We start from the raw sequence: 545,794 nt of genomic DNA, 5'->3' as shown, positions 1-545,794 counted from the left end.
AGCTGTTGCTTCGTTACAACAACCAGTCTTACCCCAGCTGCATCCAAATTTCCCCAAATTTACACAATTAGCATCTACCAAGTTTGGAACTCTCAATAACTCTATATCTAACCCCATATCACCCTCTATAGACTTCATCCCCTTTGATCACCAGCGCCTTACCGACACAAGGTCCACCCGATCACGAGCCACACGTATATCAAAGCCAAAGCCTCAACCTGTCAAAAAGGCAGCCGCAAAGAAAGCCACCCCAAAAGTTAAATCCAAAACACCAACACCAACACCAACACCAACACCAAAGCCCAAAGCCACCGCCAGCAGAGTCACCAAGCCAACCGTAACTCCAGCTCGTAGCCTTCGCTCAACTAAATCATCTTCCAAAGCAAAACCCTCTGAGACTAAATCGGGTCCCAAACCCAGTCCCTCCAAATCCAAATCCTCATCAGCAAAAGAATCCACTAAAGCTAAAGCTGCAGGCAAACAAGCCGCCGCGAAGCAGAAGAAAATGCAAAAAATCATTGACCCGGGGAAGTCTCCCAAATCTGCAGGGGATTCCACCCGCAATGGCGTCAACTTCATGAATGGCTTCACGCGCAACACCACAGAGCTACAGAAGGAAGTCCAACGTGATCAAGCTCTTGCCAGCCAAGCCGCTGAAAACCTGGAGCGATTTCGTGGGAAAGGCGCTGAGCAAGCTTCCCAGCATTTTGAGAAGCTCATAGAGAATGTTGAGAAAGGGCGCAAGGAACTGGAAAGGCGTAATAAGAAGCCTAATTCATGAAGGAATCATTTGGAGATATGGAACATGAGAGATTACACAGGTAGCCATGTGGAACGATCTGTAGAAATCTTTGGCCGTTAGCTAATATGCACGACATTTTATGTTGTGGGCATTTTTTCTTTGTCTCTTTAGAAAAGTTTGGCAATGGTTATCGTGCAAGTCCTCTCTTTGATAATAAAGGCTGTGTGTGTGTACAGTTAAGTCATGTCAAGCTTTATTTCAACCTTCCTGTCTTTCCTGATCTAAGTACATTTCTCTTGAAGCCGAAAGATTTGCTTTGCTTTTGCACTCTTTGTTTTCATGTCCACGTATATAAGATCGATGTTAATTACTTGAATTACTTGAATTACCCAATTAAAGGATGCATTTATGTGTGTATGTATCATGCATCTAACCTCCAAATTTTTCTGCATCAGGGAAGTTGAGCACTCTTCTCCCAAATTCAAGTTTGCTCGACAGATGCTGATTATGTGTAGAGAGTTTAGACATTCCTCTGGCTTTTACAATAGAACAAATACATATTATTGAAGCCAAAATTGGCGTCAAGATTATAACCAGATACGATTGCGAAAACATTAAAAAATGTGAGATAGGATTGAGAGGGTTTTACTGAACCATATTGCACAAAGAGCGGAACTTTTAGATAGAAACGCAAAAAGAGCCTTCGAGGCTATGGCTAAAGAAGTAAATCAACTAGCTATGTAAAATGGTGAAAGAAGACTAAACGCCTAGAACATAGAGCCAGAGAAGACCTCATCTAAAGGCTTTTCTCCAAAGTAACCAATTCTCGAAAGCCTTCTTTCCACTTCGTCATCTCATCACTAGTGGGATGTGGTAACGGTGCACGACCATATCCTCCATAGCCAAACCAACTCTCCATACCAGCCTTAGTGCTCACAATACCTCCCTGGATAGCGGCCCAATCACCTTGAGCAACGACTTCCTGAAGTTTTTGGGCTTCCTTGATTTTTCCTTCATGGTATAATTTAGTCATTTCGATGCAAGTTTTCGGAGCAATATTTGCCAATCCCGCGAGGATCCCATGACCGCCCCCAATCAGACTTTGTAGGGTAAAATCGGCACTACCTCCAAGGACCAAGAATGGCGGAGATGCGGGGGAGTGTGGCTTGGAAGTCCTTGTGGCTGCCACGATTCGATTTAATTTGCCAGTATTGCCACAGGTCAGCTTCACACCCACGATGTTGGGATGAGCTGATAATTTGATGATAACATCTGACGAGAGGTCCATGCCGGAGACAGCTCCCGGATAGTTGTAAATTAATAGTGGAATAGGAGATTGGTCTGCTACAGTCGTGAAAAACTCGAGTACGGAAGCAGAGGAAGGCAAAAACAGAGGTGCATAATACGAAGGCGGTAGAATAAGTGCGTAATCTCCCCCAGCCGCGAAGGCTTCTCGGCAATATTGCACCGTTTCTCGGACAGATTGTGCGCCACAACCGACAATGATAGGAAGATGTAGAAACCCAGCCGAGGTGAGTGCGGCACGAGTTGTTGCCGTGACAGTCTGACGTTCTGCGTGGGTGAGATTGACAGCTTCGCCGTTGGAGCCTTGAGTGGCTAGGCCATTGACTCCGGCTTTCGCGAGACGAATTGCATGACTAGAGATAGTTTTCGTATCGAGTTCTTCCGTGGTCGGGTCGAAGAAGCAAACTGTGGGAACGTAAACGCCAGGAACTAGAGGACGAGCCATGTGATCGTCGGCTTCTGTTGAGTCACTACTGTAAGACGAACTGTATGAGGATTCGTTCACAGAATATATGCTGTTATCGTTGCTCGGGTCTAGCAAGACAGAATTTATTTGAGGGTGGAAAGACATGTTAAAATCTGTTGAGAACTCTCTCACGGGTGAAGGGGCATCGTTACTGTGTGGCGCCATGATGAATATAAGATATCCAATTATGTGTACCAAGATGTATGATGGAGAGAAATAACAAGCCTATGCTAGTTTGGAATGTGAGTCTTTAGCTGGATTCTATTTGAGAAGGTCAGTCTAAGACAACATTGACTTGAAGGAAGGCAAAGTTCTTGAAATGCTGTTGTCAAGGACCTTTGTGTGGGTAACAGTTAGACATTAAATACTTTCTCCTCGGTATGCTCCAGGTGGCGTATATGAGCTACTCCTCTCGACGCATAGTGTGGGGGGCCAATGTCTCTCTAGGAGTTGGACCTCGTGGCATGGCTTGTTTTCCCTGGTCATATTAGTAAACGGCGAAGAAAAGTAAGACCAGATATAAATGCAAGATGGGAGATTGTGAAGCATGGGCAGATACTAGCCTTGCATAATGGTAAAGAAAACATCATAAAATCCAAATGTTACTTTCCACATCGACGACAGCAGCAAGGAGTAGCAGGTGACGGCAACTAACGGCAACTAACCCCTCCATTTCCCGACCAATTACACATTCAGCTCAACAAATCTGGGATTCCTGATCTGGAAGTTAGTAATTGATTGACTGCGTCTCGATATTTGATATGCTGCACTCTCCGTTTTTGATCAATGATCATCAACGATGTTGTATTCTGAATTCAATAGAGACGGTAGAGAAGCCTATCCTGGTGCTTTCTGCTTGCCAAGAGATGAAATGTAAGGAAAAGGGAAAGTGCAATCTCTGAACCCCGTATTCCATTGTAGGTCGGGCGCCGTTTGCTCCTTCCTAGACAACTTGACCTCACCGCATACATGATACCTCAAGCAAAGTCGCATGTTTGTCCAATAATCTGTTGCCAATTTCAATTTCAATTGCTTATTTGCATCATGTCCTTAAGAAACTTCCATCTCTCCGAGTACGATAATGTAAGAGCTTTCTAACGGGGTTGGCTGGGGGGGCAATTCCTGGATCTTGATTGATGGTAAAAAACGAAAGTTGGGAGATGGAGGCTCAGACTCAGAGCAGTCTCACTCAGCACCAACCACACTATATTCTCCAGAGCTGAACTTTTGTATTTTGCCAAAAGCTCACTCATATTGGGCTGAAGAAACCATGCCTATCGACGAGTTTGTCTTTTCTTTCATGTGTATATGAACGTACGTAGTCTGGCCTTTCCATCGAATTGTACTTGTCGCTGCAGAGTAGAATGTCTGCTGATACGGTATAATGACCTCAATCCCTGAGAATCGCGGGGTTCATCGACCCTGGTCTTGTAAGATGATTCCCCAGATGGCTTAGCTGATACAAGAATCCAGGATCACGGTGTTGGTAACATGTTCGGACAGCCGTTTCTTGTCGGGATTCAGTGAAAGAGCGTGGGGGTGGAGAATGAAAAGGAATGAATCAAGCGCAGTTTGGCCAACGAGAATCTGGGGTTTTCTATGATATCTTGGCACACATGACATCGACTTCCAATTGCCGTATCGAACCACCAGAACCCCGAACCACCTTCTTCTAGGATCACGAGATATCAAAGTCGAAGAGATGTATCATATTCTTGAGAGGCGAAATTACATAATGAGTCTACGAGAACCGGCAACTAGGAACCCAGAGACGACATTCCCAACGTACAATCAGACCACGCTGTCGCCTCCAGGCTTCATTAGTGTCTGCGGTGATACATGATACATAATGCATTCATCATACCAATGATTGAATGGGACCACGATGCAAGATCTTACTTTCGCTTGATCATTCAGCGCGTTACGTTCTTACCAACATGTAAACCTCGGCATTGGAAATGGTCTCACCGACGAAGTTGAGTCGAATCAGACCATCGTTGTGAGAAATATGACGAGAGGTTTTGGAATAGGCAGCTCCCGTGGCATGTTTTTAATGCGTTTCCCTTGAATTACCTCTACCTGCCGAATGTGATTCGCCAAGCAACTGGTACGATAAAAAGCCTCTCATCACTGGCTTTTGATATTCGAAGCAGCGCGGATTCAGAACTTTCAGAGCCGGCAATGCAACTATGACAATCCTTGCAGGTTTTTCCTAATCTAGAAGCTCAAAATTGTCGTCTTCCATGATAATAATTGTACACCGGCATTATTCGTCTACCAGAATAGTACATGTCCAGCACCCCCTTGGCGCCCGTTTTCAGATGCGTCCGAACACAAAAGAGGTACCATGGCACGTGGACATTAACCTTCAAGTTAGCGCAGTGAACACAGCTTGTAATCAACAAGCTGCTCACACTACAAAGCGAGCAGACTATATGCGCCGTGTTTACAAGTGCATTCGAAAGTTGTCCTACTATCGCGTCTTCCCAATTACACCAGGAAGCGGGCCTAGCACTCTCAATATTCGGCCATGGCTTCGTCTCATAGAAGGTTTCTGAATTCATGATTTTCCATAAGCTTCAAAGCTTGAGCTTTTGGCAACTAAAGAACGTCATTTTAGGCTGGTACAATTATTGGGACATATTCATGTCGCAATAGGTACCGATACGGGCCTTGCCCAAAGCTTGTCAATAAGGTCCCGCCTTCTTGCGGATACGGGAAGGTCACCTAGTACCCTCTAGGTACCCACCTAGTTCGCATAGAATGAAGTGATGTATGCGCCTAGTCTCACCAAGCATCTAAAACTAGATTCGTGGATCATTACCGGCTCGGTTTATCCGGGGTGACACGCGTACTGGTCGTACCTCTCGGGCTAGATTAATCAGCCATCTGCAACTCATCCCGTTTGTACTGGCGTGGGGAATCACTTCACATACACTACATCGACTTTTGGTGCCCTTGCTTGTAGTGGGGGTCATACGGGGGTGGAAAAGATGGCTGTTTCTTCTGAGTGGCGAAAATAATTTCCTGTCAACTCGAATATCTGAACTCTTTTATCTTTTGCCTACCTTGATACACATGCTACCTTGCACCAATTTACTTCACAGTTGTGTTGAAATGAAATTTGTCTTACTGAGTAATCAGTCATCTTGATTATACAGTAGGTAGTTACTACTGCTTCATTGCATATTAGAAGTTCAATATCAGCTTTACCCTCGGCAGAGCGTTGAGCATTATCTCTTCTACACCTCATTTCACCAAGCTCCTAGCTACTCTACTATATAAGCCCTCTCAGAAACAATTTCTCCATCGAGAGCGCAAAGGCGGCAAACAGGCTTGTTTGTTCGGGTCAAATGCGCTCTTGTGGTGGAGTGGTAACACGCCTGGTTCGAATCGGAAAAAACCCCATCGGGGGTTTCTCCTCCCGCCCCTCTCGTGGGGCGGTAAGGTTTTGCCATTCTGGACTTCACTGTTCAATTTCTTCCTTTCGCTTTTGGAAGAGTAGAGTTGGTGGGTGAGATTGGTGTCGTCGGCGAAGCGAGGCAACGTCAACATATATTGTGGGGCAACAAAGTGGTGGAAAGAATAGGCGGTCTATTTGCCTACGCGGAGTTGGGATGGGAATACTGGAATAGCCGAGTGAAACAAACACATAATGAATATGATAGTGAATGTGGTGATAAAGACGAATGAAGTGCTGCACGTAATAATCAGGCACAGCTGATATATATACTCATCGGTAGTCCTACTTAAACACCAAAGCTGGAATGGTAACTTGGTCGACAGCATTAAATTAGAGACGGCGATAGCGGACTGCTTACTTACTTACTTTACATTTTCACTAAAATTCTCTCAGATCGTTGGTGCTCCCCCATTCCTTCAAACCTTCTGAGCCTACATATACTCTCCCAAAATCCGTCCACTTTACCCCTTTTTTTCGAGTCTGCTTTATCTTCCTCAGCATATCTTACAATACTACGATCGCAGACATCATGTTGGAGACGGGGAAATTGAAGGCCATCAATTTTCAGATATCAATCTGAATTTGAACACAGGAGGTCTTCCAGCACTACCATGTTCGTTCAAGTTTAAGTATTCACTGCTGCCATTTTCGCGTGGGATTTGGAGAGAAGGACTACAACGCATATGATAGTGGATAAATTTAAAAAAAAAGCGCTTTAGTCAAGGTGAGGAGTAGGTCCATGATATGAATAGGTGCTAAATGAAGATGATGAGTGAAAGAAGATGATTTGACGTCGGGAATCAAGTTATGTGTAGGAACGAGTGCAGGTATTCCATGAAATGTCATGTAGAGACTGTTGATATGTGAAGTATATCAGGATGGATTAGGTAGATGTGGTATTGTATAATCTTGCCAGGGAGAAATACGGACTGGAAAGGTTATCTCAATTTGATTTCAGGCGATGGAACGGGTTAGTCATATGGATGGACCTGATAATCAATAGATTCTATCATTAGAATTCTGAGTTCATCGTCTCATCATTATTTAAAAGTACCTAGTGTATACACTAATCGAATGACCACAATCCTCAGTGGCCACTCTCAAGCATCCCAAGCCTCCACTTCCTTTTCCCAGTCATCTACTGCAGAATCCTGTTCTTCTTTCTTCTTTTTCGCCGCCATTCTAGTTCCCAAAACGGTGAAGCTACTTTTTACACCTATCTCTGGCCTCACTGGAGCTTTGCTTCCGCTGGCTCCTTTGGCCACTTGACTCCACCCACCCCCTAAATGATCATCTTCTCTCCTGACGACATTCAAACTCGAATCCACACTACAGAGAACAACTGTCGACGCCAATTGAAGTGCTTTAACCTTTTGAACAAGGCTATGCTGCATAGCAGTCAGTGCGGAGTCAACTTTCGTGTACCAAGTCTCGGGAGCTTTTCCACGAAGGACAACTTCACCAGAAGGTAGGAAAGATACGTCGAAATCGAGGCCCGCATTTGCGAATTCAGACGAAAGATCGGTGTGTATCTCATCAATAGTTAATCCAAACCTAGGATTCGATAATAAGAATGCATTAAACGGTTCGGCTGTAGCAACTAATCTCTTTGAAGATGCAGCTTCGACGACTGTCACTGGCTTGACTTTGACACATTGCGCTAGAGTTTTCAATGGCGCAGATACAAAGCGTGGCGTCTTAAAAATCGAAACGTGGCGATGGGGCTCTGGATCTTGACTTTCACTATCAAGACCATAGTCTTCCGCCAATGAGTGCAGGAATGCTCTCTGATGAGATGGCATGGGCTTGAATCTTAATCTCTTCTCCGATGGATCCGCTGCGAAAACGCGAAATTCGCGCTCGTAGGTTTGACAAAATTTGAGCATGTCTTTGACCATATCCAATGTTTGTTGCGAATATGGAATATGATCATCTGTGTGAGTGCTTGGGTCAATATTCAAAGCTGCGGCAAGCTTTGCATTGCGTTGGAGCTTAAGACATTCGTCATTACAATCTAGTGTCTTTTTCGCATTGCCCTCGCTGGCTTTCGATGCGAGACATTTGACCGCTTGTTTCTGATGTTGACATTGGCAGGTGATGAAGGTTTTGCCTTGGCAAGGTAGTGTTTCCTTACAGGGGTAAGGAGCATGGCAAGCGTCGGTACAGGAGTGATCGCAAACGCTTTTCTGCCTTCCGCACGGTTGATGACATGGCGAAGTCGCGTCTTCGCATTGTCCGGGACGATGGCAGAGACTTTGACAAGAATGTATACCGCACTTTAACTTTTTCCCGCACGGCAAGCCACACCGGACTTCAGTGAACCAACACGGAATGTTTTTCAAAGTCCGTTTGCCACAAATACAAGGCTTCTCTACAAGGAAGGGACACTTTGGACAAGCTTCGCCATCGAGATGGCATTGATGCTTAGTTTGTGGATGACCACAAGTTCTTGCTCTTGTACAATCAAAACGGCACTCAGGTGGTTTCGTCCCGCAAGGCATTGGAGGCTGCAAAACGGTACGGCCACAAGCGCAGCTGATTTCTTCGAAGATAGCCTCACGGCATGATCTACAAGGGCCCTTGTGACAAAGTTCAGCGCAAGCATGTTCGCCACATTTGAGTGTGCGTCCACAGACTTTGAGACAGATGTGCTCGGCCTCAATGTTCTCTTCTGTCGGCGGAGCATTCAAACCACGATGCTTTCGTTTTGCGGCTTGTCGCTCACTTGCTTTCTTTTCGCCAGAACAACATCGCTCGCCACACTCGTGTCTCCCACAGTTGAGTGTCGCTCGGCATACTCGAGGGCACTGTGGCTTCTCATCCACTCCTTGATGACACATAGTGTTTGATATTGTCCTACCGCAGCGACATGCAATTAACACCGACTGAAAGCAAGGTCGGCACTCGCCTTCATGACAAATACCTTGGCAGGTATGCCCGCACTTCAACGGCAATTCACACTTCTCTTGACAGTGAGGAATATGCTGGGTGCAATCGGTTCGTGGGGTTTCGAGGAGTGTAGAAATTGGCGTTTTCCCGCAGGGACAAGTTGTGACAACGTCGGGCGACAATGGACAGTGTGCAGGTAATAGGTCTTGAGGGTGGCATTTAGTCTCACAGTAATGATCTGGTTTACCGCAATCAAAGGGTCTACGGCATTCAGAGCCACAGTCAAAAGATCCAATCCATGTCCTCATGGGTAAACTTTCACCATCGAGCGTACTGGCTGGTGCTTGACTTTCACGCTCTTCATCGCGTTCCGAGCAAGGTAAAGTTTTTTCGACTTTGCCACAATAGCATGTTGATTCAATAAGAACCTCACAACTGCCACAAAGGCCCTCATGACAACTCCGTTCACAATTGTGTTCTCCGCAGGGAAGTACATCATCGCAGATTTGCCCACAAGCCCATCCGCTTTCGTACTTCGTATCTAAACATCTTCTTGAAACTGTCTCTTTGCCACAAAAGCAAGGAAGTGAAGGCCCCATATGAGTGCAAAGTGGACACGGTCCAGCATGGCACATAAGATCACATGGATGAGGACAGTGTCCGATCCGCTTTTTTGAACAACTCTGCCCACAAGAATGTGGTGGTAGCCCAGCTACTGATCGTGGTTCAATTTCCTTCTCACACCAACAAGTATACGATATTGGCAAGTCTTCTTTGGGCAAATTACAACCGGGACATCTCCATTGTCTCGGTGGTGGCAATTCTCCATTTTCAACTGCTCGTTGTTGATGTGTGGACACTTCGTTCTTCGACCATTTTTTGACACATGATAAATGGAGAACCGACCAACAACTTTTACAGTTCCATATCTTAGAATTTGGTAAAACTTCGTTGGTACAAATTGCGCATTCGTATTGTCCATTTGTGATATCTTCGTGTGTTCGAGTGGCAAGATCTGCAGCTTGCGATTTCGACATTCGACGTGCGCGCGGAGCTCGAGAGGGTCCAGGTCGGGTGGCAATAGGATGACCAGGTGTAAATGCTGGAGCATCTCCAGCAAGAGAACCAGCGTCAGATGTAGGACTAGTATGCGAGTTTGAGGTAAGCTGCCCTCCAAACACTCTTCCATTGGCCATGGGCTGTCCGCGACCACCCCCTCTTCGACCCCCTCGTCCAAATCCACCTCTTCTACCATTGCCGCCTCCTCGATTGTTTGCGTTCGAATTTCGCGGGTTCGACGGGGCTGGAGAATTCGAGTCTGGCAGTGGTGCCACAGAGGCCGGTCTGAGAGCTAAAGGACCATTTGGTACTTGTGCCGTTGAATTTGGAGTAGCATTTGTGCTTGCATCTGCTGGTGCAGGTCCATTGTTCCGATGGCCACCCCGTCTTGGGCGACGAGTTCGTGTTCGAGGAGGACGATTGGAGCCAGGAGCTGGAGACGGTTCTGTAGTGGCCATGATACGTGAATATAACGAGCCTGTGATATAATTCGAAATTCTCGATAGTTTGTGTGTTTCAATCGATTATTGATCAGTGGCGGGGTCGTTATTTTTTTGTTTACTGCGATGCAATGCAGAAAAATTTAAGAGAGCTTGCAAAATACGAAACTTTCGTAAATCAACGAGTAATTGCGCCTCAAAATATACGGCGACTTCAGACAAGAAAAGGAATGAAAAGATTAAATGGTAGAAAGTGAATGAAAATACTTTTTGTTTGCAAGATACGAAAGTAGCACTCTGGTACGAGTATATAGAGGGGAATAAGGCTGATTTTATTGTGGCAATCCATGAGCTCTTTATCGACGCTAAACTTATCAACTAGCGCTCTTCTGGACTCTTCGGATAAATTTGTCAACTCCAAGACTCATACATGAGAGTTGACTCATACTCGCTCATTATCTGGAACATTGTAACATTTGCATTGCATCATTGTATGAGATGACTCTGAAGAATCAAATGTGGAAATGAATTGACTTATGAGCCGAGGAAGGGTATCGCATACTTCCAAGGTTATTATTGTCGCAATCTCTGATACGAGTGAAGTTATATCAAATCTTGGAATCCAACAGCCTCGTGCTAAGGTTACAAGGCTGGTCGAAGTCTCTGTTCTTAACCTGAGGTACCCAGGTATATGCCGACCACACTTTATTGTTGCATTTGTCGGTCATAAAAACATGTACTGTTGCTTCATAGGTTTCCTTGAGCTATATGGCTGAGTAACCTTTAGTCTCTCCACCGACAAACATCTCAGTGAGGACCTAGGAATTTATTCCTTCTCCAGTATTCGAAGGAGGAAGTTATCCACCATGGCGGTGCATAGATAAATACAACATAGACGCCCGAAGAGAAAAATCTCGATATAGCCTCAGTTGTGCAAAGGAATCGCACTCAGCGGTTACCCAACATGAACATATAAGTATGAAACCTACCTAGGCAGTTTCTTCTGTTGGTTTTCATTTCTTACCATCTTTTCCCTTCGTAATTCGACACTATGACATATAATCAATAAGCTCAGTTGATTCTACCTTCAACATCTCACCCCTTTCGTTCTCGGCTGAGCTTTTTCTCGCCACTTCCTTATCAATCACCAATATCCAAACGCAACTCCCCACTCACATTTAAGATTCCAACATTGAGTTGAAATCTTTCAACATGCCTCACTTTACAACTGACACAGATTACAACCTATCTAATCCTAAATCCTCCTCTTCTCTATCGTCATCTCAACCCCTTACAACCTTCTCACTCTTTCCTTTCCTCCCCCCAGAACTTCGTTTCCAAATATACACCCATTGTCTCCCCTCCCCTCGCATTCTCGAATTGGAATTTTCTCCCCCCTCTCAAACGTTCATTCCTATCTACTTTTCTTATTCTAGCATTCCCGTTCTTCTCCATCTCATCTCCGAATCACGTTCTTTCGCTCTCCACTACTACCAATACATCCACTCTTTGAATCTCTGGTTTAGTCCCTTTAGGGATAGTTTATATTTTCGGATAGATGCTAGCCAAATTTACAGTCCCTACTATTCGGCCTGGGTTGAGAAACTAGGGAATTTGTTAAGGCTGGGGGAGGATTATGATGAATGTGGATACGGGCTGCAGCGATTAAGATATATAATCATTGGAGACGAAGCTTATTCTCACCTGACCATCTCATCCACTGTTCTCGCTTCGCTTCGTGATTTGAAGGAGATAGGGGTAGTTACGAAAGAAGAAAGACTACCTCTCTGGCCGGAAAATGAAGCCATTTTATTTTCAGATAGGAAGACGAGACCGAAGAGGGGAAGATACGATAAAATTGAGGGCCCATCCATCAATTATTCTCAAGTCCGTCGGCGCTTCAAAGGTGTGCTATTGGGTAATTCAGACGGATCGTTTGTAAGGGAGGAGAAAAGGGACCCTTTTGCGGTTGGCTGGTGAAAGATTTGATCTTGATGTGCAAACCCTTCGTCGGGGATTGGTTATATTTGTTTTATCTAGTCATCTAAATTCTTTTAAAGTTTCACACGATATGCATTATCCGCTGCGAATTTTGATTTAAGATTGTACTAGATTTCCAAGCTACAACTCCAGGCTCGATTCGATCCAAATGGGTATTTTCTCGTCCTCCAATCTCCCACCAATATCCGAAATCTCAATCTGTTATCATGATACATTCCTTTTTTCATCTCTCGTTAATTTTCATCCGGCTCTCGTGTTTGCAATATCAAGAATCAAGATATCTGTTGCTCCAACGGCCGTCAAATCATCCATGACCACAGCGATCTTCTTCTTTTCGACCATTGAACTAACAGCTACCCAGCCTTCCTCCTCCAAGGCGTTGATCGTGGGTGCTCGCTTTCCAGGGGTAATTTTGACTGCATCTGGGAGGGCGGTTCGTTGAACGTTGTACTGGCACAAGACGTATTTTTGCGCAGTGATGACACCTCGAATACGGGAAGCAATAAGATCTACCAATGCTGGATTCGAGGGTCTTTTGGATTTCACGAGAATTGCTGTACTCGAGACGACGGTATCAATAGCCTTCAATCCTGCTGCCTTCATGGTTTCACCAGATTCTAATAACATATTAATACGTAACTTCTTGAGGTTGATATGTCGTTCTTTAACTTACCAACAAGATCCACAATTCCATCAGCGACACCAAGAGCGCATGCAGCCTCAACACTGCCGCTGAGCTCGATGATCTTGGTCTTCAACTTGCGCCCGGACACGGCACCACCGTCTGCCTCAGCTTCCAACGCTCGGAAGAATTCCTCAGATAGACTGACGAAACTGGTACCAATGTTCTTTCCAATAAGATCTGATGGCTTCGCATACGGTCCCTTCTCTGGCACTTGTACTTGCAACTTACAAGCACCAAATCCCAAATCCATTATCTCTACACATCCTTCTTCCTTGCCCGCTTCGACAGGGGTAGATGTTCCCGATTCTGACTTAACTCTCCTCTCGGTTTCGACTCCTGTGGCATGTTCTGCAACTGTGTCCCGTCCAGTAATACCAATATCTACTCGACCTTCACCAACGAACGTAGGAATGTCGGCAGCGGGAAGGAAAACGAGCGCAATTGGTAAGTTTTTGACCAATGCGATGTCAAGTCTTGATTCTCTTCGAAACTGAATATCGGCGCCTTCGAGCAAATTGAGTGCTGCTTGTAATAGTCTTCCCTCTAACAATTCAATCAGCCATCAATCTCGAAAACAGGATTCGGCTTCAGTGGTGTCATGACTCACTTTTTGGTACTGCGAATAGCAATCTACCTTCTAAGCTTTTGTGATCGTTAGTGAAAGACTCATACTCTTCAGAATCCTCGTCTGCAATGTATAACATCTTGAGAACTTTCATTGTAGCTTCTTTGAACGGTAGGAGTTGCCAGGTTCTGTGTGCCCAAAAATGCGAATCCAACAGCTCCAAACCGTTTAAATAGGCTTCAATGGCAAGCCCAAGAGCCAACAAGGTAAAAGAGGAAAATTCTTACTGATTCACTAAATCCATTTTGTTGAGGGTGACGAGAGCAAGTTGTTTGTTTCTGTACAATGTGAAGATATAATGACTCCGATTGCGGGGTATTCACTTGAATCACAAGCAGAAGCAGAGAATGTTGTGTTCGTAAATGATAAGAAATGTATGGCTTGGGTAATTTGAAATATATTTGAAGCAAAGAGAATCACGACTATTGGATAATATGGGAAAGGGACAAGACTTCACTTTTAATTTGACTCGGAGATGTTTGGCGCAAACTCCATTATAAAAAAAAAGTCACCTACGGAGTACTCTAGTACTCAACTTCATCATTCTGCCCCACGTGTAACACACACCTGGTACTTTCGGTGGTCGGCGTCTTCTCAAAAGCCACTAGTCCCAATTCATGTTAGTGCAAAAATGCTTCCATTTCGACGCTAAGAATATTAACGAGAATCTCTTGCCCTAAGATTCTGCGAACAGGCAAAAAATTATCACCAAATTCACGTCGACCAGTAAGCCCCGAGTCAATTTATCAACCACATCCCAAAATCCAAGCGCATTAATCCTGTGAGTGACTCAGGAGCTCATCTACGGTTCCAAGATTCTAACAAAACTCAGATCGCAAAAATGGATGCATCAAAGGTCCCCGTCAAGCTCGTTAAGGTCACCCGTGTTTTGGGCAGAACCGGTATGTCGAAATCTGGAGAATCTATATCTGCGGATTTGAAAGGAGGTAATTCTGACAAAAATAAGGTTCCCGTGGAGGTGTTACTCAAGTCAGAGTCGAGTTCATGGACGATACCACCCGTTCCATCATCCGTAACGTCAAGGGCCCAGGTACGATTTCACGATTATTTTTATTCCCCCCCAGAATTACATTTCGGCAGCAGATTTTCGAGAAGGAAATGTTGGGAAGCTAGGGAAGGTGTAGGCTAACACATAGAAACAGTCCGTGAAGACGACATCCTCTGCTTACTCGAATCTGAGCGTGAGGCTAGAAGATTGAGATAAATTGTTGGTCATAGTTATCGAATGATGGGAGCATTGGGAATTTCTTCATGCATTCAGGTGCAGGCTTTTGCTACGGCTATGGGCTGGATGTACGTTTGATGAATATGGATGGATCAGTTCAAGGAAATACTTTCACCACAAAATAACACGATCGATGAATTCCCGGTACCTTATTTCTACGACAATGTGCAAATCTTGAGACGTGAGAGAATTATTCTTGTGGCCTCGAGGTGATTTGGAGGGTTTGGATCACGGATTGCCGCAATTTCACACTGTTTTTCGAGGGACCGGAATACAATCATGAACGTGGAGAGTCTAGATTCATGGGGAAGATGCAAGTGCGAGTTTTTGCATTGCTATTCACTTCTTGTTCAGCGTGCACCCCGCATTGAAGTACGGAATCCGAATACTATGATTCCAAATTTAGGTCTGGGGAATTTAAGCAAGTCCCCTCCAATCCACTCATCTTCCATATTTACCCATTCACTTCACCCAGTGCACCTTGAAGTCTTTCTTTGACCCGATTCAATATTCCAAAAAGCGGTAACAGCTTTTTTTTTCATACAAGAATACATATTATTTCCCCTGCCATTGCCAAATCCCATATCAAAATTCAATTTACCTATGAGCAGTTCCACCTGAAAGTTCATGGCTATTTGCGTATTCTGATTTCCGCGATCAAACTATCCGTGCGACCTTTTGTTTGAGGTGATTCTGATGTTTGAATCCATTTAATTGATTCAACCACTAGGACAATTCACTATTGATCAATCAACGAGGCCAAAGTCACAATATTCTACTTGACTCATAACACAACAACTTTCCATTCGTAGGTGTCCACATATTCCTCAATTCAGTCACCGTGGTTCCCTCTTCAAAGGATATACAAACCAAGCAACAACCTCAACTCAACCTCATATCTAGATTCAAACGGAGACGAATTGCAACAAATCCACCACAATGTCTTCCCACCCTTTCCCTCACGCTATTACACTTTTCCAATCGTCTTCTCAAGAATTTGATGGATCTCAACAATCTCGACCAGACTCTCCACCTCTAACCCTACCATCTCCAAACTCAAACCACGCAATGGAAAACCCAATACAACATTACTATTCCTCTCTTCTATATTCTCCTCAACTGGGTTCTTCGCCTCAATCAGTTGTGTACGCCCCGCTCCCATCACAACTACAAGTGCAATCACAGGAGACGCAGACACAAGCACAACAATATCTCGCTCCACCCACAACATCTTCCTACTCACGCCAAAATCAACAAGCACAACGAAATACCACTTCACACACTCAACCGCACTCTCAACCAGAATCCCATCATCACCTTCGGTCACAATCCATCCCGTCCACTCTGCAAACCGAACATCAACAGATATTGAATGCACCACATGCTCCAGAATTGAATTACAATACCATTGCATCCTCCAATCAATATTCGGTTTCGAAACCATTTCCTGATTCCGCAACTCGTCCCTTTCCTTTTCTCTTCCCGGGATTACCCACACTCCACTCTTCCTCGCCATATACATCTACATCCACATCCGCTTCTTTTTCCACGCCCCCCTCCTCCTGTTCCGGCTCGCATTCCGATTCCGATTCCGATCTAGAAACCGGCATCGAAGACAATATGATAAACGGATTACCCAGGAACCACGCCCAAGAACTCGCAGTGCAGAGGGCGCATCACATGTGCGCTTGGTTTACGGGGGTTATGCTTGGGATCTTGGGGGTCGTGGGGGTCGTACGGTGGGTGGTTTATGGTTGAGAGGGGGGTGTAAGGGGGAGGGGAGGGGAGGGGAGAGGGGGAAAAGTATATAGTATATGGTATATGGTATATGGTATACAATGAGAGAAGGGAAAAGATAGCAGAGTAGAGTAGAGAAGAGCCTCTCTTTCTCTCTATTATAATATATCAGGGAAGGGATGATACGACCAAGGAGCGGAAAACACAAAAATGGAAAACACAAACATGGAGAACTCCATGCAAATACAATCAATCACAGTCTAGAAATAGACGACGACGCATTGATTGGGAGGAAATATATTTTGTGTGTATGTACAAAGAGGAAAGAGGAAAGAGGAAAGAGGAAAGAGGAAAGAGGAAAGAGGAAAGAGGAAAGAGCAAAGAGCAAAGAAAGAAATCAAAATGTCTTTCTTGCTCTCACTCTCCCTCTCCCTCTCCCTCTCCCTCTCCCTCTCCCTCTCCCTCTCCCTCTCCCTCTCCCTCTCCCTCTCCCTCTCCCTCTCCCTCTCCCTCTCCCTCTCCCTCTCCCTCTCCCTCTCCCTCTCCCTCTCCCTCTCCCTCTCCCTCTCCCTCTCCCTCTCCCTCTCCCTCTCCCTCTCCCTCTCATTCTCATAGACAATATCAAGATGTAGATGGATAGATACATGAATACCTACAAACAGGAAAGGGAATCGAATCGGGTTCTGAGATATTACAAAAAAGGAAAGGAATGTCTATCATCGTGAATGGTGAATGCAATGCGAGAGAGCAAGTCAAAATTCAAGTTTTCTGAAAAATAAGATTTCACTTGTTTATTTATGTTGATCTTGATATACCGTACATATATACAAACAAGAAAACCATTTGCATGTGATGTCCGTTGTATTGAGTAATTAATTTCACCACACATTTTCACAAGCGAGATATAGAATGCCCATTTCGAAACCATTTTCACAGAGAAGGAAAAGGTGTATTGTTTACGTTTGATTGATTGATTGATTAATTGCTTGGTTGATTGAACCCACTAATATCCCCTCACATTACTACATCCGCCTTCCTACTCATCGCACATCAAGCCCGCATACCACAGCCATTAACGCGATATTTTGGATCCAACCAGCCAGGAATATGTACCTGGAAGCACATGCAAACAAACATCAATTCAATCCCATGCAGTCAGTCCTGTTTAGCCCAGTCCTTTCAAACCCATCCCATCCCATCCCACAAATCTCGTACACTTATTTATGCCCATGCATCCATTCCTATTCCGATCCAACCTAGAAGTCAAACCCGCACGCAATGCCCTCATATACATGATTAACAGCATAAGCATAAGCATAAATCCAGCAGCAGAAAACGTAAACACGACAGATGTATGAACAAGAAGAACAAGAACAAAGACAAGAGCGAGAAGAAGAATGAGAAACGCATGAGAAAAGTACAAGTGCAAGCACAGAACAAACAAGCAACAACAAAATCTGCAATCCCAAACATACATCTCAGAAGAAAGAAGAAAATATGGTATCACTATGCTCCTCTCCTCTCTGCTCGATCTCCGTCGCGCATCCCGCCCCGTCTGTTGGCGCCCCATTTTTGTGTGATACATGTTCACATAAACAAGACGATCTCTCCTCTATCATTCTTCTTCATTCTCAAACTCCTCCAGAGCTCCTTCTCCTCATCTCCCTTTCCCAGCGCTAATCCCGCTGCCGTTCTCTCGCGATGATATCTCTTCAATGCTTTATTCATTGAAACACCCTTTTCGCTATTGGGACCCTTGTTCACCATGCTCATGAGAAGTTCTGCGCGGGGTTTATAGACGACCATTTGGTTTTCGCCAGGGGAAGAATCACCAGCGCCGTTCATTGGTTTGTATTCGAGCATCTTAGGTCTTTCAGAGGACTTAGTACGATGCTTGTGCTTACGTTTCTTGGGTCGATCTTCCGAGTGCTCGCGGGAAGGTTGGCGAGTGGTGATCAATGACATCAAATTGCTACCGAATGTGTCATTGCGAGTGCGAGCACGGCTGGCGCGTTTGGATTCCTTGGTCTTCTTGGGTCTTGCGCTAGGCGATTCCTTCTCAGCATCGGCACCAGAATAATCTGGCGATGGGGGGAAGACTGAAGGGCGAGTTTGAAGCTTGCCAATTTCCGCGGTCAATCCTGAGTGTAGAACTGGTGGCGCATCATTCATTTGGACATCGCCTTCGCGGGACGACGTATCAACATGTAAACGTTTGCGCTTCTTATCTTTCTTCTTCTCGTCTTTCTTATCCTTTTTCGATTTCCCCTCATGTTCCTTGGTTGGTTTCCACTCAATTGCTTTTGGTGCTGGTGTTTCGAAAGGTCCGTTGGTTGGTACTGGTCCAGATCCCCATTCGACGAGATTGGCAAGACTTGGATTGTCTGCTGCGTTTACTCGTACGAGATCCGTGGAAGGTTTCTCCTCTACTTCGGAACTATCTGCATTATCGCTCATGGACTCGTCGCGAACTTGTTGCTCAGGCTCAGAATCGTTCATGACCTCATCAGCTGCGGGGAGATCTAATCGCGACGCATTGGGTGTTGGATCCACGAGGAAATCAAATACATTGACGGGTGCTGGCGTTGAAGGGGCAGCTTCTGGTACCGGGGCTGTAGCTTGTTGCGAATTGTCGTACTCATCTTGCGCATCTTCGACGTATGCGTTGTGGGCGGGTGCGGATTGAGAATTGTTATGCGAATTATTCTTTTGATTGTTTTGTTGCTTTCCTTTCTTCCCTTTACCCTCTCCTCTGTATAGCGCACCTTGGTATTTTTGCGCCTCGCTCATACAGCTCTGAATTGATGTCAGCAAAGGATGCCCCGCGTCTGAATCATGTTTGTTTACATACCGTATGCGAGCGATATTCTAGGCCCTGGAAATGTACCATGCAATCCAGGCAAGTATATGATGCCCCGCGACATTGATTTCGATGAGGGTCAAGTTTCTTCTTCGTAAGGACGTCTCCGCAATTCTATAGATTGTTTTCTTGTCAGACAAAAGCTTGTTTGAGTTGCCAAAGTAGAAGTAGGTAGAAGTGTAGGTGCAGGTGTCGGTGTTTCAACAGGACATTGAAGTCGTAGGGATAATAAACATACCTCACAGCTGAATGATACCATGATGATATATGTAAGTTTCCTTTTCTTTCCCTGCAGGAGTCTCTTGGATTGTTTGAGATTTGTAGTATTTTTAGAAGAAATTTATGAGGGAGAAGATTGATAAGAGATTTTCTTTTTTTTTTTTTCTTCTTCCTTTTTTTTTCCCTTTTGGCGAAGAATAGATAAGTTTGCGAGTTTGTTCTAGTATCGCGGGGGTGGGAAGAAAGTAGCTAGCTTTTGGAGAAATTGAGAAAAGGAACTTGAGATTGAGATGGTGGTGTACTAGGTAGGTATAGTCCGTAGATAGGTATGTACCTATGTCAAGTGTTTGATATGAAACTCGGGGGAGGGATGAAGAGTGTTTCTAAATCGAAGTATTTCCTCTTTGGTTCCAAATCCAAGCCTCTTTTGTGCTGTTGCTTGGATATTTGACTGGGGGGAGGGAAGGGTGGAGGGGTATTTTGGGATGGGATGGGATGGGATGGAATGGTTGGTATGTAGGCAGGTAAGGTAGGAGGTAGGAGGAGGGTAGCTATCAGGTACAATATAAGTCGTTTTGGAATAAATCAACCAAAAATAAAAAACAAAAAACTTATAAATAAATAAATAAATAAATTCAAACCCTTAAAATACTTTTCAGACCTTTTTCACACTTTTTCGACCTTGGATCTTGGACCTTGGACCTTGGGATATTTTTGTGGGATTCAAGGCTATGCAGGTGTACAGCTCTCGCGCGTTAGTATTTTTTGGGGTTGCATGAAAAAAAGGCGATGGATGTGTGAATGGAGTGAATGGAGTGAATTGAGGGACAAAACATGAAAAATGTTTGGTTGGAATTTGTTTACACTTTTTCTTCCTGCTTCCTTGACTGGTGGAGATGCCGCCCTTCCTATGCTTCCCCTTCCCCCCTTCCCCCTTCCCTTCCCCTTGAGAGAAAGAGAAAGAGAGAGAGAGAGAGAGAGAGAGAGAGAGAGAGAGAGAGAGAGACTAGAATACGCCCGGAAGCATGTTCAGAATTACATTCGTCCTACTTGTGTGTGTACATGTATGTATGTATGTATGTATGTACCTTTTGCTTGCAACGCTTGCGACACTTGCGACACAGTGACACCAAAGTACAGACAGAGTACAACAAAAAGGTCCACGATGTCTACGCTTTGTATCATGCATTGAACAATGTTCATTTGGTATTCATTCCCGCCCCCAATGGCTTACCTATATGATATTGGCTTGCAATGGTAAACAACAAGTGAAATCAACAAAGAGGAATGTGCATTCATTCACAATTTCACATTCATCACACCCAGGGGACGGATGGATGTGCGATATGCAACATTGAAAATTCTCTAGCTTTGGGCGTCAATCTCAAGGGACGATACCATCCATACTTAAGCCCTCATTCTTGCCTTACTACCTAGGTAGGGGGGTAGGGTAGGTACCTTCATACGAGCAAGTACTGTCATTGGGTCGCCTTATATATCGTTATGTGATATCCTCAATTCTTTGCGTTGAATTCATGATCATTGGGCATTGTCTCCAAATCCAAATCGACCTTACCTTACCGTGGACACATGGGAAGATATTCTTCATTGGATCATTGGATGGTCCCCTTATTCCCACATATTGGGATCCCAATAGCTGAGATCTTGCTAGGGAGGAAACGTGAGATCGGGTATTCTAGGCCATTAGTTCGATTCGATTTTTCTACTTCCATATGTGTGAGTGCCTGTTGGCGAGGAAATGAAGGAGACCGAGTACGCTGCCTCGCTGTACAATCGCCAGAGGAAAAGGAGAAAGAAGACGCAAGAATGGAGATATATCTTCAATGGAGGGAGTTCTCATGAGAGGAAGGAGTTTGGCTTGAAATTCAACCCACGAATCAAACTCTACTTGCTATCTCAAGACGTGTGTATCATCTTGGATAAATTCCCCTCGAGACCCCCAAAACATGAATCACATCGATGTCACCCTCCTCCGTAATTCGTACTCAACTCATCACCCTTGTTTTATCTCAAAGCGTGAGGCACTGAGGGTGCATCCATCTTGAAAGATTGTGGCTCAGAATATGACTTAATTGACTTGATAGTTGTGTCACCATGATATCGTGTACTCCCATTGACGCATCTTCCACCCAGATACAATCTAATCACGACAACATTACAATATTGTAGGCGAAACTGTCATTTGTACGACAAATACAAACACACATGTGAGATATATCTGTTTGATTCCACCAGTTCCTCATGTTAGTCCGCCCCATGAGAGAAGAAATCGCCTTGTCCGAAATTCCTTCATTGGTCGGCCGGTCTCCTCTCCGGTTTTCTCCCCCTTCATCTTGCCGTGTGTGTCCCGTCCCTTTGGCATTGATGAAGTTGATTTGATGATTTGATATTTCTATAGCCACGATTTCCATTTCTTTCCTACAAGAAGTTTGCCTTTGGCTCGATACATGACAAATGTATACTTTTCATGCTATGATTAGCTGACGTTTGCATTCGTGCTTACCCGACGATCGCATATATAAATTAGTCGCAGGATTGCGCAACTACATGAACCAAAATAGATCTCCGCAGGTTTGAAGGGTGCGTAGATGTAGGTAGGTAGGTACTTGTGATGTAGTTCTTGGAGGTCGTTGTCTAGTGAGCATAATGCGAGTAGGTAACTCTTTGTCTAGTTCTAGTCCGATGCCAGTGGCACTCAATGCAAGTCACCCTTGACATCTGAATATCTGGATCTCGACCGACCCCGAGGTTGTTGAGCATTGGATATGTTTTTTTGTGGAGTTGATGGAGGGAGAAGTGTAAGGATTTGTTGGTTCTTGCTACACTCCACCAGCTCCTGAAATTCTGAGACCACCATGGGATTTTGATATGCAAGAGTACACGATAACATTTTGGCGGTCAAACATCTCCAGCTAGGTATCTCTGCTTCAAGCTGAAAAGGGTCCAACGGGTTCAACGGTTCATAGACATCCATACCTAGGTAGGCTCGTAGGGTAGGTAGACATCGACATACCGACTACTTTGCGCATACACCATCACTTTTCGAGACAGCTCATCATACTACTTGCTATCTAGTTCTACCACGTTTACCACTTTACCACTTTACCACTTTACCACTTTACCACTTTACCACTTTTACCACTTCTACCACTTCTACTCTACCTAGTACCATTTGCACTTTTATTCATGAAACACATCCATCATCTATCCATCCATCCATCCATCCATCCATCAATCAATCCACACTCGAGCCCTCACTCACTCCAAAGTACTATCAAAACATCAAAACATCAAATCCCAAGGAGATCCAGATCCATCTACCAATTACACCAAGACTATAACATGTGTTACTTCTGCTACTGACAATTCCAATTTCAATCTCAATTTAATTCATCGTCACAACTCTTCTCATTTCCATTGGAGGAAGAGATTTGTCCATTCTTGGTCTTTGAGAAAACGCATTCCCACCCTACCTACCTCCTCCCACTACTCTCCCCCTTATTAAAATACATGAAGATGTCGACACAAGATTCATCTGGTGGAGGTTATATTGAACAGGTAACTACTGTTACCAGTTCTATCGCAGGTTACCTCAAATTTCCTGTCCTTGTGTCTTCGGTACATTTTCTTTCACACAATTCCAATCCATCTTCGTTTTTGAAGGATATTTGGTGCTCTACTGGGCCACGCTTGTTTTTCATCCATTGTCCTCGTACTTACGAATAATTGCAGGGTATAACTTTTTTACTAAGTTCTCTTCTCTACTTCAAGCAAAAGTATATTTTCCCCCTCCACTCTACAAAACCCCCTCACCTTTTTTTCTTCTTCTTCTTCTTCTTCTTCTTCTTTCATCTTCACATCACACACCACACACCACATCGCGCACCCATTCACAACTGCCTGAAACCATGTTACCATTCAATAAAATACTGATCAACATGTTTCTTCAACCCTCAGGTCCTTGATTTATCCAAGTTCCATCCCAAATGCGGCCCGCACCGAAGTTCCACGACCCTCACAATTCGGCATCTCGGATTTCGAGGAGTTGGTGATCCCTACACCTGATGGGGAAAAGCTTTCAGCCTTCTACATTCGAGCACCGCTGACGAGGAAGAGAAAGAATGTCACAATCCTCATGTTTCACGGCAATGCCGGAAACATTGGTCATCGAATACCTATCGCGAGACGATTCATAAACATGGTAGGATGTAGTGTCTTGATGTTGGAATACCGGGGTTATGGTCTCTCGACTGGATCACCGGACGAGAAGGGTCTCATGATAGATGCTCAGACCGGTTTCGACTATCTTCGCAAGAGAGCAGAGACGAGAGATAATGATATTGTCATCTACGGTCAAAGTCTTGGGGGTGCGGTATCAATACAACTAGTAGCAAAAAATCAACACGACGAAAGATTAGTGGGCCTAATTTTGGAAAATACTTTTCTATCCATGAGAAAGTTGATTCCATCGTACGATTACATCCACCACACAGCTATATTCAAATACTAACACGCCGTAGTGTTATTCCACCAGCCAGATATCTCGCCTATCTGTGCCATCAAGTCTGGCCATCAGACACATATCTACCTACCATTACCGAAGTCCCAATTCTCTTCATGAGCGGTCTCCTGGATGAGATTGTACCGTACGTCTTCTTCCTCTCCTTTCTTCCTCCCACACACCATCCTCTAGAATGATGACCCAATTTCCATCCACAAAACATGACCTCCCTTCTGGGACCAGATTACACAATACGAGAACTTTTTGTCTGACTACCTCAACCCAACCCATACCAATACCGCAAAACTACTCTATTCCACACCTTTCCACTAACTCCCCCGTCACAGACCTAGCCACATGCGCCGTCTCTTCGAGATCTGCCAATCCCCCACCAAAGTATGGAAGCCTCTCCCGAGCGGTGACCACAATTCGAGTGTGGTTGAGATTGGGTATTTCGAAGCCGTTGCCGATTTCGTCGGGAACCTAGACACAAAACATGGTTAATCCCATAACCCCATACCAGGGAGCACGATCCAACATTCGAATCTTTCTAGCATGCATTACGTTGCGTTACAACACAAAATTAATATAGCATTTGGCGAGGCGTTTGGTGCATTTCGGATACTCCTTTTGATCAAGCGAGACCTAGACCTTCACTTCATTTCCATTTGAGATGTCCGTATGAGCGATGGATGAATCTCTATAAAAAGTTTTTCTTCTTTAGAATGGGGAGATTTTAAAATGGAGAGATTCGGTGCAAGAGTAGAGCGAACAAGATTTACATGTATTTTATTACGAGATTCTATATCATGATAGGCACGGAGAGACGCAGTCAAGAACAAGGGGACGCGCTTCTGAGAAGCCGTCCTTGCATCATCCTACTAGTACATTCTTTCTACGTTTGGTGTTTAATTGCTCACACGACGAGACATGTCACGCAAATCACGCATTTAATCATAGCCTAATCAAAATTTCGTTTTAAAGGAATTCACTTATTTTCATTCCACACTACTTCTGATATCATTCCTCACATCCCATTCCTAGAATTTGACCAGTATGATTTCATTTCCCTCCTCTCCCCATTCATTTCCCCCCCTTACTTCTCTCCTCTCTTACGCAACGCAATGCATCGATTGCACATCCGCATCTCCACACTTTCTTAGATGAGAAGAAGAAGAAAAAAACCGAAAATTTCCTACACAGACAATTCAATAACTCCTTCACACATACATAATGATCCTGGGGTATCCATCCATCTTTCCATCCACCCCGTGTCTTTCATCTTCCTTTGCGCTTTGCCTTTCCTTTGAAAAATAGAAAAGCGATTCATCCCCTTTCCCATCTCTCCTCTGTCCCAAACCCCAAACCAAACAAATGACAAAAAAAAAAGTTTCCTATCTGAGAATAAGAAGTCAAGTCCATTTCCTCCATTCTCTCCTCTCCTCTCCTCATCCACTTTTCCTTCCCCTTATCATCCAGCCCATGTTCTGTTGACCTCTTTCCTCTTCTTCTTTCTCACATGCTCTTGCTCCCCTGGTATATTCAACAACTGAAACTAAAACCAAGACTAACTCCAACAAACCAGAGTCATCATCACCTCATGCATACAATCATGAGTTCTGCGAAAATCCCATCCAGCTATATTAACAACCCAAACCTGCGGCCTAAACATTTGGAAATTTTCGGAAAAGTAAAAAAAGGAAAATACGCTGCATGTGTGGTTCCATTCCATCCCTCATAACGAATCGCTCCATAATAGACACTCTAAAAACAATCTCATCGACTTTAGAGATCAAAAAAAGAAAAAGAAAAGAAAAAGGTCAAATGAATGAATAACTCAGGCTTATCTGAACGCCCATCCCTAAATCAAGAACGCCCCTCCTTTCCATCCAGACCCGAATTGTGTATGCCAGAAACTAGCTGTAGTCAGGCAAAACAAATGAAATGACCCAATAGGATCATGTCCTATCATGAAGCTTGAATTTAAGACACCGCCCTCTTTACGCCGATAGCCCTCGTAAATTGTTGCTTTTCTGTCGAAAATTATTTCGGAAAACGAGTACAGATAAGTGCTTCAACGCCAAATCAAGGATGCGTTGTTGCTAGAAGAACCAAAAAGAAAAGGAATAGTACACGTTGAAAGGGGCAGATGCTGGCTCATCAATCCATGGCGAGACGAGCAAAGTGCTTACTCCAGATCCAGCCAACTTGATCAGAGCCATCATCTTGATTTTTAGCCAACCAGAGCTCGCCCTTCTCACCAATGACATCAAAGATCTAAAAATAAGTTAGCTTATAACGAGAAATGCCAGATACAATTGTCAACTTACTTCACCGGGTGAGTAGGTTAGATAAGGGTAACCAGCTTCCGTCTTAGTTGCTGCAATATTAAATTCAAATAAGCTTGCTGCCAGGTAGATGACATTGTACCGACTTCCATGGGCACGATCCACTGAGGAGGCTCTCGAGGATCGAACGCTATCCTCAGGGCCATCGGGTAAAGGCATTGCCGAATGGAAAATGCCTGAGAACGGTCGTTGATCGCGAAGGGGACCATCTACCATGTATGATGCAGATGCTTGAGTGGAACTTGATTCCCTACGATGTCCCAGGTCTGTGCTAATCCTTGCTACGCCACCATTATCCGAAGTAATGCTACGTGATGTTGATGGTCTGGTAGAACCATAAAGACGAGGGGCATTCGCATCTGGCGTCGCAGGAGAGCCCGAGCCAGCACGAGAATGTCCTACAGAGTAAGCTGCTGGTTGATATGGAGCATGCGCCGGGAAGCCAGGGCCATTTGCCATAATTGGCGAGAATGAAAATTGACCACTATGTCGCTTTGCAAAATCTGGAGTCGGTAGACATGGAGATGTATCATGTGGAGCTGCCAAGGACAGAAGTCGTGGACGAGCGGACGAATCAGATAGTCGACCTTTTGTTTTTATCGATTCGTTATCTTTGATGCTGGTAACGGGGGTCGAATCTAATTTGTCCAAAAAGCAATCCACCTCGAGTGTACCATTGATGAGGCGAAGCTCTTGGGTTTGTGCGAGCACATACTTGTAATCCCGCTCAAATGATTGTAAGATGTCATTCTCGTTCATTGGTATTTGGTTAGCATCCAACACAGTCTTGACCTTCTCTTGCCAGATGTAGTACCAAGCTGTTTGACTGAAGATAAGTTTGGCGAGAATTGTTTGTCCTACCTGCGCCGTTAATACTGAGAGCCGGGGCATATCCGTCTTCAACGTTTCATTCAGAGCATCGTATTCTTTGGCTAGCAATTGAAGCTTTTCGTCAGGCTTCTTGCCATTGGCTTTGACAGCCATCAGCTTTTCATAATCTACGCGCCTTTTCGCACGTTTCTTCATGAATTCAGTAGGCCCAGAATATAACCGAATCACAGCTTCGATTGGCTCAATAACTTCCTTTCGGATTTGTCCCACCTGTTTTATATTAGCGTTGATAACTTCCTAGATCATAGAAAAATGCTTACATGGCTTTCCAAAGCAACACTCCCCATATCTCTCATGGAAAGGTTAAACTGAGTCCATCGAGCTTCCATTTCTGGGTGTGAAGAAGGGCTGTGTCGCATGATTATTTCCATGGCAGAAAGAAATCTAAGAAAATCGTTGACCCAAGTAGCGACCTGTCGAGTGTAGTATTCAACATCACGCATTACTACTTGCAGTCGTAGGTAATCATGACCAAACTTTTCATGCAACTTGACAAACACTTCATCGTCATGGGGCCGAACCACGTTAGAAGTCAGCTTCTCTGATCGTCGACCAAATGCCTTGGCAATTCCAAGGCGGACTTCTGATTCCTTGCGTTTTCGACCGACAATCTTCCCGACGACTGAAATACGTTCCTTGAGCTTGTCAATAGTCTGCAATAAATTCAATGTTTCTCGAGCTGCAATCGAAAGAGCATTGAAATCTGGGTGATCTTCAGCTGTATGTCTCACGAGATTGTCGATTAATAGCTGGTATCGAGTGACCCGTTGGACTGGTTTGACCATCAGAGCGTCGAGATCCCAAGCAGCCGTTAAATCCTTTGCGACATTGTTGCATTCAATAAGCCATACATTAACCGCAGGGTCCGCTGACAATATCCTCAAGCGGTCTGCTGCCAATTCGCTGTTTTTCAAAAATTCTGTGTAGACCTCTTGCATTCTCCTGAGATGTTTGCCAAATGTATAACCAATATAGGTCTTTCGGTCCCTTTCTTCATTGAAATCATTGGATTCTGGAGGATCTGAGCTACTGTCGTTTGGACCCAGCGATGCAGGGGTATTTGCCGCAGTAGTCGTTGTGGATGTAGCTTTACTTTGTCTGGCGCGAGCCTTGGAAGTGTAGACAGCTGCCCCAGCTTTCTTCAGGTCATCCAGCAGAGTTGTTGAGAAAGCTATAATCTCATCTGTATTTCTGAATATGGTTTTGATATCGCCAAAGTCCAATTTTGGGCATGCTTCTGCTGTACCTTTGTAGATTTCCTCAACTACATTCATGTCTTTCAGATAAGCGGACTCTGTATCAATTATTTCCTCGATAATCTTTCTCCGAGTAAATAGGCGTGCGCTTTTTTTCTTGGCAATTGCTTGCTCTTCCTCTGTGAGAGGGAGCAGGGGAGCTTTAGGGGCGGGGTAGCCATTGCTTAAAGATACATCTTCCTGAGATATTTGCATGCTTGATCTAGGAGTGGAAATGGAAGGTGTAGAAAGTGAAGGCCGCGGCGAAACCAAGTCATCGCTTGGGCGTCTGGATTCAGTATGTTGGCTAGTAGTGTTTTGGCTTGTTTGATCGGTGCCCGATTGTGGACGACTGTCTTGCATAGCAGGAGGAGGGGGTGTACGAGTAGGAGGACCTAATTTAGCGATTGCATCTTTCCGAGAAGTATGCTCTGAAATTAGTGGAGGAGTGAGGTTAGACCATACTGGGACAGTTGGAACGCTATAGATGGTGTCCGGGTCAAATCCAAGGCCGAATCCGTTGTGGGATGTCAATGGAGGTAGTTCGAGCCTAGAAGAATTCATGGAACTTGTGTCCTCGATCGGCCTAAGTGGCCCGGGAGAAGGAGGCAATTTGGGGGGCGGTGTAGGAGCTTTCTGTAGTTCAGGAAGCGAGATCTTCGTGTTTATCCACCTCTGATTCTCGTCTTGGGGGGCTGGATCATCTGCTGTGGCAACTGAGAAATCGGTCCAAGCAGAATGTCGGTTTTCACGGTGGTAGGCGTCAGATGTAAGATATAACTCACGATTCTGGTCATAAGATGGTCCGTACAAGTCTTCTTGTTCACTCGTATTCCCGGTGTTTCCCGCGCCAATGTCATCAGAACTTTCATACTCGATATCTGTGGGAGTGTACAAATCCGGTTGTCTATCGTTCTCTAGTGGCGATAGGGACTCGGCAAGGGCGGTACGCAAAGCTGGTAATTCTAGTCTGGGACCTTCCACGGAAATTGTATCTGATTCTAGGTGTAACTGGGATCTGTCCGTGTCTTCTTCGATTCTGATGGGAATATCTACCAGCTGCTGAGAATTCTCATCGTATAAACCCAAACCGGTAGGCTGAACATCACCATGGTTGATACTCGCAGGAGCAGCTACTTCGAAATCCATGTGATACATGGAGTCCGAATTGAAAATTTCTGATACCAAGGTCCTCGCGCTTGGGAGTTCTGTAACAGTGACTTTGGCTTGCTCATCATAGGTGATGGCATTTGATGGACTTTCAGAGGCTTCTGATGTCAAATCATGATCAATGGACTCTGGTAATGCTTCACTGAAATCCTCCTTCGGAGTATATCCTATTGAAGTGGCCTCGATAGAAACTCCTAAAGAGTCCGCTGTGATCTTTGCTCGATCCTCAGGAGTCACATCATCTACTTTAAGTACTTGAGCAGGCACTGCAACTGAATCCGCAAGCTTTATAGACGGGATACGAGCAAGACGGGCACCTTCTGTCTGCGCTTCATTTTCAATAAAAGTCGTGGCAGAGATATTTGAAATTGCGGACATTGGTACATCCTCTTCAATAAATGCTCCGGGCATGCCGTTAGTGACACCCAAAGTTGGCGAATCTTGATCCATTACAATCTGATGCTCAACAGGTGGCGGGGAAATTTGTGGATCGAAGCTTGTCAAGATCTGTAATGATTCGGGCCCTAGTGATGGCATATCTGGTATCTGATCTCCATTCGTAGAGGTAGTCGCATGTTCAGACTTGGAGCTTTCGTCACCGTTTGTGGCTTGAGGACTATGTTCGTTGGCATGGTGTGTGTGAGATGCTCGAATCTTCTGCAATTCAGATTCATGGATTGACTTAGTGTATGCACGTGTAATTTGTGCCCGCCGTGCTGCATAGTTAACTGGTTCTGTCGTTATTGTCTTACGTCCTTTCGTCTCAGAAGTTCCGCCGGCTTTAGTCACTTTAATCCCAGCTCTTGTGTCATGTGGCGATGCCGATCCATCCACTGCCTTTTGTCTTGAACTAGCGGTTGTTGCTGCAGAAACAGGTTGCCGAGGACGTGAACTTCGTAGAGGCGGGGAGTTTTTTGCGGGCGGTGCGGAAATATAAGCTTTCAAGCTACCACTGCTAGAGACTTTGTCTGGGCTACGTGTCTTGGCACGGCTGTTAGGAGGTACAGAACGAGTTGCTGATGTCATCGAGCGTCCCGCAGGACTCCATGGTCGATGTTCTCGAGGAAGCTTTCCATGGAGCGGGCGTTTGCCAGTCAGAGGAGAACTAGCACGCGTTGATGGGGAACTTGATCTATCTGACTGAGTACTCGAGCGTTTGAGTGCAATAGGGAGTCGAGATGACAGCTTTGCTGGCTGAAGATCGGATCCACCCTCAGCTTCTACATGAGAAGAATCCGGCGCAGTGTTTGGACCTGAATCCTTGGCATTGACTGGGGATTCTGGTAATAGAAAAGAAGAGCGGTTGACATTATGCATAGTATTTACCTTGGTGTCTGCAAAGTCACTATGGGCACGATTGTGACCTGATCTTCGCGGCTTATTTGGTTCTACGTCACCGAGCGACGGCGTTACTCCCAAATACCAGGCTGTTGGCGAAGTTGGAGAAATGTCGGCATCCGTGCGACTACGTTGCTCAGTAAAGATGGCCGAAGGTAGCCCTGATTCAGATGTCCTTCTTGTAGTCGTTGGAATACCGTAACCAGCTTCAAATGTACCTTGACTTAAATTTGAAATTTCTCCAAATAGAGGACGCTTCTCCGGCACCGCAGGTGGTGGTTGAGATTGAGATGATGGCGAAAGATTGTTCATTGACTTCGAAGTTGAACTGGCTTTGGTACTTGATGTATTCCTCGTACGCATGCTGCGGGCGGAACCCAAAGAAGCATTACTTGAATGTTGGTCTTCCGTCGCAAATCTTGGTCGTTGCATTGCTCTTGTACTGGATGGAGGCGATTTAACTCTGGTTGATCCCGGCTCCCTCGTAGTATTACTTGCCCTTAATGACGCACTCGTAGTTATAGGTCCTGGGTTACTAGCCACGCGGGCAGTGTATGGATTCGATCGATCTCTCATATATCCGGAACTGATCCCAGCACTATCTTTTGTTCGTACCACTGGTTTCCGCGGCATGGGAAGGGACTGATCATTGTTCTGATCGAAGCGCTTCAAGAGATCCTTCACGCTTGGTTTTTGTGATGCTTTTCCATATCCATTGACTAGTGATTTGGCTGATTGCTTTTGATTGCTTTCAGCATGCGATAGATTCGAGCCGAAGGGTGGTCGCGTTGTAGTTCTCGAAGTAGAAGGAGTTTGTTTTGGTGAACTGCTGGTATTACTTGATCGCATTGTGGAAGAAGCCGGCCTAACATCTGTTGTTGTAGCAGCCATATCTAACAACTGATCTGGCGGGCTGTTTGTCTGTTGGGGAGGTTGATAATCTCGGTAGAAGTCATCTGGTTCACCACCATCATCGGAAGTATTCATGTAACCATTCGTGTTGGTAGTTTGTAATTGTAGATTCGAGGTCGTAAGAAGAGGGAGTTTAGGAGGGTGAGGGGGGGCCGGATCGAAGTCAAATCTTTGGGAAAAGTGAGGAGATTCGCAAGTGGTAGGAGAAGGTATTTGCCGGTGTTGTGAAGTCAAATCCGACGAGTACTGGGATTGAGATTGGGATTGCGCTGGGGACTGAGCTTCTGACTGGGGAAAAGACCTAGAATAAAAATTCTGGTCATCTTGAAATCCATCCTCCATTGTGCCTCAACATCTGTTGAAGCTCGTGCTCTAAGTGTGAGCGGTGGTAATGCTGTGATTGTTTATTGATGATCCATACAATTGTGGCAGAAGTTGAATGGCCCTTGGAATACTTGTAGCTGATTCGATGGATTTGACTTGAGCAACCAACCTTATCCTTGAGCTCTGGGCGCACGAGGGAGAAAATTGAATGTATGTGGCAGTAGGTTGGACGGAAGAATCATAGGACAAGAGTTGGGTATACTTTCAGTATAATGCGGGAGAGAAAGTTAGAGACGGTAAAAGGTAGCGTGGTTTTGTTATGCAATTGGATGCAATTGAATGGAGCGCGATCGGTTATTATGGGTTAGAGGTTTACCGGTAGTAGTTGGGGGTTAGAGAGCTTTAATGATTTTTCTCCACACAGTCTGGAAAGTTGTTGCTTTTCGAGTTTTAAGAGGGTGAAAGGGTGAGCGGGTGTGTGAGAGAGAGTGAGAGAGTGAGAGAGAGAAGAATTAAGTGTGAGTGGTTGTGCAATAAAAGACGAAAAGGTTACTACTACCTACACCTAGTATGTATGATAACTTTGAAGTGATCTACTAGGTAGGTAGGTCGTCAGTATTTCTACCCGACAATATGAAAAGGTACAAAAGCACAATACTGGTAAAGTAAAGTAATGTGGTGTGGTGTGGTGTGGTGTAGTGTACCTGGTGTGGTGTGCTGTGTATATCTTCAGCAAATGACAGTGACAAGGTAATCAATCAATCGAAATCATCACACACATCAGCCATTGAGGCAATTTGGGTCAACTATGGCCATCTAATACCGGGTTCGGAAGAATTCACTTTATGGGACAGGTGGAAAAGCTCAAGGGTAATGAATTTCATTGAGTCAAGGAAAGCTTTTTGCACAGTTTCAACTCTCACGGTCATGGATGGATTTTGATTGATCACTCCTGGGTATCTAATAAGGTCCCCTTCTGCCGCTGCCGTTTGTTTCGTGTTTCCCTTCCAGAGTTTCCTGGCAATATATACACTGTCTGGTATTGGCTGCGATTGCTTGTGATACCGTCGACTTTTGGCCTATACTTGCATTTCAATTTGATGGTATGTACAACCATAATTTATAACGAATACTTGTGACAAATCAACAATGTGAGTGAAGGTTTTAGATTGAATGCTTTGCCATCTATTCTACTCGATCAGAGATTAGACACTAGGTGAAGAAGCAACTGGTCGGTCTCCTTCAGCCACTGTATCTATATTGAATAACCTTGGAATCCATAGCATTATCGCCTCAAACCTTGACACTGGAAGGAAAAAGCAAATGTCAATATTGATATTGACTACAAGTCTCTGACTCGGTGACGGTGACGGGGAGTTCACAGGTCTATTGTGCTTCAAAGTTTGACAATCAGTCAAGCCGGACTCTAAAATAGTATCTAGCTGTCTGGGTAGGTGAACTAGGTAAACAAAGACCACCTCAAGAAAGAATCGGATTGTCAGAACCCTGGAAGGTTTGCTTCATTTTGGATTTGACATCGCAAAGTCTTACTTCTAAGCCAGCAGTAGCCGAGCCTAAATCAATAGGTATCATCCATCCATCAATGAATGACTTCTCCAAGAATCACCGAGGGCCTACTTGCAGTAGAAAAGAAGCCAAGGTTGGTGTATGAACACCAATCGGGTACTTCATCTTCATCTTCCACTTGATGCCCTTTTCATGCTTCTGGTTTTGTTGTGTTATATGGCTCGAGGCTGTTCTCCTATCAATATCACCTCAAAGTCTTATCGGTTATCGATATCCTCAATTCTAGATTCGATATCAACATTCAACCAATGAATGGCTGAATAACTACTACCTAGTCTCCTAGTCTAGTATATCTTTGTTAAAAGGCCGTGCTTCCGGACTTTCTTTTCCTTTTCTCTGTTCCGACTTTGTCTGGCTCAATGTAATTGAAACAACTCCTTACTTTTTCACAATCATCGATACCCCTTACTTCATATACCTATTTATAAATTGAAACTTCAATCATATGCTGTGTTCTCGTATTCGTTGTGAAAGGAAGGAAGCAAAGGAATAAATACTGTATTATTGACTTTCCAAAATTAAAGTCAATAATGCAATCTGATCTACAGCCTCGTAACTTTGACAAGGCTGCATAGAACAGGCTGCATAGAACTACCTAGCAATCTTCCAAGGTTGCTGTATCGATCTTGCTTGAAGATCGACATCACGCCTATGGGTCATCATCTGGGTCATCATTGTCCATCACAGACAGCCCAACGCTAAGACAATCAATCCATTTAGGAAATACTCCCTAGTGTGCTTTACCCGAGATCAAGAATCAACAAAAGCAATTGCTTTAGCATGGCTAGAAAGAGAAAGAGAAGTCATGCTGTCACAGGAACTGATACTGATAATGGCACTGGCCTTACAGATCTCAATAAACGTCAAAAGGCCTCTGGAGACACCCACAGAAAGGATCCTCCGGTAAAGCAAACTTTGTTGGCTAAATACTATCCCAACGTCTTATGTCTTCGTGATTATTTACTATCAAAGCTTCCAGTATCCTCCAAGGTTAGGAGAAAGAAGTTGTTGTCAGTGGGCCACAAGCTTTCAACAAACATTGAAGATCAGGGTGATGATCATGAGGAGGAAGATGAAGATCATTTGTTAGGTGACTTTCTTGATGGCACGTTGATAGGTGTGTCATTGAATCATGAACTTTCTCAAGAAAATAGGTTGAAAGAGTGGGTTTCTTTCTCACAGAAAGGAGACATTTCTGTATCAACTATTGCAAATTCAAGTGGTAATGATGTTTACTCTCAATCAGAGGTGGGTGTTTATCAATAATCTTTCTTCCGGAATGTTCTTGTCTCGGACGACTAACATCTCAACAGATTGTTGATTTTGTTATTTGGTTACTATTTTCAAAGTCAAAATCATCAAATGGAAGACTGCAACACTTACTTTGTCAAGGATATCGTAAAGATATCAGTTCTCATTCTGTCAATAGGGATGAAAACTTTAGAACTTCGATTCCAGGAGTCAATTCAATGTATCCCAATAGTCATGTGACAGCTATGAAAGCCTGGCCATGGCCTCATGTTCTTGCTCTGCTAGGGAAAGCTGGAGAACGTGTCATGTGTGATTTAATTCTTGATTGTGGTGTTTTTGTTCAGATAGAGAATGCACATGGTAGCTATCACCAACTCAGTGGTAGGTTTCAAACTGCGTCTGATTTGTTAAATCTTGACTGACGACTACAAACAGGTCAGCCTTTAAGTGAACTCTCACCTATCACAACTGCAAAACCCCATGGAAAGTTATCTGAGACAGACAGCCCTTCAAGCAAAAGCCAGCAACCAGTTGTCTTACATAATCCAGCGGAGATCAATTTTGTAAGAAATCGCATGCTTTACGCAAAAGCTGCTTTGAATGCAAAGGGTGAGGTTCAATTTGGTTTTAGGCACATCCGTAGGTTACCCTTGAGCTAGTAGCTTAGATTCAAATTAATTGATTGTTCTACGCAGACGTTTTGAACAGATTTCCATGTCAAGTCAATGATGGAAGTGGCGCCATGCTTAGTCGTCGACGGCCCGAGGAAAATATTACCCAAATTCTAATGTACATATTCCCCAGGCAGTTCGGCCTTCACAATGTCTTTACTTCAGAAGTTGACAATCGAGAAACTGTTCAGCCATTCAAAGATTACACTTTACGTGAAGAAGAAATTGATTCCATATATCCTGACGCAAAGGCCATCAAAATCCCCAAAAGGCTTCGTGGAACAGCCAGGGATCTGGTTAAAAAATTCCAAATCCTGCACTCTAGGTGCTCATACAATAGCTTGTTAGAGTATTATTGCCCGGTTAGTCTCCGAATCGAAATTCTGTGGCTTCTATTAACACTTGCAGAATCGGAAGAGTCAAGATGGCGGCGTAGAGGACACGAAAGAAAAGCGTTCTTCTAATTCGACGTCATTCGAAAGCCAATCTTCTGGGAAAAGCCGTGTCTCCAACACATTTCTATCGAGTGCCCCCTCAATTCCAGCCCGAAGATCAACCTTGATGGACCATGCAAGTTCTGGTGCTCATGTATCTGCTTTCTGTCGTGCCGTGCTTCGAAACATCGTACCGCGCGAATTCTGGGGCACGGGAGATGTGCAGGTACATAACGAGGGCATCTTCCAAAAGAATGTGGATAACTTTATTAGACTGAGAAGATTTGAGGCTTTGTCACTTCACGAAGTTACTCAGGGATTCAAGGTAAATTTTGTGTCATGATCGGATTCCATTTTGTTAATGTCCACTAGATTGCCGAGATTGAATGGTTGGGAGCAGCAAATACTTCAAACCAAAAATTGTCACTAACTGATTTCAATAAACGACGCGAAATATTCCTTGAATTTATATACTATTTATTTGATTCAGTTCTTATCCCGTTGGTTCGTTCGAACTTTCATGTCACTGAGTCGAACATTCATCGTCAGCGACTCTTCTTCTTTCGACATGATGTCTGGAAAGCTGTGGCTGAGCCTGCTCTGGCTTCATTGAAGTCGAAAATGTTTGAGGAAGTAAAATTGGGAGAGGCTCAGCAGATACTTGGTTCGCGAGCCTTAGGCTTTAGTCAGATGCGACTGATACCTAAGGAGACTGGCGTGCGACCAATTATGAATCTAAGGAGAAGAGCAATGCGGAAAGGTGATAAGCGTCTGCTAGGTGCCAGTATTAATAGTGTGTTAGCACCTGTTCACAATGTACTCACCCACGAGAAGGTAAGTGTAATTTACAGTCGTTTTTTCTCGTTACAAAACCTAACATCTGTAGGCAAGCAATATAGGTCGCCTTGGATCAACTCTTTTCTCTGTCGGCGATTTATATCAAAAGGTCAAATCCTTCAAAGCATCTCTCAACTCGTCAACAAAGCCTCTCTACTTTGCCAAAGTTGATGTCCAGGCTGCATTCGATACCATTCCTCAAGCTGCAGTCATCAAGCTCATGGCTACCGTCCCTTCTGAATCAGAGTACAGGTTCGCGAGACATGTTGAGATCCGACCTACAGAAGCCTATACCACCAACCCCGATGCACCAAATAAACCCATCAGAAGATGGAAATCACACGCCAAATCCCTTCATCATCTCGACAATTTTGATGAGGACCTCGAAAACGATATAGCCATTGGCAAGAAGAACACTATATTTGTTGAAAATGTCGTCAACCAAATCCGTGATACTGACTCTCTTCTCCAAATTCTGACTCAACACATTTTACAAAACATGGTTAAGATTGGCAAGAAATTCTACCGTCAAAAAGAAGGAATTCCACAGGGTTCAGTCCTTTCTTCTTTACTTTGTAATTACTTCTATGCGGATCTCGAAGCCAAGCATCTATCTTTTCTACAATCTGGGGAAAGTCTGCTGCTGAGATTAATTGATGATTTCTTACTTATAACACTCAACCCTGCACATGCGAAACGCTTCCTGAAAATAATGCATGATGGAATACCAGAGTACGGAGTAGGTGTAAATCCGGACAAGACTCTTACCAATTTCGAGGTGATGATTAACGGTAAGAAAATAAAGAGGGTGGTGGGTGAGAGAATGTTTCCTTATTGTGGTAATTTGGTGGATATGAAGACTTTGAATATTGCAAGAGATAGGGATAGGAGGAAAGATTTAGGTGAGTTTGTTTTGATCCGGTTCAGTTACTCGTTGAACGTATCAGTATCATGGACCTCGATACTAATGGCTGAGAAGTAATACAAGATTCGCTCACAGTCGAATATTCAAGAATCCCGGGGAAGACATTCCATCGGAAAGTTCTCAGTAAGTATCATTTTCTGATCTCATTTTTCACAAAGCCAGAACGTCGCAATGCATTGGTATGTATATAAACCTAAACAGAGCACTCTCTGTCACATACGACCATAGACTGAAGAGAATTGGGCATCCCGTCCGCTCTGCCATACACAAGCTTCAGATCGGTGGATTAGTAGTTGGGTGGGTGACCACCAGCGAATCCCCACTGTTGTATGTTTTTGCTGCTGCATCTTTTTGCGCTCCAGAAAGAATCTCAATGAAATTCTGGATGTTCTCAAGTGCTATCAATTTTCTCCTCAAGACTTTTATTAGTTTGAATGCCGCCTTCGTTTTGCACCCCGCTTCCCCACGCTCGCTTTCGCTTCCGCCTTCGCTCTCCACTTGAACTTGAACTTCAAAAACACAATTAACACACCCATAGATTCCCTCACCCTCCAAACCCACCCCATGTACCTCGACACTTCTCACAATTCCCTCTCTACGGTACGCAAAAATATCTACACTTCTTATGTTGAAAGTGCGACGAAAATGATGGCATATATAAAATGTTTGCCAGTTGCCAAAAAACCAAAAAGTGCATTGGTAATTAAGACCGTAGAGGACCTAGTTAAATTGGGCTGGTGTTTAAGTAGACGGGGAAAGAAGAGCAGTGGAAAAGCTGGGGGGAAAGGGGGGGCTCTGGAAAAGGATGAGGATGATGGTGGGGAAGAGGAGAAAAGCGGTAAGAAAGATCAATATGCAGGTTACAAATGCGAGGTTTCGAAAAGGGAGATGAGAAGGTGGGGTTTAGGCGCTTTTTTGGAGGTGATGAGGAAGAGGCAGAGTGGGTATGCGGGGGTTGTCGAGTGGTTGGAAAGGGAGTTGGGAAAGTTGTGATGGGGGAAGGGAGGGGAGGCGTTCTGGAAGAAGAGCAAGAAGAAGGGGAGAGGTAATGCGTGGGTCTGTGTGATGAATTGGTTGTTAGATGGGCAGGGGGAGCGGGCATCGTTTGAATCGTGGAGGTACTTGTATTTGTACTTGTAAGATTGCTTTTATTAGTGTACCTTTACTATCGATCCGTTTCGTGCAATCGATCTTAGTACCTCTGTATAGATAGACACATAGACAGAGAATCCATACATGATCTCACGTCACATATTAACTATGCTATGAAAGAGATACAGTGCAATCTTAAGACATACACCCTCTTACCTCTTCTACAAGTTCCATATTGAGATTGTATTCAAGCTTTTATTTATCCGCTACTGAAATATGTATGCTGGCTGTATATCATTACTTGTAAATTGACACTTCTTGCTATTTGAGATGAGGGGGAGTATTTTGATAGGGGGAGAGGAGTGAGAGAGATTGTAACAGTGAGGGGAGAAGAAGAGAGGAGAGAAGAAAGGGAGAATACTCTTCTCTCTCTTTATCTACGATACCGGAAGCGAGGTCCAAGATTTCCTTCGACGTCGTTTTGACACTTATAATTATATATTTGCCCTGTTGATTTTTCTTACGTGCTGGGTAATAATAATACTTATTTGTGCCTCCAGGCCTGTCTGTGCGAGGGAGCAAGGAGCAGGAGAATATTGAATGGTGTAAATCATACCGAAATGCTAGTACATAAGTTCACCAGTTAGAAATCAACAGATACAAAAGCACCACATACAAAAAAAACATTATTTATTGACTTTTACACTTCTACGCGGGCTTGTATCTACATATACATATACATATACATGGATGAAGCCGTAGGATCAACCCTTCCCAATCTCCATTCCCATTTCAATTTCCCACCCCCAACAGATTCCATCATCTGTTCATCTACCATCATGCATAATTGCACCATTGTCCTCCTAGTCTTCTCTTCCAGAACTCAGAATTTCTACAGTCCGTCCCGTTTCCCAAATTATTACACAAAAATATCATCGTTACTCCGAATCCCCAAATCCATAATTTGCATCCGGGTTTTCGACTCCTACCAGTGGCTCCAGACTCCAAAAAAACCCGCAAATTCCCGGCAAATTATACATGGTAAAACCCTCCACACCCTTTAACTCATGACTCCTGATTTCCCACGCGTATACCCACTTTTAACACCTCGATACCAATATACATACAATGCGTGAAAAGTGATCAGTTCCTCCGATGCTCGTAATCAGGATGGGAGTTCGAATATTGCGCATGCGGGTGACCATTACCATTACTGTGAAGATGTGATGGGTTTGGTTGATTCACGTATTGCGCATGAGAGGGGCCGTTGCCGTTGCCATTACTATTGACATGCGATGGTGCTATTACTGGGAACTGCGATGGGGCTGCTGTTGAATTTGAATACTGGGCATGCGATTGACCGTTACCGTTGCCGTTGTTATTGCTATTGATATGCGATGGACTTGCCGATGCATTTCCATACTGCGCATGTGTAGGCATCACTCCGTATCCACCCGTGGGCCAGCTTACATATGGCTGCTGTGATTGCATTCCCTGCATCGCTGTGGCGGCAGCTTGTTCATCCATAGCCGGCACGCTACGATTCATGTATGACTCCATCATCGGGGCCGAGACTTGTGGATTATGAGTAAAGGAATCCGGTCCAACTTTCCAAGGAATACTGAAGTTATTCCCTAGAATTAAATCAAAGACGTTGTCAATATTGCTCTGCTGAGGATTTTCGAATTCAATGTCGATATCAGGGATGGCTTGAACATGAGACTGCATCTGCGAGGCGTCGTAGTGTTGAGATTGTGCGGTAGTTACATGGTTATCGATTATGCCGACAATTTGAGCAAATTGGAAAGATACCTGTGTGAGCATAGCGAAGACTGGACAAAGACGAATGTTGTCCATCGCGTTCCTTATATCAAAGACTGCCTTCCTGCGAGAGATGTCTTCGTCATTGTCTGGCTCATCTTTCGCTAGGAACTCCAACGCGATAACGGCCACGCTGTGATATACATAGTAAGGATCAATCCAGGTTACACCATTGAATTGGTTCAAAGTGATAAGTTGATGGATGAGTTTAAGAGCTTCTTTGGATGAAAGGCCACATTTGTAACTCAATTTGTGTTCTTTTGAACCGAGATGGTTAGCGCGAACATGTTTCCCTTTCTTCCGCGCTACCTGCAGCATCGCTTTCCGTACCGCGTAAGGTCGAGTAACAAGTGACTGTACAAGATGGAACTGAAGATGAAGTAGATAAATCGCACGCGTGTGGGCACGTGAAATTCCTTGAAGTCCGAGGCGAAGGTGTGGTGGTAAGCGGTCGCGCCAATCCTGCAACTCCAAGAGCAACCTATCGGCCCAACTGATCCTGAGTTCTTCATCGCCTGGGGATAAAATGACGCTAGAGGGGTACATCACCTTGCTAGTTTGCGACATTATCCTTGTCAAGCGACACAACTCCTCGATGTATCCCATAGGTACATGTGCACTGCCATCAAGCAGATCTTCGTTGGGGTATTTAATGGTGACTTCCCTATCGCGGATAGAAGAGGGTCTGCCCAGTATCGTGCATGAACTCTGTTCGAGTACGTAAATTGTCCACCACACACGGCGTCGAACCTCTATTTCGCCTGGATCGAGATTTTTGTTACCTCCTTCTCGGTGCATTCCAAGAGTCATAGCCATTCTTAGAACTGCACCTAGCATCGTCCAAGCTGCATTACGTTCGGATATGTTATGTAAATACATATGCAAAAGGAGTAGAGCTTGAATATTGACTAGTGTACTGGTATATTGGAGTTGGGACACTCGCGACTGTACCCATACTTTATAATTGTGTATCATTTGCAGGTACAAATCATCCTGTGGCTCGATAATTTGAGCTCCAAGTACTAGAACCATGAGAACAGAACATAGCCACCCGGGTTCAAAATCTTGTACTTGATTACCAAGTTGGCTCCACGTGCTCTCGTAGCGCTGTTCAAAGGAGCGACGTCTAAAAAGCATAAAGTCTGGGTGAACGTGCTCAAAGAACGACTGAACTAAGGCATCCGCGATTTCTCGAGCGGGTAGAAGTGAAGATAGAGGCTCTTTTTCTGATGGATCTTTGCCTGGGACAAGCGGAAGCACGTGACGGCTTCTAGATACTTGAGAATCTCGTTCGAGATCTGCTGGTCCAGGGGCGGTGTGCTTTTCTTCGGCCGCCTTTGGCTCTAAACCTTTGCTCCATTTTGAAGTCGCGAAGTTTATCATCAACTTCATACTTGGATTGTTCGGTTCAAGAACTTGAGCATACGACCCTACCAGCGCACGAAGATTGAGGGCAAAACCAAAACTTGAAGATGGTCCAATGAAATGTGATTGTCCCCCCGAAGGTGTGGGAACCAGTGTTTCCTGTGGCGAACTGGGTAAGGTTACAGATTTCTCTGTTGGCGTTGGCTCGTCTTTCAAGGTTCGTTGGCTACCCTCGGAACAAGCTGGCGACGCTGACAATTCCTTTGGGACTTGTGCAAAAACTTCCTCCAGGCGTATATCGCGCGTAGTAAGATTGTCTCCCGTGAAGTCAGGCAGCGTTATCTTATGCTCCGCAGCAATCTCGTATAGAACGTCGATATCACTTGTATCCCTATTGGGAAAGATTCCTTTGACAATCGCATCCAGCACGCGATATCGCATACTAAGCGTTTCGACACTTCCATAAATTCGAGTCTTCCGGGGCAAGGTGGATTTACATTCTACACTGGCTTCCACACAATTCTGGCAGGGATCCTCTCCATTTCGTGAGCAACGCACTCTACGCCTTTTGCAACGATCGCAAGAAACCAGAGCTCTTTTTCGCAGGTGATCCGCAATACGGACCTTTCCAGGCTTTTTCTTTTTGGATGGATCCATCTTCTATGCGCAGGGAGGGGAGAGGGGAAGAGTGAGATCTAACCCCGCAAAATCCGGGGGGTCAAGAGATAGAGAGTCGTATAGATTTTGATATGGCGATTAATAATTTGTGACAATTATGAATGTGAAGGATTATGATGAATCATGGAGGTTTTATGGATAAAGGTCTTGAGTACAGGAATGAAGATGTATCAATTCATTTCGTTATGATTGTATGACTAGACAGGAACAATACAATTACTCGGATGAAGTGCAATTAGTGTACTAGTACGTGCTAGTACTAGGTGCTAGGTAGTATCTGAATGCGATTGACCGATTGACAGATCTCAGATCTCGTGTGTGATGTGGAATCCAATATAAATGGGGAAAGACACAATATGGAATAGATGGCTAGTAGAAAGAAGAGGGAAGAATGAGTATGAAGAGTTTAATAAGTTTGAGAGATGGGTTAGGTAAGTAGGTAGGCACAAGGAGGTAATATGATGGTAATTAGGAAAGGGCGATGGAATAATCAAGGATAAAAGAAATGCCTAGTAGGCTTATCATAGGTAGGCAGGCAGGTAGTGGAGAGGGGGAGAGGGGGAGAGGGGGAGAAGGAGAGAAGTCGATGTTGGTGCTGATGCTGATGCTAATGCTGATGCTAATGCTGACTTATCAACTTTTTTCATTAGCTTCTTTTTTTTTCTCGCCATCGTTTTGGGCCGGTGCCAGTGGGTGGTCATGTCATGTAAACATTAAAAAGTACCGGCACATAGAGATAGACATACCTAGTGAGCTAGTACATATATCCTTCCTTCCTAGGAGTCTAGGTAGGTAGATAGTCATTGACCTTAACCAGGATTCATTACATGTCAGCAGTTTGAATGTGTTGGAAGACAGATTTAATAAGTACTAGCAAGTAGAGACTGTCTACCTAGGTATACAGAGGCTCTATATGGAGAAAATCAACTGCCCGTCGCATCGCGTGAGAGGTATGAATATAATAATTAGGGTTCATGATTTGCCGGTAGATGTAGGTGTAGGGAGTATGCAGCACTCTCTACTCCGTATCGATACCCTTGAAATTTGTATATGTACCAAGGGTACCTGGGTAATAGCCCAGTAGGTCTTCCTCTTATTTCCGAATACTAACGATATTGTGATGTTGGACTTGGGCTTGGACTTGGACCTGGACTTGGACTTGGACCTGCTTGTACTGTAACTTGGTTGTAACTTGTAAGACTTCCCTATGATCAGCCCCTGTGAATGACCTAATCGGAACATGACCTTAGCATGAAAGTATACTACTGCAGACAGATGGGCAAAGTTGGAAGTTTGCTCCGAAGAGAATCAATAGGTTTCAATGACAGGCAGATCTTAAGCTACCAGTCTCGCCAGTCTCCCAGTCTCGAGCCAGTCCTTACCCTAAATGCATCCCCTCCTCGCCCCCAGCTGCTCATCATAGTAGATCCCTAGCATTTAAGCACTTAGTAGGTGTCATCCCTCTCAACTTGGTAGTTCTTGACGAGGTGGAAGTCTTTGAAAAAAGTAAACCTAATACATGATATTCATCAGATGTTATCGTAGATTGAGGGGAATCCATCTCCCTCATGTCACCCATCAAGTTTTCGGGTAAAACTTATGGCCATTGGTCATCGCCAGTACTTGAGTATATCTAGCACACATAAAAATAGGGAGATCTGCACGAGCAAGTGTTGATGCATCGAGTGAGTGAACCATTCTTATCTTATCGATTTTTATATCGATACATATTCCAATACTTGGTTAAATTACTACCTAGGTATGATTCAAGATAGTTTGTGTACTATGCTCTCATGATTCATTGGATATCAGTTCTTTCCGAATTGCATTGAACCTTTGATTCGAGGAATCTCAATGAAATGTAACATGCCATTCACCATTATCTATCTACAGAGTATTATCCAGTGTCCATTGTCCATTGTCCATGATCAATTAGCCATGAGACCTCATTTTTCCCGTCGGTACCGATACACGGGAGCCAGTCTCCCAGTCTCCAGTCATTTAAGTACTGCGACTTGTTACGAATAAATGCCCAGGTACCTAGTACCTATTGATTGCCCCCGAGCCCCCCTATCATCCATCCTTCGTAAATAAAATTTCAACGATTTACGATTTACCTCGTATCTAGACATGCCGGTAAAATAACACATCTCTTTCGGAATAAGGTAGCTTGGTATGGTATGTATATCTATGTATACGGATTAACATATTATGGATCTTAACAAACCTCCGTTACCGGTCGCCATCGGAAATGATCCAAAAGCACACAATTCCATCACCTGAAGTCTTTATTTGTTAGTCCGAGTCGCTGCTTTTATTATCTACCTAGTCTGGAGGTAAGTACCGGTTGTTGCCCCAGCAGGTGGTTTGCTTCGAATCATCCAATTGCTTGTCGGGTACTTTTGATTATATAATCAACTATCTCTTGGCACACTCGCACATTCAATACTTTGTGCCACCCCACTGTACTAGGTATTTGGTACTCTCGCGGGTGACAGGAAAAATGGTATATATAAATTTGTAATTCTCATTTAATGGAATAATACCTTTTTTTCAATTAATTCAATATTATTACTTTTCATATTTATAATAAGAATAATATAGTAGTTTTATTAATTCAATATTAAAAATTAATTTTATATAAGTTTTATAATTCTAAATGTAATATTTATAGAATAATTTATTATAAAGGATCAATTCGTTTTTATTAATAGAGACTTTTAAATTTACTATATTTAAAGCTTTAAGATTTAGTATAAAATAAAAAAATTAATATTGATGCTATATAGAATATTGTTTTGAGTGATATAATTATATAATTGATATAAGGTAGTATTGTAGTTTAATTCTTTTTAAAAGTAAATTGTTTTGAAGAGGAAATTACTCTAAAAACCATCCTTTTGATTACCTTTTTATTATTCAGTAAACTATTCTTTCATTTTAATAATATCCCTAAACCTTTAAAGTATAGTATCTATTAGTTTATTAATATATTTAATAATAATTTACTCTTAATCCTTATTTATGAACTCCTGTATAATTGTATCGTTTTAATAGGTATACCTTCAAACAACTTATTTTGAGATTTGCTAGATATTTTCGATAATTGAGAGATTAGAACTATTATAATAGTTTTGATAGATTTCTAAACTATAATTTCTCTTCTATTTCTTTATTATATTATCCTTCTTATTCCTATAGTTATATTCTGAATCACTATTTTCCTCAAATACAAAATCCTTTAATACAGTTAACTATTACTTTACCTCCCTATCCAATATAATATCAATATATGTCAGGGAGCGACCACCTGACAGGGTTTATATAGTAGATCCACTATTCCGAAAGCATTCGGAACACTCCACGCTTTTGTAGGTTAGTGGTAAAGTGAATCAACCCTAACAATATAAATCTTATAGAACAATTTATTATTCTGATTTCCAGAAATATTATAATATATAAGATTATTCTTAAAGTTATAGCTTACTACTATTTAGTAGTATTGCTTATTATAGTATTCCTCCTTTTCTATTCCTCTAAACTAAATATATTTAGAACAAAGCCTTTAGTTTAACTTTCTAATAATCCTATACTTTTTCTTAAATCTAAAACCTTAATAATATTTATTAAAGAATCTAACTTTTCTTCAATCCTTTGGATTAGAGTATTTAGTTAGTATATTGTAGGTAAATTAAAGTCTAGTAATAGCTATCCTCTATATAACCCATTCCTTATAATAATTATATATTTTCGATATCCCATAGATCCTATAGCTTATATAATAATCCTTTTAGATTAGTTTAATTTACACATCTTTTTTAATTACTTTTAATTAAAGAATCTAGCCTCAAAACCCTTTATTTGAATTATAATCTTTATAATATATATATTATAAGGAGTAAGCGTTTTTTTTACTTTTTTAATCTCTTTATATATTATAGAATTATATAAACACTTTGAATTGTAATTATATTAATATCGATATTTGATATGAAGTATGATATTATAGGCCCTGAATATTTAAGCTTTGAAAATAGTAATAATTCTATTAGCTATTTTATCAAATATAGTCTGGGTTTTAACTTTAATAGGGGTTTTATTATACTATTGGGGATATATTTTATTCTTATAGTAATTACAGTGAGTTGATATTATTATATTATGATTTAATAATTAATTTTGAAATTGTAGTAATTGATATGAATTAAGGTTAAAAGGATACGTGTGTCATTTTTCCTGTTACCCGCGAGGTACTATATCTCCATTTTTGATCCACAGAGAGTGCGTAAGATACTCTTTAAGCGAGCGAATCAAAACTCGATGTGGGTCATTAAAAGTGGATATCAAAATCAAAGTTCAAAACTTAATCAAGTTCGGGCCAAGTCTTCACTCAGACGCCCCATAAACGCCTTCCCCCTTCTCGTTCCCTCTCCTCCCCTCTTTCACCTCTCACTCTTTTGAGTTACTCTCATCATCTCTTTCTCTCTTTCGTATCTAACAAGCTTTTTCGCATCCAATACAACTTATTGGCTGAGATTGGCACTCCGCCGACTAGGTATAAAATGGGGAAAGAATGAAGAATGAAGAAGAAAAAAGAAAAAGGAAAAGAGAGAAGAAAAAACCCCCCGATGTGTTGATACAACAATACGAGTATATGCTTGGGTATATCCATCATCAATCACATCGTTTCTTCATTCGAGAGTATAAAAGAAAGACATACCGGTTCAGTATCCTTCTCCTACCCTTCTTCTTCTTCTTCTCCTTCGCCTTCGTCTACTTCTTCTTCCTCTTTAAACCACTGCCGTCGCTCTTCCTTACCTACAATATATCCCATATCGAACGGTCGATTTTGCTCGGTCATTTTACTTCTTGCGCTGTATTCCTTGTATCAAAAACCGTTGGTTCAATTCATAAGGTTATTGAGTCAATCAATCAATCTACCAATCTCTCTATCAGTCAATCAATCTATCTATCAATCCACTTTTTCAATTATCAAATCTCACTCCATCGATCGAGAACGTTTTAATCCTTACATACACACGGAGTACATATACACATACAGAGTGTACATATCCAATCCATAAACTAATCCCAATTGATCACACAAATCCCCTGTTTTCTTCTACCTTGTCCTGCCTGCCCTGTCAAGCTATTGTAACATACATTTATCATTCATACCATTGTTTATACATATCCCCGTGCCTCATTGGTCTCACTTTACCATTCTCTCGGGTCCCTCGTTTTCGGATCGGATCGTTCAGAAAGAGGTATGTTGTACCGTCTTTTTGTTTTGTTGCTGTACGGAGTAACACTTCATTGATCATTCCATTATCCATCTGGAAGGTTGTTGGAAGACAACATATCGTATCGTACCTCCGTACCGTAAGGTTTATGCTCGTTTGCTGTGTTTCCATATAGTTATTATAAATCTATAGTACAAGATATAATACTTGGAACGATTCCTCTACACAAAGTCCGCGAAAAGATACATAAACATATCTTCTTTCTTATATATACTTATATATACCTATACAATCATGGGAGCTAATGCCCTTTCTTTTCATAGTACATCAATATCAACATGAGCATGTAGTTCGGAATTGGTCCTCGAAATCTTTCAAAACTCTCAAACCTCTCAAAACTACTTTCACCCTCTTGGTGAACCAACAATCTTTTCATGATCAAGGATAAAGGTCGGCTGTTCTTGTCTTCGCATCAAAAATTCCAACATGTCATCAAGTCAATCAAATATTGACCAATTTGACTCTCATCAAAAATCTGCCCTTTGTTTGGAGGAATCAAATTCGACATCTCCAACCCCAGAAATCAAGCTTGATCAACATGGATTACCATTAGTACCCCAGCCCAGTCGCTTTAAAGATGATCCGTTGGTATGTTGTAATTTTCTAATCATAACCCGATATTGCCGGGTTATCTCAAGATTCCAAATACATCCCTTCATCTCATCCAGATTTCATCCATTCGATATGAAAAAGTACAAAGTTGATGATCGACTAGAATTGGCCAGCATGGCTCAAATGGGCCGTCCTGATTCAAGTTGGCTACATGGCATTCCTAGGACCTTACAATGCCGCACTTGTGAATCCAAGTCTGGTTCTCCTGAGTGATGCGCTTGATGTTAGTCCAAAAGTGGCTTCGTACAGCACAACTACGGCAATTATCATGGGTGGTGTTTCACCATTCATTTATGCGCCTTTGGCGAACATCTATGGTCGTAGACCTATCACCTTATTCGCAATAGTTTTGACTATTATTGGAGGAGTAACATCGGCTCGTTCAAACACTTTTTCACAACTTGTGGGTACACGTGCTCTTTGTGGCTTTGGGTTCGGTGGAATGATGTCGGTGGGTACCGCTTGTGTGAATGATATGTTTTTTCTTCATCAGAGAGGTGAAGCTACTGGTGTATACTCCCTCTTTGTTACAAACGGTGCTCATGTGGCTGCGATTAGTGAGTCAAGTCACCTTGAGTTTTACACTTTCCTCGAAAAACCAGCTAACATAATCAATTTAGTTGGCGGTTTCCTTGGGTCATCCCTAGGCTGGCAATGGGACTACTGGATTGGAGCCATCAGCACCTGCGTTTCTCTCCTTCTCGCCATATTTCTTTTCCCCGAAACTCTTTTCTCTCGCGACCCATCCTACCTCTCCACACGTACCAGAACCCGCACGTACTATGAACTTCTCTTTGATTTTCGTGGGAATTGTCTCCCTAGTCGCTCACTGCAATTCTCCCACTTCTTAGAATCTTTTTACATGCTCCGCTACCCTTCCATTCTCTTTTCATTCTGGTACTATATATGGGGATGGACTTTCATCAATGTCATGCCTGCCATCTCTATCGCCGCCATCTACACCGAATTCTATAACCTGAAGCCTGGTCCAATAGGTGCCTGTCTGGGAGTCTCACTCATGATTGGGAGTTTACTGGGAGAATTCAGCGCTGGAAAAGCAAGTGACTATGTCATGTATCGTATGGCAAAGAGAAATGGAAATATAAGGAAACCGGAATATAGACTTTATCTCTGTTGTTTATCAGCGGTATTCATGCCAATGGGATTGATTGTTTTTGGAGCTACAGTGGGAAAAACTCATTTTATTATTCCGCTTATTGGACTGGCTCTTGGTATGTTTATGGTTTACTTGCTTCTATTTTCCATTGTACTTCCTCATATTTCTCTTTCTCTGAATCCCTCTTTGCTATCCTTCCCCATGAAACCTCACTTCGGACCTTCTTTCAAACCCTTATTCTCCCGCTTCAAACCCACTTCTTCCTTTACCTAACCCTGACTAACATTCCTCCTCAGGTGTCTTCGGTCTTCAAATCGCTTCCACAACCCTCTATGCCTACGTCTCAGACTGCTATAAGCCACAAACTCCCGAAACAGGCGTTCTCTTCAATCTCTCCCGCGGTCTCTCATTCGTCGTCGGATATTTCGCGTTGCCATTCGCAGATAAAGTGGGGTTTACATGGGCGTGGTTTACATTTGCAGTTGTGTTATTTGTGTTTTTTGTACCAGTTGGGGCATTGATCTGGAAGGGAGAGCAGTGGAGGATACAAGGGGGGAAACCAGGGTTCCATGGGTGGCTGTAGGAGCTCGGGAAGAGGAGGACATTTATAAGGGTTTCGGTTCATGATATATGGATGGTTTGTGAGGTTGGGGTTGAAATTTGGCGAGATGATACCTACGTGAGGTGGAGTTTGAAACGGGGTTACGTTATGTTATGATATTGTATGATCAGTGCGGTATAAGATGGAGAGGATTGCTTTTTGCTAATATTGTACTATGTTGTTTATAATGTAATGTATTATACTATTCAATAGAATGATTCAAGTGCTAGGAGCTATGAATGATATCCTTCTCATTCAATAACCCAACTCGAAAATTACCAGAACAAGCTACCTCTGCCCGCCCAAAAAAACCAACACAAATATTAATACCCACTATATCTTACCCATACTGTCCTGTTGTATCCTACAACCAAAAAACCCAACCTCATCGCCGAATCCATGGATTAGACCCCGCTTCCCCCGCACCCGAAAGTCGAAACGGATCATTAAGTCCAAATGGATCACTAGAACGCGGTGCGTGGAATGGGTGGGTGGGGGTTTGACTTCTTCGTGGTGGTGCTCTTGATCGGGATTGGGATCCTGAACCTGAAGAAGAAGAAGGAGGGGGGTGACGAGAAGAAGAAGAAGAAGAAGAAGATGATGATGATGAAGAAGAATTCCTAAACTCAGCTTTCTTATCTTTGAAGATGCGATCACGGACAGCGTCTTCTTGTTTGCGCTGGTCGTCGAGATCGGAGATAGCGGGTGAGACATCCTTTTTGGGGTGGGCGCGATGGGATGAATGGGGTGCAGAGGAGTGGGAAGAAGAAGAGGAACGATCGGAATGCGAGATGGATGAGCCGGGGTTGATGGATGAATAGGATATCGATGATTTTGCATCGTCGTCATCGTGGGGGTTGAACTCGTCTTCGGACATACCGATTCCGGAATCGTAATCGGAGTTTTGGTCGTGATAGGAAGAGGGGGGAGCGCGAGAGCGAGAATGAGGATGAGAACGAGAGTGGGGTGAAGATTTGTGTCGGGGATTTGAACTTGTATTCGCGGAAAGGGAAACAGAGAAGGAGAAGCGTTTGGGGGGGTTGGAAGAGGATTTTGAGGACCAGCTGTGTGTGCTTGAGGGGGAATCGTGCGTTGTTCGGGCTCGAGAGAGACGCCTGTGAGATTCGCGGGTTGAGCGGCCGAGGGAACGTTGAGATGGGGAGGTGGAGGCAAGTGAAGACGAGGATGAAGATGAAGATGAAGAGTCATAATCCCCGTTCTTTCCATGCCTACTCATCCCCTTTGCGTACTTCGAGAGTCCTCCATTCTTATCCCTAGTCTTGAGAGTTTCCTCATCCAAAATCGAGTCGTCAACTTCACACGGCGTGCGACTTTGATCCCAGAGCAGTAATCTTCTTTTAATCCAAATTTTTATAACGTCATTTGTGAATCTTCTAAATGGTTGCTCGACACTCCGTTGCACGTTTTTAGCGAGCGCGCGCGCCCTCTTCACGCGGGATTCGCCCCGAATGTAGCCGAGGTATTCGAGGCTGCTGGGGACGGAGGTCTGGGTGAGAGTGGGGAGCGGGATAGGGAGGGAGGCAGATTCGTGGTAGAGGAATTTGAGGGAGTGGGTAGATCTTTCAGCGCGGGAATCGAAGATGAAGATGAGTTCGGTGCTAAGGAGGGAGCCACTTGTGGAGAGACTGTAGACTTCAAAATGCGGTTTGGAGAACATAGTTTGGGATGGGGAAGGGGTGGAGAGGGGTTGATGGTGATGATGGTAGGAATGGATTGATGATATTGGGGATGGTGTAAGAAGTCGAGAAGGGGGTTGAAGTTATGCGGATACAAATCTACAGCCACTAACTGTGTAAGTATTCCTTTGACATAGAAATGGTAAAGCAAATTGAGGTATAAATGTGACGATTGTGAATATCTGGGTTGAACGATTTTTCAAAATTGAGAAAATCAACCACCAACAACTAAACACAAACATACAAACATATAACCAGCAAAAACCCGCATGGGCAAAAAATATTGTTGGCGGTTCAAAAATAGGTCTCGAGACCATAGCATACCTAAATCCAATCCATCTTCAAATCGCTCTTGCGAAAAAGATCAGAGGCCCGAGGAAAGTTTTTCTTTTGAGGCCGGTTGGCGGCCGCTTTCTTGGTCTATCTTTTATCACTCATGAAAACATTACCACTCGCGTTTGAAGTTATGCAAGACAGATGTTTTTTTGAAACATTTATCCATGATGCCTGGACCGTTCTAACATAAAAGACCGATAAGTCCTTCTCTCTGGCCTCGAGGGTTGAAGTGGCGATTTTCGATCTTGGGATGAGGTTATTAGGAATTGTAATTTTGTATGAGAAGTGAAACGTTTTCTTCCAATTCAAAGCAAGGAGAGAAGAACATGGGTCATTGAGAGTTAAGACTTTACTATTGACCAGCAGTGCTTTGTTGGTTGGAATTTGTCAGAGTGGGATAGGGGGTGAGGGGGATTGATCTTTGTTTGCCGCTATGTTTGATGTGAGATTCGAATTATGATATTCAAACGAAAGGTAGTATGATTATCAAGAATGCAAAATGCAGAAAATCGGCCAGAGAATATGCTCTAAATCAAGAACCAAAGCCTCGAAAAGTAAGCAAGAAATTGTGAACGTTTTTTCGGCTACGTCCGGATGATCGCAGTCATGTGTTTGTTCCGTTGCATTGGCGACGGTAAGGTGCAGATCCCCATCGGTATGTTACATCGGATTTTTGATTGAGGTGGCTCCAATGAATACCCTGTAATCGACGTTTGTTTTTGTGTTACCTTGTTCTATGAGAAATTGCGAGCGGAGGTTGAACTTATATGAAGAGGCTCTAGTCGTCTCTCCCTTCTTCGTCGCATATTGTGTTCAAGAACATTCAATAATCTTGTGATTATCATGGCTGATTCCTCTCAGAAGCACCCAAAAGTTACGTGCGCCAATGTTGATCAGGATGAAGATGATGGAGGGATTCCATGTACTAAAATCGCCTCGAAAGCTTGCAATGGGTGTTTTCTGGTTCAATATTGCAGCAAAGATTGCCAAGTTGCACATTGGAAAACCCACAAGAAGGATTGCAAATCTCCATTTATGAAGAAATCTTGGAGACCGCAGTGGGATGTGGAGAAACGTCGTCCGGCATTTATTGGAGGCAACGATGATCCCGCTCTAGCTGAACAGTGGGTGACTATGGTGCAACACGGAAGAAAGAAGTATTTATGGGGTAATGTTCCAGCCATTGATATAATTCAGTGTTGCAAGAATGAAGAAAAAGATTTGCCAGAACAACTCAATCTTTTATTTGCGGGTAGGCATCCAGTCCAGGGGAAAATTGCTGACTGACAAGACTACAGCATCTGGGGATATTAGAAATATTGTCAAGTCTCTCGTTGAACTCCCAATTGCGTATGAGGGCAAATGTGAGCTTATAATTAACGACAAGGATTTTGACATTGTCGCTCGGAATGCAATCTTGCTCCTCACAGCTCTCGTATTTGACCCCATTGAAGCAGCAGACATCATGATTCACGTCTGGTACTCTGCATTCATAACTGATTCGTACTTGCGGAAACTTCAGGAAAAAGTCCTCCCGTTGATTGAAGATGTTTGTAAAAAAGTGGCCGGCCGCCCTGGGCAATCTTTGCAATCCAAAACTTGGACACTGGGCACTCGCAGCATAAGTTTGGTATTGCCGAAGGCTTCTTGGGATCTTCTTCCTTCGTTTTTCAAGGTTCCAGATGGACTATCAGCTAGTAAGGCACAAAAAGTAATGGTTGACACTACATTGCCACCCTCAAGAAGAGATTATATCGAGCGACAATTTTATGCTCGACCACCTGCATGGCGTGTCTGTGCTACTAAGTTCCGTACTGATGGCATGCTTCTTCCCTTCGGATATTCTCGCAAGGATTTCACTATGCCAAATCCGTAAATATCTTCAAGTCTTTCGAAAGTGTACTTGCTAATGCAACGACAGAACGCTGTTTCAGAGTACTGGATTTTGGCCCATGATGGATTCTGCCGACCCATTGGAAGGATGGCCTCTCGCAGAACATCTTTCTAAACCTTCACCTGCTCGAAACGATATCTATGGCAGCCTTTATTTCTACCTTCAAGACCAACTTCAAAGCTTTTGCAAGCGAATTGAGAATTTGAAAATCCGCTTTCAACTATTCGAACTTGATGCAGTGGATCTGCCAGGTATCATGAAGGAGCGCGGCATTGGAAAGGTCTATTTCGACAGAATTGAGGTAATCTTTGACCGGTTGTAAGTGTAGTATAGATTGTTGATAGTTCACAGGTTTCAAATATTGGAGACCGTGGCTACATTGGACCTCAAAAACTTCTGATGACTTTCGCTCCTTACCTGAAGCGTAAATCACAGAATCCGCATGCCACACTTCTTGCTTTATTCCTCAACGCTGTCCACGAAAGCCGTACGGAAAATGATTACATTGAAAGCATAGCAACAGATTCAGCAAAATTACATAGGTATATGACAATTCAACGAGACATGCTTCAGCCTTACAATGCGGACTTTCTGAGATACAACGATGCGCGATCTAAGTTTCAAGATGTTGACGAGCTCTTTGATAGGTTTATGAAGGAATGTTGCTTGTATGAAATCAGTGAAATGGAAGGGTTAAAAATCAAAATCAAGAATACTTTGGTTGAGAAATGGCCTTTGAGGATGCGAAATGGGGCAAAGCAAGAGGAATTTGACAGATTATTGGCATCGGGACATTTGGGTTCGGAGAGATACGTGGAATGGGAAAGTTTGATATAGGATTGACTTGAGAAGTCTGGAAGGTTTGAGAGATGAAAGGTAGCAGGAGGAGAAAGAGAAAAGCAAAGCAAAGCAAGAAAGCAAAGGCAAGGACAGAGAAGAGAAGGAGAGGAAAGAAATGAAAAGAAAGGAAAGAAAAATAGAAGAGAAGAAGGAAGAAAGTCACAAATACACACATATCTTCTGATGAATCTGGAAGGTTCTACCCATCAGACGCTCTTGCTTCGAAAGTCAAGTTCCTTAGCGCAATCAATTAAATTGTTAAGCGTTTAAAAAGTAACTTCACCAAAGTTATTCATTGCACTCCACCAATCACTTCCCGCCAATCATACCTACATTTGCGATATAACTTCACATAATACTTTCATCTCAAACTTACCCCTCTTGAAATACACTACCAGGTATCAATCGAGGGATAATTTACACTTAGATCAGCACTTTGGCAGATGCTCTTTGATCTTCACTCTTTTTCGCGACGGTGAGGCATGAGACCGCGTAATTTTCACTATTTTCAGCATTCATTCCTTTTTGCTGCGGAAGATAAACAGTGAGCAAGAGCGATTACATTCTTCCTGATCATTGGTATCATCCAAGAAGTATTCGTATCGCCGGGTCATCTCAAAGGTAGATTGGAAAGCAATCCCATTCTCTTGCCAGGTTTCAACACATTCACTATCACGATTTCCAACAGGGCCATATTTTCACTCTTGTTTCATCCTCAAATATAGTCAGACTAGGTGCCTACTTTGAAATTGCAAAGTCAACTCGAAGTTTGTCAGAAGAGATAAGTGTTCATCACATACAATTTCACACCTCCTACCAAAGAAAACCAACACATCAACAACTTTCAAACGCCATCCATCCGACGAGAGAATCAAACCTCTATGATGATACCCTGCAAGTACTTCTTAACTGCTACCGGGTGCGGTCGTGGCAGTACTTGTCAATACAGCCATGATACAACCATCACAAAACACATGCCTGATTTAATTCTTTCGTTGATCTCAAACGACGAAAATCAACCTCCTGGTCAGAATTCACGTCCTATAGCAACAAAACTTATCGCTTGTAGGTTTCTTGCGAAAGGTCATTGTCAGAAGGGTGAAGACTGTCCTTTTAGCCATGGAATTGAGCCAGCAACTCCGTCGCAAAAACCATCTGCCACTCCACTCTGTAGCTTTTTTGCAAGAGGAAGATGTCAAAGGGGTAACAACTGTCCTTTCAGCCATGAGATTGAAGTGAAAGCTTCTTCACAAACTCCTGTCCGCCCAACCTGCATTTTTTTTGCCAGAGGAAAGTGTACAAAGGGAAGCGATTGCCTTTACCTACATAATCCAATTGAGCCCGATAACAACGAAACCAAGCCTCCAGATACGCAACATACCAAGAAGACTTATACATTTTCTTCCACCGCCATCGATACATCATCTGCTGTTCTAGATGTACCATCTGCAGTCACTAAGAATTATGTATGGCTTTCCCCCTTTTCAACGTGCTAGTGTTTTGAAGTTGCAACTGATATATTATCTAGGATAATGTACCAAAAGGTATGATTGCACGAGCAATCTCTGGAGCCTTGACAATATTTGAAGATGGAGGAAAAGTCTACAAAATTTCGGTTCCGTCTGACTTTACAACTATCCGAATCACCGGCTTGCCACAGGATACCAACATCGAGTACATTGAGACAATGCTAGCTAGACTCGACCTTGGCACACATGGAACTTGCATTCGAATTACTAGCATTGGTACTCCGCCCTCCGTCCTTGCCTACCTGCGAATTGAAGATTCCACCGTCGGCTCGATTTTAAGCGAAAAATTGGAATCCGGTTGGAGAAGATTTAAGATGTACTCCGAATTAAAGGCGAGCCCAGTCCCTACAAGTTTATTTCCTGTCTCTGGATTTTCAAGTGAATTCGACTTCCATGAAGTGTTTTTGACTTGGTATCGATCTTCTAAGATGGCCGTCCTGAAATATGCAAATGAGGACGTCGCCAATATGATATGCAACAACTTCAACAACGGCTACTACAGAGTTGTGGGCAAACATTTAGCTTGCGATTCGCCTATTATCTCCCACATCTTGACTGATAAAAAATACAGATTCCTATGTATCTTGAAGAATGTACCGGTGTTTGCAGACAAAGAGGACATCTTAGGTGCGATGGATGAGAAATACAGACCAGATGAATTGGAAATTGGCAGACCGAGCTATGAAGCATCTGACGAAGTATCTCGTGAATATGTCAGGAAATTAAGCTCAGCCATTGGCCCCGTAGAGTCTTGGGATCCTGTTCAAGATCCGGCAGCTAAGAGAGTTAAAGTAAGGGTACGATTTCAAGACGAGTCAGATGCCCGAGAGGCGATTGCACAATTAAACAATAGAAACATTGAAATATTGGGGAAGGGAAAAATCATGGCTCAACAGATCATTTCGACTCGTTTTAAGGTTGTCACAAAGATATACTCTGCTGTACAATCGCAAGTTGAAGATGAAAAGAAGTCACTGATAGGGCAGAGAATTACCATCAGGGCATACCCAAGCACTGATGTCGCAAAGAAGTTCACAACTTTAAAGATTGACGGGGAGCCCGGAGAGAACTTTACCAACGCCAAAAATAAGCTGGAGAAGATATTGATCGGTACAGTGGCTCTGGTAGGGGGTAAGCCAGTTTGGAATGACTACTTCATGCAACCAATTGGATTGATAAAGATCAAGAGAGTTGCAGACGATTATAACGTTGTTATTGATCGAGACAGAACAAGACAACAACTTCGGCTTTATGGTTTACCCAGAGATATCGACAGCGCTCAACACACACTTCACAGAATTGTCACATCAGAAGTAGAAGGTTATGCTATTAAGCTCACTCCAAGTGACTTTTCGTGGGTAGCAGGTGGCGGATTTGATCAAATAGTATCAGTTCTTGGAAAAGATGTTGCTTCGATTGATATATTGTCGAATCCAAAAAAGATCTTACTTACTGGTAATCCTAAGAACTACCACACTGCCATGGCAGTCTTAAAGTCCAGGAGTACTGCTGCTGGCAGGATTGACAAGATGGAAACAGGTGAAGACAAAGACGACTGCAGCGTTTGCTGGTGTCCTGCTGAGTATCCAGTCCGCACCAACTGTGGCCATTTGTATTGTCTTCAATGCTTTGAGCATCTCTGCTCCTTGACCATACCAAGCGACCAAGAGCTATCCATCAATTGTAAGGCTATTGGATGCGATGTCGTCCTCTCCCTACAAGAGATTGAGCAAAATCTACCATCCAAAAGTTTTGAGGAGCTACTTAATGCATCGTTCACTTCGTACATTCGTCATCATCGCAATAATTTTCATTATTGTCCAACTGAAGACTGTGAACAAGTCTACCGGGTCAACATTCCCACCAAATCCCGCACTTGTGCCAAATGTCTCGTTGAGACTTGTATCCCATGCCATGCGTCTCATCAAGGCCAAACGTGTGCAGACTACAAAAATAAGAAGTATGTTAGAGCTGAAGCACATGTCAAGGATGAAGAAAAATGTGCTAATCATTTGAGCATCAAAAATGAAGATTTGGGACTTAAGCTTGAGAAAGGTGTTGAAGAGGACTTGGTCAAGTTTCATGTTCCTAAAGTAAAACGGGAAATGGGGTTCCACGGTACTCAAATGCTCGAACGAATCCAGCAGGAGCTTGGTGGATGGTAAATTATGAGCCTTCGTGAGCAAGATGCTTGTTTCCAATCTTCGAGGAAACGCAAGTTCCTGGCAGGCTCTCTGGGTTGTCATCAGTTGTCTTCCACAAACAAGGGTGAATATGTATCTGCAAGATAACATCGTAGAGCTTTATTGCAGACCGCTTAAAGAATTCAAGATCATGCAAATGCATTTTTTTTCCGGAGGTGATTGAGATGTGTGCACGAGGAGCAATAATCCGTATGCTTTGATGTGATGACGCTAACAGATAGCGAAAAGGGAGCGGACAATGTCCTCAACACACGAATTTGCAACCCAGAATCCATCTATCTATTCTCTCCATCCACTTTAATCTACTTTATAGCTGCATTTAAAAAACTCACTTGCCTTGACCGATGCCGCCGTCTCGACAAGAGCTGGGGTTTCCTCTGAATATGCTGAGAAAGTGTTTGTAAGGCACGCCACCGGTGACACAAATGAGGAAGCTTGATCGTACCATGGTAATAGTATCTGCTTCGTTCCTTCTACATGTATATTCAATATTGGGCCTTTCGAACAGATAAGCCGCCCCTATGATAGGTCTTGTTAGTACTTGCACTTCTCTAAGTGGCTTTAACTTCCAAACACAGGACCATTCCTTGTCTGATTTTCAGAGATACTATTAAATATGCTTCTTCTCGATATCTTATTGTAAGACTTACTGGAGCTTCATTCACCCTTCGCATACAACTATTTAAGCATTTTCCCTTTATCAGCATTCTAAACATCTGTTGCACCAGTAGCATTAGCAATATTCCAACTTCCCAACATCCAAACTATCCTCTTAACTTGTCAAAGGCGCTTTTACTCTTGTAGCGTCACCTTCTTTGCTGAACGTCAAGGTCAACTTTATTCCGCCCATATCCCTATAATCTCAACTGCGACAGCCAAGAGGTGGGTGTTAGACTGGGATAGACTGCCTGCAGCTAACTTGAACATCCCAAGATAGAATACAAGGGTTCCCTGATAATATTGAAGCCCCGAGAACAACATGAATACCCCACCGCCGCCAACTCGCAGAGACGCCGAGAACTATATCCATCAAATTCGGGTCCGTTATCATATGAAGGAATGTTACAACGACGCCACATGTTGACTGCCCCACCACAGGACACTTTCCAATACACTCGCCCGGAAATCTATGACGAGTTTCTCGACATCATGCGTGCATGTATGATTCATCGGTCGAACCAGGCGACGACGATCCAGTGGGTCAATCTCTTGGACGTCCATTATCTGGATATCATCTACGGCTTCAAACAATTCTTGCCCGACAAGGCATCCAGAAGACTGGTCGATCTCAGAATCGTGTATCTGGTTCTGCAGGATTGGTTGAGGAGAAGTAGGGAGCTGGAGTGGAGTCTTCCGGATTGGAGTCGCATTGGGATGCGCATTCGCGAGGAGAGCGATGAGTGAAGCGGGCGTGTATGGTATTTGAATGAGGGGTTAGCGTATATATTTATTTACTCGCGGAAGAGTTCATAACGAATAAGCGGGACTGCCATGTGTAGCGAGTCGATCTCTCTCGAACCGCGGAATCTGGTTTGTGGGGTATGTGTGATGTGTTGATGTATACGATTACTCGAACAATGATGTTGTGTGAGAAGAGCAGTATGCATTCGTACATGTAACATGTATAGACCTATGTATGAGCGAAGCGCCAATGATACCTTTTAACTAGAAATCTATTTTCCTACACAAACCTCTTATTTGTGATGGAAGAAATAAGAGCTCAAATACTCGATTTTCATGAAGAAATTAACTACGATTCGCTCTCTTCTCTCGTTTCGTCTCGTCTCGTCTCATTGAGTCAAGTGAAGTAAATATGGATTACTTTCCATTTTTCAGTAACCTTATATGTGCATAAGAATCCATCAATATTCAAAAATCCATACTATTACAATATAAGTTTAAGATCTCGTAATGGGATGGTGCACGAAATGTACATTACTCGATGATCGACACGAAAGAAAATGGATCGGTATATCAAAGTTATCAAAGTTAATTGTTGGTGTTTGTTTATTTGTTTGAACGATTAGATTGATGCAAAATGGCCGCGAGTGCGGATGTTGATTGAGAATGATGATTTAGCTCGTTTGCATAGGAGGAATGAGTACCTACTTGGTTGATGCTCATTCAGCAGGAGACTTTGATTATGATTATGACTATGATTATGATTGTTTCTCACGATTTGCGCATACACACATGTGTCCGCCTCGCAACCAAAATCCCATTTTTTGATGGTTACTCCCCAGCTTGGCTTGCAAGCGGCTAAAACATGTTTTTCGACACATCATTTTGTTCATGTACATGCAACAAGCCTCGATTGAACCAATGTATTGTCGGAATACATGAGATGGGAGTTCCTTCAGGCTTTTCTTATCGACCGTTGTAGTGTTGGAGTTTCTATATAATGCGGTTTGTTTTCTGTCGATGCTGATGCAACCATGCTTTATCAGATCAGATCTCAGTACTCACATCATCATAAAATCACTTCTTTCGTTGCAAACAGTTACTTTGTATTAGTATCATCGATCTTACCACAGCAAAGATGTTGCATTCCCTGTCAAAGAGGAGAGAGAAAGACGAAAGACATGCACAGAAGCAAGCGGACTTGACGAGTGAAATAAATGGCGGTAGAAATCAACGGTCTTCCTACACATACAGCAGACATAGCGACGCTGGTAGTGGCCACAAGACAGAGGACATACACGATAAGATCAAAAGGCAGGCCGCACGATTGAATTCAAGCGATTCAAAGGATAACACAGACACGGAGGGGCGTCTATATAAGAAACATGCCAAGAAGCAAGAAGGAAAAACCCCCAAGAATAGTGGGACAAGGACTTAAATTGAACTGTCCGAAAGTAAAAGGAAGATGTGATCCGAACGAGCTGGACGTGGAAAAGAAGCTCTTGAAGAGATTTGTGATAGTGGAGTGGCATGTCGACTCAAATGAGGTACATCTGCACTTGAGGATGCACGCCACAATGTTCATTCCACTGGAAGACTTCAATAGGTGTGAGAAAAAGGTTAAAACTGTTTGGATACAAGAATATTACTCATTAGCCACTCTTGTTTAATCCGACACCGGCTTAGAAAGTTGTCTTTGATTGTATGGGAATGTAGGATGGAAATAAACAAGTCTGTACGATTTTATCAAGCTTATGATGATAACATAATCATTGACTGTGAAGATGATGAACTCGTGAGACATGAAAAGATTCTATGTCTCATCACCCAAACTCTGAATCAAATATTGTGATTCGAATTGAACCTCGTGTAGAGGATATAAAATTGCTGTGTCGTAGCGAAATGTGCCGGTCGGGATTTGGGCTGTTGGAGATGATCGTTCGAATGGCTGAGGGATTTGCAGGCACAAGAGAATAGCGATCGTAGACCAAAATACCTCATGCGGTGTACACCGATAATTCGCCACCAAAAGTCTGATCCAGTTGATATATTCTTGATGATCCGAGTAATGCTCTGTGGATATAAATTAGTACTGATTGACCTACATTCGCGTAGGTATTGGGCAAAGACGGCGCAACATGAGACAGGTAATTGCTCCGCCATGACAGCTGTCCTGGTCGGCCTTTACCAAACTGTATAGCATGTATGATTATCACCCTGGAGTAGAAGAAAATAGAAGTGGCCGATAATCAGCCCAGCGCTTTGCGAACCCAGTCGAGGATACTTGAAAATTCTCTTCCAAGATTGCAATTGAATGAATCGACGAGAAGAAGATGAAGAAGATGTCACCACCACCATACGGTCCATACCCCAATTGGTTCTAGTTTCCAAGCAGAAGCGACGTGCAGGTGTGAAGACGTGCAGAAAAGGTAAGCCCACTGAGCCCACTGAGCCCACTTGATATGGATATCAGCTCACGTGCTATATATGTACCCGAAGAGAATGAACCAATGTCACGCTAAGAACAAGTCACATCTGCAAACGCCTAATATTAGCTCACCAGTGGCCCTTCCGATGTTTTGATGTCTTCGATGGCTCTTCTAAAGCCGAATCGGAAGGGATTTGGAGATGGCAAGATAGGCTCGCCGTTATCGTTATCACACAATAGTAAGCAAGCTATTGAATATTCTCTCCCGTTGTGATCACATAGTACTTTTTGAGTTTGGACCCTGGTGCAATCATTGGGTTGTAATGATTTGGGAGTCTTTGCATACCTTGCTCTGGTCTCTTTTTTTGCTTGCATTTTGACTTGGATGCTACTTTGCTTGCATATTTTGATATGGGGTTTCTATAAATATATATGTATGAATATGTAGGTGTACCTACTAGGTATGTAGGTACATAGGGAGATATATCATGTTTATCGCCACGAACAGTCTTTGTGAAGTGAAAGGAAGTGAGGAGAAGAGAAGCGACGTTCACGGTAATTAGGTCCAATCGAACATGGATCCATGAAAATCAGAGCGGGATGGATTCAATGAAAAGATGAAAGGTCGCGAGGGTCGGTCCACTTCTCACGCAACTTGCGCAAGTGACTTTGTGGGGAATGAATCACGGATATGTACTGGCACTGGCAGGTAACGGATGGGCAACGGATGACGGAGTTCCCGATCACATATCACACCGCTCTGAATTCGACAGTCAAAATTTGCATATCAAATGATCAATCGTTCGGTCGGCGGTCGGTGGTGAATCGTGCGTGAGATAGTGAGTGACATCGCCAATGGATGGATGGTGGATGTTGATAAGATAAGAAATCCAGAAATGGATTCTGTCAATTTTTGAAGTGCAAGAATGGAAGAGAAAGAGCAACCTTGGCAGTAATAGTAATACTACGATATACAGAATACTAACAAGTAATTGGCAAGGAAGATTTATTCATTCAATGGACCCAAAATAGCAACAACACCATCTCTTTTCTTCCCATTCTTTTCATCTCTCGAATCTCTGCGACATCAACCGTTTAGAGGGAGACCCCTAGATCCCTCGATCAAACTAAAGCCCGGCCAGAATTGTCAGAGCCCCTCGTCTCACGATAGCGGTTATTCTCCGTGACAGATATCAGATGGCAGGTTGTCAAGGGATTATTTTTATCATTGTACAAGGCTTACTGTCATGCAAAAATACACTTTGCTGACCGTTGCCGTACACACTTGAGATGATGGAGAAGGATGGATCATGGATGAGATGAATCGGAGAACCTTGAAAGCCCCAAACATGTCACTCAATGCGGTCATCCATCGATGAATAATCATGATGAGACGAAACGTGAAGGCCATTTTTTTCTCAAACGGTTTCTGGATTCTGGATTTTCGTTCACTTTATTCCATCCATCATCTATGTGACACTTTGCAATGGATCATGTGTAACGCTGATGAAGCTGTGGAAATGGGCCAGGTGTGATGATGAATGATGATTGAGAGCGATGAGACATGATGGTATATAATATGTTGTATGTAATATGTAACATCTACCTAACATATAATATGTGGTATGTAATATATAACATCTACCTAACATATAATATGTGGTATGTAATATGTAACATCTACCTAACATATAAGGTAGTATCTAATAGTGATACTCTCTCAATGCTCATATATGATATAACAAAATCACGGGATGAGATTGAAAGATACCCACCAAGTACCTACTGCCTCCAGCTACCTCGTTCGTACCTATGTACAGAGAATATCATCATTCATTCTATTAATGGTGAATACCCAAGTATTGGTGTATGCAAAGTATTTGAAATAAAAAGCTTCCAAGTTATATATATACTTTTAGATTATACATACATACCTACTCCCTAGGTACATGTATAATAGGTATGTCCAATTGAAGTATCATTCTCGTCCTTTCCAAGTCATAAAGTCACAATTGCTTGGACGTGTAACCTTCCTCTTTCCCTTTCCATCAAATACAAATATTTCCCATGAACTAATCTCGTCGCCGAACCCCCCTCCTCCTTCTCTCCTCCCATGCACGATAGATGTTGAAGAATTGTCCTATTGGATGTCCAAGATGCGTGAGAACGTCCATCAGCCAGTCGATCCCCTGAGATCCCGTCAGTCCAGGTAGTAGTACCTTGCAGCATCCAAGGGTTCACCAGTTCGAGGTGTGCTCTGTGCATAATTCCTGGCCATTCCGGGTCAGATCATACCCACCATGCATTTTGGCGACAACTTCGCTCGATAAAACAAGAGACGAGAGACATTTCGTATGCAATCATCCCGGAATTATGACATTGTAACCCTGTTCACAGCCTTGGTAGATCAAAAAAGTTAAAAAAAATATGGCTGTGAACACTTTGGTCTGCACCTCTAAGCGCCGACACCTTTGAGCAAAGCATCCAATCATCGTCCTCTCTTCTCAACCACACCACGTATTTTTCTATCGACGATCCAATGACCATCGACTTTACCCTCATGATGCTACATTCATCGGGTCGGTACGATATTCATGTGTAGCCACAAGGAGATCTATTGGATCTACTCGACTATCCTAAAATGGGGAGCATCTTCATCTCCCCCTCCCAAAATCATTTTTTTCTCTCCGTTCCATCCTTGTATACATGAGTTGCCCCAATCGTGCATGTCAATCCCGTTCTCAGTGCCAGTGGCTGCAGATCCAAGATGTAGATATCATGGCAACCCAAGATAGAAAAGCGTCGTACACCAAAGTAGACCTTTTTTTTAACGTTACTACCAAGGTACCATTCACCTTGTCCCCCCTCCCCCCCCCCGCTCATCTCATGACACCCATTCACTCCTCTGCCCTGTTGATTCTTAAACCTCTCAACCCGCAGGTTTGGAAACGATTTTTCGATATTTTTCAACGACTTACCTGAACCACCTCGAATGTTAAAACACTAAGACGTCTCATAACTCCGAAGATCTCACAAATTCGATACCCAATTCCTCTTACTTCCTCAAACTCCATCTTCACCAGATAGGTAGATCACGGATCAGACGACGTCCGAACCTTCAAATGTCTTGATGCAACGGTTACCGGGTCCTCCTTACTACAAACTTCATCTCAGCTTTCTACGCATAATCTTTCCCCCGCCGCTCGGATGCCCGCTGTCAGAAAAGATCAGATAATCATCTCAAGGGCTCTTCCCTTCAAACCGCATCTTAGACATTCCGTCATTTCGACTAGGTGTCATAAGCCTGATACAAGCTACGAAGGAGACCATCATCTCCAGCCCAGTGATTACGGTCCTGGTGCCCGGGGATATAGGTAGAGGTACGCCTCGATATATCGGTACAAAACGACTTTTGGGACAACAGCGCTGTGCACTCATTGTCGTCGATACCATTCCTTCGAGTCGACGCAATTTTACTTTCGTTATTCACATTCTCCGCTGGCTCGGATACTTATTTTTTATTATTACTATTAAGATTTTCTTTATTTCAAACCGTACTGACGAATTGTACCAACGATACCCTTTTCTTATTTCCTCTACGGTCTATCTGAAGACCACACATTGGTGACTTTCCTCACATCGGTTCGAAGACTTCTTCATTCTAGGATAGAATGGGAAGACTTATCAAGAATCACTGGGCACGTCTAATTGTCCTCACTGCCGCAATTTGTTAGTATTCACTAAGCTCAATCTCATCCACCCACAAAGCTAATCCGAATACTCTAGATCAAGTAGCAGCTGCAATCGAAGGATTCTTCTGGCCCAAAATATTCTGGGACTTTCTCACCAAGAATCTCGACGGTGCCGTCAAGCCTTTGCCAATATTACAGATCATCAATTTGGTTTTTGGCCTATTTATGCTAGCTTGGGAGTGGCCACTTGGATTCTTCGTTGGCACGTCTTTCTATCGCAGCATCGAGGCTCGATTGGTTATCCTCCCTTTGACAGCTTTGGCTTCCGCGTTACTATACCAAGCCACCAACCCAGCTATCTACTACACCATTGGACTAGTGGTATATTTCTGGGCGTATAGTGAAGGGGAAGTGATAGCTGGGGTTTGGAAGCTTCCTCCTCGGAGATCCACAACGGGAAAGGTCTAACGGAGAGGAGAGGACATGGTGACGTGCTGGGTGAGGGATAGAAAAGGAAAGGCAGGGACTATGGTAGAGGGATATGGAACGGCATGGATATACATGAATGACTACGACATCTCATTCACCCAACTGCAAGGGCAGGATTGCATATTAGGGTTGGAGTTTCGAGGGATTGGGGGAATTCATCAGCGGACGGCGTTTAATCTTTGGGTGGGGGGTAATGTGAGATGAATGAATGGAAAGATGGAGATGGATGAGGATGGAAATGGAAATGGGAGGGGAATGGAAATGGAAGTTTGAAGGTGGATAGAGGCGGGTTAGAATTGACTACGCGTGATAGTCTCTCGAACTTCAAGATGTTGTCTATCGTTAATAATTCACAACATCTGACAAACCAGTTGTGTTTGCTTTGACAACCTTGTGGAGAGGAGTGTATCGAGAGACAGACGAAAAGAAAGACAGCCTACTTAAGATTTGTATGCACATTCCATGCATGCATACATACATCTTTCATACTTAATGTCAAATCGAATACTCATCATTCTCTAAATCATCCCTCTTGCTCGCTCGCTCTCTATCTTCTCTGTGTACATACATACCATTGTGATTCTTCATAGAGATACCTACTCTACGGAGTACCCCATCATCTAATACCTACCTACCTCTGCTCACCCAACTCTCAACTCAACTCGTATCCATCCACACATTCCCACCCTCACCTTCGTCCGAATCAATGTAGAACAAGAAATCGAGAATCACAATCGAGTAATATTCTCCGTCGTCACTCAACTCCTATATCTTCTTGCCGTACATGTATATAGTATCTAGGTACCCGCATATCTATCACTTTGCTCCTAAACTCCAATCTGGATTTATTATTATATTATATTATATTAGTAGGTAGCATGGGAAAATGTATTCGTGAGTGCGGAAATTGGATACTGGTATATAGGTATGTATGGTAAGCAGATGTGAAAAAGTTTATGGTGTGGTGTTGTATTGTGTTGTGTTGTATTTTATATCATATCATAGTATTTTACCGTCTCATCCGGAATAAGGTTATTACATACGAGTATATATCTAAGAAAAATACACTCCAAAAGAGGGACAGATAACCTTTGTCTCCCAACTCCCCGAATCTCGAGGAGCTAGATTCGAGATTTGAGATTTGAAATGCGAGATGCGTGATGCGTGATGCGTGATGCGTGATGGAGGGATGTCAGATCATTTGGGTGATACTATGTACCTACTAGGTATGTATCTATGTACCTACGATATGTATATAAAGTAATACTCATTTCTTGCGTGCTTGAATACTAACTAGATAAGTACCTAGTAGGCAATTACTTTTGTATAATACATAAATATACAAAGTACCTCTATGATACAACCTTGAAAGTAAATAACCACGAATGAACCCACCAACACCCGTCTCCTCCCCCTACATACTCACATCATCGCTCGCCTAGTCCGCGCCCTCCTCGAGATTGATTGATAGTTTCGAATACCCGCCCGTCTCAACTCATTCCGCTTCGTATACATGTATAAATACATGTATAAATATATATATTCGCCCCCTTCGTGTATCATCTCGAGACAAACACACACACACACACACACACACACACATAAACACCAAGATTATCCATCCATCATTTACGATATTCAATCACTGATTCAACCATTCTCCCAAAAGTTCATTCCGGTATCCGTCCACCCGGCCGACCAGACCAGACCAGACCAGACAGACCACCAGGACCTAGTAAATCGACCGATTGAGCAACCGAGAAACCGATGCAAGGCAAGTTCCTGCCTTGCTCCGTAAGGTTACTTACCGCGAGACGCTGATGTTAGCTAGGGATTGGGGATTGGGGGTTGGTGTTTTATTAATAAAATAAAAATACGAGTACGATAACTTGAGGTATGTTCTTTTTTTTGGTTGATTGGTTTGATTGGTTTGATTGGGGTTTGTATGGGTGTTTGGATTGGATTGGTGTGTGAGTGGATGGATGGATGGATGTATAAATAGATACCCCCTACCTGCCTACTTGGTATCTATCTAGATACCCTACCTACCTACCTATATATATATATATATATACATCTTCATCTTCACCAAAGATATCCATCCATCTATCTATCTACCTACCTATCTATCCCCTATTATCAAATATCCGAAACAAAAATCTCCATTCTCCAAATTAAAATCCCATTCCCCGATCAATATTCTAGAATCCTATCCCCTATGATTAATCCAACGTGTACACGCGTGCACAGCCTCTACCACAACGAACAAACCGGGGAGGTACCTGGGCTGGGTACCTAGCATCGGTACTCGCTCCCGGTGAATGAATACGGAGTACATATGATAAATACCGGATCCTGTAGGGCTTAGTTTACGTGTGTGTTTGATTGACTAGGTAATCTGATTCTTTGGGGATTTTGGGGAGTGGCTGGGTAGGTATTGCTATTGAGTTTTTTGGGGTTGGGGTTGGGGTTTGGAAGGGGCGCTGGTGTGTGTGGTTGTATTTGTATTTGTATATGTATGGGTGTGTGTAGCCATGTATATTGAATAATCAATCAAAGATTGAAGAATCGGATTAAGAGGTGTGGTGGTGATGGGCTGAAGACTATGCATGCATGTATCTATGTATATATGTATATTTGGGTGCGGGCGGATGAGGGTGTATTGTGATTTGATGTTGTGTGTTGCAGGTGGTTTACTGGGGATCTATGAGTGCCCTAGGTGTAGGTAATTTCTATTTATGGGTTTGGGGGTATGGAAATATATCTGTCGGTGTGGAATGATTCGATGTGTGTTAATCTTTATCTGTAGGTACCTACCTCTATGTATTGGAATACCCGATGGCTTTGTCTGTCATTTGGTAGGGGGTTTGAATCCCGGTTGTAGAAATGTGAATGAGTTGTTGGTACTTTACTATTATTTTGAATAGCTCGGGTAGTGATTAGGATGATATTGGAACCGGACGATTAATGTTACAGCTAAGAATTATGAGTGACCTAGGATTAAAAACTATGTAATATATTCGGGGAATGAAGTATAATCTATTTGTATCACATAATGTAATCAGAGTTGGTTATGATGAGATGAAGATGCCGAGGGGGCACAAGCAACATGTGCTGCGAAGAAGGCATGGAAGTGGGTGAGCCAGAGCAAGAACCAGAGCAAGAATTGGTCAAGGAAGTCAATTTGCTAGTAACATAGAGAGAATCACTGGTACAAAATTGTTAGATCTCAGGTCGCGGAAAAGTGCCTTTTTGGGAGGAATAGAATTCAAAGTAGCTTCTGTGAAGGTAAGCCTGCATATGTCTGGCGTCTAATTAGCATCAGCCATTATTTCTATGTTTTGTATTCCTTGTACTTCTATACCATGATTTTCTTATATTTAGTATTAGTGATAATAAAAATACAATTTGGGAAGGTCCTAAAGGTCAGATAGTTGGCAGCAATGTAAGTAGATGAGAAGAGCTCTTTGAATGTGGGAACCACCTTCTAATAAACCATGATGCAACCCTGTGACTATATTTGGAGCTTCTAAAAAGGTGGTATGTTGCTATACAGGCGTCGACTCTTCAAGATTGAAACAGTGGTGATGAAAGCCGTTGGGATCTAAAAAGTAACATATTCTGGTCGTCATGCAAGTCAAACTCGCCAAACCCCAATTTAGAATGCTAGCAGATAGATACGATGTGAATTCATACCCTATGTTAGTAGTTGCGGACATTATGCTGTGACATTGTGGAACCTATCGATACCTATGTCAAGAAAAGTAGATCGCTTTGTAGTCATGGTAGCAACTTGGAAGATGCTAGTCCTATAGGACGGTCATGCTATCTGGATTAAATGCGAATAAAGACTTGGGATAATCGTCATGATTCGGGTAGGTTTGGTTTTGGTAGTTGTTTCTGAAACACATCTTGAGTTGTCTTGATACCAGGTGGTCACTTCGATGTTAACTTTGACACCGGTAGTGTTGACTGGAGTGGTTTCGGCCTGTTCGCATTAGATACCTTCTGATGACGAAATTATAGAAATTGCATCCTGAAGTGGAATCCAAGGAGAGAGCTCTGTGATAGCAAGGCGCGAGATTTGCTTAGCACTTTGTGCTTCATCAAATTACACGTAGCGTGAGCCATTGTAGAGAGGATCTGCCTCTGTGCCCGAATGAATTCTGGTTCCATGCTGCAAGGTCTTTCGAGAACGGTTCCAGTAGAGATTCATCTCTAGTCATAGCTACTCTCAAGTTGTATCTTCAATTTCAACAAAGTCGATCGGTATAGCGTGCGTACTTTTGCCCAGGGCGATGTTTTCTGGCTTTGACTCCATATGCACTATGCCATTTTTATGGACGGCGTCAAGTGTACAAGTAAATTCTAGTGTTCAAAAGTGCCAGCAGTGATTGGGTTTCAGTATTTACAAAGAATCCTATGGCATTCTGTTTTGGTGGAACTCAGAAAGGACCTCACAGACTGGTAGGAGGGACGTCTCCTATGGCAATCGTAGTTCGATATGGGTTATCAAACAAGACGACCGCAATAAGCCGCACAACACCCTCACTGTCCTACATCCGTCCCGGATTCCACAGCTTCAGTGCCAAAACCTCACTGGTCCTTGATATGAAGTGTGACCTTTTCAATTCCTTGCAGACGTTCTTGTTAGATTTCACATTTACTAAATGGACGCCCATCCTAAGTTCTGTCATGTTCTTGACTGCCGAAAGTCTCTAGCAGGGACGCAATTACTACCACCATCATATGCTGGGCATTATACTATGTATGGACCTTCTTGTGTATAGAACAATCACGGAGCACTCGCTTTCCGCATCAAGTGATATCTTGACGTATAGTTTTTGACGATAATTACATATCCTACTCGCGTGTGCCATGAAATTTGGTAAACGTGTCATCTAAGACCTGTATAGACTCGAAATCAATACAGAGTCAGAGGCCTTCGAGATCCTCCCGACGATTGGTTGCTTTGACGAATGGACTGTTTTGAACTGATTGAGGTTTGCTTTGAAAAGAGAAGTTCGATTGCAATTGCGATTAAGAGAATAAAAACCAGCTTTAATCACCGTTTCTTGAGCTCTGAACCAGGTTTCTCAGTCTTCTCTTTTCATATCTTCGCTGTGAAGTGGATCGTCCACAAGTCTAATCTTGGACTCGTAGAAATCGTGACAAAAACTAAACAGTTCTCTTGATTTTGGTAGATACTCAGAGATGAGTTCGTGCATTTTGATAATTACTAAGCTAAAGTGTGGTAAAGGCTGTTTGCTGTTCTTTTATTCGTAAAAAGCATTTCTCGCATTTAGTGATCATTCACAACACAGTCGGTGAACATAACAATGGAGTTTATCTTTTTTTTTCATTGAGCATCCGTTGCTACTAGATATTCCACTAGTGCCTAATACCAGCTAATTAAAGAGGCAATACGATAGATATCTCATCAAATTATAATGTTTTGTAGTGATCTTCCCATCCTTTCCTCCAAGGGTATTGATCCATATCTCCAGCGAAAATCGTGCGATGTCATGTCACAAAATGCATGCATGCAAATAGTATCATATCATATCATATCCCATTCCATCCCGTTCAAACCATTCGCCAACTCCGATGTAAATACTCTAATGAGCACTCATTGCGCCCATGCTATCATTCTTGGGTCCGGTCTTCTCCATTGACTGCGGGGTAAGGTAATGTTATTAGTCTTTGCTTTGATAGAATGTACGTGCATACGGGAAAGGGTAAACATACAGAACCGTGTTGTGCCTCTCCCTTCTCTAGAATGGTCTTGATGATATCATCCTCAACCTTGGTATCGAACTCGTTCACCAATTGAGACTCCGAAGCTTCGTCGTGGGTACCTTGAGCTCCGTGCCTAGAAGTTTATTGTGTTAATTTGATGATCAAAAGAATAAATCAAGGCTCTGTGCAAGTGTTCCGATGTAGAAGAAAGCGTTGGTGAGAAGCTGAAGCTTCACATGGAGTGTGGGGTAATGATGAGGGAAAGAGCTTACTTGTGTGTAACGAAGACCTTGAAGAGACCGACAACTTGTGCAAGAGGAATGCTCTTGTCTCCCTTCCACTTCTTGAGATCTTCCTCTGAGTCTACAAAGACGATGAAGTCCTCATCGGTCTTGGTACCCTTGTAATGAATCTTGGTTTGGGATCCTGAAGCCTTCATGATTGCGGTTGTGGTGTTGATTGAAAGAAGATGTTTGGTATGTAGTTGAAATAATTATTGATCGTTGATATTCGTGAGGTTGTTTGCTTGTTTGTTCGTTTGATTGATTTATGTGTATGAGGAAGGAAAGAGTTGCAGAAAGAGGAACGTTGGCTGGTTTTGTAGCTCAATCAGATTGAGTCAATTTGTTGGCAGCTGCAGTTTTCGTTCCTGGCGTGGTTTCAACCCCTCATTCTTATGACGTCACATTCCAGGTTTCATTCTAACCTTTCATCTCACACGACTCCTTTTTGACCATTTGGAGTGGGGTCGACTGGGTCTCATAATTTCATTACTATTTCTTATTTTTGCTTGGAATCGTATGGTTGACTTTATATAATTTAATGCGTGTCATACACTCGTCGGCGCCATCCGGTTTGGTTACATTGGGTTGGGATGGGATCAAGACATCCGACCCCACCATGAGTAAATATGAGGGGTGCTACGTCACCGTCAAATCAGCCACCAATTTTTAAGAGGATTAATTTCGTACATCTCATCGTAATTTCTATCATGATAGCCGCGTCAAGAAACAACACGAAAGTAATCTGATTTGTTGGTCATCTTTACAATTGAGCAAGTGACAAGTATGAGCCAGTTCGGTTTCTAAATGCTTCTCTTCACACGTCCACGAGTGCTCTCTCGATGATTCTCCCTTCCACCACCGGAATGTGAGACATCCTTTGTAGAGACTTCTTCCATCAAGAACGATCACATATGAAATGAGCAAGCATTGGAATCATATGGAGTTCAAATCCCCTGAGTATCTATCTTAATCGAGGAGATATTCTCGCTTCCACTGTTCATACATGTCAGAACTACTTCAGTTCATAGCATATCATCTTCAAGGAAATTCTCACAAAGTCTATAACATCCTGCGCGGATTCAGGATTGGGTTCTGAAAGCCAATCCCTCAACTGCTTTTGTCCATCGGTCGTACTAGCAGTACGAGCCAGTTCTGGGACACTGTGACAGATATCGCTGAGTATATTTCTTGTATGTTCCGTCATGGTGTTACCGACGTGGCTGAATGGCAGAAGCTCATATTGAGCATCGACTCTTTTGGAGGATGGAACGACACAAAGTTGTCTCTGAAAAGGTTGTACTATTGAGAGGATTTGCGGGACTGATATCAGAGGTAGAATTGGTATCTTGAAAGTGGACATCAAGCTAGACTTATGTTAAAAAGGGCCATGTTCCAAGTCATGATTCTTGACTCCTAATACCTGATTTGAAGCTCCATAAATTCTTTCAAGCCATTGTCGTTGCCGTCCTTTTCGCGGAGAAGAAAAATTATTCCTACATTGCGACCTCCAGTCTGGTGATAGAGTCTCTCGACTCGGGCGGATACATTTGCGATAGGTTGCATATCTACTGAAGAGAGCAAGAGAACTCTAAAAAACTCTTGTTCACCTGTTTTACTCTGCATTGGGAGTGATAAATCATGTGTGTTCAGAGTCGCTTCTGTCTATTTGTCAGTATTGGAAGCCGAGTATCATTTCAGCAACCCGACCTTTCCACTTTGGCATCTTCTCCATCAGTAAAGTGGAAGGCAATGAAGCCCATTGTTGTCTTTTGCGAAGAGATGAACAGAACATCGTTATCTGTATTGGCCGTTTGCCAACGTCATGCGTTGTTTGAATGGGAATATTGGTATTATTGCTTCCTAAAAAAAGATGAGTCTTTCTTAGCGTCATTTTGGGAAACCATGAGAACTACTTTCTATGAATTTAAGAAAACGACATTAGGCATAAACACAACCTCAAAGAAATTGTAGAAAGTGCATGATACTTGTTGATAGTTTTTACATTTGACGAGTTAACATATATAACTGAACATCTGGACCTTCTTCCTACATCATCCGGGAGAGAGTGGATGAGCTCGGCGTCCTTAAAGTTCCCATTTCTCCCACTTTGTGTGAATTCCCTTCCCCTTGTTGTTATTTGTATAGTGAGGTGTATACGTCACTTGCCTCCACAGCTACGGATTTCTCAACATCCATCTTCCTCTCTACATCCTACTCATGGGATGATCTGTATATGTAGGTGCCAGGTGCTTCCCAAACGCTTTGCTATATATAGAAGGGGTGCTCTTCACCCTTATACAACTGTTATGTTCCGCAATTTACTGGAAATTCATGATTTCCATGTCAACTTTTTCTTTCCATTGGCACTCCGAATTTCCTCCAACACCTGTTCAAGTATTTCTACACGCTCTTGTTGCTTCTTCTGTGCCTCCTCTAATTCTTTCTGCCGCAGGTTCAACTCCTCTTCGAGCTTTTGTAGCTCTGCCAATTTTTCCGCGTTCGAATCGGGTTTTGACTGGGTTTTGATATACTCGTACATTAACAAGCTTATGGCGACCGACAGGATGAACGTATCGCCGATAACATCAGCAAAGAGATCAACAGCTCTGGTTTCCGTCAAAGGTCTGAATCTCCGTCTCCAAACGCTAATATTTTCTTGATTGTGATGGTGTGCCTTTTTCGCAGCCTCTTCCGCCTTGGTCTGCTCTTCCGTCTTTACAGTTGGAGTCTCCGCCTTTTCTCTGGCTCTCTTTTCGGCTTGTTTGTCTCGTAATAGGTTTACTTGGATTCTCATATTCCATTGATGCATTGCTTGTCCACCTCTAGCTGCTATCGCCCGGAATCTTTGGTGCTCATGAGCCTGTCTCTTGATCCAGTTCTTAGAGGTGTTAGCTTGCATCTCTCGAGAAACAACATGGTAAGTCAATACATACTGCACCATACTTGGAGATATGCCTCACGAAGAGGGATCCTAGTTTGAATAGAGGAAGCGCGACCATTATGAGTGGTTGAGGATCTTAAACGACACTTCTATGCTGCAGTTGCCATTGACACATCGAAGTAGTAAGATTGACAGTTAATGAATCGTCATTGTAACGTAAAGTAAGCTCCGCCAAATGTCTATGGATCATGTCCATAAATCCATTTCGAGGCAAGATATTGGATAAGCACCCAGCAGGTAATTTAACTTAGTCAGCCTGGTTATTTTTTGAAGTGTCAGAGTGGGTGGGTGGATGGTGTAATTTTGGTGGAGTACCCATTCTAAGCAGTCTACGTACGATATTGTAAGCAAAGATGGAAGGTTCACCAGTTCTCGTGTTTCGTGGCTTTGTTGCTGTATCAACCAAAAAATTCAAGCTTGTTCCCGCCCAGACCAGCAGAACCCTTTCGAGGCTGTTTACAATCATAATTCGGATAACTCCATGAGCAAGAAAAAAGGACTTTGTTTCTACACCCATCTTTTTGATCTTATCAGCCTCATCATATTCACTGTCTTTAATCGGTTGACAACATTGACAGTAAATTGCTAACTACCCGAGGGAGAATGTACTCGGACAACAAATAAACCTCCAACTGTAAGTCACAATTCTGCTTTCAAAAATTATACAATCATCGGTCATGGAGGAAGTGAACATCCACAAATTATCTCAACATTGGACACCAAAAATAAGTGTGGTAGCATTATCAGACGCAGAAGAAGCCGCCAAAAGACAAAGACCATCTTCGACTCAGATCTCCGAGTTTTCCAATCGACATGGCTCCATGCTGGGGCGATATGTATATGGTCATCCAGGATGTGCAGACAGAGGGCACTTGGAACTTCATTACCCTAAGCTCGTATGGGAAATAGTACCGCTCGAAATAGAAATCTTAGATATCATAGGATGCATTCTATCTCGATTCAGCAGCTCTGCCGCCAATTGTGATCGAAAGTCGCCAAAAAACCAGCACGCTGTATTATTCTTTACTGACTACCGTACTATCCAGGCTTACTGTGCTCACGACGGCACCGAACTGAAAAGGTTTCATGAAGTGATACAACTAGATCTCGAATACAGGCGCTTGAAGGTTGACGAAAAGTTCAACGGACAAACCTACGAGCAGTTCACGAAAACAGCTTTCAAAAACATTCACCGTTACCGCATCTGGGAACAAGAATTTCCCTGTAACGAAGAAATGGACGCGTTATCACCCAGAGATGTCAACACGAATATTCGTACGAAAACAGCGGTGCAGAAAACAGCTCCCCCAACCAAGCTAGCAAGAGAAAAGGATCACCCTCCACCACCACCTAGTGAGGTACCAGAACCACCATGTTCGGATCGAAAAGATGGATCTATATACAAGACCGGCCGTTGTCTTGGAAAGGGTGGATTTGCCATTTGTTACGAAGGTCAACTTAAAGGGACAAGGAAGAAGTACGCTTTGAAGATTGTCAAAAGCCACATGTCACAAAAGAAGATGGAGCAAAAGGTCAGCCCAATGGCCCTTGCTAACAGTTATGTCATGAACTAAACCCGTGTGATAGTTTCAAACCGAGCTTCAGATCCATTCAAAGATGAATCATCCAAATATTGTTCGATTCTACCGAGCGTTTTCACACGATCAATGCACTTACATAGCTATGGAACTCTGTCCTAATGGTTCGTTAATGGACATGGTCAAAAAAAGAAAGTATCTTACAGAGCCGGAAGTTCGTTTCTACACTGTCCAGATTGCTGGAGCTATCAAATATATGCATGCAAGAGGTATAATACACCGCGATCTGAAGATGGGAAACATCTTTTTGGACAAGGATATGAATGTTAAGATTGGTGATTTCGGACTCGCAGCATTGCTCATGTCAAATAAGGATATGGCAGCATGCAGAAGGACAACTCTATGTGGAACCCCAAATTACATTGCGCCCGAAATTCTATCCAAAAACAATGGTGGGCACGATCATGCAGTTGACATATGGAGTTTGGGTATCATTATGTGAGTGGGCATTTCGTGGTTCTATAAAAGTCTCCATACCTGACCTAACATGCTTCAGTTTTGCCATGCTTACCGGGAAACCACCATTTCAGTCCGCTACAGCCGATGAAATTTATCGACGTGCAAAGGAAAGAGAATACACCTGGCCACAACATTTCGTCAGTGCCAATATGATCTCACCAGAAATTCAAGATTTGGTATCCACCATGTTACAGGATGCAGAACAGCGTCCACATCCAGATATCATTGTGCAACATCCATTTTTCACTTGCGGCTGGATGCCCCAGGTTGAAGAGATGACTGCCGATTTACTAGAGGATCCTCCAAGGCCCGATCAATTCCCTTCAGTCGTTGTCAAACCTGGCAAGCCGAATCCATACGCTCGAAGCCTTAAGAAGTTATGTATCAAATGTGAAGTTGGTCCTTGGACTCCAAAAAAGCAGTACACAAGTCTTTACAAAGAATGTGCTTTAGAAGAGAAAGCCGGCCTTACGCCTAATGTGCCACTCGCTGAGGGCATTGTCTACCGTCCTTATTCCGAATATGTCAGAGAGCAAAACCAGCAAAGTGTTGAAGAGAAAGCTGCCATTGAGATGGAGGCATCTAGTACAGTTGTGGATTCGCTCGCTTCGGATATCGCAGAGTCGAGTCTTGCACCGTTGGCCAAAAAGCCTATCTCACAAAGAACCGTCTCTCAAAGAGTTGCTAGTCAAAGCTTTGCGGCACAGCAGCGCATCAAGGATCAGCCATTGAGTACTGTTTCAATCAGAGGCGCACTTCCTCGACGACCGATCCAAAGAGAAATCAATACTAGAGAGCCGGCCAGCAACGCAACAACCGAGATTAAACCTCCCCGTAGTATTCTTAAGACAAAAACTATTCCATCTGTTCCACAAATCTCTTCCGAAGCTGAGGGGCGCCTTGCAGCCGATTTGGTGGACGAGTTGCAAAAGGCGGACGAGGAACGAAAATCGCAGGAATTGAAGAAAAAACAGTCTTCTAAGAAGGTCGTTTCGCTATTTTCACCCCAAGAAAAATTGGAGTGGTTGCCAGGCAGCAAACCAGACCACATTCTTGAAGGCCTACAACGTCTCCAGGTTGAGCTAGACCGAGCTTTAAACAGTAGATCCATTGCAGCCACTCCGAAATCTAGACCCACAACCCCTGCTATAGTTGTGAAGTGGGTAGACTATACCAACAAATATGGGCTTGGATATATTCTCAGTAATGGAAGTGTGGGTTGTGTCTTTAGGGAAACACCGGCTGGTTCTCCAGAAAGTGAGGACAACGTCATCGCACCTTCTTGCATTGTTATTCGCGACGGAGAGAGGCATCTCGCGAATCGAACCAACAAATTGTACGCACACAGGCATCAGATTATACCAATTTCTGGTCCCAATGTAGAATTTTATGAAAGCAAGGGCGAGAAGGGAATGATTCGTGGATCGGTCCCTGCCAAGACTTACAGAGTTGCTGAAAGTCCAGAGGGCCGACCCGGCAGACTTCCTCTAGGTGTAGATTCATTTGATAATCGCAAACGAGAAAAGATTTGTCTATGGAAGAAATTTGGCAATTATATGTTTGCTTATGGCAGAGATGCCGAGTATCCTTATGAATCATGGACAGCCGGTCAGAATCCCGAGGTTACTGTCAACAGTACAGTTATCACGTTTTATCAGCGATGGGGAGATGTCGGCTGCTGGGGATTCAGTGACGGCCATTTTCAGTTCAACTTTCCCGATCATACTAAAGTCGTCCTTTCAGCGGATGGATTCTGGTGTGATTTCTATCATCTTTCTTTCGAGTGTGCACGAGAGCTCACGGAAAATGGAACACTTCCGACGACTGCCCTTGATGAGCGACAACATCTCTCCTATCCTCTGCAAACACTTCTAAACTTCATGGCTAAGCCGTCGAGGGCAGTGAAGCCCACTTCACGCAAACGTCCCGAGATTGATCCGATGATTCAAGGTCTCCCCCAAGCAAATGACTTTAGGAGAAAAGTTGAATTTATCAGATGTGCAGTCAAAGAGTGGGTACAAAACGGTGGTCTTGGAATCAGCGATATGGAACCCAAGACACGTTTACGATGGATGGGGCATCGTGAAATTTACGACGATAAAAAGCTCAAGCATGTTTGGACTACAGTTGGGGGGCGTCGCGGAGATGAGAGACGAGTTGCATGGTATGATCCTCGCAATCCGCAGGAAGTAATTTTTGATGCCGAAGTTAATGGAGTTATGGTTGAATGATTGGGTCTTTGGCGTTTTTCAGATCAAGATGAATTTCAGAGTTCAGCACTAGCTGCACGTTTACGGCAATATCATAAATAGTAATATCGCTGGTGGGAATCAGGAGTTCTTAGGAGTATCAATTGATATATTGGGGAGTTTGGGGTCGATGGCATTCGTTGTGCAATACATGCACAACGTTATTCATTCTCGATCATGAATAAATTTTGATTGCTGTATTTTTTCTTGTCTCATTCATTCATCAAGTTCAAATACCTCTTTGCATGCATAGCATCTGGATTGGAGTTTTGCGTTCTTCATAAAAATTATGAAGTTTGATGAGCGAGCGGGACTCTTGCTGGTGCTTATCATTGGCTTTTGGTTCCTTTCAATTTTAGCTGAGCTGATAAGTTGTTTTCTCGTCGGCCGATGGGAGGGCACTTCATCATAGGAATGGGTACCTTCGCCCGGACAGTACTTAGATACTAGATTAATGGCATACATAAAGCGTACTACATGGTTTCCCTATTGTGATAGTGTTGGTGGAGTCTATTATTCGCGGTGACATATGGTGACATATTCGTACTATTTTTTTGTTCGTGAAACTTTGGGTGTATTGATTAAACCAGCTTGAGTGCAATCGCCGGAGTGAAGAAGTGGGCAAATGCAGTGATTATCTCAGATGAGGGAAATGAATTGTTACGTTACTCAGGGAGAACACAGAAAAGGTCCCCGAGTAACTAAGGGGGGAAGGAATTGATGGTCGAATTTCGGAAAAGTAAATGGAAGAGGCAGGCAAATTGGCATTCCTTTTTGTTGGCTAAGAGAAAAATTATAAGGGGGCGGATATTGTCGGGTGCGTGTCGATTCAACGTCTGGAAAGGGGAGTAAAACGAGACGCTTGTATCATGATTCTTGTGTAATGGCGATGAGGAAGAGGCAAAGTGGGTACTAGAGAAGCATAAGGCGGGAAAGAAAAGTTTAGATAAAGATTGTGTCAAAAAGCTTTGAAGGAAATGAAACGAACAGTGTGTCTTCTGTCCCCTAATGTTACATTTATAGACTCTCTGATTTTAGTGAAATAGTAGCGTTGTACTGTCCTGCAATTAAATCCTTCTCGATCGCAAAGCATCCAAGCCATGAAGCTCCTTCGACCTATTGGCACTAAAAATTCATCTCCTTTATCGAATTCTCAAACGCCCATTCCCCATCTTGGAGCATTCAGAATGAGACCCATCAAACACCCCGAAATGATACCCGTAACCGGCAACGTAATGATCCATCCCATATAAATCCATCCCACCATTCGCCAATTAATACTCTTCACATCCCCATTCACAAGTCCGACTCCAACCGTAGCTCCAACGATACATTGGGTAGTAGACACGGGCAATGCAAGTCGGGTGGCCATAATAACAGTTATAGCAGAACCGAGCTCCATGCAGAATCCTCGAGAGGGGGAATGCAGTGTTAATCGGTTGCCGAGATTGCGCATGATGTTGTATCCGTATGTCCAAAGACCGATGACGAGGGCACCGGCTCCATAACATAGAATCCATACCGGCACAGGTGATTTAGATTGGATGGAGCCGGTGTGCCAGATGAAATAGATAGCAGCAAGAGGTCCAACGGCGTTTGAGACATCATTAGCTCCGTGAGCAAAGGATGCAGTGGCGGCAGTCAGTACTTGTAAGAACGAATAGGTATGCTCAGCCTTGTTATCGTAGTGGGTTGCACGGGCGTGCATAGCTTCGAGATTGCCAGTAAGGATAGAGGATTTCTTCTGTTCGGCAACGACATCGACGGAAACACCGTGGAAGAAGACACGTTTTGCTGTGGCTAAGAGTGTTTTAGATTCATACCAAGGTTTTGCCGGTATGGGCTCTTCATTTGTGATGACAGGAGTTGCTGTTGTCTCATCCCTTGTTGAAGACCCGATATTCGAAGAGGCAGGCGAGACAAATGAAATCCCATGCTTTTCATCTGCATCCTCGTTTCTTTTTGATTCAACGTCATCACTATGTAGATTCCTCACATTGTCCGAGCCTTCGGCATCAAGCTCTGCGCGCGTCTTGTGTCCTTTGTAATAATTCTGGATGACCTCGCGTCCAGAGGTGTTAGGAGGAACTTCTCCGCGTCGAAGCAGCAATGGGCCCTGAGGAATATGCCACCAGTAGAGTTGCCAATCGTTGAGCACTAGTTTTCGGTACAAAAATGGGAGGAGGAAAACAGCAGATAGAAGAGCACAACCGATGGCGGTACCGACAATTACACCGACGTATTCGCCGGGTCCCCATGTTTTGACGGCTGCTGATGCGGAAGCAGCGCCTTTCCAGACGATAAGCACTGTTTGACAAAGAGTTAGTTGGGTTTACACGGGTCTCCGTTGTGAAAGGAATTTGTATAGTGGGACATACTGGTTAACAAGCCCGTGGTAAGTCCAAAATAGAATGGAATACTAATAAGTGCAGCGCGCACTGGATCCTTTCGTTTCATAACACCGTACTTTGTGACCAGGAAGAGAATAGCTGCAAAAGCACCAGCGATTCCTGGTGCGATGACCCAGGCTGCGAATACTTGTGATACTCCATTCCAGCCCCAGTTGACCCCATCTCCTCCTATCGCTGCAATACCTACTCCTATCACCCCTCCAATTATGCTATGACTATGGGCTTACTTAGTAAGATGATTGATAACTTGTATAAGGATCATACTTACGTAGTTGAAACGGGAAGACCTAGCCTTGTGGCTAGTGTTAAATAAAGAGAAGAAGATACTAGAGCACATGTCATTCCCAACATCAAGACAGACGGTTCTGCCTCGAAAGCCTTGGTTGAAAGAATTTTGCCTCGGATAGTGTCTGCAACACGAGCACTGGAGATTTATTAGTATCAAAAGGGTTGACATAACAAGATATCAAGACAAACTTACCCAACACCAACGGCACCACCAAATTCCATTACAGTGGCTATCATCATAGCTTGCTTCATCGTCAACGACCTGGAAGAGACGGAAGTAGCAAAGGAGTTCGCAACATCATTTGCACCTGTTTTCGGTATCAGCAATGGGTCTAGGAGGGCTGGAAAGAGGATTACGGCACCGATGTTCCAAGCATCGAGGAAAGCAAAGATCATGCCAATGGCAAAAATGTAATCAAATTGTTCGAGGACTGCCATTTTGATTCCAGATTTCAAGGTCACACAGACGAAGGTTTGGTTTGATTATGATTGTGAAAGCAGCCATAGCTACGGGAGTCTACGATTATATATTCTTGTCTTCAAAAATCTAGAACTGATATCCGATATGCCGCGTCCCAAGAAAGTCTTCCAAAGAACGTAACGACTTTGGTCTCTTGGAAATCTTCTATTCTTCTTGGTATTAACAATGATCAGTATTGTTGTGGACTTTCCAGACTTCTCATGTTGGGATTTATCGATCCAACATTGTGATACGGACAAGATGGGATTGATTCCAAGAAATCCCAAGAAGTCAAGATCTTGGTATAGGAGTAGCGAGAGCCTAAGAAGCACTACACGTGGGAGTTCTTAGCGATCTTATTGGAGAGCCTCACTCCATTCTACCATTAAGTCGTTGGAGGCTGTGACTACAGAGTATGATGGCTTTATCTAATGCCTAGAATTCAAATCGTAGATTGAAAGGAAATTCATATGATTTGTGAAATGGACATGTGCAATGAACGGGGCTCTCATTGGCTACTAGGTAGGTAAAGTTTGAAAGTTATGAATGTGGCTGGTGATGTGGCTGAAAGCCGAAGCGTTAGAAATCTGTGCTACAACCTCATGACAGTTGAACGTCATAATGGGCCCGAGATTTTCGTACATGTCATAGGAATTGAGGAAAATCGCTTCCAAAGCAGTTCAGTAAGGCGTTGCGCTGTCACCCCGCCTCCCCCCCCCCAAATGCAAGCAAATTTGGACTTGTGTCTGGCCACGTGACTCATGCCCATATGTCAGCGAGGACGTGAACACTTGTAGAACTTTAGGGAATATTAAAAGTCTATACTTCAGACTATCCGCATTTCATACGAGAAACAGTTCAAACTCAAAATTAGCCTCTGTCGTAATGATTAAAATCCAAGGAGTAAAAGCATGACTGACTGACTAACACAAGTCGCAATTCACTTCCTTAACTCCATCGGACCTTCTTGATCATGAACACTACACACCCACTTGGGCCGGCAGGCTTTATGAGGCGTGAGAACCTGATATGTTTAGTCCTCGATAAGGTGATGATAATGTCACGTATAGCAAGCGGGTACAAGGTATCTTTGATATTCGGTGTACTCCGAGCAATTGCTCGTGGAGTGTCCTGAATTGACCTTCTTGTTTTTCGTCGACGATTCTCTCAACACACCTGTTCATGGTTGAAAGAATCATTTACGCTTCATAAGCAGAAAAGATATAATTATCACAGTGAAATACTGTATTTTCCAGCTTCATTGCCATCATTGAACTTCGATTGTTTGGGAGTTGCTTGATTTCATGTGTCCTTGGTGTTTTTGTCGTTTTTGTTCTTGAGCTTGAACTGGTTAATTTTCGCGCCTGTAGTGTGTACCCCACATTTTGAGTCCGAGTGACTTCCACTAAATAGATACATATACAATCGTGGCAACCATCAAATGATATCAAATAATATTATTATACATGAAGTCATGTAGGTAGTTATTCTTTACTACTCACTCCAAGCAAGTGCTTTAATCCGCCGTTGTGCGATGATTCTTTTCCTTCGACTCTTCCAGAAACGGCCATACTTTGAGTAATTCAAGCACAAACAATCATTGATGTCGATAGGGCTTTCTGGACTATACAGGTCTAGTAACTTGATCTTGTAGGTCTCAAGTATCAAGCTCTTATTCTCACTGTACCGACTGAGTCACAGTGGTTTTTCCTGGTAATGCTCGAATAGACATCTTCTGCCATTTTATTCCCATCAAGGAGCTTACGGTCCATCACACTTCACGATCAAGCACAGCTATGCACTCTATCGATCTCCGGTTTCCAAAACACGTATTTTACCAGCGTGTTACGAGCAAATGCTACTCAGGTCAGTCTCACAGACGTCAGTCGGGAGAATATACTACCATGGTCAAAGCACGGAAACCAAAATTCTGGTGGTCTTCTGGACTGATGGTTTATATTCGGGCCGCTGAACTCTTTCCAATGATATCATCGTTTTCATTGTTCTTGACAGCAGTTGATATGATCAGCAAAAATGGTGCAGCTGCAGCCGCCACAAATTATCTGTGCAGATTATGTATAGAAATAGCTGCTATGGATACGATGCTTCGTGTTGAAATTTCAATATGTATATCGTGTGTGCCACACAGAGTGGAATTGTAACTGTACTTTGACAATTCAGCATAGACGGTAGGTGTACTATAGGAGGATTAGCAGTGTCATTTATGGTGTATTCATAAGAATCGGTGCAATAGGCTTCGCTTTCACAGGCTCTGTTTTTGATAATGGGAGCGAGCTTCAATCAGACCTATGGTAACGTATATTCGTTTTTCTCTTAACTGTGGACCAGCATAAGGAAAGGAAAAAATGGTTGTGCGAGAAGTTTAAAATCCTTCCATGGTTTGATATGGTGTTGCGATGTGTATGATTTTCCTTGATCCGAAAATCATTGCACATGATCTTGTGATGAATGACAAAATAACAAAGCAGTGGGCATCAATGTTCTAGATGTGCGAATATTGTAAGTACAAGATACTGGCTCTGACTTTAAGAAGCTCTCTTTTGGTATCTTTTATTATGCTGTCAATCGACGTTGGAAACAGAAAGGACAAATTCTGGAAGTCTAAGTGCTCGGAAGATATCTTTTCCATTTGCAAAGCTTCATAAATTTGGAATGATTCATGTGCGATTGGAAGAGAGCTGAGAATGGATATTCATCGGTCTGTGGTTCTGCAATGTCGTGTCCACGTACCACAGCCTCTATTGACGGCAACTAGCATATAAGGGTGGTCGGCCTGCAGTCGTTGAATTTTTTCAAGATTCGTGATTCGTTTGAGATTACGCGTTCTCTTAGCTCATGACCTGGGCAATTTTTCAAATACATAGCACCTACCAAGGTATTATTGAGTCGACCTGTTCTTGCACACATTTTTCAAAGTTGTCTGAAAAGGCATTCGTTGCAAATGTAACGTTCCCGCAACACACTGAGATCTTAGATGACCGCATCGGGAGATCGGTCGAGTTCATAGTAGATGTTTGTCAATCCATACGTGATTGGAGATTCTTGCATGGTACACATCAATAAATTCCTGGATAACCCGAACGCACCCTTCTTTATACTTTAGCACTGAACGCTCGCATCGCCGTTGAAGAGGTTGGCGTTTCTGTCACAAATAAATTACGAAGTCGTCATTTTGAATCATTCTCGTGTGACAAAGGCAATCCCGAGATTCTTGTACTATTAGAGACTGTCTTTCTTGAACTAGCTATGCAATGTCGTATCTATTGTTGTATTTCATGAATTTGTGTTACTCGGAGAGAGATCTAACTCGTGGGTATGGCATGTTCCAACATCCACTGCATTTATGGATATGCATGCAATCTTTTGCGACACCTGTGTGGTCAACTTTCATCCTTACGACCGAGGCTGTAATTTTGGTTTATTTTGTATTTTGTAGTTTGCTGTTTGCTCTGCTTGGAACTTCATATATGAATGGTTTTGTAGGCACGTATACTTTTCCTTGATTTTATGTTACTGTTTTTACTCCAAAAATTTCACCGCACAGCCTCAGAAGAGCTATTATGATAATCAAATACCCGTATTTCCCTTGGGGATTGCTTGCATGCTCTATCTTTATCACTTATGGCAATGCTCAGTATTATCCCATAACTGGGGTGACAACTGGTATCAACTCGAATACAAAGGCTCGACCTTTCAGACAAAATATCGACGATTTGCAGAATAACATTCAACAATGGTAAGCTTCCTTACAATAGATGTCTTAAATACACATCATTTTACCATTCAGTTGTTAATCTCTACGTATAAAGGTCGCTATATATTCAAGCTCTTCTTGCCATGCAAGCTGCAAACGAATATACTGATGGACTCTCCTACTTTCAACTGGCAGGTGGGTAATCTCGAACAATGTTCATATGAACTCGATTGGCTCGGAACACTAAGCATGCACAATCACCTTCAGTATTGACTGAGATTTTCTGTAGGTATTCACGGTCGACCGTATGTTGCTTGGGATGGTGTAAATCAAGCTATCGCGGCTCCAACCACTGGGTATTGTACACATGGTCAGACGAACCAGCTCTGGATGTGAGACTAAGTGTTAACGTGCAATATAGATTCGGTATTGTTCACTACATGGCATCGTCCTTACCTGGCACTCTTTGAGGTAAAATTCCCTGCAATCTCAAGCTAAAAGCAAATTACTCACGCTCCATCTCTAACTGTAGCAAGTTCTCGCCAGCTATGCCCAAACGATAGCAAAAAGCTATATATCTACGCTTTATCCCGCCTACCAAGCTGCCGCTGATAACCTCCGTATCCCTTTTTGGGACTGGGGTGCTAGCCCTAGCATGCCTAGTATCACCAACGTCGCCACTATCTCTATCGTTCTCCCCTCTGGGGCTACTGCCTATGTGAACAATCCACTCTTCCGTTATAACTTTCGGAATAAACCGCTCAATCAGCAACAATTTCCTCCTGGGGACAGTGACGGTTATATGGCACAGTACAATTGGACGGTGAGAAATCCAGATAACCTAGGTAATGGACAAAGTGATTTCAATGCTGCAAACACGAACTTGCAAAATGCAGGGTTGGGAGATCAAGTGGTGAGTTTTCTATTTGGTATCATCGTCTTGGGCTTAATTCCATGAAATGTATGGTGGAATAGAATCAAGAATAATAAAGAAATGTCAGAATGCTGATGAGGGCGGCGACAGTGGACAGCAATCATGAAATCAAGTAATTTCAATAGCTTTGCTACGATGGCAGTCTCGGGGGCGAGTATAGAGTCACCGCACGGCGCGGTACATGTTCTTGTGGGAGGTGCTTATGGACATATGTCCTTTCTGAGCTATTCTGGATTTGATCCTATATTGTAAAAGCCCATATTTTCCTTTTGTTTCTGTTAACATTCCCTATCTATTATAAACATACACAGCGGCTGACCTGGATAGCTGGCTCCACCACGCAAACGTCGACCGAGTTCTCTCCATGTATCAAGCCATTAATCCTTCTACATTCATTACCGGCTTAATCGACTGGTATGGCACGTACACTATCACCTCTGGGACCATTGATACTGCCTCTTCTCCTCTGAAGCCCTTTGCTATCACCAGTTCCACCTTTTTCACATCAAATACTTGCAGATCGATGTCGCAACTTGGGTATAGTTATCCAGAAATTATGGATTGGAATATGACAGCCGAGAAAATGACTAGTTATGTAACAGGAAGAGTAAATGAATTATACAATTCAGATGGAAGCAATTCCAAGATTAAGAAGCGGAATTTTGATAGTCGAGAACTTTTCTCAGAAAAACAACACGAAGGACCAAGCACGAACAAAACACTACGAGAATGGACCGCAGCACTCAGTGTCTCTAAATTGGATCTTCAAGGCCAGCGGTTTATTATTCGACTTTTTCTAGGCAAGATACCAGAGAGTCCAGAGGAGTGGGGGAGAAGTGAAAGTTTGGTAGGAAGTCTAGTGATTTTGCCTCCGCCGGGTGCTGTTTCTAATGATGCGACGAAAGCATTGGCCTATGATGAGATTGTTATTTTGAGGGAGCCTGCTATTGGAGGTAGTTACAAAGGGCAAGATGTCGATGGGAATGGCGAAGGGACTGAAGAATTCTTGAAAAAGAACTTGAGGTGGAGAGCACAGCTGGTGAGTTTTCTCTTTGAATATTTCCTTTTGGTGTCGAGAAATTAGAACACTGCGCTGATAGATTTTCAGCTTGACAATACACCATTACATGCAACTTCATTACCTACTCTCAAAATTATTGTGGGCGATGAGGTTGTGGCTATGCCGCACGATATCACTAAAAAGCCTGTTTACGGAACGAAAACGCTACATCCTGATATTGTTGTAGGTGGGAATTAAATTGATATGGCTTTGATATTATTTTATACCTTGTTTGCTGGCCAGAATAACGCTATTAAAGAAATTTAAAGAAAATTATGCGTCCATAGCAAAGGGATGGAAGAAAATCGTGAGACGATTTAGTATGACAAACAGGTCCTCTTACGATGCTTCAGCTCACCTCAAATTCCATCCACAAGCCTCAAATCTTTCTATTTTGCGAGTCAAACTCAAAATTTTAAGACTTGCAACATATTACTTTCAAACGATTAAAATATATTAAATCCCCACTTCCGTCTTACGATTCATTGTTTAGATATGCAACAAATTGCAAGGGGGAGATCTAGGCTCTTGAAGCACCTGAGCGAGAAAAAAAACGAGTCAATTCAGATGTGCAACAATGAAAGATTTTGTCAATATAGCCGATGATACGGGTCATGCGTAATCTGTGATGAATCATTAGAAAAGTGGAATAGCTTCATTCATGATTCATTCTTCTTTGCACGTCCATGTCCACTTCACTTGGTATTCCCTTACCCTATCCGCTACACCGCGGGCCGCTCACACACATCGACCACGAGTAAGCGATGACGATGTCTTGTTCGTATCAGACACGAGATACAAAACCGTACGAGCCATTGGATGCGTTTCAAAAATGTGCCGACAGCCGTAGTGGTATGGCTGAGTTAGCTGAGTTTATTATTCAACAGCGGGTAAGATTATTGACTTTGTTCTTCCCCACGTTGCGGGGAAAAGGAGGCGGGCCGGAGTCAAGTGCTCCTTTCCGCTGGCGGGACTATAAATTTACCCCAGATTATTGGAATTGATAGATTCTTATATGTTACATCAATCTGAACACAAAAATTCTCTAGTTCTCAAATCATCTAATTACTTCTTTTTATAATTCTTCCTAGGCCTACCGCATTGCTTTCAAAGCAACAACAATTGCAAAATCACTCTCAACATGTTGGGGAAGATCACCATCGAAGACCATTTCAACCTCCCAGAATTCGCAGAAAAGGCTAAATGGTGGGCAGGTCTCTTCGCTGTAGACGCAGACAAACACGTCCGAGAAATCAGTGATGTGAAAAATATACGTCTCGAATACGCCGACAAACATGGTGTCGGCTTCCATATTCTCAGTTATACCGCACCCGGAATTCAAGATATTGTCGATCCAGCTGAAGCTCTCCGTGTTGCTGCTCTTACCAATGATTACATCCATGAGCAGATTAAGGATTATCCGGATCGTTATGGATCTTTTGCCGCATTACCCATGCATGACCCCGCTGTGGCTGCGAAAGAGTTAAGGAGATGCGTAACCGAGTATGGTTTCAAAGGAGCGCTGGTGAATGATAACCAGATCGCTAGTGATGGAGAATCGATTATTTTCTATGATCAACCGGAATGGGATGTTTTCTGGCAAGAGTGTGTAGATCTGGATGTTCCCTTTTATTTGCACCCTAAACAGCCCACGGGAAAGGTGTTTGATACGTTATGGGCGGATCGTAAGTGGTTGATTGGACCCCCATTGAGTTTTGCGAACAATGTTTCGTTACATTTGATGGGAATGGTAGTCAATGGGGTCTTTGATCGAAATCCTAAATTGAAGGTTATCGTTGGACATTTGGGAGAACATATTCCTTTTGATTTGTGGCGTATAAATCATTGGTTTGAGGATATCAAGAAACCATTGGGAATGCCTATTAAGAAGAGCATTTATGATTACTTCCGCGAGAATATCTGGATTACTACCAGTGGACATTTTTCGACGTCGACACTGAAATATTGTATTGAAGAATTAGGGTCGGATCACATCATGTTTTCGACAGATTATCCGTTCGAGTGTTATGAGGATGCGTGTACTTGGTTTGACGGATTGGACTTGAGTCCGAAGGTTAATATGGACATTGGAAGGGATAATGCCAAAAATTTGTTCAAACTTGATGGGTTCAAAGATCAGAATGAAGAAATAAAGAATTGAGGACGTTGGGAAAGAGGATGAGAATAAATAAGTTGATTCTGGCCTCAGACGGTCGAATCTCGACCAAACATTTTATATACAAATGTTGGGAATTATTATATGGGAATAAAAGCAACTGAACATTTTTGAAGAAGTGTGGGCTAGAATCAGACGTGAATCTTTGGCTCACTGAGCAGTTTAGTTGATGGATCGCGTAGTCGCGTGTCAATTCTGTTTGCCAATTGTAATGATCAATACGGTAAGGGGTTTGAGATGTTATTCTTGTTTTTAACATTCGAAAAATATTGAATATATGCATAAATGAGATCTAATGCAAACCAATCTAGCGTCGCGACATACATAGGTGGCCTTATCTCTCTCTCTATTCAGCAAAGTGGTGGATAGTAAGACATGCCCCCAAATCCTTCATCATCTTTTCATAGATTCAAGAATATCACGCACTCCAGCGAACTAGAGTTCACCTAGCGTCTCTTCCCAAACACGTTGCGTCAGCTTCTTACCCTCCGGGTGTGTACAGAAGCGTGGCGAAGCTGCGTGATACTTTAGTGAATGATCGCAGTTAATAGAGTAAGTAGATTTAACTTACGGATGGATCTGCCAACTCATAAGAAAACAACCATGAGAATCTTCGTCATTGTTCACTACTGGATCGACGAAACATGACGCGCCAACCTTGGGTGTTCTACCAAGAAGACCGAAGAGCTTTATGAATACCTTCATTGCCCGCTCAAAATCTCGTCCTAGTCCTGTTCTCCGGCACCAAGCTGGATCTGCAAGGTTGACTATGATATCCTTGGCTGACACATAGTCGACAAGGTTCCAGAGAAATATGTGTGCCAGAAGCTTGGAGGTATGGTAATGCTCTTGTCTATCAAATGTTTTCGGGTCATCGAAGGATGTTAGTTAGTAGAGGGTTAACGGCCTTATTAGGGCTCGAATCAATGATAAGTACAAAATCTCTCGAGATAGATGTATTTCGTCATCATTAGCGATTCTATCGCAACAGCATATCTTTCATGATTCTCAACGAACCAAATCAGAGATCCCAAGCTATGTACCACGTTGGTACGAGGTCGCGCAGGCTAGGCAATTTTTTTACTCTTGTCTCTATGATGCTTTTCCTTGATCTGGAGCACAAACGAAAAGACATAAACGCGAATAGAACACTGGGTCATGGATCCGACTTACACCTAGCTGCACTAGGAAAACCGTGGAAAATATGGAAAGATGTTCGAAATACTTCCGACGAAGCTTGGAGGGTATATCGGGTTCTGACCAATATGCTCCTGAACTTCAAGCCGTCAGAAGAGATTAGTCTCGCTCAGCTGGAAATTGACGCCTCTGTTGTAGAAATGGAATCGATATCATCTGAGCCAACTCAGCATTTGAATGACGGGTTGTTTCTCCAAGAAGGGATGTTTGAGAACCCGAATGAGTTGGATATTGATTGGGTTTGTTGCTCTTTTCTCATCCGTCTTTTTCTATCGAAATAATGCTAACATACCTATCATAGAACATATGGCACTCTCTCATCGAAGAAGCGAGTTTTGACGAGGCCTTCCAAGGGATAATATCTAATCATTCCGAGTTTGATGATGATCCCCAATACCGAGACACTCATTTTCCTTCAAATTGATACATATTGTAGGTATTCATAAGACTTTTTTCAACATTATCGTCCTGTTGTCAATTATTTAGATAGGGACTTAAGATTCTATGTCACTCTTGCGAGGATACATCCTCTTACATTAGAACCGGGCTCGCGAAGATTCGATTGCACAATACAACAACATTACACAGCCAATAACTCTATATTTCACAGCTGGCTATCTAGGTAATTTAAAACAATTCTTATGTGGAGGTGATCAAATAAAATTTTAAGATCGATTATAACACATTCACTAGCCCGAACACCGAAACTCCAATGCCAAACTGTGCCTATGCAAAAAATGAAGAACACTGTGGGAGCCTTTTATTGATTTTTCCCCTGCCAAAAGATTCCGATAATTAAAATTTCTTCATTCAAGAAACCTCTCCTCTAACTTGCGCATAATTCTTCAGGACATCATCGTGCATGTCATATCTGCTTGATTGTCAATGGAGGTTCGTCTGATTAAAGGGAATATTTGACTTACGCATTCATTTCTTCAATCGTCAATTTTGCCTTCTCGTCAGAAACTTTGTATACTGCTGAGTTGGTGTTACTAGAGAAACCTAAGATTTGTATTCAGATTAGCTGTTGTCACGGATATAGAAATGCATCGAAAGTTGGGTAATCTCACCAATACGTTCATTGATGTTCTCTCGTGCCTTTGCAGCAGCGGCTTGTACCCGGGTTGCACGGGGCTTTCTGACTTGCTCATAAACTCTCAAGGCCTCTTGCACATCGCCGTTGAAATGTTTTTCGCTGAAAACAATGCCAAGAGCTGCTGCATCTTCGATGGCCATACATGCTCCTTGACTTTGATCTGGCATCATCTGCATTCCAAATCAGTTTCAAAAGTGCTTAATGCCAGCTGGGTCACAACTTACAGGGTGAGCTGCATCTCCTATGACGCAAGCATTGCCTTTTTGCCAGTATGGATAGGGTTCGTGAATCCACAATCTCCAGGGAGCAACATCCTTTCCGATTGACAAGTGTTTGTAAACCTGGGGATCCAGATCTGGGAAAGGAGCAAGAAGTTCTTCAACTGTTCCTTTCGCACCCCATGCCTGGTTGGAATAATCGCCCTTTTCTCTTGGAAAGAAACAGTAATAAGATAGTAGTTTACCGCCATTACAAGGCGAAAGAACAATCTTGTAATGAGTATTTAGACCTCCCCAGTATTCGAGGGCACTATTCTGCGAGTAATCAACCAAGCCAAGCTTGACTGCTTCTTCGGTGTCTACATTGGCGTGGAGACAACTGGCATCGGCCGCTCTCCTCTCAACTTTGATGCCAATGAGGGAACGAATCGCGGATCCAATACCGTCAGCTCCAATGACAACGTCATGTACTGCAGTATTTCCATTTTCAAATGTGATAGTTCCAGTCTCGACGTCAAGTCCAGAGCACTAACAAAGTACAGTCAATTAAAAAGGTTCAAATTTGGGCTCTGTATGCTCAAGTATGCTTAGCACTCACCTTGTGATTGACGAGTAACTTGGCTGGTACTCCCGGCTTTTCTGGTTCAGCTATAGCACTATCCATAAGCATAGCATGCATATATTGCCTGTGGAACATGTTGTAAACCTATCAAGAACACATCAGCTCCTGGTTTTTGAAACATTAATTGATATTAGGAACTTACATGTCCCCACTTCTCTTCATAATCATCGAGATCATACACAGAATCAGGCTCTCCAGTTTTCCAATCACGTCGAATTAGCTTCTTCAAGATGACAGGATCTCCCTTCTCAACCGGGACATCCCACTCATGTAACCATTTTGTGCCATTAGCAGCGCAAGATACTGAAGCACCAACTTCTCCAGCGTAATCAGCCCGTTCGTATATTGTGACTCGATGTCCAGCACGACGCAAAGCAATAGCAGTACTCAACCCTCCAATTCCACCCCCTACAACACCAACATCCAACGACCTGAATCCAGATTGAGCGGGCATTTTGTTGTGAGACTAAATCTTCTAATCTCGCTTTCTAGAGTAGGAAAGAAAACGAAAGGGTTGTTTCTTGGTGAAAATCTTAACCAAGAATATATAAATTTGGTGGATAATGGCCGCTCACTAGATCGATATGTTTAATGAATACGTTAGATCAAGGATGTGTAAGTTGAGCTGTGACTTAGTTGAATGATAGAAGTATGTTGAGAATTGTGAACGGATATATATATGATCAATAGCCAAGACGGTGCATATCAAGTAGTACAATAGATCGTCAAGTCTTCATGCGGCCCGGTGCCATCGGCGTTCTAAGATAAGACATAGATATCATCATAGACTATTGGGCTCAAGAGCCCCAATAATTGACCGAACATTCGCTCTAGTTATCGAGGATCTCCTATCAATGAATATCTTTGTCTCGCTATAGTCATGTTTGACGTTGCCGACACGAGAGGAAAAGAGCGGTTAATCCGACACGCAGCGGGATGTACCCGGCTAGTTCTATATTCTGTTGATAACATTCTCTAACCCCACCTTCTGATCAAATTACCTGCTTAAAATCGGGGAAAGATAAGCTAAATATCTACAATTCATAATAACGACACCCGTACCCCACTTTGAGGGCCTTCCACACAGTCCCTCTTCCGAAACAGAGAGATTCTTTCCGATTTCACATCAATAACATTCTCTCCGACACATAATTATTGGCTTGGTGATTGGTATCAATCCATCCATATCGTACTTTCGCAGCAAATTCAATCAAGGCGACGGAGACTTATAGCGGTGGAGAAGTCGCTCATGATCCCCGAACAAATTACGCGGTAATGTTCCGCCGGCAATGCCTCGCCCAAGAGTACATCCCGATAAACGAGCCCGCGCGGCGAGAGCTTGCGTTCCTTGCAAAAATTCAAAGAAGCGGTGCGATGCAAACCTCCCTTGTTTGTCATGTGTAACAAAAGGCCGTACCGATTCATGCCGATATCCGCCATCTTCTCCCCTATCCTCTCCCAGTCCCCGACGGCAAAGAGTATCGGGACATTCACTAGATCACGTTACCAGAAGTGTGAATTCCCCAACTTTGACTCAAGTTCGGTCCGGGCAACCCCCTCCCGAAGAGAGGAATGTCCAGTCTTCACGGCAAACTATTGATGCTGCTTCCTCCCAGCGTCTTGAGCCATCGGTGGACCCACTTCTCTCGGGCGAGAACACCAATAGTCGAAGCACGCGGGCTAGCACTCGTGAATCATCACCATGTCAGCGTTCTACAATGCTACAGAGCTCCCAAGGCGAACAAGGTTGGCGGCGATTCCTTCTCTTCAGAATTCTTTGGTGCAAGGATAAGCCAGAGCTGACATATCCGATAGTTTATATTGGTAATATTGCTGCTATCTCGTTTCTACACTTTCTTCAAACTACACTTAAGCGATATATTGGAACTTCCGTTTTCACTGAACGCCGGGAGAGCAATGTGATGTTAGAAGTCGAGATTTCTAGAAATAATAGCCCCTTTGAAGATGATTTAGATCTCGAAGAAAAGCAAAATCTAATTGCTTGCTTTATGAGAGTGGTAGGGCCCTAAGTTTGGTTCTTTCCCGTAGCTACCTAGGTACAAGACACTAACTTTACACCTTGCTTAGTCGAATGGTATTCTTCATCTCTTTTCACGAGATGATATATCTAAATTGCTGGCCATCAAAACCGATGCTGCCAATTCTTCTCCGAGCTCCCGCTCACAACGAGAAGATCTCGCTTGTCTTTTTCTGATGATAGCAATAGGGGCTCAATCTCGAGGCAAGGATGTGTCCGAGATTCAACTTGCGAAAAAGTATTTTGCTCAAGCCCAGCAAATGGCCTTTCTTGATATGCTGGAGAATCCTTCGTTATCTATGGTCAAGTTGTTTTTATTGATGGCAATGTATATGCTCGGGGCATGCCGCAGAAACACAGCTTTTATGTACATCGGCATTGCCTCCAAATCTGCAACTATTCTTGGGTTGCACGTTCCATATCAACATCCTCGTGTATCCCCCGAAGAGCGTGCTGCTAGGTAGGCTTGCATCTACAACTCTATGGAATATCTCGCATTCGCTAACTGTATCGGCAGGCGCCGCATATGGATGAGCTCTCGTGTTCTTGATTTGCTATGCAGCTCCATTCTTGCACGTCCTAGTAGTATACCGTCAATAGAGAGAGATGAATACGAGATAGATAGCTCAAACCCTGAAGATATGGACCATCGAACATTGGCTCTTTATGCTACCTACGAATCTTCATCTATCATCGAAACCATCGTACATAAGTTTGCCAAATCTAGTCGCGTCGATGTGCAATCCGCCGATACTTATCTTCAGATGCTGCGAGAATGGAGTCAGGCCCTACCTTCAGCACTTCGCAGCGTTCCCGATCCCGCATTTGAAGGTGACTATTGCGAGACTACGATTGGCAATATCCATGTTTCATGCACTTATTATGTAGGAATCATGATGGTAACACGACAATTCCTCATCTCACATGTCATGTTTCAACTACGGAGGAATAGTTCTAGCAAGTCCAAGAGAACCAACGAGGTACCGCCAATAAGTCCTAGTGAAAGGGAGAAGATTGTTCAATTCTCGGATGCTTGTGTACAATCTGCACATCTGATGGTAGAGCTATCGTACGAAGCATTCCTCGGTAATGTCCTGCTTGACAATATGTGTATCCTTAAAGCTTGGCTTTTTTCCGCTGGACTTGTCCTCGGTTTCTCCCTCCTCGTAGAAGGCGAAGCCCCGACTCATATTCATAGATCCTTCGATCACGCTTGTGCTGTGCTTAAGAAGCTTGCCCGGTTAAGTCCCCAAGCCGAACAATACCATGATATCCTTCTTCGGTTTGACACAGCGATCAATCTGTATCGGCAACAACTGCTAAAAGCCCAAAATGACAGTAACAATGTATACGTTGAGAAGTTAATGACTATCGGGCCATTCAACCGAGAGTCTCGCGAAGGCGAAGCTAGTACTGATTTCCAGTCACCATCGCAGCCAGTGCTTACGAATGATCAGACAATTCCAGGGGGAATGGGAGCGCAGGGTGACTTGGCAGAGACGTATGCTACTGATTTCTTTGGGATTGAAAACGAAATTCAGATGTGCGATGCTCAGATTGGCTATGATACAGGAGTTGCGGCTGATTTGAGGTGGCTATGCTATGTATAGCAGCCACTAGTCCGAATGCCCAAAAGAAGAAGATATAAAGCAAGCAGGATTTGCGAACAAACGATTTTGCCTCAAATTTGCCAGAGAATTTTCGATTCAAGATGGGCATTACAACACTATCGATTTTCAATTTCTAGTTTTGATTTCTGCTTCATGTCAACGTACGAATGAAATTGTAATCACATTTTTTTTTTGACAATTGTCATGCACCCTTTCCCCAATATCAATATCACACCGATCATTTCTCACGCCTGCGAATTGAACATGCACATATGCAAGCATGTAAAACAAAAGTTCTCTAAACGCTAAATAGCTCATCTCATCTGATCTCATCTGATCTCATCTTATCACAACACGTCGCAATCCTTTCATTTCGGCGGACTTAGCTTCGGCAACTTCAACCTCCCCCCCTTCTCCTTTCCTGGGGCCCCCCAAACTTTCTCCAGGATCACCTTACTTTTCTCCTCTCGTATCGCTCTTTTCTTCCTCATCTGTACCCACAACGTCCCCGGCATCAACAGTAAACTAATCAGCACCCATCCAATCAGCACCCCAAAATTCTGTCTCAATGTATTTTTCGTCCCATAAATGATTGCGCGCGCACCCATCATATCATGTCTCAAGGGCCACACGATTCCCCACTTGTAAAAATCGTTGAGCATCTCGGTGGGATAGAACCCGGTAGTCACGTTTGAGATGACCCAGAAGACGAAGAAAACGGGTGTGAAAGGCATGCCGAGAATGTTGTTGACGTTTTCGATCGTGAGACCGAAGGCCATCATGGAGATCCAGGAGAGCATCCAGTAGAGGGGATAGCCGGCTGGTCCAAAGTGAAGAGAGAATGGTATGTGCCACATGCATGAGAGCGTTAGATAGAAGAGGGAGAGGAAGAGAAAGACGATAGGGAGGACGGCTAAACGATAGACGTAGTAGATGTTCATGGGAATTGTTCCCATGATTGTATCGCTGACTTTGTCGAACATGAGAACGGAGAGAAAAGAAACGATAATGAGGTCTGGTTTTAGACGAGTTAGTAAGACTTCTCTTTCTACTAGCTGTCAGGATTAATAAAGTTGTGGTAGATACGTACAGATCGTTCCAATCTCGGTCGCGGCTTCGGCTGTCTATATCCAAGCATTTTAGTATTGAACAAGAGTCAAGAAAAAGGTCTGAAGTAAAAGGTTAACGAACCGATGGTATTGCCGGTGCCATGTTGAACACCGTAAATCCTGCTGCAACAGGATTTCGAACTTGTCTCTGCAGAGCGTCCATATCCGACCCATCTATTCCCTGCAGAAAAGTGTTCTGCTTCTGCTTCGAGAACTCAAGTACGAACTCGTTTAAAAAATCGAGTAACTTCGGGTACACCGCTCCTCCAATAACGAGTGCATTCCTAGCTTCCTCGTAGAAAACATGAATTGCGCTATTGGGATCGTACGACTCGTCCCCAATTTCATACGCATGATTCATGGCATTCGTAGCATTCTCCGTTATTACGATGCCCACCCAGAACTTCTGATCGTGCAAGGACGCGCGAACATTATCCATGTTTCCATACGTGGAAGTTCCATCTTGGTTCACGAACCCCAGCGAGTGGTCGTAGTCTTTGGCTCGTGCCGCTGTCGCCATGTCCTGGAGATAATTGCCGATTTCCGAATGATCAAAATCGATGACTGCGATGGTTAAGACGGGTATGTTGTATTGTAATGAATGGTCACCCCCCCAGTATATAGACATTGTGCCCATTATCGTAGTGATCAAAAGCACACAAAAGACCACAAACATCTTGATCCATAGTTTCCTGTTCTCTGCAAGGTGCGGCGACAAAGGACCGGGCAATGGGTACTTGATTATATTCCTGTATTGATTTCGGCTAGCTCCTGTTAGAGATTCTTCATCAGACTGGGGATCTCGTCGACCCCTAATCGAGGACCTAATAGTACTCCCTGGATATCGTCGGCCACTAGGTAATACACTGAGAGACCATTCTGTAGGAATCGCTGGCTCATTTTCTCTAACATTTTTCCTATCGACAGTATCATCTGTTTCGTTTCCCAACGCCAATGACTCCTCGGAAATATAAAATGTCGAAAATGGTGGCATTCTTTTCGTTCTGGTGAGGTAAAAGGGTCTCTTAGGATCGAGCCTAGAACGTGGAGGAAGTTGAAAAGGCATCTTGACTTTCAATTTATCCTTCTCCTCCCACTCAGCTCAATCTTTCATCAAAGTCCGGTTCGATTCTCAGCCGAATAGAGTCAGCCTATAACGTATATTCTGCAATCATACTGCAAGGCAACACCCACGCCAAAATATCTCAAGAAGTTGTGTATCTCGAGCTTCAGCAAGAGAGCTTGAACCATGCGGCGATCCTCATCTTTACATACATTCCATACATCCAATTCGAAGCAGAAATATCAAAAGCCAAGCATGCAGGATCAAATATCTTCATCCCGCACCCACTCATCAAATACTCCATAAATAGGTAAACGCGACAAGCCGAAGCCTGTTTTACATCTTATCGCATGAAAAGTATCGTATCGCATCAGAGTATAGCAAGCCTCCTGATGCATATCATCTGCACGGCTGATTATGCCATTTCCGCCATTTTTCCGCCTGTGGTGTAACGAAATAACCGGAAGGATTTTTCCACCCACGAGGTTTCATCACGTCCCCGGTGGGTGTGCAGAATCTCAACAAAAGAAACTTCGGTCGAGTGAGTATCTTCAACCCGAACCATTTGCGCCGACAACATTTTCACACAGCAACCATCCCTTTCATTCTATCTGTTTGATAATCTGCACCCAAGAGTTTCGTAATGATCACTTATTCTCCGACATGCGGAGGTCCGAAATTTATCAGCCTGTCAACGTGCTAACGCCACTTCACGAATCAATGTCAGCTTTCACCAGCAAAGGATATTGCTTTCAGCCCTTTCATATCTCATTCGATACACGTGGGAAATGAAGATACTATTCATAAATTCTCACTGCATTGTTTGTTCCGTCTATGCCGTTGGTTCCGATCGAGTATTTTATTCCTGTTGTAGTTCACACTCGAATTTAAAACCCGAAATAAGAAATGTTACCGTAATTTTCGATCTTTTTTTTATCTTTTCAAGAAAACATGTCTCTGAAGATATTCACATCTTTATCTCATCGATCTAGAACGTGAAGTCCCGATATCTTCAACAGTGCATCACGAAAATCCACACATCCACACCCCAGTACCCCAATGTAGACTTCAACACATGACAAAAACAAGTTGTTTCAGATAAACGACGTTTGAACGGCTCAAAGTTACTCATTGGATAATGGTCTAGACACCGACTCGGGATTTCGGAAATAGGCGCAAAGACGGAAGAAGACAAACGGGACGGATGGAGAACTCTATCTATGTGGTGAGATTCGTATGCTCGCCGAACTCGATTACTTGTGTATCGTCTATTCTGATATCGAAGGGGACTGGGTAGACCACCCTTTTGCGAGTTTTCATTGGTACTGTGTAGCCTTTATATACCTAACTAGTTAAGTGTGCATGTTCAGTCTTGAGTTGAAGTCAGCTTGTTATATCTTCAACACGAAACCTTGACATCAATAAATTGTTATTCTAGTTTGGGTCCCCTTGTCGAGTTTATTTTCAAGGTCATGAAAAAGTTTCAAGAATAGAATCTTATTGCAAAGCAAAAAATAAAACATCATAGATTGTTATCAGGTGAACTAAAAACAAAGGCTCTATTTCTAGCTTAAGGAGGCTGAAGAACTAAAGAAGAAAATAAATAGGTAACTCGTGGTCTAAGAATGTGAGAGCTCCGGTGGATCCATGGCTTCCACATAAGAGACTGCCGACAACAACGGCAATGCGATCCTTGTAGCGTTCGTTTTAAACGGTTGAACCAGCGAGTCTTCTGGGAAATCCCCGACATCTTTTCCTTCACCACACGTACAGATCGGGGATACGTAAGGCTCGATAGAAAGAGGGGCTTGAGTATCTCGATACGCGCAGGATGAATCATGTTCCCAACCCCGTCGGCATGACTCTACCGCTGCAGGTATCATTTTCTTCCACAAAATGTGCTCGTTGCGAGTAACCGAATAGCTTATCAAATGCAATAGTGCGGGAGGAGAAGGTCGTCGACCGAGAAAATCGGTAATGACCCAGCCGTCGAACACCAGTGAGCTTGTTTCGCGGCTATGGCGAAGCCCATTCGAGACTAATAGCAAATCGCCAACATTTTCGATCATAGTGGCCCCTTTGACGAAGACGCCACATAGCTTGGTTGTATTCATATGTACCATGATATCAGCCAGTGTAGATTTTACCTGGAGAAGGGTGCTTGGAAAATCATTGGTTGACGAATCATTATTGCCAAATATGCGTTTCTCACGAGCGCTATAAACTTGATCGTCTACACCTTTCAACCAGTCTAGATTGCTACTGCTTACCCATGGAAGAGTAGAGAGATTGATTCGAGGAAGAGCCCAAATTGCCGGTTGATTAGATGGAGAGGTGATCAACGGGAAAGGATTTTGGTCATAACCGCCAGATTTCAGAGTTGGTGCGAGAGGGACGTTGACTTGAATCCAAAGACTCTTTCTAGCAATCTTCGTGGCCGCTTTGGATCCATCTATCGGGTATGGAAAGATGAGTCGATGGCTGAATTCCCCGATATTCAGGAGTATAGAGCATGGAGTAATATCGGAAAGTGTAACAAGGGCAGCATTTTGCAGTGCTTTGGTTTCCTCAGTTCCGTCTACGAAGCGGTATGTTGCCTGCAGTGCAACAGACCCATTAAGCTTGGTAGCTGCTATGGTGATTCTGCTCTCGGAGTTATCAGATTGTTCAATCGATGATTGCTCAGAAGCGATCTCTGGAGCGGGTTGTAAACGGGACTTGGGAATTCCAGGGGGCACCTTGGAAACAGTCACTCGTCTTTTGTTTTTCCCAGATGCATAATAGACTACCATCTCTGGTCCTAATTCCATCATGTAGCCTGACCCATTCATATCAATGGTAACGCATAGCCCGATATGCCATTTTTTCCCTTTCACTATGTGAGCAGGTACAGGAAACGAAATGATCAAATCGGAATCACCAGCCCAGCCTTGTGGATCTTCGATAAACTCTCCACACAATTCAGGATCTGTTTGTGGTTTGAGAGTTCCAAAGAAACAGTCTAGGGAAAAGAAAAGATTTTCTTCGTTGGTATCGAGTCTGAATATGTAAGCATGAAGTATAGGATGAGGTGTAGAGTCTGGCTGGAGAAATATTTCCAGGTCGCTCCGAGGCACCACCATTGTGACAAAAGAATAATATGCAGTATCATAGCCTCTGGTTCCAGGCACAAAATTGGAGAGATCAATGTGCGTAAAGATTTCCAAGACTGTTTTAGCCCCAATGTGAGAGACTGTATCAGCTGCAATTTTCTTCCGTAGACTTGTGCAGAAGGATATCCAATCAGTTGTGGTATTTTGCTTAATAAGATGCAGGACATTGACAAAACTCAATCGTGTATAACAATTCATCGCTTCACTGCGCAAAGGTCGGACTCCCGGTGCGATGCGGTTTTTAAGGTTTTCAATCGAGAACATCTTCATATATGTATCGAAGCATAATTGAGAGAGTTCATCTGCATCGACTTCGATTTTGATAGGCTGACTCAATGTGGAACGACAGTGGTGGTCTCCAAATGATGGAAATCGCCAGGGTAGCCGTGTTCGATAGCGGTGGGAAGATGTCTGTTGAGTCATGTCCTCGCTATAATTGTTATAGGTGGTATAGCCCATGATCTGGCCAGACGGTGTGAGCCCAAACAACAACGAAGCCAGATTGACATCCATCAAGAGTGCAGCCTTCAAATTTTGCTTCAAATCATGAGAAGAGATCCGCAAACTTTCAGTGTATAGAACAGAGCTGAAAGTTCTGGATAGAAGGGGCACTGTAGGGGGTAGAATATTGAGATGCCCATAGTAATCCACAATATTGGAAGTATCGATGACCTCGAAAGATAGGGGTAAAAGTGATGCACCGGGACCATCCAACAACATTGGTTTTGCTGACCATGAATCTGCATAAAGACGAGTAACAACAGACGTGTTTCTTGACCTGCCACGAGATGCTAGCTCATAAGCAAAAGTCACTGCATCTCCCATATAGGCATTGATCAAAACAGAACCCGAGGCCGCGTATTGTGCAAAGGCTTTGCACCATTCCGCAAAGTCTTGTTTTGCGGATATTGCCAGGGCTTCCATACGTAGCTTTTCACTCAAGGGATTGTCGAATACCTGTGGAACGTGATATGCCGACAAAGGATCGCTGGTGAATGGAACGATGAAATCCTCGGACATAGCTGACACCATAAAAGTTGGATTCAAAACTCCCTTTCCACCAAAGCCAAGAGCCTTGACATCATCTTTGTTCCCAGCAACCACCCCCTTTTCCCAATAGCCCTTGAGTGCATCCCAACATGAATTGAAGCCTGCAAACCAGTGTACCCCTGCAGAGTAAGTCACACATCCTCCTCCACCTTGAGAGAAATTTTGGCGTATCTCTGAGAGGGTGTGTCGTCTAGGTGCCTCATATTCTTGCTGCTCTTCTGCACTTCTCTGGATAGCATATTTCTCCCAGATCTTTCGGACCCCCTCAAGAGTTTGCAAGCTAACAAAAGTAATGCTAGAATAGGGAGATTCTGCCCATGTCTCTGGCAATTTGGAGTAGGACAAAAGTTTTTCAGACTGGTCCTGTAAGAGCTTCAAATCCTCTTTGGGAATTTGATAGTGGTAAAACAGATTCCAAATTGCACCAATTCTCGTTCTATCGTGTGGGGATTGAGATCCATACGATGCGGCATTATCGATGATGAGAGAGAACAAAATAATATTGCGAGCTAAAATAAAGATCAGTACTAACAACCCCATTAAACTACGATAGGATACATTACCTAAAATAGCTGGGTCGATATCACAACACACAAAATGGAACTTCTCACTGCCTGTGTAAGATAATCATAAATGGTTAGAAGCGTTTTGGTAATTGCAAATGAATGTGGGGTACACCACGACCGATCTTACCTGGTTTGTCTTCGCAGAACAACGAATATAAAATACTTCTCGGATCTCCACAGGCCAGAAGAAGTATATCCGTAACCTCTCCATCAGATTTGGGAGCATGATATTCGAGAAGATTGACGGCCGGCGTATTTCCGATCGGGTAGAAGATGTGAGTATGCGGCGTAGGAACGATTGTAGCGTTATGCATTATGGCAGCAAGATCATCTATATCCAAAAATGTGATTATCGGCCTTAGTATTGTAACCTCTCAGAAAGCGTCAACAAGATGAGTTTGTGGCCGACTCCAGCGCTCTTGTTCTTGTTGTGGTGTAGATAAGTACGCGTTGTTAAGATGCGGTATCAGAATATTTCAAGGTTTTCCTGCTAAACCGTTTGTGGACATTCTCCCTACAACATGCACGGCACTAAAAAACCTCTCCATAAGGATATCCTTATTCGAAAACCTCTCTATAAGGATAATTTTAATTCACTAGCAAGCTGATATATTGTCAACAATTACCTCGATTCCAAAATTGAAGTGAATCATGTTTCAATTCACCAGTAGCATAGTATCCTAAACATACCTACATTTATAAGACGATCGTTTTCCAATTGCTGTCCTGTTCTGAGTTCTTTTATCACGATGCCCTATCTATACCGGAATTCCGGTATAAAGAAGTAAAAAGAGAGTATCCACAATAGCCACATCGACCGCTTGTTTGGCTGCCAAAATCTTCCAACGAAACCAACGAGTGAGGGTTAGCGAGGACTGGATAGGCTAGAGTTCACAGTCAGGGGCGTGAAAGAGAAATCATCTCCTCGCTTGACTAGAGGTGTTTATATTTTGAAAATTCAGATAGCTTTAGAATAATTCTATTCATTGAAAGCTAAGTATTTGCAATGTTTAAGGTCTTGATCGCTGCAAGACTCTTCAGGAAAAATACTTCTACATTGCGACTTCATCAAAGAAGCGACGTGAAGCCCAAATTTCTCCCACCATAGCTACCGCTCCCCAATGACCTTTTTTCCACAGGCACACCTTTAATAACTCTCTACCGCACCCTTACTATCATCCGGCATATCCATAACCCATCCCTTAGGCCTCTCTCTTCCTCTCACAATCATACCATAAACCGCCGTTTCCACCTTCTCCACACAAGTCCTCATAACCTCCATCTTCTTCTCCACATCCCTTCCCAATCCCACATTTCCACACCTAGTCGTATTCAGCTCTTCGAACCTCATTCTGATATCTCTCAAGTCCGCCAGGATCGTCCTCTCCTCTTTCCCCGGCAATTCTCCATCCGTCGCCATTCTCGTAATGGCAAATCTCATCATCTCGCCTACCAGATCAAAGATTCCAAGAACATAGTCATCGCCTGTAAGATTCACAGCTTCGGGCAAGGAAGCTTGAGCAGCATCAAGAGGGATTAACTTTTGTTCCGTCAGGTAGTGGGAAAAAGACACAGCTTCCATGTATTCTTGAATACCCCCTGAAATTTGTCGTTGGTAGCGCCAAGAATTGATGCCCGTGAGATCAGGTGATATACCGACAAAGAGATCATTAATCGTAGCCAGTCTCTCCGAAGTTTCCTTGGCAATTCTTTGAGGAAGAGGCTGATGGAGTTTTTGAACTCTGAAAATGCATGTTAACACGACGATTCATGATCTTCATATAGCTACGAGGTAGGCGCTTTTGAAATTTGTGCATACCTTTGCAACGCAAAAATTCTAGAAAAAAAATTAGCCCAATCCAAAACCCTCACACGTAGCGTCCCAAGAAAAAAATCCCTACATCTTCTTGCTCCCCGCCGTGATATCTCTACCCGCCTTGATAATCCTCTCTCGCCGATCATGATGTTCATCCAATTCCGCCCGGAACCCCTCAAACATTGGCATGAAAGGACTTATCGACGCTCCCGTCTTTTCTTCTGATCCCTCAAACTTTCTCTCCGACTTCTCCTTGGAAGTACCATCATGTTGACGTTTAGTACCTGGCATATCTTCACTTTGCGCTTTAGATTCCTGCATTGTACATCAAGAAGTAGGCCTGCACTGGCTGGTGCAGATTTATGAGGCGTGCGGTGGTGGGTGGAGTTGGATGGTGAGGTAAGCAAACAGGGATATTTTGGGTGAGAGGATGGATGTGCGAGTAGTTTTCACAGTGGGGTGGGTTTATCATATAAACACGTGCAGACTTCAATATCAAAAAAGAGCTCGAGATTATTTTGCCAAAGTTAAGTGGAAGTGACCACAGTCGAGGCAGTGTAATAATTGTCATGATTCCAATCATTACATAGTATTGCTCACTACCCTGTCCTCTCCAATCTCGCCTTAGATTTGGAAGTCTCTCACCAAGCTCTCCAAACTTCCCCACACATCTCAGTTCCAACTCTTCGAAAGTTCATCAAGAGCGAAAGCTTAAGCTCTTTTCTCTCAAGCTATAGATGATTCAATTGAATCATCAGTTAAATCCACCTCACTAAAACCATGGCCCTCTCAACCCGCACCCTCTTCACCCTCTCCATCCTCCTCCGCATAGTTCTCTTTTTCTACGGTCTCTACCAAGACGCGCACTCCCCCCTGAAATACACAGATATAGACTACCAAGTCTTCACCTCCGCATCTCTGTATACCTCTCGCTCGCTCTCTCCCTACACACGGGAAACCTACCGGTACACACCTCTCCTCGCCTGGCTCTTACTCCCCACCACATTTTCTCCCCAGTATCTCTGGTTCCACTTTGGCAAGATCTTGTTCGCCGTGTGTGATATACTAGCCGGACACCTGCTCCATGTGATACTCGTTGGTCGGGGAATGGATGTTGGACGCGCGGGGAAATACGCGGCGATTTGGTTGTTGAATCCGATGGTCGCGACGATTAGTACGCGGGGGAGTAGCGAGGGGATTCTGGGAGTGCTAGTCATAGGGTTATTGTGGGCGGTTTTGAAAAGAAGGATTGTGTTGGCCGGGATGTTATTGGGATTAGGAGTGCATTTCAAGATTTACCCGGTGGTGTATGGGATCAGTATTCTTTGGTTTTTAGATCGGGAGACGGTTCCTGGTTCTGGAAGCAGGAAGGTCGGAGGGAAAGGAATGAAGAGGGGAAAAGTAGAGAGGGAGAGTGGAAATGATGATATCTGGGGGAAGGTTATGGGGTTCATGAATCGGGAGAGGATTATGTTAGTGACGGCTAGTCTGGTGACATTTATGGGACTTAATATCCTGATGTATTACATGTAAGCCGCTCTTCCCCACACTATTCCAACCTCCCAAGCTCTCACTAATAGACACCCTCAGCTATGGATACCCCTTCCTCCAACACACCTATCTCCACCATCTAACCCGCATCGACCACCGACACAATTTCTCACCCTACAACACCCTCCTCTATTTGCGCTCCGCCTTCCCCTCCCCCTCCCCCCTCCCCTTAGAATCCCTAACTTTCATCCCTCAACTTCTCCTCTCCACTGTCCTCCTTCCCCTCGCCCTCTCCAAACACGACCTGCCCACCACCATGCTAGCGCAAACCCTCACCTTTGTGACCTTCAACAAAGTAGTCACATCCCAGTATTTCCTCTGGTACACCTGTTTACTCCCTCTCTACCTCTCTACCCCCTCTTGTAGCCTCATCAAGTCACCACGCAAGGGGGTATTTGCTCTATTTTTGTGGGTTGCCACACAAGCATTTTGGTTACATCAAGCATTCGAGCTTGAATTTTTGGGTTTGAGCACTTTTGTGCCCGGCCTATTTGTGGCAAGCCTCTTATTTTTCGCCACGAATGTCTGGATTTTGGGTGTTATTGTGAAGGATGTTGGTCGGGGAGCGGCTGCTGTTTCTGGAAAAGGGATTTGAGGTTTGGGTCTAGAGAAGAGGGTCACAAGGCAGGTTGGGGAATAAGGGGAAGGCTGTTCACTAGGATGATGAGTATGAATATGTGCGTCGGATGAAGATGTATATAGAGAGTAGACATATTCCACACATCGGCCTGTACACACATTCTCACACATCCATATTAGCAACCAATTAGCAATGATTCTCATGATTTTTACATATGATCTGCTGGGAGTTCTCTATGGATTTAGATAGGAACGTCTCTCTTGCTGTAATTTGGAAATGTGAACTGAAACCGCCGACTACACATGAAATACCCTTCCTTTGCTTCCAGAACTCGAGTCGAGAACGCCTGCCAATGCCAGATGAAAAAAGTCCTAGCTCCAGTTCCATTCCCAGCCCATTGCCAAAGCCATGTCCTCAACCAAGTCCTCTGCTCAAAAATTGTTTTACAATACCCTTCCCTTATACTCCGATGGAAAATATGCTAGCAGTGAGACGATATCCTTCTTCAGCTAAGATTGCCCACCATATGTGCAATGCGAATTTGTGACATGATGCGATCTCATTCGTTTATGTAATTGTGATACCACCCGAAAGTGCAAGATAATTTGAAACTTTTATAGAGAGTGGTCGAAATTTTGAGAATGTAGTAGGCGTGATGTATTGTCCATCCTTGTTGATAGCCAGTTCCCCAAGGGTTTCTGCTTTCTCTGCGAATGATGCACTTGGTCGACTGCTCGCCAATGCATCGACGATTGCGGGGCTCCATATTCCCGTGCATTGGTTATTTTTTAGTTCAAAATATGGGTTGAGCGGTGGAATTTGTGACTCTGTAGCACTGTTAATATCATCCAGGCAATGGGAAAGTTGCTCAAACTCACCAAGATCTATGAATCTTATTCTCAGGTACTCAAGGGCCGCCAGCTTATTCAATGACCGTACACTCGACAATACCAATGCTTCGAAGGCCGAGATAAAGGACATGTCACTTATACCAGATCCGTCAGTCCATTGCTGATTGGGGCGGCAGCAATTCTTGACGATAAAGTCTATACTCTTCAATCTCGAGGTACGTTGATTTGAAATTTTGGCCGCTGTGTCGAAGAATCCACGACAAATCCTACCGGTATATGCCAAGTGCTCGAGAGTTGGAATTGATTTGGCCAGTTCATCGCAGAAATGCGTCTTCTGGGTAACCTTCCTGAAGAAAGCAGGTGATACAGTTTCTCTGCGATAGTCGTTTTCAAGACATAGGTTGAGATGTGTAATGTTCTGTGGTATCCGGGGAGCAATCTGCGCGATGCAAAGGTATGACTTCGACTTCGGTTTGGCATAAGATCCGTGCCATTCATTGAGGTTTGGTAATGCTGTCGCGATATTCTGGAAATCTTCGTTCGTACGTATAATATTCCATTGTCCCTTGCAGACCAGAGTTCGGATAGTACGGATCTTCGGCAACTTTGTTTCATTCGGACGGAATTGCTGAACTTGAGGGGGCTTCTTTCTTTCTCCGCCTTCCAGAGTCAGGATAACAACTTCAGGGAAAGTATTTCGAACGAACTGGAATATTTCTGATAGAGTGGAGTTGTTATCTGGGGTTTGGTATGTAACAGGATTCGTAGGTTCTGCGCCGAGATGTGCAAGTGAGCGAATTAGGGTAGAACGGTCTGGATTCGTTGTGGGTATCCGCATAACTCGATCGAAAGGCAACTTCTTCTGTTGAAACACCGGAAACCATATTTCGATGTGCTTTACATAACGACACAAATGTGAATGAGCATAAAACCAATCTAATGACTGCTGAACGGAATCCATGGTTCCCTTGATCTTGAGATGTCTATATAATCGTTCTTGGATAAGACTTCTCCATTGAGTAGAGACCAGAGCCAACTCCGAGACTTCACGACGTCTCGAGTGTCTTAACGCTGTACCCCAGCCCCGAAGCACCTTGGACTTCCCCGGTATAATTCTCGCAGAAGCCGCAGCCCTGAAGCCGAACAAGTGATCGAGAATGCATTCGTGAATTTCAACCGGAAGGTCGCACAAGGGCGAACCCGAATCTGGAGCTTGTTGTTGAATGGGTGAAGGTTCTCTCCATTCAAGAAGTTCCGGCTCGATCTGTCGCTCCAAAATCTCTCCATCTAAAGACTCCTGTCGCGGAAACGGTGTCGATGCCGGCCTTTCGATGTTTAGAATGTCATCGACTTTGGTGTGCTCTATCAGAGGTGCTCGCGTGACTGTTGGCGTAGACGGACCCGGAGTGGCTGGGGTTGAAGCAGTCGTCATGATGGGAAACAAATGCTGGCTGAGGTCACTCTCTCGTGGTGGATGATTTGAATACATATTAATGTATTTCTTGCTGCCGCATCCACTCTTCTACGCGCGATAACCGGGATTAATCATGAACAAAATAAAGGTGAAGTCGAAATGGTGGATGGAAGTTAAATTAAAGACGTATCGGTCTGTGATCAAGGCGAGAGTAAGTTGTAGCAAGGCGACGCAGACCAGATGATTTAATGTGGTGGTATTTGGAACAGCTGTAAAATTCGTGAGTATGCTTTGATATGTGGTGGTACGGGATGTTATATGACGATTGGAACGACGGCTGTACGAGTAGGTAGGCAGTGTTGTTTATTGTATCTCGTTGGAGGTTTTGCGCTGGTTGCGTACGACCAATCCTTCGGGGCTGATAAGGTTGCTTCACAATGCATATGTTTGGGAAGGGGATCAGAGAGTAAGAGGGAAAAAGAAAGGAAAGGAAAGGAAAGAAAAAAAGGAAAGGGAAGGGGAAAGGGAAAGGAGATATAAATCTTGAATAGCTGATAATATTTAATTGGGCTATATGGTATTTGTGGACTGTTGGATATGGAAAATGGAAAATTGAGAAAGGGAAAGGGAAATTGTGTGGTGGTGGTGGTGGAGGTGTATGGTGAGTGGTAATAAGTGGTAAGTGGTAATAAGTGGTAAGTGGTAATTAAGTGGTGAGTGGTAATAAGTGGTAAGTGGTAATAAGTGGTAAGTGGTAATAATAAGTGGTAAGTGATGTGTGTATGAGAAGAGGAATAATATAAAAGAGTGACACTACCAGCATAGTTCCGTACCAATACCTACCTAGGTACTCACTAACTAATCTTAGGTCAGTAGTAGGTAATCATAGTAATCATAAGGAACTAATCAAGCAGATTGAAGTCAGCCGAACATTACGATCTCCCATCTATAATTTTGGTCTGATCATCACACAGCAAGCAGAGCAGGACAGGACATAATAATAATACCACGTAACCTGGATGCCATTAATGTTGAAAGCATATCTAGTACCTACTGTTATAATTAGTACCTACTAGGTAGTAATATCATCGTACTTTTCCCTCGATGTTGTAATTACCTGGCTAATTTAGTAATTTCACTCGTTATCATAAAAAGTCATAAACAAATTACAATACCTACCTACTCCGTACACAATACTATGGTGCAATACCTACCTGGGTCATCAGTATCAAATTAATTAGGTAACATGCTATTAATACTTGAAACGAAACATAAAACATCCATATAATTATTGCATTCTCCATTAATTTTCAATCATGATTATGGCTAAGGAAATTAATTGGGGACCGAATCTGCTATTGAAAGATGAAACACTTCACTGCTTAATCATGGAAATTGTCTAGTATCTATCTTCTAATGCTGCCTTCTGTATCGTGTCGTCAGGAAGGTGCGTACAGGTACCTTCTACCCAACATTACCGGTAATCTCGTCGTATGCGGGGGTGTTGTGAGTGAAAAGGTAGGTATTTATTGTATGAACTACCTAGTACTTCGTATTGTATGCACTCGCGATATATAACTTGAGCTCTTTCGCTGTTAAAAATACCTTTTATCCATCTAGCATCTATCTTACATTATATTTCTTTTACCTGATATATCCATCCATCTTACGACTTTTTCTTGTCCGCAAATTTCCCCAGAACCATTGCCTCAATCAATATCACTATCATCGTCGTCATTAGTAGACTGCTCCACCTTGTCTACCCCCTTCTCCCTTCCCACTTCCCCATTCTTCTCTCTCAAATGTTTTTCAGCAACGTCTTTGGGGAGCTGATCGAACGGTTTGCCTCCTTCAACACCCGCCTTCAGGTTCCCATTCTCATCCACGTCTTCTTTCAGATAAAGCGTAAAAAGAACCACGAACAAGACTTCTCCAGTCTTGCGATTTTTCAATACATATCTGAGCGTATGTGAGCGCTTTTGCTCTTTCCTAATATCAAAAGAAAAACGTGGTTGGCATGACAGATCAAGAACTCGGCGCAATACAGATCATTAAGGAGGGGTTACTTTGTCAATGAGAAAGAAGGATGAATGAAAGAATAACGAACCGAAGACCTTGCCCATCCCAATATTTCATTATCGGCATTGTAAATCCTGGTAATTTGAGAGAGAAATCTACACATGACGATATAAAGTCAGTCTCAATTCTTTGTGTGGGAATACGATGGATATGTCAACTCTCAACTTACTGTTAAAATCTAGATATGCATTAAAGAAATCACACCCATAAGTTCTCCCCTCTTCCCAATCCCACTCTTTCCTATTGGCCTCCGTCAAGAAGTATTTCTTCCTCGCCGCCTCCCCATCCGGAATTCCACACTCCTCCCGGTGTTCCTCGCCCTCCTCATCCCCACCCTCCTCAAACACCAACCCCGCATTCTCTTCCTCCTCATCATCTCCCTCTCCTCCCTCCCCAACGTACAGCACATTGAATGAACTAGCCGCCGGCCCATACAAATATGGTTCGTCTGCATAAACATCTCCATCCAACCCTGGATCTACCATCCACTTTACGATTCTGAAAGCTGTGTTGAATCCCGGGGGCAGACGATCCCTAATTGGATGATCAAAATCGTTTCCAAAAACCAAATCATCCGCATTGATGTCCTTCTTTGGTTTGAATCGAAACCCGATACTATATTGATCTTTATTCTTATCATGCGGTGGTAGAGCAAAGTATGGAGAGGTGGTGGGCGAAGATTTGGGTAGTCCGCGATAATCCTAACGAGGCGGGGTTGATTAAATTTCAAGATGTTCTATTGATGATTTTGGAGCGCATAGCAGAGGGAAAAGAATTCACTTACTTGGATCCTGACATTCAAATCCACCTCGCAAAGTTCGTTCTCAATCCTGACTGTCTTTGCTTGATTGACCGGTACAATCTGATGTGTACTGACATCGTATTTTGAACCGGCTGTAACTTGTAAAATGTAATTTTCTGCCATATTTCCTCGAGTATGTCTGCGCTATTTATTTGCGCTTTATGTCAATGGAAAGGGATTTTTTTTCTCGTGATTGTTATTTGTAAGGGAATTCCTACATATACTACGAGTAGATATCGTCTCCAATGTTGAAATCTAGAGACTTGGGAGTCTCATTATTTAGGTCGCAATCAACGACAAGTAAAATATTTTGCCGGTGATTGTGGGGGTTGAAAGCGGTGACGTAGTGGCCTAAGCCACGGTGCATGTAACATGTGAATTTTGAGATTCACCCAAAACACTAGAAAAATGTACAAGAGTTCTTAGGGAGCGAAGTGAGCATTTCCTTTAAGAGTCATTGGTTGTAATAGATCAATAGACTTGATGAGAGGTCCGAAATAACTTCGAGATATAAGATAACGCCAAATATTAGAGCAATCATTAAATATTGTCATAAATCTTCATAAAGCGTGATAGCTATCTGCATATTAATTGTTTCCGATCCCCAGTCCTACTCTTTGGGACGAAGGTCCGCTCACGCTCGCACTTGTGCCTCTCTCGCGAAGTCTTCTGCCTTCCATCAAACCCCGGAGACCTCTCTTCTGTAGTCCAATAACTGCACTAATATCGCCCCTCCAAATTTCCCCTGCGCTTTCAACCCTGCCAGATTCTGATGCACTCATGCTTCCACTCAAGTCGCTCCCGCTGACATCACTCGCGGCGCTACTTGTCGCACTCATACTTTCTTCGTCGTCCTGTCTTCTTCCTCCTTGGCCAGTTCCAAGATTACCTACACTGGTATTGATTCGCAAAGATTGCTGCCCATGATATCCTAATTCGTTATCCAATCCAAGCTGCATTAAGGTCTCGGCTCCATTTGACAGTCTGTTGAGACTCCAGGGATCTGCTATATCTGATGGAGTTGAAGTAGAGCGACCACCTCCAGCAGCCATTGCACTAGCATTGAAAACTGCTGCAGCGTTCCTACTGTCCAACACACCATGCAATCGCTCCACCACAGCTTCCAGTAGCCCATCGATCTTGTATGGACGTGCTAATTGCAATAGACTACAGAGTATCTGTGGAGTGCAGAGTGTAGAATTGTTTGGTGGAAGAGACGATGTGTACAGGAAATGAAGTAGAGCTTGAAGTGTGAGCTGTGTATGAGGTAGGTAAAGTGTCCGTGGTCTAGAATTAGGTGGCAAAGCAGCCGAGTCGGGAGGAAGAGCCAAAGAGGCGGGATCCGATATGGAAGAGCTATTTAATGTTGATGAAGTAGAGAGATTTGAGGATTGTGCACCGAGACTAGGTGTGATAGTAACACTGCTATTCCTGCTTTGATTATGTCGAAATACACCTTCTGGACGCAGGGTGGCGGTGTCATTACCGTCTTGCGTTGCTGTGCCCTCGCGAAGTAGTTGAACGAAATATGGCCCCCATCTTCTTGCAATAATGCGAGAGTTGACTGGTATACGTTCGCCGCCAACACAAAGAATGTCCATGTCGGCTAACTCTCTAAGAGCCAAGGCACTTTGGCCTAATTCCTCTGCCGCTTTGGAAAGTGTGCGCCCACCTGCATTCCATCCCGCTTTGCTATTGATATTTAATGAAGGGTTTGCGAAAGGTGAACTGGCCGAGACAAAGCCCGACATTGGTGCCCCCTTCCGAGGATTGTCATACAAACCAAAAGCTTCGAGTTCAACCATGCAGACGTTCGAAAAATTTATGCGTCTGTGATTATAATCTTCCACAAGACTTCGTTTTCGATTGCCAAGTATAACAAATGTATTCCTTCGATTCCACAGAACACCACGATTCCAGCTTCCTTGACTGAAAACACTGCCGCCAGCATCAATGCGACTCCACGTAAGAGTCCGTAAGTCAAGAGCCCATAATGCATACTCCTGTTTAGAAGAAGTGAGATAAGTCCCGCTGACAACGAAATTGGTGTCTATAACGCCGCCGTTTGGAAATCGAAGCCCGGGAGGAGAAAATGACCCGTGCATAGGCTTTTCTGCCAAGGTTCCATCAGAAGCTCTAACTTGTAGCTCTAGCTTAACATCCAAAAAGTTGTAATTGGAATATATTAGCATTGATGACCCAGGTTCTCTTGAATCTGGAGTAGTGCCACCATGGTCTGGTTTATTAGGTGTAGCCTTGCCTATTTTCGCAGAGACATGACCTGGAAGAGGGGCCACGACACTACGATATGCCCCACAACTTTTTCCAAGCTGTTGAGTACTGGTCCACTTGAGACTCCGTAGATTAAAGACGCTAATTTGCTCGATATAGTGATTTGCACTGTCTTGACCACCCACAACAACCATTTCGGCACCGCCAGTACCATCTATATTCACCCCAATAATACCTTGATTAGGATTTGGCCCTTGAGGATTGTGATGTAAGGCAGAAGAAGGGGCATTCACAGATGCAAATGCTGCTGATGAAGGAAGAACAGTAGCGCAGTGAGCATATCTCCCCTGCGGTGTATCGTTCGTCGGTATAAAACTCCATGTTCTTGATGGCGCATCATATATATAAATGTCAGACATTACGACTACCTCCGGCTGGGAATCCTGCCCACTTTGCGCCGAGGCAGCCATTTGAGCCTGGCTCTGTGGTGGGGCTGGGGACATTCCTCCATAGCACACCAGTTTGGTATCGCCAAGCGCGCATACGCTGTGAAAGTATCTTGGCGGTGGTACATCTCCAGTAGTCTCAACCTTTGTCCAATGCCGCTGTATTAAATCAAGTTCATATAAGTCGGCTGTTAGGGAAGGGCGTGTTCGTGATAAAATCCGACCGCCAAATACGTAGAGCTTATCGCCCAAGATTGTAGTTGTAGCACCAACCAATGGGTGAGGTTCCTTTCCAGTAGTTCGATGTACGTTGCACATAAGCCCTGACAAATGCGTCGACGGTGTTGCTCCAGAAGTACCAGCTCCGCTTGCGACCGAAGGGCGAGGTTGTTGTGCTGGAGATGGTGCTGCCGACGGAGGCCCGTTGCTCTTTGGTGTCACAACATTTTCTCGATTCTCCTCTGCCCCTTCACCTCCATCTTGCCTGCCAGGAGTAGCAAGACTAGTTTGACTATTGTTCATATCCGTCTTGTATGTACTCGAGACCGACTTGAATCCACCGGATTGGGGTTGGAAAGCGCTCGTAGAATCCAACGTGCTGGCTTTATTACCGGTCGCAACTGGTCGTGACATACCCTCTAAAGCTTTTGGTGTGTCAGGGGGATCTCCTGTAGTATCTTCGATGATAGGGGATGTAGGTGTCGTGGGCAAGGTTGGGAGAGGCTTTTCGAGATTCGCACCGCTCAACTTCTTTTCATTCTGCGACAGCAAGAATTGGTCGGTACTTGCTGAGCGTGGATAGAGGTCTGGCGTAGAACTCTTGCTTGTGTGAATATTGAAAGGTCGACCACGGCTACCGGAAACAGATCCTAGCTTCTTGAGTCCTCTTCGCACACCCGTAAGAAAAGCGCCGTCAGTCTTCTCTGACTCCCCCCTGAAGTCTAAGCCCTCGTCGTCGGTCGAAGATTCGGAGACGTACAATGACTCTATTGAGTCTTTTGGTCGAAGGGTTAGCGGATCCGACATGTTGAATCATGCTGCGAAAGACAAAAAGCAATTCATCAACAGTCACAAAGAGATATCACCAACAACAGATGTCATTTTGACGTGCGTGTGGATATTGAAGCTTACCTTAGAAGTACCCAAAAAAACAACAAGGGCTTCCCCCCAAATTATACTCGGCCTTGTCGAGATCTCCCGATATGTAATCCAAGGGTCAGAAACTATTTCTCGTTTGGGGTGTAAGGACTCAGGAGAGGATAGGAGATCCACTCGCCGCACAGATTACACGAGAAGAATAACGGGGAAAATCGATCGTTCTTCCGCAGAACAGTTTGTAGAGTGTACGATGCAGGTAACCTGTAGCGACGGTTTGCCTGGAAGCCGGCAGTAATCGAATGATTGGCCCTTTTTCTTCTCGATGTAGTATTTCCGCCGAAATCTTAGGGGATTCTAGGTGCCTATTGTGTCAGATCGGATAGCAAGCCGAACTCAATAGTCTCACACACCTCGCACTTATCGGTACCAGAACTCTCTACACAAACGCGCCTTGTCCCAGCTAAAAAGCCAATTTTCCTAATCTCCGCCTTATTTGGAAAATTGATACCTCTCGAAGCGAGGAAAAAGGAATTTCTGCGGTTCCAGCCCACTTCCTAGCTCTTAGTATGCCGATCTCGAAGTGTTCGAATTTTGACAATATAAATCCCAGTTGCTTTCCCCCTTTAGATTTTTTCTTTGCGAGTGTTGATATTATTGATTGGAATCTACATGCACGGTTTGTTGTTCCTTTGTTGGGTTATCGATCTTCGAAACTGTAGAACAGCCTTGTAGTTGCTCGGACCCGTCAGAGCGTGAATATGATTGCTCAGAAGTACTCTTTGGGGGTAGGAATATAAGGTTCGTCCGATAGTGATAATGGTGCAGATTCCCACGTGCTGCTTGTTTCATGCACAGGAAATTAATCGCACATAGGAGGGTCTAAATGTTTCTAGAAATAATATAAAGTCCATATAAATCTGTATATGTAATTGGGTGTTTAGCAGATTGAAGTCTTGAAGAAAGTTAAAGAGGAGAAATATCAGCCCCATCTGCTTCAGATTGATTAGTGTCTACCAGGAAGATATCTGTACGAGACACGTAGGCAGGCTGGCTTGATAGGCCACCCGATGCGGGAGACCTATCTAGGTACGTACTCCGTGAGCAGACCGTTGAGAGTTGGGACGAGCAGGAAGTCACTTATCATGCTTATAGGTAGCATCTCACCTCGAACTTGCCTACTGATGATAATATAAGATTGATATATATAGAAGCACACGTTGGATCATCTCAATATGTTCGAAAATATATTTCGGAAGCAAATTAGACAAAACACCTACCTAGGTAATGGGATGTGAATCAATACTGACGATGATTCGTAAAAACAAAGTGCAAATCATGTATGCAAATCACTCAGACTGTGAGATAGTAATTAGGCTTTTGATATTTTTTTCTTTTTATTTGCTTGTTCTAATTTAGAATATCCTCCAAAAGACATCCAAAAAGGGAGACCTCATTGAGCCAATCGCCGATTTAATCATTATTTGTCATATCTGTCATTCGATCGAGAAAGCCCCTTCATCAATTCATAATTTCGCTTCGCGCGACACTTATTCTGCCGCAGATGTCTTCTCCTTTGGCAAAGGAGTGAATCGAAGATATGGCTTGACGGTGCGAAATTCTGGGAAGAGGGTTTTGGCCTCCTCATTCTTGACACCAGGGTGGACAATTACGTCATCACCTGGAACCCAGTTGATAGGAGTTGTGATGCGGTGCTTATCACCAGTTTGAAGAGAGTCAACAACACGGAGAACCTCGGCAGTGTTACGACCAGTGGAAGCTGGGTAAGAGAGAATGAGGCGGATTGTCTTCTTTGGGTCGATAATGAAAACAGATCGGATGGTGAATGCAATACCCTTAGAGTCAACGTTGGTGATATCTTGGTGGTCGAGCCTGGTTTCTTCATCAGCACATATTTCAAAGTCGTAGAGAAATGGTTGATCATGCTTACATATCATATGCATAGGCGACCTTTCGCTCCTTGTCACCAATGATTGGGAAGGTAAGCTTGCTCCCGGAGATCTCATCAATGTCCTTGATCCATCCACCATGCGATTCAATTGTGTTTGCAGAAAGACCAATGAGCTTCACGCCGCGCTTGGTGAATTCTGGTTCGAGTTTTGCGAAAGCACCGAGTTCAGTGGTGCAAACAGGTGTGTAGTCCTCAGGATGGGAGAACAAGACAACCCACTTGTCACCGATAAACTCATGGAAATCGATTGGGCCAGTAGTGGTCTCTGCCTTGAAGTTTGGGGCGATGGATCCTAAACGGAGGCTTTGTGCAATGTTAGTAGAGTCCAAGGTTGTATAATAGTAAAGTTGCACAATGCACGCGAGAAGGCCTTTGACACTTCTTAATTTTGGCATGCAACTTGTCGCCAAATGGATACAATCGTTACATTCATATCAATGAAGAATATATCCTTCATGGGGGATCGAGAGGTAAACTTACGGGGTTGGTCTCTCTTCAGCCATTTTGAATGTTTGTTGAGGGTTTGATGAGGTAGTATCGGGGTTGTTTGTACAATGTAGTTGGTATCAAAGTATAAGTAGAGATTGAGAGAAGGAAGGAAGAGGACGGAGGAGTTCGGGGGTTTATTAAGAAGGAATCTATTCACTTAGTCCGTTCAATTGAATGATGCCTTATTATTACTTAATCATTGATCAAAGTGTCGCCATCGTAAGAATTAGGAGGGGTAAAAGAGAAAATTGTAGCACGTAGCTATCACGCCATCGACCTTGTCTGAGCTTGACAAGCCTTCAAACCGGATGTGGTTTAGAGAGGGGTACATCCGGATTATCTGATAGGCTTATCACTTCTGTATCAGAACTCTAAGGAACGAGAAGAGTTTGGCTTTGTAACAATGTCAACATTACACTTCGCCCGTTTTGAGAATCAATAATGCTATCATTGTTCGAACAGAGAAAAAAGGTCCCAAGGAAGCGGGATCTGACGGGACGGGACAGACGCGAAAGATGGAGACGATCCAATCGCATCAGGACATCAGCACTCAGGCCAAAAGAAGCTCAAGGCGAAAAGAAGCTCAAGGCCAAAAGAAGCATAAAGTTTTTGTTTGTCTCTTTTCACTGATTATCGGTATATTAAGTGTGAGTGTGGAATGCTTGTAAGGCTGAGAACCGGAGACTGAGACCCCTCCCCCTCCTTCATTGTGCTCCATGCATGGTGCGAACACAACTTTGAGCCTCTGGTTGGCGGCATTACTGACATAATCCACTAAAAGAATCAAACGATGCGGTGAAGTCAAAGTCAAACTTTAAGTGAAGTATTGATTTACCTGAAGGGTGTTTATACCTCCCATACCTACCAACCACACCTACCCACCTAGGTCCCCGAAAGTACTAGGTATAATCTCATATTATGGAGTACTATGTTGGTACGATAGTTCTATGTATAAAACATTTAGCGGCTGGCAGTCTCTATGTGACAGTTGGAAAGTGTCGGCAATCATAGAATCTCCTTGTCATTCTGAAATTCTGACAATAATAATTTCTTCCTTTTTTCTCGTGGCAACTTTCCTATATTGTCCTGATCATATTCGAGACGATCAATGTCTGTCATCCAGAAGAAATTTATCTGGTCGTTCACCACTTCTTCACAAAAGAGCTGAGGTAACATTCAGTCAGCTATCTACAAATGGTTCGCATGACCATCGATCGCCGGAGAATATCCATCAGGAAAAGAGCAACGAAGATGGGATTCCAGTCATGGTTTACGATACATCTCTTTTATCGAATCGTGAGATACTTGATTGTCATTACCAATTGATTGGGTGGAGGCGCAACGATAGTGTCCATATTCTTCTTTTTCCCTTCAATTTTCAGCCATCTCATATATCAATCTATCACGTGAAGTAGGGTCCAAACGTGATATTGTCCGCAATTGACAGCCGAGACAGCCAAGTTCCCCATCTTGATTTTTTAATACTCCACTTCTCCGAAAGAGACCGATCCACCAGTCCGCCACACCTCCCTCTTTCATCATGACCAATCCACCAACCCACCATAAAATATACTTTCCGTTCGGGAATAACAACTCACATTGGAAAATTCGGTGTAAAATCCGCATCTCTGCAGCCAATTCTCGAACTAGAGACGGGTCATCTAACTCATCATGGCTTAATTCATTGAGATCCGCGGTAAACCCTTCGAAGGCTTGTTATAGCTTCAACGGGAACAGGTACCAGGGAGTATTGCTTTCATACATATCTCTATTCAATGCCGGCCATTGCTATTTTGTTCCCATTGAGTCATTGTTTTCTTTTCTCAGACTCTATCGCATTTATACTTTCCATCTAATGCTTAATCTTTATCGTCATCGAATCCCAATCTGAGTATATATTGGAGACATTCACTTGTCTCTATAGTCTGGAGCAACGAAGAATGGGCGAAGCAGAATTGAATATGTCATCTCGTGGTGATCCTAGCAGGCAAACCTCAGTATCTGACTCAACAACCGATTTCGAGGACGATGGCCAGAAAAGGCTCGAGTTCGCCGCCCAGCCTGCAGTGAATCCAGCAACGCAGAGCGCGCTTCATTCGTCAAGTCCAATCATTTATCATTATCTAACGTTCGAAACACTGATCCCTTCGCCTACGAGTAACGTTTCATCCGACGGTTCTTCGGCAACAGCACCACCACGGCCACAATTGAAGAAGTACACTTCACCGTTCGACTGGCCAGAAAGTCGCAAACGATTTACTGTCTTCCTTTCTTGTATGGCCACTATGCTCACAGCCTACACCGCGGGTGCATATTCGCCAGCTGTCAAGCAAATGTCCGAATACTGGCATGTTTCAGACATTGCGATTCTGGCTGGGATCACCACTTTCTGCTTTGGTTAGTTTTATTTTAGAGACTTCATTACAAGCATGCAGCTAATCTTACCACAAAAGGATTCGCTATCGCTCCGATGGCTCTGGCCCCATTTTCCGAGCTGAATGGTCGGAAGCCAATCTTCATAGCTTCCGGGCTGCTATTTTTTATCACCCAAATTTGCTGTGCCGTGACTCGATCTTATCCTGGCATGCTTGTTGCCAGATTCTTTGTTGGTTGCGGGAGTTCTGTGTTTTCAACAATGGTTGGTGGAGTGATTAGCGATATTCATCAGAAGGAGGGTCGAAACACATCCATGGTAAATAGATGGCTACTTTGAAAGTCGCGAAGAAAGTTGTTTCCAGCTAACCTGAATTTAGTCCTTATTCTCGGGGGCAGCACTTTTCGGCACTGGCTTTGGCCCATTAGTGAGCGGCTTTATTGCGCAGAACACATCATGGCGGTGGGTATTCTGGGTACAGGTTATCACAAATGGACTCCTGCTTATTGTGCGTATTTCGACTCAACTCCGAAATTAACCGAAGGAAATGCTAATGTGCGTCTCATGTAGGCCATAACACTTTTCTTTCCAGAAACGAGAGGTAGCATATTACTGAGCAGGAAAGCAAAATGTTTGAACAAGTGGTACGAAGAACGAGAGGAGGCTGGCTTCTTTGGTATTGATATGCCAACGTCGGCATCAGGTGAAAAATATGAGTCGCAGCGAATCAGATGGAAGGTCAAGTCAGACGAAGAAAGAGAATCGCTCCTGCAAATGATCAAAATTTCCGTCTACCGTCCATTTCATCTTCTATTCACAGAGTCGGTAGTATTCTTCTTCAGCTTATGGGTTGCCTTTGCTTGGGCAGTGCTCTATCTGACCTTGTAAGTATCGAGCTGGATCTCAAAAGTCTATTTTTTTTAATCTGCTAACACTGCATGCTCTTAGTGGCTCAGTTCCCCTAGTGTTTGAGACCTCCCACGGGTTTAATCTTCAACAATCCGGCGCTGTGTTTGCAGCTATGTCAATCGGAGCAACAATATCTACTTTCATTTCTATCTACCAAGAACAATGGCTCGTTGCGTGTCTCAAATGGTCGTCCAACAGCGCAAAAAGTCCAGGCATAATTCGAAGAAAAATCGATCTCTCGTCTCCCGAGGCAAGACTGTACTTTGCTTGTTTTCAATCGGCTTTGCTGCCTATTGGCCTTTTCTGGTTCGGCGTAAGTTATGTATCTTTCAGGTATTGTTCAATTGGCTCACAATGTTTCAGTGGACACAATTCTCTTCGATTCCTTGGATAGTCCCAACTCTTGCCATCGGCTGCGCAACTATGGGAATATACTCGATATATCTGGCAACTTTCAACTACCTCGCAGACACTTATCATCGATATGCGTCATCTGCTCTCGCAGCCCAGAGTTTCTGTCGGAACATTCTAGGCGGTATATTCCCTCTCATTGCAACTATCATGTTCAACAATATTACCTTTCAAGGAGCAGCATCTTTACTTGGTGGAATTGGAGCGCTACTGACCATCGTACCTTGGGTATTGACCATTTACGGACCGACCATTCGCTTAAGAAGCAAGTTCGCAAGCGAAATTATGTAGCTTTGCCCCAAACAAAACAGTTAATGCTGTTGGGTAGTCATGTCAGTGACGCTAAAAAGTTATTTGCTATTATTCTTTTCGAAAAAAAAGCCTTTCGAATTGACGATTTATGATACATGACCTTGGCCGAAGAGGCTATAAATTAATGGGATAATTGGATAAGTGCGCAACAACCGCTGAGGATATGCAAGGCCTCGAGATATAATGGAGATGTTGAGCATGTGGAAAAAATTGCAGTCACATGAAGAAGAATCTTCTGAGGGAAGAAACATTGGACAATAGAGGAGAGTAGAAAACACACACAAGATAATGAGATATGCTGTACATACATACACAGGGAGAGAATAGATGCAAATTGTATCTACCTTGTGAAACGACGTCTGAGAATTGACGCTGCAATGGTTAACATCAAAAGACAATTTTGGGCTCCAGTGAAACTTAATGTGCTTTATATCTAGACTTTACATATCCTTTGTTTAATCCTCCCAGCTGGTGCATGGCCCGGGGATACTTGAATTGACCCCTTTTTAGTAGCTTCTTGATGTTATTAACCCCATTTGTCCAAGAACAATAGTACTAGTTCAATGTCAAGCTTCAAGATTTACTAGCTTGTAATAAAATCAGAGACATTGGAGAATAATAATATATAAGCATTCTTCTCCGCAACCTGGGGATTTCCAAATTTGTGAAATTCAAGAGGTCCGACAACTAGCCGAAGTCGGCTCGAAGACAGTACTGACCTTGCTAGCGTTATCAGACCCTGATGGAGATCTTTGGCCAAGGATAACAATTTATTTATTAGGTATCTGCTACCAACTATCGGTCTGAATTGATCTGGAAAAACACAACATTTACCCCCAATCCGAATTGATTTTTACAAAATTGTTCATCAACTTCTGGATTTATAGAATAGGGATACCTAGGCACAACCTCAAAACTCTATCAAAGTCCAATACTCCATAATCAAAATGTTGCGCTGGTAGGTATTTCCTTATCTTTTATGCAACCGCTGATATCATAATTCTTTTTGTCTCAGATCTCTACGATCGATAGCTAACATTAACGTAACAGGTACCAAATGAAGTTGGCAGCTCGCCCTGTCCTTACTCAAAGTGTGACATCGGCAGTCCTCTTTGCAACTGGAGATGTATTGGCACAACAATTAGTTGAAAAGAAGGGTGTCAAAGACCATGAAATCGCCCGCACAGGTCGCATGGCACTTTACGGTGGTGGTATGTAGAAAAGAGCTCAAAACAACATCGGCACGAGATTTTAACAAAACCTTTCTAGCTATCTTTGGTCCGATCGCTACCAACTGGTTCAAATTCCTCCAAAACCATGTTGTTTTGAAGAACAAGAACCTCGAAATGGCAGCTCGAGTCGCAGCCGATCAATGTATCGTTGCCCCTCTCAACTTGGGCTTGTTCCTTACCACCATGTCCGTCCTCGAAGGAACCGATCCAAAGAAGAAGATCGAAGCCAACTACTCTACCGCCCTCCAAAAGAATTATATGATCTGGCCTGCTGTTCAAGCTGTCAACTTCAAACTTGTTCCCCTTGAGCACCGAGTCTTGGTTGTCAACATCGTCTCCTTGGGCTGGAACTGCTACCTCAGTTACTTGAACGGTCGCAGTACGGAAGTCACAGTTGAGAAAGTGGTAGAGAAGGTCAAAGAACTTTAGAAAATGTACATCATGGTCACAAATCGGGATTCGTTACACACTCTGGCCAATGGCGATTTGATGGATTTCACAAGATCTCGACTGGATAGACTTTTAAAAGTACTGCATCATATCATAGCGAGGCGTTTAGGATTGGCTTCAGTTGTATTACGAACATAGAAGTCTAGATCATATATAAAACAATGAATGCATTTGGGAAGGGGTCAATGATTTTCTAAATAATTTTTGTAAATGTGTTTGTTGATTGATCGGTGACGTATGTTGGATCCCGCTATCTGATATCTGATAGTGGAATACCTATTCTTCGACTTCCTCCCATTTGGACGCGAAATATATATTCATCCAGTCATTTATTGCTTCAAGTCTTCTGTAGGTCATCCTCTATTCATTCATCCGTTTACGTTGTTTTCAAATATCTCAAAAGTCCTTGATAAATTTCTGCATATCAACTTTTCAGGAATGGCCCAACCAAAATGACCGCCAATGCCCAAATGCCAGTGAATCACGTGATAGTTGTCTTACTAAGCATGAAGGGTTCCAGCCGAGCTTTTTCAAAACAGCAAGGGCCACCACCACCCACCACCTCTAATTGCAAGTCTAGTCTAGTCGCATCGCAACTTCAAAAAATTGAAGAAAGTGCTCACAGCCAAAGCAAATCCACCCTTACAATACTAAATCGGAAGAACTCCGATAATCTCAATACATATAAATTAGACAGTTTGCCTGGAGCAACAAGTCTATCAAATCAACAGAAAGTGAACCGAGCATAATCGTCTCAAGACTCTTCCATTATCCATTCACTCATCACCCCGCCACGGAAATAGAATTTCGAATTTCGACTAGCCTCGCATTCAATTCTGCAAGAGCACATCACATCAACTCTAGGAATCTTTTCAGCACTGACTTTATTCCAACTCAACTCTTCTTTCTCCTCCCCTTTACGATCCGTCAGACCCTCGATCCTACCACACATTCGAATATAATACAAACATGGCAGCCGTCGCAGCACAAGCACCAACCGGTGAACAAGTTGACTTGTCAACTATTCCAGTCTCACCTGAAGGAGCCAGCAATTCAAATGAGAACACCAAGCCAGCCACAGATGGTGAACAAATTACTGTTTTTCATGATAAGGATAACTTCAACGTCAAGCATCCTTTGATGAACAAATGGACTTTGTGGTTCACAAAGCCACCCAGTGGAAAGGTTGTTCTCCTACCATAAGGTCTTTTTAGGTCGACCATGCTGACTTTAAATGTAGGGTGATAACTGGAACGATCTCTTGAAAGAAGTCATCACCTTCAACTCTGTTGAGGAATTTTGGGGTGTCTACGTAAGTACAATGTTCTTAAGTGCTTTGTCTTTGTCTATCGTCTTTTGACTTTGCTAACTTTTTTTTTTCGCAGAACAATATCGCACCAACCTCGGAACTCGCTCTCAAATCCGATTATCATCTGTTCAAGGAAGGCGTTCGACCTGAATGGGAGGATCAGCAAAACAAGCACGGTGGAAAATGGTCATATCAATTCAAGGAAAAGCGCAATGTTCCTATTGATGAACTTTGGCTCCACGTCATGTTGGCAGCTATTGGAGAGACTCTCGAAGAAGAGGATGACGGAGAGGTGATGGGTGTTGTTGTCAACGTCAGAAAGGGATTCTACCGTGTTGGTGTCTGGACTCGCACAATCGGCAAGAGCATTCCTGGAGGTGGAGATGGCAATGGTGCTGGAGGAAAGGGAAGATCTGCCGAAAAGGGCAAAGAAGTTCTGATGAACATCGGCAAAAAGTTTAAGGAAGTCTTGAAGCTCCCAGCATCCGAGGCAGTTGAATTCTCTGGCCATACCGATAGTGCACACAGTGGAAGTACTCGTGCGAAGGCTAAGCATTCAGTCTAGACGCTTTCGACATGTACACGAGATGAGATACGATTCTCCTTTACCTGCGTTACGATTTCGTGGTTTTCTTTTCTATAAAGGTCCACGAAGTAGGCTAAGGCTAAATGGATGGCGGTTCAACAAAGGTTTCCGGTTTTTTCATGGCAGTATCTGCATGCAGCATTATTGAAGGCAACAAATACCTAAAATCGGCTTCTTAAAACTATGGGGGAGTAGTATTTGTGCCATATTGTTTTTATTGCTCTGCTATTACACTACCGCTTTTGGTGGTGGTTATTTTATGCATGGCGTTATTCTACACTGGGCAATCAATATAGGCTCAGATATCAGAGGTGTGTTCATCGAGATGCGCGAAGCATGAATTTAGCAAAATCAAAGTTACATATCAATGAAAACAATGAGCGTCACAGTGAATGCCAGGCAAGTATGTTGAGAAAGAATTTATGGTTATGTGTGTGCTTGTTTCTGTTTTTCATCTGAAGTTTGTGTAAGGAGCAATGAGTGTATGTTTGCTTATGCGGGCTTCTTCGTCTGAATCACACTTCTGGTTTCTGCTCGTATGGTTTTTGTTGTCCCGTTCCTCTCCTCTTTTCAGGAGGATTATGTTAGCTGCTTATCGATATATTTAGGTGATGTAATGTCTATAGTATGGATGCATCCTGTTAGAGGTTACAAATAGGGACAGTACAGATGATACATCTACCTTCTACTTGTAAATATGATTGATCCGCTACTACTTTCGCATCAATTGTTTTGCAAGCTAAAATGGTAAATCTCATCTACACCGAGGGCAAATCCCAAAGTGCTGTTCTATAGATGGGAACGGTAATGAATTGATTCGATGTTCTATATATAAGGGCTACTACACTACAACATATTTCGTATGTTTCTCCAGCCCTTCCATGTTACAATTTTACCTCTTACATTTCATCTCCACTAATATCATCTACAAAAACACTCTTCACAAGCACCTTCTTATTAATCTTCCCCATTGCATTCCTCGGGATACTCTCCACAACCCTCATCACCTGCGGAATCTTATATCCCGCCAATCGTTCCTTGAGCGCTCTTCTCATATCCAATGGTCCCCATTTCTTTCCCTCTAGAAATTCTTCATTCAATACTACTACTGCCCCGACCTTTTGGCCCCAATTTCCCGACGGCACGGCACAGACTGCACATTCTGATATTTGGGGAAGCGATAGCATTTCCCGTTCTACCTCAAGCGCGCTTACTTTTTCCCCTCCAGATTTAATAATGTCAGCTGATTTGCGACCGCGGATGAAATACATAGGACCTTTAGCCCATTCCTGGTTACTTTTCCCCGCGCTGTCAACATAGCGACGCACAGCCACATCGCCCGTTTTGAACCAGCGACCGCCGCCATCGGGATCATCGACGTGCTCTTTGAGTGTAGCTTCTGGGTTGCGCCAGTATTCTTTGAAGATCGTGGGACCGCGGAGCTGGATTTCTCCATCGCGCTCCTTGCCGTTGGAGTCGAGTTCTGAGCCGGGAGCAATCACTTCGTTGGTTTCGGTATCGACGAGTCGGACTTGCACGGTGGGGAGGGGCCAGCCTACGCTGCCGTCCACGCGGTCCGTGGGTGATAGACTACAGGAGAGGGCCATGCCGACTTCGGTCATACCGTAGCGTTCGAGAAGAATGTTGTTGGAGGAGAGGGTGGACCAAGCATTTTTGGTGGGTGTAGGAAGGGCGGCGCTGCCGGAGATGTTGAGGCGGAGGTTCGAGGGGGAGATAGCTTCTTTTGCTGCAGATTGGTGTTCGGGGGAGAGATCTTTGTGGGTTTTTAAAAGACGATTGTAGACTGTGGGGACGACCGTGAAGAACGTGACGGGTTCCTTGATTTGGGTATCCGGTAGGAAAGGGGCAGCGAAGCGTTGCCAGACGGCCGTGGCGTTGAATGGGAAGAGGAACTCGATCGTGGAACCGGTAAACAGGGGTGCAAGAATGGCATTTACAGTGCCGTGAATATGATGAAGAGGGAGGACATGAAGGAGATGGTCTCGAGGACTGTAGTTCCAAGCTTCGATCAGAGATTTTGATTGTGCTGTCAGGACCGATTGAGGAAGTAGAACTCCTTTCTGGTATCTGTAAGTGACTGTTCGAATCCTATACCAATGGGAAAGCTCACAGGTCTGTTGGTTGTGCCTGACGTATACAACATCATGCCTCCTTTACCCTCTGATGGCCCTTCCAACGTGACTTTGCCATAGTCTGAGCTCTCGAGCTTCTTCTCAAGTTTAACATGTTTTGGTTTGGATTCCAGATCAGTATTCATCACTTCTTGAGCCTTGCTCTCGAACTTGGTTGAAGACAATAACATTGAAGCCTCGCTTTGGTCCAAGATGTATTGTAATTCATGGGCAGGAAATGCCGGGGACAATGGAACAGCTATAGAGTGTGTACCAAAGATGGAGAGTAATGTCACTATATATATTATCTTAATCTATGCTCTTTCTGCGTATGGATATTTTGGGTTGCGCACCCACATAATCATAGCTATTTTCTACAAGGAAAGCAATTCTTTCTCCTTCTAATCCCTTTTGCCCAGCCTCGTTAGAGAGTTTGTCTCTTCTTTCTGCTACATCGTGTAATAATTGACCATATGTAAACCGTCTTCCAGAGGCTGAATGTATTACTGATGTAGATTTGGGGTCATGGCTTGAGATAGCTTCGAAGAGAGGTAATCTTGGGAGCGTGGATGCCATTCTTGCACTGAATAGAGTAGCGGGAGTTTTTGACAACGAACGGAGGAATGTTGAGGGGTTTCGTTGGAGAAGTGACGGTGATCTTCTGCTACAGAACATTGAGACGACGGGAAGGTGGAGAGGCATTGGTAAGGGTGGTTGATTGGATGGCAGATAAAACCAAATTACAAGGAGGCCTGTCGAGAGATGCTGCTAATCGTCCGAGGTCCGGAGTGGAGTTGATGCTGCTGGGGAACGTATTGATACCTAAGTAGTAGTATATCGGTCGAGATCGATTTGCTTTTAGGTAATCCTTATTGCATCTACCTTATGTTGAAAATATAATACAAATGCACTTTTTCTAGAGCCAACATCTTATGGATAGTCTATAAACGGTCTAGAGATCTAAACATTCTTGACCGAAGATGGACTTCGAGATTCTAGAATTGTGATTCGGGAAAGGCTACGGATGACGATGCGGGCCGATTCCTGGATAAAAGTCTAGCCTCAAAACTACAAGGCTCTTTCCTAATCCTTGCTATAGTTGGCGAGGCTGTCATGCAACACATAATTGTACCATACAATCAAAGAAATATTGGAACAGTTTGCGCGCCAATCAAACATTCGTCATTACCATCTTCTCAATCTATTGTGAAGCAATAGATTAATGCTTCGCGTTATTCGTCCCGCTGTCTCACGGCGCTATCTATCAACAATCATGGCATCTAATACTCCATATGAAGATATCATTCGCACTCGGGTGAGAATCCCTCTCCCCTCATTTCCAATTTATTTATTGTCTCCACTAACATATCGTTCTAGCTGACAGAAGAGTTGAAACCTACCCGTCTTGAAATATTCAATGATTCATCCAAACACTCACATCACCAAGCTATGGCTGGCTCAACGTCTCACGAGACCCATTTTCGAGTCGAGATCGTATCGGAAGCGTTCACCAAAAAGATGCAACCTGCAAGACATAGAATGGTGTATGCTTTACTGAAAGAGGAGATGGCAAAAGAAGGTGGCATTCACGCTTTACAGCTGAAGACGAGGACACCCGATGAAGAAGAACGGCAGAAGGCAAAGGAGGAGGGAGAGGACAAGGGAGCGGTTGTTGCTGAGGCAAGTGGACCTTAGTAGAGAGATTTGATGTTTTATCTGGTGATCGAGATGCTTCCTTCGAGACATCATTACAAAACAGCAGATTGGGAGGTCAAAGGAAACAGCTGTGAAGCTGTGTGTTTATGCTATTGCTTGGTTGTGGAGTTAAAGGCAGATTTGAACATACAGAGCGAACACATTGAGCGAAAGATTGCAGCGTTTCGTTTCATGAAAATCTAAGCATACACATTACCTAGACCATTTCAGTCGGCTCCTCGATGGCTAAATTCTCACTTTGGTCAAAGTTATTTGCGCTCAAAAACGAACATAGATTTTCCAAGATAATTAGTCTAAGATGAACGCTTTCTATATTTGCTTCATCGCTGCTCAACTGTAAACCAAGACCAAAGGGACAGGTGCTTGATTGAATCAAACAGGCAAGTCAACTGTCAAAACACCCAGCTGTTCCGCTAATGCGAGCAGTGGATTTACCACAGCTTCGACATCTCCGGTTTTGATCGGAATTCTATGATTGCCATCCCATTCAATTACTTGCGCACTGCCTTTCTCGCACCAAATTTTGAGCAATTCTTGGTGTAATTCCAATCCCGGGTCTTTGGAGCCATGAACATGAATAGTTGGCAAAGTCAAAACGTCATTCTCATCCACCGGTCCCCATCTATCCTGGTCTCTCTCCAAACTTATCAATGGTGGTCTTCCCGCCATCAAAACCGCAAATCTCCAGTTATGACCCTCCAAGTCCCTCCCTCCTTCTTCTCTGATCTGCCTCCTCAACAACAAGCTCCCAGCTATCTTCGCCCCCTGACTAAATCCCAACAATCCTACCCAGTCCCCGGTAGCTCCTTTAGCATCATCCTCTCTCATCGCTTTCTCAATACTCTCTTCGATAGCAATCACCTCATCACGTGTATCTATTACTTCATGTTCTGGTAACCAGCCCAGCCAGCGTTTAAAAGGTCCACAATCCCCATAGACACTCGTAACATCAGGCCCGGCACCGGATTCAAAAGGTGCTTCGGCAAATATGAGACGGAAATAAGGTTTCAAATGCAAAGAGAGGACGCGACATTGCATGGTGAAGATTCGAGCGTTTGTTCCCCCGCCGTGGAGACAGAGTAGCCGGGGTAGCTCAAGTGTGGGGTCGTGATGTGTAGCCATTATTGCTTGCGGATAGCGGAGTTTATGGTTTGGGAGATCAATGAGTATTGTGGAGAGTTTGGGATAAGATATGATTCCCGGATGAGAACGAGATATAAATGTGCAAGTTGTTGGGCTGATGACAGGTAAGATCAAGATATGCTAAATTTAGAACAGGTAGCCTTTTGTGCTACGTTCCTATTGGGCTTTGACAATCAGTCGATCGTATTTCAGAAATATATGGAAATTGGAGCTGATCCTTAAAATCCCATCAACGATGAATGCATACGAACAAGTTCTATACACCCGGAAAAGTCGTCAGGATTATGTTACGGATGTCCGTTTCAATAGAATTGAGGGGTTCGAAGGAGTGTTGGCGGGGAGGTGGGGTCTGATAAGGTAAGGGTCGAGGGGTCCAACACAGATCACTTTGCGGAGTTCCATTCCCGGAATAGTACCTCACTGATTTTATACCTTGAACCTTATCTGTTCAGACGTCCTAAGCAGACGTGTGCTATTTCGAAAGCAGAAGATGAGCTTTTGATGTCTTCAACATGAATCAATATGAACCGATGAACAAGAAAACTGGGCAGTTGGAAGCAATATTGCGTGGAGAAATTCTCTCGCCAGTGACCTCAGCAGTCTCGAGGCAGTGCGTTCAATAGTCCAAACTGCAGTTTGACAATCGAAAGCTCTCATTATCTGAAGAGATTCCCATCTACGAAATGCACGCAGTCTTTTGGATTATTTGGATACTCAATTTGGAGTAGTGGACCTTGAGAGCTTCTCATCATCGGATTGTAGGCCGGACGAGTTACTTAAAGGTCAAGGACCTTCTTGTACCTACAATGTCACCCAATCACTTGTAAACCACAGGATTAAGGCAATAGCGCGTGTATTTCTGTCGCTATCAAGTGATGGCTTTTTATCATACTTGCCTCCAATTACTGTTGCCAGAATACCTAACTCTCGAAGGCTTCCATCTACCCTTTGCCACAACTTTTGTATATCTTGATACTATGGAAAGCTCCATTCTCCCTACAAGCCTAGTGACATTTTGTCGATGAATTTTGTTGTTCATTTTAATCTAAAGAATTTACTTCTCCAATCTGAATTGTTTTTGGGGGTTGTTTCAACGGTGTGACTTTTCTTCAATCACATCTCTAACTTGGCCTACTGCCTAACTTTTCATCATCCGCCTGATCTTATCACATATATCAGGTTGATTGTAATAATCTCGGAACATTCATGTGACAAAGAAAATTGTGGCATTGTTCAGTGTTCAGTGTTCACAGACTGAGCCTTAGCCAAGTTTCTACAATTATCACTCGCTCTGATTCACATTGAAAACAATGACAAAACAACCCTGCTACATGAATATATATTCTCCAGGCTCATGTCATAATACTCAGCTCTAAGTCACAATAACATCAAAGCCTACAAAGTACACTCTAGTAAAAGCTTTATTCATAGTACCTACTACCAACCTACTAGCAACCTCTATCAACCCATTTTTAACTTCACCATGTGTACAGAACGCCAAGTTTATTATATCTGCGGAGACTTCACTCTCAGTATCGAGGGTTGCACTCGCCAGGAATTATTTAATTGTCGTCCAACTGATTGTCCTCGCTATCAAGTGGTAGTGGTGAATGAAACGAGAGTTTGCGTTGTTTGCTGGAGAGAGAGAAACACTGAAACTTCCATCGAGCCCGCGAGCTGAGGGCTCAAGTGGAGTTTGAAGAGTATCGTATGATTTCATCTGTAGATCAGATGAATATGGAGTTATTGAGCGAGACATAGTAGGTCTGGTACTTACTTTACTTGCTTTTCCATTGTAATAAAACATTTTAAAAAAAACATCAAGTTCAGTTCTTGTATGAATATCACGTAAAAATAAATGGATGTGAGATCGATATTCCCGTCAAAAGTCACAAAAATATAATTCAAGCTTGTCCTCTTCATTCTTGCCTCATCTATGCAAAGTGCGATAATTTTTCGTCTTCAAATCAAACTCATAACACCGTTCTCCTCGCGTCTACCGATAAAGATCGCGGGGCGTGAGGAGTGGCTCACAGCTTCACTTCCAGAATCAAATCCACAGCAAGTATCTATCATTGAAGGAAGAATGGATTGTCAAAGAAAGAAAGTGTCGTCAGAGATATCATTGTTAAACAGTGTTCCATGCAAGACAAAGCACAAGTTGTTTTTAAGACCATGAACAATGAGAATCTCAAAGCATCAGTGATGATTTAACACGCCTGTGATATATGTGAAGAGCTCGTCAGAACATATGTGTTTGTTGTCCACGATTCTACACCTCTGCACTCAGGTCTACTGTTTTGTATTATAACAGGGATATTTGGTTACCGTTTGATCGTATGAATGTGTTTCATTCTCGTGTCTAACTAGTTCCTTTGTTGGCGCCCTTTGTCCTAAGTATTGCATTGTGAAATTCTGATACGAATATCAGACCACGCATCTGTTCAAACGATTCCTCAACGCTCTTATTCAACTAATGTTATAAACTTTGTGATGTACTATGCTAATGTACGCAGGAAAACTCTGCTGGGGTGAGGAATCCCAATCCAAGTAGCACAGAGCGTCATGTTCGACTATATATACTGATTTTGAGTACCGTTCTACTTGCTGTATTAATCACGAAAAAAAAAATCTTTACCAAGAGTGAAATGAGAGACCAAAATCGCGGTAGAAGCTGTCAATCAGAGGCAACAAGATTCTAGTTCGGCATACTGAAAATGTTGCTATGAAGCTCGAACCCCTATGCTGTTGTGATTGAGACGATGACTGAGGAATAACTAAAGGAGCTATCGGGTTTGAATTGCTCACTCATTATCTTACAAGAATGTATGAATTCCGATGTTCAATATGGTTCAACATGCGAACATTCTTGTCATGAATAGGTATTTGACCGAAAAATCTCCATCATATGAAATAGCCCAACTTAGTAAGTTGATCACGATCTCACTATCCGAGAGAGAGAGCTTGGTATTATCAATCCGCCGAAGCTGGTGGAGGTTGGAAATGCATCTTGCACAAGATACACACGAGTAAAACCTCCCTCAAAGTATCAGCACCAATTGTCACTGAACTCTAGCTTAGGGACAGATATATTACTTATTGCTCTGAATATCTTGGTCCGTTGGATATTCTCGTTACTAATTTCACACTGTGATTTTGGGGTTGATTGAAACATGGCTTCCCTTTGGTTGATAGCAGAAGGGTCGATTTCGAACAAGAGCGAAAGATAAATGTAAGTACCTAAGGCACATAGATGGATAGAAATCATTTTGATAACTATTAAGGTGCTTTTATCGGCATTGGACTAGCATCACATGATCTAGCTAGCTACTCTACTGTAGCATCAGATTTCCTAGAGTCGCACCCAACATAGTCTAACATAATCTCAATTGGTGAGCGCGACACATCTAACCGCACCCATTTGACCTCCGCCCTCATTGATCAAGATTCTAGATTCTAGATTCTAGATTAGATAGTTGATATTGGGCACTAATTTGCCTCACCCGCGCTCCCAATTTAATGAGAGCTGTCACTGATTCCAACCCTTTTCATATTACACTACATCGGACCCCTTTCCCGTCCGTATGTCTTCATCCTCGCTTCCAATAGCAAACCCCACGTGGGGCGGACAAGAACACAAATGCCACCTATTCATGTTCTCGGCCTGTTCCGATTTCGGTCTGGCCCGGAATCCAAGGGACAAGATTATCGAATCGAGGCAGCACAACGAGCCGAATTCTTTAGACAACTGGTTTTTGTGTTCCTTGTTTTCGGAACCTTCAGCTACTCTGTCTGCGGCCCGAGATTTTCTTACACCCGAATGCCATATTCAAAATCCTCACGACTTCATGTTCCACGAATTCTGAGACAAAAAGCAATCAATCTAATCTATTTTTTACTGCCTTGGGTGTGCACGTTCGACAAGTATAAGCCTCAGTATACCTTGCACCGCCCTGAGCGCCCTCTTCCGCTTGTAAGGTTACTTCTATTGCATATCCGCCAATATCCGAGACTAAACTAATGCCGACATGGCATTTAGTATTGGATTTTGCAAATACCGTTCAAAGAAATTGGTGTGAGATTGTACAGACATGGGGAAATGTAATTCTCATGTCGTGATCCTGGGTAGCGAAAATCACACTCAAACAAGCTTAATTTGTCCTATGGGATCAATTGCCGGAGTCGTCAATGATCCTGTACTTATTTCCTTATTTCACCGCCCTTCTTATTGATATCACTATAGGGCGGTGATCTTCAAGGCGGGTAGTATTCGCCCTTTTTCAAAGCCCTAGAAGCGTTGTGTACTCGAGTCGGGTATAGAAAGGGGTATCTTTGCATGTTCTTCGTGTAATTCAAGGAGCTTTTCTGGGATTTGGAAAACACACCCGTTGTATTGGTAGTCGATCACCCGTTCGGTATATCGCAACGAGAAGAGTTTCTTTCTTTTTCTCGTCCTTCATGTGGATTATATCTTTTCATGTATATCTACAGTTCTGTGTATCATTTATATGCGTTCACTGACCACCTCAAACGCGATAATCTACTGCTACTATTTAATCACTCTTTCTTTCTTCATTACTTCGAATCCCCAGTCCCCTCGAAACCTCAGTAACAGCTCTACTTGACTCAACCACAATTTGGACCATCGACCTGACGAAACACAATCCAAAAGACACCTATTCAACAATGTGCACCTCAAGTCAGAAATCCTTTTCCTCAAGATCCTCCAAACAATATCTCTCCACACCATCAGCATCCTCAAAGTCAGACTCGACGTCGTCTTCTACCTCTCAAAGAGTCCAGCATGGCTCAAGTGCCTCACACTCTTCATCTTCATCCGCAATTTCATCCTCATCGCAATCATCCCAACAGGATTCAGCAGAGCACAAGCACCAAGGTGCAGCAATCAAGCGATATGAGAACGAACCCAGAGATTACAAGTCTTGGGTCGTGGAGGAATACGATGCACATCAGCAACAAGCGAGCAATGAGCATTGGAACGAAGTGGAAAGAGATGTCCAAGGTGTAGAGTGGGCGCACTAAGATTTTCTAGGTGCGAAGCAGAGACTGCTGGAGTTATGGAAGGTGGAGTTTCACTGGGATGCACGAGGTTATGATGTGGCGTGGAAAGGAGTCTCAGTACCGTGAACCGGACTCGAGATAGTTTATGCAATGACGGGTTTTACGATTACGATTTTTAAAAGGATATCTGGGAATGGCATTCTTTGTTTCAGATGGAACTTGGCGGGGGATAGAGAAGGCAAGGGGAGAGAGACATGTATACAGATAATTATACGCATACACTATCAGCTCCTGGGCTGATGAGATAGAGGATGAAATGGCCCAAGGCCGCGAGGTATAATACACGAAAGGGAATTCTCCATCTTACAAATCCATTTTTTCGGAACAAACGTTCTTCCATGAATTGCACAAACAATTGATCGTCCCGCGAACTATATAACGCATCTATTCCTCGAGGGTATTCGCCAACAAGGAGCCGGACAAGAGCTTCCAACGATGACCCGTTACAGAGCAGACTGAATTGAATCATTGATTGACCTGCAGACGTACAATGACATTTGCTCCCGACTTGGCACGCAACAAAAAAGTATTTTTCCCATTGGACTTGCTTGCTGTCCTGTCCTGTCCTGTCCTGTATAATTCTATTCTTCTCTGTCTATCATCCTACCTGGCTACCTAGCCCGGTTCCGAATCGTATCACGATGATTCCCGCTCCGCTCTTCATTGTGGAGTTCCACCGCATGCATATATACATCATCAATGCATCCTTTGAAAATCACGTCAACTTTGACGGTATCTTGCATGGTGCAACAAAGATACACGAGTCAACGTGTGAGGGAAAAAGAAATAATTGGTTTGGTTTTTCCCTCGTGGTTCTGTGATGCACGCGGCGAATAATTATGTATACTTGATTTTCAAAAACACTCATACACTGTACAACTGGTACACGACTGAATAGCACGTAGGCTTGAGGCTACACGAGAAAGTTGCATCATCTTTCTTGTGTCTTTTTTTTTTGCAAGCGCGCTATGCGGCGAAAAATCATTTTGGTTTGTGTAATGTTTGGTATGTATGTAACATTTATTTTGTGTTATAAACGAGGGGGGAGAGGGGAGGGGGATGATATCTATGATACCCAATTAAATTCTCAACGCAATCAATGCCGCCATGATGTACGTCGAGACTGCATGCCATAGTTGTACATCGAATTTATCGTTCAACATTGATGCATTCTTACTGTGTTCATGAATCTCTGTGAGTTTCTTTCACCTGTAGCCTGAAATCATCTAGACTTTAGGTTGTATGTCTCCTCTTGCTCGCTTGTGACCAGTCCCGGACTTCCCACCATGGCATCCTCGCCTTTATTTCCTTTCGGGAAGAATATGACATCCCTGACACTCTCTCTTCCTGTCAATACTGCGACCCATCTATCGAAGCCAATGGCAAATCCAGCGTGAGGTGGGCAACCAGCTCTTAATGCTTCAAATAAATGGTCAAAATCTGACATTCTCTCGTTGCTCATTTTTAACACATTTTTCATGATGAATTTTTGAACCTCGGCTGAATGGACACGTTTTGAGCCACCACCGAGTTCGACGCCGTTAAGAACAAGATCATAGTGATCTGCGGTCACTGCGAGAGGGTCAGTGAATAGGAGGTCGATATCAACAGCCGTTTTAGGAGCAGTGAACGGGTGGTGGGTAGAAGAAAACCCTGATGTGCCGCCTTGACCAGGATCGGCTGGGTTGGCAGTGTTGAGAGTAAATAGTGGAAAGTCTGTGACCCAGAGATAATAAAATCCTGGAGTAGGAGCAAGAAGTTGTTCGGAAATTGCGGCTTTGTAGAGTGCGAGCCGGAATTTACCTAGAGTAGTGGAACCGCCCGAGTGAGGAGTATTTGGTCGCGCTTGAAGGATAAGTAGATCTCCTTCATCAAAAGTGGTTGTTGCATCAGGTCCTCGTGGATCATTATTATTGTGCAAAGAAGGTGGAAGAGAAGAGTAAAGTTGTTTCAATGCCTCAGCACCTTCAAATCCAAATGCTTGTAGGCCTTCTAATGGCCTTCTAGGATCGAAAACAAATATTCCGGGAGGACCATCAGGATTTTTTTGGAATGCTTCGGCATCTGCAGAATCCATAAACTTGCGGATGAACTGTTGCACCTTCTTAGAATTGCCATTGAGCCGGAACTTGCAGGCTTCGATTATGGGATTTTCAATCGAAGTCATCATTCCCTTAAGACTTTCTGGAATAATAGAATCCACTCGATGAATCTGTATTCGTTAGCTTTGCTCTAGAAATGGTGACAATTTGTTTACCAAGTCCAGAATTCTGAGATCGGGTTTGTCAGACCCATGCTTTGACATCGCTTCCTCATATGTCACCCTTGGAAACCCTGTTTCAGGCAATTCAATGTTATTGACGACTTCAGGTTGTTCAGATTGGATCTGTCTATGTATGCCCTTTACAAGCTCTTCAACTGTCTGCATGACATATTGGCCATCCGCCCATGACATTTCCATGTCAATCTGTTTGGCATTAGCACTTGTAGACTGTACTAATTCAATGATACAGTACCTGAGTGAATTCTGGCTGCCTATCCGCACGAAGATCTTCATCCCGAAAGCATTTGGCAAATTGGAAATATTTGGTGACGCCACTTGCCATCAAGATTTGTTTGTATTGTTGAGGGCTTTGCGGAAGAGCATATGCATAGCCCGGTTTTCTAGTAGGGACAAGGAATTCTCTGGCACCTTCAGGCGTTGATTTGAATAAGATGGGAGTCTCAATCTCATCAAAGCTCACAGAATATAGATATTTTCTCACTAATTTAGCTAGCTTTGACCGAAACATTAATCTTTCATAAAGATCTGGCTCGAATCGAACCTCTAGATGCCTGGAATCAGGCCCGAATTTCTGGGCAGGTCCAACAACTATGTCTCGGGGAAATGAGTTAATTGCTCTCACATCTTCGGCATGGATGTCAAAATTTGCAAGTAATTGAGACCGTTTCAAAGGAATTGAATCGGAAGCTTCCTCAGTAACCAGTGAGTCGGGCACAACTTCTGCCGTTTTGTCTGGCTTCTTTATTCTGGACTGTAAAATCCCAGTCACAGATACAGCACTGTGCTCTCTGATGTCTTTAAAAGTTTTGAAGGCATCTCCGATCTTCCCTTCTTCGGGGCTATCTTTTAATACAACCTGAATTCCTGGATTTGCTGAAGACCCTCTACTTATTGTAGCAAATATGAGTCCTTTACCCAGCTGCTTCTTATTGCGCAGGAAACCAGTAACAGTGACCTTCTTTCCAATATTCAAGGGTTGCAATTGTTCCCATGGATGTAATGGATCGAGATTGGGCTTTGGCAAAGCGACTTTATAGAGGATATCAGCGATATGCAAAATATTATCAAATCAATGCTTACTGCTATCCTTGTATTCATTCCAAGGCGTGCCATTTGTGTCAATGTTAACTTGTTCTTCTGCTCCATTCAAACGAGAACTGTTACTGGTGAAACTTCTCTGATGAATAGCAAGTAATGAGGGAGAACCGTTTGTGCGAGTCCATGGTGCGGTTTTACGCGCACATAAGATCACATTTCTTAGTAAGTGCCTGCGATAGCACAATACTAAGGTCATGACTTGAAATCAATTTCTTTTGTGTAGAAGTTCATGAATCATCCGATTTGAACTGGAGCACTGTACAGTAATAAGTAGGTACACGGAGATGATAAATATGTCTCGAAGCTCTCTAAGTGTGGTTAGCGTCTCGGCAAATTCCGCTCTCAAGAATTTTTATATTATGTCGCGAACTTTTCCAAATTCTCTTTTTCTCTTCATCCTTCCAAGTTTTAAACATGTAAGACCCCAACATTAACAAAACCAATCCATGCGCAAATGCTAACGTATATTTGATAGATGATGAAAAGCCAGCGTGTATTATTTGAGTACGATTTCTCCTTTTCGAGCCTGCAAACTCTCCCTTCACCGGGCTTCAGTGGTCTGCTTGCGAGAACTGGATGGAAGAGTGAAATAAGCGTTCGACACACCCTCCTTGTTTTAACGGACGCGATAAAGGCATCTCTGAACCCTAAATCTTGGAAGGCTTCATTTTGGATAACTATAACATAATAAAGATGGCAACGGAGTCAATCATTTCAATGGTCATTCTCTGGAGCTCGACTATTATTCTTCTGGTCAAAGACATCCGTGCTAATCTAGACTTTATTTCTTCTTCATTTCATAGTTTTATTTGTTTTTGTTTCGGTATGTATTGGCGATATCAAGAACAAAAGAGCAACCGTTTCAGAATGGAAACCAGAACCAATTCTGAAGCCAATGTTTCTTGTTGGAGCGGGGAAAAAGGGTTTGTGTTTTTTGAAGCATTCTACTGTGGAGTCTTCATCCCAGTGTCGTCCTCGAGAATGTTATCTGTTTATTGTTTCCCTTGTTCGACTTACATAGATAGCTGAAAAATCAATCGTTTTACAAGTTGCCCTTAATTTTATACTTGTGACAATGAAGTGATGTCCATAAATTTCTTATGCGTGTCGAAATACTGGAGAATACCCCGATGCAGTTGTGGCTCATTACTATTCGCCAATCTAGATATCGATATCCTTGGGAAAGTCGTGGTACCTACCCAGTCTCGAGCCAGTGAACTTTGATGACGGCACTTGTATGAAGAAATGGTTGGCTGGAAAAAGAAAATCACGACAATTTGAATTTACAGAAGAGTTCAAGCATCTCCAGTTAGGTTATGCGAGACGATCAGGTACCAAGCTAGGTATGAATGAGTCTCTCGGTATGCAGATACAATTCTAATTCGTATACCTCGTAATTAATATATGAAGGTTTTCTCTTCTCCTTTGTAGTCTCTCACGGTCTCTCAGACTCTTATAAGAAGGTTATCACAGACCATACTCTGTATAGGTACATCAATATAAAAAACTGACGGATGAAGATATCTACCTAGTAACATCTTCGACGAGATACTCACCTAGTCAACTAGATATGTACTGAACTGATACCCGCAGAAGGGTGAGCATCTCGGACAATCGGATTGCTAGCTGCGTCTCTCGTATCCACTCTCATTGCGAACGGTGCTAGATTGGAATGACATGCCATGGAATAACTAATAAATCGGTAATGGTGAGGACCGTGAGGGTGGTATCCAGATGAGAGGGAAATAAAACAAACTTGATTTGACACCAAGTTGATCCTTATAGCTATCTGACTTATTACTATTTACTCTTGTACCGGCACATCCTCCGTCCGCACCTAGTATTCATTCGCATTGGTGCATGATTTGAGACAGAATTCATCATTTGCTCCTCAGTATACTAGGTAGGCTCGTAGGTATCTTCAATCATACCTACCTTCAAGTCCTTTTCCTTTTGCATCCTCTTGCATCTTGTCTAGTCCATCTTGCAAGGGGTCCTTCATTAAATTATATTCCTTGTCATCATTTCGATTAAGCACAATCACGGCACCGCTACGAATGTGTACCTACAATCAAGACTAATTGATCTATTATACACGACAAAGCCGAACGAGTAAAACAAGCACACCCTAACAGACGTCGACTTTCAAAAGTTCACACTCCTTCTTGATATCTACGCAAACTTCTGTGCCACATAAGTCAAACAACAATCACACTCAATACCCCTTTGCTCACGCATACATTCCCGAATACATCCGGTCCTATATAATACAATATCTATTCCCCTTCGATAAGAGCGAAACTCGCCATTTGGGAGTGGAATACTCCCCCCCTGGCTTTATTTGTCGCATTGTAGCCGGCAATACCAATATTTGAGATGTCGAGTTCTTTTGAGAAGTCCGTGAAAGGCGCGACGAAGATCAAGGTATGGCATGTTTGACATTGTCTTCTGTCTCGTGGTTGGAGATCATATACTGAGCATTATTGTGAATAGGCTGCCCCTCCCAAGTCAAAGTATTTGACCCCGATCAAATCCTCCGTCGCATCATTTAATTAATCACTAAACAGATACATCGAGCATATCTTGATAGCTACCCATTCAGGCGAAGCAGGAGTAGCTGAAGTATTCCGAGCGTTACAAAATCGACTTCGCGATTCGACATGGACGGTGGTATTCAAGAGTTTGATCACAGTTCACTTGATGATCAGAGAAGGGTCTCCAGATGTAACACTGGCATATCTTGCGCGTCATAGGAACATGCTAGCAATAAGTAGTTTCACCGATGGTGTGTACCCAGAGAAAACTTCTTTCGCGACTCTCTGTATGATGGCTCAGCCACGACAGGTAATCTCATAGAGGCCGTGCTAACAGAGCATGGCAAAGTGCAAACCCAGGGACGGAATATCCGACATTATACAAACTATTTGACCGAGCGCGCGAGATCATTTCGAGATACCAAATGCGATTTTGTACGTGGTGCAGAGGGAAGACTAGAGAAGTTATCGGTGGAGAAGGGACTGTTGAGAGAAACAGAATCTGTGCAGCATCAGATCACATCATTACTGAAATGCGACGTACGATTGAAGATGCTCAAACTAGGGTGAACTATGCTAAACAACAGTTTAGGTTTTGGATAATGAGCCTGATAATGAGATTACGATTACAGTCTTTCGGATGCTAGTATTGGATCTTCTGGCGTTGTTCCATGTCATAAACCAGGCGATGATCAATATATTAGGTATTTGAGTTTCTCAAGTAGGGAAGATATTAGCTGACAGTTGTAGGCCACTTTTTTGAGATGTCAAAACCCGATGCAGAACGAGCTATGGAGATATACAGAAACTTTACCCGGCAAACGGATTTTGTGGTTTCGTACCTTGGTGTCGCACGTCAATATGAGCATCAAACGCGAGTGGAGGTACCAAAGCTTAAGCACGCACCTGTCAATCTTGGAAAGCAGCTAGAGGATTACTTGATGGATCCGGACTTTGAGGTAAACCGAAGGCAATATCTTGCTGAACAGGAGTCTAGCAAGGGTGGAAAGAGTGGAACCAATGGCTCAAGCAAGCCATTTGCAGTACCTTCTAAGAGTGAAAGCGAAAGCAGGGCCGCGACTGGTCGTTCTTTTCCTGATGCAGGGCAAGCTTCTTCATCGAGCGCCACCACACAACCCCCTAAAGCACCCGCTGCAGATTTGATTGACTTCTTCGATTCCATTGAAACACCACAGCCAATTGCCTCCCAAGTAGCGTTGCAGCAGCAACCTCAATTTAGCAATGACCCTTTTCAAATGCAACAACAACAGCAACTCCAGCAGAATGGATTCATTCAACAACAACCTGGCTTCCAAGATCCCGGACAATTTGCTCAACAGCAAGGCTTCAATGGCGCCTTCAATATGCAACCACAGGTACCAATACAGCAGCAACAGCAGCAACCGCAACCCATGCAACCAAATTTTACGGGTGTTGGATTTGGTGGTTATACTCCTCAGCAACAATTTCAGCCATCGGGTCTCTCACCTATCCCACAAGAGTCAGCTGTAAACTTCCAGCAACAGGGACAGCAACAAATGAATTTACAAACTCCACAACAGACAAATCCTTTCCGACAATCGATGATGACGAATACTACGGGAATGGCTGGACCTTCATTCCCAGCTTCACCTCCCGTCACATCACCAGTCACTAGGCAGTCAACAAATCCTTTTGCCAAGTCAGCATCGCCGCAATCACAACCTTACACACCACCACCTGACCAGCAATTTCAGCAACAGCCAATGGCAGCTCCTCTTAGGTCGATGCAAACAGGCACAAATCCTTTTGCCAAAAATTTATCCATTCAATCAGCTGACCGGCCCCAAACCAGTGGCGCCAGTCTTGCGCCACAGCCTACTGGAAATACAAACCCATTTCGTCAGAGTCAATTTGTCAATACGGCTACTGGTATGGGCTGGCAAAACGCCCAGCAACCGATAGGTGGTGGTTTAGACCATCTTCCAACGGTTCCTGTATTTCCTCGGCCCGGGCAACAGCAAGCTTGGCAGCAGTGATCGAGAAGGTGATTCGTGAAGGAAAGTCCACATATATTTTGGACATCATGGTTCACGCGGACTTTTGTGCTATGATCAACATTTTTTGGTGTTTTAAGGATCATTACAAGCATGGCGTTCTGAGGGTATTGGAATTTGAAGATCGGAGCAATTAAGGGCATTAAAAATGCACGATGTGATATTAAATTGCTTATGCCTACTTAAGAGGTATCTAGCTCCAGGCAACTAATTACAAAGGCCTGTCCTTTGAATGTATAACTATGTCCAGATGATCTCAGACGCCAGTAACCATCCTATTTGTCTCTGAACTCCTTGAACCGTGCAGATCCCATCCCGTCCCTCTGTGTTATACACTAGATATCTTATCAAAACACATCATCTACTTCCATTCTATCCGCCACCTTTAGCTTTATCTTTCCCGTAGATGCTTGTGCGGCTGCTATGGTAGCACCAGCAGGAGAGCTCGATTGAACTCGATCTCGCATCTCATCCTCGATAAATATTTCAAGGCCACTAAAAGCATCGTGCATAGCTCTTCCATAATATTCATGAAGGCTGTAGCCACCAGCCATGTGTTTAGGGTCACGCTTGACACTCTTCTCAACCCACTGGTTCTCGTAATCACCTTGTAATACATATCTCGTGGGCGTAAGAGCGATTCCTCCGAAGGGATCATAGGGTTTCTCTGCTACAGGCGCCACCTTCTTCTTTAGGCCTCTAATCGTAAGGCCCTCCCCATCAGCGCTACCAGTTCCAGCACTGACCGCGGCATCCCTTTCTCCCAAGGTTCTTCTCGCCGAAGTCTTCTTCAAAATAATCTTGTGTGCTTGTTGTGTAATATCAGCTGCATTTCCCTTGCCGGTAGCCAATTGGTCCAAAACCTGCTTGCGACTCTTTTCAACATCAGCCTTCTCCTCTGCCTCTTCTCTCATAGCCGCCAGTCTCCTCTGCTTCGCCATCTCCCTGTCCTCTAATTCCTTCCTCTTCCCCATCTCCACCTCCCTTAACCTCGCATTCTTATTCTCCTCAATGGCTCCGCGGTTCGCTTCTCTAAATCTCCTTAGCTTCTCCTCCGCTTCTTGTTTTACTTTGCCCTTCCCATTCACCAGATCAAAGACCATGCATTCCGTCTCTTCTAAATAATTGTTGTAATCCAACAACGTCTCGAAATCATCTTCGTTGCGATTGAACACTTCGCCTACTCGACGTCGAATGTCACATTCGCGTTCTATTCCGAGATCCTCAAAGAAAGCGGATTTGAATCCTTTTTTTCGTAATGTGCGACCGCAGTGGAGAACGGGACAAGGCGCGGGACCGGAGGTGAAGATGCGGTCCACGCAGGTGGAACACATCTTGTGGTAGCATTCTGGGTTGATGAGGAATTCGAGATCGCGGTTGAGATAACGGTTGGATTTACATATGGGACAGATGTCATCGGATGGATTGGAGATGTCGAGGGGTTTAGGCATTTTCGTGTGCGGTGCTTCGGAGCACTCTGTAATGTTGGGGAGTTATTGAAAGATGATTTGGTTCAGGTTCAATTGTAGATGTAGCTGGATTTGAATGTAAATGAATCGCTGGTGCTTCTGGTGTTCTACGATATGAATAAAGACGAGGCTAAATTGAAGCCTGACATTTCAAATGTGGCGCTCAATGTGGCTTTGTAAGCAAGCCACCTCGGAGCCTTGTCTACCTAGTAGGTAGGTCCTTTTCGATAACTGAACAGTCAGATCAACGATTACAAAACACAAATACTCTACATTATTTGCAAAGATGGCAGACAAAGGTGTGTTTATAACCCAATGCTTACTTCACATATTCATGTATTAGAAAAATTTTGTGGCTATTCGCTCATAACTCGCACTTCCTATACCTGCTTCACCTTAGCTACCCCGCCATTTCCACCCTTCAACATTTCAACTAACCAAAACTTTCAGAGCCAACACCCCAAGAAGAAGCCGCAGCACGCGCAAAGGAAGCAGCAGAGCAAGCCTCTCTCCCCTACAAATGGACCCAAACGATTTCCGATCTGGACATCACCATCGAGATCCCCGGAAACCTCAAAGCTAAAGATCTAATCGTTGATATTAAACGCCAATCACTAAAAGTATCAGTTAAGGGTCAAACTCCTATTATTGACGTATGTGCTCTCTCGACCTAGATCTCCTCTGTTGACCACTCCTCTCCGATTGACATATTGCCATATAGGATGCACTCCCTCACGCTATCCTCCTCGACGACAGTACCTGGACATTGTCTAGTCTTCCCTCTGGTAGCAAAGCTCTCGAAATCCACCTCGATAAAGTAAACAAGATGGAATGGTGGGCACATGTCGTCGTCTCGGCACCAAAGATAGATGTTACCAAAATTACACCTGAGAATAGTAAATTGGGAGATTTAGACGGAGAGACGAGGGGCATGGTAGAGAAGATGATGTGGGAACAGAGAGACAAGGAAGCGAATGGGGGGATCAGCAGCGAGGAGAGGAAAAAGAAAGAGATTTTGGAGAAGTTTCAAAAGGAACATCCGGAGCTCGACTTTTCGAAGGCACAGATGAATTGAGGGGCTCCAATGTTTGAGCAAAAATAAACACAATGGTTGCGTGGAAGAATCAAGGCGAGCAAACCGATGAGCATGCGAAACCTGCTATAGCTGATTGCACTACTTATGAAGATACCTATTTATTGGCGAAATCGAAAGACAAAAGCATGATTTTCTTTTAGGGTCCAAAGTTTGCACACTGACTGGCTTGCCATTCTTTTTTGGTATTGTACACCTCACTCCTATATCACATATTCTATATGCAGTGTCCCAAACATCCTCCAGACATTTGTACTTCGACATAACCACAATCTTATCTCTCTCCTGCCAATCGTCGACTTTGCACTTCGGAGAGCGCTTTGCTCCCACTCAAGAATGCGACTAATCCTACAACGCCTGCAGCGGGTAAAGTCTGGAATAAGTTCCAGCTTGAGTAGTATAAGAAGAAGATTCCTTCCATGGCAATGATTGAGCCATAAAATAGGGCGTGTGAGATTGGTGCGGCGGAGGTGGCTTTCGATAAGTGAGAAAGATTGGCTCCGAGGTAAGCCCACTATTAAGAAAGTGTTAGTACTAGGACCAAGAGATTTAAATGATGATTACGTACAGCACCCAATAGCACTGGAACAGTTGCTAGGACTGCGAGCGCGAATACTAGGGAAAAGATCTTAGGTCCACTCTGAGGATCTGCGCGGAAGATGTGGTTGATCTCAGGCAGTTTTCCGTATCTCAATGGTTTTTCGTAGGCAGGTATTGGCTGGCTGGCATCGAGGGACAGAGCGAGGTCAAAGACGTGGTTGCTGAATGCTTGTGCAGGACCAAAGGATGCAAGAACAAGAGTGGCACGTAAAGGCTTGGAGCTTGTGAGAAGTTGGATTGGAAGATCTTTTTGAGACTTTATATCCATTAGCATGATCCCATCGATTTAGTCAATTGCCTGTAAAACTTACAAAGTCAACCTTTCCCTTGCCAGACTCCTTCACGGAGAACGGGAAAGTAGCTTCGAGTCCAGTATCTTGATCTCTCAACAGTAAGAATGCTTGATGTGGTCGTTTGGCAACACGATCTTCAGTAGCCGTGAGGACGATTTTGAGAGTGTCCGCTGCGCCAAGAGAAACCGCTTTCGCAAGAGGGACATGGTCTGATAGTCTGTGAAGCAATCAATTAGTATGCTTTGTTTTGGAAACCATATATCTTTCAAAAATATATCAACATCGTCCCAAATCCACGTACTTGTCCTTGAAGCCTCCAGCACTCTTTCCGCTCACAGAAACAATAGCTTCATCAAAGCCCCAGGATGAAGCTGCCGTTACAATTCCGGCACCAGCAAGTACCAATGAAGGAATTAGAGAGCGTAAGAAACGCATTTTGATTGAGGAATTCGTTGTTTGTTGGAATTTGGGAATTGAAATTCACGAGGGGAGCTCGGAGCCACGTAAGAGCTCCAATTGAACACATTTCGGGGACATGGCGGATTTACGTGGTACCGAGCCGATGCACGGATACAATATCGGTTACGTGCCCGCTCTACGTCAGCGAAGCAACAAGCGGGAATTAACCACTCTTTACGATAAAGGGACTTTAACAATTCAGACTCTTTGTGGTGTTATATCCAATGTAGATAATTCTAATTGTAAGTATGAAGGAGGTTGAAATACATTCTGATCTTTTTAGATTCGAGTATCTATTTGAAAATGAATTTATGGTTTGTTTGAGTAGGTGATATTGAAAGTGATTACTGTAGTTTCAGCTGCTTCCTCGCTTACTTCGAGGGTCTGTTCAAATGCGTGATGGCATTCTCTATATAAGCGAAAAACAGGCAGAAATTGAGTACTCTTTCAAAGGTATTTTTTAAAAAATTATAAATTCATTTGAAATTAAATATTGAAATTTGAAAAAAGCAAACGAAAATTTGAGTCTTCTTTATATTGAAATTAAGTATTTTTATTATTTAATATTAAAATTAAAAAGAAATCTTAGTTGTTAAAGGTTTTTCGAATAATGATTAATTTCTGCCTGTTTTTTTGCTTATGTAGAGGTATTGTTGATTAAGAGACCTGACCATGAATGCTTATATTGCAATTCCATGTCCATCTGTTCAATAAAAGTATCTGACGTCTATCAGGTTAGGAACATCCGACGAAAATGAAATCAGCTTTAGATGAACCAGCCTCCGAAAAGTCTAAGCCGACATTGTTCTATTCGATCCCCAAGTTCTGGAGGAAACCCTCGGATTCATGGCTGGGGCTTAGATGGAAGCTGGATTCTGAATTGATGCAATATCGGAATAGTCATAGACAGATACACTCTTGCTTATAGCTAAAAGAACGTACAGCGGGTATCATGTCAGACCATTGATTGAAAATATCTTGTGAATTTGAAATATATTCTTTCTGACTTTGTGCTCATTGAATACCCAATGTGGTTTCGATTTCAGAAGGTCAAGAATGATAGCTCGTGGTGAACTATCTGGAGGGCGCGAAAGATATAAAGTTAGTTTCACCAAGGTGAGCTGGAGGTTTGCTCATTGTCTTTCATCAAGTTGACCCACATAAAGAACTAAAGTCAACCAACTGTGAGGCTCGAAATGATCATTGCGTTGTTGTAAGCACGAGATGCCTTTTTCACTTACTATTTTACTTCAAGATGCTGATATTTCTGAGTCCCATACCGCCATTCGACTAACATGCCAAAGAAGCTAACATTTGCTACTGTCAAAGCTGCTAGTCTCGCCTCTTTTGGTATTCTGCTTCTTCAGTTGTAAATGCAAGAGGGATATATGTTCTAGGGCTAATAATTTTGAACGAGACGCTGGAATCTTCCAGAGGTGCAATGAAGGATATGAAGTCAATAGATAGTGCACCTTCTACTCGATCTTCCTATAAACGACGCCAACAGTGAACCTAGAATACAAATTCGAGAGGACTTTCGATTAACATTATGAGCTTATTCCAGACGCACAAGTACTCGAAGCACTTGATATTGAATTACCAGGCTTATGCTTAACAGAATTTTCGGCCTTTAATCATCTAAATTACTCAGCATCGATCAGCATTCCGCACTAACGCAAAGTATCAGAACTTTAGTGATATATCTCTACATGGACTCAATATTTTGACTATCCTCATCCGGTATGTTCAAACAGTTGCCCATATCCTCGAAACGGAACCAATTTAAAACATCAAGAGCTTCGCCTTCATTATTAGCTACGCTTTTGTGTCATATAAGGAGCTCAATTTGGAATCAAGTTCGGAACATCGGTTTGATACACCGTTTTCTGAAATGATCCCGTTGAGGGTATAAACCCGTTCGATGTTGAACTGATTGCTATGTCCAATTCTCCCGATACGGACAAAAGATACTACTTTTGAGTATCGACGTGGAGCTTAAATGTCCAAGGACAATGATTGAGTTAAAGATCTATCGAGCAAAGGTTTCTCGCACTACCAAACATCATCACCTATACACACCGGCTAGCCAACTAGTGAATCCTAAGTCTATCGCACATACATAATCCCAAACAAGATGACTTCTAGTATCCGAACACATCCCCCATGGCGCAGTGGTATAGTGTCCGCTTCAAAATGGGAAAAAGATCGTTACTAGGTACAGTGATCCATATAGTACTGGAATAACTGGGAGAATAAGCCGAAAAGGCTGAACTTTTGCTGTTTTGCTTTCTTTTGGTTTGAAGTAGACAGGTTCCATTTTTTGGGTGAGTGGGGGGATAGAAGATGAGACGAGAGTCAATTTTATATAAGTGATCGATGATGGATGGATGTCACACGTATCCATGCAGTGGATTATTTGTAATGAATGGTATGAAAGTGAAAAGAGATCATGACTAAAATGTGACATTTGATAAAAGGGAATAAATGTCTTCAGTTCTTGGATTGGGAGTGTGCAACTACATTACAGCATACTTTGATAGATGGGCTGGTACTTCAATGAACTTTTCTCTCATAATTAGAGTCTGGGGCGATAGTTGTGGGAGTGCTCCGGAAGTGTTGTGGGAGTGCGTGCAAATTTGCATTATGATGCTTCAATAAAATCATATTGTCGCATGATCGCAAGCAATTGCTTTCGAGGAGCTTAACTGGAGGGTAGCTCTTTCAAGGGCTTGAGTGATTGAGTGCTATATAGTGAATTGATTCTTGGTGTGTCTAGAACCTCGACTACGCTCAGGATCACTTTGCACAGTTGCTATGGTCCATTTCTCCGCATTGCCCTAAATAGAATACTGTCTTCATTGATAGGTAGTAAAACGAGATCTCTCCACTCAATCAATGTTGAGAATTGCACAAAATGAAGAAAAACAGTCGATTTTCGAACGATAAAAAGCCAAACTACTTTGATGCAAGAGAATTTTAAGCAACAGCAAGTTTCGCTGTCGTTAAAGATAGACTAACTGTGAACTCAACCCTTTGACCAATTCCATGAAACTAGCTTAGGAACATCATGTTAGCCCTCTAACTAGGCAAAAGAATCTCAACCGAACAGAATGAGTGTACCCTTCAAAGGCGAATACCATTTCATACTAGCTGTTCTACATCTACTTTCACGAGCTATTACCTTAAGTTGTTCATGTCGGATCAAGTTCGAGCTCGAGTCCGCCTGGATATCTTCATGGGAATATCCCATTGATATGTGAAGAAGGCGTTATGACGTTTCCAGATATGATTGGGATCCTCGAGTTTTATCTAGACAGCGAAACAAGTTTCAGCAACCAAATGCGATAGAAATTTGAAATATGGCGGAGGTATCTAATACGGAAAGGGTAAAGCTTGAAGAACTCACATCGAAAATACTGTATAGAGTAGCCATCGTTTTCCACAATTCCAGCTGAACGAAATATTTCCCCATACATACCCGACTACCACCACCGAATATAAAATCGACAGTTTTAACCATCTGTTTGTGACGAGTTTCAAAATCTTCTTGACTCTCTCCTTTCATTTGCAGCCAGCGATCGGGATCAAAGGAATCGACATCAGATCCGAAGGTTTCAGGGTCTCGATTCGAGACTCCGGGGCTGATACCCACGGATGTTCCACCTGGAATAAATCTTCCGTCGGGAAGAGTAAATCCAGAATCGGGAGCAACTCGCTCTAACATCATAGCAGCACCCGGATTAATGCGCATAGCCTCATGGAGCACTGCACTCAAATACGGAAGATTATGTACATCCTTCCATTGTGCTGGCAGTGAGAGATTCGCATGGTCTAGCTCGTCGGTCAGTTTTGTGTAAGCGGATGCGTTTTTGGAAAGGTAGTATAGAATAGCCCTCATGGTTGATGCGGTCGTATCGCCGCCTGCAAGAATACTGAGTATTAGATATGTTACAATTTGGTTGTCATTAATTAGGTTCGGGTTCGTTTCTTTGAGCTTGAAATAATTATCGAGGTAGTGGTTGATAGTTTTGTGCTTGTGACCCGCCGATAAGAGCTCTTCTCGATACTGAGCAACAACCTTAAAGCAGTACAAGATTCCCGTTACAGTAGGCCTGGGACCAATCCGAATTATTGGGTTCTTGTCAAGAAAATGGTCAATCCATGGAATTTGACTGACGACGGCGAAGTAGTAGAGCGACCTTTTGGATTCAAGAAGGATGTTATCGACATCCCTTTCTTGGTCAATCAATCCGAATGGTCGTCCAAAGCTGATGTTTGCCACCACGTCCCAAGCAACTGTTATGGAATTTCAGATCAGAACTGGAAATATTCTGTGGCAGCATGAAACATACAGTATGCTAGCCAGTCATCCACCATACATGTCTTCGATTCATCCGCAAAATTCGCACTTAGCTTATCGATGAATATCCCCAAAGTTTCATCAACCAAGGGCTCGATGTCCAGAACCTTTGTCATGGTCCAAAGACTCCTGATAGGTTTCACGTATTTTTCATGCCACAAAGGATCTCTAGAATTAAAAATATTTGACATCCGTTTCCCTTCAATAAGAGCATCATTGGGCTTGTACATCTCGTTCTAGCAAACAATTGTCAGTGCCAAAGTTGGAAGATTGTGGCCATTAAAGCTCCATTTACCTACCTTCAGCCATGCATTTTTGGTTGCATATATCGTCCCAATCAAAGATGGATCACTAAGACTGATGGTTTTTGGGCCAATTCGAACAGCTACGCCATAATTACGATGCCAGTTTCTTTGCGTTCTGTCCATGGAGCCCAAGTACACTGTAAATGCACGATAAATGTTCGTGAACTTTGCAGCGACCGGGCCCGGGAAATGCCTCAATGGAGAGAAGAAAAGCTCCCAAGCAACCTTAGAAACAATGGAGCAGAAAAAAAGTGTAATAAGAACGAAACTGCCATTTTCGGTGGAAAACATTATAGCTATGGTCCGATTCGATGTATAGCTCTTTGCAGTGGAAATGTCTACAACTTAATAGATTTTGAAGAGGGGTAAGATGTAATCATAGGATGGGATGGGTTAATAGACCAAGTACTTGGCTCAAGTCATGGAATCTGACAGGGTCAGCAATTACGATCAGGGTAGAAGATACGCGAGTGTAACCGTTGCGTTGATGATATGAATAAGCCTGCATATACTTATGCGGGTTAAAATGAAATCGGATTTTTGGCTTGCACATCATTCCTTCGAAGCGTAGAGCACTCGATTGGACTATCATCTTTCAATATGGATGTGATATCAGAAAGCTGATTGTCTGAAAAGCAAGCTAACGAATTGCGACCATTCAATGGCCCATTTCATGTTTTTGATAGGAGGAACAATCATAGGGTTGAAGCGGCCAATTGTATTTAATGATCTTATGGAATTCTTCGTGGCGCCTTTGATACACCTTGCCTTCGCTGAACTACGCATTCAGAAGATGAGTGCGACGAGATTAAAGCGAGTACGTATCACAAAAGCCACCCCAAGTAGATGAAAAGTGATTCCGGGGAAAGTCGAACCGAGCTTACACAACTAGAGACTTACGCAACTGCGCACCTCCCAAGCTTTAGAGAATCTGTAGAATTCGTGTAGATTCAACACCGTCTTGTTTTGAGTCTCGATAATCTCGACAACCGCGTCTTTCTGTTCAAAATCTGATGATCTGCTTCCTCTCATCTTGATAATTTTCAAGGCGAAAAGTCCAAGCTGTCGCGACTGCTCGGAACTTTCTGGCTGCTCCCCAATATGTGCCTCCCGATGGTCAAACAAAAGTTGAATCTGCGATGGTTCGTATTTTGTTCATATAACGTCCAATATAATTTAACGGATCTTTTGGGTTTCGCTTTCTTATGCAAGTGCTTACCTCAATGCATAGAAGTAACGTTGGCTGCTATGGGAAGAGATATCCAGCTACTCCCGCCATCTTATAGACCAATTTCCCTTGGCGTAGCTTGGCTCAACTACTGAGCCTTGCATCAAAGCCTCGCATTTGCGCCTGATTGGCTCTTTTACAACATTCTCCTCCCAGCTTGCCGTCTTTTTGTGCCTTGAGCCCTTAGATACTTGAGATGGACTAGTTTCAGGGGGCTGTTCAACGATAAAGCCAAAGACAACAGCCCTCCTAGCTGCCCGCCGAACCATCTCTCTTTCTTCTGCTTGTTTTTGGCCATCAACCTTCTTCTGTAAGTTCGAAGCCGACTCCTCTGTTCTCTCAGCTTTACCCCTCTCGCCCCCAACACTGAAATTGATGTCCGATTCAGTCTGTGGTGGGCGTATCATTGGCCCGGTTTTTGTGTTCACAGGCTCATCGGGCGCATCATCGCTAGCGGAGTCCTCACTACTTTCCATATCAACAGTCTTCCATTCTGCATCAACATTCGATCCTCCAATTGCACGACTTTTACGATTTTTCCTTCTCCCATAAACCTTTTCGGGATCAAAGCGACTCCCAAATACAATCTCTTCAATTTCGTCACAGGTAACAATAACCCGATGATCCCCTTTCACAAAACGATCCTTTGCACCAGTCTTTTCTAGACCCGAGTCTTTCTCCTGGTCCAACAGTGCAACAATAGCTTGCTCAATCTTTCTATCTAATTTTCCAGGCTTTCGGTTCCGACACCTGTCTGAACAGTATTTGACCTCATTATTGGATTTTTTGCTGGCCTTTTTGGTGCCTATTGGATGTATTAGATAAAGCTTAAAAATGTTCATCACGGTGCTAACTCATGACTCGACCACATGTTAGACAGTAAGGAACACTTTCTCCTGCCGTTAAATAGAGAGGTGGGGGAACAGCGGAATGTTTTGAGGGGCGCGACCATGAATCCATCCAACTCATGTTTGCTGATGTTGGAATTATATGGAGATTTCGGCGAGAATGAAATAGGTAGGTGAATATTTTGACCTGCGTGGGAAATTTGAAAGGGCTTAAAAAGCTCATATGAAACAATTTGATGACAATGATGCAGATATAAAGGAGGAACTCTAGCAAAGATTTTGATTCATGAAATACCTTGTACGTCCAAGATCAATGTCATCATAGACATCATGGATCCATGGATGGAGCGTCGCCACCACGCCACAGTAAATTCCGGTGCATAGTGTGGCTTGAGCTTGATGATCGCCTCCCGAGGTCCCGGGGTCAATCCAACAAAAATGAAGATTCATTGATCTTTTGCTCACATGATTGGACTGATGAGTATACGGAGAATGAGCAAACGCTAAAGAACTATGGATTGGAAAATGTTGATAATTTGAATCCTGATATAGAAGATTGAAGAAGAGACTTGGTAGGCGTTTTCGAGAAAACGAGGAAATGATAACACCAACACATGACCAACATAGGTAACTCACACATATGGATGTTGATGATAACGACCTGCCTCAATTGATTGATAACAATAACGAGTAAATAGCTCTTGATGCACGCTTTATTGAAGCTTCTCCACATCTTGGATTTAAGGGTCTTGCGGCGAGCTCCGACTTTCTTATCTTCTATGTTGATAAACCCCTCCTCACCAATACATTCTACTAAAAGCACTCGAATTCACCATATGCAAATAAGAATGGCTTATCAAAGTTATTCCGATTTACTCTTGCACCAACCGGGGAAACGCGTGGAGTCAGTTCTTTTCCGGCCTTCCTTATGCATAAATTCAACCTGCTCGATTCGGACATTTCCGTCGCCCCTCGATACATAAATCACTGACCTTCCACGGTCATATACAGCCAAACGCCGGTCACAATCTTCTTCCTTTCAATATATTCCAGACAAAACATAACATCTGAACCCCAGAAAATCAAATGGCCGTCAAGACTTTAGAAGTGAAGCCTTTCTCTTCACAAGAGAATTCCTCTCTCAACCTCGGAGCCGAGATCAACAATGTCGACCTGGAACATCTCAGCGAGGAGGACTTCAAAACTATTCGCAATGCTTTATATAACTACCATGTTGTAGTTCTGAAGAACCAGGCTGGTCTCTCCCCCAAAGCCCAATATGAGCTTACACGTAGATTTGATCCCACGGCTGGTAAGTCCTTTCCCTCCATTCGTTTAAGTCTTGTGTCTAATTATTTCCCTAGAAACGTATGGTCATGGCAAAACTCTTGATGCGAAACGATCAGTTCTTCACCCGGACTTGAAAACAATCCCTCATCAAACTCAGGTTCAAGTCATCGGAAATGGGTTTTATGAAGAATATGAAGGATTGAAGAATATTACACTCAAGCACCCTCATCACAAAGTCTTTCATAAGACCGCTGTTCCAGAGGAAGAAGATTTGGCGTTCACACGCTTCTACCGGTGGCACATTGATGCTGCTCTTTATGCCCTCAATCCACCAAAAGTAACATCGTTGATGGCTGTAAAGGTTCCCGCTGGCCGTCGCCAAACTCTTCGTTATGATGATGGAACTGGTGAAGAAATGGATGTCCCTCTTGGTACCACTGCTTTTGTCTCCGGTCAAAACATGTACAATTTGTTAAGCGAAGAGGATAAGGAGTTCGTTCGTGGAGCAAAGGTAGAATACGCACCACATCCATATATTTGGATGTCTCCTGCAAGGTCACGCTCCACCGGCCTTGGTATGGTTTCCGATGGGAATGAGTTGCCTTTGTCTGAACTTCCTCCTGTTGATGAGAAGGACATCAAGATTTTGCCTATGTGCTGGAAGAATCCAGTCACGGGTAACTTGGCACTCCAAATTCATCCTAGTGCCATCAAAGCCATTCATCTACCAAATGGAGAGGTTATGACTGATCTCAAGGAAGTGAGAGATCTAGTTTATCGCTTGCAGCGACCAGCTATCAGTCCAAAATTCGTGTACCCACATGATTGGGTGGAAGGCGATTTGGTCTTGTTCAACAATCAAGGAGTCTTACATTCGGTCGTAGGTGCATTCAGTCCCGAGGAAAAGAGACTATTTAGACAGTGCAACATGGCTTCTTCCGAAGGAGTTATGGGACCGGATGGCAAGCTCTATTAGAAATGCAAAAAAGGATGGCGGATAATGGGTTTGGGGGGTTTTTTTTGTTTGGAAAACAGGTTACGAACTCGGCGTTGTTCTACGTATCAAGCCTCACCATATGGGAGGAACTCGGCGTTTGATAACGTAACAAGCGTATACCCCTTTTTGCTTAGTTACCATAGATAGATATAGCAAGTACATTTTGAAATTTAAATAAAGATTTTTAGGCTTCTGAGTCTATCTACACGAAGGTTGTTCAATCGTAGCGGTTTAATTTTCACATGCTAAATGTGATGCACGATGAATTTCACATGCTTTGAGCCCTCGCATCTTTCGATCTTCAATGTGGAGATCATATTTTGTTAAAGCCATCTTCTACGCCAAAGTTAATCAGCTCGACATAAATGCTTGATTGAAATTATCTAGAATGTTCCCAAGGAATGATAGATTCTCAACTGATAATCTAAGCAGGGACTTTTGCAAAAGGCCAATATATTTTGCTAGCTCATTATCAGGTTATGTAAGGTGCGAAATGAGGCTAGAACTACCTAGTAAGATAGCTTCGGATTCAGCCTTATTGAACGAGAAGGCTGTTCTTTAATTTCTCTCCAACAAATAATCCTTAATGCAAACCACTGTATAAGTTACAGCCTCGATTCTTATTTCAATTCCAATTTCTAATAACGAATTTCACCATAATGGCTATCGACGAGATAATTACAGACCCATCCCTCAAGCTTGCACTTGAAACATCGAATCAGACGCGGGAACAAGCAATTGCTCTTCTGGACTTCGTATCGGCTGTATCTACAACATCCCCTCCGTCGAACGAAGTTCTACTACAGATTTCTAAACAACAAAAATTGCTCCTTACATATCTCGCACAATTGAGAGGTCTACATCGTGATTCTCATGCCGGCGCACGAGAAACAAAAGCTTTAACCGCGGAAGCGCGTCAAGAAGTAGATAGGCTACATTTACAACTTCAAAATCTATACTATGAACAACGGCATTTACAAGGGGAAATTGCTGCTTGCGAATCATATGAGTGAGTTTTCAGCCAATTTTCCAAGTATGGAACTAGGCAGTGTCGCTAATGCTATCTTCTACAGTCACAAATATCAGCAACTTCCCCTGATACCAGTCGACGAATTCCTAGCGCAACATCCTGAACACGCTGACGCTGATGAGAATGCGCTTATGATTGCAAGAATAGATCATGAACATCAGGAAAGATTGAAGTTGGAGGAACAGAGACAAGGACTTTTGAAGAAGAAACAAGGCTTGATTGCCGATAATAAGAAGAGGAAGGATGATCTAGCCAATCTTGACAAAGATTTGGAAAAGTTTATCGATGTGAGTTTAGACCTTGTTACGGCCATATTCTAGATATCGTAACCCTCATGCTAATTGATAATAGGCTGCAAAACCGATACAGAAAACCTTCGAACGTGTGGTATGAGAAAGTGGATGATTGGCATATTGACATTGTCTGCTTATGGTAACCTTAGAGGTAGAATATTTCCTCCTTCGCGGAATCAGGGACGGCCATTGAAATTTCGTCACAGGCTGTGCTCCCGATATGGCAACAGAAGTAGGTACAACCAATTGAAGAAGGGTACCACGAGTGAGATTTTGCAGAGGTCGTGGATAGTGGAGAGCTATGTTAGGGTTGAGGGTGCCTGTCATTGGACTCGGATTGAATACGTAATTTAAATGTACGATGTAATATAAACACCAAAATCAGATTTGGAACCTGACTAACATGCTTCTTGGGACTTTCTGGTAACTAGGAGTGACATTTCAATTTTTTAAATTTTATATATTCATCAGCCCAAGCTTTCCTGATCTCAGCTTAACTTGGCAATCAGCACCGATTGGACGCCGGGCTTCTCAGATGCTGACATTCGCATTTTGGTCTTGATTTTCAAGCCGCGCATCTTACCATGCTCTACAGTCAAGGAGTCAAGAGGAAGCTAGCCTTGATAATGTACCTGGAGCGATCAACACCGGTGCAACCCGTGGACTGGGAGAACAAACACCAGCTATTAGAAAGCCATGTTATATAACAGGAAGTCCGATATTGACATACAGGCAACAGATTATCTGAACTTAGCAGTGGCGGACAAGGAACTTTTCCCGAGAGGTCTGAATATTAATAGGCAAAAAGCTGACAGCAAACAGCCATGAAGTCTTGGCTGGCTGTTCAGAGAGCAAAACCCCATCTGGGCGTAATTTTCATGGAAATATTGTTGGTCCGCTCGAATTAGCGATTGTAGGACAATGACTCTGCTTACTTACGTTTCTACTACCTGGATTTCTCTTTCTCTTTCTGTTTCTGTATCCGTTTGTGTCTTGGTTTGATATTTCTCCTGGAATCCAGAGCGTCCGATATGATTGTTTGAAATATGTTGAGGTTTTCAATCGCATGGTTTGCGCTACTCGTTCTGGGTGGGGATAAGGTGACGGCGCAGTCGAGCACTACGTCGAGTGCAGTGCCGACGCATGTGGTTTCGGTGGGCATAGAAGGATTGCAGTTTACGCCGACGGAATTGAGTGCGAATGTTAGTGATGTGATAGGTATGCGTTTTGCAAAAGGAGTCTTTGTGTTGAGTTTGGTTTGGAGGATAGTGCGTTATGCTAATCGATGAGTGGATTGTTAGAATTTCGATTTTATCCTCAAAATCATTCGGTTGCGAGAGCAGAATATGGAAGCAATAGAGCGTGTATTCCATATGAAGTGACGGGCATCAACAAGCGAGGGTTTTGGAGTGGTTTCCATCCGATCAATGTGGTTTTAAATGATGTTTGTACATTCATTGAGAATATTTGGAAATGCCATTGCATAATCTAACTTGAGAGTATTTAGCCTCCGAAATTCCAAGTCGTCGTCAATGATACTGATCCGATCTTCTTTTATTGTTCAGCTCCAGGAGCGTGCCATGAGGATGGAATGATTGGTGTGATTAATGCTGTATGTTCGACTGTTTTATGTCATTGGGCACAGTTTGGTTACGAATACTCACGATTCTTGATATTAGAACTCAACTCAAACATTCAAAAGTCAATTGGAATATGCGAGGAACTCCTCGTTACAGTTTAGTCCTGGCGAAAACTTCCCCGTCGAAGCCACTTCATCCTCATCTTCGACTGCTCGTCCGACATCTACTTCGTCTTCAGGCGACTCCCCCAGCACTACCACCTCCGCTTCCACAATAATCGTCACAGACTCTTCTACTTCATCTCCCACTTCCTCTAAGCTATCCCCAGGTGCTATAGCAGGAATAGCCATCGGCGCATCCGCGCTTGTCCTACTAGCCAGCGCTCTCCTCTACCTCTGCGGCCGCCAACGCACCATCAAAGAAATAATCCATCACAACTCCCGTCCCTCAAACATGACTTCCCATATCCACCCCAATCCGCACCACCCCGGTGGTCCCAATCCCCAATCCTATATCGCGCCATCGGCAACTCTATCTGAAACAACATATTACAATAAACCTCAACATCTTATGACGGAAAATGAAATTCGCGGGCTGGGACAATTTTCCGGCGCGGGAAGCGAAAATCATTCGCATCTTTCTGAATCGAATATTGAAAGTGAGGGGTATGGACGGAGTCGCAGTCGGAGTCCGGGGGCAGATGAATATGGTATGGTCATTCCGCCGTTGAATTTGGGGGGAATTGGGAATGGGAGTGGGAGAGGAGCTGAGGGAAGAGCGAGTCCGAATTATCAACAAGGGAATGTGAATTCGGGTGGGATTGTGAGTTTACCGAATAGTCCTGGAATGTCTGGATCTTTGGGTGTGCAAATGGGGATGGGAGAGAGGTGGGAACGAGAAAGGGAGAGCGAGAGATTGAGAGGACTGAGGTGCATTATTTCTGATCCCCCCCTTCTTTCCTGATTTTCAAATATATCTTCATTCAATGTACCAACCACTAACTCCTTCAAGATCCTCTCCCTCCCCGGGAATCCCAAATCATTTCCACCCCCACGCTTCATCGTCAGGACCCCATGAATTAGCTAATCGTCAGGACCCCATGAATTAGCTACGCATCAGGATCGAGAGAGTTTGCGCGGACATGGGCATGATCGATACGATGATCCGGAAATGTGAATATTGAGTAATTTTTTCTTTCCCTTTGCCTGAACTGTGGATGTTTACCTACCTTAGTTTTTTTTTCTCTTTCTACGTGTGCTTTAGAAGGGGTTTTTGGGTTTTGTATTGGTGTCTTATGCAGGATGAATGGTATAGATCTAGGAACTCATGGCATGGTATGGCACATAAACGAACAAAAGCTGATTGTCAACAGAGATAGGAAGTTGGCGAATCACGGGGGTGGGGATACCTTCTTTTGGGATGAGGGAGAGTCGCGATGATGGTTGCGAGGAGAGTTTTGTTTTTGAAAGGCGTTGGAGTCAGAGGCTGTAGGTACAAGAGAATATCTGGATTCGACTGTGGGAGATGGTTAGGTTAGATAACAATGCAAAGCTCTCTAGGGTGGGATAGGATATACAATAATAACACCGTATTAATAGTGAGTTTCGAGCCCAGCGGTTAAAGAAATGAACTAAGTGACACTTCTGATCATCATATCTACGTCCTGGAAAAATATAGCGTAAGAAAAAGGGTATCTTTAATTCTTTTGAATCGTCACTTCATCTCCGAAAACAACAGCAACTCGAACGGTGGAAGTCCTTCAAGCAATTGGTTTAACATCACTCAACCATGGCAACCCCAATTTCTTCATGTCGACTGCAATTTGGAAAAGGTAATCCAAGCTACATGGAATATCAGCATCATTTAGGTCACACAAAATAAATAGAGAAATCAAAAACCTACCTCTCACACTGAGTCTTCGCCTTGTGTACCGACTCCCCCCAGACATAAACCCCATGTCTCCTTACCAAAACCGCGTACGTATCCGGATATTTCTCCATGGCTTCTTCCAGATACTCTGTCAAATCTTCTTCGTGGGGTGTGTTTTCAATAACTGGAATGCGCAACGTATCGTGATATCCTAAATTTCCTGTCTTCGTATAGCCTTTTCCAAATGCCTTGATTTGCTCGATGTTGTTGATTTCGAACATTGTGGTGTTGGGCGCGGATTCTAGGAGTAGGGTGATGAGGACTGCCCATTTTGAATGCGTATGGATGCAACAACCAGCGTTTCGTTTGGTGAATGCAGCCATGAAAAGAGGGGTGCATTGGGAAGGCTTGAGATTGGGTGGTGAGCGGAGGTAGATGCGTTGTTTGGGATCAAGTTGTTTGGTTATATCGAGGACGTAAATGTGTTCTGGTTTCATAAGTTCTTTCTGGACTCCAGATGGCGCAAGGTATACTAGATCACTGGGTAGGTCAGTTTATGGTCGGGGTGAGAGGGAAGGTGGGCATACTCATTGCGAATACTGGCGCCTCCTCCTGTACCTGTTACCCATCCTAGATGCCAAAACTTTGCGCAGAGTTCTGGGATTAGATTCGCGGGATGTTGAGAATCTTGTGAAATAATGAGATGATCATTGTTCTCCGATTCTTGAGTTTGGTTCTGGGTAGTCATGATTGCTGCACCGTATGTTTGAAATGCACATGAATGGGCAAGAAATCCTGCCCGTATACGATAACTCAAGATGGATGTTCAATTGGTAGCCTCAAAGTAAAATGTCAATCTTGGATTCCGTATGGGGAAAATCAAATCAAGCCATGTAATTTGTTGGTGAGTGACATTTTGGTGGGGAAATACCTAGGCAAGCTCGAGGCAAGCTTCCTCTTGGCTGTGCCCCTCTTTTCTCAATTTTTCTACCGTTGCATGGACTGACAAGTAGACCCTGCACTCAGCCCAGGATAGCTGTGGATACTTGTCCTAGATAGGGTATCTGATAGAAAGAAATCGAACAGAGTCTCGGAACTGAGGAAGCAGAGGGATGGAACAAGGTCGTACCGGTATTGTAGCTGACGAAGAGGAGGTTGGGAATTGATGCAATATTGAGGAAGAGACGGCATCGATGTTGAAGAGGAATTGAGGTGTGTCCTGTTTCTGGCTCCTGGATTTGTGTCATGTTAACATAGGTAGAGGGAGATCATAGATAAGAGGATGTAGACAGATTGGTGTATCATGTAGTGCTGGTTCAAATTGGAGATTGGCATCCGACTCTCATACCATCCATCATCCATCGGATGGTGATGGATTATAACATGTGTACTACCAGTACCACTCGTACTTGTCAAATAAAGAAAGTATCAGTGCTGGACGACTCGACGAATGATTTGACATGTATTGTCCAACACCGCTTTGTCGAAGCTCTATCTCTCTCGTACAATGGAAAACAATAAGAGGGGTTGACAATTGATATATACCCAATCCCCGAGGCCTTTCTCTATGAACTTGACTCAATCTCCATCTCCATCTGTAGACAAGTCAACATCAGTTGTACGATAATCCGAACACGTATGATCAATTGATATCTTTTAATTCATGTTCGCAACATCCCGTCGACAATTCACTGATCCATCGTCATATGAAACATTATTCCACTACCGTACAGTATCACTATCGCAAAAGCGTCCATAATCCATTTCGTGAGGGGAAACTCAAACCTTGTCATTACCTGGACAGTCACTTGGTGCAAACCTTACCTAAACGAGTAAACGTTAAAATATAGGACACTGTGGCATATTCTTAATTCCTAACACTTTCTCCAGGACCATAAAAGTCGCATCAATCGCTTTTCATCTTCTCTGCCTTTTTAACATCCATTGAGCTCTGGAAGCAATTCTTCAAAGTCGTAGAACTATTCTTGTCAATCTAAAGGTCGATTAGAACTCGGTTCTCTTCTATTCATCATGCGTTTTCATACTACAGCTGCCTTCTCAGCAGCTGCTCTCTTGGCTACTTCTGTCAATGCCGATGCTCAATCTGTACTCCGTGAAGCAAGCTCCTCAGTATCAAGTGCTGCTACTGAAGCTTCTTCATCAGTCTCGTCTGCCACCTCAACTGGCATTGAGCTTCCTACCTTCACTGTAAGTTTCCATTAACCTGCACATTCCATACATCTTGGCAGCTTTTTCCAAGGTGGCCTCTAACAATCATTTCTCTTGCAGCCTACCAAAATAACTGCCGATTTCCTCGAACAGTTCACCGATGACTGGGAGACAAGATGGAAGCCATCCCACGCCAAAAAGGACACCAAGGGTTCCGACAAGGAAGAAGAAGAATGGGCTTATGTTGGAGAATGGGCTGTAGAGGAACCCCACGTCTTCAAGGGTATGGAGGGAGATAAGGGTCTCGTTGTCAAGAACCCAGCTGCTCATCACGCCATTTCTGCCAAATTCCCCAAGAAGATTGATAACAAGGGAAAGACCCTCGTTGTTCAATATGAGGTCAAGATGCAAAGTCAGTATAAATTGTTTCCAACATATCAATTAGCATCACTAACATCCAGCCAGATGGTCTTGAGTGTGGTGGAGCATACTTGAAGCTTCTCCGTGACAACAAGGCTCTTCACCAAGAGGAGTTCTCCAACGCATCTCCATATGTTATCATGTTCGGACCAGACAAGTGTGGTACCACCAACAAGGTTCACCTTATCATCAACCACAAGAACCCAAAGACTGGTGAATATGAAGAGAAGCATATGACTCCTGCACCAGCAGCCAGAATCCTCAAGACCACCGAACTTTACACCTTGATCATTCACCCCAACAACACTGCCATCATCAAGTTGGATGGCGAGCAAGTTAAGGAGGTTAACCTTCTCTCCGACGACTTCGTTCCAGCATTCAACCCACCCAAGGAGATTGATGATGCTAAGGATTCCAAGCCAGATACCTGGGTTGACGAAGCCCGTATCGCAGACCCAGAAGCTAAGAAGCCCGAGGACTGGGATGAGGATGCACCATTCGAAATCGTCGATGAGGAAGCTACCAAGCCTGAGGATTGGTTGGAGGATGAGCCTCTCAGCATCCCAGACCCAGAGGCACAAAAGCCAGAGGATTGGGATGATGAGGAGGATGGAGACTGGATCGCCCCAACTGTACCAAATCCAAAGTGTGACGATGTTTCTGGATGTGGTAAATGGGAGAAGCCAATGATCAAGAACCCAGCTTACAAGGGCAAGTGGACCGCACCTTTCATTGACAACCCAGCCTACAAGGGTGTCTGGGCTCCACGCAAGATCAAGAACCCAGACTACTATGAAGATAAGACCCCATCCAACCTCGAGCCAATGGGAGCTGTAAGTATCTCGTCTTCTCGTTTTAAATCATAACACTAACGTCATCACAGATCGGTTTCGAAATCTGGACTATGCAAAGCGATATTCTCTTCGATAACATTTACATTGGTCACTCTGTTGAGGATGCTGCTAAGTTCGCTGATGAGACATTCAACGAGAAGCACCCCATCGAACAATTGATTGAACTCGAGTCCGTTCCAAAGCCTGAGGACAAGCCAAAGTCTCCATCCGACCTTGTCTTCGCTGATGACCCAGTTCATTACGTTAAGGAGAAGCTCGACTTGTTCCTCACCATCGCTCAAAATGACCCCATCCAAGCTATCAAGTTCGTCCCTGAGGCTGCTGCCGGTATCGGTGCCGTCTTCGTCACCCTCATTGCCATCATTGTCGGTATCGTTAGCATGAGCGGATCTACTCCTCCACCACAAGTCAAGAAAGCAGCCGCTAAGGCCAAGGATGCTGCTGCTGATGCCAAAGACAAGGTCTCTGAGGCCGTCGCATCAGGAACTGATGCTGTTAAGGCAGAGGTCAACAAACGCTCAACCAGGAGCCAATCGTAAATAGGAAGGGACGAAATAATGAAAGCTGCGGGGAATAGGAAGAACTAGTTGACAAGGAATTTCTCAACCAGTGTGGGATCAGAAACTTCCGTATTTGCGTGCATTTTGCTATATTTTCAAAGTACCTCACAATTACCCTATGGTTATTGTGAATGGACTGGGAGTTTATGGTTGAAAGTTGAGTGACATGCAAACTAGGGAGCTACAATTTGTATTTTAGGCGCACAAAATAATTCGAATGAATATTTGACTTTACTTTTTTGATATAGATCCTCGTTTAGGGCATTAATATCTAACTACTATGAGACATCTGTCTATCAATCTATGAATCGTATAGCTTAAGCTTCTATCACGTCTTCCCGTCTTTCCGTCTCCTTTTAATCCCTTTCACCTCTATATCACTCCCGTCTATCACCACAATAATTTTTTAAGCCAGCTAAGTTATTGTCGTTATTCAGTGTCCATGTAACATTATAATCATTCATCCTCGTCAACCACAACACCCCATTCATGTTCTACATTCCCATACATAATATCGTACAACCAAGTTTTGATCATCTGGGCATAAACGCCACTATCACCAGCTGCGTTTTGCATAGGGATCTCGATATTGCGATCTCGGAATGAAATGGCGGATACGGGGGTTATGAAGTACTATTGAATGAGAGGGAGAGATTAGTTCTTGCGAGCAGACAAGGACGAGGAGATTGGAGTTACAGATGCGAAAGGATGAAAGATGGTGGGTGCATTTATCCCCGTTTTTGTTGGGCTTGTGAGTGCGGGAATATAGAAAGGGGAGGGGAGGAGAGGGGAGGGGGGAAATCTTACAGCAGTTCCGCTCAAGAAAGCCTCAACGATTCTTCCTTCTTTGTGTGCCTCCTCTACTTCTAACATAGTATATGTTCTTTCTATAATCTCTAGTGGTTTAATATTAGTTGGTAGAGATTTAGAAGATGGGGATAGACGTTCGTGAGCGAGATCAAGGACGCTTCGGCGGGTGACGCCATCAAGGATCAGTTTTTCGGTTAGAGGGGCGGTGAGAAGCTGGAGGGCTTGGGATTTGGGGTCGCGGAGCTGGTGGGTTGTTAGGGCATGGTATCAGAGAAGGATAGACAACGGATGCGTTATAATTGAAAGGATGAAGGGACGATGTGAATCTATGTTTCGTGGCGAAGATACGTACAACGAGGAAGAAGTTGCTGGCTCCGGCTTCGGTAACTTGATAATCGGGACCGAAGAGCCAAAGGATCTGATCATAACCGAGCTTGCGACCCGCCATCTAAAAGATGTCATTAGCTTAAACCTGCACAAGATAGGTATCTTTCCTAGTGACACAACCCATAGATAAGAGAGATAACTAATGCTGTAAAATTGAATGAGAAGTGAAAGCCTTCATAATAAAATGTCTTGGACCAATGAGAACGATAGGCACAATGAAGTGCTCCGGATGCAAATGAAGTATCCCATGAAGCTCTAAGCGAACAGCAAGGCGATACATAACCAAGGGGCCTCCAGGACACAGTACTGATAATGGATTTCAATGTGAAATCTGCACTTGAAGATTGAAATGCTCCCAGTAAGAATAAATAGCAAAGGAAACCTACATGAGCTACAAAAGCCGGGCCGTAATTTGCTCCCACTTTAGCATATCCAAAGCCTCCAGGCCAAGCGCGGGTGTCTTCTTTACTATAAACCTGTCAGTAATAGCCTAGCCATCGTGCTCCAACAGTCTCATTAAGCTATTTGGGTAACAAGATAGCTCAAGATGTGACTTACGAAGCAAGTAGCCTGAGCCCTGGAGGTTTAGGTTGTGCTCCTGGAGGAGTACCCGATAGGTCTGGCCATGGAACAGCTATGACAAATAGTAAAGCTTCAGAGGGAGAAGTAACTCCAAGTTCTTCTCCGTCCCCGATAATAGCAGGGCGAACATAAAGAAACGTTCCCGGTCGAGATTTGGGTAGCCAGCCTAATACATATCAGTATCTTGTCCCACTGAGTCGGATACTGAATGAAGCCAGAATCAACACTCACGAGGACCGTCAACCGCCATAAAAGCCAAGAGCAACTTCTCCAATTCTACGGGATCGAAAGCTGGAAGTACCACTCGTTGAGCAGACATTAACAGTCGCTTTGAGTTCCTGTCTGGTCTGAAGAGTCGGAGTTTCCCATCGAATCCACGATAGACTTTCATGCCTTCGAAACATTGAGTTGCATAGTGAAGGCATGATGCTGTGGGCATCATTGTCAGCGGCCCATACTATTTCCACATCAGTATTACCCCGTGTTTGTAGAGATACTCGAGAAGGATAGGAAAAAGAGGAAGGTAGCAAACTCACGGGTTTGATCTCAGGTGTCTGCCATCCTTCATCTGCTGTCCATCGCACAGTAATCATGTGATCAGTGCAATTTTTTGAAGCCCATACTTCTTTACTGTCAGGTTCGGGAACAGTTCTTGGAGAGGTGGTTTTGGTGATGAGAATGTGTGATGCATTCAGATCTTTGGCCTTTGGTGGATCTGGAATGCTGGCAAGATGGGAGGAGGTGAGATGACCTATGGATTCAACATTGGCTGGAAAGACTGCTTCTGAGGCTGCCATATTTGAAGAGGATTGGGTTACGGATGAATGAGAATTCTAAGAACAGTTCAGCAAAAAGTAGACAGATGTACTTTTGATGTTACGGCGAGGCTAATTCGTGGAGTACATGAACAGAGATAAGAGTGGATCGTGAATTGGCGGAAGTGAGGGGTTTGAACATCGAAGAAAGGGCGCGGGGGGGAATAAACCAATGAATGCACTCTGAGCTGTTGAGTAAACACCTAATTTTCACCGCCCTTGGCTGACTTTTCCTCATCGGAAGATGAAGATTACATGTTGTCCCGATTATAGAACAAAACGGGAAGGAAAGAAAAAGACTTTCGCTTGAAAGCTAACACAAATTCCGCTAATCTCGCCCAGTGAGGGGTAGGTTTCATCCGTGAGGAGCTCGAGTCAAGACTCACTTATCTACAATAGATAGAAAATGCATACATAATGTGTTATTATATGTCACCTCTTCCATGTATCATGCCATCATTGGGTCTGATTGTTGTAATATATTTGTGTGGAATGAAGTTTGGTTTGTCGTGTAACAAATAACGCTGAGTAAGCATCGATGGTAACGAATAGCAACCTGAAGGACAGCACTCTCCTCGACAGTAACCCTTTCGACCCCAACCATCGTTGATATCGTAAGGCAGATTCAAGATCGCTATCAGAAAGTTGAAATACTATTTGAAATGCTGATTCGTCAACACTCGCCGAAATTATGGCTATGAGACGTTCACAAGGAGACAGCTGGGCACCAAAGGAGATCTATGGTCACATTCTGAATTTGACGACGTAGGATGGCATATATGACACACGAGATGACCAAATACTTCCTTAGGATGTGATGCGGATGAAGTATGGGTTACAATGAAGAAAGCAGCTTACCGGGAACATGCTCCAATGGAAGGATGTCTTACAGCCGTCCATAAAATCGAGGTCATAGGCAGGGGGGAATCGGGGGATATAACCTTCTGCAAGAGGAACTAGAGAAAGGATCCAGCTGCTGAAAGTGCGAGCTCCCCCACGAAGTCCACACGCTAGAACCGATCAAGTTTAATTCTCGACACCCTTTTCGATTTTTGCATAACGCATTACTCAATACATATGCTGAGGCACCCGACGACGAATACTCCAGCGAACCAAATTGGTTAGATTTCAAGTCATTGAATACAAAGTGTCCGTTGGCTAAAGATCTTCAATCCCACCGGATAATTGCACCAACTGACAACGCACCCATCATTGTAACCATACTGGATATATCATGCCTTTGGTAGCCATGTTCAAGATGTTTCCTTATTCAAACTCAATCTCTAAATTCATTCTCAACTTCAATCAGCTTCACCATCATGTCAGACTATCAGACTCTCAAAGCAGAGTACAGCGACCAGGCACACGGCTACGATGACATTGCTTCACTTCCATCAGGCATCTTAGAAACACAGCTCTTGGCTTCAGCACTCGGGGACTGTACCGGACTCAAGGTATTGGATCTAGGCGGTGGCTCTGGACTCCGAGCACGCCAAGTTCTTGATGCTGGAGCAGAGTCTGTCGACCTCGTAGATATAACCCCCGGAATGTTACAAGCCGGGCAGGAGATTGAAGCATCGCTTGGTCGTGATAAGATCAAGTGGCTCGAAGCCGATCTGACTCAACCCCTTGGCAATCTTCTCGAAGACCACCAGTATGACCTTGTCATGGCGAATTGGCTTTTTGACCACGCACCCAGCGAGAAAGCTCTTGAGCAGATGTGGGCCAATGTTGTAGCGAATCTGAAGCCCGGTGGACGGTTTGTGGGTGTCAGGAGTGGTGACCCTAGGGGAATCGTTCCCACCACTGGAAAATATGGCCTCAGATACAAAGATATAGAAAATATTCCTGGAGGAGTGAAGATGCGATACGTGCTCGAATTAGAATCACCACTCGAGTTTGAGGCGACGTTGATGGAAGTTAGTTACTCGGGCTCCACAAAAATGCACGAAGCCTTCGGGCTTGAGGATATCAGAACGGAACGCCCTGAGGATACTGAGGTTGTTAAAAAGGATCCCGAGTATTGGCGAATGTTCTTGGAAAATCCCGGATTTGCAGTTGTGAGCGCGAGAAAGCGCCGTGATGGCTGAGGGAAGGAAAAATCGAAGTGTTGAAATGGATTGCAAATATCGGCTCATCTCCAACACTTTCTGTACCTGCCTGCATATCAACTTCCAAAAATGCGTAAAATTTCATCTCAATTTCCTAATTCCGAATAACAACTTGTTGAACTGAACAGTGCTGCGTTAGAATACATGACGTGATAGTTGGCGAATGCCCATGTACCCTCTGAATAAACAATACATTAGCGAAATTTTATCTGATCTCATATCCCAATCCACAAGCGAAAATGGAAAGAACTTAAATTCTACAACCCATATTTCTATCAACAAGTCTCTTCCAGGAGTCACAACTACATCAAACATGCCTACCAAACGTCTCTCCACCTTTCATACTTGCTCCAAGATACCGAACGGGAAATCGTCACCACAGATTCCCGTCACCAAAGCCACTGCCTAACCCTAAGAGTTCCGTCAATTGCCAAATAGACACTCTTACTGTACCCCCACGACGAGTTCACGGGACCTATGTTAGGTGAAGTCACCAGACGGTACAGCGTGGAAGTTTACAGCTGGGGAATCTTCACAGTAGAGTTCAACGTTGAATATCTGAAGATGTTATTGCCTACGCACCGAGTATCATGCTCCATAGGACCTGAATCGAAATGTGCCAGATGGAACGAGAGTGCCCATAATGGACTTCATTGAGGTTGATCATAGAGCTGTCTTTGCTACGGGAAAAACATTTGTCATACAAGAGAGTAAAAAGCTCCGAATACAACTTGTTTCCAAGAATATCAAGAACAGCTTTCCCAACTCAATCTGCTGCACCAAACTGCCTGGGATATCACCCCACCGTTACTTCTCACAGGTTCTAAATACTCCCGGGACGATGCCATTCCCAAGGCGATCTATTCCTCAACAGTATACCTTCCCACCTCGCCAATTCCTGCATCCTCTTTCTTGAAAATTTTCCTGCATCCGTATCTCTGATAGGTTCTATCAAGACACCGTCTTCCAAACGCATAAAATACACAACACTGCGCCGCACCAAATTTGCTTTCCATAGAACTCTGACCGCCCAGTACCTATGCACACATAGTCCCCCCTCAAACATAGCATAGCAATGCAGCAAATTCCAAAGCCGCACTCTGACACTTCCACTCCTCAAACAAAAGCAAACTGCGCCTGATGATCAGTTTTTCAACTACCCATAATCTTCCCCGCAGCACACAATGGTAGATAACTCTTCTGTTGAACCCTGTGACCATCGTATGACCACCCCGCTTTTCTCCAATTAGACACACATGAAATATACGAGGTCCCCATACTAGACCACCGACTTTGACTTGTCAGCTTATCTTAATTGATAGTTTTCGGTAACGCAGAGGATGATGAGTCGTTGAAGCTGCATATCCGTGAGCAGCAGAAGGATATTGCATTTTTGAGAGACTCGGAGAGAGAATTCGAGTAAAGAAGAACATCTCCTTGAACACAAGGGAAAGAAAGATGAGTCTCCTTGATTACAGGAAAGAGGAGCCGGCAAGCGTTGTGACATTAGTTGAATCGGCGTGTCCTCCGTATAAAAGTACTGTGATTTGTGAAGGGGGAGATACAATTTCTGGGAAACGTAACCATTGAATGAAGTCTTACATTGTTCTACCACTGGGTAATAACAATGAGATCTATATCCCTATCCAAACCTTTCGCCAAACAGTTACAAGTGGCTAGAGCACATGGAAAATGAGCAGTGAAAATTATTGAGATCAAGAAATATCCTCTCATTAATGCCCATCTACAAATCTATGACAGCAATTAACCAATTGCTTCTCTATCCCAAATCCACTTGATATCTAAAAATAAACAAATAAAAGCGCCTCCCATCAAACTCAAACGCCATCCATATTGATGTAATGAATCCAACTACACACTGATAGTCTGTGCCATATCGCCATTATTTCTTCACAACATCAGCTCCCTCTTTTCCCCATCTTGTTGTCTCGTCACCTCCCTGCCATTCCTCTTCTACATATCCTAAATCCTTTTTAACCCTCAAAACAGTACTCTCATCACCCATATTCTTCCCAATATTATCACTGATCTTGATAGCCGGTTTACCATCAGCAGAGCTTAATTTTATGACAATATTCAATGGCGTTGACTTCTTGCCTGAAGTTGTATGAACGAAATCATTTGTGAAGAACGTGCCCACACCAAAGGTAGGCTGGAATCCTGATTCTTCAGCAATTTGCTTGTACTTTATGCAAAGCTCGACGTCTAAGGAATCAGAAAAGACAATTGTTTTCTTGTCCTTGATACCCTGTTCATCGTAGAACTGACGCATCTTCTTTACAAAACTTGCTGGATCGCCCGAATCTTGTCGTACACCAGTGAAAGCTTGCGCAAATGTTGGAGTATCCTCGCTCGATGTGTCTCCCGCTGCGTCCAAAGGCGGATTCGTACTAGTCGTTCCATTAGTCGTAAGTGTATTAGCCGACGGTAATGTAGCAGCTGCCCCCGAAGTGGCGGTTGTGAGAGATGGGATTTTCTGAGAGAAGACCCGGAGAAAGTCTTTAGTACCAAAAGTATCTGTAAGAGCAATACCCAAAACACCTTGACCGAAGCATCCCACCCAATAGTCCAACGCAGTAGCCGTGGCACTTCTATAGTTGTCCGTGATAGCCGCGACACCCATAAACCATTCATGTGCGACAGTTCCTATGGGAGCAATTCCAAATCTCATAGCCAAATGAACATTACTCGTGCCCGAAATCTTTCCTGCCAACTTGCGCTCTTCTCCTGCTTTCTTCGCCTTGACCAATCCGCGGAACACAAGAGCCTGAGTGTGATAATCTCTTCTTCTTCTGGTTCCAAACTCCGACACAATGCATCCAGCTTCTAAAAGTGACATTCCCTTCTCATATGCCTTTTCTTCTTGTCCGTCGTATGTCCAATCCGTATCCATGAATTTAAAGTATGCCTCACTGGTTAGAGCCAACAATGGGATTTCGTACAAGATAGTATCGACCCATAAACCCTTTACCACCAAATTGACTTCTCCTAGGTCCTCATCTTTTCCCTTATCATCGTCTGCTACAAAAGTAGCCTCGATCTGATTTCGCGGATCTAGGCGGAACTCTTTCAAGAAGTTGAGGTAAGGTTGGTTTAAGTATGTGCAGGTGTTTTGGAGAAATCGGAATTCTTCGTCTTTGAGCGCAATATTTCCCAGTTCTATTTTCATAAGCTTCATTTCAGATCAATACTTTAGCTGTGAGTTCTTACTGCTAATTTGAAGCTGTAACCAACGAAATGCAGCTCTTGACAACTTCTTCTCCGGCGTTCTATTCTTGAATGCATACGTCACACGAACGGTGGGAAAGTATTTTAGGACGGCGCATTGCATCGTCAACTTGTAAAGATCGGTATCAAGAAAGCTGATCACCCCCTCAGGGTATTGCGAAGTTGCATAGAAATCCATCTTTGATTTTGATTGCCGGAACCAAAATTGTAATTATGTTGTGATAAATGTTTCTGTGTGTACGAGTACAAGAGAGGTACTGTACTTATTATGATGAAACGATGAACTGACCCCGCCATAAAATTTAGTAGTGGGATGAATGGCGTGGTCTGTGAGCACCAGAGTTGAGGGTTACGTAATTCGACCCACTATGAAGTTTCTAGACTCAAAAATGATCTATAACCTTAAAACCTTTCTATTAACTTATAAGACATTCTTATAATTTCTAATTCTAGAGTTATATATATCTTTATTAAACTAATAGAATCGTTAGAATTCAGCTATTATAAAATAGACATCTTAACATTTTAGTCAAATCTATATATTAGTTCGTATTCTATATATATTTAGTTTTTATTAAAATGAAAAAGAAAATAGTACGGAAATGTCTTAATCGGTATTAAGCGGAACTAAATTACTATTAGATTGAGATACCTAAGTTGAATACCTTTACAGGGATATCTTTACGATATATATCCTTAAAAAAGACTACAAAAGCCGGTATCCTTATGGAGAGGTTTTACTATAGCTTGTAAGTCAATCAAAGGCAGACTGCGGAATTCACGGCCTTCAATACAAGCTCGCAAGTTAAAGTAAGTGGGCAGGTACATGATTTTCATCTCAGCCCAATATCTGGCTGACGGCCAATTAAAACTAATGTAGCATGCTATGTATGAAAAGAATTGTGATCCTTATAATGTTTCTATCCTACTAACTAATCCAATCATGCTTTCTGACTATCGCTATTGATGCAAGATTTTATGAACGCCGATCCTGTGCAACCATCAATATTTCAAACTTCAGTTCTTTATAACGAAATCCAAGCCACCCGCTCCAATCCCATGCATAAACTCCAATCATTGCTCATTCCAACCATTCAATATAAAATCAACTTATATCAGTCCCCCACTGTTTCGCGTGGAAAATGGTATCCTATGCTCCTCGCCATCTATGCAGCATCCCTCATATCGTCTTCCTTCCACTGATGGAACATCTTCTTATAACTCCACTCAGGACTACTCGGTTCAGTGACGCTTTTTCTCTCTCCTCTTGGTCTTATCTCAGTTGGTGACATGGATTTGGGTGAATATATAAACTCCGTCCCATTTCTTATAATCGAGGGAGATGTAGCGAGAACACGATCCGTTCCTGCAGTTATTGGCTGATTTCTGGAGAATAAATCAAGTTGTCTATCAGCGGTCGAGCTAGCTATACCATATACAGCTTCATCTGCTTCTAGTTCTGTAGTGCTTTCATCAGTCTGTGGTTCGTTATCGGCATCAGAGCTTGACGGTGAAAGTGTTGTTTCTCCGGGAGATGAGAGATCTCGAATTTGGTGCTTGATTTGAAGCATCTCTCTTGAAGGAATAGGAAAGCTGAACATTTCATCTTCTAGCCCTAATCGTGGCGTATGACGAGGAGTAGTCCGAGCAGAAAGAGGTCCAGTGTAATGGGAACGCTCTTGATGCTTTGTAATGTCTAATACCGAGGCTGTTGCCCTGAGTGGCGGGCGAGATGAATTTTCCCGTTTCCCATTTTGCTTTGAAAATTCACTATCTTCATCCCGCGACATCAGCAACAAATTTCCGTTATCAAATCTCTGTCTTCCCAGTCCGGTAGACTGTCGGGAGCCCTCACCAGCCCTCAGCCGCCTTAAGTTTACCTCACTTGGGCTAAAAACTACTCTCGCTCGTAGTTTCTGCACAGCAGCATCTAACTCCAGTTCAACGGCGCAGTGATTCCATACACGACTTAATTTTGGCCAAGTAGCTCTTTCTCCAGACAAACAAGCCTGCTCCATGAATTCGGTCGTTGGATTCTTTAATATCCTGGGAAAGTCCTTAAAATTGATTTCCGGTAGAATTGTGATATCGCCAGAATACTTCTGACTCAGGATAGACTTGCACTTAGTTACCAGATTCGGAAATACACCCAATTCAGCCAGAACTTGCATGCGATGCAGAGCTTCAGCCTTTGCCAAATGTGTGAGATTATAGACCCAGCCGGGTCCTCCACTACCATTTTTCATTAAAGTTTCTTTGACCGCTTCCTCGTCTTTGGCGATGAATGGTATAACATGAGGATTGACTTGAGAGACAATGAAGTGATTAACATTGAACATTTCTGCCAACCGAGTCATTGGTAGATCGTTGTCCACACTCCCATCAATCCAACGTTGAGGTGTAGGATTCCAAGACGAAGTCTCTCCCGTAAGCGGATTTTTCATGAGCAATTCCGCTGCAGAAAATAGAAGAGGCACCGAACATGATGCAGCTACCGCTGACCAAATCATGACATTCGGTGCCGTAACGTAGTTAAGTAGTCGAGGTAGCTCGTATACTGAGGCAGATGATACACATATATTGAGAATGCGACGAGATCGATTGTAAGCCTCTTGGAATGTCATATCTCCCAAGAGTTCCCGCATGACTCTCGTTAAGTGTTTGATATCGATCCACGCGCCTTCTGTCAACAACCGCCTGATTCTATCCAGAACTCCGTCTTCGTTTCCATTTTCCTCGAACACTGCAAGGTCTCCGTGCGGGAATTCCTTCAGAACGTCCGGGATCTCTTCATCGGTCCTTGCGCACAACACAGCACAAACTATACTACCGGCAGAAGCACCCGATATGATTCTTGGCAGTAGACGAGCCTCGAACAGAGCCTTCAAGACCCCGATGTGGTTCATTCCAAAAGTTGCGCCTCCACTCAATAGTAAGGCACTTCTCCCAAAAGCCTGCCTAGCATATACAACCTGCTCTAGTATATCCTTTGTCTCCAATCCGACCGGCAAGGCATACTTGGTGTTTTCAACCAATGCGCGTATCGTATCCAACGTCGACTCAATATACCTCTCGATGAGAACTTTCGTTCCAACATGACTATGTTTGTATAGTCTAATGTTGCCCATGCCTCCCAGATCCCTCGACAATGTTGTGCGCACCAATGTAAGCATCTTCTTAATATCGCAATCGATTCTAGCCGTATCCATCTGTTTAGTCCTCGCCTCGATTAACGCAGCGTCGAAGTCGGACGACAGTGAATCGAGTTTCCATGCTTCATTATCCTCGAGTATATCTAACTCTTTCGCGGCACTCCTCCAAACTTCCGACGTTTCTGCGTTCTTCATCCGCAGATTCAAAATTTGTATCCTCTCCTCCTTCTTGCGCAAGGCAAACCGTTCTTCATCCGTCAACCCATCTCGCACTTGTAGTATCTTGTTGTTGAGGATATCTGCACCCGTTCTCAGGATCCTGGTTGCCGGTCCAAACAAGCCAACCGAGGGCTCCGAAACCTTCTCTCTATCATACCCATATTCATTCGCACTGGAAGATTTGGCAGATGTAGCGGTAGTATTATTATTAACGACACAAAATTGTGGAGTCTGAAGGTATCCGAACAACACCATGCTTCTCCCAGTCCTCCATTCGAGGCGTACTTTCTAATGGTCCTTCACAAACAAAGCCTTTGGTATGGTTGCGGAAATGCGTCCGTAGCTACAGTGTTGGGGTATAAAAGAGAGAAAACAATCATTAACAGCTTGGAAGTTATGGTATGTAATTATTTTTATCTTATTTAATCATTGACGTAGGGAAGCGCCAGTGCCGGTAATTGAATGGAATACCTAGTATTGCATGCAGATCTCCTGTGTCAGTCTAGTCCATGCAGTGTCACCGGGCACGAGTCAATCTTACTTTCCAACCGATCTTGATCAAATTTCCGAAACAAGGAATACCTAAGCTCAGCTGATCGTACGGAGATTCTCCATAAGTGTCTAGCAGAAAGTCTATGGGACAAGAGGGAAGAATTAATTGTCTTGTTCTATTCTTTCCGTCCGTTTCTTTGTTGTTCAATTGCGGTGTGCTCGAGTACATGGTAAAGGAGCGCAAATCATCATCAATACTAACGCATTTTAAGCTTGGCTGTGCTGTTCAACTTGGGGAGATCATATGGTGCCTGGAGTGCGAGAGTGCGAGAGTGCGAGAGTGCATGCATGACAATCTGATATACGTATCTTACATGTGAATTAGATTTCCGGCGGTACCATCGGGTCAGTTCAGGATCATCATCTCAGCTGAAAAGATCTCGATTTGTTTCTGTACGCAGGGTAGGTTGCATTTCTCTTCATCAGCGTTATTCCGCTAGCCACTTCATATCAATTTGAGACATCTATGCATTATCTATCAAGAACGTATTGAGGCAGATTCTAATGGCTGTACATATGTATATCCAAAAGCAACAAGTAAGATAGATACCTTGGCAGCCCCGACCCCACCATCGATTTGAACTTGTCGACCTTTTCTCCCGCAGATACCAAGGGATTCGGTGGGCAATAGTAAGAATTCCTAGGTAGAAAATATGTAAGAGAGACATCAAGTCCATTTACCACCGGCCATATTGTAAAGTCTTGGAGTCGGATTATCATAAATCGAAGAAGAACCTTGGCCACACTTATATTTACTAGTCTAGTCCAGCCCTAAATTGCCATAGACTCCACCAAGTCGTCCCCCAACTCTCATATTCACTTCCCCACCTCACAGTCTTGATTTCATTTTACACCCACGTGCACCCCTCGTTAATAACCAACCATAGTAACAAAACTTATTAACATCAACACAACACAACAACCTCCTTACCAGGCAATTCCGACTCGACGCAAAAATGTCACCTCCTCCAACCAAAGCCATAGTTCTCATCTCGGGGAATGGCAGCAATCTGCAAGCACTCATTGATGCTTCGCAAGGGACCAGTGACTCGGAAATCACCATGCCATATGTGAAGATAATTCGAGTCATCACAAATAGAAAGGCGGCGTATGGAGTTACTCGTGCAGCAGAGGCGGGCATCCCAACAACATGTCACAATTTGTTGACGGGAAAATACCACAAAAAAGATGAGAAGGACCCCGCAGTGATTAAAGCTGCGCGAGAAAAGTATGATGCGGACCTTGCGGATCTCGTGATTTCAGAACAACCTGATATCGTAAGTGACCACTTTCTTTTATTATTCCCTTTGATTCTTTTCAACATCCAGTCCTTCTTGAGTCTTCAAATCACTTTTCATTTCCCCTATATTGTAACAATTCTAACAAACACTAGATTATCTGTGCTGGCTGGATGCATATTCTCGCACCAACATTCATTGACCCCCTGACTGCTAAAAAGATACCAATCATAAATCTTCACCCAGCACTTCCAGGAAAATATGATGGAGCTAATGCTATCGGACGGGCTTTCAATGATTTTCAACAGGGCAAGTTGGAGAATAACAAGACGGGCCTCATGATTCATTACGTGATCAGTGAAGTTGATCGTGGAACACCAATCGTGGTCAAAGAAGTGGAGTGCAAAAGTTATGAATCTTTAGAGGAACTTGAGGCGAGAATGCACGCAGAGGAGCACAAACTTATTGTTGAGGGAACAGCGATGGCAATAAAAGAGCTCTGGGCTCAGAGGAGTGATGCAAATGCTTGAATTGTTATTTATAAGAATAGCAATCATTAACGAACCCCCTGTCCCTCTTTCGCATATCGCTTCATACTGCTGTCTAGCAAGTAAAGTCATCCACGCTCAAAACCATTCAACTTCTCAAACTCAAGCAAAGTGCTAGATGATGCTGGGAAACACTGCCTTCGGACTGTCGTCGCCATTGGAGGATTGATTTCGTCATATGGGAATATTTTTTGATCAAATCGGTCCTTGGAGTTTTTCGATCAATGTTGACTCTCCGTCTACGATCATTGTTGTGATTCTGCTCATCGTGGAAGAACGTCAGGTATTGTCATCCGTTGATCTTCGACCCAACGCATGTACATGCTCACATCCTTTTGAATCTGGCCTGGTATATTGGGCTTCTGTATCAATTGAGGTATCCAGCCTTTGGCATCTGACTATAAGGTTACATCAGTTAGCAAATATTCAGCACAAATATTTACAGAGGATTCCTACAGCAGTAGCCATTATCCACTCTATCTCCCCAACTGTACTATTAGGGCTAGGACGAAGACAACATCGTTCAATCGATGCGTAAGCCCCCACAACTTGACCTTTCTTTTTGGCGGAGGCGAAACCGGATTCTTGGAAGCTGGAATTTTGTGACCGGGCATTGGCCGAATCGGTTATGGGTATTGAAATAACCAAAAATTCATGCCGTCCAGGTTCGTTAAGTGATGCAGTAATCAGTACCTCAGGAAACTTTCGCTCAGAGACAACCGGGGGCTTATGGATCATTTCTACCACTTCCATTGAGATGTTGTTCCATTGCTTTCCACCAGCCACAATCTCGAAATCGCTCGTTTCCCAGTACATAGCTCTCCTGCTACTGGCGAGCACAGAGTGACACCAATCTTTCTCTCTCTCAAAGTGTTCTTGCTTGATGTGGAGAGTAAATTCGTCCCAAGAAGCTGTATTCGTTTCTGCTTTATTTTCATGAATACTTCGTCTAGCAAACCAAGTCTCCCCTTCCTCATTTGCTTTCTCTGTTGCTTTATCGTGTGTCCCATTGCAATAATCTAGTTCTTCCTTGGAAACGACACGTTTATACAACTGAACGTCCGTCTTAGACTTGAGCAATTTCCAGGGTGGTTCATTCTGGACCATTCCGTTAAGAAACGGGATCGCCTCTTCGAGTACTGCCGTGATAAATGTCTTCGCGTTTCTAGTAGGATGACCACCACCGTTCAACGGCTTTATAGCTCCACTGGCTGCTTCGATACCTATACCTGCCTCGGGCAACTGAGAATAAGAAAGTCCATTCAATCGTATCCAAGGACCCAGTCTGGAAGAAGCACGAGTGGGCTGGGATGCAGGAGTAGGAGTGGTAGACGACGCCATTGTGTTAAAGTAAATTAGAAATAAGACACCGATAAACTCTGCTATCAATTAAGATTACCACCAATCAACGAACGAAATCGAGCAAGTGTATGTCCCAGTGTACGTATTGAGTATCTCTACAGCTTTTATATCGAAACAACTCCTTCCTACACGGAAAGTACCATCTTATCATCTTACCGTTGTGCCCCTTCTGGAATTAGGTCTGAAACGGCCCTGGCGAGCCTGGGTTGCGGGAGGTGCAGATGGTCCAAGCTCTCTCCCTCCCTGATATGGATGAAATGGCACTCAGATTGAATGGATAATTGAAAATGCTAACATTGTGATGCTATACAACAACCATAAGAATGTTCGGAACTACATGTTCTCTATTAATCGAGTAGATTCAACATTTCTAATCAAGATTACAAGAATTTAAAATAAAAATAATGAATGCTTCATTTGTAATCGAATATTGAAAACAGTCCATACCTACCTACCTACTAGCTACCGGTATGTAGAAAAATGCGGCACCACCGGTAAGCTCAACCTTGAGCTCCAACTACCTAATTAATTGATCCATGCACCTACTCCCACCCTCACCTCATCCACCCCACCAAAAACCCCTCCGACTTCTCCAGACCACAACTAAACCACTCATCCACACACACAATCAAACAAACAATCAAACCCTCAACTCAATCCTCCACCCACCCATCCACGCACTCTCACCCCAAACCCCAAACCCAAAACATGGACACCTCCCTCAAAGGACCCGGCGAAGCCCAAAAACACGACGGCAGCGCCCTCCGCATCGGAATCGTCCACGCGCGCTGGAATACCTGTGAGTACTTCCCGACCGCCCCAGAATTACACACACACTCTCCCCCTTTCAAGCCCTACTAGTACCGTAAACCGTACCGTACCACATCACTTCACCTCACATCATATCACATCACTAACCACGCCCCACGCAGCCATAATCGAGCCGCTGCTCGCCGGTACCAAAAAGACGCTCTTGGCCAGCGGCGTCAAGGAAGCGAATATCGTCGTGCAATCCGTGCCCGGGAGTTGGGAATTACCCATTGCGTGTTCCAAGTACGTGATCTTTTTATTCTATTGCTGATTTGTTCATTCATTCATTCATTCGTACATACATACATACATCCCTTGACTCGCATCCCCCATCCCCCATCCCCCATCTCCCATCTTCCATCTTCTATAAACCATGAATCCCCTCCTCCCTTCCCCCAAAACCCAAACAAACAAATAAAACTAACAACCACCCCCCCTCCCCCTCCCCAGACTCTACTCAGCCTCTCAAATCCAATCCACGCAAAGCTCCTCCCTCTCCGCCGGCGACCTCCTCGGCTCTTCCACCACCGATCTCACCTCCCTCCCCACGCAATCGCAAACCGCCGCCTCCACCGCCCCCTTCGATGCCATCATCGCCATCGGCTGCCTCATCAAAGGCGAAACCATGCATTTTGAATACATAGCCGAGAGCGTCTCGCAAGGTCTCATGCGCATCCAATTAGACGCAGGTGTTCCGCTTATCTTTGGACTCTTGACCGTTCTCACGGAGGATCAAGCGCTCATGAGAGCCGGTGTGGGTACAACCGAGAAGGGGAAGGGTCATAATCACGGAGAGGATTGGGCTGCCGCCGCTGTGGAATTGGGGGTTAAGAAGAGGGAGTGGGCTGCCGGAAAAATTGCATGAGGGGGAATGTAATTGCTATTCATATTTTGGATTGAGTGATGAAGGAAAGAAGGAGTATGGATTATTGGACGATTGGATGATTGGAGCATTTGAGGTGATGTTTTGCTTCTAGATTTGATTCACCAAGGACCGCACATGTTGACACTGAAAAAACAATGGTAAAAAAAAGTCGTTGATTAATTGGCGGTATGAGTTCGATCATTAAAACAAAAAGAAAGATCAAAAAAGAAACCCGCCCAGATCTGAAGAAAATTATATTACTACTATACAAGCAGTCATGCCATAGGTATGATTTCCAGTTCAATGCCCCAAGTCTTACAACGCCAAAGTTTTCATGCTATATATCACAAAGCTATCCCCTTCAAATGCACATGCAGAAGCATCTAATAGCGAGTTATCCACCCATGAGATTATTATTGCGTGTAACCAAGCATTTCCGAGAGACCGCTAGTATCCTTTTTTGATTTCCAAATAGACTTCTTCTGCTCTCTTTTCTTTTTCATTTCCGCCCACCCTTCTTCATCATCTTCATCATCATTATCTACTCTCTGAACAGTCTTGATTGTCGAGGCATGCTTGCTGTCCCAACCACCAATTGCACCAGACATGGTCGCGGTCCTTGATTTGGCATCGGTAAGAGGAATCTGTGAGACTGGTCTATATCGACCAGGCAATCCAACATTGCTTCGTTCAGATGGCGCGATTGATGGAGCATAACCATTGCCTTGAGCGTGTGGCGATGGTAAGAATCCTTGGCCATTTTGTTGCTGCAACCAAGGCATGCCACCAGGTTCAAGCATACTCATGGTACGTTGTGCGCTTCCGGGTCGCAGGTTTGGGCCCGAGTTGCTAGTAGGCAATTGCTGACTTGAAGGTCGTTGCATCTCACCAAAGTTTGGCTGAGACATGTGACCCATCGGTCCCAATTGACCCAGTGGACCAAGCTGTGGCGCGCCACTGGGGGGTGGGGTACCTTGTCCACCTTGGTTTGTTGCCATCATTTGCATAAATTGCATCTGCATCTGCATAAATGATTGCATTTGTTCCGTCATCCGGATCTGAGCTTGATCACCAGGAGTGAGCATTGGCTGAGGCATTCCTCCCATAGGTCCCATCTGGCCCATACCTAATGCACCCCCTCCCATGGCTACTTGTCCCATCATCGGTGGAGGAACCATACCAGTGAAGCCGCCAGGAGGCATCTGGCCATATCCAGGATTTGGGCTTCCTCTTCGCGCGGCTCGAGAGCGTTCTTCCGTGGCAATGACACCTACGAGACCTCCGGGAGGAGCACCTCTGTTTGGAGTGCCGTTGATAGACCCTGGGCCACCATTCCCGAATGCCAGCGACTCTCTATTTGCTGGATAAACGAGGCCTGCACCAACATAGGGGTCTTGAGGCAAGTTGCGAGCAAACACAGGCAAAGGTCCTCCAACACCTGGAACACCTTGAGCAGCACCTCTAAGATTGGGGTTTGATCCCATGCTAGTTAGTCTGGTTGTAGGTGGCTTGTTCTTATTCGGGAATCCATGAGCAGCGAGAATGGCCAAAGGAACTTCTTCATCCTCCTCCTCTCCATCCTCCGTCGCACCGTCGAGTACCAAGTTGGGAGTACTGTGGCTGCTAAACATTGAAGGTCGGGATGGGCCTGGCGAAGGTGTCGAGTCTCCGGTGACTTTCATCATCTGTTGTCTGTACACTGACATGTGAGCCTCCTGCTTTCTTCGTTGCTTGGCAGCATTCTTGCTCTTCTCTGCTTCGTCTTCATCGTCCTCATAAGTCTCTTCCTCTTCCTCCTCAGCTTCTTCATCTTTCGGGCGTCCCCCAACACTTCTCAAACGCTCTTGATCTTGTCTGTATCGTTCGAATTGGGCCGGTGTCATAACCTTGTTCACTGGAGCTTGCCTCGAAGGAGGGGGTGATTCTGACCTCTCCTGGAATTGCTGAGCTAAATCGGCGGATTCAAAAAGATCTTCATCTTCTTCTGGCTCGAGGAGCTGTGTCTTTGCAGTCGCCTTGGCGTTATATGCTGCTTGAGAAGGGAGTGCCCAGCTTTTTCGGGCTTGAGGATTGCTTGGTGCTTCACCCAGATGTCTGCTCGCATTGACAGACTCGCGCAGGAGTGCAGCGTCCTCGTCAACACCATCAAATTCCAATGTGGAGTGGCGGCGCATGGAAAGAGCACTGCTTCTCTTAAGTGTCGAGTCGGGGCGAGGCGCACTTGAACGCGGTCTTGGGATAGCTTGGTTCCCATCAGTTTGATGCAAAGGACCATGCCTTGGAACCGGAGGAGGTTGGTGAGCAGGAGGTCCCATATTACGAGTGACCACTGGAGGTGGACTAGTATTTTTCATGAGTCCATCGTTTGATCCCCAAGAATATGGTGGGTCTTCAATGGGTTTGCGTTTGTCAAGTATAAGGGGTGACGGTTGGTTAGCACGATTAGCAGAGTACGACTTCAATGCTGGCTCGGGTGGGAGTATTTCCTGCTTCGTGTTAGTGAATCCACGTTGATGGTAGCGACTCGACTTACAGGGCTCTTGGTAAATCCTCTGACGCCAGGCGAATCTTGAACAGCACTCCTTCGGTGCGCCATTCCAGCAAACATGTCTCCAAAGTCGTCACCCATTGTCAGATCCAAATCTCTCTCTCCGAGTTTTGGTGGTGTAGCCGTGCTTGCGTAGCTGGATGCAGTTACCGCGCGGGTTCGACTCGAGGCGCTATCGTCGCGAATAGTTGGGGAAGGTGGTAGTTCGTCTGATACTTTTGATGGAGAAGGAGTGGCTTTGTTTCTACCCCAAGAGAGTGTTCTTCCAGCGTTCTTCAGAGAAAATCCAGACGATGTCTTTGGTAGCGGCGGCAGGGGAACGTCGCTGTGTCTATCATGTGGTGTTCTCCAGTCTTCGTGGCCAGGTGTCTCCATCGATGAAGGGGCTGTAGATGCTGCACTTAACCTTGAAGAATTATCTGTGGTCGATGCGGTGTTCGTATTTGACGCTCCACTACCACTTGAAATTTATCAGCTTATTACGCCAAGGGTGTACCCTAGCTGTAGGTCCCCTGAACCTCCCACCCAGGTGGAATTTCAGTACTAACCGATTGACAGTATTAACTTTCATGCCCTCGAAAAGGTTGTCCTCCTTGTGCGAATCGGCTGTACCGCTTGCTCTAGCAAATTTTACTCCACCGTCGAAAGATGGACCAGACTTATGACCCCCAGCTGGAGGACGCTCGAAAACCTTAAAGGACGATTCGACGGGAGGTTCGGGATTCTCCAATGCATTTGCTGTCGACTTGCGTCGCCCAAAACTCTTTGGAATTAAAGGCATGTAGTTTGTATTTATTGCTTGGAAGACGAGGTTGCCGGTCTCGAGCTTCTCAGTAGTAATGACTGAAAAAAGGTATCCAAATAGGGGATACTAGGCTCGATGCCGTTGGTATGTTTGATCTGCAAAGGATTGAAGTGTTGGAAGGGGAAATTCACGAATCAATGTTGAAGAAAATAAGTCATGAACATTGAGCTGAATACGCAAGTTTTCGTTGGCAAAGACGTGTGCGAGAAAATGTGAGGAAACGGGACTATTGCAATGGCCACAGGCGAGGTTAGCAAGATCCTTTTAGAACAGATGAAAATGCAAGTCTCCAGTATTCCGATAGATCGACAGATTCATCAAAGGTCCATGCTGTTGTAGAGAGAGACCGGTGTAGTGTAGGTTGAAATGGAAGCAAGCCAGTGTGTGGTGTTATTCGCCGAGTATATCCTCGGAAGGCAAGGATGGGTGAGAGAAGGTTGGTGATGGAAAGGTGCTGAACGACTCTTTCAAGCCCCGGCCAGGCAAAGATTGGTTATGGACAAATGGTAGTAGTGAATGAACCTTGTCCTAAATAAACATATTTTCTTCTGGCGGCCAAATGGAGGCTTTTTGCAGTTGACGTATGGCGTTTGGGGGAAAGGTATGTGTGTGGTATGTACGATAGTAGAGCTGAAATTTTTGGGGATTGTTGATGTTTATAGGCGCAATTTAAATATAGAAATTGAAAGCAGAGTGATGTTTACTTACTGCAAGAACGAGAGAATGAGAGCCCCAGTAGCATGAACGATAGACGCAAAGAGAAGAAAAAGAAAAGAAAAAAAGATTGGAGATGAAACAGAAAATTCAATAGTGATTGATTGAGAGAGCGCGCGCGATGGACTTGATTAGACAAAATGCAATGTCTTTAAATTAGCAAGATGCAAAAGGGCAATCAATTATTGAAGAATTCAATTCAATATGATGATGTGATGTGATGTTTTAAAATGGGAGAGAGAGAGTGGATGAGAGAGTGGATGAGTGAGTGAGTGAGTGAGTGAGCGAGTGTGTGAATAGAGTAGGATGATAAAGTAGGTAGGTAGATAGGTAGATACTAGGTAGATAGATAGATAGGCAGGCAAGGCAAGGCAGGAGGAGGTGCTAAGTAGGTAATCCAAAAAAACAAGATCAGGAATGAATTCTTTTCTTCCTCTCTTGTTAATAATGAATGAATGGGAGATGGATAATGGAGGGAGATGGATGGATGTGAATGTATGCAAATGTTAAGGTTAGAGAGAACCAGTACTAGGTACTAGGTAGGTATTTACCAGGTACCTAGGTAGGAAGATAGTTTTAGTTTATTAGTTCTAGAGGCAATCGAGGAGATGGATGCTTATGGATGCTTATGGAGGTGGAATGTTTGGATGGAGATGAGAAATTCATGGGTTGCTTGGGTGAATGGATGAATGATTGGGTGATAGGACTAATAAGTATGAGTATCTAGTATCTCAGTGCCTCCTGAATACCTAGTAGATACTACAACTAATACTACGACTAATACTACAACTAATGCTACTACGATACTAATGCTCAAGAATAAGAACCTTTTTCCTCTTCTTTCTTTTCTTCCTCTTCCTCTTCCTCTTTGCACTACGGACCGTGGGAGCCCAAGGAAGTGTATTAATCTTTCGCACGGAGGACTGGGTCCCTAGATGCGGAAAATACGGTTGGTATTGGGTATTTTATATTTTTTGAGTTATGAATCATCGTAGTATTCCCTTTCCAGGTTACCGTAACGCATCGCATATCTACCACCACTCTCCAGTCTGTTGATGTGCACAGAGTGTGTGATGGCTTGATTGATGGACTGCTTGACTGCTGGGGTCTGAGTCCCGGTACGGAGGGAGGTGGGCGGAGGTCTAATAAGGAGGTTGCGTATATACACTAGGTAGGTATATCAACAAGGTATAACAAGGTATAACTTATAAGTGCAGGAACAGACTAATCGATCCTGTTGATTACTGGAGGTTGTGTGTTTGAACTTTGGTGACATGTCGTATATATAAAAGCATTCCCTCCCACTACTCCTCATTATGCCTAGATTGATGTAGTCCGGTAAACGCTGGGTTGTCATTCATTGTTAGTTCAGGAACAAGAAAACTACCCAATCCATTTATTACTCGATGTGGAAGTATTAAAGTATCACTTGGTCCTTTGACATCAATGCCATCAAAAAGGTTGGATGGGTATTCTTAACAAAAAGGAAACCTTTTTCATCATCATCATCTTCTTCTTCTTCATTTTCATCCCAAGGTCTTTTGTCATTGACTACCTAGGTACCTAATACATATAAACGGTAATCCGAGCACATTTGGAAATATGTACAATGCACCATCTACCATCTACCATCTACCATCTACCATCTACCATCTACCATCTACCATCTACCATCTACCTTCACCCTCCAACCCATTCCTCCATCAATCACATCACATGAATACTTTCAACCCCATCGAGTATCCCACATCACATCACATCACATCTTCCCTCTTCCCTTCCTTTCTCTTCTCTTCTATCACTGCCTAGCTGTTTCTTCCTTCCACATCTCGACATCCATCATGATGTATGCCCTCATGTATCATTCTTCTTTCGTTCGTTACCGTGACACCAATGATCAACAAGAAATGCATCATTTCTCCATCCTTGAGCATGTGTAGAGGGTGCTGGACTCGATAGGTCGAGGGAAACAGAACTTCGACTCCTTTTCTATCCTCGTGCATGACGCTTTTCCCAAAGATCTCTGACCCCTGGTTCCTTTCGGCTGTTGCACCAAGAGAATTCTTCACCAATCCCAATTCCAATCCCAATCATCGACTACAGTCCACCAGGTCCCTTGAATTCTTTATGATCAATGCCGTGCCGCCAGGAAACATTCAGCCACCCATCCAATCTCCTCGTTTGATTACCATCAGGTATGCACTCACCTTACTACTCCTTTACACTTATGCGTCAAAGCCTCTTCTCACAAGCCAGATTAAGATCACAACTCTACCTCGAGCTGCCTACGAGAACCTTGAGTTACTACTTACTAGACATTAATGTCTTTGATATCTCTAACATCTCTCAAATCTCTCAAATCTCAAATCTCAGACCTCAAACTTAAAAATAACATTTCGCTATCCACAAGACTCCAGAATGCATACTGTGCCCAGGTGCTCTGTACATATTTTAAGGGGCTCGAACTCCACCACCTCGCATTTCAGAAAATCCATCAAATCGGAACCCACAAATACGAATCTTCACCGGACCCGAAATCTTCTCGAAACCCTTTCGACATGACGTCTTTTCCGCATTCCACTAATTTTGACCATGCGATGGTTGCAATACGAGTTTATACACCTTTTTGACTTTTTTTTTTTTGAAACCTTCAAACTTCAACCAACCGAACATTAATACCTCCATTCCAATGACAATAACACGTGAATTGATCGACACAGCCTCAAACAATTTTGAATGGGATGGGATGGGATGGGATGGGATACTAAATAATGTTTAACTACCAAACAGAAGTCCCTACCACAACCATACATGCCCATCCAAAATGTCGGGAAACGCGCAAATAAGCCAACTAATAAATCTCAAATCAACATACGATTCCGAAAATAGGATCATTCAAACCTCCCATTGTCGGTTTTCACCATTCACTGCTACCTAGACAACCGTCCACCCCAGCGTCTAAACAAAACCCTTTTATCCCAAATTGATACCCGAACCAAGAAGCCATCAAGGAGCCTCCAATCTCCTTTTCATATATCTACTCCTTCACATGTATTAACTTTTCCTGCAGCACCATTGCAACATCGCCATCATTTGCCCGATAAAGGGTTCTCAATTGATTATTGTGGATGACATCTGTGGATCGGATCAACATAAATCTATTTCGAAATTCGAAGAAACCCTTCCACTTCAACCTTACGACGACTGGCCGGCCCCTTCTCCTTGGACTGTGTACGATCGTGGTGTCCATCACAACTCCGGGACCCTGCTTGCTTGCCTTGCCTACCTATTATTATTCCCTATCCCTAGAAATCACCCGCCGAAGATCCACTTGTATAGATTGGAGACGACTCCATCGAAAATTCGAAACTCCAAACTTATGTACTGTGCAATTTTCGAAATTCGAAGCAACTCCATATTTTTTTTTTGGTTTGAAGAAATTCGAGAAATTCCTGCTTTTACAAATATACATGTGTGCAAATCAACCCAATCCCAACTTCCAACTTAATTCATCTCATTATCATCCATTAACGTACCCATCATCTCATTATCCCCCTTTCGTACGCGTGTTGTAGAATCGAGATAAATCTCACCACCACTGCTAAATATTAAATATCCTTGATCCCCCAAAACCACATTCACTCACTCCCGTCGGCGTCTTCTTCAGCCCTAGCCCTAGTCTAGATCCTCTGCCAAATAGATAGATAGGATAGGATAGATAGAATGGATATGTAAATAGGATACATATCATAATAATAATCCCACTCTCTCACTGCTACCCAAATTCCCCATACTATATCATATCAAACCGAACCAAAGCGTACCATACCATACCACATCATCCCACCATTACAACCTAATACAAAATGCAACCCCCTCCCCCTTCCCCTCAAAAACAAACCTACACCTCACCTCACTCACCCCTTTCACCTATCAAGTATCCCCCCAATCAAATCAAGCGATTATCACTTGAGATTTGAGATTTGAGATTCAGAAATATAAGATTTGGATTCTGGAATGTATGAAGAGTATGGAGAGTAGAGAGTAGAGAGTAAAGACATTTAGTTCTACATTTAGTTCTACTTCTGCTCTTGAGTTGTTGGAAGGAATATGGGAATATTAGAATATTGGAATATGGGAATATTTAGATTATATACATATGTAGCTATGTACTTATATACCTATATAGTAGTAATATCATTATAACATAATATAACACAATATAACACAATATAACACAATATAACACAATATAACACAATATAACACAATATAACACAATATAACACAATATAACACAATATAACACAATATAACACAATATAACACAATATAACACAATATAACACAATATAACACAATATAACACAATATAACACAATATAACACAATATAGATATAACCTACTCACCTTCATCTATTCATCCATTCATCCATCCATCCATACAAGTGAGTACAAAAAGGGGAATTTAAATCATTCGCTTGAATCGTTTCCATAGTGAGGTGAGGTTCCACGCTATACTCAATGCTCAAAACTCACATAATTCATTTTAGATAGAGAAAATATTAATAATTGTATTGTATTTATTGTATCATATCATCTCTGCTTTACCGAATCGAGAATAATTAATACAAAAAGATGTTCTATAATACAAGTTGCTACGCCGCAGGTAGGTAAACTCCCTTGTGATATCATCCAGGAATCAGAAAAGTCTATCGGTGTCATATCCACGGGCATCTCAAAAACAATGCCGAAAGAGTAACAACCGCCCAATTATGCTTTACTCATTCATTCATTCATTCACCCTGCTGCTGCATATGCGTTGGTAAGTTCCAGCCCGCGTAATCTTGATGAACAAATGCTCTATCAACCGTGGGCACCGATTCCAATACATACTGTAGCGATTCACCCAAATCGTGACTATCACGGAGACTCATACTTTCATCCAGCACGATATCGACTTCGACGTTTAGTTTATCGCCGGCGTGATATGCTTGCAGACCTTGGATTTGCTTAATGGTGCGTGCGAAACGCATGGTGAGGTAGAGAAGAACGTTGCGTTCGTCGGCGGTGGCAGCAGCACCAGTGAGATTACGTATGTGGCCGGCGGATGTACCGGCCCAGTTTATGATGACGAACAGAGAAAGGAGAAGACCTCCGAGAGCGTCGAGCCACCATAGTTTAGCGTAGAAGCCGACTGTATGTTTGTTAGATCATGAGGAGTAAAGAGGGTTATCAATGGGCTTACCGAGGGGGAAAATGATACTGAAAATGTTAAAGATAACGTCGGTCATGGCATCTTGGGCAAGTGCTTGGACACTAGAGTTCTTAATAAGTCGACACCATAGCCAACAAAGTGCCTTGATGAAGACTGTTGAAGACATGATAACAATGGCTGGCAAAGTAAGCTCGATGATGACACGATCGTCTGAAGAGAGTCGATTGAAACACTCTAATGCCACTTGAATGAAAGATGTAACCATGATAACACTGAAGCTATATCGCCATTGAGTTAGCATTTGATCGAAATGAAATTACATCAACTCTAGCGCAAGCGAAAGCTATGAGTACAAGAGGACTGTCTTACACAAGGACACCAATTGGCTCGAGGCGCCGACGGCCAACAGGATACGAATATTGATCTTGACGTTCGATCATTTTGGTAGTTGTAAAAACGATGGCTGTGCTGAGGAAATCCAATGCTGCATCAACAAGACTAGCAAGGACCGAAAGAGAGCTTGTCAACACAATGACAGCAATTTTACCAGCTAGAAGAACTGTATTGGCTACTAGATTGATATAAATCGCAATTTGTACAATCCTATCACCACTCTCCACACTGTCGTCCTCCATGCCGGGAATTTCGGGCTTTGGTCCATCGTATTCGCTATCTTCCTCGGAGAGAAGAAGAGGCGTCTCCTCCGTGACCTTATAGATCTCTCGGGGTGTCCGCTTGATTCTCTTCGGGACAGATCCAGTGCCATTGCCATTACTGGTGGGAGTTTCTGATTCTGGGGGAGTACGCGGTTCTTCTGATATCGTCGTGGGCACTTCAAATCGTCCACTGCATGCATTGTGTTCGTATTCATTGAGGAGATCATGAGGGATTGAAGAATCGAGTAACCGATCAATGTAAATATATTGTTGAATGAGAGAATTGGTTCGTTCGTAGTACTGGCGTCTGTGGGCCTTATCAGTTTTTGGTCATAAGGCTGGATGTTTGTGCTTGGGTAACACTTGGAGTGACGTACATCGGCTTCTTCATGCCTTTGAGTTCTTCCTCAGTTTTCCAATATCTCTCCCATTTATATCGAGGATTGCTATTACCAATGAGGCGTTGACTGCGCATCTGTGGTCCATTGAGCACGGCACTCAAACGTCTTTCGCTGAAATCATCGCGGTCGTCGAATACACTGCGCGGGCGCTCTTCATCATCCAACGAGTCTCGACCCAATATTGAACCAGATTGCCGCCGCATGGTTACCAATGATCCGTTTGATTGATTCTTGATAAGTTTAGTCAAGGTGCCTTGCCCATGTGTTGCCATAGGGCTTGTGCTTTCTGTACTGAGTGATAGCCAGCCAGAGGGTCCTTGGTACCGTCCAATCTTGCCAATTTGTTTTGGCGCGCTCGAAGAGGATGGGGTGTTATCGTCCGTCATTATTTTGATGATAAGTATAAAGGGGTCATGAGTTTATAGTCATACTGAAGAGTTGAGTTTGTTTGTAAGATATGGTGATCAAACATGCTCGGATCAATGAATCGCAAAGAACCTACAAAACTGCCAAGCGACGGGGCCATCTTCTTGATGCTGCAGAAACGCGGTTGCCGAAAGCCTCATCCCAACATTCTGAGCGAAGAAATGATGATGTGCAGTATCTAGCTATGAAACTCGATAACTAAGCTTATAGTCTTGCATTACCTACTCTTTGAGAAAAGGATTTTGAGGATATAAATTCTCACCAAATTATCATGGAGTTTACGATATTCATTCTACATATATAGAGTAGAGTTAAGTCTTCGGAAAATATCCACTTTTCTACTGCAAGACCAATTCTCACTAAGAGCATTTGCTGCAGACGTGATGACACCATCAAAAGTTTCATGGTGATTCAGAAACAGAACACAGAATATATAGTAGCTAGTACGTTTTCAGATACTCTGTTCAAAGTTCAAACAGCTCATCATGAGTCAATTGATGCAAAGAGGGTTGGTTCATGAGAAGCAAGCTGCATGTTGGTGGAGCACCTTTTTTCAGCTATATATTGAAGAGTTGCCTGTCACTCCCGTCTAGCAGTTTGGTTTGTTCATGTGTAGGGTTCTTGTTGCAGATACATATAAATACCTGCCATAGCCTCATACCATACCTTAGCCAGACTAATCAATATTGATTATCTTCGAGAGGGCCAGTAGATTTCATTTTGACATTGAATGACACGAAAGACGGGTTAAGGTGTATCCACATTTCCATATGAGAACGATAGAAGGTATTTATGTAGGTAGCTATTGATCTCTTGGCGAAAAGGGATGTTGAGGTAATGGTAATGGAATGGTAATTGGAATACGAGCGAGGACGGAGGAAGAAGTTCACCAACGATATAATTACGGCCCAACAGTTGGATGCGATGGATGCTATGGCTGCGGGCGTACCAATTAGATTCGATGGGTAGGTAGTAGTTGTTCCTTGTACCTTACATTCATTCACGAAAGAAAAGGTACCTCCTATCTCGTACCTACCTACCTGTTGAAGCAGTCCAAGCGAAAATTGTATGTGGACAATGAATCGCTATCGCTTCATGCACTCATGCACTCATGCACTGACTCTTGAAGGGAGAATTCCTACACCACTGGGCAACCAACAACTGAACAAATCAACAAACTATCAATACGATTCCCCCCCCCCAAATCATGAAGCAAATGATTTCTGGTACTGATTAACTTCTCCAGCTTCTCCTCTTCACATGTGACATGTTTGACAAAAAGCGTGTTTCTGTACGAGGACTAAAGCTTTGGCCACGATGATTTGCGTCCTCTGTAACTACAAGGCAAATCACAAGCATTATCAACGAGCGGGAGGGGGGAGCCGTTGGTTGGGTTTGGGATAAATGAGAATGATTGATTTTTACTTCAAGGTTTCACTCTTTCTCAAAGAAAGAAGCTCATAGGGGAGACCTTGGTAAGATGTCAGACCTTAATTTTGAATATAATCATCTGAATGTATAACATTTGAAATAATAAACTTATCTTGCCTACTTCGCACTAAATTACTATACCAAGCTCTGTGAATGAATCCAGAGACTGGCTGATCCTGTGAATGTAAAGTTACATGGCTTTCTTTTCCTCCAAATCTTACTCATTCACAATTTCACACCGTGGTAAGATTGACAATAATAGAAAATGGTGTGTTCAACAAGTAAAGGAGTATATATGTGAAGCAATATCAAACCAAAATCATTTCATTAGTTGCTTCTGTCCTTCCAGTAGAACGGCCGACACACACACTCGTACATACACGGAGGTTTGCGGTAAGGCTCTAAGCGATTGTAGAACTGGACTGTCCCCCGAAACGATAAGCATTTCAATGTCATCAAATGTATTAAACAAAATCAACAACTTGCGACCCTCATACAGACACGCTCAGGGTGAATAACGTTATCTCACCAAAGTTTAGAGAGGCACAAAATCTTTGATATCTTACCATTCTCATGTAAGTCGGTGTTATCTCTTGTTTGTTGTTGGTTGGTATGGTGTTTTGGATCTATCTTTGGGCCGTGAAGTCGAAATAGACTCGAGCCAGCAGGCAAACCCATCTGGTTTCCAGCCATGCGCTCAACCATATTCTCCAATACTTGAACGGACCATTATTATCGCAGATTTCTGGCCTTAAATATGATGGAATACGTTTGCTAACACATACATGTGGTCCCAGACGAAGGAGCGGTTCACAAACGCAGATTCAATAACCCCCCACTCCATCGCGAACGACTCGACTTTAGGCGTGAAAAGATCTACTACCGCGACCAAGTTTGGAAATAACATCCAACAATCTGTTGGCGCTTATTCTTGAATTACAATACTCGATTCGAAAGGAAACTTTACATCAGGGGGCTCGCATCTTCGAAAGCATTTCTATACCAATCGTCTCAATAGCAGTCTGCGGCACAGGTGGAAAGCGCAATCGCAATCCCATTATCGAGATTACCTCATTTCGCCTTTGATTCCGGTGGAATTTCCCCTCCAAAGCTCTAAAAACAACGACCATAAGCTCGAACAAAGAGCTGCATGTTCGCATAGCTCCCTTACCTACACAGGAATTCAACAAAGTTTCATAGTTATTTTGGAAGTTCAATCAATTCAACCAATAACTGCTTGCGATCTGGCTGGATATCCGCTGCTAAGCCCCATTGACTTGCACTGCCACCGTGCCTGTAAGGCTCACTGCTATACTCGACAACCTCGCAGTATTTTGATATTTTTAGAAGGAGCAAACAAACTTTCAACATGGATTCACAACGTGGAAGATCTCCATCTGGAGGTCACCAACATATAAGAAATCATTCTCCTTCTCCACATGCCTTCCAAGATGGTATGAATGGATTAGGCATTGCTTTGGATCCTTCGAGCATCAACAACCACCAACAGTTTCAGAATAACTTTAATACCCAAAACACAACACTCCCTACTTATGTTGATAACAACGAATTTTTGAATCCAACTCAGCAATTTACTCAAAGTGGACTCGGTGATGCCAATTTTGCACCAAGCCAAACACAGGACTATTCTCAATTCAAACAAGAAGATCAATCATCATTTGCTCCCCCGCAGCGAAGTTTTACCCAAGAGCTTTTAAGTGCCAATTTTGACGGAGACTTCTCATTGTATCCCAATAGTGGACAAAACGAGCAATTTGACCAGTCTTATTTCATGAATGAGCTTGCGCCTCAATCCGGAAATCCATCCATCAATCCTGCAGAGTTGAACATGTCACCCCCCGCGCATACACCAACACCACCAAACTTGTTGCAACCTGATCACCGATCACCAGCTTCCGCCCACCAATCTCCTTCTTTTAATCAAGGTCCCTTTCAACCATCACCCGGTCATTCACGAAACGCATCGCTTGGCCCAGAGAGTGCTGCTTTCCCTTTAGTACATAATCCTGGTGACTGGAGTATGATGCCCCCGCAATTCACAGGCCATCGCAGAACTCCATCCGAATACTCTGATATCTCTTCCGCTGCCCACTCCCCTAATCTAGGTCACCACGATAGCTTTGAAGGAATAGATCAACAGCACTCACCGATGCAACACCCTCAAGACTCAATTTATCAGGACGTTCTTGCAATCGGCTCCTTCTCTTTGACTGATCCCAGTCCTCACGCCGGAATTAGCCCTGCTCATAGTCCTGCAATCTCACCCAGACTCGGACCTCAACAAATACCAAACATGGATCAACAAAATGCATTCATGCTGAACGCGAACAACGGGTTTCCCTCTCAAAACATTTACAATCAAGGCCAAGAATCGTTTCCACCAATGCAACATAACAGTTCTCTAGACATGGGCCAGGCGCAACAGATGGTGCCCCCTGAGATTAACGTCGAGTTTGCCCCAGCATCAAGACAGAACAGTTTCGATCCTCCCAAATCAGCTCTTGACCAAGACGCATTAACTCCACCTGACCGAGGTAAGTTGCATATGGATATTACCTACACGTGATTATAGCTAATTCTTTCAGGTCGTCGTAGGAGAGCTGTCTCGGACCCATATAATAGCCCGCGTCCTCATAGTCCTTCAAACGCCTCTCCTTTGATGAGAAACTCTCTGTCTCCATTAGGTCATGACTCATCGGCATCGCGCTCATTGTCGCCAAATGATCGATCCGGGGCAACTTCGCCTGGTCGACGTCGACAGTCTACATCGTCATTACCTAATCGAGATTATATTCTTGGTCTTGCAGATCCTGATTACCAAGCAGTATCATCCGACAATGGCAGTGCAAAGCGAGTGCAAAAACACCCGGCAACATTCCAATGTAACCTTTGTCCAAAGCGTTTTACAAGAGCCTACAATCTCCGGTCCCATTTGCGTACACATACTGATGAGCGACCTTTCGTTTGCACAGTTTGTGGCAAAGCTTTTGCGCGTCAACATGACCGGAAGCGTCACGAGGGTCTTCATTCTGGAGAGAAAAAATTCGTTTGTAAAGGCGAGCTGAAACAACACGGCCAATGGGGATGTGGTCGCCGCTTTGCTAGAGCTGATGCGTTGGGTCGACATTTCAGATCTGAGGCTGGCAGAATCTGTATAAAACCTTTGTTGGATGAAGAGGCTCTGGAGAGACAAAGATTGTGGCAAGAGCAACGGATGCAAAACATGCATATGCAACAACAGCCTATGGGTCAAGATGCTAATGGCTTTGCCGTTGATTCGAGTGGCAATTACGGCTTACCTGCTGCACTTCTCGCACAATACCCCGCGCTTGCAAACTTAAGCTGGTCAGAGATTCCTCAAGGTGACAACAATATCGATGATGATCATAGTGGTAGAAGCAGTTTCGATGCTAGCGGCTCTGAGTATTATGACGAGGGTGACGATGGAGGATACCTTTCTAGTGGCCCCGGTCCACAACATGGTTACCCTCAACCTCAAATGACGGACGCATATAATACTGGCTACTCGAGTGATATGAGTGGTCGATAGTCTCTTTGTAATGGTAGTCAACGCCGTGCATATACGCATTGATTTTCTTTTGTTTCTTCACGGCTGTCAAATTCTAGAGGGGACGGGGACTTTTAGGTACTGATGAGGTTTTTTCTTTTGGCGCTTTAGATACCACGAATTCTGTTTCTGTTGGGTTTTATGTCATGGCTTCTGCGGTGAGCGGCAGTCGCTTCGTAAGTTATCTTGGTGGAGTTTTCTTTTGATTTTGAGGTGGTTGAGATGATTCAGATAGTTGATGCGATCCTGTGAGGGGTTCCAGGGAACGAATCTAGAAATGATACACTGTTAACTTTATGCATGATGATTAATACGTGTTACATGAGTTTGTGCAATGTATTTGACAGGGATGTAAATGAAAGTGTTTGTAGGGATTTCCATGACGAAACAACATCGATCAGGCGAAGACGAGGCAAAGGAGCCGCTGTTAAGTCATGATAATATTCTTACATGGCTGTACAACCCTATGCGAAGGGATCGAGTCAATGGAGGAAAATTTCGTACCAAAGGATAAGGTGATAATTAAGCATATCCAACTTTCTATGATATATAAATATGCTCAGCTTTCTATAAGCGAGCCAACAACTTTACTACTCCATTCTTTTATTTACATGTTGTACATCCCAAATCCCTGATTTTACAAAGTATAGACCAACTTCTCACCACTAACCTTACCCTCCTTCACAGCTTGCATTCCGCTCAAGATACCCTCGAAGCCCTCACCAAACTTGTTCACGGACACCTTGTGAACCTTGATCTTTCCATCGGCCAAGAGACCGCGGGACATCTCCCAGAAAGTCTTTGCGAACTCAAAGTCCTCGGGCTTGGCGGGCATTTCGGTGGCGCCAAAGGTGAATCTCTCGCCCAGGCAGGTGTAGCCGAGGGTGGATTTGTTCTCGACCTTGGCGTTGTACTTGTGGACTTCTTCGGTGGCGACGGGGAGGAGAGTGCTGTAGACGCCGCCGGAGGAGGACATGGCCGAGACGGTGATCTGGGGGCTGGATCCTTCGGACATGCAGTCGAAGGCGTGTTTGATGCTGTCGTTGGTGAAGTCTTTGATGTCTTGGGAGCAGGTGGGGGAGTTGTAGTCGAAGACTTTGTCGGCGCCGAGGCTTTCGAGGTAGGCGAAGTTGCGGGGGGAGGCGGTGGTGACGACGGTGAGGCCGGAGAGTTTGGCGTATTGGATGGCGAGGGCGCCGGTGGCGGTGGAGCCGCCGTAGATGAGGACGGGGAATTTGGTTGAGGCGGGGGAGGTGGGGAGGGGAAGTTGGAGGGATTGGTAGAGACCTTGGCCAACGCTGGGGAGGAGCATGTTAGATGGATGGATGGATGGATGGATGGATGGATGGATGGATGGATGGCTGGGTGGATTTGGGAAAATTGGAAGTGTCTGGAGAACTTACGTTGTGATACCGACACCGAGGGTAGCGGCTTCTTCGAAGCTGAGGTTGTCTGGGATCTTGATTTGGTTATCACCCTTTGCAGTGATGATGTTTGCGAACGCTCCATCCTCGTGGTTGACCTCGTTTCCTCCGTGGCAGAAACCGCATACGCGATCGCCCTTCTTGAAGTCCTTGGTAACTGCACTTCCGACCTCTTCGACGACACCTGCGTAGTCACATCCGATCTGTACAGAGAGCCATTAGCATGGTTTGGTAAAGATACAAGAATCGCATAGACTTACTCTAGCTCCGTTGCTGGTAAGCCATTCGACGTGTTTCCAGTCTGTTGGGTTCAAAGCAACGGCCTTGGTCTTGACCAAGATGTAATCATCTCTAAGTTTTGGGATTGAGGCCTCAACTGCCTTGGCCTCTCCAGGCTTCTGAACGACGATTGCGGTGTTTGATGGCATTTTAGATCTGGTATGTGGATGGAAAGTACGTTTTTATATTGTGAACGGGGTATATTTGGTATGGAAATGTTCAATTGATATTTTGGGAGGGATTGAGAGGGGATTAGGACTTCTTTTGAAGTACACACGACCAGTAGTCTTCAAGGCATGATTGATAATAATCATAATCTAGGAACGGAGCTTGAGCTCATAGAGTGGAGACAGAAAACTTAATTAGATCCTTATTATGGAAAAGTTGAAGATGGGAATCGGTGCGGGGGGAAGTTTGTTTGGCTGGAAATTTTTACTCTGATATCACTATGCCCCTCTCTAGCATGGGTTGTCTACGACGTACATGACTACGTAGTCAGTGAACAGGTAAAAGTTTAGTAAAGAACGTCGTTGAACCTCGGCAATGAGGAGTATCTAGCAATTTTTCTCTGCGTAAAAATCGTGTTTGCAAGGCCTCAAGTGAAACGCATTAGAGACATCTAGCATCTTCTGCGGATAAAAACATCCTCCGCAATGCCTGGTCTGGAAGGACTTGGAATTATCAATCACTGGAATTGAAGTCCGAAGGACTCCACTCTTGTGCGGCGATATGAATTCTGTAGATTTGTGTGGCAGTTCTCTGTAGTTTTTCAAATTTCAATCAGAGTGTCAAAGTGCTTCTAGCAGATCGGAGAGATTGTTGCCCCGAAATTTGTGGACTCTTTGAACTTTGGGTGATTATCAAGAAAAGAAGAGAAGAAAAAGCAGTAGAAAAGAAAAAGCAGTAGAAAATAGTATAAAGTAGTATGAACTTTCCATCTCCAAAACATGAAATATACGAAGATAAACGCGGTATATATCAAAATAAAATCTGAACACGATGACTTCATGTTACTTCAGGCTGAAATTGCAATCCATGAAATTGGGACGAATGATTGCGAGCTAAGCCACCCAAAGTAGACTGACTTACTTAAGTGACGGTGTGGATGGTGATTTATCTCACTGCCTACCTATCGTACCGAGTAAGTAGATTCATCATGTGTTCACGAGAACTTTGGAATATCATACCCAATTTCTTGTGGGTGCGACTGACAAGGTGACGAATCTCAAAGTGGCCGGATCTGAGGACTCGGTGTGAATTTGGATTTAAACTGATTGCCTCGATTGCCTCGTTTGTCTCTGTTTGTCTCTGTTTGCTTCTCTACCCATCATTATCTCTCGAGTTCAAACTTGACTCGGGAATGGGCCTTTTCTCTCGATGCATGGGGTGGATTGTTTGCAGTTTGGTGGTTTGCATCATGAACATGAATCAAAGACTTTGGCCCTTCTGATTACTAGATAGGTAGATATCCCCTCTATACACAAATACAGTCTCGAGAGCGAACCGATTAACGATGACTCGGACCAAAGAAGATATTAAAGGCACGTCGGTACCCGCGGTTTGTTATACTTTGCATATCCTTTCCAACGAATCAGAGTGTTGTTTTCCCACGATACATCACATTTCCGGTTGCCACCTCTACCCAATCTCGAAATGTGCAGTGTCACCAGCCAACCAAACCCATGGCTAGGAAAGAGAAATACCTAGCAAGTTCAACATCCCCTTATGCATGAAGCCAATTGTATAATGTAATTTGATGAAAATCTTCATATCCTTTCTCCTTTCAACCAGCTCTTCCTTTTGGTGGCTTTTCACCTATGCTTTCTTCATCCACCTCCCTCAGCCTCTCTCCATGCAAAGGACTGCGAAGGAAGAATACCGCGTATGTGCCTTTGTATGGTCGCACTTCCATTCATGCTCTTGATCCCGGCTCTTCGTGCTTTGTATCAAGAAGCGGTGTAGCAAAATACACCTACTTACGAGTATTACTGTAGGTATTATTCGTAAATACGTAGAAGAGTCTCAAACAGTGGAGAAAGATGAGATGGGGGATGGCGAAAAGGTGCCCAGGGCCAGAACTAATGAAGAGCGAGCCTGGAATGGTACAACAGACCAGACAATTGACAACAACGATCGATACATATGAAATTGACCCTCGTCCACACTCACCAGAAAGCAAGTGATTATTATATGTATGTTTCACTATATTTTGTATACATATAATCATGTAAGAACCAACGACAAATGTCAAATGCTGTACTACCAACTACCTTTACCTCACATATGAATTTTCCCAAGTCATACCAATCATTATCCAATACCCACACACAGCACGCTTGCCACAGATCTACCTGCCCTACCGATTTAACTTGGGCCTATTAGTTACCTGTCCGCTCCTGCTTGTACCCGCAACCTCTACGAAGCACCAGTAAAAAGTGGAAACTTTACCAGTCATCGTGTGTTCTTCTTGTCCCATTCGACAACTGCAGGTGTGTGAAGGCGTACTTGCACAATGCATAACCATAACTGTACATGGCTCCATTAGTGTCATCCAATGCGAGAATCTTGTTCCATGAAGTATCGTTGGTCAATCTAAACTTCCTTTTATCGGTCTGAATCCATCGTTTGATCTATTCTTCAGAAACTCTTTACCCTCGAGAACGATTTACTTTTTCAGATGAACATATATAAACGTCGAATGTTTTACATCTAGGTACATTGAAGTGGCACGGATAGGGGTCTTGATAAGGGTTTCTTGGGGGGGGGGATCATCACTCTCAGCGCAGATACCTGATTGAATGTCTCAGAATTAACGCAGGATACAAACGACCAGGGCAATATTCAACGTGTGACCACGTCCGAAGTTCTCTTCATACCATACATACCATACCATATCATACCCTCTTTGAACTGATCGACTAACTACACATTAACTCTCACCTCACAATACTGTTGAATTGTACTTACATCCTCTCAGCCTTCTTCAATTTGCTTTTCTTTCTTTTCCGAAATCTCTCTTGCCCTTCTGCCACGCATTCGAAGCGGATCCCACTTTGCCAGCCCCCCTTCAGATTGCGCTCATGCCGAGTACCACACAGTTTCGATGAATTTGACATCTTCCTGCCATAACCAAAGTTTGAATATCCACAATGGCAGCGGTTGAGGTTTTGTTATACGGAAGCGATTGTGGATTGAATACGACCTTTCCTTGGACGATTAGATGGGACGAGGGGGATATTCGCATAAGGCTGAGATTCATTGCAAAGGCTTGGGAGGCTTCGCAAACACAGAAAGATTTATGGCATTCGGGATTGGTATGCATACAAATAATTTCTATATGGTTTCAATTCTATGTCTGCGACTAGATCAGGCTGGCGCAGTGCAACTGGTGAATTTGTACAATGGTCGCGAGCACCACGGACGATATTAGAAATAGCCCAAGCCCACTGCATGTATTGAAGTTCAAGCAGCCCATCTGGGAACTATTCGATTTCCATTTATTTGCAGGATATCAAATCACAAAGTAGCGACTTTTGTGCTTGGGTTGTTTTAGTATCTTCGACATAGGTTTCTAATATTGTTCACAGGACGAGAACCTCCATCCGATACAAGCCAGTTCTCGCAGGCGAATAAACGAAAGATTGAGAACCGCAAGCTTACTACCAGGGTGGCAATGGCATAGGTCTGCACAAGGCGACGAAGAGAATATAGTAGACCTACACGACACTAGTTCACTCGCCAAATCACAGTCGCAAGACTATATCAAACACCCCGCTACCCCTATAACCTCGCGAGAAAGAATACGTGAACCATTACCATTTGACGATCGTAGATTAAACCCCTCTGTCGATTTTAACTACCAAGATGGATTTAAGGTGGCTGCGAAGAAGAATAAGAGGGCAAATGCAAAGAACAATGCGCCAGTATACAAACCCAAGGAAGACGATGGAGATGATGGCATGAAGAAAAATGATAATGATGGTAATAATGGCGATGCTGGAGCTAATGGGAGTGGTTCTGGCAATGGGGGAGATGACGAAAAGGAGGAGGAGAGGAGAGAAGAGGAAAGGAGAGAGGAAGAAAGAAAAGAGGAGGAACGAAAGGAGGAAGAGAGGAAAGAAGAGGAGAGGTTAGAAGAGGAAAAGAAAGAAGAAGAGAGGAGAGAGCAGGAGAGAGAGGAAGCAAAGAAGATTGCTGAGCGGGCTACAGAAAACATACCGGACAGCTACACTATAACGGCTAAGAAAGAGAAGAAGAAGAAAAAGGGAAGAAGTGCCGAGCCGGAACCAGACGCTCTTCCACCTCCGCCCCCTCCCGCTCCCGAGATAAAGATTGCCGAAACATTTGACGACATCAAATTGGATGATAAGCCAAAGCCTGACCTGAATGTAGAATCTGGTGGAAGTACTGCAAGCCCAAAATTACCCGGTGTTCTAGGTGGTTGGGGCAGTAGTTGGATTACTGGAGTGTCTAAATGGGGAATTGGAAGCGCAACAAGCGCAAGGACACCATCTCCAGTGAACAAGGCCACCGAGGATGCCAACAATCCTTGGAGTAATGAACGTGGTAAGCCTGAAAATCAAGGCCTGGGATTTACATTCGGTGCCCTTGGCCAGGAGGAAACTAAACGCAGCTTAACAGATTCCCGGAAAATCGAAAAAAAGCCCGAGCCAAAGCCCGAACCAAAACCCGATCCTATACCAGAAGAAGATCTTGGGTTTAATATTGGCCTTTCCAAGAAAGAAGAGAGGAAGAAGAAAAGTAGAGGTACCGTAGCTTCAGCGATAGACAAGTTTGAAGTGGCCCCAAAAGAAGAACCCAAAGTGGAGCCTCCGAAACCCATCAATATTCCTATTTCGGACGACGCTGCTTGGGGTGCTTGGGGTGCTACAAGCAAAAAGATGAAAGGTAAAGCAGCCAATGAAACCCCCAAACCCAATGAAACCCCCAAAATGGAAGCCGTAGTCGAGCCTGTTGTGGAGCCTGTCGTAGAATCTCCTGTAGAAGAGAAATCATCTACTCCTCCTCCTCCTGAGCCTGCCCTTGTGGAAGAAGCCTCGAACTTTGGAACGATATCCAAGAAGACCAAAAAGAAAAAGGGAAAGCTTGCTGAAACATCAAAACCAGAAGACTCACCTCCACCGGATCCTATACCCGAGCCCGAAAAAGACCTAGAGCCTGATCCTGTTCGCGAATGGGCGAAAGAGGAAGAACCAATTTCTGCTTGGGGAAATACCAAATCGGGTAAGAAAAAAAAGGGGAAGAATGCAATTATTGACGAACTGCCAAAAGTAGAAGAACCACCGCCAGTCATTGAACCACCGGAGCCCGAACCTGCAATTGAGGACAATAAAGAAGAAGAAGAAGAAAAAGAAGAGGAGGGTGGCTGGGGATGGGGACTTACTAAAAAGGAAAAGAAAAAGAAGAAGAAAATTACAGAAGAGCCACTTCCTGCGCCAGAGCCCGAAAGAGAACCCACACCCGAACCCGAACCTGCACCGGAACCGGTAATCGAACCACCACAACCCGAACCGGTCTGGGGAGCCAAGTTGTCCAAAAAAGAAAAAAAGAAGAAAGGTAAGAACGCTGTTGTGGAACCTGAAATTGTGAGGGCACCGACACCGCCGCCACCTGAACCCGAACCAGAGTTAGAACAAGATGAGCCTGCAGAGGAAACTCAAGCATGGGACTCATGGGGACTTAGTAGTTCTACAAAGGACAAGAAAAAGAAATCCAAGGAGGAAAATTTGCCAACTGCTCCAGCGAATGGTGGCTTTGATTGGGGATTTGATAACAAACAGAAAGATGAAGAGCCACTTGAAGAAGAATTCCATGATCCAGATCCCGAACCGGCCCCGAAATCTGTTGAATCTGTAGGTATTTGGGGTGCTCTTACCTCGAGCAAAAAGAAAGATAAAACATCGGGCAAAGAGAAGGACAGGATCTCTAGCAAGGACAAAGATAGGAAGAAGAGCAAAAAGAGCGCTGAGGAACCCAGAATCATCGATGACTACGACGAGCCTATACCTGCACCGGCTCCCGACCCACCTCCAGCTGTTATGGACGATTTCAGCTGGGGATTTGCTTCTACTTCCAAGAGGGACAAAAAGAAGGGGAGCAAAAACAAGGAACCTTCGCCCGAGCCTGAGAGTAAGCCAATATATGAAGCCATAGAACCTGCAAATAATGATGATGATTGGATGAATTGGGGACAAAACACAAAGAGCAAAGAAGAATCTCTACTCCCTGTTGATGAGTTTGAAGAGCCCATGTCACCTCCACCGGTACCAGACGCCCCACCAGCTGTTGATGATTTCATGGGATGGGGCTCTTCTTCGAAAGACAAGAAGAAGAAAAAGAACCTTATTGAAGAACCTCCCAAAGCTGAATCATTCAAGGATTCTAAATTCGATGACTTTTTCAGTCCGGTTTCATCGAAACCAGCAGTCAAACTCACCAAAAAAGAACAGAAGGATGCGGACAAAGCTAGAAGGAAAGCTGAAAAAGAAGAAGCTGAACGAAAATTGATTGAAGAGAAAGAGGAGGCAGCTAGATTGAAAGCCGAGGAACAAGAAAGACTCGAAGCCGAGGAGCAAGAGAGACTTGAGCAAGAAAGACTCGAGGCCGAAGAGCGAGAAAGGGTTGAAGCGGAAGAGAAAGCGAAGGCCGAAAAATCAGAATCCGAATCAGAATCCGAATCCGAACCAGAGCCTCCCAAAAACGATTGGAGTTCAATATGGGGTCTTGCTTCAGGTAGCAAACCAGACAAAAAGACTGAGAAAAAGAGCAAGAAAAAGAACATCCTTGAGATTGAAGCTCCTCCTCCAGCCCCAACACCCCCAGCAGAACCTGAAACAGATAACTTGTGGGGCTTTGGATCTTCATCAAAGAAATCAAAATCCAAGGACAAAGAATTCCCTGCTGTCAAACTCAGCAAGAAGGAACAGAAAGAAGCTGACAAGGCGGCCGAGAAAGCTAGAAGAAAGGCTGAAAAGGAAGAGGCTGAAAGAAAATTGAAAGAAGAGCAAGAAGAGGCAGATAGGTTAGAAGCTGAAGAGCAAGAGAGACTTGAAGCCGAGGAGCAAGAACGAATCGAAGCTGAAGAGCAAGAGAGACTTGAAGCCGAGGAGCAAGAACGAATCGAAGCTGAAGAGCAAGCTAGGATTGAAGCTATAAGATTAGCAGAAGAGGCTGAAGCAGCCAAACCGAAAGTTAAATTGACAAAGAAACAACAGAGAGAGGCCGATCGATTAGCAAAGCTGGAAGCTGAAAAAGAACAAGCCGCAAAAGAGGCCGAGGAAGATGCTGCTCGAGAAGCCGAGGAGGCAAGAGAGGAGGAAGAAAGAATAAGAGAGGAGGAAGAAAGAATAAGAGAGGAGGAAGAAAGAGTAAGAGGAGAAGAAGAAAGGGCAAAAGAAGAGGAAGAACGAATTATCAGAGAGGAAGAGGAAGCCGCTAGAAAAGAAATGGAGCGTGTCAATAGAGAGGCGGAGAAGAAAGCTCTTAGAGAAGAGGCCGAAGCTTCTAGACGGCTTAGAAAAGAATCAAAATCAAGTAAGGGTAAGAAGTCTAAACACAGCAAAGAACCAGAAGCTCTTCCTCCAACACCACCACCACCGCCATCACCGCCAGTCCCAACGAAAGCTCCAACACCAGAACCAGATGAAGACCTAGAACCAACCCAGGAAGAAGTAGATGAAATTCTAGCATTAGGTAATCGCACAACAACCGCAAAGCCAGCATCTCAAGCTTTTAGTTTTTGGGGAGCTCCTAAAAAACCACCAGTGATAGAGAAGCCATCACCGAGCAAGGATGATAGGGAATTTGGTAAAACTAATCTTGCCGAGGCATCCACTAAGAATCTCATGGCTTGGGGCACGGGATCAGACGAGATTGCGATTGCTGACAAAGCGATGCGCCCAGAAACCTCTTCTAAGAACAAGGACACAACAACCAAATGGCCACCGCCATCAATAAAATCAAGCTTGTTAAAGAAACCAGTTGGAGGTACCATCGCTGATAGGTTAAGGGCATTTGAAGCGAATAAACCCCCCGAGGAGCCTCATGAATCTGAAGAAGAAATAGATGAATATTTCCCAGCACCTTCTCCACCCCCACCTGCTGCGCCGCCCGCGCCGACCAAGGAAGAAAGGAGAAAACTAAAATCTTCCAGAAGAGACAAGGAAAGGTTGGAAGATCCGGAAATTCTTCCTGGTGCATTTCCGGATTCTGCAAACGGCGACGAAATCATTGATATTGTCGAGATGCCAATTCAAAAGAAAAATAGGCACAAATCTAGTAAGAGCAAGGAATCTTCTAGAGCACCTCCTGTACCCATTGAACCACCGACACCACCTCCTGAAGTAGAACTGGAACCGGAACAAGACTCGGATCATAAATCTAAGAAAGAACGTCCTCGAGTTGTTCGCGACGGATCTTCTTGGGGAGCGTGGGGGGCAGAGCCTCGCAAGGAAGAAAGGGAGAAAAAGTCATCTAGGGACCGTGAGCGTAGATCCGATGAGCCTCAAATCACTAGAGAGGAGAGAAGGTCTACCAGGGAATCCGACCCTCGGCACTCTAAATCTAGAAGATCATCTACTAGAGAAGAGAAGACTTCTTCATCCAAAGACTCATCTTCGGACAAAGCAGATAAATCCTCCAAGGGAGATAACAGACCACCAGTTTCTAGGGGAATTTCAAATATGTTTGGGCCCGCTACTCCACTATCGAGGTCTAATTCAAAGTCTGAAAAGCGACCAAGTGTGAGTAGGACAAGCTCACGCCGACAATCTGTCAACATGGATAGCTCCAACTACGCAACTCCAATTCCCGATGATTCTCGTGAGCCTCCTCCAATGTCCGCAAAGGCTGCAAAAATGTTTGGTATCGGTGTCCCTGGCAAGCTTTCAAGAAGCAAGTCCGAAAAGACCAGGCCATCACGTGGTACGTAGAACCATCAGGGTATCATAATTATTACTTATGCTAACCTCAATTATGAAGATGATGACGTGGTAGATGATGACGTGGCAGATCCCATTCGTCAGAGATCTAGTCGCGATAGAAAAGGAAAATCAAAGGTAACTGATGACTCAATGTTTGATGGGCAAGCGCTACCACCTGTACCTATGCCTCCGCCACCCATGGATATACCAATTCGAAGGAAGACCAGGCCTACCACAGACTGGACTGCTAGTGCTAGAGCGTATCAACAAAGAAGACAAGACGACGTCGATATGGAGGAGCAAGGAGGTCCATCTGAAATCCCAGGTACACCTGGAATTAAACGAACTGATTCGAGTGCTCGCAAATCTGGATTGGGTGGCATGTTTGGTGGCGTCTTTGGAAAAAAAGATAAAGAAAAGGATAGACCAGACCTTAAACGTCGTAGTACGGCCCCAGCTGAAGATGAGAACCGTGCATACAGAAGGGATGAACGAAAGACTAGACGATTTTCTAGAGGTCCTGAGATTGATGTCACCATGACAGGTGCCATTTCCGAGGAAGACCAGGCGGCACAAAAAGCAGATCGCCGCGCGAGGAGGGCTGAGCGCGATGCAAATCAAAGAGGTACGAAGGATGTACAAACGGCAAAGGAAGAGTCAAGAAAAGAGCGCCAAAGAAGCGGAGAGGAAGATGAACGTGAACGTGAGGCACGACACGCTGCTAAACGAGACAGACGACTTGCTGAAGCTGACAAACGTCGAGTCGAAGAGGAGCGAGAGGCCGAACGAAGAGACAGAAAAGAGAGAAAGGCTGCCCAAGCAGATGGCGAGCCACGAGGTGAAGATCCATATCGGTCCAAACGTCGACGCAGTCACAAAGATCCCGACGATAGTGAAGCACGTCGAAGAAGGCGGGCAGAGCGGGCAGAGCGGGAAAAATCATCGGATCCTCGAAAATCGAGACGCAAGTCTGCACCTGCTCCAGAGCCGGAATTTCTTCCTGCAGATGGCCCAGTCAACAGTCGTTCAAAGCCCAGGACTTCAGCTTGGCCTCATAGTGGTACAGGTTCTTGGGTGAAAGAGAATGCAGATGCACCCCCTCCACCCAACGTCCCCACCGGTGAAGCATCCCCTGTTGATGAGACAGTTGGCGGAGAGGCTGAGAGAAGACGAATGAGAAAGACAAGACGCGAAAAGGAGGAGATAGAGAAGTCTACAAGAAGCCCAGAAGGCAGTCAAGAAGATCCTCCACGAGAAAGTCGGAGAGACTCCGGTTTCGAGACGTCCCGCGCGCCGAGTGCTTCTGGTGGCCTCTCTCGTTTTCGGAAGAAATTTGGGTTTTAATGGAATGAAACGGAATGATTTTATTACGAAATGAGATATGAATATACGACCTACTGTGTTAATCTGGTTATGGGAACTGGGTAGTATGAGCGTATGTATTCTAATGTTGTTTTCATGTTTTGTTTTCTTGTTATTGTAGCGAGCGAGCGAAGAGGCTTTGGAAAGATTTGAATATCAGGGGATTTATCAGGTGTTGGACTACAAAACACTGATGGTTGCAGAGATGGTCTCGTCGTTTTCTTATATTGTATACCCTTACTATGTTTTTTAATATGTTATACTGTACGCAGCAAAGTATTGTACACGTCAAGTTCAAGAAATCACCACCAATAAGATATCTTTAAATGCTCTACCAATCCGAGGAGGCAACACTCCTTTCAAAGTTTTCTATCCAATGCTCACAAAACAATAGCTATTAGTCAACCTCCAAATTACAAACCTCCAACACCGATGCATACTAGTTCGAGCATCATGATTTTGATAGAAGAGTAGAAAGCATGTCTCATTCGCATTCTCATTGTATCTGAAGTCTATGCTGTCATGTCAACACATCACCTGATCTGATACGATTGATAGGTACGATTTTGATACGATACGAGACTTCTTCCTTTTGTATCCCGAGCACTGTACTTCGTACAAGCAAAGCACCTTCCAAAATCAAGTTAAAGGGAACAATTCGCTGAATATAGTAATCGGGAATCCATGGTGGGGCCAATTCGCACGGGATGTCGGAGTTGCCAATGTACGCTTAGCCAAGCTAGGCTATTTTATCCTGTCTAACTGCTGCAATACAGAGTTTCTAAGTGGTTATGAACGATTAATGTCGGTTACTCGTGGCTGTTGTATGGCTAAATGTAGAGCCAGTAGATAAGGAGTCTTATCGTTTGAGGGGGTCACTAGGACATTTCCTTGAGCCATATCATAGTCGGGTGCTTGGGTATCAGATACCACGATATGACGTTTCCTGGTATGGTACGTCTGTACGTAGTTCGTGTATGGTATTGAGGGGAACAGAAGTGAGTGGAGAAAGCTGCACACCACTTCTTCTTTTTATCTCGTCCACTGGGATCGAGGATTACAATCTGATCTTGATGCTTCCTTCATCTACCACGATTTCCTTTCCCTAATTGAGATGGCTCTGGCCATGGTCGAAGCTTATATGTTTTGGGGGTATCAAAGGTATTTCAAGAAAATGCTTGTCTTTATATTTGACGCAGATTCTCATCCTCAGCGCTCGGTGTAGCTTTGAGATTAGATTTCAACGTATACTTCTTCCCAGAGCCACTATCTCGTTTTCCATTCATCGAAAGCTTTCTTGCGATATGATTGATATAGCCTGATTTTATCGCATTTATTATCCATTTACAGCTGCACACTGGATGTGTTGACAACATTTCTATCAAGTATTCTCTCATACCATCTCCATCCTGCTCAAATACCAAGTGTCTACACTTCTATCTATCACACATCCCAAACACCTAACGAGATTCATCGACGTTGTTCCCCTCACAGAATATCACACAAAGGTACGAAAAGCTTAGCACTTATCGATGGTGCGCAAGTGACACGATGATCGCGATTGATACCTCTTTAATATACAGCCAATGGCCTCTTGGCCTTGGTGTGGCTGGTTTGTTCCTCACAGTGATTACACTTATGTATACCCAAAATTGGCACAAGTTATTATTCAACAAACTTCATATCAAACATCGACGTGCGTCCACTTCGGCAACACCACCTCGTTCATTGTCTCCAAGCAAAAAAGTTACCGACAGACCGTTGAACTCCACCAGCAAAACTCCAAATTACTACGATGCTTTGCCCCCCTCCAGACGTTCCACGCTTCCAGATGTTGCAAATTATGTTCCTCCACGATTCGGCACCATCTTGACCTCGAATAACCCATCAGTTGAACACATGGCAGAGAACAAACTACCTATGACTCAATCTTATACTCTCGGCTTTGAAACTCCAAAATATACACCCATGGGATTTTCTACGCAAGAGATTAATGCTATGGGCGATTTCCCACCTTATGATATCTTAGCCGGAGTCCCATTGCCGCAACCCTACGAAGGATTCATCCCTGAAAAGGCGCTTCCTAGACCATACAGACCTATACGGTGGCAATACCATCAGACCATGTGTAATTATAACCCCGGATCTCACTCAAAATATACTAACAGTAATCTAGCTTTTCAAAAAATGGAACCTGACTGGTGGCTCGAGATCGAAAATACATATTGTTCCCGCATCGCCGAACGTCAAGGACTATTCAAACAATACGGCAAAATGGTTCTTGATTACCTCCCAGGAAGCGAACTTGCCACTAAAGAACTTATGGAAATGTGTCTGCAATTCTATTGCGCACGCTACCCGGCATATTTCTCCCTTTCGGACGATAAAAGAACATTCCACAATGCTCTCCTCAAAACTACAACTGAAATTAAATCCATGCATCCTCTCCACGTCCTGCTTAACAATGTCCCTGAAGATTTCGCAATTGTGATGAGAAATGATGAAGACGGAATGTACTATTTCCGCGCCGGCGTCATCTGCAGTTCACTGGGATGGAACGTTGCCACTAAGATTGGATTGAAGCTCGATGCCATTCATAAGCCCATCCCAGATTACAAAGAGAAAATGTCGTTTAGTATGGATCGCTTCTTTACCAAAATGTCCGCCGATGCTCCGATTCAACGTGGTAGCTGGGGTCTAGAAATTGACTCTCCTTTGTTTATGCCAGCCGGTCACCCGCATGAGAAATTGAGAGAAATCCAGAAGGAAGATTTGACCATCGAAGAATGTCATTTGAGAGTGGACTGGCAGACTTTAAGACGATTGCCATTGAGTGGAGGCGTGGTGTTTAACTTCAAGGCGCTCTTCACGCCAGTGACGGAATTCAGGGATGAACCATATGTTCCAGCATTGCTGTGCAAGATTCTGAAAGAGGGAAAGAAGAGTTTGATGGAGTATAAGGGGACTTGGCATGTAGAGCATGTGGTCATACCTGCGATGGAGATGTGGGCAAAGGAACAGGTGGAGAAGGGATTGGTGGTGCCGCAGGAGGGAGAGGAAGTCTGGAAAGAGGAGACGTTGGCTGAGAGTCCTTATTTTCCGGGGTGGGAGGAGAAGTGGCATAGACAGCAAGGATTCTAGTTGGGGTGTAAGTGTGGGTCTGGGGCTAGCTTTTATGAAGAGAGTGTGCGGGCTTTTGAAATACCAAAAGCTGGAAGTTCCTTGTGGATTGCAATTATTAATCATGCATTAAAGTCTTGTTATTTACTCTACTGTCAGTTTTTTTCAAAGATATCTTTTAGGCGTAAGTTTATGACTATCACCATGAATGAGAGAGGTTCTTCACCTCCGCACAAATGAAATTCATACAGACGAATACCTTCACCGCAAAAGTCTCCTTGATTCCCTGTCTGTGAGTTACGCGATATATAGCTAGAACACCTCTGTGATTGGCGTGAGAATTGTCCCAACCTCAAATGTATATGATGTAGAATCCACAATTACAAGCGAAGCCAGTAGTGAATAGAATCGATGCCGTCGTCATATTGAGAATCTATCCCTCTCCCACTCTTAGTTAGACTATCAGAGTGAGAATTCTCTTCAAAGTCCAATCTCGGTCTATAAATCATCACCTATAGAATCAATGACTAAACTTCAGAAATACATAAAACTTTTCAATCCGTGGAAACCATTGATGTTGGATAATTTTGAATAGGTAGGTAGTTCCGAAATGAAAATGATGTTCATCTACTTTCAGAATATCTCGAGATTTATCATAGTCCTAAGTTGAATGTTACGTGGTGTGAAATCGATGGGGTTTTGTGAGAATGGAATTGTTGCTGGAATGTGATGGGATATACGAAGATAGATAGATATCTTGGAAATCAGGACAAAAAGAGTAAGTGGGTTGAAAAAGTGTTGGTGGATTGCGGATTTTGTGAGCGATGAATCGCTAAGAAAGGGATTGTAAGGATGGTTACTTCCAGATGCTGGGTAGTTGAATTTGAAGAACTGATGTTTTTGTATCTTTTTTGGGGGGGGGGGGGGGGGGGAGAAATTGACAGATTTTATAGCTTTGAGATTTGGAAATCTGTGTCGTTTGATATTTTCTAGCAGATTATTCTAAACTCGTACTTGGACGCTCCTGGTCGTATAACATGTTCGTGATATATAATATAAAAGACGTGTGATGAATGAACACCGTCATGTGCGCAAAACTCTCTTGTTTCCCGTACATCTTCATATACCTATGAATTCCCCAATGAAGCTCGCGACCTCCTCTCCCCTCGTGATGGGGAATTCATGACCCGCGCTCTCGATACTTTTCCAAACAATTTTCTCGTCAAAAATATCACTCCCATCGTCTCTAGCCCCGAATCTTTCCATCACCGCTGTTTTTAATTCTTCTTTTAATTCTTCTGCCACAATCACATCGTCATGTTCTCCTACCATGATCAAAATCTTCTCTCGCTTGTTATGTTCGCTCTTCTCCGCGCCAACGCTGCTAACCCGGGAACCCCAGAGTTCCTTGTATGTTTCCTTGCGTCCGGAAATCGACGCATACATGATTGAACTCGCGAATGCGTTTGCATATCCCCGATGTTGTTGTGTTTGCCATCGCATCACTTGTCCTACGGTTATGTGCGGTAGCAGGGATGATATAGGTGTATCATCAAATGATAATCTAGTATCTGCGTTCGTTGCAGCAGAGGAAGCGGGAACAGCAGTTGTGAGTTCTAAATCTACTTGTGCTTGGCTCTCATATTGTTTATCATCGGCTTGCGGATTAGAGATTTGGAGAGGGGTAGGAGGAGAAGATGAAGGACTTGGCACGGTATCATAGGACCCGCTAACTCTCCTCCTAAGAATCCACCCCCATAGTCCATCAGGAAACCACCACTTCCTCATCATCTTCCCTTTCCAACCAAAATGTTCCTCCCTGATCAAACCCGCTGGCGCCAACAAAATCATATCTTTCACCATTTTTGGAAACGCGACTGCGAAATCCACCACAATGCCTCCACCCATGGAAAACCCAAGAATGTGAAACCCATCCCCGACCCAAGATAGCGAGGAGGAAGTAAGCACAAGCAAAATCTGCGCCGTATAAAGTCTCTCATCATGCGGCAAATCGCTCACACCATCCGAGTACCCTCTTCCGAAAAGATCGAAAAGAAGGACTCTGCATCCGTGCGTGGTAGCGAGAGTAGTAGCGAGGGAGTGGAGCGCAATACACGGAGTGGAAATCCCATGGACGAGGAGCACCTTGGGGCCGGTCACCGGACCAAATTCATACGCTCGTGTGCTGCCATACTGTTCTATTCGTTAGACTGTGTGATGCTATAGAAGAGGGAAAGATCTCAGATTGGGAGTTCACGAACGGGACTGGGAACGTCACGGGCGCCGGGATATATATCCGGCGGGTAAGGTAGCGTGGATATTTCTTCGTGAGACAATGTGGGAATTTGGGTCTTGAGCGGACTGGGAATTATACGGGAAGTCGTCTTTGCGTCTAATTGTGATTCGGATGAAGAAATCCTGGTGACGTGTGTAGGTGTACAAGTAGAAGTATCGCGAAGTGTCAAGAAAATCAACGAAGTAGTTGCCAAGCCGGCAAAGAGAGATATGGGTATACCGAGGGACCGGTTTAGTACTATGTTTGCGAAGGTGTTGTGTATGGAGTTGAGACTTTGGGGAATGGTACCCGTGGAAAGCATCGCTTCACAGACAGACACAAGAAGGGATGATTTGGGGTATTGGTGTCAATATCGATTTTCGTACTTAGACGCTCGCTGTGTTATCGAGGGGTATGGGTCCGACGAGCTGGGATTGCCGAAGCACTTCCGAGGGGTGGACATATCACGTGGGAATGATTGGTGATTTTGTTGGAGACTGGTTGTCTCTTGGTATGTTCAATGGAAGAGAGAGATGGAAAAGGGACAATTTGAACTTTGACACAAGGGTTGACGTTTGAGGGAGTTGGTGGTCAAAGTGCGTAGTAATGGCTGCAAGGAAACAGAAAAATTGGCTCGGAATACTGCATCCTGCTGTTCTAGGAGAGTATCTATCTAGGTACTTCAAGGAACATGACTAGATACCTACATCTTGGAAATCAGAAGGTTAAATGGGACAGCGAGGAGTCGCTCACACTTAGGTAACATAGGACTCCCAATTTCATTTAGCAGCTGAGATACCTTTGTACTCAGATCTTAGATAGGTATGCTTATTATTACTAGTTTCCCCTTATCTGATGCTTTCACCATTTGTCGGGTGTGTTATTATCTCACGCCAAATGTAGTTTTAGTGATATATGACAGATATGGCTAGCATAATCATGTGACAAGAGTCGAGCCGTTCTAAACTCACGCTTGGTGATTGCTACGTAACACCAACTTTTCAATCGTTCTCATCAGAAGCGCAAGAAGCTTCTTGGAACACAGCAAAACAGATTTCGATACAAAAACAAGGGAATCCGTTCAGGATTTCATTCTCAAATACCGTGCAAGATTTACCATATGCCGGTACTTCTGTTGAACTTCTTGTCTAACCAATGGAAATACATGAGCAAGTAACTGATCTTCATGATATGCATACATATTTCTATACCCGTCCCATGATCTGATTCCCTGGAGCCTAGGTATAAATCATTGTACCTAGGTTCTCATCTCTTGCGGCAACGGACCGCAAATGCAACATGTACGTGATGCTAGACATTGTCTCCTTCAGCTCTCTGATTTGATGAAAAAGAAATCATTCATGGGAAGGTAAGGATGGAGGCTAAGAATGGGGTCACGCAGGCTGCGGCAGGATAGGTGGATATGCAGAGCGAGACGCTACTGCGAAATTGATAGCGGGCGGCAGGATCTGGAAATGGAGAGAAGGATGGATACATGTGACAAGGGATGATGATGTTTCTGAGGTGGATTAGAAATGGGATCAGAGAGGATGGGATGGGATGAGATGGGATGGGATGGGATAGGCGTGAAATTTGAAGATTAGATTCTAGTAAAATCATGGGGATGTGAGGAAGAAGTCAGCAGATTCAATTCGAGCGCGAGGTGAGGAATAAAGTAAGATCTTACAAGACATCTGATTGTATCGTTGAATGGATAATTAAGACATCAAGACATGTATCGGAGAGATCGGACCAAGCTGACTCATACGCGTAAAAGGTAACGCGAAATCGCGTCTACACGCGTCTTGTCTTCCTTGTGTGCCCCTCTATTTGGGAAATTATAAGACTTTAGGACGACAGGGGATGAGAAAACGATACTTCCAATTCACGATTTTTCAGGGATTCAAAAATGTCTGTGGGATTGATTATGTTGAAAACCGTTTTACATGCGAGGATGCTTGAGGTTGTGTGCAGGAGCTACATAGATAATAGATAGGAAGGAACTTTGTAAGGAGGGTTTTTGCTTCAATTAACCCCTCACAACCGTAATGATATCTGATCAATGTTTTTATCAAAAGAGAAATCGTTTAAGAGTGATGAACTGTAGCAAGAAACATTTGATAGGCATACTGTAGGCATACTGTCCACTCACTGGCAGGTAGCATTGAGTAGACGGAAACCCCTAAATTGAAAGCAGATGAAAGGCTGATGCTGCAGGAAGGGTACAAACTATTTCTCTTAGCATACAACGTGTTCGTACAAAGTATATGTTGACTAAAGGGAGACTAGCAAAGGAGGCATCTCAAAAGCCATTTGGATTTCAAATATACAAATTGGGATACGATGAAGTGAATTGTAAAGGGCGAAGGGCGTGTCTGGGTAATCATGACCTAACTGTCTAACTAACTACAGTCACCGAGCACTGCTACTAGCCGCTCATCAAAATCGCATCTAAAATAGCTGTTTTACTACTTTTGATTTATATAAAATCAATTACTTTGAATAAATTATTTTATTTGAATTTCGCTATATATATTGTTTCGATATTGATATTTAATAAAATTAACTTTTCAAAGCTTTTTGAAATGATTTAAGTTGTTATTTATATTGTTGAAAAATGAATTTATAAAAGTTTATGATTTTCGCTTATTTTATTAGTAAATTTAAGTCCTTTTGATAACTTTTTCTTTTTCTAATTTCAATTATATATTATATAATATATAAAATTATTAAAAATAAAACATATAATTTTTTATATATTTTAATTGATTTTAAATTAAAATATATAGTTTTTTATAAAATAAATTTAGTTTGAAAAGTATTAAAACTATAAAATAAAAGTAGTAAAACGGCTGTTTTAGGTGCGATTTTGACGAGCGGCTAGTAGCAGTGCGTTAGTACTGTAATACTTCACTTCTTAGCAAGACACTGGACGTTACCTCAAGCGACTCTTGGGGCAAAGGGGGAGGAAGAGGGGGGGAAGCTTCTTCCCGAAGTTTGGTGGATGGCTTGATGGGATATGAATTAAATGGAAACTAGAAAGGAGTTAGTCGGTTCAATTCCTGTGTTAGCTGAGTTTGTATGAGTTGTAGGAAGTTTGCACTCCAAGCTTTTCAGTTGCATGGGCATCCAGTAGAAGTAGTAATGAGATATTTGGAAATGTTGTGGAACAGTGAGATGTTTATACAGTACAGTGGTACAACTTGCAGGAGTAGTTGGAGTCTTGGGTCTTGAGTCTTACGTTGACTCGGGATGAATGGCAAGGGGTGTGGTATGGAGGAAGAGAGGGTAGGATCTTATTGTAATGGTGAGTACCATGAAAGCGAGGAGGAGTTGAGAGATCAGTTAACAGAGGGGAAAAGATAGGATCTAGTCATCCCTCTGACCGGAAGACTAGATTGAGGGATATTTCGAGATGGGAAAGATATTGATATCTGTAGAAGTACTAGTAGTAGTAACAGTATTTGTGCTAGTTCTCGTCATCCATGCTATAGTAGTCTTGTTTTCTTCCCTTTCTTCTTTTGTTCTTCCACCTCACTTCACTTAATTCTTACCTTGATTGTTTCCATGCTTCTCTCCATCCATCCAATCTTCGCCAAAGCAGAAAGACAAACTTCCAACTTATTATTATCATCATCCAGAAGCTGGAACTGGAACTGGAAGGGATTGAGTTTCGTCCATTTTATTCTGATCCCTGTCTCATTTATTAGTTTGTTTAGCGTCTCCATACTCTCCGTAATCCATCATCCGTAAATGTCTAATGCAGCACGCAGCACTGATCACACGTTCACAAGTTCACACATCCCTGTCAGAATTGTGCAGTTCGTGATCACGTGATCATTACTATTAACATTATTAACATAACCCAGCTATCCGCCCCGTTTGTTCACTTTGGCCCTCTTGTTCATCCTTTCTCGTCAAATAGCAACGGAAACGATATTTCCAAACGGTCAGAAGATAACAACCTAATTGGACATATCACAACACCTTCTTTATCGCATATCAACATTGAAGCTTTCAACGATAGAAGAAGACTGTGCGAATCTTTTGATATATCTTTCAAGAAAGAAAGAAAAGATTACAAGGCTTCGACGCTTTCCGGCGCATGATTGTTAGGCGTCGGTCGCAAACCATCACTTTGCTTTTTTTGTCTGGAAAATAAACAAATAACACTCATTGTTGCCTACAACATTCAATCTTCAAAATAACATCAACATCTCAAGAAAGTTCAAACTTATATTGTGAATTCGCAATATAGTAAAAGATGTTATTACCGTCCGCATTCGCCTGTGGCGATTCATCCCAGGCACTTTCTCAACCATCTCGAAATCACAATCTGCTATTCGCATCACCACCTCTTTCTCCTACTTCTTCACTATCTCCCACACCTACTATCAGCAATCTATTCCAATCATGTCGCGCTCTGCAATCTATGCTCACAACCCCGACACAATTACCTTCGCCACCTACACTTCATGCAGAAATTCCTTCATCACCTCCCACTAGGACCTCCCATCCGAGACTTAGATTGCGCATACCATCTCCTGCAAAGAGTGTCATGCCAGAAATTGGCGATAGGAAACGCATCTCGAAACGAACACCGAGAGAAGTTTCAAGAGGAATCAACAAGAGGAGGAGGGACACGGATGATGAGATGATTCATGAGAGGATGGATGATATTCCGGGACAAGAGCACGAAGACTCAACACTTCTAGCTCCTAGCACACCGAAACGCAGGCGGAGAATCGCACCAGAAGTTTTACCGTTAGGGCTAGAGAGAAGCGATTTCCATACGCTACGCTTAGCCGAGATGGAGAATACCGCTGCTGATGAAGGCGCATTCATCTTCAGTGCTGGAGGTAAATCACAGAGTCGTGAGAGGGAAGCACAAAGAAACGAGGAAGAAGAAGATGGAGATAATTGGTCAAGGGAGGAAGATAGAATGTTAGTGGAGTTGGTGTTGGAAAAGCTCAAGTTGAGTAAAAGTGATTGGCAAGATTGCGCGAGGAGTTTAGGAAAGGATAGAGGGAATTTGGGAAGGAGGTGGAAGACTCTCATGGGTGCTGGGGAAGTGGGTTTAAAGGGAAGGAGAAAGACCCGGACAAATTTACACTCTACTTGGAGTTAGTTTTCTGCTGGCTGTGGATACTTGGGGTAATGCGGGGCCGGAAATGGTCTACTTGTTTACTCGCAGTATGCATTCGAACTGTTTTGGAGAACATAGTTCATATCATAATACAGGTGTATTGGGATCCGGGAATATTTGCGAATTGGGGTCACATGTATATCTACCAGCTCTCGATACTTTGGTCGGAAAGGGCGGAGGTACCTTGAAAAATGGCGTTCAACCACAGTATTAGGGCTTGGAATAGGGGTTGCGCTAGGGAGTAATTGCATCGGAGTTATGGTTAAATGGTCTACCGGTCTACCGGTCTACGGGTTGTTAGCTAAAGCGCATAACACTTTGTATAATATGTACCACCTCACTGAGAGTTTTGAACATGACAAGATCCACGTTAGATCATATTGACAATGTGAGATTTCATACTGTTTTGAATGCCCTCTTCGTATGTGATGATGTGAGATATTCCAAAGTTCAAACATCAAGGTAATTCACACAAAAGTTACATTTCGTCTAGTTCTTCGTTGATCACTGCCATCTTATAACTTGGGACCTCAGATACATATTAGTCTATCGATTCCCGTAAGTATTGAATCCTGTTTTTCTTCTCTATTTTCACATCCACTTATGCCATCCTCTATTTCTATCTACTTGATTTATAATTCCCAACCGTACATGAGAGGATAGTAAGCCGCATTACCAGCACACCTAATAGGAACAACTAGACACCTATTGAGAGTCAAGCGTCCAAAGCCTTTTTGACAAGAATGATCGTAGTGCTACTTCCCGTCCTCATACTTTCATTCTCGCCCATCGCTTTTCTCAATTCTCTCATATGCATTTTCAAAACATCCTTCGGAGGGAGAGGTTAGCATGATAGCCTCAATCATAGAGAATCGAATTATATATTTCATCAAAACGTAATCAACTAACCTTCTCCGTTCCTACTGCTTCCGGATGTGCTTCCCTCCACCTCGTAACCATACTAGCCGTCTCCAAAGACTTCTCTGCCTGCTTAAGCGTGACTTCTCTTCCACCGAAGAAGAAATCGTCGGATTCCGGATTAGACAGTATTCCATCGCGGTCATAGTCGAGTTTCAGAAAGTGAGATTGGGGTAAGATGGAAGAGGGAATGGGATGCGGGATATTCCACGGGAGAGGAAGATTGTCGTACATATCACGCGAAAGACGGTTCGGGAGTAGCTCATAGGGAGCGAGGATGTTGCGCTCGAAATTTAGGAAAATTCGGAGGAGTTCGGAGCGGTTGGGTACAGAGGGATGCGGGTAGTATGATGCTTGGAAGAGGTTAGTGGGTGGATTTTGGAGCGAGTGAGAGGGGGAAGGAACATAGAGTACTACCACGTGTCCATAACGCGACCTATATTTTGTGTTAGCAACTTTCTCATCTCGATTTTTGGTATGAATATCCACAGCAAGATATGATTTCACCGAATAGCACAGCGACAAAGGAGAAACTCACCGTTCCTCCAGGCTTCAACGCCTTTGCAACCTGCGCCCAAAACTTATCCATATCAAACCAATGCACCTACAATTTCCCAAAATCAATCAAAATCCTCGATCATATAAATCACAGGACCAGCAACACATACCGCCATAGCAACAGTGATCAAATCCACCGTCCCCTCTCTCACCTCCTCCAACCCCGTAAACTCCTCTCCACTCCCAACCACCCAAACAATCTCCTTCCCGCTCTTCGTCTTCCCCCCCAACTCTCGAGCAGCCCCTATCATCGCCTCCCCCGCATCACATCCGATCGCTTCTTCAAAATATCCCGCGATATCTCGCGTTGCATTTCCAGGTCCACAACCCAGATCAAGCACGAGATTGAATTGTCCCCCCGTTTTCCCATGGTGATCTATCACCGTCTCGTATAATTTTGACGGGTAGGACAGTCGGTGCGCAGCGTACTTCGCAGCTTGTTGGCTGGTGTAGTTGCGAAATGTGGGGTCCGAGTTGGGGGGGTTGGTGGGGTCGAGATCGGGAGCCGACATGTTGAGGGAATGAGCGATTGTCTAGTTGGTTGGGAAAAGCTTGTTTGTCTATTTTGACGGTTGTGTAACAGGAGCACACGCAAGAGAGAATGGGGAAAACTTAGATATTGATGGAATTTCACTCGAGCGATAGATTCATGGCTTTCGTCTTTTTATTATGCTGCCTAGACAGGCCGCGGATTGTATGCATGACACCGATTTCCGAACGGGAACGGGATCACGTCTAGAAGCCGCGTTGTCTCCTGTGGATTGAAGCATCAATTATTAAACCTGTGCACTTGGAAAGCTGGTTACAGTAGCTGAATTTTCTTGCATTGTGTGTAATCTACACCTCCCTTTTTCGTAACCTCATGCATGTTGAAGAATGGGCAATCCACTCTTTTCGTTAGCTTCTTTCATTCATTTCTCTGATGACTCAGGATGGGGATTTTTGCTCGAGGAGATTGTCTCTCATCTGAACGAGCTTATCACGATCCGGAAATCCATCTAATTCTCCAATGCTTGATGTTTTCGCTTCATCTGTTTCGATACTCTTCACAGCTGGACGATGAATGGCTAGGGGAAGAACTTAGGGAGAACAGTGAGTCATCGGAAGGGGATACTCGATGAAGGAGCTATAGAAATGCAAGTATCGCTCTTAAAAAATTTCGGATCCTCTCAAACACAGAACACTGAAATAGTGGCAGTAAGTCGGCTTTATATGGAAAACTTGGCATCTCATCATCTGGAAGTCTTTGGGATAGCTGCCCAGAAGTATATGCTGCCTAGGAAGTTCCGTCGAAGCCGGCAAGGTGAAAAACTAATATACGATTGCACACAAAGTTTATTCACTCGAGATTCAGCTACATCTACAGGTTTGATCACAGCAGTCACATGAAAGACAGATCTAAATTGTGTCAAACGACTTTTATATTTTCTGAAAGTTATCTAAAGAGAATCTGTGGAGAAACTATGCTCATTGAGCAGCACTAGTAGTACTAAAGCACCACCTATCCTACCCTCTGGCCTCATTAAAACCACGATCCTCCCAGTTGTGTTTATGCTGCAACTATCTTTGATGATGTACAGTGCCCCTAAGGGCGACGCTGGTGCGCATATCCAGGCCAAAACAAAGCAAAATAGGAAACATGAGGGGTATTTTGAAGAACGAAAAGAACAAAGGAGAAAGTTATGATTCGTCGATTCCGCCACGCTACGTGAGCTTTCTTGGAAGAAGACAGCACAAATTGGGGGAAGAGGAGGATTAAATCGGAAACACGCTGGTAGAAGAGGGTATCTCAAGAGAATTGTGGGGTTGTAGCAGCTTTATAGTTGCAAGCCTTTCTTGAGTGATTGGGATCTCCCAACGCGAAGAGAAACCAACTAATCATTTTCGAAGGAGCGGACCGAAAACTTTAGTTAAAAGGTAGGAGAATGTGTCGTAAAATCAATCTCAGTTGTCTTCAGGCTCAGAATCGTCCTCCTCGGCGTCATTAGCTTCAACTTGGACACAATCTTCGTCGTCGAAAGCATCGTGACTGGGTGTCACTCCACGCTCATTTTCATCAGATTTCTCGCTCGTATCCTGACGATTTTCTCTTGTAACTTGAGCGGCCTGAGCTAAGCTATCAAGAGTGTTGCGTGGTGGTTGGGTGGGGGGAGTTTCAACATCACTAGTGGGGGCGGCTGTGGTGGTGGATTTACCGCTGCGACGGCGAGTTGCAACCTTACGGCGCTTTGGTGCATTCGGAAGTGGAGTTCTAGTTTTCTGAGGTGGGTCGACCGCAGCCTCATCGGAACCCGGATCCTCCATTGTCTCGAGAGTTGGCTTTCTCAGAAGATTGCGCTGAGCAGCCTCCTTTCTCTCCTTACGCTGCTCCTCTACTGGAAGCTTCTGGATCCAGTCCCAATCCAACTCATAATGAGTATCACCTTCCTCTTCAGCGTAACCGGGGGGAAGTTGACGCTTCTTGGACTTCTTTGCAGAAGCCTTGGTGGTCTTGGCTCGCGATGGACGTGAGGGGGTTGGGGTGTTGATAACCATGTTGCTGAACTTGCCTGAAGCGATAGCCCTCGAGATAGACAATCTCTCGGATGCCGTCATGGGTCTGATTGGCTTTGGCTCAGATCGTGGCTTGTGGAACATATGATCTTTGAAACCATTTGCTCCCCGAGTTATAGCATTAACCTTTGTCTTAGCCTCCCACTCCAACTCTGCGAGAACAGGAAAATGTATCTTATCGTCAGATACTCTCAGTACACAATCCTGACAAAATTGTATATTGCAACAACGGCATCGTTGCATGACCTTTCCGTCTTCCTCTTTGTCCTGGGCCTCGACCTTTTGGTTGCAAATGTCGCACTTGGTGGTGCGTACAACGACTTGCTTAAACTCGGTATGTCTACTAGGGGCAGGAGAGATCCAAACCCCGGTGTTCGGTAGACTATCAAAGTCAGGGATATATCGACGATGTGACACAATGGAGCGTTTTAAGGCATTTGTGGCGGTTGTGTCTGATTTGGAGTGCACTTCCGACGAAGGAGAGGAGCCCGAGACGCTTTCTCCATCATCGTCATCTTCAGAGTAATTACTCTCATCAAAGCTATCCTCACCGACACTATCCTCCCGAGTTGGAAGACTAGTACGACGACGGTTGACCGGAGTCTTCTGAGCCACTGGCTCGAGGTTTTTACGTCCTTTGGGCGGCATATCGGCTATGTTTGATGGCCTGTCAAGTCTGATAACGGTTGAAATAAGACGTGTGAGGTGTTATAGATCGAAGTGTAAAGCTCTGGAGGAGAATGGAGACAATACTCGCTGGATAGTGGCAGGTGGTGGTAGGTGTTGATTGACTTGGGTCTGACGAATATCCCGATTCGGACGGTACACTCAAGATGGAAGATCGCAAAGGTATCAGCCGTCAATAGAGAATATGGTCCAACTTGAGATAGTAGTATGCAGAGGATAGCCGCAGAGGTATATCACCGGTAAAATACCAGCGAATAGTACAGGATAGGCGACGATAGCTGTCAAGTTGATGAGAGTATGGTTATTTCGAGTATTGTCTAATCGATAGTAGAAATTCGGTGAGGCGGGGAATCTGACAGCAAACGGTATGTTAGTTTTGTATTTCAACAACAATGTGACGTCAAAGAGTATGAGAAAGAATCAAGGGGAAAAACGATGTTGTAGCTTGGTGCTAACTTCAAATTGTATGAGGAAATGGAAGAGTTGCTTACATACTTTAAACCTGGATCCGATGGCAGAGTGACGAGAATATGATCCCAGTTCTAAACAGCTGCTTGAAGTGTTAGATCGGTGATCAGAACAGATAGATCTTGGATCAAATGAATGGAGAGGGAGAAGGCTGGTTGTGCCATAGCTCAAAGCTGTGCTATAATGGAAGGTTGAGGCTGCAACTTACAAGTGATATGACGTTGCTGGCAGAGTAAGAGTCGCGTAATACTTGAATACTAGACGGCGCCTTCTGTTATTAGACAATTGATGTTGAAAGGCAAGCGAAGAGATCTAGGAAGAGAGAAAGGAAGAGTGAACTGCTATAGACCAAGGGCGTGCTGTAAATGAGGTGGAGATGAATACTTACAAGAATTATGACTCCGCTGACAGAGCAACGAACTTGCTTTCTTCTAGATCTGAACCACCTTATATATTGTTAGCTTGCTATTGGTAAGAAGTGGTAGTCGGTAAGCTTGACGTTGAATGAGCAGCGATGGGACCATCACCGTTGACCAAGGCGGCTCAAGGAGAAAGGAGAAATGTAATACTTACAAGGAACTAATTCTCTTGTCGGATGTAGGACTAAGGGTTCTAGGAACGATCTCGATCCCTGGATGGAATCTTTGTTCTTTAAAAGGTCGATGCAAGCTGTCGGGTGCTCAGTTCGAGAAACAAATTTTTTTGTCTGCAGGTCCACGCAAGTTCAAAGGATGTCAAAACCTCTAAGCACAACTTCAAGATAGAAGATTGTTTAATCAGAGAGTTGTTATGAGTCTTTTGTCTTGAGCTTAGTACAATTAGAAGGAGAATGAATTTGTGTTGGAATAAAAGAAGGGAGAAGAGAGGTTGAGGTTGTGTTGGATAAGAGTAGGAGGACTTTGGAGAAAAGTCTTCGACCCTTTTGAAGAAGATGGGAGAACAAAAGCGGCTTAGCTTCAAGCGCGGGGTATTCCAATACCCTGTTATACCTTTTGGACGTAAAATCCTGTCAGTATGGGTGACTAGGCGGATAAAACCGTTGAGAATAAGTGGTACCGTCCCGTCTCCGAGGAATATTCCGCCGCTGTAGCGTACTGCAGCCTTGTTATGTGGAAGTTAGCGGGAAATTTTGCTGGAATAACGCAGGACTAAGAAGGTTTTTGATTGGAGGGCGACGAAGAAATTTGTAGATGGAAGGGTATGGAAGGAGGAAGTAGTCAGATGCGAGCCGTAAAATTGCCTTTATATCAAGCTAGGTGCAAGGACTGTAGTAGAATTTCGCACATATGGGGCAGTGCTTGATCATTCACGGCTCATAGTATTCATTTAAAGTCACTAACTAGTTCGTCCCAGCTTCTGTTGACGTTTCGGATCGTACGATTCACACGATACTGCTAAGATTACTACCCAAAGCGGCTTGGGAGGGGTTAGATGAGCCGTCAATGGTGAGCCGAGTGCGAATGATATTCTCGGGAGATGGCGAACGATAATATGAATTCACCACTTGTAATACTCCCAAGATTCCTGCTCGATTCAGCTTGAGAGGTGTTAGAAGAGCCGTGAATACTGGGCGGAGTACCGGTGATACTATCAGAACATGGCAGATACTAATATAGACTAACCATCTGCATACACTGTATTATGTCTCCATTTACTAGATATCACCGTTGAGCAAGAACAGAAGCTTGATTGGGCATGGTTGAGTGTAGTTGTCATCAAAATATACCCAGCCTCGGCTCCATATTTACATTGAAGACGGATAAGACGCGCATTTGTCACTTCAATATTGTGATAGAATCAAGAGTTCAATGAGATAACACCTCCTTCATGATGGATAGTCTAATTCAAACTAAGTAGCCGTGTAGTTTTTGTAGGTCTCCCGATGTAATTGAACTCTAAACGCTGAAGTGTCGTTGCTGCCAATATTCCCGGTACTATGGGACTGGAAACACACTGCCTGGCTGCTGAAGTAAACTCAATGCGAGTGGTAGGCACATACTCTATTAGAGTTCTAACCTCTTCCATGTAGCTTGCCAATTAAACCACACATGAGCTGCAAAGAAACTTCCAAGGTTAAGTTCTCTCGCCAACCCCCCTTCATTCGTCATCACCCATAAATTTGTAAGACCTCGACGCTTTCTGTTATTGAATATCGGTGCTAATCTTGGATCCAAGTACTGGAACAAGAAAAGCGATTAGCACTCTCATACTCGAATTATTGTAGGAGTTTTGCATCAGAAGTTGAACGGGTGTGGGGGGTAGGTTGTAGGTTTTGTCGGGACTCGGTAGACTCAATCACTTCACCACTATCAAGTTGTCAGCCATAATAACAATTATGTATAGGCATGAATGAACTAAATACTCACAAAGCTAATTCTGATACATCTTCCCCAGTTTTTCGCAGAACATCTTCGATATATCGATCATTGCATTGCTGCTGAGAGAAGCGTCAATCTGTGTAAGGACGCTAAACTCGCCATCTCCGCACCAAACCACCTCCAATAAACCAATTAGTCTGTATTATAGTTATCTATGATCGATATGCATGGAATTCGGAGCTTCTTAAGTACAAAGAGGCTTGGAGGCATTCCGTCGATTAAGAACGCGCAGGTCGTTCAATGGATAGGAGGTTGTAACACTGTAACATGCCGATAAGCCTTTGGACGACCGCATAGATTCGAATTTAAGGATAGACCTAGTATAACCACTGCTTCTAATCTTGCCCGTCAAGCTACTAGAGCCTTTGCTCCTCAAAACAGCGTTGCCCCCTAACCGACATGTTGACTTCTAGCTCGATATCTCCTTTTGTATTGATCGCACCAGTGATAGCCCCCTTCTAGCTCCTAAATCTTATAAAATGCTTGCTTCCTTGAGATCTAAAGGTGTTAAAATAGATATACTAAAAGGTATTCACAGTTAATCTCTTAATATATTGTACTCTTGCCTTGTTAGCATGGTTTGATCGCATCGTGTTTCCACCCTACTTCTGGAGAAGTCTACTGAACTAGCCTATTTGTTGTAATTATCAGGTTCTTGCTACCCTAGTCATACATTTCAAATGAAGAAAGAGCTTCTTCCCCTTTTCTTTCTCCCTTTCACCCTGTATTATATCATCCAGGATGGATTTGACGCCGGCAGTCCCAGAGAGGACAATGCCATGTTCTGAGCCTCTGTAATGCACCTTGCATTGGTTTTTCTGCTTGAAGAATCCGGAGGCAGTGTGTGGCTAGTGGGAATAGATTGGACCAATGCGAAAGTCAGGACACAGAAGGGGAGGGTTGAGTAAGGGGTCGATATTTGATGGAAGCTTCGGTTGGAGCTGACACTGATGAAGGCATTGTTGAAAAAAAACAGAATAGTCAGAAGGCCTGGTGTTTAAATCGCAGATCAATGGTATCATTCAAGTCGCACCGAGACCCAAATGTTCATTCTGCGAGGTTTTTGAAGGTTTTGAGGTCCATTTTGACATTTCCCCCAAAAGATGCCGTATCCGTGCTCTAGGTAAGTCGGCTTGAAAGTTCGAATTGCAGGCGACGTAGTTCTTGTGCGTTAGATTGTATGTAGACTTGGAGTGAGTGGTATATCGAAAGTTCGAGGCAGTGCTGGAGGAGGAGGAGGAAGCTCGGGAAGCCAATTCTTTGAATCGCTGAAGTAGAAAAGCTGGAGAGAGTATGCCACAAAATAAAAATGAAAGTACGCGGCTATTTCCTATAGCTAGGTACACAGGTGATTAAAGAATCTCGCCTTGGTTAAGAAAAAGTCGTTGCGGAGACAGCACCCGAAAATCCATATCCCTCCCGAGCGTCCAAAGTCATATCAAATATGATAATATATGGGCAGGTTTGATTGGAAGCTTCTTCATTATAAGCTGGGATGATGATGTTTTGATTTTGTATTACCAAGAAACCGTTTAAGTTAGACATGACTGTAATGTCCCTTCGCCTTAGCATAATTTTCAAGACTTTAGATTTCTGATCTACGTTCAAGTTCACGATGTAGCTTTACGCGCAAACGTTGCAAACTATGACTACAGACGGTCGAATGCATAGGGAGTCTGGAATACAAGGCTAAAACTCCATACTAGCTCATCAGGATCAACATTTCCCTCCTCATTAGTTTACCATCTTTGCTCGCATATCGAAAATTTGAGTCGCAAGCTTACATTTATACTGGAGCACAGTCATAGAGCATCGGAAACATCGCAGGCCACAGTGTTTTGTTGCATAACGCGTCTATTCGGCTTCAGCTCATTGAAATCCAGCAATCTGGATGTTTGAACATATTTCTATCAACTTAATAAGTGAAATCCCTAAGCATCCCCAAAACAGTAAGATGAAGGGGTCAGTGACTTCGTTTCGTTATGTACTACGGCTATCGAGTCTCGATCTAAACTTACCACCTTGTAGGTATTCAGAAACAGTTTCCTAATCTCTGTGATTGGAACTGAACCTTTGAATATAAATGGCAACAGGGAGAATCTTATAAGCTTCTATTCCGTGCAGTGTAGCTCTATCCAAACACAAACCTTCAATACGTTACCAGTTATCTCCGAAAGACCTCTTAGAGCAGCTTTTCCCAATAGAGGTTCTCTCCTCTCTTCCACCTTTTGATCTTTTTGATCCTCGAGGCTCCAGGACTAATTAAGATATTAGACGAGAACTAGCTAATTTTGTTATTAACACCTTGTAATACTAGCACACATGATGCATATGCCAGTGTTCCATAATGTTCTGTTTTCTGATGAGTCTGCTTTGATATATCTGTGTCTGAATTCATTCATGGTCATTTTTCAGTGGAACATTTCTGTGAAAGGGTCAACCTCGGGTTTCGATTGCAATTCTATTATCCATAGTGAATGAGATTAAACTTGTGTGGTTGAACTAGCAACTTCAAGTCACCGCAACGTATTTACTCAACGTCTTGTGTGAATTGTCAAGTGCCTCTTCTTATTTCATGGACCAAGAATTCAATGTTGGCATTATTTCAAAATGTATTCAACCTCCAATTACCCAATCTCAAGCCCTTCACATCTATCAATGCTGAAGAATCACATGCAATAGAGAGTGAAACTTCTCAAGTTGGGCTAGGACTAGGAACGGCACGCAATACCCATAAAGTATGCATATTCGTCCAAATATCAAGTATCTTGCCCTCAAAACCTTCCAAGTTTTCGCTTCGCATCATGGAATCAAAGACATCATTGGGCTTTGCGGTGCTAAAAATCAAGAAATTAAGGTAGCTCACTTGAACAGCGAGCCTAGCATTGGAGAGAGCTCTAGCTACTCTGAGCAGTCTAGGATCCGCAATGAAAGAAGAAGAGAGTACTGGCAATGTGCCATGACTTCGCAGAACTTGAACTTCGCAGGACTTGAACTACTCAGGAAAACTCTCATAAATGGCAGGCCAGAAGACATAATTAATAAACTCAACCCATAGCTGCAAGCCAAACAATTTGAACTATTCTACACGAACAGGTATTTAATAAATCCTAAAAGGGTATCATCATGACACAGCTAAACCGGATACAGATACAATAGGACACGTCTCAACTACTTAGGCCATAAGATTTGCTATACACAGTACTAGTCCAGAAAGAGGCTTCAATATACACAACAAAACAATCAAACTTCTAAGACAAAAAGCCATGTTTTGTGAATCCTCAGCTCTGTATACACTTCCTACTTCGGATCATGTAGTTCGGATAAAGAGGCCAAAGTGTTCGACTTATCCGACCTCTCCCTCCAAGCGAAAAACAGAACTTCAACTTATATACACAATCGAATCTAAAAGTGTTAGAAGGAGCCTTCTACAACAGACCTGAGAACTCAAAGAAGTCAACTTGCTGGTGCATCCAGAATATCTATCACTCGAAAGACATTGTTACTGAGGTCCCCACTCAGCAGCTGCAGGTGGAGACCTCTCTTTCCAGGAGTAGTGATACAGAATATTGTCTGTACTAGCAGCCCTCCAATTCAATGACAAGATTGGGAGATAAGGAGGATTGAAAGATAGGGAAGAGTAAGAGAAACAAGGAGATTGAGTTGGCTTAGACAGACATACAGTTGAAGTTGTTGAGCAATTTGTTTTGTATCTCTTTGAATTTCATAACTCAAAGGAACATTGGTGAACAATGACGTGAGCTACCTTTTATTGTACTGGGAATTTTAATTTATTCATTAGCTAACTTATTATTCAGTTCTAGACAACTCCTATTTTACTTCCACACGATGCAAGGCCGTTGTTCTGCGAACGTCTCTTTCTGTACCAGATAATTATCATAACCATCTTAGTCGAATCCATGAAATGAATCCCTGCATATTCAAATCAAAAACGCAGAGTTTTAAGAAGCCGAGGATGTTACATGACAATATGAGGTTGGCTATCAGCTCCGTGATATTAGCAGCAGATTCAAGACATTTTTTCATGGAGAAGTAAGGAGCTAAGATCTCAAAGGGGAACAAGAAAGAGAAATTGCAGAAAAATTGAAAGGCAAGGTTGGATCTAGTTCTGTTGTATCTGCTCGCGAATATTGAGGTGGGATCAATATCTAGTCTGTTTCCTAGATTGTTTGGGCTTTCAGTTCACAAATTGATGCCATCCGCTATCTTTGACTGTGAAAACCGAAATCACTAGTGATGGAGTTCTAGGATATGCTTTCACTTCTCCTATCTTAAAGGACTGATATGGATGTCACCATTTTGGGGTAGTGGCTACTCATATGTACACTCGATTTACAATAACATAACATTTTTGAGCTGAATGAGTAATACTACTGTTTCATGTTGTTTGAGTGCCATGAAGTGGGTATTTTAAATGATGACAAGATTAATTATATATCTAAACAGATAGAAAGTATGTATGTAGAAGTGCTTGAAAACGCAAGGTATTCCGTGATTACTGTCAGCAAGTATTATCAAGAGCCAGCAGTTCATTTGATAACATAATTTACACAATTCTCCAATCTTCATCATCGTCTTCATCTTCATTGTCGTCGTCATCATCATCGTCTTCATCATCATCGCCGTCATCATCATCATCGCCGTCATCATCATCATCGCCGTCATCATCATCATCGCACTCGTCATCGCCACCATAGCCCCCACCTTCTCCATGTCCACCGTTGTTTCCTCCACCTCCGTGTCCCCCGTGTCCCCCGTTGTTTACACCTCCCCCTCCCCCACCATGGCCTCCATTATTTCCTCCACCACCACCTCCACCGTGCCCCCCATTGCCACCACCTCCATTACCCCCTCCTCCTCCTCCGCCGCCACCACCACCGCCACCTCCGGTCCCATTGCCAAGATTCAAAGTATTTACTTCGGAGCAGAACGAAGACCATAAGCTTGACCACTCCGTGTACCCCGGTTGTGTAGTTATAAGCATCCCTGCTAGGTTTGCAGACGCAAGCTGACTCACGAGAGCAGTTTGTTCTGTTGTAGTTCCAGTGAAATCATGAATTGCATAAGTCGACTTAGCTAGTAAGGATTTATCCAAACTAGTCAATGAAGTTTCATTGAAGTTTGCATAAGACTCTTCGAATATGTTGATGCTATCAGCTAGAGTATAGAAGGATGCATCGACTGCAACACCGGGATTAAGATATATGTAATCTTTGCCAGCTCCTAATGATGTTTTCGCGTATGTGGTAAGTGTACTCATATACGGAAATGTTGAGTTGTTCGATGGCGACTCATCGAAGAAAATCCCGCCTATTGGAAGCTCGGTTGGTGAGTTCCACCCAACATATTTATCGATTTCTGCTTCGATTTCCAAAACATCTCGATTTCCGTAAGAGGTATAGACATAGCCAAGAGTCAGGACGTTTGCATAACTACTTAGGTTTGTGAGGCCTGCAACATAGTTGACATCTGGGTCCGTAAACGCTAAATTGGGAGCAACAATCACATGAAACTTGAGTGCTGGATTGGCGACAATCGAGGTGGTAAGTGTACTCCATGAAGTCGAATTATATGGGTACATATAAAGTGGAAGAAATACGAAAGCTGGCAAAACCATGATGACGACGGGGATGTATCCGTTACACGGATTGCTTGAAACCAAATGAGCGAAAACGAGCGAAACCAGTAACACCAGAAATGCAAACTACAGAACGTGCACCACAGCAGAGAAATATAGAAACGTTACAAGAGGAGACTTCTCCTTCACCAAGATTCACTTTCCCCATCTGGCCATACGGTCGAAAAATATGATACTTGGCAAATGTACCATTGGAGAGTTAGCTCGCATGTACTTAGTATATGCTACTGAGTTTCTCAGGCTGAATTTCTTCATTGCAATATATATGCAAGCCTTCTATGATACCTTCCAAATGTGTATGAATTGGCTTTGATTACGCGGCTGGATACAGCGAACAGAGGTGGGAAGCTTAACATAGTCAATATCTTAGGTAGGAATGTGCAATGTTGAGGAAATGAGATGGATGTAGTGGCTGGATAAAATTGAAGGTTAAAGGGGAAAAAGAAGTTTCCTTAGCCCTTCGCTTGCAGTGGTTGGAAATCCATAGCCCTATACCCTTACATTTCCCCCATCCCTTTTCGGCCTCGACGGGAAGATGTTGTATTGTTCCCTCCGACTCGTCTGCCAATGATTCCTTCTTTCATCTAAACATCGGCCAAGATTCTAATGCAGAAATGCTTACGACCTGGACTGTTGCTTACTTCTCGGTCACCACCCGGAGACACATTTGTTCCCCGCGACGCTCAATCTCGATTCCGGGTTCGGAAATGAGTTCCTTCATATTTTCTGCTTGGGGGAATCACGGTTGCGACGTCTTATCATCGTCGCAATATCGATACAGTAGACAAAGATTGCAAGGCTGAATTTCTCCGAGACTACCATGTTAAAAATTCTACGATGTGACAACCCAAGTCTGCCATTACCTCTGCAGCAATTATTTGTTGCAAGACCCTATCACCCCAGCAAATATGGCTTATTTTTGGCATTTTTGTGCACTTTTGGTAGTCAAACCCGTTTTGGTGTTATGACAGCGTCACAGCACGGCGAAAGAGCTCCTTTTGAGGCTGCTTTTCTGTCAACAGGATCAGCTAGGTATTATTCTGACATCAAAATATTGGTTGCTACTAACCATCCGACTACTTGGGATAACAGACTAGATGTACCCAGATCTTGGCATGGCGTGATGCCTTTCGTTTTAGCTTAGGGTACGACACACCAAGTATCGTGTCGTGTCTACTACCCAGGAAAGCTGATCTGCTGGAAATACTCAATCGCTGAAATTTCCTAACACCCTTGTCGATTTTCAACCTATTTTCACTCATGTTTTAATTCCTCGAATTTTTCCTTTCCTCCTCCCTCTTTCCTGACAAGCACCCGTTGTCTTCTCAATTTTGTTGCATCAAAATGGCGGAATTTTAGTGGCCGTTTGTGTAAATCTGTCATCCATCTCAATTCTTGAAGCAAGATCCTTTTATTTGACGCCACTGTTTTCCTCTTGTCTAGACTTTGGTATCTTAATTTCCATGTCCTGTACTTGTCGCCACCTTCATGTTTTTGAAGTTTGCAACAGCTCCTACGCTCTGATCAGATTTTTCGAACTTACTACACCAAGGGGTATATTTTTGTGTTGTTCTAATAATCCCGACAATAACAAGTTAAGTTACATGTGTCTTCGTGACTGTCATTGGGATAGAAATTCCTTAGGGCTCACAATCTGGGTATTCGATACCTTCTTCGAAGCTACCACTGACACGGGCATTCATTTCTTATTCTATTCCAAGCTCTACACTCTCAATGATCTCTGCTATGAACTGGAAGCCTTTAAACGTGAATAATAACCTGTCTATCAAAAGGGCCACGCTGAACGGCACAATGGATGGTCCAATTCATGGTACTCATCACCAAACTATTGAGATAATACTTCTCTGGCCTAGAGGAAAAGAAGGTCATCGTTGTATCACATCTATCAAGGGCATATCACCTTTTCATCTCCACACAGTTTGAGTTACTTAGTCGATGCTCTTCTGTTTTCTTTTTCTGAGTAGAGATGCACTAATACTCAAGGTAGATTGGTGCAATCGGCTCAATCTAATACGAGGTTTCTCGAGATTCAACTCAACTTCGCCACTGGAAATCACGAAGTATAAAAGTTTTGACTTCTCCCGTCCATACAAATAGCCAAATACTAACACGCAGTTCTCTTCTATGATGTCTTGAATGATTTTGAGAGTCGATAATTCTACTCAATCAAATGTGCAACTTACGGGTCCGAAATATTGCAACTCAAAAGGTTGATTGTCCTATGCTTGCCACATTTTGATAATTTTGGTTTGTTCCTGCATTTTGACAATAGTTGGGAGGCATGAATTCTCTTGTTACATACTAGGATCATTTTATGATCACACCAAAGAATGGTTGACATAGATACTTGAGTTTTATCTTACTGCAGGTGCAGAGCAACGTTCCAATTGTCTGTTTATGCCCATAGACTATTATCCCACTCATGTACGCATCGTTGTCCACATCGGGACTATGTACGTAGCCCGACACAGTTTTGAACATGCAATTGCGGGGAAGCTGAAGATTCGGATAATCTCTCGGACCTGCAATGCTACAACGAGTCCCGTAAAACCACTTGCTGATTCGCTCAATCCATCGTTGTTTGCAAATTGTATTCTTATCGTGAGCTCCCGACATTTCCAAATAGGCATATAAGATGTCGATCAATATCTGACTATATCTATTTCAACAAAATAACCTGAAAGAAAGGTCGGCCACAAATTTTCAAGGCCATTTTTATTTCAACATTGAGCATTCTCGATTCTAGACAATGTCAATGTTTACCTCATCTTTGAAACACCTGCTCCTTGCTGGAGTGGCGTTATACGATGTCTCTGCCATTGCTTCAGTGCTTCAGCCTACTCCCCCAATGGGTATGAAAATTCCTAATGCAGCAATTCTTATGGTAATAGCTAACTGGGTTTAGGCTTCAATAATTGGTCAGCATTTATGTGTGGCCTTAACGAATCGCTATTTGTTGAGACAGCCCAGGCAATGGTGGAGAAAGGCCTACTTGCAGCGGGTTACAATCGACTTAATCTAGATGACTGTTGGAGTCAAGGCGGTCGGGAAACGAACGGCAGTCTCTTATGGAACACCGAGAAGTTTCCACGCGGCCTTCCATGGTTGACCGGCTATTTGAAAAGCCTGGGGTTTAATTCTGGAATCTACACCGATGCTGGAATCAATTCTTGTGGTGGGTTTCCAGGTTCGTATGGGTATGAGGAACTTGATGCTCGAGCTTTTGCCTCGTGGGGTTTTGATTATCTCAAGGTTGATGGCTGCAACATGCCTGTAGCAACCGAGCAAGAATATGAGCGTGTTTATGGACATTGGCATGGCGTCTTAAGTGCATTGGAGAGCCCTCTCATCTTTTCAGAGTCTGCCCCGGCATACTTTGCAGAGCAGGATAATCTAACCGATTGGTATACTGTGATGGACTGGGTTCCGAAATACGGGCAGCTTGCTCGTCACTCGCGTGATACACTCGTCTGGAACTCAACTTCATATTGGCCCGACATCACTGGATGGGATTCTATCTTATTCAACTATGGACAGGAAGTAAGATTAGCGAGATATCAGAAGCCTGGGTACTTCAACGATCCAGATTTCTTGATTGCTGATCACTTCGATTTATCGCTCAATGAAAAGAGGTCACATTTCGCTATCTGGGCCTCACTATCAGCTCCTCTTATTATCAGTGCTTATATTCCGGCATTCAGCGCAGATGAGGTTGCTTATCTCACGAATAAAGATCTAATTGCTGTAAACCAAGATCCATTGGCATTACAGGCTACACTTGTCAGCCAAGATGGTACATGGGATGTTTTGACCAAAGATCTGGCAAATGGGGACCGGCTTCTCACTGTTATCAATCGAGGCAATCTCACTGCTAGCTACAAAGTACCATTTCAAAGGATTGGTATCTCTGCATCAGCAGTCACAGTCAAAGAACTCTGGACTGGCAAAGTCTCACCCACATCTGATGTAGTCACAGCTGCCAATGTGCCTTCGCACGGTACTGCAGTATATCGTATTTCTGCTGGAAATGGGAATCTAAATGTTATACCTACTGGTATGATCTTCAACACAGCATCACTGAATATTCTTACCTACTCCCGTCAAGGCCTAGCGTGGGCAGCCTCTATCGGATCGGACGAGCAAGTGTGGCAAACGGGTGAGGATGGTACTATCAAGGGAATTTTTGATACTTCTAAGTGTCTAACGGATCTTGGAGGAGGAAAGATATCACTAATTGCATGTTCTGGCAAAAATAATCAGAGATGGGAGTACCATGTTACTGGAAATCTCGTAAGCCTCAGTACTGGGTCGTGTTTGGCTGAGGCTAAGGGAAAGGTTGTGACGGCGAAATGTCAGTATGAAACCAACGGGCAAGTGTTTGGTTTGCCCAGTGGAATTGATGTTATCGGGCAATAAATGCATTGGCACTTTTGGAGAGTTTTATTTCCTAAGATCATTAATTCACTCTACCTTGTGTACTAAGAGCATATCAATATGACTCGGATAGGAAAAACAACACTTGATATGTATATAGCTATAATTTCATATGCAAGTAAGCTGCCGAAATAGCTTCTCTTATCTTTTCTGATTACAAGACTGTTTTCTCTGCATTTATCAATCATAAAATAACACATTCAGCTTCTCTTTCAGCTTGAGAAATACGAGAATGTGCATGCGCAAAATTAGCAACTTCTGCTTCTGCTACGTTACAACACAATACCCCGCCAAAAACAGCCCCGCATCAAAATGTTGGACCGACGGATGTTCAACTCCGATATTATCCCGTCATATCCCAACTTTCAGTATCATCACCTGATATGGCATATTCATCACTTAAAACATGGCACTTGATCATATAACACTTTGCTTGTCCCTGAACCTGCGTGCCTCTTTCTGAACAATAATATCAAGCAAAATGCCGAAACAAAAGTCAAAACTCCTTGAATCTCTCGAGCAAGATGGCTTCGTTCTCATCCCCTCTCTTCTGAGTCAAGCAGAGATTGATTCTCTCCGTATCGAAGCGAAAAAAACTGTCGACCTTGCTCGCTCTGGCTCATGGCCATACGTTCGAACACTTCCCAAGCAATTTCCACCCTGGAACGTAGGAGAAGGAGAGTCACCTGCGAAAGATGGTATCTGGGGTGTTCAATCACTCATGAATCCCAAACTTGCAACCTCATCTTCATTTATAAAGATCTACTTCTCGGATAAGATGTTGGGTGTAGTGAAAGAGCTTTTGCAATGTGAGGACGAAGATTTAGTCATGGAACTATTTAATTTATTGATTCGTCCTGATCGCGACTTCGAGCTTCGTTGGCACCGAGATGATATCCCATCTTCTGCTACGGCTGAAGAGGAACTCACAAGACTAGCGGAGCCTGCATGGCATGCGCAATGGAATATGGCATTGTATGATGATTCTTCATTGATTGTGGTTCCCAAGTCTCACAAGAGGGCGAGGACAGCCGCAGAGAGAGATATGAGTGAATATGAGACGGGAGTACAGGGCGAGATCAGGGTAGAGATGAAAGCGGGAGATGTGGTGTTTTATGACAACAACATTTTGCATAGAGGAAAGTATGAGAGTGGTAGGGAAAGGGCAACACTACACGGGAGCGTAGGTCATCGGAATGGCAAGGGAGTGAGAGCCAGGAATGTACTACAACATGGATTGAGGGAGGTGAGTTGAAAACATTCTACCCTTTGAAGTGAATAGCTATTAAGAGACACTGCTGATATCATTGATAAATTCCAGTGGGTTGGTGATATTGATCTTAGTGTACTCACTGAAGAAGAGAAAAAGAGAGCGGAGGGAATGAGGAAGAGATTATTGGGCATGGCTGAAGAGAGTGGTGAAGTGGGCTATTCATTAGATGGATGAGGTTGAATAATGAATTAGAATCGATGACAGGCGACAGGCATTGGAAGGCTAAATATCTTTGGATCTTGGTGAATTCTTTATTGGCAGTTTTCCTATACTGTTGAATCATAGAAGTTGGTAGTGAACTATAGTTACTAGAAACTTTCCAAGAAACTGTTTTATCCGTATTCTGTCGTTCGCAACTTGGTAAAGTTTACTGGAGCCCTATACCGCTCGCTTGCCGTAGCTTCCCGAGGCGTTTATCCTCGTAAGTGAAATCGTCAGTCTTAAATCAGTCCCTTTCTTTAGCATCCATGATATCAAAACTCTAATATCGACTCTTTTCTCCGCAGAAACTCCCCGTGTTCATCAATATCTACAAGTCGCCAAATTTCACCAAAATATCTCTCCATATTCAAACACTTTGCAGAGTTTGAAAGTAAATCAATCGCGACCTCAGTCTTTTCTCATACATATCCCAAAACAGGGATCCAACAGAAGTCCACAAAAGCGGTAAGCTATCATCTGAACCACTTAGTACAAGCAATTGTCACTGACAAACAACAGTGGATTGCATGAGCTTTGCCATCTCTTCCTTTCTCAGATTTTCGATACGGAAATCATGGATCGACAAGCAAGAATAAATGAAGCCAAGCAGGAAGTCGACGCCATATTCGAAGGCTTAGATGACAGCGATGCGGCTGACATAATTGAGATCTGCCAGAATGCAATCGATACTATCGAGATGAGACGTGCAAAGAAACTCAGAGTCTTTGAAGAATTCTACAAGCCCCTGTCTGTCAGCGATACCGATGAAAACAGCTCTGTTGAAACCACACAAAAAATCACCCACAAGTACTTTCAGCTTTACCAGGCACTCCCCGCGTTGGAGAAATTGCGAGATTTGGGGAAGAATTCTTTGTCACTCTGTTTAAAAACTTCTCACTAACTTGGAACAGATCAGGCAAGAAAAAACACAAAGAATGAGTTGAACTTTCAGGTAATGATTGCTGAACGAAAGGAACAACTCGAAGACTTGAAGAACGAAAAGCAGATCCAGGACAAAAACTTATTTGGGGCAGAACCGGAAATTGATAACAATCATACTGGAGTCTATTTCTCGGGACATGTTGACGGGGACTTCAGTAGTTCTGAAAATGTAGTGAACAAGAAATAGGAGTCTCCGCATATGAAATATGGTCATGATTAGGTGATTTAAAGGTGATGGGCTAGGCACAAGGAGAAACACCGAGCAAGCACTCTGCTCAACTAAAGCATTGATTGTTCTCAATAGGCACCGGAATAAGGATAAATCAGAGGGCTAGTTCTGAATAAGAACAAGAAAAGAACTATTACCATCAATGACCCATATCGCTATGCGTATGACGCTGAATTTGATTAAATTGTAGTGAAGTGATGTCATGGAAGCTGTAGATGATTTGGGCTGATGATTAAAGAGCTCTGCAAGGATGGGATATCATAATCTATGGAAGATCTGTGTTGTTATAGCGTAAACCCCGGAAACATCAGATTTGTCTTCATTACACCTGAAGTGATGTGCTTGGCTTTGGTACAATGCGTATTGTCAATTCTGCGAAGGCCAATTAAACAAGAAGTGACGAGTGTCTCCCGAGTAGTCAAGATATGGTAGAAATAACCAAAGTAGCCCACTATGGAGTTCAATTATTCACGTTTACGGAACGACAGCTTATTCTTCTCTTCTTGTTGAAAAGCACTCTAAGATACTGCGTCGCAGTCTCATCTCAGGTCTAGTGCCATTAATTCATACACAAGCGGTACTGATATACAAACGAATAAGGAAGATTCAAGATTTAGAGCATGATAGACTCTGAATTTCAGTTTCTATTCATCAAGAGACAAGTTTTCCCTAGAGGAATTGTTAGACCGACAGAAACTTTGACACTTAGATGGAGAAGAAGCACATGAAAAGGTCTTCGTCTTATTTTCTGTGTGAGCGGTCAAGTGCCTGGCTAGAGCCCGGAAAACGGCGACGTTGATCAAGATGAGCAATGGTAGTTTTCGATAAATGTACGTACTCTCTCCATTCCTTCTAGACTCTCACCGACAGTATCCGAAATATCAAGGCAGAGTGAAGATGCTAAGGAGATGTACTGCCAGTGACCTAGAGCCAAGACTCTTCACTTTCTCATAGGAAAGAGTGAAGGCAAGAAATAGGAGCACTGGAAGGCCCTCTGCATTACATCAAACATAAAATGTGAATGCTGATCCCACTTCAGGAACCAATTTCGAGCATTTGGTGCACATGATTGTTTACAACTCACAAGTCATCTCAAAACTATTGCAGAATCAGGAAAGGGGGAACTGAAGGCCCTTGAAAATGAAAAAAGCGGAGAACAGCATCAGCTAATGCTAGGTGTATGGGCATTGCATCAATGAGGAATAGAAGAGCAAGTCTACTATCTAGCAGGTTCTAGATTTTTACATGATCCATATCAATCTCAAGAGACCATCTTTATCTTCCTCTACTGTACAAGCAGGGACTGGAAGCGCAGAACAACTATCTTCCTTATATTTTGTGCTCCGCATACCATCTCGCAAGCAGAAATGCTTTGCTCTCCAGATCTTCACCACTCTTATCTTCCTGCCATTCTGGTCCAATTATATAACCATAAAAGGGACTGACTGAGCCTCATGGTCTAAAAATGGACACCGGAGATATCGAATATCCGTCAAAGTTACTTTTCAAAGGAGCCTCTTGATCCTCAGAGAGGAAAAAGAATCTTCCAGACGCCAAATCCGTGGTCGAAGATTACCTTCCTATCCTATCAATGTAGCTCGTTTTCTATTCTGAACTCAGGACATCGTTCCTCCCATTTTTATTCCCTGTCTAGCTATGTTGCTGTGCCTCTGACCTGGCTCAAGATCCAACCAAAATAAGCCAAAAGTGAAGGATAAAAGTTGCTGACTCGAGTTTACAGATCCTGCAATTTCCTATGGGGGCCAGAGCCTTCGTGTGTTGTAGCCAGAAATCGTCTACATGATGGGATCAGCACCGAACACACCAGTTGGTTTTGAAGATACGGACCAAATCTCTAGAAGAGTACGCCGAGTCAGCCCGAAATCGGTTCCGAGATCCCACTTTACTTGCACCGGTACCTTTATCAAATTGTCAAAATTGTGACATATCGGCAGTTCAAACACAGTCAGCTTAATTCGGGACTTTCATAGTCGATGCCGGATATGCAGAACAACCTATCCGCATGTACTAATACTCATGTAAAAGACAACAGTTGGAATCTGTAGATTTGACATCTATAGATTCTGATAACAGTTGGTGGTCTGCGATCATTAATCAAAGGTTGACGCGTCAAAAAGAAATAACGGATCAGGGGGCAACAGAGATCTCTGCATCAACCATATCAATTGAGCCTCAGACATTGAATATATGTAAGATAAATCATTTACTACAAACCAATATTCCAATTACGGCGAATGCAATGGCAGGCTACGTGTGAATTACGCATCTTCATCACACCATACCACACCCACCAACATGTTAAATCTTTTGCCGCTTAGAGGAGCAGAGCCTCATTTGCGAGATTGAATGATTTGGAATGCGACAAGGAACGAATCCCATCCAAATACTTAGCTGATATACCACGGTATGCACATGCAACCTAAGCTGGCTCGAGGCTGGACACCCCGCACGCCCGCAATTGCAAATTGAGCAACCAAGCAAGTATGGAAATTATGGGAAATCAATACTTCGCATGCACGATGAATCACTACTCAGGCCGAGAACCACGGAGCCGTCTGTCAAAATCTTTTGGGTCCGCCAGTGTGAAGATCTTTACTTCAATAGTGTCTGTTAAAAGACACCAAATGTCTGCACGTATGCACTGCGCCCTTCCAATCCAAGCCATGCCTTGACTTACCTGAATGCTGGGTAGATTTCAATCATTTGACCAACGGGGCATACGAACATGCCATACGTATGTGCCTCGAATCGGATACGGAAAAAGCTCCTTAAAGCCGGGGAAAGGAGAAAAGGTATAATATTGACCCGAGCCCGACCGATCGCGAGCTAGATGTGTGATGATATCTCTCCCATTTGATTGGCACTGAGAAGGCGCATTTGACGAGTTTGAAGATTGATGGGAGCCTAGTATGATTCACAAACAAGGTGTTTCGTTCGTACGAATAATTATCCACTAGCCTTTTACATATATGCATCCACATGGCAATTTGGGCTTGCCGAAACATCGGGTCGAATTGATCATTGGTAGAATTGTCTCAATAAAACTTTTCCCACTCGGATGTAGATTAACCTGCTTGTTCATGGGAGATAAATTGGCAATCCAAGTTTGTGAAGAGAAATGTCATTTGATGTGCTTGAGATATTGGTAGGCTTGGTATAATGGGTAAATGTGCTGCAGGGATTGAACATTGGTACTTGGCATTGGTGGAGATATCCAGGAAAGGAGTTACAGTATCTCGAATCTCGATGTTAAGGAATATTTGGAAGATTTACCGCGGAAACTTATACAGTCTTCTAATTGTCTTGACTCGAGCTTGTGCTTCGGATCCGAGTCTCAATCGGAAATCCGCAAAGAGATAGAGGTATAGATAGAGGGGAGCTCGGTTACAGACTGAGCTCCCTAAGTCCCCTCATTCCAATGGGGTTTTTCGTGCGTCTAACTCGAACGAAACCCCATTAAAGGGCGAGTATCCACTACAACTATTTTAACTGATTTTTCCACTTTCCTCTATTTCACACGTACGTGAAAGGTCACAGACTCACAGGAAGCGAATGCGCAGCCGTTTCGCAATGCTGTATGGTCCAGAATTTAATTGACTTCATAGTGTGTAAAGAAATCCCTTCCCCTCGTTTATTAAAGCCTCATTTGCGAGATACGACTTACCGAATTGGGAGCGTATTCAAGCTATCTATCCATCCATCTATCTATCTATGCTATGCAGGGCTCTGGCAGGGATGTTGTGAATCTGGCCCCAAGTGAAATTCTGCAACCACATGGCTTGCCTGTCTTTCACATGGTATTTCTAGCGATGGAGATAAGATGTTATGTACATTGTAACCCCCGTAGTTGACGGAGAAATACCCTCAACCTTCAACCTACGGAGTATGAAGCATACCGTAAGTAGGCTGCCGGGGGGAAATAAATGCGAAATTCGGTGAAGAAGAATTCAATAATTGGAGAACCAGTTCCCCAATCGTTGGTTTCGAGCGAGCGACCAAGACGGGCCATCCAATGTATTGCTGATATCATTCATGCGGCAAGACTCCTCCGCACGAGGAAAAGGGAACTCCGTTGCCTGTATTCCGCATCTGTTCAAAAGGAATAAACACTAATACATCCGTCAGTTCCATACTCCACAATGTGGACGGATCAACCGTAAATTGTCAATTCCTTCGTCTGTTTCATTGCGGCGCATAAAGTCGCTATGTAACCTACATATGTGAACCATCACGAGTCAATATTGCAATATAATATGGAAACGGAGGACGGACGCTGAATCGCTGATTAATAAGTTCCGTTCGAGCCCTAGAAAATCGCCAAACGATCCACTCTCCCCACTGTGACTCCTATCATTGTCTGCTGCCGCAACGGATTCTCCCGTGATGATATGAGGGCTCGAAGTGACGATGAGTGAATTTCGGGATGCATAGGGTCCTATAGTACGTACTTTGTACTATGGAGTGGAGTTTTACCGAAGGTGGAATTCCATGCCTAACTTCCCCGGCTAGTAGCCGTGGATCGTTCACAGAGGGTCTCCATAGGTGAGCGCTTGTAAGTAGGTTTTGACTTTCATCGATCGCAGATCAGTATGTGTTTGAATGCCTAAAAATAAATGTGCAGTAAAGCACTTACCTACTGTGCTCGCCAGTAGTCAGATGAAGTTCGTTAGACAATGATGATTGCTTGCGATGACGACCCGCGAAAACTATTGCGGAGACACAACTTCCTGGAGATCAAGTTTGGAAGTATTGGAGTATCGATGAAGAAAGGAATCAGAACCTATATCCAGGGAGTAGATCTTCTCCTCGTTACAACAAGTATATCGCTTTCCATTGGCCCAATATACGATGTTCCCCATTATGATCTTTTCAAGGATACAATTTCGGAAATCTTGTTGAAATACAACCGAATAGAGTATATGATTTTCTAACCACGACTTATCTGGGCAATCAGAACGAAAATGGGCCCTGTTGCTTTTCAAACCAGCCCCCAAAAATGTGGCACGGGTGTCCTCTTCTACCTACGCCTTGTGGGATTTATAATACATTTCTTCTCCATTGTATCATCTTTCCACTAATCCGCTAGCAACCAGGAATAGAACACTACCACAAAAAAATACCTCGAGATTCAATTTTTGATTGGCAGATACTAGTTGGTTATAACAGGAGAAAAAGAAAACACAGGCAGGCTGTGACCCAGCCCTAGGCTTGAGTCCTGATTTGTATGGAACATTCCATCTAATGTCTGCTAAATGCCTCGAACAGGAAAGTGGGCAGTGCACCTGATATTTTTCCACGTGAAAACCTCATTTTGAGCAAAGCCCTGGACGCTTTTACAATGAAATCGAAGATACATGATCGACGGGCGGTGAAATGAAAGTATGGGGGTTTGAGATGTTGCATGAGAGATAGTAGATGTGTGGGTGGTAACAGAGTGTTGATATCAAATGATCAAATGAGTTTACCAATCTCGTCAGAGCATTCTACTCGGTGTCTGTGTAGGGGATCTAAAGGTGGCTTCACAAACAAATACCAAATTTTGTTCAGCCTTACGCGGCGAGCATTACATTAGCTGCTAGGAATCGGTCGGTGCTTCTTCGCTGCGGAGGCTCCATCAAATAGTACGATGCGGAATACGCAACCAACAATGTGCTGCGTAGAACAAGCCTCAGGGACCAGAAGGCTTGAATCTATGTACGTAGGTTGGTATGTTTGTTAACGTTACTTTCTCATCCATGATCAATCAGGTGTGAACAATGCTGGTGATGCCATCCATCCATGCATCTATCTGGCTCAGAGAACAAATGAACATACGTATAATCTAATTCACGGCGGTGAGTCAGTATGCATACCATTGCGACTTGTATTCCCGCATCCTCGTCATGGATGTTTCTCCCGAACTCGGTGGAAGAAGTGTGGCATGTTAATCTTGATATTGATCATAGTGTGAGCCAACTATACTACATCGATTCGAAGCCGTCATTTCTAGCCAGGATAGTATTCGAAAGATTCACATGAATAATTGAATGACAAAGCAATGAGGGCGATACGATTAGATCCACTGTCTAATATGACCCCTTCATTATCGTCGTTGTCATCTACAGCAGTAATCTAGATCTACTATCGATACCAATATATTAGCCTATAACCCCTCGTTCCCAACCCAATCAAAACCCCCCATTTCCTACCAAGTTAATCGGAGCATGCGAAAATGGGTAGCGCATCATAACCCCATATTTGGTATCTAATCCCCACGGCCTATTCTTAACGTTAAACGACATTTGGTGTACGTTGTGAGGCTATATTAGTGGAGAAAGGGAAAGGGAAAACAATGCTAATATAATACAAGTAAAATAGAGGAAAGCGAAGGAGTCAAAAATTAAATTAAAGTCACGACATAACAGCTCCCCAATCAAGAACAATCGTTTCAACCAATGACATTGCTTCACTCGGACTTACCCAAGCCGCACCAGCAAGAGAATAGAATCCTTACGGACGAAAGCTCGAACGTAAAGTCTCAAACTAGCCTTCAGATTCCCGAACCGTGAAATGAAGGATTATCCTAAACGTTAAGATAGCCTTAATTGGAAACTCCCAATGCGACTTCATGTCATTGTGCCTTACTCCTGCCTACGCGAATATCAAATGGCAATATTAGCATTTCAGATCTTCATGTTTACAATCACCTTACCGCACAATCACGTTAGTTTTCACGTACAACGGTTGTACAAGAGGGATTTGGTGATTTCTAATTGCCCCGAGATCTTCTTCTCAAAGTTCTTGATACTCCGCAAGGGTTTGGGATGCTATTAGGTATGGGGTAACCATGCAAAGGGGTCCGGATTGAACGGTTGAGAGTGATCAAAGACCCTAATCTCTGAAGACCGTGGACATATTCCGTCCATGTTTATGAATATACTGTAAGATGATATAATATAAGATATATTTTGTGCATAAACTTTGACGTCTGCGTGCAAGGTCCAAGGCACATTTAGTGATGCGGTGGAGTCCCCCGGTTTCTTCAGCCTTCGATCGTGTGGAGTTGTCTCAATTGCTCGGACCAAGATCAAGGGCTCAACTTGGTTCAACGGTCTAGGAAAAGTGCATGTTAGATTCCATCATAGACAGTCTGTCAAGTTTAGTAAAGCTTGAACAAAAGTCAAATCGGCGACCTGTACTTTGCACAATTCTCATCCGCCGTAATGTAGATATCAAAAGCACGATACAAATTATGAACTAAAATTCGCACTTTTCCAAAATCGTCAGTAACATGCATTGTGTGTCTACACGTATCTACACCCAATTACCAAGAGCATCAATGTTCACTATACCACACACACAGCCGATGAAATCTAGTTGCCAAGCCACATCACAATTAGCAGTCGCTCAGCCCTTTTAAATCCCGGTACTTTGTCACTGGGAATTCTCGCAGCATATCCATTCCAATAAAGCACAGCGGGGCATCATGTCAGCACCTTAAAAGATGATTACAGACCAGCGGTTGAGGACAAGATATTCGATGAGACTTGGTATTGCTTGGCTTGCTTGTGCTTACCCATAATCATATCAAGCATGCCACGCATGGAAGCGTGCTCGAATCATCTTCAGCGGTGACAAAGTCATTGTGAGGATTTAAGATATCACATAAGACTTCAGAGAAAAGAATTTGACTGGATTTTAGAGCTCCGGGTACTTACTTTTCTCTAGAACAATGAGGTGATGAAAAGAATGATATGAGATGTTTCGCATGTATCATGTAATCCGCAAAGATATCCTAGAAGCCACGCGGGAAATGGAATAAGATACCCATGAACCATTCTCACGGGGGTGGAGACTTGGGAGAATGGCATTTTCCCACTTTGTAAGAGGAGCCAAAAGTCTGGATCTCGGCGCGTCTGGGGTGGACTGATAGATACTCTTTGCTCTCTTACAAGATTGAGATCATCGAGAACCCACATCTGGAGAGACTCAACGAATGATTGTCAAAAGATTCGGTCATCCACAAACAATGTTTTGGGTTCAAAATCATCAGGATCGATAACATTAGCTGAGTACCAGACTTTCTCTGAGAGTATGCATCTCGGACGAAAGATCCCACTTCTGGAAGCTTGAGATGGTAGATTGGAGAGACAAGCCCAGTAGTACTATTGATTCAGAAAGCGTAATTTCCAGCCTCTACGATGGGACTAGTGAACCTCTAATCGTTTTAATGCGATAATCTCAGCTAAGCTCCTTAAACCTCTGTTGAAGGTACAGTATGTGGCAGTCGACTAATTCTCCGAAGTGGCTTTTGAGTACCAAGCACGAGCAAGCTTCTGTCAGCTTTGATACGCTGATTGATCCAGGAACAGTCATCACTAGATTCATAGTCTGGTATGGGTATCTTGTTGTCTCAGTCTACTCTCTTGATACTAAATCTGCAGTGGTTCAAAATACGAAGAAGCAAGTACTCTGCCGACGACTAGTGTGGTAAAGGAAACAGACTAGAACAATGAGGGAATTGGAAATAGAAGTATGTGTGAAAACTCCTCGTGAGAGTAACTCGGCATTAAGAAAGGAGAATGTCAAGGAGACAAGGCGGCAGGTAGGGCTCGAAATTGTCAATATTCATAACGGGTTTATCAGGTCGATAAATCCGGATCCAAGACTCGGATATTGTTAATGAAGGGAGGTATTAATTTCGCCACGAAATCTGGAACACTTCAGTCGTAAACCCGAGAATCCGTATGGTATTCATTGCCGATCGTTCATGGCAAAGAACAAAATAGTCTTCACCGCAAAGCATTGTGTAACCGTCTCCTAAATCCGGTCTCGATCGCCCCCATTCTTTAGAAACCCGGTTTAGAACCAACTCGTATAGTAGATCTCGACGCCTTTAAATGCCTAAGATAGTCATTTTATCGTTGTACTGGAGGTCTAATGATTGCGGAAATCAATACCATTCGTCCTTGTTACGGTACATGATGTTGAAAGCCAACACAACATTATACTTTCGGGTTATTTGGCATCTGTAAAGATGAGAGGGGAGATGGCGACCGGGTAGGGCTGAGCGGTCAATGGTGTCATGCGCAACAAGGCCACCTGGGCATCTAATGCGTTCTTCGGTCGTACCGGAATGAACGATGCGAGAAATTGTCCCTTTCGTAACTTGAGCATAAAATTGTGGCACTCCGCTACTGTTTGTCTTTCTCACCGTCGTTGAATTACGACTTCGCTCGCTTAAGCATGAATCTGCAATGCTTATTGGTCAGAAAGTGTATAACAGGGTTTTATATGCTCCATGCAACCAATTTTCCTGCGGTGTGGACTTTAATTGAAGGCGGAGAGGTTGGGGTGTCTGTGTGTTCAAGGGTTTGATGTGATAGTGGTGTGGAGTGGTTCCCAAGAAAAATTAGGGTAACATTTGTATTTTACCTTGTTCATCATCGTTTTACCACCCAATCAATATATTATCTCGTCCCAGGCATCATGGTCATCGGCGGTCGAAATAAATAAACATATGACAAAGCACGTGTACTTCCAGGGCTCGACGTAACACGGCATGAGTATGAGGGTTTTAGATGGGATCAAATCGCAATCAATGACCTATTGATCAATTATGATGGACGGCGATGACAATTTCAAGATGCTGAAGATATTTCTTGGCTTGATTGACTTGAATGATGTTAACTTGTTTGTCGCGAATAAATCACCCCTAGTTGAGACGGAAGAATGGAAGGAATTGTGTTGAACACTAAAGGCCAGTTAGAATATTTAAAGAATATCGCGACATCCGCAACCATTTTCCCGTGGAAATTGGCTAAGTGTTTTCCAAGATAAAAGATGCTTTATACTGCATGGCGATAGTCATTTAAAGCCATCAAAGACACTCTATAGATCAGGCCCATAGGGGATCTTGCCCCCATTAGTTAACCTGAATTTACGTACATACTGATCTAAAGCCCCCTTAAACTTGACTTCGTAAACAGCATTCGCTAACTATAGTATATGCTCAGTATCATATACCATTAGTGCCATAATTAGATATTTCAGCCATGCTAATAATTCGGCGACCTCGAAGAATCTTGTGATTGTTTCTTGGGGCAGAAAAATGGTAAAAGGGGAGGGGAAGCAAGACAAGAGCGGGCTCAAAGCCTACTAGTTAGGTGTTAGGTGTGTGATGAGAATGTTTACTCATGGCTTCCGATGTACCAAAATGGAGCCTCCCAGTCCCAGAACAGAAAACTATGCTTCCATTAATACAGACCAAGACGGTTCTCGAGATTGTCAGAGAATGCTTCCGTAATTCGTAACTAATCCAGTAAATGCATAGTGTCTATCGCATTCGGTTATCGTCTATCGGTCTCTAGGTAGTAGGTCTTTGCTTTGTACTGGGGTGCAATTTCCCTTGAGTCTTCAGGCAACCATGATGAATATGCAACAAAGATACAATCTGGTAACTATCTCCAACCTGGTCATAACGTGCAAGTATTTCCTCCAAGGAACGCCAACATACCATGATTAGATAGATGGGTCCGATTAGATTACCGTCGCCGTTGCTAATTACTAGCCATTCGACCCTCGACCTTGCCTTGTTAGTATGGAGTAAACCGAATCATTCACACATCAATTACAGTAGTACTCACTGCATCGTATTTTACTTCTATGAGATGAAGATGGATACTGTGTCCAGTGTACAAGTGATTCGTTCTCCGTCTATAATTAACATTTACATCATGAGGAAAGGCAGGAGCGAAAAGAATACCTCATAAGGAAAAGTGGAAAAACGTAAATGCAAATGGCTAGGGGCAGTTAGCAGACTGTGTGCTTCGTTCGTTCGTTCGTTCGTGCGTGCGTTCATTCATTCAACGGCATGGTTCATGGTTTGATGAAGGCTTCAAAATAGCTTTTGGGTTTGTGCTTCATCAACGCCTAATGTGTACTCATAGGGCTGGCGAGTTGTCAATAGAGTTTGCTTTTTTTTTTTTCTTCTTCTTACTGCTTCACCCCTAGGTACATATTGGCTGATTCTATCTCTGGAATTAGTCAAAATTAAAGAATTGTGAAATGTTTCTAAATTTACCTACATTTTCCATCACACACACACACACACACACACACACACACACATCTCTCTGGATGAATTTCTCCGGTTGGTGGTTGGTGAGTGGTGGTTGGATGCTGCTTTACGAGATAGACATTGATCATACTCATTGATATGGCGGAAATCTATTAATGGCCCTTAATTAATCCACATTTCCAATTTAGGATATCTTGCCTACGAGATTGGATCTTTAGTACGCCTCATACATGCATGTGGATGAATGTACCCTTTTTAGGTTTGGACTCGGTGTCTATGGAAGGATGGATGGTGTGTGTGTTTATGTGTTCTGTGGCAGAATCGACTGCCCCAGCTGCACGGCGCACCTCCCGGCCGTTTTTAACAGGGTGCGCAAAGTAGCTGACAAGGGGGGCATGCTGTGCAGGGTATCCAGAGTAATTGCAGGGGATTTCCTCTTCTAGGGTCTTTCAACAGGGTTTCGTCGTTTGTGTTGTAGAGTAGCTGAGCAAGAAGTGCGCCAGGATTCGGGGCCAAGTGGTTTGGAAATTCCGTATAGCTGCGTCAGTTTGGTTATCCCACATTCACATATATATGGAGGAAGCCTCCCCAGTGTAAGGCATCTCAAGACCTTGTTGTAACAGACCTTCAGATCCTCCAAGGCTCCTCAGATCAGATTATATCTTCAACTTTTCTGCTTTTGATACTGAATCAATACACATTCATCACTTTGAACAAATTATCAACATGTCTCGACACAGCTACACATACTCCACGGCTACTACCGCCAGACATATGACAGCCCACGGCACCAGCAGTGCTTTCAGCAGCTCTGCCAATCCAGATGAAGATTGGACAAAGATCTCCGATCTTGCTGAGCGCAGAAGAATTCAGAACCGTATTGCTCAAAGAAACTACCGTAAGTTATTCATGCAAGGTTTCGAATCATAAACAGCCACTGATTCCTTACCTCTAGGCAAGAAGCTCAAGAGACGTCTCGAAGACCTCGAGCGCAGAGCCGGTTCCTCTTCAGCATCTCCACCTCAGGCGCATGCGGAGCTTCATCAACAGCCAGAACGCATCAACGAGAATCAACAATACAGAAGAAGCCCAGAACATGTGCAACGACAAGTTTCCCCAAGACTTTTGCCTAGCCAGTACACACCTCCAATGCACAGCGATGACGAGATCATATTTTCTCAAAACTTCGATCGTGATGGATCTAGAACGCCACCTCTATTTACATATCATACATACCCTGCGCCAGAGGACATTTCCTACCCACCATACCCACATTCGCAGCCATACCGCGCAGTTTCCGACAGTGAACGACCAGAGGCATACCAGCATTACATGGCACCAGTACCAGTTACCTTACCTTCCATGATGCATTTCAACGATGCAATCAAGCGAGAACCTGAAGACACCATGAGCCCATACAATATGAGCTACCAAGGCTTGCCGGCGATCGATATTCATTCTCATCACGGTTATGATAATCCTCATGTAAGGCACCCTCAAGCTGGAAAGCCACTTGGGCTGGGTCCTAACAGATATATGCAGACGCCACCTTTATCACACTCTTACGAGCATTCTACCACATGCTCCGAGTCCGGATATCAATATCCTACTACTCCTCTTTCTATGCCTCCCTCGCCCCGCATGATGACGCATATATGAGAGAGGGTATCAAAATAACAATTCGGGATATTTGGTTCTTTTGCTTGGGATATGTGAAACAGAGTTCGAAGTGCTCGACACTCGCTTTAGATGGATTGGGCATTCTTGGAAACGATGGAAGATTTGAAGGGTCAATCAATGGGAGTCAGGAGCGTACGGAGTTTGATTTACTGCCGGTAGAAATGAAGGAACGATCCTAATGTAAATACCCAGTACGATTAGTGTTTTTTTCCCTTTCATTCTTTTGTATAGCAAAATTTGAAACGACTTCCCTACACAATTTCTTCCCACTATTCTCAACGCCACTGTGATGTGTATTCCAAACAATTTCCAGAAACTTTCATTGCCGTGCACCAAATGCCACGCTCAGAATAGATACACTCACAGCCACCAACATACACATATGCTTATTCGCACATTGAGATTTGATCTGCGCGGGCACCCGCCTCCATTCCAACAGTTGAGCGTGCGATTCAGTCACAAAAGATACGCCATGGAATTGGGGACCATCATAGTTCGAGTATAGCAACGGAAGGATAAGGCCAGAGCTCTTCGGTCGAAGGATCCGTAACTGACCATCTTTTTTTCCCTCGTACAACTCGGGTTATACTCCTTGAAGAACCATGGCCGAAATTGATTCTAATACTAGCATCAAATTGCCGCAGTCGTACGGTTAATGCATGCTTTGTTGTAAATCAACGGTCCTGATCCTTGAAGTGCCAGTGCCAGTGTCACTGTTGGTGTTTGTTTTGTTGGTAGCTTGTTGGAAAGTATTTAGATGTACATCTAGATATCTTAAGTCCGAGTGTAGATACCTAGGTGGACAGGAGACAGGAGACAGGCTCGACAGGACAGGGCAACAAATCTTACCCCCACAATTGCAATTGCTTGATTCAACGCACAGACAATAATACAGTGTGGAAAATCGTTAAACGCGCTTAGGTAATAAGATGATTTCCCAGAGAATCGGTATATATGACTGTGACTGTAAGATATAAATATAGATAAAAATTAATATCTGCAAATCTATTGGATAGTTTATACGGGATGAGATTTGGAATTATTACATAGATACCGGTGTCTTATCTTCAATAGCAAGTAGGTAATGACAGGTAGTAATGATAGATATCTAAACGCGTGCCTTACAGAGAAGGAGTCTGCTAGTTAGGTTTACAGAGCCGAACGGAAGTTCCCTTTTCCTAGTACTAGGTAATATCTTGAACTTCCATCTGACATCAATCGAACCATTGTTACTACCCAACCTTACCATTGGCCTTTTATTACTCCATCATAATCTAGAAAGCATACATTATCGAAAACACGATATTTCCAAAGAGTCTGAGTATTTAACGATCCAGACAGAGATAATCAGTATCAATTTTGGCAATGGATCTTTTTGGTGGTTCAAAGTAAGCATAAAATCTCCGCAGAAGCATTTTGTCACCCTTTCACTAACGTCTTATTTACCAAGACCCTGGTCGGCCCTTGACTGGACCTCAAGTGATGATAGAGTTCGAGGTGGAGCTTCACAATCTTATCTTGAATGTTCCACGCCTTCCTCTATAGCTACATTCAAGGGTACACTGGACATCAAAACTCTAGGAGGTGCAGGTTTTGCATCTCAAAGAACGACTGCAGATCACACTGTAAGTTAGTAAAGACGAGGCATGGGTTTTCTCAGTCATCCCGGTGTTTCAAGTGGACTCAAAAAAGCGCTTAGCGTACACGCCAAACAAGTTGCTTGCTTTCCATGCAGATCAAGCTTTATCGTTACATTGGTCCAATAGCACCTGGTAGTTTTACATGGCCTTCTCTGAGCTATTTTCGAAGCTCCCTCTGTAGTCTCATTTCGGCTAGAACATCAAACATGCGTGTTGAGAGACAATGGGGGGTTGTCTGTACACGATCTAGAATACTACACTCGTACATTGCTTCCAATCCCATTGCAACATTATGAAATTCTGTTCTGCATAAGGCTAGGTACAGAGTTGTATTACTAGTCAGACGCAAGTTTATGTCGTATGGCGGCCGGAAATTACACCTGTTTGTGGAGTTGGATACAGAAGCGCCTTTTGTTCTTCCCAGTAATGACGAATATACATTTTGAGCGATCCTACGAAACCCTTTAGCAGAGTTTTATCGACTGGCGATGGGCTTCACGCTAACAGCTGAATTTGTAGTGGGATCTCTCAGCGTACGATGGAATTTTACTCCATCTAGGAAAGAGTGATCGAAAAATGTACACCTTCATCCTCAAAGATGAATTACTTCCAAAAAGTCCCAATGGGAGAGAACAAAGTACGATTAGTTGGGAGTTTGATTTCAAAGGCCCTGCAGATCATTCGTCGATTTTTGTGAAGTGGGCAGATCTAAAACCCACTTATAGGGGACGCGAAAAGAAAGATGCCGTCCCTCTAGATCTGAAAAGCATTAGAAGATTTAGTATTATGATGCGAAGGTAATTCTGTCAGTCGAACCAATATCATTTTTTACTAACCTCAACAAGCTTTTTCGGCACCCAAGAAGGGGACTTCTCCCTGGATATCATCTCAATATCCGCCACAAAAGATAAAGAGGATATCGATACACCGTATCGAGATAATCCCAATGAGAAAGGTTACACAAATTTGGATTCTAGAAAGGGTGAAGAAACCCCTACAACGCGGCAGAGCTGGATGACCTGGTTCTTTGGGTGCAATGTATCATAGGAATCGACGGACCGGTACATAAATGATTGACCTCCACAGTGACTCCGGCGGCAATCTCAACGCGCCACGATATATCCACCCCCGCTTCGATCCTTGTCCACACGAGGTTCGTCTGAAACACCATGTCAATTCTGGTGATTAGCCAATGAACATTGGATACTGCCGGAAGTAAGATGCTTATCCTATCCGGTTTCTTCATGCAGCTGTGAAGAATGATCCACTATTCTTTACAGAGAAAGTCCGTTAAAGATTCCTGACCGGAAGTATAATAGAATGTTTTGTACCGCATTTACATCTGCCACAAGATACCTGCGGTTGACAGTCGATGATTGAGACATTGGCTACCTCGGACCGAATTTAATTTGAGCTAGCCATGTTTACACAAGTACGAGGAACCTCCTCATTCCTTCCGGATGTACGGTACTACCTTAAACAAGGCTCTCTCAAAAGAGGGCTTCTTTCAGCGGAATTATCCTAGAGTGTCACATGTGTCTTTTTTGATTGCCAAGATGTCAACGCTTTAATCCCTTCATCGCATTTGTTAGCTCCATATGTATGCTTCAATGAACCACGTAACTACCATGCTGCAGTGTAGTATTCGTATACACACTGAAATAAGCACTACATAAAGTTCATCCGATTGAATGTCAGGTACCCTACGTTCTTCATTCTAGAAGCAATCTAGTTGTATTACAGTATTACATCGTGTGCGGCACATTTGATTTGAGATCTTACGAATTACTTGTTCAGTCGAATGCTATTCCTTCAACCCGTCAACCTTCCAAATCCTGTTTTCCGCGATATAGTTTCGAACCTGGTCATACTTAGGAGAAACCCTGTATCCTCGTGCTCTACGCCGCAATACCACCCACACCTACAGTTGACTCCATTTTCCCAATATGTCGACGAACCATTCCTAAAATCATCCCTGACAGCTGAAGGTTCCACGTTTTTCTCTTGTCTAACATTTCTTATTGTACCCATGCAAACTATCGTACCGAGTACACTTTGTCTGCCCCATAACGATGATTACTACGATATATAGTAGCTCGTTTCGTTTCGTCTTGCGCCTTCAGCTCCTTCGCGCGATGTGTCTCAATTGAAGATAATTCTCCACAAACGGCACGCACGGGTAATGGTTATCAATCAATAGAGAAATCCCATATCTGCCAATTCAAATGTACAACATCTTGGGGCCCTGAATCTTTTGTCTCGGGATATACGGCATAGCCCCCAAGAATTTACTGTTTGGATTTTCATTATCTAGATTATATACATTATTTTACGATGATTCATTCCATACATCCTTTCTCGGTCAAAGCAGGGCTGGTGGAAAGAAAGCGAGTCACTGTGCCTTGCTAAAGACATAGTCTAGATCTCACATAAATTATTATTGTCACAATCGTCTCATTCGTTCCAATTGCAATCTCAAAATTTAACATCCATTAAATAATGTGGAGTATCGACTCATACGTTACCTTCCTCCTACTAAACGTTGTTTATTCGACCACGAGGCACAAAAAACTTCACGGTTATTTGTATCTTCACGTTTCCCTTTTAGCCTTGTTCTCCGGATGTACGGATCGTCCTTCAGAATCCAGAGTCTAGACACTTTGGCACGATACGATTACCCTAAGGGGACATTTCCCCCATTCTCATGCATACAATTGTCTCCAATTCAAAATCCTACATATTGCTCGTCTATTTTCTTCCCTGTGTTTTGTAACCCTTACTGTAGATGAAAACGTACCATAAACTAGTAATTACCTACTAGATACTCACTGGTGCTCAACCAAAATTTGATTGGACATCACAGTACCTATACGAGAGCGCCATGCACTCCTCCATCACATATCCACTCAAACCACGTTTTACTCGGCCCCCATTGCTTTACTCATCTATCTATTAGAGGTTAAATCTTGAACCAACAACAACCACCACTTTCAAAATATTCAAACCCCAATTTTGCCAGGATGCTCCAAGGTTGGAAAACTTCTAGACGTTCATTGCATAGGTACTTCTGATTACAACAGATATTACAAAGTACATTGATCAGTGTATCGCTGAGTAATAAGTCGATCAGTCTAATATGAGGTAAGACGGGTATTACCCTATCTTCGAACCAGATCGCCTTACCGCTCCAAAGGTTCAGGTACGAACGCGTACACGCGGAGCCATCCATCTGATTCCTTTCAGAACGGTACGAGTCCCATCTGCAAAATACCGCACATCCGTGCAGGTACGAGACGCAGGCTTACGGTACATACTCGATCTTCGAGCCTGAGCAGGCTGGTACCAGTTTGTTCCGGCGCTGAGAGTTGGCCATCGGCGCCAGATGGGGTTTTATGTGTTTCCTCTTGTTCTTTTGATTGGTTTGCTTCTTTTTGTTCCTTTGCGATAATTTGATACTTCGGTAAAGAATTAACTGCATGTTTGATGGTGTCGGTGAAGAAGATATGATATGTGGTGTGTTCTCTGTAGACAGATGTCACTCGTAGTACCACAAATCACCAGCACAGCTACAGCCGTAAAATACGAAAGTGAGCCGCAGCAAGAAATTCTCCTCTGCAGTCTTCCATAAAAATAGACACAATCCATTTCTCCTTGGCCGATCTTAACTTCCCTATCCCATGACTACATGTACATAACTCTCCATCCCGAGATTCCCAAACCGGAAAAACGCGCGCCGCTTATATCTCTGTGCCACCACACCAAGCCGCATACCATACAGCATACAGCATACCCCATCCAAGCCAGCACCCCACGCCCCATTTATACACCAAGCTCTACCATATATATCCTACGTAGGAGAAATACCACTCTACCCCTCCCCCCCTTAACACACCACCACCCACCACCGATTCCACACCGCCTTCACTCACTCACCCTACACATTCGCAGCGTACAGTCTTACAAATCTCCGACTCGGAAACTGGCTATGTTTTGGGAAGAACGCGAGATGATGACATACTTCGTACACACACGTTTTCTTGTACCATCTCCCGTACTCACCAAATAGAGGAGGGGATGAAACAGAAAGCATGATGGAGAGCCTCCACCACTACACCACCACTTTCACATATACGTACAGAGCAAACATACAACAGCCATTGCCAGCCCAAAAGGAGGCAGTGTAAGCCATCACTACTCTAGCTCTCATTCTCTTTACAACTTAAGTCCCCCGAGAAAATAGATTTCCCCTTGAAGCGAGGGGGAGGAGAATCTCCATACACAACGACTCGTTAAACCCCATAGCTCTATACTTCGTTCCATGCATATCCCATATTCCATCCATGTTCCATGCAGAATACATGTATAAGATTCCTTCTATACTCTATGCATTCCATAATGCAACGTCGGCACATGGCATTTTTTTAGAGTTTCTCTGGACAAAGTGTGTCCCTGAATGCGAATGCCACCCACCTTTCTTACCCATCTTTTCACCCTACTCACCTTCAACTGTATCACCTCTAAATGACAATGTTTGATCATCCTGCTCGGAATTAAAATCATGACTGCAAGCCAAAATCTGCGTCTAGCAATTTTTTAAACGAAGCCCTTTGAGTACATTGATTGCATGCACTTTCCCATCGAAGCTTGTTTATAGAAAAAAACTCTTTTCTACTAGCCCAGCAGTACCTTCGTCTGTGTACCTTTACTAAGGTCGCTTAGACCATTTTTCCATTCCCCTCGTCCCCCTTTCTCTTTCCACCCCCTCTGCTCTGCTGCTTTGCCTTAGCTTACCATACCTTGAAATTACCTCATTCATCTATACAAAGAATGTACAGCCCCTGCGTCCTTCCCCGTTATAGACCCTACCAATGACCCATTACCACATCAACAAGCCCTACACAATACTCTACCAGAGTTAGGAACCAAAGAACTAAGGTCCCCAAACGGTTCTCTGCCACTGTCTCGCATGCATACATATGCAACTCCTACATTGTACACCTTGGCATCTATCTAAAACCGCGAAACGAAATGAGATGAGATGCAATGACACAAGGGAGATCAGATGAAAATGATACAGGTGAGAAGGGGGAATACTTGTGTTAAGCGAGTGCGGCATAGTACACGACCAAGAACAGATCCAGATATCTGTTAGTAATCACCATTAAGTCTTTTCTTGGGAACAAACACATAATTCATCATGAATTGAAGCGGCACTGGCAAGAACAAGCTGGTCTGTTTTCATTCATATGCGACTTCCGTGTAGCATTTTAGTTTACTATGTTCCCATCCCCATCTGCACTCCGACGACCGGAGACAATCAGTGCATCATCTGAGTTTTGTGCGATGTTGCAAGTTCCCAGATGTCTCAGGTCCAAACAAAGACTCAGACTAAGTTCAAGCCATCAAGGTGTCAAGATCCATCTATAGTCTTTCACCAGCAGCAGCCTTAGCCTCACCATACTTCTTCAATCTGATAGATTGAACGCTGATGAAACCAGTAGTATCCGCAGGAGCGAATGAACCAATTTCGTCCATTGAACTCTCACTTGCATCGTACAACTTCTCGGTATCTGAGGAACGACCCAAAACACTGAAGGTACCCTTGTATACACGACATCTGACTTGTCCATTGACATTCTTCTGGGAAGCAATGATAGATTCCTCGATGAACTCACGCTCAGGGGAGAAGTAAAGACCGTTGTAGAGAATCTTGGAGTAGTTGAAGGTGACAAATTGATCACGAAGAGCACGGACTTCACGGTCCATAACCAAACCTTCGAGATCAACGTGAGCGGAGCGGAGACATGTAAGACCAGGAGTTTCGTAACATCCACGGGATTTGAGACCGATGAAACGGTTCTCAACGATATCGATACGTCCAACACCGTGACGACGAGCAATGGCGTTAGATTCGAGGAAGAGCTCAACTGAATCAGTGATGGTCTTGCCATTTGTGATGAGTTTCTTTGGGAGACCCTTCTCGAAAACGAGAGTGAAGTCTTCTGGCTGATCAGGAGCCTTCAATGGGTCAACAGTCAACTTCCACATATCTTCTGGAGGGGTGACATCTGGATCTTCCAAGATACCAGCTTCGTAACTGCAATGTGCCAAGTTCTCGTCCATACTCCATGGCTTTGCCTTTGTGCTACTGACTGGAATGCCTGCCTTGGCAGCATACTCGAGGAGATCGTTACGGCCTGCGAAACGCTCGTAGAATTCTGGTAGACGCCATGGGGCAATGACCTTGATGGTTGGTTGCAGAGCATAGAATGCGAGTTCGAATCGAACTTGATCGTTACCCTTTCCAGTGCAACCGTGGGATACGGCAATACATCCTTCCTTTTGGGCGACTGTGATTTGTGCACGAGCAATGACTGGACGAGCAAGAGATGTACCTGATTTCCAACCCAATTAGCCTCGAAACTCTCCTTCGGTCTTCTTATATAATATATGTATATGACTCACCCAACAAGTATACGTTCTCGTAGATAGCGTTACATTGGACGGCAGGGAAGCAAAGTTCGTCAACGAATTCTCTGGATATAATGTCAACTGAGTTCTCCCATAAAAATGAATAAGTTTGCATACCTCTTTAAATCCTCAACATAGCATGCAACAGCTCCGATCTTCATAGCCTTAGCTTTGGCAGCTTCGAAGTCCTCTGCTCTCTCATTAGTAAAGTCTTAAACTCTTAGAAATGCAGAGTATTGTACCCTCTTGACCAACATCAGCCATGAAGCAGACAACATCATATCCCTTCTCAATCAACCAAGCCAAAATACAGCTGGTATCCAAACCACCACTGTAGGCGAGACAGACCTAGAATCGACAAGCATCAGCTCAAGCTCTATACCCTGCTGTCTCATGGAGATTTGAGGTTGATTCTTACCTTATCCTTTGCCATTTTGAAGTTTTGTATATGTGAAAATTGTATGAGGAGTAATTGAGAAGGTTAAGTTTGTTTATATTCTTGGAAAGTTATGAGTAATGTCAGATGTGGATTCAATTGAGGGACGGGCCCCAACAATAGGTAGTGTATGAAATGGTGGGGTTGAACTACGCGCTCTCCTTCAATGTTTTTCTTTATCAGACCAAAATTTTCACCTCTTCAGCCACAAAGATAACCAAATGAAGTTAGTTTAAATTGACAGCCTTACCATTTTCCCCTGTCAGATGTGGCAGTTAAAAACAAGATAGCCAATTGAAATGTTCTGACCAAAATACATGACATGAAATCCTTATCAGAAGACAAGAAAAGAATTTTCGTGACTGCTGCAGTGTTGCAGGTATTGGAAGTGGAAGTGGAAACTCAAAAACACCCGATATTGACCGTTAGTGCCTCTGTGTGAGTACCTACTTGATGCACATCAAACTGATTTGAGAAATTGATACATTCTAAAGAGGTGGAGCGATTCTGATCAGCTTGAATTGACCAAAGACTCTTCTTGTGTGCAGAGGCGTGAGCATCGAAGTGATGATCTTTACGACCCTGAACCACTCAAAATGAATGTAGAGATGATACCCTTACAGACCATCCGAACAATAGGAACATGTAATTTTATCTTAACCAAACTTCTTAGTAGACTCTTTCGGGATTAGATAGTAGATCAGATAGCACATTTGACAACACCATATAATTTTGCAGTAGGCATCAAGTTGTAAAATACTCTTGATTTCTTAATCCATCAAGATGAACTACTTCATAGGGTATCGACGATGTTCAGTCGCTCTACGCCCTCAATACCACTCGCTCCTAGTTAACAAAAACACTAAAACAAACCACACTTGAGAAACTATCAACCTTGCTTTCAATAAATATGATTCGACATCGTGTTGCCACTAATGCAAGATCAGTAACCAGCCCGTCGTTTCCTCAAAGAAGCAAAGTAGGAATGACGTTAAAACATCTATTCCTCGCCCTCAATTGGGGCCTCCTCTTCGTACTCCTCCTCTCCCTCAGAGATCGAGGCGTCCTGGTATTGTTGATACTCAGAAACCAAATCGTTCATGTTGGACTCAGCCTCAGTGAACTCCATCTCGTCCATACCTTCACCAGTGTACCAATGCAAGAAAGCCTTTCTTCTGAACATAGCAGTGAATTGATCACCGACACGCTTGAAAAGTTCTTGGATGGATGTCGAGTTACCAACGAAGGTGGAGGACATCTTGAGACCACGGGGAGGAATGGAGCAAAGGGCGGTTTGGACGTTGTTGGGGATCCACTCAACGAAGTAGGATGAGTTCTTGTTTTGGACGTTGCGCATTTGGTCCTCAACCTCCTTCATGGAAACCTTACCACGGCTTATATAAAGTTAGTATCTACAAAATTTTGGCAGATTCATTATAGGGCAGACTTACAAAATGGCAGAGCAGGTCAAGTAACGACCGTTACGGAAATCGGAAGCGGCCATCATGTTCTTAGGGTCGTACATTTGTTGAGTCAACTCTGGAACAGTGACAGCACGGAAAGAGTGTGCGCCACGACTGGTCAAAGGAGCAAATCCAACCATGAAGAAATGGAGACGGGGGAATGGAACCATGTTAACAGCCAACTTTCGGAGATCTGAGTTAAGTTGACCAGGGAAACGAAGACAGGTGGTGACACCGGACATGACGGCGGAAACCAAGTGGTTAAGATCTCCGTAAGATGGGTTGCTGAGCTTCAAGGTTCTCATGCAAATATCGTAAAGAGCCTCATTATCGATACAGAAGGTCTCGTCAGAGTTTTCAACCAATTGATGGACAGAGAGAGTTGCGTTATATGGCTCGACAACGGTATCGGAAACCTTTGGCGATGGAACGACGGAGAAGGTAGCCATCATACGATCTGGGAACTCCTCACGGATCTTGGAGATCAAAAGCGTACCCATACCGGCACCAGTTCCACCACCGAGGGAGTGGGTGATTTGGAATCCTTGAAGACAGTCACATCCTTCAGCTTCACGACGAACAACATCAAGAACTTGGTCGACAAGCTCAGCACCCTCAGTGTAATGACCCTTAGCCCAGTTGTTACCAGCACCGGATTGACCGAAAACGAAGTTGTCTGGACGGAAGAGTTGACCGAAAGGACCGGCACGGACGGCGTCCATGGTACCTGGCTCCAAATCGACGAGGACGGCACGGGGAACATACTTGTTGCCAGAAGCCTTATAGGGGTTAGTGGATAGTTTTCGTAGAGTCGAAATTGTGTATATATACCTCGTTGAAGTAGACGTTCATACGCTCAAGTTGGAGATCGGATGTACCATTGTAGCTGTAAACAAGCCATGTTAGTAACGCTCAAAATACGATACAAGAGCTTCCGACATTACTTACACACCGGAACCATCAAGACCGTGCTCGCCAGAGATAGTTTGCCTGTTAAATGGTTAGTTTTAATCTGAGGTTGTCGCGAAGCAGAGCTTTCGCAGAGTCGGCATCTCGTACCAGAAGGCAGCACCAATTTGGTTACCCTGAGCAGATGGTCAGTAAAGCTCATAGGATGTATTTGGCTGAATTGACTTACACATTGGCCGGTTTGAAGATGAACCTGTAGATCGAAAGGTTACTTGGTCAGCGATATGTTACTTTTGAAAAATATATAGTGGGGTGCTTTTCAGGGGTAAAGTCGACGCGTCTTGCAAAGAGGCGTAGAAGTCGTGGATGAAGAGAAAGAAATACATACGATTTCACGCATATTGAAGGTTGGTTATGGTTCTTGTGTCGAGGTATTGAGATATAGGAGTTTGGGTATTGAGAGATTGAGAGATGGAGGTGGTAGACAGAGAAGTATTAAGAGGTTAAGGATTGCTGAGATGTCCTTGTGGATAGTGGAGTTTGTTGTTCACCGCTAGGCAGGAGTAATCGGTAAACAAATAAAACACTAGTGGGGATTAATTTACTCAACAGGTTTAGTGTGTCGGACGTTGGAAAACCGCCGATCACGTGAGAATAAACTTTCGGATGGTGAGGCAATTCGCAGCCGATACATGTAGAGGGTCTCTTTGTTGACGGTACGAATTGATATTTTACTTCCGTGTCATATTGATCATCATGGAAAACGAAATTAAAGCTTTCTTACCCAACATTGATCCGGTTCTATCGGAGTATTCAGTTGGATACCTCACCCATGCATCAAACGCATATGTCGAGGCAGACCAAAATGGTCCATCACCATTATCAGAAGCAGCGGTTGCTATCTCTGCGCTTTTACTATCAGCTTCTGGTGATCCGAGTCCAGAGAACCAGTCAAAGATCAATCAGATAGTGGAGAAATGGGTTCAAAAATTTGATGGGAGTGGGCAAAATAAGCAGCTCTCTTCCGCTGCCAAACGACTAGACCAAGCCATCCAAGTTGGGGCTCAGAGGAATATGTCGTCTACTTTGGGTGTGTCGCTTGGAGGTGTTGATTTGGAATCCGCAAATGTTAGAAAAGTGGAGTCGAGAGTTGATAAAAAGAAGTTGGAAAAAGCAGAAAGAAAGATTGCTGCCAAACAAAGCAAGAAGGAATTCAAGGCTGTCGAATATGAGGCTTCTAAACTTATCAATCAACCCGATGACGCTCAGTCCTATGAAGAGTTCTTCATGGCTGTCAATCCTTTGCAATTGGGATCGGGTCAATCTACAAAGAGCAAGGACATTAAGGTGGACAATATCGATGTTTCTATTGGTGGTTTGAGAATTTTGTCAGATACAAATTTGACCTTAGCTTATGGCCGAAGATATGGTTTGGTAGGTCAGAACGGTATCGGAAAGTCTACTCTATTGAGAGCTTTGGCAAGGAGAGAGTTGGCTGTACCTACTCACATTTCCATTCTTCACGTCGAGCAAGAAATCAGCGGAGACGATACACCTGCATTACAAGCTGTACTTGATGCCGATGTATGGAGAAAACATTTACTTGCAGAACAAGTCAAAATCTCCAAACAACTTGCAGACATGGAAGCAGAACGTTCATCAATGGCTGATACCTCTGAGCAAGCAGAGAAGCTTGACAAAGAGCGCGAAGGTCTTGATCAGACATTGGGTGATATTCAAGGCAAGCTTGCAGAGATGGAATCTGACAAAGCCGAATCTCGAGCTGCAACCATTTTGGCAGGTCTTGGTTTCTCTCCTGAACGACAGCAATTTGCTACTAAGACATTCTCTGGTGGTTGGCGTATGCGTTTGGCATTGGCTAGAGCCCTGTTCTGTGAACCTGATCTTCTACTTCTTGACGAACCGTCTAACATGTTGGACGTTCCTTCTATCACTTTCCTTGCCAATTACCTTCAAGGATATCCAAGTACTGTTTTGGTAGTTTCTCACGACAGAGCATTCCTGAACGAAGTTGCAACTGATATCATCCATCAACATTCCGAACGTCTCGATTACTACAAGGGTGCCAATTTCGAATCTTTCTATGCCACAAAGGAAGAACGCCGCAAGACAGCACAACGAGAATACGAGAACCAAATGGTCCAACGTGCTCATCTCCAAGCATTCATCGACAAGTTCCGTTACAACGCTGCCAAATCCTCCGAAGCCCAATCCAGAATCAAGAAGTTGGAAAAGATGCCGATTCTCGAAGCCCCCGAATCCGTCTACACGGTTCATTTCAAATTCCCCGAGGTGGAAAAACTTTCTCCCCCAATTGTCCAAATGACAGATGTATCCTTCGGCTATACTCCTGACAAGCCCCTCCTCCGCAATGTCGACCTGGACGTACAACTCGACTCCCGAATTGGTATCATTGGACCCAACGGAGCCGGTAAAACCACCGTTCTTAAGCTTCTCATCGGAAAGCTCTCTCCTACCGGAGGACTTATTTCTCAAAATCCTCGACTCCGTATTGGTTTCTTCGCACAACATCACGTCGATGCTCTCGATTTAACCACTAGCGCCGTCGGCTTCATGACCAAGACCTACCCCGGAAAAACCGACGAAGAATATCGTCGCCACCTCGGTGCCTTCGGTATCACCGGTATGACTGGTCTTCAGAAGATGGAACTTCTTTCCGGAGGTCAGAAATCTCGTGTCGCATTCGCCTGTCTATCTCTACAAAACCCACATATCTTGGTTCTTGACGAACCTTCCAATCACTTGGATATTGAAGCTATGGATGCGTTGAGTCAAGCATTGAATGCATTTCAAGGTGGTGTGCTGATGGTTAGTCACGATGTTACAATGTTGCAGACGGTATGCACAAGTCTTTGGGTTTGTGATAACGGAACGGTGGAGAAATTCCCTGGAGATGTGCAGGCTTACAAGAAGAGAATCACAGCACAGGCAGATGCAAGTGGTGTTGTACAGGCTCACTAGGAAATATTCAAAAATTACAATTTGTCGACTTATCATACTCCAAGTTTCAAATTGCAAGTCAAATGATGCTTTCATTTCTAGCGTTTTTTATATCTAACATCCCCACCATTCATAGCACGCCTAATACCCCTTTTTCCTATCCACTAAATTAATAAGATCCCTTCCCTTCTCTATATTCTCTAAATTCGCATCCAGAATTGCAAAACTCCTCTCCGCATACGTCGTCCCAAGCCCACTGACGTGAGGTGTAATAGCCACATTTTCCAAGGTCCATAACTCGCTATCTTGAGGTAAAGGTTCTGGGTCTGTAACATCCAATGCAGCTCCCCTCAAGCCTCCCTCACTCAATGGCTTCTTCAAATATGTAATCAGATCTTCTTGATTAATAATACCACCCCGGGCAATATTGATGATGAAAGCGTTCGTTTTAGATCCCAATATTTCGAACTCGGCTGCGGACAGGAAGTGGCGAGTTTGCGGTGTCAGGGGGACGGAAATCAGGAGAATATCGATATCCTGTTTGAGAAAATTATGCAGACTCTCCTTATCGAGTCCGGAGTACCAGGCAGACGGAAGTGTGCCATCTGGATCGCCAGTATTGGGGACGATATATTTACCCTCGTCTTTCCTAGACTCGGGAGTCGTACGTGGCGACGCAGTATAAGCTATAACATCCATTCCCATAGCTTTACAGATTCTCGCAGCTTGTCTGCCAATCGCTCCATACCCAAGAACACCCAATCTTTGTCCCACACAATCTCTCATTGAACCCAATTCTTTGTAGTCTCCCCAAACATGCTTCTTCTGCCACTCAAGCATTATCTTCTCCCTATGCGAATGGCTCAAGATCTGCATGATAACCCATTCTGATATCTGCGGTCCATGTACACCAGACGAGTTTGTAATTGGAATTTTGGTGTCTTTCCAGATGGGAGTGTTGCTCAATCTATCTGTGCCAGCGCTGAAAAGATGAATGAGTTTGAGATTCTTCGCTTTCTCGGCGGAAGGAGGGAAGGATGAGAGGGTAACGAGTATAGTTGCATGATGCCAGGTTTCTGAGAAGCGAATTGATACTGTTAGAACCCCGATACCCGGAACTTTGGGAAATGAGAGGGAAATGACAGGGCAGGTTACTCACCATCCGGCACAGCCGCAAGCTCCAATGCTTTTCCTACACCAAAGAACATCTGTTTGTATGTGATCTCCACGTTATACTTCTGTCTCAACCTATCCAAAATTTTGGCATCTTCTGGAAAAGGGAGAAGACATAAAATATGCTCTTGTTGTTGAGGAATCTCGCCCATGATTGTAGATGTAAGTAAAGACAGACGATCAGTGGCAATTGTGTACATAAGATATAGAAATAGTAGATACTAGAAGCTCGGAAAGGGCAATAGCTTTATATACGATACTAGGTATCCAGCTTACAGACAATGAGAACAGAACGAGATTATAAACGTAATAGTATTTCACACGTAATCCATCTCACACGGGGAGATATTAGTGGATATTGGTCACAATTGAGAAGCACATTTGGATTTATCATCCAAAATTGGGTGCTCACCGAAGTCGCACCCACTCGTCTCATCCTAGAGTATTTATCGAGCACTCACTCGTATCTGTCTGAGCATCCATGGATTTTGTGGTACAGTCACAACCCGCTGAGAGTAGTAATCCAGTTACCCCGCTGCACCTCTCAAGGTTTTCGGCGCTAAGATAAGATAAGAAGTTACATGAAATTTCCTGATAGGCTTCTGATGCCATGCGAGAATGACAGAAAAATGCTCAATTATCACGATATACATCTGATTCTGTGAGATTCTGCAATAGAGGAGAGGAAGTTGCTAATTCAATGCAAGGATGATGGAAGGATTGATACAGGATCACGATATTTAGTCAGTTCGGTAATCTTCGTCCAAAGTCCATGAAACAATATCAAAGATGCTGGAGTTTTACTTTATTCTGATTCTTTGAAAACTAAATCTATTAAGTGAAAATCTATTGCGAAGGTTGTTTGCGAGCCATTTCATCATGCTCTTCAATATCCTGAGCCTCCCATGGATAACAAATCCATACATCCTCAACAGTTCTTGCAGCGAGATATCTATCATCCTTCAACATATCCTCAGGAAGCGTACCCTTCTTTTCCTTGTTCTTGTTCTGTCGATGTCAACGCATTAGTAAATTCCCTTTTTGATCGCGCATATAAAAATCGATGAATCACTTACATGTAAAACAAAGATAGAGAAGACAGTCTTTTCTCCTTGACCACCTAACTTTTGTCTGGCAAGCTCAACATCCTTCTCCAACTCCTTAACGGCATACTCCAAAGTGGTTCGGGTATCATCAACTTCATCGACGATCAGAATTCTCTTTCCAACCAAATTCTCCATGTTACCCAAGCTGTTCAAATCCAGCCATTGAGTTCTCGTAACCTTTGTGCCCACTTGCTCAACCTCCCCTGGAGTATTTGAAGCCGAGGGGTGTGTAGGAGGTAGCTGTTCGTATAGCGAAAGACCAATAGCTTGAATTGGAATGTTGGGACTTCCGGGTTGTTTCAAAAACGATCGCAGAATACGCGCGGGGACATATCCACCACCACCAATAGCGATCATAAGTTGAGGTTGGAAGTCTTCGAGAATGCGTGGTGCGGCTTCTTGACAGAGTTTGTGGACCTAAGGAAGGTTGTCAGTGGTGCTTCTTTGCTCGGAGGGGTAATATGAGGTCAGGAGGGGCATCTTGAGCTTCTGTGTGCGCGCATACCTGGTTATAGGTCACATATTCTTTGACAACCATCTTTAATGTGATATGTGGGATATCTTTATGTGATAAGTAGATCTGTGTAAGTTGACGAAGAAAATATGAATCTATTCCAAGATTTTTCTTATTGAACCTAAACACCGGAGTTTACCTAAGAGACGTGAAAATAAAATTATTCAAAAGTTCATGATCCCAGTGTCCGGGGAGTCACTGGTCGTATGCGGTATACCGTACCGTACTAACTAGCTAGATAAACTAGCGGACTTCGCCTGCTGCAGAATCTTTACTTTCACTCCTGTTAGTTGACTATATTACAGATGATTGGTTGTGTTTGCTATGTAGATACATTTTCGCCGCTGGTAATAAATGTGCGACAATAAAGAATTCTAGTACATATATCATTGGATACCTAGCAATATCAGTCTCAGTCTCTCTCTCCAGCCTTTACATATGAAACAATGATATTTTGTGTGCTTTTTATAAGGTTAACCTTACCCCATTTTACAATATTTAGCCTTGCTGCGGTTATTCGTGAGCAAAACCCTCATCCGTCATTTTCGATTGATGCAACGCAGTAATATTACATATCTACTCCGTACGGTAGGCATACTTTTCTCATTCTTTGTATCCCATCTAGATGATAAAATCTTCAGGATGACCATCCACGTCGTGAATCATCATGACAACCATCCGTATATAGGTCACATATTGACTCGAATCAAATGCTAACGAGAGTTTACAAAATCTTCCTATGATTGGTATATTTTGCATTCTTTCATTCTTCATTTCAAAACTCTCCCGCCAATTATCACATCAGATACCACTTCTCAGTTTCTGGATTGGTTTAGAGGTAGATCATATTTAGGACCCATAACTTCGATTGGTGGGAGAGCTATTAAATAGTTCAGAACGATCACGCCAAACATACTCATTGCTTCTATTCACATTTCCCACACAACAGTTTGTGCGAGATCTGCAAAGTACACATCTCTGCTATATTGAACTCCTCTTGACTTATTGCATCCTTCGCAAGTATGCCGAGACCAGCCCCAAATCTTAACATTCCCCCATCTTCCACCACCGTGAGTGTCCGCATCATCGATACTACTACCCACATATCCGGTATTCCCCTCTCCGAGTTCGTTTCCCCCGCTATTTCAGGACACACTCACCTTTCCATCCCCGCGTATTCATTTCTCATTGAGCATCCCTCCTCCCGCTCTCTCCTCTTCGATCTTGGTGTCCGCAAAGACTGGGAAAATCTCGCCCCCCGCATTACCGAACGCATCAAAAATGGCGGCTGGAAAATCACTGTTCAGAAGGGTGTACGTGAGCAACTAGAGGAACATGAGGTATCGGCTGCCAGTATTGAAGCCGTAATCTGGAGCCACTGGCACTGGGATCATATTGGAGATCCTAGTACATTTGACAAATCCACCGCTCTGGTCGTTGGCCCCGGGTTCAAAAAATCCTTCACTCCGGGTTACCCTTCCGATAATTCCTCCCCTATTCTTGAGAGCGATTATGCCGATCGTGAACTCCGTGAAATAGCTTTCAATTCTGGTCTCAAGATTGGCCGCTTCGAAGCATTTGATTACTTTGGAGATGGTTCTTTCTATTTACTCAATAGTCCGGGGCATACTATCGGCCATATGTGTGCGTTAGCTAAGGTCAAAACGAATCCAAATTCGTATGTGTTTATGGGAGGTGATGCGTGTCATCACGGGGGCGAATTTCGACCTTCACCTTATCATCCTCTTCCAGAATTTCTCACACCAGCTCGTATGCCGAGTTACGGGATAACCTGTTCAGGTTCGCTCTTTGAGCCTCTTCTTCGTGATAATGACAGAGAGAAACCATTTTAAGCGATAGCAAGAAGGGATGATGGAAAACAGGTGGCGCATGATGTAGACGAGGCAGAGAGAACGATTGAAAAAGTCATGGAAGTGGACGCGTCGGATGAAGTATTAGTTGTTATGGCACACGATGAGACATTGAAAGATGTGGTATCGTTTTTCCCTCGTTATGCCAATGGCTTTAGGGAGAATGGATGGGCAGAAAAGGGAAGATGGTTATTTTTGAGAGATTTTGTAGGGGCTGTGAAGGATTGAAAACTACCTAGTATAGATCCTCGTTATATCGTCAGTAAAATTTACACACCAAAGCAATGCGAATGCCCTCTTAAAGACTAAACCGCCAGCTCAAATTTCTTTTCAAAAGATGCTCAACAAAGCAGAATTAGGCGCAGAAAATGCTTTATATTTTGCAAAATTCTGCTCAACTTCCCACACATATATTTGGTTCCAACACTCATTCAACTTACAGTACCACAAAGCTCTATCTAGATGGATGATACATGACAATTGACTATCCAGTCTGGCTTCATATTCTCATTCAAAGTCGAAGTCACATCTTACCATTCACCACTCGGTTTCCACGTCTCCCAAGCCCTCAAAAACATCCCATACATCCAAGGAAAGAAATATTATCATTTTTCTCATTTGAGATGGGAAGTTTGAATAACTTCCCCGAACCACGGTTTATTTTCTTCCCAAGAGGAAGAATATTCCATCCTTAATAACCTCATCTTTATTCTCTTGATGCACCGAGAATTAAAATCAATCGATACAGCATCTAGTAATGGGGCGGCGAGGAGAACCCCATGTTGATAATAGCATTTTTAGGGTAATCCGGTGGGATACTCTTGGCCGCTATGCTAGGGCGCCGATATACTTTACTTTCGATTTGGCGTTTCTATCGACGGAATGAGGGTGGGATTTCGGTTTGTAGAAAGGGAATAGGGGTGTATGATCTTCAGACGTGGAAACCTTGGGTTGGGGTTTAGACATCATGGTGGTGTGATGGTACTGCTCAATACTTAATTCTCCATTATATTGGAACTTGTAATTCCAACGTAGATTATGTAATGTTATATCTAGAATTTAAACAAATTTGCGCCCGTCGTTGCAAAACGCATAGCTATAATTTATCAGTACATTTTCATTGGGGTCTATGCCACAAGTAAGTATCGTGTTACATGACAATCATAGGATATTCGAGCTATTCAAATTGAAGTCTCGGAAGACTAATGACTGGATGACTTGACATGATATGCGGCTTTTGGCTTCTGAAATCTCGTGTTGGATTTGATCAGGGTGCAGTTGGTTCGCCAGCCTAGCATGATCTCAATCGTTGAGGAGAGGAGGAAAGACAATTTAACATTGCTTGAGGCTCATCCACATGACTTTCCAATATCAAGGACTGAATGCAATATTTGAAGTTTGAAGTTGCTGGAATGCTGCTTAGTTTGGGCCACTATTTTGTGCTACCACTGGCTTCACAAGGACCTAGCGTTTCAGAATCGAGTGTGGGAGCACAAACTTGGAAGTTATTTCCCGAATATGCTTGGAGCTCATGGATGTGGGGGTTAGGATTACAATTTGATATTGATGAACTACCCCGCGCCCATGAGATTGGAGTGAACGAAGAAAAGCCCCTTGTGCCCCGTCTCTCTTGTCATCCTACTTCGAAACAGGTTCAATATCCATGAGAGAAAATAATTGCAAACAATATCTTTAAAGTTTGAAATAGTTACAGTGGATGAATTACACCAGAATGTTCGCAGATCTTTGAGATGCTAGCATGATCTGCAATCATCGACATCATGCAGTTCCAAGAAGGCTTGATATAGGGGTGCTCGACGCACGTAGTGAAGAAGTTCACAGAATCGGAGACTTCTCCGAAATCCGCAGCCAGATGTTACACGCGAGAAGTGCATTTGGTAGAACGATTTATATCAAATATGATACCCCGCATTGGTGTGGTTGTATTGCTACCCAATATTAGACTCCTTTAAGTGTTGCTGAAACTTTCAATTTCATACCTTGTTCGCTAGTCCTGGAAGTATCTTTTCAAATAGCTGTATCAGATATCCATGAGTTGTGTACTTGGTTTCCACAAGCCCAAAAGCACGATAGTTATACAGAATGATCATGAGGATAATCTCATCAGGAGAGGCGGCTGAAACATCGGCAATACGCGGCACGCCAGCTCAATACCAGCATGAGATATGGAGGGCGACTTGATGGAGAAGCTGCTTCTTCTATCGTTGCTCGTTGCTCGTCGCCACTGTTATCATCTATTTCTGTACATTCCCGCAGATTGAAAGCCCAGCTACCTAACGGAGTACAACAAACTGAAGAGATGATAGGCTGAACCTCACCCTGTGATGAAAACAGAATAGATGAAGTTGCCAATACTCTTCCGATGGCTTTTAATATACCAAGTCAATCAGATATAGGGTACTGGAGCTTTCACCCTAACTCACAATAAACCCTTACTGACAATGCATCCCACTAACGAAAATGCGAGCGAGCCGCGATACTCAGAGGTTTTCACTATAAGATATTGAAAGACATTTCTTTTCTGAGGCTTGAATGCTTGGCTTTGGCTACTACTATCGCCACGATGCGGCCATGCTCATTGACAAACCTTTACTCCAGACGCTTTACGAGGAACAAGCTTCGCGACTCAGAGTCAGCGATCATGAGACAGGATCAAGTAACCACTGCTCTGCTTTTTTATCTCACCAATTCCATGAGATTGAGGTGAGATGTATTGCACGTGGGCCACACATGCATTGAAGATTCATGGTGTGATATTGTAAATGTGACAAGCTGTTTCGAAGTGGCTGGGCTTGTCAGGTTGAGAGATTTTGGAACTACTAGGTAGGTGGGATTCCGACAGGAAGGGCACAGATGAGAAATGCCACATGGCGATACCTAACCAATAGGAACAAAGTCTAGGCCCATTTCTGGATTTCTTGGAGAGTTTCTCTAATATTTCCTAGTTTCTGTACAGCCCCTTTTCACCGCTAAATAAATGTTCATTCGGTTAGTTCTGAGTGAATAAGAATGTACCGAACATTTAGCAAACATTTGAATTACTTTTACTGGTTTCTACTCGAGTAATTGCTGATAATTAACTGCTAAATTGATCATAACCTTACTTCTGGACGTCGTAGTGATAACAGATAAGTCAGGGTCTAGAAAGTCTCAAAGACTCCGCTCCTTACCTGTTCATCGCAGGCTTTGTCCACTATTTCACTATTTCTTGAGATGTAGCCAATACAATTCGTAGTAAGCCTGTACGGTAGTAACCGAACCCCAGAATCCCCCGCCATTCAAACATTCACCAATTTTGACTCACATGTAGTCGTATCGTATGGTGATATTCTCTTTTCTTATTTCACTTAACACACATTCACTCCCAAATGGCGTCAATTGTCAAATCATACTAATAATTCAATTCAATTCAATTCACCAACAAACTTAAACTTATGATATTATCTTGACCTCTCTCCCTCCAATCATAACGTTTCCAGGCCTCCCAAATGGCTCCTGCAAGCCAAGAGCTATCACACACTTGCAAACATACATATATCATTCAAGCTTATGATTATCCTAGACCCTTGAATCTTCAGATGTTAAAAAGGTATGTCCCCTCATCTCTTTGTTAAATGTACCTAATAAGATGTATCTATCTACTAATATACTTCGGTAGCTCAATAACTAAAACCTAGCTTACCTTGACGTCTAAGCATTCATACCGACTAATAATTGACGACTCCATCAATCATCTTCCTTCCAATTCCTCTGCCTTTCGAGGCTTGATCTCGTTCATCAACAATACGCCCTTGATAACGACCATATCCTCTTCAAACCGCCATCATGGCGACTCTCACTACTACCCTGACTGAGTCGATCGCGACTGTCACTTCGACGATTGCGACTACCGTCAAAGCAGCCAGTAGTGCTGCCAGCGCCACTTCTACAAATCGCGCCGCTCCGCAGGGTGGAATCCTAGAAGGAGGGAACCCTACTGTCTACAGTCCTTCAAATCCTATTGTTTTGTTCATAATTCAGGTATGCTTCTTTCTTACTGATTTGCGCATTCTCCTGCAAGCATCGATGGTGGAACATATGGTCGTTTCTGCAGAGCTTCATGCCATCATTGCAGAAAGACCTACAGAATGTTGAGTTCACAAAATAATTCCACTCGATCAACTGAACGGTCTTTTGCGCATCATAAAAGGATCTAGCTAATTTGCTTTCAATTACAGGCGGGCATCATCATTATCTTCTGTCGTCTTCTTCATTACCCTTTGTCCAAACTTCGACAACCTCGAGTCATTGCAGAAGTAATAGGCGGAATCATTTTGGGTCCTTCAGTCATGATGCGCATTCCTGGGTTTCAAGAAACTATATTCCCCGTTGCCTCGATGCCAGTTTTGAACATGGCCGCCAATCTCGGATTGATACTCTTTCTTTTCCTCGTTGGTCTAGAAGTTAATATGCGACTGTTTCTTGGTAACTGGAGAGTAGCCCTGAGCGTTGGATTGGCCGGAATGATATTGCCTTTTGGCTTGGGTTGCGCCGTTGCTTACGGTCTGTATAACGAGTTTCGAAATGATCCGGGAACTGTGCCTATCTCATTCCCAGTCTATATGCTATTCGTCGGTACAGCTCTTGCGGTACGAGATCAACCTCCATCTAATTGAATTGATTACTGACATCCGCTATAGATCACAGCTTTCCCTGTCCTCTGTAGAATCCTTACCGAGTTAAACCTCCTCGCTACACCCGTCGGAGTCACAGTTCTCGCTGCTGGAGTTGGTAATGATGTGACAGGATGGATTCTTTTAGCCCTTTGCGTTGCATTGGTCAATAACGGATCGGGGCTCGCAGCCTTATGGGTGTTGCTCGTTTGTGTTGGCTGGTGTCTTTTCTTAGTTTACGCTGTTCGTCCTGTGTTTAGGTATATCCTTCGCCGCAACGGAAGTCTTGAAAATGGCCCCTCTCAGGGAATGGTTGCTCTCACGATACTAATCGTCCTGACATCGTCTTGGTTTACTGCCATCATTGGAGTTCACGCTATCTTTGGAGGTAAGGTCCACTTGAGATGTACCTGATGTAAGCTTCGCTAACTTTAATCTTAGCTTTCCTCGCTGGACTCATATGTCCCCATGAAGGTGGTTTTGCTATTCATCTCACAGAAAAGATCGAGGATCTAGTCGCAGTGCTACTCCTTCCACTTTATTTCGCCTTGTCTGGATTAAGTACAAATCTTGGTCTACTGAACGATGGAATTACATGGGGTTATGTTATTGCAATTATTGTTGTTGCATTCTCAGGCAAAATCATTGGAGGTACGCTTGCGGCCAAGGCTTGTAGGCTTGTCTGGCGTGAAAGTCTCAGTATCGGAGTTTTGATGAGTTGTAAAGGTCTTGTTGAATTGATTGTCCTTGTAAGTTGATCATGTGTGAAATCTATTACATTGGCTATGCTGACTCCAACAGAATATTGGGTTACAAGCCAAAATTTTGTCCACAAGGACTTTCACGATATTTGTTGTGATGGCACTTGTCACAACCGTTGCCACAACGCCGTTAACAACCGCACTATACCCTCCTTGGTACCAGAAGAAACTCGAGGCCTGGAAGAAGGGGGAAATTGATTGGGAAGGTAACAGACTTCATCCTGAGGGCGATGAGTATACCCCGGACCGCTCCTTGGAAAAGTTGGAATCCACTCAAGTCCGACGACTTCTTGTCTACCTCAGACTTGATAGTCTTCCTAGCTTGTTCACTTTCATTGCACTATTGGGTGGTGATAACACGAGTACGGTTACCAAAGTCCACAGGTCGAAAGCGGAATTGGAAACAGTAGATGAGGATGGTACTCCTTCATCATTGGTTCCTAAGAAACAGCCACTTGAGGTTCATGGTGTTCGTCTGTTAGAACTTACTGATCGTACTTCTTCAGTCATGGCTGAAGTTGACGAATACACACACCGTGATCCAGTCGTTAACGCCTTCCGCACCTTTGCTCAACTAAATAACGTCGCCGTCTCAGGTGGGGTTTCCGTCGTTCCTGAGTCGGATTATGCAGAGGCTTTGACCACACAAGCAGCAGACAACTTTTCTGATCTAGTCCTCATCCCTTGGACCGAACCTAGTATTCTACCAGTCAATGAAGCCCATCATGATTCATTTTCTAGCGGCCTCCAAGATATTTTCATCCAGAAGACGCTTGAAATCGCTAATTGCAATATTGCCATTTTCATCAATCGTGGCTTTGGTGGACCAACCCTGAGGGAGCCTCGCAATCTCTCATCAAGTGCTAGTCGACTTAGTCTTCGCAGTAGTCAACGAGCAGAAAGAGTTGCTCCTATCGCAGATCGCAGTCACCATGTTTATTTTCCATTTTTCGGTGGCGCTGATGATCGTGTTGCTCTTCGTTTTGTTCTTCAACTAGCGCAAAACAGTAACATCACAGCAACCATCATTCATTTTATCACTCCTATTCATAGTCCCAAGACATTTGAAGTAAAGCATAGCTCTCGTCCAGCCACTGCTACCGGTTCTCAGCACGGTGGTAGTTCTGGTTCGGCGTTACGTATCACGGAACGTGTCGATACTGAGGATCTTTACAATGCAGCTGCATCCGACACCGCTCTTCTACACACATTACGAGACTCCTTACCTCAAGCATTGACGAATAGAGTAGTTTTTGTCGATGTTAAGACTACAACCCCATTGACCGATTGTTTACACCACGCAAAGGTTGAAATGGGACAAAGTCCTCGAAATGCAGGAGACTTGATCGTTACAGGTAGAGGTAAAAGCTCGCTTGCTATGGCGCTAATTAATGAGGAGAGCGCCAGTGGGGAGAGTGGAAAGGAAATGAGAAAGACCGTAGGAGTGGCGGCAGAGGCACTGATTAGCAGTGGAGTTAGGGGAAGTGTTTTGGTCATTCAAGCTGGAGGGCGAGGTCTGGAAAGTTGAAGAGTTCATTAAGAGAACCATATACTTTTGGATAATATTCAAGGCGGAACTCATGCTACTTCGGTCGGGTCAGGTATACAGGGGTGCTTTAGGTGCATATGGGACTTGAGTACAGGGTGGAATTTGGTGTTTTTTGGGATACGATACCTTATTATGTGATATGACAGGATATACGTGGTTGCTTTTCATTTCTTACATACTGGATATACATGTGGTGGTTTATCACATTGACGAACTAGGAAGTCGTTTTGGCGGTTTTTTGGATGATCCAAATTTGGATCAATGCATACTTCATATCTGGTCTAGTTTAGCATTGCATTGAATTTCTGAATACAATTCCTGGACCGAGAATCATTCTAGCTAATAACAAGGTCGTTGCTTGACCTCCTTACCGTCTTGTTTTGGGTGAACTCTACCACTGATTATTGTATCGAGATAGTTTTTCCTGATATCTATGGCATGAGTATTGACAAAAGAGATATAACATCTCATAATATAAACAATTGGGTAAGTAATGGGTAAGGATGTGAAGGTGACTTGCGTACTCGTGAAGATTCACAATAGATCAAGAAGTCTAGTCACAGTATTCCGATCGAAATAGATTATCAATATGTTTATTTATTATTCAAGCTGGGTCAATTTTGAATACAAAAAAGGACTATCAATATATACATACGTCCAACCTTCATTAAGCCTTTATTAAGACATAGTCCTTGTGTATTGATCATATACAATTCAACACAGGCGGCACCCGCTCGACATCTTTCCTCATGTCAAACAGACCCGCATCATATCCTCGCACCTAAACCATATCAGTTCTAACAGCACCCGCATGTTCCGTCTTTGCCGCTTCCCTATTGCGGAAAAAGACCTTGGAACTCAAATCGAAGATCGGTAATGGGCATGGTACGCCCGTCGAAGCACACGATGTGATGACGGCCAGATACCTATGAGATTCAATTAGCATTTTGTACATTACGCATCTAGGATATCTAAACTAGAAAGGAAGAGAAATGGAGATAGAAAAACGTAAACTCACCATCCCATTATTATAGTCACGAATCCAAATCCACCCGCAATCTTAAACATGTGCGTTGCATTCTCCAAGCCGGCTTCGGAGGGATTGTATCCCAATTGGTAGTAACCGCCTGCGAAAAAGCCAAAGACGAATATCAACGTGAAGAATACGATTACAAACGGGACGTTAGTTCTCAGACTGGCGCAGAGGAAGACGAAACAGACGAGTGCCATGACGACGGCGTAGTTTCCCTGGCCGGCATTGTATTCCTGGCTCAGGGCACCGGGCACGGCGACGCCGTTGACGGTTGTGGCGTAGGAGGCGGCGATGCCGTGGAGGGGATCGTTGAGGTATCCGTTGTAGACCCAGTGCACGCCGAAGATGATGAAGACAGAAAAGGGGAAGGAGTTGCCGAGGACGAATTCGCAGATGCCGGCGATGATCATGGCGATGCCGCCGAACATGTAGAAGGTTCCGCTGACGGAGACGAGGGAGGAGGTGGAGGAGCCTTGGAAGGTGAGGAGCGAGAAGACGGTGGAGGAGAAGGGGACGAGGAAGCCGAGGAGCCCGAGGAGCGTGGGGTTTCCTGGGGTGGGTTAGTGGGTTGCTTGGTTTGGGATAGGGGAAGGGAAGGGAAGGGAAGTTTGGGAGATGGAAACTTACCGAGTCGTTTGACGAGATCGCCTTTGGCGGATGAGGGTTGGAAGAATAGTCGCTCGTACTGATCGGTGTTTAATTGGAGAGTTATTTGACGGGAGAGATCGGGTCCACCGGTGACGTGTTGCACGTATGGTTTGTCGTGATGGATATCATCGTGTGAGGTATCGAGTGAAGACATGATTATATAACGTGATGTTTTCCTAAGAGTATAGGATGAGATGGAATTTGATATCAAGACGACTGACTGTCAACCGTTAAAAGCGATGAAGCACAATAGTATTAGGAGAGAAAAGAAAAATGCACGATTCCCTACTCAAGGAGAAGAAGAAATGAAAATGAAAATCCCACAAATTCAAGACCCGGCGTTCGCATTATTATATACACTTTCAAACTGAGCACGCATCCATCGACTGCAAGAGCAATGCCTAGACTCTCCACGCAAAGAACCGTGCCATGCAAGCCCCATCCCAAGGCCTGCCGTGTGCATTCCCCAGATTGCACGTCGCAGAGCTGCAATAGCGTCCCCTCCCCCGGACGGTCTTCTCCAGAGTCCAAACACCATGCATGGCTTGCAGATCTGGGGAACTTTCCCTGCAAGAGCATGGCATGCAATCCCTCCATCCAACTTCCACATCACCACCACCTATCCGGCTAGCAAATAAGCAATAGCTAGACCCATCATCCCTCAACACAAAATCCCCTCCTTCCCAACAACTCACGCGATTCCCGTTACAAGATCCCCATTTCCTACGCCACACCCCAGCACACTAGTCCAAAACCCGAACGGAAAATCCTCCACTTCCAGCTTAGTCCCTCTGCTTCCCCAACATCACCAATCCCAAAACAGACCACCTATCCCCCAAACAGGAGAGAGGGGTTCGACTCTCGACCCAGAACCTCGGAACAAATAACAAGTACCGGGGATTTATTACCTAATACCTAGGATGCATACGATGCATGCCAGAGATATGAATGATACGACGAGAGGATAGGACAGGATAGGATAGTAAGTAATTAACCTACCTTAACCTTAACACACCTACCTCATCACGCCTCGCTTAACGACACAACCCCTCTTTTCACCTTTCCTTTCGTCACGCCCAGCGCATGGAAGAGAGCGGAACCAAGAAAAAAAGTATGGGTAAGTGGAAGGAGAAGTGGCAAGTCAACCCGGCATTTGGGATTTTGGTTTTACTTTTTTTGTTTGTTCTCGCTTTTTACTCGAGTACAGTACCTATATACATTAATGTATGTTCGTTGATCGATGCGGAGTGTATAATAGTGTATGGTGATTTAGCACATTATCTAATCCCTCAATTGCTTAGTGGCACCTACCTACATATAGATTATATAATATACGAAAATCATATCGTATATAAGATTTTCCATCCATAACAAACAAACAAACAAATTATCAAAATCAAAATCAAAATCAAATCGATACCAACATCAACATCAACACAAACATCAGAATCTCTCTTACACCACCTACCTACCTACGAGCCTACCCATTATAACCACACATTCCCAAACGCAACCACAAACCACAAACCCCCAAACCCACAGCATGGAACCATTCCGTTCTCTCCTCCTCCTCTCCCAAGATCCTCAAACCATCAACCCCATCAACCCCCCATCAAACCAAACCAACCCAATCCAAACCATCCATCACCCCAACCTAACCCCCAACTCCACTTCACCTCTCAGCCACCACCTCCCCTCCACGGACAAGAGGAAGCAAGCAAAGTTCCGTTGTGTTTCGCGATTCGATTCGATACGATACGAGACGATACAATACGATCAATATGCTAAGCTATGTACAGTACCTGGTGTACTCGTACTAACTTTCGAATACATTGTCAATATATGGTATACTAAAATACCTACCTACCTACCAACATCGAGGGCGAGGCATCCTAACATCTCCCTACCTACTCTAGTCTAGCCCTTATCTATCTATCTCTATCCTCATGCTCATCCTCATCCCATTCCATCTCATACCTCTCCCCCAAATCCCAATTCTAATTCCAATCCCAATCCCAATCCCTCAAATCCCAATTCTAATTCCAATTCTAATTCCAATTCTAATTCCAATTCTAATCCCAATCAATCAAACCCCAAGCCAATCCTTCAAACCCCAATCAAACCCCAATCCCTCACCCCCCAAACCCCAATCCCCAATCCCAAAAATGAACCCCCCAGAAACTCTCGCCTTCGATCCCTTCGATCCTTCTAGCGCCCTTCACATATGCGGGGTAACCAGACCAGACCATCAATGGGACCCGTGGACTTGCTCGACTTGTTAAATTTTCCCCAGCCTCGGTATCATTTCGATCTGCGACGAGCTACTGTAGCTAGCTAGTAACTTAATAACCGATTAAGCTAATAATCCATCCCCTTAGGTGCGTAAAACGGGCTCCGTCGCTTAACATGGGCGTATCAACCAATCAGATCATCAGAATTCCTTGATTTAATCTAATTTTCAAACTTAATCTTTAATATAAAAATCAATCAATATCATTTTTATATTGAAATTTCGAATATAATAAAACATCCTAATTTTCAATCTTCAGGATTTTTTTAAATTTAAAAAAATCGAAAATGAAAGTCAAGATTCTATATTATAAATAGTGTGACTGAAAAACCATTAAAATAGCTATTCTATTCAATAAGGCTTTATCATTCAAGGTATATCGCACAGACCACCTTCGGAGCCCATTTGACGCACCTAAGGGGATAATCCCCCAAGTTTAGTACTCACTCGCTCTTTTCATGCGTTTTTGTTGATCATTTATTGAATTTCTACGATTGTGCTGAAGGGCTTCATCTTCATCTAGATCTTTGGTCGGTCCTTGGAAGTGACATACACAGACAGTACAGACGCACAAGCATATATACATACCTACACACACACACACACACACACACACACATATCTACAAGTCTCACATCAAGTCAAAAAAATTAAATTAAATATGTAAATGGATTTGAAAAGCTTTGGTATATTGATTTTTGCTTTCATCCTATCTTATTTGCTTTTTGTTCTCTCAGCCCCATGTTTTGTTACTCTCCCCTTTTGTGTATCCCATGGGGTCTCTTTACTTTCTCCGTGTACTCTCTACATGCATGGAAGATATACACATCATGGAATTTACCAAATACCTATGTCCAATCCATCTTCGCCATCATCTTGATGCCTACTATGCTATCCAGTACCCACACTCTGATCCCGATTCAATCTTCAACGCCCATCCATATCCTCTCCAATTCCTTTCCAATCTCACACTAGTAAATTTAACAAAAACCCAAACTCCCCCGCTTTTGACGCCTTTCACAATCGAATACGGACCGTAGCCATTGAGGCATTGCAATAATCCATGCAAATTCCTCGCAACAAAAAAGATAAAGTAAAGAAGCAAGAAAAAAAGAATTGACTCAAAAACAAAGCCTGCTTCGGAAAGAGCCACCCAACTCTTATCATCTCGTCTGATCTCCCAAATTGTTTCGTACACTGATATAATATGTTCATACAGGGTCACAGAATCTCTTATCTGTATCCTTAACGCCGTCAAACGTGCACTATTTTGTGTCGGTTTGATGTCTACCGCCAGAAATTAGAGGTTGATGTGAAATGGTAAGAGTATCAAGAAAAGGCCCAAGAAAGAATGAGAATTTGTTCTCATCTCCCGAGGTCCATTTGGATTACTGTCGTTGTCGTGTATGTCGTTTGAAAGAATCCGTCGATACATTCGGAAATCCGGTAAAAAAAAAAAAGTAAAAGTAGAAGAAAAACATTATGATTCTTCGGTCCGTCGTCGGAATTGATCTCTTTAATGCATTCGTGCTAAAATGACATATGCTGATTAAGTGATGAATGCAATGGTATGAAAGGCGTGTGCCATTAGAAGAAGCATTCCCTGGTTGGCAAAAAGATCCAGGAGATGCATGTGAGTAACAAGGAAAAAAGTCAATAACAGAACGTTTTATGGTAGCTTGAACCCGTCGCTATGCAGAAATAAAATTACGGCCATTATTAATTGACCCGTGTATGTACAAGAATTCGTGTCGGCGAGAATGACTCCTCAAAGTGAAACGCTCATGTTGTGTGATGAGAATGGTAATTTGTTATACAACAGTCATCATGTGCATTCTTTGGCCCAGGCTTCTTGTTGGTGAGGAATTCATTGATCCACTGAGCATAGAGTTGCTGCTATGACTTCGGGGAAGGCGTTTTGAAGCAGGTGATGACATTGGGTCAGTGAAAACGCGAGTGAATGCCGGGCTTGAATCGCGATGAGGTGTACAAACCGGACTTTGAATAGTGCCATCGGTTTCACGGATAATGTCGGCCAATTTTCGACTCAAAACAGAAGCACGATGGACCAAGTCGCGTAGACTGGTCGTGTCGAATGGCATTTTGTTTGGAGATTGCTCAACCACTTCTGACAACCAAGGATCTGAAGTAGAACGATGTTGGTGCATGGTTTCCATGACTGTACGGGCAACTTCAGCTGCAGTCTTTGCACTGGAAGAACGAACAGGAATTGCTGGAGGACGTAGACTGTCTCTGGTAGGGGGGTTATGAATGACAGCTCCAGCTCCAAAGATATCATCTTCAGGCGAGAATACTGAACGTCGTCGAACAGTGTTACCATCATATACGTACCCCGAGGGTTTCCCAAAACGATCCAAGACCTCCATCGGAACATCAGGAATAGCGACATCTTCAGCATCAGGGCCACGATCGATGAACTTATCCCCAAAGTCCTGATCAAAAGAAATAGAGGTAGGAGACTGAGGGGGCGATAGAGTAGGATCTTCTTCATCTGGCACAGCTAAAGCAATAATGCCTTCGGCTTCCTTCCACAATTGTGCTGAAGGTCCATGTATCAAGTCCTTTTCCCGAGCCAAAAGACGCAACCTCTTAAGATCTTCGACCAGCAAGCACACTTCTCGAATCTGTCCAACATGACCAACGACGTTTGCTTGGCTGGCTTGAATTGCGAGAGGAACGAACATTACACCAGTTTCAATCTTGAGATTACCATCCTCAAGTCCAGCTTCATCGTTTGACTCGAATTCAAAATCGTTATCCCAGTCCTCACTTACGCCTTTTGCGCCCAAGCCCCAGGTGCCAAACTTTGGTGTCAGTTTTGTATGGTCTCGCTGATTAATGAGATCGGGAACTAAAGGAACACTTTGACTTCTGATATGCAATGGGGTGGGGCCTTTTCGTCCGACAGTTCGCCCACCTCGCCCATTCAAGGCGAGTTGCTTAACATGTGCTGTCCTAGGTCGAGCGGAACTTCCAAGCAGATCTTTCTCCGATGTCGATGGTTCGGACCAATCAAATAAATTACTCTTGGGTCGCTCAGCATAATGATTACCGTTTGTGGAACCACCAAGGGTCACATCTGCAAGGGCTCCTCTGTTTATTGGACTGACCCGACGACAAGACAAGCTATTTGGCGGTGACAGTTGGTTTCCCGCTTCCATATTTTCGTTCTCTTCATCTCGAGTCCAGTCTTCGTCTTCTTCATCGTTGTCCAAGTTCAGTGTAGCGAAATCTTTCGAAGCGATACAAAAGCTTGGTGGCGAAGAGGGGACAATTTCTTCTGCATCTATAGCATATTTCGATTTCGCGACCTCGGAAGAAGTATTGAGAAGCTTCACTGGTGTTGATTGACCTTCATCCTCCTCAACGATACGATGTTCAATTTCACCAAAGGCGCCGTTCGTCATTAGATCGTGAATTGAAAGCCTCTTAGCCTTTGCATGTCCGTTGGCGTTTGGGATATTTGGAGGGGATTCGTCAAACATTGAGTCAAGGGGCGTATTTTGTGATCGTAAACTACTTGTGGCCCCCGACCTCAGTGAATCGTACACGGTTTCACTTTGGAAATCCAAATCTTCATCTTCACCAGATGCAAATCCTCTCATCTCATTATCGGAACCAATCAAAGTCGAAGTTCTGTCTCCCACTTCCGACAGGCCATGTTTCGAACTCAATGTAGTATGATATGACGATGAACCATTTGTTGATCCAGGAATTGTAGAAGAGAAAGAAGTCGCAGCAGTACTAGACATTGGCAGAGGTGAACTAGGACTTCGAAGAGGGGCCGACGAAGAGGACGACGACAAGCCCAAACGAGCCAAATCGAGGTTGAAAGACGATAGTCGGTTGAGAGGCGGTAATGGTGATGATGTATTCCTTCGGGGAGCGTAATTGAAATGGGCAAAGGGATCCGTTGGTGACACCGGGGAGAAGTCTTCGGTAGGAGAGCGAGGCTCTCTCTGGAATACCAATTGATCCATGAATGGCCGGGAGTGATGTGGGGCAGGCCCACTTGCAGAAATCGATATTCTTCTTGTATCCAATGGTAGAGGTGCAGATACATGACGCCTGGCACCGTGTGTAGAATCTGAATTCCGTTTTTTATTCCTTAAGCTTCCTGCCCGAGGTATCCATGTGGTCGGTGAATTGAAATGCATAGAGAGTGACCGCCTTGGAGGCTTCTGATCTTCTGAATCATCTTCATCCATAGGCGAGCTAGGGATGTCTTCCATTGTATTTTGATCAATTGGTCCGTCACAAAGTAGCCCTCCTTCGTCGTAATACCCTTCCATTTCTTCCGTCGAAACAGTGATTAAATATGGTTTGACCAAAGTCGGTCGAACGGTATGATCTGGCATCACCCGCTTTGAGGTCCAGAAAAAATTATGCACATTCCCATCTCCTGATCTTCCGGCGGATCTTTCTCTGAAAAACCTGGTTGGTCGGGAGTTGAAATACATACGCCAGGAGCTGCGAGGTGATTCACTAGATTTCCTCAAGGGTGTAGCATGTGTGGATACCGTTGACCGCCTTGGGGCAGTGGGACGCGCTTGCGTTTTCGTACCTGGAGAATCATCGATGAATCGTTGCTGCAGCGTAGCCGAACGTTGATGACTGGTAGCTGGTCTGCGTAAGGTCGGTACCTGCGCTCTTGATCCACTCGAGTCTGGTTCCCTACGATATCTCTGCGACGAGTGCCTCTTGACCAGTTTGTTCGGAGGTAATTGCGTGGGACTATCCCGAGGGGATGACAATATAGGTGTCGCGGAGCCATGGGAGAGCGCGAGAGAAGGCGATTCTGGTGCGATACTTGATCTGGGACTGCTACTTCCCGATACTGGTATAGATAATTTGCGAATCCAGGAACTGCGAGATGATGAAGAATCCCTGACCACTTCCTCCCCCGAAACATCGTTTTGTCCTTCGCCTGATCGCAGTAGTGACCATCTTCGCGCCGCGCCGTTTTGCGATGCAGTGGGAGAATCGAGTTTTGCATTCGAGGAACGTCGAAGGAATGTTGTTAAGGTTTGGGAGCCAGGGGCAGATGAGGAAGTCGGTGCATCAGAAGGATTGCGACTTTCTGGAGTGGCCATGGTAGAACTCGTAGGGGGTCGTGAGACGATAGACGGTGTACCTAGATTAGAAGAATTGTCGACATCTGTAATGATATCTACGGGTTTCCTTCTTTTCGAAAGTGTGCGAGAGGGAGGAGTCGACTGGTCTGGACTTCCCAATGCCAGGCCAGCAGCTGCGACACCGACGGTACTTGAAGCAACAAGCTATAAAAAGGAGAAATAGTAATTAGTATTGAAAGATAGAACGTAAATGAAGACGAAGGTTGTAGAAAAAAAATGTTGAGAGTTGTGCAGGGAGACCAATGAGTGAAGTCGAATGAGGAACAAGATATCAATTGAATTTTTGAGAATGTAGATTGGAGGACTTACACTGGGAATGGTCTTCATCTTTCACTTATATTGCTTACACCACTACCAAGAAGGAGAAAGAAGTAACGGAGGAAATATCGTAATCGTCAAGAGCCTCATGAGTATCGTAAGTATTCCATACCAAGAGGAAGATTTTAGATTATCTTTTTGGGTAATGGATGTGGTTGAAATTAGAGATGGAGTGGTAGGTAGTGGTGAGTGAGTGTGGTGGTTGTGGTGGTTGTGGTGGGTGTGGAGAGTATCTTTTAGAAGGAATGGGTTGGGGGGTGAAGTGCACCAAAACACCAATATCGCAGATAGGGTAAATAATAAACACTGGAAATGGAGAAAGATGGAAGTTCTTTCTTTTTCGATGTTTGAAAGTAATGAATTGTAAAGTAATTTTGGGAGGTATAAATCGAAGGCGTAAAATGGTAATGTGAAATGGGGTACACAATTCTCTTTGCTTTTTCTCGAATGATACCCAAAAAAGGGAGGAATTGAGTTTGGAGAATACGGTATGAAGTGGATGTGGATATTCAGAAAATATGTGGTTTATATTGAGCGTCGAGTCGATTCCTCCGTCCTGTACAGAGGGGAGGGAGGGAGGAAGGTGTGTGAGTATGTAGGTAGAGTCGCACCGGTAGTAGTATCAGTCATGAAAAGAGTGTGTAATGAATGGGGCCAAAAGCTATCACCCTTTGTAGGAGTGAATTTTGAAGTTTGGTGGTAAATAATGAATCTTTCTGGGCGAATTGAAACGAATTGAATGTGTAGAATGTGTAGAATGTGTAGAATGGTAGAATGGTAGAATGGTAGAATGGTAGAATGGTAGAATGGTAGAAAGATCCAATGGTCGAATGGGCAAAGAAGGTTGAGATGAATCCCGAGGTCCCAGACAAGTAGAGTCGAGCCTTTCAAAACCAAAGGAAGAGGGCAAAAGGCATGAGGTATCCGATCAGATCAGATTGGATGGTCGTATCATATGAGTGAGGATGGGTATAATATGAATGAATATACGGAGCAGGTATTACTCCTCGCTACCTAGCACCAGCAGAAGCACCCGCACCAGCACAATTCAGTCTGCGATAATATGGCATTCGAATTTCGGTCGGTATGCGGTATGGGTCCTAGGCATGCGGTAAGCGTGCGGTATGCGAAAGGCTTTTGGTTTGCTGGATTCTGATCGACGGAGTAAGACCTTTCGAGAGTAAAAAGATCCAAGCTAGGTCGGAAAGGGAAAGGTCTGCTTGTTCGCATGCAATTGATTGGCTGCAGCGGGATCATCATCCAAGGTTCACACTACCACTTTATACCTCTCTTACCACTTTATACCACTTTTACCACTCTCACCTCTCTTACCTCTCTCGCCTCTTTGCTCTCCATTGTAAATTTGTAACTTCCCGTCAAGGTTAAATCGCAATTCTGGGATCGTGGTGGATGCTTCATTGGAGCTAACCAAGCATTCAACACTTAAACCCAGCAACTCATTATTAGGTGGATCCAATCGAGTTATAGCATTAACTTAAGCAAACCTGAGAGTTCCATCGGTTACCAGGTATCGACAAAGTACTGACCCGCGTTTATTCACGTAGCTCGCTTTTCCCCTGCATTTATGAATCCAGAGAGAAGAAGATACGGACCGCTCTACATCATACCACGGTCATCGTGATTGGTCAAGGGGATGTGAATTCCCCCATTCGCTTCCATCTGGGAGCTGCTAGGTTGCTTGATCTTGATGAGCTGTGGGTACCTGGTACATATCATTCTCACATATACAGAGCACAGAGTAGAGAGAGACCACACAGAACTAGTTCATAGATACCATACACACTTCACGTATATCATACAGAGTTCAGATGCTTCATGTAACAGTTGACCCTGACAACGTGATCAAAAGCCCTGGGGTGAGAAAGCTTAATCGCCGTTATACATCATCCCTTATCCCATCTTATTCTAGAAAAGTTGATACTGACTACAACTACGAGATGTTCACGGTGCACTGTCAAAATCACGTACGACTTTACAAACACTTGCCTCCGCTCGCCTCTTAGCTGCGTACCCTAACACCCTAGATTCACTATTGTCCGTCCCGTAAGGAAGGTGGACAGACCACGCGCTTGTTATCTATCTCAAGTGCCCGTTCATCTTGGTTAGTTTCGCTTCATTGTCCCATTGCCATTGGCCGGCATCTAGAAAACAAGGAAGGGAGAGCTTTTGAGTGTAAAGTACGATAAAAGTTTGGATGTCAGGGTACCTAGCCAGCCAAAGTCTATAAGCATCCGAAGTTTCGATACTTTCCAGACTACTGTGTAAGGTATGGGGGGGCTCATATAGGGTAGTTCAACATTCGAATCTGGTCCGCAACGAATGCAACTATCAGAACGGACGTACGATGTACGTAACATGTGACCCGGCTAGCTTAGCCTTAGCTAGTCGCTCAGATCAAAGAGAATCTGAGAGAGATCACATTAATAAGATCAGTTACTACGCCACAACTTATTTCAGTCTTCCAGTGCCTCACAACTCTTTTGAGTATCGGAAATATCGACATCTTGAAACCTTGATAGCATCAAAATATATCACAACACACACACACATGCGGGCCAGTCAGTCGTCGTCTACTTGTGACAGGAAGAAACACGATCTCCGCCTTTAATTTTCGACAATGTTTACATGCTGAAACAAGCGAGGGATATTCTGGGGGTTATCGGGACATCATGGGTGTAGATCTGGTTCACGAGTCAACGAGAATATTATGAGACCACATTCAATATAAGATGCATTCGTTTCTTTCCCCTCCTCTTCTTTGGGAATACTAATCAATCGCACATGTTTATTATATCTGATCACAAACATAAAGATCTTCCCGCCAAGATCTTATAGAGTTATGATACTGTTGCAATCCGTAATGCTGCGGTCAGCATCGGTATACTATATCCTTATGAAAACCTAGAGTCTTCATCCGAAGTCTTCACACAACACTCCATTTCGTATCTCCTCTGTGCAATCATATGTTTCGCGGGGGGACATGGAAGAAGACGTGATTGATAGATAGTACAGGATGCTTGTTTCAGATGCCGACGAACACTACGGTAACATTATGCAGACAGCTTATGAGTTTTTTTCCATACGAAAATTCGGCAGAGCTCTTTTGGGATAATTGAATCAAGGAGGATTGATTATTGATTTCCCAATAAAAGAATCACAATGCCATAACAAAGTATTCTTATCCTCCCAACAGGGCTGAGGTGGAAAAAAGTAAGCATCATCCGAAGACAATGGTCCTTATGGTAATAAGGTTACATTTTCAGAAAGGCTCGGAGCCGCCACACCAGGGGTTCTAGGATGGCTCAATTCAACGATTGCGAATGGCTGGATGGCTGGATTAGCTGGATGCTATACATCGAACCGGCTACGATGTACAAACTAATTATTTAGTTGCTTTTGGTAGGTAGGCACGCTCGGGCTTCAAGGTAAACAAAACCCCAACCCCTCTTTTGGCGAGGGGTTATGATCATCATGGAAAAGCATTGAGCAATGAGGGGGAGGCGAAGGAAAGATGTTATCGGCGTCAATTCCGAATGTTAAAAGTACTACCTTTAAGGTGGTAGGTAGATAGGTGAAAATGACATTGCCATTATACTCTTCTGTTGAATGCGCGATAGATATCGTATATGTCCAATGGAACGTGTTTCCTTGCTCTTGCTTTCCTCTGCTCTGCTCTGCTCTGCTCTGCTCTGCTCTGCTCTGCTCTGCTCTGCTCTGCTCTGCTCTGCTCTGCTCTACTCTGCTCTGCTCTGCTCTGCTCTGCTCTGCTCTGCTCTGCTCTGCTCTGCTCTGCTCTGCTCTGCTCTGCTCTGCTCTGCTCTGCTCTGCTCTGCTCTGCTCTGCTCTGCTCTGCTCTGCTCTGCTCTGCTCTGCTCTGCTCTGCTCTGCTCTGCTCTGCTCTGCTCTACTCTGCTCTGCTCTGCTCTGCTCTGCTCTGCTCTACTCTGCTCTGCTCTGCTCTGCTCTACTCTGCTCTGCTCTGCTCTGCTCTGCTTTCTTCCTTACTTGCATCGCATTACATTGGAGGATTCTTTACTCCGTACCATCATAACGCATCTTCCCCGTCATTGTTGATAGACTCGCGTGTTTAATTGTCCAATCAAGGAGGGTATAAGATCTATTGCGGTACAGCTTTCTCACCAACCCTGTCCCTGCCTGCATGTCGCCATCTTTCGAACCAAGATTTCGTTCCCTGATCAGTCATAACAAGAGCAGGCTACCTAGACATGTATGAAATACGATGCGCCGGGCTTTTCAGCTGATCGATTTTGATTGATCCGCTTTGCGACGTACAAACACTGCGGTAGATCAATATCTTGGTTTTTCAATGGAGACGCTTTGATAACATGAGAAGTGATAGATCATGGAAGGGAAGCTCTCATTGTCTTCTGGCCTTCTACGCGTTCTAGCGGAGATAAGTGAAGCGGGAAAGACAGATGTAACCTAAAAAAGTAAAATAATACATGAGAGCAAACAAGGACGGCTTAGATCATCTTCTAGGTTCTTCCACAATAGCGAGACATTTTCTGACAGCCCACTGCCCGCTTCTTCCTCCCAACATGGTATTCATTCCTACGATATTCGTGACCGAGTTGCTTTCCGGCGCAATGCGCATCTTCTTCTTCATCTGTAAATGAAAGAACATCTGAGCCTTGAAGATCTGTACGTACAGCAAGCAACCAGGGAGGGACTGAAAAGGGTTCCTCACATATCAGAAAAGTTCCCAGGTCCCTAGGTACATACCCAAAAAAGCTCCCCTGGTATATTTTTTGCCGCCGAGCTAGGTCTACCCCTTCCCAGATCTCCCCCTCCCGGAATTAGACACTTGACAACTCACACCTACATACATCCATCATCCTTTGCTACCGGCAGCAAACTCCGCACGCCACGGAAATTATTCAGAGCTCCATCGCAATTGCAATCCAAACTGTTTTTCCTGTTCCTGTTTGACAGTGAGTGAGTGTGTGGATTCGATGTGGAGAGACTCCGATAGCAAGATTTTCCTCCAGAGGCACAACATTCCAAAATCCCATTCCAGCTTTCATGGGAACATTATCGCTATCCTTCATGCACGCACTCTTTGTAGGAGGAAAAACAGGCCGGAATTGACCACTAGCAAAGCCCTTGAATAATCCGATTGTTCCATTCTAATTCAGAGAATTAAATGTTTAAATACTTTTAGAATTGAAGATTATTCAAGGATTGATTAGATATCATTAATTTTTGTATTTTTATTATCTATTGATTTATTATAGAATTTATTAGGGTGATTAAGTTTGGCCTCTTTTTTCTCCCAAGCAGAGACGCACTGTACACATGAGTGAGGTTATCCGCAGCTGCATATGCAACCCAGACCTATTTCCACAACTGCTTTGGTACGAAGCGTACCTATTATTATCGGTACCATATATTTTCTCGCGGTATCTAGATTTCAAGAACCATGGATCGTACGGAATGAGACATGGGCTTCGGCGACATACTATGTAGAGATTTCCCTTGCATCTGGGATGACCAGGTCAACACATCAAAATTTCTGATTGTGTTTTCCATGGTCACTTTTCACATTTTACAGATTTTTGCTGTTGATATCCGAATCCGAAATTTAGTTCTACACACACGAGAGAGGGAGATCGCGATCTGGAGCGGCCGACGCGTTAGATTCGTGTCGTAGGAGATAAGGGAATATGGATATGCCATGCGCGACGAATTGGTCTTTTATTGAAAAATGAAATTACAATTCATCTCATAGCGCTGTCATTCAACCCGGTCATCGTAGAACTATATACCAATGCATCTACGTTCCCATCCGAACATTTCAGATGAGACAATAATCAAGCATGTTATGAATTCATATATTGCCGTTGTACATTCTAATACCGTGCCGTCTATCTGTACTGTACGCAAAGACCAAACCAAACATATCGTGCTGGCGCAAACAAATCGCTGCATCCATCACCGCCTCTGCAATTTCCTATCTCCAAGGGATCTTTCTCTCTCTCCCTTTGAAGTCCAACCAATACCTCAGATTAAGCATGCAGTATGAGAGTTCGTGCAGCTTCACGAAACCAATAAGGATTTGCGAATTGCGTCATATTATTCTAATAATAAGAGGGCGATATGCATCTGCACCTACTAAGGTGCCCATCTCCTCTCCCTTGCATTCGAAGAATCATTAGTTTCCGCCCATTTATGGATTGTGAAAGATGATCATTGGCTGCGTGGCCCCATCCTCCAGAGAGAAAATATATTGCATTCTGGGGAAATGAAGATGGGAACATGTACAATGTACTCCACCGTTGTCATGGGAAAGGTCAATCACTTTAGGTAGAAGAGAAAAATAAAATTACCATTCATCAACGTGTCAAACATTGAAGAGGGTCGAGACCTCTGCCGGATTGCGAGAATAGATTATTTTACCGCCGACCCGTTGTAAGGTTCAAGAGTGTAAACGAATAAAATAAACGAGGGAGAGGCCTAGGGAGATCGAACGGAAGAACAAACGAAGGACAGAAAAGAAAGAAAAAAGAAAAGAAAGACCGAGAAAGACAATGAATGAAGATTAGCTGCTATAGATCGATTAACAATAGGCAATTAGCAAAGGCTTGATTTATATCGCTCGTTAAGCTTCATGAATTGGAGATTGTGTCTTTTCTCAAGTCGATCATTATGATTTTCTAAAGTCGCTTCGATGGGTCGGAAAGAGATAACCTACTGTACTCATAGTACCTAGGTACATATACCTACCTGTGAACTTGATATCAGCTGAAGAGTAACATTTCCCTCCCTACCTGAGGAATTCAAGATTTTGGAGAAGCCTCCTCAAACAACTCCACATCCAATCAAACCTAAAAATGATCCTTCACAAGAGGCACAGCAAATATCGGCCATGCCGGGAAGTCTAAACGGAAGTGGGGTTTTTGCCTTGGCAACCGGGCATAGACAGACAGACAGACAGACAGCACAAAATACCTACCTATGTACCTCAGTATTTTGTGCAATGTTGTGTCATCACATGATTGTTCTACCACGTGCGACTGCTTCGGAGGGAGGGTCTTTCGTCCGAGGTTTTGCAATGTTATGGTTGCTATGTTACTACCATTTTGTATTTTTCGGACATTTTCACATTCTGTTCCCATGGATCATGGACTGTGAGATTGATGGGATGCACAGCATATAATGGAAATGGAAGATGAAAGTAAGGTTGCAAGGTGATTTCTACAAGAACAAGGTATCTACCTAGTATATCTATACTTCACTTCACTCCCTTCAATTTGTTGCAGAGAACGATCTCTAAGATCCATGGAAAGAATGTCCCATCTCCTATTTTCTATCTCCATCTGTCCCTCTTTGAAAAATTTTGAACCCAGCTAGATAGACAGCCTTCTAGTAGCCAGTACCTATCTTTTCCATTCCCCAAACCATCAAGCCTATCCATCTATCTACTTCAGCCCAGTCCTACGTCTCACAAGCCCCCAATCACGTCTTCCATCCTTCTCGTACCCGAATCCGGGAGTTCTAACATCCATCCCCTCTGCGGGCTCTTCGGGCAACACTCGTTACATATACCAGGTACAGATGACTCTGCGGGCCTCCAAACCCTCAAGACGTCACCGACATGCAGCCAGAGAATCCTCTCGGAGAAATCCCAATGCACGAAATATACATCTCGTGTTCCATAACCCCCAATACTTTGTTCTCTCTCTCACGGTCTAGTTCTCGCGCAAACATGGCATTTCAAACACCGCATACTCAATTCGCGTGGCTGTGACTAGCCCGGTTGACGCGTATGTAGAGTACGGTAGTTAGATATGCCAAATCTCTTTTGTCATCTCTTCGGAAATTGTGTCTGTGGTGGGAAGCTCGTCATTTCCATCTGTCTGTGAGGTCGCGGGCAGGAGGTTCCTTGTTGTGAAATTGCCCATGTCTAAATTGTGATTACAAAAGTTTATGGGGAGGCTGAAAGTTCGAGAATGTTTTGTGCACGGATGGGCGCGACCGGTAGCTGGTGCTTTTGGTAGTGGCTGTGTCTTGATTAATTTTTCGGGGAAATTTTTCACCTCGCTTTGACGTGCTGCTAGAGAATTAATAAGACGGGGATGCTAACTACTGGCGGTTGTTTCAGTTGGACTTTGAATTTTGTTGAGGGAGCATTTCTTGAGGCTCTGTGCAAGATGGCGGTGTAGATGACGATCGAGATGTCGATGATTAAGGCATCGGATAATGAGATTGCCATGATCTCATATCCATGGATTTCCCTTGCCTATTCAAAGTTGAATGAGTATTCTGAGCTACCGGTAATCTATGAGCTCATAGTGAAGAGTTATATCTAACCAGTGAACGAGGTCAGATGTTCGAAATGCAATTTGTTGACTCTCAAGACGGGTAGGACCGTTACGTCCTTTCAAAAGTCAATCGAGTTGAGAAGATAATTATGTATGCATTATGTTTCAAGTCTCGTTAATATTCTGTTGTGACAATGTACCTATGTAACTGAGAAGTCTCGTTCTATCATTCTAGTGCCTACCACTACCAATTTCAAGTCATTTTCGATATCAAGAGACTACGCATCGCTGTAGATTTCTTGCAAGTTGAATACTCTACTGTGATACTCCATGTACATCCGCATCTTCATCTGACATGATCCCGTTTTTTTATTCTCACCATGAAGCGCTCAATATATTGGCTCGTCCTCCTCCCCAGTAGAAAACGCGATTTCTCCAGTCCTAGCTGCTTGCCCAGCAACACTGGAACCAGTATATCCGGCTCTATTCCTCGCCGCAGGCTGCTCAGCTCATTCAGTCTCTGGAAAGTTCACGCGACCCCGTACCATTATCTTCGATACGAATGGAGCGCTCCTGATTCTTCAACAGAAAGCGAGTATTGCACATGTAAAGTGGACCGATGAACTCGAGCAATATACATCCACGGAACTACACAGTAGCTACTAGCACAGTTAGAAGCACAAACCGACTCCTCGTAACAAACAGTACGGCACCTCCACGTCCACATCCCCTCATCACCTAGAAAACCCTCAACCCGACAATTCCAAACCCGACCAATGACGACCCTACCTCCCGCTCCCTGCTAACTGCTAAACACACATACAACTAATTCCTCTTCTCGCGACACAGCTTTCGATATTGATACTAAAGCTGAGTTTTGATCTACAGAGCACTGCCAACGAATTCCTTCAATCTCATCTCATAACTTCCGAGTCCCCTCCAACAACTTCACCACCTCTTGCCAGCTTTCCTACCAGGAAAACCATCCTATCATCTCCTGCCAGCTACCGCATCTCTTCCTTTTCCTTTTCCTTTAACCCCAGCACCGTTTCCTTATATGCCCTTCCGCACTCACAACAACTACAATTGAAAGCTTATCAAACTCCCAAGCGTCGTTTTGTCCGGGAAGTTTTTCAAGTCTGTAGGTATGACGCTGAACATGTTTCGTAGATCGTTCGATGCTACGGGTGAGATCTGGGTTATGGCTATGAAGAGGAATATAGCAAAGAGTAGGTGAGAAGAGTGGGATGAATGATCTTAAGGAAGGAAACGCAGATGGGATATTTGGAGGATGAAAAGTGTTAAGTTTGAAAAAAAAAAGGATGCAATAATTGAATTGTCTGACACGGGAGATGTGCTCGAGTATCGATTTAATAGTGAAACCTCAATGTCTCGTCAAATGAGGAGGGATAAATGCTAACCAGCTTCGAGTGTATAGATTTGTATAATCTATGCTTGTATATCTACTGTTTCACTCACAGTCTCTCCCTTCAAGGACATTGGCTCAACAGACACATAATGCTAAAGCTAAATAACAACGTCAAACTTACTCGAGCCCTCCTAAAAGATACAACTTCGTACTTAGCAACAATCTTTTGTCGATGCCAATAAATCTTAAGAGTAGCTCTACATCGTACATCGAACACATCGGATCTTCGATGCTAAGAGCTAATAATTCGCAAGTTTATATTACCTTCACTCGCAATCTTCAATTCTTCCTCGTTGCCGCTGTCAGTAACGACTCCAGTTGCTCTTCGATACGAAAAACTTGAATGCCATTAAACCATGTGCCACACTTCACTTCGCGAGTTGGAATACCAAAAACCATACCAGGAAACAATTGAGTGACATAGTGCCACCTTCTCAGACAATCAGAGGTAAAACGAGCTGCGCACCAATTTTAGACCTAGAGGAAAGACTATTAATCCATCGAACATCAATTGAGTCATAGCGAAAAACTAAAGCTCTAAGAATGCTTTAGTTACCGGATCTGAAGAGGGATATTGAATAGTATGACAGTCAGTATTGAGGCGCCGCTGAACCCTCAAATGGTTTAATCCACTTTTCCAAACCCCTTTCCCGGAAAGATGAAGGATCACTGCTCGGACTCTGGTGAAAACAGGCAATCTACACTTGTCGTTCGGGATAAGACCACTAATTAAACCCCTTTACTACTCTGTGGATGCCAAACCAAAAGCATGGCGAATAATAAGTCATTGCCTAAGCTTGAAAATTAGAAGCAGTTCTCGATTAGTCTCGTCATGTAGGTATAACAAACAAAGGAAGGAGATCCAGTTTGTCTCTTGAAACGAGACTTCCCGAATGGCTGGAAGAGTGCGAACGGAAGGTGAGTGACTGTTGCATGATTGACGAAAAGGTCTGACAACAGAGTATATCGAGATTTCTCCTGATTGAAAGGTTTCCTCGTTATCCCAAGAATCCTCTGTATTTCTGAGCCTTTCAAATTTTTGAAAATGGTTGATCTTAGAATGACGCAGTCGACACAATGGCTCCCCATTCCATCTAAAACTGTCAGCGAAAACAAGTGCATGAGATTGACGCCATCCCTCCTTGTGATGATTGGGTTTTCAATCTCCTGTGAAACTGAGATATTCGCGATGTTGTGGAGCAAATCAACAGATTATAAATGTGCAGCTAGTGATGTTAAGAGAATAAGACGCATTTATACCTGCTCGCACTGCGACTAATTAGGTATCATTTTTCTATATTACGGATTCCCTGCAACCAATCTGCTTCATTCGTGTACAGTTTTCTTCCCCCCCCTCCTCCTCCCTCATAAGCACCCAGTCCTCTACTACTTAGATCACATCCATCCCGTTCGTCCTCTCATGCAACTAGTAATCTTTTTTATGCAAGATTTACTCAACCAATTTTCATCCACAAGGGCCACGACCAGCAAACAACTATGAAACCAATGCCAAATCGTAAGATGAAAACAATTATGCTAATTCCATACACAAGTTGCCTTTCCCCCAAATGAATCGAACACCTGCGTCGCTATAAGGAAAAAGATAATGCTGCAAAGCAACAGGAAACTATAAAAATTCGGCAGCCAAACACATTGTTTGATAACGGCCTATTGAATTACCGCGGTCATTCATATTTTGTCCACTAAATATTGCCCAGTGGATGTATGTTGCTGAAACCAAACTGAATATACTCCCTGGATGAAAAAACACAAATTGTAGGGTATGAAAACAAAGGAAATTATTTTTAAAAAGAGGTGATCAACGTAAGCCGATAACACTCATCTCCAACGTCCACACTCTTCGAATCCACACCTTTAATTTTCCCTCCACACCTTCTACATTCTCCAGTTCGACACCTTCCCACCAACATCTTCTTGCAGGTTTTCTCCAGAAAAGCAGAAGCTTTTGTGCCATACCTACAGCATTACTACCCATCTCGTTGCCACGGATATCAGTTCGGAGGCGAGCTAATGCGAGACTGCATATGACAGCCTTGTTTGGTTCTCCTGCTCGGTGACCCCAATGATCGTCATGGTTGAAACCTCTGTTTCTGTATTAGTTGAAAGTCTATGAGCATCCTTATCAAAATTGAACATACCCAGCAGTCAACATCTCAATCAAATGTTGTTCTGTCGTGCCTGTTTCTTCACTTCTTCTCAATCCAGAAAATATACCATCTTGTTTCAACAATGCCTTCCCAGCCGCTCTCTTCACCTCTATCATCTCCGGTTGTTCGATATCAGGTCTAGGAGGAATTGCATAGAAGTCCAAGTCTTCCCTCAAAACAATTATCCCGGCTCTGTCTTGTAACATCTCCCTGGCGGATCCTGCCATTGGTTCAATTGGTATAGCGTCTGCGTCTGGTCCCGGTGAGTTTGAACCCGATGGAATGGTTTGCGCCACGTTGCGAAAGAATTCAAGCATGTATTGTAAGGATGCAGGATCGTACTGAGAGAAAAGGTCAGCTATATGTATGTCTAAATTTGACAGTATATTGCGAATAAATAATGGAGCATCACGGACATCAACCTGGAAAGCATCCCCTTCGTGGTAGGTACTTAAATGGCCATCCGGTAGTAAACCATTGGGAAAGAGAGATAGGAGGACGAATTCAGGAAGTGTTAAGAGTTCATCTCGAGACAATGTAAATCGAGTGCCCCTAAGTTATGAGATTAGTAGATGCGGACAATTGATTTAAATATTCCATTTATAGCATACCGAAGGTCCATGGTGATGTTCTCATCTGCGCCGACATCTAGAGAACGTCAATAATTGATTCACCCAACAATTGATGATAATCAAACCCTACCTCCGAGAGTGTTTATAGGTGCTGCACCTTGCTGCACTTGAGTAATGATACTCGCAGCTCCTCCGGCGGCCGCCATCAGATATGTGAATCCGTCGAGTGGACTTGAACCTTCTGAATACGCAGGTGGTGGCTCGTTTTCGTCGTCTTTCTTTGAGGATTCGCCTTTAGTGTCCTGCGGTAGTGCAGCTTTTGTTTCCGCCTCGACGTCTCTTGAGGAAGTAGAAGCTTCGTGAGATTGTCGATTGTGATCGGACGCGACAGGTGCGTATTCCGGAGCAGCAGGAGATGTAGATAGAGATGCGCCTGCTTCAGTGACGGCAACCTTGTAAGCCTCGACAGCTTCGGCAGTTGAGGTATAAAGGGAAGAAAAGGGTGGGGGTCGTGGTGAACAAGGCGTAGAATGCGATGGCTCTGAATTAGGGTATCTAGGGGGTGGTGATTGAGTACGATCTAGCTCTTCCTCCAACTTCAATTCGTGCTCTCCTTCTGTAATATTATCTAGCCCAACGGACGGACCGTCGATGGCTCCTTGCGTATTGGACAACGTGGTTGCTGAGATTTTCGGGGAAGTATTTGAAAATGAGATTTGATACAAGGATTAAATTTTAATTGATTGAATTGCGGAAATTGTTTATTGGCATTGAAATGCGAACCAGAATGTCAGTTGTGGTGCGATATGTATTGAGTGTTGTGTATAATTGATTCTGATCAATTTAGGAGGGATTACATAAGCGTGATGTTACTATAAAGAGCTTAGCGTAATCACAAAATATCAATGCATAACCAACGTAAGAGCTATGATTGGTAGCCGCTGAGCGCTTAGAGTTGTATTAAGAGAATCGTTTATCTATCAGATGAAAGCTTAAGATTGACTATGGAACTTATACGATAGCCTTGTGTGTGTATAGATTCAAGCTAGGGGACATACATCTAAACATTCTTGCGAATACTTCTTATCTTTAAAAAAGAGTTATATGTTTGTTCGTTCGATTCTGCTGGTTGACTTCTAGGTAGTCATGTTTGGATAGACATGCTCAGATATTCATCTCGTGATACATTTATGTCTGAGATTCATATTTTCGATGAGCACATCTAGATACCTAGCTTCGATTCACCTGTATCTTTCACCTGTATCCAGGCAATTTGGATGTTATAGGTCAAGTAAAAGGTATCACTTGGCACGAGCACTTCAGCCTCTCCTTGGCTTACCAGTGGTAGGTATACCTAAGTATTTGATGTTCTTTATAGTTTGTGGTGAGCCAGTTTATATAGACCATCTAAAGCCAAATGAAATAGTCTGACATCAACTGAAGCGTATAAGATGACAATGTCAAGACCATTAAAGATCAGTCATCATGCACAAAGCGGTTTCTCGGATGCCCTCGCGAAGATCATTTGTCAGATTCGACATCACAAGTGTTCGGCACAGTGTGCGCGAATCCTCGGTGACTGCTATGACATAGTATATGCAATAGCTCTCCGAATCAGACTCTGATCACCCGATACTGATATTGAAGATTGGGAGGATTCCATTGTAAACTACACATCACAATTACAGGGGCCTCGGAAGCGTAAGTTATATGAACGTTTTCTCATTTGTATTGCATCAATTGGCCTCTTCGATCCTCACTGTAGTCGGCAAATATACCGAATAAAACTCATTAGACGATTTCCAGATGCTTGATACACGGAATGTTGTTTTCTATCAACTTGTTAATATTGATTTTTTTGTGTGGATTGTTTTACAGTTTCTCATGGAATGCAGGAATGGATACTACTTCTCCAACATAGTTCCAAGTGCGAACCTAAGAGGAAATTACAATTTTATCCCGAATTGAGTGACATTACTCAAAAGCAGTTCTACTGGCCCATACTGTCTCCGCATCATTGCAGGTATTTAATCAATGAGTTCTGACCAGAGGATCGGTCAAGTGAGATATCCAATTAGTTACTTATATTACTAGCGAGTTTGACACGCACCCAGGAGATCTTTGCATTAGTGATAGCTCGGTCAGCTTCACATCCCCCAGTCAAAGCAACGTCGATGCATCAACGAGACCTAAATCACGACTATTTCCAGGCATTTTTCACTCCGTCAACAGATACTGATCAATACTTCATAGAACACCTTTCATTCCCAGCAAGCCCTTCTCTATCAAAGCTTCAAGCCAGAGGGAACCTCCAGAATAACTCCAGCCAATACAGAACACCCTCACAATACTTCAAGATCTCAATATAGGCTGGTTCGTCTGAAACAAACTCGTATCCAGATATGTGACTAGCGAGAGTGCCCGACTGAAAGAAAAAAGCTTCAAAGGTTGCGGTAAAGGCGAGTTGTGTACGAGAAGAGTACTTTGGACTCAGGAACCTCACTAGAAATGCTAAACGATGATGCCCTTTAATCTAGTTTACAGGTCTTTTGTTCTAATTCAACACACAGACTTTACCTTACATGGTCAATAGTTTCCTGGTAGAAGCGAGGAGCGAAAGATACCTACCTACCTACATATCCATAAGCGAATTGTTTTTAGGCGAGGGATAGCAGATCAGTGAATAATATAAACCGAATGATAATCCTAGGACATCTCTTTCAGCTGAGAGTGTGAGAAGACTTTCAAAATCTAATGAAGCTGAATCAGTGTTGCATATGCGGGCTGTGTTACTGATTGTTAAGGTGTATGTTCATCGGCGCTGGATGATCGTCACATGACTTCGCCAGTCATCTCAGGGTTAATCTATAAACCTTCCCGTGTGAAGTACCATAATATCACAAATTATGACGTTTGATCCATGATTTAATCACGGTGGGAGTATGTTCATGAGGGTGTCTTTGATACAGCAAACATCAAGTTAGCGTGAAGGCTTTGAAATACTCTTGGGTTTGTTAGAACCGATGACTTTGCATTTCGGGAGCACCAAAAACAGACAATATAACGCACATCGAAGGAACAAACACCCTATAATGGGATGGGACAGTCTAGAGTAATAAAGGATGCATGTGTTTAGGGAGCCAGAGATCCCATTTCATTCACAAAACCACGAAGGCATCTTTCCGGACATAATAATAACTATTCACAAATCAAGAACTGAACTATATACAATCACCGTGCTCACTACCGATAGCTCATTTTCAAGGGTAGCAAGCACACAAATCGTGCGACTCCAGAAATCCAAATCAAAAGGTCCTTCAGCGGAGAAAGAAATGAGAAGAGAAGAGAATCAACATAAAGCATAGCAAACCAAACCAAAGCGCATCGACATAGAAATCCTAGAGAGTGTTCGTGTATTGCCTCAGCAATCGTCGTCTCATGTGTCAAGAAAAATCCATATCAACTTTGCATGGATTAAAATTCATCCGCTGCCCCCACGATTCGAGGACTCATCATCGCACTGCCCCTCCATAGCCCTCCACCACCCACCACCCACCAACCATGATCCACAAGCCCCTCGTCTCAAAATCCTTCATTTCCAGAAGGAAATTTAAATTCCGGAGTCATCTTGTGGGAAAGGCTCTGTAGGCGTCCAAGCATTCCAAGCTGCACATGTGTCTTGGAAAGTGGACACATCAGCTGTTCCAATCGTCGGTAAAATTTTACTCTCGCTCTCGACGAATTGTAAAGCCAGACCCTCAGAGGCATGCCATGCGATATGGCAGTGCATGAGCCAAGAGCCGGGGTTATCGATTTGGAAAGCGATGACAAGATGCCCGCCGCTGGGAAGTGTCATCACGTCACGACGGGGTGGGTTCACTAGATTTAGTGCGGTGGTAGCGGTATAGGCTCCGGTGCCTTGAGAGAGAGTCCAGAAATCATGACCGTGGAGATGGATAGGGTGGTTAGGACTAGAAGGTAGATCGTCAGTATGGTTTACAATAAAATATTCGGTGGATAGTGGTAGAAAGCTTACCCATTGGGTCCTGAGATGGCAAGAACGGCCCATCCCTTGTTCGCCGTAGTGGACTCAACAGGAATAACATTGTATTCTGTTGGCCAAATGTTTCCGCTATTCAAGACAGTGAGAAGAGTGGGGTCGGTCCAATTAAGAAGTAAAGAACTTCCATTGAATAGCCATTGGCCACCCGCAGTGGTCAACGTTGTCTTCATGATAGAACTGGCAACTGGATTGATTGGTACAAATGGAACAAGGCTTGTCAATGGTTCATCCAAACAACTTGTACTTGCCGTTACAGTAGAGGTAGTCGTTGGGTCAGCAGTAGAGCTAGAACCAGTGTATCTAAGGATTCCAGTGATGTTGGCAGCGTTGGTGTTACCAGAACATGCTGTTTGCCATCCTGCTCTGATCCAGTAGTTGCCGACCGCAGCATTGGCTGTAACAATGATATCGTAACGTTGAGCGATGCTTACAAGGATACTGGTAGCGTTGTATGGAACAATCGGTACAAAGTCCATTGCTATGACTTGGAAGCTGTGACCATCAATAGAAAATTGGAAATGGCCGTCGACAGCTGTGTTGACCACTCTGATGCGGTACTTCAAGCCTGGTGTAAAAGTAGTTTGAAACTTTTTACCAGCTCCATTATATGTGTTGGTGCCGTTCATAAGACCAGTCAAAAGTGTTGGGGGTGCTCCAGTCTTGGCTTTGTCCCAGAGTGATTGAACAGTTACGTGATTCCAGTCATTCAAGAACAACATGCCAAGATCAACATCGTAGTTGGCGGTTGCAGGGCCGTTAATAACGAGTGGGCCGAAAAGTCCATCACCATATTGAAGAATAAAATGGGAGTGATACCAGGAGCTACCATAGTTGTCCGCGTGAAACTTGTATGTGAGAGTATCTCCAGGAGCAATTGGGCATTGTGTGATCCCTGTGAATAATGTCAGTTTAGGATATAGAACAGAACATGGTCAGTTTTACCTGGAACTCCGTCGTACTGAGCGTTGTTCAACTGTCTGATACCATGCCAGTGAATAGATGTTCCGTTGTTAGTGAGTTTATTCGTAACGTGGACGATAACATCATCACCCCAGTCTGCCGTGATTTGAGGGCCCGGGATGGTACCATTGAAGTTAAGAGTTGGGCGAGAAACTCCATCAGCACTGAGAGTTGTGTTCTGGACAACCAGCCAGTACTACACATTACAGTGAGTTTTGATGATTAAGAAAAAGGATTCAAATTGTCATCTTACCTCTCTGGTTACACCTGTTTGCGGGACAGTAGTGTAAGAATTGGTAGATGCCGAATACTGTCCCCAACAACTCCTGGTTGTTGCAGTATTGGCACAACTTTGTCGTTCTTCAAGAGCGGATGGGACAACTTCTGCTGTTGGCAATGCCAAAGCTAAAGAAAGTGAGGCAAATTTTGCCAATGAACTAAAGAATGGATTCTTCATGATGAATTTGACGGAGTTTTGACAAGACCCGGGAGAAGAGAGAAAGAGCTGGTTGATTTGGAAACTGAAGACAACGCCATCATCGACACTCTTTATATAGTCAACTAGATGCTACTTGTCTGCTGAGATGTCACCGATAAAACAGCCAATATCCTTTTCTTTCCTTGTGAAAATGAGTAGAGCCTCGGATACTGCGACGATATCTTCATCTTTCGTCTCCATATCTGCACTTCGAAGGGAGAAGGTCGTATCTCACAATCGCACACGGGGTCGTTCACCCCCTCCCACACAAATCAAATCCTTTCTTGAGCTCCATTGGGCCAGAACTGAATAGCATTCAGTAGGTGGTATTTTCAATAATGCAGTGAGAAGGCTTGGGGTGTGCATTGCGAAATATTGATTCATTTACACCTGATTAGAAACCCTTGATGTCGATAACATTGAAGCTACCCGATGCTTGTGATATCTTCCAGAATGGATATCAAAATGGGATTTTCCAAAGTAGTGGCGCTAATAGGCGTACAGCAATGCGAGCTGCATATTTTCGTTAGCATGAAGTTCCATCTTAGGTTGCACTTCTCGGGGAATTTGGGCTGCAATACGGAAGGTAGGTTTTGGCTCATGTAAGCGCGGTTGGGTCAAACTTTGTTGATGAAGAACCGTTAAACTCACTTATCATCAAGACCTTTCAGTATCGTCTTCTCAGAAAGCGAAACCTCAGAAAATTTCAAAGGAACATCTCACCTAATTCTATAGTTTACCAACTTGAAGATCTTCACCGTATACGCAATGTCTAGGCAACATCTACGCAATGCAGTTTGGAGATATGCCACCACAAGTGAATTTCCAAGGTTCTCGAGAAAAAGGGTTGATAGCCATGTAGATGCAGATCTGCTTCATGTCAGCGCAAGGGGTAACGAGAGGGGCTGCCGATATCACATCGGAAAACGCCATACATCTATTCCCGCGGCGCTACGAGCTGCGATTGCAACAATCACTCGTGAACCTATTCTGGTTGGAACAATTAGATCTTTAGATGAATGCAAGAACAAGCACCGACAGGGACCTGCTTCATGTGTGCCTGTGTCGGTGAAGCTTTGGCTGATTCGTGCATCATTATGGTTTGAGGGATGTGCATTGCACCGCGCTCAAAGCGTATGTCGCAGGAAGCTTAAAGTTGTCACTTGAAGCAATTTTGGCTGGTTTGGCGATAAACTTCCTTCCCAATACTCATTAGCCAGACGCCAAGAGACCTGAGAGAAAGTTCACGATGCAGCTACCGAGTCAACTTGAACTTTTGTGATAGACTTCACGGACCCGTTCACCTATGCCAAGCACAAAAAACGTTCTCATGCTACGAAAAGTTAACTCTGCATCGGGCAGTTTGATGGTTCGGGGCATTGTAACGAAAAGGCTGACGACGACTCTCTATCTGGTGGAGGGGTGAGACTGATAATGTGTATGTCACGTTCTCGTCGACCCCCGTAAAATATGACAGTATACATCGCTGTGATAAAATGGGCATGGAAATCTTGATACTGGATCTCACGCGTGGGGCATAGTGCTAGCACTTCCCCTGATATTCACCTTGAAAGCTATCGAAATATAAGCATTGTTTTCCCGGATGTGGAGAGAGAGGCGCTCCCTTCGACAGGAGAAGAACATGGGTTTTAAGAAAAGATCGTTGATGCAGGGCCGTTGGATATTCATCGGTCAGCAAATTCTTCATGGATGAATTTCTTTACCGATCAAGCGCCACGATGAACTCTTTCATTTCCTCTTGGTCAAAATTCATGTAGGTTGTGAGTCGAAAGAAGGCCATTTCTCTCCACATGGGAAACTCGCGGAAGTATGCTTCCTAGAATATTGTGAGTATCGCTAATTTAGCATTAAAATAACTTGACAGGCACAGGTCTGATCGAACTTACTGCGATCTCAACCCATAGCTAGGATTTTTCGGATCAGTCCCGTATCAATGCAACCACCACCTTCCATCCCGGGTATTGAATTCCTTGCGAAGTAACCTTGAATACGTACCCCATACACATTTTTTAATATGATTATATTGTCGAGAAGATACACACATGTTCAGGTTATCCACAATTTGAATAAAACTAGGGATGTAAAGATAGAAAATGCAACAGCTTTACTAGCATACCAAGTCTTTTGGAGAGGTGATGGGGCTCACGTTATCGTGAGAATAAGGATTAATAGATCACATAACCCATGTAGTGAGAAGATGGATAGTTTCTGCGACCGTGCCCAAAGAAAGTAAAGTTGTCGCGACCCATATTTCAGGGTTGAAGGTCGAGTCGCTTTCCATGCACGATGCAGATGTGAGGGGAGTAAAATGCGATAGTGAAAAGCAAGGTTGAATTCTTTGGAGACAGGCACATAAAGATGCGGAAAGGATTGAAGGGGGAAATTTAGCATCTGTGAGCCGAATTTGGACGGAATCTGCAAGGTCAAACGGCAACGAGGAGCTGGCCTGCGAAATACCCATAACCTTAGATACAGCCCAATTCTTGGTGACGAATCTACAGTATAACAAATGATGCTTCAAAGGACGTAGTGAATACTGCATACCCGACAAGATAAGAAGATAACTGCAAATGCCCTTTATCCAGAATATGGAAGAATGGTGCGGCACTCGCCAAGTAACAGTGATCGGTAGTAGTTTGTGTACCCCAAGGACCCTTTGATGTGTCGAAAGCTGCAAAAGTATGAGCATGCAGAATGCCAAGAGAATCATGATAAGATCGGAGATTGACAGAGAAACTTCCCCCGGTCGTATCCCGCACCATACCAGTACCTAAGAAGATTTGGAGCTGGAGAAGTGGAAGATCATTGATGGAATAATGTATTGAAAGCCGAATTGAAGACAGCCAAAGACTGAAGTGGTTCTGAACAGGCAAAAGATGATCACTAGCATACACCCACGATAGCCATGCCATGTAATAGTGACCAGAATGGCGAAGTATCAATGTAAGTAATAGATATAGGGAAAAGGTAGAGAAAAGGGACAAACGAACAGAAGTAAAGGGAGAGTTGAAGAGAAAAAAAGAAGAAGAAGAAGAAGAAGAAGAAGATACATACGATACGATACGCATACGCACGATGTGTCTAATTTGGTAGTCAGTAAACACCTAATTGAGTAACTAGATACTCGCTACTCGTGTCCGTATTAGAGGGTCGTTGGCGAGGTTACAGTGGGTGTGTGTTTGTCGAGCTCAAACATCTACAAGCAGTCAGATGCAAAAACATTTCCATGAACAAAAATTCATACCCATATGGATGCTCGAGATTCTTTACGAAGTCGACTCTCAATATGGATGATCATTTGAGGTACGTAAATATGGCTTTCTTCTTCATATATACCTAGTATTCATGTCGAGTCGACGCGCCACGGAATACAACGGGTTTGAGCACTCTCTCGGCAGCCCCTCGTGTTCTGTAAGTTCGTCGTATCACAACTGACTAGTGACATCGAGTTGACCTCATTATATCGATTTTTTCTCGATGGAGACTTTCGCATCGCAAAGATGTCCATTCTTTACACCTTTAAGATGGGACTACAGGTTCTCTTGTAGTACGAGCAATCGAACCTGCTCAATTTATCTCACTTGGCACGCTATTCTAATGATACTGTAGCAGATGAGGCGATATCGCGGCAGAAAGATTAGCCCATTGATTCCTCGATAGTCTTACACCGGCTGTGCATCAATTTCGACGATCAATACCCTCGAAAGGCAAGTCAACTGATGATTATAACGGTTTTTTTATCTTGTTATTGGTGTTACATCTCGACAAATTCTTCACATTGCCACAATTTCGACCAAATATTCATGAAGCCGAATGAAGCTACCGAACTCATCATGAATACCATGATTAGCTTGTTACTCAAGTATTTAACATGGTATTCTACGTGCGAATAATGCGACTCACAGCTTACGCGCCAGACGCTAGAAAGTCGCGCAAGCAATGTCGCCGTTTTGATTGCAACTGGTTGAAGGAGCCCAAGCATTTGAAGACCTACCTTCCTCCATCGGAACCAGCTTACCAATTTCTTGTTGACTACCTACCTACTTAGGTAATCTGGTGTGGACGAGGCAACATCATATCTTGCGCGTTTCCTGGTGTGCACGCTTTTCGGCATTGTTCAAGCAAATACACAATCCGTAGACATCCGAACGTTGAACATCGAGCTACATGGAATGAATGATTGTAATTATAGGGTTATAATTCTAGGGCTCAAAAAAGCAATGCTTCACCATTCGAAGTCGAATGGGAATGGGAAGTGTGGATCGTACCCTGGAATTATAGCAATTTACAGTGGTCTACTCTGTAGGATGTTCAAGGCGTCGAGTTTGCTCTGTCGCATAGCACAGCACAGCACTGTATCTTTCAATCAATCTAAATATAAAAGCGGCTGTCAAAATCCCAGCCATGAGTAATATATTTTGATGATTTCTTCAGTTGAGCGTCCATAGAAGATTATTCTCTTTCCAATCAACGAGAATTAACCTTACTTTAACCCCATTTCTGGATATTATATCGTACGAGTATTTGCGCGAAGGATCATTTACCGCCAGACATGGCCCATTATCCCAATCTAAATTCCTTCCGAACATGAATTAAATGCCAATAAAAGAGTGCAAAGGAATGAGTGTGGTAATTATGAGGAAATGTCAAGTTTTAGTCTATAGAGATGAACTAAGTTGGTCACATATTGGGCCATCAGGGGAGTTTCCTTCCTGTTCGCCAAGCTCGTTCAAGTGTACTGCAATGAAGATATAAATCGGGCATTGTTCCACAACATGTATGTGGATGAAAATCAACTCACATTCATTGGATTCTGATCTCTTCTTCTAATCACTTTGAGGTCACTGCTCGTCAGACTACCGTCACAAAAGCCTCTCTTCTGCATCAACAACCGCACAAACTTACTCCATCCTTCTCAAAATGAAATTCCAAACACAATTCCTCACAGTTCTCCCACTTCTTATCCTTCCCACCAACGCTTGTCTTACAGTGGTTTCCGAATGGTTGATCGAAGGCTGGCAAGGTATCGTCATGGATAATTCCTGGCCTCGATGCTACAATCAATGGGTTCCCTCCGACGTCGTACCCGATGCAACTACAGGGATGAATTTTACTCTCACAGGCTGCGATGATGGCTACAGCGCAACTATATTCATCAAGACTGGACCAAATGCTCAGTCCAAGCTAATTGAGTATAAGACACCTTATAAGACATTTGGTCCTTATGATATGGGTGCAACCGAGGATCCATATACAGCCCAAACGATACAATACAAGTGGATGAGAAGCTGGTGTTAGTGGCCTCTCTGACGCGGATTCGCGGTTTTGATTGAGTGTGCATGCTCATATTTTCACGATTGGTTTATTGTGTTTCGAGATGGTCAACTCGGATACGATATTGAGGGTTGTGCTGGGCCGAACCTGTATTCGGGAGCGATGAGAGTTACATCTAGTCTGAAGATTGTGATTGGGAGTCAGGTTCTTGTTCATAGGTTGTTATTGAGTCTTGATTAAGTACATATCTTCATTCATGGAAACAAAATTGGGCTCGTTGTTCCGTACATTACGGAGACAGTTTTTTCAATTCTGTTGACATCATTCTGCACATGAAGCAATATCCACGCACGAGTGTTCAGTCGTAAGAATCCTAAAACGAACTCTTCTCATAACTTTCATCACAAACAGTTTCTAAAGTACGGAATAGTCCCTATCCTGCCTAGTCATTTTCAAGAAGCAGGACTTCAATCCTCTTTTTTCCACCCGCACTTTCTATTCTTAGTTGTGGGAAAGGCGAAACGAACTCATCAAAGTTCAAGCCACCACTCGACCTATTCATCATTCGCATACTCTATCAAATCCCATGCATTCGGCATTAGCATCTCTTTGATCATTCATTCATCCCCCAAAAGCCCATATCAAAATAAACTCGCCGATTAACAGACGCCCTCCTTATTTTACCTCGATCCGTCTCTACTCTTTACACTTTGTAATCAAACCCATATACCCATATACCCCTACACTCATGGTGTCTTGTAGTCCGAACTATTCGAACGACTCGATATGAATTTCGATATCTAAAAGCGAAACAACACTCGAAATGGATTCAGTATTTCAAACTGATCGAACCTTTCAGTCACGTTGCACATCTGAAAGTAACGGGTGTCAAACTGCACTGCAAAAGTATCAGGACTCCTATCTGTGCTTGGCAATTTACCGCTGCTAAACCCTACGCTCAGAGGAATACAAAACAAATTATAATCTTTAATTCATACATACATAAGCGACCTAGAGCGACCTCCCACGTAATACTTTCGACATTGAGCGCACCACGGAGGCACCACTATCATGCACGCCTCCATCGGTTCTTTATAAGAAAGGATCAAGGTATTAAGTATATAGAAACTAGAAGATGTGGAATTATGGATGTATTCACATACATTTCTTCACACACTCGGATGATTACCGAAGTTCAAATTCTGTGTAAATGCATTGCTTGCATTATAGAGGTAAGTATTGAGTTGGCTTATTAGTGGAAGTTCCACAGAGTTCATATAGAGATGGAGTGGGTGAAAAACGGTAGTAGCGTAAGAAAATAAATTTTAAAATCTTTGCCTCAAATATCAAGTTTCCATGAATGTTTGTAGTATACTGAACGACAGACAGTGTCCAATCCTTTGCACCCAAAATTCTTTGACCACTATCGGATTGTCAGATAGAGAAGCCCAAACTTCGAACATTGAGATGGGAGCAAGTTTTATAGTCAATGAGAGGTTTCAACATCCGTACATAATGAAAGAATAGGAGTTTATCATTTGCCACCCAATCGCGCCTATGAACCTCTCGACCAATCCCACCATACAAGGTTCAAGGCTAGCCCAGAACTCGCACCCATGTTACGCCTCTCGTCTTTCGTCAATGTCATATGCTTCGTTATATCTCTCATATCGCGTGCCTCACAGCCGTAACCTCAACCCATTTCATCTTCACTTACACAACATCCACAAAAACGACCTCAGTGAACCCTCCATCTCCCCAAATACCCACAACACTCATCGCAAAGCCCAAACCGGCAACCACAGTCCTGACAACTTGGCTGGCCATGAATCCCTTCATCTCCTCTCTCACTTCTTCCCCGTTGACATTATCATCCATTTCCTCCTCACTACTTGCCAACCCCGCACTTTCATAATCTCTCGCGCTCTTGCTCAGCACCTCGTAACTTGCATCCATTTGTCTAGGACTCATAGGTTTCTTTGATCGTTTCTTCTGTGCAATGCGTCTTGGACCTGTGGAGCCTATGGCAAGTGGGATGAGTTTATCAACGATTGAGCTTGAGGCGGCGAAGAGCGAGGTCCAGAGGAGATATGGATGTCTTTGTCCTCGAGGTGAGAAATAAAAGGCGAGTAGGAAAGACCAGGATGAAATCCATGTGAGCGCACGAGTATGTGTTGTGGCGAGAGTAGTCAGGGAGCTGTAGGAACGAGATGCGAGAGTGGCGGATGGGAGGGTTAGGAAGGCTGGGATCGTGAGAGATGAAAGGGTATAGGAGACGCCCTGTTTTTTAATGATTGTCAGCCCGATGAGTTCACAATAGATTCAGAGGATAGAAGATGATAATAAACTAATAGAAACAACAAGCTGTAAAGTCTGGAATGACAAGCTATAGTGGGGTGATGCAAGCAACTTACAGTAAGTAGGCCAAGGGAAATCGATCCCACAAACTTCAAAGTCGAAACAGTCTTTGTAGACATCTTGTCACCGATTAATATCCTTCTCAGATATATTCTTGCTGAAGGATTGTTCAATACGCAAAGATAGTGTGATGGATATAAACTGGGATCTAAGTTGTTGATATGGCTAGGTATTTATTTAATCAGCTTAGCGGAAATAGAAGTGCCGAACTAAGGGAAATCCGCCGTCATTCTCTAATGGATCAATGGATCGATTATGATATTATGTAATCACATCTTGGCTCCCGGAACTTGTCAATGAATAGCCGGACCGAGGCTTGAAACCCCGGATTTTGTACGCAGGTAGGTAGTTTATGTCTTACTTTAGTCCAGTAATTCGAGTGACTTGGTTTTCCCATTGATCCTAATAAGCTGTTGTATTTAGGAACTAATCGTAAAAACAACGACGTACAAGTATCTATTCTATATCATCAATTCCGCCTCAAAATTACAAATACCCCTTTGATCCTCAAGATATAAACAAACATGGCTTTACCTCGATCAGAATATCTCTCCGACGTCTGGCGGAACGGTATCTTCGGTATGGACTTCTAACAGACAGCACAGTTTGCTGTATTTTCGCACGCTAATCATATTCTCTCTAGACAACAAAGTCGTCTTCTGTACTGGCGGAGCAGGTTCGATATGTTCCGCTCAAGTGCGTGCAATGGTTCACCTAGGCGCCAACGCGTGTATTATCGGACGCAATCCATCCAAGACTGAATCTATGGCCAAATCCATTTCGACTGCACGTTACGGATCGAAGGTCATTGGAATCGGCGGTGTGGATGTGAGAAACATAAAGAATTTGGAGAGTGCGGTAGAGACATGCGTGAGGGCATTAGGGGGCATTGACTTCGTTATGTATGATTGCTTAACCCATTTCCCTTTCCTTCACTTGTATCAATGACACGCTCTAACATGACCACTCCAACAGCGCCGGAGCAGCAGGAAATTTTATTTCACCCCTCGAAGGTCTCTCCTCAAACGCTTTCCGAACTGTCCTTGAAATCGATACTCTCGGCTCCTTCAACACCCTCAAAGCTACTCTCCCATACCTCATTAAATCCGCCTCTGACCATCCAAACACAGCTTCTAATCCCAACACTGGAGGTCGTATAATTTTCATCTCTGCCGCGTTCCATTTCACAGGAATGCCACTTCAGGGGCACGCAGCAGCAGCAAAAGCAGGCGTCGACGCTATTTCTGCAACGGCCGCGTTGGAATACGGTCCACGAGGGATAACTAGTAATGTGATTACTCCAGGACCCATAGAAGGAACGGAGGGAATGGCAAGGCTAGGGGATAAGGAGAGCGAAGCAAGCGGGGATGCGCAAAGAAGAAATCCGTTGGGAAGATATGGCACAGTAAAGGAAATTGCAGACGGAACTGTGTACTTGTTCAGCGATGCAGGCAGCTTTGTCAATGGTGAAGTTTTGGTTATCGACGGAGGAAATTGTACGTTTCATTAATTCCTAATTCTTCGTTCCCCCCAACCCTTTCATTCACCCTCGCTAAGTTATTTCTACTAACCGAGTCCAAATAGGGAGGCTCCCAGCAGGAATGGCCGGAGCAAAGAGATACCCCGATTACTTACTAGACGATTCATTCGTACGAAGAAAGGAGTCAAAGTTGTGATTACCGGGTTACAGTACACGCTGTACGCCCTTATGAGCTGCTATATTGGGGTTGAGACATGTAATGCGATAGACATTTTGTATTCTGGCCGAATTTTTGGGTCTTTAATTGGCGAGCCTCGTCTAACTACTGGGTTTCGATGTTCGTTCTACCTTCCAAGTTCTTCACGATCGTAACATCCTTGTGCCATCTCATCATCCATCTATGCATAGCTTCCTTGATCTTATCCGCCACATCATAAATACCTAAGCACGCGGCCGCATCTTTCCTTTCCCTTTCATTCACAGTGATTCTCTGCGTCATACGTAATCCCCGAGCCACACCCAAACTTTGGAGACGTATTTACCTAATTTTATTCCCCACCATCACACGTACCCACCATCACCGAGTGTTTGATGAAGTGTAAATAAAAGACCTACCAATAAATGCCTCTCAGCATATTCCAACACCAAAGCGCAATTGGATCCTCAGCATCTTTCAAGTCCCGAATCCAATCCAACATTAGCCTCACAGTTTCATCAATCTCTAAATGGTATCGCTCTCCACACATGTTATCACAAATATCCTTCAGCATCATGTTGCCTTTCGAGAGATGTACGATGATTAAGATGCTGAGGAATATTTGAGACCAGGTGAAGAGGTAGGGTATTAGACGTTTGCAACGGGATGGGGGTGAGAGGAGAATGGGCCACAGGAGACAGGACTATTGTGTATTGTTAATAGGGGCGAGGCGAAGATAAAGGTAACAGTAAAAGGGAAAGGAAGAAAGATGACAGTAGAGATAACATACTCGTAGACATTCCACGACATTTTGGGCATCCTCTGGCGTCACCAATTCCGGAGAATGCAATACTTTATACACAAAAGGTCGATAAACCATGTATTTGGCGTAATAGTATCTAGTTCTAAGTGTCGCAACTTGTATGTCATATGCATAAGGATACCTGACCGGTTCCTCATCGATGTCAGTGGAGAAGAGGACCGGACGGGGACTTTGTTGTGATATTGGAGATGTGAAATTGGGATCGATATTCCCGATATCTCGTTCAGGCGTTTGCACATAAGGAAAACTCGCGGGCTCATCTTCTGCCCATTGGAGTGCAGTGGGGAGTAGGCCGCGCCATTGAGTTAGCTGGGATGCGAGTTGCCGTACTCCGGCTGCGGTTAGGAAGGTGTAACCTTCCGAGCAAGAGGAGTTGGCGTCCATCTTGGCCACTTTGGTTGAGAAGTCAGTTTTATCCAAAACAGTGAAAAGATTTTGCGAATCGCATGCTTACTCTCGGAAATTCCATTATGCATCTGGACGCAAATTCTTCGTAGTGCTAGTACTGAAGAACTATGTGCTTGCCAATTGGATTCCTGGTCCCCCTTTAAATCATCTTCACTAGATGGCATGGGGAAAAGTGGCATTTCAATGTGCGTCTCGAGATTCATCATAGAGGTAAGTGGCAAATCTATGTCGAGGTGTAAAGTCCTATTATCTCTCAATAGAATGAAAGGAATTTGAAGTATCAAAGCACTCACGTCTCCATGGTGGCACAATGCCAATACGCACGTTTGATAAGGTCGCCCTTCGGAGATTTCCAGTCAAAGCTATCCCTATAGTTCGGTCAGAAGGTTCTCAGAAGGAAGAAGGAGAATCTGTGTGCTGACGACGTGATAAGCATATCACATGCTGATGAAGCAGAAACCATCGTCCTCCAAAAGTCCTACGATTACATCAACTGCCACTCGTTCAAGCTTTTGGTTCCAATAATTACCAGATGGCGGTAACAGGATTGGTAATATAGTCTACGTCAAGTATTAAATTAGTCGAGTTCGACAAACTCATAATTGAAATTGAAACGCACGCTGTCAGGCAAAACATCTGCACATTTTCAAGACTGCATTCTGTCAAGACACAGCCAATTCTTTTCATCGCTTCATTAAAAAAGGATAGTCCTGGTGGTTTGGATGGCCCCGACCCGCCTCTGATGCCACTAGGCCGTGCTTGGTGGATATCGACAGGAGAGCCGCAGGATCCTTCAAGCGCTACTTCTCCAAGCGCGAATATTAGCAAGGCAATAACGGATTCCATATCTCCATCGAATCCTTCAGACACCACTTTCACTAATGTATCAGAAAGGAAAGTTTGTCTATCCATGAAAGGGTATAGAAAGTTGAACGTATCGAAATAAGACACCGCCAGTTGAAGCATAGCTTCCTGGGACAAGCCCGGAAATGTTGTTCGCGAGCCTCCAACAACTCTACTCGCCAATGATTGCATGCCTACAAACGGTTTCTCTTGTAGATCTATATCTAAGGATAATTGAGGTCTTGAGGCCTGTATTCTAACCATGAATACTGACCCCCTTTCCAGAAGTTTGCGGTTGCCATTGTTTGATGGCGCAACTTGTAGAAGAAGTTGCTGTATAGCCGGCCATAACAAAATCTTGTGAGACGCAGTATAGTGACGATATAAAGAGTTTGCATGTATTCGACCTGTATTTATTTCGTTTGGGTGTGAGAACGAGGTTGCGAACGTATGTCCCTCGGCTTTGAGGCTAAGGGGGTCGTTCAATGATGAATGAGTAAGTGGCGTCTGACTTGGCTTGAACTCTGCGATGCCCGTCGAGAGTTGAGGGAATTGTTCGAGTATACTCTCTATATTTTTCACTCGATCCAGGATTTCAACCATGGTTTTGTCTTTCCTATGACGCTCTCAGTCAAGTCCATTGCAGATGAGAAGACTAAAACATTTCAAATTCCGTTCGCAGTATTGAATCGTCCGAAACATGCCTTGCAGCACTTACTTTGTCGGTACGGGCTCCCTATAGTTGCAGTCTATCTTCAAGCGTGTACAAAGACCGCACTTTGGACGGCTCTCGTCACATCTCTGCTTCCGTTGTCGACAAACATCACAAGCCTTGAGAAGTTAAACGTCAGTTCACTTTAGCAACATTATAGCACAATATTTTCACAAATCACATCATTGGGGGTTTCTTTGAAAAGGGTGTATGGGAAAGTGGTGAAGGGCAAACACCAACCTGGCTCGCGATCGGTCCTCTGTCCTTCCGCACTGGAGCTGCTCCAGGAGTGGAACTAGATGCCGAGTCTTGGTTCATTGGAACTTGATTCCTTCGTCGTGGAGGGATTCCGTGGATGCAACGGATTATTTGATGTGTTCTTAATAGGTGTTTTATCGTATCCCTTCAGAGTTGCGGCGCATTCGTTTCTGGTCGGCTCAGCGAGGATAGAGCATAGCGATGTAGCTCCTGTAAAACAATTTCTTTGGCCGCCTGTTATGGAATTGTTGCTGGATGACCACGTTATATTTGATGCTGATATTATTGGCGATATTGCTGCCACTGTTCTTATCCAAGGTGCCTGTTGGAACATTTAGAGACGCCGGGTACCTAGTACTCAGGGTTACTTTCTCGAAAGAATTGACTCAAAGGATGGGATCATATGCGACAGTGATTTTCTTTCCCAAAACAATGATAAACTTTGTTCTTGCTTTGTCAAAAGAAAAAAATGAGATGGTATTCGGGATTCAGCGACGACCACTATGTATAAATTGCATCACAAAAACGGGTTGACCATTCGTCTATCATATTTGTTTAAAATTGCAAGGTTGCATAAGAGGGATCTGAATTCTGTGGAGATGCCTCCGATCAATCATCAAAGCCCCCGATCAAAAAACATGGGAGATTTGATTAAGTTGAACATCACCGGTGATGATGTCCGCCTCCGAAGGTAGGCTCTACGTAATTGAAAAAAGCGGTGGAAATTGAGTACCCTTTCAAAGGTCTTTTTTAATAGATTATAAATTCATTTCAAATTAAATATTGAAATTTGAAAAAAGCATACGAAAATTTGAGTCTTCTTTGTGTTGATAGTAGATGTTTTTATTATTTAATATTATATCAAGATGAGTTTTAGTCGTTGAAGTTCTTTTGAATGGTGGTGAATTTCCGCCGCTTGTAATATGGTAACAAAAGGGGTTTTAGCCTCATTAGATAAGCAATGAGTAATGAGTCAGCTTATAAAGCGGACATGGCGAAAGGGCAAGGAGGCGAAGTTGAAATAGTTCTTTTTGATCCACTAGTTTCTTTGCCATCTTTGACTTCTTTGAAGGCTTATCATCAACGATAAAGATATTTCAATGGAGTTTATGACAACAAAAGCAAGAACTAAATGAGTATCGGTGACATCACAATGTCATACAGTTAGTTATACAGAAACAACTTTCCAAGCTTGTTTTTAGGAGCACTACTTCTGCCCAGGTCGGTTGGTCGTACTAGATATACGAGGCAACTTTCCAAGCTTGTTTTTAGGAGCACTACTTCTGCCCAGGTCGGTTGGTCGTACTAGATATACGAGGTAGATAGATAGGTAGGAGGTAGGTGATTAGGATACTCTGGATCATATACAGAGTACGCAGCACAAATCTTCGTCACAGAGTAAAGGGAAAGCAGTCTAGAGAAGGAGCAAGATGGGAAGATACTTCATATAACTACCTACTTACATACACATCAGGTACGTTCCGCATGGACCATATCTTCTTGTTGCCATATGTAAATCTTACCTACCTAACTCAAGAGACAGACAACAATGCCATCAGGTCAAGTCACGCTTTTGATGAACAGGAGATATCTCCGTCAGGCCATTCATTCCCACTAATTCTTGGTAGGGCAAGAATTGTTCTGTTACCTCAAGCACTCGTGATAACGAATGACAACAACAACATCAGCAATGGAGGCGTACAACTCGACTAACACGACATTGAGATTATGCACAAGTTGTACGATTGCGTATCGTATCGTATGGAATTTGTATATCTTATTCTGTTTATTGAATTGAGCAGTAGGGTAGACATTAGCCTAGGGAGATACCTCCGGCTCCTCCTTCGCCCTATCGATTTCTCACTCAATGGCGAATCTCGATCGATTTCATCGTGATACGAGCAAACGATGTTCTTTGGGGGTGTACTAGCAGATTATTCGTCTTGATTTATGATGTTGTGACGGGTCGTCCGGAGCTCGCTCCGTCAATCTTATTCGGGGATGCGCTTTACATGCGAGAGATCTGAAGTCATCCTGTACAATTATTATTTTCGTATTCCTCTTGTGTCTTGAAACCTCTCGTGGTCTGTTAATCTCGGCTTGTAATAGCGCTGCCGGCCGACAACATAAGTGTGACGTCGGTACGGAATGGCCGAAAACTCTAAGCCGATACAAACTTCTTTGCGGTTGAAGTTCCTCTCACCAACTCAAATTCTCGAGGCATGGTTATTCGAGGAATGACCTATCACTATTATCTTGTCAAACCTCACCATTCTTTTCAGAACATTGCATCAGTGTGTCTTTACGAATTTTGATCAATTGTGACGACTGGCAACGTCAGCTTGTCGAACATTAGCTTCTTGAATCCAGTCATGTTCAAGTTCAACCTAACAGTATTCTTCAACATCTACTAGAAAGTGATCACTCAGGTGGTCCAAATGGCCAGTTAACATCTCTCAACGAGGTGATGTATCGTCTCGGCCGCCGATCACATTACCTGGAATGAATATATTGGCAAGTTTTGCCAACGATGTCTAATTAGCTGAACAGATACACAAAATCTTTGAAACTCATTCCATCAAAGCCTCAGATCGCCGGTGCGAGTTGATCGTTCCAATGTCACTGAATACCGCAACGGCGGGACCATCATTTCTTCCAGAACCCCATGTGGAATGTCCTCAGAGCCCCATTATTGGACGCCATTGTTTCTCCGTTGAATGTACAGAGGATTGTAGTATCGCGTTCTCTTTCCTCGTGGTGTTCAACATTGTAGGTGACGCTTCTTTGTTCGACCTCGTGGAAGCTGAATGATGAAAATGACAATCTGGTCTATCCTGTAACGATCGTGGGAGAAGAATATATAAAGAGCCCCCATTGACGGCATTGTTTCCTTCCAATTCACTTAGTCTCTCCAAACATAGAACTTCCTAGCTTACAGCCTACAATCACCATAACCAAATCATTCCAGCCCCTCGAGATGTATTTTCAACGATTCGTCATCGCAGCAATCGTTCTACCACTCGCTATTGCGGCACCCATCGCTGTAAGTCTTGATGAGCATGTTCACACTTTTCAAATACTGAGAATCACCCAAGAATACCGCGGCCGAGAACAAGAACTCCCAAGTCATCCAAAAGGATGACAAATATGATGCAAGTTTACACCCCTACGATCGCTCGCTCCTGCATACATAACTAGAAAGTCATGTCTAACATGCTAGTAAATCTAGGGGGTTGCATCCTCATCAGCCACCCTCCATGCACGACAAATTCTGTGGACAATTTTGGGTCCCTTGGGCTTCGAGCCTGTTGTCGATGGGATCAATGGTGCGCTTGTGGGACTCGGGCTCAAGTGAACGAAGGCGCGCGGAACTGTGCTCTCGCTGATTGAGACGAGCTGGGAGACAGCGCCTGCATGGATAGAGGGAAGAAGCAAAGATATCTCATCGGATGGCGGGTGACCTGAAAGGCTCTGAGTTTTGGGTCATCGATATGGAAATGTTTGTTGTTTGTTCTTTATTGATTTCGTTAGCAGTGATGTGTTATTTTCAATGGAGTCAATGTAGCGATACTTTTCACAGTGTTCGTATTGTAAAGGAGGGAACTCTAGTCACATTACCTCAAAACATTAATCTCCGCTCAAATATTGTCTTTATGTTTGTGATTCATGATTTATGATTTAGTCAGCCCTATCTAATAAGCTAAAACCTCGGCTCTAAGACTAGTACCGCCGGACTAGAGATCCGCCACAATCAATGATGAGATCATGGTGTCAGTGTCGCGAAGCAGTTAACTAGATCTGTCGTCATGTAATACCCAATTCCAGCTCTCGCACTGCTAAAACTATGACATACCAAATATACAAGACATACATGCAGCCCCTTTCCCTCCTCGAAATTGCCATCAAGAATTCAGGGTGGTATCTGCGCTAGTGCTTAATGATTGGTACATTTGAATCTTGAATATGTGTGGGATGTTAATACACAGCACTACTATTATTTGAGTGGAACAGAACAGAATATCATCGTTTCCTTCAATAGATTGTGTAGATTCAACCTAAGGCGAATGAGCTCCGGATGCAATTACTGGTGTATGGAAATTGTTTGCATACTCAATCGCAGGTCTCAATTTTGGCGCCTCATCTAATGTATTGCAGAGTGCAGAGACTGGTATTTGGACATAGAATTGACAGCCAAACTTCGTGTCTAATATAACTAGATGTGAATATTAACGATGAATTGATGAATAGGTAATAACCTTATCCAGATCTCGACCACACCAATCTATTTGATTCCGCCTTGGTGCAAATTCTTCAAGCTCCCTCAACCAACATTTCAAAGCTGTCTACCATTGCAGGATTGTCAATAGAATGCTATATGAGCCCGAGACTCGGCAAGTAGGGAACGAGACTGGAATGACGCATCCAAAAAATGTGCATCTGGCTTAGGTTTTTGTCCTCGTCCGCGTCCAGATCAAAAATCAGCGCTGCCTCATCGATCTTGGAACTCCTGCATCAAAATCTTTCGATGTTTCTTGCAATATATCATGATAATCGTCAGCCTCCACCGGATACTTTTCCGTTGTCATTGACGCATGCCTTGAGTCAAATTATTTCCCTTCGCAGATTTCACCATGTCTTCATCGGTGTCTCCTATCTTTTCCTCTAATTCATCACTCTCCGAATGAGCTTTCAACATTTCGTCCTCGATATTCCTCAACACTTCCTCCAAGTTGCTACTGTTCTCGACACCTTTCCTCGTATCTACTTCAACTTCTGCCGTCGTGTCTTTCCCAATATCGCTGACCGTATTGTCCAAATAATCATTTTCCTCAGAAGCTCTCATTGAAAATTCCTCGGCCCCTGTCAGCGAGGTATTTGATCCTAAATCGTCTTCAATATCTCTCAACGGATCTTCTAATCTCTTAATCAAATGCAGAAGATGTCGATCCAGACCCGTTCCCGCCAGGATCGTAACACCAAACGGCAAGATTTCCGTGTCACTAATTTCAACCCTATATGTCCCGCAAGGGAGCGCTACAGCTACTAGGTCCAGAACATTGGCAAAATGAGCAAAGGCGCCAAGCTTTTCATTAATACAAATGGGATCTTTTGACACTTCTTCAATGGTGGGGTGAAAAGGTGCAGTGGGAACTACCATAACAGTTAATTCGTGAGAATCTTCATCTAGCGTGAGAATTTCTTCGACCATTCTTTTGTACTTTGCCTGCTTTTGTAGATCTTTGAATACATCAACGGCCGTGCTCTTACGTGCAAGTGCGTTCTCGAAGACAGAGCGAATGACTGGGTGAAGTGTGTCTTTGTTCTTGTCGAACCAGCCATCGGGTAGTGTTGTGAGTCGCTCCAGAACGAACGTACCGCCGTAAAGAAGCTCGTTGGCGGATTCGAAGGGCGTCCAGTCCATATCCACTCGCCGGCCGCCCAGCTCTTCTAAAACTGCAATTACAAGTTTGAACTGCTTTTGAAAGATGGGGATACAAGCTTCAAGCGCAGAGTCTGGTGGTGTACCAAACTTGAATGATGGCAAGGCATCCTTAGAATTTCTGGTATCTTCGGAATATACGCGTGATGAGATCTGGAATGGTGGAGGTTTGGCAAAATAGTCTTCTTTATCAAATCCTTGACAAACCCTCCAAACTTTTTCAGTGACTTCTGAAGTGACACCCAAAAAAGAAATGCAATCTTGATGGAGACAAGCTGGCGCAACCCCTTGAGCTGAAACAGTTCCTTTGGTAGGTTTGAATCCAACAATATTGTTAAACATCGCGGGAATTCGAATCGAGCCTGCGGTATCACTGCCCAAAGAAAATGACACTAAGCCTTCAGCAACACTTATGGCACTACCGCTACTCGATCCACCAACAACGTAGTCTGGGCTGAGAGCTGAGTGCAGCGTGCCAAATGAAGATCTGCAACCTGTCATGCCAGTAGCTAGTTGATCCATGTTTGTCTTTCCAATAAAAAGTGCACCGGCGTCGATACATCTTCGGTAGACTAGTGATGAAGAGTTAGGAGTGTATGCAAGTGTTTGACATCCAATCGTGGTGGGAATTCCAGCAATGTCAAAGCTATCTTTGACGCTGAAAGGTATACCCCACAGTGGTGGCCTATTAGATCTATCTGGCCAACGCCTGCACAAATCTCTGGCTGAAGCCATAACATCTTCAATAGGCTGAAGGTAAATCCACAAAGATGGTTGTATGTTTCGATATGCTTCGATGCGGTCATAAATAGCTTGCACTACGAGTTGAGGTCTGACACCAGCTTCGTAATCAGTCGTTAGACTTTCAATATCGAGACTTGAGTCCCAGTAGTCAATTTCTTCCTCTCTAACATCACATTCTCGAAATATTCGGATCATACATGTTTCTCTATGAATATAGCCAGGGGCTCGGCTCCGGGGTAAGGATATCGAAAACTCATTCACAGGAATGAAGCCCAAATTTCGAAAGAAAGACAAAGTAGAAACGGGACTTTCCAGGTATACTGGAATTTTTTCTTTCTCCCCTCTTAACAGTCCCCAGTTAATCAATAAAGTTCCAGCTCCGCGTCTCCTATATTGAGGCAGAGTGATGACTGAAGTGAGACCTATCTCGCGCTGTCAGAAGGAGTAGTGGATACAATCTGAGACCAAAAAAGAAACCTGAAAGACTTAATAAACAGATGCTTCTGGGTGCTTACTCAAACAACGAATAAATTGGTGGGGGAATTACTAGTATGAACAAAACTGGGATAATCTTACGATAGCATTGGGCATCACCCATGACCTTCATCTTATTAGATTCCTGCTTAGCACTGTACTGTTTGATAAGGTCCCCGCAGGAATCCTTTGGAGGGAATATATGAGCAAGAGGACAAACGGCCCGTGGGATCTTCTCAGGCAGATCCCACTTGGCTATTGCGATGATTTTCTTCATGTCGTCGGTGTCTCGCACTACCAAATTGATTCTCTCAACGTTTCCTTCTTTCAAAGTTAGGAGTACATCCTGTTTGAGACATTCACGTAAGCCTGCAAGGCTTTCTTCCGTTGGAAATAGAGTACGTTGCAAAGGCGTTCGAGCGAAGGCGTTCAGATGCATATCTGCAAGTATATCTGCGTCTTCGGCAGCCGCTAAGTCTAGTTGAAACCCCATAATGAGCAACGTTGAAGGGGCGTGTTAACCAATGGATACTGTTTGTTCACGACCAATAGAATGACAACCTCACTAGAGTCGCGATAGGGTATATTGTGCGTTATACGTTGTTGTCGCATCTCGTGATGTTCATGAAGCAAGCGTCTTGTGCCCTTCTACTCTCTCTCGCAATCGCACTTTCCTACGTTAATGACTTGCTATTGTTCGTTGAGAAAACAATCCTTTCCCACCTGGGACTTTCCTGCTATGAGTGAAGATAAGTGGCATGTACTTTCCATTCACGTACTTTCGTTCCAATGTCAATAGACCTCTGCTATATGTGCCGATAAACACACGTGCTATGTTATTAGTCTTCTGTTACGTAAGGTAACTAGTAAATGCTACGCTCCCGCGCCCTTCTTCTCTTGATACCATGTACGAAGTATGCTAATATTCTATACCAAACTTCACGCGTGTTGATAGTATTCAAATGATAGAAATGCTAACAATTGTAGGAGCTGGTGGAGGATTCTAGTTGTTTCTCCTTGGCTACCTACTAGGTACCTACGCACCTCCCTACCTAGTACGGAGTAGCCCAGGACTTTACCAGAAACCACTGGCGATAGATCATGAGCTTTGATTGGGTGTTTCTGCTTATGTAAAGTAAACTCAGCATCGCTGTCCTACACAAGCCACATACGCCACAGTGACGTACGCAATTACCCCTCTTGTTTTTGGCCATATTGATCTGCCCACTTTTCGCCCCTGTTTCCCATTCCATTGCATGCTACAAATACATTCAAAGAGCCACGATACAATTCAACAAAAACCCATCAACTTTTTCTACACTCAACGCAATTCAATCAAACCTCTTTGTAACAAAACAACTCAATAATAAAATAAACTCACAAATTATCATCCATCCTCATCATCATGTCTGCCAATACAGTACACGTCAAGAACATCTCCTCGCAGACCAGCGAGAAAGAAGTTAAAGACTTCTTCAGCTTCTGGTGAGCTTCAACTCCATTCCTCAAGTTTTTACTTCCTTGCAAGACTTTAACATCAATATAGTGGAAAGATTACCAGCCTTGAAGTTGGATCCGTTGGAGAGACACAAAACGCCACCGTTCAGTTTGAGAAGGAAACCGCGGCTAAGACTGCTTTGTTACTCGACAACACTCAACTTGGATCTACCCAAGTCAAGGTTACAAGTGCATCTGGATCCAACGAGGACGATGGAAGCCATTATACTTCCAATGAACAACGTGATAGCGACGAGATTACCCAGGAGGAGAAGCCAAGAAGCCGTATCATTGCAGAATATCTTGCCCATGGCTATGCCATTGGAGATACCGCTGCTCAACGTGCTATCGACCTGGACCAAAAGCATGGAGTCTCTAACCGCTTCCTCGCCACCTTAAACAGTCTCGACAGCAAGTACCATGCCACTGAGAAGGCCAAGGGCGTCGATCAATCTTATGGTGTTACCCAAAAGGCCAGCTCCCTCCTTTCTGGATTAACCTCTTATTACGAGAAGGCTGCCGGAACCCCAACTGGTCAAAAGCTTGTCAACTTCTACACACAAACCTCTCGCCAAGTTCAGGATATTCACGCCGAGGCTCGTCGTTTGGCAGATATCAAGAAACAGGAAGGACCACAAAAGGTTCCTGGTACCGAGAAGACAACTTGTAAGTGTGGTTCAGTTTCTGGAGAATGTCCGTGTGCCCCTGGGTCCTGTGCATGCAGCGACTGTGGCAAGTCCGATGTCAAGAAGGTTCCAGGTTCTGATAAAACAACCTGCGGTTGTGGTGGTAATACCTCGAAATGTGGCTGTGCTCCTGGTCAGTGCAGCTGCAACTCCTGTCCCAAGGCCGAAACAGAGAAGGTTGCTGGTAGCGACAAGACGACTTGCAAGTGTGGTGGAGACAGTAAAGACTGTCCTTGCGCGGAAGGCCAATGTGCTTGCACTGGATGTTGCAAATAGATCAATTTTTTTATGTTTCTTTCGTTGCTGGTCATGGAAATCAAATTGTATCATTAGTTACCTGCTGACTTAGCTTTTTTAACCAGCTGATTCAGCAGCTATTGTGGACTCAACCAAGGTTGCACCTCTCGATTCTCAATCTGAGAAGCCAACCTTTGCTTGAGCGTTTTGTGTTTTTGATCTTTTTTATGAGAGTGGCAATTTTTGGGATCGGTGTGAATGGTTACAGAAAACGGATATTAGGGATGAACTATCAGATTAAGTTGGACGGTTGTTTGCAAGCGATGCGTTGGGGGAATATGAAGGTTAATGATCAATTCGCGAATTAAATATCATTTGTTTTTCACCACAATTACGTGCGTCCCTGATATGATGTTATCTGTGACGGTAAAGAGTCCTGTTTACTTGGCAATTTTTGTAAAAAGTGACGCTTGTGTACACATAATTACTCGGAAAACCGTGACGATAATGCATGACAACATTCTGTTGATGGATTAGTTATGTAATCTTACAAGCCCTGTTGTTGAGAGATGGATAGGTAGACCTGCATAGGTCAACAAGACCGTTCGAAAATACTGAGCCTCTCTGCTGTTCATTGAACCAATTAATGTGTGACAATACATGTCTTTCAAAAAGTCTGTATTCTATATGGAAATATTGATACACGTTGCACGTTCTCACGACAGAAGTAAGCCAACATCACACCAGAGTACTTGATAACGAGTTTATTTCATTGTCTCATTTAACTCCTCCCATTTCATGACGGTATCATATCATCTCATATCGTATCAATGCGTACACTTCCTTTGGAAGTGCGACTAATATACATGTTTCCATTCATTATCCCGAACACCCTCATATCAGTTCGCGTTTAGTTCTCAGTCTTTGAGCGAGTCTCGTTTGAGTGATCCTCGAGAGGTCCCTTTGGGTTTGAGGAGAGGTTCTGTTAAAATCGTGTTAGTATTGAATCTGGTCATTTGTCTACTCAACGAGCAGGTATGAACTTTACGTACCTCAAGATCAGATTTGCTGTCTTGTTGGTTGTTGCCTCCTTGGCTGACTCCCTTGGCATCGGAGGGAGCACCTTTTTGAGCGCCAGATTGGGTCTCAGGTGGTGGTGATTGACGTCCTTCAGGCATGATGTATGTGTGTATGTGTATTTAGACAGTTCTAGGGAGAATTAGTTTGACTGAAGAATGAATTTGAGATTTGTTGTATAAAACATGGAATAGGAGGTAGAGATTAGCTTATACGAAGCGAGGGACCAAACGACGATGTTAAGTCGATGCAGATGATTGAGTACGTGAGTGATCAAGTATAAACTTACATTGATGAAGAGGAATTGAGTTTGAGAGATGGATAGTAGAGTTGTGTGTAGTTTTAGATATGAAGGTAGACAGAAACAAGCTTCTCCTTTTCTATATACCCCTCTAAGCTTCATACGTCATAGAGAAAGTTGCCCCCCACTTCATCCTTTCACTGTGACATGAACTCGGGGCTTTTACTCCAGGCTTAAATAGGATCATGTGATTTTGCTAAGCTTTGAGTGTCAGCCACAAGTCACAACTCACAAGCCACATGCCAAGATTACCTAGGTAGCCTCACCCTTTCTAAATTATCCATGGATCCATCCATGCGTTATCAAACCGTTCCTCAGCAATAGTGCTACAGCCTTATGATTTTGTTACAATTAGATTAACTAATTGATTTACAAAGTTATTCTAATCCTACTCCTATGTATAATATGGTCCCGCACTATTGAAACCTAGCAATACATAAACGTGTATTTATCGTCGCGCGAAAGTCTACAATCCACTCCGTGCTCACTTCGGTGAAAGTGATGGCACCAGATCTAAACTCAATACCTATATACCCAAGACCTCAGGAGGTTATAGCATCTCCACGTCTTACATCTCGTACTCCTTCCCGACGCACTTCTCAAGCAATGGCTTCCCCAAATAATCTATCGACTTCTTCCTTAAATATTCTCCCTTCGAACCAAAGTGCTGTCACTGCAGCTTCGCCTCCTTTGATGTCGCCTTCCAATAATATTTTGACATCTGCAACTGGCACGATTCCTTCAGGAGATAATACCGGTGTAGGAATGGGACCTGGACCGTTAAGACACCCAAGGCCTCTGACTGCTGCGGATTTACATCTACAACTGGAGAAAGAACAAGAAGCTGTCGTATGTACATTCCGATAGTTTATCAAATGTCTAGTGATCTTTCAGACAATGAAAACTTTGTATTCTAGTTATGTATACTAATCTTTGTGATGCTATGATAGGTCAATCGATTAACCCGCGAGCTGAGCATGCTTCGTGCTGCTCAAAATGCCTCCGTCGTCTCAAATACCTCGTCCACTTCCGCAGGTCACCCTGATGGGTTAGATAACTCAAACCATCTCCTATCCGGACCCAACCACCCCATTCCTTCACACCGTCGCCATCACCGCACATCTTCAAGCACCTCCACTCGAAGCATTACTGCCACAGCAGGCAGTATCAGCACGACCAGTGGGATCGCCGCCCCTGCCGCTCGACGCGTCGATTCACTACCTCAAGCTATCTCCCTGAGTCGCCAAAACTCCACAACTGGTGTTCACAGATCCGGAGCTAGTAGTCCTGCACCATTGAGCGGTAGTTATGGACATGCAGATCAATTCTCGCATTTCTATCACCAACAACGACCTAGTATGCTACCACATCGTGATTATTCATCGGGTAATGTACCAACAATGGGTAGCACTGCGGGTGAAATTGGTAGTGCGACAAGCGTGCCAACAACAGCAAGATATGAGGAGGCAGCCCTTCAAAGACAGGAATTAGAAAATGTGAAGAGAGAGAATGAGGCGTTGAAGAAGAGGATTAGGGAGTTGGAGAGGGTGATAAGGGATAGAAGACAGAGTGATGCAAGTTTGAACAGACCAAGAAGTGAGAGTGTTAGTACGTCGGCCAGTGTGAGCATTGGAAGAGGCAGAGATAGCTTAAGGAATAAGGATGTAGAGGAAGATGAGAGCGTTAGGGTTGGGGAGAGTGCTAGAAGTGGTGGCTTGAGATGAGTGGGTTTGGTTTGGTTCTGACGATCTGATATTTCGGAGTTCGTGAAGGTTTCATTTCTCATTGATTGCTACAAATTTTCGACTTGGCTCGAAGGATAGGAGAAAAATATGGCGTATAAGTAGGTTTTCCTTCATGGTCTGGTCTAGTTTTCGTATTGCAGGGAAATATGGGAAATTTCAGAATTCAGCCCAGGGATAAATTATTAAAATACAATCTACTCTTTATTGAAATAGCTTTCATCATTGTATAACCTTACTTGCTGAAATTCTCACATATTCACTAATCCGCATGACTATCCGCGCTTTTGATGCTTCCGAAGATTCAACGTTGCCCATAGAATATTTAGCCCAAAAAATGAAACTAATAATCAAACCCAATGACTACCCCAACCAGCATTTACATAAACACAAGTCGCAATAACAAAAGTAGAGTGGTCGGAGGGGAGGAAGACGGCTTCATATGGTATTTCAATTACGAGACCGAGACGAACTTTAAGGGGGGAGGCGAGCTGAGATGGAAGCGAACGTCATCACTCGGATCTGTTGGAGAGATTGCTCGTTACAACATGTACACCATACGAAACATAACCTATCCTCTTGCATACCATAGCTTGACGCCGGTCACGTCGAGACATGAGACCTACGAGCCTACATTCGAGTATTATTCCTAAGGTTCAAGAATTTATATGAAGTTCCAAGAGTGTTTGCAACGTCAAATGTTACTTGCTTGATGACCTGCGACCACCGAAGCCGATATTGGATCGCTAAGTCCAATGGCTCGGATATTGTTCTTGAACAGAAGTCAAGGATAGAGTCGATTGTCCTCAGAGATGCATGAGTTAATGTACCCCTCTAAAATTGTTGGGTCCAAATGGTCTTGCTCTTGCAATATCACCACCGCTCAGCTGCTGAGTTATTGTTCTAGCGTTGCCGCAGCCGACAATGCTGGCTCATCTAACAAGGCGTTACAAATGACCTGGCCCACTCGGATCTTGTAGCCATTGATGCTGTACTTTTCGCGAACATGATCATAAATTTCCGAAGCGTCGTTACCCCCCCCCCCCCCCCCCGTTTGCTTGAGAAACTTGAATCCAATGGCGAACGACTACCGTTCGGAATGGTAAAAATGCTACAAACATAGTGATTTTAGGAATAAAAATTACTTTTCGTTCCAATCAATGGAGAAATATTTGGCAGTGATAGTGAACACAATACATCTGATAGAAAGGGGCTTGGTTACCGGCCAAGGCAGAGTTGTACAGAAAAACATACAGACTACTAGGAATTGCTCGAGTAGGAAGCAAGATTCAAAGTATATGATTGCGCCATTAACCTGGGTAGTGTAGGATTGACGTTCAACCAGGATGGCAATTAGCAGGATACTGAAGAATTACAATCACAGTGCCCCGCAATTGACAGAAAAATCCGAACGCCGAACCCGCAAAAAGAAATGTACTGTAGAGAGTTTAAAGGAGTGGTATTTCTGATGCTTTTGATATCAAACTTCGATCGAGATATACCGTGAACTCCATAGGTTTTTGACACTCGGCTTTTCTGTTAGTCGCGATGATGTCACGTGATTGTCCCAGTCAAGCGGGAAAAAAAGTTGCGCACAGACACAAGCAGGGTGTACCTACGATCAGGCCAATGAAAGAATTGACAAAAGAGTCGAGGCCCGCTTATTGTCCTTCACCAACAGTCCGAACGAGGTGATTGCCCCAGATGGCAGGATAGACACATGGATGCCATTGTTTGAACAAGTTCAACTCCTTTTAAGTCAAACTGCGAAGTTTGATCCGATGAACTTGTCCCTACGATTCAACGAATCATGCCTTCTCAAATAAGTCCCTGCGTCTGAATTCATACCACCCTCTAGCAAGGTAAGCAAGGACTATGGGGAATTACAATCACCGAATCATATTTAGGATTCTATGCCAGTATTAGCATTGGATACTCTGATAGTGTTATATTCAGTATTATGTTGACCATACGAGCGAGCTGTCTGCGCCTCAGCGACAAGTGCAAATGGGGTTGTGTGGTTTCCGAAGTGCGAAATATATAACTTAGTACAACGTGCCAGATGAACTTCAAGTTGTTCTTCAATTGGCTTCTTCACTATCATAATCGGCTTCAATTTTATGCAAAGAGTTCATTCACAGCATCTGTATAGATCTGAGTCTTTGCATCTTTCGTACATAATACTCACAACAGAGTGTCTTATATGAGTCTTCAAAAATGAACGGAACTTGTGCTGGTAAGCTCCAAATATCCCTTCCCTTCATCACCCACAAGTCCTGATTTACTTAGCCCTTTATACCCCTAATACAAAATGGAGCTTCTGTCCCAACGTCGGTGCCGCCTACTTTTTTGCCGTCCTATTCTTTCTCACCACTGTAGCTCACTTTGCCCAAGCTATCCTCTATAGAAAGGCATACTGTTGGGTCATTATAGCATCAGGACTAGCACAGACTCTTACGTATATATTCAGAGTTGCTAGCATAAATAGTCCTGCTAGTTTTGCAGATTATGCAGCTTGGTTTATTCTAATTTTAGTGAATGATTCTCTTAATCAACATTGATTGATGAAACTAACCTACGTGTCTAGATTGCACCACTTTTCACAAATGCCTTCACATATATGGTCATGGGAAGGATGATCTGGAATTACGTCACAGATGCTACGATATGGAAAGTAACGGCATGGAGATTTGGACTCTACTTTGTGATTCTAGATATTGTGTATGTCTAGTCAAACCCCTAAAAGTTTCAATCCAGCACTAACATAGAACTCAGAGCACTTATCATTCAGGTTTACGGAGCTGCAAATGCATCCAGCGACACCGCAACTTCAAGTGAAATCTTGGATGGTGTGTGATCATCGCAGATTCCGTTTGCTTGAGCTAGCTAACATTACTTTAGGCCTTCATGTCTACATGGGTGGTGTTGGAATACAGCAATTCTTCATTTTCGTCTTCCTCTTCTTCGCCTTCAAGTTCCATCAGACACTTCGTGACCAGTCCCGTCGAAAGATCTATACTCCACGAAAAGCATGGTCCTTGCTCTATGCCTTATATGCAGTCATATTACTGATAACTGTAAGGCACATCCCTCTCCTCCAGCTTCTCGAATCCCTTTTCTAACCCACCTCATAGCTCAGAATCATCTTCCGTCTCGTTGAATACTCTCAAGGCCTAAAAAGTAGTATTCCCAACCACGAGGCCTTCCAATACTCTCTCGACTCTGTCCCAATGCTTTTTGCTCTCGTTATTCTTAACATATTTCATCCTGGTCGCATCATGGCGGATCCGGACTCAAGCATTCCAGGGAGAAAAGCGAGGAAGAACGTCGCCTTTAGAACAAAGATGCAGAAGATTGGAAATAGTGATACTTACGACGTTCAAATGGTGTAATATTCACAAGTCGTCATGAACAGCTTAACTTCGGAGTTGGAAATAGATATTGTATGACTTGAGAAAGAGAATTGGCGTTGGCTTTAAGGCCGCATTAGAGGTTGGGCTATAGAGATTCATAAGTTGAGTTGGAGTTATAATCATGATTGATCGAATGAAATTGGTCGTTGGATTCACTGGGTCTCGTTTTCAACACGTTGCTGGGAGATACCTCCAAGCCAAAGGTAGCTTCTCGAGGAGGGATGAGGTATTACCCTTATTGAGTTGAGATATACTCATGAGATTCGTTGAAACTAGAGTTGCGGATACATAATGTATTTTAATGTCACGTTTGTCAGTTCGATATTTACACAACAGCATATCAAGACAAGTTATTTCAAGGGCATTGTTTATTACTACCTACTATTCAAGATCAACTAATAGTACATTTGAAACTTCTTGAAATTCATTATCGAGCAGTGTTTGGGGGGGCGATAGTATATCTTCAACCGGCTGTTGTACGCCAAGTCGCCAACAGGCTGACAGTCAGCTAGACTTATGAGCCACATCGATCGTGACAATGACAAACGGAAAATGCAAAATTCTGCTTAATATCACTATCGTACTTGAAAAAATCGAATGACGTCCTGGAACCCCTTTCTCGAGCATAAAGGAAAGGTTGTCTGCCCTTCAGCAGGATGAAAATCGGGAGATTGAAAATGTACACAGTTTTCAATACTCGACATCAAATCAAAGAATCATTATTTTGAATCAAAAATGAAAGTAATGAATTCATAAGCTTGTTGTTTATTAAGAAATCATGTTACTCGGATTTCGATATGAATCGATATCATTATAAAATATCAAAATGTAAGTAAGTGTTTGCAGCGTACGATTGATTATCTCAGCGATTTAAGCTGCGTTGTCTCCCATAAGCCTCGTCAAAGTAACCGGAACCGGCCAGCTTGGGGAATTTTCGGGTAACCTTAACTTTATCTTTCTGCTCAACTAGCGGATGTATTTACCTAGCATGTAGCACCAGTGAAGGTTAGAATATACTAGGATTCTTGTACACGTTTGACTATGATAATAACTCTCGTTACAGATTCTCTGCTGCATGAAGATGGGATATTGCTCGAGTTCAATACGATCTGTGATTCTGTGCGATTCTACTTGCAATTGCGCATGCTCTTCGCCTGGCCACTCCGCCAAAAGGCATCACAGGGATTCGGCGGATGCTTCCTATCCTTAACCACCCTCGAGCCACCCAGGTGAACCTTACCGGGCACAGACCCACTCACAGCCTCAAGTCACCTCCTGTGAACTCTATTACTTCTCCCCAATTTAAGGTTCGACAACATGTTGAGTCGTGTCTTCTCTCGAGCTGGTGTTCACAATTCTTCGAAAAACATCACAATAGCTAAACCATCATGCCTAGAGTTGCTCCTGGCCAAAGAAAACGGGCCTATAGACCAAAGACTAAGACGGGGTGTGTGACTTGTAAGTATGTATTTTCAATGCTATTTGGTATGTCATATATCTAACCATGGTGTAGAAGTAAGAGACAATGATTCTTCCGTATCTTAGTGTAGATAGAATTTGTATGTAACTGAAATTACTGCAGTCCGAAGAGTGAAATGTGACGAAGGACGGCCATCATGTCAAAGATGTGCATCCACCGGCCGAAGATGTGACGGCTATGCTGAGGAGTCCAGTGACTCTCCTGCAAGCTCCAATTCCGATTTCAGCGATTACGAAATAAGTACTGCACTTATACAATCACCCTCGTCTTCAGTCATTCTCGCATCTGATCGAGAACGGGAGGCTTTTCACTTCTTTGTTAATATGACGGCTCCCATGATGGGTGGGTTTGGTAAGGAAAGCTGTTGGTCAGAAATGATTCCTCGAGCTGCACATCACGAGCCTTCCATACGTCATGCAGTCATTGCATTGGGTGCTCTGCATCACAGCAAAGAAAGAAATTCTCGTTCTACTTCATCGAGTAAGCTGTTCTCTTCTGCCGAAGACCAATTCCCCCTTTTAGAGTACAATCGAGCCATTAAATGCTTGGTGGAGCCATTTGCAAAGAAGGAACGACAGGCTATGGATGTGTGTCTAATCAATTGCCTTTTGTTTTCTGCCTTTGAGGTCAGTGCCTTTCTAATGGATGCCGGAGTATCGATGTTAATTTGCATGAACTGTAGATGATGCAAGGTAATTATGGCCATGGAGCCGCACATCAGGAAAGTGGTAGTAAGATACTTTGCGAGATCACATATGATGAAAATTCTCAGAAATACTATCATGATTCGCTCAAGACTTCCAACTACCCATACTTACCGATGTCACTTCTTGAAGAATTATATCTGCGCTCGGATTTTGTTCTTACTCAAGTAAGTTTGAGACGCTCCCTTGCGGATGATGTAAAGGTCGGATATTGATAAGTTCTCCTAAAGATGATCGACAGCTTCGACCAATCCCTTTACAACAAGTTCAAAAGCTCTCACTTCACAGCATACCCTCCAGCGATGTTTACTTCTCTTTCCCAGGCTCGCAACTCGCTCCATTTCTTCTGGTCTCGTTTCCGGATCGATCTCCATATTCTCGACTGCCAATCGGACTCCCAGGAACTCAACCAGCGTTTCCTTAATTGGCGAATGGAAACCATGCAATTCGCCCACAAATGGCTGTTCGCCTTCCAGGCCTTCATTCTCAAATATAGTGATACCTTTTCCGAAGCTGATAAAGTAGGCGCTGCAATTTTACAAATACAAAGCCATTCTGGATATATGAATGCGCATGTACCGCGCGGCGTCAAAGATAACCAAATGTTATGGGACCCGTTTTTGTCCATCTTTGAGAAAATCACCATGTTATCAGAAGAGGTCATTTCCAATCCTGCATTCGCCACGACCATTTTCCAAATAGATATGGGTATCATCGGACCTCTCTATCAAGTCGCAGGCGCATGTCGCCACCCAATCGTAAGGAGGAAAGCCATCGCCTTATTGGAACGCGTACCCAATCTTCAAGAGGGAATTTGGAATGCTGGTATGACAGCAAGAGTTGCTAGGAAAGTAATGGAACTGGAGGAGTATGGGATAGAAGATGTGAGGGAAGCGGCCGATATTCCGGAATTGGCGAGAATTAGTGAAGTGGAACCTGAATTCGAGAAGGATGGAAGACGAGTGACACTGACGTACAAAAGAAGCGACAGAGCAGGGGGGCCTTTAGTTAGCAACAAAATCACGGAAACTTTTGAATGGTAGAAAGATCTAAATAGAGAAGTAGTAATTGGCGAGTTGAACTAAATATGGCCCCCTCGAAAATGCAAACCAAAAATATAATTTCGCCCCAATATATTGTAGATTGGAACATTTGTTCATATTTGACCGTCTTTCTCATGCAGTATCTACATAACCTCTCATATCCACGCAAGAAATGCTGACCAGGATACCCACATAATCTTTCCCACCCCAAAACGCCATGCTATGTATTTAATACAAAAGAGGGAAGAGTTTGCACATCCATTTATCCGCAGGGAGGATTCATTCAGGGTTCGTTCGACGTCGTCCATCAGTTCAAGCTTATGTCGGGATATTATCGTTCCTCAACCGTCTTGCCGTCCTAAGATTTATCCATCCTACACACCCATCAGCCCCGCACCTCAATAGCATTGATCACCGGTCCTTAAAAACCTTCGGTTTCCACCCTTTCTCCAATTCGGCCTCCCTCTCCAATGCTTCTGCCTTAACCCTCACTTCGCCCTCTAACCTCTCTCTCGCTCTCAGCACTTTACTCTGGAGATAAAAACTTCCCCCCTTCTTCGGATCGTTCGTGTCGAACAATTTCTTGAACCGCGACATCACATCTTCCATATCCATTTTGCCCTCTTTTGGTGGTTTAACATTGAGAATTTTGCAGGCCTCATCTAATGTGAGACCATTGGAGGAGAAAGTTGGACCACCCGAAGCAGAACCATTTTGTTGCGCTTTTTGGTATGCTGAGGAGGCTTTTGCTTGTTTCCAGGATTCGGTGAGGGCGCGCCCGAGAACTCGTGAGCCGGTTATGACGACTTGGGTTATGATGCGATGGGCCTTTCATTCAGTCAGTTATGGGATTTTGCCATTTGGAGTAAAAGAGTGGCATAGTTGTAGGAATTGCACTTTGAAGATGTATGTGGAGCTTGTGAGAAGAGACTTATCGTGTACATACCATGATGATGGAACTGCGACAGTCAACAACAGATCCCAGACAATTGAAAAATGAATTATGGTGTGGAAAAGTCACTCACTGTTCACCAGAAGTCGAGAGATAATGTGAATACCTAGTATCTAGACTTTTTCCCGGAATAAACTTCCGCCATCGGCCGAGTTGGCAGGGATTCAAAGATACCTATTAATGCCTAATAAGGCTAGTAACCGTCATCAGTCCTCCAGCTAGCTGGTACCCCCAAAAAAGACACCTTAAGATACCTGCGCTGCAAACAACCAAAACAATCACAAATGCTTCTCCTATTCCACATCGGCTCCCCAACTCTGTAAACCCCATACCGATCAATCTGCAATACAAATTTAGAGCTTCTTATCTTTCCATCTTTTCAAAGATGTCGCAATTTTATTCCTCCCCTCCCCCCAATAACCCTTACGGCGCATCCAACACTGCAGCTCAAAACCTCCAATTCTACCCCTCAACATACGCTCCCGGCCCCGTCTCCGGTCACGCAACACCACAGGCAGCATATGGATATGGTGTCCCCCCCGCTGCGCAAGCATATCCTGGTGCTGGAGGCGGCGGATTTGGATTCCCAGCAAGTGGACCAGCGGGGGTTAGTGGGCGGATGGGAGAGAGTGGTGGATTGAGAACGGGATGGCTGGCTGCTTTTGGAACAGAAGGTTATGATGGTGAACCACCATTGTTGGAAGAATTGGGAGTGAATTTCGGTCACATCAGGAGTAAGGTATGATTATTTCTCCTATTATTATTCCCTTCTATGGAATGCGCAGATGCTGATTTGAATCCATAGACATTAGCAGTACTGAATCCCCTTGCGCATATCGATCAACACATAATGGACGATTCTGATCTCGCGGGACCCATTCTATTTTTCCTATTATTTGGAACCTTCCTCCTCTTTTCCGGAAAAGTACATTTCGGATACATATACGGGCTGGCGCTCCTTGGATCCTCCTCTCTGCACCTAATCCTTTCGCTCATGTCACCACCTCTCAACACCGATCCTAATTCTCAACAACCAGTCGGTCCCTCACATCTCTCTTCTACCCTTACATTCCCACGGAGTGCTAGTGTGCTGGGTTATTGTTTATTGCCATTAGTACTCACGAGCGTAGTGGGAATTATTATGCCAATGGATGGACTAGTTGGATATGTGTTAACCACATTGGCGATTGTGTGGTGTACATATAGTAGCAGTGGGATGTTCTGTGCGGTCGGCAGAATGAAGGGGATGCGAGGACTAGTCGCTTATCCTCTGGCCTTATTCTACGTTGGCTTTGGAATCATGGGTATTTTCTCAAGCAGAGGGGTTGGAACTTTAGGAAAGGTTGCGGGAGCATAAATACATAAAGGAATTGTAAGAAGATTTCTATATCCAGAGGCGCGTGGGAGGGGAGTCGCGGTTTACAAATGGCACGGGATGAAAGAGCTCAGTGGTAATTTATATGGTGTATGGAATGGAAGGGAACAGGTGGATCAGAAGGATGGCATGGAATGGTTTGGGGTCTGGGATCTGTACAATAGGTTCTTCTTTACTTGTACAGCACAACTCAAAGTACTCGTTTGAGGGATAAAACTTTTGCAATAGGGGTGGGTAGCTGAAGCGAATGAATGAATAGACAAAGAACAAAAATATATTCCTCGAAAATTCAGATCATGTGCAATCTTCTTTAGGGAAATGATATTGCAAGAATAAAATGATTACAATTCACACACGCTATGGTATAATATCCCTTTAATCCCCGTGAGAAATTAGAATCTCCCCTTCCAGATGCCTTTCCCAGTTTCACAATTACTCCGAATCCCATACCGAAAGTCCGCCTACCATCCGTCTACTCCAGTCCCATCCTGGCATCATCACTTAGCCCCCAGTCCGTTGCTCTCGGCCTCGTAAAAGGCCTCTCGTCATCTCCTTCCGATTGTAGACTCACACTACTTTTCCTACTTTCCCTTTCCAAGTATTCCTTCTTCAAACTACTCTTCTTACTGCTAAGCCGACCACTTTTATTACTCCTCAAACTAGCATCATCCCGATCCGAATATTCTGGTGGGGGACTTCTCGATCTAGAACCTGAGAACGACGAAAGTCGCGTATGAGCAGAGTTCGAATCTAGACTTGCAGATGCTTGGGTAGGGGTTGGTGAGGGCGTTACTTCCGTGCTCGAAGTTATTTCAACAAGCTCGGCGTCACGGTACCATTTCCTGCGGCGGGTATATCTTCCCCATCCATCTTGGCCTCGGCGACCGTTTTGCCACTATAGAAGGTCAGCTTTACATGTAAAATACAAGCGGAAACGATGTGATTGTACATACTTTATTATCATAATATATCCACCCTGTTCCCCCATCGCTCTCGGCTTTTGGTTTAGATCCACCTTCATCATATTCGGCAGCTCCTTCTACACGCCAGCGACTACCTTCAACCCACCTCCATCTTGCACCACCGCCCTCTACATCTGGCAATTCGAAATCTTCTTTTGGAGTAACAGCATTCAGATGTTCATCTGTCCATGCAGCCCTCTCATATGCAAACAATGATGTTGTCCATCCTAGTCCAACCCATCTGCGCTGATTTTCATATAGAATGAATGTAAACTTCACCCCTGGTGCTTCTGGTCTTCTCTTTATAGCTGCGTTTGCTGCCAACGATGCATCGGCATACGAAGATACCGTACGAGGTGGTAGAGGAGGTTTATAATTGGCCGCATTTGTGTTTGGTGATAGCTCATCTGTTAAATGTAGACCAGTCAAGGCAGTACATATGCGACGAACGAGGGATGATCTCCATAGTATCGTTCTTGCAATTCGATTCGGACGAGAATGCCAAGTCAGGAAAATTGTCCCTGTTACCAAAGCAATACGTTTTGTGGTGATAACCTGCAGAGGGGGCAAAGTAAGAATAATCCATACGGGTGTGATGAGAAGGATTCGTATTAAGAGTGTTGTAAGTGCCGGACGAGTTGTGGCAGACGTCGCTGTTCGCTGAGTCGACAGAAAATCCGTCAATTGTAAAAGAGGATCCAAAAGCACGTTGCATCTTGAAGTAAATATCTTCAAGGTTTCCACAATCTCGTCCAAAGTCTTCTGGTGCTTGGTATTTGTAATTTCGGAGTCGACTTTTTTGTGACCCTTCTTCTGCTTCTCTCCTGTCCAGCTTGTTGATGATAAAGGAGAATAACGCCTTGAGTACATCCCCAGTATTAAACCAATAACGACTACCAACGGTCCAGCATATCGCATTACAACATCTCCATATAGTACAAATGCCCAAAAACTAGCGACGAGCAAGAAGCTCTCCCAAGGATCTCCACTCGTCCATGTTATCAGCCCTACAAGTTTATTGAGGGGCAATAGAAAAGGATGCGAATATGCTAGAGCTCTTGTAATCTGCGGAGGAGTCGCGAGTAATAAGGGGGACTTGTGATGCACCAATATGGTTGATCTCTGTTTGTTCGCGGATGAGGCATGTGATAGAGTGACAGGAGAAAATGCAGCTATTGTCGGAGGGTTCGGATCAGAAGGAGTTGTTAAGGATCCGCCATGGTCATCTTTTCTTAAACTTGGAGTACCAGACATTTGATCCAACCAAGGAGTATCCTATTGATCTGATTAGATGTGAGGTTCTGAAGATCTTGAAAGGCGGATTGTTGGGAGAAGGCTAAGCATGGGGCAAGATTTGGTGACATACGAACGCAGCCATGGATTTATTTACAACGTCATTTCTATCAACAGGCTATAACAGGGGAAGGAAATGTTGGAGAAAGATCAACGGACTGCGTTAGAACTTCCCAAAAAGGAAATAATGATTTGATGAATTGTAGTATTTACGACAGGACAATGGAAAGAAGAGTTTCGGAGGAAGGAGAGGAAGGAGAGAAAGTAGAAATTTAATGAATGAGCGAGAACTTACAATTGAACAATGGAAGGAATGAAAAGCGCTCTACTCGGCTCGAAATCTGGGGTAGAGTACAATCACATGTCACAATATCAATCAATATGGACTATCAATCAACCTTATGAGTGCAGTTCTTTTTTCCCACTGTACGTCGCTAGCAGCCAATGAATGAGACTCTCGAATCATAATGGTGAGGTATTGATTCGTACTGGTGCATGTGAATGTACAAGAGGAGAAAGGATCCTAAGGCATACAATTGGATTTTGTATTAATTCCATTTCGTACAGGTACGGTAGGTACATTTGCAGAATCAATGAACGGTCAAGATCAAGAAGAGCAGGTACCTAGCACGTGCCTAGGTACTCCATAGAGTTTCACCACTGGTGCAGGTGCGTCTTGCTAGATCGCAACATCCTTTCTCCCTTTCTTGAGCTGACTCGGTGGGACGATCAGGTCATCATTTTGATTACCTAATCCCTCCCTCTCCTCTCCCCGCACCTGCCCGCACCGCCTTTGTATCTACCATGGCAGATTGCCGTACAGTTCATTGGCCGGATTGTCCCATGCTAACAATTTAACCGATCAATACAAATCAAAAATCAATAATAAGACAATGACGCTCCAGCCCATCTCTTAGGAAACTTTTTCCCTCAAACAATTCGATCCTCAACCTCAACCTTGACATTTTATCTGCAAAATATTATTCGAAAATGTCGCGTCAACCGCCTCTTCCCAATGGCCTTCCGCCTCGACCCCCTGGAACTTTCTGGGAAAGAGAAAGAGATGAGAGAAACAGCAATTATCATACACCCGAAAGAAATCGTCGCGACATGGGTCGTGATTCTTATCGCCCTGCTCCTGCTCCTCAATACGATAGTTATGCTCCCCACTCTGCAAACCGCGATCGCGATATGTACCAATTTGGTGGTCATAATCCTCCTCCGCCAGCCTATGGAAATTATGCTCCTGGTGTACAACCTCCCCGTCGTCCCTCTGGAGCTGGAGATCCTTACCGTATGAACGATGGTTATCGCGCTCCGCCCCCCGCCCCCAGCTTCGATTTCCGTTACGATGCACCACAGTCTATCAATTTCGAAAACCCCGACAGATTTCAATCCCATGGACAAGGTCGCAATAACAACTCTGGCGGTAACAGGGACAGAAATGATGATCATCTTCGTCGTCGTCGCGAAAAAGATCGACGCGACAACAATCGAGGACGTGGCAGCTATCGCGGTCGAGGCGGTCCAAGATTAGCAGCAGATCGAGTTTTCTTGAAAGGAAAACGCTCGCCTACTCCTGAACTCATGCCAGGTATGAATGAAGATGCCTCTGCTGATGTTAAATACAGAGATGTCGGCGACTTGTCTGATAGTGACGAAGCTGAGATGGACATGTCGGATGATGACGATAATGACGATCAACCTAAGAAGAAGATCGCACGAACTAGTGCAAAGGCTGCAGATGGTGACAGTGTTCCAAAATGGTCAAATCCCGATCCATACACGGCCCTTCCACCACCAGGCGAATCTGACCGAAAGAAGAAGGATGTCGTTAAACTTATTAGGAAGGCTCGTGTCGCAACTGGTCAAGAAGGCGCTACTAAAGTTGATGCTGCTCAGGACGACTTCATTTCTTTTGACCTCGATGCGCCCGCAAGTATTGATAGTGAAGAGGATGATTACGAGCCTCAACCCTTCGAGCAGTCCGCACCTGGTTCAGCCAAATCTTTCAGTCACCTCGAAAACATGCGAAAGTTTGACATGCCTCAGCAATCACAAGATACTATTACCCAATCAACTAGCATCAGTAGCATGCCCATGGATGACGTCCAAACTCCCCAGCGAGCATCTAAACCAGTAGATCTATCAACCGATCCCGCCCTAGGTAGCAGAAAGCGTACCGCTAACGATGTGATCAAGCCTCCACCACTTGTGACTAAGCTGATTCCTGGTAAACCTCCCAAGTCCAGTGGAACTCTTCTTAAAGAGTGGCGTGCCGGACCTGGTGTAAATGAAGTCCCTTGGCTTCAAGACCATTCTGATACCTCTAACATGGGACTTTGGTAAGTGATTCATCTACCAACAAAAGACACTTCAAAGCTAATACTCCTCTCAAGGCTGCATAAAGAGATAATGGACTTCTACTATCATGTAAAACCTCGCAAGTTTGAAGAAGTAATTAGACAGAAGTTACTTGTTGACTTGAGGAACAACTTCCGTAGATATTATCCCGATGCTGATATCTTACCTTTCGGCTCTTTCCCTGCAGGGCTCTATCTGCCTACCGCTGACATGGATGTTGTTATGGTGTCAGATGAGTTCATGGACGGTGGATGGCCTAAATACAGCAGCAAAAGTCATATCTGGCGGGTTAAAAGCAACATTGAAAGAGATCGTCTTAATACTGGTAGAATCGACGTGATCACCAGTGCTAAAGTGCCACTTGCTAAATGGGTCGATGCTATTACTGGCCTGAAGGTTGATATGTCCTTTGAAAACGATACAGGCCTCATCGCAAACAAAACCTTTCAAGAGTGGAAGGCTCAGTTTCCTGCAATGCCTATATTGGTTACCATTATCAAGCATTTATTGGCTATGAGAGGTCTTAATGAGCCTGTCAATGGTGGCATAGGAGGCTTTTCTATTACTTGTCTTGTCGTAAGTCTTCTACAGAACTTGCCACAGGTCAAGAGTGGAACTATGATACCAGAACATAATCTCGGCGAGATCTTGATGGAGTTCCTCGACTTGTATGGCAACGAGTTCAACACGCGTACCACTGCCATTTCTGTTAATCCACCTAAGCTTTTCCCGAAAGTAAGTCGTCCTCTCTATCAATTTTGTCATGATACTAATTTATTACTAGTCTACAGCTCCTCGCGGCCTTTACAGAGATTTTGATAGTCCGAAGTTCTCTATAATCGACCCAAACAGACCCGACAATGATATCTCAGGTGGTTCAAAAAACACCCCTGCAATTCAAGAATGCTTTTCTGCTGCCTATTCTGCTTTGCAGCAGAGTATGAACACATTGCAACACGCTGACCTTAAAACTCGTCAAAATCAGAGTCTTCTTCGATGTATCATTGGTGGGAACTACGAATCCTTCAAGCTCCAAAGAGACCACCTTGCCCACCTACATGAACAAATAGTTGGTCCAATTGAAGATGAGTAGTTATGAGTTCACGTAATGTTCAGGCCCAGAGCCGTGTAACACTTAGTTCATTTCTCGGTACATTCTTTCAGGTCGCTGAGTATGCAGTACAAAGGGATGCCCAGGTGGTTATTTTATTATCAAGGCGTACGGATAAAGTCGATCAAGATACCCAATTGGCGTTCAATGCACGAAAGGTCATTGACTTGTAAAATAGCTTCGCAGATTTCATTGCTTTCCTTTATTTTCTCTATTTTGGCAGACTTGAGTTGGACCGGTTCTGATGATTGTCTCAACTGACCACTGACCTTACCCTAGATGATCGACACGAAGTCAAAGTCAAATGCCATGGATCTTCAATGACAAAGAGACGAGGCGCTATCGATCTCTACATGATACGAATACATTACATTGCGCGCAAATACAAATTTATTATTCTTTTATGCTGTCCCAAAACAAAACTGATTTCAACTAAATAAACTAACTACTAGTGTGATATACTGATAAATCTTTCCCTTTCAACCTTCCAGGTAAGAAGGATGAAATACAAGATCATAATCTAGTCGGCGATCTTGATCGAGCTCTTCTTGGGCACGTCAAGATCGCGCAACGGCTTGGATTCTTCTTTTTCGACAACCCTTTCTCACTGTAGTCGCGCTTTATGTGCGGCTATGGAGAGGAGTCACAGGGTTAAAAGAAGTGCGGATGCGGGAAGGAGAGAGCGGAATGCTAAAGCGGTGGCCTGTTCTATTTATGGCAGTAGCATTGTGTCAGCCCGCCAATTATATAATTACGGCTTGGGTAAAAAGGAAGTCACGGTTGACTGTTCCGGTTGAATCGGAAGGATTATGCTGGCGAGGGATGGGCTCGATGAGGATTTCATTTTCGTCCGGTTTGTTATCTTTACTGGGAAGTTGGATAGGGGGCTGTGCTCATCTCGGGATTATAGGAGATGGACTGTTCGCGCTACTTTATGACTCGCCTTTGATGACTACAAAGATGAAGGTTGTGATGTGCGAGGGTGTTGTGGGGTTGAGTTCGAATTCTGCTAGTTGGAGTAGGGGGGTCTTGGTGCGAATCCTGGTGTGGGTTAGAAGTTAAATTGTTGGTATTTGTAGGGCGTGCTACGGGGGAATTTAGATGGATGGCGGTTTGATACTGTTGGGGATACTCTTGGTAGGTAGGTAGGGAGGGAGGGAGATGGATGAGTGTGGAAATTGTCTGAGTTGCGCTGCACAGAAGATTAGTTGAAGGCATATAAATATAAATGGATATTTTGGATGGAGTTGTTGATACCGTCCTGCTTTCCATATCTAAAATGGCACGAGTCTGAAGATGCTGTGGAATATCTGTATGGACGAGATGGAAGAAATGGTGTTTGTTTGATGGGTTGTCGGGGTATGTTATTTTGGGATGAGATGAAAGTCATAGAAGAACCTTCCTCGCTTGCTAGTTCTTGGGATGCGGAATGGATGATGGGTTTTGCAACCTTTGGCGTTGATTGATCTCTTTGAGGGTCCGTTCAATAGATTATTCTCATAGTTTACATCTTAGATCCTTCGTCTCAAAAGTGATCGTGGCAGTCTATACTCTTGCGCAATGCAATCGAATGCGGTTGTTGCGGAGCATTCTTCCTTTTTGTACAATGTTAAAATAGTTTCAAGCGTGAATGTTGATCGGTTGAGTTCGGCTTCACTTGGATATTAGATTTCTTGAAGCAGCATTGTAGGTTCAGTGTTGGATGCATCTGCATGATTTGTTTACTTAATGTTATAGGAAGCGCTATTGTTACTATTACTATGGACGTCAATCTTTGTGATGAATACAATTATAAAACAACAAGATTGAGAGGTCGTTGCTAGAGAGGAGCAGTTGTGATCTTGACTCCATTTGAGCATAGTGCGCGTGAGTCCTTATATAATAATTACAGTTTAAAAAAGTTATCGAAGAACAATAGAAGAAAAGAAGAATCAATGAGATCTCACGGAAAAGAAGCAATTGAAGTCTCGCCGAGAGAAGTGGTGAAGGTCACATTATGAAAGTATAGACTGAAGTAACTGAAAATATTTGTATTTACAGAACAAAAGAAAAAAAAGAAAACGAAATTAAGAGCCAAATGAGTGTGGTGTACTTCTCAAATAAAGAAGTACAAAAGATAACTAAAAGAAAGAAAGAAAGAAAGAAAGAAAGAAAGAAAGAAAGAAAGAAATGAAGTATACAACAGACGTTGAATACAATAGCCGAAAGAAAACGCGAAATTGAAAAAAAGCCTACTCTTCAACCAAGTACCTTAGATCTATGCACATTCGAATGAACATTCACAGACATGTGTATCCTTTGGCTCACCCAACAAACGACCATCGAAACAAGCGCAGTTATCGACCGTGTATGCCTTTCCATTGAAGCTCCAACGAGGAACCTTGAACCCCCTCTTCTCATCGAAAACATTTTGGAGAATCAGTGATTGGCTCCATCCCTGAGCATCGATGAAGACGTTTTGGACGAGCCCGTTTTTAATGGCTCCAATCACGGTACAGGTGTTTGAGTAAACGGTCGCGCGGGCGTAAGCAACGAGGTTGTTGGGGTTAGATAGATCGTTGTTGACGGCCATGGTGTTGGTGTTCCAGTTGAGAATACACATCTTGGGGTCGAGTTGCTTGATGCACATGGGAGTGAGGGTGTTGGGATTTGTGGAGATGATAGCTGGAGCTGGGAGGGCTAGTGCTGGGGAGAGCACGGCTAGGATTGGGAGGTAGTTGATGAGTTGCATTGTGGTATATTTAGTGATAAGCAGTTTTTGTAGTTCGAGATAGTTCGTAGAAAACGGAGTTATGAAGTATATGTATAATTTTGAAACTTTTGCTTCGGTGGATTCTAAAATGTTGTTGCTAGAACAAGCTGTCATATATAGCAAAAGTACTAACAAAGACATAAAGCCCTGTCAAAAGAATCTCCCCTTTCTCTCTGAGACAAAGCATTGAAATTTCTATAAATGAAGATTGTTAGTACTCAAAGCAGGGGAACAAGCTTCACAAGTCGTTTGTGCAAGTCGAAGAGATTCTAAATATGGGACAAAGAGAGACAAAGGTCAATCAACTTTTACCTAGTCTGATTGTCTAAAAGTAGAGTGGTCCTATGATGGAGACTCAAGATTTCGATCCCTCCAATTTTCTGCGTGGAGTGTTTCCAATTCCGCCCAACGTGCAATTTAAGATAGCAAAGATCAGAAGTTGAAGCCGTGAACAGAACCCTTGGGTATTGAATTACACTTTATTCGTTGTTGACAACTAATCGTCTCAAGCCCATCAGGCCTATCCAAACAGCTTCCTCGGTTCTAATAGTTCGACTTCCCTGACCAGGACACACATTTATCCATCTGTCGAAGACATCCTTTGCCTCCACAACACCCAATTTCTGTAGTTCTCCATCATTCTTAACAGCCACTTCTAGGCCTGCAACGCCACCAAATACGACTAGTAGGTGCTTGAACTTCCCTACCTTCTGTTCCTCATCATCATATAGATCTTGGACATCAACGCCTCGCTCAGAGGTTGCAATAGTCATATCATAGCCTCCATCGTATCCACATTCTGTGAACACGTCGCTTAGACATCCGGCTCTCCTAACATTCCATCCCCAATAGTAGCCACCCTCTTCTCTTGGCTCTTCTGGACTCACAGCTTCTGCTGTGATAATATCACAAGATTTATCTTTTGCGGCCTTCTCCCCTTCCGCGTCGAATTTCAGAGTGACTCTATTATTTGCTGGTATCTGCTCCACCACTGTGACTGGTATTCTTAATCCTGCTTCCACAAACGTTCCATGTTCATCTGCGCCAGGTAATGTGGTACCCTCCCTATACATACACCACTCGTCTGCCCTCAAGTGATGTGGTAAATCTATACTAGGCAATGCGCCTGCCGTTCTTAAGTTCTCATGAATTGGAAATAGATGCTTTCGTAAATTTGGGGGTGTTTCTAGAAAGCTGAGTAGATGGGTAAGGAAATGATCGGGATCTGATTTTGCCGTGTACTCGTCTTCCAGAGGCGGCTTCTGCTGAGAACTATGGGATTGAGTGGCTGGATGTTTAGGCTTTTTCGCAGGACGAGCATTGCCATCGTCAAAGACAATGACTTCGTCGACGCAAAAAACTGCGAGGGCGCGGGCAATTTGACCCGCCATAGATGTTTTTAGATCATGGCTTTGAGCGCTGAAAAAGTCAGCATGATTTTGTCATTATTATTTGCAAAGGTATAATACTTGGCAATAATACTTCCCGGTAAAGCTACACTGACTGTCCAATCTCGACCTTTCTTGGGCTGAAATACAGCTGTAGGTTTAGAAGTATCAACCGCATCAGCAGCGGTCACTTTCCCGTTGGAAGTTTGTCCATTGGCAGTGGAATCGGCATTCCCAGTGGCATTGGCTTCGGCCTGGCGCTTCCGCTTCTATAATCAAATACGTAAGTATCCACTGACCAGTTAGTGATGTCAAAGAAAACATACCTTTGCGTTCGTCTCTCCTCTACCCATTTTTGTAAATAATTTGGAAACTTTGGATTTCTTTCCAAAATATATATGGAGGCGGTCAAAGTTTATCCCGATAAAGCGGCAGAATCTGATAATCCATGCGCCCGATAAAGAACCACACCAGACCAGATCTCCACTTGAAGCTTTCATAAGCTCAATCCGTAAGCAAGCAACCAGACAAACATTCCGACGACCCAACTTACTTGATATTTCAGAACTTGCAAGACATTATTACAATAAAAATGGCGGTACATATCGAATCGTCTATGCAGTTTAGCAAATTGCTAGGCTCATCAACTATAGTTGTTTCCGATTGTAATTCGACTTCCCCCAATGCAATAGATGCATATCACTAACAATACATACAGTTTATGCGGACTGGTGCGGACCCTGCAAAGCCATCGCCCCAACCTATGAATCTTTAGCTACCAAGCACTCGAAGCCAAATCGTGTTACATTTACGAAAGTCAATGTAGATAATCAGCAGTCCATAGCTCAGCGATATGGAGTTAGAGCGTAAGCAAGACCCTTCGATACTTACTAGAGCTCGTTCTCACAACCCTACTAGCATGCCAACCTTCCTCATCTTTCGATCCGGCGCTGTCATCGAAACTATTCAAGGCGCAGATGTTCGTAAGCTCACGACCGCCATCGAGAATGCTGTGAAACTAGCCGGTGCACCAAAGCCATCCTTCTCCAGCCCAGGACAAACACTGGGCGGATCTGCCCCTACGCGCTCCACGATGGCAAGACAATTTAGCTTTGATAGGCTACTCCACGATATTATTGCATTTTTCGGACTCTACCTCTACTCCCTGTTCTCATTTGATGCATACACCGCAGCAGAGAACTCACCATTCAATATCCATAAGGTCCCTGCTGCACCGGCAGCAAAAACACCCGGTGGAAGAGCTGGAGCAGCTACTCAGGTCGGAAAGAAACTAGGGACTATCGCCGACTTAGCGGGCAAAGACTGAATGAAATGCGTGGAGTTTACTAGGCGCTATACGGGTGGCGTAATTTTTGATATCATCTTTCGGTTAGAATACCTTCATTCTTGGTACCATCACAATATAATTGAGCAAAAATTACGCTGGAAAATTATATTCTGCGAGTTTCATCTTTCTTACTGGGCAACCTTACTACCATATTTGCTGTTTGATTCTGTCGGACACAAGCTTATTCTGTATTTTGCCGCCATACATTACTAGACGGCTGGATGAATAGGACTGAACTCCTTATTCTCTTGTTAATGGAATGTTTTGTTGCATGAGAATATATCCTGTCACTCTATTCAACCTCGGCCCTAAAAGTATTATAACCTAACTCCATACTTGTGCCTGTATCTTTCTTTGATCTACTCGTACTGGAAGTGGAAATTCGCAGTGGTGGGGTACCTGAGATATGCAGGTTAAAATTAAGCCTCGTGATAAATGGCGGTCCTCCATGTCAAACCTGGTAGTCAAAACGGTCTTCCAATGCGTTTTTTTTTTATCTAGTTGACAATGCGTGGGGAATCCTTACCCCGCCAGCCTGCATACAACTGGAGTCTTTGATTGTTAATCGCAAACTAAATAATAAAGCCAGGACTTAAGTCTAAACTCCGGGTGACGTCAAGTTCTCTTGCCTACTTCACAAGTGTATATAAAGGCATTAGTTTCCATCTACAAAGAGTACTTCATTCTACATCGCTGCAGCAAACAAAAGAACTCCTTTTCCAACATGGCCAAGAACTTAATGAAATACACCAACCTTGGTGAATCTGGCCTCAGAGTCTCCCGTATCTGCGTAGGTTGCATGACCTATGGCGATCGTCGCGGAAGCTTCAAAACGTGGGCTGTCGAAGAAGCCGAGGCTCTCCCCATCCTCAAAGCCTGCTATGATTCCGGTATCAACTTTTTCGATACCGCAGACGTCTACAGCAACGGCACATCCGAAGAGATTCTCGGTGCCGCCATCAAGAAGTATGCATTGCCTCGTGAGAACATCGTTGTTGCCACGAAATTGTGGGCGCCGGTTGGCAAGAGAAAGGAAGAGGGATGGGAAGCTCCACTTCAGATGACACCTGAGGATAGAGATGCAAACGGATACGTCAATGCGTATGGATTGAGTCGCAAACATATCTTCGATAGCGTAGATGCGAGTTTGAAACGCTTGGATCTGGAGTATATTGATCTACTACAAATTCATCGATTTGACGCGCGCACGCCAATAAAGGAGACGATGAAGGCCCTGCATGATGTGGTTGAAAGTGGCAAGGTTAGATATATTGGTGCGTCTAGTATGTATGCGCATCAGTTGTTGGAAATGCAGTATACGGCGCGACTCAACGGATGGACGGAATTCATCAGCATGCAGAATTTGCATAATGCAGCTTATAGGGAGGAAGAGAGGGAGATGGTGCCGAGTTTGAAGAAATTTGGTATGGGTATGATTCCTTGGAGTCCGATTATGATGGGGTATCTAGCCAGGCCTCACGATCAGGCTGCAGAAAGCAACAGGGGAAAAGCTATGAGTGGGAAGTTCATGGGGAATGAGTTTACGGAGGCGGACTTGAAGATTAATGAGAAGATTCAGGAGATTGCGAAGAAGAGAGGTGTCAGTATGGCGATTGTGGCCATGGCTTGGAGCTTGAGCAAGGAGTATGTTACCGCGCCTATCGTTGGAATGGGAAAGATTGAGAGAGTTCAAGAGGCGGTCGATGCCGTTAATTTTGAATTAACCAAGGAAGAGGTAGCGAGCATTGATGAGCTATATCAACCTAGGAAAATCATAGGATTCTCTTAGCTTTGTGATTGAATATGGAAGCGAGTGTTACACTGGGTTAGGGGGCGTTAGAAGTGGCAGTTATAAACTCAAATTAAATCAATACACAAAGTCAGTTGGTCCTTTAAGAGAGCTTCAAGTCATGATGTGTGTGTAGATTAGAATAATAAGTACGTGTTCAAAATTATGATTCAGTGAAACACAGTGTTTAGCATACCTCAAATTTTCACTACACAAAAAATATAACACCAAAATGCTGTGGCATTAAAGACTAAAGACATTTAACGAAACCATACATATTGCCAGGTACAAGCCCTCACTACGAGTAAACTATGTTCACCCATCTTGGAACAGAATTTGTTTCCGACTGCTAATCAAACTTCGTTGAAGTATTCTTGACCAATATGCTCAGTGTGCACACACTTGTATATTCGATCTATTAGGCTAACAAAAACAAGCTCAGTAGTTGATCGAGAATCTTCAAGTGATGATACCGCTCGAGTAGATAAAATTTTCTAAAACATCGTTGCAACATCTCTGTCAAATTGATAATAAATACCTATCCCATCTAGACTTTCGCGTAGGCCTCCAAGTTATCAGCTGAAAATTATTACTCATCAATCAGTAGATCAGTAGGGTATCAAAAACATAATATTACTTTCAGTTCCTAATCCATCACGAAGAATCTGCCATGATAAGTCCTACAGTGATTCTCAGAGCTCCCAATGGCCCCTTTTCCTTGACTAGCTTTCCGAACATATCTTTAATCTTACTCAAACTCTTACGATCATCTTGTTTATGCCCTACACGAGTGTTAGTATCACAAAATCACCGATGAGATGCCAGGAAGACTGGTACTTACAGCTATTTGGCAAGCCTATATCAAGATCCAGATGACTCTCTACATCCCCGATCCAGTCAAAACCAATCTTCCACCCCACTCGAATCTGGACATCATCCCCATCAAGAACAATATTCGTCCGTCCCATCTGTCGAAACAACTCCCTTCTCGTCCATTTTCTGGAGTTTTCTTCTCCCTCCCCATCAGCCACCTCGTCATCTTCAATAGCCTTTCTCTTCCTTCTTTTCTTCCCTTGCTTTTCTATACTTTTCCTCCTGGCTTCCGCTGTCCCAAATTCTCTTTCCGCATCACACCAAAACTTTGCTCTCGCTACAGATACTTCGGTCCACCTCCCCATAGCCCAGCACACTGTACCAATATCTTTTGCGTGCGGCCCATCACTACTTGCTCGTCGCCGGACAAATGGTCCGAGTTCAGGCTCCGCGTTAGGATCTAATGAATCCACATTAAGCGAGGATATGGTCAGGGAAGAGGTATCGACTATCATAGAAAGGCGTGCGCTGAAAAGTCCAGAAGGATGGGATGCGGAAATTTGATGGTGTTGTAAGGTTGGTACGAGGAGTTCCGTAGTAGATTCGTTGGACGAAATGGGCGCAGCTGGAAGAAGAGTGATATTCGATGTGTATGTCAGATGACTGAATAGTTGCAAATGTGGGAGTGGATCGTCAAGTACTATAGGAAGATGGGATGGAAGAGGCTTCTGAATTGGTGGTATAACTGCTTGTCGGGCTTTACGCCGTCCAGCAAATGGCAAGAAAAGATTAGTGGCTTTTAGAGCGCTGATATTTTCTGGCCTGTCTTGTTTCTCAATTGCAGTTGAGCGTAAGAGTAAATCTAGTATCTCTTCAGGGTTTGATGCTCTTGGCGGTTTTGTACTTTTTGACTCGTGGTGCAGACGCATCCTCTCATTCTCCTGATTCGCCAAACTGACATCGGCTTGCAATTGCTGTAATTCTTTGAGAAGATCATCTCTAACTTTCTTCTTCGCTGCATGTGGATCATGCGGAATCAAAAATCTAGCCGACTTTCGTCTCTTAGCGGGTGGTTCTTGTGATGTGTCTACTTCTGGCGGCGGAGGTTCTGCACGCGGTTTCAACGGAGATGACTTCATCTTTGCGCCTAGTGCCTTGTTCCTTCTGGCAGTCTTGCTTGGGGTATTGTGAATTCCAACTGGTGGTGTTGTGACGACTGGGTCTGCAATACCACGCTGCGTGGGTGTCGGTGGCAAGTCAGGCTCTTCTGGTGTTGCTGGTTTCTGCCTTGCTTTAGATGGGGACAGAAATGTCTTTTCCGAAAATGTGAACAGTGGCCGTTGTGTTGGCCTAGACATAGATAATTGCCGAGCTTTACGCTCGGTGGGAGAGTCATCACTCATCAACGGATTTACATCATTGGACTTTGGAAGCTCGGGTACTTGAGGTTCGTCCTCTAGTTCCTGTTGTTGCGGCACATCAATTACAAAAGGGTCATTTGTTTGTAAGGTCCGTGGTTGAGGTGGTACGGGATCATTTGGAGTCGTAGAAACAACCTGATCTGCGATTTGCGAGTCAGGCACAATCTCTTCCTCTTCTGAAGCCCGGGAGGGTTCGGCGGGGCTCGCAGGCAGAGCAGATTCAGCTGATTGTGCAACTTGTGTACCTGGAACACTAATAGACCCAAAAGCTTGAGAAGAACGAAGTTGACTTGAACCTCGGCTCCTAATGACCACTTCCTCTGGAGCCCTAAGATAAGGCTTTAAAGCTTGAACGGGTACTGGATCTTTCGGTGTAGTTGAAGCATATACAGGTGTCGGTTCTTTGGGTGTTGTTGAAGGGAATACAGGTACTGGCTCCTTTGGTGTAGTAGAGGCATGTAAAGGTGCCGAATCTTTTGGAGTGGCAGAGACAGATTCATCCATTTCTATAGACGTTTGAGGCACAGTTGTTCCTAAAGCTGGCACCGCAGCAGGTGGTGATCTCCTCAGCCCAGTTTTCTTGAAAGGATTGAAATCATCTTGCGATTGTTCTTGCGGTTCTGCCGTAGGCTGGCTACTTTGTCCCGGTACGGGTGACCTTCTCAAACCCGTCTTTTTGAATGGATTCGCAATTCCCTGAATATTCTCAAATTCTGCCGCGGGCTTGAAATTGCTCCTTGGAGTTTCGGTAGCGATTGGCCGTTTGGCAGGGGATCTTGACATTCTCCTCGGTTTCGATGCCATTCCACCTCCAATCGATCGAGCTCTCGTGGGTGTCCGAGTAATCGCATCATCTCTGGTCGATTCTGAAACTGCTCGTTCTGCGCCAGTAGTAACACTCCTTCCTCTTTCTCGTTGCGGTGTATTTCCCAGCGCTCTATTGAAAGTATTCTGTACTCTCCCTTTACTCGGAGATCTGCCAACTTCCGGTCCTGTAGAAGTGGCTCTCCCGAGTATTTGCGGATTATGGCGTGCTAAGCTTGCCTTCGTTGGAGAGGCAAACGAGGGATAACGCGACGATTGTGAAGGGACGGGAATGCGACTCGGGGTTGGTGGGACATTCGCAGTGGGAATTGGAGTCTTCGAACGACGTGAGGGGGTGTTATCTGCCATATCCGTGGGCGTCTTGCGCTATCCCATTGCTGTTTCAATTGGAGAAAAATATGTTGTTGTAAAGCAATGTTTACTTTAATTTTGGATCGCGTATTGGGAGGACGCGACGGGAGGGGTTTCGCGAGATAGCTAGAAACATAAAATTCACCACTTCACTACGAGTACAATCATGACTAAACAGAAATGGTAACATTAATAAAAATTTATCACCTTTTCAGGTTATAACAGTTCTTGGAAGGCACTCATAATTATAATGGAATACAATCACAGTTTTGAACCTGGAACGAATGTTGCTGTTTGAATGTGGAGTGAAGTTTCAATACTACTGCGGATGCTGACCGTTCCAATTCACAGCGATGACGTTTCTCGAAAACTTTCCGAAGCTTCAATCCCCGAAAAATAAATAATGCGCCTGCCGCCGATTCTTCACCTACGTAGAATCAACCAACTGTTTGAAGATCCAACTGTCTCTCTAATGATTTTGCGATAACACATATCCTTCAAATTACTTTACAGAGTATATTTCTCAATATAACAGCCGAACTACACAACATGGAACAAAGAACCCTACTCCGACTGTCACAACGCCTCAAACTCCCACCCTCAATCCGCCAGCTCCCCTCCTTTCCACGCCACGAATCTACATCCAATAAGCCAGCCCACCAAGCTCACCCTGTAGGCGACTACTATTCCTTACTTCTCTCCTCTTCTTCTCCAGAAATATCCTCCGCGCCCCCCACTACTGCCTCCCCCTCAAATCCGCCTATAACCCCGTCTTCTCCTCCTACAGAACCCGCCGCAGACCCCGAACCTGCGATTCTATTCTCCTCTCGTCTATCCTCCCCTTTAGAACGACGCTCCGAGATCTTGCGCAAAAGTCAACGTATAGCAGGAGTACTCGTCCCGCCGCGCCCAGAAGAACCAGATAATTGTTGTATGAGTGGGTGTGTGAATTGTGTTTGGGATCGCTATCGAGATGAAATAGAGGAGTGGGCGGCTGCTAAGAAAGATGCGGATAGAGCGTTGAAGAAAGAAAAGAGGAAAGAAAGTACGGGGGTTTTGGCACAGGCGGCTACGAGTATGGATGATGATGGTGGTGGGAGTGAGGGAAACTGGGATATAGGAGGGGAGGGAGATACCGATAATTTATTCGAGGGAGTGCCCGTTGGCATAAGAGCTTTTATGGCGCAGGAAAAGAAGTTGAAGGAAAAGCATCTTAGAGAAGGCACGACGGGGTAATGGAAAACTGGAGAAGGGGAGGTAGAAGAACAAGAGCAGGAAGTACCAGAAGAATATTGGTACACCCGAAGCGAATAGAGATCCTTTTCTGGAGTACAAAACACTAAGAACCGGGCGCTCACGGCGTAGAGGCATAAGGGATTGCGGTAGATCTCATTGGTGTCTGTACATCACATACTGTAGATAGATCTGCTCAATCACGGATTGGGCTTGTAGAACACACTCTTCACTTGTCCCTCGGCACCATAACAAATAGCACGCCAATGTAAATAATATCCCTTCAATTATGCGACAAATTTATTCCTTCCATTCAACCTTCCGACTCCGACCCGCTGCCAATATGACTATGACACTCAATATCCATTCGCGCTGCCTCTCCTTGCCTGAAATGCGTCGTCCTTCACCATCTAATCGACATCCACACCTTTCGTTCTGAGATCCTTCCTCGCCAACTCAATCTCCTCCATCAATTCCGCATGCGCCTTTGGCACATCGTTGAACGTAAAAACGCCATAGCCCAACTTCCCCAAAAGATACGCTCCAAACGAAACCAACACCCAGAATGGCAACTATTTGCGCAAGAACAATACCAAGTCAGCGATAATATTCTTGATGTGGGCGACGATCGATATTGTGGCTATCGATTTGATCGAGCCATCACGACGGGAAAACAGAGTCGAGGAGGGAGAAGCGGGCGGGGGGAAGGGAAAGGACTCGTATGTCCAATCACCTATGAGAGGGGAGAGAGGAACCTTCTCCCAGTTCTCAGGAAGAGGAAGTTCGACATCGTGAGCGGGAAGAGATGTTATGGGTATGGTACAAGTAGCCATATCCGTTCCCTCGGTGCATGCTCATCAAGGGAAAGAAGAGAGGAGAGAAGAGGTGAAGGATGTAGAAAAAAAAATAACACAAACATAACGTACCACAGGAATAACCTCCTCAGAAACCTTTCCAGGAAGAGGTATTAACTCCAAGTAAACTGCCAGGTATAACTAAGTAAATGCCTCGAATCAGTAATCATTCGCCCGTTTCTCTTTCCAATTCCAATCTCGCCCCCCGAATCTGCCGTAACATCCTACGACGTGTTTGCAAATTTGCACAGAATAGTTCCAACACATGATGACCAATTCACACAATCAGAGGCAGAAAACATACCGAAGTGACGAGTAAGCCAATAGAGATAGTTTGCTGTGCGCGCGTCATCTTTGCGATTCCGTGTGCGATTGCTCAGGTTCGGGGTTGATGTGTTTTATAAGGTTAGGGTTTCGGTGTGTGTGATGCGTGTATGAGTTGGCAGATTCTCAAGGGTGGGCAAAGGAGTGTGGTTCGTAAGGAAAGTTGTGGTTTTGCTTTCTTTTCGGGATTGGGTTGATTTGAGGACAGCTGGAGTTCGTCAGTCGGTCGCGATTGGATTAGAGCCCAGAATTCGACAGTGTCACGTGTCGCTTTTCGAGAATCCTTTCCCTTTTTTTATTATCTTGCTCGTAGGTTGTTTTTCAGATGTAGTCATGAACATGATTTTGGGATGACTAGGTTATTTGAAAGGCTTTGAAATATTACATATAGTCCATAGGACAATCTTGATTACAAAACTATACGATATATGATAACCAATTCCCCATCCACAAGGGAATATTACTCCTCCCACTCAGTATCATTCAACGCCCATCTAAGTACCTTGATGATTAAGTTGATACAAAGAATCACATTCTAATCGACATCTGTCGGACTAGTTTCCTCTGAAGGCATGCCCGCAGAGGGTATCCTATCTCTCAACCATGCCAATGTAGCCTCTGTACCTTTCTCTAATATCGTGTATTTTGGCACACGAAATCGATTTCCACTGACATTCAAAGTCTGCAGTCCATCTGGTCCACCCATAAGCCCAATTCGCGAGTTTAAACTATTTATTTCATTGCTGCTGCAGTCCAAATGTCTCAAGCCCTGAACTGCTTCCGGCAGCAATTCGCGGATCGTATTGTTCGATGCCATGAGGAATATCAGGCTAGGGAAATGAGGCTTCAGAACAGGTAACGAAGTTAGACGATTGAAACTGATATCGAGTTTCTCTAAGTTGGGGGCTTTCAGATGCTGTATGAGTGGTTGTAGAGAGTTGAAGGTGTTGGAGCTAAGGTTCAACTCCTTCAAAGCCGGTAGGTCTAAATCATCCTTCAGGAATGTGTCGCTCGTCAATTCATTATGAGCGATACTCAAGGAGGTGAGAGTAGATGCAAAGAAAGCAATAGAGCTGGGTATTTCTTTGAATTGATTATGTTGCAAGTGCAAAACTCTGATTGTATCCCGTGCAGCCACTTCTGCAGCTATCACTGGATTGAGGGAGTGAGAAGTTGTGCTAGATCGATCGAGAATTCCTCCATCTTTGACGGGCCAATGAGAAGACGACGGTCGACTGGAGATGGTTGGGGTACTTGGCTCAGACAAGAACCCGTCTTTCTCTTGCTCAGTTGGTGTAATTCGGGCTCGTAGAGCATTTTTCAGGTCTTCGGTTGACATTGCTGAGAACTTTCTTTCTCTGAGTGGATTTCCACTTATTCGAAAGATGTCAAGACTTTCCATTCGACCGATTCTATCATCCAGAACTTTGATGTTATTGCCGCTAAAATTGACATTTTTGATCTTGAGGAGATCGACAAATCCCGCTGGCAGCTCAGAAAGATTATTATCTTCGGCTGTAAGTGTTCGTAAAGATACCCAGGAAGTCAAATCTGGAAAAGTTGCAATGCGGTTTGAGGAACAGCTCAGCTGATGAAGTGAAGGTAACTCAAGCTCTGATTCGCATAGAGCAGTAATTGCATTACTCGTGACATCCAGAACTTGAAGTTGTGGAAGGCTTTTCACGGCTCCTGTTACGAGAATACCAACGAGGCCGTTCTTGACAGCTATGAGCTCAATGAGGGGTAGATGGCTAAGAATGTCAAAAGGTAACGATTGAAATCTATTCTCGGTGATATTCAAAATCCTCAATCGATCTAGTTGTGATAGAGTGTCCGGAAATGTATCAAGAGCGTTGTGTTGTATTTCTAGAACTTCGAGATTTTTCAAACATTCTATATCTGGACTCAAAGTTCCACAGAGACCATTGTTTGCTATTTTGAGTTCCCGCAAAGAATTGATTTGTGTAACGATTGGGAGGCATTCATTACCTAGTTTATTGTTTGACTATTGAAAATTAGCAATTGATCATTCTAGCACATCAAATATTAGCTAGTCAACTTACCAGATTCAAAGATGTCAGATTCTCAAGTCTACGTAGACCCAGAGGAATCTCTTTCAACAGATTTCCATGCAGATCCAATGTCTCAAGGCCACCAAAAATGTTGCCTTCAAATTCATCATCTTCCATGGCTTCACGTGGATCGATATCCGGAAAAATGTTGTCACCAAGATTTTCAAACTCATTGTCAGCGGCAATAAATCTGGTCAAATCGACAGCTTCAGCCCACGATCCACCCTGATCACCAAGTGCATCAAGGTTGTACATGGACATGACCTCCTCAGGCATTTCCTTGAGGCCCATGGCAGCGATATTGAGGCGACCATCGGTACGTGCAGCAGAAATTCGCTTGCGGAGGAGGCCTTTACTGGCGTTTGGATCAATACGTTGATTAAAGGGGTCATCCGAGAGGCCGAAATCAAAAGTCGCCGTAGGAACTACAGGTACCTCGTCGTGGTTACTCGCGGCACTTGCGGTTGCTGCCGCTCGCTTTGCTGCTTTGGCTTTCGCAATCTGATCTCTAAGAGATGAAGATGATTTTGGCGCAACCGGTTCTTCCGTTTTTTCGGTTGAAGCAGATCCACTGGGAGCTGATGTCACAGGTCTATGAGGAATGCTCTTAAAGTTCATTGATCTCTTTCTATCAATAGGGCTGATATTGTCCATGGCAGTGCGCTTCTCTGTAACATCTTCACTAGGCGCCGATGTGACAGACTGAGAAGGAATATCCCTGAAATTCAATGACCTCTTCCTTGGGCCGAAACCAATGCTGTCCGCCTCAAACGATTGGTCCATCAAAGGCATTGACGGTTTGCGAAACAGACCGGTTACAGAGGCACGCTCCTTCACTGATCGGGCACTGAATGTCTTGCTACCAGATTTTATTGTAGGCAATCTCTCTGGTTTGACCGGACTTGGAGATCTTTGTAACGCATTACCGGGGGATGGAAGCTGTGCTATGCTTCCGGGACTGAAGCTACTTCGAACCGTTGGCGTCTTGAGTGTCTTTGCAGGACTTGGTCGTTTCATCGGCGTAGAAGCTTGATAATTCGTGGGTGGAGGTCGGAAGGTGCCCGAAGATGACCGGAAGTCAGTAATTGATTGAGCAGAATCCGCACTTGATGTTGGTCTTGAGCTGGCAGAACGGCGAGATGGTGGTCTCATAAACCCATCATTTTGATAACTGGATCCAGGTCTGGATGATGAACTCGCGCGAGACACAGAACGTGGAGTCGCCGAGGGATTGAAGAAGTTCGATTGCCTCCTCCGAACAGCTGGTGATGGGGGAATATGCTGAAGTGTTTCCATCGTTCGTTCGGATAGGGAAGGTCGAGAAGACGAGCTCCCACTCAAAAGCTCTTCATCATCGCTTATTACTGGAGAGAATCTGTGTTCCTTGACATCCTCATCCTCACTTGAAGCTGGCCGAAATGGTTCTTGTTCAATCGTTGGCGGCTTTCGAAAGGAATTATAGCTTGTCTTGGGCTGTATTGGCCGCGGGTGTAAATGACTGGCAGCAGGGGCTGTGATCCGTTGTCTCGAGGATGTTGGTGCAGACAGTTGATCTCTCGACAGTGTGCTTCGCAAACGTGGGTTGCTTATAGTGCTCGAAGGCCGGGCAGGTTGCTGTTGCTGTCGCAAGTTTTCCCTCGAGGCTGAAGGTCGTGGGAGACGTGAAGGTCTAGGAAGACCAGATGGCCTTGGTTTGTTGACTGGAGTGTTGTCCATGATTGTGAGTGTACTCGTGAAAGGAATAATATATTCAATTAACAATCATACCTTGCCGGAGCTATGTGAAATCGTAAAAATCGGAGATGACGCTCGAAGTAAACAAACAGGTTTCCCCTGTAAACAAACGCAAGGTACGCAAAGGCGGCAGCAAAGGAAAGGGGAAAGCGATTGATAAACTACCTTCTGATGACACGAATTGTATAGTATCTAGTATCTGCGAAAGGAAAAGAGACTTCTGAATGTTCTCTCTCCTTCTCCGGATCAATACAGAGTAGATAATAAATTGAGTGACCGTGTCAAGAGCTGCTTTTACAAAGCGGATCTCTTATTGAAATCTCATTTCCCAATCGCCATAGAAGCTCAGTTCTCCGGAGAATAGTAGGTAATTTATTTATTACCTTGTGGGTATTTATCGATGATTAGGAGAACGGATGGTCTGAGGTGGGGGGGGGCTCGGGGGGTGCGCTCGGATTATGGTATTGGGAGATGATTAGGACCTAGGTAGGTAGTAGGGTAGGTATGGTATTAGTAGGGGTAGCTGGAGTACTAGGTAATTAGGTAGGTATGATGTGTGATGTGTGTGTGCTGTGTAGGTTTGGCTGATATGATAGTGCCACCGTGCTACATATATGACTTGAGTCGGGTTGAGACAGGGTTATTACGAGGTAGGTACTAGGTAGGTAGATAGATATCCAATTCACAATTTGAGCTTATGAAGCCTTGATGGTTCATACCAATAGTTCATCGTTCATATACGATAGTATATAGTTCATTTGGTTCATAATAATACACCAAATAATGCTTCAATGGGTCCAATTGTCCGAGCTTGGAGAAAGCCAAGGATACTACCTAGGTAAGTGATCGGTACATAAGAGGTACATGATAGGTACATGAGATATCTAGGATAGGCAAGAAGATAATAGCTATCACACAGTCCTACACAATAATAGCAACGAAGAAAAAGCAAGGAGAAACTCATATGTTCTTTTTTTCCCATGTATTACTCGTAGTATCTTGGTGTTTGATGGTCTTCATATATACCTATGTAGGCAGTGACATACTACCTAGTGCGTGAGTCGATCAATGATGCTTTTCTCTGATTGATATAATAACTCTTTCTATTTTATTACTTTCTAGCTACCTACAGCTACGGACGCAGGTAGATACTAGGTAGTCATTATCAGCCTTCCTCCTTCACTCTCCTCCAACATCAAACTAAGATCAGATAGGCTTAGTGCAGCCTCTTCCTCATCCACATCCTCAGCCTTCTTCTTTTCAGGTTCAGTTTCAAACTTCACTTCCCCACATGACCATGACTATCACCTTAGCAACAGAGCTAACCCCAGTCGTTTTCTGCAAAGCATCGCAACGCAAAATAACTGTCCCACCTCCAACCCTCTCTTATCACTCTAGCTTACAACAACACATCATATGAACAAATCTATTTCATTACCATATACACATACATACATACATGCATACTACAATCGCAAGAATAACCCCTTCCTTCCATTCTCACTTACCCTTCAATCGCGTTTGCTACCTGAGCATATCAACGGAAGTTGTATCACAATTGGTCTTGTAGCAATCGCAAACAAGTCGATCGCAAACCAAATCCCTTCCGAGCGCCTACCTATACCTCCCTTCCGGCTTCACATCTCCTCACCCCGGGCGCATTTAATTTCCAACACTACTCATACATCTGCGATTCCCTAAAGATATTACCAGCGATCGCGCAAGTCTAAGCAAGCTCGGAAGTCAATTCTTTTGGCCCTGGGCTCCGCACAGAATTGGAAAATTGTAATACTTTATCAGTCCTCCATGCGCTCATATTTGCTAATATCTCCATAAGACACAACCCTCTCTACGAGGTACACAAAACTAAAACCAATGGCTTCCACTAGCTCATTCGACGATGCGTCAACTCCGCCCGATGTTTCTACTGCCGTCCAACTCACTCAAAGTGTTGCCTCATCTCAAGATGAAGGTCCAAGTCGCTTACCTTCAACATCCCTCTTGTTAGCAGGCAATTCGCAAGGTGAATTTAGAGAATCGGAGTGCGATGACTCCTTAGCAGTAAAAGATATGTTGACGCGAAGTTTGTCATTCGGTCGACATATTTCATCATCAACGACTCCCCCACCATCATCTCAGATATCAAATATTCATCAATCGCTCCCAAATCAAAGAACCGCAACAACGTCGCCATCTGATCTAGGATCTTCACGTGCCACAGACTCAAATGGAATCAAGACAGCTTCTTTTCCTAACATCACCCGACTACCGACTGCTCAAGAGATTACGGACGCGTCTACAGAAGAAAAGACAGAAATGATAAAGATGCTGATTTCCGACAATAGCAAGTTGGAGAACGCAATTCGAGAATCTCGTATGGAACAAGCACATTGCAAATTGCAAAACACGCTTCTGGCCCTGGAGTCCGAAGAGGCCATTAAGCATTTAGAGGCGGAACATGAATTGACGCGTCGAGAAGTACAGGTTTTAAAACTTGCATATCAGGGGAGAAGTGATCCGCACGCACCCAGTCCAGAGTATGTTTCAAGGCTCAAGGCCATCTGTAAGAGCCTGGAAACAGAGAACAAGACCATCAAACGTCGTCTCGAGAGAGCCAAGAAAGTAATAGAGGCAAAGGACGACCAATTGGAGGCTGCTAATGAGACAAATGATCGTCTTACTCAACGTATTCGCGAAAATCGAGAGCACATCAACATTATGCGCAGCCCTGGGGGTTTCTTTCATGTTGCTACGCCGAAGCTATCACACAACAGCTACCCAGCTACTCCACAACAGTACCGTCGAACGCCACATCAGACTCCCATGACCGGTCGCTCGATGGCTGAATCTCGCGAACATGGCCAAGAACCTGGATTTGCTGCTCTCTTAGCTGCAGCTCACCATGAAAACAATAGTGCACCGTCCACTCCTCTCATCAGCCAGCGTGCTGGCCCACGTACCCCAGTCAACAGGCACAATCGAGGTGTTCAATCTCTCTCTTCGTTGCCTAACACACCTCCTTCGGCTCGTCCAGGCACTGCGCAATCAACACTTCTTCCTTCTGCACAATTCATGCCACACAGTGCATCTAGGTCAGCTTATGCCAACCGCACCCCGAAACTTCCACCTCGCGAACGTCGACGCGAAAGTCGCGATAGTACCATTTCAGCTGAGGATTTTGAGGAGTTTAACAACTCTAGATTCGAAGGACGTGGCCGTGGACGTGGAAGTGTGGACCATGAGGAAATCCAAGAAAGCCGAGCCGCTCAAAGTGCAAATGAAATGCTACGCGCCAATCCTCGTGAATCTTTTGAGGTCGCGCCTTCTAGAACCAATACTCCAAATCCTGTTACAGCAAAGAGTGAACTTTTACAGTCAAAGATCTGGGGAACTGTCACTAAACCGGTAGTTGAGAAGAGAAGACGTGATGATCATTATTCTTCTGGACATTCGAACAAAAAATCGAGGGCTTCTGATCCTATTGGCCTCGGTATTGGTTACGAGACACCCCGAGTTTAAGGTCTAATTCCTTGATATCCACCATTTTTTGGGAACTAGTTTGTGTCTTGAGAAATTTTGTACGATAGAATTCTTTACGGCGTTCTCGTCACCTTATCGTTTCATACTTCTTTGTGGACTAACATGTTCTATTTACTTCTTACATCTAACTCTTTCATTATTCGCACGAGGAGCATCAAGCATGTTTAAGATAATTAAAGGAATCACGGTGCAGCATTTTAGAAAGGGTGTCCAAGCAACCACATCTAGCTACCCAAAGCCTCATATTCCCGCGACTGAACGTGTTTTGGTGTTTAACCAGTGGAAGTTGTTGGGTATAGCAAGGAGAATTTTAGCGAGCATTAACTACACTGATGTCTACTGGATATCTAACCAATGAATTTTAATGCCTTTTAGAATACTATAACATTCTCAAATGAGTCCTACATGTCGATCCAGTGCCCCTTTCTTTTCAGCCCGCCTCGTATAATTGTCACTTATAAGGCTGCTGCTGCATTTGGATCAAATTTGCAGCGGTCAGTACCCCTCAACATATCCTCAAAGCCTCCTCCAAGCCATCTTTGGGTTGCAGGTCATTTTACCTTGCTGACAAACGGTAATACTTAATACCGATACTGACGCTAGACACCTAGGTATGGAAAGACAGTGAGAAATAGATACGATGATGCTACTCGATGGAAACGCTTGAATGAATATATGGCTTTAGAAATTTGTCTGATCATGAGATGTTGTGTGGTGTATAGGTAATACAATTTGAGAATATACATAATATTGGTAGAAATTAAGTCAGCTAGGTAGTGTCGTTAATCATTGAGAGTTCGGAATAGATGCATAGATGGGTGTGCCTGGCACGAATAGCAGTCAGTCATGGATACTATGTATATGCTTCGTATTCTTCGGGGATAACCCGGTTGGGTCCACCAATCAGATGGAGCTAGTGAATGTCACTTTTTGTCAGCAATGCACCGATTCACCTCCTTTTTCTTCGAGCTTTCCTCATCACAGGTGAAGATGATTTGGATTTCGCAAGTTTTCAACTCCGAATATTTCATAGGTTTGTCATATTTGATTCTAGTCTAGATTATCAATCCAAGTCTCTTACGTCAAAATAAAGTATCCATCATCTTCCTTGTCAGCGCCCACTTTTTTCCCGCTAGTATCTTCTGAAACATTATTTCACCATTTGTCAACCCTATCAAAATACAAATCGAATAATACAGACCAGGACTTTACATTCACAACCTTGTATCTCGTGTGCTGTATCACTTGTTCCTCTCTACCTAGGTACCTACCCATCAGATTGCAAACGAGTTTGTGGCGCAGTATTCCTTGGCTCTACACAACCAAAGGATCAAACCCCTATAGCTGCATTGACGAGTCTGTAGGATTGCAATTATGGAGGACAGAGTAAACACTACCCCGCAATCTGGCAATGGAACGGGATCTGTTGATCTAATGGATTTGGAGAATGGGGACTCAAATACGAGCGCTCTTCCGGCATCGTTTGAAGGTGGCAAGGAGAAACATAAGTGTTTGACTGAGGCAGAGCAGAAAGACATGACATCATCAATTGCAGACATCTTCAAGTTGGAGGAATCTGTAAGTGCAGAAGATGTGGATATGGATGATGATGCCGAAGAGGTAGTGGACGTAGAGGATAGGCAGAGAAGGACGGAAAGATTAAAGGCGGTACTGGGCAAGTTGCCGCATTTATGGTGGCAAGATTCGACGTCAATCAATGAAGCTGCAGAAAAACTGGCGGATGGGAGTAGAGATCGTGAGTTACCTTCTGATTTGCAAAAATATGTCTATTACTTGAGTTTCGGTTTCACGTGGTCAAGTGGCTTTTACGATATGATAACACATTCTTAAAATGTGCATTCAGTGATCTAACATTGTTCTAACTTGGGAATAGCCAAATGGCGAGTACCTCTCGGAGACTCCGGTATTTTGAATTTCTTTCTTGAACTATTAAGCGGACATACTTTACGCCATGCTCTCAAACTTCAAATATTACGTTTAGTCGGGAATTCTTGTGCGGATACAGGTAAGCTAGACATTCCTACACTATTATATTATACTGACATTGAGATAGATGAAAACAGGGCTCGTGTCGTAGCGTCAAATTGTATACCCTTGATCATTACTCAATTATCAGATATCAACTTGCTCGCTTTCGCAATACCAGTTCTCTATAATGTTTGCGTGGATTATGGTTAGTACATTGTAAGTTCTGGCTTGATAGTCAACTACTGACATCTTCCAGTTCCTGCTCAACAACAGGCGTCTAGTGCACATTTAAGCAAAGAACTCATTGCACTGATTGCAAGTCCTAGATTCAAAGATAGCGTACATTTCCTTGGATACGTCTGTAAACTACTCGATCTGCTTATACAACAACGTAAGTGTTATGTTCGATATCAGTCGATATTGAGACTAATTTGCGCAAAGCTTCCGAGCCAGATACGGCACCAGATGATTCGCCCATTGTTTTATTGAAGTTGGCTTCAGATCGAGAAAATCCAGTGGATATGGATGATTACATCGCTCTTGTTAACACTGCTGTGGCGTACCTGGGACACGAAAAATTCCAGAAAACATTGGTCAAAACTCCCCAGGCGCTTGATACCGCTCTAGCTGTTCTTGTTGATTCGTATACGCGATTCGATTCTCATCCATCAATCGGCCCCTCGACAACACACGAGGACGATGCAAAGCTATTGTCGCAAATGCGCATCAACTTGAATTCGGCCCTGTCTGACATCTCGGCCTTACCCGAATTCAAGGAGGCATACCCGGTTATTTCTCCATTTTCTTCGTCGCTGCGCCGATGGTTATCAAGCGAACAGATGCAATTACAAGTTTGTGCTTGTATTATGTTAGGTAACCTTGCTCGTAATGACGAAGCTTGTGGATTGTTTGTACACACGGCTCGAGTTCATCTACCCCTCATATCTATACTCAAGAACGTTAACGATTCGCAATTACTCCACGCTGCACTTGGATTTCTCAAGAACTTGGCGTTGCCTTTGAGAAACAAGGAAGTGTTGGGAAGCTCCGGTATCTTCGAAGTGCTTCCTAGACTTTGGCTTCTTGACATCCTACAACCAATTCAATTATCATCCATATCTCTTAGTCGGCAACTTGTCAATGGTTCCATGGAAAACGTCGAACGAATCTATGCACGCCTCTCGACAGATAAGGATTCACCAGCTCACGAACGTTCAAATATTTCTCTCTTAATTGCCCTGTTCGATCGAACAGATGTAGAACCAATCAAAATGGAGATCTCCCGTCTAATTACAGCTGTATGCCGAGTCTTCACAGCCTACAAAGGTCGACCGGCTGAAGAACTAAACGAGATTCGAAGAAACTTTCTACTTCGCCATCCTGACATCGGACGACCCTTAAGCTTCATGGTCTCTCAAACCAAATGGCCAATTGTCAGAAGCGAAGGATGGTTCGTGTTCGCTCTCATGGCTAGATATCCAGATAGTGCGCAATGCATCAGTGATATAATGCAAGATGTAACCGTCTTCCAACCTCTCGTTGAAATGCTCACCGGTAAACCACTCCTCGAATACAAGCCCGCTCTTGCAACCAATACACCTTCATCAAACGCACAAAGTGAATCTTCCGGACCCTTGGGTCTCGATCTTCAAAGCCCCGAACCGGAACCCGTACAGCCTCACGCGCAAGCAGCGGAAATGGCACGTCTTGATCGGGAAAATGCCCTGGTGCTTGTTAGTGAGCTATTGAAGAATAGAGGGAGAGAAATGGCGGTCATGAGACGCACGCTCTTTGAAGATTTGCTAAAAGGAGGTGGAGAATTGGTCATGAGTTATCGACAGGCAAAGGAGGAGAATGGTCCTGGAAAGTGGAGAGAGTCGGATCATGGGGGCGCGGGAATAAATCTACAGGAGGTGGCTGAGGAGAGTATTCGCGAGTTTTCGTAGGATGGGGGAATTCGTTGCGAGAGGAATGGCGGGGGTGATAGGGGGTGGAAATATTTAGATGGGTATATATGAGATACTATCTAGGCGAATAGGTAGCTGGGTGGGAAAATAAACGAGAGCAAGAAGACGTGATTACTATTTCCACCGTCTTCGTCTTCGTCTTTATCTTCGTCCTCTCCCGTCTTGTCTTGTTCTAGGTTCATAGAATCATGCGCACATAATAATCGATTATGTTACATGCAGATACAAGAATGACCAAGGGATAGTGGACGGATCATACGTAGTAGAAGCAGTATGTCCAATGAAGTTGAATGAATCTATTTGCTGGGATATAGACATTTAATCGACATGAATGGAAGCGAGTGCATGAGTCGCACCCGAATATTTTTTATATAGTATAGTAATTGAGCTAATCTCGATAGACTAGATTGACATTCCTAGAAACAACAATCATTCACCATCATCTAAAGACAAAAATCTCAATTTCCTGGCCCTCCTCCCCCACCATTCCCAACGGTACCTTGCACTTCTCCACAATCCCAAACCCTTCTTTTTCCATGAGCTCAAAAAACACCATTTCACTATCATGTCTCACTTTCATCGCGAGCAAAACCAGCGTTCCTGGATTCCCATCCCGCACTCTGGTTAATGTGTGTACCAAATCTGGTACTACATCAGGATTGTACGTACAATCCGCCACCACCACCAACTCCCACCTTTCGCCTCGCACATCTTGCGGAAGCGGGGCCGACCAATCCAACACTTGGTGAGAGCAGGAGTTGCAGAGCGAGACGTCTGAATCTGGAGTCATCGCAGAAAGATTCTTCTCCAGTATCTCCGAGGCTTCGGGGAGATCGGTGAGTAGGATATTCTTAATTCGATCCGAGAAGACTTTCGCGAGTGTGATACCTACGATTCCGCACCCGGCTCCCAGCTCAAGAATATTGATATCTTGTTGCGTGCTCAGAAACTTTTCTAGAGTAGGCAGGGAGCCGGCAGGCCGAGAAGAACTCCCAAGAGATGATAGATATGATGAGAGCACTAGACCCGCATCCCCTACATCATAAAAATGCATTAGTTTCCAAAAGAAAAAAACATCCACCTACCTTGAACCTGAGAAAAACCTACAGATATGTCTTGCGATACTCTCTCCCGTTTCTTCCCAAATATGGATTTTATCCCGTCTTCCAAAACCAGTAGTGAAAACCCGTTCGGCCATACCCTCCGACCTCGTGGCTCCAGTATTCAGGTCCAAACTCCTACTCCTCACCTTCACAATTCCACCCTCGTTCTGGCTTATTCTCAAAACATGCTCCAAAGAATCGACACCATATGTATTTTCCGCGGGTCCCACAACCATCGTCGTCCATTGTTCCACTCCACGCGGTACTCTGATCGGTATCTGAATTTCCAAACTCCTCATCCCATTCGTGCCTTTCCATATATATTCTTTCCCGCTCCCAAGACTTTTCCCATCGACTTCTATTTCCGCACGGAGCTTGACATCGGACATCAAATACGATTCTCCCAAATCGGTTGTAATGGTAATCTTCGCAGAGAGTATCCGAGGGGAAGATGAGGGCGCGGAGGATGTGATTGGTAGCAGACGAGGCTGCTTGAATAACCGTATATAATGCATGATATCGTATGGTACTTCCTTCCAAGAAAGATCGATCCGCAAAATGTAAGTATAACAGCCTTGTAGGAATCTAGACAAGGCTAGAGAGATAGCTTAAATCCTTCAGCCTTTGAGGCTAATCTCCTTGTTCCAACTCTAGCTTTCGTAATCGTTATCGCCCACTCGTGTTCCTACGGTGCGGCTCAGACATATACCAACTAGTATGTAGATATGTATGTCTCAGCCCAGCACGGTAATTGCACAATTTGAAACTCCCGTCTATCACCACATATACTTTCCCAGAGATTTTCTTAGTCGCCGTTTAACGTTTTCCCTTCTTGCATATACATATACCGTGAGACAGTACGTACGCAATATCGTCCGCGCTGGTCGTAAAAGTAACCTTGAGCTTAACAAACCGACCAATCCACTCGCCGAATCCCATGTATCTCTCCCAGAGAATCCCTGGTTTCAAGCCTCTCGCACACAACTTACGCAGTCTCCCTTCCTTTCTTCTTCCGTCCAACGTTCCACGTTCCGCAACTAACCTTTTCGCTCCGCTACGTTGATGCTTGACGTACGTCGTGTGGGTATGGAATGGTGAGATGCTTCAAGGAGACTAGGTCGTACTGGAAATATCGATATATTTTCTTCGCATTGCATGCACACTAGGTATATCGTCAAAACATGGCAAATCTTCCCCCTCGTTTCAAATTCTTCCTTTCCCGTTTATCGACGCACCCCCCACTGCACCCACCCTTCACGCTAATTTAGCTTTTGGCTTGGACCATGTCACGTTCCTTCCCTCGTTCGTTTCTCTCCTTTCTCACCCCCCTGAAGATTAAATTCCTTCCGCGTTCCATTATATCTACTCCGTACAAGACTACTCGTACAACCTGGTCGTTAATTATGGATAGATGGTCAGAACTTCTAATCTTGAATCCTTCCGTTTATTATTGATATCACTCTAATCTACTTTTGACAGGGCTGTTCCTTTTTCCTTTTCTTTCTTCCAGCTGTTACATACACACATAAATAATCTTTTTTACCACGCCTTGCTGCAGGTCAGATTCTGCAACCCTTCCGTCGCTTACCTCTGTATAGAGCATAGCTTGTGGCTGTTGTGATTCTACCATATGGATGAACTATAAATAGTTCGTTATTGCAAATATGTGCGCAGATGCAGTGTTGAGAAGAGGCACAGCTTCTTTGAGAAGGTGTGTCTCTCTCTCTCTCTCTCTGTGTGTGTGTGTGCGTGTGTGTGTGTGATACTGTACTGAGAGTGGTATCGGATGCTGTGTGACCGTAAGCGCACAACATGGTGATATGTGAGTGTTTTTAGATTTATCCAATTACCCTGACCTGAGCATCATCCGTCTTTTCCATTTCCAATTTACCGATTCATCTTATTCCAGATCAAGCCAGATATTGTCATGATGATGCTTAGGATCCCAAATAACGGAAGCCTAAATGTGCATGTGATATTGATGGGGGTTGGCGCAAGACAAATCCAAGTTTCTATGACTTCTCAAAATACTCCCAGAACGAATTGGATGATTGAGAAAGGGCTGTCTCGTCACCAAACCCAAACCTAAACGGTGCTGAAAAAATTAGAAGAACATCCTAGATAATCCACCAGATCCAATCATAACATTATCTAACCGCGACAGCTGAAAACATTCTAACGGTTGTCCACGCTTGCTTTCGGTACTTTTGCTCAGCCCTTATCTAGAGAGAGATATAGATCATTCATCAAGCGCCAACCCAACTAACTGCTCGGGCATCGATGATTCATACGATATCCCACTATCCAGCTTTAAGCGCTACATCAAGATTCAACGTCAACATCAAATACTCTAATCTGACATATTGACATGTTCACATTGACAACTTGAAATCATCTCATAAAAAACACATTCGTACAAATAACCTTAACAGACAGATAACATTCGTGCTCTCCAATAGTAATAGTCAGCCCGAGCATGGAAGGCCCGAAAAAAATGGTTCACAACATTTCCATTTCCATTCATCATTGCATCCGCAGTCCCAGAACGCGAGCGGCGAGTCAGGGGGAAGCACACATCATTTTGGGGACAGAACACTGCATTCTAGTAATACAATCTCAGAAAGGGGGAAGACAAGACCCAGTCCACCTATCATTTTCCCAAGATAGAAATGTTATAATTCACACCAGTGATCTAAATCTGCAAAAAGGTAAATCTTAGGTGATATTGGTGATACCATTCTCACCCAGTATCTGGCTAGTTGCGCTTACAAGGTGGGTGGGGTCGTCATATATATGGATATAGGATTCCAACGAATGTGCACCCAACTCCGCTGACTGTAAGAAGATGGAGGGACGCCCACACAATAAAATCACTTCCCAAGAGATGTGGTGTGGAATGGTGAGCGACAGATAGTGCACCACACCATGCCACAGCACACCCTCTTCCGAGAAGGTGGTCACAAATGGGCAGCCTCGCAGCTACATGTGATGGGCACACTACTGGTTCTGGGTAAACGAGCATGAAAATTCAGAAAAGACTAAGACGCAATGGGGATTTGCTTGGAAGGACCATGCGATGATGATTTGTTCTATTCCCAACCCATCGCCGTGTTTTCCCTCCGAGCTGCATTTAGGGCAGTGTAACTGTATCCAATCTATGTATGTGGTATGTATGTATATGTATGTATTGTCTAGTCTAGTCGCAAACAAATCTACACGGTCAGAAAAGAAAGGAAAAGAAAAGAAGAAGAAAAAGAACGGATTCCTAGATCTAGACCTTTTGAAATATCTATCTCCTTCCAATATTTGAAACATCGAATTATATTACATGATGTAATTGACTACTTACTGAACATCGAACATCGAACCAATCCAAACAAATTTGATCGATACAATACGATAAATTCGATACCACGCAGCATATCGTACATTCAATATTCGTACAGTAACTAATTACAATTAAGCAAAAAGAATCATTCTGAATATCCATCCATCCATCCATTCATCTCATACCAATATTCCACCCCCTGCATTCCACAACATCTCCTAGTGCTCTATTCCATCTCCTCCTCTCCAAACCCCATCCTCTATCCTCCTCTATCCTCTATCCCTTTCCATCATACAACCAACCCCCTTCCAACCACAACTCCTCATCACGCACATCCATCCACATTATATATCGCATAGCAATACAAACCCATTCACTTCATACATCGAACAAGCATGCGTAAGCATCTCACCATAAATCCAAGCATCCAAGTTCCAAGTATCCCGCCAATTTCATCTCTTGATTTTAATCCGGATTCGATGTGATGTTTTTCATACATGTAGGTATATACATAGATATATAGATACCTACTAATACCAATGCTAATACTAATACCACAACTCAACTCAACCAACAGAAAAACATATAAAATAACATACAAAATAACCCCCCTAACCAAAAAGAGTATTAAATCCATTACACAACTACCTAGCAACGATCTACTCCCTCCCAAGGTCATCACCCAGAGTACACTACATACATACATCCCTCTCCCCATCCCTCTCCTCTCCTCTCCATTTCCGCCGTGCAGCATACATTCACATTCACATTCGCATTCGCATCGCAGATCCATCCATACCATACGATAGATACAATAGATATTCATCTCCCTATCAAAACTCGCTAATCACTACTATCCCAAATTCCATCCCCAATTCCATCCCCAATTCCATCCTCCATCCCCAATTCCATCCCCAATTCCATCCAACCAACCACCCTCATCTCATCTCATCTCATCTATCTGCACATTTATTTCATCTCCATACCATCCATACTACACACCCGACACTCCAAATCTCAACCCCCTTTAGATAATGTAAAATAAAATCCTATCTGTATAATATATTTAATATATTACCATACCATACCATACCATACCATACCATACCATACCATACCATACCATACCATACCATACCATACCATACCATACCATACCATACCATACCATACCATACCATACCGTACCGTACCATTCCACCACGAATATCCCTCCGCCCTCCCTCCCTCCCTCCTATTAACCCAGCTAACCTACCTACCTACCTCCCTACCTACATTTTCTTCTCCATCATTCATCTCTCATTCATTCTCTCATTCATTCTCTCATTCATTCTCTCATTCATTCTCTCATTCATTCTCTCATTCATTCTCTCATTCATTCTCTCATTCATTCTCTCATTCATTCTCTCATTCATTCTCTCATTCATTCTCTCATTCATTCTCTCATTCATTCTCTCATTCATTCTCTCTCTCATATATTCATTCCTTTTCAAACATCAGATAAACATTAATCACGCTACCTCGTGTACCTTATACCTAGCTAGAGGCAGGTAGCGAGGTAGCCTGAATTCACTTGTTTCTATTTTGAAACCCCCAGGGCCAAGGGGGCGAAGTGATGTACATACATACATGACACATGCATAACTGATCCCCATCTGCATCGAAAATGAAGTCATCAACCCCCCCCCCCCCAAAAAAACAAATCATTGCCATTGCATGCACGAGTCAGTTTTTCGTACCTTACCTTACCTTACGTGAGAGAAGGGGGGGGGAGGGGGGAGGCTCGTACAATCACATTCTGAGAGATTAGTCACCATCCGCTCAAGTAAGTGTACGAGATACAGCATCGAGAAACTTTGCAAATCATGCAGATACACATAGTGTCGATGCGACGCAAAGGTGAAGAAGAGAAAAATGTCCTTTCCATGAATTGAAACTATTCGCGGCAGCCGATGATTGACAAAGCTAAAACTCAAACAGAAGTATATGAAGGGTATATCCAGACGATGCGATCTCTCGAAATCATCTCCGTGCCGTGTGATGGGCAAACGCCAAAGCAAAGCCAAAGCCAGCAAGCAACCATGCCCCGTCGAGCTACTAAAAACTACTATTACAAATTTGCCATCGCCATTGAACCCTACCAATCCATTTCCCTTTCCCATAAATGCGTAAAAAAATCCCGCCGCATGTCTTTGAACAACCGTGATAATCTTAGAAATAAAAATCAAACAAATCAATCCATCCATCCATCCATCAAGCTACATTCCTTTAATTAACAATCTCCAATGCCGATGGAAAATGCATAAACTTTTTTCCCAATCCGCCGTAATAAACATGCCTTGTCCAACATGCAAATGTAATCTTTTAGAAAAAAACCCGCCCAATGCCTGACTGAACCGGAAAGTTGTGGCTTGCGCCTCCCTTTGTAAACCATCCTTTTTATCTTACAATGACTGCCCCGTAAAGCAAATGAGAACACATTCATAATGGTCTCAAGGGTATCGTTTGATTCGTAAGAAATCGAGATGATGGAAGAAATAAACAAACTCCCTCCTTCTAATCCGTTTGTGTATGGATCCATAATATTTTTTTGTTTGTTGTTTAATGTATTTTAAACATGTGTATAGTGTATTTAAGCGTGTTGGCCCGGCTTGCGGAGAATTTCTTCGCAGTTGGCGTCAAATCGCATATTCCATAATCGAACTGATGCCATGAACTTCTCAGTGTGCTCAAGTTGTCTGTCGCGTCCGAAGATAGAGTCAACAAATTCGGTACCGGCGTTCTTGCCGAGTTGTGTTGTTGCGGACTTGGTTCCGCTTCGACCTGCCTTCAACATAGGTGCTTCGCATGCCTTGAGGAGTTTCTTCAACTTGTCTGTCAAGCGTTCTCCAGACTCGATGAAATCGTCGACCATTTCTCTATTATCTGGTTGTCGAATGCGTGGCATGCACTCTTCTGCACGCTTGACTTTGCCGGCTAATTGGATGAGTAATAGCCAGAGTTCACCGGCCATATCGGAGAGTGGGGTAGCGGGACCGTGGTGGTAGACAGTCCAATCGTAGATCCACTTGCCAAGACTATTGGCGTCGAAAACACTGCCGAGGAGCATGATGGGTTCTTCGGTAGGATCCCAGTTCTTCAAGGAGTATCCGGCTGGGATGTGGTGTCGGCGCGCATCGGCTTCAGTGGCCTTTTCCGGGGGTGGTTGGGGTTTGGTCCGAGTTGATGTGGCCGTAGGGCGAGTCGCTCCAGGTCGAGTGGTCGCTGGTCGTTGAGGTGTAGCTGTAGTTGAAGTGTTTCGACGATGTCTGTATGGTGACTCGGGATCTTCAGCATACTTGGGGCTCTGGTTGTAATATTTATCAGTACCATGACTACTATATTTGTAAGTTGTGTGCGCCGCCGATCGACGAGGCACTCTGCACAAATATATTGTCCCGTCTACATCTTCTAAATATTCATAATATTCGTCGTCCTCGGCACCCCCATGAGGGGTTCGGTGGGAGTAAGAATACTGAGCCTTCGTCTCATGACGCGGCGGCGGTGATGACCAAGAACTTTTGTTTCGACTCACATTTGGACCAGCACCAGTGGCGTAGTATCCGTTTGAAGTAAATCTAGGGGAGAAAGGCCTCGCCTCAGTAGCGGACGCTCTATATGTTGTAGTATCTGCATAACTTGTATGTCGAGAGTGGGTTCGGAATGGGTGTCGTGAAGCATATCCCGGAGATCCAGATGGTGAACCGGCAGGCGAGGGAGAAGCGCTGGTCGAGAAGCCGTAGTAAGCGGCGCCCGGGTGGCCGGGAGGTGTAGTATATGAGAAGGACATGTTATCCTATTACGTATGTTGTTGTGATGAAATCTTGAGAAGAGATGAAAGAATACCCTGAGAGTCAAAGGGTTGAAAAGGAAATGGAAGAAAAACGAGAAAGGTCTAGTTTTTCGCGCCAATGGATCGAAGACGCGATAGAATGTGACAAGCCCGTCACCTTGGTATGTAGTCGGTACGAGAAGAAGGAGGAGAGACCTTTATCGTTGATCCACACATGTCAATAACTGCCGGCTGATTCCTTCAAAAGGATATCTTTGAAGAGAGTTCGGAGTCGAAATAATTATCTCGACTTCGAATGTTCTAGTAAAAGCTAGACGAATAAAGTTCGACAGCTTGAAAGATATTATCAATCGAGTGTGAGTGAGTGTATTTGGTATTTCGATTCGTTCGAAATTGGGGGCAAAAAACTATCTTCCTTTTTCTCTCTCTTTCTCTCAAAAATTATTCGAGTAGAAATTCGATCGAGGAGAAGATTGTAAGAGGTTGGGGGAGTTCGTGTATTTTAATATGAATTAGATGTGTGCGCGGATAATTTTATTTTGGTTAAGGGTGGGTAGGAATTGTGCGTATGAGCCTAGTATGGTTCTTAGCCAGGGATAGCGAAATTATTTGATTTTTTTTTTCTTTCCTCTCTGCAGCCAACACACAAACCCAACTCTACCCGAAAATGTGCAGTGAGTGCAGGACAAGGTTCGTGTGCTCATTCATCAGCCACAAGGGTGAACAGGAATATCCTGGCAATGGAAAAAAAACCAATTAATGAATTAATTTATCGATTCGTCCTAGACTGGAATTAGTATCAAAAATATCTTGGTTTCCTTCAACGAGCTTGGAAAGGAATGCGATCGTGTATGGATAAAATAATCGATTCAAGGGGGCGATGAGTCTTCCGTCGAGAGAGGAAAATCAAGAACAGGAAAAAAGAAAGAGAGAAAAGGCTGTGCTGTGCTGTGCTTTTTATCGTTCTCGAGAGATTCATTGGACGAATGCCCTTTTTCCAAGTGAAGTGATGGAGGTGGAATAGTGGATGATGATGAATCGATGAGTGGATTCAACAGATAAAGATAGCACTTGTGAGTAATACTGATCCAACAGAAGAAAGCTGGAGTACGAGTAATCATGATGATGAGAGAGATATTGGTGGAACGGAGTGGATGTATATTGACAATGATGAGCAGAGTGAGGAGATTGATTGGTAAGGTGTGATGAGTGTGAGTATGAAGGAATACGAGTACAACAGACAGGCACAGATGGTTTGTACTGTGTGGTCGGTAGATAGGCAATGGATGAAGAATGATAGAATGATGGAATGAAAGTGGTTAATCACATCACATACCTAGGTATCTAGAATATCAACAAATAAAGATACAACTCGAAATGCCTTTCTGACTTTCCTGCAAACGTTTCCCAATATTAATGTTCTCGTTGATATTTGATTATATTGCGTGGTATTGTTGATATCGTGTGTGTTGTGTGTGTTGTGTACTACCCACTATGACAAACACCCTTTCGACCCTTCTTGGTACTTTCGGAGGAATAGACTTTGGACGAATGAGAGGATTTTCATGGGATTATTTGCAAATTGGGTTGAGAATGTGCGAATTAACTTTGGGGATTGTCTAGAACAACCTTGGAACCCTTTATCGTAATCGGTAATCGTGCGCGTCGTGTGTGTGTGTGTGTGTATGTGAAAGAACCCCTGGGGCGCAAAGTTGATAGAGAAAGGTTTGGCTTCAGAGTGTCTGGCTTGACTCTTGAGTCTTGACTCTTGAGCGGGATGGAAGCAGTCTGTGCCCGGCAGCGTCGTCTTATCTCAGGGGAAAAGTCCCCTCGTAGCGAAATTGAAGAGAGACAATGTGGATTCCACTACTCGAAAAAAAGAAACTTTAAAAAGAACCAGAATTCGAAGCTTGAAAACCTTCTATGACACGCCGGCATGGAATTACTCCACGCACAGATCTTCGTAGCTTCAACTTGTTTTGGGATCAAGGTACCCAGACGCCAGAAATTATATCAACGGTTCAACGGGGAAGAAGTCACTTAGTTGCCGCGGCTTCTCGCGATACCGTAAAGTGAATAGCGGAGAAACCGAAGATCGAAATTGTGGATAGTAAGGAACCTTCAAGGATCTAGGAAATTGAAGGAAATTGAATCTTGGGAAACCTTGGGAAACCTGGGAAACCTTGGGAAAACGAGGTTGGGATGAATATGATTGGCTTGGAGAATCCTGATTGATTGATTGATTGATTGATTGAATACAATACAAAGTAGGTATGTAGTGTGCAGGTAAAGCTTGATGTACAGAATGTGATATTATCTGGATCTTTTAAAGGTGTCTTCGTCCCAGGGTTCTCAGCATGAGAGGAGACTCTTGGGTGAAGGCGATGGTGGTGGTGGATCTATTGGGTGAATTCGATTGTTGTTCAGGCCAAGTGTTGTGTGTCTCTGTGTGTTCTTCCATCCGTTCTTCTCAGCGTGGCAAATTTGATTGGGCGATTTGTAATGGTTGATATCGACGGTTCGATTATGAAGATCTCAATATGGCCTACCCGGTACCTACTAGGGAGGTATATTGACTGAAGGATTGCTCAAGGAAGAGACAAATTGGTCGAGTCCAAGGTCAGCAGCTGATAAGATGAGGGGTTGAGATCAAATCGCTGGTGGATGCTGTGAGCTGTGAACTGTGAACTGTGAACTGTGAACTGTGAGCTTTGAGCTTTGCGCACGACCTTGAAACTGGCCACACTGAGGGAACCCTATGGACGTACGCGCAGTGAATCACTTCAAGACAATCAGGTAAAGGTTACACCGATATTTCCATACTCCGGAAGGCTGATAGGGTCCGAGGGAATTGACTGGATATGGATGCATGTACACACAGGAGGAGAAGACTCCTTGGTACAATACGAGGGTGCACGGGATGGGTGGTATAGATCATAGATGGTATGGATGTATGGATGTATGGATTGCACTTACATGCATGCAGGTTCAGTACAATTACTACAGAGTAAAGAGGGGCCCGTTTAAGTAATCTGTTGGGCAGGAAGCTCGAGGGGGATTTGAAGTTATCGATGTTTTGAAGCAATACTTGTATTACTACAGAGTACTAGGTATCTACGGTCTGAGAAATAGACATTCGGAACTGCTAGGAGCATCAAAGTTTTTGTTAAAGGTTACCCCGTCCATCCTCTTTCCTCACTACCTACACTATTGCAAGTCTTCATGAGACCTGGGTAGTATTTGAGTGTAAGTGGACATATCCGGACTTTCCTTCGGGATATCACATGGAAAAGCATCTTCACAGGTGAGTAAGTACCTAGTCTAGTATGTATTCACGCTCACGTTCACTTGCTCACCACTCTCCGCTTCTGGTAATACAATGAACCATTCAGGACTAGAATGTAATCCCAACTGTTCTTGTCATCTCCTCCATCTCCTCCATGTTCATCAATATGGGTTCGATGCTCTTCGTCTCCGGGTTTCTTGGAATGATATGTACAGTAGGATTGAACAGGGTATTGAGGGGGCGGGACCCGTCTATAAATTAATTTCTATCGAATTAAACCTTGAGGAGTGATAGAGTGAGAAAGAGCCAAAAGAGCCAAAAGAGCCAGGAAAGTCAATTTTATTTATCATTCCTCCAATCAAAACCCTCATGTGTACCCTGAGAACTTACGACTCGGCCTTTCTTCCCACCCAAACCATGATGCGGAGGATAATACCTCTCTTACCTACCATGCGAAGGTTGGAACTTCTTGGGATGTCACGGAATGATTGAAGGATACGACCACCATCACAGTACCATGTCATTTCAATTAATCACACGCTGCCCATGATTTGGAGAGAGGGAGAGAGGGAGAGAGATAGCGATAGAGAATTTTCGTACTCGTATCGCTGCCAAAGAGGAGTTCTCTTCATCTCCAGTGCGATTAATCAACTTTTAATTAATCTTCAACTTGAGCGAGGTACAAAGATCCGAATCAAAGGGTTTAGATGTTTAGAATGATTTTACGACATATTTTACGACATAGAGGGGATCACCAATCCACCGTAGGGTTGTGAGTTCATGGGAAATGGGCAAGGGCAAGAAAAAGCAAAGATTCATACTAAAGTACCGACCTAGCAGCGATGCATATCAACATGCTTTGGTCATGCATTCTATCTGCAGAGTTGCCGGACCTAAGCATCAAATGAGCCCTGGAACGGACAATCATGAATTGAGGATGCATAGAACTGTTCATTGTTCATAATGTACGATACACAGGCATTCAAAATTAGACCTAACCCTAATAAAAAGACGAATGCAAGTACAACATTGGAAGTTGGAAGTGCAAGTAAGTGCAAGTAAGTGCAAGTGCCACAACATTGTCTACAAGGTAATAATAATAATAATTATAAACACTACGTGGAGTCGTAGATATGTAATGTTTATGTTGCTATATTGAGTGTTCCCTCCGTACACACCGGTGACTTCTCTTGGTCCACCAGTCGTCATTAAATCAATCGTTTCCCTTCCTGCCTTATCTGGTACTTATCAATGGATGGTGAGACTTATCATGACTTCGTACATAAAATTGCTACCCCTCCCCTCCCCTCCTAACTTCTCAACCCTCCACAATCATCCACCAAAACAAAATATACTTCGTAGATGATATAATACGACAGCGGTGATACCCATCAATTCTTTGACTGCCTAGTATCTTCCGAAATCTTTCTCCCATTGCGTCTCAAGCCCTGCTTCTTGGATTTATTGATTTTTGCAGAGTTTTCATCCAAACTTTCGGTGTGCGAATCTTCATCTATTTGAGTCGGTTTGATGCAAACTTTCCTTCACCGTCTCTATCATATCTTCTTCTTTTTACTACTTGGATCGACTCCCTTACTGTTATGCATCAAAAGGCTCTCTGCTTCTGTACTTCTGAATCATGAGTGGCTGGAGCTCTCTTCGATTTATCGACATATTCTCAGATCTGATTCGTTGAGAGAATCCTTGTTTGCGGAATCCAACGTTGTACAGGATCAAGCAGCGAGAACATACCCTTGTGCCGCTTCCCGTTGAGATGTACTCTAAAGTACTGGATGTACACACATTGGCTGAATCTCTTAGCTGCCTGTACCCGCATTATTGACCTACTGCTTGAGGAGAAAAAGTCTTTCTCACTTGCATCGATAGCATCAATTTTCAATTTTCCATACATATAAGGCTTCTTCCCACACACTGTATAAGGCAGTCTATGCACACGTGTCGTACAACGGAAGGCCCAATATGTATGTTGAATGACGTACTGTAGGTCGAAAAAGCCCAGAATGAAAAAAAAAAACATTCATCTTCCCCTCCAGTTTCTCAAAGGCCAGACATTTCTATCACGCAAAAAGATCAATTTTCACATTTGCCGCAAAGAAGGGAAAAAAATGTGTTAATTGGTGGGTATGACGATCGAATTTCATTTCTGCCCAAAAAGAAAATTTACCTGCTGTAGCCGTTTGGGCAGTTTATACGTGTGGGCGCAAATTCTGGACCTCGAAAGGGTCATCGGATTCAAGAGGCGCATTGAGAGTCACAAAAACGCAGCCAATAAAAGTTATTGCGCAACTTTAGGAGCTTGAAGTGTCAGCCTCATGAGACATTTCCTACCACACAAATCATACTTTGGGTCAATTTTTTGCTGTTTTGGGGGCCAGGCAATATGATAGGTGATACAATAGGAGAAGTGCCCTCGGATTATAGGGTACCCGCGTTTCATGTCTTTTTTGACTCATCTTATCCGAATTGCTCGGAACGTGGTACTTGTTCAGCCTCAACCCGTGGATACAAATAAACGGGTGGCCGGGCGAGACAAGGCAAATGGTTTGCTTCTTAAAATGAGGTCGAGACTTCGAGACAAATGGTTGATGACTCTTAAATCCTTAAGAAGCCTCATATAAACCAGCCTCTGAATATGATGGAAGATCTTTCACGTGTTTGCTAATATTACTCTTTCGTCGGTTGATCTACTACTGGTTATCACTATCACAGTCACTATCACAATTCAGTCAGGTGGATGGGTCTGTGATCCCGCCCTATTGATCGGTCAAAAGGCAAACAGCCAAACTTGTTTTGTGGTAGGAAGAAATGAGGGGCGGGTTCCACCGGTCCAACCGAATTCATGAAGCGAGATTCACATTGCGGGGTGGTATCCAAAATGAGGGTATCCCGTGCAGGAGAGTACTTGCTCACGTCACGTTGCCGTTGGGTTAGTGCTCACAATTGCGATTATCTCCGTTATCGAACGAGTTGGGACCGGAGTTGAGACCGGAGTATCTTTCTTCATCTCGGAGATTTTGCAGGTTTGCTTCATACAGTGATCGATTGTTTGACATCACGCACGAAGGAGGGGTATGTTTCCCTTTTTTCACAGAATCGAGAGAAATCTGCCATCCCTAGAACTACTAGATCAGCAAGATGTTATTCGAAGTGGTTTTGCAATATTTGGTTGATTTGATTGAATCTAAATGGTCATGAACTGTGCTCTGTATTTCAATGAGAATCCCGCTAGATTCTCATCATCGATGGATTCAGAGATTAGTAAGTTCTGAGAACTAACCATCGTAACTCTCATTTCTTGATTCGCGCCTCTCTTTCTCATATCAAATACACAGCATCCACTCTTTGACTGAGAAGATACATGTGGTTCTTCAAATGGACAAATACAATTTTAACGGTGAGGTTAGGTATATACACATGATAAAACATCATCAGATTTGTACAACATCAGTGTGGCAATTATCTCGGAAGTACCATGAGTTTCGCGTTATGCGGTATTTCACGGATTGAATCCTTATGGTCCCGGATCAAATGCTCGATGAGAAGATGAATGAACATACTCAGGTTCTCCAATAACAGCCTTTCATTTTCTATGCGATCTCGGTTTACTACATCTAAGAATTTCCACTTTGCTAATGAGTTACAGCGATATTGGTTACCAGGTAGCGAAAATTTTCCTATACATCGCCATCGACCTCTTCGAAGACCCGTGGGAAGTTCGCCACTATCATAAAAACGACCTCGTGATCTGCTGTCTAGGCATGAATCCTATCAGGAAGGGAGCTACACACCAGCATTCTGTTGGGTTAGTCCAGATAGTTTGATACTGGAATGGAGAGCGGAAGCATTCGCCTATTCAGTTGAATCTTAACCATCTGGAATCCTCCTTGATCACTGCAATTTTAGTGGACTATCGTGCTCAGTGCCCAAATAATAGAACCCCTTGTTCAAGCACGATTCCGCTCCGCCTCATTATTATCTACAATATCCTAAAACACACTGCGTGAATATGATTGAGCTATTCTATCGTTTACCGTCGGATGCCTGTTTGAAAATGAAGGACAAATATCATTACCCAAGTAAGCTAGCGCCGAACGGTACATCTTTAGCGCTACTCACTAACAACGCCACTTTCCACCCAATTTCTTCGTACACACTCAATAAAAAACGAGGAAGAAATTTATATTCCTATCAGAAATTGGCCTGCATTGCGCAAAAGGAATGAGAGGGTTTTCAGCTAAGCGGCTTGGTGGGATGACGAGGCTCGTTTTTGAGTCATGATGAAAAGTAATGAGTCATGTTTACTCCTTTCACTATCGTCCAATTGACAACAACCCACTGGAAGGCGATGCTTATTTTGATAGCGGAGGCATTTGTAAATAGAGCTTCTTATTGCTTATGTATCGATGTGTGTGGAGCTCAGTGTCTGATGGCAATTTTGACGTGGATAATCACAACAAGATTCCTGCTCTGCAAAGCTTTGGGTTGGGCAACGCCGAGTAGAGTCCTGGACGAGGCTGCAAGAATGAGGTAGGCAGGATTGAGCGGGGCAAACCTAAGTCAAGTCAAATGAGGTAAAGTCGAAGCAAAGCAAACCCAATCATCGAGCGATGTTGCTGACGACGTTGTAAGTCGTACGTAAAAAAGTTGGAGACGGGCAAGGACTAATAAAGTCGCATGGTCACCAACTATCGTATTCTGTTATTGTCGATGGATACACATGGTAATTCAAAGAAGAAATTGGATTCGATATTTCGAATCAACTTGAGTGTTCTTCGTCTACGAATAAAATTTTACCTCCTCACATGTATATCACATGTGAACTTATAAAATGTCAACGCACAGGTGGAAGTAAAATCTGCCCATTCATTTTTTCGCTTTCATATCTCCCCAGAGATCTTAAGCACTTTCTCTGGTGTTTTTGACCGTAGTTCACCGCAACATACTTACACACTCGTCCTATCAAAAGTACCTCATCTCTCGCTGAGCTTCTACAGGTCCTCCTTCATTTCGGACTTCCAACCTTTCCATTCCATTTTGATCTCTCCATTTTCCAATTCCCTACCCAAGCACTTCATTTCATTCTCGCGATCTCTCCGCCTGTCAATACAAAATGAAAATCAAACAGGTCGTTGACCGTATTTTACCCGCCAGGAATACAGTGATTCTCGAATGAAAAGTTGTGTTGACTACTCGTCTTGTTGCTCCGGACGTGTAGAAACCGTACAAGATTCTCCTGTGTTTAGAGCTTTCGAGCACACGGTTTGATGGATCAATATGTCTGAAGCGAATAGATGAAGACAAGAATCTCATTCTATTTCTTGCTTCGTCAGTCTGTAGGTAGAATTTTTGGATATACTGTGTTGGCTATCTATCTACCTAGTTATATACATCAACAGATGAGGGGGTACTTTTGCAGAAAAGATTCAATTAGATCATTTTCTGGTCTTAAAAGGGAGCCCCTTAGCCCTTCTCTGTTGCAGTCACGGATAGCGTAGAGTATTACTTGACTTCGTATCGTTAGATGTATCGTATTCTTGATTACTCATACATTACATTATAAACACATAATACAATATAAATCCTATTTCAATATCAATATCAACATAAACATAAACACAAAAACCAGAAATAAATGAAGAAAAAAACTATATTACCACACCCACCCACCCTTCTCATCCAAAACTTCCCGCCCGCCAGAAATTCCCTTCCTATCTCCTCCATTCCTCTTCTTCCTTCTTCCTTCTCCCTTCTCCTTCTTTTTCACCAGAAAAAAAAATAACTAAACCCACACCCCATACTGTCTCTCCACCTCTTCCGGTGCGTTCCCCCCTCTACATCGCTCGCGCGGCCACTCGCGCATCTGCATCCTCACCGCATCTTTGTGTTTCTGCGAGGGGTGGCGCCAGCCGCAGAGCCAGAGGAGGAGGATTAGGAGGGGGAGGAGCGTGCAGAGGCCTGCGAGGAGGAGGGTGAGGGTTAGGGTGTTCATTTTTTTGGGGGGGGGGGAGGGGAAAGGGGGGGTTGTTGGGGGAAAGAGGGGGTTGTTGGGTGGATTGGAGTGAGTTGCTGGGAGTGGGAGTGTGAAAAGATGGGGATGGGATGGGATGGGATGGGATGGGATGGGATGGGATAGGATGTAGGGGGGTATTTATATTATAGATTAGAGGAGAAAGAGTATTGTTTGGATGGGATTTGAATGGGTGTATCAAGTTACTTTCCTGATGTTGAGATGTTGAGATTTTGACTGGCCTGCTTTCTCTTTTGTTTGAATTTCCCTTGTTCTTTGAGTTTCTCTGTTGAGATTGTTTCTCTCTTTGTTCTGTCGATGATGTCTTTTTCTTTCTTTCTTTTTTTTGTTTGGATTCTTTATCTATTGTTTCTGTATTTTCCCGATTGGGATGGGGATATTTAAGTAGGTATGGATACCTAGTACTTTCTTGTATGGGTATATATGTTTTATGTTGTTTAGTTGTTTATAGATGTGGGGAGTATGGGATACTTAGTGTTACCTAGATATGTATCTAGTAGGTATCTATATCTGAGAGATATAGATTCTTAACTGGAGAGTATGAGGATGTAGATGGGTGGTGTGGATGGGTTGGTTGATGATAGCGAGTAAAGGATTACTGGGGAAATGAGATGAGGAAATCGGAGATTAGTAATGTTAGGAGGTGGTGAGTGGAATGAGAAGTGGTGAATGATACCTTCCTCTTCATGGATAATGTGATGGGTAGGTATGTTACGAGGGTTCAAGACTGTTATTAAAGTATGGATGGTGATGAGGATGTATTGTGTTCGTTTTTTGGTATTAGATTGTGCTCGTTAGCTTGTTGAATAGGATTAGTTGAATATATAGATCGTTCTCGCTGATAGCTGATAATCGGGTATTGTAAATGAATAGATGTATTGTCTTGTATGCAAATGAATGGGATGGGATGGACTCAGTTCAGCGTGTACATGTGATGATTCGGAAACGTAGTTTTGAACATCATCGCAAACACTCAAGCTAGCAGTCAACTTCATTCCTTCGATCAGATCCCATAAGTTCTGCGTAACCAACTACCATTATACTAAAGAAACTATCCATAGCGCCATAGCACACCTGGCTATAGCTTTGATATAAATAGCTAGAGAAGAAAGCCCCCTTTCTAGAACTTTGTAAATTATAGACTTTGATTACCTAGTAGCTTTACTTGTTGCTGCTTGATCAATTGCAAAGGAAGGAGATGTAATAGCATATCACATCTAGATGGTATTGATATGTGGTTGATATGAAGTATAAAACCATCGAAAGTAGTAAGCATAAAGAAGCGGAAGTAGCTCTGGGTGACTAAGCACACATCAAATTCCACACCAGGTCTCGGGTTGGTCGAAGCGTATTTCCGTATTGGGATCGTATTTCGGATTTCGTATTCGCCTATATAACCTTAGAAAGTCTGGGGCCGAGGGGCCCCAGTAAGATGGAGAATGAGAAAAGACATACTTGGCGGGCTTGAATAAGTACGTACACTCAAATCGGTGCAGTGATTAAGATGAGACGTAATCCTTTCAAATTCAGTGTTTTCAAATATTCTTGTTGCTTAGTGAATAAACATCTTTATATATAATAACAACTTGTTCTTTCCGTTTCCAATAAAATTCTCAATCATCAAATCGTCAAAAGACCGCCCGTCGTACACCTCGATTGAGTCAAACACCAATTTACCCCTCCCCGGTATCTTGACGAACAGCTGGATTCATTAAAGATTCTAGGCATCGACGACGACAACAATTTCTAGGAACTCATCACGTCGCTTGATCAAAGATCATTTCATTTTGACATCTCAAACCATCGGTCTTTTCTTCAAATCTCAAGTTTGCCTGCTTGTATCTATCAGATTATTTTGATTTCTACATTCCTTCTTTGTTTCTTTACTTCTTGGCGACGGTTACTTGAAAAAGAAAATCTTAAGACACCTCATTTATTTCAGCTGGAGATGTGATATAGTGTCAACATGGATAAACAGAAAATCAACACCGATAACTTCCTAGCGACACAGAGTGATGGAGACACAGCAACGCAGAGTAATGAAGATGAGGTTAAAGATAAATATTCGAGTCAAGCTCAGAACCAGACATCATTCAAGGATTTTATGGTACTCTCTAGCCAAGTTCCTCGCCATGGTTACACAAAACTAATAAATTTCGGTAGAGAATTTTTTCATACTCGACTACGGGTGATAAGGTCGTACTGATCATTGCTTGTCTTGCACAAATTGGGACTGGAGTTGTATGTTTATATAGCACTTGCCATTTGAAGGCTGCTTGACTGACTGATATTTTGATAGACTTTACCGCTCATGAACATTGTCTTTGGTAAATATATGTCCACTTCAATTGAGAATTCTTAACTAAAGATCATGGTAGGTAAACTGGTGGGCAATTTTTCAGACTATTTTGTACCTGGTACGACCACTACCAAGGCCGAATTCACCAGTACCATCAACAACCTTACGTTCGTGAACCGTTTTTCTTTCCAGTTCTTTCCGATCCTTTCTACATAGTATCTGTCTCTATTCAATGTATTAATAAATGTCTTTGTGATCTACGGACTACTATTTTTGAAACGGGCAAGTGTTCGAAAATTCCAGTAATACAGGCTTACTTCACACTTCACACTTGAGATTGGAGCTCTCAATGCTCCATAGATCTTTGATGTGTTAGAGCAGACCCAATGTACCAAATGTGTACTATTCATTATGAGGATCCAAGTTGCAAAAGACTATCAACAGTTGACACCTCATTGTCGTCGAAGTGCATTCTAGACTAGTGGAAGCCCACAATGAACTCCATGTAGCTTGTCCATATTGAGATTTGAGCTCTAGAAGGCAACACATAAGTAGGAAGTACAAATCGAACTAACTTTTCGAAGCTTATTCGTTACTTACCTGTTCATCGCAAGATGGGTTTTGAGTTATATCTCAATGTTCACGTTTCGTCTAGTTGGCCTCCGAATATCCGCCAAATTACGACTCAATTACTTAAAGGCATTATTTAGCTTACCTGTTGGTGTCCTTGATACTCTACCTAGTGGGCAAGCATCAAATACAATCACAACTACTGCAAATACATTGCAAGTGGGTATTTCGGAGAAACTGGGAACTATTTTACAATATTTGGCAATGCTAATCACAGCCATCGTAATTGCATTCACATACAGCTGGGCATTGACTTTAGTAACTAGTTCCGTTCTTCTGTTTGTTGCTTTGGTTTATGGTAAGCATTTACACTTTTCATACACTGAGTTGCCTCTGTGCATTTGATATCTTTGTCCTTCTTACTTTGCTAAAGCTGATCATAACAGGGACCGTTATACCGATTGTCATGAAAATGTCAAAAAATATCGAGCATGCCGACGAGAAAGCCTCTGGGGTTGCAGGTGAAGTTCTTGGGTCAATACGAATGATTGTTGCATGTGGTTCCGAAGATCGGACTGCGAAAAAATATTCTGGATGGGTTGAAGAATCTCGAAAGCGAACATTGAAGATGAGTCCTTGGGTCGGTGTTCAATTTTCACCACGTATGTATTCCCTATGGGATTCTTTCTTATTTGCTTGCTAACAATCATTTAGTCATGTTTGCTATCTACGCGTAAGTATTTGATTCCTCAATGATTTGACTCGAATTAGTGTTCATCTTCCTAACCACATTTCTTCTACTCGCATGCGCCAACATCAAGCTAATCATTGATACCAGTACAATGGCATTATGCTTTTGGTTCGGCTTTCGGCTTTTCTCAGAAGGCCACCTGGAGAATGTCGGGACTATACTGATTGTATTGATGTCCGTGGTGATGGTTGCAATGGCAGTGAGTCAAACAGCTGCACCCATCATGGCTGCTGGAAAAGCAGCTACAGCAGCAACAGACTTTTTCGCGGTAATCGACACGCCTAGGCCCGATAACAGTGGGCTCAAAGAGCCTGAGGTATCAGCCCGTGAAGACATCACTCTCAACTCCGTTACTTTTGCCTATCCGAGCAGACCCCATGTCAAGGTTCTCGATGATTTATCGATGAGGTTTGAATCTGGTAAAATCACGGCTATCGTGGGAGCATCGGGTTCTGGCAAGAGTACTATCGTAGGTACGTGTTATTTTCAGTATTGTATTCTATTCCCAGATGTTTTGCACTTTTTGCACGAGTAATTATTGATGACCTACGACTAGGTCTCCTAGAAAGATGGTACAATCTCGAGGAGCAACGAATAGTGATACCTCCAAGCGCCATGAAAGACGAGAAAAAAGACAAAAAGAAAGAAGAAGAAGAACGACCAAATACTCCCGAGTACGACGAGAAACAGGACCCAGTTGCTCTATCTGGTATTATTGCCTGTGGAAATAACGATTTGAGATCCCTCGACCTCAGATGGTGGCGAACACAAATTGGCCTTGTACAACAGGAGCCGTTTATATTCAATGATACGATAGCTAAAAATGTTGAATATGGTTTAATTGGTTCAGAATGGGAACTCGAAAATGCCGAAATGAAGAGGAAGCTTGTCATAGAGGCTTGTAAAGAAGCTTTTGCTGATGAGTATATCACTAAATTGCCCTTGGGATATGATACACAAGTTGGCGATGCTGGTATCAAGCTAAGCGGTGGACAAAGGCAGAGATTAGCCATTGCTAGGAGTATCATCAAGCGACCAAAGATCTTGATCTTAGACGAAGCTACCAGCGCAATCGATGTAAGAGGAGAGCAGATTGTTCAGGCAGCGTTAGACAAAGTGAGCGAGGGTAGAACAACAATCACGATTGCTCACAGACTTTCAACAATCAAAAAGGCTGACAAGATTGTGGTCCTGAGGAAGGGAAAACTTGTCGAAGAGGGAACTCATGAGGGATTACTTTCTAATCCGGACGGCGCATATAGTGCTCTCGTTAATGCCCAACAGTTATCTTTAGGGGATGTTTATCAAGAGGAATCTAATTTGGTGGAGACAGTGGACCCATTAGTACGGGAAATGAGTGCAGCAGAAAAGGAAAAGGAACAAAAAGAAGCAGTGGCATACAAACCCAAGGGTCTCGTCAGAAGTCTCGGACTTTTCCTGTATGAGCAACGTGCTCGATCGCAATGGTACTTGATGCTTGTGATAGGTGCCATAGCTGCTGGGGCCGCCTATCCTATTCAAGCCTATCTATTTGCACAGATCATTTCAGTCTTTTCATTGACTGGACCCAGACTTAAGGCTGCCACGGAACACTACGCCTTGATGTTCTTCGTTCTTGGATTGGGTGCTGGTGTGGCTTGGTTCATTATGGGCTATTCATCAACCATCATATCTGGTCACATCACCTCCACATACCGTCAAGAGTACTTTGAGAGTATTTTACATAAGCCGATTGCCTTTTTTGACGCAGAGGAAAACTCCAGTGGTGAACTTACTGGTCGTGTCGCCAATGATCCAACACAACTTCAACAACTACTTGGCATTAATATGGCCATGGTGCTGACGGCGATTTGTAACATCCTTGGTTGTATCATCATCGCTTTTGTTTTTGGCTGGAAGCTTACTTGTGTGGTGGCCTTTGTCGCCCTTCCTTTATTGATTTGTGGCAGTTTTTATCGCATTCGATATGAGATTCAATTTGAGAAGATGAACCAAGCAGTCTTTGCTGAGAGTTCCAAATTTGCGGCCGAAGCAATCTCTGCATTTAGAACAGTCACCTCGTTGACCTTGGAGGATATGATTTCCACCCGTTACGAGGAGCTGCTGAAGTGGCATGTGAAGGGCCACGCCAAGAAAAGCAGATATTCATCAATTATCTTCGCCGCTAGCGAGAGCTTGGGATTGGGGTGTATGGCTTTAGCATTTGTGAGTTTATTTATCATGTTCCAGGATGCTATGGCGTTAAGATACGAGCTTGAAGGTTGAATGCATGAGATGATCCTTGGATCTAGGAAAATCCTCTTGTTGTACTGCAAATCCGAACTGATCCGAACTGATCCGAACACAAAGCTAATATGATTTGCCTTTTAGTGGTATGGTGGCACTCTCCTTGCTTCAAGAGAATATGGTCCAGTCAACTTTTTTGTGGTCTATATTGCTATAATAAACGGTGCCGAGAGCGCTGGAAGTCTGCTGAGTTTTGGTCCTAGTTAGTGCTTCGTTGATAACTTCATTCCATTCTTCGTTACTAACCTCGCGATAGATATGGCACAAGCATCGGCAGCAGCAAACAGAATATTGAGTTTTAGACTACCGGCAAAAGTAACTGGAAATTTAGCGTCGCATATCCAGAACACAGAGGGCGGGGTGAAGATAGAATTGAAAGATGTCTGGTTCAAATATCCTACTCGTGACGTTCCAATATTTACTGGGTTGAATATCACGGTAAGTCAAATCTGTAGTAAGGTTGAAGAGGATGCTGATTATCATAGATTAAGAAAGGCCAATTTGCTGCGTTGGTTGGGCCTTCAGGCTGTGGAAAAACATCAATTGGTAATTTCACATCTGTCATATGGAAGATAATCTACTAAATCAGACACTAGTCAGTCTCCTTGAAAGGTTCTACGATGTTCAGAAGGGTAAAATATTATGCAACGACACCGATATCTCCGAACTTGAGGTTCGAGAATACCGGAAAATAATCTCACTCGTAGCACAGGAGCCTACTTTGTTTGAAGGTACCATCAAAGAGAATATATATTTGGGTGTTGATGAGTCGACTCCAGAAAAAACTCTCCATAAAGTCTGTCGCGATGCCGAAATTCACGACTTTATCATGTCCCTCCCTGACGGGTACAATACCAATGTTGGAACTAAGGGAGTTGCTCTCTCAGGAGGACAAAAACAACGGATATCAATAGCTCGTGCGCTCATTCGCAATCCCAAGATCCTTCTTCTTGACGAAGCAACATCTAGTCTAGATTCTGAGAGCGAGAAGCTCGTACAAGCGGCATTTGAACGGGCGGCAACAGGTAGAACAATGGTTGTCGTAGCACATCGACTAGCCACTGTGCAGAATGCAGATGTGATTTTTGTGTTGGGTGAAGGTAGGGTATTGGAAGTGGGAGATCATGCAGCGTTGTTACGGAAGAAAGGTGTATATTATCAAATGGTAAGTCTTCAGATGCTCTTCAAATTCTTTCGCCTCAAGCCTGTTCAACCTTCATTGTACTTACAAATCTCAGTGTCAATCTCAAGCACTTGACCGATAAACAGCAAAACCGCAGGAAGCAAAACATATCTCTCAGCTTAAATTTTTTGCATTAGAAGTATTAATTTCCAACTGTACGAGTGGGTAGAGGACAAATGAATTCCACTTAAATCCTGTACAATCACGATGTATAATCTAGAATCCTCTCACACATCCATCAACCTATGAGCTGGCATTTTGAGCTCGGTAATGTTGCAGTGCATATTTTGTGCATCCTGTGCATAAACTGACACGTAGATGTAGATCATGACCAATTCATGGTTTTCTATACGTTCCGACTTTGGAGGGACTTTTTCGTAGTTGAATGTAAGATTTTAAATTGGCTGAGAGGTACTTGAGAGGTTATCGTGAATTTGAGGTTCAATTAAATAGTACACCGAGTCGTAATTTTGACCCACGCTATCCACTATTATTACATACCCGTGCACTTAACTCACTGCACGAGGGAGGAGCTTTGGCTGGTCCAATATGGTGGGGAGGAGAGAGAGGTGATTGCCACATTTGGGAGAGATGCATCACTGGCGCCGGTTAGAAAAGAATGGGTCGGATAGTTGCGACTTGCAATGGGAGATTGGAAGTAAAGATTCGTTGATTGATTGATTGATTGATTGATTGATCGATGGGATGAATATTTCAGCTTGAATGGAACAAATGCAACTTGACTCAATCTAGGTACAGGTAAGAAGCAAGTTCGTCATCTCGAACTCCGAATCCAATCATCCAAGAGCATCTCTCATGTAAGGTGAAGAACTCAATGAGAGGCTTTGAGATTCACCGCCCTCAAATGTTAAAAACTGTAAATAATCGGGGTCTCCTTGGGGATCCATCGAGGGAAACCCACCGACAACAATGTAGCTCTAAAGGGATGGAAAGGTTGTATTAAGAAACGAGAGACAGACTGCATCTCAAAAGAAAGACTCCTTACTACAATACTTGTTCAGTACTTGGTAGTTTTCTTCGACTTTACTTCATCACGTCGATGCTCTCTTTTGTGTTATGACGACGACGACGACTACAACGACAACGACAACGACAACGACAACGACGATAACAAGAGCAACGGCAGCAATAACGATTCACTCTATCAACGATCATTTGAATTGATATATTCTTCTTTTTTTCTTCTCTCTCTCTCTCTCTCTCTCTCTCCCCATGTTGACTTGACAACCCACGAATCTCGTATCAAGAAATCAAACTTCAGCTGAATGAAAAAATCATTTCCAAGATCAACATTACTTGTGGCGTTCAATCAAGGATTACCCAGCGGTACACCACTAAACATCACTAAAATCCAAAGTCGAGATTCGCTTGATCCCCGATTGTTTTCCATTTGGCGCCTTTCTCCAGCCTCTTAATTAAAATTACAGCCCGCCCCATCTTGTGGTCCATTGTCCACACCTGGTCTACCACAATTCACCACGGCTACGCTACCTCTCCACTTCGACTTTTCTACCTCCCTAGCTAAAGAAACGCAATCTCTAAATTTTATCTAAAGGAGCCAGATTTTGGACTATCACAAGCTATCATCTGCGTCCCCATCCCCTCCTTAGTTCAATCATCTAGAGCATCAAACTTAATCAAATTTACCTTTGCGAATCGCCAAACCTTAAGAACACAATTGATAACGAATTTGGATAAGCTACAAAACGACGATTTCTGATTGACGAAATCATTTACGAAACTGGATGATATGTTAATGATATGATCACGAATGAATACGAACCTCGGAGCTGAAGTTGAGAAGAAGAAGTCCCTACCTCAGGGTACGGAATAATGGCTGAGAAACGCGATCGATATGGCACAGGAGGAGATCCATCGATTGCGCAGAGAGGGAATGGATATGGAAGTGGGAATGGTAATGGAGCACGAGGATATAATGGACGCGCGCCTCCAAATTTGGGATTTGATGGAGAGGGGAGCTCAGTTTCGGGTCGCGGACCAAATGATAGGAGATACGGGTCTATGCCCCCAAACACGCCCATGACGCCCTACACACCCTACACACCTTACACATCAGTAACTGCAGGATATGATGGCGGAGAGAGTTTTATTTCAGCAGAGACACCGAGACACGATCATTATTATGGCGGAGAGAGTGCGATTGGAGGACGTCCAGCAGTTACACCGGGAGCTGCAGGCTATCGTGGCGGAGAAAGCTCTTACAATGGTGGCACACCACAAACTGGGCGATTTAATGGCGGAGAAGGCTATGCCGAAGGTCGCGCTCCTCGGCCAGGAAGATATGATATTGCTGAGAGTACTATGTCTGTTGACACACCGCGAACTGCTCGATTCGATCCGGGTATGGAAAGCTCTATCGCGCATCCCGATACGCCACGTACTGCTCATTACGATACCACTGCAACTACCATGTCCATGGACCCATCACGAACAGGACCATATGATAAAGAGAATATAATCACGGTAGCAGAATATTATGATCCAGAACGAGCACGAGAACATGAACGACAAATGATGGAGCGCGAGAAATCTGAACGAGAACGAGGAATGCGCCAACCTTCAGGAATGGAATACGGGCCGCGACCTACGGAATATTTGAGTACATCAGGATCATCTACGTCTTCGTACCTCGATATCTCTCGCCATTTTCCTACAAAAGGATTTAGTTTCAGGTCTTTCTTCTCGACACCTTCCGAAAAGTCTGATTCGAAGAAGAAGAAAGAGAAGAAGAAGAAGAAAAGCAAAAAATTGACGAAACACAATACCTCTTCAAGCTCCTCTTTGAATGAAGATTTAGCTTATGGAACCGGATTTCTCAGATACAGAAGGAAGAGGAGTGTGAGAGCTAGGGATGGCAGAGACAGGCAGTGGGAAACCATAGGATATAAGTCTAGCAAGGAAAACTTGAGAGATACTCGATCTCCCACGAATGACAGACCTGCAAGCTCGAAACGACCAGCTACAGATGCTGAACTTTTGGCTTTAGGTGCTGGAATCGCTGGACTTGCCAAACTTGCACTCGACCATAGCAACAAAGACGCCAAGAATGGTAAGAACGGGCGCGGTGTTCCTGAACCCGTTACTTCTAGCCGAAGGGATGAGCGTGGCCTTCCACCTTCCAAGGCTATTCCATACGAAACCGACCCTAATGATGATGAGGCATGGGAATCAGCTTCTGAGGACGAGTCAGATTCAAGTGTTGATACTGGTTTGGCGTTCGGAGGTGGTAGTAATGTTGGCAAGAAAAGCCAGGCTGGCTTGTTCGGACGCAAGAAGACCCACGGCCCAAAGAGTCGAAAGAGTAACGTGGTCGATCCAAGACTTCTTGGGCCAGAGAATTCCCTCAATGGGTATTTATCAGATAGGGCTGTAGGCTTCGAAGACGTGCAATGGGAATCGGGTAGTGACTTTGGTCAACACACTTACATTCCTTACAGTCATCCAGACAGACAGGTGGATACTTTGTATGTGCACGAAAGGGTGAGGATAAGCAGGACCCAAAGTGTTGGAAGTGGTTCGCAGACCCCTCTTCAAGAAGTCTTCCCAGTCCCCACCAATGATCCCTCTCGATTCGATGTGGCGCGAGCATCTTCGTCCGAATACAATGCCTCTAGACCTGCACCAGTTCCAATTCAGCAACCTCAACCCATCACTCCGGTTTCTCATAGTGTTTATCACGAGTCCAACTACGTTCGTTCAGAATCTGGCGGGATCTTGAAAAGCTCTTCTGGTAGATCTAAATCTTTAGCTGGCGCGGCCTTAGCTGGCGTAGCTGGAGCCGCTGTTGGAGCTGCAATTGCATCTGATCGTCGAGATGAAAATGAGAGTTACCGTGATGATGATAGAAGGGACAACCGGAGCTATAGTGAAAGCGCTGTTAATCGACGAGAGAGCAATCGAAAAGAGCGACGCTACGAGGAGGATCAATACTCAATTGCCGATAGCAGCGTCTCTAAACCTCGAGATGAAGACCGAAAAGAGCGCCGTCGTGATTATGACCAATCTTCTATCGCTGATAGTAATCTCACTTGGGATGAAAAACGAGAGAAACGTCGCGAGGAGCGAAGAAAAGATGATTCTAGAAGCTCCACTTCTAATTCTGATCGTGATAAGAATCGAGAAAGGAGTCGTGATGATCCCGATGCTGCTGCAGAGGAGCGAGAGAGAAGACGACGAGAGAGACGCGAAGAGCGACGTGCACCTGATCGCATTGAAGACAACTATGAAGAGCGCCGAGCCCACGTACTCTCAGAAATATCGGCAATGGCTCGCACACCAACGGATCCATTCCAATATCAGGTTGCAAATACACCTCGCGAGGAAAGCTCTAGCCGTCAAGCTAAAGATCAATCTGCACCTGCTGTTGTTACTGTCGAACGCGAACCGGATTTCAATCGAAAGCAAAATTCATCGATCAAAGAATCATCTTCTATCTCACGCTCCGAATCGCGCACTGAGATTTCCATCAAGATTGACAAGGAACAGCGATACAAAGAACATGCTAGAACCCTGCATGATGCCGAGATGATCTATGAAGAAACTGAACATTCTACAGCCCCTATCGAGGCAGCAGCTATTGCCGCCGCCGCCGCTGCTTTGGCTAGGGAAAGTCGCCGAGAATCAAGATCATCGAAACGACGAGGAGAGAGACGAACTGACTCTGAGGATCTTTCAAAGGACGGTGATTCTGCCGAAGCCCCGGGACAATCGCACGATGAAGTTATGGCAGAAGCAGATCGAGCTTATCGTGAAATTCTCATGGCTAGGAAAGTTGCTGCAGAAGTCCGCCGCTCTCGCACTCCATCACCTGAGCGCTCTGTGATGAACAAATACGAAGAAGAGCCAGAAGAAGAACCGCCACGAATTGTCACTCCCCCCGGCATGCATGAACGCAAGAAAGGTCCCTATGATGCACCAAATGCTGATTTCAAGCTGGATTATATTATGACACCTAGAGATCTAAAAGTCTACAGCATTCCAAGCAGGCGATATAAGGTTGATGAATCTGATTTGAAGGGTCCATTCATGACAAAGGATGCGGATGCTAAACTGCCTCGACCTATGTTGAATTTGATTCGGCCCACCCCTACTTCAACACCATCACCCGAGAAACAGTTCGCCACCATGGCTAAGAATGGAAATGTGAAGAAGGAAAGTTCCAATCGGTCGGGTGATCGCCCAGTTGAAAGTCGCCGTTCTGAACCTGAGCCTGAACCTGAACTTCATTCCAAGACCAAGGATAGAGATGGAGAGCGTGAACAACCTTCTATACAATCGCAAGACGAGCCAGCCCAACCCCAACCCAAAGATCAAGTTGAGGATCGTGAACAAACTCCATTATATCGATCACAAGATAAGCCTAGCGATACAGTACAGATCCGCGAACAGATCCGCGAACAGATCCGCGAGCAGACTACATCATACCGATCAAAAGAGGAGTCACATGATCAAGATCGACCAAAACGTGATAGAAGAGACATTCCTCCCATCATTATCGGTCCAAGGGGAGACCTTATTCGCTCATCTGATGTTTCTGTTCCATCTCCCACTCAGTCCACAGTCTCAAAAGCTGTCACCTGGGGCCCAAACGAGACAAAACACTTTGAAGTTGAAAGTCCCACCGAACCAAGGGATGATTACATTTCCGATTCATCCCCAGAAACTCCTGAGAAGCCAAGGTTTTCAGAGCCAAGATTTTCAGAGCCGAGATTTTCAGAGCCAAAATCGGAGTCGCCAACTGAACCAAAATCTCCGAGCGGATGGGCCGCGATGGCAGCAGGCATTATTGGTGCAGGTGTGGGTGCCGCAGTAGCAGGCTCGAGTGAATCTCCTAATCGACCTGAGCGACCTGAATCTCCTAAGAAACCTGAGCGAGCCGAGGTAAGTGAGCTCGCCAGGATCTTAAAAGCTAGGGAGAGTGAACGACCCGAATCTCCTAAGCGAGCTGAGATCAGTGAACTTGCTAGAATTCTGAAAGAAAGAGAAAAGGAGCGACCCGAATCTCCTAAGAAACCCGAGCGAGCCGAGGTAAGTGAACTCGCTAGGATCTTAAAAGCTAGGGAGAGTGAACGACCCGAATCTCCCAAGCGAGCTGAGATCAGTGAACTTGCTAGAATTTTGAAGGAAAGGGAAAGTGAGCGACCTGAATCTCCCAAGCGTGCCGAAGTCAGTGAACTTGCTAGAATCTTGAAAGCAAGGGAACAGGAGCGCAACGAAAGGCCTTATGAGTACCGAGGCGTGACGGTAGAGCCTGAGAGTCCATACGGAGAACCGAGGCGAGATAGTCCACCTCGAGATTTGCGAAGAGACAGTCTGTATCGAGGTGTGACTGTAGAGCCTGAGAGTCCATACGGAGAAACATTTCGAGATGTGGACAGAGACAGTCTGTACCGAGGCGTGACGGTAAAGCCCGAGAGTCCATATGGAGAAATGAGAAGTGAAAGTCCACCTCGAGAAAATAGAAGGGAAAGTTCATCCCAGCATACGAGAAGAGATAGCCCACCAAGCGTCGGTCCCAAGCCCGTTTCGCCACGAACTTCACATATGCCTGGTGCTTTCGACGACGATTTGGATTTCACTGCAACAGTGGCAGCTGGGTTGCAAGATAGTGGCTTCGATCCTAACATCGTGGTTGACGACGTCGCGTTCCGAAAACGTGATTCCCCACCTGGTTCTAATGAATACAAAAAGCCATGGGCAGAATCCATCGACGATCTCTCGAGCATTCCCGGCGAAAGCTCTTCAAATCGTGGCTTTGTCATGGGCGAGGTGCTAGAAACTCCAAAAGATTGGTCGAGTGTATCGCCTGCCAACGAAGAATCACCCAGTCTTACTAGGAAAGAACAGAAAAGGCTTGAAAAAGAACGGAGACGAAGTGGTGGTGATGTAGCATCGCCAATCACTGAAGTTATTGTTGAAGAACCTGAAAGCTATTTTGATCCCTCTAGGCAGAGTAAAAAAGAATCAAGGAGACGTGACAAGGAGGAAGTGAGAACACAATCACTTCTGAGGGAAGAATCTTCATTTGTTGATATTTTGCCAAACCGCGAAATAGTCGAAGAACCGGAAAGTTATGTTGAGCCTGTTGAAACTCCCAAGAAGCCCAAAAAGTCATCTCGATCATCAACGTATGAAGATATCGACCTTGATTCAAAACCAAAAAGGAAATCTAGCAAGCGCTCATCAACTTACGACGGCAAAGTCGAGTCTCCATTGCGTGAAAGTCGTAGGACCTTCTCCATGGATGATATCAAAAGTGGCGACGAATCCAGAATCCCTAGAAAGTCGAAGCGTGACAGTGTTAGATTTGACTCACCCCCTCCAGAGTTTGACTCCGAATCTGGCAGATCATTGAGAAGAAAGTCAAAGGAGAAATTGGGAAGCAAGAGTGAACGTTATGATTCTCCTGACCCTTCACAAATCTCATTACCAGCCTCTGATAATTATGAAGATATGGAGCTATCAAGAGAGCCAGATCGCCCATCACGTCGAGATGGCGATGATCCATTGTGGGCTTCATCCCGTTCAATCTTATCAGCTGGTAGTAGCTCAAAGGTGGACGAAGAAGATTCGCCACAAAAGAACCGAAAGGATCGCAGCAGCACCAAAGAAAATAACGATGCTACACGACCAATTGCTTCAGAACCTATTCGCGACGATAATGAAGATTCAAAGAAGAAGACAAAGGAAGCAACGCCAAAGAAGAGTGGTGGATTGTTTGGTTTCTTTAGTGGTGCAAAGGCAGAAGCAGCAAAGGAGGAACTAACGAAAGGAAGTCGTGATGATCCTGACGATGTCAAGAAGAAAAAGAAAAAACGGAGTTCAACGGCAGATGGAATAACTGAGGGCCAATCTTTCAGTGATTCTCAACTGGTTTCAAGTGAGACCAATGGCCACAAAACACGCGGTGAGGATGGTGTGCAAGATTCTAGGAATGATGGAGAGAGGAAGAGGAGTAAAAGTTCAGATTCGAAGAAGGGTTCTTTTTTAGATAATGCCGGCATCCTTGGCGCGGGTGCCGGCCTTGCTGCTGGTGCAATTGCAATTTCTGCTCAGCACCAACAGCAACATGCCGCTAATAATAATGATAGCGAGGGAAGTACGGGGGATATGGGAAAGCTGGAAAGAGAGGAAGATATATTGGATCCAGAGATTATCGAACGACAAATCAGACCCTCAATTGACCCTCAATATGGAGATCTTTTACCATTGCCGCCAAGTGGTTCAGTTTCACCTAATTGTGAACCAATTGATGACCTGCCCAAACTTCCAGAAAGTCGACCTACAACACCTGAATCTGAAAAACGGACTGTAAGTACGCCAAGGGAGAAGACTCCGCGAAATCGTAAGAGTTTGCAGGAGACTCCTGTAAAATCTCCAAGCCAAAGTGCCGTGCCATTAAAATTCGTCATGGGAAACCGATCCAATCCGGCCTCACCTATTATAACGAGATCTACTGGTAATACGCCCTTTCCTACTTTTCATCCCTCTCCAATTGCAGAATCAGCCACAATTCCAAGATCTAGATCAAGACCTATGTCGTGGGATAATACCAAGGAATTCAAGCCCCTGTATCTATTAGAGACTAACAGACGTGGGTCGTTCGTGCCAGAAGAGTTAATTGACCCGCTCCCACATTTACCTCCGTCCCGAACCAATTCAGAGCTTGACGTGGCGGATCTACCCGAATCGGGCTTTTTGGAAAAATTGGACCTTCACCGCCCTTCACTAGACCCACTTTCAACCAACCTCCCCTCCGATGATCACACCTCCGGAGAATCCACACCGACTGCGATTGCTTTTAAAAGGGACTTAGCGCCATCAGTGGAGTTTCTTCAAGATTCTTTCCCCTCACTGGAAGAAAAACAAACTTTATCTTCTGGTGCATTTCATGAACAATCATCATCTGAAACAGTAGCTAAAGCCATTGGAGCCGCAGGAATTGCAACTGCAGCCGGCCTTGCTATTGCATCTCATGGTACAAGCGATGAACAGGAACCAAGGTCTTCTCAAGAGATCCAGGAAAAGAGTGGAAACGACAATTTAGAATATTCATCTGAGTCACATGACATGCCCTCCGAACGGGAGGAGACATTGCAAAACTTAAGTGGAGCTTCGAGCAATCAAACCATGAGTATTGAAGAGGAGGTCGAACAGACCGAAGAATTTCCTTTGTCAAATTTCAAGAAAAATGAGGGCAAAGGTTTGACGCTTGAATCAGATGACATTCATGACCAAGCCGAGAATACTCCGGAGCCCATTCAAGAACTCTCCAATCCAGTTGAAGAGGATGATGCCGAGTCCGTAGATAACTTCTCTACACCAGAGTCCAAGAACAATCAGGGTAAGAATGGAACAGCTGCATTATCTCAGGAGCCCGAATTGGAACTCCAAAGCGAAATTCCTAGTCAGGAGGATACACAAGGACCAAAATCCGACTATGCTTCAAGTGAACCACATGATGTGACCGGGCCGGATAGAGATCTTATCGAACAAGCAGCTACCTCCGAGGCTCAACTCGTTGAATATCCTACTCAGAACTCCGAAGAGGAGAAAGTACACGAGAAAGCAGACAATAATGTTCTATCCTTCGAGCCCGAATTGAAGACAAGACATGTGGACAGCGTAGAGCCTCTCAAACCTATGGATGAAACCCTTTCAATTGACAAATCGGTTGATGAACCGCAACAGCAAGTGCAGGAATCTGGCCAAATGGAAGAAGCTTTGCCTTCAGTTGAGATTGACCAGATCGAGGAACTCTCTGTTCCCAAGTCCAAGAAGGACAGGAAGAAGGACAAGAAGAAGGCAAAAGCTGATGCTCTCAGACTGGAAGGACTCACTACTGAGCCAATCGTTGAATCTGTGATTGAAGTTCCAACACGAGAACCATCACTTGAGGCATCGCCAGAGCTTTCCCGCGAGATTTCCCAGCCATCTTCTCCTCTAGCCAGCCCCGAGGCACAAGCATTCAATGGTTCTGCACTGCCTGAAAATTCTGGTGATATCACGCCCACAGTTTCCGAGTCTGCTAGCCCCAAATCGGAAAGAGATAAGAAGAAGTTGAAAAAATCTAAGCCGATTCCTCTTGATCCACAACCAGAACAAGCTGTGGTTCAACCCGAGCTCAATGAGGCTGAGCTGTCCCAACCTGAAGATGTCACGAGAAATCATCTAGATTTGTCTCAAGAATTAGTTCAAGAACCCATCCAAGCAGAACCTACCACGCCTGTCAATATTGAGCTAATTGAAGAGTTCTCAACTCCAAAATCCAAGAAAAGCAAGAAGGACAAGAGAAAGGCAAAGAAGGAACAAATTGCGAATGTCGAGCAGAACCCAATTGACGTCACTCAAGAGCAGGAGCAAGTACCTGAACTGCAAGATAAGGAACTACCAGAAGCTCTTACTTTTGAAGAGACGCCGAACCTTGATGATACTATTCACGCTATCGCCTCTCCTTCTTTGAAGAAGAATGGAAAGAAGAGCAAAAACGGTAAGACTGCAGAGATAGAAGGACCCGTGGAACCGACAATTTCTGGTCCTATTCCAGAGGATGTGTCAGAGAAACCAACACCAATGGTTGGACCTGGTGGTTGGCCAATCACTCCTGCTACTCCATGGACTGCCGGCGCACAAGAAATCTCTTCATCGAATGAAAAAGACTACTTTCCAGCTGCAGAAACAATACTACCAATTATCACAGCTGGAGATGCTGTAATTGGTGCAGAACAGTTGAAGTCCAATGATATTTCTGAAGATAAGAATGGTTCTAACAGCCTTGCTGCTGGACATGAAGATAGTCAACTCGGACTTGCAAACCAATCACCAGAGGAATCGAAGCCACAAGAAATCGTGATCGAGGATGTTTCTAAAGATCTTGGAGAGGATGTCACTGAATTCAACGGACTTTCAGCCGGCTCTCAAGAAGATGAATCATCTCTCCCTCGCCAGTTACCTGCGGAGATTGAAGATAACATTGAAGAGAATCATCCACGACAAGAAGAACGGGATCAAATTTCTGCAATCGAGATTCAAGAGGAAGAGAAGCCCATTTCCAATGAGACTGAAGCCCCGGGTGGATTTGAAGCTGGATTCAAAGATGACCAACAAGCGCTTTCTAAGGATTTGAAGGAGGAACTTGAATATAGTAGTGGCAAGCACGAGAGAGACGATAAAAGTGAAGAGCACGCTAATCAAGATCAAATCGAAGAGGTTCCTTCTGATATTTCTTCCTCAGATAATGCTATCAAGGGTTTGGACGAGCCAACAAATGTCCCTACCCCTCAGGCAGAGATTATCGAGGATCCAGCGATCAAAGCTGTACTTGAAGAACCAGAGGAGATTGCCCAAGCTGAAATGAAGCCACAAATGCCCGAAGACAGTGTCCCCGTCGAGAACGTTATCAAGGAACAGACTCCTTTGGAAGAGATCTCCACAATGGTGCAAGAGTCAGAGAGCATCGAAAATACGCATATCGACCAGGATTTTCCAGAGCCAGCAACGACCGAAAACACACCCATTGATCCGATCATTTCAGCACCAGAACCCGAGGTAGAGACCCAGAGCAAGGATTCCAAGGAACAGGAGAACCTCGACAGTTTGTTTGCATCTAATCCTTCCGAAGACATGAAGACACCCGGTACCTCGGAAGAAAATACGCCTGTAGATGCCTCTCCAGAGCACCTCGAGCCTGAGCATTTGCAAGGTCCCGATGAAGCCTCTATTGCCATCGACCCTATGCCGGAATCTGCTACTATTGACAAGAGTCAAGACAATGTGATTGAACCGACACCCATTGAGGAAGTTTCTGTTTCCGAGAATGCGGATCAAGCCAACATTGAGGAAGACAAGACACAAGGAGAAGAACCTGCTGATTTTAAGCAAGAAATTCCGGACGCACCTCTGAAGCCTCCTACTGTAGACCGTGAAATCGAATTTTCTGCACCTCCCAAGAAGTCTGAGAAAGATAAGAACAAGCGTGACAAGCAAGTACAGGATTCAATTGAAGAAGATGCCGTTGCCAAGGACATCAAACCCACTGGCGAGTCGTCCAATATAGAAATGCCAATTGAACAGCCAAATACTATGCCTGTGGAACAAATTATTACGATCCCCGCGAAAGAGCAAACTTCTAACGATGCACCGATGACAGCAGGACTTTCTGGCCTCATGGGCCCTTTGACAGGAAGAAAAAAGGGTGTTTTGGAAATGGTTCAAGCTTTGGGATGGGGCAAAAAGAAGGACAAGGCCGCAATTGCCGCTGCTGAGCAAGGACTCCCTCCAAGACCATCTACAGCACGCGCTGCATCTGAATCTTTTATGTCTACACCACGCGTTGTGTCTGAGTCCGCCATGCCAAAGGACATCGAGACTGAACCTGTCAAAGCACCGTCGCCTACTACGGAACTTGAGGAATGGGCTCTGGCAGACGAAAACTCGAAGACAAATTCAAAGAAGGGCAAGAAGATCGCAAGCGAAGATCTCGAGTCAGTGCCAAGTACAATCATCGAGGAAGATCCTTTACCCATTGAGCCCAAGGAAGAAATTGCTCAAAACATCATGGAGCCATCAGTCACACAATCGACAGAGGATGTACAAGATGACCAATCACCTAAAAGACAGAAGGGCAAGAAACGTCTCAGCTTACAATCGTTCATATCCGAAGAGGCCTCCAAAGCATTCAGAGCCAGGGAATCCGCCAATCAAGGACCAGAAACTCCGGCCTTAAAGGCAGAGCCAGCTTTCATCGAACAATCTCATGAATTCACTTCAGAGCCAATTATCGATACACCAGTTGAAGAAGCGAAAAATACTGAATCCATGATTGAGGTTCCAAACATGAAAATGAAGGAAGATGAGAAGAAACGCCGAAGTTCGCAATCCTCTGCGTCGGAAGAAATGCCAAAGGAAGAGGCAGATGTGTCGAGAGATGCTGTTATTGAGAAGGAACCCGAGCTTCAAGCACCGGAAATCCATGAGCCATCTGCTGAAAGCAGTAGCGAGCCTTCTGAATTCCAACGCGAACCTACTCTGGAAGAGAGTCAAGCTCCCGAACTGTCTAATGAAGATGCCCCTGAACCAGTTGTCGAAACCCCTAGGGAACCCGAGGAACTTGATCGTGAGGCTATTCAGGAGGATCTTTTTACTTCATCACCACAGCCTGAGCACATTCCTGAACCAATTGTTGAGAACCACAGCAAATCATCGGAACCTCCTCACTCGATTGACCAAGAAAATGTTTTCGTTCCGGAACCTCTTTCGGAGGACACTCCGGAGCAAGCAACGCTTGAAAGATCAAACGAGTCTTCGGATGTTCCTCGCGAGGTTATTCAGGATGATGATAATTCACCACAAGCATCATTTGGCTTTGTTACTGAGCCAAGCGCGATTGATAATGAGGCTTCTCCACCAAATAAATCCACTCTCGAGAAACCCCCGAAGAATGTCGATATTTCTGAACCAAGCTTGGTTGATGAATCTTTCTTGCCAAATGAATCGAGTCAAGATGATATCATGGCATCCGTCGAGTATGTTGAACCAGATGCAAGTCTTCAAGAGTCTCGATTGTCAGTTGAACCTCTTTCTGAGGAGTTGGACAATGCTATTGAAGTTAATAAGCCAGACACTGTTGATGAGCTTACTCTACCAAGTCACATTGTCTTCGAGGAAGATTCGAGAGAGGTTGAAGTTGCTGAGCCAAGTCATGACAACGATCAGTCTTTCTTACCACAAAAGCCACTTCTCGAGGAAACTCATAAGGATGTCGACGGGTCTTTGACGAAGCAAGTTATTCCACGGGGGGAGTCAGGAACTCTGGAAACTTTCGAGCCAAGCCATACTGATGAAGAGACTCTCTTATCTACTGAACCTGCAATAAAATTTGAAACAGTTCAAGCGCCAAGCGAAATTGATCCTGCCGAGGAAACGGAAGTCCAAGATGAATCGACCTTACCCATCACTAAGAAGTCCAAGAAAAACAAGAAGAGTAAGAACAAGTCCCAGTCAGAGCCCGAGGTGCCAATCGAAGTCGCCAAAGAGCCTGAACAGACTCTTCTTGTTGAGGAACAAATCTTGGAAGAGCCTTTCGTAACCGCGGAATCAAGCAATCGCGAAGCCTTGGAGCAGCCGCTCGAAAGATCAGTTGAGACCATCGAGCCAGAAATTCGTGATGTCTTAGATCCTGCTTCTGTACCACTTCCGGAGGATGATATCAATGAGAGTATCGAACTTGACGAACCCACAGGCTTCGAGAATCTACAGCCATCCCTTAACCTTAGTCCATCAATCCCAATTCCTGAAGAAACAACTATCAAACCAGAGATCGAGGAGCCCAAGAGTCTTGAAGACTTAGATGATTCTGAGCATGCAGCATCAATCCCATTGCCGGAAGACATTGTGATGAATCCAACCGAGGACATCGAGCATCAAGGTCATGAACTTGCGGAAGCACTTAAACCAGTTCCAGATGCTGTGGAGAAGACGATTGAAACCCCCTCCGACATCGACATCCCCGAAAGCAAAGAAACATTGGAATTTTCAGAACCGATTTCTCCCATTCTAGAAAAGTCTTCCCAAGAACCTGCTCCAGTCTCACCAAAGAGGTCTAGAAAAGATAAGAAAAAGCGCAAGTCTGCTACACCAGTGCCATTGGCCGAAGAGTCTCTTTCGTCAGACCCACTCTTCGAAAGCGAAACAAAAGCTGTCGAGCCAACAACGGAAGAAGCAAGACTAGTTGTTTCAGAACCTCCAATTGATAGATCTTCGGAAGAAGTGATGTTCAGCAAGTCACAAGAAGCCGAGTTTCTTTCAGAATTGATCGACCCAGAGACCGAACAGAAGGGCATCGAACCGACGGAGGACATTACAACTCCAAGTATCTCCGATGAGATTGAACACGTTCTCCAAGAAAAACATGCTGAGCCACATGCTGAAGTTCCAACCGAGGAATCCGAGAAAGAAAGGGAAGAGCAAAAGTTTGAAGTACCTATTCTAGACTCTGAAGATATTACTTCCCAAGCCCCACTGAAGCCTTTACCGATTCAACCGGACGGCGATGTATCAAACCAAGACACCGTTCCGAACTCCACCAAGTCAATTCCAGAGAGCGTGCAAACGGCCAACGAGAATATATCGAATCCCAATCTGAACGATGTTGAGGTTAAACAAGACGATACTCCCAAGTCGGTTTTGGACATCCCTCTTGAACAACATGATCTTGAATCTGGATCCAAAGATATCACAGACTTCTCAGAAACAAACTCTCCAGATGCTCCAGTCATTGAACTAAAAGAGGACGAAAAGGAGCGCAAATCTCTTCACACAAGTCCATCATTTGAGCTTCCTATGGAAAGCACGTCAGAAATGACCGAACTTTCCCAGCCAATCAATCAAGCTTCAGAAGAGGAACTTCATGGCATAGAACCTGCGGAGACTGTCAGAGAGATCGTCCAGCAACCAACAGAGCTTCAAGAACATGCCCTTGAGCAAGAACAAACAGAGGAAGATCCCAAGGTATTTATGGAGCCAGTAATCGAGTCAATTGCATCAGCACCATCGACAAACATTTCTCATGGACCAACTGTTGAGTCTGAAAATTTCAAGGAAGATGACCTCACACCACAGGAACCAATTGTGCAACAAGAATCACCAAGCGAACCAAAAAGCATCGCGGAGCCATCCTTATTACCACATCAAATCATTGAGCCGGAAAGTGTAAACGAGGAAACTTTCCTCCCGCAAAATTCAATGATCGATTCAAGTATTGATGAGGAGGCACCTCAATCACAGGAACGATTTCTCGAGCCAGGAACCAGAAACGAAGAAAGCTTTTTACCGCAAGAATCAACAATTGAATCACGAATCAGTGAAGAGCCAACTTCACAGCAAGAGCTAGAAACTGTGCCAGAAATTTCCAGTCTCGAATCTAGTCTGGTACAAGACTCGGTCGTTGAGCCAACACCAGAGGAAGAGCAAATTGTTGTACAGAAACCAGTCATCGAGCTCAACATTCCTGAACCAGCACAAATTGCTTTGCCAGAATCACCAATTGACCAAACATCATTCGAGCAAGAATTGTCTTTTCCACAAGAGTCTCTAACTGAGCCAGAGGTTATTGAAGAAGCACCTATTATTCAAGATCGTGCAACTGGTCCTCAGAGTTCGGATATTAAGCTGGTCATTCCACAAGAATCGCCCCTGGAGCAAAACGTTGTTGAGCCTGCACAAATTTCTTTGCCAGAATCACCAACTGAGCAGGAAGTATCTGAACCAGAAGTTTCATCTCAACAGGAGCTCGTTTCTCAAAATCATATTGTTGAAGAACCAAGTCTTTCACGAGAGCACCATGTCGAACCGAAAAGCTCACATCCCGAATTGGTGAACTATTCAGAATGGCCTCTTGGACAAAAGACTGTCGAGCCAGAACAAATTGCCTTGCCAGAATCACCGATCGAACAGGAATCATTTGAACCAGAAGTACTTTTTCGACAAGAGCCTGTAGTTGAGTCACAAGATCGTCCAGTACCAAGCGATTCATCAGAATTGCTATTTGAGGAAAAGGCCGGAGAGAAAGAATTGTCTTTTCCACAAGATACCGTTGATCCGGAAATAACCGACAAGGCACTCAACCCTCATGAACAGGATATCAATTCCAAATTTTCTGAGCAAGAATCAACTGTTTTACAAGAATTACCGATCGAGCAGTCAATTGGTCAACCTTTAGAGGTCAACGGTGAAGAGCCTGTTTCCGAATTAAACCCCATGGATGATATGACAATTCCACAAGAATCATCGATTGAGCCAACGAAGTTAGAATCAGATATGTCAAGTTCGACTATCGTACCTGAAGAATCAGCGAGGGATCTCGAACCTGGTTTCCTCAATGAATCTGGCAAAGAAAAGGAGGAACGAGAAGAGAATTTGGACATTTCAGAAACCTCCGGAGATCCCAGCAACGTTACTTTGACTTTTCAAGTACCAGAAAATCAAGCGCTAGAAATCGTCTCCGAGTCAACACCATCTGATCCTATCATTGAGCCTGTATCAAGCTCGCCAGATGTCGTTTCCGAAAATCTTGAGCCAATTGCAAATGTGGAGCAAATCAAACCAGATCTTGTTGAACCTACATCGAATACAGAACCAATCGCCAATGAACAAGTTATCGATTCTACCCTTGAGGACCCTGTACATGGTCAGCGTCCTACCGAAAGTCTGACTGCCGAGACTGGATCAATACAAAGAGATGAATGGGCTCAGCCGATCGAGGAGTCAAAAGAGGTAGAAAAGGAGGGTGATGATGTCTTGCAACCAATGAAAGAGCAATCTGATGTTGCGCCTCAGGCCTCAGAAATCACAAATACGCCGTTTGAGATCACAGATAAGTCATCCATGGGAGACGATGTAAAAGAACTGGCAAACGGGGATATAACAGAGACCGATGATGAGTCGTTCTTGGACGCTGTTGAATCTTTTCCCATTGAAGATACTCCGATGAATTTGACCCCTCGGGCTTCACGAGAGCCTGTTGAGGCTATTGAGCCCGAGTTTGAAGAACTTACTCAAGAACCTGCAGAACAATCCATTCCGGAAGTTATCAAGCCACTTCACGAAGAAGAATTCATTCCAGCCCCTATGCCTGAGACTTTACGACAAAACGATGATGCGTTTCCTAATTCAGAAGATGTTACACTGGACGAGCACAAATCAATTCCAGTCGATGAGTTATCAAAAAATGATTTACCACGAGAGATGCTGAATGGAGAGCATCCAAAAGAAGAGCACAGACCAGCAGATGATGATGTCACTGAGGGCTTGACCAAGAATTCCAAGGATATAAATGATCGTGAGTTTGGATTTTCTTCACCGGTACAGTTTATCCCCAAAGACACCCAAATAGGAGTACCGGATATTGTGGAGCCAGTACCTACAGAGATAACACTCGATGAATTCAAGGACATTATCACTGGAGACATGCCAAAGGAAGTTCAACAACAAACCGAGGACGAATGGGGTTCGATTTCTACCAAGAAATCGAGAAAGGACAAGGAGACACTTGAGTCTACCTTGTCTACCCCATTGGAGCCCGAGGTTCCCAATGTTGCTACTGAGCTTCCTGAGGATATTCCACCAAATTCTGGAAAGCTAGAAGAGCTACTTCCAACTATTGAGGACGTACCTGATACTCATACATCTTTCCAGATTCCACAGGTTGATAAAATTGTTTCCGAGCATGATCCTTTTGACACGTCACACGATAAGAACGATAAAATGGGCAAGGGGATCTCAAGCAGAGAACTCGACCCAGAGCCAGAAATCCCAGCCTTGGCCAATACCGTCGCGGTATCCGATTTACAAGATATCAATTCCGGCGAGCGTCTCCTGACTTCTCCTATTCCAATACGAAACATCGTTCCAGCATCGAACCCAATTGCGGAACCAGATATGACTTCACCTCCCTCATCATCTTCATTCAAGCCGCTTATCGATGAGTCAAAAAATCTATCTACTGCATTAGTACAAGTCCCTTCCAAAAAAGACAAGAGAAAACGTCAAGCAACAATAAATCTGAAAACGCCCAAAGATGATCAACGAACTTTTTGGGCAGATGAAGTTCCCGAAGCAGAAGTTACCAGGGCTGTACCAGTCATTGAAGATATTGGACGAGATGAATTCTATTCTCATATTGCCAGCACGGTCAAAGAATCCGACGCGAACGAATTTTCTAGACCACCCGCCAAGAAAGGAAAGAAGAATACGAGAAGAAAATCAACCGATATCAAAGACTTCCAATCATCAATGGGGGAAGATTTATCAAAAATTGAACCAATGAAGGAGCGCAAAGAGATGCCGTCTTTAGTAGCCGCGACTGCAGCAATTGTTAGTGCAGCAACGTTGGCTAGCAAGAGCAAAGAATCAGAAGTTGGAGCTGTTGAGGAAGATGAAAGCCCCATGATGGAAATTTTATCTGAGGAGGAAGAGCATGGACTAAGTATGGACAAGATAGCACCAAGTGATAACGTATCTGATGATTCTGTGCCACGGGAAGACAAGGACTCAAAAGTTTCTGACGAGGTGAAGGATGAATCGGGAGAGAAGAATGATGAATATGACAGTGATGGATTTCCAGATATAAATACGACTGTGCAAGAACCAGAGCAAATAGAGAACATCCAGGATCCAATGATTGAGACATCTGACAAGGCTGCTGCTGTGGAACCTCAAGAGTTTAGAACTCCTAGATCTCTTAGCCCCGTTCTCGACATAACAAGATTCACTCAAGAGCCGGAGCAGATGGACTCGATGCAGCAAAAAGAAGTCGCCGAAACATCCGAGTCAAATAAGGTGGAACGTTCTATTTTGCATGAGCCAGAGGAGACCAAGACCATTCAAGAACCAACGGAACAGATTTCCACTGAGCATGCGGAAGATGAAAACACCGTTTTCCACCAGCCAAAACAAATGGAACCCGTCCAGAAGCCAACGACACAAGTTCCTGCTGAGCCTACTATTGTAGAACGCCAAATCTTACAAGAATCCGAGCAGATTGGTGCCCCTCAAGAGCAAATGGTGCAGATTCCTGCCAAACCCTCGATAATGGAAGATCGTGAAAGTACAACACCCACGCCACCTCGCAATTTCGATCCCAATGACGACAAAACTCAAGAAACAGCACTAGCTGCCCAAACTTATGCTTCGAGCAGTTCTTCAAGCCGGAGACGATCACCACCTGCACGCGAACCAAGAGGAGATCTGCCAGAAGAGTACCTCTCTAGACCATCGAGAAGAGATATCGAGAAGAAGAGAAGGAAGAAGTCAATCGAAGTTGACGATACCCTAGATCTTTTACCAGCACCAATCCAAGAAGCCTTGCGGAATACTATTGTTGAGCCCCGAGCTAGAGAAACCAGTCCTTCGCCAATCTCCTCTCCGATAGCCGAACGAGCTAAAAGAGCTAGATCAAGATCCCGTCCTCCATCTCGACCTGGAACACCTGGCTTGACAATGCTACGAGAAGAATCAGAGGATGAGAATGCTCTCAATGTAGGAAGCAGAGACAGTGCTTTTATCGGCGACTCTCCAAATCCTCCTCAAGGAAACTTCGCAGACAAGCATGAAGACATTCGTGATAGTGGCATTCACTTAAGAGACATTTCACCTTCCATGCGTGTTAGAGCACCTGTATCTTCATCCGATGCAGCTATCGATAGCATGACGTGGCCTTCTGTGGATGAAGATGCTGGGACGGTTAATCTTGAACAGCCGCAACGACCAAAAGTTGTGGAGGACTTAACACGTCATGGCCATGCAATTGATGATCTGCCATCTCAGAGACACAAAGAAGAGGGGTACACAGATCTACATAGAACGCGGGCAATTCACAGAGCACATTCACCTCATGAAGAAAAGCATAGGCTTTCTCGCAAAACTTCTTTAAGTCGTGGAGAACTCGCAGAAGCGAATCATGTAGACTTTGTCCGATCCCAACGACTTAAGGCATTCCAAACGAAATCCAAGGAAAAGTTATCTGAGCCTCCCCGAGCAGAAGCAATCAACAAACCAGTGACGCCAGAAAAAGAACATAGAAGACATCGTGTCCACCGCTCCGAATTTCCTGACGTCCAGTACCGTAAACCAAAGGAAAACAAATACGGGGACCTTGAGCCAGTCAAACCCCCCAAAACTTCTAAAACTGAGCAGCGAAGTGTTTCCGAGAGTTCTCCATCTTTAATTGGAAGTGCAGCTCTTGCAGCAGCAGGATCGGGATTTGCAGCAGCAAGGAAGTTAAGTCAAGAAAGCCGACCTTTAAGTGCTCAAAGTCACAAAAGTCAAAGATCCGCTTCAAATATCAGTGTTACTCGATTGCGAACGCCGGTTCCATTAGATGCGCCTCAAGCGCCACAGTTCCCCGATAGCGCTAAGACCAATCGTTCGTTTACACCGCCACTTCGTCGTAGCGCCCGGAAAATTAGCGGGGATCCAAGATCACTCCGTCAACAAAGCAACATTGATCTCGCTAAGGAAATTGATCCAGCCTCCATCAATACCGCTACATCGACAACCTCAACAAATACTGCAAATCCAACTGCAAATGAGGGCCGAGCCAGGGCGCAAGATATGGCCGATGTCTACGTAAGTTGGTACAAATCTGAAGATGAAAAATTTTCACCACTAATAAAAAAATGTAGGATGGCTATGGTGAAGGCCACATGGGCTCACCACGATCCCCAACTCGACCTCACAGTATGCGACGACGACAAAGTATGCAAGTCTTGGAACTCGAATCAAAATTGGATCAACTAACTGCGGAAAATCGCGCGCTCGCCGAATCTAAAGCTCATGCCGAACATATGCTCCGATCAAGCCAAGGTGCACCTGCGGCCTTGGTAGAAAGGGATGCGCAAATCGATTTACTTAAACGAACACTGTCATCGATGCAAGATGAGGTCAAAAGATTGACTGAAGTGAATGCGGGTCTTTCTAGTGCTGCTGTTACACTGGGTCAACAACATAACGCAAGATATGGCACACTCGAATCACAACATGCACAAACTTCACGCGAACTCCAGCAGGCCCGCGAGGCTCATCACAACCTACAAAGCGAAGTACAAGGCGTCATACACAACGCTATACAAGAAAGGGACCAGGAAATTGCATCGTTGCGATCTCAATTGGATGTGGCCAAGGAACAAATCCGGGCAATGCAGAGGGAAATTCTAGCTGCCAAAGCAGGTGACGCTCAATTCCTGATCATCCGAGACGAGGACTATTTCGATAATGCTTGTCAACAACTCTGCCAACATGTTCAGCAATGGGTACTTAGATTTTCAAAGTTCTCTGACATGAGAGCCTGTAGACTCACGAGCGAAATCAACAACGATAAAACCATTGATCGACTCGATAATGCCATTCTAGATGGCTCAGATGTGGATAGTTATCTTGCGGATAGAGTGAGGAGACGAGATGTCTTCATGTCAATGACAATGACAATGGTGTGGGAATTCATATTCACTCGCTACTTATTTGGCATGGATCGAGAACAAAGACAAAAGCTCAAGTCATTGGAGAAGGTATTGTCTGAAGTTGGGCCACCATCAGCCGTTCATCAATGGCGTGCTACGACTTTGACCTTGTTATCCAAACGAGATTCATTCGCCAGACAAAAAGAACAAGATACTTTAGCTGTGGTGCATGCTGTTTTAGAGACCCTAACAGAGATCTTACCTCCACCTAGTCACCTGGAAAATCAAATCGAGGAACAACTCAAACGTGTTATAAAAGCTGCCGTTGATCTCTCCATAGAAATGCGCACTCAACGCGCAGAATACATGATGCTACCACCACTTCAACCCGAATATGATGCCAATGGCGATCTCGCTAGCAAAGTCTCCTTCAACGCTGCACTCATGAATGAACGCAGCGGAGATACCATCTCTAACGAAGAACTCGAGGCACAAAGAGCTGTCGTCAGAGTTGTACTCTTTCCACTTGTGGTGAAGAAGGGTGATGATTTAGGACAAGGCGATGAGGAAATCGTAGTCTGTCCTGCTCAGGTTTTGGTTGCCAAACCCAGAATGGGCAAGGGACCAGTGGGAAGGGTTTATAGTCCGGCGAGTGGAGCGGACATGGACAGGAGAAGTGATAGGAGCCGAACTCCTGCTAGTTTGCAGAGCAGTATGCCCGATGCCAATGTTATTTGAAGAGAAAAAAACACGAAAGAAAATAAAATCGGGATGGCGGATGAAGAAATGAATGGAAAGGGGTGCGGGTTAAATGGGAGTGGTGATGAAATAATTGATACCCTTTGGGTTTAGCGGTGATGGTTGAATCATGTGTTTTAATGTTTTCTTTCCCTTTGTTTTTCTTTTTATCTTCGACGGTTTCCCGATTCATTTTAATGATGATTAATGATGCTATGCATTTAGCGGACTCATAGCTACGGCTATGGATTGTTTCTTTCATATTTCGGGCAAAAAAGATATCCATATTTTAACGACGATCACGACCAGATTGTAGAATTAGACGAGTTTAATTTACTCCGCTTAGTTTATGAATTTAAATGCCAACGCACTTCATTTTGATTCGGGTTTCGATCTCGATTGTCATTCTTTTCAATTAAAGGTGAACTATATAGAATTGCAAAAGCAAACCTCGACAAACTCTCACTGCCGGTCAATCCTTCTCCTACGGCGCTAGCTACCTTCTCTCATTCATGTATACATGTATATCCTAGTGGAGATCCCCCTGTCGCTCAAGAATCGAGTGATTTTGTATTGTTGGCTCCAACGAAAAATTAGACATAAAATCATGGAAACACATAATTGTCATATCTTGTGGCTCTTGGGCACAACACTCCACCATTTTTACAGCTCGATGGGTAGATCCTTTTGCAACTCGTCAAACTGTGTAGTCTTACCCTGACTATACCACCAAGCATCCAACTACTTCCCAATCTCCCTGTTAATGGTCACCCAAAAAAAATTGCATTGAAGAAACAGCCCACTTATGTCATTTTCTTAGCTTTAAGACATATACCTGTCTTAGTCTGTGAAATTCGACCTACAGGTGCGTCTGTGTAAACTAATCACTTATTGCCGTCATAGATATGTATTAAGCTGTCAGGCCATAAAAATGGCTCTGATGGGTGGTGTGCCAGTGCTTTCCTCTGAAGTGGGCGACTCACAAGGTACCAACCACCAGTATCACCGTGCATGCTTTACTCGATATTGATATTCTCATATATACCCTCAACCTGTCAATGTCGAGATCTTCTTGCGTGGTATCATTGCATAAGTGTGCGTTCCCTTGGACCTTTAATCATTTAACTTTCTACTTGAGTGTTGTCATTGCGTTTTGTCAACTTACTCGTCGAAGCTAAAGTAGTGGTCATAATACGTTTCTCTCTCTAAGATAGCATATCCAATCAGAGCGATAAAAAAGAGCATCAATATGAATCCCCCCATGTATTTCTATTGCGCAAATGAGAGATTAAAGGATTGTTCGTTAGCGACAGGTAGGGTCGACTAAAAATGCGGCCCGTTCCTTACTACATTTTATTAGAAGATACGACAATGCAAACTTTAGTGAACTGAGTTAGAGCTTCTAAAGCTGAAGAATTTAGTGTTTCGCGGCAATGGGAGCTGACAGTAAATGGTGAGGGGCAGCTGGAGAAGTGGGGGGAGCTAGCCGAGTTAGGCTAAGGAGGGGAAATCGCATCGAGAGCTGACTCGAGTATATCATGCCTCACCTATAGACCTCATTGTGATACCACACAGAAATATTACATGAACCAGGAATCAATACTCTGGTAAGTACGTTTTACGGGCTCTCGCCTTTCATCAAATCGAAAAGCTTTTAGAAAAACTCTCAGATTTCAAGGAAATCCCAAGAAATCAGAAAGATTCGCAAGGTAACAGTATTAGATTAGGGTTATTGATCATTGAAAATTCCTTTTATATATCTATAACGATGGTATTAACTTATTAGTGTTGACTACATACTCTTCATCGCAAGATATAGAAAGTGCCAACGCAGGATCTGCGTTGTCGGCATGTAGGGTCTGTCAATCTCGAGTAAGACATGCGAATAATTATTCATGAACTCATGCTGCGAGCTTTGTTTAAAGACATGCAATGCAATTCAGGACACAGTTATATGCTACATGTGGTATTACTTGTATCCACTCCCTTGATCTACACGACTCGAATTATGCTATATAAGTACTCGGGAATATCTGGGGGAGGATTCCCTCTTCAGCAAATTCAACGTCTCTTTAAAATTCATAGCCTACACCTTTACTACCTCAACTATTTAATCAACACCAGCAACTGATCTCGATGGCACCAACAGCCTGGTGGCATTCAATAGTTGGTGGACCGGGAGGAGAGCCATTCCAACACGTCCTAGTACATGATCCAGTCTCAAAAATTGAAATATGGACCAGTTCGGCGGCTTTTTTCCAGTTTGAAGGGCATTAGACTCACCCATGTTAGTGGAGCACAGTCACCATTAATTGGCAAGGCCGAGGGAACCTTGAAATTCTTCACAATAGCATATGGGGAGCTAGTGATTTCGATTATTGCGTACACGAATGGGAGTTCTTTTGCCGGCGTTTCCAAAGCTACCGACCAAGGGAGGTCATTCATGGCTGGTACAATAGGCCTAAACTCACATCGGCAGGATCCTCGCAGCGGTTTCATCGTCGGTTTCATCGGTCGAAGGAGTCATCAATTCGATGCATTCTCACTTGGCATGTTAGACGATCTTCAAAGTTGCCTTGTTGAAATGAATTATTTGACGATGCCAAAAGGGGGGGTGAGCGATGTGTCGGTGGTGCGAGTGACTAAGGACAACGAAGAAGGGGCGCGTGATGCCGGTGTCAACATTGGTGAGTCTGTCTCCACCACGAGCTCTGTAACCACTAGCAAGACGTGGGGAGAAAGCATGGGGATATCTGTTAGTGTTTCAGGCAAGGTCTTTGGAGTCGGTGTCGATGCCAGCACAGAATATACATATGGCGAGGAGAGAAGTGAATCGTCGTCTTATTCGATTACTAAGGCGACCGATATCTCCGCAGCGATGCAAGTTCCCCCAGGGAAGAAATATCTAATCACGGCATTGTATTACAAGGGCACCTTCGATGTTGAATTCCGTCCCAAATACACATTCATGACGAAAACTGGATTCAGAGCCATGTTTCCCGAGGGAGCAGCGCAGCCTGTCTCCGGCATCGCTTCCGGAAACATGATAATTACAACCAACGACATCACGGACATGTCTCCAAGTCAGATTTCTCAGCTTATCTCTCCATCAACAAAGATTGGAGATAAATCCACTTCTGAAGCTGAATTTGAGAATGTGCTCACGAGAGAAGTCCTGGACAGCAACGCTCGGAATTTTGCGCAGGAAGTCGGCGTGTCTGCAGATGATCAGTAATGGATACCGGAATTTGCAGTGGGGGAAGGAAGACGAGGCGATGATAGCCTGTCGGGGCCGACATCCATTCATCACATCTTCGGGTGCATTCATAATGTAGCTTATTTTCAAACAAGTCTATGGATTTACTTTCACCTCTTCGTTCGTTTTTAATTGGAAAAATAACTACAAGAATTTTTATATTAGAATCGCTCTCATTGATCCGGACAAATTCAAATTTCGGTTAATCAAATGAATGACTTACTTCTGATTAATCTTTCCCCGTTTGACATGAACAATGTGATCACGACCTTTATTACTGGAGTAGTTGTAACGAATGACTGGAGGACCGTAGTCTCTATAACTACAAATCTCCAGTGAATGACTAAAAAGTACCACATGCAGGTGATAGAATGGACCCCATGATGACCTCGACGGGCGGGTTGTATAGAATTAACGCTGAGCGCTCATTCAACAAAAACAAACGACATTTAACACATTTGTCAAAGGAGTCCTCGGCCGTCGCTCCCTACCGTCCTCCTCCTTTATATACCACCCCGAATGAGCAAAAAATGAAAAGACATACAACAGTGGGGATTCGCTGGTGGTCACCCACCCAACTACTAATCCACCGATCTGAAGCTTGTGTATGGCAGAGCGGACGGGATGCCCAATTCTCTTCAGTCTATGGTCGTATGTATCAGACGCTGTTGAAAGTGAAAATATATCGGTATTGTCGCATAAGATACCCATATAATCATCTTCCCTTTTTGTAAGCGAAGTACATAAGTATGCGCAATTGAGTACTTCGACTTATTGATTGATCGGAATCATAAATAAGTCATCAAAAACATGAAGCGAAATGATATCTAGCTACTGTGTAATCTATGACTTCTAACAAACTAGAATTCGATAGAATTCAAAGGTGACAATTGAATTGCAAGCACTCTCTGAAGATATTCATTTCTGCCTCATTTCTTTCGCTTACGTGGACGCTCCTTAATACCACTTCCAGCGACATTATTTTTAACGACTACCAACATTGTCTAGATAGCACTGGGGGTTTACAACAAATACAATCTTCGTATTCTACCAGAGTAAATTACGATCGCGAAATCATCATAGGCTAGATCTGAATTCGATGTTTGTTTCGAGGACCAAAATCTTTCATCACTTTACAGTCTGCTGAAGATTGAAGCTAGATTGTGTGTATTTGGAAGAAGTTCCATCTCATAACTGATTATTCATACAATTCATACCCTTACAGAACCACTCTACTTCAAGTTTCAAAGATGAAAGCACCGATCGTTCAACACGTGTTTAGCTAGTGAACCTGAGCTTCGTTTACTAAACAAGTCTATACTATCGCCGAACTAGTAGAACTAGTTCAGCTCTAACTAAGTTAGTAAGTATCTAGTTGTGGTTATTTCCCATGTATAATTTGTCTTCTCATACCCTCCTTCTTTCCATCAAATTCAGAATTTATCTTCTCTCCGATTTATCTTTTCATTTTCATCCACAAGGCAGCGCATCTCCAACTTTCTCTTAACATATAAATAATTCTATATTCATCACTAATCAAAACTCATCAACAAAATAAGAAAAATCAACCATTTACGCCCTTTAATTGACTGTCAGAAGAAGAACATACAATTTATATACAAAGATACTACACAAAAACTCATATTTCTCCCAAATCGATATACACATATATCCCTTGCAATTGTTTGCAAACAGAAGTGTCAGTACAATCACATACTAGGTCGGACACACTATCTGAAGCAGGCAAGAGATTCTTATCATAAAAGAGTTCACCAAGCATCTGACCAGAATCCCTATCAAATACAAAGCACCTGCTTGAATTTCCTCCATTACCCACAGAATGGTCCGCCCATCTCGTATTGCTCGAAAAGTCCGAAGGGAACATGAGCGACAGCAAGGTATATTAAAGAACAAACATAAGGCGCAGGGTGCTCGACAACTTTCAAGAGATTGTGGTACCAACAAACAAACCTCCCTTGATACACATGTTGTTGGTTGTGGCCAGTCAACCATAGGCAGTCTCGTGGCACCGAAACCGATCCGCGGCATCCGAATAGGTTCCCTACGACGTAAAACCAAACGAGATCTGAAGAACAAACTTTTCAAAGGAGTCGTTGTTATTGAGCCCAGAGAAACTGCACTCGCTAGCGCGGCAAAAGAGGTTGATTCCTACTTGAATGAAGACAGATTAGTTCTTTGGACTGATGGTTCTCGCAACGAGCTTTCTGATTGTGGAATAGGCATTGCTTACCGCTCCTCCAAGTATGTATGGGAGGATCTTTCTTGGCGTATTCGAGGCCAAATTTCGACCTATCTTCTCGAAATATATGCTATCGTCAGAGCTCTTGAGATAGGATGGGACATGTGTCGCAATCAAGGAGCTGAACGAAAGCCGAGCAAAATCATAATTTACAGCGATTGCTGTGATGCACTGAGACGATTTGATCAGTTTCGGAATTCACTAAAAAGATTGGAAAAACTTACCTATGCAGAGCAACTGATTGTACCGGGGATCATTGCGTCCGAAGCTTTGAACGTACTTGAGGTTGAGGTCGAATTACGATATGTTCCTGGACATTCAGGAGTCGAGGGGAACGTAAGAGCCGATCGCGCTGCGAAGATTGGTAGGAAAAACTCTATTGGAAAAGGACAGTTGACAGTAGCAAGAGTAGTCGGATCTCGAGCCTAATAGAAAGGGTCCTAAAAGAGAAAGAAAAGGGGGTCAGTGTGTCCACTGAGTAGGATTGTTCCAGCAAGCTGAACGACTGTAGTGGGGTACAGAAGATCTTGTCACGAAGTAAAACGTCGCACAGGTCTCAGGGAGTCGAACCCCTTACCAAAGGACGTCTCCATTGACCGCCACGCTGTCACCTTGTGCTAGATAGAACCCGTGAAAAGATGCCCCCTACCTTTAAGTTAAGCAAAAATATCCTCAAACACTGCTGCGAGCACCATCAATGATTGGCAAGATGAAATAAATTCGAGGATAATACTTGGAGGAAGGTGGTATCTATAGAAAGATAAACATCAGAAAGATGTATTGAAAGTTGAGCGATATGAGTGGAAATGTGGTTTGAATGAGTTGATAAATGAATGATGTAGAAGAGAAGAGAGATGAAGGAGAACAGAAAGCATTGGAGCTTATTTATACCACTCCCAACGATCTAATTTAGTCGCATATTGATCAGGCGGGAGTAACTGATTCGCGCCACATTAGGAAAGAAGTTTACGACGATATTAGTGGCATAAACATACTGAGAAAGACCTTTTCGAAGAAATTTGGAGTTGTTACTTCCACTTGACTGGGTCACTATGAGGATTTGTTTGTTCTGACCAAGTAAGGCAACCGTAATCTTTGGTTGTTGACTTGCAGGTTGCAAGTCAGAACCCAGTCCGTGTCGTAACAATTCTCGGTCGGTGTTTCCTTTCCTGCTGACAATAGCAAAAGTAAACTTCTTGCCATCTGCTATGGCTTCTGGTCGCTATTACCAGATTTGGTTTCAATAGAGCTTCGACAACGCTCAGAAACAAGGGCAGGAATAGCACCAACATGAGGACTGTGAGATTGGTGGTGGGAAGGATATCTGTTAAGTCAAAAGGAATAATGAAGATGGGTTTAAATATTAAAGGCCAGAATCTACGTGTATATAAAATTACTATCTATACATGAAGTTGCTTCAATAGCCTTACTTCTTTAGATGTTCGGGTTATTTCCTACATCCAAGTCGAGTAGTTACTTCCTTGCTAATCCAGCTACCACGATATACACAAGCTTGAGTGTCACTCTTTTCTGCTTTCTCATTTTGACGAAGAACGGTTTGACCAAAATATGATTCCACATTCACAGATTAGAGGGGGCGTATGATAAGGCAGGAGGAGATCGAATGATAAGACTGAAAGAAGGGATAAACATTGATGATTTCCTTCCCAGACATTCGAAATGTACATGCAGGTGCGGAACAATAAACACCTGACGAAACTTGGAGGGTTGAAAACAAGATCACTAGCAAAATAGAAATGTAAATTCCTCTTGAACCAAATGAAATGACGAACAACATCACAACACTAGTGTCTGTCTTGTCTGTCTTCGATTACTCTAGAATACCTGCAACACTAGGAAGGTATACTCGATATTCAAAACACACAAAGCACAACCCGCGAGTGATTCATCATACAACCCCCTAAACCACTCTCCTCACCTTCCCACTCTCCACCTCATAAACCCACCCACTAACCCCCACCTTCTCAGGAATAACCTCCACCCCCCTCAACCACTCCACATCCCTCCTAACCTCCCCTTCCAAATCCACAAACGGCAGAAACTCGCCCCCAAAAACATCCAACTCCTTTTTCGCCCCCTCCCCCAACCTCTCCTCCACAAGCTTAACCGCATCCTCATTCCCAAACGTAAGCATTCCACATCCCGTATGCTTAACCAGCAAAATCTCATTCGTCCCCAACAATTGCTGGGAAATGACAAGCGAGCGTAAGGCATCACGTGCAGAACCTCCCGCGTTGCGGATTACATGGGCGTCGCCAAGGGCGATGCCGAAGGCTGCAGAAGGGTCGATACGCGCGTCCATACATGTTACTGGAGTATGTTAGAAAGATTCAGAAATTGAAGAAAGGGTTTTGGAAAGTGTGTATGTACCAACGGCATATTTCTTGGCGGGTGGAAGGGCGAGATCACCTTGCGTGAAATTTGCGGTGTAGATTTTGTTGGATTCAATGAGGTTTCTTTGAATGGGTGTCTCGGAATGCCTAGTATGAGCAGTTGGTGCTGCTGTTGCGAATGGGATTTTAGCTGGCATGACTGTATAATTTATTTCTCTATCGTTTGCAAATGTGATAATGGACTCAAATATGCTGAGATGAGACCTAGCTATGTACTGTCTGTATTCGATCAGTGAAAGTTAACGAATACCTAGCCAGCAAATGGCTCATTTGTCCATCTTTATACAGGATTCTAATCCAATAAAAGAAATCAAGAGTGAACAATTGAGATCGGTATATCTCAAGCTATCTCGACTGAATCCCGTTGATTTTTCCTTCCAAAGACCGGAAAAGGATGGCGCAATCTGGGGTACCAATTGAGATGCTCAGCTCAAATATTCCATCATACTCCGTGTAGATCACACCATACATATTCCACCAAAGTGGCTAATGGCAGGAATGTTCACTCAAGAAAAGTGTCACCCATTTTATATCAACATGTTGTAGGAAACCTTGTAGGATCCAGATTGATAGCAGTAGGTACCTAACTATTTATAATTTTTATGCAATATTTATGTTACCATCCCTATTTATGCACTACCCCACACCCATTCAATGACTTCATATCTCGACCTCGGCTTGTCGTCATGTACCTACTGAAATACCTACAAGTAGGTATTATCAAAGAGTATGAATGAAATTTTAAAAGATTCGAAATCATCTCCAGAAACTCCCATTCAGATAGAAGATAATGAGGTAGCAGGACTGCAACAAAGTATTTTGGAAGCACAATACTTCGATGCAAGTAGCATGGCTCCGCTTTCGGCAGCTTCAATAGTAAGTACCTCCACATGACATTCAACATCCAGTAGACACTGTACCAGCGTAACACCCGACTCTCAATCCACCTAACACATTATCCAAAAGGGAGCGCTCGCACGACTCCGTGCCTACAAACCACCACCCTTCGACACAGTATGGAATCTCCTCCCCCTGAGTCGCCGAGCCGCGGTCCTTGTGCTCCTCTTTGCAGACCGACGAGGAGACCTCCGAGTCGTCATCACCATGCGCTCAACCACCCTCCGAAACTTTTCCGGACAAGCTGCGTTTCCCGGCGGAAAAGCCGATACGCTTTCCGAGACGCCGTTTGAAATTGCCCGACGAGAAGCTAGTGAGGAAATCGGTCTGCCGAGATATGATCACAAGATCCCCGCTCCGTTCAGAATAGAACATCTATGTCAACTTCCATTTAGTTTAGCTAGAACGGCATTGGCTGTACGACCTTGTGTTGCATTTCTCCACGCCGATAATGCAACGAGTGGGAGAGAAGCTAGTGTAGGAGAGGATTTGATGCCGCGGCTCGATGCCCGAGAAGTGGCGGCTGTGTTTTCTGCACCTTTTCATAATTTTTTGCGTATGGAAGATGAAGTGAGGAAAGAAGATGAATCTTTATTACCGGGGAAGAAAAGTGATTGGTATAGTGGATCTTGGCATGAATGGCACGATACCAAGTGGCGAATGCATAATTTCTTTGTGCCGATTACCAACCAGAAGGTATCGAGGCCGAAGGTCAGAGAGGGGGGACAGGCTGCTATTGCTGAGGAGCCTGAGGAACAGGAAGAACAGGGCTTGACACGCTTTAAAGTATGGGGGATGACAGCGAGGATGTTGGTTGGTGAGTTGAGAATTTTGAGTAGCATAGAGGACGTTACTAACTGATCACATGTAGATGCGGCTAGGATTGCATACGAGCAAGAGCCAGAATTCGAGGTAAGTTTCCGCTTATGCATGCTATTACTTGAAACTAATACATCATGTAGCATAACGCTCATGTTGGGGATGAAGAGCTCATTGCTGAATTACAAAGCACGGGTCATCTTGAAGAGAAAAAGAATGTGTCAGTTGTAGAAATCATTGATGCTAGGAATAAAATCAAAGAAGAGAAATCCGGAGCAAAGATGTAGAGAGGACAGATAATTAAAATTGTTTAATAATTTATTTATTCTTTAATTCTAGGTCATCGACCTTTACCGCTGGGTCCTTTAGGAACATCTTGACTTCGATCTTGGTTTCGCACTAGAAGCTTGATTTTACCACCACCAATCTCATGACCTTGACTCAAGATATCAACTTCTTCCTTTGAACCATCTGCGCCATTGCTTTCTCTGGATAAAGTCTTGTCATAAGATCGAGCGTCAATGCCCAAAATACCACCCACGTTGTTTCTGTCACCAGGGACTGAGAATTCGCGGTATGCGTATCTCCATTCGTTCAAGAATGTACGAATGGCTTTGCCAACCTTATCTTTGCCGTTTTTGCTATGATGACCTGTACCTGTGATAGCATAAACGGGTCTTGATTCTTTGCTGTTATCTAGAAGGACGCGCTCGAGGTATTCGACAGCCTCTTCGGGATGAAGACCATGCAAATCAACGTAAAGCTCTGCGTTTGGGGAGTTACTTTTGTTGCGTTCTTCGTAAAGCTCACGAGCTGCTTCTCGGTGTGCTTTCCTCATGAGATCGTTCTCACTTTGACCACGAAGGCTAAGTGCTTTTGCAGCACGTGCATCATTACGGTTCCAAGCTTGAGCGGCACTAAATTGTCTTAATAAAAATGTATTTTATAATGTGATTCACTGACTAACCTCTGTAAGAATTTGTTCCTCAAACCACCATGCTTGATTGCATCTTGTCTGGCTTTGAGGTATGCTTTATTGGCTCTTTCTCCTGTTTCTAACCACGGAATGTGTTGAGGGGGTGATATAGCTTGTGCAGCAGCGCTATTCTCGCCATTGCGGACATTATTGGAGCTACCGTTTCTGCCAATCTTTTTCTTTTCTTGCATCATACCAGGGCCTGGTGAAGGAGATAGCTTTACCACATCGGCAAGGGAGCTTGGGCTGTTGTTTTCTTTGTGGTTGTGCCCATGACCACCTCGTTTCCCGTGATGCTTTTTGCCCTTTGTACTCACAGCGCCTAACGATGGAAATGCTTCTGTATCATCAAGAGCTGGAGCTGTGGGAGCATCTCTAGCTCGACTACTTGGTCGAGATCGCTGGCTTCCATCACTGTTATAACCGTGTAGACTTTTGAAACCAGGCGGTGGAGTGAAACCACCTTGTTGATAGTTGCTGAAAGCATTCGTCGATGAATAAGAGTTTGGCCACTGCTCTTGCATTGATTGTAAAGATGGGAATGCATTGTAATCTTGGAACTGGAAACTGGGTTGTGCATTTGAAGTTGGGGGCGTGCTACCACCTTCAAGAGAGAGTCGGCTCATAAACGATGAGGGATCGTGGCTAAAGATGCATGTATCTCCCGCAAGGCAATTGCCCATGACCCAATACCTGCATAAAAATGAGGGGTGCAAATCTATAGGAATAGGATAAAACTTACTTGCAAATGTGATTACTCAAATCATGACTAAATCTACAATCCGCGCGAAGACATTGTCCAGTAGACAACCAAAATCGACAGACAACACCATTTCGTTGTTGCCCAGCCGGCGTGTTTGGTCGAGGCACGTCCGCTGCCATTGACTTACCAATTAGAATGGCTTTTGTACCATCTCCATCTGCTTGTACTGCAGCTTCGGCAGATTGACTATCCATGAAAGCAGCAATAGTAGCGCTCAAGTCGTATCCGTGTAAAGCAAGTGCAGCCTCGATTTCTTCAACTGATTTCGAGGGGCCAAAAATCGACCGTAACATTTCATGAGAGCTCATATCGCTTTGTTGGGGCGAAATGTATTCAGCTGCAGCAGCGTTGAGGCCACTTCCTCCGACGGACGATGATGTGATACTAACGGCATCATCATTCACAAGCCAGTCTACATTTTCACTTCCGTAATCTCCATATATATCTTGCGTAGGGCTAGTGTCAGTCGGAAACTCGTATGCGTTCAGGTTTGGACTATGAGGGATCGCAGGGCTGGAAAATGCGAGTCGTGGGGAGGGTCGCGGTGAGGTAAAAGGGGAACCCTGGATAGACTTTGTTCGAGAAAATGATTGCGGCATAAACCCATGGGGAGCGAGGGGACTGACTCCAAGTCGAGGGGATGAAGATAATGGTGTTCCACCACGCGGAATCTGCCATGGAGCAGGGGATGGCCGACGCAGGACTGTATGTCGCATTGCGGGTGGTGAGTTGGCGGCATTTGCAGCGCTCTCGCGATATCGCCATAATACATCTAACACAGCATTCTCCAAAACTGTTCCTGTCATTGTAGTTTCATTCTTTAGCAAGTCCTCCAATTTATCCGTCTTGTCCTCGTCCTCTAGGGTAGCATCTTCGAGGATAGGCAGGCAGATCTCATAAGTATCGTCGGCCACCATTTTTGCCAAGGGTCTTTGAGCAACGATCGGATTATATTATTGTATGGCTTTCAGAAAGGTGGTATTTCGCAGGAAGCAGAAGGAAAAAATGAAAGCGTAGAAAGTTTATAAAAAAGATAGTTGTTGAGGGGGGGGCTTTGAAGAAATGTAAGGTAGGTGAGACCGGAGTTCGCGATTGATGATTCGATCAGGGAAAGACACCTCGAAAGATGTACGCAGTAAGGCAAGACAATACGGTGATCCGTAGCAAGGCTCGACACAACAAAGGCACCAGGCTCTTACATTGTCAGATGAATGATGGGGGAGAAGATACTTTTCTTTTTCCGAGCGAACATGGATTTGGTTTAAGAAAAGGAAGCAAAGAGAAAGAAAGGGGATTTATTTCCAAATTGTGTTTTTCGACAGGTAGATTCGTGGGGTTTTGGAATGTCGGACAGCACCTCTAGCTCTCCATAAGATGATGAGGCTGGCCTATCGGGGTCGGGGTTTCCTTTAGTTTCTAGAAGAAATGGAAGTTAATTGGCTGAAATGCTGGGTCGATCCGATTTGTACAGCAAGAATTGAGCCAAGCAAAATATAGTCCGGAGTGATGATATATTCTAACACAAGGAGAGGATAGGGGAGAGGTCGAACGAATGAATGTATTGGATATATGTGTTGATGTGCTGACTAGACAGACCGGACGGACAGCCATGCAAGCGGTGAGGTGAGAAAAAAGCATAGCTGGGAGTATATATATATATAGCTGCAGAAGCAGGAGTATGAAGGAGTAATATCAATCAAGAATACGAAGGACAATGAAGTACAATACCACACAATACTACTACTTGAGCATCTTTGTGTTGATATAACTTTTTGCTTACTTTGACGATTTGAGGTTATATACATGCTGCTTACTACATACCAACCTACATACATACACTTCAAGTTCGAGGCCTTTCTGACTGTGAACTACCTACCTAGGTAGTACTTATATTTCTGTACAAGGGGTGTACCTGAAAAGCCCCTGTTGTAACACTTCTTTCCACGAGATGTCACTAGCTTTGTAGCTACATAGACTCCTGATTATCATACTGGTATAATAAACATAATAATGTCTCCTTTGCGATTAATATTTCCTTTCAGCTGCAAACGATTCAACTCGGTCCCAAGAGGACATGCATACATGACTACTATCTATCTACTCGGTACCTACTACCTATACAACCCCTTTTCACAATTCGCTGCTCTGCCAAACCATTCATCATGTGATTGATCTCCACGACCCCTCATAAAAGCTTGAATTGAATCCTAGGTAGGTAGTAGGTAGGTACCTATTCATCAATTGTAGGGATTGATATTCAGAGACACAAGTGACGTAGAAGCAAGAGTGCGGCGTCGCGTTGGAGGTAACCGTTACAAAATCATATTTTAGGATGAGATACAGAAGATGCATATATACACATACACATACACATACACATACCACTTATTAGTCCTCCTAGGTAATTCTTCAAAACCAACATCTTTCTAACCAGCATGTTTGTATTATTGTGAGAAGTTCATTTTCATTTTGCTATTCTCTCATTCCATCCTTTGCTTTCCTATCCTAAAATACGAGCTACGCTATTAGTGAGCATTGCATCTCCGTTCTCCGCCGTTTCAAAAAATCCATCAGCACAGCCCTCGAGACCCTACCTACATGCTGGGCAGAAACCATTTACCAAACAACGTCTCCCCTTTGACGATATCTTCAATGCATCTTGCGACGATACTTTAGCTCTTTTCATCGCCCAACTTTCGATTTGTGAGCCACAGAAACCGAATCATCAATCAACAATCTACCGTTTCGGTGTTCATAATTACAAACACATATCGAACAACCTCCACAATGCCGGCCGATTACAGCTCGACCGCGAGAGCTTTGGCTTTACCCATAAGTCCTCTCGAGTCTCCTTCCTCTCCAGATCAACACGCAGAAAGACCGCCATGGTCCAGGCGTATATCTTCCAATGTGCGAAGAGGAAACAACTCAGCCTCGCCATATTCAAGCCAACCTACCAATTCCCTCAAAGATCAAATTCTCCGCAAGGCCGATAAATTACAACGAAAGCTCGTTTCAACATGGCAAAAGCTTTCTCTTCTACAAAAATGTCTGGCCATTATGGCCGCGATTCTAAATATTATCCTCGTCGTTCTATTTCTAGTCTATCAACATCAAATCTTCGCCAGTCTTGCTCCATTCGCAGAACGCTGGCGGGATATGCGGGGAGGCTGGATGATTCTATGGGCCATGACATTCGTCGCCGCATTTCCACCTCTCATCGGCTATTCCTCCACCATCACCATTGCCGGATTTGTCTTCGGAGTTCCCAAGGGCTGGATCATTGTGGCGAGCGCAACAATAGCAGGTTCTCTCTGTTCATTCCTAGCTTCCCGAACCATTCTCTCAAGCTATGTACATCGTCTCGTGGGAAAAGATAAACGCTTTGAAGCTCTTGCCCTCACTCTCAAACACGACGGCATCAAGATTCTCTGCATGATCCGTCTCTGTCCCCTCCCATACTCCCTCTCCAACGCCGCCATCGCCACTTTCCCCACCGTACATCCCCTCAACTATGCTCTCGCTACCGCCTTGGTAACCCCCAAACTCCTCATCCACGTTTTCATCGGTAGTCGTCTGGGCTCACTCGCCGGCGATGAAGAAATGGATACCTCCACCAAACTAATAAACTACGCCAGTATAATCATCGGAGCTGGACTCGGCGCCACCGTCGGCTATATAATCTACCAGCGCACCATGGCACGCGCCAAAGAACTCGAGATCGAGGAGCTCGAAGCTGCAAATGGGGATGTGGCTGCTGGGAGAAGAGTCGCCGCAGAATACAGCGATGCTAACAGTGATGATGCGGCGTTGATGAATGATGATGATATATCTTTATGGGACAACGATGCACAGACGGGATACACGGATTTTGTAGATGAGGATGAGGGTGATGTTTTTGCAAGTGGAGATTTAGATGAGGAAGCGGATATTGGGAGGAAGGGAAAGACAACGAGAACCTAGATTTCCTTTGGGGTTTTGATATGTAATTCATGACGAGGCATATTGTATGAAATGTATGCTGGATACGTACTGGGTTTGGTTGGGTCTGATTGTGTCACCACAATTTGGCGTTCGGTAGAAGGAAATGATTAAAGGGTATATGGTTTATGCATGTCTTCTTTACGTTAGAAGACAATGATGACATCTAGTCACAAGTTAAAAGAGTAAAAAAACCTTTCACACCATCAACATCTTAACATGCAATGAAGACATTTGCTTGCTCTGTAGCATCTTTGTATCATTTGATTTGAACATTTTAATTCGTGGTATTTCATGACCCTTGTTCACTATGAAGTTAACCTAATGTGTGTCTGTCTCGGCCAAAAGCATCCATCCCGTGTTGTGCAGAGAACAGAATAATACTCATACAAAAGAACGCCATTTGCATCTGCTCCTGATGCACCGCTAAACGCCATCGCTAAAATCCAGATCCCAAAACCATTCGCTATCAATAATTCGTCATCAAATCGTATATTCATTCATTTTGTGCCTGGTACTGTTTCATGAAAGCCACTGCCTGTTCGATCGGGTATCCTATGAACACGGGCCCTGTAAAAACCATCTTTGGTCCATTACCCTGCATCTGGAGTTGTTCGGGTTGGATGATGGTCGGTTGGTCGTGTAGTATGGGAGGCGCATCGTAGTTTGTAGAGGGGGACTCTTCTTTATTAGCCTTTTGGCCTTGGCTAAAGGGACAACCTGTCGGTCTTTGTGCATCAACTGGAGTCGCTGGTAATTCTTGCGTTGATTTTGGTTGCGCATTCGATCCTGCAGTATGCCCAAATGGACACTTTCCAGGAGGTTTTGAATAACTGTCCAGAGGAACCGATACAGGCGCTGGTGGTGGAGACACAGGTCTGTGGTCTGGTGGTTGATCATATATTGGAACAGAGATTCCCCATGGTCTGCTTGGGGATTCTCCAACCCGAACTTCCTTCATTGGCCTGTCAAAGCGGCTTTCTCTGTCGTCTGCGGGAGTAGATTGAGATCCAGGCAGCGAATCATTGCCATCAACACTGACATTATTTGCCCAATTCTCCACTCTCTCATTGGAGGCGCGCTCAACCTCGTATGCTTCTTGCTCTTCCTTTGTAGGTAACATTGGCTGATGTTTTTGTCCCAGTCCCTGGATCATGCTCACAAGGTTCCCATATTTTGCATCTAGCATCCTCACATCATCCTCGTTTCGTTGATATCGCTTGACGCAAACTTCATGACTGCGGGGAACTTCGTGTTTGTGAATTTCAAAGTATCGTGCTATCTCTTCAGGCGAATGCTGATTAAGATATCGAATTGGACATTGAGCTCCAGGGCCTGATGCTGATGGGGGCGGGGACGACATCGTCTCGGCGTACATTTGCGCACATATAGGATCTGAGGAGTGGTGGGGAGTGGGGTCTTGGTTATCGATAGGAGTCAAAGGTTGATCGGATTCACCAGTGCTGGTATCCTGAGCATTTGGGTTCTTCATGGATTTCGTTCCGTCAGGCATAGTTACAAATGGACACAATAATGAACTCTTCTTTCCAGGCACAGTAAAATCTTGTTCGAGAACAGTTGAAAGGGAGGTTCGATGTGCTGAAAATCTCATATTACTACTTCCACCGGATATACTTTTACTAGTTGTAGATCCGGCAGACTTTCCAGATAAAGCCGCAAGACGCTGCGCTGCCTTTCTTCCGTCCCTTATTGCAACGGCAGTCTGCTGCTTCGAGGTTGGTTGCTTACGAAGTGGCAAAGGAACAAACCCACCACGATCAGGAACAGTTACTTGTAAATCTGGAGGAAGTTGAAGCTTTGCCAGTGTACTAGCTATCTCAGGGTCTGAGGGGGCATATTTGTCTGCCAAAGATTGATACTATGAAGGTGTTTGTTAGTCTTGGTTGCGCAAAACTAGTTCAAAAACAATAAAATGACGTTGAGAGTCAAAAAATTCAGACAATTTGGTAGTTTATCGGCATTGCTACTTTGCAACAAGTAACTTTGTTCTAGAGCTATTTGTGTACATCATTAAAAGACATGAGGGGGATGTGATTTGTAAATAAAATATTCAAACTTACTTGAGAATGCGAATATCGCAGTTTGTGTTCTAGGATTGTTTTTCTGTCACTTAGAAGTTGGACTTCGTCTGCTAAAATATTAAAGTTGTTAATTAAGGTATTGGTAAGTTCCTCATAATCAAGGTCTTGCAATGGCATGATGTACAGAAAGAAGGAGACACTGAAAAAGAAATGATAAGGTTCATGAAAAAATGTGTAGTTATGAGAAGATGCGAAGACGAGAAGATGGAAAGATGGAAGGTGGAATGAAGATTGGAAAGCAAGAAAAGGGCCTCGCGAAGCTAAAATTTGCTCGAGCTTAGCTTCAGTCTAAAGTGATGAAAGTCTCCATATAATGACTAATAAGGGGACTTGAATAATGAATTATGTAATACATAAGATGAGATCTTCTCCATCACGTGAACTGTCATAAGAACGGCGAGCACACGATGTAGATGCGTACGGGCCACCATAATAAGCGTGCGTACTGCAAGATGCCGATACCGATATCGACATCTTATCTAGGTATTTAGACGAATGGGATCTATAATTTGAGCTATTCCCAGAGATCTAGACATCAAAGTAGACAGGTAGGTACTTCTTCTTCATAGGATCGTAGTCTGCTATGGTTGAATCATATTTATCTATGTGTGCTTGGTAGGTACGTGATTCTCTCTGATGCTTCGGCCGATATCATGGCGCACCATATATCTAGTCGATTGGATGACAATTGGTGATATATGGACCAACTGTTAGATACCAGGTATTCAGTAGATATACCCAACAAAAAAGAGAGTCTTCATGAGTTCAACACCTGCAAAGCGTCGAGGCCGAAACTTTATTGGGCGGTAGATATCATGATTGGGTGGGATCTTGTACCACGAGCTTTTATATGTGACTTCTCATTCGTAAGAACCCATAGATCCATTTTCCCGAGCGTCTAGGATTTTGATTTGTACCTGAAATGGAGATCCTTCAATTTGCCGTTCTAGGTACTTCGGTATGGTGGTAGGAAGTATTTTGATCCTTTGGTCATGATTAGACAAAAGGTTCAGGGGCTACATACATGATACAGTAAACATGGAATTGATAGATACATGAGGTTATCGTAGATATCAGGCAATAGAAGATACGCCTACCTAGGTACTCATTTGATGTCTTCGACTTCAAAAGATATCAGCTTCTCGCCCCTTCATACTACCTACCGAGCTACCTATTTCATTTGTGTGTACGATACGAGTGAGTATAACCCTCAAAAATAAAAGTTCTTCTACCCCAATCCTTACTTGTGCTATTATTGGAAGCTGGACCCCCTCGATTGTTGATGCGACGTCGATCATCTCTGATCCCCAGGCAATCTTTCGTTGCTTATAACTTTGATCTTATTGCACCCTCAATTAGTAGTGAAGGCGCTTGAATTTAATAATATTCACTTAGAAAGAGAAGATAGCCTTAATAGCCTTGGAGGCTTAGCTACAGCCATGTTTCAAGCGAACTTTCCTATCACATCAATCTTACATTAAGCATTAAGCTTCAAGCTCAATTAATATTCCTGTCGAGACCCACGAACTCGTATTTGCGCATGCGAATCTGCGAACCAGATTTACTCTCCCGGATACTTTTCCCTTGAAGTAATTCTAATTCAGCGCAGATGAATTTACGACAATAGACTTCAATTTAAATTAAATGTCGAATAGAAGCGCGTCGATAAGTTCAATCCCTTCTGTGGGATCTGAGGAACAATTGTCAAAAACATCCAAGATGGAGAAAAGCGCATTTGAAAGGCTTCCGGAAGACATTATTCTACAGTGAGCGCATTATCCAAAAATGTTATGTAAAACATCTAATCATATTTTATAGAATCCTTCTCCTTACCAATGCCAATACCTTTGCCTCTCTCGTTCTACTGAATTCAAGATGGAGGGGCATCTCGCAACAAGCCTACCTGTACTCGCATCAACTCACCCAATGCCCTTCCTACTCGGCCGCACATAAAACAAATCCTGCTTTAGAAGATAAGGACAGTCTTCCACGTCTGCGGGGTCTATTCGCCCAAGAGGTCCGGCGTAATTTATTCGAAGCATATTTACGACCCCAAGAGACGGTCATCAATTTAGTTTCGACGTCGATAGGCTCATCCAGTGCGCCTGGAGGTGAGGCCTGCCATTTTTCCATCTCTTCTCGTGGAGTTCTGGTTCTAGCCTATAATTCGTCTCGAATTCACATAATAGATGTTACGGCCCCGGAGGTTCACATCATACGAGAACTTAAGATCTTGCGACGACCAGCGGCGACAACAATTACAGATGATGGATCTCTACTTGCTGTGTTGTCGACCGATCTTCAGGTCAACCTTTACGATCTAACTGTGCGTCCACCAAAGCATACAAGGTCTGTAACACTAGATCATACACCAAGGACCATCGCTCTTTCACCAACCGGACAAGTCCTTGCCGCGGCTTATGAGTAAGTGCATTGCATCAGATAACTCTTCCTAAATCATCCTTTCTACTACGTTTCTTTGTAGCCAATTACCTTTCTTCTGAGTATATCGGAAATTTTTGACCATATCTTTCATTATTACCCTGTTCCTCACTCGTTGAAGTGCTGCTAACCCGCCGCTCATAGCTCTGGAGTAGAACTGACTTCTCTGCGTGAAATCGGTACAAGTCGCGCTGTTAAGGCCTATGGCGTTGACTCCTTGACTTTTTCTCGTGATTCTGACTTACTTTTGGGCACCACATTACAGTCTAGAAACCCTAGTACCGTCGTCTTGACCGCGCCATATTATGATCCCGGGAGTGTCTCCCCTGAAGATAGCATAAGTGCTCTTTGGACAACTTCAATACTCTTCCCCACTGGTAGCCGAGACTGTAGTCATGCAGTCCTATTACCCAGTCCTCATGATGACGAAGCAAGCTGGACTTTTACATATGATCGAGTTTTTGAAACTTTTCGGGCAGTAAGGATGGATGATTTACGCAATGGTAAAGTTCATTTTGTTGGACCCAATGGGGAACCACCTGCATCAAAAGCAGCAGCAAACAAGTCTGGAGATTTAGCGGCGGTTGGTTATAGTCGAGGTAGCGTTTGGCTTTGGGGAATTCCGGAGAATTTGGATCCTACACCTGCCATTGCGGGCTCGAATAGTAATGCAGAAACCGCACCAGGCACACCTCTGAGTCAAATTGGACGTCGAAACAGCGCTCCATCGTTGCGCTCTGTAAATCGATCTTTGGATCATAGCAGTATTCGTATTCCACAATGGCAACTCCTCTGCGATAAGTCGCGCAATACATTTGTTGAAGGCTATCATATAACTACTTTGGACGGAGTAAGTGCACTGAGCTGGGTCCAAGAAGAATCAAAACAGCTCCAAGGTGAAAGACTTATAGCTGTCGCACCAGGAGTAAAACGCCAATGCATCATAGACGAGGATGATAGTATGAGTCCGGTAGATGGCGGCCGTATTTGTATACTAGATTTTTCCTGTGGCACGAGCAATGGCAAGAAAACCACAACAACTATAGAAGTGGGCCAACGAGACGATCCGGAAATCCTAGAGGAAGAACACAGGGACATAGACACAGAGGTGGCAATTGTCAGAAGAAGAACAGTAGCACAGAGAAGAAGTTACCGTGCTAGTATTGCTCGTTCAGCTACCACTATGACACGCCCGGAACCGCCGCCAATTCCTGCACTGCCTAATTTGAGCAATTCATCTAACGTCCCGCTTCCGCCTTTGCCTAGACAAATGAATAGCCCAGGAAATACGACTGATCCAGCAGAGACGGCTTCTATCGATGATGACCAAGAAGCTTTTGATGATCCCTATGCGAATGCCGCACCTCGCTCAGGTACGACTCTACGCCGCGCTGCAACAGCTGCTGCTGTCAATAGAAGATTACATCCTCGCTCTTTGATACAGGAACATATCGAGTACCGCCGTGCAGATGGCCGTGAGGAGCATCCTCATGAAAGCGATGCAGACAACTGGGAGCCGCCGCCTCCTCCTTATCAAAAAGATCCGGTCCCTCCACTTCCTGAACACATTCAGAGATCTATACTTGCGGACCATGCGAGGCTCATGCAAGCAGCAAATAATCAACGAGCTACAGTCCTTGACTTCCCAGGACTAGATGCCCCAGTTCTTCAACGACCTCTTCCTGAAGCTTTACGGGAGCAAAGGTTCCCTTTTCGACGGTCCCTCAGCGATACAACCACTGCACCTTCCATGAATAGCCCCGTGGATGACGAAGTGGCTCGACCAGTGACAAGTCCTTCGATTGCAAACTTTGATGAACGTCCTACGACCTCTGATTTTGACAGCCTTTATGATGTTTCCCCAATCGGTACTCCACAGCCAAGCCTTACAAGGCCCTTGCCCCAGCAGAGCTCCCGACTTCCTGTAGAACTCAACGACGATGAGAATAGCACGCTCGATTATAATACAAACTCGTCTATGAGAGCCACGTTGCAATCGCCTGTCTCCCCCATTCCTCAGCCTATGAATGCAACGCTTGACAGGCGCTTGCTAGATTGGGAAACTACAACAGTTGATGATCAAGTCTCTCTTATGCAAAATAGCAGACCTACAACCGCTATAGCCGGAGAACAAAGAGACGACTCTGATCTTCGACAACTAAATTCTACTTTACCCATAGTACCAGCACAAGGATCGCCCGATGTACGGGCTGTACAGCAAAGCTCAAGATTTTCACGGGTGGGGGACACTCCTTCCAGCTCAGCTCTCTCAGACTCTACCGATGAACCTATCACTATTTGGAGAAGAGTCAATTCTGCACCTGTGGAGGTTCCTGTAGATGGAGTCTCTGGATTAGTGATGCCAAGTGCCGATCTTTTGGCGCGATTCAATAGTCGAAGTGGACGTCCAGATATTCTAAGAGATCCATCTCGACGTCGTTCCGGCTCTAACCCCCGAGATTCTGTACCACTGCAAGGTTTTAGCAACCGATCTCAACAAGCTTCTCATACTGCTCCTGAGCAATCCAATCGCCTGTCTACACCACCCCGTGCAACTGGTGGGACTTACGGAGCAAGCCCTACTCGCCCGAACACAGGCCTTCGTCCTCCTTCTGGTCATGGCTCTCCTTCTCGACGAACCAGCCTTGGTTCGCAAAGATATTCTGCATCGCCAAACAGCTTACGTCCACCTCTCCAACGTCTCGAGACAATCCATAGTGCAACTTCTACTCGAGTCACCTCACCTTACAATATACCGCCGATACCTATTACCAGACAACCAAGCAGAGCAGAGCGCAGTGCGTCACGAAATGTCAAAAATGCTAAGAAAAACGGCTGGAGAAAGAGTATGATGGCAAAGAGAACTAAGCACAAAAGTGATGCGGCAAGTAGTGCAGATTGGACAGACGTAACATGGGATTCGCGACCTGCTACTTCGCCAGCGATTGTAGTAGAAGATGCAGAGGTGCAGCCGCAGCAGAAGAAGAATACCGCAAAATGCGTAGTCATGTGACGAATTCATTGAAGATTGAAGGAGGCGTGAGTGGAGTTACATTTACATTCTTGATCCGAGCCAAAGGGGTATTTTCGGGATGTGATGGAATGGGAGATATGCACATAGGTATAATGACATTATGACACTGGATGATCACTAGGTTTTCTTAATTATTTCTCTTCGTGGATTTTTACATTGGTTACATAGATTTGGTTACGTAGCGAAGATAGAGCACATCTGGAATGTTGAATGAAGGAATCAACGTGATAATATATAAGGAAGATTTTTACAAGATAGGATTCTAAGTTCTTCGAAATAAATGTTTGTCTCCTATTGTTTTTATGAATCGCTGAAAGAGTGGCTGCCGCATGACGGCTATGTAGGTAGACACACCCAAACTCCAACACTTCACCAGTCAATCCACAATTTATTCATGAATCCCAAATCAAATCTATCCTCCTAATAACCAATCCCAAGACCCAACCAATAATGCGTAAAAGAGTGTGAAAAAGCTACAAAGCTAGAAAGAGAAAGAGAAGAAGGAAAAACATTAAGCCGCCAATCTCGCCAGCAAGCACACGAAAGGAAGGGCTCCCATCAAAGCCGCTCGTCCCATATCTCCTCTTCCCGTCTCCCCAATACCTTTCAGAGTTTTCTCGTGTTTCTTCTGTTCATCCGGGGTACGTTCACGCGAGCGTTTCTGTCTTCTGAGTTTCTTTTCTTTCTGATCGGAGAGATCGGTATCGGTGTCGTAGTCGTATTCGATGTGACGGTGGTGCGTGCGTTGACGTTGGGATTCGTGGCGGTCGCGGGAAGAGGGGACGCGATGGTGTGGGTAGGAGGAGGAGGAAGAGGGGGATTTGGAGTAGGAGTAGGCGGAGGAGGCGGAGGAGGGGGAGGAAAAATCTTCGTCTTCGTGTTCGGGGTCGCGGAGATATTTGGGAGGGGTGTAGCGGGTGGTGGGGGGATGGGTGCTGTAGGGGGTGGGGAAGGGAGAGGTGGATTTTGAGGGTGGGTTTGATGATGATGATGGTGGTGTTGAGGTTGGGGCTGGGAATGATTGGGGGCGGGTGGGAAGGGGTTTATGTTGGGGACGTGAAGAGGAAGATGGGGGAGAGGAGGGGGATGGATTTCTGGAGCGAGTGAAGGCTTGATCGTTCTCGTTTGAGACACGTACAGATTGAGAGCGTTGAGGGAAGCTAGGTAGGGATGGTCCTGGGTTATGTTTTTTCACAGGGTCATCCGAATAAGATATATTTGGGGAAAAACGAACTGATTGGGATCTTTGAGGAGGAAAGGGGGGTGGAGGTGGAAGATTAGATAGATCGTATTGTGGAAACTTGCGCTGTTGTTCCGGAGTACCCTGGCGCAAAGGCTGCTTGGATTGTGTATTCTTTGAGGGTGCACTGCCAAGGGACTCCGGGCGAATGCGTTTAGATTCATGTGATGCTGAATCTGGCGAATTGTCAGAACCTGATAGTGATCGTGTGCGTTGACCTCGAGACCAGCCGGATGGGTAAGCAGAATCAGGGTTTGCGGATGCGATGGTTGCGCAAGCGGAACTTCCGCTATAATTTTCAGGATGCGTGTAGACTTGACGATTATTCATCAGCCAAAAGCAACGTTCGTTTGAGTCCCAGAAAGGTCCAGAGACACCGCCATTAGATGATGTGTCTATGTGGTGAAGTCTTGATGATTTGAGTGTTGAATCTTCGGAAGCCATTTTGAAGGTTAAAGAGAATTGTTCTTAACCACAGAAAACTTAATCTTGAATCAAATCCAGGAGTATGAGATTCAAAAATAGATATGAAAACTACATTCAAATCCGAGAAACAGCCACCTAATGTACGGCTTTGTATAAGGGCGCAGTTGACTCACATGTTTATCGAGCACGGGTTGGAAGAGAAAGAAACCGGGCCATACAAACACAGTGGAGAGGTATAATCATGTCCATTCCTTCCATCTGTTGACCCAACTGTGGGTGGTAAAGCAGTTCCGGAAGACCATCCAAAGACCATGTTGGCTACTGAAGATTGGATAGTTGATAAGATAATTACTGAAAGAGAAAAATCAGACCAGAAAGAAAGCCAGCTGGAGATCTCCATAATATATGGACGCGGCCTCGCTGAGTTCATTCTTCAAGTCATCTGCCTACCTTATTGTGAATATATCGCGTGTAGTTTCTTGTGAGCAATAATAACCGCGCGAGTATGGTATGATAGCCTGAGAGATAGTCGTTGTCCTCATTGACCTTGGCCTTGTGGTGGTCGCCGGTCGGGGGCCAACAAACCGACGTGGCGAGGTAGTTGTACAGGAATAGAATCAAACCAACACTATCATGAAACGAACTCAACACTGCTGAGAACGTCATTGACGGTCTCAGAATATGAATTTTGATTGTGTTTGAGTTTGTTTAGATGTTGTTGGTATCATAGTAAATTATTACATGTTGAGGTTGGTGTGTAGTGCTTACAAATCATAACTTCTACATCAATCGGGGACTAGCGCCGTCTCCACAATTTGACAATACATGATATCGAGACTTCAAACATCAGACTGATCATCTACAATGATGACAATTTGTCTTGAGCATCATACATATGCAAGTATATGACCTATCTTGCATTCCTCATATGGTTGCCCCAGCACAAGGCAGTAGGTACGATGCCACCAACATACCAACTCGTGGTTTTGTGGCAAGGCAATTCCTTCTGTGTCAATTAACAGGTTGATGAATCGTAGGATTCTTCTACGGCCTAGGTAAGCATTGAAGCCGAAATATATGAAGGCATCAGAAAGAAACATTGGCCGAAGACTCAATGTTAAACAACATCAGTTGTTGGCAAACAAGATTATGATCGAATCCATTGCAGTACGAGACATCATTGTTTCATCACACCATGGAAATTGGCCGTTACCGATGTCCAATCCTCGAATCGAAATACTGAACCAAGATACCAATATCGAGAACATCCTACCTAGTTACTTCCGGATTCTAGTAGATGGAAAGCGTTTCAAATACATTACAATTGATCCTGGAACCTATCTCGCAAGAGATCTCTGCTCCCCTTCTCTTCTCTCAAAGAAATTACCTCCATTGCCATCCGAAGGAGATGCCGAAAGTTGGAACCTGGCCCGAATCTCTTTAGTAGATGGAATTCCAACTGTGGTCGAAGCCTTCAAAGCTGCCCTCCCTACAACTGATAGCTCATGGTTTCATAAGCCAATAAGTCATATTGACTATCTCTCACTCAAATTTATTCGAAAATTAGACCCCAATGTGCATCTGGTATCATCCCCAGCCTTCGATAAACCAGTCTGTGCTAAATTTGCCAACTTCTACTGGGAAACAGACTATATCGCCGAAATCCAAGTATATTCTTGGCTACATAATCGCAATATCCCTATCCCCAAGTTTCTTGGATATATAACTGAAGGTGGACGCGTGATAGGTCTGCTAACGGAAAATGTTGAAGGTAGGAGAGCTACTATCGCCGACCTATCTCTTTGCCAGACCGTCATCAGACAATTACACAAATTGGGGATTATACATGGTTCCTTAGATGAGAACAAGTTCTTGATATCGCAAAATAAAGCGGTTTTGGTAAGTTTCGACACTGCAGAACGGTGTAAGGACAAAAAGATAATGAAGAAAGAAATGGAGCTGCTTGAAGAGAAACTGCAAGCTGCGACTGTGACAAATTCGAATTGAGCATTTTATCCGTCTATCTCAGCAAATGTATCATTTAAATTCCAGATGAGCATTTAACTACTGTATCTCAAATATCTAAAAGTTAAATTCCAAGCTTCTCGACCCTTTCTACAAGCTCATCGTTTCTTAGCATTTGTACAAGGTATGTAGCATTAGAATCGAAAGGGGAACTTAGTCTTAGCGATACCTAGGACTGGACTGGGCTGGGGCAACGAATTGTGGAGAATCGGTTATGATTGTCACCGTCAAAGGCGTGTGAATTGCGCCATTGTGATCGTTGATACAAAAGGGCGTGCGGAGAAATGATTGTGTTTTTTACCTGCAAAAAACGATGATTCACGCCTTTGTAACTTTATTGAGTATTAGAGATGTGGATAGATATAGGTATGTAATCGTTTCTCAATCCATAAATATTCCGTTCAAAATATTCATTCTCGAATCTGATAATTGATAGTATGTACGAGTCTGCAATTGGTGGCGGTTATTTCATCTCAAAGCTCCAGTTTTTTTACTCCATCGACTTGAGACTAGGATACCCAGCAACGAATCTTTATCGATACAAATAATCGTTCAAGTCCCTTGAACTAATTTCAATACATTTATTCAAATCCAACTACATACCTACACAAGCATATCAAGAGTGTAAAGTAATCTACAGAACAAGAAAACCATGGCAACTTCTCAGCCCGGTCTAAATGGTCAACAAGATCTCCAAGATCACACCCCCGATCAAGGACTTTCTACGTTATCACTCTCTTCCCAAACCGTACACGCCGACGATTTCCTCAACAAAGGTCAAGATGTTGCACCACCTCTACACGTATCCACCACTTTCCGCTACAGTAACAATCCAGACGACCTCGTTGCAATAAGTGAGCTAGATGTGAGTACCCCGCCGTCCATTCAAACACTTTTATCACATGATCTACCTGCTCAGCATACTATCTCCCTCCTATTCCCCAAATCTTATCACTAATACTACTTGATAGTCCCACGCACCACACGACAGCCACATCTATTCCCGCATAAGCGCTCCCAACACCACCCGCTTCGAAGCAATCCTGAGCAACATTCTCAAAGGCCCCACTCTCACATATACATCCGGTCTCTCTGCCTTCCACGCCGCTCTCGTCTACCTCAATCCCAAACGCATTTCCATCGGCGAAGGTTACCACGGCTGCCACGGCGTCATAGACGTACACACCAAACTTACCGGGCTCCAAAAACTCCCTCTCGATTGTCCCGCCGAGGATCTCCACCCCGGCGATATCATCCACGTGGAAACCCCGCTAAATCCCCAAGGCACCGCCTACAACCTCGCTCTCTTTGCCGAGAAGGCGCATTCCCGCGGTGCGTTTCTATCCGTCGATGCGACGTTTGCGCCGCCGCCTCTGCAGGATCCGTTTCTCTGGGGTGCAGATATCGTCATGCATAGCGGCACCAAGTATATCGGTGGACATTCCGATATGCTCTGTGGTGTTCTCACTGTGAATCCCAAACACGTTGCAGATGGTTGGTTTCAGGGGCTACAGATAGAGCGAGTGGTGCTGGGGAATGTGATGGGTTCGATGGAAGGATGGCTCGGTATCCGCAGCGTTCGAACGCTGGAAATTCGTGTCAAGCAACAATCGGCCTCAGCTCAGAATCTTGTTTCGTGGTTAGATAATGCTTTGAAATCTAATGATCCCGAAACAGAGGTGGTGAGGAAAGCGGTGCTTAAAGTTGAGCATGCAAGTTTGCAAGAAGAGGATATTAAGGATGGGTGGCTACTGAAGCAGATGCCAAATGGATTTGGACCGGTGTTTTCCATTGTCATGAAAGAAGTAGGGTTCGCGAAGAAGTTACCCAGCAAGTTGGAATTGTTTCATCATGCTACGAGTTTGGGCGGTGTAGAGAGTTTGATTGAGTGGAGGGCAATGTCAGATGCTACTGTTGATCAGAAATTGTTGCGGGTCAGTGTAGGAATTGAGGGATGGGAGGATTTGAGAGATGATCTGTTGCAAGCCTTCAAGTCATTAGTAGATGGTAAATAGAATATTGGAAGGGGCACGTGAATGTTAGAGCCTATTTGGCACGCATGTTATGAAAGATTATGATAAAATCAATTAATCTATTGCATTTATTACAAATCACATCGCATATCAAGAAGTGAGTTATTGGTTACACTATTGATTATGAGTAGAGAGTTCGAAGGACTCTATTTCTCTAATATGCACCGAGCATTAGCGCCTCATTCTATGCTCTAGTTAGTGAAAGACGGCCATTTGTTGACTGTAATTCCCCATCATCCCACACCCCTTCATCAGAATCCTTTATGCATTCTAGCTTGGTAAGATGCTGCTATGAGGTGGTACTTTTTGGTCATGCTGTCAGCCAGCAGGGCCACACAGCCTAAACCTTCATCTTCTCGAACATCTCTACGGCCTCTTGTAATGCTTGTAATCTTGCATCGATATCTCGCTCCCGGCTCTCGTAAAATTGAATAGTATCGGAACCTTTGCTTAGCTCTGCTTTGATGGTATGCACATCAACCTGTTCTTTTCTTGCTTCATCTATCTTCACTCTGAACTTGTCAGCCTCCTTCGCAGCATCTTGTATGCGATTCTTGACTTCAAGATAAACGTTTGCATCAGCTGAAACAGGGAAAACTGCACAGTCAGTAGGTTTGGTTTCTCCAGCTTTCGCAACACTAATCTTCACTGGTGTCTTGCGTCGGATTGCGCAGAGTGATTGAATCGTAGGGAGTTGTGCTGACACAGTATCGTACGACATTTGATTAAGGCAGGAGATATGAACCACACCTTCGTCCTTAACAGCGTAGTCTTCTAACAGTGAACGTATACCTTTAGAGCAGCCCAGTACGAGCTCGTAAGCCACCTCAGATTTCGTGTCATTAAAGGATGGCTCATACTGTGGATATTCAGCAATTGTGATTGAAGGTGTGTTGTCATTTGGTCTGCGTGGTAGCCGCTGCCAGAGCTCTTCAGTCAAGAAGGGCATAAAGGGAGACAAAAGTCGCAAGCCATGTTCGATTGTGGTATACAATGTATCCATAGCTGAACGAGCTTCTTCCGGTGTACCATTTGAGATGATCGATTTCGAGTTCTCGATATAGATATCAAACAATTCATCGTACAGGTACCGTTGACTAATCTTGGTCGACAGACCGAACCTACGCTCTTCTAGTGCCTGGTTAATTTGTTTAACAGCTGTGTTCATCTTTGTTAAGATCCATCGCTCTGGTAGACTCTCATTTCCTGTCAAAGCACTGCTCTCTCGAGGAACGAAATCACTACCAAGCTTTCCAAGGACATATTTCGTGGCCTGATAGATCTTGTTACAGAATCTAGAGGAGCCAGTCATCGTTCTCATATCGATTTTCATGTCGCTACCAGATAATTGAGTTTGGCTTATGAGCGAGAACCGCAAGACGTCAGCTCCAAATCTCGGAATACCTTGTGGAAAGGCCTTTTTTTGGTATTTGATGGCATTCTTGACTTCATTTTGAGGCAAGTTTCCATGGAGCAACTTTTGATGCAAATCATCTAGGCTGATCCCATCAAGAATATCTATCGGGTCGATAACGTTGCCAAGAGACTTTGACATTTTCCGACCTTCATTATCGCGTACCAAACCATGACAGAAGACTTCAGTAAACGGCACCTTTCCAGTCAATTTCAAAGAGAACATGATCATACGACTGACCCAGACTGGCATGATATCCCAACCTGTCTCCAAAGTTGTAGTCGGAAAGTAATTTTCGAGATCTGATGTCTTTTCTGGCCATCCAAGGGTGGCAAACGGCCAAAGTGCTGAGCTGAACCAGGTATCTAATACATCATCATCTTGCCTGAGTGTCACTTTCTTGCCAGGGAACTTTTGCTCTGCCTTTTCCCAAGCTTCGCTTTCTGTCCGGCCACATACCCAGTGCTCCTCATCAGCATCGTTCCCACAGTCCTCACCCTCGATACTGATTGCCCAGACCGGTATTCGATGACCCCACCATAGTTGTCTCGACAGGCACCAGTCCTCGGGATCTTGCAATCTTTCTAAGAATAGGTCCTTTTGTGTCTTCGGTTGGATAATGATCTCGCCATTTTCAACTACTTCCATTGCAGCTTTCGACAATGATTTCGTTCTCATCCACCATTGGGGTATCAGGAATGGCTCAATAATATCCCCCGATCGGCTGCATATGGGTACAACCATCTTATTCGGCTCTTGTTTCGTATAGAGGCCGAGTTTCTTGAGTTCGTTGATAACACCATACCTCGCATTGAATCTCTTCTCTCCAGCAAAAGGACCAGCATTGCTGTTGAGAGTACCGTCTTTGTTCAAAATGTTGATGAATGGCAGGTTATGTTTCTTGCCCAAATCGAAATCATTATGATCATGAGCAGGTGTCAGTTTGACAGCGCCAGTTCCAAATTCTTTGTCAACATATTCGTCGGCAACGATCTTTAGCTTTCTATCGGGAATAAACGGATGTTGCGCAGTCTTGCCAATGAAATCCTTGTATCGATCGTCCTGAGGATGCACGGCAATGCCAGTATCACCCAGCATTGTCTCTGGCCTTGTTGTTGCAACTTCAATGGTCTGATCAGACCCTTCAATTGGATACTTGAAATATGTCAATGTTCCAAATTCGATCTTTTTATCATAACCTGGGACACTAAGTTTGGTACTTCCTTGAAGCTCCTTTTGGTCAACTTCAAGCGTAGATATAGACGTAGAGAGGCTACATGACCAATGTACAAGCTTATTAGCTCGGTAGATGAGACCCTCTTCGAAAAACCGCACGAAACTCTCATTGACCGCTTTGGAAAATGGCTCACTCCTTGTGTAGGCAATGCGGTCCCAGTCTGGAGAGATACCTAGTCTGCGTATCGTTTTGATAATCGCTTCTTGATATACCTCCTTCCAGTCCTCGCATAGCTGTACAAACTCATCCCTTGTAAAATCCTGCTTTTTAGACTTTCCATCTTTCGGATGTTTGGCAAGCTGCTTCTCGACAACAGCTTGGGTTGCAATGCCTGCATGGTCGCAGCCGGGGATGTAGAGTGTTGAGTGACCTTGCATACGATGTAATCTAGTAAGGGTATCTTGTAATGAAACTGCTAGGGCATGTCCAATATGTAATCTGCCTGTAACCTGCGACTGGTGTTAGCAGACAGCCATGTTACCAATACATATATCAGCTCACACATTGGGTGGTGGCATAGCAATGACGTATTTCCCTTTCGTTTTAAGGCTGCCATCGTTCTCTGTTTGTGGTTTAAAAAGTCCCTGCTTCTCCCAAAAGCTATACCAGGAGGACTCGACGACATTGGGTAAATAAGTGTTGTGGAATTCCTCATCGAATGGCTTTAGAATCTTTCTCTGTCCAGCTGGTGTCTCATCGACCCAATCGTTCGATTGGACGAACTTCTTACGCTTCAGATTTTGCTCGATTTTGTTGGCGAGTCTCTCATGCTTCAATCGCTGGTTTCCGCTGACGGGTTCCGCCTGTGTAGAAACCATTCGCAGTGGTACACGCAAGGGCACCAAGCGATGCCCGAGGTGGAAACTGCAATTGCGAATGCTGTATCTTGCCCGCATGTTCGATGTTAGTTGGAATCATATGTCAATAAGCTCGAGATCTTTTTTATATCAACCCCACTACGCGTGCGCATATAAAAAGTCGCGAAGCGTAAATTTCCAGTTTAGTCAATCATTTCATTGAGATGTACAATAAGTAATGAGAGGTAATTGGAAATGACAATGTGTGAGAGATGCCTTTCTGTGACGATAGAGAATCAATAGATGCTAGGTAGCTACTAGATAGGTTTAAAAGATGTGCAGTATTGTACAGAGTAGGTATGATTGTGTGTTTGATTCAAATAATCCCTGCCCTGCTCTTGACGATAAGCTAGTGCTACCTACCTAGGTACTCAACAGAAGCCGTCTCCTGCTAGAATGCCTCGAATCTCGAACCACCATTGTGCACCCATGCGACGATACAGACAACACCAGCTCCTACTCTATCTCTAATGCCAATGGCAATGACAATGAACACGCTCATACGAAGTTCCACATACAAATTGAACTATTCCTACAAAGTCGTGCAACCTATTAGTATACAACTAGGGCAGCTGGAAACTCATCTGCCACCATTTCCATATACAGAAGAGATGATCATGATCATGATCTGGTACATTCCTATTCTCACACCACACAAAAACACGGCTGTCTCTTTTTGCAGCCATCAATACTTCTCTCAGTGTACAACCACTGTCGTGAAAGCTTAACTACATGTGCAGTAGATATTACGGTTCTGAGACAACACCTCACACTCTAAATACTGATAGTCGGCCGCTTGAAGAAGCCGACTATTAGATATCACAAGAGGTCCCTCTCTTATTACTTTCAACCAAGGTAGGTAGGTGAGCTCGTAGATGCAAATTAACAACAAAAACGAAAGTATCAACCGGGACTTTCTCGGGAATTAAACCACAACCATTCACCAATATCTCGGCTCGGGCAGATGTTACCGCGAAGTATGCTCGTATGCCAAGGAAGCACAACCCCGCAAACTCTCGCAGATCACAACCTTTTGACCAAGAGCACCACAATGACAACAAGCAAGTGCAGTTGTGCAAACAAGGTGTTCACTGTTCAGTAGTCCATCTCTTGTGCCATTATCCATCCGATGGATAGCAAATGACCTTTTGGTCTGCATCTGCCCTGACATGGGTATGGACGAATCGATGAAATTGCAACGAATCGTCCGGTCGTAGACTTTACGCCTTCCTCTTTTGAGTCACGCGTGGAGCTTTGCAAAAGCATAATGATCTCACGCGCCATTGAATAGTTTTTAAACCGGCATGTTTGTGTGGTGAATGGGGAGGAGATCGCGGGGTAAACAACTCAATACAACTCGTACCTGATTAACCGATATTGGCCAGACTTACATGTATATACGATCATATCCCTTCAGAGGTTGCTTGGGTTAGGATTTGTATGCACTTACTGTAGGGAATAAGTACACCAATTCTCCTCTTTTCAATTATTTCAAGTCTAGACCATCCGTTCAAATCAGAGGTTCTAGAGTATTCCAAACTATCATGAGAGTCTCCTCTAATAATGTCGCCGTTACGGCTACATTCTTGCTCTCTACAGCTCAAGCACAATGTCCAGATTACTTACAATATTCCCTCACACAACATCCACCTCTGAGCAGTGGGAAATATGCATTATCATGGATGAGACCAGAACCGGCATGTCGGACCTTCAACTCCTCAATTGTAGAGAAAACCATTAGCGATATGGAGTCGGTGATTGCAGACCCTGATCTCTACCGCATATTCCAGAACTCATTTCCCAATTCTCTCGATACAGCTGTGAAATGGAGAGGCTATGCAGCAGATAACGCGGAAGAAGAATTGACATTCTTGATCACGGGAGATATCGATGCTATGTGGCTACGAGATTCAGCAAACCAGATGCAAAGTTACTTGCCATTGTTAACGAATGATTCGTCTCACGATTCCCTTGCAAGTCTCTATCGAGGAGTCATCAATCTTCAAGCTCGATATATTCTCGAAGCACCATACTGCAATTCCTTCCAAGCACCCACCGAAAGTGGAATTCCACCACAACAAAACCAAGCAAACCCTGATAACTTTACTCCCGCCGAACCCACCAGCATTGTCTTTGAATGCAAATATGAATTAGACTCTTTGGCTGCATTCTTGGAAATCTCAAGCGACTATTACGATGCTACGGGGGATATCACGTTTTTCCAAAAATTCAACTGGGTCAATGCTATTAAGACCATCATTTCCACAACGGAGGGACTCTTGATCGGAACTTATTCTGCCAATGGCAGTGTTAACACAAGTCCATATACATGGCAACGAGAGACAACCAGCTCAACAGAGACACTAGGTAACACTGGAGCTGGAAACCCCGTCCAAGAAGGCACTGGACTGATACGATCCGCATTCAGACCCAGTGACGATGCGTGAGTATTACCCTCAAAAACCAAAGACGTTATGCAAAGCTTACAATATCCCATCACAATAGAACCATCTACCAACTCTTCATCCCAGCAAACATGATGTTCTCCCGCTACCTCGAATCATGCAGTAAAATCATGGCCAAAATCTACGGGCAGCAAGATCTCTCAGACCACATGCACACCTTTGCAAGTAGCATCCGAGCCTCCATCACCAAACACGGTATTGTAAATGATCCCGTTTACGGAAAAGTATACGCCTACGAAGTCGATGGATTCGGTTCTGGTAAGTCACTCATCTCTCAAACTCGCAAATTAAAATAAAAGCCATCATCTAACCAAATATCAGCAAACCGTATGGATGACGCCAATATTCCCTCTCTCCTTGCAGCTCCTTTCCTAGGCTATCTAAGCGTAAATGATACGATTTATCAAAACACCCGCAAGTTTATCCTCTCGAAAGACAATCCCTATTTCATGCGCGGTCCCGTTATTAACGCGTGAGTCTATTTCCTCTCTCTTCACTCCCCCCTCCCTCCCCTTGTCCCCCTCACTAACACCCCCACCAGCGTCGGCGGTCCACACGTCGGTCCCGGCCGCGCCTGGCCCATGGCCAGCATAATCCGCATCCTGACCTCCTCCTCCCCAACCGAAATCTACAGCACCCTCAAGGAAATCGTCAGCAGCACCGACGGACTAGGTCTCATCCACGAATCGATCAATTCGTTTGATCAGCATCAGTGGAGTCGTCAATGGTTTAGTTGGGCGAATGGTTTGTTTGGTCAGATGATTTTGGATTTGAATAGGAGGGGTGGAGATGTGGGTGCGGTGTTGGGTATGAGTTTTCAGTAGGGTGTTTGTTTGAGGGGGGAGGCAGAGGGAGTAATATGATGGAGAGGCAGGAGAGAGAAATGAATAGGGGACATTTAAGGAATAGGGATAGGTAATAGGTAATAGGCACAATGATTCTCAATTCTCGACACTAACTCACCCCGATCAATAAAACTATAATTACAATCATAATACAATGCATAACAAACTACCCTACTCAAAATTTTCTGCTCTTTATAATTTATGCTCAGGTACACATAGTTGTAGATTCACGCATCTCTACCGTCATCAATCAACTCCGAAGGCCCGGGTATCACCCAGGTAGGTAGGTAGATGTAGATATTACATCTATAACTTCATCACCAACGAAATGTATTGTATTCATACCAATATACTACATCTCACAAGTCATCGCTCAGATAGTCATAAAGACAGAATTGAGGCAAGTTATTCATTGAAAAGCAAAGAGTTAAAGTCTATTTATTGCAAAGCTTCATAAACGAGATTCCATAAATTTATCTTCCTTTGCCTTTTCTTCTTCCACTTCCACTCCCACTCCCAATCACAGGTGCAGGTCTTCTAGAAACTACCCGTTCTCGTTCCTCCGGAAAGGCTTGTACTCCTCTTGCTAGCTCATCGCTTGAATCTGATTCTTCACTACTATCAGGAATAGTTATGACTTCTCTTTCTCCCCTCGGAGAAGTCCGATGTCTGAGGGATGAATCAGAAGGAATCCTATCGGTGGTAGCATGGCCCTGTGGTGGACTGCGTCGAACGGAAGTATAAGAAATATCGGCAGGACCGGAATAATTATGACGACCTGAAGATGACTGTGTGTACTGTTGCGGAACGGGTGGTGGCTGATCAGCGGTAACCTGGTAATCAAAGGGATCAGCAACATGATATTGAGAAGAAAGAGAAGTCCGTTTGTTATTGGTGGAATGCCAGCTTTCTTCTTCGGGTAAGGAACGACGAGGACTGTTGTTATGGGAAGTAGGACGCATGCCGTCAGAGAAATGTCGAATCGTACCTGGGGGTGAATGGCCATGACGTGCTGATGAACGAGAACGAGATGTGCCTCTGTCCGAAGGAAGGTAACCACCTATTGGAGTATACGAGGGTCCATCTGGTCCATCGACAATGATTCCAGGTCCCGCGGCAGCACTGTGTGAAGAACTACCAGATTTTCTTTTTGACTTTCTTTTCTTTGGATCGCTGGCTGGCTTGGGGTCCATAAGAGACGCAATATCAACAGTTTTTCGATCGCTTCGTCGTTTCTTTTCAGCCCCACCTCCACTGCTTCCTTTTCTGGCAGCTTTCGCGGCAGCGGCGGCTTGCATACGAATTCGTCGGCGTTCCAAGGCATCAAGCTCTTCTTGCGTGAGCTTCACATCTTGTCTTCCCTTGTCTTGAGCGCGTCGAATACGAGCTAGAGCACCTTGTACTATTGCTTCCTCGTTATCCCCTCGTAAAGCTAATTGTTTGTCACCACCTTCATGGTAGTCTGAATAATCGGAATCGGACTCGGAAGATCGCTCGGCCTCATCATAAGAATAACCTCTCCTAGGCCTTGTGTTTGAAGAAATATCTATACCCGTGAAATGAAGTGGATCGCTTGCAAATCGTTTCTCGCCCAAATGTAACCCAACGCCTTGTGTATCTGTATCACCCTCGCTATCAAGCTCCTCGACACGCGACTGTTGCCAATGCCCTTGATCCTGCTCCCACTGCCTCCTCCTCCTGCTCCCCTTCGCCCCTGATGGTCTTCCCCATTGGGGCATAGATTTGGGAGATTGCGGCCGACCGTCTAGACCGCCTCCCCGGAAAAAGCCTCATCGATTGGTTTGTCCATGAATGAGGCATGTCCTATGATGCTAACTCCACTTGCTCCAATGAGCCAGAGAAGTGTTGTGAATGGTGACGCAATGATTCCAAGAGGAACTGCGACAATTAAGAGACCAGTGTAAAGTTGCGAGGATGTAGCTTGGAAACCAGCAAAGTTCAAATCTTGGCCCTCGAGCTTTCCAATAGCCCACATTCCTCCTACGGCGAGGATGATATCGAATAAGAGTAGGAGATTGGTGAGCAAGCTATAAATACTAAGCATAATGAATAAAGCAAAGTAGTTGCTGGCGAAGTGTCCAAGGTTATAGTTGACTCTGGACTGAACTTCACCAAAGTTTGCCGGCTTGGAGAGGCGTTTGAAATCGAAGAATTCATTGACAGGCTTGAGATTGGCAAATCTGGTAGATAGAGATTGTGCCCGCACACCGGAAAATCTGTCGGACAGATTAAATCTGGACGAAATCATGTCGAAGGGGATGTTGATCCGAGACATCGTGTCTGTTGGTGAGAAGAATCCAAATGTTTGAAGAAACTTTGATGAATATAGAGGACTACCTTGTGAATCGCTGAAGAATTGTTCAAGATGCTTGTATTTTCAATGGGGTTGTAGAGAAGGAAGAAGGTTGGGTAAGAAGTCCGAAGATAAGTCTTTTAAAACCCCTTGAAGTGCCTTTGTTTGAGAGATCTGTCAAAATAAAAAAAGCTCTGGTCAGCACTCGTCATCAAATAGGCAGGAGATAATGGATGCAAGCTGGATAGAAATCACGAATGAATGAATATCATCAATTGGTCATGATAGAAAAGACTTACGAATGAATTGCGTACGTGAGTGTAGGAGTGAATGAAGATTCCAGAGATAAATCTTTAATAGATGGGGATGCACTTAAATTGTCTCTGCGTAGAGTAACTTTCGTGATAAATTTATCCCTCGAGGAAACAAACGAACGATTGGCCCCTTACACCTTCTGGAAAAGATCAGATCCCCAGCAAGAGCTGCCGGGGAGGAAGATTAGGAATTTAAAAAAAGCCTCAATAGAGGAAGAGTCCGGGCGTTCAGCCAGGGGGGTTAAATAAGGGACCTGAAACACATGCAGATTCGAGAAGTTCCCTCGTCAAACTTCTGATAAAAGATCTTCTGGAAGAGAAGAAGATCAAGAGTTGAGAAGGGGAAGGGGAAGGTGGAAGGGGGAAGGGGGAAGGGAAGAAGACGAGTGAAAAGTTCCAAGTGGGATCAGTAGTACAGATTTTAATATGGGTTGCGGTGAAGCTTTGGGTTAGAAATACCGATTTAGAACTTGGAAGGGCGATGGATGAGTAAGGACGAGAGATGGGAGGATGAGAAAGAAGCGTGCAGATTGGAAAAGCGTGTACTTGCATCATGCATGAAGCTATCTCGAGACTATCCACTCGTTCCTGTTCATCATTGGAGACAGCAAGGCATGGAACCTTGGAGACCGTATTGTAATTATACATTCAGTACATAAAGTACATAAAATACATAATTTTGTACTACGATGAGATTCCCCCATCGCTCAACCTATGGAATTGTTACCAAATGGATGATTAAGCAAATGGATGATTAAGCAAATAGCTACGGTGGATTGTTCTCAACTCATTGAGTCTAACAAAGAACACCGACCTGTACACCGTGACACCTACTCGTACCTACAGAGGTACATGGAGTAAATTGTCTTACACCGCTTTTGTTTTGCCATCAATAGAATCATTCTGCCCACACAAACTGATCCCGGTTGGCGAAGGCGGTGTAACATAATTTATTCCATATACCTTCGTACCTACTACCTATATACCGAGTCTCCGAGTCTACCCAATGAGCTAAAAATCCACTCAAGTCCAGAATTTCACTAAGCGGTCATCCTTGTCTGGTTCCTAAAAATCTCGCTGTCATCTTTATATAATTCCGTTCACCAGAAGAAAGGTCCTAGAATTTAATAAGAAAGTAGGAAAGTATTGATAACAGAAGGGACACATCATCGGTGTGCTTCTTCTCATCGATACTCGTAACTTCTTCTTCATTCTACCAAGATGAGAGGTTCTTTCTATACCTTCGCCATATTGGCCTGCCTTTTGGCCTTTGTTGCGGCATGGAGTAAAGAAGGTGAGTTGGCTCATATAGTCCATCCCATTAATATTTGACAATTTCGGCCCAATTCCTCACCTTGATTACGTCTTGCACACCTTCGAATGGATCAATTAGCTCATAGCAAATTATAGACCAGGAAATCTTTCGTCTGCAGAACGAAGTCGCTACCCATGACGGCCCTGAGGTTACATTTTACGATCTCCTCGACATTAAACCATCTGCCAACCAAGAGGAAATAAGAGCTGCATACAAGAAGAAGTCCCGTACTCAACATCCTGATAAGGTCAAGGCTCAATTCGTCGCGAATAAATCTACAGGAAAGGGCGAAAAGTCTAAGAACAAGAAGTCTGGTGCCAATGTCTCAAAGGGTCCTTCGCAAGCTGAAATCAAGGCACATTACCAACAAGCTAGCGATCGATTCACACGTTTGGGTCTCATAAATAAAATTCTTTTGGGAGAGGGTCGCGCACGTTATGATCACTTCTTGAGAAATGGATTTCCAAAGTGGAAGGGCACTGGATACTACTATGCTCGATTCCGTCCTGGCTTTGGCTCAGTGCTTGTAGGCCTCTTCATCTTCGTTGGAGGTGGAGGTCATTATCTCGCGCTCTATTTGAGTTGGAAAAGACAGCGCGAGTTTGTTGAAAGATACATCACATTTGCAAGAAACGCTGCATGGGGTGGGAATCCCAATCTCAATATTCCTGGCCTCGATGGAGTCGCTACACCTGGAACCGATACCGATGGTGATGCCGATCCTATGCAACCAATGAACCGCAAAGCGCGACGCAAGCAAGAGAAGTTTACCAAGACTGACAAGACTGAAAAGAAAGTCAAGAAGGCTAAGGCATCAGCACCCGGAACTCCTACCTCCATTACTGGGCCAAAGAAGAGAGTCGTTGCTGAAAATGGCAAAATTCTCGTGGTTGACTCTGCAAACAATGTTTACTTGGAACAAGCTGACGAGGATGGCAAAACCCAAGAATTTTTGCTTGATGTAAGTTGCTCCTTAACTCATTTCAAAACATAACACTAACTTACAATTTAGCTTGACGAGCTGCCTGCCCCTTCCATGAGAGAAACTGCACTTTTCCGCTTACCAATCTTCGCTTTCAATAAAACTATTGGTCGTGTCTTGAACAAAACTCCAGTCGAGGAAGAATATGAAGAGTTTGAAGAAGCATCCAGCAGTTCCGGTGCTGATGATTTTGAAGTTCTTGAGAAGGTTAAGACCACTGCAATTAACGGCAATGGCAAAGCAACAAGGAGAAATAAGAAGAATGGTCGATGAGCATAGTAAAATTCTGGGTAGATGTTGTAACAAAATATATGTAGCTTAGAAAAAAGTTCGATTACATTTCAATTCAAGAGGCAATTAGCTCCACAGCCCTGAAGTCAATGGCTACAGGTGGTTCTGAAGATTTCATCACATAGTTCTTGGTTCGGATGTATGTTATTCCTGTGTTCATATTGCACATAATTCCCTAGGGATCCTTGGCACTTGAACATCTTAACATTGCAGTAAGTAGACGCCAAGTAAATTAATGGTTACCTAGGTTCAGTTTGTTTGGTCTGTTTAAAGCATTGTACCAATTCTGCCATAATGCTTTCACCCCAAAATAATCCCCACGCGCTTCGTAAAAGCTCATGGATCAGACCAAGTCCAATCCTGAATCTTGATATCTCATCTTCTCGTCCCGATCAAAACTCTCAACACGTCTAGGCCCCTTGATTTTGTGGCTATTTGCTCGCTACTTCCGGGGCTATTGTTATGCTTCTACTTGTCCATCACAACTCATCAAAGAATATCGCGTGTTTCCTCATGTTTGTGTTCATGTTTGCCTCTTTTGGCCTCCATGTAATTAACCAAAGAAAGTAGTCAGTCTACAATGCAACAAACAAGCTCCTGCGGCTCTAGTGATAAGCCCGTTCTAGAATTTTCTTGATGCCTTCTAGATTCATCTTTAGTCAGGAACTTTCCTTCACTTCGTACTCGCTTTCTGTTGATGTATGTCAATTCATTGGGTGAGACGAGGGGATGAATGAGGAAAAAACGTGTGTTGTGCTCTTCTTATTTTTAAGCGAGTACAAAAGGGGTGCTCAATAAAATCTTAATAGAGTACTCAATAGAGTACTTCTTTTTTCCATGAAAGTCACGAGACGTTCACTCTTTGTACATCCCCATAGAATCTGAAACAATCTTCTTTGAAATTCTGATTTGATTCTCTGTTTGTGTCAGAAAAGTCTTCTGATGCAGAAGAAATTTTCTGCAAAGTGAGTGAATCATGCGGGAAATTTAGGAAAAGTTGCCCTTAGTCGAAGGGGTGTGGGTGTATACACATGAGATGAAATGAAGTTGAAATCGGCTCAATGCGCCATAAGTTGAGATGATAATCGATTCCGCAATCGATTTGGAGATTGCTTCTTCAAACTCTGTAAAAAACTGTTCATGAAGTGAACAGCAAAGTTTCTGGCCATCATGTCGAACCCACTACGTGGATATAAAGTGTTCGCCCCCCAAAGAATTGTTTCCAAAGCCTTTGTCGTCACAGTACCTTTTCTCTCGCCCAGAACTTATTGAGACCCATTATAGGAAATTTTCCTCTTCAATCTTCAATAGAAAGACATCTCTTCAAAGATTCTTTGGGCTCGCAGGTACGGAGTTCCCGGTTCATCCTCTTGTTTACCCTGAACAGCGCAAAATCCAATCATCTATAAATCACGTCAACTTCGTTGCTTTTGATACGATTCTTCTTTTCTCCTTACCCATATTCAATCTTTAAGATTTCACACCCACACTCACTCTAAAAATCAATTACTTTCAAACTACATTCATTATGAAGTTCACAAACGCAATCGCTCTCGCTATCTTGGCTGCTACTGCCACCGCTGTTGCGGTCCCAGAGTGCGGAAGGTAAGATTATTTTCCTTTCCCTTATATCTATCTCTTAACAGAATTCGTTACTAACTTACTTTTCTAGACCCGGTCAACCATGCAAGCGTGAGGCCGTCGCTGTCGCTGCCCCTGTCGCTGAGGCATGGTGCGGACGCCCAGGACAACCATGCAAGCGAACCCCAGAAGCCGAAGCTTGGTGTGGACGTCCCGGAGAACCATGTAAGCGTGATGCTGAGCCATGGTGCGGACACCCAGGACAGCCATGTAAGCGCGAGGCTCTCCCAGAAGCCTGGTGCGGACGTCCCGGACAACCATGCAAACGTACTCCTCTCGCCGAGGCCGAGGCCGAAGCTTGGTGCGGACGCCCTGGACAACCTTGCCGCAAGAACAAGCGCGCCGCTGAGGCCGTCGCTGAGGCTTTCGCTGAGCCATGGTGTGGACACCCAGGACAACCCTGCAAACGTGATGCTGAAGCCGATATTTCCGAGGCTGCCATCAAGAGATGCAACATGGTTGGAGGAGCTTGCTTCGAGGCCAAGAGACTCGCAAGAGATCTTGCCGAGGCTACTGCCGAGACCGTCGAGGATGCCGATGCATTCCTCGAATCCCTCAACATCGAGACCCGTGAGGTTTCCGAAGTCGTTGCCCGCGAGGCTGAGGCCTGGTGTGGACGTCCCGGAGAACCGTGCAAGCGCGATGCTGAGGCCTGGTGCGGACGCCCAGGACAACCATGCAAGAGAGAGGCTCTTGCCGAGGCCGAAGCTTGGTGCGGACGCCCCGGACAACCATGTAAACGTGAGGCTCTCGCCGAAGCTGAGGCTTGGTGCGGACGTCCCGGACAACCATGTAAGCGTACTGCTGAGCCATGGTGCGGACGCCCCGGACAACCATGCAAGGAGAAGCGTGAGGCCGATCCCGAAGCCGAGGCCTGGTGCGGACGTCCCGGACAACCTTGCCGTGCCGTCAAGCGTGCTGCCGAAGCTATTGCTGAGGCGCTTGCTGAGCCCACTGCTGAGGCCTGGTGCGGACACCCCGGTCAACCATGCAAGCGCGAAGCTCTTGCGGAGGCTGAGGCCAATGCTGAGGCATGGTGCGGACTTCCAGGACAACCTTGCCGCAAGGCTAAGAGAGATGCGTTCGCTTTGGCTTATGCTGCCGATATTGCGCTTGCGCAATTGTAAGTGGCTCCATACCATTGCCTACGATATCGCGCCGAGAACAGGATGACACGCTGCTTACGAAGAATTTCGTCTCGTAACATTCTGCTTGACTGACTGTAGCGATACCTCTCTATATTTCTTAGACTCTTCTTGTTGCATTTATACTCGTCTCTTAGACTAGACTTTTTGCAGTACACAGATTGCGCTAGACTTTTGCGCCGTTGGAAACTTCGATTCATTCTTATTTTTCAATAAGTATACATAAAAAACCATATATTTTTCACTTCTACGTCGTCGTCATATCATATCATATCATAGATATCGATATCTGATCGGCAGACACATTTTGGGATACCGAACACAAAATACAAGATTTTGGACTCTCGGCTATGCCGAGATTTTCCTCAACTTATTTTCACCACAGATGTCGAATATTGTTGGAGCTTGGGAATAGTTTGCTGGGATTTTCTCCTCGGGGAGATTTTGGTGGCTAGGACGGGGGACAATGATGGTTCGATTCTTTTAGGGGGATGGCATGGTTTAGATAAGGTTTAGGTGGGAGTCTCTGTCTTTTTTGAAGGTGGGAGATTTCCGCTGGGGCTTCGAAAATGTCATTTTATTATTTTCCCCGAACTGAGTTCCGTTTTTGGGGGGATGAGGATTTTTGTGAGATATGTGATGTGTGTGTGTGTGTGATGTGTGTGATGTGTGTGATGTGATGTGATGTAACTTGTATTATTCTTTACTGACATCTTCGATACCTGGATCCCCAACAAGCCAATAGCTAACTAGATCCTTTTGTCATGACACATTCACTTCATGTGTTGGCAATTCTTGTATATATATTATCTATACGACAACTTGCATGCATGTTCACTTTCCTTCGAACTTCTGCATGGGTATCCAATTCATCTTCTAGAAACCAACTCGCAAATATTACACGCCTCCCATCTTGTTTGACAGGCTAGCATACTCATTGGTCTTCTTTCTCAAGAGATTAGCACAGTATTTTCTTCTGGGTTGGGATGAGAGTCTTCGAACTGGATTTGGTAGGTACTCGTTCTAAAATCTTGGAAATGATCAAACTTTTCGTTGTCCATTCAGATGAATTGTGTTAAGAAGTGCTTCTCAATCGCCTCTATGAAGAGGCGATTGTACTCACTGGAGGCTCATATATTACAGTATATAACGAATTTTTTCAGGCTCTTGAAGAGTATTATAAAAATTGAATAATCAAAAGCGTTTCGAAGAGCTGAAAATCTAAAACTCAGCTACTGCTGACAAATATCGAACAAGAATAATATGAGACGGCTGTGTAGGGAAGTCGGATAAGTATAAAGGGGCAGGGAATGATATGGACATTTCTTGGAGAGATACGGTTCAGCATTCAGCACATCTAGATTTCGGAGTAGTCTCGACTAACGGATGGATATTTTGGGACATTTTATGTACATTTCTATTTTGATAGTAGAATGGTAGCCAGCTTGTGAGGGGAATTCGAAAGATATGTGATATAAGCGACGGAAACAAACAGAGAAGGGTGTTATAGAAATATAGTTCAACAACCTAAAAAGAAGAAACGTTTCTGTATCATGTCACTGGATCAAAGTTGTGCTCTTGACGGAGTCAGCTTGTGAGTCTCAATAAGTGGCGCAAGAAGAGTCATTGACAATTGAACCTGCAAAGGGGAATTGGACTGAATGGAATTTCCGCTGCAAATTAAGAAGTTTAGAATGACACTGCATGAAACAATGAGAAGGATACGACTACTGCAGAACGACTCTGTGGGGGGTGCAGAGTGAAGTAAAAAACGTGTGAGGATGTGATCATGACCGGCCAGGTATAAACAACAATACTTATTGAAGCTTAGGGTATGTAATGTACATGAAGGTGGCAGTAGGAGCACTTGCCGTCCCCCACCTTGGTTTTTTACTGTTTAGATATTACAATCTCACTAATTCAATTCACGTCTGTAAATAATGACGAGGTTGAAAGATCACAAAGTTACAAACTCGACTGAAGGAGACCACGAATGTCTTAAAGGGAGCCAGAAGCAAAAGTCTGAATAGACTAATCAGTGCAAAGTCAAGGAATTGTGCATGTGCCTGATTGTCTTTAATAATCTTGTGGCAGAATACATTTTGTCATGATAGAGTACTGTACAAATTAAACAGATCATATTTCCTTATTACGCTGGCGACCAGTCCATCCACTATCTTGGGATTGTGATAATCCTCGAGATTTGAACTCTTGCCTGATGACCTTCAACCTGCCAATGTTTCGTTCCTTGTCAATTGGTGTAACACGTTTTCCAATAACACTGACATTTGGTAATGACAGTATCTGTTCCTCTTCCAAGGCTTTATTAAGGGTTGGAGGTTTGGGTGGAGCGATGAGATGTTGTAAGAGCTTTTCTGCCGTATTTGAATGATTGATGGCATGATCGGGTATTCTTTGACCTGTTAATTGCATTGTGCGTTTAACAACCTGTAAATCATCAGTAAAATGCTTCATCAAATATTTTTGTGATGTAACCTACAGCAAATTTGATGGCTGGGTCAGCGAGAGAAATCTGGAGCCACGAATTTCCCCAAGATGCGACCAGCGCTTCAGCGCTATCCTTCAATGGGTCCACGGTTGAACGATCCGCAGCGACATCTTCTTCCGATTCTGTGGGATTTTCTCTCTTCACAGTCTCGTCAATCTTGGGTGTAGGTTCCGGGTGTAAAGGATCTATGGGCGACCTATCGGCAGCTACATCTTCTTCAGACTCCGTAGGCGCAGTCTTCTCTGAGGTCTCATCGATGGAAGAGGTTGCAGCGAGACGAGCTTTACGTTTTTGCTTGCTTTTTTTGGAAGGCTTCATGGGGGGTGCCAATGATTGAATTATCTGTTCTAGAGAACCATTTTCTAAAAACTGTAAAATAGCACCCGAGTCCGAAGGATTGATCTGTACATTCTCAGTAAAATCAGTACCGGGCTGAGTCTGAGAAATTTCCGACAGTGGCCTTCCAGCTTGTCTCAAGGCGAAAACTTCGACTAAAGCACGATGTAATGCCGCGGTCGCTTTTGCAGGACTTTTGATCTTTTCTTCTGGAAAGAACAGTTTGTATGGATACTGGGCATCCAACTCCTCGCCCCAGGAAGCCTCGTAGCCACCAATAACTTCCAATTCCTTTCCATTGTCTGCCGGCTGATAATCTTCAGCATCCTCAGGTGCTCTTATCTCTTTCCGTTCAAATTTTGGTTCCGCTTCTTTCGCCAACAGTTGACTAGGCCCGGTGTAAGGATCTGAAGATGTGGCGGTGGATTGTTTGAATAAACTTCGTCGCACTCGCTGGCCAAGGGATTCTTTGTCTGCCCCTCTTAAAGAAGTTGAGAATGAAGAAGTCTGGTTTCTGCATGCTGAGCAACGATATGCGAACGGATTTTGTGATATAGACCGGGTACGTAAGAGGTCAACAGACCTATCTATTCTCGTTATGCGACGCATTGTGTGTGAATTGGTAGTTTGAAGTGCAATGATGTTATTGGGATATCTCTTTGAGCTTGAACTTTTTGGATCAAACGAGCTAGTCCTTAAAAGTACTAGCCCAATTGAATTATTATGTGCAGACCCTTGGACTTACAACCGGGGAAGCGCATCATCGCATCGCAATAAGATGACAGTAACAACTTCACCAGAAAATCAATTGTGACATCAAAAGGTCTTTTTGTTGGAGCAAATTAATTGGAAGCTCTCTCATCCATCAACAGGAATCTCACCAATATTTGAGTAATCTAAGATACCCAGAATTGAAAGTGCTTGACACATCCCTAAATAACAAAGATGAAGGGCATATACTTCTTGCTTTTATTGTGTACATTGATTGTTGCAACAATAGCGGACTGTAGGTACCTGTTCAAGATTGTTGATCCCTATTTGCTAATTCTTATAAAAGCACCGCCGTCTTTTTGCAAATGTACTTGCTTTACGAATAGCACCATCATCCCCTTGTCTTCACATTCGAGCTCTTCATCCGATAAATCAGAGTCGAAGCACGACTCTCGTGCCCCAGCTGCAACATGTACTATGTGTAATCGAGCATTCTGTCTCGCTCAGCGACTACCAATATGCAAAGAGGCCGAGGAGAAAGATGTTTTCACAACGTGCTTTCAACGAGATAGCAGAAAGGATCAGATTGTGGTACTGACTTTCATTGCTGGTACTTTAGGCTTGCTTGGTTGGGCAGCGGTGAGAAAAGTTGTTGACAAGAGGAAGGGCTTAAACGTTGGACTTGGGGATACGCAGCAAGGGCATGCTCCGGTTGGAGCTAGATAACTACCAACTCTATAGATGCAAACCGAGGAGGATTTCCTATATCACACCTAGTTTGAGGGAACAAGTCATTCTTTTCGAATGTTTGCTATATTTTTGAGGCATCCTAGTACATGACTGAAAGATCATCATATGAATCAGTGCTGGGGATGCTAATGTCATTCTCATTCGCGCGAAAACGATCTCAATTGATTTCCTCTGAATTCGAACATGTTTTTCGAAATTTCACGGCAGTGTTTCCAGCCGTTGAGCATGGAAAGAACGATATCCAAGATTTCGTTAACCTGTCGTTTATTTGATGATGAGAAGGCAGAGTGGGAAATATTCAATGATTGGGCACCGTTTTCTCCTCGCTCACGACTACTACACTTTACATACGAACACCGTCAAACCACTATTCTCTTCAAGGATACTACATGTTAGCGTCTCATTCTTTGCTTCTAAGCCAAAGCTTCAGCAATTTCGTACTTCGCTACATCCTCAATCTTCATGAAATTAAAAAAAGGTCGAAGCAAGTTCCCACTGTTGAGTTCTATGGCTTAATCGAGAAAGTTCGTGTTGAGATGATGGGTCAGCTGCAAGGAACCCTTTCTCCGGAATCATCTCTGGAGTCTGTAGATGAAACTATGTGGCACGCACTTTCAGAAAACAATGAGGAATATATTTGAATTGTTTCGCCGGCAGCATTCCAAGCCCTGGGTTTATTTCATGATCAGAGAGATAAATTTGTTCATCATTTAGGATGGGCGAATCACATGTGGAACTTTATAATATTAATTGCAGGTTTCCAGAATGTTTGGGAGAGGTTGTAGGCACTTTACGTGGTTGCTGGAACTCGTTTGTCCGCCTCAAGCCTCCCCCCTTACCATATCCATCGGAAGGCCCAAGTCCCTCGTATTGGACAGAGGGACTAGTGGGTTTGATGATGAGCCCGCCAGAAAACCCAACTTAAACCCATGGCTAAGTTGAACCGTCTATCTGTTTCCGGCTTCCTCGCTTTCCAGATCACTGTCATTTGACGATGGGCTCGCAAAGAGTTGACTCCAACCGGTGCCAAGGTTGAGCCATATGTTTGCTCAAGGTTCTCCTCAATTTCTAGATCGCTGTAATTTGATAACGGGCTCGTGCAAAATTCCATCTCCACAACTTGTGGTGTGGCTAAGCCGTATATTTGCTTCGGAATCCCTCCGATTTTGAGATAGCTGTCATTGGTTTGTGGAATTATATCTACAGAGGATCCCAATTGTCTTTGCCTCGCGTTCTCCCGCTGAGCGTAAGATAGCATCAAATGTTCGAGTTGAGTTGATATAAATAGTCTGATTGTTGCTGTAGTTGGATCTGAGTGGGGACGGTGGATGAGAATGTCACATATCTTGATACTATTCCTCCTCCGAATAATCTCTCCATCGATGCAAACCTAAGCACAGCACCTCAAATGGTAATACCCACTAATTTTCTCGATTATCGACCTCATCCTACTACTCTATTTTCAATGTCAGCCGCCTTTCCCGGTCATCAAGCCTACCAGACCCTTCAATTTTCCCACTACGATCCTACCAATCATATAAAGCTATGGAAAGGGCGATCAAAGGCTTATAATAAATCGTTGTCTAAACACTACAATATTGAAAAGCAAGAGAGAGAACTGAGGGTTCATGCGGATAGAAGGTCAAGATTGCTTGGAAGTTATCACAATTATGCCAACTCAGAAACATAACATTTTGAGTATTTGAAGGGCTAGCACACTCCATTGTTAAAAATAGCAATATCTACGTATAAAGAGACAGCACTATCCAAGAGTCTTGTAACTTCTCAAATCTGCGATCATAGCAGATGAAATTTGGTTATATTATAAAGTAATAACTTCAGTCCATCATCTTCTATTCTTTTGAATCAATCAATCATCCCTTCCCGATGAGCCCGCCGCATGCTGCCTTTTCTTTTTCCTAGCCTCCCATTCCGTAATAGCAAGCATACACCACTCGAGCCTCTTCTTTTTTATTTTCTCTTCGTCCACTACTTCCTCATCCCGGCGACCTTGTCCCGTCGTAATATAATCGATTGATTGATGATACTCTGGCTCGCAATCTGGACATCCATATCCTGAATTTATGAGTGTACGTTTCAGGATCGAGGGACAAAGTGTTCTTTCAGACTTTTGCCGTTGATCTAGTGGAGGAGGGAGTGATAGGTTATGGATCGCTTGTGGACAGGTTGTTATGACTTTTTCAGAGGAAGTGGACGACTTAGGATTGGAAGATTTGGATGGTATGGTGCGAGTAGAGTGATGAAGAGATGTCGTAACATGGTTACATATTTGATAGTAGGTGTTGATTAACTCGCAGGGTATTGACTTGCGTTCAGCTGTCATGTTTGGGTGATTGGCATCTTGGGCTCTGTCATAGATTTTCAGGGAGTAAGTTATGTCGTTAACAATCGAAAACATATCTAGGTTGTCAAAGAATTGATTATGCCCCGTTTCGGGATATGCTGGGAACGGCTCCATGAATCATGAGAACAATGGCTTTGTGAACTTGACTCTACTACTTTTCTCCACAACATTCTAGAAGCCGGGATTGAATTGCCCAGAGGACTAACCTCCTGACTTCCTTATAGACTCAAAACTCTCTAAATCTTTCGAGACCTGAAATTTAATATGTCTGTCTATAAGAGTATTTTTAGGCTTTGTGCAGAGACAAGGGCAAGTCATTGCAAGCCTGTATTGTTACCTCACCCGAATGGCCATCACCTGGTACCCAAGTATTCTAATATATCAACTAATACTTGAGAATATCGAATATTTCACTGAAGTTGAATGAGAGAGAGACTACTTCGTCTCCTTTCAATTTTGTCATGCATAGAAATAATGAGCGTTCAGGAGAATAGAGCCCGAGCTTTCCCCGCAAGGCGAGACTACCCCTCGATGATACAGACAGTAGCGTATAACAAGAATAAGAGTATGATTAATTGAAGTTCTAACGTGTATACATATACTCTTCTAGAACTAGAGCAAAGCAAAACAACCCCCGCCTCCACGGCAGTGACCCAGAGAAGCGTCATATTGAATATCGATGAAGCACCCACTCTCCATAGACACGTGCTAGATACCTAGATAGGTAGTAAACGTAATGGCATTTATAATTTCCCATCAAATACTGAAACGACGGTACCTACCTAGTATGTCAATTTATATAAGGAATTAGAAAAAAGGTTCTAATCTCTACTCTACTATTTCATGATAATACCAAAACAGACATTCAAGAAACAATATATACGGATTATATCAATCTACATTGTACTTCGTAGATGTGCGTATGTTGATACTTGGTTAGAATTTCCGAAGATTAATTAATGTGAAAAAATCAAGTGAAGCGTGAAATTCCGCTCCGTGACAAACCGATTCCACATGCCGTTTCCCAATTAGGTAAAGGCTGATTATCTCCAGCCGGGTTAAACTCTACCTTTTCACGGGTATTCCGACCAACTGAATATTTACGGCTTTCTTTAACACAATCAACCTACCAAAAATCCTTAATATTCCCTCATTTTCAAGATGCTGGCAAGAAACTCTGTCAGGTCGGCGCAAGTATGTAAATCAATCCAGAATTCTCAATTGCATATTCTTAATTTGCAGATCATGTCTATGTCTCTCTCTTAGTTTGTCACAAGCTAATACCAACTTCTTATCAGAGCCTTTTGCGAACCGCCCACGTCGCTCCCACTAGAACTTTCGCAACTGTTCAATCCGATATCTTCAAGCCTACAAAGTATGGTGGAAAATATACCGTTACTTTAATTCCTGGTGACGGTATTGGAGCCGAGGTTGCTGAGTCTGTAAAGACAATTTTCAAAGCAGACAATGTGCCGGTCGAGTGGGAACAAGTTGATGTATCTGGTGTTGAAACTGGAGACAAACACTCCGAGGACTTGTTCCGGGAGTCAATAGCATCCTTGAAGAGAAATAAGCTTGGTCTGAAGGGTATCTTGCACACACCTGTCGAGAGATCTGGTCACCAATCTTTCAACGTCGCACTCAGACAAGAACTCGATATCTACGCATCCATTGTTCTCATCAAGAACATCCCAGGTTACAACACTCGCCACAAGGATGTCGATCTTTGCATTATTCGTGAGAACACTGAGGGAGAATACTCTGGATTGGAACATCAATCTGTTCCAGGTGTTGTTGAATCTCTCAAGATCATTACCCGCGCCAAGTCTGAGAGAATTGCCAAATTCGCATTCAGTTTTGCTCTTGCCAACAACCGTAAGAAGGTTACCTGTATTCACAAGGCCAACATCATGAAGCTTGCAGATGGTCTTTTCCGCAAAACCTTCAACGATGTTGCTAAGGACTACCCCACTTTGGAGACCAACGATATGATTGTCGACAACGCATCTATGCAATGTGTATCCAGACCACAACAATTCGACGTTATGGTCATGCCTAACTTGTACGGAGGAATTTTGTCCAACGTTGGTGCTGCTTTGGTTGGTGGTCCAGGTCTTGTTCCTGGATGCAACATGGGACGTGAAGTTGCTGTTTTCGAACCTGGGTGCCGTCATGTTGGTTTAGATATCAAGGGCAAGGATCAAGCTAACCCAACTGCTATGATTCTTTCTGGTTCTATGCTTTTGAGACATCTTGGTCTCGATGACCACGCCAACAGAATCTCCAAGGCTGTTTATGATGTTATTGCTGAAGGGTAAGTGATCCCGAACAGGAGTTATATGTTTACAAATTACTAATATTACTACAGAGCCGTTAGAACTCGTGATATGGGAGGAAACAACTCAACTAACCAATTCACTCGCGCTATTTTGGATAAGATGGAGTTAGCTGCATAGATTGGTGGATAGACTGTATAAAGAATACCCTGGATATGGATCGGAGTGTACATTAAGGGGTTGAAGTGCATAAAAAAATCATTATATCCGCATATTTTGTTGACTTTGAAGTGATATTTGTCGTTTCTAATTTTAGCAACATGGCTATCAAGGTGTTCGGGATGATTTCGATTACAGAGAACAGAGTTGTCTACGTTTGTTATTATGAAAAGAGTCAGAAAGACTGGCATGTAGCTTCAAAGATTTAGTTCTTCATCTCGAACCTTCTCCCATTCCTACCGCATCTCTCCCCATCATTTCATTGGGAGCCCAATCGCTTCTGTCTCCAGTTTCAACGTCATGGAGGATGGGCCAACGATAAAAGCTTTCGAGCGTAGCGAGCAATGGGGGTTTGGGGGCTTGCCCCCATCAATGGTATATGACGCTCCGTTGGCCCTTCGGTGACCACTACCGTGAAGGTAGACTAGAGTACGTACAGAGAAGATCTCATCTACCTGTACATCCCTCTTGGACTATCTTGCTATCTCGACAGTGGTACACTAGGCCAGGTAGGAAGACTTATAGATAGCAAGATTCTTACGGGGTTCAATTGTTAGAAATATGAGCATAGCATCATCATCATTCAGGCCCTGTTCCACAAAATATGTCTTTCGTTGTTGTTAAAATAACTGATATCATAGACACTCCGTACCCCAGTCTCCCCAACGCCATTGCATGCAAAAATACATACGTGAACTTTTCCAAACCAAGCCTTTTAAAAAGCAATGTTTCTCTTCCGTCCTGTATATTTACTCGAATTCTTAACCACCTTTCCTTTTCTTTCCATTTGTTCCTTCTTTCCCAAAATCCATGCCTTGCTACCTTTCTTAACATCCTTTCTACCCTTCTCTCTATGCTTCTTCCTAGCATCCAACACATCAACTCCATCCATTCCCTTCACTATTCCCGTAATATCTCCATTACTAGTTTCCACATCTCCTCCACCAACTGTCAAAACCAAGTACAACTTCGCATTTTTCGTTCCCGGATCATCCTCCAAAATACCCGCTCCGAAACCAGCCTTGATAGCGGCACCAGTAATCATCGTTCTTTGCTGGTCATTCTTCGGATAAAATTGACACACAGCTCTTCCTCCTCTCTTCAACGAAGCATACAAACCTCCAAAAAACCTCGAAAGTCGTCCTGCACTCGAGACCTCGCTACTTTCCGCATTGCACAACCATTGAATCGCACTAATACTAATCGCAGCATCGAAACTTCCGGCTCGAAAGGGAACGCCCTGGCCAATATCACTTAACATCAAATCACCCTCTACATCTCGCTGTAATGCGATGTCGAGCATGGAAGCACTAATATCCATTCCAACCCAAATATGCGGTCCGCCTTCTTCTTCGGGCACGGCGGAGAGGATTTCGCCTGATAGACCGGAGCCGCAGCCAATGTCGAGGAGGAGGGAGGGAGTGGTGAGGTCAAGGAGCTCGAGGGCCCGGTTGGTCATGCTCGCTTGGATATTTTGAATTCGGGAGGAGGTGGTGTATTTGCGCGCTTCGGTGTCATTGTAGTGGAGGTCGGGGGGGCTAGAGGTGTGTTAGAGAGATGGGAATGGGGAATTGTCGCATGGAGGGGAGGGGAGGAGGGGAAATCTTACAGTGTATCTTCTGGGCGAGACATTTTTGTGTTGGAGAATTGGTATCGGTTTTAATTGTTTATGGAAATATACACGAGGAAGAGTGAATGCCAAAAGTTTACGCAGGACTTTCTAAGAAATAATATGAATAGAATTGTCGCACACAAATTTATCAATTCACGATGCGAATTAAATGCGATAAGAAGATAAAAATTCTAGTACCAGAAAAAGTATGCCGAATATCAACCGAACCGAATATCTGGGGTAGGTAAAGAACAGCTAACTATCGTAGAACCCCTCCTATTTACACTTTTTACCTCTGCAAACATTATGCAGCACTCATAACATCTCACTGTCAATCTTCAAACATCATGTGGATTTTACCCATTGTCGGATATCTGGGCGTGGCGGTTGGGTTTGGTTTCCTGACTACTGCCATTGGTAAGTTTATCCTATCCTCTTGAGCTTGAGTTTCTTGGTCGCGTCTCCTGAATCCATTTGCGATGCTATATTTTTTTGTATATGTATGTGCGAATACTGACTTTGTATATGATATAGCCTCTGGATTATACTATCTTTCCGAGCTCGTCGAGGAACACACGGTGATGGCAAAGCGCTTCTTGACTCGAATGATATATGCGATTATTGGGATCCAAGCCCTTTTATGTCTGGTCGATGGATTTAGTTTCAAACTCAGCATCATGAGTATCCTCTCTCATCTGGTCTATTTGGGGAACATGAGGCGATTCCCAGTAGTCCACTTGAGCAATCCGCTATTCCTCATTTCATGCGGTATGTCCTCCTTCCTCCTCCGCCCTTTCCCCAATCTCGAATTCAGACAGAAAACTAATAACAGGCATTAGCTCTAGTAATAGTAAACCACTATCTTTGGTTCCGTCATTTCGCAGCAGGTCCTATTCAAACCCCAAGTTCCATATATGATACGTCTGGATATCCGGATTTCACGCAGATCGCTTCGTATTTCGGATTGTGTGTATGGTTGACACCATTCGCACTCTTTGTGTCTTTGTCTGCGAGCGATAATGTGTTACCCACTATGGGGAGTGAGGAACCGAATATGCCAGGAGGAGCTGGAAAAGGAAAGGGCAAGAGAGAGGGAATTGCTAAGGTTATTATTGATTCGGTTAGGAATGGGATTGCGGAATTTGGGAGGATTGTTGGGTTTTGGAAGGATGATACGGGGTTTTGATGACCGGGGAGAGGGCTTTTGATTGTAACATAGCGTTTTACGGATACCAAGGTAGCGGCATGAGGAATTGTAAGCTTTATGGAAGAAAAGTTAAATGGGACTGTGGAAGTGTTTGGACTCTGCATGTCAGTGAAAAGATGAGTGTTTGATATTGTGCTAATAATGTGCAATATGAATAAGCAAGCTCTCAGGGGTATCTTCCGACCATACTCCCAACCCAGATTGCCCTTTCCGTGTGTTCAACGCCCTAAAATAAGTATGTGTTCTATGAGTGAGTATGTGTATAGCGATAATGAATAGCAATGTTTGAATCTTAGATGTCATCCTTCTCCCATGACAATATCAATAGCTGACACAGAAACGTAGTACACACCACGAACATATCTTCAAGCAGCGTCTTGAATATCGGCCAGTTTCTCCATGGCACTCAAACGAGCAATAACAACAGCGTTGAATTCTCGAGCTATGCTCAAAGTATTACTCTCGATGATTTTCATGCTGTCCAATATACGACGTTCAAGCTCTTGGCGTTTCTTGTTCAGGGAATGAAGTTGTTTCCACTGGGCCTTTTGAAGCTTGCCTCTATCTGGTCGTTAGCAATAGACCATATGAGTTTTCGTGTAAGCCAAAGCTCGAGTTCGACAGCTGTAATTCGGGGATCATATCCCGTGCAAAACATGGACACCGGATGAAGATGAATGATGAATTGCAAGAGAATAAGACACACCTTTGGATTTTCTTATTCTCATACAAAACACCAAGCTTCTTCTTGACTTCCTTGATGCGCTGAGCACGTTCATTTTCAATCTTGTTACGCTTTGCATCACGGCGCTTTTTCGTCTGGAAGATATCTTGTCAGTTTAAGTATAAGGAAGATATCAAAGGTGTCAATACATCGGCCATCATTTGGTTGGCTCTTTCGACAAAATCCATATCTGGAACAGAATCTTGAGAGGAAATGCGGGATTCTGCATCGTCATCCATGATAAATTGACCTGGCATTGCGAATGAGAGTATGGGGAACGTGAGGATCGTAGCGTGAAGAAGTTGATTCTGTGTGTATCAAAATGAGGTGAGGAATCCTTGATGAAATTGGAGAATCACGATATCAGATGAGAAGAGTTCTTGAGGATGATTGAACGAATAAATGTTTGAGTGAAACGTGAAAGTCGATAATGAGATGAGATGCATGTGAAATTCAAGCTCCCCAACACAGCCAATCAGACACTAGCTTACTATCTTGATATCCCTACCCCACTAAAATTTACAAAAAGTTCCCGACCACTTTTTTCTCCGATTTCTCGATATCCATCAAACACCAAAACATTAAACGTTCTTTTATTTTCAATTCTTTACCACCACACTCAATTTCACCACAAAGATGGGCCTCGCTGCTCCCAAGAAGTGTGTTCCCCCTTCATCGCTTCCTCTCAAGGAATTGTTCATCATAAATCACAAACTAACAAACATCTCTCCAGCAAAATAAAACTCTCCCACGATCCAAATAATACAAGATGGTCTGGAAATACCGACAGTTTCGGTCATCGCATGATGAAGTCACAGGGCTGGACACCCGGTGAATATCTTGGAGCAAAAGATGCCGCGCATGCAGAATTCCATACCGAAGCTAATGCGTCGCACATTCGTGTGGTGATTAAAGATAATACATTAGGATTGGGTGCGAAAATAGGGAGTGGAGTAGGACATGGGGAGTGCACAGGTTTAGACGTTTTCCAGAACTTGTTAGGGAGGTTGAATGGAAAGGAAGAAGCGGAAATCGAAAAAGAACAGAAAGGGAGGGAGGACTTGAAGAGAGCAATTTACGCGGAGAGGAAATGGGGGAGCATTAGATTTGTCAAGGGAGGGGTTTTGATTGGTGATAAAATTCAGGATTTGATTGATGGAGAGAAGGAGAGACTTAAAGCTTTGGAGATCAAAGAGAAGGCAGCAGAGAGTAGTAGTGAGGAAAGTGATTCTAGTTCAGATGAGGAGGAAGAAGAGAAATCACCAGAGCCTGTGACCGAGAAGAAGAAGTCGTCGAAACGAAAGAGAGAGGAACAGGAAGACGAAGAGAAGACATCCAGCAAGAAGAGCAGGAAGGAGAAGAAGGAGAAAAAGGAAAAGAAAAGCAAGAAGAGGAAGAGTGAAGATGAGGATGATAAAGACAAGTCCGAATCCAAGAAATCGAAAAAATCCAAGAAAGATCGCAAGTCGAAATCGAAATCTACCTCCGAATCAGAAAATGAAACCTTAGACGAATCCGCATTGAAGGCACGCAAAAAGGAAAAGAAAGAGAAGAAGCGAAGAGAGAAAGAAGCAGCAGGCGTGGACACCGAAGAAACAACCTCTACCTCCAAATCCTCCAAGAAATCCAAGAAAGATAAACATAAATCATCCTCCACATCCGAAACCTCCACCAAGGAGAGCACACCAATAGTCTCAGAAAGTAGTGGAAGATCAACGCCGATGGGTATACGCTCTATACGAGCTCGACATATCGCGCAGAAGAGGATGGCTAGTATGGATGTTGCAAGTTTGAACCAGGTTCGTATTCTTATTGCTCCCAGAGGATATTCTACTTTCTTAGGGATGAGTGCTAATTGCGCAATAGATTTTCATGATTAAATCGTAGACATAATGTTCATGGTTCTGAAAATATAGAGCAGATTTGAGAGAGAAAGGAACAGAAAAGGAAGTAAAGACAATATTATAACTATACCAATTTTTTGGAGCGATGTTTTCCTGTGGTAAGAAAGACAAAAGATACAGGTACAGGTAAAGATATACCGTACAATACTGAGAAGGAGTAAACACCCTACCTCCATTCAATAACCCTTCATATGTATGTAGGGCGTCAAAGTCAGAGTCACAGCAGAATAACCAAAATTAATACAACCCCAGAATTTTCTCATGAACCATAGTTATTAATCAGTTCGGGGCTTGCGAAGATGAGGACACACACACCAAGTACATTGTCGAATGTGCCAGGACAATCAATCAATAATAAGTCGGGATAAAAAGTCACAACTGGAAATTAAGATCAAGATGAATTTTGATTTTAACATGTTTTTTGAATTCCATCCGCTCGCCGACATTGTGAAAGTCAACCGAGAACAGCTAGCTAATTTGTTCATGTAAAGTACAATTTGGAAAAGGAGAAGGCCAGCTGCGTAAAAGGCTCAGACGCATAAACTAAACATTCCATCCCATTCCCAATCCCAACAACATTTCGTTTCAGTTCATTCACGTAAGCAAGCAAGTAAGCCATGTCGAATCATCCGCCTACAGTCCCAGCGAAGCACAAGCGCCAGCAATACAAAGAGTTTCATCAATCATCAATCTGGATCTTTTTAAGGCATCCATGTATTCCATCTCACACATCTGTCCGAGAGCGCCAGTCTGCTCAGTATTTCTTTCTTTGCTTGTATCGTTTGCTCCGTTGAGCATATTCTGAGCCGAGTAAGCCTTATGGCTAGCATCTTGAACCTCAACCAAGAAGTAAAATAAATTTCGAAAATGAAACGTCCAGCGTACACTCCGATATCCGATCACCCAATCCTATAATCTTTCCATTTCTTGCTCTATCTAGAGCTGTGGATATTTTCATTGTTTGTTTCCATCGTTCATTATGTCTGTTCAATCCCAATTCTGCAGATCCGACATTCCGTATCCATGTTATATTGTAGCGAAAGCAATTGCAGATGGTTGTAACCCATAGTTGTAAAGAAATTCCTTTGTTCCTTTAATGATTTGATCAATAAACGCCATAACTTTGAAAGATCCACTCCTGGTCATTTTCAAGCTCTTGCTCGAAAAAGACAAAAGAAAATTTGTGTGCGTGTTCATAGTAATCAATCCATGTAGAAATCACCCTTCAAAATACGTTCTTGGAAGGCATCTGGTTGCTTTCGAGCTGCCTTTGGTGCCGCGACAGGAGGAATGACGGAAGTGGGTGGAGCTGGGGCGTCACCAATACTCTTGGCTCGCTCATGCATTGGAACATTGAATCTTTGACTATTTGGGGGAGAGGTTGACATGATCGGACGTTGGGATTGAGAGACTTGGCTCTCGGCACGAGATCTAAGCTGCTCAGACCAGTTGAAACCGCCTTCACCTGGACGAGCAGAAGAAGCAAAGTCAGAGGGAGTTCTGGGTTTTGATTGCGTGCTTGCCTGTAGAGACTGAGTTCCTGGAGGGGTTACTCTACCACCACCTTGTGAACCTGCTGGAATTGGGGATAATGTAGAAGTAGTATAAGAAGGAGTTCTACCATTTGTGCCTGGGCTACCATTACCCGTACGAACTGTTCGAAGTGCTTGAGCACCAAATGACATACGACGTGCAAAAGGTGTAGTTGGTGTACCTCTAGAAGGTCCATCTTCATCATCAATGGCACTTTCGTCAATTGATTCAGAAGCTGTAGTTGATACACTACCACGTCGACCACCAAAAGGAAACGCCGAGGATTGTGTGGGAGATGCACCCGCACCAGATAAACCAAGTGTAGAAATTGACATTCTTCGTTTATGATCTTGAGATGCGCCTGTGCTAATAGGACCGGGGAATGGACCGACCGGACCTCCGGCGGATGTACTGTTTGAACGAAAGATATTGGTGAATGTTTGTGCAGTGATGGAACCACGACGAGGTCTAGAGGATTCGTTTGGAGGTGTAGTGCCACCGTTATTGCTATTGCCGTTTGAAGACATATCTGCGTTTGGATCGAAACTTGAGAGGTAGGAAACTTATTTGGTCGAATATCACGTCGGTGATGTTGATGGTTTGATTGTTGGATCTAGTCGAGTATAGTATCGAATGAGAGATTCTTCAGATAGCCGTAAGCTGCTCTCTCAGCTTCGGAGTAATGGGTGGGATGCTGATATATTCGATCTGTGATCGTGTATGATGAGGATTTCTTTGTCGTTGATAAAATGAAGTTCGGTTTACTTAGAATTGATATCAACGGAGCTATTCCCACGAGTTTCTTTGTTCTCTTTCTTTTCGTTTCTTCGTTGAAGTCACCTACTACCCAATGGTTGGTGGCTTTATAGTGTATGTGTGTATGTGTGTGTGTGTGGTATGTGTGGTGTGTGTGTGTGTGTGTGTGTGTGTGTGTGGGGGGTACGAACTTGAACTTTCGTATGGAATTTTGGGAAAGCGTATAGTTTTATTTGAGGTTCTACAATATGAAGTAGAATTGATGGTATGAAAAAGAGAGAGAATTCTAGAGGGGCAAGGTAGAAAGAAGGAAGGTATGAAGTAGAAATTGTTTATTGAGGAATGAAGAAAGTGTTGTGATTTAGTTTGAATTGATAGGAAGGAGGGAAAAGATAAGAAGATTCGTTCATTGATATATAAGATATGGTAAGAGAGAAGGATCCGATCGACTTTATGAATCTGGGAGTGGAAGGGAAGGAAAGGGAAGAGGAAGGGGTGAAGGTGATTCACTCACACTCACAGCAACAATAGCTAACATTCATAATCCCTGTCTAGCTCACATCCGCTAAGGCTTTCCCCGCAAAGAAAATCATACTAAAGGATGCTAATTCTGGAAGGCTAAACCTGATTTGGATCTGACGTCGTTCTTTGACAAGGAACTTCAAGGAAGCCATCTCCGTGCGATGTCTGAGGATGAGTAGGTAGATGTCCTCAGGTACTAGAGTTATAACTCATTAATTATTAGTCGCTTGTAATATATAATTATGTTTCTTTGTATTTCAACTCAGTTATACTTTACTTTATATCTTTGTAATTGTAATTATTATTATTATCATTATTATTTATTAATTTATTTAATATTTATTTACTAGTATCTACCTAGTACTCATCTATCTACTAATATACCTATCGATCTATCTAAATAGACGATTCTTTAAAGTAATTAAGAATCATTAGATCGAATAATATCTAAATAGAAAGAAAACAAAAAGAAAATAATAAATTATTAATACGTTTAATCTAACTACCGACATATTTACTAGATCATCTAGGTCGTATTGCGTATCATTGCGTGATTGCTCGTATACACTCCAGAGTACAGTACGATTAATCGTATGAACTTTCCCATGAACATGAACTCATCTGCAAGTCTCTTATGTTTTTCATTATCGTAGAAAGCAAAGGATCGTTACCGAAGCATGATTATCACAACGGACGGCATCATCCGAAAATCATAACATCAAATTTATAATTCTCATGACTTCTATGTACTCGTACTTTCACTCTTCATCAGATCATCTACGTACGACGGCGATAGATTATTGATGCATATCCACATCCATTCCCATCTTTATAATCCCCAACAGCGTTGATCTTCCCATCCTCCGTGGGGTCGATACACTCCCCAGTCAGTGCTTGATCTTGAGTTGTATCTTATTGCTCAACTACCTATGGAGATCAGCAACTACTACAAAGAACCATCAAAACTTTCATTAAGGTTGGATAAGGTCAAGCTTTACACAACATATCGTCTTCTCATTCGTCTCCTCACCGGAATCGCTCCCTTCCTTTTCTTAGCTTTCCACTTTTCTACTTCTGCCGTGTGGTATCTATTAAAAAATCACTACATACTTTAGTGGTCCTTTCCCCAGATTTAAGTGGTTCAGGGAATCTTTCGCACTCCTGGACAAGATAATCTTGCATACACTTGGTGGATTTCTTCCACGGAGCGCCAATCGATGAAGCTCCTCATAGATATGCACATGCACTTCATATACTTTCCCTTGGATGATGTGTTAAGCTTTCTTGTCAATTTCTGGGTCGTTGCTATCAAAAGTATTGTTCATGATGACGAATGATCGTCATTTTTCATATAGAGAGCAAAGGCCGAAAGAAAGGAATGGAAACATTTGTATGGGCATCGCATTTATCCAATTTGTTGAAACAATAACAAGGGAAATCAACTCCTTAATTCACATATGTCAGCCATATAACCCATTCGATCTTCAAGATCATCAAAGGACCCCAAGAAGATCAATGTTGGATTCGTCAATGATTGCCATTTTCCGAGACAACCGCAAGCTGTGAGTGGAGGCGAAGCGACAATTGAATGTTGTAACAAATCAATTGTGTCCACTTGGAAGCCACCCGAAGTTCGAAATGCGAGGTTAGAAACCCTCTAAAGTGGTGCTATGGCTTCTGATTGCAGGAATCCCACATCGATAAATAAAAGCTTCCATTTCTAGGATGCAAGCTTCGATTCCCCAATCCCTCGTTTTCTCGTGGTTCAACAAAGGCACTTTACAGCCATCCAATCATTGCTTTGAAGTATGTTGCTTGCCCCCCCAAAAAAGGTAGCAAATCCTTTCAAAAAGGGAATAGAATTTAGATGAAGTCATCAATTTTGTCTCAATTGAACGGTCTCAAGTACAACGGCATGATCAATTACAATTCTCCGCGATCCATTCTTCTGTCCGAGTTGATATAATATGAAACGAAAGGGAGGCTTCTTTATGTGTTGTTCTTGTTCAATCAATCACGTGACACACCTATTAAGCATCCGCATGATCTGACACCAACCAAGTTGCAACGTTCTTTATCTGCACATCTTTTTGCTTCCGAGATTGAACCTAAAGAAATCGGTTATACTTTCATGCCAAGTATTCCACGTAAAAGAAAGTTCTTGCGGACCTGGAAAGGTATTTCTGGTATCAACCTTCGGACAATCGGTACGTGGGCACGAGGGCATGTATCCGAATCCAAGCAAATGGAGTTGAGTGCATTATAAAGAGTCTAGCATAGGACTACTAGAATCATATGAGCATCGTTTGTTTTATTGACTTTGACCTATCGTACAAAGAACTTAAACCTTACGTTTCAAGGGTCCCATCGAGCACTACTTCTCGAAGCATGAGGCTTCTTAGTTAGGTCTATCTCATGCGTAAAAGAGTTTGAGTCATGCTTATGTTCATATAATATTCCTTCAAATTACTTCAATATCTATTGACTTGATTCTAGTGTAAAGTCATCAATGTCAACTTGGCAACATGGCCTTTGAGAACATACTCCCGGGGCCCAAGTCATAAGGGTTTGTCTACTTAGTTTTTGATAACAAAGCTTCTTCAACGCAAATCGGTTCTCTCTTCTTTCACGTTTCGGTATCCTCGGAGTGCAAATATCAACCCAGTTTCGGTTCCCTAAAATATTCATCATTTCTCAAGGTAGCTACGTGAAATTCACGTAATTTACAATCGAACTCCTCAAAAGCAAACTATTCCTAATCTCGAACCTACCCGGTTAGAACTGACGATCACGATGAACAACATCTTGCAAGCTCCAGGGAGTGAATTACAAAGCTGCATTGACAACCAAATCCCAAACAAAATTCCCCAAACTTAATGTTCAACTAAATTCCTGAGATGCCATGTCTTACCCCGCATTACTACTAGGCAGTCAATGCTCAAAGTCTTAGGTGTTGATTTCAGACCTTCCCTTTATTCGCTGGCCGTTGAACCTTTGGAATTATGGTACAGGGGATATTGAAATTTACCGATCAATCAAAAGTACTCTCCTGGTCTATACCTGGGATGTATGCACTGCAAACCACGTATGTGATTGATCCCGGAATCAAGAACCATCTGCTGTTGGACTGGAGACTGAATAATCATAGCCCATGACTGCCATTCATTCATGAGTTATCGACCTTTTTGGGACCGGGGATCTATAGAAAGTATGGTATACATCAAGTAATCATTTCTCCAAGTAGGTAGTGAGCACAAGCAGATCTGGGCTTTGTTTTGCGACTATTCTGCATGCTTTTCATTCTTTAGTTGGTTGATGTGATGTGAAAGTATCATGTAAATTGTACGAATCATATCTGAAATCTAATTACTTGGGACAATAATCGAAAGAGATAATCCAGTGATATCAGGAAAATAGGAATCTCAATTTGAGTGAAGACCTCCCTCTTCGATCCCCCAAGAGAAAAACAACATACGCCACAAAATCGTTGGTCAACACATATTGAAAAAGTGATCTATGAAACTCGCGAGATAAGACCAATCATGAGAAGAAAATGGAAAGCTCCATATAAGAAAAAATCACATCGCATTAGAAGATTTTGCTCTCGATGCAACAGATCTATGGCCTGACACTTCATGAATTGATTCTTCGGTACACCATACAAGGTAAACGTTCCGCGATAGTATATCCTTCAAGCGAAACTTCGACATATCGAAAGATACATCAACTGCACTGAATGGGAGTGCTCCACATACATCATATAAATTCCAAGCTTATAGAATCCGCACTCGAGAACCCTCCTCACGCACTCGGGGAACCTTTAAAAGTAACTACCTACATCTTCCTCTTCTTAGCCAAGAGACCCCCTCACCACACCACAGGAATATGAATTATCAGCGTCGAGAACTAAAATTCTCCTCTTCATCTCGAATACAACACCAAAGAAATCCAGAAATTGCACATTCACAGCACCGTCTTTTCCTGTACCCGCAGAGCGAATATATCATGTCTGCCTCTCTCCTCCGTTCTCCTCCTTTATCAATAACCCCCTCCCCATTCCCCAACCAAATGCCACGGTAAGCCTAGCTCGAGATTAGAGGAAGGAGTTGGGTGTCGAAAATGGAGGTGGGGAGTCGAGTTCGAGTTCGAGTTCGTGTTGGTAGTACGCGGGGTAGAAGTGGGTGAAGGGGAGGGAGTTTTAGGGGTCATTTTTTTTTACTTTTTGTTTGTTTGTGGATTTTTTGCTTGATTGCTTGATTACTTGCTCTGGAGTGAGATGTGTGGTATGTGTGGTATGTGATAAATAGGAAGTAGGCAAGTGTATATGGAGTAGATGGATGAATAGATAAATTTCACTGGCTGGATAGATATGAGATCTCAAATTGATATTATGGTCTAGAGAGCTGAGCAGTATATATGTATGTATATATCTACTATATACACTTTGTATGCATATGATAAATCTCGCGAGGAGCAAATCTCCTCCATCCCATTCCATCCTCATCCACAAACCCATCTCCCAATCCAAATCTCAATCCAAATCTCAATCCAAATCTCAATCCAAATCTCAATCCAAATCTCAATCCAAATCTCCATACAAAACACAACATCAATAAATAAACAAGATCACCAAAAATTCAAAACATCACTTAAGTTTATCTAGATACATATATCAAACTTTAAAGAATCACAATTGTATTTACATTTACGTTTATACTTACACTTACATTTACACTTACTACCTAGTATTTAGTATTTAGTATTCAAAATCTACCCACAATTCCACAATTCCACAATTCCAAATTTTCATATTTCATTTCCATATTCTATTATCGAGAGAGAGAGAGTGTGTGTGTGTGTGTATGTGTGTGAATTTAATAATCTCCATTCGCTAGATTCGACTCTACTGCTTCCTTCTTCTATAGAAAGGAGAAGAGTAAGAGAAAGAGGAAGAGAAAGAGAAATAAATGTACGTGTGTATGTGTGTGTGTATATTGTAGCAATACTAGGAAATAACAGGTAATCTTACATCAGGGTTGACTCTGGGAAATGTGATATGGAACTAATACCACTGTGGCGAGATACTGTTTTGATTTTGTTTACTGTCCCGATCGATGTCAAATATTTGAAGCTGTATTAATAACCATCATAATGATACTCCACTAAAGTTTTCCATATCGTTTCTTCACATAGTCGGAGGTCATGTAAAGGGATATTATATCTTAAACCCCTCGCGAAAGCATTCACACAAGTCAAAACAAGGCGCCATAAGTTCTAATTCTCTTGACGAACCAAAATCTAAGCTATAGTATGAAGAAAATCAAGATCTAATGATAAAATGCAAATAGCTTGATGAAAGATGCAAAGCAGCGTATTTTGTATGCCGGTGTTCCTCTTAAAAACCATCTCAACTTCATATTTCGCACAAATTGACAATGCTCCTCCAAAGCTTCAAAATTCTTCCGCATTTTACCATCCATGAGCATGCGAAAAAGTCATGAAATAAAACCATCAACTTTTTGCCGCCTGGCATGCATTCAAACTTCCTACCACCGCAAAACACATGACTGGAGATATAGCATACGAAATCTTTCTGGAGATTAGTTACTATTCATCATGAGAGACCAATGAAACTTACCGCGAGTAATTTAGCAACCTTATGTTGATCTTCCTCTTTAGCATCACTGACCTCTACCATTGTGATAAGTTTCACAGCCGGCGGACCTAACGGCATGAACATCATCGAGAACCAAAGCATTGGATCCTCTCCCACCCAAGTTGTATTTTTCGCCAAATAGTAAATGATTCCCGTAGAAATAACAGGCCAAATTGCGAATCGTACTGCAAGAACGTAGAAAGTTGTAAACCAGGGTGTGCTAGTAGGTTCCTTACCCTTTCCCTTTTCACTAGTTTTGGTAACGGCTGAGTAGAGTGATACTCCTGCACCTACGACGGGTAGAGAGACAAATAGAATTCCAATATTTTCAAGAGATGCAGTGAGCCATGCTGTGAAAATTCCCCCGTCGACTGTTTCGTTGAAAAATGCTCGGTGGAGAACCGGTGATAGTCCCACAATTGCACCGGCTATGGCACCAAGAAGAGGCGCGTTCAAGAAGTCGTAAAAGAAAAGTAACCACCATCGAACTCGATCACTAAGTTCAAACCATCTTCGTCTACTTATAATAGAGGAAGGACGTCTTTCGTATGCGATTGCTCGATTTGTATCTCGTGTAGGAGGTGTCATAGTAGCCGAAGCACGTCTCGATGGGAAAAAGGAGGTAGATCTGCTAGAAATTGCTGGTCGATGCGGAGGCGAAAGAAGATTCGTGTGTTCGGTCGGAAAATGTAATCTTTCATTATCATCTTCACTCTCACCCTCCCTGTCCTGTTGTACCTGTGCGAGTGCAGACAAAAGATCCTCTTCATCGGGCGGATCAATTGCAAATTCTGTATCCATCATACGAGGACCAATGGCAAATGTCAGACAACTCGAGAGAACCGAATAAACAAGAAAATATGACTTTGCCTGTTCGACTGGATTGTATCCTGTTCCTCCATCTTCTAGAAGTAACGGATTTAAAAGACCAGTTTGATCTAAAGCTTGAATCAACATTAAAGGATAACTTGTCGTATTATTGAACATAATAGTTGCGGTGATCCAATCTGGCATCCCGAAGATGAAATGAGCACCTGCACCAATCAAGAATGAAATCGTATGTGTCAAGCATGCCCACACCAAAATGACGTTGTAACGATGACCTCCTCCAGCATGTAATTCTCTGCCGATCTTGACAAATTCCAATGCGGGTAGAAAGAATTTGACTGAGATTTTGGACATCATTTTGGCAGATTTGCTATCTAGAAGCTTCATGTATACCGACAGAGCACCGTAGAATATCACCAGGAGCACAGCCATGCTTGCTTGAAAAGCTGCCACGAGAGATACTGTGAGACTTGAAGCCATGATTCGAGGATTGGGCGATAGGGATTGAAGAGAAGACCATAAATGTGAGTGTGTCTCGCATTTAAACTCGAGGGACTTTTGGATTGAAGAATCTTTCTTCCTACACATAATTTCCCGTAGAGATCCAGATTGGGAAATAGCAAATCTGAATCTGGTAGTCGTACTCCAGATTACCTACCGGTTCACAACAGATACACAAATACATTGCGCATCGCGACTTCCATTATGAGGGGAAAGTTGTACAGAGCCTCAGCATTACGTCAAACTTTTGCTTCCACGGAATCAGCTTTGTGCGAAAGAATCAGGTAAGGCTGACTGATCTCCATGGTTGGCAGTTTCGAATAAAACGTAGATGTATTGGTGACATCTGCTTTCGAGAGAAGGAAAAGGGTATGCAAGAAAGAAGAAGCTAGCCTAGACTTCACATAAATCAACATTTCCCATCGCTTGAAGTGAACGATAAAATGCGAGAATAGACTTTGACAATCAAGTAGTAGAGATTATTTTCGTCATGATCAAATCAATTAGTAAAATATGAACATTGATAGGAATACCTACCTAGTAGGTGTTGGATTAAGAGTTATTAAACATGTCAATCGAATCATTGCGGACCAAATTGTGTGAAGTATTTATTGATGGGGATGTAGAATTGTTTCTGGCGGTCTTGGGAATCCCGGGTATTTGGGAGGAAACCTTTCGGCGGTTTTGGGAATCCTTCGCAAAACTTCTCCCAGAATCACGACATGCAACAAAAGAATGCTAAATCACGTGCATCTTGACATATTGTCCAATCAAATTAATGGTGCACTTCGAGAGGTCCGTCCACCTCTGCGTAACCCGAGCATTTTGTGAAAAGTTCAACGTTAACGTCGACATTATCAACATTTCGATGGATGGATTCAATGTGGTTTATCGATCACCAATAGTTCTTCCAGCAGGTAGAATTCTTGATGGTTTGACTTACTGGCTGCGGACTCCTAAATTGCTTAAAGCAGGTATGTCGCCATCGCTTTGTTCCGCTGCTTCTAGCTCTAGGGGACAATAACATTATCAACATGCCTCGATCTATATCCGTTCGATGACTGTTCTGCGAGCGATATACCTCACTTGCATAAGAAATGGCCAAATCAGAGATAATGTCGCCAGATGATTGTCATTTGAGGAATAGTTTCAGATCTATAACACATGTGATTTATTTGAACGCATCAAGGCGCTATATCCAATTCTACCGCAGCAGTATTTCTTCTCGTTGTCTCATTCCCATTCAAGACTCCGGACTTCAAATCTGAATTTTCTTTCATTGCCGAGGTGGTAGAATCAAGCTCCCTAGCCTCTTTTCTATAATCGTAAAGTTCGTGCAATCCGCTATTGTCGGCAACAGGTCCTGTAAAGGCTATTGATTCCCCATTGATATCTTTCTCGCCTTTCAGTGAATTTGATGGTTTATATCGTTTCAAGAAGATCAGAGCAATAACGATAAGGAAAATAAGAGCAAGGCCTCCAAGGACTCCTCCAACTATGGCTCCAACATTGTTTGGTGAGGCTTTCGCACTAGTTGACTGCGCACTAGTTGACTGCGCACTAGTTGACTGCGCACTAGTCGACTGCGTACCAGGAGCTGATGAGGACGTTGCGACAACAATTGTAGAGTAATATTGTGTCGTTGGTAGTTGTGATCCGGAAGCCGACGAAACTGTCGACACAGAACTGCTTGTTGGATTGGCCAGATAAAAGTTAGTGGTTGGCGATGTCGCACATGTGAGATATGTATATGTTTGTTCTTCGGAAACCAATAAAGCTGTTGAGCAATAAGGCATCGCGTTTGTACTATAGTAAAATCAGTCTTCAAGTAACAGGCTATATGTCCAACAGTCAAATAATGTACACACCAATGAATTTGTGTCAAACTAGATCTCCCACAACCGTCAGAGCAAGTGCCATCGTCGACACAGTAGCCAACAAAATCACAATTGGTAGCTTCAGCTATAGTGTTTGGGCAAAATCCCCATAAATTATCGATAGTATTTTCGCGACAAGCATATCCGGGTTCAGCTGTCCGAGGAATTTCGATGTCGCCATTTGAATATCCACAAAGTGTACCAAACGACGTCGTTTGACGGGCTCTCAATTGGACTGGCAGGCTTGAAGCAGGTGTGGGAAGTGGAGATTCAGGTATAGTGATTGCCTCGCTTTGAATAAGGAAGAGGAAAAGAATGAACAAAATCATCATTCCTAACGGTGAAAACTACGAAATCATGAATATCTTCAATTTCTCCAATTTCTCCGATCTTCAAAAGAAAATGAGAGAAGCACATTCCTTGAGTATCTTTGAACATCGGTGTTAGATAATAAACACTTACCCACCTTTTGATATGCAGGTGTGCGGCGAGAGCACTCAATGCAACGTGATGGGACGATCTTCACTCTACATGACAAATTGGCCCTGCTCCTGATTCTGGCATGCAGATTGGCGCCACAAATAAAAATTTAGACCCTGGATATTACTGACAGCTGGACAGCCGTTATCGGGGGTTTAAATTTCGTACCAAAGTTGAAGCTTCCAATACCATGACAAGACATCAGACTCGCGCTTCGTCAGAGTTCACGAGATTTCAGTCATTGGTATTATTTCAGCATTGGAATCGCAAGCAATGATCACATGAATATCAACACAGATGATTGGCTAGTCAGAATACATGGATATTCGAATGTGGAAGTAATTCAATAGTTTAATCTACAGAGTATGGGTGCTGGTTGTTTTCGGCTAGAGCCTCATTGCATCGTACCATTACATCCAATCACTATCCTAGTACGATAAAATTTGGCCCCCGCAGAAATCACATGCAACGCCGCGCAACGGATCACGATAATGAAAATGATGGCTTTTATTCTTCATGGGTTTTGCTTTTTGTAGTATTTACCCGGCACTTGATATGACGTGCCTGATAGTTGGTGATGTTTTAACCCTCTCATTTCTTGATTAGTATAAAGAAATTCGAAGATTTGATACCTTGTGGTTGCTTTTATCCAGTATCATATCAGCTGTGCTAATAATATCGTTTCTGGCTATTCAAAACATATCTATAGATTACCCCTCTCTTCATTATGACTGAAATTTTTGATTGGATGAAGTTGTAGAGGTCACTACGCCTCGTCTGCTTATGTTCTTTGCCATGAACAGATGAGAGATGACCTTTCTACAACAGAGTTTCGAGTGGTGATTAGGTGAGGGATAGTAGAAAGCTATCACCAGCTTATAACGAAATGACAACCTCACTATATCATTCCTCTTTGAAACCTCCACCCCCGGAATATACGCCCTCAAACTACCCCAGACAACGTTTAAGGATAATGCGAAACTATTTGGAGATGCTAAAGAACACGCTAGCTATAGCACGAACGATCTTCCCTGGGAGCATATAAAGATGGAATGAGGGGCCTAGAACATTTATATTAAGTTGTGTATTTATTATAGACTGTCAAAAGCGTGGTCGAAGAGCAAGAACAGGGAATTCACTTGCCAACCGCAACCCCTCTTTTTATCGATTCACCGTTTTCCTCAATCGTAAGCTCACACTGTGGAGAACGATAGACATGCTATATAAACTCGCACTCATACCTTCCTTGTATCTTCATGCTATGAAAGTAATGGATCTATATTTAATGAGGTTGAGACAGCTTCGCTGAAATTACACCAAAGCCAGTATCAAGCAGCGTAGGTTTCAAGCCAGTTCGATTCGAATCTTTTGGGCATCACTTGTTTACATATTATCTGAAGTAATAATGCGATTAGTGGCAGTGAAGAGGGAGCGGCTAAGATCGATAACGTCGACGATTTATTGACAGTGAAGTTTCACTAGTTTTCAATTATCTGAGATATATATGACAATCACGACTATAATGAAGCATTTCCACACATTTTGAGATCTCGGAAACAAGATCGGACACAAAGCGAATCCCAATTTTCCATTGTAGCGATAGCTTCGAAAGTTCCTAGGTCTTTACGTTACTTCAAACTGGAGAACGGTCTTTAAGTAACTCGGCATTGATTCGTTTGGCTGTAATCGCACTACTTGAGAATTATACTTCAGTATTTACTTCGCACCAATTCACCTAGTCCCGTCTTTCTACTCTTCAAATCATTCAAATTCTGTCTCTCTGATTATTATGGAAAAGGAAAACTGGTGGTATAAAGGCCGTGCTGGATCCTCCTCTGTCCTTTAATCCTACAATGCTGAATACCATGCTCATCTAATAAGGTGAACTCCGACGTCGAGTCCACCCTCAATAGGATGTACTAATACCGGCAGCGAATGATGTGTTATTTCCCGCTGGCTAGCTGAGCCCGAACTTCTGGGTTTGTTATTTTTCTTACTATTGTTATTTGAACTATTGATATGAGTACATAGAGACAATGAGAATGATAAGTTTACCATTGAAAATGGAGAGTAGTCATACGCGGTAGCGTTTTAAAATTTTCTGATAGTTTGACACTTGTCAAGATGAGATATAGATCAATCCTTTATCGAATCAGCGGGAGAGTACTTCTCTAATCGGAATGACCGTCTGGCTGCAAACCTATCAATGAGGTAGTTCAGTAGTTTCGATCTATATTGAATTCTAAAGCAAGTAGGCTGTCTTTAAATAACCCTTGCTCTCAGATATGGATCGCTAGCAGTGTGGACTAGCTCTTGTTGATTCACTAAATCAAAAGTAATGTACTTCTTTGTATTCAACATGTACATATGATCTACCAATAATTACCCCTCCTTATTATTCTTCCCCTTCCTCAATAGTATATGCAATCCCAAAATATCATTTCCCCGCTCGAATTTCCTTTCAAGCTTCTATTCGCTTTAGACTTCCTATGCATTTAAGAGATTGCTCAGCTATTACCTGAAGCTGCAAATCTTGAGCACAGTTTTAAAGTCGACTCAAGGATCCCGTTCAGTTCATCATTCTGTGTAAACCCAAGTGATTTTCTAGTCATAGAAAGTTCACATAACGAAGGTTTGGACAACTACCTAGATATCTTACTTGGTTATCACCGGGAATTGGAAAAGTTATATCAGATACACACAGAAGGAACAAGAGAGATTGACAGCGACAAGAAATCCAGCGATCATAACTGTGTCATGCGTTTTTCAGTGACAGCGAAAATTTTCAGAGAACCCCAAATCCTGATATTCAACTGTCTCTCGTACTACGGATGAAGAAACAATACCTCTCAATCTCCCATTCAAAATCGTATTATCATCTTTTGGTTCTGGTCCCTATCTTTTATAGTCGACGGAAACCCCCCATTGACTTGTCGAGAGGCAGGTGGCATCATTACATTCTTAAGAATACATAACGGCTCGTTCTTAAATACCGCAGATTCGAAAAATCTGACACTACCTACTCAATGAATCTCAAAGCAGCACATGTAGAAATTAACATGATGATCAAGTCATTTATATGATTCACTAACCCAAATATTCCTACATGATACTAGGCTCCTGGAATTATTCTCCTCTTAAAAATTATCCAATATGGGATATTTAAGAAACTACAGATCTGGAAGTAAAACATCAATGCCATCAACAGATAGAAGATATGTTTTCCATGAACGGAAGCAATCGAGATGCATCTTCCTATCTTATTACTCGCTAGACAGCGTTTAAATTGTGTAGAAATTGATGGAGATTGTGTATTCTATAGACTTTACGTTTTACTACAGCAGATAGTTTATTAATGTATCCATATATTAAACGATAGCATTACTCCTTATAAACAACAACAACAAGACCCCATCCAAAGCGACGAATATTTTGACAAAAATAGACAAAGGAATAGTAACTACAACAACATCTCGCGTTCGCATTCGCATTCCCTCAATCAAAGATAGAGAATCACATATTAAATGTTGAATACAACTAGGTACCTACCTGGAGATCTCAATCGATACAGCGAGAGAGAAAAGACGAGCCTTGTTATCCAATGAAAATAGCGGCTTGTAGAATGATAGATATTGAAACTTATAGGGAGGGGGATTTATATAACAATAGTATAGAAAAAACTCAAAGTGTGCAGAGAATGACGGGAACTACCTGCATGCGAGCACATTTATTCACTTTTCTCCAGTTTCCCTCGCTGCTTGATATTCACCTAACCTCGATTTGGCACTTTGATATAACTACCTACCTAGGTAGCTTGAGGTAGGTAGGTAGTCACCTCTCAAAAGACGAGTCAGTTCCTCAATTCACCAATTCCTCGATTCTTTTCTGAGTACCTACCTACCTACCTACCTACCTACTTATAACAGACATCTCTCCTACCAATATTTAGTCACCAATCTAAATATCAATTCAATACCAAATTTCCGTTCAAAACCGAAAGAAAAACACGAGAGAAAAACATACCCAGTATTGATTTCTACAGGCGTACTCGTGTTGAGTTGTTGTATTTTCCGATTACATTTTCCAATTGCATTTTACGGATTTTTGATGGGGGTTTCGGAGGAGAGGAGAGGAGAGGAGTTTTCGATGAGTGGAGATGGAGATTTAGTGGTAGGTGGTAGATGAAAGAAGGAATGAAATGTGAGTCCCTGAGTATAGAGTATGACAACGTCGACCCATAACGACTTAGGTGTGAATATCTTTGTTTGTCTAGATTGGTGTGTCGTATGGGTAGATGGTAGATATTAGGTAGGTTATAGAAATGTATGGGATTGGATTGGATATGTAGATACTCGTAGGTATACAAGACGAAGAATGGGAGAAAGAAAGAGAGTTTCACTCGAAACTTCCGTCGATGTATAGCAATTCATCCAACCGCATCAACAAGTACAAATCAATCGCAAACTTTCTTCACAAAAAACGAGCAGATAATTAATAACAACGTATTTCATATTTGGTTTCTCATTTTCTCTATCTATCTTTCCATCCCCTTTCCATGCTTTATGCATTCATCGTCTATCACCTTTCCATGCATCTAGCACCACCAAAAAAATCACCAACCACACCACAAAAACTATGCACAACTAAAGGTATAAAACGTCTCATCGAGAAAAGAAATTTCTATCCAATCCCGTCCTCTCCCAATATCCTCAAGCCGATCAGCGGCGAGTATATAACAAAAAAGGTGGTGTAAATATTGTTCCATGCCAATGACCGCCAATGCAAATCAAGCCACCCATCCATAAATCAAATATAAAAAGGATCCAAATAAATCATATCATGATTACCCGTACCTATACCAATTCCATCACACGTACTCATCATTATGAATAGTCATTGTAATCTGACAGGTATTCATAATCAAGAGCATACGTTTAGATTATCACAAGTGACATCGTAGTATACGCATCAACGTATGGAATCTCGAGGTGTGGGTAGAGGGAGTAACCAAGAAAGAAGATGAATCGAAAAAAAACTCCAGGTAACGAATCAAAGATATGTGTGAGGGTATATTTTAATCGTTAATCGGGGGTATTCGTGCTCCGTCGAAAAGAGAAAACAAGATCAAAAAAGCGAGCAAGAATTTATCTGGCGTGAGAAGTAAAATCAAAAAAGAACAAAAAGGTATCGTCAAGCCGTAAAAGGGGGTGATTTTCGTAAAAAGAAGTGTGAAGTGTAAACCAAGGTGATGAGATGTCGCATCGAAGATTTCGGATGTGTGAAGTTTTTCTTATCATGGGGAGATGAAGAAAGGGTATTTTTGGAAACGCATTCCAAGAAAAGATCTAGATGCCCATAGGGCAGGAATGACGATCAATCAAATACATGATCGGCGCCGTCTAGATGGACCCGCATTCTTTGTCTCATCATTTGTTTGTTTACAGCAACGCTGCAACAGCCATGATAAACAATCCCATTACACCATAGCTTACTTGAACATTTGAAGCTGCACCGACGAAGGTTGGTACAGCCGAGGCCGATGCGCCAATTCTTGAGGTTGTGGATGCGATGATGGTTCCAACGGATCCGGTAGGTGCAATGGCAGAGGTGTTGTAGGTGGAGTAGGTGGAGGTAACAGAGGCGACGACTTCAGATACGGTAATGGTGCGAGTGTGGGTGGATGTAGATGTGAAGGTCGTGGTGGAGGTAACTGATTGTGCGCATACACATGCGACAAAAAGGGAAAGCAACAATGCTGTGAGACCGTGGAACTGCATTGTGTATGTGGTTGTTTGGAAAAAGTTCTGTAGGAAAGACTTTTGAAATTATTGACAAGAAAGTAATTGTATGAGAGGAATGTGTAATATAGTTTTTGAAGGATCGAGACCAACGTTAAATAGATTTGAGTAGTCGTTGGTGGGTAGTTGCTTCGAGGAGGAAGATGTATATCCAAAAGATATTGATCAAAGCGCAGATAATGTTTGATATTGTTTCGAAAGTGGAGTGTTTTGGGTCAATAGACTCAAACCTTGAACAAGAGGTAGAAAGGATATTGCGTTTGGTGAATGGGGAGGTATCGAATGATGGTGAGTGAATCTGATAGATGATGTCTGGAGTATGTTTTCTTGAAATATACTTTGAATGCAGGTGATTGTAGACTTTGCCAACGAAGTCTGATTGAGTTGTCTGGAGCAAGCTGCAGGTATTGGGATAATGAAGGTGTGTGTGTGTGTGTGTGTGTGTGTTGTTGTTAGAAGAGAGAGAAGGAGGAAGAAGTATTGGGGCGCAAGATGAAGAAGATATCTGAGCGAGCGCGAGCGGTCGAGTAGAAGTGGATCTTGGTCTTTTCCTGCTAACGGTGGCCCGTGATTGGATTGGGGGTAAATTGACAGCGTTTTGTTTTTTCTTTTTCTTTCTTCCCACGTTGGAATCTGGTGGATTTCGCAGGTTGACTAGGGGAAGTAGAGAAGCTTGGCCCGGGTAATAATTAAGTGTGTGCGCTTGACTTGGTTGACTTGGTTGATATGCTTGTTATGCTTGTTATGCTTGATGATTGATCTGCTTGCAATTGACAAATGAGTGGGAAACGATCCATTGTACCACGGCGAATCCTAGAACACATCCATCTAGATTCCAATGATTATATCCAAAAGAGGCAATCCATAAGATTCCACATGGACCATGGTATTACACCGCAGTGGAAGATATAAAGTTGAATTAACAATATAAAATTTAATCTAAGCGATCAAATCAAGTGACTCTTTTTCTCCTATTGTTAATATCCAGTGAATGGGGCAATGGGGGGGAAATCTAATATGAGCAAGGAAGAAATGAGTTTCTGTCATACAATCATACAATCATACAATCATACAAATGAAATAAGATGAAGTCTGTTGAACATGAACAATCTCCGGATTTTGAGTTGGTCTGTTAAGTTTGTACGGTGTATACCATACCGGAGTACCGCTACACCGTATCTTCTCATCTCCATGGCTCATCGTCATATTTCATTTCCTTTTTGACTTTGAACATTCACGAATCGTGATTTGTAAAGGTCATCGCCTGGCATGCTGAATCTCTTTCTTTATCTTCTTATCGTCTCAAGCTTCAGTCTTTGCACGTTCTCAAACATCAAGCAGTACTAAGCTTCACTTCTGTTACACTTCATTCAGGTGTAATGGGTCCAGTAGAGAGTCAAGAGTCAAGAGACAAGACTCAAGACTCAACCGTCCAGAGTCCAGATGCAAAGTCAAGACAAGAGAGAAAGCGTGTTTCCGTTAGTCATTTCATCCTTACTGCAATACCGACCGGTTCGTCCAGTTCGTCCAGTTCCAAAAGCTCAAGCTAATCCCCACAATCAACCGTAATCTTAAATTTGAACGTGAAGGGCAAGGATATGGCGAGGATCCAATAGGTGGCTAGTAAGGATTATTATGAGACAAATCTCGTTTTATAGGCGCTTCGGAAAACAAGCGAAATTTAAGTGGATCTCTCTGTAAAAAGTGGGTCGCCGGTACCTGAATTAACCCGAATTGGCGGTTAATTCATGGTTAATTCATGGTTAAAAAGTTCCAATAGAATTTCAGCCTTAGAAGTTAATAAAATGGTTCCTGACTAGCTCGCGACCTCAAGAAAAAACCGTCCACCAAAATTCTACACCTTAATCAAAATTTAATATCAAAACAATAGATTCAACTTTTTGATTGAAATTATATATATTAATAATTTATCAAAGAAAGATTCTAAAGCTTCAGTTTTCAAAATAATATAAAATATAAAGAAATTTATATTAAATTTTGAAAAAGATTATTTCTAGATTCTCTTTTATTTTTGCAGGGTTGGTGTCCGGCTTTTTCTCGAGGTCGCGAGACTAGGTAGGTAGAGAGTAGAGAGGACCTGACTAGAGTACGTGGAGTCACTGGAGTGAAGAAAGAAAATTCAATGAAAAGCATTTTCATGGTGCATATTGACGTGATTGATCATTAATCCGACTCACGACTCAACGAACATCTACGGATCTACCGTACCTACCGTACCTACCTAGTCTAGTCGAATCTAGATACGATATGTCCTGTACTCGGCTCAACGGCGACAAGACGACAACACAACAATACATTGCATAGGTACCTAGATTCGATAAAAGGACCGTAAAAGAACACGTGAAGATGATTCATTGGAGCAATTCTCTTTCTCTTTCTTCACTCCTAATGAATTTTAGGAAAGGATCCGATTCACAGTTCATGTTCTCCATATTCCGCACATCAGGAGGAATTATCCATCAAAGGTAAAAGAAATCTTGATCACTAGGTACCTAGATAGGTAGGTAGTAGGTCGGACTCGTAGGTACCCTTTCTATCATCTTCCTGCGAGCCTGCGTACTCCTGCGAATAATTGTTAGATCTACTACCCACCTGCAGTCGTGCTACCTATCTCACTTCTGCGCCACGTGTGTAAGCCAAAATGCTCCTTCCCGTCGGTCTCTTACATCTACCTGGGCAATTCAAATGATTCCTTTACACCGCAGCAAGAGGAAATTTCCGACATGCAAATAATAACATTTCCCTCCACATTCCTACATGCCACCAACTAGGTAGCATTATTCATCAATTGCTACCTTTCAACCCGCATCTCAGCCTCTTCCACAATCTATATTTATGAGATGAGACGAGATCAGATAAGATGCCATCAATTGGGAGCGTTTAAATGAAGGTTACCATACTCAAGGTACCAACTCTCCCCGAATGCACTGCTGCAGCCTTGAAGATCCTTTCGAATTGATCCCAAAGATTCCTGATTGGTTGAAGAGCGGTCGAGTGGAGATTTCAAACCAACCTGGGAAGTTGGAATACCCTCCCTCACCAATCCATGGATTACTCAAATCCATCACGCGAAACAAAAGGAATATGTTTTATATTCACTTTATTACTATTCAATCCATTTTGGAGAAATTATTCTTATTGAGAATCAAATAGATGCTCTTCTCACAACTCTCACAATCAAGCTTGAGACTGGCGAATCACGTTATTTTCCCCGTCCTTCAAATCCATGCTGCGCCATGTATTTTCTTCATTTCTTTCCACGCTCGAAACAACCCTTTTTGCGCATCTCTCAAACTTTCCATTCTTGATTCCCAACTCCACCATCCAATCCTTTCATATCATCTCTTCCTTCCTCAGATCAAACAATATTGTCGTAATGAGGGGTCGTCCAACTTGAGACCATGTTGCACAAAGCGTGTAGGTTGCTCAAACAGATGATGTATCGGAAATTTTCGCGCTCATTTATCAAATCATTTTAAGTTGAGATGAATTCACGAGACGGATTTGATTGCCCTTTCATCTGTTGCACTCATTTTCTCTGTAGCACCACTTGCTTCTCTTTTGAAATTCCTGGCATGAACATCAATATGGGAATTCAGCATGCAACCTCGTCATGTGTCATCATGCCTTCATCCATGGAGTCATGGAAAGTAGAATCTCCTCAATAGATGGGATGAACCCTCGATGTCTCACACTGTCTGATCTACCGATCGGACGGAAACAATTCGTTTCCTCTCCTTAATCTGGGGTTGTGTTCCCGAAAATATATCAAATATCACGTGATGTGTTTTACATTAATGGAGATGACGACGAGCATTGCAAATGTTTACTCGAGCTTTTACTAGTTGAATGTGGGGTACGATCTCATCTTGTACATCATATCTACTGAAATGTACAGTCATCTCGATTTCAATGCAGAAAGTAAAGCTTAACCAATCGAATTTGCCAGTCATCTTTGTGCTAAATCATAATTTCTGACAAGGGATTGTTCAGTTTTCGATCCTGTCTCTGTTGCTGACATGGAACAAGGAAATACTTCCACAAAAGTACAATGGCATTGTATTGCGCTTGTACTTGCGACTGTTCATCAAGAGTAAAACAATTTCACATCTGAACAGGACATTTTTGTTTGCATAAAAACTGCAGAGTTCCTTCAAGGTAATTCCATACTTCACTTTCAATTCATACAGCAACAACAACATCCACTCATTCAAACAACGGTAGTATTAAACTTACTTGGTTATCAAAACTTACTTAGTAACCCTAAAACTTGTCAAGATGAGTGGCAGAATTCAGAAATCCAGTCAAAAAGCCAGCGGCTTGACTTGTATTTGCGCTCTATGCGGAAAGCATCTACGAGACAAGCACTCGCTGACTCTTCATAAGAGTGCTAAACATTCAAGCCAATTCCATCCATGTACAAAGTGTGATGAGAGCTTCTCCCTGAAAACTGATCTTAACAAACACATCGAGGAGATTCATGGAGAGATCAAAAACAAGTGTGAAGAGTGTAATCGCACATACGTCAATCTTCAGGGTTACAAGAACCATGTCAAGAATTACCATGGAACCTTCCCATGTCCTCATCCTGGTTGTAACCGCAAGCTAAGTACTTTGAAGAGCCTGAACTGCCACATTGATATTCACGTTCGCGAATTCCCATGCAAAATTTGCGAAAAATCTTTCGCGAGCAATTCTGTTCTTCTTGGACACATGGATTCCACTCACGCGGAATACAGCTGTATATGTTCTGTTGAAGGTTGTAATGCCAAATTCGCCGTTCCCGCTTCTTTGAGATTACATGTTTTGCGCGTCCATGAGACCAAAGTTCATCCGGAGACTGTTTGCAAGCTATGTGGCCATGACTTCAAACGCCATACGACCAATCTAAGAAAGCACATGGAAACGGTTCACTGGTTAGATTTATTCAAGGAAAAGTTTGGAAAGCCACGGAAAGATGGAGAAGATGAAGATGTCCCTGCAAATCATCTTGCCCCCATGAAACTTAGCATAATAGGCGCCGGCTCACATTAGACAAGACGTTGACAGTCCCGCTCGCAATTTTGGTAAAAACACAATGGTAACATCTTCCAATTTTCATTTGTAATAAAGTATGAGAATACTTAGATTTCATTATTTCATTTGTTGTGGGATGCCCTAGGATTTTTCATTTCTATTCATTTCAGAAACCCCAAAAACAACACAAAACGAAACAACTCGCCTAAAAAAACGGAAACTCCTCCATAATCAATTTTCTTTTCTTTTCAATATTTCCCCCTCTCTTTCTCATGTGCTGCTATGTAATGTTCGAGTGAACTTTAATGATATAAAATCGAGTATAAATAAATTGTTAGTGCTCTCTACTTCGTACCCCAAATTTTCCTTCTTATCACGTTCCAAGCTTCCTTCTGACTCGCTTCATCATCTTCTAATACTCGTATATTACATCAAATTGAGACTGTAGTAAGATTCCACCCACTTGATGTTTGCAGCCAGGTCCGATGGGGCTGTAGTCAGTCGTGTGTGCGAATCACGCGTAGCTTTCACAAAAATTCGTGCACCGTGGATTGGAAGAACATGTCGAGCTTGGCTTCCTTTTGGTTTCGATGGGTGGGAATGGTGGGTATTATGAATTGACGTCGAGGACATCTAATCGATATAAAAATCAAAATATTCATGACTAGATCTTACGTCAAAACAGCAACAACCCGAATTCCTCTCTTACATTCTCGCTAAACCCGACTGTAGAGAGTGATGTACGCAAGTGCTTATATGTAAATACTACTGAGGTACTAGGAGGGGATGTCTTAGAGAACTTGAGGAATGTGATATTATCAGTAAGTGATGAGAGTGAAGAGTGAAGGGTGTAGGAGTGATGCGGAATATGTACTATTTGGAGCCTGGATTTGTCAGGGTTTGGGTTCTAAGAGTCTCGTTATTTGATCTGCGTATGGTATTTAGTAATTGTACCCCATGAATTGTTTGGTTGTAATCATGTATATGCTCCAAGTGGATCTCTGGGGTTCTTGACTAGTGGTGTATTGCTACTGTATGATCTCAGAGGAAGAGTGAACATTTCTTATTTTTTCTTTCTTTTGTTAAGAGGTTAGTTTTATTAAATCAAATGATACTATTCGATTTATTATAATACGATTGTCAACTCAAAGTCACAACCCTAGTAAAGATATTTTTTCCCTGTCTACTAAAAATGTAGAGCTGATATTTATATCACAAAAATCCCCCTTTCTGCAAACGATTACAATTCTGGACTTTCTTCCCTTGCCTCTTCCACTTTCTTTGGCTTGTCCGGCTTTATCCACACGATCTTACGTGAATCATGAGCCCAAGACCTTGGATCCTTCGGATCTCCCTTTCCCAAAAGTATACATCCCATCGCAATCGTCAGGGACATTGCTTTCTGCGGAAACGCCTCCGGCCAATTCGCCGGCTGTGTAAGCGCATCTGGAATACCCTTTTGATAATCACTATACCACCCTTCGCTCCAGGCAATATTTATTGCCCTCCACGGATGATTCACTCCGTCGTAAGCCATCGGCCGCATGGACGCATCTACGGGTAGTGACTCCCGTGTATTCTCATACGTCGGACGTATGTATTTGAAATCCGAGTGGTGCAAATTCGGCATGTTGAGCATCATTGGCTCGTACATCTGCCAGAGGGGCAGCAGGCTCGCGTCGGGATAATCTCTGTATTTCTCGGGCACGGTGCCGATGGAGAGCCGGATGAATTTGTGCGGGCGGTTGAACTCCCCGCGGATGGTCGGCGCAAAGTGTCGTGGATTTTGGTCGCTGCCAAAGCCGGGGATGTTTGCTGCTTGGCCGGCGGGTCGACAGGTGAATATGACGAGGAAGATGCCGTACATGTCTGCGGTGATCTGCTGGATGTCGTCGTGTCGAATCGCGCAGTAGGGAATCCCGAGGCGCTCTTTGATGTTGAGGTTGTTGTGGCCTTTGCGCTTTTCGTTCAGGCGCCGGTAGAGTATGTGTCGGGGATGTTTGGGGGTGGCGAGTACTTGTCCCAACATCATGCGGTGTTGGGATTTCACATGCGGCCAGAGTTCCCAGTTGCCGTAGATGGCCCAGGCCACTAGAGTTGTGTTAGTATCCTTGCTTATTTATTTTCATTTATTTATTTATTATTTTTTTGAGGACGAGAGAGAGAGAGAAGACAAGTAAAACATATAATTACCCGCTCTCCAATACGAATTCGACACCAGCCAAATCAAATTATGCGGACCCTGATACTGTTCATCGGCCGGATAGCTGCGCACGATATTAAACCTCGTATCCTCAATCAACGGAAACCCCTCAATGCCAATCTCGGTAAAGGGATTTAACTTTACGCCCCGCACCGTCGGGGTAAAGAGCTGATACTCCTCCAATGTCTCCTGGAGTCGCTGATCGGGAACTTCTTCGATATCCCGCGCGCGAATCACGGGCAGCGGAGGAACTTTCTGGCCGTAGAAGACGGAGAGCCATTCGAGTACGTCGAAGGGGGTGGGTTCGTTTATATTTTCGCGGCCGGCTTGCAGGGGAATGTAGTCGCTTATGTCGGCGCTGGTGATGGGGCGCTGGTATTCTTCTCGGCTGTCGAATGTGTGGTGGACGTCGTATTCTTTGGACATTTTGGAGAGGTTTGTGGATGGATGGATGAGGGGAGGGAGAGGTCGTCTGGAGGGGAATTAATCATTGTGCTTACTTGTTGTTGAGTGCTTGGAGTATGGTTGGTTTTTTGGGATAAAGCGGGCTTTGTTGCTTGGGGGATGTTGCTTGAGCATTGGCTGTTGGATAAAGGGGAGTCCAAGTCCGGAATTCATGATCTTAAGACAAAGAATACAGATAGTGAGAGCTTCGGGGATGATATTGTTTCGCGTTTGGGTCACTTATTGAGGAGGTAAAGGAGAAGGGGCTTGTGTACGGAAGATTTAGTATATGGGGTCCTATGAACATAATTCTGGGAAATATTGTAGCAAATGCTGATTTAAAAACGATTTGGAGGATTGCGATACAGTTCATTTTTGAGTCTCAATGTTGGTTGTTCGAAATCAACTAAACTTAATAATGAGATCGATACTTCATCCCCGCGACCTGAAAAGTCTAGGGGATAGGGAAGATCAGACATAGAGAGGGTGTAAAATCATTATACGCCTGAAACTAGCATGCCAGTACGAAATATTGTAAGTAGTAGTGAAAAGGTTCATAGTTTTTGATTCTTCGTCAAATATATCACTTATGGACAGCTTCCAAATTTCACGTGTCAGATAACCGGATTACTACTATACCCCTTCATCTAGTGACTCGAGATAAACATAAATAGGTACAATATTGAATACTATATAAAACAAAGTTTCTCCTTGAAAAAATCAATTATACTACAGAAAACCCATATATACTGACTCCAGCATCTCTTTGCCAAAGCACAATCCATCAATCAGTAAGTACTCTTTCAATAGAATTTCCTCCGCAAACTCCGCATTCACAACATTCAAGATATTTCTCTTCACCACCTAGGCGGTTTTTTGGGTGTTTTTCCCGTCTTGGGAGTCTTGGAAGTAGACTTCTTATCAGGATTTCCAGGAGTCTTTTGCGGCCTCCCCTTTGGCGGTTTCTTACTTGATTGTTTTGCTGTTTCGTAAATATCAATGTCGTCATCATCGGAATCAGGAATGAAACCGATGACTTTCCTTTTCTTTTTCGTTCCTCCCGGTGTGTATTGATCTCTCGGGATCAAGTTATCCGCTTCGTCAAGATCATTGTCCTCATCGTCGCTATTGAGATTGTAGACTATCTTTTTTGTAATCTTTTTGCTTTTGGGATTGTCTGGATCTTCCTTTGAGACCTTTCCCTGCTCGGTTTTCTTCCCCTGTGCCAATATTTTCGCGAGGTTTGCTGCTAATTCCTCATTTGTAGGTAATGTGACCTTCTCCGGAGGTTTTGGTTTTGCTGCGTCGGCGATCCTTTTTTCTTCTGCTTTCCTCTCCTCTTCCTTGTCCTTGGCTTCTGCTTTCACCCACCACTTGATCTCCGTAGGATCATTGAGCTCCCTTGCCAACCTCCTTTCTCTTCTCAGTCCGGTCTTGACCAACTCAATATCTAGAGCTCCTTCTGCGGTATTGATCCCAAGAACTCGAGTCATATCCATCAACGACGGACGCGGGATGACTGGCAGCGCAATGGGTGGAGGCACAATATTTCTATTTGTACCGAAAGGTCGCATCTTTGATCTTCCAGGCCTGGGGTTAACCGTCACGCCATCGGGAAAAGGAAACTGAATCTCGTTGTCCTCGGCTATCAAACTTTCATAATGATTCCGATTGATGAGGTGGAAAAACACGTGCGTCGCGTTGTAATGGCCAAAGAGATCGATCGTTTTGGGTGCCTCGTATAGTACTACAAAGAGATTGTAGATGTCGGCTGTGATGTTAAAGAGCTCGCTTGATTGCCAGGCCTGGTGGAATTATGGTTAGCAACTGCACTATCACATCGGTCAGTATATATGTACGAGCAGTAACTTACATGTGGAGTGTTCAATCGATGCCACATATTCATTTCGCCTTCGGCGTTCCCAAAAGAATTTAAATGCCAATAGAAGTCATATCGCGGATGTGCAGGATGCGTGAGCACGTAACGAAAAAACCACAAGTGACAATACTTCGTATAGTGCCAATACAGAGTAGTTCCATACAAAGCCATTGAGACTGAGATTGTCAGCATGAGATTCTATCGACACCCGATCACAAGAATATATCCTAAACTCACCTGAACCGAAAAAACAATCTCCACTCGCGGGTATTCTACTCGGATAAAAGATGACACCATCCATGAATGGTATTTCGACGTGCAAATTTTTGTTTATAGGCACTCGTCCAGGCATTGGTCTGACGATCGGGGGCTCGTACATGTCATCCGGAATACTGTCTCTTACTGCCTCATTTGCATCCTTGCGTAGATTATGCTTCCATTTATATTCCCAGTCTCCAGGGCCCGGCCATTTTTTGCGCAATTCTTCAGTATGTGGATCTTTCGGTCTGGGCGCGCGAGCTGCTTGTGGAGATAGAGGCATAATTTCCGGTCTGGGGGCTGGAGGAGGAACTTTCTTCGCCAATTCTGCCTCTTTTTGGGCTTTACGTGCCTCCCTCCTTTGCCTCTTCCTTGCTTCTTCAACCTCGAACCGTTCAAGAGTGTGTTTATTCGCAGGAAGCTCGGGAAATGCAGGGGGTCGCGGAGGAAGGAGTGGCCATGCGCTCTTTAAATGTTCTTGCGGGATCCATTGTAGGGGCTCGGTCGTACGGATCGTTGTATAACGTGGTAGATTTTGTTGCTTCAGGGTGTGGGGCGTATATTGAGCCCATTTGAGGGGTTGAGTCCGCTCGGGTCTTTGGTATATGGGCCTGGCGACGTTGATGTTGGGATCACGTCGAAGGACGCGAGCGAGTTGTTCTTCGTTCATCGTGTTGCAATTGAGAGATGTATGTACGAGATCAAACTTATGGATTCCGAAAAGATTACCACTTCTTTTTAGATGCGTTGGAATTTTTCGAATCCGCCATCAATATTGTGGTGGCCGTGTATATTAAATATTATACTAGGTTCTCCTAAGGTGTGATAAAGAACTGTCCTTTCCTTGCCCAAAATTCATTTGACGTTTTGGGATGCTGAATGAAAAGGCAATCCAGGAGAGATAAAGACATCCTTACCGGAATAAGGTGAGGACACAAAGAAAGAATATCCTCTTGTTCTAAGACCTTTGTATAATGGACTGGTTGGAAAGGCTTTCCTGAGGATTGAAGTATTGATAATACTGGCAGATATCAAATTGCGATGCTAATTTTCATCCTAGATCCGAAAAAGGGGTATTCGTGATTTGCCGACATCACTTATCGAGTGTATAACTTCAACGCTATGAATAGTAATGATGTTTGCCACATGAAATCTTGAGAAGATCGAAATTTTCAATCATCCTAGAATTAATAGGAAACAAATCATTTCATCTGTCGTTTGTATAATTAGACACCTAAATTCCATGCCTCGGAAAGCCTATTTACCTTTTCACTTATTTCATGCCATAGACCTAAAAATGAAAACAGATGTGGTGTAAAATCGACTCCAAGCTGTCATCTATTGATATTTAATACAAGCTCTGACTTGAAGAAAGCTTTCCTTAAATGAAGAGGCTGTTTATGGGAGATATTCATTCCAAATCGGAAGTGTCTCTCATCTTTTCCACCTTTCCCCATACCCAGCGTTTCTTGAGCCACAGTACTCGAAAGAGATTCAACAACTATCCTTCAAATTCTAGCCGGCTGCTGAGATGATTGAATGTCAACCCTTTCATAGCATCTTAATATGAAATGAGGCCCGGTGCTTTGAATACATAGACAACAGAAAGCTTCCTCCAGACAAGCCCATCATTCATTTTAGACGGCGATCACGATATAATTCGAAGCGGCGACTTTACTGAATACATACCACGCAGCTCAACATCCACATGAACTACCATCACACCTTAATTTCACATTGTACTAAAGTTCACAAATTACGATTCCACAATACAATCTCCAAACACATTTCCATATATATCCACAAAAACTGTGCTTCCTCAGCCAATCCCCAGCCATCCCAGTAAACGACTCCACATGAAAATGATTCCCAACCCCACAATTTCCTCCAAACTCAAAAATACAATAAAATCCCCATGAACAGGAGGATGCAAACATTTCTGATGAAGAAAAGGAAAGAATGAACTGCCGGCCACCAAAAAGTTAAACGATTTCGACGTCGGCATGATTCGAACATGCGCCCCCGAAAGGAATTGATTTCTAGTCAATCACGTTAACCACTCCGTCACGACGCCTTATTGATGGTGATCCACTGGTTATATTTATTTATATTCAGCCGGTTTTTCCCCGAGCTCTTGTTATCTGTCGGAAAGAGAGCATCGCGATTCTCATTGGCTGAGGTAAAAGTATGGTGTGTCTATGTATGGGACATCGAAATCAATCGATCAACATTGAAACATAAGTACGTACAGAATAGAAAACCAATTTCTGAAACAAAATGAAAATTCTATCAGATGCACTTTCAAATTGAGGACTCTTGATTACAATATATATCACAGATTGAAAAATAGAGGGAAAAAAGTTCTTCATCTCGAGATTTACTTTGCAAAGTTAACATGCAGTACGTCCTGTCAAACTGAGGAGGAACGTTACTGGCGGATAGCCATTCAAGAATGCAATTAAGATATCAATATTACGATGCTTGTTTGATAAATCTGTGAGAATAGTAAATTGTGTGCATTCAGCTCTGCATATTGGTCAGTATCTGCTTCAGTTCAAGTAGTTCTGTAACCGAATTGACGGATGACATATAGATACAAATAATAAAAAGGAACATTCCAATAATAATACTGATATATGCACTCTGCTCCATCATCATACAGCGTGCGCCACGCAAATTATCAACTGTCTTGATAACATGTTGACAACAAGTCTATAGCATATCGACAGCCACTCCCTCGATGAAATCCAATAAGAAGGCCTTCAACGCCTCCTACGAATATGTGACAGATCGAGACAACAAAGATCGAATGTTACGAATGAGAGTCTCACGCACGGAGGAAGTGGTGAAGTCCAAGGCACGCATGTATTCTCGGAAACGAGAGGGCCAGATGCATTAGCTACCCAGCTAAGGAAGGAGACCGCCACAACCCCGGAATAAAAGATGTAGCCATTGCTTGCAAATATGAGGATACTGTAGGTATATCAATATACGCGAGCACATTCGCAGGAACATCTGCAAAAAGTATGTTTTTGATTTCGGTGCCGAAACCATGATTTTAGCGACAGGGGATGCCGTCGGGGCCGTTCTCCTGAAAGGGGTGTTACTTCTCTGTTTTCGATATTGAGCAAATAAAGAAGGTGCTGTTGGCGGTAGTGGTAGGAGACCGTTGATGTTGCAGTCAATTTATAATCAATTCAACTTCAATCGAATTGTCCATTTCGAAAGCCACCTATATCATCGACGCCCACTGCACCGGTTAGCCATCCCCACATTGATGATCAAGCCAGATCTACCTGAAGCGATCGAATCCGATATCAGACCAACCATGATATCAAGATTGACTGAATGATAGTCTATCGAGAATCTGCATTAGATAGTCATATGATGAAAACCCGACCGGTCGAAGTCTTTCCAGGGTCAATGCTTATATCTGAAATTCTGTAACTTCTATTAGTGATTCTGTAATGGCCATTTGACGACCAATAAGAAAAGTGCCATTGGCGCCAACTGCAAACCCTCATTTTCGGTGGGGATGTATATCTTGCTGAAGAAAAGACGGATGAAGCTAACGCTGAACCGGAAGACCCTTGAGAGACTACGCACGCAGCCAGATCAGGACATGGGAATTTCCAGAACATCACCGCCATCCAGACTCTGGAACACGCAACATACGCCGAGGAATGTACTTGAGGTAGGACTACTTCTCCAAAACATCCACTTTTCTACTCTAAAAAGGGCTTCAGTGACGCACTCAAACCCTTCGAGATTAAAGGAATTCAGAGCACGGTCGAGCAGGCAATAGGCTCCTCTGGAAAGTAATCAGTGCTTCTACTGAGTGACGAGGTTGAGGCGGTTAATTACGATCTACAGTTGTGTATATGATGAAGTGATGCCCAATAATTGACAGAGTTGGACCAGGTCTTAGAGTTCATCTTCTCTACGCTGAACAATTAACCTTGCCTTTGAGGAGTTGAAAAAAATTGTAAAAACACCCATAAGATCCTTTGAAATATAGAATCTGAGGGGTTTCATTGGGTATAACTTTGCCTTCAATTAATTATGGTTTGTATCGGAAACACTAGGGGAAACCGCATCGGAGCAGTGGCTCAGGAAGACTAGAAGGGCCCACCTGCCAACGGAACGATTCATCGATATTGATGATCTGTTTTAACGAATTTGATTGAGTTCATAGTCGTCCTCCGAAAGAGAAAAATTCTGCTAAAATATCGCTCAAAGTAAGTTTAGTCATTCTATGGGCCGGTACGCTGCGTGTGCGTGTGCGTTCCGCTGGCAGGTGCGTTCTAACTGGACCCTTCTAAGTACTCTGAGGATATTAAGTTCTAGAGACTAGGGACCTGGAAGAAAGGATTGTTGATCCGGCCAATAGGCGGGGGTTTGAGTCGTGTATACCGTGAGCGGTTCGTAGTCCGTGATGAACTCTCTGCACCTTATCGTCTTTCAATCTCGGGACCGAGAGCCCCCATATCACGCGTCCTTGTGGGGTATCTAATAATTCTCATATACTACCCTCCCCGCCTCCCTCCTTCTGACTAATGAGTATAACACCGTGGATCTTTGAATGGTAGCCGCAAATGATTAGCCACAAAAATTGAGAACCCACGGTTTTGTATATTCCTTTAGGAAGGAGAAGACTCAGGGGAGTGGTATACCTAGATATAATTGTGTACCGATTCTCAAATTGTCGAAAATCCGGTGGGGACGGGGCCCAAGCCGTCTCCACATATCTGAGCGCACAGGATTGAGTGCCGACGCTTTTTCCGGCACCGAGCTAGATGTGCATGATAGGGATATGGAAATTAGGTACCCGTTTTGGATTCAAGAGAAGATAAATATCGACCATGTGAAGAAGGTAGCCAGATACAACGAAGAATTGACACTCTTTTCCCGTCTTGATCAACGTTCTTTTCCATTGCATCTCTCTTCCGCTCCCTCGAAGTCATTGCAAACATGAAAATCGCTGACATCACAGCCCTAGCCATGCTGCCCTCCACTGGCTTGGCAGCTTGCGGCACCGCTTACTCGGGCAGTCAGGTCGATGGTACACTACTCCGTGCTATCGTGCTTGATTTGGGCACCGACGCCGCCAACGTCACTGCAACTCAATACGACCAGTACTTTGAGCAAGGGAGCGCTCTCGAGGGTGTCAAGGCCCTTATCGCCGCCGGTCAGTTTTATGTCAACCTGTGGGCTATCCCAGGAACCGAGGCCATCTTTCAGAACGCCAGCCAGTGCGTGAGCGACGGCTACCTGATCAATCAAGTGCCTTGGTTGTATTACAACACTACAACCGCGAGTTGGTGGGGTGGTTATGAGGCTGAGACCGAGGCCGATAGCTACGACGCCGCCGCCCTTTCCCTCGTCACAAACATTGTTGCAGGTCTCGAGGTGCGCTTCTGGGATACCAACGGTGATGGCTACACTGACCTCATCGATGCCGATTACCTCGAGGGGGTCACCATCGACACCATTACGCAAAACGCCAATGGCACCTATTCGGTCTACCGCGGTAATATCGACGTCGTTAACAAGACTCCCTATGAAGGTACTATTTTCGACGCCGACCATTTCGACGGCAGTGGGACGCCTATCCCAGCCGCCAACTTCGACACTAGTATCAAGTCGGGCGACGTCGCTCTCTTCTGGTACGGCCCAAATGGCTGGGCCATGAAGCGCGCCCAGGAGATCCTCGGCATCTTCATCGACGGCGCTGACCACACCGATTACGATGTCGGCGGCGTCGTCTACGAAGATGCTATGCGTTTCTCCCGCGACAACCTACCTATCTCCAACCGACCTGGTGAATTCACCGACGCCCAGAAATTCTTCGGATTGACCAACGACACGGCCGCGGGTCTTAACGTTAGCCTCTGGCTCGTGCCCGTCACCAATGCCTCGGACTTTGGAGGTCCCGTTGGTATGACGAGTGCCGGCAACTCAGGCGCGTTCCTTACCCGGGCCATTGCCCAGGCTCAAGCCCAGCTAGCCAATGCGACTATCAGTACCGACGGCTCAGACGTTTCCTCTACCAAGCAATGGGTCACCCAAGACGTCTATACCCAGCTTGATGATGCCATCACACGTGCCAACTCGGCGCTTTCTTCTGCTAACAGCTCGGCCGTCCTACTTGACTACCAGACATACCTATTATACCTGAACCTGTATGGCGGTGCTGACGATATTGGCGCCGTATTTGCCGGCTTCAACTACACTGGTTTTGAGAGCGAGGAGCAGTTCGGTTCGGCTTAATTGCTTCATGCCTGCACCGTTGTTTTTGTTTCTCTCTGGCTCTCAAAGGACAGAAGTAGGAATGGTTCTCTAAATGTATATATCCGTACATAATATAAAAATGTTTTTAGCACGTTTAACCCTATTTCTTTAAAATAATTGCGCACTATAGTGAGCTATTTGTAACCTACCAGTATACGCTGTCGAATTGAAGGTGGCCATATTGACATATCTTCATAATGCGGCTGGCAAGAGAGTGTTATATTATTCGGATCTCGACAGTGTACTTTCGTAGGCAAAACCTGTGACTTCTCCGGAATTCACTGTTTGCTTTCTCTTTTTGTGTACTAGGTATCTTCGACTATCAAACGGTTCAAGTGAACGAGGGAAAAAGACACGTTCACGTTGCTAAAGTACGCGCGTAATGTCCCTCACGTGACAATCACTCCACGATTTTGAACCTGCACTCCGACAATCTCTCGCCATTCATCGACCCCATTACTATGCCGTAATCCTGCTGAAGGATATGGATTAAAAACATAAATTTAAAACCCTTAGGGGTACTGTAGCACCGTAGATGAAATCTAGCAGTCTTGATTGCAAATATTGTTCCCTATATTCGACAATTTTCAGACGGTCAAACCAGACTAGGTCACCATATTTGTCCAAGTTAGCTCGATGTGAGCCATCATCACCACTGGGCGAAAAAGCACAATCGATCATAGAGTGAGAAAGTCACAGGAAAATAGCACAAGAAGTTTCCAATAAAGTCTGGTGAGTAATAGGTATGATATTAGGATCTCCGCGTATAACACCTCATCCTTATCAACACTATTGAGATCAACTACCCAGTGCATCTACCATCCCATTCATTCCTGCTGTACACACCATCAAACCCATAACTCATTAAAAAGCCCTGATAAAAGGATCACCTAAGCACCAAGCTATCCTCCCAATCCCTAGACCGGTAAGCTACCCATGCTATGGCCCACGCAGACCTCAATAACCATAATGCACCCGAACAAGTTACAAAAATCAGACCTCAGGCCCATCTATCAATGCCTGTGCAGAAACTGAAACTAAAAATCAAAGGCTAGCTATCCTTCTCTGTGTATCAAAAACTCCAGAGTAAGCTGCCTGCCGGTATCCTATGCTTGTGTGCGCGCCAAATGCCAGATGTAAAGAAGGAAAAAACAACAAAAAACTCCCGAGAGCCTGTGGCTCAATGCAAGGTGTGCTGTACGAGAATACAATGCTGGAGCAACCATAACAATCAACTAGAGATCATGATCTTCCAAACTCATGCCGGGATTCGAGATTAGATAAGTTCAAATCCATCATCCTCAAGCGGTTCTGATTTATGAGTTTTAGCCTTCGAGTCTTCACGAGTACGAGAAAGAGCCTTGGATCTGGGACTCTTTCTGCCTCTTTGTCTTTGAAGAACTGTCTCTCCTTCTGCATCCAAAACCTCATATTCACCCCTAACGATCTTCTCGGTTTGTTCATTGACCCATCTCTGCTCCGCAAGGTCTACCAACCCACCCAAGTCCACTCTGTTGCTTGGTGTGTCTGTTCTATCAAAAGAGTAAAGAACACCTTCGTCACCAGTATTCATGATTGCGGTAGCGATAGATGGAGATGTATTATTGTAATGTGTTGGAAGAAGATCGAGTAGAGATCTGGAGAGAGGATGGGAGGTCTTATCTGCAGCCTCAACATGGGCATCGATCTTGCGGGCGATACGGGAAGAGGATGTAAGACCATGGTTGTAAGATGGTGACCCAGATGGTTTTGAAGGAGCATTGGAACTGTTACGGTAATGTCGGTCGGAGCTGCTACTGAAGGAACGTGGGATTAGTCTGGGGTCCTCATATTTTGTATGGATAGGATAGCAAACATACACTTGACTCCATAACTTTTGAGGTCTAATCTTCTCCTTTCCCTTAGCAGATGCATCGCCATCAGTCAAACTTATGAAAGTCTTGTTCGCGCCAGCTTGTGGGCGAACCCCCATAACCCATTTCTGGGAGTGATCCTTATCACGTTTGAAGGCTTGGGCCTCAGAGCGAATGTCTCGGTGTTGAATAGGAGAGGTTGGAGTGTTGGATGTAATGGCAGACATGCTGTACGTCTTTCTTGTTCTTGGTTGATGGATTTGTATGGCGCAAAGTTGTAAGATTGGAATACTTATGGAGCGACGTTTCTTGTAATAAGAGATGAGGCTAAGGTAGAGAAGAACGTGGCGGTATACCTTTCTTTGTGTTGGTTTATTCCTTAAAATAGATATAGGAGTGTCTTCCTTTCCGTTCCGTTCACGTACTTATCGGATTGTCCCGTAGGGAATTGTATTGTATCGTTTCTACTCTTTGATTTCAAAGAATATAGCACCTTGTAGAGGATTTGTAGGATGTTCGCAGAGGCAAATTTATTAAGAGAGAAATAAAGGGTTATTAAAGAATAAAGTAGAAGGTTCGTGAATAAGATGATTCAGACTTTGGCCGGATGACTGTAACGAGTAGTTGCGGCACGGGGAGATAGAGTCACACGTTCCAAGATCAGAAACTGCAAATCAGAACACAATCAAGTGGTGAATAGCAGTAAGGCTGTATGTATGTGATGTTGTAACTTGGATTATTAGTCCTTTGAATCAAAATACAAAGGTTTCGTTGAGTGAAAGGAGAATGTGCTCGGTGAGTGAGTCAGATGAGGGTGAGGCTGATATCCGATGTTGATATCCGGATAAGAAAGATAAAGAAGGAATCTGGACGAAGGCTTGATTATGGATTAGGTAGAAGTCGTAAATGGAAATCTGAATGGTGATACTGCAATTGAAAATGTAAAGGGATTTGTATAGCTATTGATATTTGATAGTTCTTTGAATGATGAATGAAGGAGAAGGAGGGAGAGCGAGGAAGAGAAGGAAGATATATGGGACATGTTTCATTGCTTATCAATGGCTTCCACCTCGTTCACTTGCCTGAACATCATGTACCCGCCAGCATTGCTCCAGCCTCCCGCCACGTTCAATAACAAACAAACAAACAAACCACGCAAACAAGGCACAATCCCATCTCTTCCTTCTCATTGATCCAATGAACCCCAGGTAGATGAGTGTATGGCGTATGACCTAGATTGCCCTCGGCCATCACCGGACCTGGAGTAATATGGGGAAATGTACTCGGTCTTGGTAAAATACATACAACATACAATATACAGTACTAAGCCTTCTCCTCTCCTCTCCTTTCCTCTCTTCGTCTCTCTTCTCTGCTCTCCTCTGCTCTCTCCTGCTCTCTCCTGCTCTCTCCTGCTCTCTCCTGCTCTCTCCTGCTCTCTCCTGCTCTCTCCTGCTCTCTCCTGCTCTCTCCTGCTCTCTCCTGCTCTCTCCTGCTCTCTCCTGCTCTCTCCTGCTCTCTCCTGCTCTCCTCTGCTCTCATTTGATTGCTCGTTATCGAGAATAGGGGATGAAACCGGATGACACCTTGTTGGCTGAGTTGGTCAAAAGCTATGCGCGCGGGGGAGCTCGAGTTCCATCTCTTATCTCCATAAACTCATGCAATACAACATCACCAACTTCTGGAACTCTTATCGCTTTGCATAATCATGAGGGTCCGGATTCATGTGCCTGCATAATCTTCTAGATACACCTCAGCGCTTAATAGGCCAACACCCTCCATGCTTTCAATACTCCCGTGCTAATTGGTAGAGTTCGAGAAGGGTGAACACACACACAACGTGCCCAGATGGTTGAGGAACAAGGTAGCAGTGATGTTTGTATGTAATGGTGTATTATTAGATAGGTATGTCTTGTATGTCTTGTATATTTCCCTGTTCGCATCATTGATGAATCAAAGAGAGCATTACATCATGATAATTGATTCTCCCCAGGATAAACCATCCTTCCCAGCTTTCACAGCCCTACCAAACCGAGGTTCGCATCGATCTTTGATCACAGTCTAGAAATTACATTCAACAAGTATATTCGTAGAGGCGGGAAGGACTTGGTTCGACTTACTTGGCCCCATGATCGAAAGATCCAATCCAATCCAATCCATCGAATGAAATTCAGATTCCGGTATAGAACTTCACAAACATAATACGAGCATAATCCTTAAACTAGGTACATAATGATGCTTTCAACTGATACTCACACGCCTCATGGCACTGAGACACATCTCCCATTTCGGTCATCTCTCGATCAAATGAAGAATGTAACACACACATGTGATACCACAACGCAAACGCTTATCTTTATCACGTGAAGCAGGACCCGAATACAAACAAATGCCAAGAAGGAACAACTATTCAACATCGAAATGGATCGGAAAGCTCCGAAAATATGTACTAACGAAGGGTAATATATACAGGTACGAAGGGGCTGTGAGAATGGAAAGAACAAGTTTGATCAACCTCCTCGGTACACGTGATCATGGATCATCACTTCCATAAATGAGTGACGTTGTCATGTTCAGATTACGTGCACGAGTCTTACTTGAAAGTGTCTACAAAGAACAAGAGACACCACCGCTTGTTGGGACATTGAGACAGTCGGATGACGTCTTGCCGCCTGTTACGGAAACATCGGTCCATGTCCACTATTCAAAGTCAGAATTTGATCTTGTGTTGATCACATCACGTGGATATCTATTTGGAGAGAGATAACTTACATCAGTGCAAGAACCGCTTCCACACTCGATAAGAATGTTGGTGGCGGTAGATTCAACGGTTCCAGTAATATTTTCGAGAATAAACTTGGAAATGGTAACGCCATTGGTTGGCTCACCGGAGGTGCCATCATAAGCTTGGTTGACTGTGATACCGTAGTCGGTGATACCGGAAAGGGTAATGCCTGAGTAAGTGACGCCAGAGACGGTTCCTGTGTCACCAGAGATGGTCTTGATACGGATACCTAGAGAGTGTTAAGAAAGGTGGTCCATTAATCTCACAATGGAGGATGACATACCATTTTGCGAATCCTTGATCTCGGAGCTTTCGAACAAGACAGTCTCAACAATGTTGTCATCTCTACCGCCGACAGATCCAATTGAAAGACCGTGGCCACCGGAACAAACACCACCCGAGAAAGTAATGCCCTGGAAGAAAATTGTTAGTCCTTGCTCAGAAAACTCAATAAAGTGTTGACTTACAGTTCCGGAGTTGATAGCAACGCAATCATCTTGATTGTACACATTAGCGCCCGTGATGGTGACGCTTGTGCTGGATCCAATGTCAAAACCATCAGTGTTAGCACCAAGATCATCAGTATCACCATCCGCTGCATTAATGGTAACTCCAGAAATTGTCAAATCGCTTGCGCCGTTAACACTCATCACTTGGACGGGTGGGTTGTAAATATAAAGGTTCTCAATCTTTGAGGAGATCAAGTTGTGTGCGTAAAAGAATTTTGGTTTGGTCTTTCCTCCGTTGGAACCTTCTCCATCCCAGTAAGCAGCTCCGCCGCCATCGAGGTAAGCACCAGTGGTTTGAGTAACGGTGATATCTGTTCCCGAAACAGAGACCAAAGGACCAGACCATTCTTCATAGCCGAAGGTGGTGATACCTTCAAAGATGACCTATTGATCGGACAGTCAGTATAGTGCAAACTTCGGGCTCTTTGAGTAACAGCTTACTGTAGTTCCTTCAGTAAGACCTGTCAGATCCAAGGTCGTGCCGGACGGGACTGCAAGTGCAGATAAAACGATGGTTGAACAAGAAGTCTTAGACTTGCTTGCCGATGAAGCTCCTCCCGAGCCGGAGAAAGTGCAGGTAGTTGCTCGCTTATCAAGATCTGGAGCAGCCGTTGGAACTGGTGCTGCAGCAGGAAGAGCCGAAGCCAAAGCGGAAAACCCTCCCAGGAGGAGACAGACAGAAAGCTTAACCATTTTCAAGATGAGCCAAGAGATGAAAGCGTATTGATGAGCAGTGTGGCTTCTTGGCTTTGGAAGCGGCTACTTGGCGTTCTTATACACTTCCTTGGCACCTTGTGAGAACCCGCTTGAAGAAAGCTTGACCTTGGAACCCCCTGAACCCCCAGTCATCATTCTTAGTGCTGGAAGAATCTGTAATGTGATAATGACTTTTAATCCCAGTTTGATGCATGGGGACGGAATAATTAGATTGACACACTTGCATTCACTGTAGATGGTAGTTTGGCTCAAGGTAACATTGTCAGTTTTCTCGTTGTCAATTAGACCAATCTTTGAACAACAAGGAAAGATCTATCAAGAGCGTTATCCACAGCTGACCAGACAGACCATCAAGGTCCACTGAAGAAACGGTGGGTCCGAAAGTGCGAAAAGGTCTAGGAAGAATGAACTTAACAGAAGGAAGAAATTATTCCGGATCTAATCTCGTGAGCACTCCTGGAGACTTTAACAATATAAATTTTGGACCCTCTTTCCTGTACCACACTCAGTGAGAATATCATTGACTGGTCCATTCGAGGCCGGTAGTTAAAATTTCCCCGGATTTTATGATTACCGAACTCGGTGGGACGCGTAATAATCATCCCCTCATTTCTTGGCTAAAATATCCATGAACCTTAATATTCGATTCCCCACAATGCCAATTTCTTTAGACCTTTGCGTCCAAGATTATTCCAGATGCTATTGTGGAACCTATGCATATTGAAAAGATACAATTGAAGAAAATGTGATGATGTGTATTGTATGCAGTAGTAGTGGTGCTATTGTTAAGGCTTAGTTTGTTGTTGTTTTGCCCACTCGCAAACTCGGTGAGGAGGAAAAGCGATAAAATCCATATGGATGTTCCAACACTAGCAGGTACCAGAATCTGAGTAGAATTCACGCAGAACCCAATAGCATTCCAAAAAGGATGATAGAATGTAGATCACAAAAACAAATCAAGATACCGATTGGTGGAGTCAAAACATCTGGATAGCTGCCCTCGAGTTGCCCAACAGATTCCTCCAACCAACAATGCGGATTGAATTTTGAACAGAGAGCCACGGGACCACAGGACCACCATGGGTTTGTTTCAATACTAGAAAATCAGATATTAGACGGCAGGACATAAAAAGCCGCGAATGAAAATAAAGATAACAATTTAAAGGGTTTGACGTTGTTATTACTGTACGCGTAGACTTTAACGGGTCTTATTTCTGGCGATAGTGATTGATATGATTGCTTGTAACATCTTCGGAGAATAAGCGAGTAACTATTCATCCCAAGTTTCGGAGCATTTTAGTTCTCCAAACCAAACTTCAAACTTTATCCATGTTGTAAACGTGTATTCTAAAGTTTTCCTCCACGTCACGCTGCGCTATTTGTTAAGATGGGGGTTTGCCGGTCGGTACTACGTACATTTGTAAGTTTGCTAGCATACAAAATGCTGTCACTCGCAAAATGACCTAATTTTCATCTACCGGAGACGGAAGTAGGCTTCCGTTTGCAATTCGGTGCCGGATATCCAACCCAACTATCCAAATACCATCATCTCAAAGAATAGATAGAGCTTTGAATCCTGACGCTCTTGCAGATATCAAACGCAGCAAGACGTCGAATGCGAAATCATGATTACCGATAAAAGTTGATCCGCCTGGTACACCTTCCACATTGATTCCATATCAGATATTCAAAACGCACAAGATCCGAGACTAGACTGAACGAATTCTGTATTGGGAAGCTCAAAAGACCAATGCGTCTAAGGCAAAGCAGCGTGTTCACTGTCGATCCAACCCTCTCAAGACCCCAGGAGCTTTGAAATTAGAAGTAGCTCCCACGATCTCAGCGGGCGATTATTACCAAGTCCATATTTGACTGAACTTCTCTCACAGCTGCCGCATTACGAGGAATCTGGGGCTACAGATATTTATAGAATGGAAAGTCATTATAAGGATCTACATTTTGATACCGCAGTATGGGATGTTCTACTTATCTACATATATTATGCACCCCCACGCTGTCAATCTTTCGCCTCAATTGTAGGTCATGATTCTGCAAATATCTCAAGTAAGATAATCGCGAAATTTCAACGCCTTCTTCGACTTCCTCTCAAAATAGCATTGTATATCAGACTTCACTATGCAAATTCATCAATCGTCCCCCTCTCTACCCTCTAATAATGCAAAATTAACGCGCGGAATATACCCGTAACTCTAGACAGAATTTCAATGCATTCTGTAAATAATGGTATCATACATGCGTGATATCATTTTCTCTCACAGACTGTATGCTGCTTATTTGAAGAGTACAAAGTTCACATCTTGCAGCGCGTTACTGATCTCTTGTAGTGAACGATCGCTAGCTTGTGCGATTGATAAATCAAGAGCATTATGTTAATAAATCTCGACGATAATGGAGCACGATGGCCAAGACATATCCGTGAACTTGAGGTTGCTCGCTTGATCACCCACGCGTGAATTGTAAGAATTCATCACTTCACAGTATTTCACTTCTACCACCACCGTTTTCGCTGAACCTCTCCAAAAGGGCAACAAGACTCCCAATACTCAGTTTTAGACTATCTCCGTGCCACTCGTTCCGCCTTGGATGTAATTCCTTTCGCAAAGATTTATCTGTCTTATATTCTAGAGCCGCTGCGGGACTTCGAAGCTTTGGAGTCATATTGTTTTAGGACTCACCCAAGAAAATGATAAGTTTAAAATGTGATAAGGCGGTTAACAATACGCACATTAAAACAAATCATGGTATTATGAGACCTTAGCTCTATCATTATTTAACTAATTTAAGTTGGTAAATTGAAGAGTAGTCAGATAATCTCAAACTTCGTTGTCTTGTAATGAGGCTCTTTAGTTGTCAGATCTTAGATACAAGTTCCTAGTAGAAAAGGAAAGAAGCGATTATGGTCGATCACCTTAGCTTCAATCTAGATTGTCTTAACTTCTCAAGATCAAGTAGACATCTGCTTAGACCTAAGTCAGATCCAAGCTGTCTAGGTAGCTCACTCAAAATAAAGTCTATCTACTCTTGACATCGCCATGTCAATTATAATCCAACCTTTCATTGCACGCTTCTCATACTGTCCCTTATTTGTTCTCATAGCCTTATAAGATACGGAAAGGCCCTCAGCTTTGGATTCACTTTCATAGAATTCTTCATTATCGCACCATTTCGCCGTCGTTAGCTCTATTTGAGTTTTCATCCTTCGATAATTTTGAAATTTCTGGGTTGTTTTAATCTCCTCAACTACAACAACACGCGGTCATATGTCATTTATACAATGGAACAACACATGGGTAAATTCCCCGTTTGATACTTCAAGTTCAGTTCTCGCGAGCCTGGTTGATTCTTTCGTGAAGACAAATTGATATCACTCAACAAGACATCTACGCTCAACTTTATAAACTATGGGTACCTACTTGCCACTTCTGCATCGTTCTGCCGGCCAGGATTATTGATTGTGTTTTTCTGAAGTAATTGTCTGGGCTACGTGTTATCGAAATCCAATATTGGATGTCTTGATGATAATATCGAATATTGCATGGCGATAATGAGTGGCGGCTGCGTGCAAGAGATCGCATTCTCGATACTGGCAATAGAATATTATTCTTTCAATAAACTTTCAGTCTTCTTAGTGTAGGGATCTTGAGTGATGTTCATGAATTCCCGTCTATGAAACGACGTTAAGTTTACAGTCCCCAACACGATGTAAAGCTGCTTTCGACAAGCTTCACTGGCAACCACTTTGCTACTGGAAGTGTACATCACAACCTACTAAACACGCATCCTGAGTGGATTTGCAACTACAATCTCTCTACATTTTGCTTTCAAGATCTGGAATTTCCATAATCTTTATCGGCAACCAATTTTCTGCTAGTAGTGTACGCAACGTTACCTGCAAAGACAGAATGGAAAACAGCTAAAGCCAAACTCAGAAACACGCGAGTGATTACGACCCACGGCATCGAATCTCTTCAAGCTTTGTAAAGATGACCAATATACTGAAGACAGACTCATGGATATCGATCCCACGGATATTCCTCGCAAAGGTAGTCAAAATTTACACCTTTCCACACTCGAGTTGGCCCAAATGGTGGACCCGGAATGAAAGACAAGATGTTTAGATAAAGACTAAGGATCAAGAATATAGAAACTGTGACATCTGAGAATCTGATCCTCAAGGTAATGCATGGTCGTATTCTGTTACGTTGGTAGTCCCATATGTATCAGTCACTCATTCAAATTGCTCTATTTGATATTGATATTATATTGTAAATTCGCAAAAGCAAACAGAAATAAAAAACATTATAATTCATTGTGTAATCATGTATTTCTTAAACTAGGCTATTTTCACAATTATAGGCTTATAAAATCGATTCTAATTGGTTATAAATAATTGTTTATTCTTTTGATAATTGTATTTGTCGTTAATATTAGAATAGAGTTATTTTGATCCGTTGCTTTAGTCCAATTCAAAGGCAGTATAATTATTTTTGATCAATTGGGATTGATTTTATGAATTTGAATATATGAAAATGACCTGGCCACTTCCTACCCAGAGAGATGCATGATTATATAATGAATTACAATTTGATCTGAAGATGTTCGAATTCGATGTTGTAGGATGGCATATGTATTATAAAATGATTATATTTAAATATCTATAATGACCAGTATACTACCTTAAGGTTATACCTTAACCTCGATCAGAAAAGAAAGGAATGAAGGAAGGTACTTCTCAATCTACTTTTCTTCAATCTAGTAATCCGACAGTATCATCATTTCCATTACCAGGCTACTTTGAACTCTCTGGAGTAGTATCGGATTTCCTTGGGTTGCAATCATTTCGATTGAAAACTATTTACGATGTTCCCCCTCCCCACCTCAAGCGGTCAACCATTCAAAGCCGCAATCGTTTGCTGACACAATTTTAAAACGTTACCTGGGTCGTGTGAGATCTTCACATCCTTTACCGAATGAATTACGAAGAGGCTTATGGATTGTGGATAGTGATACCACATCGTTTCTTTCCATCATGTTTCCATCGTGCCATATCGTGAAATGATCAGGTAGAGAGAAAATGGGATAGGCGCTTAGCATATGAGGTTAGCATCAATAATTTATCGATTGTGAATCACAATCACCATCACCATCACCTCCGCGCATCACAAAATCGGTCTATCAAATAACAGACCTGGTCAAAAGACGGGTCCGCGTCTAAAATAAAAGTGCGAGATGAACAAAGATCAACCCATCCCACCCCAAATACAAATCTGCTCATGCGTGCACCTCCCCTCTCAGCCCCCAAATCTCACACACACTTTCCATGCCCTCATACCTATAGTGACATACAAACAGTTTGCGTACCACATTCACATACCAATCAGCACATGGAGCCCCATCATTGGCGGGAGCGAGGGGGAAAATAGGGAGCGGGCGCATAGCTTACCCATCCTTCACGGGCTAACCGAACCAATGGTGAGGGCGCTAATAAATAGCCCGCAAACGTGCATGCGCATCCTATTGCTTCAGGGTAGAAAATATCCTAACCTGACTTAACCTAACCTATCCACGCCAAATCCCATTCTCACTTCTCACTTTGATCTCACTGTACATACCCACCCGCGCTGCGCCTCCATGCCATGTACGTGAGCGTGGATGCTTAAAAATCCTAACGATGATTGATTAATTGATTGAGAGTGAAGGATTTTGGTGCAATGGATTATGTATGAATGTATGGAAGGCTAGGGTAGGGGGGGTGTTGATTAATGTGTTGGTATATTCCCTGGTCATATAGGCTTTCTTGAGGATTTTTTCCCCTTCTTCTTTTTCTTCTCTTCTTTTGGCAATTTTGAACATGTGTATGTATGTATGTATGCTTGATTAATTATTTGTTTGAGCAAACGATTATTTGAACTTATTGGATTTGGATTCGAATTTGAATTTGAAAACGACACATGCGACAAGTGTTCGCAGAATATTGGAAGATTATTAAGTGGATAGAAAGCGATAATGTTGGGTTGATATATGAATGGGATAATAGGAAGTGAGAAAGCTGGAAATGATTATATCGATTCAGAGATGGAGGGTCTTGGTGGTCTGGTGCGGGTTACTGGGCATGGCGTTTGGTGGTCACGACGGAAAGATGGACAGAAGGAAAATTGGGCAGGACAGCTATAGGGACAAGAGGAGCTCGTCGTTATCGCCGCAAATTAACACTTCTCGAGGTGCCGGTGATGAAGTTGAAGGGGCTTCATGGTATTATCCTACTACGTGGCCTTCTTTTGAAGAGAAGCGTACTGTGTCTTTGAATCAGAGCTATACGCCCCGTTTCGAAGTTGGATTGCAAGGACCACAAGACGCGAAATCTCTGGCTTTATGTTATACTACCAATTTCCAAGCACCAGAATCGGCCAACATATATTATGTTATACCCCTCACATGTAAGTAATTGACCAGAGAACATCCGCCTCTACTAAGGCAGGTCTAATCAAAATTGCAGTCACTTGTCTAAAAAATGACCCCTCTTGTCAAATCGAAGTCCAGAAAACAGGAACTGCGAATTTAGAGGTCAATCTCTATAATACTAGTGCAGGCCTCTCTACCTTTACAAAGCCGAACTCGGCTTTCTTTCTGTGTTTCAACAATGGTAACGACACTGTTGCGGGCTTCACCTGCGAGTCTTACAGCCCGTACTTCCAGATATTACGTAGCCCCTCACTTGTCAATCAGAGAAGAGAAGAGACAGCAGATTTGGTAGCAGCCGAATCGTCATCTATGTCAGCTTTCGCAAGCTCGTTTGTGGCAGCCATCACAAACTATGCAGCTCCAACGGCTCCGCTATCCGTCACAGCAAGCACGGCAATCTTTTTGCCTTCAGGAGGAACAGTGATATCAGCGTCAACAACTGCGCCCAATATACCCATTTCAACATCATATGCGTCGACTGTAACAACACCCATATTAACGCCAACTGGTACCGACGGCTCAGCTAGTGCAACTGGCACCTCTGATTCATCCAACTCTAGCTCCACCTCCTCGAATTCCAGCGGACTCTCCCTAGGCGCCAAAATTGGCATCGCCCTCGGCGCCATAATCTTCGTCTTCCTCCTCCTTCTAGCACTCCTCCTCCTCCTCCGCCGCCGCCGCAAGAACCTCCCTAAAAACGCCTCCCGCACTCCCGAGAATCTTCTCCTCTCCTCCTCTCTCAAACACAACAATGACTCCAACTCCCTCTTCATCGCCGAAAAACTGGCTCTCACAGATCGCAGCGATACAAACACCCCTCTCACATCTCGTGGTGCCGGAATCCTCGGCGGAACATTCGATCACGACGATGATCTCCACCAAGATTTGCCCGCGCCCGGAAGTGCCTTTACAGCAAACACACCCGTACCAATTAGTCCGCGCCGCAGCCAAGCTGCCAACACGCTGCGAAGCGAAGCGATAGGAAGTCGCGCCGTGAGCATTGCTTCCGGGATCTCTCGACCCGTATCCCCCGTAAACAGCAGTGCGGGGAACAATATCGTAGATCTCAGTCGAGAAAATAGTCGCGAACGTATCGGCGATAGGAGTATCTTTGATCAGGAACCGTATACGGATAATGTAGGCGCAGGCGCAAATAGTGGGGCAGTAGGTATGAATGGGGATAGAAATGGAAGTCGCACTAATTTAGACGTGCCGAAAGTATATAAAGGGGCGTTACAAGCGCCTTTCCTCAGCGAACCGGGGATGTCGGCTGAGGAGGTAGCGAGGTTGGAGGAGGAAGAGAGGAGGATTGATGAGGCGATTGCGGAAGCGGAGGAGGAGAGGAGGAGGGCGAGAGAAGCGAGAGGGAGATAGACATTTATGGATTGTTTGAGTGGAAAGCTGGAAGTTTTGGAGTTTTCGGATCTTTTGCTGGTGGGTAGTTTACATATACACCGTGCTAATATAGTAGGTGTAAGATTGCGATGTTGTGTATCGTGATGCTGGTATATCTTGTTATATACACTTATCTATTTACATATTTATAACTATTTGTAGTGCGATTCCATATACATATTTGATTGTTTATCGGGTTTTTCTTTTACTCATTATTTGTGTATTGCGGAATGCATGAGTGTCTTTATTATATACCTGTTACACATGTAAGATCTTACATACGTAATTAGATTTCATTCAACATTCAAGATAGACTCCCTAATCATTTACTTCATTCTTTAACTGACTCTAGGACATTATTTAATCTACTCACAGGGTGTTGAAACTAAACTATACCCAGGTGGAGATGATCCCTGAATACTATAATAGCTCCGTGTACATCTAGCCGACAGACAAACTCTTTTTAGCCGAAGAAACCGAGAAGGAGAAAAAGAAAAAAGAAAGAAGAGGAGAAGAGGAGAAAAGAAGGAAGAGGAGAAAAGAAGGAAGAGGAGAAAAGAAGGAAGAGGAGAAAAGAAGGAAGAGAAGAAGCCGTTACAAACTGAATAGGGCGATGTAGATAGAACAGAAAAAGCTTCAGAAGGGAATACTATACACAGGAACAAATCACCGCTACGGCTAGTGACTTGATGAAGTTACTCCAGGGTGGCAAAGTGAGTTCGGTCCAGCTTGTGGATTTATACCTCAGCCAAATTGAGAGGCACAATCATTGAAGCCTAAAATTGAATGCAATGATAAGCACAGCACCCAAGAAAATTCTTCTCGATATCGCAAAATTTCTTGATGATGAGCGTGCTGCTGGGCATATCAGGGGCCCCCTCTGTGAAGGTAAGCTACCCAACCATAGCGAAGGAATCCATCTAAACAATTTTTAGGACAAAATTTGTACTGACGCATCCCTGGGAATGGATACTACTTGTGGCTCATATGCTTGGGTTGGTTCTGTTCCCCAGCATAATGCTCCTATCGTCGATCACGTAGGTGAAGTCCTAGCTCCATGCGTTGAACGATGTGCTAAAATGTCGTCCAGCTTTTGAAAGCGGGTATGATTGTTACAGGAAAGGCAAACTTATCGGTAGGTACTTTGCATCTCTGTTCGTGTAGCTACTAATCACCGCGGTCATAGGAAAAGAGTGGCTGGAAAGGGTTTGGCATAACGACAGGATGGTCAGCGGTAGGAGGACAAATACAGTCACCGTATATTGTTGGCGGGCTTGCTAAGGGAGAAAAACTACTCAAACAAACTGTTAATATCAACAAAACATTTCACACTCAAAGACCTAAATGAACTAACTCCTCTGAAGGCTCCAGCAGGATCATCATCGGCAAGTGCTTCTGGTGCTGCAGCCGGCTTTGCACCACTAGCAATCGCAACCGAGACAGATGGATCGATCACGCAGCCTGCGAACCGTGCAGCACTATTCGGCATAAAGGTAACCGTTGGTCGTGCATCAACCGAAGGTACAGCTCCTTGGTCTGTATTAACAGACAGTGTCGGTGGTATGGCGAAGTCGGCACAAGACTTGGCATACCTGGTAGATATCATCCTTGGCACAAACACCACTCCAGCTTTGAACACAAGTTGAAAAGGTCAAACTGTTGGCTTTGTGGATGATACATTCTGGGGGTTGTCTGAATTTGTTTGCATCCCAGATCCTGTGCTCATTACCCAACAACGCGAAGCTTACATGGATACCAAGAAAAAGCTCATTGAACACGGAGCGACATTGCATAAAAATGTTCCTATGACTTCTGTGGATGAGCTTCAACTCGATGGTGATGATGCTCTCGATCAACTATGGAGTAAGTTATAGCCCTTTTGCGTGTCAATAATCATATTTTGATCTCATACAGACCATGATTTTGCGAAAGCGTGGGAGAAGTTCTTGAAGAACTTTCCCAGCAGTTTGATGAAAAGCATTGCAGACATATTGAAATTCAACAAGCTAAACGCAAAGGTTGCCCTGCCGGCTGGTAAGTGAATTTGTGATCCATTCTGTTTGCAACACAACTGATTGTTGTGAAGAACATCCAGGCCAGCAACTGTTGGAAAGTGCCTTGGAAGACAAAATGTCTGAGGAAAAGTATGCTGAAGGAGTATCACTGATAAGTGAGGCAGCTAAAACGAATGGAATTGATAAGACAATACATCAATTTGGTCTTGATGTAATTGTTGGACCCATGGATGGTCGCATGCCTACTATTGCCGCCGCCGCAGGATTTCCTGTAGGAACTGTTCCCTTGGGCTATTCTTAGACAAATGGACGTCCATTTGGGCTTGCTATTGTTGCTATGGCTAATGAAGAGCACAAAATGTTGCAATTCATGACTGCATGGGATGAACTAACGCCATCACGTTTACCCCCTCTCCAACTAATGAATTGGAATTGTCCTAAGTAATCTAACATCTTAGCTTAGCCACCAAGCCAAGATGCAAATTCCCTGAGAGAAACCCCCCGAAAGTTGTGATCGTTAGGAGAGGATAGATCTGGTATGGTTGATGTAGGTTGGTGGAGACGAGTTTAGCCATCTACTACTAGAGAATACCTATCTGCATAACAATCTACATCTAGAGACTTGAGGCAGTAGAAAATGAAAGTCTTTCGCCGGAAAGATTCGAATGAAAAGTCATCAGCCAATGGCAAACACGGGTCTGAACTGCTTGTCCTATCATTCAGGTTCCTGGCCCTTCCACTTTTCCCTCATAGCTTCAACATCAAAGCCGCATAATTCTGCTCTCTTAACTACCTCTCTTGCCTTTCCGGTAACTGGTGCATCAATCATTTTGTCGTCCAATGTCCATGCTCCTTTCCCCTTCTTCTCCGCCTTTTCATCCGCAATGACCACTCGTACACTCCACTCGACTTCTTTCTCTCCCGGTGCAAATGCTTTTTGAACAATATCCACTTGGGAAGGATGTATACATTGTTTTCCATTAAACCCTAAACCCTTTCCCTGAAGAGATTCTTCTTCCAAACGAGCTAGTCCCTCACTTCCCCTATATGATGTACACACTAAATCAATAGTCGATGGGATATCAAATGCTCGTGCACATGTTGCTATGTGACTTCTCGCGTATAGAAATTCGTCAAGACTAGGTGTTCTTGTAATGCTTAAATCCAAAGAGAAATCCTCCGCGGCGAATATTAGGCCATGTAGGTAGGGAGATGCTTGACAGATTGATGAGAGATTTATGAGAGATTGTGCGGATTCTATGAGAGCGAGTATCTTGACTGGGTTGGAAGAAGACGATGGAGTAGATGGATGTCGTGAGGGAAGAGTATGACGAAGAATATCATTTATGAAGTGGAGGTCGGAAGCCGAGTTTACTTTGGGTACTACGAGAGTGTCAAGGTGTTGACTCTTGAGGACTTGAGTGAGATCTTGTAGAGCGAGGCCTGATGAAACGGAATTGATTCGTACAGCCAATCTATAGCGATAGTGGAATCAGCATATATACTTCCATCTTCCGGAGAACAAAAAGACTCATCGGATACAAAATACATACTCTCCTACATCTTTCGGTCTATCACCCTTTAGAAAATCCACAATATTTTTCCTTGCCATCTCCTTATTCCCCAATGTCACCGAATCTTCCAGATCATACGCAACAGTATCAACCTTCAGTCCTCGGGATTTCTCTAAAAACTTGGGTGAAGATGAGGGCACTTGTTCGTAGGTTAGCTACCCATGAGGGAGCTTCCGTGTATGGTGATCAGATGGATAGCATACCATAGAGGAGAGCCCTTCGGAGGACAGAAGCTGCTGCATTTCGCGACATTGCTATTTTGAAGTATAGAGATCAATTGAAGGTTGAAACAAGTTGACGAGCTTCAAAATCCCAAAGACTTTCGAGTGCTGATGGAACTTCAATTGATGTTGCGCTTCGGGAGCTTACCCCACAATATACCACTTACTAGCCTTACCTAGTACTCACCTGGCCATTTACAGAAATGCATTACATGCCCACCTACCTTATTAGTATATCGGTAACATAGGGTACCTATATATATGGGCTCTTTCATTTATCTTACTTTAAAAATATACAATACCAAGAGATGAATTTTTTTTTTTGGAACAATTGAGACAAGTAAAGTTAATCGTACCTTATTGAAGATTAGAGACAGTATATCTATCATTCAGCTGAGGTTCGGACGTGATCTGCCAATGCACAGGGACCCTTAGCAGCATCTAGCTAAAGCCTATCAGTAGACGCTAACACAATCAATATCTTATCCATCCCGATCCGAGCTTCATCTTCCTTCACATACAAGTTGCTCAACTACAAATACAATATTCAATACACCAAACTGCTGGGCCCATCAACCCTCCAAACACCAATCATGACATCTCCAATTCCAAACTCAGACCCAATACCGTTATTTCGACCTTCTAAAAAGCGCAAGATCTATAGACAGCGAAATCAAGATGATCATGATGAGATAAAATCCGAAATCTCCACAAACGCGCCCGCGCCAACGGCAGCAGCTATACCCACAGAACAAAGTTTAGATGAACTCATTGCTTCGGGTTCCATTCCTATCAAAAAAGAGGGGAGAGATGAAGAAGGTGGAATGGAAGATACGTCCCTAAATATATCAGAAATTCTACGTCTGCGAAAACAACGAAAGAAAATTGGAGGGGTGGAGTTCAAAGCCGAATCTAAAATTCGAGATGGGAATGACGATGAAGGAGATGGAGATGCGCTGGTGAAATATGAGGATAAGGATGCAGAGGAAACACAACCTGAAGGTGGACTTTCAATGCGACGATTTGCGCCGCAGATGGGAGTAGTGGGGAGTGGTGTTGATAAACATATGTAAGTACATTTCGTATTCCTTCCGAGAGAGAGAACTGCTTGGGTGTAAGTGCGGTGACTAATAGTATAGGATGGCATATATAGAATCGAAACTCGGACATACATCTCAATCCGCTGATTCTCCATTCACAAACCCTCAAGCAGGAACTCCAAAGAATGAGACTTCTACAACTCAATCTAAAGAATCTCAAAGAGCACCTACTACAATGGGTCAAATTCTCGAAATCGATCTAGGAGAAGAATCAAGAGCAAGAAATGCATATCGAACAGAAATAGCTCGCAGAAAAGCAGCAGGTGAAGTCATCGAACTCGAAGAATCTACACAAGCTCTCCCCAAGCCTCGTCTTGGCCGCGATGGTAAACCCTGGCGTGGTCGCAAAAGAAGAGGCAGCGATGATATTCAACGCGATGCCCTCGTCGATGCTATTCTTCATGAAAATCGTCTCGATATCTACGAGTCCGTACCTTCGAGTAAGGAAATGAATCACACGGCAGGATTGGCCAATGATGAAATGGTCGCAGAATCATTCCGCAAGGATTGGGAAGAAGCTAGTTCTCATGCATCTTTGCAGAGACAGCAACAGATGTCTGAAAAAGCGGCAAAGGATAAGAAGAAAGGGGCTCAGGATAAGACAGAGGAGGAATTGTATATGAAAGGACCGAAGTTAGGTGGAAGTAGGAGTGCTAGAGCTGCGATGAGGGAATCGATGTTGAAAGGGAAGGCGGTAAAGAGGTAGTGATAGATGCGGGGATATATCGACTTGGAAATTGATGAGAAAAGCTTATCAGTGGGTTACAGTCATTACTTCGCAGGGTGCGAAAAGGAAAAGGAAAATGGAAGAGGAAAATCACTTGGGGTACATTCCCGTAAAGGTCACGAATTTGCAAGTGCATCCATCTTTTTGATTAGCTTGCTTGATATTCCAAGGTTCCTATCTCTATTCACAATACTATACTCTCCAGTCGTCTGAGTTTAATTATACAAAGAATAATCACACTCAACACCTTTCCCTTCTTGAAAAATCATACAGATGGATGCAATTTCAAAGATCGAGGGTCTCTAATTTATCAAACCAGAGAACCAGAGAAAACCCTACTCGCGATATTTAGATTGATATAGATATATTTCCTACATACGAAGTCAACCATCATAATCTTATACTCAATCGAGTCTTTTCTCACAGCACCTGCTTTCCCATCCCTTCTTCTCGATTCTCGGGGATGGATGGATAGCTAGCTACTAGGTAGATACTAGATACTAGTAGATACCTAGGTAGTTAACAAGTATATAGTTAATTCACCCAAATAATTCAATCGCAATCGTAATCGTAATCACAGTCATTAATCATCCAATAGCATCGCAATAGCATCGCAATAGCATCGCAATAGCATCGCAATAGCATCGCAATAGCATCGCAATAGCATCGCAATACATAGCGTCGCATCGCGTATTTAAGGGGTGGAAAGGAGGGAAGGTATAGAGAGATTCATGGATAGATATATTAATTTATTAATTTATTACCCAGATAGGTAGGTAGGTAGGTAGGTAGGTACTTCTGTACTCTGGGTGGGTATCGAAGGTTGAGTTGGTTTGTAGTTGATGTGAATGAATGAATAAAATAAATAAATAAATAAACCCACCTTTCAAAACTCAAACCTATCAGAGAGAAATTGATGGTTATGAGCTTTGCCCTCCAGGGCTAGATGTATATATATATCTAAATACCTAACTAGTGAGATATCCCGATCGCGCAGTCTGAGATTTGAGAGTATGTAGTAAGTAGATAGATAGGTAGATAAATATATACGCCATCAATCTCGATTTCCAAGATAAACAGAAACCGAATCAGTAATCCATATTCCTGCACAGCTATTTCCAACTCGATAACTGAGATTTGATAAGATGAGATGTAATGACATGAAATGAGTATAAATGAGTATAAATGAGTACCTATGAAACTCTTTATTTTATTCCTGGGTAATCAATACCTAGGTACCTATCCATATACCAGCCAGCTACTTGTGTATGCTATACCGACCAAACTAACCCAACCCAAACAATGGTATAAAAGAAACTATAATTAAATACAAAAATGCATACGCCAGGAGATGAAACGCCGTGTATCCTGGTACCTCATAGCGATAGCATGGCTATGGGAGTTATTACTGTCCATAACCCAATCGTGAATATATTCCCCGGTTGCAATTCCATACCCAAGTTTTCCATGTAAACACCCTTAGCCGAGATATTCATTAGTAAATCCATCTCGCCGTGATTAATCGCACCCAAATCAACACACTTCCCTAATATCTTTCGTCCCAATTTCCTGTATCCTCTCATCACAGTTATCATTACCATCACCCTCCCCATCCACCCTCTCAATCCTGACTCCCATCCCAAAAACATCACCTCCATGCACCAACCTCACGGCCTCTCCACTCCCCAACACTAAAACCTCTGTACCCATCCCCTTCTTCTCATTAAACTTCTCACTCCTTGGCGACACCACACTCTCCACATCTTCCTTCTCCCACTTCTCACTCTTCAGACTCCACGTCGCCATCCCAGTGCTCGTCTTATCGCCATCGTGGGCGGAAATCCACGTTTTGGCGCAGAGATTTTGCGCAATCGATACGCCGCCGGGGAAACCGGATATGATGTTTCCGCCCAGGTACCAAGGGTTTGAGATACGATCGAAGGGGTGGAGGAGAGATGTGAGAGGGAGAGCCGCTTCCGAGACGAGATGCGAGGATGCGTAGGGAGCGAGGGTGTTGTATGTACAGCCGTGCGGAGAGAAGATGACAGAGAGCGCGCGCTCGTTAGGGTTAGAGAGGGTAGAGGCGATGGAGTTGGGTGAGGAGGGTGGTGTAGCATATGCGTTTTCATCTGGATGGGAGAAGGATTTTGAGAGGGTGGGTGGTCGATATGTTATCCCAATTGCATTGTGCAGTCCTGTAAGATCGTTCTTTTGAGGGAGAAATGCAATAGTCACTTCGCCCGCGACCCCATTGTGAGATAGGGGAGGTACGGGAAATCGAAGGATACTGTCAGGGCGACGCAGACGAGAATCTTCCCAGCGTTTAAGAGGGACGACTTTCGAGGGAGAGAAATATTTCCACCGTTTGATCGTCTTTGCGGCTCCGGGTTCTGCAAGGAATAATGTCTTGCTTCCATCTGGAGAGAGTTGTTTGAGAGTTTCTTCGTGACAGTGATCGGTTTTATCTTGACTTATTATCACCAGATCTGGTTCTGGGAGTTCGGTGAGAGAAGATATGCATGAGGGTGAATTGAGATGAGATATTGAGAATTTGTGGTGGAAGATTTTAGAAGGACCGGATATCCATGGATCGAGGAGGATAGTGAAGGAGCTTTCATGTCGTCCAGGTCCGCCTGGAGATGGAGGAAAAGGGGAGATGGGCGAGAAGGTCAGGAGGAATGATGCATCATTGTTTAGATGCTTAACTGTCAAGGACATCTTCAAATCGAGATATGAGAAGATCGAGAAAGTCTGTAAAACTCATAGTATCCAAAAAATAAAAGTGAGGGTGAGGCCAAAAGGAGAAAGGAGGACGGCAAGGAGATATAGATTGACTCTGATTGTAGGAGTAGATGGGTAGTAAAGATTTTTCTGACATGGAAGCAAGGTGGTGAATCAATGAATCAATGAATCAAGTTGAATTTGACAAGTGAGTCCACATACTCGTCGAAACACGGGCACTGGATGACATATTTAAAAGGGTATGGAAGAAGATCCAATGCGGGATGATGTGGAAGAAGTTGTTTATAGAAGCAAAGATTCAAAGCGGCACACTGCCTAGTAACTCATCAAAATCCCCGTTTGTTAGATGAAAATGGAAAGGTTACCCGACAGAGAGAAATTATTGTACGAAGTACTTGGATCTATTGAACGCCTATCATTTTGACCGAACAATACCCTTATTTTGGAGAGGAGAGTTTTCCGAGGAGATGACCATACCTGAGTTGCTCTTTGCGAAAAAATACTATATGTATATGATATATCATTGACCTTGTCTATCTTCAATGAAAGCTCATACTTCATACCTCTGCACCATTTCGTCGAGCTTCGATATCAATCAATAGCTCGAAAGTGGATCATTCTACGGAAGTACCGTACGGTTATAATTAACCCATTTGAAATATAAGCACCTTCATTTCTCCAAATGGGTAATGATAAACCTGCTTCGGGGACGTCGATCATTTTTCAAGCAGGATTTAACGAAGAAGCTTTCAGCTGTGGTGGTGAAAAGTGGTAAAAGTGGTTCCTCTTTCCTTGTTTCAATAATTGGATTGCCGTGTAGTGGATTTGATTGGTGGGGAGAGAGATGAAAGATCGATTGAAGGAACGATACGCGAGCTTTGAAGTTTGAATGTTTTCGTGAATACGTATGTATACGCACACTAGGAGACTAGTATATGTATAGGTATAGGTATGTATATGTATATGTACGAAGTAGGTTCCGAATTCCAACGAGTATCTCATAAACTTTCCATATCAATCCAGACTTTCGAGCTGCTATCATTAGATACCTACCTAGGTCTACAATGTACCAGCCTCATTGTGAAGATCCAAGTCTTGACAGGTTAGAAAGTCATAGCCTCAGCCAAAAAACACTGCAAGCCTCACTTAGATGATCGACAGGATAATTAAGAAAATCATCAACGCGAATGAATGTGAAGTTAGTATTAACTTGATGGAATGTTTTGGTGTTTGCGCTATTTCTCTACGACCAACCATATTATGAATCATCACTCCCATTCATGAGAATAGAATGTCAATGTCAGATCTTATATGATGCGAAGGAATGTGGAGATGGGAATGGAGGGGGAGTATGTACGAGAACGAGTTTTGATAAAGTTCAATTCTAGAGAGTGGAAGGGTATTCGTGCAAATCGGCAAGTGGTTCAATTATGATATGTAGGTATTTATAGATTTGATAGGCTTCATAGCTCGCTGCGCTCGAAGATTTTTACTGTGCAGTGTGGAATATTCTCTATCTAATTAGTCGGCCTCCACGGCAGTGGCTCCCAGGGGGCCAGCGGAGCGTCATTTACTGCTGTTGTCATATAAAGAAGTTGAATGGTAAATATTCAGAAGAGGTATCGTTCTCCAAGTTATATCGATCTCTGCTTGAATATACTTTTCAGGGCATCTAACACTTTACCACCTCATCAATTTGCTATAGACATACCTAGTACTCTCTAAGTACAACATGCGACACATTCTGTGAACACTACAACACGACGAAGAAAAAGCATCAAGGATATCCCAATGGCAATTCATCTCGGATTCACAAATTACCATTAACTAACAATATAACTCGAAATCTCGAACAGATCTTCTCGGACTGGCCGTTAAGAAAGCTTCGAATAGACCTTCTCGAACTTTACCCCAACTTTACTAGCAGGATGAAAAATCAATGCAACGGTTTCGACGATTCATGGATCCAATATGCAAGTGAACTGTTGAATCGAACTACCTAGCCATAAGCTACACAAGAGCTCAAAACTCGTACATTCCAATCTCCTCCAACTCACTGCACTACTAATCACAAGGACCTTGGAGAGCTTAAGTTTCTGAATAGACTCTGCTCCTTAATTATTATCGTCGAATTGTGAAGACCTAGCTTCACAATTGACTCATGAATCTCCTGCTAATTAATCAAAACGGCGTTGGTTCATGTTTGAAAAGTATTGGCAGAAATCTCCTTTGCACCAAGTCTTATTAGTTAGGCCTTTAACTTGATCATCCCTTCAAAGCAAGCGGCGGCCAATCAATACAATAAGACTGCAATACTCGTACGAAATGGCACAAACACAAATACTTTGTTACAAAGATATGCAAGCAGCCACCAAGTCTTCACATGTGAAAGAATCATCAAAGCATCAATTTACTCGTAGAGTGGAACAAATCATTTTCAAATCCTTTGGTGTTACCGTCGGCGAATTGTCTTTCTAGAAAGGAGCTTGTGAAGCAGATTAAGCTTGTTGGGGTTGTACTCGCATGCTCAATGCACCTTCGAGTCAAGATTGGGTAAGCTTAGGTAGTGCTATGCTATGTCCTGTACCCAGGGTTCTCCAGTTTCCGAGTGTTGCTTTGAGAGCTTCCAAAAGGGTATAGGACAATGCAACAGTTGATAAGAGATAAAAGATAAAAGATAAAAGAAAATCCAAAGAAAAAGAGCTCTTATCGAATTTTTCCAATTGGGATTCCATTATCGTGATTCGTGATGCCATCAAAGTAACATAATCATCCTGTGTGGCTTCCCCTTCCCAGCTCTCCATTCGGAAGGACTAATCCAACAAAATCTTTTTTTCGGCAGATCAGCAGATCAAGTCACTTTGTCACTTGGGATCCTCGACTTCTTACTTGTCAATTGCTTCCTAGGGATTGGGTTGGAGAGACCAGAAATGCTCCATCCACGAGTATGCCACGGGAGTCTGATTGGAGGAAGGCGAGATGCGGTACTTCTTTTGGAAAGCTCCTCTCCACCGATAGTCCAATTATTATTATTATTCAATGGATGGCATTGGTCGCATGAATATCGTGCCCAACGACTCACGAGGCACCTGCGTATGTATGAGGTATGTGACCTGACTAGCTATGGAAAGGGTAGCTTTTCAAGGTCCGATATTTGGCCTTTTGCCTGCTTTTGCCGCTGATATACATAGAGAGAGAGAGAGAGAGAGAGAGAGAGAGAGAGTAGTGGAGTGAGTGAGTGGGTGGCACTGGCATGAGATGTTATTTCACTTTGAGACCATGACTAATTTAACGTGGGAGGGAGGGTTGGTGAGATTGATGAATGAGAGAGCTGGTTTGCATGGTTTGCCTGCCATATTTCCTTGGGATGTTGTGTTTGTTCGATTTCTCTGGCTCTTGAAATCAAGATGACAAGGTATTGTATGTATAGGTAGCTATAGCAATAGTAGCAAAGCCATAGCAAGTAGTGCAGTACTCAAACAGGATCGAATACTAACTAAAACAAGATCGAAGACTAAAGGATTTGCTTGAAAGGGAGGACTGGAGACAAGCAAAGTAAGCTCGGTTCATAGCAATACTTCCGAGTACTTAGCTAGTATTACCTATCTAGTCCGAGTATATCTCCATCTCTCCATGTTAGACCTTCGAAGCTCTCCACTGATGCTGCTCCAAAGCTCCAGATCCATCCCTTTTCATTGGCTCTTGAGCGTCTAGTAAAGACATGTAAAGTTCCAGAGATACCCAGTATACAAGCATGGATAGAAAAGAGGGAAAGAAAAAAAAAAGAGGAAAAAAGCTCTTGTCCGAAGCTCTTTTCTTGACTCTGACCCCCACTAGTAAAAAAGAGCAAAGAGCAAAGAGTAAAGGGCAAAGAGCTCCCTTCTAATAGTTATCTAAGTTTTAAGTTTCGAGTTCCAACTGCTGCTCTTCCTTCCTTCGAATCCACCCAAGGGACCCAAGGGAAAAAAAGACCCCTCAGTCAAAAGATTCCTTCAGTGCTACACTCACACTACCACTATTACTACTATTACTACTATTACCACTACTTACATACATACTACTTACTACTTACTACTTACTACTCACTTACTACTCACTTACTACTCACTTACTACTCACTTACTACTCACTTTACTCTCACTCTCACTCTCACTCTCACACATTCTTTCTCAAACATCAATTGTAAGAAATCATTTGCCAAAAAAACATAGCTTTGAGCTTCAATCTTTCTTATATCTTTGTTCCCTTGAAAGAATCACATCAAGAGACAGAACCAGCACCACAACCAGAAAAAAAAAAGAAATTAACCCTCACATACCATTTTGATTAAATAATTATGCAAATTTTTGCTATCAAGATTATACATTTTTAGAGATTCCCGCTTTCCCCCTCCCCTCCAGATACGAAACAACAGTGCGACGATTCTGTCTGTACCTATCTATCTACCTATCTTATCTACCGACCTACCTACCTATCTTCCTACCTACCCATTAACCCATTAACACCCATTATCGATTTTGATCTGGTAATGATCGAGTCTACATTGACGATGCCTCCTCGTTCTTCGTTGACATCGTCCTTTTCCGTTTCAGATGCGAATAATGAAGTGGTTTGTCCATTGAGAAATCAAGATGGCTCCAGTTGTCGCAAACGTTGCCTCGGCGTGAGTGCCTCTACTCTGCTGTATCTGCTGTACCCCTTTGGAACTTATTTTCCTTTTGTACGGTTCAATCCGTGGTAACAAGCGAGTGAGATGGACAGGAAAAACGATATCGATCCATGCAAGAGCACATTAGAAGAGCTCATCCAGAACATTACATCTCAAAGCTTCCTGCGACCGAAGAAAGCTTTCAACTCATGATCAATACCCCGCCCTCTGAGCGTCCGCAACCACAATCACAACCACAACCACCAACAACTGCCAACTCGGCTCCAACTTCAAATAGTCTGTAGAAATTCAATTGCCAATCGTGGCTTGCATCTTGACTGATATGCTGTATACAGGTTTCACACACGAAAGACAGAACTATTATGGCGAACATTCGAATCATTCGAGTACCCCGAATACTCCCAGAATCGTGGACGATAGTTCAATGCTTCCAGCCGCGAGCGCTGCAGCAACTCTAGCACAGCTACACAATCATAAATTGGATAATGAATGGGAATCCGAAGTGGTAGGTTCATTTTCTCGCTCGACTTTCCAATTACACAGGATGCAAAATGTTAACTGGATTCAATTAGGATTGGATGTCAGATCACGAAGCTCATAAACAAGCAATGCGAGCCTCGATAGAGCTTCCTCCTATTCATTCCAACAAACTCGAACCAACTAGCGATCCATTTTCACATTACAATGTTCACCGTCGCAGAGACCTTCTTCCTTCTATACTATCGCCCCCAGGACGATCGTCTACTCTTCCTCCACTTCAAAGAAATCCAAGCACAGGTCGTCCTCGAAAACAATCAGTGTCAAAGCGTGCTCGAGAGCCACAACATAGGAGGCAAAAGTCTCGTGGGGAACATACTCATCTGCGACGCTTAAGTCATGATCGTAAGGCTCAATCTGCCGAACCTTCAAGTGCCTTTTATGGGAAGCGATGGGAAGATTTGATTGATGCTGCAACATCAGCTACAGAAGATGCAGACGATGATAGAACACCGGTTTGTCCCATGTGCAAATACAAAGGTCTTCCTTGCATACTAATGGAAATGCAGATTCCTCCATCCCCGGTTTCAGTAAATCGTGCTTCATTGCCTCCATTTTCCGCATCACAATTTCAAGGATATCAGGCTTCGCCACTACAACAAGCACTCACTCCACCATCTTATCATGCTGAAGCTCCAGAACCTTTTCCATCAGTTGAAAGTGGTGGAAGTGGTGATCATTTCAATATTGGATCACAGGGGCTCTCGGATTCATCGCCAAGCTTCTCTACAATAAATATACAAATTTACTGTGCTGCTTGTCAGAACGTTTCTTTCCTGAAAGAATCTTACGCATGTACAGAATGCATATGTGGTATATGCCAACCGTGTGTCGAGGTGCTCATGGCGGAGCAAGGAGCACGTAGAAAATGTCCAAGATGCGCCACCATTGGAGGACGATTTAAACCTTTTCAATTGGATATTCGTTGAGTCGTTTGATGGAAACTTTGGGTCTGAACAAATTGGTAAGAAAGGAGTTGGTCATTACGGGTCATCATAGACTGGATTGGAATTTTTGGAAGAGGGTATAGGCGTTTTGATTATTCCCAGGGTATCGAGGGTTACAAGACCACTCTTGTTATGATTTTGGGTATAGGTCGCATTTCGAAGTTGTCTTTTGGCATTTCGTACAAACGTGTTTAATTTTGAGGCATGCATTTGTTGGGCTGATGTTTATAGTCGTATCCAAAGAAAGATTTTCTCATTCAATATCTTGGACAGCTATTGAGAATTTGGCACCCATCACTTCGACCATTCGTACAATTGGTGAGTCTTGATCGAGCCACTGGATGATTTCTACCAACAGTCTTTTTTCTTGTTGAACTCGAACTCGAAGCTTATGGGGAAGTTTCAATCACCGTTGGCTATCACCAATTTACACAATTGGTAAGTTTTGTACCATAGTGGTGGCTCATGTCAGCTACTATCTTCTCAGAAAGTTTCGGAATCTTTTTGATGAGACTAGCAAATTATTGTTACGGGTGAAATAATCAGTTATTCAGCGCAAAACACGTAAAGATTGACATTGGGGGTTACTTTACGATTATAACTCCAAGCCATGAAAAGCCCGATTACGACCCCAAATATTGAAAACCGAGCATGAGCTGAGGCTCAGCGGTATTGTTGAAGAAATGGTGTAGAAACGGTGTCTACATTTGGTGATGGTCTCCGACAAGGCTGTTCAAGACAAACAGCTGAACTGGATGATTGACCAATTGAAGTTGACCAAACTGGAAAAGCTGTACGACGATGATGCACGGGACAATTATCTGAGATGGTGATAGGGATCGTGATTGGTAGCTGACGTGAGGCATTCCCGCGTCTATGTAGGGGAGGTGGGTAAGGCCCGAAGATAGCTGACCTATTTGCTCGGTTCTGACCTGATCTGATGTGAGTTTGGGGGGGAGGGGTTAGTAGGGACATTTTCGATAACGGCGTAACAACTTTTGACAGACGAGGGAGGGATTACTTGAAGATTATTTATACGCATTGATTTTCCCTGTGTTTTTGTTTCCGAGAATGTTTTCCTTCATTGCTTTCTTCATTCTTGTAGAACCAACCTTTTTTCTTGTTCTACATTGAGAAACTTTCTTCATATACACCTGGCGCTTAAATCTGCAATCCAACAACTACCCCACCGGCTATTCACAATTGCCCATCTCGCATATCTCGCATCCGCCCCCTGCATACCATACTAAGTATATAGTATATAGAAGATCGAGGTCACACTCACTCTCACTATAACGAGTTACAATGGTCTCTCATTATTTTGAAAGTCTCCCCGTCCCTCCTCTAGAGAATCTCACCACAGAATACATACTCCAAGAAATTATCGACCACATTGGAAAACTCGCTGATGATTTCCCACACACCAAACTCAATTTATTTCGCAAACAACTCTGGGATATTAGAAATCGGAATGTGGAGCCCAAAACACACTTGCGAGGTTTGCTGAGAGTGCTGGAGAATACGCACACATTTAAACATGCATTTGAGGAACTAGAACCGGGTTTGCAAGCGCAGATTCGAGTGTTTATGGATGATGAAAAGGATGTGAAGGAGGAGGAGATTATGGGGATGGGGAAAGTCAAAGGGGAGTTTTATATTCCGCCGTCTCCGGCGGTGAAACATCATTTCAAGGAGATGGTTAAGGAGACGGTGAGGGAGAAGGCTCATGAGAAGAAGATGAAATTGGTGCAGAGTAAAGTGATGAAGAAGATCCAGGAAGCAAAAGAGGAGATTGAGAGGGAGATTGTGGAGGAGGTGGGCGGACATATCGAGATGATTCAGAAGGTTGAGGATCATGTGGGAGAGTTTTGGGGGAGGCATGGCCACTTGGGTGCGTTGCTCAAGAGTAATCCTGTGGCTTCTTTGACGGAGAAGTGGGATGCTTCGATGCTGGAGAGTGGACTATCGCCAAGGATCTGCGAGGATGAGAGAGGCGCGCGGATTATGGAAGTCCATAAAAATGCCCCGTTTCATAATTGGGGGAATAGTGTGAAGAATACGCCGCTGTATACTTTTGTCCCTACGACGGTGCTGGGTCTGTCGAATCTGGTCAAGTGGGCGAAGGTCGAGGGCTATAGAGTTAGATGTAGTGGGTATAGACATTCGTGGAGTAATACTTTCTCGCAGGATAAACAGATTCTGGTCAGTATGTTGAATTTGGAGAGTGTGGAGAAAATCCCAGATGTCATGAGTATTACGGAGGAGAAGGGAGATGTGGATTTGAATGGAGATGGAGTGGTGGATGTCAATGAGTTGAAGACGATTGAGTTGGCGCCGAAAATTGAGGGGTTGAGTTTGACGGGGGATGAAGAGGGGAAAATGTTTTGTCGAGTTGGAGCGGCGGTGACGAATGAACAGTTTAGGAGGTGGGCGGTGGGTCATGGGAAATGGGCGTTGCCGGTAGACGTGATTCTTGTTGAGTATGTTTGCGTTCCTGTTTCTGTATTCACATACAACTCCTCGCCTGCAACTGCACTCGCGAAAGTCAATATATACTAACACAAACAGAGTCACAGCAGGCGGCGTCAACGGACCCATTTGTCACGGTGCGGGTCGTCGTCATCAAACAGTATCCGACTACGTTCGCGCCATCGAATACATCGACGCAAACGGTATCCACCGCACCATAACAAAACCCGCTCACCTCCGCGCCGCCGCCGGTTGTTTCGGACTCCTCGGTATCGTAACCCACATCACACTCCTCCTCTCCCCCATGACGTACGCCATTCTGCGTCCCACCAAACCCGACATTGCACTTGCCATTCCCCCTCTCTCTCCTACCGATATCCCCATCGCGCTGCGCAAATCCTGGACTCCCGCCCAATACGCCGACGCGCTAGAGGAGTTTGAAGATAAAGCCAATAATGACTATTACAGCGAATGGTTCTGGTTTACGCGCAGTCAGCAGGCGTGGGTTAATACGTGGAATGAAACGGTGGATGCGGAGGGTGCAGTCGAGTATCCGAGCCCGTTTGATACGTTTGTGCAGTGGGTTCAGGGCTGGGTGGGCAGTGTGTTGACGAGGAGTGAGGTGTTTGGTTTGTTGCCTGGGAGGTGGCAGGCTTGTATTTTGAGTACTTTTGGGAGTGAGTTTTTACTTTTTTTGTTTTGTGTTTTTGTGGTTTGATCTTTAAGTTTGAGTGATAAGAGAGGAGTTGAGAGTTAAGAAAGAAAGGAGGGAAAGGAGATGAATGTCTCGAGCAAAAAAGAAGAGAAAAAAGTATATTTCTAACCCGCAATAATAGTGGTCGCACTCCCCCCCTTTGAATTCAACGAATTCGAACAAAAGAAAACAGTCGAATACAAAACCGCACTTCCTAACGGTCTCCATTTCCGTCGCGGCGTAAGTTTCTTCCTTCTTTCCTCTGCCTCTTTCCTCTGCCTCTTTCCTCTGCCTCTTTCCTCTGCCTCTTTCCTCTGCCTCTTTCCTCTACCTCTTTCCTCTACCTCTTTCCTCTGCCTCTTTCCTCTGCCTCTTTCCTCTGCCTCTTTCCTCTACCTCTTTCCTCTACCTCTTTCTCCCCCCAAACTAACATCCCTCCCAGATCCAAAATATGCGCGTCCGGGACCTCGAATTCCAAATCCCCATTCCCTGTCTCCCCAACGCCACTCCCGATTACACCATCGTCCGCCGGGCGTGGTGGGACATTATCAATCTCTGCTATCGCGATTCGGAGACGCCGATGCGGCTCACGCTCGAGCTCCGGATTATGGGGGATTCGAATTTGATTATGGCGCCGCAGAGAGGAAATCGCTGGGGGACGGCGAGTATTGAGATTCTGAGCGTGCCGGATGCGGTGCGCGATGAGGAGTGGGTGCCGTTTTGTCAGGAGGTGGTGGATTTGTGGGCGGGGTATAGGGGGAGGATGAGGGTTGGTGGGGAAGAGGAGGATTTGAATGTGAGGCCTCATTGGGCGAAGGAGTGGGAGGGGGTGAAGATTAGAGGGAGGGGTGCCAGGGAGTATTTGAGAGAGGTGGGGTATAAGGAGGAAGTGGGGGAGTTTAGGAGTGTACTGGGGGAGATTGGGAAGGAGCAGGGGTGTGGATTGGGGGATTTGAAAGGGAGGTTTAGTAATGAGTTGTGGGATTATTTGGTTTTTGATGGGGTGGAGGTGGCGAGGGGGGAGGGGGAGGAGGTGCAGAGTATTAAGGTGGTGGAGGGAACACATACGGTGGTTGATGGAAAAGAGATGAAACCCCGCGGGATCGAAGAGGCGAAAATGAATAGTTCGAGGGAATTAATAGATTACTCGACGACTGAGAAGAAGGGGGATGGAAAGGGGAAGGGAAAGGAACAGGAACGGGGACAGGGGATTAAAGATGGAGAGGTAAAAATTTTCGAGGCGAAAGGGATTGTTAATGGGGTGAAGGAGATGAAGGAGATAAAGGAGGTGAAGAGTTCTAGCAGTAGCAGTAGTGCTGTACCCGAGAAGGTGATTGGGATTCCGGGTATTGATCATGCACGTGGGGTTTTTCCTATTAAGTTTGGTCGCTAGATTTTCTTTTTTTTTAGGAAGGAGGTTGGATAATTTCTATACTTTGGGGTTTGGACGGAAGGCCTGGAATTGGTAGGGCAGGAATTGAAAGGGAAAGAGGTGTTTATTACTTATTAGATCTTTTTTACTTTTTATAATCTAATGGATATTATATTATGTTCAATTTTGCTTTGCTTTCTAGTTTTAACTACTCTGAATTCTTTTCTTTTCTTTTCTCACTCTTACTCTCTGGCTTTTGATTCTAGTATTACTAGTATCGCTATTTCTCTAAATGAATCCCTAATATACAGGATTTAAAACACGATTCATAACTGGAAGCTGATTAGTCGAGAAAAAGTACGGATGCCCTGTACGCGAACATCAAAATGCTAGAATTTAAATCAATCAACAAATCAAGAGTAGAGAATTGATGAAATGAAATCGAAAGGGATTTTAGAATTCTATGAATTGAGAGCTTTCTAATGATGTAATTTTTATATTGATAAGTTATATTTAATAAAAGAAATAATTGATTAGAGAGTGGATTGAAGAGATTGAAGATCTTAAAGAATTGAATAAATGTTTCTGATTGATTCGGAGGTTCGGGACTTGCGATAAGAGAGA

At 43.7% G+C, this 545,794-nt stretch overlaps 165 protein-coding genes across 165 annotated transcripts in view; 82 read left to right on the top strand and 83 right to left on the bottom strand.

Moving 5' to 3' along the window:
• Positions 1–781, top strand: part of EAE98_005628 (uncharacterized protein) — a gene marked incomplete at both ends in the record, with an annotated part of 2,439 nt that extends 1,658 nt beyond the window's left edge. The window contains one exon of the mRNA XM_038953250.1: positions 1–781. This exon is cut by the window's left edge and continues 1,658 nt beyond it. Within this exon, the coding sequence (XP_038810351.1) occupies positions 1–781 (781 nt within the window).
• A 757-nt stretch (positions 782–1,538) lies between these two features.
• On the bottom strand, positions 1,539–2,678 carry EAE98_005627 (uncharacterized protein; the record flags this gene model as incomplete). The annotated part of the gene is made up of 1 exon (XM_038953249.1): positions 1,539–2,678. The coding sequence occupies one exon, from the start codon at positions 2,676–2,678 to the stop codon at positions 1,539–1,541; it is 1,140 nt and encodes a 379-aa protein (XP_038810350.1).
• Positions 2,679–7,076: 4,398 nt separating this feature from the next.
• EAE98_005626 (uncharacterized protein) lies at positions 7,077–10,382 on the bottom strand (the record flags this gene model as incomplete). The annotated part of the gene is made up of 1 exon (XM_038953248.1): positions 7,077–10,382. One exon carries the CDS (start codon positions 10,380–10,382, stop codon positions 7,077–7,079), a length of 3,306 nt encoding a protein of 1,101 aa, XP_038810349.1.
• Positions 10,383–12,605: 2,223 nt separating this feature from the next.
• Positions 12,606–13,919, bottom strand: EAE98_005625 (uncharacterized protein; the record flags this gene model as incomplete). The annotated part of the gene is made up of 4 exons (XM_038953247.1): positions 12,606–12,982; positions 13,039–13,593; positions 13,658–13,692; positions 13,903–13,919. 4 exons carry the CDS (start codon positions 13,917–13,919, stop codon positions 12,606–12,608), a joined length of 984 nt encoding a protein of 327 aa, XP_038810348.1.
• Positions 13,920–14,150: 231 nt separating this feature from the next.
• Positions 14,151–14,900, top strand: EAE98_005624 (uncharacterized protein; the record flags this gene model as incomplete). Its single annotated transcript, XM_038953246.1, has 6 exons — positions 14,151–14,294; positions 14,357–14,401; positions 14,445–14,456; positions 14,508–14,577; positions 14,643–14,726; positions 14,839–14,900. 6 exons carry the CDS (start codon positions 14,151–14,153, stop codon positions 14,898–14,900), a joined length of 417 nt encoding a protein of 138 aa, XP_038810347.1.
• Positions 14,901–15,860: 960 nt separating this feature from the next.
• On the top strand, positions 15,861–16,679 carry EAE98_005623 (uncharacterized protein; the record flags this gene model as incomplete). The annotated part of the gene is made up of 1 exon (XM_038953245.1): positions 15,861–16,679. The coding sequence occupies one exon, from the start codon at positions 15,861–15,863 to the stop codon at positions 16,677–16,679; it is 819 nt and encodes a 272-aa protein (XP_038810346.1).
• A 937-nt stretch (positions 16,680–17,616) lies between these two features.
• On the bottom strand, positions 17,617–20,193 carry EAE98_005622 (uncharacterized protein). The gene is made up of 3 exons (XM_038953244.1): positions 19,757–20,193; positions 19,510–19,632; positions 17,617–19,454 (listed from the first exon to the last, which is right to left on the bottom strand). The coding sequence occupies exons 1-3, from the start codon at positions 19,775–19,777 to the stop codon at positions 18,246–18,248; spliced, it is 1,353 nt and encodes a 450-aa protein (XP_038810345.1). The 5' UTR covers positions 19,778–20,193; the 3' UTR covers positions 17,617–18,245.
• A 3,081-nt stretch (positions 20,194–23,274) lies between these two features.
• EAE98_005621 (uncharacterized protein) lies at positions 23,275–24,763 on the top strand (the record flags this gene model as incomplete). The annotated part of the gene is made up of 5 exons (XM_038953243.1): positions 23,275–23,376; positions 23,491–23,534; positions 23,716–24,228; positions 24,279–24,404; positions 24,607–24,763. 5 exons carry the CDS (start codon positions 23,275–23,277, stop codon positions 24,761–24,763), a joined length of 942 nt encoding a protein of 313 aa, XP_038810344.1.
• Positions 24,764–25,257: 494 nt separating this feature from the next.
• EAE98_005620 (uncharacterized protein) lies at positions 25,258–33,020 on the bottom strand. The gene is made up of 3 exons (XM_038953242.1): positions 27,759–33,020; positions 26,590–27,708; positions 25,258–26,536 (listed from the first exon to the last, which is right to left on the bottom strand). Exons 1-3 carry the CDS (start codon positions 32,493–32,495, stop codon positions 26,420–26,422), a joined length of 5,973 nt encoding a protein of 1,990 aa, XP_038810343.1. The 5' UTR covers positions 32,496–33,020; the 3' UTR covers positions 25,258–26,419.
• Positions 33,021–34,844: 1,824 nt separating this feature from the next.
• EAE98_005619 (uncharacterized protein) lies at positions 34,845–39,175 on the top strand (the record flags this gene model as incomplete). Its single annotated transcript, XM_038953241.1, has 9 exons — positions 34,845–35,312; positions 35,378–35,696; positions 35,751–35,954; positions 36,011–36,348; positions 36,395–36,745; positions 36,793–37,254; positions 37,307–38,159; positions 38,237–38,305; positions 38,721–39,175. The coding sequence occupies 9 exons, from the start codon at positions 34,845–34,847 to the stop codon at positions 39,173–39,175; spliced, it is 3,519 nt and encodes a 1,172-aa protein (XP_038810342.1).
• A 1,242-nt stretch (positions 39,176–40,417) lies between these two features.
• Positions 40,418–43,117, bottom strand: EAE98_005618 (uncharacterized protein; the record flags this gene model as incomplete). The annotated part of the gene is made up of 1 exon (XM_038953240.1): positions 40,418–43,117. The coding sequence occupies one exon, from the start codon at positions 43,115–43,117 to the stop codon at positions 40,418–40,420; it is 2,700 nt and encodes an 899-aa protein (XP_038810341.1).
• A 5,750-nt stretch (positions 43,118–48,867) lies between these two features.
• Positions 48,868–50,753, top strand: EAE98_005617 (uncharacterized protein; the record flags this gene model as incomplete). The annotated part of the gene is made up of 4 exons (XM_038953239.1): positions 48,868–49,029; positions 49,157–49,610; positions 49,674–50,285; positions 50,467–50,753. 4 exons carry the CDS (start codon positions 48,868–48,870, stop codon positions 50,751–50,753), a joined length of 1,515 nt encoding a protein of 504 aa, XP_038810340.1.
• Positions 50,754–51,156: 403 nt separating this feature from the next.
• Positions 51,157–52,449, bottom strand: EAE98_005616 (uncharacterized protein; the record flags this gene model as incomplete). Its single annotated transcript, XM_038953238.1, has 1 exon — positions 51,157–52,449. The coding sequence occupies one exon, from the start codon at positions 52,447–52,449 to the stop codon at positions 51,157–51,159; it is 1,293 nt and encodes a 430-aa protein (XP_038810339.1).
• Positions 52,450–53,647: 1,198 nt separating this feature from the next.
• On the top strand, positions 53,648–55,535 carry EAE98_005615 (uncharacterized protein; the record flags this gene model as incomplete). The annotated part of the gene is made up of 4 exons (XM_038953237.1): positions 53,648–54,056; positions 54,103–54,676; positions 54,726–54,999; positions 55,050–55,535. The coding sequence occupies 4 exons, from the start codon at positions 53,648–53,650 to the stop codon at positions 55,533–55,535; spliced, it is 1,743 nt and encodes a 580-aa protein (XP_038810338.1).
• An 884-nt stretch (positions 55,536–56,419) lies between these two features.
• EAE98_005614 (uncharacterized protein) lies at positions 56,420–59,232 on the top strand (the record flags this gene model as incomplete). The annotated part of the gene is made up of 2 exons (XM_038953236.1): positions 56,420–57,004; positions 57,067–59,232. The coding sequence occupies 2 exons, from the start codon at positions 56,420–56,422 to the stop codon at positions 59,230–59,232; spliced, it is 2,751 nt and encodes a 916-aa protein (XP_038810337.1).
• Positions 59,233–60,348: 1,116 nt separating this feature from the next.
• On the top strand, positions 60,349–60,675 carry EAE98_005613 (uncharacterized protein; the record flags this gene model as incomplete). Its single annotated transcript, XM_038953235.1, has 1 exon — positions 60,349–60,675. The coding sequence occupies one exon, from the start codon at positions 60,349–60,351 to the stop codon at positions 60,673–60,675; it is 327 nt and encodes a 108-aa protein (XP_038810336.1).
• A 5,307-nt stretch (positions 60,676–65,982) lies between these two features.
• On the top strand, positions 65,983–68,235 carry EAE98_005612 (uncharacterized protein). Its single transcript, XM_038953234.1, has 2 exons — positions 65,983–66,829; positions 66,887–68,235. The coding sequence occupies exons 1-2, from the start codon at positions 66,772–66,774 to the stop codon at positions 67,258–67,260; spliced, it is 432 nt and encodes a 143-aa protein (XP_038810335.1). The 5' UTR covers positions 65,983–66,771; the 3' UTR covers positions 67,261–68,235.
• A 4,664-nt stretch (positions 68,236–72,899) lies between these two features.
• On the bottom strand, positions 72,900–73,459 carry EAE98_005611 (uncharacterized protein; the record flags this gene model as incomplete). The annotated part of the gene is made up of 3 exons (XM_038953233.1): positions 72,900–72,956; positions 73,030–73,153; positions 73,293–73,459. The coding sequence occupies 3 exons, from the start codon at positions 73,457–73,459 to the stop codon at positions 72,900–72,902; spliced, it is 348 nt and encodes a 115-aa protein (XP_038810334.1).
• An 811-nt stretch (positions 73,460–74,270) lies between these two features.
• EAE98_005610 (uncharacterized protein) lies at positions 74,271–75,096 on the bottom strand (the record flags this gene model as incomplete). The annotated part of the gene is made up of 4 exons (XM_038953232.1): positions 74,271–74,297; positions 74,359–74,668; positions 74,725–74,962; positions 75,012–75,096. 4 exons carry the CDS (start codon positions 75,094–75,096, stop codon positions 74,271–74,273), a joined length of 660 nt encoding a protein of 219 aa, XP_038810333.1.
• A 177-nt stretch (positions 75,097–75,273) lies between these two features.
• On the bottom strand, positions 75,274–76,540 carry EAE98_005609 (uncharacterized protein). Its single transcript, XM_038953231.1, has 2 exons — positions 76,238–76,540; positions 75,274–76,182 (listed from the first exon to the last, which is right to left on the bottom strand). The coding sequence occupies exons 1-2, from the start codon at positions 76,301–76,303 to the stop codon at positions 75,634–75,636; spliced, it is 615 nt and encodes a 204-aa protein (XP_038810332.1). The 5' UTR covers positions 76,304–76,540; the 3' UTR covers positions 75,274–75,633.
• A 382-nt stretch (positions 76,541–76,922) lies between these two features.
• On the top strand, positions 76,923–80,533 carry EAE98_005608 (uncharacterized protein; the record flags this gene model as incomplete). The annotated part of the gene is made up of 3 exons (XM_038953230.1): positions 76,923–77,777; positions 77,833–78,281; positions 78,340–80,533. The coding sequence occupies 3 exons, from the start codon at positions 76,923–76,925 to the stop codon at positions 80,531–80,533; spliced, it is 3,498 nt and encodes a 1,165-aa protein (XP_038810331.1).
• Positions 80,534–81,704: 1,171 nt separating this feature from the next.
• On the bottom strand, positions 81,705–83,688 carry EAE98_005607 (uncharacterized protein; the record flags this gene model as incomplete). The annotated part of the gene is made up of 5 exons (XM_038953229.1): positions 81,705–82,858; positions 82,930–83,177; positions 83,231–83,386; positions 83,444–83,558; positions 83,613–83,688. 5 exons carry the CDS (start codon positions 83,686–83,688, stop codon positions 81,705–81,707), a joined length of 1,749 nt encoding a protein of 582 aa, XP_038810330.1.
• A 3,603-nt stretch (positions 83,689–87,291) lies between these two features.
• EAE98_005606 (uncharacterized protein) lies at positions 87,292–89,617 on the top strand (the record flags this gene model as incomplete). The annotated part of the gene is made up of 8 exons (XM_038953228.1): positions 87,292–87,467; positions 87,541–87,620; positions 87,715–87,795; positions 87,847–87,896; positions 87,958–88,338; positions 88,450–88,607; positions 88,687–89,398; positions 89,468–89,617. 8 exons carry the CDS (start codon positions 87,292–87,294, stop codon positions 89,615–89,617), a joined length of 1,788 nt encoding a protein of 595 aa, XP_038810329.1.
• Positions 89,618–90,560: 943 nt separating this feature from the next.
• Positions 90,561–91,580, top strand: EAE98_005605 (uncharacterized protein; the record flags this gene model as incomplete). The annotated part of the gene is made up of 1 exon (XM_038953227.1): positions 90,561–91,580. One exon carries the CDS (start codon positions 90,561–90,563, stop codon positions 91,578–91,580), a length of 1,020 nt encoding a protein of 339 aa, XP_038810328.1.
• Positions 91,581–92,860: 1,280 nt separating this feature from the next.
• EAE98_005604 (uncharacterized protein) lies at positions 92,861–93,216 on the top strand (the record flags this gene model as incomplete). Its single annotated transcript, XM_038953226.1, has 2 exons — positions 92,861–93,031; positions 93,094–93,216. The coding sequence occupies 2 exons, from the start codon at positions 92,861–92,863 to the stop codon at positions 93,214–93,216; spliced, it is 294 nt and encodes a 97-aa protein (XP_038810327.1).
• Positions 93,217–93,602: 386 nt separating this feature from the next.
• On the bottom strand, positions 93,603–95,182 carry EAE98_005603 (uncharacterized protein; the record flags this gene model as incomplete). The annotated part of the gene is made up of 6 exons (XM_038953225.1): positions 93,603–93,663; positions 93,716–93,794; positions 93,863–94,058; positions 94,113–94,634; positions 94,705–94,812; positions 94,871–95,182. 6 exons carry the CDS (start codon positions 95,180–95,182, stop codon positions 93,603–93,605), a joined length of 1,278 nt encoding a protein of 425 aa, XP_038810326.1.
• An 835-nt stretch (positions 95,183–96,017) lies between these two features.
• EAE98_005602 (uncharacterized protein) lies at positions 96,018–98,376 on the top strand (the record flags this gene model as incomplete). The annotated part of the gene is made up of 4 exons (XM_038953224.1): positions 96,018–96,474; positions 96,544–96,746; positions 96,817–97,226; positions 97,284–98,376. 4 exons carry the CDS (start codon positions 96,018–96,020, stop codon positions 98,374–98,376), a joined length of 2,163 nt encoding a protein of 720 aa, XP_038810325.1.
• Positions 98,377–98,744: 368 nt separating this feature from the next.
• On the bottom strand, positions 98,745–100,551 carry EAE98_005601 (uncharacterized protein; the record flags this gene model as incomplete). Its single annotated transcript, XM_038953223.1, has 3 exons — positions 98,745–99,391; positions 99,467–99,500; positions 99,568–100,551. The coding sequence occupies 3 exons, from the start codon at positions 100,549–100,551 to the stop codon at positions 98,745–98,747; spliced, it is 1,665 nt and encodes a 554-aa protein (XP_038810324.1).
• Positions 100,552–102,167: 1,616 nt separating this feature from the next.
• Positions 102,168–105,630, bottom strand: EAE98_005600 (uncharacterized protein; the record flags this gene model as incomplete). The annotated part of the gene is made up of 3 exons (XM_038953222.1): positions 102,168–105,259; positions 105,314–105,364; positions 105,444–105,630. The coding sequence occupies 3 exons, from the start codon at positions 105,628–105,630 to the stop codon at positions 102,168–102,170; spliced, it is 3,330 nt and encodes a 1,109-aa protein (XP_038810323.1).
• Positions 105,631–106,463: 833 nt separating this feature from the next.
• Positions 106,464–107,453, bottom strand: EAE98_005599 (uncharacterized protein; the record flags this gene model as incomplete). Its single annotated transcript, XM_038953221.1, has 3 exons — positions 106,464–107,058; positions 107,136–107,153; positions 107,218–107,453. 3 exons carry the CDS (start codon positions 107,451–107,453, stop codon positions 106,464–106,466), a joined length of 849 nt encoding a protein of 282 aa, XP_038810322.1.
• Positions 107,454–107,912: 459 nt separating this feature from the next.
• EAE98_005598 (uncharacterized protein) lies at positions 107,913–109,278 on the top strand (the record flags this gene model as incomplete). The annotated part of the gene is made up of 2 exons (XM_038953220.1): positions 107,913–108,661; positions 108,723–109,278. 2 exons carry the CDS (start codon positions 107,913–107,915, stop codon positions 109,276–109,278), a joined length of 1,305 nt encoding a protein of 434 aa, XP_038810321.1.
• A 552-nt stretch (positions 109,279–109,830) lies between these two features.
• Positions 109,831–111,546, bottom strand: EAE98_005597 (uncharacterized protein; the record flags this gene model as incomplete). The annotated part of the gene is made up of 1 exon (XM_038953219.1): positions 109,831–111,546. One exon carries the CDS (start codon positions 111,544–111,546, stop codon positions 109,831–109,833), a length of 1,716 nt encoding a protein of 571 aa, XP_038810320.1.
• A 1,322-nt stretch (positions 111,547–112,868) lies between these two features.
• EAE98_005596 (uncharacterized protein) lies at positions 112,869–114,664 on the bottom strand. The gene is made up of 4 exons (XM_038953218.1): positions 114,392–114,664; positions 113,777–114,308; positions 113,636–113,702; positions 112,869–113,517 (listed from the first exon to the last, which is right to left on the bottom strand). Exons 1-4 carry the CDS (start codon positions 114,530–114,532, stop codon positions 113,238–113,240), a joined length of 1,020 nt encoding a protein of 339 aa, XP_038810319.1. The 5' UTR covers positions 114,533–114,664; the 3' UTR covers positions 112,869–113,237.
• Positions 114,665–114,996: 332 nt separating this feature from the next.
• Positions 114,997–118,113, bottom strand: EAE98_005595 (uncharacterized protein; the record flags this gene model as incomplete). Its single annotated transcript, XM_038953217.1, has 1 exon — positions 114,997–118,113. The coding sequence occupies one exon, from the start codon at positions 118,111–118,113 to the stop codon at positions 114,997–114,999; it is 3,117 nt and encodes a 1,038-aa protein (XP_038810318.1).
• A 1,428-nt stretch (positions 118,114–119,541) lies between these two features.
• Positions 119,542–121,036, bottom strand: EAE98_005594 (uncharacterized protein). The gene is made up of 3 exons (XM_038953216.1): positions 120,635–121,036; positions 120,134–120,457; positions 119,542–120,075 (listed from the first exon to the last, which is right to left on the bottom strand). The coding sequence occupies exons 1-3, from the start codon at positions 120,655–120,657 to the stop codon at positions 119,733–119,735; spliced, it is 690 nt and encodes a 229-aa protein (XP_038810317.1). The 5' UTR covers positions 120,658–121,036; the 3' UTR covers positions 119,542–119,732.
• A 1,547-nt stretch (positions 121,037–122,583) lies between these two features.
• On the top strand, positions 122,584–124,628 carry EAE98_005593 (uncharacterized protein; the record flags this gene model as incomplete). Its single annotated transcript, XM_038953215.1, has 6 exons — positions 122,584–123,040; positions 123,097–123,335; positions 123,397–123,525; positions 123,588–123,901; positions 123,966–124,239; positions 124,290–124,628. The coding sequence occupies 6 exons, from the start codon at positions 122,584–122,586 to the stop codon at positions 124,626–124,628; spliced, it is 1,752 nt and encodes a 583-aa protein (XP_038810316.1).
• A 968-nt stretch (positions 124,629–125,596) lies between these two features.
• Positions 125,597–126,310, top strand: EAE98_005592 (uncharacterized protein; the record flags this gene model as incomplete). Its single annotated transcript, XM_038953214.1, has 3 exons — positions 125,597–125,607; positions 125,700–125,860; positions 125,919–126,310. 3 exons carry the CDS (start codon positions 125,597–125,599, stop codon positions 126,308–126,310), a joined length of 564 nt encoding a protein of 187 aa, XP_038810315.1.
• Positions 126,311–126,925: 615 nt separating this feature from the next.
• EAE98_005591 (uncharacterized protein) lies at positions 126,926–128,611 on the top strand. The gene is made up of 3 exons (XM_038953213.1): positions 126,926–127,516; positions 127,572–127,643; positions 127,717–128,611. The coding sequence occupies exons 1-3, from the start codon at positions 127,301–127,303 to the stop codon at positions 128,203–128,205; spliced, it is 777 nt and encodes a 258-aa protein (XP_038810314.1). The 5' UTR covers positions 126,926–127,300; the 3' UTR covers positions 128,206–128,611.
• Positions 128,612–129,024: 413 nt separating this feature from the next.
• On the bottom strand, positions 129,025–131,312 carry EAE98_005590 (uncharacterized protein). Its single transcript, XM_038953212.1, has 3 exons — positions 130,712–131,312; positions 130,358–130,653; positions 129,025–130,307 (listed from the first exon to the last, which is right to left on the bottom strand). The coding sequence occupies exons 1-3, from the start codon at positions 131,058–131,060 to the stop codon at positions 129,126–129,128; spliced, it is 1,827 nt and encodes a 608-aa protein (XP_038810313.1). The 5' UTR covers positions 131,061–131,312; the 3' UTR covers positions 129,025–129,125.
• Positions 131,313–131,466: 154 nt separating this feature from the next.
• On the top strand, positions 131,467–132,375 carry EAE98_005589 (uncharacterized protein). Its single transcript, XM_038953211.1, has 2 exons — positions 131,467–131,673; positions 131,736–132,375. The coding sequence occupies exons 1-2, from the start codon at positions 131,581–131,583 to the stop codon at positions 132,051–132,053; spliced, it is 411 nt and encodes a 136-aa protein (XP_038810312.1). The 5' UTR covers positions 131,467–131,580; the 3' UTR covers positions 132,054–132,375.
• Positions 132,376–132,446: 71 nt separating this feature from the next.
• On the bottom strand, positions 132,447–133,196 carry EAE98_005588 (uncharacterized protein; the record flags this gene model as incomplete). Its single annotated transcript, XM_038953210.1, has 1 exon — positions 132,447–133,196. One exon carries the CDS (start codon positions 133,194–133,196, stop codon positions 132,447–132,449), a length of 750 nt encoding a protein of 249 aa, XP_038810311.1.
• Positions 133,197–137,903: 4,707 nt separating this feature from the next.
• On the top strand, positions 137,904–138,260 carry EAE98_005587 (uncharacterized protein; the record flags this gene model as incomplete). The annotated part of the gene is made up of 1 exon (XM_038953209.1): positions 137,904–138,260. One exon carries the CDS (start codon positions 137,904–137,906, stop codon positions 138,258–138,260), a length of 357 nt encoding a protein of 118 aa, XP_038810310.1.
• Positions 138,261–139,521: 1,261 nt separating this feature from the next.
• EAE98_005586 (uncharacterized protein) lies at positions 139,522–141,877 on the bottom strand (the record flags this gene model as incomplete). Its single annotated transcript, XM_038953208.1, has 4 exons — positions 139,522–140,511; positions 140,557–140,766; positions 140,816–141,612; positions 141,664–141,877. 4 exons carry the CDS (start codon positions 141,875–141,877, stop codon positions 139,522–139,524), a joined length of 2,211 nt encoding a protein of 736 aa, XP_038810309.1.
• A 2,180-nt stretch (positions 141,878–144,057) lies between these two features.
• Positions 144,058–146,233, top strand: EAE98_005585 (uncharacterized protein; the record flags this gene model as incomplete). Its single annotated transcript, XM_038953207.1, has 6 exons — positions 144,058–144,105; positions 144,175–144,194; positions 144,249–144,466; positions 144,565–144,755; positions 144,808–144,919; positions 144,966–146,233. The coding sequence occupies 6 exons, from the start codon at positions 144,058–144,060 to the stop codon at positions 146,231–146,233; spliced, it is 1,857 nt and encodes a 618-aa protein (XP_038810308.1).
• Positions 146,234–146,598: 365 nt separating this feature from the next.
• Positions 146,599–147,702, bottom strand: EAE98_005584 (uncharacterized protein; the record flags this gene model as incomplete). The annotated part of the gene is made up of 1 exon (XM_038953206.1): positions 146,599–147,702. One exon carries the CDS (start codon positions 147,700–147,702, stop codon positions 146,599–146,601), a length of 1,104 nt encoding a protein of 367 aa, XP_038810307.1.
• Positions 147,703–148,006: 304 nt separating this feature from the next.
• On the top strand, positions 148,007–148,795 carry EAE98_005583 (uncharacterized protein; the record flags this gene model as incomplete). The annotated part of the gene is made up of 3 exons (XM_038953205.1): positions 148,007–148,019; positions 148,171–148,373; positions 148,442–148,795. 3 exons carry the CDS (start codon positions 148,007–148,009, stop codon positions 148,793–148,795), a joined length of 570 nt encoding a protein of 189 aa, XP_038810306.1.
• A 158-nt stretch (positions 148,796–148,953) lies between these two features.
• On the bottom strand, positions 148,954–150,200 carry EAE98_005582 (uncharacterized protein). Its single transcript, XM_038953204.1, has 4 exons — positions 150,008–150,200; positions 149,725–149,923; positions 149,382–149,669; positions 148,954–149,327 (listed from the first exon to the last, which is right to left on the bottom strand). Exons 1-4 carry the CDS (start codon positions 150,139–150,141, stop codon positions 149,088–149,090), a joined length of 861 nt encoding a protein of 286 aa, XP_038810305.1. The 5' UTR covers positions 150,142–150,200; the 3' UTR covers positions 148,954–149,087.
• A 3,166-nt stretch (positions 150,201–153,366) lies between these two features.
• EAE98_005581 (uncharacterized protein) lies at positions 153,367–155,121 on the bottom strand (the record flags this gene model as incomplete). The annotated part of the gene is made up of 4 exons (XM_038953203.1): positions 153,367–153,474; positions 153,572–154,461; positions 154,518–154,761; positions 154,825–155,121. The coding sequence occupies 4 exons, from the start codon at positions 155,119–155,121 to the stop codon at positions 153,367–153,369; spliced, it is 1,539 nt and encodes a 512-aa protein (XP_038810304.1).
• A 367-nt stretch (positions 155,122–155,488) lies between these two features.
• On the bottom strand, positions 155,489–155,862 carry EAE98_005580 (uncharacterized protein; the record flags this gene model as incomplete). The annotated part of the gene is made up of 2 exons (XM_038953202.1): positions 155,489–155,608; positions 155,731–155,862. 2 exons carry the CDS (start codon positions 155,860–155,862, stop codon positions 155,489–155,491), a joined length of 252 nt encoding a protein of 83 aa, XP_038810303.1.
• Positions 155,863–156,096: 234 nt separating this feature from the next.
• EAE98_005579 (uncharacterized protein) lies at positions 156,097–157,027 on the bottom strand (the record flags this gene model as incomplete). Its single annotated transcript, XM_038953201.1, has 2 exons — positions 156,097–156,863; positions 156,913–157,027. 2 exons carry the CDS (start codon positions 157,025–157,027, stop codon positions 156,097–156,099), a joined length of 882 nt encoding a protein of 293 aa, XP_038810302.1.
• Positions 157,028–157,992: 965 nt separating this feature from the next.
• Positions 157,993–159,172, top strand: EAE98_005578 (uncharacterized protein; the record flags this gene model as incomplete). The annotated part of the gene is made up of 2 exons (XM_038953200.1): positions 157,993–158,218; positions 158,271–159,172. The coding sequence occupies 2 exons, from the start codon at positions 157,993–157,995 to the stop codon at positions 159,170–159,172; spliced, it is 1,128 nt and encodes a 375-aa protein (XP_038810301.1).
• Positions 159,173–159,714: 542 nt separating this feature from the next.
• On the top strand, positions 159,715–161,076 carry EAE98_005577 (uncharacterized protein). Its single transcript, XM_038953199.1, has 3 exons — positions 159,715–160,202; positions 160,267–160,510; positions 160,575–161,076. The coding sequence occupies exons 1-3, from the start codon at positions 159,853–159,855 to the stop codon at positions 160,614–160,616; spliced, it is 636 nt and encodes a 211-aa protein (XP_038810300.1). The 5' UTR covers positions 159,715–159,852; the 3' UTR covers positions 160,617–161,076.
• Positions 161,077–161,562: 486 nt separating this feature from the next.
• Positions 161,563–163,204, top strand: EAE98_005576 (uncharacterized protein; the record flags this gene model as incomplete). The annotated part of the gene is made up of 5 exons (XM_038953198.1): positions 161,563–161,734; positions 161,818–161,960; positions 162,024–162,128; positions 162,196–163,025; positions 163,108–163,204. 5 exons carry the CDS (start codon positions 161,563–161,565, stop codon positions 163,202–163,204), a joined length of 1,347 nt encoding a protein of 448 aa, XP_038810299.1.
• Positions 163,205–163,855: 651 nt separating this feature from the next.
• On the bottom strand, positions 163,856–164,713 carry EAE98_005575 (uncharacterized protein; the record flags this gene model as incomplete). The annotated part of the gene is made up of 3 exons (XM_038953197.1): positions 163,856–163,937; positions 163,999–164,505; positions 164,553–164,713. 3 exons carry the CDS (start codon positions 164,711–164,713, stop codon positions 163,856–163,858), a joined length of 750 nt encoding a protein of 249 aa, XP_038810298.1.
• Positions 164,714–165,996: 1,283 nt separating this feature from the next.
• On the top strand, positions 165,997–167,947 carry EAE98_005574 (uncharacterized protein; the record flags this gene model as incomplete). Its single annotated transcript, XM_038953196.1, has 4 exons — positions 165,997–166,173; positions 166,255–166,546; positions 166,600–167,387; positions 167,438–167,947. 4 exons carry the CDS (start codon positions 165,997–165,999, stop codon positions 167,945–167,947), a joined length of 1,767 nt encoding a protein of 588 aa, XP_038810297.1.
• Positions 167,948–168,240: 293 nt separating this feature from the next.
• Positions 168,241–170,593, bottom strand: EAE98_005573 (uncharacterized protein). The gene is made up of 7 exons (XM_038953195.1): positions 170,284–170,593; positions 169,979–170,204; positions 169,724–169,913; positions 169,552–169,633; positions 169,131–169,226; positions 168,776–169,021; positions 168,241–168,601 (listed from the first exon to the last, which is right to left on the bottom strand). Exons 1-7 carry the CDS (start codon positions 170,542–170,544, stop codon positions 168,425–168,427), a joined length of 1,278 nt encoding a protein of 425 aa, XP_038810296.1. The 5' UTR covers positions 170,545–170,593; the 3' UTR covers positions 168,241–168,424.
• A 1,288-nt stretch (positions 170,594–171,881) lies between these two features.
• On the top strand, positions 171,882–172,652 carry EAE98_005572 (uncharacterized protein; the record flags this gene model as incomplete). Its single annotated transcript, XM_038953194.1, has 1 exon — positions 171,882–172,652. The coding sequence occupies one exon, from the start codon at positions 171,882–171,884 to the stop codon at positions 172,650–172,652; it is 771 nt and encodes a 256-aa protein (XP_038810295.1).
• A 1,924-nt stretch (positions 172,653–174,576) lies between these two features.
• Positions 174,577–176,100, bottom strand: EAE98_005571 (uncharacterized protein; the record flags this gene model as incomplete). The annotated part of the gene is made up of 2 exons (XM_038953193.1): positions 174,577–175,853; positions 175,905–176,100. The coding sequence occupies 2 exons, from the start codon at positions 176,098–176,100 to the stop codon at positions 174,577–174,579; spliced, it is 1,473 nt and encodes a 490-aa protein (XP_038810294.1).
• A 988-nt stretch (positions 176,101–177,088) lies between these two features.
• EAE98_005570 (uncharacterized protein) lies at positions 177,089–179,548 on the bottom strand (the record flags this gene model as incomplete). Its single annotated transcript, XM_038953192.1, has 1 exon — positions 177,089–179,548. One exon carries the CDS (start codon positions 179,546–179,548, stop codon positions 177,089–177,091), a length of 2,460 nt encoding a protein of 819 aa, XP_038810293.1.
• Positions 179,549–180,526: 978 nt separating this feature from the next.
• EAE98_005569 (uncharacterized protein) lies at positions 180,527–181,723 on the top strand. Its single transcript, XM_038953191.1, has 2 exons — positions 180,527–181,122; positions 181,239–181,723. Exons 1-2 carry the CDS (start codon positions 180,802–180,804, stop codon positions 181,611–181,613), a joined length of 696 nt encoding a protein of 231 aa, XP_038810292.1. The 5' UTR covers positions 180,527–180,801; the 3' UTR covers positions 181,614–181,723.
• A 171-nt stretch (positions 181,724–181,894) lies between these two features.
• On the bottom strand, positions 181,895–182,972 carry EAE98_005568 (uncharacterized protein; the record flags this gene model as incomplete). The annotated part of the gene is made up of 2 exons (XM_038953190.1): positions 181,895–182,029; positions 182,088–182,972. 2 exons carry the CDS (start codon positions 182,970–182,972, stop codon positions 181,895–181,897), a joined length of 1,020 nt encoding a protein of 339 aa, XP_038810291.1.
• Positions 182,973–183,701: 729 nt separating this feature from the next.
• On the top strand, positions 183,702–184,917 carry EAE98_005567 (uncharacterized protein; the record flags this gene model as incomplete). Its single annotated transcript, XM_038953189.1, has 3 exons — positions 183,702–183,792; positions 183,926–184,046; positions 184,254–184,917. 3 exons carry the CDS (start codon positions 183,702–183,704, stop codon positions 184,666–184,668), a joined length of 627 nt encoding a protein of 208 aa, XP_038810290.1. The 3' UTR covers positions 184,669–184,917.
• A 164-nt stretch (positions 184,918–185,081) lies between these two features.
• Positions 185,082–187,997, bottom strand: EAE98_005566 (uncharacterized protein; the record flags this gene model as incomplete). The annotated part of the gene is made up of 3 exons (XM_038953188.1): positions 185,082–187,154; positions 187,202–187,676; positions 187,765–187,997. 3 exons carry the CDS (start codon positions 187,995–187,997, stop codon positions 185,082–185,084), a joined length of 2,781 nt encoding a protein of 926 aa, XP_038810289.1.
• Positions 187,998–193,532: 5,535 nt separating this feature from the next.
• On the bottom strand, positions 193,533–195,397 carry EAE98_005565 (uncharacterized protein; the record flags this gene model as incomplete). The annotated part of the gene is made up of 4 exons (XM_038953187.1): positions 193,533–193,933; positions 193,985–194,232; positions 194,324–194,917; positions 194,988–195,397. The coding sequence occupies 4 exons, from the start codon at positions 195,395–195,397 to the stop codon at positions 193,533–193,535; spliced, it is 1,653 nt and encodes a 550-aa protein (XP_038810288.1).
• Positions 195,398–197,139: 1,742 nt separating this feature from the next.
• Positions 197,140–200,759, top strand: EAE98_005564 (uncharacterized protein). Its single transcript, XM_038953186.1, has 3 exons — positions 197,140–197,443; positions 197,666–199,423; positions 199,475–200,759. Exons 2-3 carry the CDS (start codon positions 198,238–198,240, stop codon positions 200,437–200,439), a joined length of 2,151 nt encoding a protein of 716 aa, XP_038810287.1. The 5' UTR covers positions 197,140–197,443; positions 197,666–198,237; the 3' UTR covers positions 200,440–200,759.
• Positions 200,760–201,094: 335 nt separating this feature from the next.
• On the bottom strand, positions 201,095–202,309 carry EAE98_005563 (uncharacterized protein; the record flags this gene model as incomplete). Its single annotated transcript, XM_038953185.1, has 3 exons — positions 201,095–201,755; positions 201,861–202,084; positions 202,142–202,309. The coding sequence occupies 3 exons, from the start codon at positions 202,307–202,309 to the stop codon at positions 201,095–201,097; spliced, it is 1,053 nt and encodes a 350-aa protein (XP_038810286.1).
• Positions 202,310–206,119: 3,810 nt separating this feature from the next.
• On the top strand, positions 206,120–212,446 carry EAE98_005562 (uncharacterized protein; the record flags this gene model as incomplete). Its single annotated transcript, XM_038953184.1, has 2 exons — positions 206,120–211,103; positions 211,161–212,446. The coding sequence occupies 2 exons, from the start codon at positions 206,120–206,122 to the stop codon at positions 212,444–212,446; spliced, it is 6,270 nt and encodes a 2,089-aa protein (XP_038810285.1).
• A 1,569-nt stretch (positions 212,447–214,015) lies between these two features.
• Positions 214,016–215,605, top strand: EAE98_005561 (uncharacterized protein; the record flags this gene model as incomplete). Its single annotated transcript, XM_038953183.1, has 2 exons — positions 214,016–214,592; positions 214,641–215,605. The coding sequence occupies 2 exons, from the start codon at positions 214,016–214,018 to the stop codon at positions 215,603–215,605; spliced, it is 1,542 nt and encodes a 513-aa protein (XP_038810284.1).
• A 1,098-nt stretch (positions 215,606–216,703) lies between these two features.
• EAE98_005560 (uncharacterized protein) lies at positions 216,704–218,181 on the bottom strand (the record flags this gene model as incomplete). Its single annotated transcript, XM_038953182.1, has 2 exons — positions 216,704–217,777; positions 217,846–218,181. 2 exons carry the CDS (start codon positions 218,179–218,181, stop codon positions 216,704–216,706), a joined length of 1,410 nt encoding a protein of 469 aa, XP_038810283.1.
• A 3,942-nt stretch (positions 218,182–222,123) lies between these two features.
• On the top strand, positions 222,124–222,987 carry EAE98_005559 (uncharacterized protein; the record flags this gene model as incomplete). The annotated part of the gene is made up of 1 exon (XM_038953181.1): positions 222,124–222,987. One exon carries the CDS (start codon positions 222,124–222,126, stop codon positions 222,985–222,987), a length of 864 nt encoding a protein of 287 aa, XP_038810282.1.
• A 733-nt stretch (positions 222,988–223,720) lies between these two features.
• On the bottom strand, positions 223,721–224,993 carry EAE98_005558 (uncharacterized protein; the record flags this gene model as incomplete). The annotated part of the gene is made up of 5 exons (XM_038953180.1): positions 223,721–223,834; positions 223,915–224,276; positions 224,329–224,359; positions 224,462–224,527; positions 224,592–224,993. 5 exons carry the CDS (start codon positions 224,991–224,993, stop codon positions 223,721–223,723), a joined length of 975 nt encoding a protein of 324 aa, XP_038810281.1.
• A 1,432-nt stretch (positions 224,994–226,425) lies between these two features.
• On the bottom strand, positions 226,426–227,682 carry EAE98_005557 (uncharacterized protein; the record flags this gene model as incomplete). The annotated part of the gene is made up of 1 exon (XM_038953179.1): positions 226,426–227,682. The coding sequence occupies one exon, from the start codon at positions 227,680–227,682 to the stop codon at positions 226,426–226,428; it is 1,257 nt and encodes a 418-aa protein (XP_038810280.1).
• A 7,452-nt stretch (positions 227,683–235,134) lies between these two features.
• Positions 235,135–236,205, bottom strand: EAE98_005556 (uncharacterized protein; the record flags this gene model as incomplete). The annotated part of the gene is made up of 1 exon (XM_038953178.1): positions 235,135–236,205. One exon carries the CDS (start codon positions 236,203–236,205, stop codon positions 235,135–235,137), a length of 1,071 nt encoding a protein of 356 aa, XP_038810279.1.
• A 2,791-nt stretch (positions 236,206–238,996) lies between these two features.
• Positions 238,997–240,663, top strand: EAE98_005555 (uncharacterized protein; the record flags this gene model as incomplete). Its single annotated transcript, XM_038953177.1, has 2 exons — positions 238,997–239,099; positions 239,153–240,663. 2 exons carry the CDS (start codon positions 238,997–238,999, stop codon positions 240,661–240,663), a joined length of 1,614 nt encoding a protein of 537 aa, XP_038810278.1.
• Positions 240,664–241,019: 356 nt separating this feature from the next.
• On the top strand, positions 241,020–242,340 carry EAE98_005554 (uncharacterized protein). The gene is made up of 2 exons (XM_038953176.1): positions 241,020–241,927; positions 242,003–242,340. Exons 1-2 carry the CDS (start codon positions 241,163–241,165, stop codon positions 242,126–242,128), a joined length of 891 nt encoding a protein of 296 aa, XP_038810277.1. The 5' UTR covers positions 241,020–241,162; the 3' UTR covers positions 242,129–242,340.
• Positions 242,341–242,729: 389 nt separating this feature from the next.
• EAE98_005553 (uncharacterized protein) lies at positions 242,730–243,284 on the top strand (the record flags this gene model as incomplete). Its single annotated transcript, XM_038953175.1, has 2 exons — positions 242,730–243,036; positions 243,067–243,284. The coding sequence occupies 2 exons, from the start codon at positions 242,730–242,732 to the stop codon at positions 243,282–243,284; spliced, it is 525 nt and encodes a 174-aa protein (XP_038810276.1).
• Positions 243,285–255,132: 11,848 nt separating this feature from the next.
• On the top strand, positions 255,133–256,065 carry EAE98_005552 (uncharacterized protein; the record flags this gene model as incomplete). Its single annotated transcript, XM_038953174.1, has 2 exons — positions 255,133–255,304; positions 255,362–256,065. 2 exons carry the CDS (start codon positions 255,133–255,135, stop codon positions 256,063–256,065), a joined length of 876 nt encoding a protein of 291 aa, XP_038810275.1.
• A 1,386-nt stretch (positions 256,066–257,451) lies between these two features.
• On the top strand, positions 257,452–258,773 carry EAE98_005551 (uncharacterized protein; the record flags this gene model as incomplete). The annotated part of the gene is made up of 4 exons (XM_038953173.1): positions 257,452–257,474; positions 257,537–257,711; positions 258,246–258,523; positions 258,572–258,773. The coding sequence occupies 4 exons, from the start codon at positions 257,452–257,454 to the stop codon at positions 258,771–258,773; spliced, it is 678 nt and encodes a 225-aa protein (XP_038810274.1).
• A 754-nt stretch (positions 258,774–259,527) lies between these two features.
• EAE98_005550 (uncharacterized protein) lies at positions 259,528–259,926 on the top strand (the record flags this gene model as incomplete). Its single annotated transcript, XM_038953172.1, has 2 exons — positions 259,528–259,674; positions 259,822–259,926. 2 exons carry the CDS (start codon positions 259,528–259,530, stop codon positions 259,924–259,926), a joined length of 252 nt encoding a protein of 83 aa, XP_038810273.1.
• A 3,221-nt stretch (positions 259,927–263,147) lies between these two features.
• Positions 263,148–264,630, bottom strand: EAE98_005549 (uncharacterized protein; the record flags this gene model as incomplete). The annotated part of the gene is made up of 5 exons (XM_038953171.1): positions 263,148–264,121; positions 264,192–264,262; positions 264,315–264,387; positions 264,440–264,545; positions 264,616–264,630. The coding sequence occupies 5 exons, from the start codon at positions 264,628–264,630 to the stop codon at positions 263,148–263,150; spliced, it is 1,239 nt and encodes a 412-aa protein (XP_038810272.1).
• A 1,003-nt stretch (positions 264,631–265,633) lies between these two features.
• EAE98_005548 (beta-tubulin) lies at positions 265,634–267,405 on the bottom strand (the record flags this gene model as incomplete). Its single annotated transcript, XM_038953170.1, has 7 exons — positions 265,634–266,027; positions 266,085–266,875; positions 266,928–266,982; positions 267,045–267,086; positions 267,156–267,181; positions 267,235–267,258; positions 267,394–267,405. The coding sequence occupies 7 exons, from the start codon at positions 267,403–267,405 to the stop codon at positions 265,634–265,636; spliced, it is 1,344 nt and encodes a 447-aa protein (XP_038810271.1).
• Positions 267,406–267,761: 356 nt separating this feature from the next.
• EAE98_005547 (uncharacterized protein) lies at positions 267,762–270,008 on the top strand (the record flags this gene model as incomplete). Its single annotated transcript, XM_038953169.1, has 1 exon — positions 267,762–270,008. The coding sequence occupies one exon, from the start codon at positions 267,762–267,764 to the stop codon at positions 270,006–270,008; it is 2,247 nt and encodes a 748-aa protein (XP_038810270.1).
• Positions 270,009–270,128: 120 nt separating this feature from the next.
• EAE98_005546 (uncharacterized protein) lies at positions 270,129–271,312 on the bottom strand (the record flags this gene model as incomplete). Its single annotated transcript, XM_038953168.1, has 2 exons — positions 270,129–271,063; positions 271,147–271,312. The coding sequence occupies 2 exons, from the start codon at positions 271,310–271,312 to the stop codon at positions 270,129–270,131; spliced, it is 1,101 nt and encodes a 366-aa protein (XP_038810269.1).
• Positions 271,313–271,933: 621 nt separating this feature from the next.
• On the bottom strand, positions 271,934–273,007 carry EAE98_005545 (uncharacterized protein). Its single transcript, XM_038953167.1, has 3 exons — positions 272,772–273,007; positions 272,237–272,683; positions 271,934–272,168 (listed from the first exon to the last, which is right to left on the bottom strand). The coding sequence occupies exons 1-3, from the start codon at positions 272,802–272,804 to the stop codon at positions 272,007–272,009; spliced, it is 642 nt and encodes a 213-aa protein (XP_038810268.1). The 5' UTR covers positions 272,805–273,007; the 3' UTR covers positions 271,934–272,006.
• Positions 273,008–273,802: 795 nt separating this feature from the next.
• Positions 273,803–274,879, top strand: EAE98_005544 (uncharacterized protein; the record flags this gene model as incomplete). The annotated part of the gene is made up of 2 exons (XM_038953166.1): positions 273,803–274,580; positions 274,635–274,879. The coding sequence occupies 2 exons, from the start codon at positions 273,803–273,805 to the stop codon at positions 274,877–274,879; spliced, it is 1,023 nt and encodes a 340-aa protein (XP_038810267.1).
• Positions 274,880–277,754: 2,875 nt separating this feature from the next.
• On the top strand, positions 277,755–282,002 carry EAE98_005543 (uncharacterized protein). The gene is made up of 6 exons (XM_038953165.1): positions 277,755–278,261; positions 278,331–278,692; positions 278,890–279,300; positions 279,352–279,712; positions 279,766–280,073; positions 280,126–282,002. Exons 2-6 carry the CDS (start codon positions 278,498–278,500, stop codon positions 281,611–281,613), a joined length of 2,763 nt encoding a protein of 920 aa, XP_038810266.1. The 5' UTR covers positions 277,755–278,261; positions 278,331–278,497; the 3' UTR covers positions 281,614–282,002.
• A 216-nt stretch (positions 282,003–282,218) lies between these two features.
• On the bottom strand, positions 282,219–283,600 carry EAE98_005542 (uncharacterized protein). Its single transcript, XM_038953164.1, has 3 exons — positions 283,295–283,600; positions 282,653–283,217; positions 282,219–282,560 (listed from the first exon to the last, which is right to left on the bottom strand). The coding sequence occupies exons 1-3, from the start codon at positions 283,467–283,469 to the stop codon at positions 282,416–282,418; spliced, it is 885 nt and encodes a 294-aa protein (XP_038810265.1). The 5' UTR covers positions 283,470–283,600; the 3' UTR covers positions 282,219–282,415.
• A 2,600-nt stretch (positions 283,601–286,200) lies between these two features.
• Positions 286,201–291,894, bottom strand: EAE98_005541 (uncharacterized protein). The gene is made up of 2 exons (XM_038953163.1): positions 291,071–291,894; positions 286,201–290,905 (listed from the first exon to the last, which is right to left on the bottom strand). The coding sequence occupies exons 1-2, from the start codon at positions 291,086–291,088 to the stop codon at positions 287,417–287,419; spliced, it is 3,507 nt and encodes a 1,168-aa protein (XP_038810264.1). The 5' UTR covers positions 291,089–291,894; the 3' UTR covers positions 286,201–287,416.
• Positions 291,895–294,520: 2,626 nt separating this feature from the next.
• EAE98_005540 (uncharacterized protein) lies at positions 294,521–295,168 on the bottom strand (the record flags this gene model as incomplete). Its single annotated transcript, XM_038953162.1, has 2 exons — positions 294,521–295,029; positions 295,144–295,168. 2 exons carry the CDS (start codon positions 295,166–295,168, stop codon positions 294,521–294,523), a joined length of 534 nt encoding a protein of 177 aa, XP_038810263.1.
• Positions 295,169–299,762: 4,594 nt separating this feature from the next.
• Positions 299,763–300,048, top strand: EAE98_005539 (uncharacterized protein; the record flags this gene model as incomplete). The annotated part of the gene is made up of 2 exons (XM_038953161.1): positions 299,763–299,799; positions 299,855–300,048. 2 exons carry the CDS (start codon positions 299,763–299,765, stop codon positions 300,046–300,048), a joined length of 231 nt encoding a protein of 76 aa, XP_038810262.1.
• A 2,582-nt stretch (positions 300,049–302,630) lies between these two features.
• EAE98_005538 (uncharacterized protein) lies at positions 302,631–304,619 on the bottom strand (the record flags this gene model as incomplete). Its single annotated transcript, XM_038953160.1, has 6 exons — positions 302,631–302,916; positions 302,971–303,320; positions 303,396–303,531; positions 303,591–303,627; positions 303,682–304,233; positions 304,610–304,619. 6 exons carry the CDS (start codon positions 304,617–304,619, stop codon positions 302,631–302,633), a joined length of 1,371 nt encoding a protein of 456 aa, XP_038810261.1.
• Positions 304,620–307,161: 2,542 nt separating this feature from the next.
• EAE98_005537 (uncharacterized protein) lies at positions 307,162–309,031 on the bottom strand (the record flags this gene model as incomplete). Its single annotated transcript, XM_038953159.1, has 4 exons — positions 307,162–307,522; positions 307,588–308,506; positions 308,557–308,770; positions 308,828–309,031. The coding sequence occupies 4 exons, from the start codon at positions 309,029–309,031 to the stop codon at positions 307,162–307,164; spliced, it is 1,698 nt and encodes a 565-aa protein (XP_038810260.1).
• A 4,962-nt stretch (positions 309,032–313,993) lies between these two features.
• EAE98_005536 (uncharacterized protein) lies at positions 313,994–314,371 on the top strand (the record flags this gene model as incomplete). Its single annotated transcript, XM_038953158.1, has 1 exon — positions 313,994–314,371. The coding sequence occupies one exon, from the start codon at positions 313,994–313,996 to the stop codon at positions 314,369–314,371; it is 378 nt and encodes a 125-aa protein (XP_038810259.1).
• Positions 314,372–316,060: 1,689 nt separating this feature from the next.
• Positions 316,061–316,824, bottom strand: EAE98_005535 (uncharacterized protein; the record flags this gene model as incomplete). Its single annotated transcript, XM_038953157.1, has 2 exons — positions 316,061–316,627; positions 316,762–316,824. The coding sequence occupies 2 exons, from the start codon at positions 316,822–316,824 to the stop codon at positions 316,061–316,063; spliced, it is 630 nt and encodes a 209-aa protein (XP_038810258.1).
• A 465-nt stretch (positions 316,825–317,289) lies between these two features.
• On the top strand, positions 317,290–318,441 carry EAE98_005534 (uncharacterized protein; the record flags this gene model as incomplete). Its single annotated transcript, XM_038953156.1, has 4 exons — positions 317,290–317,344; positions 317,409–317,667; positions 317,741–318,261; positions 318,350–318,441. The coding sequence occupies 4 exons, from the start codon at positions 317,290–317,292 to the stop codon at positions 318,439–318,441; spliced, it is 927 nt and encodes a 308-aa protein (XP_038810257.1).
• A 415-nt stretch (positions 318,442–318,856) lies between these two features.
• Positions 318,857–321,545, bottom strand: EAE98_005533 (uncharacterized protein; the record flags this gene model as incomplete). Its single annotated transcript, XM_038953155.1, has 9 exons — positions 318,857–319,144; positions 319,232–319,656; positions 319,719–319,915; positions 319,966–320,040; positions 320,095–320,150; positions 320,202–320,232; positions 320,292–321,131; positions 321,234–321,346; positions 321,468–321,545. 9 exons carry the CDS (start codon positions 321,543–321,545, stop codon positions 318,857–318,859), a joined length of 2,103 nt encoding a protein of 700 aa, XP_038810256.1.
• A 2,917-nt stretch (positions 321,546–324,462) lies between these two features.
• EAE98_005532 (uncharacterized protein) lies at positions 324,463–324,840 on the top strand (the record flags this gene model as incomplete). Its single annotated transcript, XM_038953154.1, has 3 exons — positions 324,463–324,528; positions 324,581–324,637; positions 324,715–324,840. The coding sequence occupies 3 exons, from the start codon at positions 324,463–324,465 to the stop codon at positions 324,838–324,840; spliced, it is 249 nt and encodes an 82-aa protein (XP_038810255.1).
• Positions 324,841–325,144: 304 nt separating this feature from the next.
• Positions 325,145–329,087, bottom strand: EAE98_005531 (uncharacterized protein). The gene is made up of 2 exons (XM_038953153.1): positions 328,246–329,087; positions 325,145–328,091 (listed from the first exon to the last, which is right to left on the bottom strand). The coding sequence occupies exons 1-2, from the start codon at positions 328,634–328,636 to the stop codon at positions 326,068–326,070; spliced, it is 2,415 nt and encodes an 804-aa protein (XP_038810254.1). The 5' UTR covers positions 328,637–329,087; the 3' UTR covers positions 325,145–326,067.
• Positions 329,088–329,327: 240 nt separating this feature from the next.
• EAE98_005530 (uncharacterized protein) lies at positions 329,328–331,027 on the top strand. Its single transcript, XM_038953152.1, has 3 exons — positions 329,328–329,628; positions 329,690–330,576; positions 330,689–331,027. The coding sequence occupies exons 1-3, from the start codon at positions 329,549–329,551 to the stop codon at positions 330,763–330,765; spliced, it is 1,044 nt and encodes a 347-aa protein (XP_038810253.1). The 5' UTR covers positions 329,328–329,548; the 3' UTR covers positions 330,766–331,027.
• Positions 331,028–331,256: 229 nt separating this feature from the next.
• Positions 331,257–332,054, bottom strand: EAE98_005529 (uncharacterized protein). Its single transcript, XM_038953151.1, has 3 exons — positions 331,930–332,054; positions 331,616–331,772; positions 331,257–331,545 (listed from the first exon to the last, which is right to left on the bottom strand). Exons 2-3 carry the CDS (start codon positions 331,739–331,741, stop codon positions 331,474–331,476), a joined length of 198 nt encoding a protein of 65 aa, XP_038810252.1. The 5' UTR covers positions 331,742–331,772; positions 331,930–332,054; the 3' UTR covers positions 331,257–331,473.
• Positions 332,055–332,442: 388 nt separating this feature from the next.
• On the top strand, positions 332,443–333,665 carry EAE98_005528 (uncharacterized protein; the record flags this gene model as incomplete). Its single annotated transcript, XM_038953150.1, has 2 exons — positions 332,443–332,790; positions 332,892–333,665. The coding sequence occupies 2 exons, from the start codon at positions 332,443–332,445 to the stop codon at positions 333,663–333,665; spliced, it is 1,122 nt and encodes a 373-aa protein (XP_038810251.1).
• A 2,235-nt stretch (positions 333,666–335,900) lies between these two features.
• EAE98_005527 (uncharacterized protein) lies at positions 335,901–337,075 on the top strand (the record flags this gene model as incomplete). The annotated part of the gene is made up of 6 exons (XM_038953149.1): positions 335,901–335,919; positions 335,973–336,217; positions 336,271–336,404; positions 336,459–336,532; positions 336,585–336,760; positions 336,818–337,075. The coding sequence occupies 6 exons, from the start codon at positions 335,901–335,903 to the stop codon at positions 337,073–337,075; spliced, it is 906 nt and encodes a 301-aa protein (XP_038810250.1).
• Positions 337,076–338,484: 1,409 nt separating this feature from the next.
• On the top strand, positions 338,485–340,323 carry EAE98_005526 (uncharacterized protein; the record flags this gene model as incomplete). The annotated part of the gene is made up of 4 exons (XM_038953148.1): positions 338,485–338,554; positions 338,679–339,202; positions 339,259–339,447; positions 339,511–340,323. The coding sequence occupies 4 exons, from the start codon at positions 338,485–338,487 to the stop codon at positions 340,321–340,323; spliced, it is 1,596 nt and encodes a 531-aa protein (XP_038810249.1).
• Positions 340,324–340,329: 6 nt separating this feature from the next.
• EAE98_005525 (uncharacterized protein) lies at positions 340,330–341,356 on the bottom strand. Its single transcript, XM_038953147.1, has 2 exons — positions 341,270–341,356; positions 340,330–341,151 (listed from the first exon to the last, which is right to left on the bottom strand). The coding sequence occupies exons 1-2, from the start codon at positions 341,270–341,272 to the stop codon at positions 340,735–340,737; spliced, it is 420 nt and encodes a 139-aa protein (XP_038810248.1). The 5' UTR covers positions 341,273–341,356; the 3' UTR covers positions 340,330–340,734.
• Positions 341,357–341,660: 304 nt separating this feature from the next.
• Positions 341,661–342,632, top strand: EAE98_005524 (uncharacterized protein; the record flags this gene model as incomplete). Its single annotated transcript, XM_038953146.1, has 2 exons — positions 341,661–342,014; positions 342,081–342,632. The coding sequence occupies 2 exons, from the start codon at positions 341,661–341,663 to the stop codon at positions 342,630–342,632; spliced, it is 906 nt and encodes a 301-aa protein (XP_038810247.1).
• Positions 342,633–343,122: 490 nt separating this feature from the next.
• EAE98_005523 (uncharacterized protein) lies at positions 343,123–344,990 on the bottom strand (the record flags this gene model as incomplete). The annotated part of the gene is made up of 3 exons (XM_038953145.1): positions 343,123–343,545; positions 343,604–344,887; positions 344,979–344,990. The coding sequence occupies 3 exons, from the start codon at positions 344,988–344,990 to the stop codon at positions 343,123–343,125; spliced, it is 1,719 nt and encodes a 572-aa protein (XP_038810246.1).
• A 905-nt stretch (positions 344,991–345,895) lies between these two features.
• EAE98_005522 (uncharacterized protein) lies at positions 345,896–348,782 on the top strand (the record flags this gene model as incomplete). The annotated part of the gene is made up of 3 exons (XM_038953144.1): positions 345,896–347,250; positions 347,305–348,004; positions 348,054–348,782. The coding sequence occupies 3 exons, from the start codon at positions 345,896–345,898 to the stop codon at positions 348,360–348,362; spliced, it is 2,364 nt and encodes a 787-aa protein (XP_038810245.1). The 3' UTR covers positions 348,363–348,782.
• Positions 348,783–350,637: 1,855 nt separating this feature from the next.
• On the bottom strand, positions 350,638–351,111 carry EAE98_005521 (uncharacterized protein; the record flags this gene model as incomplete). The annotated part of the gene is made up of 1 exon (XM_038953143.1): positions 350,638–351,111. The coding sequence occupies one exon, from the start codon at positions 351,109–351,111 to the stop codon at positions 350,638–350,640; it is 474 nt and encodes a 157-aa protein (XP_038810244.1).
• Positions 351,112–351,611: 500 nt separating this feature from the next.
• EAE98_005520 (uncharacterized protein) lies at positions 351,612–352,873 on the bottom strand (the record flags this gene model as incomplete). Its single annotated transcript, XM_038953142.1, has 3 exons — positions 351,612–352,551; positions 352,602–352,789; positions 352,847–352,873. 3 exons carry the CDS (start codon positions 352,871–352,873, stop codon positions 351,612–351,614), a joined length of 1,155 nt encoding a protein of 384 aa, XP_038810243.1.
• A 239-nt stretch (positions 352,874–353,112) lies between these two features.
• On the top strand, positions 353,113–353,847 carry EAE98_005519 (uncharacterized protein; the record flags this gene model as incomplete). The annotated part of the gene is made up of 3 exons (XM_038953141.1): positions 353,113–353,185; positions 353,239–353,386; positions 353,439–353,847. The coding sequence occupies 3 exons, from the start codon at positions 353,113–353,115 to the stop codon at positions 353,845–353,847; spliced, it is 630 nt and encodes a 209-aa protein (XP_038810242.1).
• Positions 353,848–354,592: 745 nt separating this feature from the next.
• Positions 354,593–355,657, top strand: EAE98_005518 (uncharacterized protein; the record flags this gene model as incomplete). Its single annotated transcript, XM_038953140.1, has 1 exon — positions 354,593–355,657. One exon carries the CDS (start codon positions 354,593–354,595, stop codon positions 355,655–355,657), a length of 1,065 nt encoding a protein of 354 aa, XP_038810241.1.
• A 654-nt stretch (positions 355,658–356,311) lies between these two features.
• EAE98_005517 (uncharacterized protein) lies at positions 356,312–359,064 on the bottom strand (the record flags this gene model as incomplete). Its single annotated transcript, XM_038953139.1, has 2 exons — positions 356,312–356,439; positions 356,499–359,064. 2 exons carry the CDS (start codon positions 359,062–359,064, stop codon positions 356,312–356,314), a joined length of 2,694 nt encoding a protein of 897 aa, XP_038810240.1.
• Positions 359,065–359,616: 552 nt separating this feature from the next.
• EAE98_005516 (uncharacterized protein) lies at positions 359,617–360,303 on the top strand (the record flags this gene model as incomplete). The annotated part of the gene is made up of 1 exon (XM_038953138.1): positions 359,617–360,303. One exon carries the CDS (start codon positions 359,617–359,619, stop codon positions 360,301–360,303), a length of 687 nt encoding a protein of 228 aa, XP_038810239.1.
• A 407-nt stretch (positions 360,304–360,710) lies between these two features.
• EAE98_005515 (uncharacterized protein) lies at positions 360,711–361,506 on the bottom strand (the record flags this gene model as incomplete). Its single annotated transcript, XM_038953137.1, has 3 exons — positions 360,711–360,872; positions 361,227–361,295; positions 361,459–361,506. 3 exons carry the CDS (start codon positions 361,504–361,506, stop codon positions 360,711–360,713), a joined length of 279 nt encoding a protein of 92 aa, XP_038810238.1.
• Positions 361,507–362,013: 507 nt separating this feature from the next.
• Positions 362,014–365,266, bottom strand: EAE98_005514 (uncharacterized protein; the record flags this gene model as incomplete). The annotated part of the gene is made up of 2 exons (XM_038953136.1): positions 362,014–363,483; positions 363,542–365,266. 2 exons carry the CDS (start codon positions 365,264–365,266, stop codon positions 362,014–362,016), a joined length of 3,195 nt encoding a protein of 1,064 aa, XP_038810237.1.
• Positions 365,267–367,159: 1,893 nt separating this feature from the next.
• EAE98_005513 (uncharacterized protein) lies at positions 367,160–368,803 on the top strand (the record flags this gene model as incomplete). The annotated part of the gene is made up of 1 exon (XM_038953135.1): positions 367,160–368,803. One exon carries the CDS (start codon positions 367,160–367,162, stop codon positions 368,801–368,803), a length of 1,644 nt encoding a protein of 547 aa, XP_038810236.1.
• Positions 368,804–370,198: 1,395 nt separating this feature from the next.
• On the top strand, positions 370,199–372,759 carry EAE98_005512 (uncharacterized protein; the record flags this gene model as incomplete). Its single annotated transcript, XM_038953134.1, has 5 exons — positions 370,199–370,580; positions 370,719–370,850; positions 370,899–371,018; positions 371,070–371,204; positions 371,255–372,759. The coding sequence occupies 5 exons, from the start codon at positions 370,199–370,201 to the stop codon at positions 372,757–372,759; spliced, it is 2,274 nt and encodes a 757-aa protein (XP_038810235.1).
• A 460-nt stretch (positions 372,760–373,219) lies between these two features.
• On the bottom strand, positions 373,220–374,398 carry EAE98_005511 (uncharacterized protein; the record flags this gene model as incomplete). Its single annotated transcript, XM_038953133.1, has 2 exons — positions 373,220–373,815; positions 373,888–374,398. 2 exons carry the CDS (start codon positions 374,396–374,398, stop codon positions 373,220–373,222), a joined length of 1,107 nt encoding a protein of 368 aa, XP_038810234.1.
• A 5,445-nt stretch (positions 374,399–379,843) lies between these two features.
• On the bottom strand, positions 379,844–381,040 carry EAE98_005510 (uncharacterized protein; the record flags this gene model as incomplete). The annotated part of the gene is made up of 1 exon (XM_038953132.1): positions 379,844–381,040. The coding sequence occupies one exon, from the start codon at positions 381,038–381,040 to the stop codon at positions 379,844–379,846; it is 1,197 nt and encodes a 398-aa protein (XP_038810233.1).
• Positions 381,041–391,916: 10,876 nt separating this feature from the next.
• Positions 391,917–397,896, top strand: EAE98_005509 (uncharacterized protein). Its single transcript, XM_038953131.1, has 15 exons — positions 391,917–392,485; positions 392,542–392,619; positions 392,678–392,705; positions 392,757–392,844; positions 393,262–393,605; positions 393,694–393,909; positions 393,962–393,980; positions 394,086–394,471; positions 394,555–396,203; positions 396,369–396,486; positions 396,541–396,722; positions 396,770–396,830; positions 396,881–397,449; positions 397,523–397,734; positions 397,792–397,896. Exons 1-14 carry the CDS (start codon positions 392,345–392,347, stop codon positions 397,547–397,549), a joined length of 3,906 nt encoding a protein of 1,301 aa, XP_038810232.1. The 5' UTR covers positions 391,917–392,344; the 3' UTR covers positions 397,550–397,734; positions 397,792–397,896.
• Positions 397,897–399,321: 1,425 nt separating this feature from the next.
• Positions 399,322–420,200, top strand: EAE98_005508 (uncharacterized protein; the record flags this gene model as incomplete). The annotated part of the gene is made up of 3 exons (XM_038953130.1): positions 399,322–405,819; positions 405,868–418,632; positions 418,689–420,200. 3 exons carry the CDS (start codon positions 399,322–399,324, stop codon positions 420,198–420,200), a joined length of 20,775 nt encoding a protein of 6,924 aa, XP_038810231.1.
• A 2,136-nt stretch (positions 420,201–422,336) lies between these two features.
• Positions 422,337–423,435, top strand: EAE98_005507 (uncharacterized protein; the record flags this gene model as incomplete). The annotated part of the gene is made up of 2 exons (XM_038953129.1): positions 422,337–422,461; positions 422,493–423,435. The coding sequence occupies 2 exons, from the start codon at positions 422,337–422,339 to the stop codon at positions 423,433–423,435; spliced, it is 1,068 nt and encodes a 355-aa protein (XP_038810230.1).
• Positions 423,436–425,296: 1,861 nt separating this feature from the next.
• EAE98_005506 (uncharacterized protein) lies at positions 425,297–426,145 on the top strand (the record flags this gene model as incomplete). Its single annotated transcript, XM_038953128.1, has 1 exon — positions 425,297–426,145. One exon carries the CDS (start codon positions 425,297–425,299, stop codon positions 426,143–426,145), a length of 849 nt encoding a protein of 282 aa, XP_038810229.1.
• Positions 426,146–427,637: 1,492 nt separating this feature from the next.
• On the bottom strand, positions 427,638–428,267 carry EAE98_005505 (uncharacterized protein; the record flags this gene model as incomplete). The annotated part of the gene is made up of 2 exons (XM_038953127.1): positions 427,638–428,047; positions 428,108–428,267. The coding sequence occupies 2 exons, from the start codon at positions 428,265–428,267 to the stop codon at positions 427,638–427,640; spliced, it is 570 nt and encodes a 189-aa protein (XP_038810228.1).
• Positions 428,268–428,859: 592 nt separating this feature from the next.
• EAE98_005504 (uncharacterized protein) lies at positions 428,860–430,133 on the top strand (the record flags this gene model as incomplete). The annotated part of the gene is made up of 4 exons (XM_038953126.1): positions 428,860–429,006; positions 429,097–429,844; positions 429,899–429,939; positions 429,990–430,133. 4 exons carry the CDS (start codon positions 428,860–428,862, stop codon positions 430,131–430,133), a joined length of 1,080 nt encoding a protein of 359 aa, XP_038810227.1.
• Positions 430,134–430,137: 4 nt separating this feature from the next.
• On the bottom strand, positions 430,138–433,076 carry EAE98_005503 (uncharacterized protein). The gene is made up of 3 exons (XM_038953125.1): positions 431,565–433,076; positions 430,814–431,515; positions 430,138–430,763 (listed from the first exon to the last, which is right to left on the bottom strand). The coding sequence occupies exons 1-3, from the start codon at positions 432,500–432,502 to the stop codon at positions 430,187–430,189; spliced, it is 2,217 nt and encodes a 738-aa protein (XP_038810226.1). The 5' UTR covers positions 432,503–433,076; the 3' UTR covers positions 430,138–430,186.
• A 1,296-nt stretch (positions 433,077–434,372) lies between these two features.
• EAE98_005502 (uncharacterized protein) lies at positions 434,373–435,548 on the top strand (the record flags this gene model as incomplete). Its single annotated transcript, XM_038953124.1, has 1 exon — positions 434,373–435,548. One exon carries the CDS (start codon positions 434,373–434,375, stop codon positions 435,546–435,548), a length of 1,176 nt encoding a protein of 391 aa, XP_038810225.1.
• A 514-nt stretch (positions 435,549–436,062) lies between these two features.
• Positions 436,063–437,785, bottom strand: EAE98_005501 (uncharacterized protein; the record flags this gene model as incomplete). The annotated part of the gene is made up of 2 exons (XM_038953123.1): positions 436,063–437,445; positions 437,648–437,785. The coding sequence occupies 2 exons, from the start codon at positions 437,783–437,785 to the stop codon at positions 436,063–436,065; spliced, it is 1,521 nt and encodes a 506-aa protein (XP_038810224.1).
• A 1,065-nt stretch (positions 437,786–438,850) lies between these two features.
• Positions 438,851–443,455, top strand: EAE98_005500 (uncharacterized protein). Its single transcript, XM_038953122.1, has 3 exons — positions 438,851–439,434; positions 439,487–440,092; positions 440,255–443,455. The coding sequence occupies exons 1-3, from the start codon at positions 439,313–439,315 to the stop codon at positions 443,121–443,123; spliced, it is 3,597 nt and encodes a 1,198-aa protein (XP_038810223.1). The 5' UTR covers positions 438,851–439,312; the 3' UTR covers positions 443,124–443,455.
• Positions 443,456–443,655: 200 nt separating this feature from the next.
• EAE98_005499 (uncharacterized protein) lies at positions 443,656–444,828 on the bottom strand (the record flags this gene model as incomplete). Its single annotated transcript, XM_038953121.1, has 1 exon — positions 443,656–444,828. The coding sequence occupies one exon, from the start codon at positions 444,826–444,828 to the stop codon at positions 443,656–443,658; it is 1,173 nt and encodes a 390-aa protein (XP_038810222.1).
• Positions 444,829–445,887: 1,059 nt separating this feature from the next.
• EAE98_005498 (uncharacterized protein) lies at positions 445,888–446,817 on the top strand (the record flags this gene model as incomplete). The annotated part of the gene is made up of 1 exon (XM_038953120.1): positions 445,888–446,817. One exon carries the CDS (start codon positions 445,888–445,890, stop codon positions 446,815–446,817), a length of 930 nt encoding a protein of 309 aa, XP_038810221.1.
• Positions 446,818–446,916: 99 nt separating this feature from the next.
• On the top strand, positions 446,917–448,943 carry EAE98_005497 (uncharacterized protein). Its single transcript, XM_038953119.1, has 3 exons — positions 446,917–447,201; positions 447,272–447,700; positions 447,807–448,943. The coding sequence occupies exons 2-3, from the start codon at positions 447,488–447,490 to the stop codon at positions 448,848–448,850; spliced, it is 1,257 nt and encodes a 418-aa protein (XP_038810220.1). The 5' UTR covers positions 446,917–447,201; positions 447,272–447,487; the 3' UTR covers positions 448,851–448,943.
• A 19-nt stretch (positions 448,944–448,962) lies between these two features.
• On the bottom strand, positions 448,963–452,449 carry EAE98_005496 (uncharacterized protein). Its single transcript, XM_038953118.1, has 2 exons — positions 452,023–452,449; positions 448,963–451,968 (listed from the first exon to the last, which is right to left on the bottom strand). The coding sequence occupies exons 1-2, from the start codon at positions 452,413–452,415 to the stop codon at positions 449,209–449,211; spliced, it is 3,153 nt and encodes a 1,050-aa protein (XP_038810219.1). The 5' UTR covers positions 452,416–452,449; the 3' UTR covers positions 448,963–449,208.
• Positions 452,450–453,920: 1,471 nt separating this feature from the next.
• On the top strand, positions 453,921–455,889 carry EAE98_005495 (uncharacterized protein; the record flags this gene model as incomplete). The annotated part of the gene is made up of 4 exons (XM_038953117.1): positions 453,921–454,819; positions 454,882–455,099; positions 455,163–455,313; positions 455,383–455,889. The coding sequence occupies 4 exons, from the start codon at positions 453,921–453,923 to the stop codon at positions 455,663–455,665; spliced, it is 1,551 nt and encodes a 516-aa protein (XP_038810218.1). The 3' UTR covers positions 455,666–455,889.
• Positions 455,890–456,159: 270 nt separating this feature from the next.
• Positions 456,160–457,425, bottom strand: EAE98_005494 (uncharacterized protein; the record flags this gene model as incomplete). Its single annotated transcript, XM_038953116.1, has 1 exon — positions 456,160–457,425. One exon carries the CDS (start codon positions 457,423–457,425, stop codon positions 456,160–456,162), a length of 1,266 nt encoding a protein of 421 aa, XP_038810217.1.
• Positions 457,426–457,451: 26 nt separating this feature from the next.
• On the bottom strand, positions 457,452–457,982 carry EAE98_005493 (uncharacterized protein; the record flags this gene model as incomplete). Its single annotated transcript, XM_038953115.1, has 1 exon — positions 457,452–457,982. The coding sequence occupies one exon, from the start codon at positions 457,980–457,982 to the stop codon at positions 457,452–457,454; it is 531 nt and encodes a 176-aa protein (XP_038810216.1).
• Positions 457,983–459,535: 1,553 nt separating this feature from the next.
• EAE98_005492 (uncharacterized protein) lies at positions 459,536–460,884 on the top strand (the record flags this gene model as incomplete). The annotated part of the gene is made up of 3 exons (XM_038953114.1): positions 459,536–459,608; positions 459,725–460,590; positions 460,642–460,884. 3 exons carry the CDS (start codon positions 459,536–459,538, stop codon positions 460,882–460,884), a joined length of 1,182 nt encoding a protein of 393 aa, XP_038810215.1.
• A 1,546-nt stretch (positions 460,885–462,430) lies between these two features.
• On the top strand, positions 462,431–463,670 carry EAE98_005491 (uncharacterized protein; the record flags this gene model as incomplete). The annotated part of the gene is made up of 2 exons (XM_038953113.1): positions 462,431–462,507; positions 462,575–463,670. 2 exons carry the CDS (start codon positions 462,431–462,433, stop codon positions 463,668–463,670), a joined length of 1,173 nt encoding a protein of 390 aa, XP_038810214.1.
• Positions 463,671–465,824: 2,154 nt separating this feature from the next.
• On the bottom strand, positions 465,825–467,142 carry EAE98_005490 (uncharacterized protein; the record flags this gene model as incomplete). Its single annotated transcript, XM_038953112.1, has 2 exons — positions 465,825–466,136; positions 466,189–467,142. The coding sequence occupies 2 exons, from the start codon at positions 467,140–467,142 to the stop codon at positions 465,825–465,827; spliced, it is 1,266 nt and encodes a 421-aa protein (XP_038810213.1).
• A 336-nt stretch (positions 467,143–467,478) lies between these two features.
• Positions 467,479–467,970, top strand: EAE98_005489 (uncharacterized protein; the record flags this gene model as incomplete). Its single annotated transcript, XM_038953111.1, has 2 exons — positions 467,479–467,539; positions 467,591–467,970. The coding sequence occupies 2 exons, from the start codon at positions 467,479–467,481 to the stop codon at positions 467,968–467,970; spliced, it is 441 nt and encodes a 146-aa protein (XP_038810212.1).
• A 1,894-nt stretch (positions 467,971–469,864) lies between these two features.
• EAE98_005488 (uncharacterized protein) lies at positions 469,865–470,413 on the bottom strand (the record flags this gene model as incomplete). The annotated part of the gene is made up of 1 exon (XM_038953110.1): positions 469,865–470,413. One exon carries the CDS (start codon positions 470,411–470,413, stop codon positions 469,865–469,867), a length of 549 nt encoding a protein of 182 aa, XP_038810211.1.
• A 1,107-nt stretch (positions 470,414–471,520) lies between these two features.
• Positions 471,521–472,815, top strand: EAE98_005487 (uncharacterized protein; the record flags this gene model as incomplete). The annotated part of the gene is made up of 3 exons (XM_038953109.1): positions 471,521–471,553; positions 471,658–472,673; positions 472,728–472,815. 3 exons carry the CDS (start codon positions 471,521–471,523, stop codon positions 472,813–472,815), a joined length of 1,137 nt encoding a protein of 378 aa, XP_038810210.1.
• A 754-nt stretch (positions 472,816–473,569) lies between these two features.
• Positions 473,570–474,486, bottom strand: EAE98_005486 (uncharacterized protein; the record flags this gene model as incomplete). The annotated part of the gene is made up of 2 exons (XM_038953108.1): positions 473,570–474,392; positions 474,464–474,486. The coding sequence occupies 2 exons, from the start codon at positions 474,484–474,486 to the stop codon at positions 473,570–473,572; spliced, it is 846 nt and encodes a 281-aa protein (XP_038810209.1).
• A 327-nt stretch (positions 474,487–474,813) lies between these two features.
• EAE98_005485 (uncharacterized protein) lies at positions 474,814–475,652 on the top strand (the record flags this gene model as incomplete). The annotated part of the gene is made up of 3 exons (XM_038953107.1): positions 474,814–474,883; positions 475,001–475,234; positions 475,306–475,652. 3 exons carry the CDS (start codon positions 474,814–474,816, stop codon positions 475,650–475,652), a joined length of 651 nt encoding a protein of 216 aa, XP_038810208.1.
• A 193-nt stretch (positions 475,653–475,845) lies between these two features.
• EAE98_005484 (uncharacterized protein) lies at positions 475,846–476,809 on the bottom strand. Its single transcript, XM_038953106.1, has 3 exons — positions 476,547–476,809; positions 476,380–476,492; positions 475,846–476,234 (listed from the first exon to the last, which is right to left on the bottom strand). Exons 1-3 carry the CDS (start codon positions 476,652–476,654, stop codon positions 476,039–476,041), a joined length of 417 nt encoding a protein of 138 aa, XP_038810207.1. The 5' UTR covers positions 476,655–476,809; the 3' UTR covers positions 475,846–476,038.
• A 224-nt stretch (positions 476,810–477,033) lies between these two features.
• Positions 477,034–478,694, top strand: EAE98_005483 (uncharacterized protein; the record flags this gene model as incomplete). Its single annotated transcript, XM_038953105.1, has 3 exons — positions 477,034–477,056; positions 477,131–478,196; positions 478,264–478,694. 3 exons carry the CDS (start codon positions 477,034–477,036, stop codon positions 478,282–478,284), a joined length of 1,110 nt encoding a protein of 369 aa, XP_038810206.1. The 3' UTR covers positions 478,285–478,694.
• Positions 478,695–479,503: 809 nt separating this feature from the next.
• EAE98_005482 (uncharacterized protein) lies at positions 479,504–480,361 on the bottom strand (the record flags this gene model as incomplete). Its single annotated transcript, XM_038953104.1, has 1 exon — positions 479,504–480,361. One exon carries the CDS (start codon positions 480,359–480,361, stop codon positions 479,504–479,506), a length of 858 nt encoding a protein of 285 aa, XP_038810205.1.
• Positions 480,362–486,623: 6,262 nt separating this feature from the next.
• On the bottom strand, positions 486,624–488,076 carry EAE98_005481 (uncharacterized protein; the record flags this gene model as incomplete). The annotated part of the gene is made up of 2 exons (XM_038953103.1): positions 486,624–486,701; positions 486,751–488,076. 2 exons carry the CDS (start codon positions 488,074–488,076, stop codon positions 486,624–486,626), a joined length of 1,404 nt encoding a protein of 467 aa, XP_038810204.1.
• Positions 488,077–488,625: 549 nt separating this feature from the next.
• EAE98_005480 (uncharacterized protein) lies at positions 488,626–490,411 on the bottom strand. Its single transcript, XM_038953102.1, has 2 exons — positions 489,966–490,411; positions 488,626–489,903 (listed from the first exon to the last, which is right to left on the bottom strand). Exons 1-2 carry the CDS (start codon positions 490,304–490,306, stop codon positions 489,282–489,284), a joined length of 963 nt encoding a protein of 320 aa, XP_038810203.1. The 5' UTR covers positions 490,307–490,411; the 3' UTR covers positions 488,626–489,281.
• Positions 490,412–495,892: 5,481 nt separating this feature from the next.
• On the bottom strand, positions 495,893–496,231 carry EAE98_005479 (uncharacterized protein; the record flags this gene model as incomplete). Its single annotated transcript, XM_038953101.1, has 1 exon — positions 495,893–496,231. One exon carries the CDS (start codon positions 496,229–496,231, stop codon positions 495,893–495,895), a length of 339 nt encoding a protein of 112 aa, XP_038810202.1.
• Positions 496,232–500,551: 4,320 nt separating this feature from the next.
• EAE98_005478 (uncharacterized protein) lies at positions 500,552–501,307 on the top strand (the record flags this gene model as incomplete). The annotated part of the gene is made up of 1 exon (XM_038953100.1): positions 500,552–501,307. The coding sequence occupies one exon, from the start codon at positions 500,552–500,554 to the stop codon at positions 501,305–501,307; it is 756 nt and encodes a 251-aa protein (XP_038810201.1).
• A 1,222-nt stretch (positions 501,308–502,529) lies between these two features.
• On the bottom strand, positions 502,530–503,918 carry EAE98_005477 (uncharacterized protein; the record flags this gene model as incomplete). The annotated part of the gene is made up of 2 exons (XM_038953099.1): positions 502,530–503,380; positions 503,483–503,918. The coding sequence occupies 2 exons, from the start codon at positions 503,916–503,918 to the stop codon at positions 502,530–502,532; spliced, it is 1,287 nt and encodes a 428-aa protein (XP_038810200.1).
• Positions 503,919–504,793: 875 nt separating this feature from the next.
• Positions 504,794–506,743, bottom strand: EAE98_005476 (uncharacterized protein; the record flags this gene model as incomplete). Its single annotated transcript, XM_038953098.1, has 3 exons — positions 504,794–505,741; positions 505,810–505,991; positions 506,053–506,743. 3 exons carry the CDS (start codon positions 506,741–506,743, stop codon positions 504,794–504,796), a joined length of 1,821 nt encoding a protein of 606 aa, XP_038810199.1.
• A 4,301-nt stretch (positions 506,744–511,044) lies between these two features.
• On the top strand, positions 511,045–512,343 carry EAE98_005475 (uncharacterized protein; the record flags this gene model as incomplete). The annotated part of the gene is made up of 1 exon (XM_038953097.1): positions 511,045–512,343. One exon carries the CDS (start codon positions 511,045–511,047, stop codon positions 512,341–512,343), a length of 1,299 nt encoding a protein of 432 aa, XP_038810198.1.
• Positions 512,344–513,045: 702 nt separating this feature from the next.
• On the bottom strand, positions 513,046–514,769 carry EAE98_005474 (uncharacterized protein). Its single transcript, XM_038953096.1, has 2 exons — positions 514,224–514,769; positions 513,046–514,160 (listed from the first exon to the last, which is right to left on the bottom strand). The coding sequence occupies exons 1-2, from the start codon at positions 514,442–514,444 to the stop codon at positions 513,641–513,643; spliced, it is 741 nt and encodes a 246-aa protein (XP_038810197.1). The 5' UTR covers positions 514,445–514,769; the 3' UTR covers positions 513,046–513,640.
• Positions 514,770–515,540: 771 nt separating this feature from the next.
• On the bottom strand, positions 515,541–515,756 carry EAE98_005473 (uncharacterized protein; the record flags this gene model as incomplete). Its single annotated transcript, XM_038953095.1, has 1 exon — positions 515,541–515,756. The coding sequence occupies one exon, from the start codon at positions 515,754–515,756 to the stop codon at positions 515,541–515,543; it is 216 nt and encodes a 71-aa protein (XP_038810196.1).
• A 1,065-nt stretch (positions 515,757–516,821) lies between these two features.
• Positions 516,822–518,201, bottom strand: EAE98_005472 (uncharacterized protein; the record flags this gene model as incomplete). Its single annotated transcript, XM_038953094.1, has 5 exons — positions 516,822–516,914; positions 516,987–517,228; positions 517,283–517,412; positions 517,467–517,892; positions 517,950–518,201. 5 exons carry the CDS (start codon positions 518,199–518,201, stop codon positions 516,822–516,824), a joined length of 1,143 nt encoding a protein of 380 aa, XP_038810195.1.
• Positions 518,202–523,836: 5,635 nt separating this feature from the next.
• Positions 523,837–526,333, top strand: EAE98_005471 (uncharacterized protein). The gene is made up of 2 exons (XM_038953093.1): positions 523,837–524,683; positions 524,743–526,333. The coding sequence occupies exons 1-2, from the start codon at positions 524,302–524,304 to the stop codon at positions 526,080–526,082; spliced, it is 1,722 nt and encodes a 573-aa protein (XP_038810194.1). The 5' UTR covers positions 523,837–524,301; the 3' UTR covers positions 526,083–526,333.
• On the top strand, positions 526,334–526,712 carry EAE98_005470 (uncharacterized protein; the record flags this gene model as incomplete). The annotated part of the gene is made up of 2 exons (XM_038953092.1): positions 526,334–526,369; positions 526,533–526,712. 2 exons carry the CDS (start codon positions 526,334–526,336, stop codon positions 526,710–526,712), a joined length of 216 nt encoding a protein of 71 aa, XP_038810193.1.
• A 237-nt stretch (positions 526,713–526,949) lies between these two features.
• Positions 526,950–528,419, top strand: EAE98_005469 (uncharacterized protein; the record flags this gene model as incomplete). The annotated part of the gene is made up of 8 exons (XM_038953091.1): positions 526,950–526,991; positions 527,039–527,140; positions 527,194–527,238; positions 527,290–527,409; positions 527,468–527,663; positions 527,817–527,966; positions 528,018–528,137; positions 528,190–528,419. The coding sequence occupies 8 exons, from the start codon at positions 526,950–526,952 to the stop codon at positions 528,417–528,419; spliced, it is 1,005 nt and encodes a 334-aa protein (XP_038810192.1).
• Positions 528,420–528,833: 414 nt separating this feature from the next.
• EAE98_005468 (uncharacterized protein) lies at positions 528,834–529,944 on the bottom strand (the record flags this gene model as incomplete). Its single annotated transcript, XM_038953090.1, has 3 exons — positions 528,834–529,593; positions 529,672–529,831; positions 529,896–529,944. 3 exons carry the CDS (start codon positions 529,942–529,944, stop codon positions 528,834–528,836), a joined length of 969 nt encoding a protein of 322 aa, XP_038810191.1.
• Positions 529,945–530,506: 562 nt separating this feature from the next.
• EAE98_005467 (uncharacterized protein) lies at positions 530,507–531,719 on the top strand (the record flags this gene model as incomplete). The annotated part of the gene is made up of 2 exons (XM_038953089.1): positions 530,507–530,982; positions 531,053–531,719. The coding sequence occupies 2 exons, from the start codon at positions 530,507–530,509 to the stop codon at positions 531,717–531,719; spliced, it is 1,143 nt and encodes a 380-aa protein (XP_038810190.1).
• Positions 531,720–533,273: 1,554 nt separating this feature from the next.
• On the bottom strand, positions 533,274–534,458 carry EAE98_005466 (uncharacterized protein; the record flags this gene model as incomplete). Its single annotated transcript, XM_038953088.1, has 1 exon — positions 533,274–534,458. One exon carries the CDS (start codon positions 534,456–534,458, stop codon positions 533,274–533,276), a length of 1,185 nt encoding a protein of 394 aa, XP_038810189.1.
• A 4,086-nt stretch (positions 534,459–538,544) lies between these two features.
• EAE98_005465 (uncharacterized protein) lies at positions 538,545–540,914 on the top strand. Its single transcript, XM_038953087.1, has 5 exons — positions 538,545–539,145; positions 539,244–539,427; positions 539,487–539,656; positions 539,724–540,143; positions 540,198–540,914. The coding sequence occupies exons 1-5, from the start codon at positions 539,011–539,013 to the stop codon at positions 540,615–540,617; spliced, it is 1,329 nt and encodes a 442-aa protein (XP_038810188.1). The 5' UTR covers positions 538,545–539,010; the 3' UTR covers positions 540,618–540,914.
• Positions 540,915–541,940: 1,026 nt separating this feature from the next.
• On the top strand, positions 541,941–545,191 carry EAE98_005464 (uncharacterized protein; the record flags this gene model as incomplete). Its single annotated transcript, XM_038953086.1, has 4 exons — positions 541,941–543,115; positions 543,204–543,781; positions 543,941–544,038; positions 544,241–545,191. 4 exons carry the CDS (start codon positions 541,941–541,943, stop codon positions 545,189–545,191), a joined length of 2,802 nt encoding a protein of 933 aa, XP_038810187.1.
• Between the last annotated feature and the right edge of the window lie 603 nt (positions 545,192–545,794).

The sequence above is a fragment of the Botrytis deweyae genome (assembly GCF_014898535.1).
Source record: "Botrytis deweyae strain B1 chromosome Unknown BDEW_011, whole genome shotgun sequence".
NCBI classification, from domain to species: Eukaryota; Fungi; Ascomycota; class Leotiomycetes; order Helotiales; family Sclerotiniaceae; genus Botrytis; species Botrytis deweyae.
The sequence above is the reverse complement of the archived record's forward strand: the minus strand, read 5'-3'. Positions and strand labels throughout refer to the sequence as shown.

Coding starts and splice junctions, on each gene's coding strand:
- EAE98_005622 (XM_038953244.1), bottom strand. CDS start 19,777: ATGGTATCATTCAGCTGTGAG. Junction 19,633..19,756: donor TGGTATCATTCAGCTGTGAG/GTATGTTTATTA, acceptor AACAATCTATAG/AATTGCGGAGACGTCCTTAC. Junction 19,455..19,509: donor TAGAATATCGCTCGCATACG/GTATGTAAACAA, acceptor ACATCAATTCAG/AGCTGTATGAGCGAGGCGCA.
- EAE98_005620 (XM_038953242.1), bottom strand. CDS start 32,495: ATGGAGGATGGATTTCAAGATGACCAGAATTTTTATTCTAGGTCTTTT. Junction 27,709..27,758: donor GTGTTGCTTTGGAAAGCCAT/GTAAGCATTTTT, acceptor AATATAAAACAG/GTGGGACAAATCCGAAAGGA. Junction 26,537..26,589: donor TAACCTACTCACCCGGTGAA/GTAAGTTGACAA, acceptor ACTTATTTTTAG/ATCTTTGATGTCATTGGTGA.
- EAE98_005612 (XM_038953234.1), top strand. CDS start 66,772: ATGGGAAGACTTATCAAGAATCACTGGGCACGTCTAATTGTCCTCACT. Junction 66,830..66,886: donor TGTCCTCACTGCCGCAATTT/GTTAGTATTCAC, acceptor CGAATACTCTAG/ATCAAGTAGCAGCTGCAATC.
- EAE98_005609 (XM_038953231.1), bottom strand. CDS start 76,303: ATGGTCGCGCTTCCTCTATTCAAACTAGGATCCCTCTTCGTGAGGCAT. Junction 76,183..76,237: donor ATATCTCCAAGTATGGTGCA/GTATGTATTGAC, acceptor AACACCTCTAAG/AACTGGATCAAGAGACAGGC.
- EAE98_005596 (XM_038953218.1), bottom strand. CDS start 114,532: ATGGCAGAAAATTACATTTTACAAGTTACAGCCGGTTCAAAATACGAT. Junction 113,703..113,776: donor TGCATATCTAGATTTTAACA/GTAAGTTGAGAG, acceptor CGTCATGTGTAG/ATTTCTCTCTCAAATTACCA. Junction 113,518..113,635: donor TGGGATGGGCAAGGTCTTCG/GTTCGTTATTCT, acceptor TTTTGATATTAG/GAAAGAGCAAAAGCGCTCAC.
- EAE98_005594 (XM_038953216.1), bottom strand. CDS start 120,657: ATGGCTGAAGAGAGACCAACCCC. Junction 120,458..120,634: donor GCTGAAGAGAGACCAACCCC/GTAAGTTTACCT, acceptor CATTGCACAAAG/CCTCCGTTTAGGATCCATCG. Junction 120,076..120,133: donor GTCGCCTATGCATATGATAT/GTAAGCATGATC, acceptor TGAAGAAACCAG/GCTCGACCACCAAGATATCA.
- EAE98_005591 (XM_038953213.1), top strand. CDS start 127,301: ATGGCAGCCGTCGCAGCACAAGCACCAACCGGTGAACAAGTTGACTTG. Junction 127,517..127,571: donor CAAAGCCACCCAGTGGAAAG/GTTGTTCTCCTA, acceptor CTTTAAATGTAG/GGTGATAACTGGAACGATCT. Junction 127,644..127,716: donor AGGAATTTTGGGGTGTCTAC/GTAAGTACAATG, acceptor TTTTTTTCGCAG/AACAATATCGCACCAACCTC.
- EAE98_005590 (XM_038953212.1), bottom strand. CDS start 131,060: ATGCCTCTCCACCTTCCCGTCGTCTCAATGTTCTGTAGCAGAAGATCA. Junction 130,654..130,711: donor AAATAGCTATGATTATGTGG/GTGCGCAACCCA, acceptor TAATATATATAG/TGACATTACTCTCCATCTTT. Junction 130,308..130,357: donor CAGGCACAACCAACAGACCT/GTGAGCTTTCCC, acceptor TACAGATACCAG/AAAGGAGTTCTACTTCCTCA.
- EAE98_005589 (XM_038953211.1), top strand. CDS start 131,581: ATGCTTCGCGTTATTCGTCCCGCTGTCTCACGGCGCTATCTATCAACA. Junction 131,674..131,735: donor AAGATATCATTCGCACTCGG/GTGAGAATCCCT, acceptor ATATCGTTCTAG/CTGACAGAAGAGTTGAAACC.
- EAE98_005582 (XM_038953204.1), bottom strand. CDS start 150,141: ATGCGTTTCTTACGCTCTCTAATTCCTTCATTGGTACTTGCTGGTGCC. Junction 149,670..149,724: donor GCAAGGGAAAGGTTGACTTT/GTAAGTTTTACA, acceptor ATGGATATAAAG/TCTCAAAAAGATCTTCCAAT. Junction 149,328..149,381: donor TTCCAGTGCTATTGGGTGCT/GTACGTAATCAT, acceptor CTTTCTTAATAG/TGGGCTTACCTCGGAGCCAA.
- EAE98_005577 (XM_038953199.1), top strand. CDS start 159,853: ATGGCTATCGACGAGATAATTACAGACCCATCCCTCAAGCTTGCACTT. Junction 160,203..160,266: donor GCTGCTTGCGAATCATATGA/GTGAGTTTTCAG, acceptor TATCTTCTACAG/TCACAAATATCAGCAACTTC. Junction 160,511..160,574: donor ATTTGGAAAAGTTTATCGAT/GTGAGTTTAGAC, acceptor AATTGATAATAG/GCTGCAAAACCGATACAGAA.
- EAE98_005573 (XM_038953195.1), bottom strand. CDS start 170,544: ATGGCAGCCTCAGAAGCAGTCTTTCCAGCCAATGTTGAATCCATAGGT. Junction 169,022..169,130: donor CCAGCAACTTCTTCCTCGTT/GTACGTATCTTC, acceptor ACAACCCACCAG/CTCCGCGACCCCAAATCCCA. Junction 168,602..168,775: donor CTTTCTTGAGCGGAACTGCT/GTAAGATTTCCC, acceptor CTCATTCAATAG/TACTTCATAACCCCCGTATC.
- EAE98_005569 (XM_038953191.1), top strand. CDS start 180,802: ATGTCACCTCCTCCAACCAAAGCCATAGTTCTCATCTCGGGGAATGGC. Junction 181,123..181,238: donor TTTCAGAACAACCTGATATC/GTAAGTGACCAC, acceptor AACAAACACTAG/ATTATCTGTGCTGGCTGGAT.
- EAE98_005564 (XM_038953186.1), top strand. CDS start 198,238: ATGGATTCACAACGTGGAAGATCTCCATCTGGAGGTCACCAACATATA. Junction 199,424..199,474: donor ATTAACTCCACCTGACCGAG/GTAAGTTGCATA, acceptor TAATTCTTTCAG/GTCGTCGTAGGAGAGCTGTC.
- EAE98_005554 (XM_038953176.1), top strand. CDS start 241,163: ATGCCGAAACAAAAGTCAAAACTCCTTGAATCTCTCGAGCAAGATGGC. Junction 241,928..242,002: donor TACAACATGGATTGAGGGAG/GTGAGTTGAAAA, acceptor GATAAATTCCAG/TGGGTTGGTGATATTGATCT.
- EAE98_005545 (XM_038953167.1), bottom strand. CDS start 272,804: ATGGTTGTCAAAGAATATGTGACCTATAACCAG. Junction 272,684..272,771: donor AATATGTGACCTATAACCAG/GTATGCGCGCAC, acceptor AACCTTCCTTAG/GTCCACAAACTCTGTCAAGA. Junction 272,169..272,236: donor TCTCTATCTTTGTTTTACAT/GTAAGTGATTCA, acceptor TGACATCGACAG/AACAAGAACAAGGAAAAGAA.
- EAE98_005543 (XM_038953165.1), top strand. CDS start 278,498: ATGGCGACTCTCACTACTACCCTGACTGAGTCGATCGCGACTGTCACT. Junction 278,693..278,889: donor TTGTTTTGTTCATAATTCAG/GTATGCTTCTTT, acceptor TTTCAATTACAG/GCGGGCATCATCATTATCTT. Junction 279,713..279,765: donor AGTTCACGCTATCTTTGGAG/GTAAGGTCCACT, acceptor CTTTAATCTTAG/CTTTCCTCGCTGGACTCATA.
- EAE98_005542 (XM_038953164.1), bottom strand. CDS start 283,469: ATGTCTTCACTCGATACCTCACACGATGATATCCATCACGACAAACCA. Junction 283,218..283,294: donor CGATCTCGTCAAACGACTCG/GTAAGTTTCCAT, acceptor AACCCACCCCAG/GAAACCCCACGCTCCTCGGG. Junction 282,561..282,652: donor GTGACTATAATAATGGGATG/GTGAGTTTACGT, acceptor TGAATCTCATAG/GTATCTGGCCGTCATCACAT.
- EAE98_005531 (XM_038953153.1), bottom strand. CDS start 328,636: ATGGGGTTTCAACTAGACTTAGCGGCTGCCGAAGACGCAGATATACTT. Junction 328,092..328,245: donor GGGTGATGCCCAATGCTATC/GTAAGATTATCC, acceptor AGCGCGAGATAG/GTCTCACTTCAGTCATCACT.
- EAE98_005530 (XM_038953152.1), top strand. CDS start 329,549: ATGTCTGCCAATACAGTACACGTCAAGAACATCTCCTCGCAGACCAGC. Junction 329,629..329,689: donor AAAGACTTCTTCAGCTTCTG/GTGAGCTTCAAC, acceptor ACATCAATATAG/TGGAAAGATTACCAGCCTTG. Junction 330,577..330,688: donor TCCTTGCGCGGAAGGCCAAT/GTGCTTGCACTG, acceptor TTTTTTAACCAG/CTGATTCAGCAGCTATTGTG.
- EAE98_005529 (XM_038953151.1), bottom strand. CDS start 331,741: ATGCCTGAAGGACGTCAATCACCACCACCTGAGACCCAATCTGGCGCT. Junction 331,546..331,615: donor ACAGCAAATCTGATCTTGAG/GTACGTAAAGTT, acceptor CGATTTTAACAG/AACCTCTCCTCAAACCCAAA.
- EAE98_005509 (XM_038953131.1), top strand. CDS start 392,345: ATGGATAAACAGAAAATCAACACCGATAACTTCCTAGCGACACAGAGT. Junction 396,204..396,368: donor GGTGTATGGCTTTAGCATTT/GTGAGTTTATTT, acceptor TTTGCCTTTTAG/TGGTATGGTGGCACTCTCCT. Junction 396,723..396,769: donor TTACTGGGTTGAATATCACG/GTAAGTCAAATC, acceptor TGATTATCATAG/ATTAAGAAAGGCCAATTTGC.
- EAE98_005503 (XM_038953125.1), bottom strand. CDS start 432,502: ATGGTGGCCGACGATACTTATGAGATCTGCCTGCCTATCCTCGAAGAT. Junction 431,516..431,564: donor TTGAGTAATCACATTTGCAA/GTAAGTTTTATC, acceptor ATTTTTATGCAG/GTATTGGGTCATGGGCAATT. Junction 430,764..430,813: donor AGGAACAAATTCTTACAGAG/GTTAGTCAGTGA, acceptor AAGACAATTTAG/TGCCGCTCAAGCTTGGAACC.
- EAE98_005500 (XM_038953122.1), top strand. CDS start 439,313: ATGTCGAATAGAAGCGCGTCGATAAGTTCAATCCCTTCTGTGGGATCT. Junction 439,435..439,486: donor CCGGAAGACATTATTCTACA/GTGAGCGCATTA, acceptor CATATTTTATAG/AATCCTTCTCCTTACCAATG. Junction 440,093..440,254: donor GTCCTTGCCGCGGCTTATGA/GTAAGTGCATTG, acceptor CGCCGCTCATAG/CTCTGGAGTAGAACTGACTT.
- EAE98_005497 (XM_038953119.1), top strand. CDS start 447,488: ATGGCAACTTCTCAGCCCGGTCTAAATGGTCAACAAGATCTCCAAGAT. Junction 447,701..447,806: donor TTGCAATAAGTGAGCTAGAT/GTGAGTACCCCG, acceptor ACTACTTGATAG/TCCCACGCACCACACGACAG.
- EAE98_005496 (XM_038953118.1), bottom strand. CDS start 452,415: ATGCGGGCAAGATACAGCATTCGCAATTGCAGTTTCCACCTCGGGCAT. Junction 451,969..452,022: donor TTGCTATGCCACCACCCAAT/GTGTGAGCTGAT, acceptor CACCAGTCGCAG/GTTACAGGCAGATTACATAT.
- EAE98_005484 (XM_038953106.1), bottom strand. CDS start 476,654: ATGCCAGGTCAATTTATCATGGATGACGATGCAGAATCCCGCATTTCC. Junction 476,493..476,546: donor CCAACCAAATGATGGCCGAT/GTATTGACACCT, acceptor GATATCTTCCAG/ACGAAAAAGCGCCGTGATGC. Junction 476,235..476,379: donor GAGAATAAGAAAATCCAAAG/GTGTGTCTTATT, acceptor ACGACCAGATAG/AGGCAAGCTTCAAAAGGCCC.
- EAE98_005480 (XM_038953102.1), bottom strand. CDS start 490,306: ATGATGATTTTGTTCATTCTTTTCCTCTTCCTTATTCAAAGCGAGGCA. Junction 489,904..489,965: donor AGTTTGACACAAATTCATTG/GTGTGTACATTA, acceptor ATTTTACTATAG/TACAAACGCGATGCCTTATT.
- EAE98_005474 (XM_038953096.1), bottom strand. CDS start 514,444: ATGTCTGCCATTACATCCAACACTCCAACCTCTCCTATTCAACACCGA. Junction 514,161..514,223: donor CAAAAGTTATGGAGTCAAGT/GTATGTTTGCTA, acceptor ACGTTCCTTCAG/TAGCAGCTCCGACCGACATT.
- EAE98_005471 (XM_038953093.1), top strand. CDS start 524,302: ATGATTATATCGATTCAGAGATGGAGGGTCTTGGTGGTCTGGTGCGGG. Junction 524,684..524,742: donor TTATGTTATACCCCTCACAT/GTAAGTAATTGA, acceptor TCAAAATTGCAG/TCACTTGTCTAAAAAATGAC.
- EAE98_005465 (XM_038953087.1), top strand. CDS start 539,011: ATGATCGAGTCTACATTGACGATGCCTCCTCGTTCTTCGTTGACATCG. Junction 539,146..539,243: donor GTCGCAAACGTTGCCTCGGC/GTGAGTGCCTCT, acceptor TGAGATGGACAG/GAAAAACGATATCGATCCAT. Junction 539,428..539,486: donor CTCGGCTCCAACTTCAAATA/GTCTGTAGAAAT, acceptor TGCTGTATACAG/GTTTCACACACGAAAGACAG.